The 437,141-nt window shown below is 41.9% G+C and overlaps 6 protein-coding genes and 6 long non-coding RNA genes across 34 annotated transcripts; 4 read left to right on the top strand and 8 right to left on the bottom strand.

The window, feature by feature from the left end:
• Positions 1-10,445: 10,445 nt before the first annotated feature.
• ZC3H13 (zinc finger CCCH-type containing 13) lies at positions 10,446-103,072 on the bottom strand. Of its 5 annotated transcripts, none has more exons than XM_038569552.1 (20): positions 102,723-103,072; positions 96,566-96,691; positions 96,151-96,260; positions 93,444-93,555; positions 82,917-83,025; positions 75,140-75,279; positions 74,423-74,583; positions 67,925-68,122; positions 49,718-50,028; positions 46,413-46,877; positions 38,951-39,142; positions 34,842-34,925; positions 33,933-34,488; positions 30,509-30,612; positions 28,972-30,165; positions 27,502-28,023; positions 24,791-24,943; positions 23,525-23,725; positions 17,766-17,929; positions 10,446-12,738 (listed from the first exon to the last, which is right to left on the bottom strand). In XM_038569552.1, exons 2-20 carry the CDS (start codon positions 96,680-96,682, stop codon positions 12,568-12,570), a joined length of 5,064 nt encoding a protein of 1,687 aa, XP_038425480.1. In that variant the 5' UTR covers positions 96,683-96,691; positions 102,723-103,072; the 3' UTR covers positions 10,446-12,567. The 5 variants fall into 5 exon arrangements, with proteins under 5 accessions (XP_038425480.1, XP_038425481.1, XP_038425482.1 ...); XM_038569553.1 differs by having other exon boundaries at positions 24,791-24,940; XM_038569554.1 differs by having other exon boundaries at positions 34,872-34,925.
• Positions 103,073-103,310: 238 nt separating this feature from the next.
• On the bottom strand, positions 103,311-155,168 carry CPB2 (carboxypeptidase B2). The gene is made up of 11 exons (XM_038569551.1): positions 155,018-155,168; positions 137,527-137,602; positions 135,205-135,329; positions 133,577-133,685; positions 130,190-130,291; positions 127,846-127,950; positions 120,167-120,277; positions 117,184-117,277; positions 112,465-112,667; positions 108,105-108,192; positions 103,311-104,127 (listed from the first exon to the last, which is right to left on the bottom strand). The coding sequence occupies exons 1-11, from the start codon at positions 155,089-155,091 to the stop codon at positions 103,943-103,945; spliced, it is 1,272 nt and encodes a 423-aa protein (XP_038425479.1). The 5' UTR covers positions 155,092-155,168; the 3' UTR covers positions 103,311-103,942.
• On the top strand, positions 152,710-155,350 carry LOC102154865. Its single transcript, XR_005376218.1, has 3 exons — positions 152,710-152,841; positions 152,973-153,251; positions 154,946-155,350. It is a non-coding gene; the product is annotated as an uncharacterized LOC102154865 (long non-coding RNA).
• Positions 155,351-166,065: 10,715 nt separating this feature from the next.
• On the bottom strand, positions 166,066-168,767 carry LOC100683650 (non-histone chromosomal protein HMG-17-like). The gene is made up of 2 exons (XM_038570165.1): positions 168,658-168,767; positions 166,066-167,229 (listed from the first exon to the last, which is right to left on the bottom strand). Exons 1-2 carry the CDS (start codon positions 168,765-168,767, stop codon positions 166,866-166,868), a joined length of 474 nt encoding a protein of 157 aa, XP_038426093.1. The 3' UTR covers positions 166,066-166,865.
• An 87-nt stretch (positions 168,768-168,854) lies between these two features.
• LCP1 (lymphocyte cytosolic protein 1) lies at positions 168,855-274,939 on the bottom strand. 8 transcript variants are annotated; one of them, XM_038569538.1, is made up of 19 exons: positions 274,772-274,937; positions 224,017-224,080; positions 221,978-222,088; positions 200,727-200,942; positions 200,216-200,302; positions 199,500-199,663; positions 199,187-199,316; positions 197,566-197,698; positions 195,088-195,169; positions 193,354-193,519; positions 191,688-191,830; positions 188,776-188,871; positions 186,635-186,830; positions 184,313-184,391; positions 183,611-183,725; positions 182,604-182,737; positions 176,229-176,352; positions 173,382-173,506; positions 168,855-170,597 (listed from the first exon to the last, which is right to left on the bottom strand). In XM_038569538.1, exons 4-19 carry the CDS (start codon positions 200,851-200,853, stop codon positions 170,465-170,467), a joined length of 2,034 nt encoding a protein of 677 aa, XP_038425466.1. In that variant the 5' UTR covers positions 200,854-200,942; positions 221,978-222,088; positions 224,017-224,080; positions 274,772-274,937; the 3' UTR covers positions 168,855-170,464. The 8 variants fall into 8 exon arrangements, 7 of the variants coding, with proteins under 7 accessions (XP_038425466.1, XP_038425468.1, XP_038425472.1 ...); XR_005376213.1 differs by lacking the exon at positions 168,855-170,597 and adding an exon at positions 175,012-175,102 and having other exon boundaries at positions 173,393-173,506; positions 274,772-274,939; XM_038569540.1 differs by lacking the exon at positions 200,727-200,942.
• On the top strand, positions 251,756-289,495 carry LRRC63 (leucine rich repeat containing 63). Of its 6 annotated transcripts, none has more exons than XM_038569547.1 (10): positions 251,756-251,834; positions 252,681-252,930; positions 260,715-261,395; positions 261,868-261,936; positions 265,308-265,468; positions 275,587-275,685; positions 275,924-276,060; positions 278,592-278,675; positions 284,346-284,585; positions 288,294-289,495. In XM_038569547.1, the coding sequence occupies exons 2-10, from the start codon at positions 252,846-252,848 to the stop codon at positions 288,478-288,480; spliced, it is 1,743 nt and encodes a 580-aa protein (XP_038425475.1). In that variant the 5' UTR covers positions 251,756-251,834; positions 252,681-252,845; the 3' UTR covers positions 288,481-289,495. The 6 variants fall into 6 exon arrangements, with proteins under 6 accessions (XP_038425475.1, XP_038425476.1, XP_038425473.1 ...); XM_038569548.1 differs by having other exon boundaries at positions 251,758-251,980; positions 252,808-252,930; XM_038569545.1 differs by having other exon boundaries at positions 251,758-251,980.
• Positions 277,377-285,756, bottom strand: LOC119865178. The gene is made up of 3 exons (XR_005376217.1): positions 284,317-285,756; positions 282,364-282,404; positions 277,377-278,284 (listed from the first exon to the last, which is right to left on the bottom strand). It is a non-coding gene; the product is annotated as an uncharacterized LOC119865178 (long non-coding RNA).
• LOC119865177 lies at positions 287,890-313,186 on the bottom strand. 2 transcript variants are annotated; one of them, XR_005376214.1, is made up of 6 exons: positions 312,976-313,186; positions 312,312-312,419; positions 311,182-311,274; positions 299,950-300,054; positions 299,079-299,158; positions 287,890-288,416 (listed from the first exon to the last, which is right to left on the bottom strand). It is a non-coding gene; the product is annotated as an uncharacterized LOC119865177 (long non-coding RNA). The 2 variants fall into 2 exon arrangements; XR_005376216.1 differs by lacking the exon at positions 312,312-312,419.
• Positions 313,187-313,249: 63 nt separating this feature from the next.
• On the top strand, positions 313,250-318,269 carry LOC119865122. Of its 3 annotated transcripts, XR_005375981.1 has the most exons (8): positions 313,250-313,501; positions 314,012-314,136; positions 314,315-314,426; positions 314,597-314,659; positions 315,575-315,679; positions 316,386-316,452; positions 317,594-317,765; positions 317,915-318,269. It is a non-coding gene; the product is annotated as an uncharacterized LOC119865122 (long non-coding RNA). The 3 variants fall into 3 exon arrangements; XR_005375980.1 differs by having other exon boundaries at positions 314,315-314,659; XR_005375982.1 differs by lacking the exons at positions 317,594-317,765; positions 317,915-318,269 and adding an exon at positions 316,583-316,817 and having other exon boundaries at positions 314,315-314,659.
• Positions 318,270-327,292: 9,023 nt separating this feature from the next.
• Positions 327,293-365,314, bottom strand: RUBCNL (rubicon like autophagy enhancer). Of its 4 annotated transcripts, none has more exons than XM_038569535.1 (13): positions 365,248-365,314; positions 347,361-347,431; positions 346,625-346,835; positions 341,603-341,704; positions 341,008-341,068; positions 340,323-340,455; positions 338,817-338,962; positions 336,855-336,919; positions 333,386-333,624; positions 332,390-332,451; positions 330,283-330,436; positions 329,548-329,638; positions 327,293-328,261 (listed from the first exon to the last, which is right to left on the bottom strand). In XM_038569535.1, the coding sequence occupies exons 3-13, from the start codon at positions 346,806-346,808 to the stop codon at positions 328,149-328,151; spliced, it is 1,350 nt and encodes a 449-aa protein (XP_038425463.1). In that variant the 5' UTR covers positions 346,809-346,835; positions 347,361-347,431; positions 365,248-365,314; the 3' UTR covers positions 327,293-328,148. The 4 variants fall into 4 exon arrangements, with proteins under 4 accessions (XP_038425463.1, XP_038425462.1, XP_038425461.1 ...); XM_038569534.1 differs by lacking the exon at positions 365,248-365,314 and adding an exon at positions 359,607-359,771; XM_038569533.1 differs by lacking the exon at positions 365,248-365,314 and adding an exon at positions 355,965-356,203.
• On the top strand, positions 363,207-368,180 carry LOC111091810. The gene is made up of 3 exons (XR_005376212.1): positions 363,207-363,388; positions 366,616-366,786; positions 368,026-368,180. It is a non-coding gene; the product is annotated as an uncharacterized LOC111091810 (long non-coding RNA).
• An 18,577-nt stretch (positions 368,181-386,757) lies between these two features.
• LOC111091809 lies at positions 386,758-400,463 on the bottom strand. The gene is made up of 4 exons (XR_005376211.1): positions 399,740-400,463; positions 394,935-395,106; positions 390,452-392,047; positions 386,758-386,979 (listed from the first exon to the last, which is right to left on the bottom strand). It is a non-coding gene; the product is annotated as an uncharacterized LOC111091809 (long non-coding RNA).
• Positions 400,464-437,141: the final 36,678 nt, after the last annotated feature.

Below are 437,141 nucleotides of genomic sequence, written 5' to 3'. Positions count from 1 at the left end.
TCTTCTTCAATTCTATAAAAAAAAAAAACAAAAACAAAAAAAAAGAAAGAAAGAAAGAAAGAAAAGAAATTTTGTTGGTAGAGTACTCTTAAAATTTTCTTCAAAAAATTTTTTTTAGTATAGTTGACACAAAATGTTACTTTAGTTTCAGGTGTACAACATAATAATTCAGCTTCTCTGCACATTATGCTATGCTCGCCACAAGTGTAGCTACCATCTGCTACCATACAATGGTATATCATTTGCTCTATGCCCTGTGGCGTGTCTCTTATTCCTGTGGTTTATTAATTCTTGTGGAAGCCCATTTCTTCTACTCCCCTTCATCCGTTTTGCTCATCCTCTACCCTCTTGCCCTCTGGCAACCATCAGTTTGCCCTTTATATTTACAGGTCTGATTCTGCTTTTTGTTTGCTTGTCTTTTTTTTTTTTTAATTCCACTTATGAGTGACATAATTTGGTATTTGACTTTCTCAGTCTGACTTATTTCAATTAGCATAATACCCTCTAGGTCCATCCATGTTGTTGCAAATAGCATGATCTCGTTCTTTTTTCTTTTTGAGTGAGAAACCTTCTATTGTGTGTGTATGTATTTATGTATACCACATCTTCCTTATACATTCACCTAGCAATGGACACTTAGGGTTGCATCCCTATGTTGGCTATCATGAATAATACTGCAATAAACATAGGGGTGCACATCTTTTTTGAATTGGTGTTTTTGTTTTCTTTGGGTAAACTACTGGATCATATAGTATTTCTATTTTTTACTTTTTAAGGAACCTCCATACTGTTTCCCACAGTGGTTGCCCCAGTTTGCATCTCCACCAACAGGGCATGAGGGTTCCTTTTTCTCCAACACTTATTATTTCTTATTTATTTTAGCCATTCTTACGGGTGTGAGGTGCTATCTCATTGTGGTTTTAATTTGCATTTCCTTGATGATTAGTGATGTTGAATGTCATTTCAAATTTCTGTTGGCCATCTCTGTCGTCTTTGAAAAAAATGTCTGTGCAGATCCTCTACCCATTTTTTAATCATTCTTTTTTTTTTTTTTTTTTGGTGTAGAGTTGTGTAAGTCTTTGTATATTTTTGGATACTAGCCCTTTATTGGATATATCATTTGCAAATATCTCCTCTCATTCAGTATGTTGTCTTTTTGGTTTTTTGCTCATTTCCTTCACTGTGCAAAAACTTTTTATTTTTATGTAGTCCCAATTGCTTATTTTTGCTTTTGTTTTCCTTGCCTGAGGAGACATACCTAAAAAAATGATGCTAAGGCTGATGTCAGAGAAATAAATTACTGCTTATGTTCTCTTCTGGGGAATTTTATGGTTTCAGGTCTCCCATTTAGGTCCTCAGTTCATTTCGAGGTTGTTTTTGTGGATGGTGTAAAAAGGGGTCCAGTCTCATTCTTTTGCATATGGATGTCCATTTTTCCCAACACTATTTTTTGAAGAGGCTACCTTTTCCCCAGTGTATATTCTTGCCTCCTTTGTCCTAGATTAATTGACCATATAATTGTGGGTTTATTTTTGGACTGTTTATTCTGTTCTATTGATCATGTGTCTATTTTTGTTCCCAAACCATACTGTGTTTTTATTTTTAAATTTTATTTCTGATATAGTTAACATACAGTGTTCTATTAGTGTCAGGCACAAGGACAATACTATATTGATTACTACAGCTTTGTAATAATACATCTTGAAATCTGGGATTGTGGTACCCCCAGCTTTGTTCTTTCTCAAAATTGCTTTGGCTATTTGGGTCTTTTGTGGTTCCATACAAATTTTAGGATTATTTATTCTACTTCAGAGAAAAATGTTGGTATTTTGATAGGGATTGCATTGAATCTGTAGATTACTTTGCATACTATGGACGTTTTTAACAATTTATTCCAATCCATGAGCATTTACGTCTTTCCACTTACTTGAGTCATTTAGAACTTTTTTCATCAATGTTTTACAGTTTTCAGGGTACAGGTCTTTTAGTTTTCAAATATAGTCCTAGGTATTTTATTGTTTTGGTGCAATTGTAAAGGGAATTGTTTCTTAATTTCTCTTTCTGCTACTTTGTTATTAATGCATAGAGGCACAACTGATTTCTGGGTATTAATTTTGTATCCAGCAACTTTACTGAATTCATGTATTACTTCCTATAAATTTTTGGTGGAGACTTTAGGGTTTTTTATGTATAGTATCATGCCATCTGCAAAGAGTGATAGTTGTACCTCTCACTAACAATTTGCATGCCTTTTATTTCTTTTTCTTGCTTAATTCCTGTTGGTAGGACTTCCAATACTACATTGAATAAAAGTGGCAAGAGTGAACATCTTTGTCTTATTCCTTAGGGGAGAAGCGCTCATTTTTTTTTTTTTTTATCATTAAGTATGATGTTAATTGTGGGTTTGTCATACATGGCCCTTTTAATGCTGAGGTATGTTCTCTCTAAATCTACTTTGTTGGGAGTTTTTATCATGAACTGGTGTTAAATTTTATCAAATATTTTTCTGTATGTATCGAGAGGATCATATGATTTCAATCCCTCATTTTAAAAAATGTGTATCATGCTTATTGATTTGCAAGTATTAAACTGTACTTCATCCTCAGAATAAATCCAACTTGACCATGAAGAATGATCCTTTTAACATATTGTTGAATGTGATTTCCTAATGTTTGTTGAGGATTTAGCTATCTATGTTCATCAGGGATATTAACCTATGGTTTTTTTGTTTTGTGGTACCTTTAGTTTTGGTATCAGGGTAAGCTGGCCTTATACAATATATTTGGAAATGTTCCCTCTTTTATTTTTAAGAATAGTTTGGGGAATATAGTAATAACTCTTTAAATGCTTGATAGAATTCAGCTGTGAATCCATCTGCTTCTGGACTTCTATGACTTGGTCATTTTTTTTCATTAACAATTCTATTTTGTCACTAGTAATCATCTGTTCAGATTTTTTATTTCTTCCTGATTTAGTTTTGACAAATTATATGTTTCTAGGAATTTATCTATTTCCTCTAGGTTGTCCAATTTGTTGGCATATAATTTTTTCATAGTATTCTCTTATAATGCTTTGTATTCTTGTGATGTCAGTTATTCCTTCTCCTCTCTCATTTCTGATTTTTTTTTATTTTAAAGATTTTATTTATTCATGAGAGACAGAGAGGCAGAGACTCAGGCAGAGGGAGAAGCAGGCTCCATGCAGGGAGCCTGATGTGGGACTTGATCCTGAGTCTCCAGGATCAGGCCCTAGACTGAAGGTGGCGCTAAACCGCTGAGCCACCAGGGCTGCCCCTCATTTCTGATTTTATTTATTTGGATCCTTTCACTTTTTTCTTAAGGAGTCTGGCTAAGGGTTTGCCAATTTTGTTTATCTTTTCAAAGAATTAGTTCTTGGTTAAATTGATTTTTTTTAATTAAAAAAATCTGTTATTTATATCTACTCTTATCCTTATGATTTTTCCTTCTCTCACTTTGGGCTTTGTTTTCTTTTTCTAGTTTCTTTAGGTTTAGGGTTAGATTGTTTATTGGAGTTTTTTCTTATTTCTTAAGTTAGGCTTATTTTGCTAAATATTTTTCTTTCAGAACTGCTTTTACTTTATCCCCAAATTGTGGACCATGTGTTTTCTTTTTCATTAGTCTCTGTGTATTGTTTTTTAATTTCTTTGATTGCTCCATTGATCCATTGGTTATGTAGTTATCATGTTGTTTAGACTCCATGTTTGTGTTTTCTCAAATGTTTTTCCTGTGATTGATTTCTAGTTTCATACCATTGTAGTTGGAAAAAGATGCATGGTATAATCTTAATCTTCTTAAATTTATTGAGGCATGTTCTACATGTGATCTATTCTGGAAAATGTTCCATGTGCAATTGAAAAGAATGTACATTCTGTTGTTTCTGGATGGAATGTTCTTTATATATTTGTTATGTCCATCTGGTCCAACATTCCATTCAAAGATACTATTTCCTTATTGATAATCTGCCTGGATTATCTATCCATTAATGTAAGTGGGGTGTGCAAGTCCTTTACTAATATTTTATTATCATCAAGTTCCCTCTTTATCTCTGTTAATATTTGCTTTATGTTTTTAGGTCCTCCAATGTTGGGTGCATAGATATTTACAATTGTTATATCCTCTTGTTGGATTGATCCCTTTATCATTGTGTAATTCCATCCTTTGTCTCTTACCACAGTCTTTCTTTTAAGATCTATTTTGTCTGATATAAGTATTGCTACCTCGGCTTCCCTCCTCTGCCCCCCACTTCCATTTGCATGGTAAATGCACTTTCAGTCTGTGTGTGTTTTTAGGTCTGAGGTGAATCTCTTGTAGGCAATACATAAACAGGTCTTTTATTTTTTAATCTATCCCTCCACCCTACATCTTTTTTTTTTTTTTTTTTTTTTTTAAGTAGCTCCACCCAGTGTGGAGCCCAATATGGGGCTTGAACTCACATCCCTAAGATCAAGACCTGAGCTAAGATCAAGAGTTGGATGCTTAACTGACTTACCACCCAGATGCCCTGTCCACCCTACATCTTTTAACTGGAGTATTTAGGCCACTTACACTTAAAATAATTATTGATAGATATGTACTTATTGTCATTTTGTTGTCTGTTTTCTGGTTGTTTTTGTAGTCTTTCTCTGTTTCTTTTTCCTTCTCTTGCTCTTTGTGATTGATAGTTTTCTTGAGTGTTATCCTTCTCTTTAATTTTTTGTGTATCTATTACAGGTTTTGGGTTTGTGGTCACTCAGAGGTTCATAAATAACAACCTAAGTATACAGCAGCCTATTTTAAGTTCAAACACATTCTTAAAAAAAAAAAAAAAAGAATGAAACTTCTGTTTTTAAATTCTGTCCTCCACATTTTATGTGTATGCTGTCATATTTTACATCTTCTTATTCATGATTTTCGTGTCTAATTATGGCCATTTATTTTCCACCTAAGCACCTTTAACATTTCTCACAAGGCTGGTATAGTTGTGATTAACTCTATTATCTTTTGTTTATCTGGAAAACTCATCTGTCTCTCAAATCTGAATGCTAACCTGGCCATGTATTTTTGGTTGTAGGTTGGTTTTTTTTTTCCTTTCATCACTTTGAATATATCACACCACTCCCTACAGAATTTTCTGCTGAAAAATCAGCTTATATAGCCTTAGAGGGTTTCCCTTATACATAACTTTTTGTTTCTCTCTTGCTGCTTTTGAAATTCTCTAATTTTTGACATTTTAATTATTATGTGTTGTTGTGTGGACCTCCTTGGGTTCATCTTGTTTGGAACTCTGTGCATCTTGAACCTGGATATCTGTTTCTTTCCCTAGGTTAGGGAAGTTTAGTATTATATCTTTTAATCTTTTTTTTTTTTTTAAAGATTTTATTTACTTATTCATGAGAGAGAGAGAGAGAGAGAGAGAGAGAGAGGCAGAGACACAGGCAGAGGGAGAAGCAGGCTCCTGCAGGGAGCCCGATGTGAGACTCAATCCCGGGACTCTGGGATCATGCCCTGAGCCAAAGGCAAATGCTCAACCACTGAGCACCCAGGTGTCCCCCCCCACTTTAAAAAATATCTTTAAATAAGTTTTCTGCCCCTTTCTCTCTCTCTCCTTCTGAGATCTGTATAATGCAAATGTTTGCTCGATATTGTCCAAGAGATCCTTTAGCTTATCCTCACTTTTAAAATTCTTTTTTCTTTTTGCGGTTTAGTTTTAGTGTTTCCATTACCCTGTCTTTCCGACCGCTGATACATTCTTTTGCATCTGCTAATCTGTTGATTCCCTCTAGTGTATTTTTAATTTCCTTCTAGTTGTTGTATTCTTTAACTCTGATTGGTTCTTTTTATATATTTTATCTTCACTAAAGATCTCACTGAGTTTTTCTACTCCTCTCTCTAGCTTTCATGAGCATCTTTGTGATTATTAATTTTTTAGTAGGCATGTTAATTATCTCTGTTTCCTTTTGTTCTTGTTCATTCTTTTGGAGCATTTTCCTCCATATCCCTATTTTGCTTGTCTTTCTGTGCTTTTCTATAAATTAGGTAGAAGAGATACTTCTCCTAAACTTGAAGGAATGGTCTTGCTTATGGGCATCCTCGTGTGCTTGGTAACTTGTGCTGGCTGGTTGGAGCGGTGGGTGTTGTGGATTGGGGCTCTTCGTGCACTGGGTGCCCTGGCAGGATAGCTGAAGCTGAAATGGCTGCAAGCCAGATTGTCCCAGGACTCCCCAGAGTGAGGGTAACCTGGTGGTGTAGCCAAAGGTGAATTTGGTGCAAGCTGAAGTGTCCTGGGGTGCTCAGGCAGTGGGTGCCCTGGCCATTTGACTGGAGCAGAGGCTGGTACAGGTGGGGGGGTTTCCATGTAGGGGGTGCTCTTGCAGGCTGAAGCGGACACAGGCATGGGCCCGGGGTTCTCAGGACCCTCGGCAAGGGGCACCCTGGCAGGGTAGCTGGTTCCAAAACAGAGGTCAGCAGGGAGGTTTTGGAGCACTCTGCACAAGAGGTGCCCTAGCAAGCCGCCTGAAAGTGAAGTGGTGTGGGCCTGGAGTATTTCAGGATGCCTTGCACAGTGTCACCTTGGCACAAAGGCTGGAGCTAGAGTGAGCACCAATCAGGGGTGTCCCCAAGTGTACCCCACAGCTGCCTTGGTGGGATGGCTGAGGCTGTCATGAGCTAAGGGCCTGGGGCTCCCTGAGGAGGCAGGCTGTTTAGGGCATGTAGACTGTACAATGCTCTGTGCTTTTGAGGTGGAGGGAGAGCATAGATGATGTCTGTCGGCCCTCCCACCCAGAGAGATTTCTAGCAGCTCCCTCACCATTTGGTGGCATTCTAGGGCTGACTCTTTAAATGCTAGTTGCTTTTTAAAACCATAAAAAGGTTGGGACACCTGGGTGGCCCAGCAGTTGAGCACCTTCCTTTGGCCCAGGGCCTGATCCTGGAGTCCCAGGATTGAGTCCCACATCAGGCTCCCTGCAGGGAGCCTGCTTCTCCCTCTGCCTGTGTTTCTGTGTCTCTCATGAATAAATAAACAAAATTTAAAAAACAAAAACAAGAAAAAAAAAAACAAAACCAAAAACAAACCAAAAAAACCATGACTTTTTTTCTTGCCCAAGGACAGAGGAATCTGTTCCCATCCTTCAGGACTTTCCCTCCCTGCTACAGTTTGCAGCACTGGGGGTAGGGTTTCCCTTCAGTACCCCATCCCCATTTCTCTTGCTTCCCTTTTTCTCCATTCCCTCTTTTGTTGTGCAGAAGCTGTTCAGTTGGCCCTCTGGTCTTTAGGAGCAATTGCTCTTTAAATAGGTGTAATTTGGTGAGTTCAAGGTTGTCCTATGTCACTGTGTTGGGCCAGAAGCCCCTGTTGGATATTCTTGGTTGACTTTTTAAAAATTTTCTCCCTAATACTTTGAATATATTGTGTCAATCCCTTCTGGCCTGCAAAATTCCTGCTGAAAAATTTGCTGACAGACTTATGTGGGTTTCTTATACATGGTTTTTCTTGCCTCTTCTAGGAATTTTTCCTTGTCTTTAACTTTTGGCACTTTAATTATAATGTGTCAGTGTGAGTCTCTTTGGGTTCCTTTTAGGAACTCTCTGGGATCTGAATCTGGATGTCCATTTCCTTCCCCAGATTAGGAAAATTTTCAGCCATCACTTTGTTAAAGTTTTCCACCTCTTTCTTCTCTGGGACCTCTATAATAGGAATCTTGGTTAGTTTCATGTTGTTCCAGGAGTCCCTAAAGCTATCTTAACTCTTTCTCATTCTTGTTTCTTTTTGCTACTCTTATTGGGTGAGTTTTACTGCCCTGACTTTGATCCTTTCTTCTCCATCTAGTCTGCTGTTGAACCCCACTATTGTATTTTTTTTAGTTCAGTTATTGCTCTGTGACTTCTGTTTGCTACTTTCTTATATTTTCTATCTCCTTGTTGCAATTTTTAATTTTTTGTCCATTCTTCTTCTGAGCTCAGTGAGTATCTGTTTGCCATTATTTGGAACTCTACATCAGGGAAAGCACTGATCTCCATTTCCTTAAGTTCTCTTCCTGAGGGTTTACTTGTTTCACTGGGAACATATTCTTCTGCTCCTTCATTTTCCTCAACTCTCTGTAAAGGTCACCCCTCCTAATCTTGAAGGACCGGTCTTGTGTGGATGAAACCTGCCGTTTGATCCCACTGTAGCTTGATTGTCTCTTTGTGAATTTCTAAGCAGTCTACTTTTAGTGGTTCCCAGTAGTTGAGGGTATTCCAAGGCCTGTCAGTGTCCCAAGTGGGATCTTGGCGACACTTATTTGGTAGGCTGATTGGGAACCAGGTCTGGTTCTTTTTTATTTTTATTCATGATAGTCTCACACACACACACACACACACACACAGAGGCAGAGACACAGGCAGAGGGAGAAGCAGGCTCCATGCACCGGGAGCCCGACGTGGGATTCGATCCTGGGTCTCCAGGATCGCGCCCTGGGCCAAAGGCAGGCGCTAAACCGCTGCGCCACCCAGGGATCCCCCAGGTCTGGTTCTTAATATATGTAAACATACCTTTTTCTGTAGAAGACTGGGAGATGAGGCTTTCTGTCTACTCCCTCTGCACTGACCCCTGAGGTGATAGCCAGAAAAAAAGTTTCTTTGCTATAGTCTTGTTGAACCTGTAAACACAAGCCTCATCGCCACCAAAACAAGGCTCTAAATGGATGTCCTTTGGGCAACAGTCACAAAAACCAGGGCACCAGATATGCACACAAGCTTCTTTTTCAGACATTCACAATGTGGCACAAGGGAAAGGCGGAGTGCACAAGTGACAACCACAGGTGGCCTCCATGCCCAGAGAGTGCCTAACTAGGCCCCTAGATATGCACCAAACCAGAAGCCTGTCCCTTGGGCTGAAGCTCCAAGACAAGCAAGTAAGCCTCAACTTGGCATGTGTTTCAGACTGCTATCTCTCTGCTTTGTGCTGGGGGGCAGGGGAGGGGGGCGGTGAGTAGCCAACCAAGATCAACTTCTCCATTTGCTGTAGCCCTGTAGGACCCAGGAATGCAAGTCCCACGGCCATCGAAGCCAGGCAATCGAGGGGCTTCCCTGGGTCGCACCACAAAAACCAGGCCACCAGACATATGTACAGGGCACTCTCTGGGAGATCTGTTTGGAGCGTCTGGAGCGCAGCAGTGGAAGAGTCAGAACTGTTCCCCGAACACCCCTGTCTAGGTCTCTGCAAAGGATTACAGTTGACCCCTAAATGCAAATTTGTTTAGTTAGAATCCTGTCCCTTAGGCCACAGCTATCAAGATAAGCTCATGGGCCACTCTCACGGAAAGACTGAGCCTCAGTGCTGAGCCCTGAGAGTGGTAGCCAGTTAGTAACTGATTGTAGGATCTCTAACAACCCTGTAGGACCCACAATAAACCCCACTGGCCACCAGAGCCAAGCAATGAAGAGGTGTCTCCTGAGCAGCAGCCATGAAAGTTGGGGTGCCAGACCAGTGTACAAATTCCTTCCTAGGAGATACCAGTGAGCTGGGACGAGGCAGAGGAACTCCTAGAGATGGTGCCCACCGGGCTGCGTGGTTGGTGTTTCATAGGCCCCGAGACAGACTTTAAATTAGGCCCAAACCTTATGCAAAAGAGGCTTACAGTTCTTAAAGTCTGGACATGCTTCAGACGCTGCCTCTACAGTGGGCCCTGGGACGGGGGAGTCCATCTGAACCCTACGGGGGGCCTCTTGGATGGAAGCCCCACTGCCTTTCAAAGCTAGACAAAGTGGGGCCTTGTCTCTCAGGTGCAGCTCTTAAAAGTCAAGGCGTGAGATTCAAATTCTTCACAACTCAGGGAGAGGCTCAGGGTTGGGAGTTCCCTCCTGACCGTGGGTCTCTGTCCCGAGGATGCGGTTTATTTCAGCCCACTTGCTTTGTTGTGGGTTTTTGTCTTTGCCCAATGTGTAGGAGTCACTCAGCATTTTTGTTTTTGTTTTTCAGAGAAAAATTGTTCTGTATGTAGCTGCAGATTTGGTGTGTCTGTGGGAGGAGGTTGAGTTCAGGATCTGCCTTTTATTACCATCTTGAAGTGGAAACCACGTATCTTTTAAAATGCGTTGAGGCTCAGCTGCTGGCTCTTCTGAGACTCGAAAGCATCACTGACCATACACATAACATAAACCCTAATCTTTACCCAAGTGAACAGTAACACATAATGTGGGATATTCTGCTAATGGCACAAAACTTCAAGTTAATGAAGTCAAGTCACAGAATCCTATTGTGGCCACAGGGCAGGATGAGGAAGAGAGCCTGCAGTTACAGAACAGGATCAAGAGAAGCGACACATTAGATTTTTCAGCAGATCAAGTTCCAAGTTATGTAACTATACCCTAATTTTTGTAAAATAAAAAAGTTATCTATTGTCGGTTAATACAAACCAAATGGTGAGGACAGCTGCCAAACAAATCCAACAAGTGACTCAGTGGTCCATGTAAACACGCATTTATTTGGGATTGCAGACATATTCTTGCCAACCCTTTTATTACCAGCAGCTGGAGTCCAGTTGTGCAGTTACGGGAAATGGACAAACTTGATCTGTCAGTTATGAGGCAACACACCTTCAACTGTACTAGCAAATAACTTCTAGACCAGCAGATGTTTTCAGGAATATTGATTTCATTGAGACTTTAATTATGGCCTGAGAGCTTTTATGGAAAACTCACTAAGATTTGCTTTAATGAATTTTAAGGGTCTATGATTAGCAATACATAGAATGTTTGGATTAAAAAAAATAGGAAACCTGACAACACTATGTTCCTACTGGGAACATTAAGCTCTGAATATCTGAATATTGTGACTCAGTGTTCAGAGGATTAGCTCCCCATAGCTCTTCTTTCACGATGACGTAACAAAAAAGAAACTCAAACCTGAAAAGGCAACAAATTTGACTATATGGCAAATTTAAGTACATCGTTTTCAATCGTTTTCATTCTGTAAATACACATCTTGTGAAAGATTCCTAAGGTCAGCTGACAACACAGGAAAAACCATTATTTTTGTTCCACAATTCTGGGAAATAGGATTAGAAGTTCTAAGACTTTAAATGCTTGTGCTGCAGTGAATATTATCTAGCGTGATTAGGAAGTAGTTTTTAAAAGGATATTTATTCTTCAGGGTCGTTAAAGACTTTTTTTTTAATTATTTAAAATATCTACCAATTGGAAAAAGAAACAGACACCAGGAAAATCTGGTTACACTCCCCACCCCTGCTTGCCATTGTCTCATATCATACATGCTTTCAAAGTCATTTGAAAATGTGACCATTTCCTGTGCTGGGTCAGTTATCGGATATAAATTACATATACAGTGAATGTTTCTTGAGCAGAAATTTTACAGCAGTAACACTGTTACCTTTAGAGGATATAAAACTACTGACACAGGTAACACAGGATTACAGTTTTAACAAAACCTGAGAGAGCCAATGGGGGAAAAAATTAATTTTGATTGGTTTCCTTTATTATTACCTCTGTCTGTCCACAAATTCTGCAGCCTGGAGTCCATTTTAAATCCTTCTAAAAGTCCACTTATGAGTTACATATATACTCACAGAATAAAACAAATACCGTAATTTTTTAAAAAAAAATTTCATTTTACATTTTATAAGCTAGACAGTTCAATGTAATCAAAGGTTATAGCTCTGAAAAATATGACGGTTATGGATTTTAAAGCTCAGATGACAAAGGTTTGTTAACTCCCGGTTTGTTTCAAGTATTACTGAGCTGTATTTAAAATATATCCTCAACTCCTATTGCATTATCGAGCAGTATAATATTTGAAGTATGAAACATAATGTTGATGACAAATGTTTCAGAACATCAGGAATAAGATCAATGAAGAGCAAAGTGAATCTAGAACAAGGAAAGGAAAGGTACATTTATTAAAAATAAAAACAGTAGACAGTCTCTGGTAACAAACAAAACCATATGGAATCCAAATACGTCCAATATACATTGTAACAATACACATATATTTTTAAAAAAACAAAGATCCATTAGTAATTTTTTTTTTTAGAACTTTAGAAAAGCAGAAAAGGACTTTGGCTCCCTCCTACTGGAGGTCTGCCCACGAACACAGACAGCATGCAGGACCAGCATCCACTTTCAAGAGTTCCGTACAGCACAAAGCTGTAGTGTGTGTATTCATTCTGCGAACACATGGTTTCTGAATAAAATCAGTTTCTGCTGGGATGATCCAAAACCTATCAGTGGCTCCATTTCATAAAAAATATTCGTAGGTTGCAAGAGCAGTGGCAACTGTTTTCCAAAGTCTTCAGTTTTAACAAAAGATAAACTGCTGAATCTAGATGTTTTCACATTATTTCACATGAATATCAAGTACTGTGTAAAAATTTATGTAAAATCGTAAGTTAGCCAAAACTAGTGTCTTTAAACTTCATATCAAAGTTGTTCTTCACCCTTTTACCACGGCTGATAAATCTTTTCTGTCTTTGTCATGAATGATGTTTGCCATCAAAACCAAAGAACTCTGAAAAAAAGAGTATGTAACTCTGAAGGAACACAGAACCAAAAATGTCACTGGACTCCGGTCCTAAGACACACACAGTTCCTGTTGGACACTGGGCTGTGGGAGCTTATTATCATCAGCCTTCTCGTGCCCTGGGGCGTGACAAGTAGTTTTCTTCTTAAATAACCGAAGACTCAATCGCAGCAACTCGTTGTCCACCACTGGGGCATTCGTATAAGCTTGTTTTACGGTGCCCTGATTTGAAGAAAACAAAAACAAAACGTAAAAGACGTATGTTACTGGTTGACAGTAGGACAGACAGGCAAGGTAACTTCTCTTTAACTTCTATTTAAAAACAAATTTAAGAAATGTTTTTCAGACTCAACGAACCTTAGAAACGAGAGCAATCTTTAAAAGGTGTCCCCTGCTTAAAGCAGGTCTCTTTGGCAGTCCCTGCCGTCAGCCAACTAGTGTTCTCTCCAATGACAGAACAAACCATCACCGCACGCTCCTGAGCTCGCTGAAGTCAAGTCTCTTCTACGGACTAGCCGCGCACTGCTTCAACCTTCCTCTCCCATGACCACCTCTCAGGCCTCTGAGGAGCAGCCCTGAACACTCACCTTCCTTTCCGGTCTGTTACTGTCCCAGAAAATGAGGGCTACGGAAGCGGACACGTCCTCCAGAAGGGCCTGCCCATCGGTGCGGTGTACTGGGACCCTACAGCCTCCCTTCGGCTAAAATGTGTTATTTCTGTTACTCTAACTTAAAGCTACATTCGCATTTTTGGAGATTGTCCGAAAGTTTTGCTTAGTGTTCTCCAAGTGTGTTCATAAATTTTGAAATAACGTGGGTTCTATGTCGAGCACCCTGCCGTTTGTCTTCTTTCCGGGATCCTTAAAGGAGCAGTGGGTCCCTGATCATATCTCTATTAAAAAATTGATTGCTCACGTGTTGTTCTGAGTTTAGACGTATGTGCTGCTTCACGTAACACCTCCCCAGCTCTAACCTCTGGCAACCAATGACAGGGTCTCTTCAATCGTTTTGCCTTTTCCAGAACATCAAATAAATGGAATCCTACGGTATATAAGCTTTAGAGACTTTTCTAAATTCACTCCACACAATGCTTCTGAGATTAATCCATGTCGCTGACAGTACCGCCAGTTTGGTTATTTTTTATTATAAATTAGTAATCCGTCGTTATATGGGTGTTTGCCAGTTTAGCAATTAGCTATGTAAAGAACACTGGGGTGGTTTTTAGTGTTTGGATTATGAACAGACCTGCTATAAGCTTTTGTAGACTTAAAAAAAAAAAAAAAAAAAAGATTTCAATTTATTCATGAGAGACAGAGAGAGAAGCAGGCTCCATGCAGGGAGCCCGACGTGGGCCTCGATCCCGAGTCTCCAGGATCACGCCCTGGGCTGAAGGCGGCGCTAAACCGCTGAGCCACCCGGGCTGCCCCTGGACAGGTTTTTACATGAACATATGTTTTCATTTTTCTAAGGTAAATACCTAGCAATGGGATTACTGGGTCATATAGTAAGTATATACTTTACAACAACCAAACTGTTTTCCAAAGTGGCTGTACCATTTGCCTTCTCACCCCGAGGTTTGTTGTTGTTTGGTTTTTAGTTATTGTAATAGATTCACAAAGGTATCTCAAGTTTTAATCTGCATTCTCTAGTGGCTAAATATTGTTAAAACATTTTTTTTATGTTATTAGCCATCTATAGATCCTCTTTGGTGAACTGTCCATTCAAGTCTTGCCCATTAAAAAAATTGGATTCTCACTGTTAATTTTTCAGAATTAATATATTCTAGATACAAGTCCTTTTTACAAAAAGTGATGTCCAAATATTTTCTCCCAGTATACTAGTCTTTTCATTCTCATTCGCTTTTATAGAAGTTTAAAATTTTGAAGATCAAGTATCTCAGAATAAAAAGTTTAATTAAAAGTTTTTCAGCCCCCCCCCCCCCCCCCCCCACACACACACACAGGTGACTAGTCATATTTGTGTGAGTTTATTTCTGGACTGTTCCATTAATCTAAGTGTCTCATCCCTGATGCAAGTACATTATCTTGAGTACTGTGGCTTTATAGTAAGTCTTGAAACTGGGTACTGTGAGTCCTTCAACTTTATGCATCTTTTAAAAAAAAATTATTCTGTATGTTCTAGTTGCTTTGACCTTCCATATAGACTTTAGAATCAGTTTGTAACTACAAAACTAACCAACCAAAAACCCTGCTGGGATTTTGATGCATTGTGTTAACTCTGTAGATCCATGTGGAGAGAATCCTAATCTTAACTATATTGAGTCTTTTAACCCATGAATGTGATGTCTCTCTCCATTATTTAGGTCCTCCTTGATTTTTTAAAAATCAGTGTTTCAGTGCATGTTTTGTTAGATTTATACATAAGTACTTCTTTTTTGGGAAGCCACTGTAAAACGTATTTCTCCCCTTCATTTCAATTTCCAGGTGCTTCTACAGACTGTTTTAAGAGTATTTCTGGTAAATTCCTTAAAACTTTAGTCAATCATGTTGTCTGTGAACAAATATAGTTTTACTTTTTCCTTTCCAATCTGTACACCTTTTCTTTCCTTTTCTTACTGAACTGGCTAGAATTTCCAGTAAAATGCAGGGTAGGGTGGTTGAGACTGGGCATCATGCCTCTTCCTGTTCTCTCCAGGAAATCTTTCAAACTTTTATATTAAGTATGATGTTAGCTGTAGATGCCTCCTAAAAAGTAAAGACTCTAATTCCAGCTTGCTAAGAATTCTTATTATAAAGGAATGCTGAGCTTTATCAAATGATTTTTCTAAATCAATTGATATGATTAGGTATTTTCTTTTCTTTTTGGTCTGTTCCTATGGGGATTACACTGAATGATTTTTAGAATATTAAACCAGCCTTTCATTCTGAGGATAAATGCTACTTGTAATGGTATAGTCTTTTCTACATATTGCTGGATTTGATACCTGAATTTTTTTTTTTTCAAAGATTTTTTTAAAGATTTTATTTATTCATCAGAGACAGAGAGAGGCAGAGATACAGGTAGAGACAGAAGCAGGCTCCATGCAGGGAGCCTGACATGGGACTTGATCCCGGGACTCCAGGATCATGCCGTGGGCCAAAGACCGCGCTAAACCACTGAACCACCCAGGCTGCCCGATGCCTGAATTTTGAGGATTATTTATGTCTACATTCATGATCTGTAGTTTTCTTGTGATGTCCTTATCTGGTTTTGACATTTGAGTACTGCTAGCATCATACAATGAGGTGGGGAGTAATGCTGTCTCTTCAATTTTCTGGAAGAAATTATGTAGAACTGGTGTTACTTCTAACTTAAATGTTTGGTAGATTTTGCCAGTGAAACCATCTGACAGTGAAGAGACTTCTCTTCCAATAAAAACAAAACCCAATGAAACAGACATAGGACTATTCATGTTATCTATTACTTCTTGAGGAAGTTTTGTGCTTTGTGACTTGCAGAGCAATTGATCCATTTCTTCTAAATTGTCAAACTTAATAATGCATAGAGTGGTTTATAGTATCCTTTTAATATCTGTAGGATTTGTAGGGGACTATCAATTTTTTTCATCTCTTCAGAGTCAAATTTTGGTTTTTACTACTTCTATTTTCCTATTATTGTTGGTATTATTTCTTTCCTTCAGCTTGCAACAGGTTCTGTATACATTTTCAATACTGTAATACCAAATCAGAGTTACACTCATTTAAAGCAGCTAAATGTTCTCTTGGTATCCTTCATCTATCTCTTCTGATATATCATAGTATAATCTATTTATTTTAAAATTAATTCTTTAAATAAAGGCAATGCCTATATATGAGTTTAATGGCTTTCTTTTTTTTTTCCCTCATCATCCAGTAAGTACCACGTTCTTCAATGAATGGTCCTATTCTGTACTTTTATTTTAAAGGTTTTTGTTCATTTTTCTTAGCATTTTTCATGAGATTCTCTAGCATCTGAAATTTTTCTTCAGTTTGCTTTCTTTAGATGGATCATTTAGGACATTTATACTGTGCCACTATAACTTTTTATAACGTGTCACATGCTAGTTAATGGTCTGTGCCCTGTACTGAAGGGTTACAAGGTTCTCAAGGAGAGTTTTACAAGGGTATTTTTGATTGTCACAATTTTTCAGAGGCATTATGGCATATTAGAAGAGGAACTAGATAATGTTACAAAATATTTCTTACAAAAAGGGGGCAGGATTCTGGTGAGACTGCAAAACCTGCAGCCTTTCTCAACTGAAGTCCCCTACTTAAGCCAACAGAAAATGATGTGATGGATTATTTTTCAAACTCAATACTGACGATGGAAGTAGTACCATTCTAGATACACAAAACAGAAGGTGATACATTACATACAAGATTATTAGGGCTAACTGGGATTTAATTATCTTAGAAAAATTTCCAACGGAGAAAAGCTGCAAGGAGAAATGGGTACCTAAGCAATAGAATGAAGGGAACGAAGTAGTATATGAAATGGGAATGCAAAGAATGACTGTAGCAACTCTGTCAAAAGTAGTTCTGAGCCAGGCCTTTAATCAGGGAGAACTAAAAGCCTCGTATGCCTTATATATCTGTTTCCATGTTAATCTCTGGAGTTGAGTTCATTCCTTGGTTTTTCGTGTATTTTTCTTTAATGAAGTACACTTTCTGTTAGCAGGGTTTCTTTAAATGTCCCTAGGTAAAAAGCTAATGAATGTTTCTCTAACCTTTTAAAACCAACTCTCTTAGGCTTTTTTAAAGTTAAGACATTTTCAAAATTTCTCATGATCAGATCTCTCCCAACTCTAAATTTCTATTTCTCTTCTGTTTCAATTCCCTTTAAGTAAATGGTTAAATATAATCATTTGTATTTATTTCCCTTTCTTCTGACTTGGTACATTTTCATAAACACTATTTCTTATAAATATCCTCACTGTTCTGTGTCTGGAAAATTTCCCATCTTGTTTAGATAATAAAACTTAGAAACAGTAACTTTTCACAAATGAAAATATTTCACAGAAAGAATAAACTCTTTCATCTAATTTTGAATAACAAACTGCCATTCACAAATGTTCATCAATACTATTAAAGTAAAATGAAAATTATTTGTAAGTACAATTTTTCCTCTTACATGTGTACAAAACTAAGAAAGCAAATTCATAAAAGCAGATAACGGACGTTAATCTCACCTTAAAGCAATCAAAAAAAAAAAAAAAAAAGCCATTCATACTATTCAATACTTTGCATACTTTCTCAAGGAAACAACAGTACCTTCTCATTTTTAACAAGCTGCTTCCGGATTGCTGAATCTCGTCTGAAGCATAATGCTTTACAACATGGTCCAAGATTACTAAGAAGACTTGCTCGCTCTTCTTTTCGTAGTAATGCAGCCATGTTGAGAGCCCCCAATTCATGTTCAAAAAGACTCTCTGCATCTTTCAATAAAAACAAACAGGCATTAAGTTTTCCTAAAATAGCAAAGAATTACTGGCCATTTAAGTAGTCCACATAGTCTATCAAAGTTCCCATAACACTGGTTAAAGTTATTTTATATTAAAGGCAATATACTTATGTTAGGCCACAAAACAAATAAATTTAAGAGGACTGAAATCATATCCTGCATCTTTTCAGACTGCAACAGTATAAAACTAGAAATTATAAGAAAAAAACCACATGCCACTAAAACCAACCAATGGGTCAACAAAGAATGAAAGAGGAAAACAAAAAACTACACGGAGACAAATGAAAATAAAAACACAATAGTCCAATATCTTGGGGACACAGCAAAAGCAGTTTTCAGAGAGAAACTTATAGCAATACAGGCTTCAAGAAGAAAAATCTCAATCTAACCTTAGACTTAAAGGAACTAGAAAAATAAGAGATCTCACAGTGAGTAGAAGGAAAGAAATAATAAAGACCAGAGCAAAAAGAAATAACAGAGAATAAAAAAGTAAAGAAAAAAAAAGCCAATGAAACCAAGAGGTGGTTCTCCAAGAAGAGAAAAAAAAAGATAAATCTTTATTGAGACTACTCAAGAAAAAAAAAAGACACAAATAAATAGAAATGAGAGAGAAGAAACAACCAACACCAGAGAAATATACAGGATAAGAGAGTACTATGAAAAACTGTATGCCACTGGACAGAATGGAAGTGGATAAATTCCTAGAAACATATAGTCTGTCAAAACTGAATAAAAAAAAAAATAGAATCTGAAGAGACCGACTGCTACTAACAAAACTGAATTGGTAATCAAGAGCTCCCAAGTCAAGTCCAGAACCAGATGGATTCGCGGGTGCATTCTATCAAACACTTAAAGAAAAGCTACTAATACCTATTCACCTCAAACTATTCCCCCCAAAATAGGAGAGAAAACTTCCAAACACATTGTGTGAGGCCAGCATTACCTTGATACCAAAACCAAAGATACCACAAAACAAGAAAACCACAGGCCAATATTTTTGATGAACTCAGATGTAAAGGTCCTTAACAAAATATTAAGAAATCACATTCAACAATACATTAAAAGGATCATTCACCACGATCAAGTGGGATTTATTCTGGGGATGCAAGGATGGTTCAGTAACAAAACGATAAAAATCCTACCTCATTAGTGAAGAAATAGCATCTGACAAAATTCAACATCTATTCATGATAAAAACTCCCCACAAAGTGGGTTTAGTGGGAACATACAACATTAAAAAGGCCATATATGACAAGCCTATAGCTAACTTCATACTCAATGGTGAAAACCTGAGAGCTTTCCCTCTAAGATCAGGAACAGGACAAGGATCTCCATTCTTGCCACTTTTATTCAGCATAGTACTAGAAGTCCTAGCCCAGAAATCCCTAAAGACTCTACCAGAAAACTACTAGAGGTAACAAATGATTTCAGTAAAGTTGCAGGATACAAAATTAATATCCAGAAATCAGCTGCGTTTCTATACACTAATAACAAAGTAGCAGACAAGAAATTAAGACAATTCTATTTAAAATTGCACCAAAAAAGAATAGGAATAAATTTAACCAAGGAGGTGAGAGGCCATACTCTGAAAACTATTATCTATGCTACCAAAGCAATTGCTATCAAAATACCAATAATGTTCACAAAACTAGAACAAATAATCCTAAAGTCTGTATGGAACCATACAGGAGCCCAAATAGCCAAAGCTATCTTGGGGCAAAAAGAACAATGCTGGAGAGATCACAATCCCAGATATCGAGATACACTACAAAGCTATAGACAAATTCATATAGGGAACAAACTGATCGTTGCCAGAGAAGAAAAGGGTGGGCGATGAGCAAAATGTGTGAAGGGTGGTGGGAGGTACAGGCTTCCAGTTATGGAATGAATAAACTACAGGGATAAAAGGTATGGCACAGAGAATATAGTGAATAGTATTGTAACAGCATATGGTGACAGAGGGCAGTCACATTGGTGGTGAACAGAGCATGACAGAGTTGCTGAATCGCTACGCTGTACACCTGAAACTAACATAACAATAACACTTAGTGCTAATCATACTTCCATGCAAAAATTTAAAAGACCTATTCTCTGAAAGATCTTGAACATGTAGTTATGTTGCTAGTCTCAAACAAAAGTAAATATTCAGACACCCACTTGAAGATGTAACACAAGCAGCCTAGGGAAAAAGAATTTAGACTTTGGTGCCTGTTCATGACTGGGAAGAAATGTTCAAGTTAGAATCAGTGAAGTCAAATTCAGTATGTTGCTTACCATCAACTATTATGTAAAGTTCTAGAATAGGTTTTAGGACTTTATTATAGCAAGATTCAAATGCAGTAATACAACTACATTTTGTGACCTCTAAAAAAATCAGGAAAGTGATTAGGTGTTAGACAACCTGCAGATTTTATTCTAGACTTGGTCACTATAAAAACAATGTATTAAATTAAAATCACTTAGTTTTAAGTCATAACATGCAAAGATAGAAAACACTTAAATCTCTCCTTAATTCTTTTAGTTTTACAAAGTGTAATGGAAAATAAAGAGGTTAGGTTAAAATAGACAAAGAACAGTCAAAAGAAAAGAATAAGGCCAGTCAGTAATCCAGATATATATATAACAGAATAGTAATTTCAAAGCTAGCATTCTACAAGCTAGCCAGAAGTACCAAGGTACCAGATAACTGCCTGAATGACATGATCAAACAAGCCACTGTTAGAGTCCACAAAAGAAAACAGTAAGTAACACCTAGTAAAAACAAAACAGACGCATTTGAGGATGAATGGAACTGCACATTTCACTTTCATCTCCTGAGCTGCAAAGTATAGCGAGATTAGATAATTAACAAGAAACTAGTCTCATGTAATGTATCTGGTCAATAGGTTTACATACCTGTCAACAGGTACAGAATATAAGACGAGTATAAACAAACGTAAAGAAAAAACTCAGAACCAGTTTGCAAATGTCGGTGTTTATCAGAATCATCTGAGGAGCTTTCTGAAATACAGTGCCAGGGTCCTACCACCGTATCTACAGAACGTCCACAGTTGGACCAGCACACAACATTAGGAACAAAGGCAGTTCCTCAGGTGATTAATACATAACTGTGTTTGAGCCAATCAATGACACAGTCACAAAAAATCCTAAAATCCCCTAAAACATTAACTACCATTCCACTATAGATACAAATACAAAAGGAATATGCACTGAGCCCACATTCTTCCTTGCAATTGGTCATTATGATAAATTTCTTTTTATTGGAATCCTTATCATTAAGGATTAAGCCTAGTCCACTCCTCTAGGCTCTGTTTGGTTTAGGGAACACCACTGAGGGCTCTGACATTTGAACTTACTTGTAAAAAGTAATTATGGTAAGAAAGATCATTTGTGGTATTTTCTGCTTTTACAACAGAATACAAAACACATACTTGCACATGTCCTTAGAAAGTAAGACATGGTTAAACTTCTAGTATCTTTGTGGTTTTGAAATGACTACCATCAAATTATTCAAGAGCCTGTTTTATTTGTACTTTTTCTGCAACGTAAACTCTTTACCCAACACGGAGCTCGAACACATGACCCTGAGATCAAGAGCTGCAGGCTCTACCAACTGGGCCAGCCAGGCGCCCCTGTAGTTGTTTTTAATCTATCACTCTACACACAGAAAACAATTTAAATTTCAGTATATAAAGTTTTTGGTTTTCAACCTTAGAATTTTAAAACAATTACGTATGGGCAGGGACACCTGGGTGGCTCAGTGGTTGAACGTTTGCCTTTGGCTCAGGTCGTGATCCCAGGGTCCCAGGATTGAGTCTTGCATCAGGCTTCCTGCAGGGAGCCTGCTTCTCCCTCTGCCTCTCTGTGTATCTCTCATGAATAAGTAAATAAAATCTTTAAAAACAAATTACATATGGGGCTAGTGATATTCTTTCTTCAGTATTGGGACACTGAAATAAGATATCATGGGATAGAAAAAATCAGTACTTTATTTTACAAATACTTATTGAACCTCTGTGTGTTGGGTACTGTTGTGGCAATAGCATAATTATTAAGAATGTCTAACATCATCAGACAATGGATACAGCAGTAAACTAAGTCCTATTCCTTAGGAAACTTATATTTAGCATCATGTATCAGTTCTCTCATTCTCTAATAAAGCTATCATAGCAAAAAATAGGAGAGATCTGATTGGTAAGCAGCAACCCTTCTTTACAATGTATGTCATCAAGTTAGGGCCAAACTGCATTTCTATAGGTTAGCAAAATCGTAGGGGCAAACAGTTTCAAAGGTGGGAAAGACCTTAGGGCTTTTGTTCCATCATTTTATACTTACAGGATTTATTTGCTTAAGGTCACAAGCCAACCAAACAAGGAAGAGTGAAGCAGGAACCCAAGAGATTGGTCATTTGTCAAGTGAATACACATTCACAATTATAATTTATATACGTTTCATGCACATACATTTTATGTTTATTGGGACACGTTAAAACCAATGCTCAACATTTTTTTTCAATTTTATATTAGTGAAAAGCTTAATTTTCTTAACTAAACTTTTTTATTCTCACAAACATGATATAAAATTAAATGTTGTTGCTTTTATGGTTTCTTTCTTTTATGATCTAATCATCTCCCTCCCATTAATAAAGTAGGAACCAGATGAACAGAAAAAAAATGCATAAATAAAAGAATATTCTAGAAAACAGAAAAAATTATAGAAAAGTTTTGCCATAAAGTCTAAAATCAATGTGAAAATATTTATTGTCACTACATGTCAGGAATTTTAAGTATTTTACCTCATTTGCTCCTCCTAAAGGTCTTACGAAGTTGATGGTCAATAATAATTATCCCCAGCTTAAATGGTGACACTAACGCAGAGATTAAATAATAGCTAAGAAGCGGTGTGCCTATTGAGGAATCCAGACTATCTGGCCTAGACATCAACTTCTAAGTTTTTATCCCTTTGTTAAAGGTTCAACCTACACATTTGCGTTTGGGTAGAACTCCTCATTTCCCAGGGGGAAAGGGTTGCCAAGACGCTCAATTCTCTTAGATATAAAAAAATATCTAGTCCACTCCTCTAGGCTCTGTTTGGTTTAGGGAATACCACTGAGGGCTCTGACATTTGAACTTACTTGTAAAAAGTAATTATGGTAAGAAAGATCAGGGATCCCTGGGTGGCGCAGCGGTTTGGCGCCTGCCTTTGGCCCAGGGCGTGATCCTGGAAACCCGGGATCGAATCCCACATCGGGCTCCCGGTGCATGGAGCCTGCTTCTCCCTCTGCCTGTGTCTCTGCCTCTCTCTCTCTCTGTGACTATCATTAAAAAAAAAAAAAAATCATTTGTGGTATTTTCATCCACTTTTCTGTGGACTTTAATTTTCATGGTCAAAATTCCTTTTTAAAATTTCAAAGATTTAAAGAATATAAGTGAGTCCTTAAAAAAAAAAAAAAAGAAAAAAAAAAGAAAGGAAGAAAGAAAAAAGTTCCTTACTGTGAATGCTGCCTGAGAAAAGAACATCACTAAATTAATAGTTATAGCAGACACTGTACAAAGTAGAATAGAATTACCTTTGGGTTTTTCTAAAAGTCTCTGACATGTTTCTTTGACTTTGGTAAAGAGTTCAGAACCTGCCAACTTTTTAGAAATCCCAACTCTTAGCATAACAGCTCCAGGTGTGAATTTTAACAGTGCAGCCCCAGGCTCTCGTGGTTCTTTTGGATGCTTTGGCATAAGACCAGACCAATCCACATCTATCACATCTAATGGATCTGTAAAAAGTTAAGAACAGGATTTTTTTTTTTAAAACACCAAGAAATAGCATTCTTGTTATCTTTAGAGAAACACACTGCAAAATATAGAAATCATTAAATTTCAAGTTAAATAACAAGTGTTTTGAACCAAAAATACCCTATTCTTAAAATGAAAGCTTTGAGATAAAGGCTAACGTTTAGAATCTATGGACCTTTACAATATACCTCACCAAAGGAAAACAGTTAAGCAAACAAAAACCCAAATGTATTCCTACAAATAACTCAGGCAGTGGCTATTTAATACTGAGAACAAACAATCCATTCACTAACAGAAACAATTAAAAAAATGAAAGTAATGTTCTACTTAGAAGAACTTAATGGCATATAATAAAAATGATAATCATACATACCTTCTACATTAGAAAAAATTATGAAATTTATAAACAAATTAAGTCAATTAAATTTTAATATTTTACATGCCCATATAAAGCAAAGACCTTCACAATGATTTTTAAAAAGTTGTAACAATTAGACTAATTGGGATGATTCAACAGCAACACTGATGGGATGCTGCTTCATGGTGGTCACTAGAATAAGCTCTAGCAATGCATAAAGTATACTATAAGGGAAAATATTACTGAATTCAGAAAACTGATAGAAGTATATACTGTTTAAATATAATTTCATTGATTATAAATTTTAAATGATTGTTTCAAAAATTGGCTTTCACAACAATTTTGAGGCTCTGAACCATATAGCTACTATCTAGAACCTTGCTAGGCAATCAGTATTTGGTTAGATTCCAGGTCATATAATATGAATCTTAACCTGCAGAATGGAAATCTTAGAATTTTGCTATTTTAAACGAGACTCTTTCCAATTTATGGGCAATGTCTACTTAAAAATGAGCAGAGCATATAGACTGTAATTTTCATTTTATTGGCCTTTCAGTCTTAGATGAAACACAAAGGGAAGAATTCTAACTGCCTTTCATTAACTTGAACAGCTTGAAAGGAAACAAAAAATACCTTCATATCATAAATCAGATAATTTTTATGTTCAGCCACTCTTGTAAATGATTACCTGGCATCTTCTCCTCATCCTGTTGGTCTTCCCTCTTTTCAGCATCACCTGCTAGAATTTCATCTAGTTCATCATCACTAATTGGCTCATATCCTTCTCCAGCACCAGATCCTAATGAATGTGCATCATCTAATTTGGATTCGTCATCTCCTGCTTTGGAAAGATTAATTTCATGTCAAAGAGTACATCTAAGGGACAACTAAGTGAAACCAAAAAGGAAACACTAAAAATATCTTAAAAGTATTTTTTTCCTTAGAAAACTAAATTTCTTAATTATTCAAAATACTTGACAATTCCAAGAGAAAACTTAAAACAATTTTAATGGCAAGAACACAGTATGAATAGCAATATCAAAACAAGTTGTAAGATTACAATTAAAATATGACAAAAGGTACCAATAACTTATTAAATGTTGCTTATGTGTTAATTTTTTATAATAAAACTTCAAGTAAATCCAGATTTACTGACTTCAAAAGGATGCAGTTATTTCTTTACCTAAATAAGTTCATTAACTTAGAAGGCTTGCAAACTTATTAATATTTACTTGAAACTTAAATCTTAGTTCATAACATTTAGCTCATGATATGAAGAGCTTTACAGCAGTGACGTAAAAGTGCCATTAATCCTCAGCCCATCTCCTGGTTCATCTTCCCTATCCCAACATAATTTTAAAAAGAATGTTGTAATATAATTTAAAAACATTTTGTTGGTACCACAAGCACATTTTATTTATCTTTATCAATTTTTCTCAACTACCACCTAAGGATAAGCTTTGTCACCTGGTGAGTTAGTTGTGCATTGAAAATTATCCTAAATTTATTATTATTTTTTTAAAAGATATTATTTATTTATTCATGACAGGCAGAGAGAGAGAGGCAGACACACAGGCAGAGGGAGAAGCAGGCTCCATGCAGGGAGCCTGATGAGGGACTCGATCCTGGGACTCTGGGATCACGCCCTGGGCCAAAGGCAGACGCTCAACTGCTAAGCCACCCAGGTGTCCCATAAATTTATTTATTTTTATTTTTTTTAATTTATTATTTTTAATCACCAGTTATCCACACACTAGTTATCAAAATGCAACACTTTGCTTTACAGGTATAAATTTGCAGCAAACAAAACATAATAAACTATGAGATGTTTCTAGTAATCCTATAATTTTCTATTCTATTAAATTCTGTAATAATCTTACACCTCCACCAATTCACTTCTAAGGTAACCAACTTTAATACCTTCATTATATAAATATACATCTAAGCATAAACGTAGATAATAGGATTTTTATTTTTTCAAGTTTATCCAACTCATTTTTCTACTTTAGGTAAATCAAATTTTTCATCTCACCATAGATAATTCACCTATAAATTTCTATGCTATGTTATCCTGTGATCACGACCAGTAAAATATATTTTAAGGATGAAGGGCACAGACTCCAGTCACAAGAGAGCTATTATAATGATTAGTTCAATTATATTCAATTATATCTCAAGGTTGTACCTCCATTAGTATCATGGCTCATGATTTGAGGCTATTTATACCCAAAATTGAGATGAAAATGTAATGTGAAGAACACTGAGAAATGTTTGTCAAGTAGAAAAAAATATATAAAACAGATGGTGTACTGGAATATATCTAATCAGACAAAGATGTTTATAGTGCCAAAAGAATGTGAATTTTACTCTGGGCCCAATGTTGTAATATGGTAAATAAAAAGAATAGTAAAATATTGCCACTTATATACAAGTAATCCCAGAAGTTTCTTGAAGACTTGAAATGGAGAAGTTATATCAGAACAATGGTATAAATGCTGGTACCAGAGCCGGGGAGCCATTACTGTTAAGCTAGCTTATAATTCGCCAACAAATAAGATGTAGGGTATGTGTGCAGAGGGAGAACCTATTTTCATTCATCAACCATTTACTATGTCCTTGGTATAGTCTTGATGATAAAGAAGTGAAAAGCTATGGTCCCTAACAAAGGAATACAGCATCGTGGGGAGAAAACCACAGAAAACTCCAGGTAATACAGTGTGAGGATGCCGCAAAAGCTATAGAGACGAGGTGCTATGGCAACCTGAAACAGTCCCGTTAGCAGAGAAGGCTTCACAGAGGCAATGCTGTACAGACTGGGAGTTGACGTTTGAGTAAGAGAGGATAAAAGGGCAAACAGCTACCAGGCAATGGGAAGACAGGGTACAAGGACGGCTGGTGTGCAGCGCCTTCAGAGAATTCAGAGGCATGAGTCAGTCTGTAGAGCAGACTGGGGGTGAAGAAAGAGTGAGGCGGTGGAGAATGATGTTCCCCACAGCTGAGGCTGGCTCTGAGTGGGCCAGAGCGGAAACGCAGCTTTAGGGAGTGTGTACTGTTTCATGTATTTGTTCTCAACTGCCCTGGAAAACAGGATCACTAATAGTTATTTAGTCCATCTCTAAACCAAGAAATAACTTCCATTTATATGATTTTTCTTAATTTCCAAGAAAAGGAAGTGATAACTACTTTTTAACATCTACAGACACTGCAGTTAAGTGTTTATTTCATTTAGCTCATTTGAACCAAGTCTAACTTGATAGTACCAATCAGGGGAACACATTTTTCAAATACCATAGAGCTTTTCCTCATGCCTATCAGTAGAACACCTTCACAAGAAAATATTTTGTTTTCCTATGTAATTTGAAAAGGAATGAAGCTAAGACAAAAATGTATGGCACTCACCTTCCACACTCTCCGTTCTCTCAGCTTTGCTTATATCTTCAAATCCCTGTACAGATCCTAGATCTTTATCCATTTTTTCTTTATCCAAAGCAAGAGAGTCTCGAGAAGTGCCTTCTAAGTCTCTTTCATGTTCACTTTCCAGTTTTGCTTCACTGCGTTTAACAGACTCTATTTGAGAAGAACTCTCAAAAGTTCTGTCTCTGTCTCTGTCCCTGTCTCTTTCCACAGAATCAGAAATTAGTCTCTCTCTTTCCCTGTCCAAATCTCTCCTTTTGTCTCGTTCTCTCTCTCGTTCCCGCAATCTATCTCGGTCCCTGTTCCGTGGCCAATCTTTATCGGCATCTCGGTCCCATTCTCTCTGTCTTGTATCTCTCCTCTCTCTGTCCCGCTCTCTATCATGCTCATATCGGTCACGTTCTTGAAGCCTATCTCTGCTATCAAATGACCCGGATCTTGAATGGACCTGTCGATCCGACTCAGGAGAACTTCTTCTTGAGCTATGGCTCCTTGAGTCCTGGCGATCTAAAATAAACAGACAAGTTAACACATGAGAAGATGCAGAACAAAATGCTTCATTGTTGCTACCCTTGTGGTGAGCATAGCATAAGTCAACTCATTGTGTTATACACCTGAAACTAATGTTAACACTATATTTCAACTATACTTCAATAGGAGGTAAGAAAAAGAAAATCTTACAATTTGAAGTTTCTATATTCCCAATTATTCAAGTAACTCATTTTATTTATTTATTTATGAGAGAAACAGAGAGAGAGAGAGAGAGAGAGAGAGAGAGAGAGAGAGAGGCAGAGACACAGGCAGAGGGAGAAGCAGGCTCCATGCAGGGAGCCCAACATGGGACTCGATCCCGGGACTCCAGGATCACGCCCTGGGCTGAAGGTGGTGCTAAACCTCTGAGCCACCCAGGCTGCCCTCAAGGAACTCATTTTAAGGAAAAACTGACCTCTCTCAATTAAAATATGTAAAAGACAAGGAAACGTGTATTTCCACTATACCACAGAATACCTTCCAAGAAATACATACACAGAATAGGTAAGCATCAATAGAACTGATCACTTCATTTTCTGATCTCTTCCTTTGCCCTACCTTATTTTCTGTGGTCAAAAGAAAAAACACTAGCTGCAGGAAGAAGAGTAGGAAGGTTAAAATTTTAAGCATCAATAAGGGAATTGAATACATAAGCCCATCCACCAAGATATACTTACTAATATCCTGATATTAAACTGATGGACATTACTCAATGTATCTCTATTATAACGTTGGTATTAATGTCATAACAGGTAACACTTTGGTGGCATGGTTAAATGTTTAAGCTCCTTAAACTTTAAGGTAATTGTATTTTGTAACTAACTTAGCATTTACTTTAAAATTTTAATTTGTATAAAATATAAAGTTGTATAAAATATACTAAGACAGGAAACACTTGGCTAGATGATAATTCAATTTTATTACCTGAAGAAGTACTTCGACTGGGTTCGCCACGCTTTAACTGATCAATCCTAGATTTTCTCTCTCCTGTGATTTCCAGACTTTTTGTTTTCTCTCTATCTCTTGAGCCACTATGCAATACTCTCTTTCGACCACTCTGGTCATCTCCACTTCGATGGGCAGAATCATTGGATGGGGAACGCAGACGACCGGATGTATGACTACGGTTACTCCGATTGCTCCCCAGGCTGCTACTCCTCTTTTGATCCACTGGCTTGCGATGTGGTGCATCTTCTATAGTGACGTGAGGTGTCTCTACTTTCTCCGCTCGTGTTCTATGGCATTTTCTGTGTGAGTCTTCATTGGTGTTGTTGGTGGGAGTAGCAGAGGAGGAACTGGTGGTGGCAGATGTGCTGAAGGTGGTGGCAGCAGAAGTGGCAAGGGCAGGGCCAGTTGTACTAGCAGCAGCAGCTGCAGGAGGAGGAGGAGGAGGAAGCGAAGACGGAGAAGGAGTCCTCCCAGGAGTAGCGGCTATTGCAGCATGCTCTGGTTCGACCACCTCTGCACGGTCAGGCACATCCTCATCAGACCAGTCACTGAATGCTGTATCTTCTTTTTTCTGAGAATCCTCTAGCGTGCCATTCTTACCATTGGAAATTTCAACTAGTTCTTCTTTGGTTGTTATAGGGGGAGTCCGTGGACCTCTCTTCTTTTTATTCTGCAGGGCTGCTTCTTCATCAGAAAGATCAGAATCGCCTTTGGATTTTTTACGTTTTTTTTCAATACTTTTCTTCTTCTGTCCCTTTTTGGGTGAAAATACTTGACCATCTTCAGATGTTGTCTCTGTGTTACCCCTCTCTATCCCAACATCATCCTCTTTCTTTTTCTTAATAGGTTTCTTTTGAATTTTTGCTTTTTTCTTGTTCTCGTCATGAGCTCGATCAGATGTGTCTCGATCATCGGACAGGTGGTGTCCTAGCATGTCTTGTGCACGAGTTCTTGAGCTTTCCATGATTTCTGTCTGTTCTCTTTGCTTATCTACAGAAGAAATTTTCTCTTTGAGCTCTTGCTCTTCATATCGCCTTGAACTCTCTTTTCTCTCTAGTTTACGATCTTCCTCTTTCCATCTACCCTGCCTGTCTTCTGTAAGGTGTGATGGACTGAGAGAACGAGACTCTTGAGGTCGTACAACCTGGCTCAAGAGTCTATGTTTTTCATCTATACAAAAAGATGAAAGTAATCACACTTTCACCAGGTAAACAACATTGCATGTTACACAGAAATAATAATAGCCCAACCTCTCACTTTTCATTTAAAAATTTTAAAAATGGCAATAATTTCACTAAAAATACGGCTTTGTTATAAATAGTAGGAGAGGACAGTGCCAGTATGATAAAATAACTATTTCTAACATATACTTTAGTCAGACGGAGATATTCAGAGGCAGCAGAGCAGGAATAATTTTAAATCTTACTTCATCATTTTCCACTAATGCCAAAGGATAGTCTCATGGTTACAAAGGAATGTGGATATAGAAACACAGAAACTAGATTCTTCTTACTTTTATCATCTCCACTGTTGTACGCGTCACTGTCAGGAGAATGTTCTCGCCGGCGCTTAGGTGACTGACGAGGGCTAGGACTCCCTTCATTTCTGTAGCGCTTCCTAAGTTGGACAAATATAATTTATAAATTTCTAGGGGATGTAAAAGTGATTTCTTTACTAGCTTTTAGTATTATTTCTTTACTATAACTAAAATGTAAAATTCTAAGAATGCAATATTGTCAGAACTATATCATACAGAAGATATTCAGTATCTTTAATAAAATTCCTCACTTTTAGAAACACAATTGTGGACTTAAAATACATGGCAACAGGTCGTTCTTCATTAAATAACCAGATTTAAGTACTACAAGATAGTAACATACAACAGATGCATTAATATATTAATGCAACATCTACTAAAACTTATTAATTTTACATTTTTATGATAAAGAAATACTGTATGTTGGGAAGCCAAATGAGAAACCTTAGTATTTGCCTTGGAGTAAAAAAGACATGAATTTAGATTAGTTATATCATAAGCCCAAGGCTGGTCATGTTGTGGGTATACTGGAAAAATTGGTTCCTTCCCTCTTTGTAGAGCTAAATCACTTGGGACACCTGAGTGGCTTAGTGGTTGAGCATCTTTCTTTGGCTCAGGGCGTGATCCTGGCTTGGGGATCAAGTCCCACATCAGGGTCCCTGCAGGGAGCCTGTTTCTCTCTCTGCCTATGTCTCTGCCTCTCTCTCTGTCTCTCATGAATAAATAATTTGTGGCAAGTTAATAAAACAATTCATGTGTTCACTATACATCTTGATCTTTAAGTTAAATAATAAACGACTAGTGATTTTTATCTCTGATATTTAAATTATTCCAGTGTTTGCCTATTTTTTCACTAAATTTTGGCCACTTTTTTTTTTTTTTAAACATTGTTTATAAATACTATGGTCAAAAGTTGCAAAAATACTGCAGCACACCTATCACCTTGACAGCTCATTTACACAGATGAGTAACCAGGTGGTATAAAGGAAATAAGTATGACAACTTACAGACCTAAGTTTGTACAACTCCCTATCCAAAGCTCTCACTAACTCTCTCTCCACTCTAAGTCTGGGCTGGCCCACTCACTTGCTATGACAAGAGGATGTGGTGAAAGAACAGTGTTAAGTTTGGAGAGTCAGCAGGACTCAACAGGCAATGCAACTTCTGCAACTGCCCTCTGGGTATGTTTCTATCGTTTGTTATATGTAAAGTTTAGACTACTGGCAGAGAAATGAGATGCCCTAACCAACAGCCAGCACCAAACGCCAGACATGGGAGTGGGCCATTTTGGGTCACCCAGACCCAGCAGAACTTCTAGACTGACTGGAAACATAAGTGATACCAAGTAAGATCAGAAGAACTGCTCTACTGAGCACCAAAAGCGCTAATCTACAGAATTATGAGCTTTGTTGATTATTTTATTTTTTAAAAGATTTTATTTATCCATTCATGAGAGAGAGAGAGGCAGAGGCACAGGCAGAGGGAGAAGCAGGCTCCAAGCAGGGAACCCGACATGGGACTCGATGCCGGGTCTCCAGGATCCCACCCTGGGCTGAAGGCGGCACTAAACCGCTGAGCCACCGGGGCTGCCCAGATTGTTGTTTTAAACTAACTTTTTCTGTGGTTTGATACAGCAAGAGATAACTGATTTACTAGAATAAAGTGAATAACTAGAATATATAAAAAAGAACTTTTAACTTCAAGGAAATACCTACAGAAACAAAATTAAGAGTAAAATAAGTAGTATGGCAATTCAGCAAATAAAATCTTCTACATAATAGGGGTTAAAAAAGTTCTGGATAAATTCAACTACTGAAATGACAATACAATTGATAAAAACATCAAGATATTAATCTCATATAGCTATTATAGACCTGTCTGGCTCCTAAGTTTCTGGGGTCCTTGCAATGTTTGGATCGTGCAGTCACACAGAACCAGAACAAACTTTTGCCACTGTAAGCAGAGATCAGAATCACGGAAACATAAAATCAAAGCACAGGACTGATAATGAAAAAGATTTCAGGATTTTAGAGAGCAGAAGGTCAGAGAAGAGAAATAATATGTATTGTGGGCCTACATGTGTTAAAGATAGTATCTGAATTTTATGTTAATGTAAGTTTTTTTTGTTTTTTTTTTTTTTAAGTGGGGAAAGGGAAGCCAGTGGGTCATCCACAGAAAACCCTGGCTGCAGACTAAAGGGAAGCCAACACCTAACAGAAGAAGCCTCCAGTTCTGAGCTTTGTTCTTTGTCCATCATCTATAGTAGCAATGATGAAAGAAATCCTAAAACATGGAGCTATATTCACCAAGATTCAAATGAACTGGAGGTAGAAGCAATAGAATTGAATTTATAAATTATTTCCACAGTTGTTTTTAGCAAACTTAACCATACTGTTTATCCCAGCTGCAATTAAAAAAAAAAAAAAAAAAAAAAAAAAAGGCAGTTACCTGCAACGAGGTTGGTTTTAAGTCTGTAAAATCTCAAAATTGACCGGATCCAAAACCCTCATGGCTACAGTGATTGACTTAGCTCCCTTATCTCCTCCTCAACTACTGAGAGCCCCAACATACAGAGGCAGCTGTGAAGCTGATAGGCATACCCTGGGACCGTCTTAGCCACCATCTGGAGAAAACCTTTCTGAGGCTGGAACTCACACAAAAGAAAACAGTGGAGAGATAGCATTCCTGATGCTTTGTATGAAAGTCTGAATACAGTCCCATCAGAACAAATGAACACTAACCATGGACTTCCCTGACGCCTGAGCAAATAAATTCTTTTTGATTAAAAAAGAGAGAGAAAGGGAAAAAAAGAAAGGAGAAATTGCTCTCAGATATTTGAAATAATGACACATCTATTGATCCCAATAACCTACTATAACTCCACTGCTTAGAGAGGACGACTCCTATCTCTCTTCTAGCCATGAAGTGACTGCAGGACTTTCTTCAGTTCTAAGACACTGAATGCTCCCATCGCTGGGAGTAGTGACTCCAGACTTTTAAGTACACAAAAGTCATGAAAGATTATTAGGAAAATACTTCTTGGTGACTGGTCAACTCCATTAACTAGTGATAAGGTGGATATGATGAGATGTAAATTTCTTGATTCTATCACTTTTAGTTGGATTCCTTACTAAGCCTATAAAAGTTAAATAAGCCAATATGACATCAAAAATGGCACAGTTAATATGAATGATTAATTATATCCATGGCTATTGAAACAGAACAGGAAAGTATTTTTCTTCTTAGATGAAACACCAAATATATATAATACAACATAGGAAAATGTAGAGAGGCGAAAGAATTAACAGTACATTATTAGGAGCACACTAAAAAGCATTAAATGAAACTTCTTGAACTCTTTACTGACATGTAACTTTAAACAACTGATTCTCATTCTTACTTTGACTTTCTCTCATCATGTCCATCCCTGGGATTGCGGTCTTCTCTGGTATCTTCCCGCTTTTCTCGGCGGTCATCTCGCCCTTTGTCTTTGTCTTCCCAATCCCTCTGTCGCTCTCGTTCTTTATCCCTTTCTCTGGCTCTCTCTCGTTCCCGCTCCCGCTCCCGCTCCCGCTCCCTCTCCCGCTCCCGCTCTCGTTCTTCTCTTTCTCTCTCCCGCTCTTTTTCCCTATCTCGCTCCCTCTCTCTCTCCCTCTCTCGATCATGGTCCCGATCTCGCTCTCTCTCACGGTCCCTCTCTTTTTCTCTTTCTCTTTCTCTCTCTCGCTCTCTAGCACGCTCTCTTTCCAGTTCTCTCTCCTTTTCTCTCTCCCGATCCCGCTCACGCTCCCTCTCCCTCTCCCTCTCCCTGTCTCGCTCCCGTTCCCGGTCTCTTTCTCTAGCCCTTTCATCTCTTCTATCCTCCACTCTGTCTACTCTTCGTTCCTCTCTTCTTTCATCACGCTCAAGCTCGTCATTCCTCCCCTGATGTCGAATTGGTGAGCTTGGTCTTTGATCTACAATGAAAATCAAGTTTTGTCAGTGATTAATTTGACAGATAACCTATTGGTAAGACAATATGGCAAATCTTAAATTTTATCTGTGTATAGGGTCACACTGGCAGCAAATATAAATCAGGTGCTATATTTACTTTTAAGTTAACCATCCAAATAATCACCCCTAGATGTTTATACATTTTTTTTCTTAAAGGTTAAGTTTTATTTGCCCTCTAACTAGCATGTTTTCTGCTCCCCATCAACAACCCCCCTCCCACCTCCCACTGATCCACCTTTGAGCTTTCTCTGCATGCTCCCTACCCTACCTCCAGCCCACTGCTCCAACCCCACTTTCTGCCATCTCTACCCTTCACCTCTGATCTTCTCTGTCCCCCCAGCAGGACCTGAGAACACTGGTGGCAAAGGATAGGGGCAGCAGGAGGTGTAGAACATAGGAGCTGAAGGAAAAAAAAAATTTCCCTCGTAAGTCACACCTCTAATTTCAGGCCAAAATATATACACATCAAAGTGCAGCTATATGTGAGGAAAATATAGAACAAAACATCTATCAATAATTGTCGCTGCATATTAATTTATCAATCTAGAATATTTAGGGTACTGATGCTTAGCAATCTTGAAGTAATCAAATGTAAATTGTCTCAGTGATATATATTTATGATAAATTAAAAGTTTCATTTAATTGTATAACTGATCACTCAGATGAAGAGCTGTTTTCTTAAAAATGTTAACTGATAATTTCATCACATTTTATATAAGTATTTTTTTTTTCAATACATGAATCATATAAACACAGAGAAAATGAATACATGCTGCCCAAATGCCCCATGGAGCAGGAAATTAGTCTGGGACCAAAAAAAGTATATGAAAATGGCATTAACTCTTCCACAGAGCTAGCCAATTTTGAATGTAGTTCACTGTGGTAGGATCTAGGCTACTGTAGCATTTCTATTTTCATATTAAGTAGTAACGTTGATGGGTTAGTCATAGAGGTCATACTACAGTACGGTGAACAGGTTTTCAAGTTGAATATCTAAAATCAACTTATTAAGCGGAATAACTTTAGGGTATTTCAAGGAAAGGGTTCAATATAGTAGGCTGAATTTCCTATCTTATCACAGATGAGAAAGACAAGAACTACATGTATATTAACTCTTTAGAGGTTACAGATCAATATGAAAGTTCATAAACTTTTAAAGCTAAAATGAAACAAAACCTTGTCCAGCCCTTTTCTTCTTAAAAACACAGAAATTATGGTCCAGGGGTTGACTGGCCAAAGTCACAGAGATGGCAGATTTGTTAGGACATCAGAACTAGAAGTCAATTCTCTTAAACCCTTCTTTACTTTTGCCGAAACCAACTTAAACTTAAAATGGTCTACTAATCACTTTTGATTCCCCAAATGCTACTCTATTTATGGTATTAGACTGTTTAATTCCTGGTTTAGGGGTCATACCAATGTCACGATGATTACAAAACAACCTAATATTCAATACTGCAACGTGTAGTAATTCATATTTGAAATTTCCAGTTATATCAAGGTCAGAGAATAAGCTATTTCACTCTTTGACAAATAAAAATTCTCTTTTCCCCCAACCAAAAAGACAATGTCTCTTATTTAAGAGGAAATGGAGAGGATATAAAAACGTCACTCTAATGTGTCTAAACTATTTTGCCTATCTTTTCCCCAGAACACATTCCTCAAAAATGTATTTCTTTCATGTATTTCCTTATCTTAATGAATGGCATACCCATTCAAGAAAACTGGAAATCTCTGAATTATCCAACAATTTCACTCTTGAACTATCTCTTTGTTCAATGTTCTCTCTCCATCCCTACAGTTAGTATTATTTACAAACTCTGATCACCTCTTCTTAAATGTCTATGATGTCAACAGTCTAACTGGTTGGTGTCCTTGTCTTCAGTCCTTCCCCACACTCACTTATACTTTTTTCATGAAAACTCTATTTTTTCAAACTGCTTAAAAGCAGTTGTCTTGTAGGCAGTGAAAAGGTAACTGAATAAAAAATTTGGGCCTGATTTATTAGGCTATTTAGAACCTGACCTACATTCTCTCACCAATCCTTTTTCCCCACTTCTTTCCTTGTCTACCAGTTATGGCATACCTCTACTCCCAACACCATAATTTATTACTACTCCAAAGCCTATGTTTCTTTTAGGCCTGTGTGTCTGCACATGCTATATCCTCTCCTTGCAAAATGTATCTTCCACTGTTCCCTTTAGCAAACTCATTAGGAAGCTTTCCTGATCTCCTTGGAACTCTGCTCCTCGGTCATCTTACAGAACTTCATACAGTAGTAGTATTCATCACACTCCAATTGTCTCTGTGTATCCTAATCAGCCTGTGAAGAACTAAAGGGAATACTGAGATTCCTGAGCACAGAACAAGGTGCCTGGGTACATCTCTATCCTCAACCTCTATCAATCTTCATATTGCTCACCATACTCTGGCCACACTGATCTTCTTTCAAACTTAAGGACGTAATTAAGCTATTTCCTATCTCAGAGAATTGGCACACTCTCTTCCCTCTGCATGGAATGTTTTTTAATCTTCACAGTGCTAGCTTCTCTTACATTTATGTTTCTGCATAAATGCCAACTCCTTAAATTTTTCATACAGTCGTCTAAAGTAGGTCCCTCTCTTATCCTTTATTCTATCTGGATACCTTCTTTGTGTCCTTGATTGCACTCAATAGTCATTTCTCTTTTTGGGGGGAAGGAGAAGTATCTTCCCTCTCGTTAAATTCTATAAGCACAAGAACTACCGTACTTTGAGAACCTAGCAAAGTGCATGAGTACTCAATAAATACAGTAACCTCAAAAATATAGTTCTATTTCAATCATACAACTGATATTTATTGAAGTAATTCTAGAAAAGTAAAACAGAAAGAGGAAAGAACTTGCAGTCAGAAGATCTGAGTTTGAATTCCAGTTCTGGAACTTAGTTTCTCTGTAATAGTGGAAAAATCACTATCCTTTTCCTACCCCAAATCTCCAAAGTTATAAAATGTGAATTCTCTTATCACACCTACACTCACGGGGATATTATAAAGATAAAAAGATTAAAAAAAAAAAAAAGATAAAAAGATTTTATTTATTTTATATATATTTCCTGAGTTAATATCTTTTACAGTATCTTAATATCTTTTACAATATTAAGTCAGGGAATATATATAAAACAACTATCGAAGTTCCTTGGAAACTTCATACATGTATGGCTGAGAACTAAATGTAAGATTAAAACCAAATGTTACTACTGAATTCAGGAATAAGGTGAAATAAACCTGAGCTAGGATATCCAACTAAGGGGGGAGGGGAGAGAAGAGATATTAAAAAAGCACAGTGTTACGAGGACATAGTGTTAGATTAAGGAGAGGTGAATCAAGAGCTAGGAAAGATATAATTTCAGATATCAACACACAACATATAAACTCTAGCCTCATCTGTAACTAAGGAAATCATGCACATCCTTTAACCTAAAATGCATGAGGCTTAGCCTAACAAACTCAATTCAACCAAATCTGACCTATAATCCCAAAATACATGATGTCTTAGTGACTTTGTTCTTTCTTTATTGTCCATATCAACATATACCATTGCCTTTGTGATTTAGCCCACTACGAAGCATCATTATTCAATTCCCTACTCAATCAAGTTTTGTACTATATTAATCTCAGCATTACAGCAAACTTTACTTTAATAACCAAAGTTAGTAAGACTTAAAGGGCTTAAAGGCCCTAATACATATAGACAATAAATGCTTGTTAAAGAAAGTACTTATAAACCCTTCTAAAAGGACTTCTAGTAATTTTGCTTTAAAACTGATTTAAGAGAGTAAATCTAACAGAGTAGGATCTAATACAGTAACCAAAAATGTTTAGCTTAAGACATACAAGAATACAAAATTAGCTAATGCAAGTATTGTAAATTCTCAAGAAGGAACATGCATAAAATGTTTCTTCAAACAACCCGCAGCCCTACCATCATCAATTTTTCTCTGTTCTTCTGACAGCCTGTATACAACTCTGTTTATTATCACGGCTAGTGAGTGAGTGGCCAGCATACTTTGGTGAGAAAGTATCTCCTGAATTAGAAATGCCTAGAATGGGTACCCATACATCTACATTCTTTAAAGGGTTGTATGCTACTTTGTTAAGACAAAGGACATAAAGTAGGGCACCTAGGTTCTTGCAGTATGCAAGTACTTTCTAAACCCCAGTACCCATGCTGTTGCCAAACTGGTACTCTCATAGCTAGTTATTTACATACTGTCCCTTAAAATAAGTAAATAAGGAAGATTATATTAGTATATATAATAGTTTCAAATGTGTCAACAAGCGAAAGTCTTAAAAGATATATTAAAAAGTAAATTGATAATGGTTTTTTAAAAACAATTCTCCCAATCACTGTCGACCATTATTTAGTAATAAGCCATTTGACAAACCTCTCTCTCTGTTGTCACGACGATCTCTCTCTCCATGTCTTCTCTCAAAGGAAGAATCCCTTGCTTGGTCTCTGTTGTCTCTTTCAGGGTATCTGTCTCTTTCAGGATAGCTACTTCGAGTTTCCCAGCTGTCATGATAGTTGCTACTACTACTGTGACTATCAATTTGAGAACCTCTTGTGCCTCGACTTCCTAAACAAAGGATATTCACACAAATGTTTAAACGCATACACTTTATTAAACAAGTTTCATCAGTCACAATCTTTCTTCCCAAAAAACATACAGATAAAGAAGGTGTTTTGGGTTGTTTTGGTATTTTTTGTTTTTGTTTTGGTGTTTCAAAGTATGGTTAATCATCGTTGAAAAGAATATTAAACGTTGGCTCAGAATACCCAAGTTGTCTAATGATGGGTTTGGGGAAGTTAAGTCCCAGTTTTTTCTATTGATAAAAAAAAAAAAGTCTTAACAGAATCATAAAGCAAAAAGACTCATTTCAGTTACTCCAAAACTCAATGAAACAAAAAATGAAAATTATCTGTTCATATCTAATTCACAGAAATATGAAAATAATGAAAAAAATGGATATATATTATTGCTTTGATTACAATTTATAGCAAAAACATTCCAGTACAGAACCAAGGTACTTTGTTGACATTAAGTGGTACCTGGAAATTTTCATTAAAAAATGTGGGAAATGAACGTTTATGTTTATATAGTAGATTTGTAAAAGCCCAAACCTGGAAAGTACCCAAATGTCTTCTATAAAAAACATAGTATTGATACACGTAACAACTTGGATGAACCTCAAGGAAATTATGCAAGTGAAAAAGCCAATCTCAACAGGATACATACAGCATGATTCTAACTAGGTAACATTTGCGAAATAACAATTATAAGATCCCGGACACCTATTAGTGGTTACCAGGGGTTGGAGACAAAAGAGGGGGTTTAAGTGTGGCTATAAAGAAAGGGGCAGGAGTCCTATGATACATAGTTGAGTATCTTGATTGTAGTAATGGTAATGCAAGGCTACAGAGCCCCTACTGGAAAACAGTACAGAGGTTCCTCAAAAAAAAAAAAAAAAAAAAAAAAAAGAAAAGAAAAAGAAAAATAGAACATGATCAAGTAATCCCACTACTGTGTATATATCCAAAGGAATTGAAATCAGGATCTGGAAGAGATAGCCCATGTTCACTGCAGCATTGTTTACAATAGCTAAGAAAAGGAAGCAACCTAAATATCCTCTCACAGACAAATGGATAAAGAAAATGTGGTATATACATATAATGGAATATTATTCGTCCTTTAAAAAAAAAAAGAGGAAATCCTGCCATTTGAGACAACATAGAGAAACCTGAAGGGTATTGTGCTGAATGAGAAAAGTCACATACAGAAAGACAAATATTACATGATACCACTTATATGTGGAATCTAAAATAGTCGAACTCCTAGAAACAGTAGAATGCTATCTGCCAAGGGCTGGAGGTAGAAGGAAACAGAGAGGTATTGTCAAAGGGTACAAAGTTTCAGTTGTATAACATGAATAAGTCCTAGAGGTCTACAGTACAGCACAGTGTCTACAGTTAATACTTTATCAGAAAGTAAAAAATTTGATAGGAGTGTAGATGTTATATTAAGCATTCTAATCACACACACAAAATAGAAAAGAGAGAGCAAGAAGAAACTTGCAGGAGATGGATATCTTTATGGCACAGATTGTAGTGATAGATTCATGAGCATATGCTTATCTCCAAGATCATCAAGTTGTATACATTAATTGTATACAAGCTGTATGTGCAGCTTTTTATATGTCAATCATACCCTGATAAAGTGGTTTAAAAAAATGCACAGAGCTACACACACTCTATACATAATAGGCTTTGAGTCCACAAAGAATTAAAAAAGAATTCTACATACTGTTATTAACGCATTTTAATAGTTAAAACATCTTAATAATTAAAGATCCAAAGAAGAAATTTAAGACATTTTTTAAAAACTAGAAATGAGCTACATAAAAAGGCTAACAATGAGTAAGTAACAGCTTAGGTGCTGCTAAGAGATAATTACAAAAAAGAGAGAGAGATGTCTGAATGTCTGAGGATATGACCCAGGAAACAAAAGAGAGACATGAAAATTTGAAAGTTAAGAATCAGAGAAGATACAACAAGAAGATTCAACATATGTGTAACATGTCTAACCCTATACTGTTCAGAGTCACATTTAAAACAAAAATATACACAAAGGAGGAAATGTTAGTAAAATATCCTTCAAGATAAAAAGCACTATTAGAGATAAAGAGGAACATTCTACAGTGATAAAAGGAATAATCTGCCCTATGTGTACCTAACAGCAAAGTTGTAAAATATCTAAAGCAAAAACTGATCAAATTACATGAAATCGACAAATTCACTATGACAGTGAAAGATTTAACTCATTTCTCTGTAATGTTAGAAAAGGCAGACTAAAAATAATTAAATATAGATTTGAAACTATGGATAACGAATTTGATCTGAGACGCCCTCTGCATCCAACAGTTAAAATCAAAAGCACACAACAGAACATTTCTGTAAATTTCTGAGCCACAGCTAACCTGACTTCAAAGTCTTCTCTGACAACAACTAAAATTAAGGGGATTTATTTTAAAAAGTTAGATTGGAAATTTATAAAGCTATTTCTACATAATTCATGAGTCAAGGAAGAAATCATATTAGAACTTACAAGGTATTTAAAATGGTCACTAATTCAATTACCACATATTTCATAACAAAGAAAAACCTGAGTAGAAAATAGAACAAAAGAGACAAAAAAGGATGTAAACCAAAGATTAGTTGTTTGAAAAGACTCAAAACAAATCTCTGGCAAGATTGAGTAAGAAAAACAAGGGAATGCAGTTATAGATATAACAGAGATTTTAAAGAAATTTTGGAACATCTTTGTATGAAAAATTTGAAAACAAATTTCCTGGAAAAATGTAAGTTATTACACACTGCTTTAAAGAAAAAAACAAATCGGTAACTATTATAATAATCTAAATCTGGGATCCCTGGGTGGCTTAGCAGTTTGGCGCCTGCCTTTAGCCCAGGGCGTGATCCTGGAGTCCCGGGATCGAGTCCTGCTCAGGCTCCCTGCATGGAGCCTGCTTCTCCCTCTGCCTGTGTCTCTGCCTCTCTCTCTCTCATGAATAAATAAATAAAACCTTAAAAAAAAATCTAAGTCTATCACTCTTAAGGAGAAACTCAATTGGAGTAAAAGTTCTAACCATCAGAAAAACAGAAAACGAGAATAGACAAATATTAAATTGTCAAAGAATAGATAACTAATCATATATAAATTGTTCCAGAGGAAAAAAGAAGTAACACTACCCAACATATGTTGTATGTCTAGTATAACTTTGATTCCCAAACCAAACAAGAACATAAAAAAATGAACTATGCAGTGGCATGCTAGAACCAGTTCACATTGGCTTCAAAGAGTCAATTGTGTGCATCTCTTCTCATGTTAGTAGCTCAAAATCAGCTATGGCAATAGTATTTATATCATGAAAATTGGCAAAAGTTAAAGGCCAGGACTTTTTCTGAAGAGTTTGCTGTTAAATATTTACCATCATCCCACTAATTAAATGTAATCTTAATTGAAAACTTTACTTCAAAATCAAATTTTAACCTATTCCAGAACTTTAAAAAATGGAAAAATTCAATTTATCTTAGAAATTACAGGATAGTTCTAAATTTTATTTTATTAAAGATTTTATTTATTCATGAGAGACACAAAGAGAGAGACAGAGAGGCAGAGACACAGGCAGAGGGAGAAGCAGGCTCCATGCCAGGAGCCCGACGTGGGACTCAATCCCCGGTGTCTCCAGGATCACACCCCAGGCCAAAGGCGGCGCTAAACCGCTGAGCCACCAGGGCTGCCCAGTTCTAAATTTTAAAGAAATACATAAGTAAAAGGGGCTAAAGACCAACCATGACCTTCTCAAAATACAGAAAAAAATGGTCATGATAGAAGTTGTTCCCCAAGTTGGGAAAATAAGAGGACATCTGTAATGCAATAAAAAACATGTTAAAAATTTACAAATACCATGCTTAACAGTAAAATGCCAACAGTAACACTTTAAAATCTGAAACAGAGCAAAGAAGCCCCTTATACCGCTATATTCAACACTATATTAAAAGAGATCAGCAGATGCTCAACAATAATCAGAAGAGCCAAATCTGTTCCCAGGCATAAATGTTTAAGAGAATCTAATTATATCTCCAATGAAATTACAGCAACATAAAAATGTATGATTAATATACAAATATCAATTATCAAAACTCAAATATCAAGTATTTTCATACACCAACAGTAAGTGGTAGAAAATAAATTACTTTAAAAAGATATTCAGTGACACTTATAGGCAGTTATTCATTGAAGCACTGTTCAAAAACAAAAAAGACTAGAATACCTAAATATCTATCCATATATGATTTGCAGTAGTTTCCCCTATCTGTGGCTTCACCTTCTGTAATTTCAGTTACCCACGGTCAACTGGGGTCCAGAAGCAGATGATCCTCCTCCTGACATATCCTCAAAGGTCAATGGTAGCCTAACGTTACATTACAATGCCTACATCATTCACCTCGCTTCATCGCATCACATAGGCATTTTATCAGCTCACTTCATCACAGGAAGGGTGAGTAGAGAACAGTGAGGTAATTTGAGAAAGACCACGTTCACATAACTTCCATTGCAGTGTATTATCATTGTTTTATTACTGGGTATTGTTAATTTCTTACTAATTTATAAATTAAACTTTATCACAGGTGTGTATGTTCAGGAAAAGACCCAGTATATATAGAGTTCAGTATTATCTGAGTTTTCAGGCATCCAGCCATTATCCTGGAACACATCCTCTGCAGATAAGGAAGAACTACTATATTCACTTTATGATCATTTGTTCTAGCAAACACCAACAGCGTTTTGACAGGGATTGCAAAATGAATAATCCAATTAAAAAATGGGTAAAAGACATAAACAAACATTTCTCCAAAGACATCTAGACGGCCAACAGATACAGATACCGGTCTCCAAAGACCTCCAGATGGCTCAACATCACTCATCATCAAGGAAATATAAATCAAAACTACAAATGCTGTATTACCTTATGCCTGTCAGAATGGCTAAAATCAACAACACAAGAAACAGGTGTTGGCAAGCATGTGGAGTAAGGGGAACCCTCCTGCACTGCTGTGGTGGCAATACGAACTAGTACAGCCACTCTGGAGAACAACATAAGGTTCCTCAAAAATTTAAAAATAGGGATGCCTGGGCGGCTCCGTGGTTGAATGTCTGCTTTCGGCTCAGGGCATGGTCCCAGAGTCCCAGGATTGAGTCCCGCATTGAGCTCCCCTCGAGGAGCCTGCTTTTCCCTCTGCCTATGTCTCTGCCTTTCTAATGAATACATACATAAAATCTTAAAAAAATAATTTAAAAATAGAACCCTACAATCCAGTAATTGCACTACTGGGTATTTACCCAAAGGATACAAAAACACTAATTCAAAGGGATACATGCACCCTAGTGTTTACAATACCACTATTTACCAAAGTCAAATTACGGAAATAGCCCAAGTGTCCACTGACTTATGAATGGGTAAAGATGATGTGGTATATGTATATATATATGTAGGTATATATATATATATATATATATATATACACACACACACACACACATACACACACACACACACACATACACACATACATACCACATACACACACACACACATACACACACACAGTGGAATATTACTCAGCCATAAAAGGAATGAAATCTTGCCATTTGCAATGACATGGATGGAGCTAGAAACTATTGCACTAATAAAGCAGAAGAAGTCAGAGAAAGAAACATACCTTTTCACTCATATGTGGAATTTAATAAAACAAATGAGTAAAGGTAAAAAAGAGAGGCAAAGCAAAAAACAGACTCTTAACTATAGAAAACAAACTGATGGTTACCAGAGGGGAGGTGAGTGGGGAGATGGGTTAAATAGGTGATGGGGATTAAGGAGGGCACTTGTGATAAGCAACAGGTGTTGCATGGCCATGTTGAATCACTACACTATACACTGAAACTAAGATTATACTGTATGTTAACTCACTGGAATTTAAATAAAAACTTAAAAAAAAAAACCTTTACAGTATATCATATCTTCAATAGATAATGTGCACCGAAAGGGTTACTTGTTTATCAAGCTGACTTGGAATGACCTCCAAAGTATTTTAAAAGTGAAAACAGTAAGGTATAGAGTAATGTACAATTTTAAAAATTATGTTTGTAAAACCAGAGGGAGATAACAAGAAGACATACAAATCTGCTTGTGTAGAATATTTCTTGGAAGGATACAAACAAAATTGGCAAAAGAAAAAAAAAAGTTAATGAGGTCAGGGATAAAGGCTTTTCACAATATATTCTTTCACATTTTTGAAATTTTGAACCATGTGAATGTATTATTAAAAAGAGAAAGACTTTTAAAAGTATCATAGGCAAGAGCACCAAAAATGTTGGGTACCCAAGAATAAAATACATATATAAGACGTTAATAGAAAAAAGTTAGAAATTCATAAATTTAATGCATTTGAAATAAAAAAACTAGTTTTTCCATGAAATTTTTTAAAAAACAACTCATTTTAAAAATGTATATGAAAAAGCAAAGGGCCAAGAAAAGCCAAGACAACTATGAAAGAGAATGCAAGGGGCCTTTGGCTTAGCGTGAAGCTATAATTTTGCCCAAGATAGACCAAAAGACCAAAAGAATGAATCAATGTTCAGAATTCTGCAGCAGTATTTTGGGGGAGGAGAGAAAAGAGGGGAGGGGAAAGGAGGTCAAAACTAATCCAGTCCAAGAAGTTTGGAGACAAATACATTTTGGTAGGTAGTTACTAGGTGTTGGCAAATGCTTTTTAGGGGAAGAAGAAAAATGGCTCAAGATTGTGATGTGCAAGTATCTGAGGTGGTCTGAAGCAAGCACATGTATACTGAGGAATTCAGTCATTTCTGATACCAGCAACTTTGAAAGCCCACATTTTAGTCTCACTTTAATAATCATTTTATCATATATAGACCTGTTTCACAGAAATTATTTCTTTTGGACTCTACATTTTTGTCTGATAGTAATTTTCTTAGTGTTCCACACTAATCAACAGGGTAGGCATGACTAGATATAATTTAACCAGGGGATCTTAATCAGGACCCATTTATCTTTTGCTACTTGAGCAAATTCCTAATTCCTAGGAATTTAACAATTTCTATTTGGAGCTTAGAGGAAAAGTCAAAATTCAATTAATTGAAAATTACTTTGACAAAATGATGATAATGAATGTAAAAAAGAATATATTTAGAAAAGAAACCTTAAAAGATTTAATAATTTCTATATAAACATACAAGATACAGTTCACTGACAAGTCAAAAACCTTACCCTTTTCAGGTAATTCTGGACCTCTCCCCCTACTTCTGCCCATCCGGTCATTCCTAATTTCACTTCGAGACTCATTTCTGGCATCATTCCTTATTTCAGTACGAGAACTTTCTTCTCTTAAATGGTTTCTGCCATAACTTCGGGATTCTTCTTGATAGGTATCCTCCTTTCGATGAGTATCTCGACTTTCACGGTCCCTATAATCGTGGGTATCACGAGCGGACCGAGAATCTCTGGGATCACGGCTCTCTTTGTTATCTCTGCTATAATCTCTCATCTCCCTGGAGTCCCGAATGTCTCTAGAATCCCTTAGTTCCCGTCGGTCTCTAGCATCTCTGGCATCTCTCCGATCCCGACCATCTCGAGGTTCTCTGTCATCTCTGTGGTCTCTAGAAGAGCTCTGATCTTGCTCATATTCTCTTTCTTCTCTTGCATCCTTTTCTCTATCCCTTTTGCTTCTGGTCTCTGTAAAGCAAGTTCAGAAATCAACTAGAATTCCTTTTACAAAACTTTGAAAAACTAGACAATACATACAGAGAGCTTAAAATTTTTTAAAAAAGGTAATTCATATTCTTTGCAGAAAATAAAAACATGGGCAAATAAGAAAATTAAAACCATACATAAGCTGCAATTCCAAAGGTAATTTTATTAATACCAGGATAACCGTGTTCTTGATAAACTTAGAAGAGGATCTTCCTGTGTGCCCACTTACCCATACTTACAGATCTTAAATAAATTGATCTCATATCAGTGATGGCTTATTTTTAGAAACTACTTGTAGATCCAGAGGTACACAGCGACTTTAGCCATCTCTACCAAGTATTAGCCCAGACTAAACCATCCATGACCACTTCAAATGTACTTGAAGCACTTTAGAGTGGCCTACAGTTAGTAACCTGGCTGGTAAAGAGATACTGTTCTTTACCCTCTCTTTTCTTGGACTATTTAGTGGAATTACTCCTTTCTCTTAAGTTTTCTCTCCTTAAAGCATGTTCTATCACTTCAAAGAAAAATAAGAAAGAACTCTAGTTTTTGAAAAGCTAAAAGCGAACTCACTGATTATATAATTCAACCTTGTCACTGTCTAAATGAAGAAGAGGCCCAGAACCTAAGTGGCTTAGGCAACACCTTACCAAATGGGAATTTGCAAAGGATAGAAACTATTCTTTAGATATGCCTAGAATAGGCATAAATTGATTACAGCATAAATCTGATATGAAATCAAAGGATTAACAAGAGAATCTCAGAAAACAAACACACTGCCTTGTTTTTAAACCAGATTCCTTCATGTGTTGCTCTGAAACTCTGGAACTGCCTCAAGATCTGAGGCTACCTTAGCAATTAAGTAACCTTATGCCTGTTGTAAATTTACTTTCTTTTCTCTTTGTCTCAGGTGGCTGGGTCTATAGACTTTCTCAGGTCTCAGACTTTCCCAAACACCTAGTATCCATAAGACCCCCTATATTTTCACAGTAATAACTCATCTCTCCTGACAATTACAATGTCCATATACTTATATCCACAAATGCCATTTAAGAACAGAAGCACCAGGCAAAAATTTGATAAGTTTCCACTGCTTTTTGTGCATATCTATAACTTCCAGTCCTTCTCCAATGCCAACTGTGCCGAAAAATATGTTCACTCAGTACCAGATCCTTTTCGTGATTTTCCCATCTGTCTTTACAAATACATCTAGTTACTATATTTTGTTCTTTACCTACCTCCCCACTCCTCCACTAAAATTATTCTTATTTCAGATGATGACATCTAAATAAAGGAACAAACATCTGCTACATCTCTTATATAGAAGATTAAAGAAACATCTTCTTTACAAAGAAACACATATAGTTTATTATTAAATGGATTCTTCTTGTAATATAGACCACTCTTAGCACACTAAAATTCTTTTAAGACTACTGTATACTATTTCCCTTCATTATTATTTCAAAACATAGATATTAAACACACTAAAGAGTTTTCACTCAGCAAGTAGTCATGAAATGTACACTATATTTCCAGTCAACTATAGTTAAATATCTTATTAAAATTAATAGGTGCTAAGGGAATTTTCCTATCTTACCAATGTTCCATAAATACTGCTGTGCTGTTCTGGTTGCAAAATCATGTACACAAGACATAATTCTACACAATAGATGCTCTCTCTGGTCCCTACCTGGGCATTCACAATTTTCTTGAATAAAAGAACTTGATTAATTATTGCTTGCGCTGTTGATAGGAAGAGAACAACTAAATTCAAAATGTTTCACAGGAGACTTCTATACTATACTCACAGAGAGGTTTATTCTAAAATGCATATTAAACAGAAATGTTGCAAGTAGGCAAGTATTTCTTGAGTACTCATTATGTTTAAACATCAACTCAGGAGAAGTTAGGGGAAAAAAATAAGGACAAGAAGCTTGGATAATGAGTACAGAAAGAGATGAGAATTATTAGACTATATTATCAGATAATAATAGTATCTCAGCTTGAACAGGGAGTAGCAAATCCAAAATTAACTTAATTCTCAGGGATCTTGAAAGGAAAACTGCTTTGCTTACTTCTTTTTTGAGTTACACCTAGAAAACTGATCACTTGGTTTACACCAACCTTCTCAATGTTCCCTTGGCCCTTACCTCTTTATCAAAACATGTCTGATGCTTTCAAACTCTACCCCCTGGTTTGCTGCCTTTCTTTCCTTCACTTCTTTGTTTTTTTTTTTAAAGAATCAACTAAGCAATTAGAAGGATGTTTTAAGAATCAGATAGCCAAAAATTTCTAGAACTTGAGAGTACTCAATTAAAATAGCTTCACTGAAGAAAGCATTACCTCGGTATATACAAAAATGCCCACTTACATGCATTTAATAGCTTATGTTCCTGTGTCATTAAAAGCACTTCCTATTGCCCTCAAGAACTCTTCTCGGTTATAGAAAATTTAATACAACATAGTTCTCTTCTTTCTCTTATTATAACAATAAATCTGAACGTGCAGTTTTTTAATAAAGAAAATACTTGGGACTCCTGGGTGGCTCAGCGGTTGGGCATCTGCCTCTGGCTCAGGGCGTGATCCCGGAGTACTGGGATTGAGTCCTACACTGGGCTCCCTGCATGGAGCCTGCTTCTCCCTCTGCCTGTGTCTCTGCCTCTCTCCGTCTCGATCTGTGTCTCTCATGAATAAATAAAATTAAACAAACAAATAAACAAACAAAAAAAACCCAAACCAAAAAAACAAAACAAAACAAAAAAGAAAATACTTAAAGAACTCTAAAAAAAAAAAAAAAAAAAATTCAAGATAAAGAACAGTACCTTCCCTTCTTTCATGACGTCGATCATGAGACTGTGAAGTTCGTTCATGGTCATGTCTTCCCTTCTCTCGCATTGGAGAGCGATGTCTTGGGGGACTTTGCTTTCTCTGAGGAGAAGACAGAGAATGTGAAGGATAAGGAGAAGCAGAGCGTCGTAAAGGTGGAGTTATTGTCCTCTGAAAAGATGGTGAAGGAGTTCTTTTCCGACGAGGAGAAGGAGAATGTCTTTGAATAGATGATCCTGATTGTGAGGAAGATGAGTGATGTCTAGAAGATATAGGAGAATGATGCTGTCCTACTGGGGAAGTAGACCTGTAAAGAAAAGCAACAATAAAAAAAACCCTGAATTTTAAAGCTAAAAGTGTGAATCATAATTCCAGGATAAAGTTCAATTCACAATGCTATATAGTAATTTTTAAAATATCATTGATTTTAAGTCAGCCTGAGGCAACAGTTCTAGATGAGATATATATGGCCTTACTCCCAAGCTCTGGCTCCAAGAAGCACTCTTCCTGAGCACAGGTAGAGAATATAACCCTCACTTAAAGTATGGAATTCACTCTTATCAGAGATAATCTCTTACAGTGTGAAATAGGTACTTGGAGGCAGGAAACAAGAGGCTAAAGAGAAAACATACTCATAAGATCTAGATAGAAAGTGGCTGTGAGAATGCCTGTAATTCAAAGCTGTGGGAAAGGGAAAAGTCCTCATCAGCTAAGCCAAACCTCAAGTCTGCACTGTCTAGGTTGACATTTACGAGGGGGAAAGAATGACACAGTTAAGGAAAGGACATACAGGCTATACTGTCTTTATTTTAAATAACCGGCCTTTACCCTTAGCCAGCACAGATTAAATTCACAAGTCTAGGTTTAACGACGGCTTCTTCTATGCCCTCCAAATTACCTTTTCTAACCGTACAAAGTACATCTGAATCACTCCTACAATCTGTTAAATCCTGGGCCCTGGTTTATACTGAATATGCAAAATGTGTGTGTGATGGAAAGCTGGAACACACACACATCTGTGCAATAACTAAAAACAAACAGGACTAAGGTTTAAAAAATTACATTCCAGACACCACATATCTGGATTTAGTACCATTCCTCAATCATTCTGAGGACTAGATGTTTGTTCAAAAACATTCTGTAGTCCTAGTCAAAGTATTTTATTTTTTCTAGTCAAAGTATTTTAAAATTACCTTCAGTACCTATGACAAATGTTTTTTAATTTCCACAATGGTGGCAAAATCATTATTAATCCTAAACCAGAGTCTGTCATCCTTGGCAGTACTGACATTTTGTATTCAGCAATTCTTTGTAGTGGAGGCTATCCTGTACATCATGGGATGTTTAACAGTATCCTTGGCTTCTATCCACCATAAGCTAGTACCATCCTCCCTCTCACTCCCATTCATAACAATAAAAAATTACTCCAGACATTTCCAAAGGTCCCTAGAGAGGCAAAATCATCCTTGTTGAGAACTGCTGCCCTGAACTATGTTGTTTATAAATGATGCCTTAGTAGACCTTTTATCAATAAAAGCTTCAAATGCATAAAATATATGTTACTGATTCAGGAAAGTGATGCAATATATAATAGAGAATTTTGCAGAACAAAGATATTAGCAAATAAAAAACACCTTTTGGATAATAGTTGACTAAAAAAAGTCAGCTAACTAGATCACCACATTCACCTAAACTAGGTATCAGCAATTCCACTAAACCTTCATGCTTTTCATAAAAATTATTTCCTTTTCATAAAAAAAAACCATAAGCCACTATAATTTAACTGACTGAACAGAAATGTATTTACTTAGAGGTATGAGTAGAAATGCTCAAGAATCTTACTCAAATTGGAAAACCAGCTATGATCAATGATGATTCAAATGCATTTAACTGAACAGAAAAATACTGCAAGATTGAGAATTAGAATGATTATTGTTTGGTGTGTTTTTTCCCAATTTCAATTTTGTCAGGTTCTGGTCAATTTGGAAATATCTAAATTGATAAAAGAAGAGATGTGGCTCTCCATTGAATTGACATTTTGGTTAGTTTTATTTATCGTGCATACCAAAAATTGTTTCAAGGATGTCTACAATACCCTTTGGTGATTAGTTCACAAAACGTAAAATAGTTCATGATACTATCTTTAAAAGACACAATACAGTCCAATCACATTTCTAATCAAGTTTGGTGTTGATAGCATGGAGTAAAAAACTTCAGTTCAAGCTTAGGATAATCAACCTATCAAGTTAAGGTCAGAGGACGAATGCACTGTCAAGTTATGGTTTCAGCATTTTTCTTCTTACCCATCTTTAAAAAAAAAAGTTAAGAGAACTGTTGGTTTAATTTAAAAGCATCTGTTATGGACTATGTCCTCCCAAATTTATACAACCCCTCAACGTGATAGTATTTAAAGGTGGGGGCATTTGGGAGTAAATGGTCTAGATGAGGTCCTGCGCATAGGGCTCCCATTATGAGATTAGTATTCTTATAAATAAAGGAAGAGACCAGAGCTCACTCTCTCGCCTCCATGTGCAGACATGGTGAGAAGACAACCGTCTATGAACCAGGAAGGGACCAGGAACTGAATCTGCTGGAACCTTGACTTTGGACTTTCTAGCCTCTATAGCTATGATAAATGAATGTTTGTTGTTTAAGCCACTTAGCCTATGGTATTTTATAAAAGTAGCCCAAGTTGGCTAAAACAGCATCTTTATATTTTCCTATTATTATTATTCTTTTAAAAGTCTGATAACTAAAAAGAAAAGTAAAAAGAGAGAATCTGTTACCAAAACAGGATGTGTCAAATTATGGATGTCAACATAATTGGGCCTGGGTCTATGTTCATTCTGCATTCAGAAAAGGTAGAAAATAAAACTCTCTTGAAACCTGACCAAAATCATTGATATGTTGTTTTTTACACTATTGCAGAGGTATATTAAAATACACTTCCAGTTAGAATAGCAGTAATTTTAGATCAACTATTCTTAGGCTTTAGAGTTGGCTGGTTTCTTCTTTGAGGGGAAAAAAGAGGTGACATTTGACACTCAAAGAAAAGAGTTTATTGCATAATGAGAAGCTCAATACGTTAAAAAGAAACCTGTATAATCAGCAAGAGCACTGTGGTTTATAGCATAGGGAAAACACCAATCATTAGCCTGACTTGATTCTAATCTAAAGTTTTTTTTTTTTTTTTTTTTTTTTTTTTTTTTTAATCTAAAGTTTTTTAATGCTGCTACAATTAGGACAAAACGTGGGATGAGAATATTCAGGGTATATTTCATATTTCATTTGAGGAAAACATGGGACAGTTAAGAAGGTTATAAAGAAAAACTTCTCTCATTCAAAATACAATAATTTCACCTACAAACCAGTATGTTTACCATAGATTTTCTTAAAATTATAATACCATTTTTTTCTTTCAGTAGTCTTTCTCAAATACAAAAATATGTCTTCATAGTGTAACTAACATTTATAACATTTAAAATCATCATGTAAAGAATACTAAAAAAAAAAAAAACCCAAAACAACAACAAATGAATGGACTATGGACACTATCATAATCAACTATTCCCAGTGGTAAAATACAACATAACATGATACAGATTTTACAGAAATATTTAGGCTTTGTTATTTTACATAATAAACATATCTTTATATAAAATAGTCAATTTATTGAGCAAATATTAAATGGGCGTCTTCTATGCTCTTAGCATTATATTTTTGGCATTGAGAATACAGAAGTAAAGAAGACAGGCAAACCATTAACATAGTAACAATAATAATAATACCAATAACAGCAGCAGGTAACACACATACTGCTACTATGTGCAAGACACTGTTTTAAGTACTCTACATGTATTAACTCATTTCATCTTTATGACAACAACCCTAAGATAACTGAGACAGAGGACTGAAAACCAGTCTGTCTTAACTATATGGTCTAGAAGAAGACCACCAACAAGAAAGCAAAGTAATTTCAGGTAGTTAATGCAACGAAGTCTGTAAAAACGGTAATGAAAATAGAAACTGATAGGTCCAAAAAATAAAGCTTAGGGGGACAATGTTAAGATGCTTAGAAGGAAGGGCCTTTACGGAGATGAAATTTGAGCCAGAAATTGATAATGTGGGGAAAGAACTTTGCCTTGCAGAGGGTTCAGCAACCACTAAGGAGGCAGTAGGAATCAAAATATACGAGAAGATCAGAAAGCAAAGATAACTACAATTTGTAAGTGAAGAGTTACATGAGGGAAGATCAGAGAGTAGGCGGGGGCCAGATGATATGAAGTCATGTAGGTGACAGTAAAGTCTGGATTTTTTTTTTCCTCCAGATTTTATTATAAGCATGAAGAAAATCAGTGGTGAGTTTTAGGGGGAGGGATGTGTCATTCAAAATTTAGCATGATCTCAAAGGATAAAAATCATTATGATCATCTCAACAGATGCAGAAAAAGCATTGACAAAATTCGACACCCATTTATGATAAAAATTCTCAACAAAGCGGCTTTAGAAGAACGTACCTCAACATAATAAAAGCCACACATGACAAACCCACAATAATTGGATCATCATTGGATATGATGAAAAACAGAGCTTTTCCTCTAAGATCAGGAACAAGACAAGGATGTCCGCTCTAATCACTATTATTCCACATATTACTGGAAGTCCTAGCTGCAGCAATCAGACAAGAAAAAGAAATTAAAAGCATCCAAATTGGTAAGGAAGAAATTAAACTGTCACTATTTGTAGATGAAATGACACTATATATAGAAAATCCTAAAGACTCTGCCAAAAAACTATCAGAAGTAATACGTGGAGATCCAGTAAAGTTGCAACATATAAAATTACTACCCAGAAATTGATTGCATTTCTATACACTAATAATGAGATAAAAAAATTAAGAAAACAATTCCATTTAAAACTGCACCAAAAAACAGTAAGATAGCTAGAAATAGACTAGAAAAACCAAAGCTGGAGTGTCACAATTCCAGATTTGAAGATATATTACAAAGTTATAGTGATTAAAACAGTGTGGTCCTGGAACAAAAATAGACACATGATCAACAGAACAAAATAAACTGCCCAGAAATAAACCCACAATTATACGGTCAATCTATGACAAAGGAGGCAAGAATATACACTGGGGGAAAGATAGCCTCTTCAATAAATGGTGCTGGGAAAAACTGTACAGCCACATGCAAAAGAATGGAACCTGACCACTCTTCTACCACACAAAAATAAACTCAAAATAGATTAAAGACCTGGAACCAAAAAACTAGAAAAAAAACATAGGCAATAATTTTTCTGACATCGGCCTTAACAACATTTTCTTAGATATGTCTCCCCAGGCAAGGGAAACAAAAGCAAAAATAAACTATTGGGACTACACCAAGATAAAATACTTTTTGCACAGCTAAGGAAATCATCAACAAAACAAAAAGGCAACCTATTGAACAGGAGAACATACTTGCAAATGACGTATCTGGTAAAGGGTTGTTACCCAAATATACAAAGAGCTTATACAACTCAACAGCTAAAAACAAAAAAAAACAAGAAACCCCAAAACAACAACAACAAAAACAAAACAAGTAATCCAACTGAAAACGGGTAGAGGGCTTAAAGAGGTATTTTTCCAAAGAAGGCATCAACAGATAAACCAAAAGATGCTCAGCATCACTAATCATCAGATAAATGCCAATCCAAACCACAGTCACAACTGTCAGAATGACCAGAATAAAAAAACAAGAAATAACAAGTATTAGTGTGGCTGTGAACAAAAAGGAACCCTCATGCACTGTTGGTGGGAATGTAAGTTGGTAGAGTCACTGTGGAAAGCACTATGAAGGTTCTCCCAAAAAATTAAAAATAGAAATATCATATGATGCAGTAATTCCACTACTGGGCATTTACCTAAAGAAAACAAAAACATTAATTTGAAAAGATATGAACCCCTATGTTTATTACAAAATTATTTACAATAGTCAAGATATGGAAGCAGCCTATGTGTCCATCAGTACATAAATAGATAAAGAAGATGTGGTATACATATGCAACGGAATAGTATTCAATCATTAAAAAAAAAGAACGAGATGTTACCACTGGCAACAACATGGAAGGACCTAGAAGGTATCATGCTAAGCAAAATAAGTCAGACTGAAAAAAGATGAATACCACTTAATTTTACTTATATATGGAATCTAAAAAAAGAAAGCAAATGAATAAACAAACCAAAAGCAGTAACAAACCCATAAATATAGAGAACAAACCAATGGTTGTCAGAGGGGAGAGGGGTAGGGAAGATGGCCAAAATGGGTGAAGGGGAGTGGGAGATACAGGCTTCCAGTTAAGGAATCAATAATTATAGGGATAAAAGGTACAGCATAGGGAATATAATCAATGGTATTGTAACAGCGTCATATGGTGACAGTTGGTAGCTACACTTGTGAGCATAGCATAATGTATACAGAAGTTGAATCACTATGTTGAATCACTGTTACACCTAAAATTAAACTAACATTATGTCAAGTATACAATAAAAAAAAATCTTACCTGTCTAAATAACTATTTAAGATGGAGGAAGAAAATGCTTTTGTGTGATGATTGCTTTTTAAACCTAGAGTTTGCTGTCCCTTTGAAGCAAGTAATAAATACTCTCTGGAAGGGGAAACATTTCTAAGTGAACAAACTATCAAAACAGGAGAATACTTTTGTTTGTAGGAATCTTCTGAAAGATGTCTCCTCATAAATATAATGGTACTTATAAAACAGATCTGACTCAAGCAAACAAATCAATTCGACATCATAAGAGTAAATCTAACCCAAATACAATTCTAACAATTTTGTTTTTGCATTTATATAGAAATGAAGTAATTTCAAAAACCTTAAGAATGAGGACTGTTAAGATAACCCTCAAATCAACACATCCTTAAATGTTATTCAAATCTAGATTTACCATAAATAGAATTTTTCAGAATCTTGTTCAAGAGCCTTACACAGATTTTCTCAATCACATGACTTAGCTAAAAACTGTACCTACCATTGTTATTGAAATTCGGAAGAGACAAGTACCTGGTATCCGTGGCACATATGAGGAAGATTGTTTTTGAACTTTAGGAATATAAGAGTCAGTATTCCAAATGAAATGAAATCCAGAAACAACACACACTAGCATAACATGAATTAAGACAACTGGCTCCTATCCCCTACCTGGTGGAGCAAGTTAAAGTTATTACTTTCTCCTGGGATGGGATGAGGTTGTGAGGTGATGAAAGAGGGACCACACCAAGAAACAGCAAAAATCTAGTCTTAGGAAGGAGGGAGGTGAAGAACAGTTCTCAAGGCTCTGGACTGATCTCCTAGACATAACATCTCCTTAGCAAGGCCAACAAAGTAGGTAACTAAATTAAGGCAGATTCTTAAAATCCTTGCCACTGTTCTAAAAGTTCTCACCCGTCACACATGATTTAACTGTTAGTCAAAAAATTACCACCAGATGGCACCAAACCACAGCCAGGTTGGGATGGATTTTGCTAGTGCAAGTTTGGGTGTCTTTCATTAATCTCACTACATAGAATGCAGCCCCACACTTTTACTGGATGGAATTTCTGGCCTCCATTTACACCATGGTATACACTTCTGATTGTAGCAATTACTGGAACAGGATCAAACTTTCCAACCACCTGCTGCTGAAAAGCCTCTCGGAAACTACTTGAGAACAAGTCGTTCTCCCTCTCAAGTCTAATTTCACCAAGCATGTTGGACAAAAGGTAAAAGTACAATTTTTAGGGACATAAATACCATTCTAGATTTGGCTGCAAAACAAGAGATTCTCTAGATAGCTCAACAAATTTTCCCAATATCACCTATGAAAGAAAGCCCAAGACTTATCAATTTGACTTATTGTGAAATTGCTTCATTTTCCCCCAATGTGACTGAGTTATTTTGATATTTATAAAACTCTTTCATTTTGGGGGCACCTGGCTGGCTCAGTCAGTATCACAGGCAACTCCTGATCTCAGGGCATGAGTTCAAGCTCCATTTTGAGTGTACAGCTTAAACATACAAATAAATAAATAAAACTCCTCTTTAACAGAAGTCTACTATAAATTTAGTGTATTATAGAATTATATCCAGCTATGTTACATTTTAACTGCCTTAATTTTGTATCCCTAGCCTAAATCAGTCCTCACATGAGGATACTTTTTAGGTCTACACACAGGGCTTGATTAAATGCAGAAAAAAAAGATAATGTCTCAGATAAGCAATTTCCAACCTGAACACAAAGGTCCCATTTTAATATTAAATACTGCTTTCCTTTTTTCCTTTTAGGTGTGATGGAGGTATGTGATTGTATATTCTTAGGTGTATTTTTCTCGGAGATATATTCTAAACTATAGGGATGAAAGAGTAAAATGTCTGGGATTTGCTTCAAAATAACACTGGAGAAGGGAAGGTATATAGGAGTATACACAAAACAAGATGAGTATAAAAAGGTCATTATACTAGTGTATTTTTATGTGTGAAATGTTCCATAATAATTGTAATGTTAATGTGACATTTTCCCATCCTCTATATACAGCCCAGCAGCATTAGTACACATTTACTCAAGAAACCATAATTCAGTCTATAGAAAATGCTTGGTGCACAAATGGATCCTTCCTTGTCCTGTGGCTCATGGCCACAGGGTAAGATCTGCAATCCAGATCATGGTACTTTTACATGAATACTGAATAAATCCAATAAATAATATTCTTTGTCAATCTGAAACATTTTAATTATTTTGATAAATGCGTGCAATCACTGAAAGGAAACATGACTGTCACTTTGATGGTAATTTGCTTATTCTCCTAAATTGAAGTCAAAGCCAGCAAGTTTTAAACGATCACATCAGTCTTTCAAAGCTGGGTAAGACTCATCATACAGACATTTATACTATCAAGAAGTATATTTCTACATTCAGGTAATTATAATGAAGTTTTTTTTTTTAGTGAATAGCTATGCTCTCAATATTATCTTCTCACTTAAACACAAAATTCTGCATCTTAGCATTTTGATTAAAACATATTACCATCCATCAATAAAACCATATTTAATTAAATGTCGAGTAGAATGAGCTATATACACAAATTGCTAGCTAACTCCTCTGGTTAACATAAAGTTATACATAAAGTTTGTGCTTCTTTAAGTCTTTGTTTTTAAAATACACTGGTAATTTGGTTTTTTCTAATTCAACAAAGTATATAGAATATGGATTTTTCACTGATGAAGAAGATATTACAGGTCCACTAAAAAACACCATTGCAAATATCCACATGAAATTATCTAGCTATAACAGGTTAGGAATATTGATACAAAATATTTCCTTCATAAGTGGTTTTCTCACTAAATACCTAATTTGAACTTAATTTTCCTGTATATTACACCTCTTCTAAAACAAATTATAGAATAAAAATGATTTAGTTGAGTTCCAAGTAATCAAGATTTTACTATTTTCTATACAAAGTCATGAAAAGTTTATTTTACAAAAGTGTAATGGGAAACTGGAGTAATAAAATTTATAACTTTTTTTTTCTTGGGCAAACAGCGGTACTCAGGTTTTGATCAATGATGCGTAAATAAGTAAATTAAAGCTCAGTAAAGTCTACGTCAAATGGGAAGACACTGATTAGAAACATTCTTCTAATAACCATGGCCTCCAAACTAATAACCATATTCCAAATATGACAGAACTTAGTGCTTTTCAAATTAATAAATATTTTGGGAACAGAGTATATTTTTAACAAAGTTGAGCAGATTCATCAACAAAGTTGACGGCCAATGAAGGTGTGGGAGAAGGTACTCAAATTCTCACTGCCAGAACACAGGCAACACCCTTTTTGAACCTGGTCACAGCAACTTCTAGCAAGATGCATCTATGAAGGCAAGGGAAACAAAAGCAAAAATGAACTATTGGGACTTAAGATAAAAAGCTTCTGCACAGCAAAAGAAATAGTCAATAAAACTAAAAGACAACCTACAGAATGGGAGAAGATATTTGCAAATGACCTATCAAATAAAGGGCTAGTATCCAAGATCTATAAAGAACTTATTAAACTCAACAGCAGAGAAACAAACAATCCAATCATGAAATGGGCAGAAGACATGAACAGAAATTTCACCAAAGAAGACACAGACATGGCCAACAAGCACATGAGAAAATGCTCCGCATCACTGGCCATCAGGGAAATACAAATCAAAACCACAATGAGATCCCACCTCACACCAGTGAGAAGGGTGAAAATTAACAAGACAGGAAACAACACATGTTGGAGAGGCTGTGGAGAAAGGGGAACCCTCTTGCACTGTTGGTGGGAATGTGACCTGGTGCAGCCACTCTGGAAAACTGTGTGGAGGTTCCTCAAAGAGTTAAAAATAGGGCAGCCCGGGTGGCTCTGCAGTTTAGTGCCACCTTCAGTCCAGGATGTGATCCTGGAGACCCAGGGTCGGGTCCCCACATCGGGCTTCCTGCATGGAGCCTGCTTCTCCCTCTGCCTGTGTCTCTGCCTCTCTCTCTCTTTCTCTCTCATGAATAAATAAATTTAAAAAATCTTAAAAAAAAAAAAAAAAAGAGTTAAAAATAGAGCTACCTTATGACCCAGCAATTGCACTGCTGGGGATTTACCCCAGAGATACAGATGCAGTTAAACGCCCGGACACCTGCACCCCGATGTTTCTAGCAGCAATGTCCACAATAGTCAAACTGTGGAAGGAGCCTCGGTGTCCACTGAAAGATGAATGGATAAAGAAGATGTGGTCTTTATATACAATGGAATATTACTCAGCCATCAGAAACGACAAATACCCACCATTTGCTCCAACATGGATGGAACTAGAGGGTATTATGCTGAGTGAAGTAAGTGAATCGGAGGACAAACATTATATGGTCTCATTCATACGGGGAATATAAAAAATAGTAAAAGGGATTAAAGGGGAAAGGAGAGAAAATGAGTGGGAAATATCTGAAAGGGAGAAAGAACATGAGAGACACCTAACCCTGGGAAATGAACAAGGGGTGGTGGAAGGGGAGGTGGGCGGGGGGTTCGGGTGACTGGGTGATGGGCACTGAGGGGGGCACTTGGCGGGATGAGCACTGAGTGTTATGCTATATGTTGGCAAATCGAACTCCAATAAAAAAATATACAAAAAAAATCTCACTGCCAGATCAGTGGCAGATAGAGAATCATGATTTTTTTTTTTCTGGAAGGAAATAGGTTCTCTCCCTTTTACCAAAACACACACAGGCAAAACTTTATCCACAAATCAGGAAATCTGCAGATCCTCTGAAATATACTAATGGATCTCAGGTTAGGAGCCCCTGATCTATCAAGCTGCAGAACTAAGACACAGAAGACAGGGAAATGGACTTAAGCCATAGGATATGATTTTGTTGTATCATCTGTCCTACACATATGCCTGCTCTTCTAGTAACTAAACAGGAAACCATCTTTTTTTTTTTTTTTAAAGATTTTATTTATTTATTCATGAGAGACAGGCAACAGGCAGAGGGAGAAACAGGCTCCATGCAGGGAGCCCGATGTGGGACTCGATCCCAGGTCTCCAGGATCCCGCCCTGGGCTGAAGGCGGTGCTAAACCGCTGAACCACCTGGGGTGCCCACAGGGAACCATCCTTAAGAAATAAATGTAAATAATCCTCTATATCCAACAGGCCTGGTACATTTTACTTGGAGAAAAAAAAAAAAAGAAAATCCATATTCAGAGAAATATTATTTTCCATACACATGATTACTTATTACTTCTACCTGTAGTAACAAAGCTTCTGAGAATATTTTTGTTCACTGTTCTATCACCTGCTTTTAGAACAATGCCTACCCTATACCCAGTAACTAAATAAATGAACTAGCATACTTTCACTTAAGCACAACACATCCTAATAACCAAAATATTCTGAATAAACCCATTATAAAATCTAAATGTTTAAGGACAATTTTCTCCAAAGGAATTCTGACGCTAATCTTTAATTACATAACACATCAATCTGAAAGCATGACGAAGATTCTTAATACAGTATCTGGTTTTAGAATTAATAAGTTCTCTTTCAAAGTAATGGAAATATATTAAAATAAGAGAACACCTCAAAAAAAAAAAAAAAACCCTGGAAATTAAATTAACTCCTCCTAAATCAAAATGCCTTATTCAATTTTGTCAAATATGGCTTCAGAACTCCAGTGCAAGTAAGGTACCTATGCAGTTCTTCATACTCCTAGTTCTGCTGCTTCATTTCCTTAGATAAAATAAACCAAGTTCATATTTTTTCTATATACGAAGTAATAGGAAAATTATAAGGCTTTCTTCCCTTCGTAATTTTTCTGCTGCCTGGACTATGGATGGAAAAATCTTAAGTCATCAGTAGTGATATTAAACCACTGGATAACCCTGAAAAAGGAAGCATGGGGGCGCCTGTGTGGCTCAGTTGGTTAAGCATCTGCCTTCAGCTCAGATCATGATCCCAGAGTCCTGGGATGGAGCCTCCTGTCTGGCTTTCTGCTCAGTGGGGAGTCTGTTTCCGCCCTCTCCCTCTGCTGCTCCCCCTGCTTGTGGATGCTGGCTCTTTCTAGTGAAGCATGCAGTACTAGATCACCAATGACTCTGCAGAACAGTGTATATAGGTCCTGGACTGCCTCCCTCTGAGCTTCTCTCTAAATGAGAATAAATCGCAATTTATGGTTCCTAAACTTTGTTAAACATTAGAGTCACCCAATGAGCTTTTAAAAATCTGGACGCCAAGGCTGCTCCTCCTACTAACTAAGAAAGAATATCTGGGGATTGAAATCAGGTATTAATACTCTTCAAAGGGGATCCCTGGGTGGCGCAGCGGTTTGGCGCCTGCCTTTGGCCCAGGGCGCGATCCTGGAGACCCGGGATCGAATCCCACGTCAGGCTCCTGGTGCATGGAGCTTGCTTCTCCCTCTGCCTGTGTCTCTGCCTCTCTCTCTCTCTCTGTATGTGACTATCATAAATAAATAAAAATTAAAAAAAAAATTCCTGTTAAAAAAAAAAATACTCTTCAAAGACTCTCAGGCAGTTTCCACAGTGCTGTAAAATTTGGAAACTACTGCTTTCTGTACTTAAGCTCCCCCGACACCCAATGCCCCCAAACACGCACATTGAATCCTTACTACCAACAGCTGATTCTAAATTTGATGCTGTGAAAGTACCAGTTAGAAAAAAAAAAAAAAAAGAAGGCAGCCCTGGTGGCTTAGTGGTTTAGCGCCGCCTTCAGCCCGGGGTGTGATCCTGGAGACCCCAGATTGAGTCCTATGTCAGGCTTCCTGCATGGAGCCTGCTTCTCCCTCTGCCTGTGTCTCTGCCTCTCATAAATAAATAAAATCAAAAAAAAAAAAAAAAAAAAAAAAAAAGAAAGAAAGAAAATCTTTACGGTTACATTCTATTACCTATGTAGCTTAAGTGAAAATCTGCAAATGGAAAGGCATTTTTAAATATCACTACACTGTCATTTATCAATAAAATAGGAAGACAGAGTGTATCTAATTAAGTACTTTGCTTATTTTTAAAAGCATTATCTCACTGAACCCTCACCTCAACCTTATGAGGCAGTAGCATGCATATTTTACAGTGGAAGAAATAGAGGCTCAGAGAAAACAAACTTACTCAGGGTCTCACCCCCTGTAACTGGCAAAGCCAAGATACAAGTTCCTGTTTGTATAACTTCAAGGCTTGTGCATCTTCTAATACAATGTAACTCAGGAAAAACAGAGACTGAGAGCCCTCTAAAGCTACATTTTTTCTTGAGGAAATGTTAATTTCATGAAAGGATAAATGTGAAAACTAATTTTTTAAAGTGGATGGGGAAAGACATCCCTACTAAATTTGTTTCATAAATCTTGTGCACCACAGAATTACTTTCAAGTTAATTAAAAAGAAATCTGCTCTTAAGTGGCACTAAATAAGTGAATTTTAACAATCAAGAATTTGTAATTTGTCAGTTTTGAAAACATTTTTAAGAAGGACTATTATTATAATAGTGGAAAAACTTGTTTATGAGAAAGAATCTAAATTAGTTAGTGTACTAACTTAACTCTACATTTTGAAAAAATTATTAAATTTAAAATGAAGAGAGTGGGATCCCTGGGTGGCGCAGCGGTTTAGCGCCTGCCTTTGGCCCAGGGCGTGATCCTGGAGACCCGGGATCAAATCCCACGTCAGGCTCCCGGTGCATGGAGCCTGCTTCTCCCTCTGCCTATGTCTCTGCCTCTCTCTCTCTCTCTCTCTCTCTCTCTCTCTCTATGCCTGTCATAAATAAATAAATAAATCTTTAAAAAAATAAAAATAAAAATAAGATCTCAAATCAACAACCTAATGTGACACCTCAAAAAACTGCAAAAAGAACAAATGAATCCAAAGCATAAGGAACTAAATAATAAAGATTGGAGCAGAGATCAAAATAGAGAATAGAAAACCAATAGAAATAATCAACCAAACTAAGTTGGATTTTTTTAAAAGATCAACAAAATTGACAAATCTTGAGGTAGATTTTTCAAAAAGGGAGAAGACTCAAATAACAAATCAGGAAAGTGGGGTCAATACAACCGATGCCACATGAATGAAAAGAATTGTACTACAGTATTATGAAAAATTATGTATCAGCAAACTGAATAGAAACAATGGATAAATTCTAGGCATACAACTCACCTAGACTGACTCATTTAAGAAACAATAAAACTGAACAGACCAATAATGAGTAAGAAGATTAAATCAGTAATTTAAAACTTCTCCAAAAAGAAAACCATAGGACCACATGGTTGCACTGGAGAATTCTATCAAATTCTATTTAAAGGAGTTAACACTAATCCTTTGGAATTATTCCAAAAATACTAAAGAGGAGAGAATACTTCCAAGTTTATTTGATGAGGCCCTGATAGCAAAGCCTGAGATAAACACTGCAAGAAAACTACAGACAAATATTCCTGATGAATACTGATGTAAATACTCTCCACAAAGTCCTAGCAAATCAAATTGAATGAAACACCATGACAAAGTAGGATTAATTCCTGGAATGCAAGAATGGTTCAAGAATTAACAAAAGTCACACGATCATCTCAATAAATGCAGAAAAAACACTTGACAAAATTCAATATTTTTTCATGGTAAAAACACTCAACAAACTAAGAATAGAAAGACACTATCATAACATAACAAAGCAATTTATGAAAAGTCCATGGCAAACATCATAATCAATGGTGAAAGACTGAAAACATCTTCTAAGATCAGGAACAAGGTAAGGATGCCTGCTTTCATCTCTTCTATTCAACATGGTATTAGAAACTCTAACCAGAGCAAATAGGCAAGAAAAAGAAATGAAAAAGCATCTAAATTGCAAAGGTAGAAGTAAAATTATCTTCATTCACAGATGACAGGGTCTTCTATACAGGAAACCCTACAGATTACACACACACACATATACACACACTTAGAATAAATAAATTCAGCCAAATAGCAGGACACAAAATCAAGACAAAAAACTAGTTGTTTCTATACACTAATAATGAATAATCTGAAAAAGAAATTATGAAAACATTTCTGTTTTACAGCAGCATTAAAAAAAGAATATATAACACTTAGGGGCAGCCCTGGTGGCGCAGCGGTTTAGCGCCGCCTGCAGCCTAGGGCGTGATCCTGGAGACCTGGGATCAAGTCCCACATTGGGCTCCCTGCATGGAGCCTGCTTCTCCCTCTGCATGTGTCTCTGCCTCTCTCTCTGTGTGTCTCTCATGAATAAATAAATAAAATCTTAAAAAATAAAATTAAACAAAAAAAGGAATATAACACTCAGGAATAAACATAACCAAGGAATTCAAAAACTTACACACTGAAAACTATAAAACATCACTGGAAGAAATAAAAACACTGGAAAGACATTCCATGCTTATGGATTAGAAGACTTAATACTGTTAAGGTGTCCATACTACCCAGTGACCTATAGATTCGACATACTCATGATTGAAATCCTAATGACATTTTTTGTAGAAACACGAAAATTCACACAGAAAATAATACAGACAGAATTCCAAGGGACATGTAAATAAGCCAAAATAATTTTCATATAGAGGAACAAAGTGAGGGGGTTAAACTTCTTCATTTTAAAACTTGTTAGAAAGCTAAGTAATCAAAATAGTGTGGTACTGGCATAAAGACAGAAAAACAGACCAGTGGAGTACTAGAGAGGGTCCAGAAATAAATCCTTGCACCTATGGCCAAATGATCTTCAACAAGGGTGCCAAGACCACTCAATGGAGAAAAGATAGTCTTTTCTAAAAACAGTGCTGGGAAAACTGATTATCTACCTGCTAAAAAATGAAGCTGGACCCTTATCTTATATCATATACAAAATTAACTTAAAAGGGATTAAAAATCTAAGTGTAAGATCTAAAACTATAAAACCCCTCCACAAAAAAGCATAGGGGAAAATCTTTATAACTCTGGAGATGGCAACAGTATCTTGAAAATGACACCAAAAGTTCAGGCAACAATAACATAGGCAAATGGTACCACAATAAATCTAAAACCTTTTGTGCATCAAGGGTATTATTAATAGGGTGAATAAAAAGACAACCTATGACAAGGGAGAAAATACTTACAAATCATATATCTGATAAGGGGTTAATATTCAGAATATATAACAGATTCCTAAAACTCAAGAACAAAAATCAAATAACTCAATTAAAAATTGGGTAGACCACTAGATAGATATTATTTCAAAGGTGATATACAAATGGTCAACTGTGGGACCCAGGAAATTTAACAAAATCCCCTACCCTTGGACAAACAGAGCAGGACTGACTCCATTTTGTGCTGCACCTGCCTTGTGCTGACCTGCTTATTGCTTAGGGCACTGCCCCACCCTAGTCAAGTCCAGGGCACACCCTAACCGGAAATCCGGCTCAGTGATAGGCCAGTTCAAATGGATACTTTAGGGTAAAATGTAATTCAATCGGCCACCTGCGAGTGGACCAGCATGACTGTGCAACTTTCTGCGTATTCCCATTGGCCACTGGCCCCTATAAAGTTGCTAAGCCTCTTAGTCTCGGGGTTCAAGTCCCTGCTCCGCTGTGTCAGGTATACTTGGACCCAAGCTCGAGCTTGTAAATAAACCCTCGTGTGTTTGCATCGGTGTCGGCTCCTTGGTAGTTTCTCGGATTCGCAATCTTGGGCATAACACAACAAATATATGAAAAAATGCTCAACATCACCACTCATCAGTGAAATACCAAGTCAAACCACAATAAGGTATCACCTCACCCCTATTAGGATGGCTACTGTCCAAAAAAAACAAAAAACAAATGCTGGTGAGGATGCAGAGAAACTGAAACTTGTACACTGTTAGTGCAACTGTAAAACAAGGCAAGTGGTATGGAAAACAGTATGAAATTTCCTAAAAAAATTAAAAACAGAACTATCACATGATCCAGCAATTCTGGATCCAACACTTCTGAGTATATATCCAAAAGTATCAGAAGAAGGATTTTGAAGAGATACTTACACATCTGTGTTTACCACAGCACTATCTGCAGTAGCCAAGAGGTGGAAGTAACCCATATGTCCAACAGGGGAATGGATATACAGACAATGGAATATCATTCAGCTTTAGAAAGCAAGGCAATGCTGTCACATACTACAACACGGAAAAATCTTGAAGATATTATGCCAAGTGAAATAAACCAGTCATACACACACACACACACACACACACACACACGTTCCGTTTATATGAGGTATCTAAAATAGTCAAATTCATAGAAACAAAAAGTAAAATGGTGGTTATTAGGGGTTGGGGAGCTGGGGGAAGAGGGAAAGGGAGTTGTTTAACGGGTATTCAAATGAATTTCAGATGCACAAGATGAAAAAGTTCTAGAGATCTGTTTCATGACAATGTGAATATACTTAACATTATAAACTGTATACTTAAAAACGATTAAGATTGAAAATTTCATTATTTTTATTATGTTTAAGGTAATGTTTACTGAATTGTCCCTAACTCAACATGGGAATGATTAAATACACATACACAGAGTTTTAAAATACTAAAAAAATAAATAAATAAATAAAATAAAATACTAAAAAAAGCTTCTGAAAATTGAGTATTTTAGATTCTACAAAAGATTGTTAAAAAACAGACAATCCTACTTACCTTGGCTTGTCTCTTTTTTCTCTTTGTCTTTCAAAATCTCGTCCTCTGTCTTTTCCATCTCTTGGTTTTTCTTCTATCCTATCTTTTACTTTATACTTTTCTTTATATTTTTTCCCCAGAACAATATCTTCCTGTATAGGAGGGGGTGGGCTAGGAGTTCGAGGTCCTTTCTTTTTACTCTGGTTGCCTTTTGAATTCCTAAAGGTAATACAAAAAGCTATCATTAGGGGTCCAAATACTTTTGGAAGGTCAAATGTGTATTTTTTTTTTTTTATTTTAACAAAGGACATTTAAAAAATGGGAGCATTCCTTGCCTTTTACTATTTTATGTTAGTAATCAATATCTAGAAAAAAACACAGAAATGAGCAAATTATTAAACTTGCCACTTCTATAATTTTAAAGGGTAGTTATCTGAGAAAGTGAAGTAGGAAGAGATTCTTTCAGAAAAAGAAAGTAAGACAACTGCAAGAACTGAATGCTTTTTAGCTTATACAGAAAAGTAGATGAAGAAAATAAAATCATGTATAATTGCACTTCACAAGGATAACCCTTGCTAACCTTGAACACATGCCTATACTTTTTCCATGTCTCTTCCCCTTCCCCTAATCCTATTTTAATATTTTGTAAAAGTTTCTGTACTAAACATAGCATGGAATTCTTTTCTAGGACAAAAACTGGATGTAGGTAATTATTTTTATAGGTTGTCTCAGATTTCATTGCATAGATATGCTCCATAACTTCTTTTAAACAGTTTCAGATTGCTAAGTTTTTTAGGTGGCCTCCATGTTTTATCATAACAAACCCAAAATTACATCGTTTATAAATGAAATCCTAAACACTGTTAGTAAACATTTAAATCTGAATCTTGTTTAAGAAATCTTAATTCTAAGATTATAAAAACAATCCTCTAAAATCCAGGAATTTTACCTTTCATATTTAATCTACCTAGAATTGATTATTATGTATGTATTTGATTTGGCACTTTAAATAATTTTATCCAAATGGTGTAACTTTGGCCCCTTATATACTTAAAATTGTCTGTCTTTACCTCATACCTGTACAGTCCTTTGAATATAGTATTAATATCCTTTTCCCTCAGAGCTCTATAAATAGTTACAATATCTTATAACATTTAGTGTTGCAGATGAAAAATACAGAGTGTCCATTTTTTCCCCCATGCATGTTACCCAGTCTTTCAGCTGGGAAGATTATAAAACATTCTTCCTTGGAAATTAAAAAATTCACCAAGATATATCTAGGTTTTCTTTTCTTTCTTTCTTTCTTTTTTTAACCTCCTCAGGAATGCAGTGAACCATTTCAGTCCGAAACCTTAAGTCTTTCAATTTTTAAAAATTTTTATTTCATCAATTCTCCAAATGGCCCAAGTCTCTCTGGTTAGCTTTATTACAGTTAAGGCATCTCCTGGATCTCTCTCCTCCATGTCTTTTTTTTTTTTTTATTATTTCCATCTCTCCTTTTGCTTTCCAATATCCTAAATATGTCTTCAAATTCAGTAATTCCTTTAAAAGCAGTATTCATTCTCCTTGTTCTAAATTTGGGAATCTCATTCTGCTATTTTCAGTTTTTTAAAAATTGTTTTTCTCCCAAAATATCTTTGTTCAGATTGCTTTTTGTGTCAACTGTCTCATCATCTCAATGCAATCATTCTCTCAAATTGTACTAAAATTATGAATTTATCATTTAAATTTGTTCTTGTTTTTTGCAACACTGAGTGTTTAGTCTGGTACTGAGTTTTGAAGTAGCCCTCTATTTTCATGGACCTGGTAAGTTTTCACCAATCATTTCGCTTTTAGTTTTGATAAATGATGACCTCAGTCTAAATCCTAGAACTTGCTTCCTGTAACCCTGAGGTCTCTAATCCCATGATTCCTTAGCTATGAAAAGGTAATGGACAGCATCTTCCTTAAAATTCCTGGCAAAATTTTAAAAAGATAAAAGTATAAAATCAACAGACCATGCTGGGCACTCAGAAACTTTAGCTCTCTTAGTCCTTATCCCTATTTATTTATTTTTTAAAATATTTTATTTATTTATTCATGAAAGACACGGAGAGAGGCAGAGACACAGGCAGAGGGAGAAGCTGGCTCCCTGTGTGGAGCCTGACATGGGACTTGATCCCAGGACTCCACGTTCCCACCCTGAGCCAAAGGCAGACACTCAATCGCTGAGCCAGGCGTCCTATTTCTTTTTTTTTTTTTTTAATAAATATTTTATTTTATTTTATTTTTTTTTTTGAGAGAGAGAGCACAAATAGGGAGACTGGTAGGAGAAGATGGAGAAGCAGACTCCCCACTGAGCAAGGAGCCAGACACGGGGCTTGATCCCAGGACCCAGGATCATGACATGACCTAAGCTGAAGGCAGACACTTCATGGACAGCCACCCAGATGCCCTATCCCTATCTCTTTTTATCCTAGAGAGGGCTAACTATGCAGCAAATCAAAAATTACTAATGCATGACCAAATCTATTTTTCACCTTTGTCCTCTACTAGGAACCATATTAACCACATACCTTATTATATATTTATGAGATGACTCAAACTCTTAATGTATCTATCAGGTAAGTGATAAATGCCTGCATTTCTATTTTTCACTTAAAAAACAAAAACAATAGTTACTATCAAAAATTATTGTATTTTAAACATAAAATAATAGAGGAACTCTTAATATAAACTGTATTTTCACATTGCTTCCTATGACAGACTAGCTAGGTGTTTACTAAATTTTGTGATTGGCGCAGTGTTGAACCATGACTGACTCTTTCCAGACTTTACTGAAATCAGGTATGGCCAAATGACCAAGTTGCGGCCAAAAAATGTGAGTAAAAGTGATGTACACCACTTCCAGGCCTAACTAATAAAAGACTCTCATACTCCAGGCAATTGTAAACTGTATAGCCAAATAAGAGCAATATTCCAATTAATTTTTTCTTTGCCCATTCAATTTTTTGATGTCTGTAACACCCCAAGTGGAGCCATGTCTCAAGGAGCCTAGTTTACTGCATCTCTATGTTGAGGAGAGCAACCAGGACGCCTGTGTGGCTCAGTGGTTAAGCGCCTGTCTTCTGCCCAGGGGCATGATCCTGGAGTCCCGGGATCGAGTCTCACATTGGTCTCCCTGCATGGAGCCTGCTTCTCTCCCTGCCTGTGTCTCTGTCCATGCCCCCACCCCCTACTCTCTATGTCTCTCATGAATAAATAATAAAATCTTTAAAAAAAAAAAAAAAAAAGGAGAGCAACCTATTAATCAGAAACACCCATTTTGATTTTACTTCAGTAAAAATGTATTTATTTACAGAAATAAACTTCTGTAGCATTAAACTCACATTTTGGGAATAAGCTATTACAACAACCAGGGTTATAGTAATACACTCACTGAAGTACAGAATTTCTTCACTTTACCTTCAAAAATAGGTGTAGTTAGAAATCATACTTATGTTACAATATAGGGTTTCCAAGTACCTTCTAACTACAGGGGGCAAGATTGGTTTCATGCATCCTGAAGTCAACACGATCTTTCAACATTTTTTTGAATCAACTAATTATTCTTTAGTGGCACCGAGCCTACTTTCTATTTGTGTCATAGAGCTCAATTATCTACTTCTACCATTTTTAGATCCTTTCTCTTTCCTCAGAGCTATTTCTTTTGAACAGCTTTTGACTTCCTTTGTACATCTTTGTACAAAAAGCTATAAAGAAAAACTTAATAAAAACTAAGAAACCAAGTAGATGGACAGACAGATAACACATTGCTAATTCAAAGCCATATTGTATCTCACATATCTGCCTAAAGCTTGCTATCAGGGTATATCTCACAATGAACATCAAAGAAAACTGCCAGCTGTCAGGGAGAAGTATGAGTTCCAATTTGTCTGTAATACGCGGTCTACTCAATATGATAACAATGTAAGACCAAGGAGTCTGTTTACCTGAGTGTCACCTCAGTTGATTTACTGGCATTGTCTAAACCACCATAGTGAATTTTAACTGAAATTCTAATCCTTACTTTTTGCTTAATATGCCTTCAAGCAGTTTACCTATGATTTAGCAATGAAACCAGAAGCTAATGATCTGACATACTTTACACACTGTAAACTGTATGGCTAAAGAAATGCTATACTTCAATGTTTTCTTTGCACCTCTAATGTACTATTTTCCAAGCTTTTCTACTTCAATGATTAAATTAATGGTGGATCCTAAAGTCACTAATATCCTAGAATACAAGAAATGTAGCAGTTAAATCAAGGTAATTATTCATGCTAAATACTAAGAATAAATGAATTACTAATAAAACAGTGAGAGAAGACTGCATGAAAAAGGACGAATAAAACTAAGCCTTCATCTAAACAGTTAAAAGAACTTTCTACAAAGAGATTAGATTTCAAATATTTTATAAAAAGAAAGGATAAGAAAGCCAAAGAAGGATATTTCTGGTAAGTTGTTTTTCAGATTATTTGTTTTTTGTTTTTCCAGAAATGGAAAGAATTCAGGGATGGTTATATAATTGGTTGGCCAAGAGGATAAAGAATAAGAACAAATGGAGTGGATCACATCACTCTACAGTTCACTTCTTCCATATTTCTTTGCAACATTTAATTTACCTAATCCAAGGAGCAAAGGAGAGGATCACATCAACTTTACAGAGTGCCTTATTAAAATGTAAAGCTCTATGCAAAGCAAGTGCAGTGGGGAGAAAAAAACAATGAACCACCAAGATCCCAATCTTCAAGGAGCTTAAATTTAACAGATATACATACATACGTGTATGCCACAGATAAAATACAAAGCAAATAGTAATATTAAGAGGGAGGTATAAATAAAATTAGATAGATATACAAAAGAAATAAAAATTTTGCTCAGTAAAGATAAATGGGAAGATTTAATGGAAAGATAGAATTTGAGCTAGACATTGAAAAATTAAAGGTGCAACAGAGTAGAAGGAAGACTGGACAAAAATATTAACAAGACTAAAAGATCAAAGCATAAATGTCATCTTAAAAAATCTAAATTTTAGAGCACGTGGGTGGCTCTGTTAGTTAAGCATCTGATTTTGACTCTGGTCATGATCTTGGGGTCCTGGAATGCAACCCCACACTGGGCTCCTCGCTCAGTGGGGAGTCTGCCTGTTTCTCTCCCTCTGGCCCTTTCCCCTACTCAAACACACACATTCATGTGTGCCCACTCTCAAATAAATAAAATATTTAAGAAAAATTTTTAAAAAAGAATCTGAATTTTACTCAACAGAATGGAAAACCATTGAGTTTTTCTATGGCATAGCATATTAATGTTCTTTCAAGATTTCTCTCACAACATCTGTAAGATGAATGGGTTGGCGTTGCTGAATAAAATGTGTATGTGTGTAGGGATGTGGGCATTGGATAAAATAAAGTTAGTAGGATATAATAATCTAGGCAGAAAGTAACTGGAGTCTAAAATATGGCTAAAGCCTCTAAAAACTAGGAAGGAAGAAGACAAATAAGAGTTTTATTGTGGGTTCAAACAGTTGCCAACTAATATGTCGGGAAGAGGTTAGTTTAGGTTTTTGTCTTGAAGAATATTCATGTATGTGCTTTAATTAAAACAAAATTTAGGGATCCCTGGGTGGTTCAGCAGTTTACTGCCTGCCTTCAGCCCAGAGCGTGATCCTAGAGTCCCGGGATCGAGTCCCGGATCAGGCTCTCTGCATGGAGCCTGCTTCTCCCTCTGCCTGTGTCTCTGCCTCTCTTTCTCTGTCTCTCATGAATAAATAAATAAAATATAAAAAAATAAAATGAAACAAAATTTAAATAGTACAGAATAACAATAAATGGAAGTCTTTCTCTCTTAGTCCCTCAATGTAATCATATTACATCATTTCTATTTTTATTTCCTCAACTGGCTACTGGAATAATTCTAAACAATATCATCATTCTGCTATGTATATGCTATGAAGAATCTAATCTCATGACTACATGCACAAGGAGAAAAAACATTCACTACGTGTAACTTGTAACAGTGAATATCTGTAAACTGAAATGTTCAATAGGAAAGTAAATATATAAGTACTCAAGTGAAAAAAGGCTAAATACATCAATATAAATATAAAAAATAGTGAGAAAGCTGCAGAAGCAAAGCTTTATTATGGAAGTATTAAGATTAAATAAATAAAAATAATACATATGAAACTATAAACACACTTGTACAAAAGTCAAAAACAAAAAATTTGAGAGGGAAAGACAGGATATATATATGTATTATGTTTTATTCTTAAAAAATAAAAAGCTCTGAAGCATATGTAGGTGGGACACAGACATTTTGTTTTACTGTTCTGTATAACTTTCTTAATTTAGAATTGAAACACTTTATAGTTTTTTGGAAGAAAAAACTTACATTAAATACTGAATGTATTGTAAGTACCCTTCTGTAATCTACTAATTCTTTTAAGCATTGTTTCAGAAAAAGGGATTTCATTCTGACATTATTTACCATCCTACTGACCTCTGCTGGTCCAATAAGGGCGAGGATACTGCAGTTGTCTTCCTGTCTTTCTTGCTTGCTGAAGATGACGACTTAGGGCTTGATTTTCGCTTTGGAGATTTGCTTGATTTTCTCAGAGAAGGTGACGGAGATAATTTTGATCTAATCACTTCTGGTGAAACCTTTTAAAAGTATTCAGTAAGTCAGTTTGGAAACTCCTCCAATTATGGCTGTTATAATCAACAACAAAGCAGGTATTTCTAAAGCATACCAAGCTTCAGATGAAATATTATGGGCTATTACAGTCACCATGTATTAATCTGATTCCTAAACATGTGCTTATAACCAATATGATAAATAACTGCCATAACATAATATCAATAAAGTAAACTAAAATTATAAAACTTCAAAATCTCCTCAGAAAAATCACATATTATACTCAAATAAATTGTATCTCTAAAACAAGTATTTGAGAAATATCTTAGGCTTAAAAAAATAGACGTACATAGATTCAAATCCTGTTCAATATTAGCTAGTGATTCTACACAAGACAACCTGTTTAATCACCTGTTCAAAAGCAAAAATATTTACCAAATAATGTGAACATTAAATGACTAACATATATGAAATAGTTGATATACAATAATTTGATCAGTGTATCAATATCCTAATACAATTTAAGATAGATCAAGCAGCTAATGAGTTCTCTGATCACATATATTTCAATAAATAGCATACCTCCTTTTTAATAATAATTTCTTCTCTCTTGTCCATGTTTTCTTGTTCTAGCTTCATTAATTCCCTCTGTATCTTCTGACGTTTCATTTCCAATGACAACTCATGAACATAATCATAATTAATATCTCCATTGTCAGAATCTTTAAAATAAAAATTCCATTACTTGTCAGAAACTATCAATTTTCTATACCAAAAATTAGAGAAATTTTTTCCACTAATTTTTTATACAAATTAAAATGGTAGATTCTTTCATTAGAATAACACACTTCTAGGGATTAGGTGGCTCAGTAGGTTAAGCAACTGACTTCAGCTCAGGTCATGGATCCCAGGATCCTGGGATCAAGCCCCACATCGGGCTCCCTACTCAGTGGGCAGCCTGCTTCTCCCACTCCTGCCTCAGCTCCTTTGCTTATGTGCACACGTGCTTTCTCTGTCAAATAAAAAAAATTTAAAAAAAGAATAACATACTTCTCAAAGATAAAAGAAATATATACTGTTTCTGTGAAGGATTAAAATCAGTATCGTTTGATTCTCTATGAAAACCCAACAGTTTTAAAATTTCTGAGTTTTCTGAAAGTGGTTTTGAGTTGCCTGGGGGTTGGGATTTTGGTTGGGAGATGGGATTTTAAAAGATACAATTAAAAGCTCACATGTAAATTATAAATATTAAAGATACCAAAGCCTTCAATATTTCATGCTAAGTATGACTGATTTCATTATCTCCTTGACTTTTTTTTTTATGGATTCATTAGTATTAAATGAAGGTTACATTAGGTGTCCTACATTGCTTCCATATTCCTTTATTAGTGACACAAATGATTTGCTTCTAAACTGAAGTTTGGTAATTTTAATATTAATGTGTATAGAAGCTAATGTCTGAAGGATCTGTAACATTTCCATTATAAGGGAGGAGTACTAGTTCCTCAGATTAAAACTGTCCATCTCCTCAAAAGATCTGATACCAGGTCTTTATTTCCATTCACCTTTTCCAATGAAAAAAAATATGATAGCTGGTTAAGTAGGGAACAAAAAAAGAAAGAATGGTGTGCAGAGCTATTTCATCACAATATGTAGGAGTTTTCAGTGGCTATTGACACTGCCACCCCACCTCTCACCCTCTGAAATAATTCCATGAAATCTAGAGGAAGGAATTTCAGTGACTCGTCTCCTATCATTGTTCTATCCTATGACAATGCTGGACTTGACTGCTTATGAACTGAAGTGCCCTCTCAAACTATACTTTTAGCACTGAAGATCACCATCCCTTAACCTGGGGTAAAGAAATAAAATGAAGAACTAAAAGGCAATGAAAATAGATAGTCCTACTTGATTGCTTGAAGCACACAAAAAATGAACATCATTGTCATGCATAGACCAAATATGTTAAAATGCCAACTATCCATCCATTTTTATGTCTGGGAACTGAGAGGGTAGCTACACAGCCTTTAACTGTGTAACTAAATTGATTACTCATCTGCTATTGGAAGATAATTTTTCAGTAAATACAGAAAATAGACTAAATCACATTTTTCAGTCAGAAAGCAATTACTAAATATTTAAGGACATAAAATTTCTACTAGATAAAATGACTGGACATACTGAATTTTTAAACATTTTATTTATTTGAGAGAGAGAGTGAGCATACAAGCAGAGGAGGGAGGTAGAGAGAGAGGGAGAAGCAGACTCCCCACTGAGCAGGAAGCCCAACTGGGGATCAATCCCTGGACCCCAAGACCATGACCTGAGCTGAAGGCAGATGCTCAACTGACTGAGACACCCAAGTACCCTAAGGAAGTGATTTTTAGGAACATAAAATAGAAAAATACACACAATATGTAAGGCTGACATTCTTTATGTATAGAGAGTTCTTACTGATTCAATGGAGAATGAGCAAGGACACAAATAGGCAATTCACAGAAAGAAAAAAATGCAAATGGTAGACAAATATGACTTTTTCATGTATTAAAGGGTCATTTTTTCCTAATTACAATACTAAGTATTAGCAAAGGTACAGATAAAAGGTATGTTCATTTTCTGAAGGTAACAATGTAAACTAGACATATATCTATCTTGGAAAGTAATTTGGCAACATGAGTAAAAACCTTGAGAAGACTCATACCCTTTAATATAATAATTTTGCTTTCAGTAATCTATTTTATGCAATAATCATAGATATATAAAAAGTATATACATATGAATAAAAGATTATAAATATTTCTTTTTGTCTTTAACATATACATTTGATTAAAAGTCTGAAAAATTTTTTTAAAGATTTACTAGACACACAGTACTACACTAGTTCCTATGATAAATAAATAAAAGGAAATTTAAATAACCAAATAAAAAACACAAACTTGAGGGTGAAGGATTGGAAATATAGAAAGCAACAAGATAATGAAAAGTTCCGTACAATAAGAATTTGTACTTGATCCTGAAGGAAATGGGAATCCAATTTTTTAAAAAAGATTTTATTTATTGATTTGAGAGACAGAGAGCAAGCACACGTGCATGCACCAGCAGGGAGAGGAGAGAGAGAACCTCAAGGGGACTCCTGCTCAGTGCACAATCCTAAGATCCCGACCTGTGCCAAAACCAAGAGTTGGAGGCTCAACTGACTAAGCCACCCAGGCAACCTGGGAAATCTGAATTTTAAAAAGAATGAAGTCAAGCCATTTATTCTCTCATAAGAGCATTTTGCAACTCATGGAGTGGAAGAAGACATTTGGAATACATGTATCTGATAGAGATCTTATATCCAAAAAATATAAGGAATTCTTAACAATTAAAAATAGTTAATACAACAGAATAGGCAAGTCTGGGACACATAGTTTATAAAACAGATTGTACAGTGGTCAATAAATGTGAAAAAGTTCTCTTTTATTAGCCATTAGGGAAATACACACTAAAACCACAATAAGAGGGTTGCCTGGGTGGCTCAGCGGTTGAGCGTCTGCCTTCAGCTCAGGGCATGATCCTGGGTTCTGGGGATTGAATCCCACATTGGGCTACTTGTGAGGAGCCTGCTTCTCCTTCTGCCTATGTCCCTGCCTCTTTGTGCCTTTCATGAGTAACTAAACAAAATCTTTAAAAAACAAAACAAAACAACCACAATAAGATACTAGCACACACCTCCAGAATGGCTAAGATGAAAAAGACAAAGACCATATGAAAAACAATAACCGTGTTTAATTTGACATCACCTACTAAAGATGAACATATGCAAATTCCATGGCCTAGCAATCCTACATCCAGGCATAAACTAAAGAGAAATGGGTACATGTTTAGCAAAAGATATGATTAAGAATAGTACTAGCACTTTATTCAGCTCAAAATTGGATAAATTACAGTATATTCATATAATACTATATAGCAATAATAATTAAAGAACTATGTGCAATAAATATGGTTTAATCTCAAAAAGATATTTCAAGTAAAAGAAGCTAAACATAAAAACAGTACTGTGGTAGATTCCATTTATATAGAGCTCAAAAACAGATAAAATTAATCAATGGTGGTAGAAATCAGGGCAATAGTTATCTTTGGGAGGCAGGAGTTGAGAAGTAGTGACGAAAGGGAGCACAAGGCAGGTTATGGATATCACTGCCTATTTATTGATTCCGGTGCTGGTTATACAAGTCTGTTCTGTTTGTGAAAACTCAATGAGTTGCACACATGAATCATGCACTCCTCTGAATGAATACTATAGTAAAAAAAAAAAATTCTTTTAAGATTATTTTGACTTTCAAGTAGAGAATGAATTAGGTGATAAGATTAACCTCAAGGCATGAGGTTAAGTTATTCTGGTAAAATATATTTGATGGTAATAAGTATCTTAGTAACTAAAATATTACTAGTCATTCAGAAAAATAGATGATTCTAAAAGATATTCAGTAGGTAGAAATGTTGGGACTCTATAAATATCTAGGTTGAGGGGACTAAGTATCAAATAATGATTCCCTAGCTTTGAGGGACCTAGTAGAAAAGCACTGCTCTCAAGATAAGAAACTCAGTGATATCCCTTAATGGATGCCTCAATTGAGAGCTTCAGATACTGGAGTCTTTAATAGATAGATGCTACTGATGCCCTAAAAGCATGATTTCATCTGGAAGGAAAAATTAAAATTGGGAAAAGGTGGCTAGGTAAAGGGAAAACAACTGAAAGCAGAAGCCACTTATAGAAACAAGTGGTTCTCAAAAAGAATGGTCTGAGGACTCCTGGGGAACTCCAAAACAATTCTGGGAGTTTTAGAAGATCAAAAATATTTCTATAATACTATAGTATTTGGTTTATTATTCCTTCTTGAGTATGTAGTGGAGTTTTCCAGAAGTCACATGATATGTAATATCATTAACAGACTGAACGCAGAAGCAGATATGAAAATCTACAAGTCTTCTATTAAGCCAGATGTTAAAAAGATTTATAAAAACATGTAAAACACTGCCCCTCCCCATAATTTTATTTTTAATTTGCAAAACATATCTATTTTCCATAAAAGTATATGCTAGGTTTATTACTGTCCTTATTAAATAAATTCATAAATAAGTATTTTAAAAATTTCTCAGATTCAATTTCTAATACAGTAAGAATTGAAACAGATAATCCACCAAGTTAAGAGATGTTTGGAGGGGGATGCCTGGGTGGCACAGCTGGTTGTGTCTGACTCTTGGTTTTGGCTCAGGTCCTGATCTCAGGGCGGCTGAGACTGAGCCCTGCATCAGTGTGGTGTCTGCTTAACACTCTCTCTCCCTCTCCCCCTCCCTGCTTCTTGCGTGCGCGTGCTCTATTTCTCTCTCTCCTCCCTCTCTCAAATCTTTTTTTTCTTAAAGTTGTTTGAGATCCTTTAAAAAAGTGAAAAGTGTCCTTAGACCCAAAAGTTTGAGAAATATTGATATAGAGCAATTTCTTCTGAATCTAGCTAAAATTGCTATTTACTTTATTTTTTTTTAACTTTTTTTTTTTAATTTTTATTTATTTATTTATGATAGTCACAGAGAGAGAGAGAGAGAGAGAGAGGCAGAGACATAGGCAGAGGGAGAAGCAGGCTCCATGCACTGGGAGCCGGACGTGGGATTCGATCCCGGGTCTCCAGGATCGCGCCCTGGGCCAAAGGCAGGCGCTAAACTGCTGCGCCACCCAGGGATCCCTGCTATTTACTTTAGACTGAAAATGTAGAAGGAAAGTCTATTAAACTAGTTAACAGTCTCATTATCCTGGGATTAAAATGGCTAAATTCATGCATCAGTATTCCTTCAAACATATTTTTTGTTAAATATTTTATTTATTAATTCATGGGAAACACAGAGAAACAGAGACATAGAAAGAGAAGCAGGTTCTCTGCCGGGAAGCCTGATGCAGGACTCGACCCTAGAACCCTGAGATCATGACCTGAGCCAAAGGCAGTCACTCAACCACTAAGCTACCCAGGTGCCCCTCCTTCAAACATATTTTTAATATATAAACAATCAAAATCTTTAAGTTGCAATTAAGAGAAGCTGTAATAAGTACCCATGTGTATATTTCCTATGTAAATCTACTATAGAAGGCATCTACTCACCTTTTAAAGAACTTTGTACAGAAAAGCCTCTTGTAGTAAAATCACTTTAGTTTTTTTTAAAGATGACAGTCTAGAGCAAAGCCTTGGGAATCAACATTTAAGAGAGAGATAAAATACAAGGAACCCCTGTACAAGACTGAAGGGTTTCAAAGGAAGACAGAAAACCTGAAGAGGGGTAGATAGATGAAACTGAAGGGGAAAGTGCTTCCAGACATTTGAGAGATTGTTGCAGAAAAGCAACAATCTCTCAAATGTTGCAGAGAGATTACAGAAGAGAGACAAGCAAGTCTCCATTTATTTACCAAAGAGGAGGTTATTAGTGACCCTGAAGAGCAGTTCTAGTGAAGACATGGGTCAGAAAACTGAGTAAGTATTGAGGTGAAAATCTAAAGACAGTAAGGTACAGAATTCCTTCAAGAATTTAATTGTAAAGTGGGGACAAGCAGGGTGATGGCTAGAGTCAGATGTAGAGAAGAGAAAGTGTATCCAGATGGATGTTAGAGATATAAAAAAGAATGTATGTCAAATGAGCAAGACTGCAGAGCTGGGAAGAAAGTGAATCCAGAATAAAGGGGAATACAATCTTACACAGCAGAAGGGAGGCTTCTTACCCAGAACAAAAGAGAAAGAGTAAAGGTCAGGTGGGAAAAGAAGACTAATTTATCAACTTCTTGATACCACACTTAGAAAGTTAGTAGATGGTGAGTGTATCGTCTCTATAGTAAACAGCTGACAGGAACTATGAAAGGTCCACTGGGAGATTTAAGGAGAGGGTTTAAAATAGCTATTATGAAAACAACCAGAGAACTGTCTTAGGCTTTTACAAACCTTTTAAATGGGAATATAAAAATTTTTGTTTTTAAAGATAAGTATTCAGTACATTTCAGAGTGTTTTTTATCCAAAAATAATTAAGATGGAAAAAAATGCTGAGTTAATCCCTTCATACTTCATAAAGTTCACTATCCAACCTTGAATAGTCAAAGTTTGTAATATTTTGTTTCAGTATATTAACTACTTAGGCAACTATAATGGGAAATCATAGCTGCTTCTACTGCTGTTTTGTAGAAGGTATAAAATTGGCTTATGAAATCCCTATAAACTAATCATAGGAAAGTTTCCTATGTGCTCTTGGGAGTAAGTTTTAAGCAGACAACAATGTCCAAAGATGGAATGGATTTTCGTAAAAATACTGATGTTCAAGTTACCGGAGAGGCATTCAGCACATTTTTCACCTATTAGAATATGTCTTCAGAGATTGCTCTTAAAATGTAACAGAAAGCATTTTAGGCTTACAGGCTCTTGGTTCTCACAGATGTCTATTCATCCACTATAGCTAAAAAGCAGCCACAGGAAATATGTAACCAAATGAGGATGGCTGTGTTCCAACAAAACTTTACTTGCAAAACCAGGTGGCCGGCTGGCCCGTAAGTTATGGTTTTTTAACGTCTGGTCTAAGTTTTTAGTTTACTGCTGTGGAAGTTGCTTAAATTTTTACATTCTTTAATTCTGTCATCTGTTAGCAGAAATACAAAGCTATTGAATTAATAAGGAATATTATATAAATTACATAAAAATGCCCAGCACACTCAAAGCAACAAATATGAGTTTTCTTTCTCTGTATTTGGTAGTGTGAGGCTGTAGTGCTCACTTTCAGAAGGTCATAGAAGTGAAGAAGAGAGAATATTCATGGTGTGGAAAAAAAAAAAAAACTAATTTGTTAAGATGATGCAAAGATGATTTTGTTATTTTTCATCAACAAATCCCTGGTCTCAGTTATCTGAAATGGATTTCTTCTGAAAGAAAAAAGTCTACAATTTCTTGGAAATAACTTTCCCAGATCCTTAAGATTTAAAAAACTCACTTTAATATTTTATGTAAGACAAACAAAATTTAGATTTAATTTTTTTCACCTTGGTATTGAGGAACTAAAAAAATTTAGAAAAGTAATATAATTTCAAAGGACTATGATGGTGCCCAATAAAGTTCTAGGGGGGGAAAGGATGGGCAAGTTGAAAAATGCAGTGTGAACAGCATTCTCTGCTTTTGTTCCACTACCATATGCCATTTTCTGTATCCTAACTCAGTAAGGTAGAAACAAGGCAATAAGATGATTCTGAAACAACAAGGAGATCACAGTTGAGAAATGTTTTGAATCCCCCTAAAATCTACAATGCAAATAATCAATAAACTGACTATATAAACAAAGATTTTTGAAACTCACCATCTCTATTAGTTTCCCATTCTACATTTTCTTCTTCACTTTCTGGCGTTCTCTCCTTAGTGATTTTTATGTCTTCCTTTTCCCTATGTCTCCCTCTTGAAGATTCTTTCTAAAAAGCATATACAAACATACAGATTACTATATTTTTAAAAATTATGGGATGGTTACTGAAATACAGAATATTTCTGGCTTTGTCTTTGTTTCATTAAAGAAGCTGTGTTGCAGATAATCACTTACTAAGTAGAAGTGACAAACTCCAGGATAGCACCACAATGAGAAAACTATCTACTAAAGTACAGCAATCTGGTAGAAGTAAGGAGTAACTAAGAGTTTAAAATATACAATGCAAATATTTAATAAGCACTGGATAGCCATGGAAAAATGGTAAGGTCAAAAGAAAAAAAGAGAAAGGGAAGAAGGGAGAAAAGAGGGAGGGGAGGGAGGGAGGATCTTATTTATATATAAGACAAAAGGAAAAAAAGGAACAATCTATTTTTATTCATAAAATATATTCTAAAGATTATCAATCTATAGATATAGATTATCAATCTACATCCCATGTAACTTTTTTTTTAGGCTCCATATCCAGTGTGGAGCCCAATGTGGGGCTTGAACTCACAATCCAGAGATCAAGACCTGAGCTGACATCAACTACAAATACCCACCATTTGCTTCGACGTGGATGGAACTGGAGGGTATTATGCTGAGTGAAATAAGTTAATCAGAGAAGGACAAACATTATATGGTCTCATTCATTTGGGGAATATAAAAAATAGTGAAAGGGAATAAAGGGGGAAGGAGAAAAAAATGAGTGGGAAATATCAGAAAGGAAGACAGAACATGAGAGACTCCTAACTCTGGGAAACAAACAAGGGGTGGTGGAAAGGGAGGTGGGCGGGGGGTGGGGGTGACTGGGTGATGGGCACTGAGGGGGGCACCTGATGGGATGAGCACTGGGTGTTATGCTATATGTTGGCAAATTCAACTCCAATAAAAAAAAATAAATAAATAAAAATAAAAAAAAGAGTCTCACTTAACTAACGGAGCCACCCAGGTGTCCCCCAGGCAAGTTTTGAGTGTTCTGTGGATTAAACTCACTATAAATATACATTAGTACAAGTTGTATCAAAAATTCTTTATAGGAAGTTATCCCCAAATTACTGAAAAATATATTGTTTTCTACTTCAGGTATCATGTAATATCCAAATACTAATTTAGTTAAAAAGGGTTTCAGAGCCATAAAGACTATAATTAGCTTCATGTCAATTAAAATCAGGTTTTGCTGTCAAATAAGTTTATGCTGAACTTAGGAAAAATGTTTGGTTTTAAATATTTCTTACATTTTAGGAATACAATAAATGATTGTGGACTTCTACTTTAAATTATTTTCATTTTATATTATATTCACATTTATTCCTTTAACATTATATGTATGGATAGATAGTATTCATTATGAATTCTTAGAAAGGAGGCATTACCAAGAATTTGGTTTAAAAAGAAATATTGAAGGTAAGAGTTGAAGACCAATATTACAATAACTGGATTAGTAACTAGAATAATAAAATATTACAGGTCTTTGTAAATAATATAATCCAACAACTTCCTGCCCTATGTAGAAAAAAATTTTTAAATATTACATATTTATGAAAGTCCTATTAGAAGAACTTAAGAAAAAAAATTTACTCCCTATATCTCCACTGATAGTTCTTCACTGTTGCATCCCCTTGTCCCCATTTTCAGACAGCTCTAATTATTAAAACTGATCTAATTTTATACTGATCACAATTCTCTTATACCTCTCAAGGATTCCTTCTGATTGGAATCAGTTCTGAAGTATAGATCGTGTAAAAATACTACTACTTTCATGAGACAGCCCTTTAAAATATTTAAACACTGTTACCAAAGCTCTTCAATATTTTCTTATATGAGGCCAAAGAAATAGTTCACATTGATCATATATTAACATTTCAGGATTCTCACACTCTTCCTCACTCAGTCATCTTCCCTGAACATATTAATTTGACAATGTACTTCAATAAAATGTAATAACTAAAATTAATCTGTTCTTATCAGAGCAGTATACAGCACATGGCTTCTACTTCTGGTATAGAACTGAAATTATGATTTATTAACGAGTCTAACTTGTTTTGGAGAATAAGTTTTGGGTGGACCTTAAGTAAGATACTATAAGTTTGTAAACTGTAAATTTAAACTACAATCTCACATAAAATAAGGCAAACTTCAGGGCTGGGTGATTTAGTAACATGCTGAAATCATTAGAGATCAAACTTTCTGGTGGTTCTCCCTTCTCACAGCTCTGCTATTCTTACTGTTGACTTCACATTAAGGCATATTTCTTTTACCATAATAAGAAGCAATCTACATTCTCCCAGTGTGCCTCTCCCTCAATCATGAAGTAAGAATTCTTTCCTTCAGTTTGAGTAGGCCAACTTCAGTCACATGACCACATCTCAATCAATAACTAATACTAAGGTAATCCACAGGTGAAATGACTTAGGCCTGGTTCCTGAATCAGCAAGGAGACTGGGGTTATTTTGACTGCATTAGACTAAACAGGCCCCAACAGTGAACTGGGGTCAATTCCCCGAAAACACAATGCAGCTACAAAATGAAAAAGTGATAGAGTGGATTTTGTGGAGTTCAAAGCCATTTACTCTACACTCTTAATACACTTCACCTCTTCAAAGTACAAGGCCACACTGTTGACAACTTCAAAGGCCATAACAAAACAGACTGGCTAACCTAGTAAACATTTTCCCTATTCACCTTTACTATTCACATTTCAGACCCTCCTTCTAAGGTCATCCTGCTATCTTCCTGATGCATATCTTTTTAGACACTCTTTATTTAGTGAAGGTCTCCTAGTACTCAACACTCTCAATTTTATTTGAAAATGTCTGTATTATATCCTCATTCTTGAAAAATAGTTTTATTGGGTATACAACTATGGGTTGACAGATTTAGCACTTTGGAAATACTATCCCGCTGTCTTTTGGCTTCCATTGTTATTGATGTCATTCTGTTGCTCCTTTGTAGGATGATTTGCCTTTTTCCTTGGGGTATTTTAATATTTTCTCTAACTCTGGTATTTTGCAATTGCATAATAACATTCTATTTGATATGTATTGTGCTTTTTGTATCTGTAGCTCTGTCTTGTCAATTACAGAAAATTCACAGCACTACTTCTTTCAGTATTGACTCTCCTACATTCTATTTTTTCATGGAGTTCCAACTAAAGGTACATTAAACTTTCTAAGTATTTCCCCCACATTTTTGAATCTCTTCAACATTTTCTATAACTCTGTCTTTATGTGCTGTATTCTGGTTAAGTTCTTCAGGTCCATCTTCTAATTCAACAATTCTCTCTCCACAGATGGACCAAAGGCTTTGTCTCTATTTACAGCTCTAATACGAGTAAAGTCTCAAGGTCACCACTAGCTTTCACATTTGCTACTTAATCCTTGGTTTCGATTCCCCGTTCGTATTTGTTTTTGCTGCTGTTTTGCATTTTTGAGAAAGTAGCAATGCATTTAAAATGTGTTTGTTGTCACTTTTCCAGGACCCAGTATTACTGTAGTGGGAGACCCTAAAAGTTTATAGTCCACAATTATGCTGAAAGGGAAAGTTAAGACTAACAATTCTTAACGAGACTAACAATTCTTTAGCAATCACATCAAACTTTGCCTACTGTTTAAAGTATAGCCAACTATTTTCCCTTGGATTTATCCACAACCATTGGTCAGAAGAAGCCACTCTAGGCCATACTACTATAAATGACATTTTGTTCCTAAAATGAAGTCTGTTTATCCCTAACACAAGTTTGTTCTTTGTTAATGACAGGGAACAGTATTATTACGTATTACATGAGACAAAGATGGGAAGGGAAAAAAAATCCACTTCAACTACCATTTCTATTTATCCCATATAATCTTATATATTTCCTTACATCTTTCCAAAATTACTTAGAGAAATTTACTCTGAGACTAACAAAAATTATCACAGAACATTTAATCAAAGATTAACTCAATTATATACCAACAAAGTTCTCCCCTTGTACTAATATTTACTTTAAAATAACTATGTAAATACGTCCATTACTAGCCTAAAGCTATTATCATAGTACTAATTATTATATTAAAGAATATGATTATTATATTAAAGAATATCAAGTTTTAAACATTCAATGTTTTATACAAAGGATTTTTTTTTCATGTCTTATTTTTAAAGAATAATGATTCCAGGGGTGTCTGGATGGCTCAGTTGGGTAATTGTCCAATTCTTAATTTCGGCTCAAGTCATGATCTCAGGGGTCATGGGATCAAGCCCTGAGTGGGGGTTCTGTGCTCTTCATGGAGTCGTTTGTGCCTCTCCCACTGTTCCTCTCTGCTGCTCCCTCTCTTTATCTCTAAAATAAATAAATTCTTAAAAAAAAAATTCCAACCCTACTGCTCTAAAAATATACTTCGTTTCACAAAACACTAACATCATTAGTGAACTCTTAATTTCAAAAAATTTCCTAAAAATAAGACCTAAGTACATGCCGTCTACAAGAAACAACTTTAAATATGAAGATAATATAGAGTTAAAGGAAAGAGATGGAGAGAGATATACTATGTTAACATTAAAAGAGAGGAGGAATAGCTACATTAATTTCAGACAGAGCAGACTTCAAAGCAAGTGAAGTTATTACCAGGGACATAAAGGGGCTTAACATAATGATAAAGGGGTCAATTCTCTAAGAAGACATAACAATCCTTAATATATATATGCCTAACAGCATAGTGTCAAAACACGGAAGGTAAAAACCAATATAAAACTGTAAGAAGAAATGATCCACAATTATAGTTAGGAGATTTTAACACCTCTCTGTCAAAAATGGACATATCTAGCAGGCAGAAAAATAGTAAGAACATAGTTGAACTCAAAAGCACCATCGATCTACTGGATACAACTGACATCTATAGACTACTTCATTCCACAACAGCAGAATACACATTTTTCTCACGCTCACATGGGAAATTTACTAAAACAGACCATATTCTCAACCATAAAACACACTTCTAAATGAATGGAAATCATACAATGTCTGCTTTCAGACTACGATGTAATTAAATTAGAAATCAATACAATAAGATAGCTGGAAAATACCTAAATATGTGGAGATTAAACAACACACTTCTAATTAACACATGGGTCAAAGAAAAAAATTTCAAGAGCAATTTAAAAATATTTCAAACTAAAAGTGAGAGGCATTTGGGTAGGGCAGTTGGTTGAAGTGTCTGACTCCTGATTTTGGCTTGCATTGTAATCAGGGCCTTGGGATCAAGCCCCATGTGGGGCTCTACACTCAGCAGAGTCTGTTTTATTCTCTCTCCCGCTCTGCCCCTCCCCCTACTCACACATACACTCTCTAAATAAATAAAATCTTTTAAAAAATGAAAATGAAATACAACTTACTAAAATTTATAGAATGCCGTGAAAATAGTGTTTAGAGAATAAAGTACAGCACTTCTAAAGAAGATCTAAAATCCATAATCTAGGGACGCCTGGGTAGCTTAGTGGTTGAATGTCTACCTTCAGCTCAGTGTGTGATCCCAGGGTCCTGGGGTCAAGTCCTGCATCAGGGTCCCTGCAGGGAGCTTGCTTCTCCCTCTGCCTATGTCTCTGCCTCTGTCTCTCATGAATATATAAATTTTTTTAAAAAATTAAAAAAATATATCCATAATCTAAGATTCTACTTCAGAAAAACTAGAAAAAGAGCAAATTAAATCTAAAGTAAGCAGAAGAAAAGAAGTAATAAAAATTAGAGTGGAAATCAATGAAATCAATCAACTGAAAACAGGAAATCAATAGAAGAAAAAAAATCATTAAACTTAAAGCCAGTCTTTAAAAAGATCAATAAAATTGATAAGCTTCTAGTCAGGCTAAGAAAAAAAAGAAAAGACATAAGTTAGTAGTATCAGAAACAAAAAAGGAGACATTGCTACAAATCCCAGAGATTAAAAGGATAATAAATCAATACTATGAACAATCCTATGACAAATTTGATAACCTAGAGGAAATTGTCTAATTCTACAAAAAAGACAATCTGCCAAAACTCATAGACAATCTGAATAAGCCTGTACTTACTAAAGAAACTGAATCAGGGATCCCTGGGTGGCGCAGTGGTTTAGCGCCTGCCTTTGGCCCAGGGCGCGATCCTGGAGACCTGGGATCGAATCCCACATCGGGCTCCCGGTGCATGGAGCCTGCTTCTCCCTCTGCCTGTGTCTCTGCCTCTCTCTCTCTCTGTGACTATCATACATAAATAAATAAAAATTAAAAAAAAAAAAAGCTAAAGAAACTGAATCGGTAAATAACCTTTCAAAACAGAAAGCACCAGTTCCAGATGGATTCACATCTATCGATTCTGTGAATTCTATCAAACATTTAAGAAAGAAATTACAGCAATTCCCCACTTTTTCAGAAAATAGAAGCAAAGAGACTATTTCCTGACTCATTCTAAGAAGTCAGCTAATACCTAAGTACCTAGTATAAAAACCAATATTTCTTGTAATTAGAAATATTTCTCAAGAACATGGATGTAAAAATCCTGTGGTTTTCTCCTCTTTCTAAACTTTCACCATCCCATCTTTCATCCCACCTATCCTTCCAACACTCAATGCAAATGTCATTTCCCTCTGTGAAATGTTCTCTGTTCCCCAGTTATTCCTTCCACTGTGTTCTGTGTATCTCTCTGTCATACTACCATACTCTACAGAATTACAATTTATCTACTTATGAATTTGTATGCCCACAAGATCACGTGTTATCAACCTCACAACTCAGATGCACTAGAGTTGATGTTTGTATCTTAACCTGTCTTAGCTATCTTATGTTATCTAACCTATAGTTGCCCCTACCTAAACTAAATCTGACTTTCCCATAGAAGTTCATCACGTAAAGATCAACAGACACATGTGTTGCAGTAGGAATGTACCATAGAAATGATCAGTATTTGTTATCCTGTCAGACAGATCACTCAAAATAATTAACACCCTGGTATCCTAGCTTATTAACAGTTTTGTCTAGTTTTGGATCAGGAATTTCCTAAAACCTGATCACTCTTGTCACTATAACACTTAGGCAGGCATGACACTCAGCATCTCTGAGGGCTTTCTCACCTAGGGAAAGTAAGAATCAAGCTTTTTCTTTTCTTTTTTTTTTTTTTTTAAGATTTTATTTATTGATTCATAAGAGACACACACACACACACACACACACACACACAGAGGGGCAGAGACACAGGCAGAGAGAGAAGCAGGCTCCATGCAGGGAAGGCAGAGAGAGAAGCAGGCTCCATGCAGGAAGCCTGATGTGGGACTTGATCCCAGGTCCCCAGGATCACGCCCTGGGCCGAAGGCAGGCCCTAAACCACTGAGCCACCCGGAGATCTCCAAGCTTTTATTTCTTAACGAAAGGCCAACTCTGCTGTCTACTAAGCTGAATATGCTAAACATATAAACCTTTATGATCAGCAATATACTTAGATTTAGATATCTGTTAACAACCTAAATCTCCAACGCTGATGTTTATCTATTAAGAGCCTAACACTAATTTATATTAGAGAGGAAAGGCCAAGAGCTGTTCTAATCCCTGTACATACCAGTTATTTATTTATTTTTTTTTTTATTTATGATAGTTACAGAGAGAGAGAGAGGCAAAGACAGGCAGAGGGAGAAGCAGACTCCGTGCACCAGGAGCCCGATGTGGGATTCGATCCCGGGTCTCCAGGACCGCGCCCTGGGCCAAAGGCAGGCGCCAAACTGCTGCACCACCCAGGGATCCCACATACCAGTTATTAAAGAGTCATCGTGGATTAGCCAGCAACTCATGTTACTTGTTTGACATATATTTTTTTCATAGCAACACACTGATAGAGCTACTGCCTCCACTTACAGGTAAGGAAACTGACAGCAGAGTTAAAAAACAATTCCTAAAATAATGTCTTCAGAATATGAATTCCAGATGTTTGCCTTTTAAACTAGTCCATTTAGTGGTGTGCTAGAGTCAGTTCACACTGACTCACAAGAACCAACTGTTAAATCTTTAGGAACTGTGCAAGCCGGTGTTAAACATAGCTATGATTAAAAATCAAATCATATAAGCTAACAATTACACAAATAATAAAAAACAAAGGTAACTGTTATTCAAAATTCACTTCCTAAATATTTTAGTACATTTTAGTCTTGCAGTTAATTACACTATATGTGAGTGCATATACATATTTATGTGTATGTGTGAAAAATACTATATAATGGTGTGAAAATGAGTATCTCTTTCCAAATCTGTATTCAGTGATATCACTAAGCCAGCTTGAAACTGACCATGATAGTAGTATTTACGCTAAAGAAATTGGCAAATCCCATAAAGCAAAGCTTTTTTCCCTGAATGGTTGTTAAACATTACCAGCAACTCATGGAGTTCATTCCATATTCTGAGCAATCAGTTACTTCAAAATGCAATACCTGTGCCCAGCCCCTACCCAGGAATTCTAATTCAGTAGATCAGGGGTAGAGTATCAACATGTATTTCACAAAACACTATCTCTCCTCCAAAAGAATTCTGATACATACACACCTCTAGCTGAGAACTACTATCTAAGATTTCTAAAGCAGTATTATGTATCTATCATCAGACATTAGAAAGCTACATACTGAAAAGTACATTACTTTAGGTTCCTGAAGATAAATCTCTACAAGCTATAATGTAAAATGGTAATGCAGCTGTTTTATTGAGGATCAGCAACAATCATAGGAAAGCTTCTATACAGCTTAAATGATCAGAAAGTTTCTCTTTAAACAATTCAATAATTTTAATGAAACGGTTATAATATGAGACAACTGAGATATCCATATGAAAAAGTATAAGGCTGGACCATAAATGTAAGCTAACTCAAAATGGATCAAAGCTAAAGCTAAAGCTCCAAGATTCTTTGAAAAAAAAAAAAAGGGGGGGGGGCATGAATCTTTGTGACCCTGAATTAGGCAATGGTTTCTTAGATAAGACACCTAAAGCACAAACAACAAAAACAGATAAACTATTTCATCAAACTAAAAATATCTGTGCTGTAAAGGACATCATCAAGAACATAAAAAGATAATCCCACAGGACAGAAGAAAAATTTTGCAAATCATAAATAAGGAATCTGTATCTAAAATATATAGAAAGTTCTTACAAATCAACAATAAAAAGACAACCCAAATTTAAAAAGGGGCAAAGATTTGAAAAAGACATGTCTCTAGAGAAGATACACAGATGGCCAATAAGCACATCTTATTGTTCAACATTACTGATGTTCAGTATCATTAGCCATCAGGGAAATGCAAAAACTACAATGCGATTACCACTTCACACTCATTAAGATGATTCTAATCAAAGAGTTTGTAATAGCAAACACTGACGAAGAGAGAATTGGAAATCTTATTGCTGGCAGGAATGTAATATAGTGCAGTTGCTTTGGAAAACAATCTAGCAGTTTCTCAAAAAATTAAACACAGAATTAGTATATCACTCAGCCAATTCTACTCCTAGATATAAACCCCAAAGAAATGAAAACATGTCACTCAAAAAACTACTCAGGATGTTCACAGCAGCATGATTCATAAGAGCTAAATCTGGAACAGCCCAAATGTTCATTAATTAATGAATCGATAAATAAAATGTGATGTATTAATGGAATATTATTTAGCAAAAACAAGGAACAGAATATTGATATATCCTATAATTTTTCATAAACCTTGAAAACACTATGGCATGTGAAAGACAAATCAAAAACAAAATCACATACTACATGACTCCACTTATATGAAATATTCAGAACAGACAAATCTATAGTGACATAGTGGTCTTCTAGGGATGGTGGTCAGTTTCTTGAAAAAAAAAAAAAAAAAAAAAGCTCATGATCAGATTTCCACATATGAAACACTGACGTTTTCTTTTATTCAATAAGCTATATCATAAATTAAGATTTCTCTTTTGGCGTCACTGTCAGGAAACCCACCATTAAACTTTGTGGTCACATGTGCCTTCCTTCACCTAAATTCTCTGGTTCAGTTTTTGTCAACACCATGCCTTGCTTTCATTGTTTTAATTTCTAAGTGTCCTACTATAATCCACTTTAACCTTTCTTGGAAACAAGCAGGATATGATGGCTGGCTGAATTCTGAAGATTTAAGAATACTTTTAGATAGTTATGATGCCCATCAAGATCCAGAAATCCTATGAAGTTGAACTTAAGCTCCACTAACCAATTCCCTCCATCTTAATTACCACCAAGAACTGATTCAGAGAATTAGGAGTTTTCCCAGAGGACTTTTTTCCCCCCTAAATTACACTATCCATATAAACATTATAATGTGGTATTATTCACATCTACCATATATTTAGCACACAACATAATATTATGGAACATATATAGTAAGTCATTACTGAAATTTAACTTTGTTTTGGGAAATTCATTCCTACCCTAACAGGTGAGGATGACTCCTCTGTATTTCGTTTCTGGGACTCAGTGTCCACATCTTGGCGCTTGTTCTTCATTCTTTCTCTAAGATCCCCTGTAGGTCTTTCTGGTGACCTTTGAACCAAAAAACAAAAACAAAACAAAAAACAAAACAAAACAACAAAAATCTATATTTATATAACATTTATAAGAATGTATTTACAGAAATACCTGATGAATCTCAATAAAATTTTTCTGTCCATGGCTCCTAATGTTCAGAAAAACAATTAATTTGCTTCAGCTTAAATATTAATATATAAAAAATATGAGCATCACTTACAAGTGTTCTCCCCATAACAATCAGAAATGTATACAATAAAATTCCATGGGGTGGCAGGTACTGGTGATATGAATAAGAAACTATATGTGAACCAAGAAAAAGGAATTTGTAATTAACAGCTTCATTTGTTTTTCTAAAAATCACATAAATGTACTACTTATATTTGAAAGTAAAAAGTAGGAAAAAGTTTTAAACCACGATGTTGCAAAATTAATAAGGGGCAACAGTATTATCATGCATACATATATGTGGCTGGATGCAACATCAACAACTGAAAATTATCCATCTTAATAATCACAGGACATATAGGAGTTTTATGTTATTCTTATAACTTTTTAAATTTGAAATTATTTCAGAATAGAAAATAGTTAAAGGATTCAAAACAAGGTTTAGGCAGTGGATTTCTTTTTAATCAAGGAAAATCATACATAGTTATGTTCAACCCTGGTAAGCCTTCATAATTCATACTGAAAATGTGACAAATGGCTCCCAATTATTTTTACACTATTGTTAAGTGAGAAAACAAAGCAGATATGGAAAACACACTGCCTTTAAAGAATATTCCTAGAGGAGCTTTTTTAAAAAGGGCAATAGAAGTTAAAAAATGGTAGGTCCCCCACTGGCGACCAAAAAACACTGTGTGAGTATTTTTTAAAGATAGAAACAATCACATAAACATTTAGATCTATTTCAAGTAATAGTTATCAATCAAATCAATTCTTGTATCAATCAATACAAGTCACATAATGAAGATATAATTTCAGTTAACTCACTTTAAAGGATCTCATTAACATTTGTATGTACATTTTATAGGAATATATAAATGTTTAAACAGTTAAATCTGATCTTGAAAGTGTATCTTCTTATTAAAAACCAGTACTTAAATACTTTAAATTATAATTATGATATACAAGTTAATCTTATGTGCCCTGGTTTCCTTTATGTAATAAGACAACTTATTAAGAACTTGTTTCTATCCTAAGCAGCGCCTAACAGAGTGCTCTTCATACAATGAATGCTTAATAAATAATCTTGTGACTAATCATTTCTGAATTACACTGCTTTTCTTTCCATCTCTGAATCACATTATGAACCGTATTTTCTTCCCTATAAAAAAAAGGAAAAAAAGACAAATCCAAAGGGGGTTATCGAATGGAAAAACATGCACAAAATAACATAAAAAATCCTTTATTCTAAGTCTGGCAATGACACTATGTTTTCCCATCTTAGACAAATTCTCTGACCATTTTCCTCAAAATTACCTCTTGCATAAAAATTCTGTGTCAGTTAACAACAAACTTCAGAGATGAATTAGGCATGTATTAAAAGTGTGGTAATAATATGAACAAAACATTAAAATTGTTGAAACACTATCTAGGTTATATTTGTACAGATAATTAAACATATGTCAGTAAGAATTGGTTTTCCCACATTAACAGAAGGCAAGGATGACAATCTAAATACAATAAAACTGAGTATTCACAGCATCACAAGTAAACTAAAATGTACGTTTAATTGAACAAGAAGTCAGTTAAGGGTTTGAGTTTTAAATTCCATTAAGTTTCAAAATTTATACACACACACACACTCACCCATTTAAAAAAAAATCTACAAATGCTACTGTTCAGTTTTTATACTATTGGTATAACCAAAGCCATCAGCACATCCAATTATAGGAACTGGTTAACTATTTGTTTACCAATCAACTTTAAACTGTTTTTTGTGACAACCTTTACATATATTACATACTTAAATACCATAACACAATCATCATGAACTGAACTGAAAGAAAAATAAAAAGTCTTTATTAGGAGATTTTCATTTAGCTTTGCCTTTATTAAAGGCAAAAAGATGTCTTAAATAGGAAGTAGTACCTTTATCCATGTGTAAGCAAGTTTATATTTTCATTTACATTAGTACATTATGATAAGGGATTTGGCAAATGCATTTTAATATACAGAGCTTGCAGCAGAATGTCGTATGTCATTTAGATTTGAATTTAAAACATCTTAAAAAGCTAAAACTATATCCTTGTTAAATTTTAAGGGTTAAAAACCGTCTTTCCTCAGTAAAAACAATCTATGATGTTCTGCAATCTTAAACCATTTTAGTATGTAACTAGGAGTAGGGGGGAAGTAAGTCATACATATATTATTTAAAAAATCTATTGGCAAAAACAGTAAATATTGAGCAAATAGTTTTAAAGCATACATTTTATTAATCTTGAAATTAACAACTAAAAAGATCTTACTGATCTTTGACTATTGATAAGACCACCACCAAAAGAGAAAATCTGATCAAATATATGCTTGTATTTCAGATTTTTATACTAGATAAATTACAAAATAATCTTCTAATAGTATATGAACAATTCAAAGTTCTTAATTTACCTTCTATAATTGCTGCTATAACCTTTACCACGGGGTGAAGGGCCATGTACGAATCTACAAGTGTTTCCATAGAGGCAGTTGCCAGTCTTCAACCAGTTACGGCACTGTGTCTAAGAGACAGATATTACTATGTAAATTTCATATTTATTTCTAGAAAAAAGATGCCAGTGGGACAAAATTAAAACAAATGCTACCAAAATTCCAGCTACCCTGAGATACATTATTCCCCAAACAATAAAAACATCAGGAAAAGAAAAACATAACAATTCTTTTCACTCCTCCTTTATGAAACTCAGTTTTAAAAATTTACTGAACATTCCTACAATACAATAACCTGTTCACTTTTACGATACAAATCAGTATTCAAGAACAGGATTACAAGATAACCCCTGTGACTGTTCTAGTGACAACTCACCTCTGCTGTACTGCCAGTGCTGGGTCCAAGCCTCTCAAATACACTGGGTCTTCGGGATGTGCTATCAGATATGGTCTTGGTATTTTCCACTGTGACCTTCCTTCTAATTTTTGACATTTTGTACTACTTTAACCAAAAAAGAGAGAGGCAAAACTGTAAAATTCTTCAGTTTTAAATTAACTGCCCATAACTTATATGTAGATAAAGCTATAGATAACACTGTAAAAAATTATGGGGAATTTTTCTCAGGAGAAAAAAGGCATAGGAGAGGTCACAGGTAAACAGAAGGTATCTTCGAACCCACACATTAGTGAACTTATAACAAGTTTGAAATCTGTTGCCTAGAATCCTAACTCTTCTGCAGAGTGAAGGAATAAGATTCTATTCAGTTTTCAAAGCACATTCAGCCTCAGAAAACAAACTATAAAAATGTTTATTAGTTTCTAAGTTACTTATAAAACTTACAAAATTTAGTTAACTATCTTTTAAGGAAAAGTTGTGCTATCATCCTCCATAAGGTAGTTAATTGGAAAAGAAAGCCATGTCAAAGAGAATGGGAAAATAAAATCAGGCAAGAATTTTATTGATAGATATTATGCTTTATAACAGTTTGTGACATTAGGTATATTCTAAAAATCAGCTTAGTAGAAAAGTGCAAACTATTTAAATTTTTTTTCATCTTAACAGAGCTTAAAAAAGAACAGTCTAATCAAGGATATTTATTCATTTTCCAATAATATAAAGAAAATTCAATGTTGATAAAATGACTTTCTTTCAAAATAGGACTATACAGCCTATAATAGGCTATAGAACTAGAGCTCAAGATGTTTCTATAATTTATGCTACACTTACATAAAAGTCAAAGATCCTAAAAGTGACGAACAGGCTATCTTACCATTATTAGAAACAAGAAAGACAAACTGTAAAAATATTTTACAAAAGTAAATAAAACATTTAAAACTAAAACCGTAACACAATATATCCAAGTATATAATCAGGTGATTCAACTGGAAATGAAAACAACAGGTAACAGTAATAGGATATATGCTAGAAAAAAAAACAAAAAAACATTAAATTCTAGATCTAGAACAAATTAGTACATAACTGCGGGAACTGAGCAGGAATTGCCTAACTAAAGAAAAAAAAAAAAAAACGACAACAACACTACACCATATCACATTTCACATAATCCAATTAGTTGAAATCTTATCAATAGTCAAAAGTTACTAGAATGAATGATAGCTAAAAAAGTAAAAGTTCCATTTGATATAGAACTGGTCTCCATAAAGTTCACAAATTCAAAAAGCTCTTTAATGTAGTTTCAAAGTAAAGATATACCACTTGAAAGGAAATTAAGTCTTGATAGTACCAAATCAAAAGTTTAATAATATTATAAACGACATTTGGTTTAATTAGATACTTCTTTTAAGGTCACATTTTTAAAAGAATCCTAAGAGTAAGGACAACATTTTATAAATAAACAAAGATAATGAACCAAGAGGAAAAAAGGAAATGATATAATATGGTAGTTTTAAACTGGGAAAAAATGTGTATTCTTATTTTTTAATATAAAATACCACAATTTTAGCAACTAATTTTTAGTGATTCAAAGAAGTTGAAAGAGAACTTACAAATTTTTAAAAATTAGTGTGAAAATTAGTCATTAATATGTCACATTAATGAGTAAGAATTTGTTGCAACATAAAACCACATATTTATCAACTGTTCTCCAAATAAGGAACTACACAGCCAACTCTACACACAGCAGTTACTATTGTGAGTTAGTATTATTAGTATTATTATTGATTTCATTCTCAGCCCAAAAGTGAATTTACAGACTAAAATGTGGTAAAATTTCATATGCCCATTTGTTTGACAGAACTGAAGAATTCTTTATAGGAAATCCAAAATAAATGGAACTGGGAAAAGATCTTCTAGAAAATGTAGAGCTTTAATTAGCTGAGAAAACCACTTTTTTACAATTTATATCTGAGTCAATAAAAAGTGACTATATCACAAAAAACTGATAGTTTAGAACAAAAACAAATGTTCAAAGTTTCATTATGTTGCTATATATATTAATATACTGATGTACACTATAATCATCATTCATAATTCAATTTTTTAAACATTTATTAATAAACTTAAAATTGAATGAGTTCTAAAAATTCCTTATTAGCTATTATTAGTTATTTAGAATGTGGAAAACAGGCACACCATCTCCCCATGCTGCCTCAAGAAGACTGACCTTAACTAACCTTACATATTTCTCTCCACTATCAATGGAAATCGTTCTGCTCCCCAGCATGCCACCACTCCCAACACACTCTCCTCAAAAAAGTTAGTGGTAGTGCTTTCCATAATTACAACAGCTATTATACCTGAAACACTGGTCATCTAGCATCTCCTTTCTTGTTTTCTGAGGGCTCCAGATATTAACTGTTTCTCATTCTGCTCTATAACCTGTGGCTTGGATCAGTACTCCACTGCTTCCCAGGCCTATCCCTGAAAACCATGGCATGGCTTCTCTCCAATCCTGGATCACTAACATAAACTTTCAAGATTTCCAAAGGTCTGGACTGCTATGTCAAAGACAAACAAGTGAGAACTGATGATGGAATCTTATACCCCTCCTTGTATGTATCACTGCCACAAAAAAAAGTATCTTCCCACAGAGACAAAGTTGCTTGTAACAGTGACAGCAAGAACTACTCAAGATTCACCTACACAGTTATTATCACTGGAATTTTACTTTTAGCTACTGTTGAGTCTTCCAATTTAAGGAAAAACAGCAAAGAAGTAAAAGTCATATTCTCAGCATCCAATAGTGTCAGACAGACTTCCTCCTAAAATTGCACTGACTTCAAGTACCAAGTCTATATTAGAGAGGTCGTAGACAGGAAAAAAAATCTGTGGCAAAAGGGAAAAAGTAGGACTTAAAATCTTCTAATTGAAAGGGAAGAGGAATTCTTCTGATCACCTATCTAGGAACTCTATCAGTAGTCAACAATAAGTTTTAGAAATATTATTACTGAAATACTAATGATTGACCTATATAAAATGCTTTATGCTTATAAAGAATACAAAAAATTATTTTAAACCTATTTGTCTAAATATATACAATCTACAATATATCAGGAAAGCATTTACTTTTATTTATTTATTTTATTTACTTAATTTAAAAGTATGTTACCAATGAACTTAATTAGAATTTTCAATCTAAAAATTTGGGTCCTCAAAGGCAAATAAATACCACAATCGAATAAAATATAGATTCAAATGAGGAGGGAAAAACCTTTTCCAATTAATACCTGAACAGACTTCAATAAGCAAATGCTTCAAAGTATGTGAGAAAAGTTAGGAACAATAAAATAAAAATGTAAGTATTAAAGTCTTCCCTCTCTTAGAGACTTTAAATCTTTTCCCCCCAGTTTTGTTTTCAAATTAATCTTTGATTTCAAATTGTCAACATACTTTCACCCACATCATTATGTCTTTACCAAATACCATCATTATTATCAAAGCCCAAGTATCACAGGTGAAAGTCTATGGAGTTACTGTCCTATTTTCCCTTCTACTTGTAGAGTAAATAGATATCAAGGTTTTAATGATATCTTTTCAACTGAGAAAAGAAAAACAGGGGGCATAAGAGTTTAAATTTTTAAAAATACAACAAAAGGAGGTCATGAGACCCCCAGATTTTTATCACAATGTACTAAAAGCTACACACTATAAATATATATGGCTAACAGGAAACATACAGAAGCCTCTTTTTAAATGATCAATTATTCCTGAAACCTAATTACTAAAATCTTCCTAATAAAACATATCAACTCTAATATTCTCATTTTAATCCATAACCACATCTTTTTGAGGCCTCATCTTCCCCTAGCACAAATGAAAGCATAAATCGTTTTAATCTGGATAAGCTGCGGCATAATATTAGGAAAACTGTCAAATCATTATAAACAATTAAAACTACATAAATGCGCTGTAAAGTAGAATAAATTCTTACCCATTGAAGTTCTAAAGGTAAAAGGTTTGTATTAAAAAATAAAGCCTCTTCCTATTTATGCTTCATATTTTTGAAAGAAAAAAATTAAGCTTATTTGATGCATAGTCTGGGAGAATTTTTTAAAAAATAACTTTCTACAACAGTCTTCCAGGTTACTTACATACAGACAGACTAAAACAATTCCAAATTGAATTCCAAACAGAATTAACAGAACTAAATGGACTATACCACTATGCGCAAGGCAATACCATGAATGACTGCACATAGAACGATAGAAAAAATAATTTGTTAGAAAGACTATGCACAGAAAATAGCCAATGCCAGCAGCCACTATAAAGTGAAATAAACAGAACTGTAACCTACACACTACCCGAAAAGAATAAAGATGCTTTAAATAGCAACATCAGTTAACTTTTAATTGTTACTAAGTATCTACTAAAAGAGCTCCAACGCTACATGAAATGGACAAGGGTTGGAGGAGGCAGCAGCGAAGACTAAAAAGCCGCACTGAAAACCAAGTCTTCCAATAAATGTAAATTACACAATTTTGCTCTTTGCTCTATATATAACTGCCAATGCATACTGTAATAAAAACTAACACTGACAACTTAATAAAACTAACAACTTGCAGAGAACTGAAAATAGCATCCTCTTGATGGATTTTAGTATTAGCTTACCGATATGTACATTGATCTGCATATCTTAAATATGCAATCAACATTCATTTTTGAATCAGCAAGTATTAGCAAGCCAGTAAGAGGCGTGCATTTGATAAAACTGGATCTCACCAGGTCCACACAGGAAAAGTCTAAGTAAGCTTCATGGTGCAACTATTTTTTTACCGACACAAATTGCTACATACTTGCATCAACGCTCTAAGTCTCTTGTTTAAACTGTCACCTTACAACCTAAATTATTTTTATTAAGGAGGTGGAAATTATTTGAAAACCTACAGATCTGCCCACAAAACTCTTGGGGGGGAAAAAAGAAGTACTGTCGTTTTGGGCACTAAAGCCAGTAATTCTAAATATCACAAAACTAGGGCCCCTGGGTGGCTCAGCGGTTTAGCGCCGCCTTCAGCCCAGGGCGTGATCCTGGAGACCTGGGATCGAGTCCCATGTCGGGCTCCCTGCATAGAGCCTGCTTCTCCCTCTGCCTGTGCCTCTGCCTCTCTCTCTCTCCTTTCTGTGTATTCTCATGAATAAATAAATAAAATCTTTAAAAAAAAGATTATCACAAAACTAGACTCCGCTCACTGGCACCATACACACGTGGCACGGCTCGTAACTGCGTGGACATTCAGATGAGACGGCAGCAGGGTCTGCAAAAGCTGAGGTGTGAAGATACTTTCCAGACTTTTAGTTCTTCCCGAAACCCGAAGACCTGAAGAGCTAGTACTGTGGGCCTACCATTTTCAGAGCGGTTCGGATGCTCTAAGAACTTCACGACATAACCGAAAACAGTGTGTTAGGGCGCAAGATCCTACCGGTGTCACTCAAGGGATATCAACGTCGGATCTACCCCACCCCCCACCCCCGCAGCCCACGTTAGGTTGTTTGAACCCAGGGAGGAAGAGACGATGCTCAACAGCTGACCCCCTCTCCTTTCACGCCACCTTCCTCCGCTTCCCACAAGGGGGTTGCCAAAAGCAACCATGCTAGCCCTCCTCGACCTCCGGGACCCGAGTCGATCCGATCAACCAGCACTGCCGGGGAAATAAGCAAAAAGACCAAATGCAACCGACAGCAAGGGGCCAATTTCTCCTAATAGGCCTGGGAGGCGTGAAGAGGGAGCCTCTGCAGCTAAGACCATGTTCCTGCCCACCGACCCCACCCACCAGCACCCAACCCCTTGCAGCGCAAACAAACGCGAATAGGGCGCAAAGCCCGCAAATGGAAGGGACCCCCCCCCCCCCCAACACACACACACAGTCTTTGTCTGCATCCACCGTCGGAATGACAGCGACAGCGAGAAACGAAGCCTGAACCCAGGCAGCTACTGCTGAGTTGCGGGGGGATGCTCCAGGAGGGCTCAACATCCCGGCGTGACCCGAGGGCGCTGGAGGGAGGGGGGCAGGGGGAGGACACCCCGGGCCTCCCCCCCCCCCCGATACCCACACCAAGTCCCCGACTTCAAGCTTACCTCCTCCTCCCCGGACTCCCGTCGCAAGCTCAATCCCGAGGCGCTCCCGCCGCCACCGCTCCGAGGAGCGGGGGAGGCGACTCTGTGTCCCCGCGCCGGGCCCCGGGGAGACGACGACCAGGAGAAGGAGGTGCGCGCGCGGCTCCCGGGAACCGGCCCTTCGCTGGCGAGGGGCCCCCGGGGCGGCTGGGAAGCAGAACCCGCCCGCCGCCTCGCCAGGGTCGGGCGAGCCTGAGCCGGAGGACGAGAGAGGACGAGGAGCCGCTGCGGAGGGTCCGAAAAGGCAACGAAAACACGACCAGGCCGCCGGGAGGACCCACTCGAAAGGCCGCCGGAAGTCAAGTGTTTGCCCTGATTCCCCAGCGGACCGCTTCCGGCCGCCAGATTAGTCGTCAGCGCGCAGGCCCCGCCCCCTCGGAGGACACGCCCCCCGTGCGTAACGTCAGCTCGTGCGGCGGCGCCGGGGGGGCGGGGCGCGGTGGGAATCCTCGAGTCTGGGCTTCGCCGCGGAGCCTGCGGACGGGCGGAGGGAGGGGAGGCCAGAGCCGGGAAGAGCCAAAACTTCCACGAGAAAGTGAAGCGGGGAGCAAGCGTTTCTTCCTTTTATTGCATGATTTCTTACAATCCACAGCTGTTGGCGATGCCGCGCATCTGTTGTTGCAAATAACTACAGCCGTTCATTCATTTGCGCGGAAAATGTGCACTGAGCAGTGACGGGGCGCGGGCGGGGGGGTGTCCTGGTCTGACCCAGCCCGGCGGGCTAGGCGGTTGCCTAGCAACGGGGGAGCCAAGAGGACGCGGTGGTGTTTGGAGAGGCGCAAGCAGCCCATGGAAACTGGGGCAGGGATGTTTGCTGCGCTTCCAGCCACCTTTCCCCTTGGGGTCCCAGGGTCTGCAAGAACCTAGTTGCTCACGTCGCTTGAGGTGGGTAGTCAGACATCCTGCATCCAAATTCGTATCCAGCCTCTTACACATTTTTTTTTTTTAGAAAAGAGAAATGTGAGCCCCTTCCCGCCTTATTTTTTTTAAAAATTTTTATTCATTTATTTTTTTCCCCGCCTTAATTTTAAGGTAGCATTTATCTTGTTCTTTTGCAAAACCAAGGAAGAGGAAACTCTTTTCTCAAAACTACTGATAAAATTTTAGAGCACCTACAGTGATTTGGTGTTGTGGGAGCCAGAGAATCAAAATATGGAAGAAGAGTGAAAGAATCAAGGGCATTAAACATTCCTGATGACATGCCCAGCTATTTCAGAGATAGCTGCGAGAGCTTCTGCACAAGTGGGTTTGATGAAACGCTCTGGCAGCAAGAATCCATATCTGCCTGTATCTCGAAGTTCAATCGTAAACGAGTATTTTATGCCCAAGTCATAGATCCAGTCATCTGAACCTCCAGGAGCTAGATCTACAAAAAAAAAAAAAAAAAAAGGAAGAAAAACAGGAAAAGAAAGAAAGAAAAAAAGAAAAGAAAGAAAGAAATTACTCTTTGAAATACAGGTGTTTCAAGTTAACTCACAAAATGGATCTTTTTTCCCTAAAAATAAAAATAGCTCTGCACTTTTCTGATTTTTATGTAACCTAAGTTCTTGGTAGAAAATGGAGATTGAAGAAAAACAGGTTAAGGAAGAAAATAAAAATAACCCCTCTATCTGCCAAGAAGTAATAATCACCATTAACATTTTAGTGCTTTTTTTTTTCTCAATGCATGCTTTAACATACTTCATTTTTCCCTTCGTAAATAAGGTCATCCTACACATGCCGTTTTTTAATATTTCTTTTTTAATTTAAATTCAATTAGCCATCATTAGTCTGAAAGGTAGTGTTCAACGATTATGTTCAATATCCTTGTTGTATAACACCCAGTGCTCATCACATCACATTTTGTAATATTTCTACACATAATCTATGTGACCAGCTCTATGTATCAACAACTTCAAATTTTTCATGATCACATAGCACTACATTGTAAAGCTGCATACAGTTCAGTTCAATAATTATTTACTTGAAGATCTTTAGATTTTTTTTCTAATTTCTAAATAATATAAACAACTTTATAATGACCTCTCTTGGTTTTACTAATTACTGTTTCCTTGGAATATTCTTTCCTAGAAGTAGATTCATTAGCCTAAGAGTATGTACTTCTTACAATTATGCCACAAGTTGCCAAATAACCTCCAAAAAAATTGAACCAATTTACATTTCCATATTGGCGGGGTATAAATATGCCTAATTCCCTCTCCCATATCATCCACAGGAATTATGCATTATGCATCTGACAATTTTATGGGTGAAAAATCATATTGAATCATTCTATTTTGTTTCTTTGATTACCACTGAGTTGAACATTTTATTTGGTATATTTATTGTCCATCTTTATATTTTTTTATCAGTTGTCCTTGCTCATTTTTCTACTCAATTGATTTTATAGGTTGCTTATAACAGCAACATTAGTATTATTAGCCTTGTGTAATATGTGAATTTTTTTCTTATTTGGTTATTTAGCTTTCAACCTGATTTATGGCAGAGTGTTTATTTTAAAAATTTTTGTCTATCTGGAATTTATTTTAGAGAAATATATATCAGTAAATCAATTAATTTCTTTTTCTAAGTAAGTTGTCAGGTTTTCCAACTGTATTCAATTGAATAACTAACATTCTTAGAAATGCCTCTTTTAAGAGATGCTAGATGCTCTTAGATACTTAAGTGTCTTTCCGTTCTCACGATTCCTTCCTGTTGAATGCCTTTTCCTGGCTCAGTTCCATAGTCTTAATTACTGTAAGTTTATAATGTGCCTTAGTATCGGATTGGGACAAATTCTCTCTTATTAGTCTCATTTTTCAAAATTTTACAAGCTCTTCTATCAAATTTATTCTTTCAAAAGAAATTCAAAACTGTTCATTGGGATTGTATTAAATATACAGATTAACATAGGGCAACTCACACATTTTTATATTGCTTTTCTGCTCAAAAACATGATAGGTTTCTCCTTTTATCTATCTTCTTTCATGTATATCAGTAAAATTTTCTAGATTTCTCATATAAATATATGGATAGATTTGTGTGTGTACAATGAATCCACATATATGTATCTTTGGTATATATGTGTGCAATGTGTATATATGTACATATAGAGGGGCAGTAGGATCTTTTTCCCATTTTACTTTCTACCTGATTATTTTTGGCATATAAGAGAGCTTTAGATTTCTGTATATTTTGTTCATAGTCAGCTACCTTACTCAACTTTCGATTGTCACTAATATTTTTGGTTGATTTCTACTGTTTTCCAGGTAGACAATCATATAACATTCAAAGTGATCATTTTTGCCTCTTTCTATTACCTATACTTGCGTTAACTACAAAGGTGTCTATCAAAGTCTTGTTTATAATACTGGAAAACATCCATCATCATTGGATTAAATGAATTATTCAGCAAATATTTCTGACAACCACCATCAATATGTCATTTCTTCTTCCAGCCACTTTCTTATACTTATGAACAGATTCCCATAGATGTATACTGAATGAATGAATGTGTAGAAATAGACTGATTTCATCACACCAGAAAGTTGCTTTGTAAGCTCCTGCAGCCCTGAGATGCTGTGCTTATGCTTTGGGGAACAATGGTAGAGGAGAGGATTAAAATCAAGAAAGTTCTAAATTGTGAAAAGGAGCTTGGGGTCCCTCTCTGATAGAGCAAGAACCTGAGTCAGCAAAGGCAGCAGTGGGCCAGTGGTACCAAGTGACAGAGATCTCACGTGGACCAAGCTGGCCCCACTTTGCTCTGAGATATTTTGGGGTAGTTGAGGGGGAAGAGGAAGATTCTGGACTTTGTATAAATAGGACATCTTGTGCTTAAGCAATTAATTGAAAATAATATGAATGCGATTATTAAGATGAATGTGTTTTTATACTGCTGTAGATCACATTTGTTAAAGAAAACTTTGGGGCTTTGAACATTGTCTCAGGGCCGTTTCACAAGCCGTTTTCTCTCCCTGGTTCTCCTCCTCTAGCACTGTTTGGCAGACACTTATCAGGTAGGTCTCCCAGAAGTGTCACCTACAGAGAGACAGCTCCTAGGCCACTTTCACTAAGTAGCCCCTCTCTCCTACAGTCATTCACAAACCCTTGGGTCTATTTTATTGTCTTCACTTGTCAATGGAATTATACTATATTTGACTATTTCATTGTTGACATCAGAGATTGGCAAACTTTTTCTCCAAAGGACCATATAATAAGTATTTTAGGCTTTGTGGGCCACAAAGTATGTCACAACCACTTGACTCTACTATTGTGAAAGCTATCATAGACAATACATAAATAAATGGATGTGGCTGTGTTCAAATAAGACTTTATTTTTGGATACTGAAATTTTAATTTCATAGAATTTTCATGTCACAAAATCTTTTTTCAACCTTTTAAAAAAATAGAAAAATGAGGGTGTCTGGGTGGCTCAGTTGGTTAAGCGATGGACTTTTGATTTCTGCTTAGGTCATGATCTCAGGGTCGTGAGATCCATCTGGCTCTGCACTAGGTGCAGAGTCTACTTGGGATTCTCTCTCTCCCTCTGCCCCTCCCGCACTTGCACTCACTTTCTTTTTCTTTAAATAAATAAATAAATAGATAAATAAAATCATTTAAAAATGGTAAAACTATTCATATCTCACAAGCTATACAAAAACAAACCAGTGGGCTGAATTTGGTCTGTGGGTCATAGTTTGCTGACACCTGGTTGCATGTTTATTTTCTATAAACATGCAACCTCTTTTGCCACCTCCTCCTCCAGCTTCAAAAGAGAAAAATTATTGTCTGCCATCACAATGTAAGCAAAAGAGGATCCCTTGATAAATATCTGCCAGTAGAAATTAAATTTGAAAATATTTCTTAAGAGTTTGCCATATACAAGCTGTTGTCAGTGCGATACAAGCAAAAGACATTTCACTATATAGTGTACTTTAGTGGGCACAGCCTGTCACTATAATGCATCTAATGGAAATAGTGTTCCCTGGATTTGTATAGTGTTCAACCCGCACAACTTTGCATGGGGACCCTGGATATCTTGCACATTCTTTTGACCCTTTATGACCTTTCCTGCGTCACTCAACTAGTGTGATGCCAATTCTAGGATCTCTGCTCTAGAGTAATGAACGTGACATCTTAAATATCATTTTGGCTTCTTTTGAGTGTATCTACTTATTAATATAGCCTTGTTCAGTGCTCTCATAGCTATTATGCCTCCATTTCTAATTGTTATAATACAACTATTTTACATGTGATCTTGTTTAAAGAGTCCATTTAGAAAAATTAAACCCACACAGAAAAACCAAACACATGGTTTTCTTTAGCACCTCACAATTCTCCACGATCTTAAGAAGAAATACTTACATAAACTTTCTGAACCACTGCCATGAGTATATCTGGTATTTTTATTAGTATTTTCAATAGCCCGGACTGCTTCACTGGCCACTAGGGACTGAAATCAATAGAATATGGAATTTCAGTTCATGTGCAGCTTCAAAGCAGGACAAGTAGAAGTTCTTAATAAAACCATTATTTATTAATTGAATCAAATTATGTACAGAAAGAAATAGAAAGTAGAATGGCGGTTGCCAGGGGCTTGGGGTGTGAATGAAATGCGGAGATGTTGATCACGGGATATACGTTATCATTTGTAAGACAAATAAGTTCTGGAGATCTAATACATAGCACAGTGACTATAGTTAACAATACTATTTTATATACATGAAAGTTGCTAAGAGAGTAGATTTTAAGTGTTCTTACAACAAAAGAAAAAGTTGTAGTTATGTAAGGTGATGGAGGTATTAACTAAGTTTATTATGGTAATCATTTTACAGTGTATAAGTGTATCAACTCATCACCTTGTATGCCTTAAACTTCTATAATGCTATACATCAATTATAGTTCAATAGAGCTAGGAAAAAAAGGAAAAATATACATATTTAGAATAATAAATAAACTTTAAAATAAATATTTTTGGGGATCCCTGGGTGGCTCAGTGGTTTAGTGCCTGCCTTCGGCCCAGGGCGTGATCCTGGAGACCCAGGATCGAGTCCCGCGTTGGGCTCCCTGCATGGAGCCTGCTTCTCCCTCTGCCTGTGTCTCTGCCTCTCTCTCTCAATCTCTCTCTCTCTCTCTCTCTCTCTCTCTCTCTCTCTGTGTGTGTGTGTCTCATGCATAAATAAATAGAATCTTTAAAAAAATAAATATTTTTTGCTTTATGGAAATCACAGTTGGGTGGCTTTACACATAGACTCTTCCAACACACTGAAAATTTTATTTAACTTGAAGGAAAAATAATTCTCACATGCTTTTTTGGCTTCAGGAGTTCATTTATCATATAAAATGAAGTATAACTGTATTTCAAGGCAAACAGCCTGGAGTTACCCTAATCCTACAAAAAACTATCATCAAACATTATTTATTTTTTTAGAGAATTAAATTAAATTAACTAATTAATGTGTTTGTTTGTTTGTTTGTTTGTTTGGCAGGGGGAGGAGCAGAGAGAGAGAGAGAATCGTGGAGCAGACTCAGCGCTGAGTGTAGAGCCTGACAATGGGCTCAATATGACAACCTGAGGTCATAAGATCATGAGATCATGAGATTTACGCTGAGATCATGACCTGAGCCAAAATCAAGAGTTGTACGCTTAACTGACTGAGCCACCCAGACACCCTAAAATTATCACCAAACTTTAAATGCGACTTCTCTAAATACTACATATACCTAATGCGTAGATCATTTCCTTCTCACAAGCTATTATTGTCTTCTTGTGCAAAATGTCTAATAACTCCTAAAGACTCATCAGGTAAAAAGGATTATGTGCCCAGTATGGGGCAGGCTAATAAATAAATCCCTTGTCCTACTACATTTGCTTCTAGCTTATCCAGATCTCTTATGAGGTTGATGTTAGTATTCACTGTGACTCTCTTGCATAACCCAGAGGAGTATCAGTGCATATGAAGTTGTAGCATTCCTTTGTTCAAAAAAAATTTAATGGAACCCCCTTGTCTACAGAATAAGATACACATTTATTCCAACATTTAAACAAGCAGACCATGTCTACTTTCTGATGGTGTCACCCTCTACTTTCATTCAGTAACCTGAACACACTTCCTGTGGGCAACACATTTCCTCAGCATTGAATGTCCTCCCTTTCCTGTATGCCTCTAGAATTCCTATCTTTCCATTTCTGGCTAAAAATGTATCTGTTTTTCGATGTCAGTAGCCCTTTATTGTTTTTTTCTTTACAGTGTATTACCCCTTAATAGATGATAAATTCCTCAAGGACAGGGACTTTATCCCCTAGCTTATCTAGCATTTCCTTCTAAGTCAGTGAATGAGGCCACTCCTTGATATCCCAGTCAGAACTGAGGTCTACCATCTGTGCCACTTATTAAGTAGTTACTGCACTTAGAATATAGCTATTTATAGCATTTGCTAATGGCTGAGCTTCTTAATCATATTATGTTCTCTAAAAGGGCAGGGTCCCACCTAATGCTTCTTTAATGGCTGAGCTTCTTAACCATATCACGTTCTCTAAAAGGTCAGGGTCCACCTAATGCTTCTTTTAATGTCCACCAAATACAATATTCTATACAAAATAATGCTCAACAAACACTTGTGATAACAGCAATCCAAAAATAAGGGAAATCAGAATAATTCTATCTCCAAATCATGATAAATAATCTTTCATTTCTTCCAAAATAACACCAATAAGGGAACTTTCCTTAGAGGTTTTCCATTGAGAAGAAGAATTGCAAGTATCAAGTATATTTATTCTCTAAATGAGCTATTTTCAGAAAATGCAAATAACCTTATATTTGTCATCATCAGCTGCTAGCACCTAATGTGGCTATAGTTTCTTCTTGTTAGAGAACCAGGACATACAAATCAACACCAAAACAACAAAACAAAAACAAAACAAAATCCAAATCCACAAATAATCTAAATAAAAAATAGGCAGAGGATCTGAATAGACATTTTTCCAAGGAAGGCATACAGACAGCAAAAGGATGCATAAAAAGATGCTGACCATCACCAAACATCAGGGAAACGCAAATCAAAATCACAATGAGATATCACCTTATACCTGTCAGAATGGATATTATCAAAAATACAAGAAATAACATGTTGGCATGGATGTGGACAAAACAAAACTCTTGTGCATAGTTTGATAGGAACACAAATTTGTGAGACCACTACAGAAAATAGTAGGGGGGATTACTCAAAAAATTAAAATTGATATATCATGTGATCCAGTAATTTAACTACTGGGTATTTACCCAGAGCAAATGAAAACACTCATTTGAAAAGAAAAGATGACCCCTATGTTTACTGCAGCATTTACAATAGCCAGGTTATGGAAGCAACTTAAGTACCTGTTGATAGACGAATAGATAAAGAAGATGTGGTATATATATGCAATGAAATATTATTCAGCCATAAAATAGAATGAGATCTTGCCATTTTCAACAAGATGGATGGACCTAGAGGGTACTATGCTAGGTGATATAAGTTAGAGAAAGACAAATATATTATTTCACTTATATGTAGAATCTAAAAAAAAAAAAAAAAAGCAAATGAACAAACAAGAATGCAAAATCATAAATACAGATAAGACACTGGTGGTTGCCCGAGGGGAGAGTTTGGGAGGATGTGTGAAATATGTGAAGGGAATTAAGAGGTATAAACTTCCAATTATAAAATAAATAAGTCATGGAATAAATAGACAGCATAGGGAATATAGTCAATAATATTATAATTATGTTATATGGTGATGGATGGTAACTACACTTAGTGGTGAGGGTAATGCATAGAATTGTAGAACCACCATGTTGTACACCTGAAACTAATATAACATTGTATGTCAACGATACTTCAATACCTAAAACAAATAAATAAAAATTAAAAAAAATAAAAGGAGAGAGAGGGAGTATAAAAGAGAACCAAAACAAAAGGGGTCAGTAAGAAACAAACCACTACATAAAGATCAGATCTCATGCAAGAGTCACCATAACCCTTCCATTGTCTGGAAAGCAACTGGGGTAAGAGTTTGGCCAATCCTATCCACGACCCATCAAGAACTCTTGCATCGTTTGCTGTCAACCCAAACACAGAACAGCTGGGACCAAAAAGTAGTTAGGGCAAGCAGATTATGTGAGTCCTCTTCAAACTTCCTGTATCTACTACATTCCAAAAAAAAAAAAGGTTGGGGGGGCTCTTGCTCCAATCTTGACATTGGAGGTGCTTTTAATAGGACCAGACCCCTGGGGGTTAGAGAGGTCAGTGTGTACACAATTCCCAATGCCGATATCAAATTGATAAGTGTTGTACCAGGACTTGATCTATGTCAGGCCCTTGTACAAATCTAGTTATCACGAAACAGACCCACAATTCCAGAGACTCTTGTCCTTGTTCTTTTGGCTTTCTATGTAGATCAGCTACATGTGGAATGGTTCAACTCTGATCTTCAAGCAGTGTGTCTGGCATTTTCTTAGGGACCCATCTGCTAGACTAAAGTCCATGTCCACAGGGTAAAACCCGTTCTTTCCATTCCTTCAGTGAACCCTGACCTAGGATGACTCCCAGTAGAGTAGACCAAAATATAAAGCATCTACCCAACTGTCCTCCAAAGGAGAAATTTTCCCCCCACAGTTTTTGATTCTTGACTTAGGTATTATTTTATTTCTTGCAATGCTAATGAAAAAAACTAAGTAACACTTACCAGTTCCTCATGGTCTTTGCTTTTGCTTCTATTATAGGAATATGGAAACACTATGTGCTGGGAGTAGGAATGCATACTGATGTAAGCCTTAATGTGGTTGATGTTTTTTCTCAAGAAATTAGCCATTGCCTTCACTTCCGGTTCTGACTCAGGGTAAGGACCGCAGTAGGTTTCAGAGCATGAGAGACTTGATGCACCTTCCTCTGAAGTGAAATTTATAGAGCGGGATTAGAGGGGATGCATAAGCTATTGCAATTCGTGATTTCTCTGACAATGCATTCTAAGCATCGTCTATCTATGGTGCAACATTTTTAGAGAAGTGGATTAGATAGAATTCTATAAAGAACATATTTATATTTCTTTTGCAGTAAATATTTATATGCCTCCATAGCAAACACCCCAACAGTTGCTGCCTGGAGCAGTCATCTTGCACCCTTTGTGAAAGTGGCTAAGGAAGTCTCAGAGATGCCAGCCAGCCCTGCCTCCAAAACTGTGGCTATGTGAGAGAAAGAAACCCAATTTTCTTTTTTTTTAGAAACCCCATTTTCTTAATTCAGAATATAGAAGTCTACCTTCAGTGCTACTTCTAAGTTACTAAATAAAGAGATTCTGGTGAATAAGATGGTGATTTTGGGGGCCAGAGTAATATTTATTCATCCTTTTGAGAGATTATAGTAAATATCCATCCCTTCATATGGTAGTCTGCCTCCCAACACATCACCTTTCTTCCTTTTAATGCACAGAAATGGAGGCCCACGGAGCCACATCATTTCCTCCTGGGAACATTTGATTAATCCTGGACTGGGTCCTTAGCTTGTGTTCTGTCAATCTGAATCCCTCCACTGATAACTTGAAATGAACACGAAGATGCTAGTGTCAGTCTAGCTGCTCAGTAGAACAAAGAAGACAACACCAACAACATGACCAGTTGACACGAACTCTAAGATTTACTCACAATACCTTGTGTAATCCTCATGCAACTCTATGAAGGAAATACTGCTATTTCAGGAGATGCAAAATGAACATTCTCGGTGGTAATGGTCCTTTACAATAAGAGGCTAAGTGGCATAGGCATATTGTTAATCACCCAATCACTTGATTCCAATCTTGGCGCTGCCATTTAATAGCTATATGGCCTTAGGTAAAATGTTTTAAACCCAGCTATACCTTGAGTTTCTTATCTGCTAAATGGGAAAATTATACATTTAATGAGAACTTAATGAGGATTCCATGAGCTAATGCATATGAAGTGCTTTGCGTGGTGCCTTGTATATACTAAGTGTTGAGTGACTGTTGTTTCTCCTCTTTGTCGCCATCACCGTCATCATGTGGATTGGAATAAAAAGAAAAAAAATCCAGTGTGCTTCACAGTAATAAATGGGGAGAGAATGGACTCACAGAGCACACTGTAGTGCTGAGGCCTAGCTCCAGGCTGTTTCTGAGGCCCGGCTGCATCCTTGTCCTTGAGTTCTATGGGCTACTCCATTATCCTTCCAGGGCCTGCCTGCCTTACTCAAGCTTGCTCGGCTTTCTTCCTTTTGTTTGTAATAGAAACAACCTTAATGTTTGTTAAACATTCTTTTCCCCATGAGAAAATGTTGTGCTAAACATCCAAGGCTTTTCCAAGTACTTCATTTGTATTAATTTTTGACCAATAATGTGATTAGACAAGCCAGTGTTTGGGGTGATGATAAATTTTGGAAATGGATATTGGTGATGGTTTTACATACTGTGAATGTACTTAATGCCTTAATGTATTGAACTGTACACTTAAAAATGGTTACAACGGGGGTGCCTGGGTGGCTCAGGTGGTTAAGCATCTGCCTAAGGCTCAGGTCATGATTCCAGGGTCCTCAGACCCATCCCCACATCGGGCTCCCTGTCGGGGAGTCAGCTTCTCTCTGTCTCTCTCCCTGCCCTTCCCCCCAAACTCATTCTCTTTCAAATAAATACGTAAAATCTTTTTAAAAATGGTTACAATGACCAATTTTATGTTATATATATTTTTGTACCATGAAAAATAATGAAAAAACACCATAGTCTCATAGGAAAAGAACTAAATGATTTTCTACTGTACACTGGTTACAAAAACTTTGTTATTTAACTTAACATTTAGAAAAAGAGAGGATCCATCTCAGGAAGTTTGAGACTAGAGGTCCTCACAAAATACTACCTGTTACAGACTGACTTCTGTTTCCCCAAAATTTGTATGTTGAAGCCTTCACCCACAATATACTATGCGTGGATATAGCACCTTTAAGAAAGTAATTAGCTTAAGGAAGTCATAAAGGTAAGACCTCAATGTAATATGGGTGGTGTCCTTTTAAGAAGAGAGAGAGAGAGAGACACTAGGAATGTGCACACAGAGAAAATGCCAAGTGAGGACACAGTGAGAAGGTGGCCCTCTGCAAGCCAAGGAGAGAGGCCTCAGGACAAACACGCCCTGCTGGCCTCTCATTTTGGATTTCTAGCCTTCAGATCTGGAATAAATGAATTTCTCTTGTTGAAGCCACCCAGTTTATGGTATTTTGCTATGACAGCCTGAGCAGTCTAAGATAACCTCACCCCCACTCCCATCTCCAACACACACACACACACACACACACCCATGTACGCATATGCACACACAATTTTAATACAAAGAAAGAGGAAAATGAACATGAAATAAACAGGTTTGATATGTCAATTCCTGTTAATAAGTAAGGTGCTCTTTTAGATTCTTAAGAAAAGTATCATAAAGGCATATTCTAGTTGCAGGGACAAGGAAGAGATGAGATTTAATTCTTTCTTACTGGTTTGCTTACTAAAGAAATACTGGGGCCCTGGTCAAAAAAAGACTCCTTACAATTACTTTTCATTTTATTTGGCACTCTCTTTTGTCTCTATGTTTGCTGCATCTGTTTCTGTCGTTAACTCTTGTGATGGGTAATAATAGATTGCCATGTCTCAGAGGGGCCTACCATACGTCTTGACGGCAATAACAGAATATATTTGACATGTTGGCCATTCAAATTGGGTAGTATTGACTTCACCATAAAAAATATTAAGAAAAACGGAGAACCATAAGGGTATGAAGATGAAATAAGATGTTCCAAAAGGGCAGGTATAATAGAAGAGTGATTCTCAGACATAGAAGAATTGGAATAACTTGGGAGTCCATCAGTGTGGCTTTATATCTACCAGCTTTGCCACTTCCTAGGTCTGTGCTTTTACGCAAGGGATTAGCCTTCTAAGTCTGGGATTGTCCACCTGGGATACATAGATAATGATCCAGGGGGAAACCTATGTAAACAGCTCGGCACTTATGTAACCATCAGCTCTATTCAGACCTATTTTATATTTGCTGCTGCTTCTCTGACTCCCTGCCCAATTATCACTTCTATGGCAGTCTTTGGGCCTCAGTGGGCACTTTTATTGGACAATCTTAAGAACGGCTCTCACTGAGAAACCACTAGGTGATTCCCTTAATAACAAATGGAGTAAAACTCAGGCAGGATTAACTGCTGTCTCCTCTTCTTGCTTATTATATCTGCAGCTCTTTTAGAAGAACTAATTCATTCTATATTCACTTAATTAATTTCTGGGAACCTTGCATATGCCAGGCATTGCATTAGGTAGTGAATAATGGTCTCTTCCCTCCCTAAGTTTTTTTTATAATATATTTATTTTTGATTGGTGTTCAATTTGCCAACATACAGAATAACACCCAGTGCTCATCCCGTCAAGTGCCCCCCTCGGTGCCTGTCACCCAGTCACCCCCACCCCTAAGTTTTTAACCTAGAGGATGAAGAATTAAAGAAATGGGGTAAGTACTCTTGTGAAATTTTTGTATGTACTCTGAGATAATGATGAAATGTCCAAAATCACAAAATTTCCCTTCTTTATATCTTTTTAAAGGAAATACATACAATCATGTACGTAGTATTGTGTAGGGCAACGGGGTGGTTGGAAGCAGATTTTTGTGGCTTCAACACTTGTAATATTTTGTAGTGCCCACAGAGCCACATGTACCCACTTCCAAAAATAAAAATGATTCAGGTTCATAATTAGGTTTAGTTATGTTTTGTAGCTGTTTCTTAAATGTAGTAACCATAAAATACCACAGAGGAGAGTGGACCATCACCTACCTCCCTGAGAACAGACAATATCCTTGAATTCCTAAATCAATATTCCCTGAGTACTTTAACTCACTCAAATCAATGAATGATAAATTCCCACAGTGCTAGACATAAGCTTATGATATTCATAAAAGAAAAAAACATGTTAAGTAAACAATGAGAACCAAAGAAAATGTAGAAGTAAACATTTTCCTATGCAATTAAAAAGGAGAGGTACCCACCCCAAATTCTACTTTGATACCCTAATGACAGATGTCATTTGTTCATTGAAGTAGGATTTTTAACAGTCACTTCCTTGTTATTCTAGAAAAGTAGAATTTTAGAATTTTGAAACTAGAAGGTACCCAAAGGAACTGGCCTAATTTCCTTTTTTGTTTTTTGTTTTGTTTTGTTTTTTAAGATGAAATGGCAGGGCAGAGAGGTTAAGGTGAGTTGTTGGGTGCTTGCACAGCACCACATTTAACTAAAGAGTATTAAATTATTTTCCTGATTCCTGATCCAGATAGGCTTCCCCTCGAATTACTTTGAATTATGAGCCTCGCTTCATGAATATCCCTTTTTAAATGAATAAACATTGCTAGAAATAAAGCAAATAACCTACCACACCAGTGTTTGGAAGCAAAGTTCCTGTTCAGGTCTGTTCCGATGCAACGATTATTTTCATGATAGGACCGGTTCTTTCTCCACATTCGATTCTAAATAAACAAAATAGTGATAACCAGGATGGCCATGTTTGCAATTCAAGCAGAGACACGACTTCTAAGGCCTACGTGGTCAGGGTTGTGTCTCTCCTGCAAACCCATCACTCCACCTTGTTACTATCTTCACATTCCTTTCTCATGGCCCTTGTTTCTATCCAGGTCTCAATCACGTTCACTCAAAACTATTCCAATCTGAACCAAACGAAATGGTAATATTTGATTAATTTTGACCTATACCAACAGAAATTTCATTTGGTTCTGCTAGGCTGCTTATTGGTTTTCTTTAATCTCATTTGCTTTAACTTTAATTCTTTCTGAGAAAAGTAAAATAACTTTGTGTTTCAACTAAAATTAAAACTATGAGTCATGAATTTCAATGTTCTCTTTTGATTGAATTCAACTCTCTCATTTAAAAGCTTCAGGAGGTGGAGCTATGAAGACACCTGTAGCCTGATAATTCCTTTGAGTTCACTGACTCAGTCCTCATTTGTAAACATAAAGCTAATTCCCCCACTGGGTTCTTGGGGCAAACTGGGAAATTTCATCATGCCTAGTTGCACAGGCTTTGTTTAAATCCTGGGGTTGGGATGACGCGGCACCTTTTCCCCTGCTCTCATCGACCCTTCTGCCAAGCTTCCCAATCTCCTTCCAACCCCCGATCTGTGGTTTGGTAGCAAAGATTGCCCTGGAGAAATTAGGTTCTCAAACTGCAGGGACTAATTGGTGTGTGAAGTTACAAAGGACAGTGAAGGAGTAACAATATCTTAAGGGTGGCTGAGTTCTACTGTGATTCAGGAGAAAGAATAAATTGATCATAAGATCAGTCTATGAATGTGATTATTTATTTATTTATTTATTTATTTATTTATTTATTTATTTAAGAGAGATCGAGGAGAGGCAGAAGCAGAGGGAGAGAGAGAGAGAATCCTGAGCAGACTCCCTGCTGAGCATGGAGCCCAACTCTGGGCTCGATCTCATGACCCTGAGATCATGACCTGAGCTGAAATCAAGAGTTGGACACTTAACCAATGGAACTACCCAGGCTCCCCAAATGTGGTCATTTATTGAACACAAATTTGTGTTAGGTACTATGCTAGGGATTTCTCATTTCTTGAGTTCAGGATTTGCCTGCTCCTTCCTACAAACTTTTATTCACAGCGTTCCTTCCACTTATGATGACTTTTCCAATCAAGCCTCTTTTCCATTCTCATTTCTTCTGCAAAAATTACCTCCTCCTTAAAACAATTCCTGTTTAATCCTCTATGTTCTAATCACTCTGATTACTCTCATTCCCCTTGGTGTTTACATGTGCTGCTCAAGGAGGCTTTTCTGAACTTACATATGCTCAATTATGCTTTATGTGCTTCTCATTAAATTGGAAAGGACTGCACTTATATTGCTTGAATAAATTTCCTGAATCATGAGGTTGATGGGCTAGAAATACCATTGATAATGGTTTCCAGTATAGATGAGATTAACTAGGAAACTTACTCATACTTAGATACTCATCATTGAATTAAACGGTCCTAAGGCTTAAATTCACATATTAATTAGAATGCAGTTCTATCAGAATGCAAGTGTCGTTAAGATGCTCTTCTAAATTTTGCAGTTTATAATTTTACAAATCAAAATGCTATGCATCCATTCCTAGTAAGAATGGATGGATCTAGGTATCATTATTGATGGCAGCTAATATCACTAAAGGAAATAAAACCAAACAGTATAAAGAACACAGAATCACAATGAAGTAGTCCTGCCCAAAGAGTCAAGCCTGAATTTGGTTTATCCTCTATAATCCAAATGTCAAGTTTTAGAAAATGCAGAGGACAGAGGAATGTTAAATTGCAACATGGCAATGCAATTAGGAAATCCATACAATGAGAAACTTTTCCTTTAATAAATAAATTGCAAAGAAAAAATTGAGAGAGAAAGAGAGAAAGAGAGAGAGAGAGAGATGGCAGGAGAATTTATGGATTAAAATAGAATTAAAAGACATCTAAACCAATCACAAGGGACACCTGGGTGGTTCAGCGGTTGAGTGTTTGCCTTTGGCTCAGGTCATGATCCTGGGGTCCTGGGATTGAGTCCCACATTGGGTTCCCCACAGGGAGCCTGCTTCTCCCTCTGCCTATATTTCTGCCTCTCTGTGTCTTTCATTAATAAATAAAATCATTTTAAAAAGAAATTATGAAACAATTACACCCTTAAATATCGATTGGACATTTTTATAATGCCAAGTATTATTAATTTTTAGGTATAATTGTACTGTTTTTTAATAGGTCTCTTTCAGAGATGCATCCTGAAATATTTTTGATGAAATGATATGGTGTCTGAGATTTACTTCAAAATAATATAATAAGATAGAATTGGTTTAGAGATATACATAAGAAAACATTGTCCAGGAGTTGATTATTTTATTTTTTAAAGATTTATTAGTAAGTTTCCTAGTAATAATTTATTAGAGCAAGTAAGTTTCCTAGTAATAATTTATTAGAGAGAGAGTGTGTGTGTACACAGGGAGAGGAGCAGAGAGGAGAGAGTCTTAAGCAGACTCCACATTGAGTGCAGAGCCTGATGCAAGGCTCAATCTCACAGGCTCTGAGCTCATGACCTGAGCTGAAACCAAGAATTGTCTCTTTAAGCAACTACACCACCCATGTGCCTCTGGCCATGAGTTGATTATTGATGAAGTTGTGTGATAGGTACAAAGGAGCTTACCGTGCAATTATTTCCATTCATATGTTTGACATTTTCCATAGTAAGAATTTAAAAAATATATTTTTTAAACAAAAGCATTATGCCAAGATCCGAGAGTCTGTATTTCAGCCTGTGTATCCTGTATCCCCAAATAGGGCATGTTTCGTTTTCTTTGTCCTCACCTACCTTTTTCCACGTGAAGTCATAACCATCCACATTAACTAGTGGCATCACATAGAAATCCACGTGCCTCAGAAGATTGGTGTACAGCATTTCTTGCCCATGTAATTGAGTTACCTGCAAATTAAACCAAGTGTGTTTAATAATACCTCTTTTAATTCCTTCTAAACTTAGTCTGTTTCTTTTATATATTTTATTTTTTTAAAAAAGAGTCATTTGGAATGTTTAGATTTGTGTATTTAACTTTCAGGAAGAGTATTAACTCCTTGAAAAGTCTAAATTTAGGGCATTATGCTACGCTGCCAAGTGGTGGCAAATGTCTTGGACATGGAAAAAAATGGTCTGCTTATGTAATGGAGGCAGAAAATAGAACCATATATTTTCTAAAGTTTTCTTCAAGAAGCAAAAGAACTCTGTATTAAAGTAATACAGCTCATTTCAGAGATTTAAGGAAACAAGACCTAGATATAATCCCACTCCTTTTTCATTTATCCATATCGATCAGAGTTTCAAGTAACCTTGTCCTATGCTCAGATACGACTAGTTTCTACATTGTCCTCATAACGTGGGGAGCTAAATTTTTAATGTTAATTCTTTCAACAAATCTATGAAACATACAACCGAACCCTCACTCACTCCTTCTGTTTGGAGTCTTGCTTTTTGGACCAGAAATTCCAGAGCTAATGGGAATCGTTTGTCAGAGTCCAACAAGAATTTCTTGTGGACCCCAACAAGGGTCTCAAACTCACAACCTTGAGATTGAGACCTGAGCTGATATCTAGAGTTGGATGCTTAACTGAGTCACCCAGGTGTTCCTTTTTTCCCTTTTTTTTCTTCAACAACTTTATTAAGATATAATTCACATAAAAGGAAACTCATCATTTTAAAATGTATAATTCAGTGACTTTAAAAAATATTTTCACAGAGTTGTGCAACCATCACCACTATCTGACTTCAAAACATCTCCATCAGCCCCCCACCTAAAAAAATCCTTACCCATTAGGAGTTATTCCTCTTCCAGATATCCCGATATCCCCACACTCAGCCCTGACAATCGCTCATTAACTTTCTGTCTCTGGGGATTTATGCATTCTAGATATTTCATATAAATGGAATAGTAAAATATGTAGCCATTTGCATCTGGCTTCTGTTACTTAGCATAATGTTTGCAAGATTCATCCATTTTGTAGTATTAGTCACTACTTCATTCCTTTTCATTGGTGAATGATACTCCATTATAAGGATATACCACATTATTCTACTCATAAACTGATGGGCATGCTTTTTGACAATTATGAACAATGATGCCTTGAACATTTGTAAACTAACGTGTCTACTTCTCTTGGCTGTATACCTAGTAGTGGAATTGCTGAGTCATATGGTAATTCTATGCCTAACCTTTCAAGGAATTGCCAAATTGTAAAATAATGGGTGAACTATTTTACGGTCCCAACAGGAATAGATGAGGGTTCCAATTTTTTTCACATCCTTACCAACATTTGTTACTATCCTTTTTAAATTTTAGCTATCCTGGTGGGTCTGAAGTGGTATCTCAGTATGGTTATGATTTGCATTTCCCTAATGACTGGTGATGTTGAACATCTTTTCATATGCTTATAAGACATTCGTATATCTTCTCCGGAGAGTTGTCTCTTCAGAAACTTTGCCCAATTCAAAACTGGATTATTTGTCAGTTTATTGTTTATTTGTAAAATTTCTTTATATATTTTGGATAAAAGTTTATTATATATATTTCCCCCCATTCTGTGCATTGTCTTTTCATGTTCTTGATGACATCCTTTGTAAAGCACTAAGCTTTGTAATTTTGGTAAAGCTCTATTTATCTCTTTTTTCTTTTGTTGCTTGTGCTTTTGGCATCATATCTAACAAATAATTACCTAATCTAGAGTCACAAAGATCTATTACTTCTAAGCTTTCTTCTGAGAATTTTATAATTTTAGCTTTTAAATTTAGGGAATTGGTGATCTGAAGAACAATAGCAGGATAAAACCAGGACCTCAATGGAGAGGCTTCAGAGAAGTAAAGACAGAGGGAAATTGTGCATTAAGGAGGTTTTTCAATGCCTCTTCAATAAGAGGAGATGTGAATCCAAAATGGAGGGTGACTTGAGCAGATCAGCTAGCTAGTATTATAGCCTCCTCGGGACTTTGGGTATTTACTTGATTGGCTGAGGGTAAGATTGGGTTGTATTTGGTAGTTGGGCAAACCTGTGCTCTTTTCCAGGCATTGTGTGGATTAAGGGCAGAGTTACACAGATATAAAGAAATCTAAGAAACGTTCTCAATTAACCTTGTAAATAATGTTATTACTCATTAAGACATTTTCAGATTTGATATTTATCCAGCCATTTATACTTCAAAAACATATAATCTAGATATATAATCATATCATTGAAGTAATACAACCTCTAAGATTCTATAAGTCTTATAATTCTGACTTGGTATATCACCTGTGTTTAAAGACATGATTTTTTAAAATAACATTTTCAACCAAAATTAAACATGCTTATGAATCTAATAATTCTTTACTGTTAATTTGTAATTTGTGTATGATGGGGCTCTCCAAGCATGTGTTATCCAATGAGTTTTCATGGTATTTTATAAATATATTTACAGTCATGGTTTTGTATCTAGTCAATGAATAGTGATTCAACTACCTTAATGAGGTAGTTGGCTGAAGAAATTATGCCTGACACACAAGTGACAGCAAATAAATATTTGTTGAAGGAATGATTTACCAACAAGTAACATAGTTGAATTGTCCAAATATAAAAACTATGTAAGTATAAAAACAAGAGAGAAAAGATGAGAATAGAAGGTTCAGAAGCCTACACAAGAGTGAGAGATTAGGGGATGGGAGATAAAGGCTTGTCTGATTCCTATCAGCTTTACCTATGGCATATAATTACTCACCAACATTTTCCTGGAATACACCAAAGCTTTGTCTTTATAATGACCCTAAACAACAACAACAACAATACCTGCCAACAAATTAACCAGTAGCCATTTGACAGAATAAATTAGTACAAAAAGGCATATAAGATGCTATGAATGGAAAAATTTTAAAATAAACCATCACTGCCACTACCACTAGAAATACAGCAAAGAAGGTGTGGTGTATATATATTCAATGGAATACTATTCAGCCATCAAAAATGAAATAGTATCATTTGCAATGACGTGGATGGAACTAGAGGATATTATGCTAGATGAAATAAATCAGAGAAAAATATTTATTGTATGATCTCACTCATATGTGGAATTTAAGAAACAAAACAGGATCATAAGGGAAGAGAAGAAAAAAAACAAGATGAAATCAGAGAGGGAGACAAACCATAAAAGACTCTTAATCATAGGAAACAAACTGAAAGTCACTGGAGGGGAAGAAGGGGGATGGGGTAACTGGGTGATGGACATTAAGGAGGGCACGTGATGTAATGAGTACTGGGTATTATGTAAGACTCATAAATCACTGACCTCCACCTCTGAAACCAATGGTCCATTATGTTAAATAATTGAATTTTAAAATTATTTAAAATTTAAAAAATAAATAAAAATAAGTAAAAAATTAATTAAAAAAAGAAACACAGCAAAGAGCTGTTAAGTCCCAGTTTTTCTACAATGACAATAAAGCATTTAGCACAATGCTAGGTACTCTTTGGCCCCGAGTTGTATTTGAGTCTAAAGTTGAAGCATTAATTTAAAATTTAAAAATAACAAGAGGATGCTGAATGCTGGTTCTGTGGAACAAACAGCACACTGAGTTATGGGTAACAACAACAAAAACTGATTTTAGAGATGTTTTTGTCCCTAATAAGCTGATAAAAGTGTTAAGTTGGAAAGGAAAGAGCAATAATCCAGTGTTCTAAGTATGATAATAAAATCAGGATATGCAACATAGCTCAGAAGAAGGACAATTAATTCTGTGAGGTGTTTGAGGTTAGAACTCCTGAAGGAGACAAGACCATTCGAGATACAGGTGAATGGATGATGAAGAGGTGTGGGGAATGACAGAAGTAGAAGGAGAGGAAATTAAGAAGTCAGATTGTTAAGTAGTTCCTTTTATAATTTCTGGTCACCGTCCTTGGCCATGTTCTGGATCTAGAGGTCAGGGAAAGAATTACTTTTGAGATCTAGAGGATGGCCATGGAGCAAATTTACTAAAATAGAGTTGAGGTTAGGTTTAGTGATGTAGAGTTCAACTTGCTGAGATGATTCTTTGGATAGATCTCACTTACGGACTTAGATAGAATTCACCCAGGATAGTGGCAAGCATTGGAAAAGAATAAAGAACCATGAGCCAGGTTCTAAGGAATTATCTGGAGGCCGTTAGATGACAGTTAAAAGAAAACAAGGGTAGCTCAACTGGTTCACTTCAGGAATTTGGAGAAAAAGGCAACAGCAGTACAGGTTTCCCACGCTGTCCAAAAGTAGAGCGTGCCTATGAGACTTTTCCAGAAGCCAACACAGCTTAAAGTGAAAAGTGCCCCCCACTTTCCAAACACTTTCACATTGGTACCTGTTTTTGCTAATTGAAAGAAACCTGAAGGGCATTTTTTTGCTTTTATGAAGAAAGCCATTCCCATATGAATGGAGGGCTTTCATCAAAGTGAAGCAACATATTGCAAACTTTTGGAAAGCAGGGGAAACCTGTATTAGGACAGGGGAACATTGATCCCCTCCTCGGATCCCTTGGCAGCTCCTCTCCTTGATAGAGGTTCTATGAAGCAGTGTCCATCACAAGCCACATGTCAGCTAAGGTGAGGGCAGCAGAAGGAGCTCTATGGAGGCCCTGAGGTTGCAGATGCCAACTTTGTGTGCAGCTACACAAAAGTTCTCCAGGTCAGAGGTTCAGAGGGAGGTTAGCACTGAGAAAAAGCCAGTTGGCCGGCCAAGTACTGAGCAAGGTGTGATGCCCAACACATGTTCCTTGGGCTTCTATGATGTGCTAGATGCTGAGTTTGGTCCTAGTGACCCGGTCATGCAAAAGCCAGCCTCGGCCCCTGCCTTTGCAGAAGTAGAAGGGATCTAAAATTGGCCTCATAGGAAGAAATGACTGGCTTCAGGCTGCCCAAAGTGTAGAGAAATGGGTTTCCCTAAGCTGAGACTGCATCATATTGAGTTGGAGAAGAGAGTGAGAGACTGTGATATACATATATATTGGTCTCTACCCCCCCCCCCCCCACTCTGGTTCCTGGCACAGATCTTGTAATTTCCTAAATGATAAGAGCAATAAGGACATCTTTGTTCCAGTGTTTGGTCTTTGTCCTCGGTTCCTGACACAGAACTTTTAAATCCTTTGGAATTTCCTGAGTGAGAGCAGTGTCTTTTGTTCTAATGAGATGATTCCTGGTGGGGTCCTGGAAGGAGACTGGTCAACAGAAAGACCAAGCCAGGAACTTTGAGCTTTCAATTCCAACCCTATCCTCCAGGAAGGGGAGAGGGATTAAAAATTGAGTTAATGATCCATCAGACCTACATGATGCAGCCTCTTTTAAAAATATAAAAAGTATGAGGTTCGAGGAGCTTCCAGGTTAGTGAACATGTGGACGTGCTGGGAGAGTGGCTCATCTGGAGAGGACAGGGAAGCTCTGTGGCCCTTCCCATATGCCTTGCCCTATGCATTTCTTCCACGTAGATGTTCATCTATATCCTTTATCATACCCTTTCAATAAGAAACTGGTAAAAAGTAAGTAAACTGTTTCCTCTGAGTTCTTTGAGCTGCTCTAGCAAATTAATCAAACCTAAGGAGGAGGTCGTGGGAACCTTTGATTTGTAGCTGATCTGTCAACACCACAGATAACAGCTTGGACTTTGAACTGGTATCTGAAATAATAAGGGAATAGTCTTGTGGGACTGAGCCCTTGCCCAACAGCATCTGACTCATTCTCCAGGTAGATAGTGTCAGAATTGAATCAAATTGTAAGACATATAGCTGGTGTCACAGAATTGCGTGGTATGGGGAATGACCCCATGTATCTGGTGTCAGAAGTGTTGTGCTTCTGGTAGTTGTACAAGAAGAAAGGAGAAACACAGGAATGGTGTAGATTTTCTTTATAGGGACTTAAAAGCTAAGACTTCTTATCTGGGTTCTTTACTTTTTAAATATAAAATCTATGCACGCAAAAATTTTAAATATTTTATTTTTCCTACTACAGTTGTTTGAATTGTTAGGAAAGGCAGATGATCTGGATTAGTTTTAGGTAGGCAAGGATGGATTCTCTCAAATGTTCATCAAAAGGAGTTGATTGACTGTGTTGCTTTGGGCTACAAAAACCAGATAAACATTTTTGGGGCAAAATACTTGACAGTAAGTTTTTTGAGCTGTATCTTGTTTCCCATGGTATCCCCAGAGTCTGGAAACTCCTAGACAATTTATAAATATTTGTGGAATAAATCATTTAATCTTGTAAAGGTTCGGCAAGTGGAAAGGGTAGAGGAGGGCATGTGTTATAGGAGAGAAGAAGTGTCAATTTGAGAAGGATGGCAAGTAAGGATGACTTCACCAATATGAATTAGAGTCAATACGAATTAGAGTTTCTTTCTGGCCCTTTCCAGGGTCAGTGATGGAATGAAAAAGAAGAGTTCTTTCTTGCCCACTTTTCACCTTTCTTCTTCCACTAACTGGTGATCCATTCACTGCCTAAAATGAATAAAATGAATAAAACTACCCAGCTTGGGGAAGGATTATTAAATGGTGGGGCTATGTTAAGGATCTAGTCAGTTGAGAGCTATCCTCATTTGGTTGAGGTGGTACCCATGGGTGGCTGGGAACTTTGCAGAAGACTAGGGGTGCTATAGCTCCCATCAGGGAGACAGAGAAGATGGCTAGGTAGGAGAAGGTAGGTAGAGAAGTTGTATTTGATAAGACCCAGTAGAGGCAGAAATGTTTTTACCTTTGATGTACCTCATTTGTTAAGACAGATCAATCTAAGTGGCTATCTTTAATTTTTTTTATTTTATTATTTTTTTCTTTAATTTTTTAAAACAACTCTATTTGTATAATTGTATACCTGTGACTACAGTGACAAGAACCATTGTAAGAAGGACACATATTTTAAGTTAGTCTTCCAGTGGCAAAGACTCTGTATAAATCAATAGAAAGGACATTTATCCCCATTATATGGGAACTGAAGCATAATTTTTATGCTTTCAATTATTATAGAGGTTTATGGTCATTATCATTTTTATGCCATACTCTTTGTCTTATGTATGGATTTTTTGCTGCCAGGGCCTTCTTCAGGGCAAAATCCCCCATTATAACATGAGATAAAATATGATCTGCTCTATAATGTTGTACTTCATGTTCAATGCCCAAGGGCAGTATATCGCTCTTAGTAAACATACTACAATTGCAAAATATTTCTTGATTATTTTTCCAGCGTTTGACCTTAGACAGAAATGTAGGAAGGAAAAGGTGAGCACTCTTTAGAGCAATTTAAATGCTTGAAGTTATGGTTCTCAAACTTCATATGCACAGAAGTCTCCTGGGCAATTTGTGAACATTGTAGATTACCAAACCTCGCCACCAGAGAGTTTAAGTTGAGAATTCTAGGATGTCGCGACTTGGGAAAATGCATTTAATAAACAGTCCAGTTGATTCTGCACATGTTGTCTTAGGCCATACATTGGGAAACTCTGGCTTAAGAGAATGTAAATACTCACATGGCCTATGAACCATAAGCAGAAAGCAGGGGATATCCATTCTCTGGCATGGATTCCACAGTCAATCCATATGGCATTTTTGGCTCTTTGTTCTTTTCTAGAAACCTGTCCAAGGAAAACCAACAACAATAACAAGAAGTTTCAGGATAATAACTTCCGTGTATATAGTGCTTATATTTAATGCTTTCAACAAATCTGTAAAACACATAATATTCCCTGCAGTCCTTTGAGGGTTTTCAAGGGACATTATAAGCTGGTAAGATTAAAAGATATTAGTTAAGGTCACATAACTGATGAGAGTCAGGACTGAGGTTTGCAAGCAGTTTTGATTTAATGTCCTCTTGTTCCCCCACAATTACCTAGTCATACCAGAGCTGCATGTGAAAGTACAGAAATAAAGGCCAGAGCACTAGTATTTCAGGCTGTATCTTGACACTTTTGTGAGATAAATAGGTATATGTAGCGTGGACAGCTTTCTGCAGGAGACCAGAACAAAGAAGGGTTTTGGAAAGGGAAGGCAGTGGTGCCAGAGATAAACTTGGACTCCCTCACCATTTTCCCCAGGGTGCATACGTCTTATGTTTAGACTATTTCCCCATTTCACACAAAAAGAAGCACACATCTCAGTTCACACAAACTTATTACCACCAGGTCCAGGGGCAGAGGCCTTGTTCTGATTCATGATATGGGGAGCTAATGCAAGCTGCCAATTCTGGAATAAGAACTCCCAATCTGTCCTCAATGATAGACTTTGGTACCTTCAGAAGTGTTTGCAAAAACACTTCCAAACAAAATGAGTCACGGTTCATTTTAAAACTTAGTTTTGACACAATTAGGGTACGGAAGGGAAGAAGAGTATTATAAAATTAAGCAAATATGTGGAGTTGAAAGTCCAAAATAAGAAAAAAAAAAGAGAATTAAATTTTTATTGCCATTCTCCAGCACTCGGGAGGTTTGTTCCAAACTAACCTGGAGCTAGTGATAATCCAGTAAGAAAGCAAGGGAGAAAGTCAAAGGGCTTTGGATTCAAAGAGTGAAACAGCACCCAGAATGAGAACTAGCTGGTTGATTTAATCTATTCAATGTAAAAGAAAATCTTGAGGTGTTTGGACTAGTCTCCTGACTCAACTTTCTAACAGTGCCAAGCAAACTCTCTCAGTATTGGTCCTGATGCTGGAAAGATGAAGGAATCCCAGAGACTCCTGTTGTGTACACATCCTTTGTCAAGTAAGACTGGGGCTAAGGTACGCAGGAAGCATGATCTTCCAATGTGTAAATCTGGGTCCTGGAAACACAGGTTCTAAAGAGTGCACACAATATGGCTGAAAGCAAAGGTCATGGGCAGGTAGACCACAATTGCATGGATCCAACTTGATGGACCAACTCAGCTGTCAAGAGGACCTGGAGTTTCATACATCTAGCTTGAGTTTGTATGGCAGGTTCTTGTCAAAACAGATGAAAATCCAGAAACCCCAACTTGAAATCTCACCTTTGGATGACTAAGGAGGTTCTCCTCTCACAATTTAGATAGATAATGTTGGGAAACTATATGTAAATTAAGTGTTATTAAATCAAATGTATTTTTCTGACACTTTTTTTTTTTTTAGAACTTCTTAATTATTTTTTTTTGGTGGACGTGGGGAGCAGAGGAAACTGCTTAGAAAAAGAGATGCAGAATTAGAAATTAACAGCAGGAATTAGTATGGTTTCATGGCTCCCAAAAATTCTTTGGCCATATTCACTGACCTTTACTAATGTCAATTTATTCAACTAAAAGTAAATAACCAAATGGATAGGGATTGGAGCAGAAGCTATCATATCAGCCCTACTGCCAAGGCTCCCAACATTGCCCTGGTTCCTATCCTTCCCTGGGTTTGGTTATTATTTCTTTCATTCCAAAAACTACATCAGTGTCAGTGTTTGTCTAACAACAGATTCCTATCTGTTTTTTCCCCCCTAGGTAAGCCAGTCAGAGGTGGTGGCGATGATAGTAAATAAAGTCCTTATTCCACTTAATGTGGAAAAATAATCCAGACAACTCCCCTCCTTTTATGAAGGTAGCCACTGAACTCAGGAAGGTTAAATGGCTTATCTATGTCACAAAAAACAGAGACAGAGAAGAGTCTAAAAATAGGGTTTTCATGTACCAATGCTGCATTAGTAAGGGAAAGAATGTAAAGGTAAAAACCAATCCCCAAATAGCTGGATATTGAAATTGAGGAGCACTTGTAATACAAATATTTCCATAGCTCAAAGAAAAAAAAATCCAAGTTATAATAAACAGCAGGAAAGAATTAACACGTTCTCCAAGGTTGAGAGATCAATGAGTCTCCCCACAACACACCTTTAAAACATAAAGTGGGTACTTCTCGTATGAGGATCCAATGTGGATTTTTTCAACCATCTCAGGATAGTTTTCAGATATAATTTCCATCCAAGTGTAGATCTATCACAACAGAAACCAGAAGTCAGTCACAGAGCAAGTTCAAGGCATTTCCCTGGCCAAAGGAAGCAGACAACTTCTTCAAGGCAAGGCGGTCCCTTTAAAAGTTTTGTATAAAGAAAGAATGAAGAACCAAAGCCGTTGGGCCTATTTAGGAAAATCAATACAATTAAGGTTTTCAAAACATCAAGGTTTAAAGAAAGAGTAGAAAAGGACTAAGGAAAAAAAAAAAAAGAAAAGGACTAAGAAACTTATGACAAAGTAGGAAAAGTTAATCTTTAAAGTAGATCTCCAGAAAGTTATTTTTAAAGGCTCTTACATTGAATCCCTGCCTCTGTGTGTGATATCCTCTTTATCATTCATTTGTGAATTCACATTTCTATGGGACTTTTTTTTTTTAATATTCACTTTTCAAGGGTAACCTGAGGTAGTCCTGGGCGCTCTCTCTGTACAGGATAAATAGCAGTGCCATTGTTTCCCACTAGAGACCTGTGTACTCACAACAAGATGCGTAAAATGACAGGAGGCAAGGGTGAGGACAATCTGGAGGAAAAATATTCTCTTTCTCTGAGAAGCTTGATTCAGAAACTTTCTCTTGGCTGGAAGTCTAGTGGTACTGGTGATTGTCAAGATGACAGTGGAAGGAAAAAATAAAACCTCCTGGCCCTGATTTTAGGGTAGTGCCCACTTCAAAGCAGGGTTTGAATGTTGGAATTCAGTCATGTTTTAATGGAGACCAACTTCTCAAGGGCCATACTTGTATTTTTATACCTTCTGAAATGGGAATGACCAACCCTTGCCCTTATTTCTAGGATCTTACCAAGAGGTAATTTCAGACTGCAATCCCAGCTGATGGGAACTGCAACACCATTTGCCCACGGATCCTCTTAGAGTAATATAACTAGGGTGAGTGGTTGTCCGGTGCTGGGAATTAAGAAGCTCTTGGAAGGCCTACCTGTCACCAAATACCGATGCTGTCTGTGTCTGAGGTATTGGGCATCTAACCATCAGAGATTTCCTCAATGGGTCTCTGTTTATCATGCCACTCTTCTAAGGCATGAGTACATCTGAGAGATCTACTACAAGGAACCACTTTGTGTCACAGTATTCATGGTTCAGTAGATTTCCTCCCACCAGGGAGGTGGCATTGGATGAAGGCAGCTTTACCGAATCCTTGATTCATTTGTGTCACAGTATTCATGGTTCAGTAGATTTCCTCCAACCAAGGAGGTGGCATTGGATGAAGGCAGCTTTACCGAATCCTTGATTCATTTCACAATCTAATCTGGTGTAATGAAGGTAACATCCTTTGAATAACTTGCTTCTTTTGCTATTTGTTTTAAGCAGTATTTTTTTTTGCCATTTGTTTTTCTTTCCATAGTAGATTAAGGTGTCCTAGTGAGAATCAATGACAAAAGAACACCTCTTGCCCACCAGGGGACCTTGTGGTAGGGGCTGAAGGGGAGATCAATGCTGAAGGGGAAGGAAGGCCTTGGAATTTCCTGAGAGAAGATGGCCACAGTTCCTATGAACCCTAAAGGATTGAGGATAGGAGGGAAGAGAGGTCCAAAATGTGTTCTTCGATGTCATTGTTATGAACTGAATTGTGTTCCCCTCCAAATTCAAGTATTGAAGCTCTAAACTCCTGTAGCTTAGAATGTGACTATCTTGGGAGACGGGGCCTTTAAAGAGGTAATTAAGTTAAAATGAGGCTGTTACCGTCGGCCCTAATCCAAACTTACTGGTGTCCTCATAAGAAGTGGAGACTAGAACATAAACACACACAGAAAAACCAGGGACGTGTATACAGAGAGAAGGGAACGTGAGGACACAGTGAGAAGACAGGCATCTGCAAGTCAAGGAAAGACTCCTCAGGAGAAACCAACCCTGCTGACAACTTGATTGTGCACCTTCAGCCTCCAGAGCTGTGAGAGAATAGATTTCTGTGGTTTAAATTACCCAGCCTGTGGCACTTTGTTAGGGCAGACTAATACAGCCATGGCCTTTCCTTCACCCTCCTTCTCACCCCCCCCCCCCCCCCATATCTTCCCAACTCTGTCCTGGACACAAGGTAAGAAAAAGTAACCTTCTTGAACAAAATAATTAAAAAATACTTCAAAAATATTTAAAAACCCTTCTTCTTAAGGCATTCCCGTCTTTCGACCAAATTCAGCACAGCAGTGACATATTTATCTTCCCCATTTTGGAAATCATGCTGACCGAGCTTCTCAACTGCTGGCATCGAGTTTGCTTCTGCAGGGCTGATAATGGACCCTGGAGGGAAGAGGTCGCAGCAGAACAGAGACAAGGGAGGAGAGATAAAGGAGGGGGATGCAATTTTAAGCTCCCCATCAATCAGCCAGGCACATTGATTCGAGAAGCAGACTGAGTTCTGGTTTAACTAACTGGAAAGGAACAGATGCTTTTGAAGATTAAATAGAAAATTGATTCTTAAGTCTTAGATGTCTTAAAAACATGGATATAGTCCCCAACAGTTTCTGGGCAGCAAGCCAAAGATGATAAAAATGCTTATATTAAGCAGTATAACAGCATACTCCAAGGAAAGAAAAAGGTATTGAGGGATTTTTATTACTTGGAGCATACTATATATAAAAAAAGAAAGTCCTCCAAGGAGTTTACCCTCTCAACTAACAAATATGGAGTATTACATGAAAGCTTACTCTGGTCAATTGAGCCCCAGCATCTTTCTTAGGTTCCCTCTAGAAAAATTAGAACCTGTAAGTAGTGATAGAAAAAAAAATCAACTTCTTAAAGATTAAAATACAGGTGTTGTTATTATTATTAGTTCAAATAGATTCTTCCTAAGGGGGAATAAAATGCACTTGTTTACAGTGTGCTAAATGCGAGTGAATAAATTCCTTTAATTCAGTGAGATAATGTAGCAATTTTTCAGTAAGAGTACAATCAAAGTAATGGTCCAAAAAGACATGATTCATTGGATTGTTAAACTTTTTGTGCAGTTTCAATGAAAAGGCTCTATTTTTAAATTTCCGGTTATTCCTTAGCATGCAGTATTACTCCTAGTGGTTAGAGATACTCTCAGCTGTGGACAAACAGCCTACTAGAGGCAGTTTACCAAACATGATGCAATCTTCTCAGGAAAGACAACTTACAAGAGGATAAGTTACCACTGTATAATCAACCTAATCATGATTTTTTTTAACCCTCTTTCACTAATTATATTTCTTTCATAATATCCCACATGGTTGAAATGGCAATGCTAATGAAACGAAAATTGGAATTTTGGAGAGAAATGTAATGACTTACTTCATGTAGTGGGTGATACCGTTCATAGAAGGAGGAGGAGGTCCGGGGGCTGAGGGTGTTGTTGGAGGTTTGCTGTTGGATAAGATCTTTCACTTCTTCCACCAAGACTCTGGGGAAAACCAGAGGGAGAGCTGGTTTCTAAACCGGACTCATTTTCCCGTGGCCCATTGCAGGCACAGCAACAGGTGCGCATGGGGAAAACATCACGGGGAAATCCACTGAGCCAAAATTCATCAGGGTGCACACAATAACCCCTGACACTGCAGCAAGCAGTGCTGACATTCAGGGGCCACATGGTGCTGGAGAGAAAGTGGCTCCTACGTGGGATCTTGGAGGGCCTCCCCCTTTTCCCACCGTTACCAACATTCCTCTATTGTGATTCATCGGTGTCTTTAACATAGGTCAACAGATGATTTTCTGAAATCCAGAGTAACAAGGTATTATTCTACTTTCAGTGAAGGACCAAGGAGAAGCAGAAAACCTTTCCTTTTTGTTTTTCATTGTGACAATCATTGACCTGTACCCGATGCTCTGCAGAGCTAAGGACGATCAAACCTCTGGAGGCACAGGGAAAGGGGAGGCATCAGAAAGAGAGCTTGTTTAATTCTCTTAACGAGTGCCACGTTGTTAACTACGCAAGCATTTTAACTGAATTAAGCTGTTCCGTCACTTGGGATTACTGGTTTGAGTGTTGACTATCATTTTTGTATCATTTTCTTTTTTTTTTTTTTAAGGCCAACAGATAAAAGGCAAGGCTTTGACATGAGAAAAGTCTGAGTTCAACTCTTAGCTCTGCTATGTTGTGTGCGGTGTGATCTTGTGAGATTCCTTTGTGACCTATGAAACATTTTTCCATCTGCATAATGAGGATAGTACCTCACAGAGCTAAATAAGAATTAAACAAAGCAGCATGTAGGAGGGCTCGGCACAGTTCCTGGGAGGCAGCGAGCACCTATAACACAGTGTGAATAATGGTCGTGGCCTATTCTCCAAAGGCCGCCCGGTGATACACAGAAGGGAGCCTGGCCTCCAGGAGGTGCCACGGTGGCTGGCGGAAGACTGGCTCTTAGGTAGCGGATGCAGGAAGGAGGCTTGGGACAGGAGAATCCAAAAGGAAGGGGACATGGAGTCTGAACAGAAATTGCCTCTGATACAAGGTTTAGTTGAGGGCCGGACATTCAGGAATGCTCACTGACCTTGTGAAGCAAGGAAGGAACCAGAAATCCCCTTTAGCAGCTGCTTTTTCAAGAGATACCAACAAAACCTACTAAGATGAATGAAAATTTTGTTCCTCAGGTCTAGGCACAGAAGGGAGGGACTATGAGAAGGAAGGAATGAGGAGGAACTATAAGAGGCTCCCCAGATCCCTGAGTCTGACGCATTCTAGATAAGGGACCTAGGGCATGAGAGATTAAGCCACTCCTCCAAGGTCGAAGAGCTCCAGCCACTTGGGTTTCATCCCCAGGCCACTTCAGAGATTTCATGAATCTCTGAATTCATGAAATCAGAGATTTCATGTTGCCATGTTCGATGTGTTTATTTTTCCAGGAAGCAGTTCTATTATCTGCTGGTAAAATGCATCATAGCTGCTTATAACGGCTACTCGATCCATATTGAATGATGCCTACCTGAATAGGATGGTGCTGTCGTGTAAATGAGCTTTCACATTGCTTACATCGGATGCGTTCACAAAAAAATGGACTTCTTTCTTCTTTTCAATAAATTCGGCTGTTACTGGCTGCCAGAGAACAATCTGCATTTTCAAGGGGAAAATTGATAAAAACAAAAACACTTGTTCACATCATTGTCTTCTGTGGCTAAAGCCATAAAAGTGTGTCAATAGGAAAAATGAAAAGGACATTTCCTGGCCACGGGTCACCATTCCCGCATGTGGCAGTGTAAACATTTATTTTGCAGGGCGCTTGTTTTATTCTTCTGTGGAACCCCAGTTGCTAAAGAGAGCCTGGGACCTACACGGCACTCAATAAATATTTGGTGAGACTGGAATAAATGAGTGAATGAATATATTTATGACCCAATTATAGAGCCGACTGTGCATGTCAGATGTGTAAAGGAGAAATGAAATTCTGTCTAGAAAGATAGTTCATTAAGTGTTGACTTTAATAAAAATTCCAATTTAATAAGAACTGACATTATTATCCTGTCAGTATTGCTTTTCTTTAATCTAATTATGGACTTTGGGTCATGCCTTCCAATAATATTTACTTTTTTTTTTTCGATTTGACTCTGCTCTCTCCAAGCACTTTCACACCCATTTCCTTTGCCTATTATAATTACCCTTAGCTATAGGCTTGGCAGGTGTCGTTATTTTTATTGTTATTATTTCATTGGAAATAGTGAAGTTAATGCTCAGAGGCAGAGACAAAGGTAGAGGGAGAAGCAGGGTCCCTGCAGGGAGCCCATGCAGGACTCAATTCCAGGACTCTGGGGTCACGACCTGGGCTAGAGGCAGATGCTCAACCACGGAGCCACCTGGGCGTCCCCTTCTCTGGCATCTTTAATCTGGTTTTGACGTCTGCTTCTTAGAGAACCTTGACTGACAAATAGAGAGCCATCAATTTTCTACCATGACATTTTGTAACTCTTGTCAGCTTTCTACACCGTAAGCATTCTGCGGAGATGGTTCCCAGGCATAAGATTTTGATAAATGTTCCCTCATGGTTTTGCTGCTTTTATAAACCATTGCTTTATGAGCAAAGTTCTATTGGGCTTCTACTGTCATAACATGCTTGCAAGTATACACTTTAAAAAAAAAACGATTTTATCTATTTATTCATGAGACACACAGAGGCAGAGACACAGGCAGAGGGAGAAGCAGGCTCCCTGCAGGGAGCCTGATGCAGGACTAGATCCCAGGACCCCAGGGTCATGGCCTGAGCCAGAGGTACAGGCTCAACCATGGAGCCACCCAGGTGTTCCGTAAGTATGCACTTGAATTATCTACGTATCATTATTATGAATTTGGCTGAAAGGCCAATAGCACAAATGAAGAAGTTTTGATTTTAGCAACCAAATGTGGGGAAGGGGAGGAGGCTACAAGAGGAGGGGTTTAGGGGTACCTGCACACCTGCATGGCTCAGTTCCTTAAGCGTCGGACTCTTGATTTCGGCTCGGGTTGTGATCCCAGGGTCATGAGATCGAGCCTTGAGTCAGGCTTTGCAATGGGTGTGGAGCCTGCTGAAGATTCTCTCTCTCTCTTTGCCTCTTCCCCCTGCTCGTGCTCTATCTCAAATTTTAAAAAGAGGAGTTTATACCAGCTGTATATATATATCTGTATATATATATATATATACACATATATATGTGTATATATATATATGTGTGCGTGAGACAACATATGAGAGAACATGGCACACAAAATTTATACATAATGGAGCCAATATACACGTGACCCTTGAAGAGTGTAGGGTCGGGGTGCAGACTCCCATGCAGCTGAAAATCTGCCTATAACTTTTGACTTCACCAAAACTCTACTAGCAGCCCACTGTTAACTGGAGCCTTACGGATAACATAAATGGTTGATGAACACGTATCTCATATATTGTGTGCCTCATATACTGTGTTCCTATAATAAAGCAAACCAGGGCACAGAAAATGTCATTAAGAATCGTAAGGAGGAGAGCCTGGGGGGTTCAGTTGGTGAGCACCTGCCTTTGGCTCAGGTCATGATCTCAGGGTCCTGGGATCGAGCCCCGCATTGGGCTCCCTGCTCCATGGGGAGTCTGCATCTCCTTCTCCCTCTGTGCACGCTCTCTCTCAAATAAATTTTAAAAATCTTTAAGAAAACAAAGTCATAGGAAAAATACATTTTCAGTACTATACTCTATTTCTCAAAAAAAATTTTAAAAATCTGTGTGTATGTGGATCCATGCAGTTCAAACCAGTGCTATTCAAGGGTCAAGTGTAAAGATAAATGAAGAAGGAATTACCTCATATGCTGTAGTAAGATTCCGCAGAATCTGCACTTGCTTGGAGGTTCTAGGAAAAGCAGATAAAACCTGGCCACTGGGGAAAAAAATAAAACAGAATTTTGATGTTAAGTAAAAAAGTGAAAATGGGACACCTTAGACCAGTGAAAAGGAAACAAGCTTTTTAATTGTTAACAGAGGATCTTGCCGTGGATTAAGTGTTAAAAAGAGAACATAGACTTTCTCATTCTTTCTGCTCCTGAACAACGGCCAGATCAATAACTCTCTTGAATGGGAGCCCTTACTTCTTTTTTCTGTGTGTGCAGGTGTGCACCTGGGTATGTTTTAATTTTAAAAATTCAATATTGGATGCATAAGGGAATGTTTATGTCAATGCTTGCTTATTAATTAAATGAGTGCTTGGGAACCCATTAGGCCACTTAAGAAATCCAGCATTATAGGGTGTCCTTGAAGCTCCTGAGGCCTGGGTCCAGCTCTGCCTCCCCGCCACATCCCCAAAGGTGTCCACGACCCTAAATCTCCACCTTGCTCATGCCTTTACTGTCCCTCTACAGTGTGGATTTTTAAACACACGTGTGGATCCTTGGATGTGTAGATTCTTAAGCTACACTTAGACTGATTGGCTCCATTTAACTCTGTAACAACGTGTAACAACGGTGCACTCTATGTATCGTTCCGTATCTTGTTTTTCTCCCTCAACATTGTATTTTCAGGTTTATCATCTGTGTTGAAGGATGTAGCCATAGTTCACACGTGCTGGCATTCGTCTACAAGTGGAATTGCTATATCTTGGGGTGGGGGGTACACACACTTTAATTTCATAGAATAGTACCGCTTTATTTCTCAAACTTTTTGTACCAGTTTCATATTTTCACCAGCAGTGGAAACGATTTCCTATTGCTTCTTCTTGCTAATATTTGATGCTGTCTGACTTTTTAATTTTTCCAATCAAATGGTTTTGAAATGGAACCTTCTTACAATTTTATTTCTAATTTTCTGATTTACTAGTGAAGTAGAGTTATTTCCATCCAATTATCTTTTGTGAAAATTGACTAGTATTTCTTTTTTATCATCTAGGTACTAACCCTTTGTCAGTTAGATATATTGAAAATATCTTGTACCAGTTTGTCTTTTTTCTTTCTTTATGATATATTTTTATCTATCATTCCCATCTATAGTTGTGGTTTCCTATGTGTTAAGAACTTTTTCCCAATCCCTAGATCTTTAAGATATTCTCTTATATTACTTTTGCCTTTCTTTTTTTTTAATTTGAATTCCAGTATAATGTACAGTGTCGTATTAGTTTCAAGTGTATAATGTAGTGATTCAACAATTCTATACATTACTCCGTGTTCATCACGATAAATATATTCTTAAGTCACTTCACCTCTTTCACCCATTCTCCCCCCCACCTCTGTTGTGATAACCATCAGTTTATTTTCTATAGTTGAGTCTGTTTCTTGGTTTTTCTCTCTTTTTTTCTTTTGTTCACTTGTTTGTTTCTTAAATTCTACATATGAGGGGATCCCTGGGTGGCTCAGCAGTTTGGCGCCTGCCTTTGGCCCAGGGTGTGATCCTGGAGACCCGGGATCAAGTCCCATGTCAGGCTCCCTGCATGGAGCCTGCTTCTCCCTCTGCCTGTGTCTCTGCCTCTCTCTCTCTGTGTGTGTCTCTCATGAATAAATAAATAAAATATTAAAAAAAAATACTACATATGAATGAAATCATATGGTATTTGTTTTTCATATGATTTCATTCATATGTAGTATTTATTTTTCTGATTGACTTATTTCACTTAGCATTATACTTTTTAGATCCATCCATGTTGTTGCAAATGGCAAGACTGCATTCTTTTTCATGGCTGACTAATATATAATATATATATTTATATTTATATATACATATCACAGCTTCTTTATCCATTTATCTATCAAAGGACATTTGAAAAAAAAAAAAAGGACATTTGGGCTGCTTCCATAATGTGGCTATTGTAAATAAGGCTGCAATAAACATAATGGTGTATATTATCTTTCCTAATTACTATTTTCATATTCTTTGGATAAATACATAGTGGAACTACTGGATCATATGGTAATTTTATTTTTAATTTTTTGAGGAACCTCTATGCTGTTTTTCATAGTGGCTGCACAAGTTTGCGTTCCCACCAACAGTACATGAGGCTTCCTTTTTTTTTTTTTTTTTTTTTTTTTACCATATCCTCACCAACTTGTTATCACTCTGACAGGTGTGAGGTGATAGCTCATTGTGGTTTTGATTTGCATTCCCCTGATGATGAGTGAGGTTGAGCATCTTTTCATATGTCAGCCATCTGTATGTTTTCTTTGGAGAAATGTCTGTTCATGTCTTTTGCCCATTTTTAATTGGACTATTTGGGAGTTTCTTTGGGTTTCTATTGTTTTGGTGTTGAGTTGTACAAGTTCTTTATATAGTTTTGATAGTAACCCTCTATCAGAGATGTCATTTGCAAATATCTTCTCCCATTCAATAGGTTGTCTTTTAGTTTTGTCTTTTGTCTGTCTTATTGATATTTTTAAATCTATTTGAAAATTATTTGGGTGCGTTGGAAAGAAGTCCTTGAGTTGCTTTTTTCTACTTAGCATCATTTGTTAATCACTAATACTTTCCCCAGGATCAGCTATGCCATTTCTGTCATATATGTTTTCATACTCTTTGCCAGAGACTGCTTGTTCATCATGTCATTTTTCGTTTCTGGGGATACACCAAAACACTGCATTCCCCATTCTTCTGTGTGGTTGTGTTGAGACCCTGTGCCTGCGTTCTCAGCAACAGGAATATGGAGAGGGGGGAGTGATGTGCCACAGTTAAGAGCAGGTGGGAGTCTTTACGTGCTATGTATTCTCACCCTGGGGCTAGAAGCAGAGAATCAAGGGAGTTACAGTAGGGAAGTAGTTCAGATCTCCAAGGTGGAGGAGAGGACCAGGGAGAGATGGATAGCTTCATCAATTGGTGAGAAGATTGAGAAACTTTTGTTGTGGCAAATAAAGCTATTTCAGGATGCATTAGTTATACAGGCCAATCAAGGATTACCCTTACTCATGTGGTGTGGTCTATTTCTTGGATCTCTTTTATGTTCCTTGGATTTACTTGTCTATCCTTAGGCTGATACCATTCATTTGTGGGATTGTAGATTCCTATTAAATCCTAACAGCCTACAGGACAAGCTCGTGCTTCCCCTCTCCCTTGTCTAGTTCTTTTTAGAGATTTTCTTGTATTGACATTTTGCTTTTCCAAATAAATTTTATTTTTATTTATTTATTTTTATTCATTTTGTATATTTTTACCAAATAAATTTTAAAAATCAGCTTGTCATGTTCCATGAAAAAGGTTTAGGTTTTGATTAGTATTATTATAAAGCAATAATTTGGGAGAATTGGTATTCTCCTGAGTCTCCTTATCGTTAATATGATAGATTTGTCTACTGGTTTAGGCCTTTTTAAAATAACGTTCAAAAAAAGTTTTATAATCTTATCCATAAAAATATTACATACTTTTAATTATACTTATCCTAGGAAATTTCCTTTTTCTTTTATAAATGGTGATTTGTAAAATATTCCATCTCTTAGTTCTTTCTTTTGAGGTATAGGAATGAAATTAATTTTTATATATTGATTTTTCTATCCAGGTCCCTTGGTAGTTTTGATCATTTTAAAGTAGAAATGTTGCTTTTTTCTTTGCAAGAAATCATTATAATTGCACATATTAAATTTTGATTCTTTCATTTCAATGCTTATAGATTTTTTTCTTGCCTTACTGCACTGATTAGGATCTATAGTACAGTGTTGAATGGCAGTGGAAATAATATGCATGATGCATAATTTTTAAGAAAAGCTTTATAATGTTTTACCATTAGGATGCTGGTAGCAGGGTTTTGTAGGTACCTTTCATCAGGGTGAAGAAGTTTCCTTCTACTCTCTGCTTTGAGTTTTTATAAAGAATGGGTGTGGATTTTATCATGTTTTTATGAGATGAGCACGAAGTTTTCTAGTTTCACCTCTTAGAGTGATGAATTACATCAACAGATTCTTTTTTAAGTTGACACCTGGTTTAATTTGTTTTCTCACCTTTGCTTTGTCATATTTCTTTCCACCTTGTAATGCTCGCTAGGGAATAAATAATAATTGCTTAGCAATTCTTGCAAAGCCAAGGCAATAGATTAGTGTGAATCAACATGGATTGACTTTATTTTTACATACCACCTAATCAGAAAGAAAAGATTTTCTTAATAACATTTCTCATATTGCAGTTCTCCATCCATTTGTGCAGATGAGGGAGATTTGGATAAATAGAGAATGGAAGCAGTGAGGTGAGGAATTGCAGATATATGTGGTATCTGTTAACAGCCATGGCATTCTCAAATTTCTACTCTACCTCTAAGGAACAATTTTATTTACATTAAAATTAAGCTATATTGGTGGCATTTACCAGAGGGAGCTCATTTTTTAACTTAAAGAAGTTTTTCTTTTATTTTTAGACAAATATTGTCTTTGAAATGTGGGCTAAATAAATATATTTTTTAATCACAAAGAAAATGTTTTGTTCTTTATTTAAAACTGATCTTAGGGGACGCCTGGGTGGCTCAGGGGTTGAGTGTCTGCCTTAGGCTCAGGTCATGATCCCAGGGTCCTGGGATCAAGTTCTGAATCAGGCTTCCTGCAGTGGAGCCTGCTTCTTGCTCTGCCTGTGTCTCTGCCTCTCTCTCTCTGTCTCTCATGAGTAAATAAATAAAATCTTAAAAAAAGTAAAACTAATCTTAGACTTTGAGGTGCCTGGCTGGCTCAGTTGGTTGTGTCTGACTTGATTTTTGAGAGCCAAGATTTTTGGCTCTCAGGGTTGTAGGATCGATCCCCTGTATTGGGTTCCACACTGGGCATGGAGCCTGCTTGAGATTCTCTTTCTCCCTCTCCCACTCATTCTCTCTCTCTAAAACAAAAACTATCTATCTATCTATCTATCTATCTATCTATCTATCTATCTATCTATATTACAATGCATTCAATAAATTAAATGTCAGCAATGTGATGACTAGATACAGCATTGTATCCTAGATTAGATCCTGAGGCAGAGAAAGGACATAAGTGGAAAAACTGATGAAAACCAAATAAAGCCTAGAGTTTAGGTAATAATAATAATAATAATAATAATAATAATAATAATGTTGATAATGTTGGATTTTCAGTTTTGACAAATATAACATGGTAATGGAAGGTGCTAATGGAAGGGGAAACTGAGTGAAGAGTATTCAGGAACTCTGTAATATCTTTGCAACTTTTCTGTACATCTAAAAATACTCCAAATAAAAATTGTATTTTAAAAAAAACATGTAACAAGAGCTCTGGAAATACAAAAGAGATTATGGCAACTTACGCTTGTCATTATTAACAAAGGCTTTATGGAAGAGATGATTGAGTAAGTTAGAGTATATAAAGGCCCCGTGGCAGGAGACAAAAAGGCGCTGTTGGGGATATAGCAAGCTGTTCATTGTTGCCAAGTGTAGGATAGGATCATAGCTAAACAAAAATGAATTTGAAACTTATTTTCGTCCTCCTCTAGAGAAGGTTTTGAGTGCACATTGAGAAATCTGGTCTTTGTCTTAGAGGCAATTAGGAGTTCAGAAAAGGACATCCCTTGTGATTTATAAGAATAACTTTGACAGCAGGGTGGAGGGTGGTTTTATTTTAGAAAGCCTGATTAAAAGATTTTAAATTCTGGAAATAAGCCCGTGGAGCCTTGATTTTCATAAGAGGGAAGGATTGGCTCACAGGAAAAATAGAATAGGAAATTTTATGTCAATCCCTGGTACAGTTTTAGTGAACACTATTCAGCCAGTGCTTAAGGAAATATGTTCAAAGGCAGGTACTGCAGGATCATTTGTAGTAACAATTACTGGAAACCACATGAATGCTTCTCAGTAACAGAATTGTTGAATGCTGGTAGTGTCTGCACATTCTGGGATGTTTTGTAGCCATTATAAAGAATGAATTAGATTTAGAACAGTTAACTTGCGGGAGATTTATATGACATTCTGAAAGAGAGAAGCAAGAAATGGAGAAACCAATAAAATATTATCCCATTTTTGTGAAGAAAAAAATGAGAAAAAGGAAAACTACGTGTGTTAAAATCAGGAGGAGAAAGTGGTGAATGAATAAGCAGTACATAGCTAACATCTATCTGGATGATGGGGAATGACAATTAAAAGACTGGGTAGGTGAGGGACATGGGAGGAGGAGATAAGATTGTTTTTTAAAGGGAAGGTCTCTATAGTTCTGGTAGGAGACCCGGTATTCAATGAGTATAAAATTAAACAAGGGTGTATATAAATGTATAGAGAAATGTATGAAAAAATGATCCCCAAAATGTTAATGATGTTTTCTCAGGGTGATGAAATCCAAATAAAGGTTTTTCTTCCCAATTTTATGCCTTTATTATTTATTAACCAAAAAGAACTCTTACTTAATCAGGGGGGAAAGCTATTAGAAAGTTATACTAACTATGAAAAAGCCACTGCCAAGCTTCTTATACCACTAGTGACCCTTTTGCTAGTACATTCCTTGTTGTTTTCAAATGTCCTCTGAGCCCATCAGGGGAGTACAGTGGGTTTTCTAGTCTTTTGTCAGTCTCTTTTCATTCTAGCATGTCCTGTTCTAGGACTTTTTTATCCTTTCTTTCACCATCTGCCATAATAGCTCTGACATTTCTAGTTCATTAAATGTAGGCCACTGTTTTCTACCAGCTTCCAAACACCATCCTAGCAGCATTTAGCACCACCTCCCAAGGATCTAATTGGAATGTCAAATTCTGTATGTTGGGCAAATGCACGGCTTTAGGGATATAGTCCTTTTCCTTTTTTTTTTTAGCATACTCAGCACTTGTGCAGCCAGATTATGTCATGACTTAACCCTACCTACCAGTTAGGAGGCCAGGAGGAGAGGTGGGAGTAGATTCTGAGGGCTAACAGTAAGAGATGATGTTACAGAACTGAGCTCTCCAATAGCGATGGCCATGACGAAATCATTATACGATAGAAGCCAGGTGGCAGTGTTTAAGCATCTTTGACAAGTTGGGCTCAGTTGTTTTCATTAACAACAAGGTCAGAGTGGCAGCCAGAAGAACTCGACCCACAGAAAGCTATAGAGTTAGTTAAGAGAACATAGAGTTCCCAGGGCAAGATAAATGGCAGCCAACAAAAGTATTGCTCAATCTTTACAATCAAAATAAATCAAGGATGAATATGAGAGAAGTTAAGGACAGCTATGCCAATCCAGAGTCATAATCCATTGCCCTGTTTCCAGATGTTGACCAGTCCCTAGACCCAGAATCTCTTGCCTGAAGTGAGGAGGCAAGTCCCCACAAAGAAAGACCCTGCAACAGTACAGAAAGGGCATATGACCATGACTTCCTCTGTCCCTTCCTAAAGAAACCTATGAAACTGTACTCAGGAACTCTACACACTGGAGAAAGGAAACTGCTCATTTTGAGGTCATCTTGCAGGGTCCAAGTTGACATTGATGCTTAGCAGTCTGGAACCCTAAATCTAGGTCCAGCTCTTGGTGGAGGCACTGCCCTGGGTCCGTGGATCACCCATGATCATTTCCCTGTCCCCAAATGTAACACCGAGATGGAATACTCGGTAATTGATAGAACCCCCCACATCAGGTCCTTACCTGTAAAGTAAGAGCTATCGTAGTGGGAAAAGCCAAAGGGGAAACTGTGCCCCCTCATGCTCAGCAGGAGAAGGAAGAAAAAGCAAACACAAAGAAGCATTCTGGGAGAAATGGCAGATATTAGCATCACCCTTAAAGACCTAACAATGCAAGAATGGTGGTTGCCACAAATCCACTTTAAATTCATTAGTCTGGCTTTCACAAAAACCAGATGGGTCTTAGTGGTTGTGTGTAGGCAATCAGACACTACCAAATAGGAGCAAATTGTAGCCACAGTGCTCAGTGTGATCTCTTCGCTGGGCAGAGTCTTAATAGATATATGGTGTTCAGCTATTGAGCGAGCTATCTCCATGAGAAAAAGCATCACAAACAATTCACATCTACTTGGGACAGACACCGTATATAGTTAGGGTCTTCCTTGACTTGAATTAATTTTTCCACTAACTAGCCTGTCTGGATATCTCAGGCTACTATGTAAAGGACATCATGTGAATCTTAGATCAGATGAACAAGACGTGCCAGGCGTGTTGGAGGTCTTGGTAAGACAGATGTGCTCCCAAGGGTGTGTATGCGTGTTGGGGGGTAATACTGTAAAGATTCAGGGGACTGTCAAGCTAGGGATATTTTAAAGGTCTAGTGATCTGGGATAGGCTGGGAAATTCCCTCCAAAATAAAGGATTTTATTAAAATAAAAGATTTTATATCTCTCCTGATGAAGAAAGGCACATAATTCCTGGTAAGTATCCTGGGTTCTGGATATACCTCATTCAGATATATTGCTTCAACCCATTAATTGGTGACATGAAAGACTGTCATCTTTATGATGGAGAGGCCCAGAGCCGAAAGGTTCAGGATGTGGTACAAGAAGCCCCGTCTCTTGGGCCATATGGCCTGGCAGGCCATAAAAGAATAGAGGCATCTGTGGTGGGAAAAGATGCCAGGTAGAGATTTTGGTGTGTCCCAACAGGAGAGTCATAATGTAGAGACCTACAGCAAGACCATGATGTCTGCAAAGGAGAATTATGTATCATCCAAAAAACAGTTCCTAACATGCTATTGGGCCCTGGTAGAGATGGAATATCCGACCATGGGTAACAAGTGGTCATGGAGCCAGTCTCACCCATCATGACCGGGTTCTATCATACTATAGTAGGCAGTGAGGGCCCCCAGAATGTTCGTGTGAACCCTAGAACCTGTGAACCTGTTGCCTTACAGGAGAAAAGCAGCTTTGCAAATACAGTTAGGTCTTTTGAGATGGGATGATTATGTTGGATTATCTGGGTAAGCCCCAAAGATTTTGCAAAGATCCTCAAAAGTAGAGATGGGAGACAGAGAGGAAGGCATAGGGAGATTTGGTCTAAAAGGATTGTTCAGAGCAATTCAGTACAAAAAGGACTCAACTCGCCTTTTCTGGCTTTGAAGGTAAAGGGAGGGTTGTAAGCCAAGGAATGAAGGTGGCCTCTAGAAACGGGGAAAAAAAGCAAGGAAGTGGATTTTCCCCTCAAAGCCTCTAGAGAAGAACACAGTGGTGGCTGACACTTTGATTTCAGCCCAGTGAGGCCCATTTTTAATTTCTAAACTGCAGAAATGTAAGATAATAAGTTTATGCCATTTTAAGACCCTCATTTTTGCTAACCTGTTACAGTAGCAATAGGAAACTGATACCCTTGTCATGTCATGAGGTTGAACAGGCCAATCAGAAATCCATCATGAGACCAAAGTGATTCATCTGGGACCAGGCACAAGTAGTATTTAGGGACACAGGTGAGGTACATGACCAGATGGCCCATACCCACATGTCATCATCCACTACCGTTACACCCATGCCTCTCTCCACTCATACTGACACGTGCCACATGTGGTAGTCCATTATGACCAACTAATGGAAGATCGAGTAGCCATGAGAACACACCTCTAAGATCTCCAACTGTAAGATGTGTAATTGGTGGAAGGCACCAGCTGCTCTGCTTGAATTCTGTCCCTATGTTAATGCTAAGGCCGTAGTTTTTACTGGCTGCTTCCAGCTAATAACTGAAAATGGTGGGGATGCCAAGGCAGGCTCATTACTGAAAGATGAGGGGCTCTTCTGATGGATGACATTAGCTTAAGAACCGTCTTATCAACTTTGCAAAACCTTTTTTAGAATTGCACTATAAACCTTCCGTGGTCTACCTGCCCTCCTTCCCTTTCTCCTGCACAGGGGTTAAACCTGCATCGCAGTTTGATGTCTCTGCTGAGAGCCTCTTCTTGTCCCCTCCTTATTTCTTCCTCTCAAGCATTTTCCTCCCTACATCTCTTGTATGTCTAATTTCATCTTGGTGTCTACTTTTTGGGGGACTAGGGAAGTGGGGGGACCTTAGTATCACATTGTAGCACATAACAGAGAGCACCCACCAAACAATAGGCACTAAATAACTATGTCAACAAAATAATTGGGCAGTGGAGGAACGCCTTGGTGGCTCAGCAGTTGAGCATCTGCCTTCGGCCCAGGGCGTGATCCTGGAGTCCCAGGATCGAGTCCCACATTAGGCCCCCTGCATGGGGCCTGCTTCTCCCTCTGCCTATGTCTCTGTCTCCCTCTCTCTCTGTGTCTGTCATGAATAAGTAAATAAAATTTTAAAAATTGGGCAGTGGATTTCAGCCAGCCTCTGTCACAGTCATACCAGTGTCGGCACAAAGACACATGAATGGAACAGACATGACGGCAGGGGTAAAGTTACACATGGCCCAACAGGATGAGTTGCTACTCATCAAGATTGAAAGAGCAACCGTTGTTGCCAAACATCCAACTTGCCAGCAACAGAAACCAAAACCAAGCCCTTTAATCAGCACCATTCCTCAAAGAGACCAAACAACCACTTGGTGAGGAATGGTCTACTTTGGTCCCCATCCACTCTGGGTCTGTATTTGCCTCTTCCACCTGCAGGGCCTCAACCAGTGTTACCATACAAGGACTTACATAGTGTTTGCTCTGCAAGGGATCCCACCCAACACTGTAACTGATTAAGGGATCCATTTTACAGGCAGCCTAGGTGGCTCAGCGGTTTAGTGCTGCCTTTGGCCCGGGGCCTGATCCTGGAGACATGGGATCGAGTCCCACATCAGCTCCCCGCATGGAGCCTGCTTCTCCCTCTGCCTCTGTCTCTGCCCCCCGCCTCTCTGTGTGTCTCTCATGAGTAAATAAATAAAATCTTTAAAAAAAAAAAAAAGGGATCCACTTTGCAACAAGGGAGGCGCAGAATGGGCACATTACCGTGGGATCCACTGGGCACATACCCACACACCACCCAGAAGCTACTAGCCTCATATAACAATTAGAATGGATTAGCTGAGGTGCTGGCTTGGAAAGGGGCAACATCTTCCAGGATGTAGTTTTAAATCAATAATCATGATATGATGCGGTGTCTCCACGAGTTAGAATCCATGGTTCCAGGAACCAAGTGGAAGTGGCTTTATTTACCACCATGCCAGGTGAATCAGGGCAATTTTTACTTGCTATCTACAAATGTGGCTCTGTAAATTTAAAAGTTCTGGTCCCCAGAAGAGAAAAGCTCCCACAAGGGCCATGGCAAGAGTTTTGTTAAACTGGGAGTTGTTGCTGCTACCCAGTCATTTCATTCTCCTTGTCCCACAAGAGAGAAGTTATGTCAGATGAGGTAAATGACCTGGATAACCAGGAGGCTTTAAAGGGCTGCATTCGCACAGTTAAGCTGGCGGGAAGACTGTATTTGGTCCACAGGTGATAAGCTTAGGCATTCTGTAATACTCCCTTAACCCGTGTTGACGTGTATAGACTAGTCCAATAGTCATGGCCCAGAAGGGCATGGTCATGGGAGGCTCAGACCCTTAAAGGTGAGAGGCTGGATCATCTCACCAGGTAAGTCACCTAGACCACAGTAGTTGCTGGTGAAAGGAAAACGGAATGGATTGTAAAAAAGGAAAAAAGATGGGTATTGGTTATCGTCTCAAGACTAGGTCGGCTGTGGTGGACTGTACAGCGAATCCCACTAATGTTCCTCTCGTATGTTTCCTCCAGCAAAACTGGGCAAAATCCGAAATCCCAGAGGAGCTGCTCCCCAAGCTTATATTTGAAGTGGATTGATCTGAGTGGCACAAGGGCTGGACCATAGGAGATGCCACGTTGTGCTGCCGAGGTACCCATCCAGGAATAGATCATTTTCCCAGCGTCTGCCATTGTTGGCAGCTGTTCCTTGAGTCCCTTTCCAGGACTTTTTCTTGACTGAAGAAGGCTATGCTGGCAAGGTCATGCCCCCTCCCAGGTACAGTCCACATCCAATGTCTAATAGATATGGGTTATAGAGGCATATGCCCTTGCCCCAGTTTGGGATAACTCTGCAAGAATGACTCTGCTTTAGGGATCCCAGGGCTTCGTGTGACTGCATCATTATCCAGTTCCTCCTCTGCTCAGGTCTCTTTCTTTAATTCCTGCACAAATATTGGTTCCAATACCACTTTCTAGTCAACTTCTTACACACAAATGTCTATCTTAGATGCTGCTGCCTGGCGAAACTAACCCACAATGGATACAAAGGTCTATCATGTGGGATAAAACATGCAAAGTGCTCTGTAAGTTTGTATTCTCTGTTACAAGAATGCAAAGTCAGAAGTTACTTGGGCTGAGGTCATCAGAGAATGGGGACACTCTGAGCTGGACTTCTGAGATGGGCAGGATCTGGAAAGTGAAGGGGAAGTGACGCCATTAGACTGAGATCGGTAGACGTTTGGCAAGCGAGTTGGAGATGAAATGGCCTAAGTGCCGATGCATAAGTGGGAAAGCAAAACCAGAGCTCAAGGAATAGCAAGGGATCTGGCTGGGCAGGAATATGGGGCTTCTGTTGGGAGGTACCAGGAAATAAAACCAAGATGAATGGGCAGGATGGGACCTGACCACCAAGGGTCTTAAAAGCTGGGGTCAGGATTGTGGCCCTTGTCTATATTTCAAGCCAAAGAGCGAAGAACTCAAAGCTCTATTTTGATATGAAGTCGGGACTGCTATGAGTGAATCCTGGTTTGAGAGTGAATTTCCTAACAACTTAAGCTAACAATGAAATGGGACGCCTTTTACAAAGCAGTGAGGTCTCCATTGCTAAACAGGCTAAATTTCAGTCCTATGTAAAGGAAGTGTCGTGTTGATTAGAAGGTAAGGACCTTCCTCTAAAGTACTTGACCAAAGTTAATGAACAGAAAGGAGAAAAAAAGAAAAAGCACAGGTTAAAAAAAAAAAGTATTATCCCAATGGCTATATCCCTCTTTCTTAAGGAGAAAAAATTTAAAGAAATGCAGGAAACATAAATTGGGAAATACGAGGACTAAAATGATGAGGGTAAACATGTTCCAGAAAATATTAATGTGTGCAAGTTCCAACTGCAGCGAGCAGGACTCCCTGTCTCCACCTGCTTGGCCCAAGTGCCAACACAATAGAATGGGGAAATGGGATGAGGGTCAGGGAGGTCACCGTATGCAGAACTCCCAGTTTCTGAGGATCAGTTTCCTGACCACGTCCTCTTACTTCATGAGAAAGATTCTATGAAAAGTGGTCAGAGTGGAGAAAGGGAGAAGATTTGTGACAACACTTCTTTGGAGCAAGTTGTTGCAGTTCTATCAGTGTCCCTTCTCCCAAAGGGGATGAAGTTTGGGGGTGTTACTTCCCTCATCCCCACCTCGCAGGGAGGACTTCCAAGGGGTAATGGGAGAGTCTGAACATACTTCCTCAAATTTAGAGTCACAAGAACTGGTGCCTGGCTTGTTCCCAAGAAGGCCAAGCATGCATGTGGCTGGCCTCCAGTTGGCTGGACAGTAATTAAAACCCAAAGAAGAAATACTTCAGGTGGGTAGTTGTAACTCAGATGCTGTCAGATAGCTCCGCCTGCAGGGGACGAACACGTGGGAGTGAATGCAAGATTCCTCAGGGTGGGACATGGAGTCACAAGAGATGCATCTAGCCCTGGTCTGGAGAGTTCCTCAGCAGTGGAATCTGAACAGTTCCTAAGAAGCTAAACCCCGAGGGACGCCTGGGGGGCTCAGCGGTGGAGCATCTGCCTCCGGCCCAGGTTGTTACGCCGGGGTCCTGGGATCGAGTCCCGCATAGGGCTCCCTGCATGGAGCCTGCTTCTCCCTCTGCCTGTGTCTCTGCCTCTCTCTCTCTCCCTCTCTCTCTGTGTGTGTGTGTGTCTCTCAGGAATAAATAAATAAAATCTTAAAAAAAAAAAAAAGTATCCAAGGCTGCACAACTAATAAGCCGCAGCTGTGGGGCCAGATCCGGAGATTTTGAGCCTCGACACGGTTCCCTCCAAGAACAGGATTGTGTTCATCAGGCTCCAGCCCTGAGCGACAGTTTCCAGGGGAAGGTTCACACTCGCCATTGGTTCTGGAAGGTTATTTTTGAGTTTGAAAAGCGGGTGCGACGCCTCTGAGCGATGGAACTGAGCTCAAGGCTGCAATTTTGTTTTACGTGTTACAGCGTCTTAAGGCCCCTGGTGCCCTGTTGTTTAAGATGAAAATGTTATATGAGGGCGACCTCAGTGCAAGGGAATAAACTGGGCTCCAGGTGGCGGGTACCCGTGAAGCCCACAGAGGGGCCAAGGCCTGCGGCCTAGTCATAGTTCAGAAGGCCTCGCTCCGCAGGCCTGCTCCACCCTCCCACCTCCCTTCCTTTTCTCCCTTGTGCTTCCCCTACTGCCCTGTTTCCAATAAACAGCCCCCCTGACGGGTCATCAGAGCACAACACAGTGCATGCCTCTCTCTGGTTGCGAGGTTCCTGCCAGGATTTCATTTTTGCCCTTGACACTGTATGGTCTTTAACAGCAAGTGACAACTTGCAAGAGACCTGTTTTGGGTTCCGTGTGTTTGTTTGCTGCCTTTCTCCCTGGCATCTGGTGATCACGCGTTTAACCCCTTTTTTGGGGGGGTCCTTGTTTTCGTTCGGGGGCATTTGCCTGATGAGACTTGTCAAAATGCACCTACAAATCAGCTGCTAAGGCATTGCCTGAATACCAAGTGCTGTTAGGAAAAGCGTCAGGCCAAGAAAGTGGTAACAGAGAACAGCATTAGGGAAAAGCCAGAGCGACAGCCTCTTTTTTTATTTTATTTTATTTTATTTTATTTTATTTTATTTTATTTTATTTTGTTTTGTTTTGTTTTGTTTTGTTTTTTGTTTTGTTTTGTTTCGTTTCGTTTCGTTTCATTTCATTTCATTTCATTTTTATTTTTTTTTCAGCCTCTTTTCTAGAAGGGGTTACGGGCTCGCCCCCAGAAATAATTCATCAAAGTCTCTCGCCTGAATGAAATTGGATTTCTCTTTAAGCTTCAGTAATAGGCTGTTTCTGGAAAAGCAGAGCTCAGAAACAGCTGGCTAAAAAAAAAAAATTTTTTTACTCACAGAAAGAGTTCAGATTTTTTTTCTAGTGGAGGGGGTGGTGGAGTCAGGTACGTGTCCGCACGCAAAGCTGCAGCTATCAGCTAGGCCTTTCCCAGTACACATTGACAGTATTTTCAATACCCCGTGACTGGTTAAAATGTAGGCATGTTTTTATTCTTCTCTTCAAGCAGAGTTATCGATCGGACTCCAAAGTACATGCTGAAGCAAGAAATAGTAAGAAAAGCTGTGCATGAAGGAATATTCTCACATATTTCTTTGCTTTGTCTGTGTCTGTGTGTGTTTGTGTGTAAATCCTTTATTGGCATAATATCCGCTAAACTGTCATGTGCTTTCTCATTTTGAAGTGACCTGGTGAAGCTTGTGACAGTCTTGTGAAGTCTGGTGGAGCTTGTGACACTACCAAGATAGTGACTGTCTTATCTAGGAGTCCAGTTCATGCCAGGCTCCAGATGGTGGCCGGCCGGGCCTTGCGGCCTCTGCCAAGGGGCTGGCACCACACCACCAAAGACCCAGCATGGTGAAGATCTGGACCCTGGACTTCCAGCCGGCCTCTCCCCAAGGCTGCACTCGGGACCACCTGTCTTCTTTGCAAACTCACTGTGACTCAATCTGACCTCCATCAAGTGAGCTATCTTCCTAATTCCTAGATCCTACAACCAATGCTATGCAGTGAAACAGGTGGGAGTGAGGTGAACACGGGTTTGAATCCAAACTCTACACTTACTGTTTGGTTTGGGGCAAATGATTTATCCTTCCTAGGGCTCAGTTTTCTTCTCTGTTGGGTATCGCCATAAAGATTCCCAGGGTGTAGGATTGTAGGCATTTAATGAGATGATGTTTCTAAGTGCTGAGCCCAGTGCGTGAGGCGACACAGGTGCTAGATAACCATGTGTCCCCTCCTTTTCCCCTCTCCTGGATGATACCGCCGTACAGTACCCAGCTGGACATGTTGAGATCAGTTTTCCTCCTGCCCTCTCCCCTACTTTTAAGTAAAGCCAATTGCCAAGTTATGAAATATTAGAAATGGCAAGGACCTTAGAAATTATAGTCATCTGGCTTATTGATAACACGTAGTGACATCAGTCACCAGTTATTCTAGCAATTTGACTCACATGTTGTTTTGATTAGCAATCGTTACTTGGTGATGGAATTTGTTGTGTGACACCTGACAATCATATTGAACAAAAAATAATCAGTGATAATGTACAAACACAGCATCAGGCTCTCAAGTCAAGCTCTGTTTCCTTAAATGCTGTCCTGTGCCTCTTTCTGACTCAGAAAAGTATTTTGTTTTTCCTATAGATTTTCGTTACTTATTTGAGAGAGACACAGAGACAGAGAGATAGTGAGAGAGAGCACAAGCAGGGGAGGGGAGAAGCAGACTCCCCGCTGAGCAGGGAGCTCCACACGGGGCTCCATCCCAGGACCTCAAGATCATGACCTGAGCTGAAGGCAGACACTTAACCAACTGAGCTGCCCAGGACCCCCCCGCCGTCCCCCAGAAGAAAGTATTTTGGAAAGAATTTTCCTTCCCTGGTATATGTCCTTCCTCTCTTTACTACTCACTAAATGTGGAGAGGCATTTGTCTTGGAGATGATTAGAGAAGAATCATAGAAGCAAAACAAAGGGAAAAAATAAGATAATTTCAAAGGAAACAAAATTAGTTTTAAACGTTTTCAAGTTCACTAGGTAATAAATCACAATATGACACACAGCGTGAACTACTTGCCATATAGTCTATGTGTTAGAATGGGAGTTCATTTGTACTCTTCTAAGTGGTTGAGATGGAAAACCTCCAGGGAATCACTCAACTAAGCTAAATAAGAACTAGATACATTCACATAGGTGTTCTTTATAACACAACTATTCTTCCTTTCATATTCCACGTAAATACTCACGCACAACCCAAACCTATTTCATACCTTTACCTTCTCCTCCCTGTATTCCATGTACAAGATGAAAATATTCATAGTTACCCATAGTCAGGTTATTCATAGTTAACACAAATTATCCAGTTAATATATTTTGTGTGTGAAGACAAAAAAAAATGTAAATCATGTGATGTGTTAGAGTGTAAATAGTCACCTTTATAAAAGCTTCTATTTCTGTAATCTCCCTAGCCCCTGAATATATGTATCATCCAGCTTTCTCTCAGTAATAAAACTAGAGCCAGAAAAGGAAAAACAAAAAAAAAAAAAAAAGAGATCTAGTGAGATCTAGTGAGATCCTTATTACACTGAAATGTACTTTTCATCAGGGCAACATAGAAAATCTCTGAAAGAGCTGACCTTCAAACTTTTAACATTTTGCTCCCAGGTTAGTGCACTGACTGGATTCCATGTGGGGCAAACAAGCAAACCCCCACCACCTAAGATTCTATTGAGTTACCTCTGAAAAGCGAAGACATGCCGCTCACACAAGAGGAAGATGGCTACAAGGACTCCAATGCTATAAAGCTTCATCCCAACAGCAATTTGCTGAAAAACAAAATTCTCTGGAGGGAAGAGCCGGGCTGGCTGGTTACATAAGAGCCTTCTTTACACACTGGTTAAAATATAATGGCATGTTCCCTCTCATTTCTGTGATCAATTGACTTAGCTACTATTTCCACTCTCAAAAAAGAAAGTATGATGAGAGTTGTTCTTACTTTTGACCATCTAGAAGATAGTTAACACCTCAAGAAAGATGAGGCTGAGAATAAAAGTATAGTAATGTTGCAGAGATGTGTCTGGTTTGTTGAAGAAAAATAGCTCTAGAGTATGGACTAATGGCTCCTAATCCATGCTGAAGGGAGGTCTCCACTGGAGAACTGATGAGGGCTTCCCTTGTCTCTGTCTTTTTCAACATTTTCAACTTAGGTGAAGAAGTAGAAGGCGAGTTTCTCAACTTTGTGGCTCTTACAAGACTGAGAAGGAAGCTTATATGGAGGATTACAGAGTCTCCATTTAAAGAGATTTTTTCCCTGTTCATATGCAGTGATGGGCCCACCTATAAGAGAGTAGGAATATTACGTCCTAGAGACTTCTCAGAGCAATAAAAAAAAAATCAGGTTGCTTTGAATCATATTTACTTAGGAAAGCTCACCGTAAGAGCCATTATCTAAATCAGAGCTCATCATGAGTCCTTCTGAAGGCAGCCTCTTAAGACATTTTGTCTGGTATAAGGTCACAGCTTACCTCTGCAAGTGGAGGAAACCCAGGTGTCATACCTGAATTCCCACTGGTCAGTGCATTTGAATGTTTCTGAAGTCAGGGCAGGCAAATCTGCAAAATAAATCAACCTTCCCGCGACGGGACTTCTGAGAAGGAAAGGATTGGCATTTCAAACTTCTCTCTCTGAGATTCAGAGCTATTAAAACATATTTGATGGATTAAGGTAACTCCACTGAAAGAATATACATGTGTATCTGATCATTTTTAGACAAAGATACACCGGAAGAATAAGCCAGATATCCATTAGATTGTGGTTAATTACAGCAGGTGGATAGAAAACTGAGTGGAAAAGACGCAGGAATAAGAAGGTAGATGAGATGGAGGAGGGACCTTTCTTTGAGTAAACAGTTTTGAGTACTTCAGAATCTGAAAATACTACAGAATTTGAGAACCGTGTTAATTTTTCACTTACTCAAAACAAGTCAATAAAATGAATACAAGCAAAAACCCATGAACTGAAGGGTGTTTTTAGTGAGGGACATAACTACGCTGAAAGGGAGAGGCAAAACGAACCCAACAACTTTTGCCTTGTTTTTCTCAAAACGCAAAAAGTAACTTTAAGATAGCGGTCAATAGTTAAAGTTTACTGACAAATTTTATCAATTTTTGTGCTCCCTGTTTAGTTGTATCCTGTGGCGCCTCCCTGGGTTTGCATTTCTTCCTGCTGAAGCAATCTTTGAGAAGTTGCTTTAGTGAAGATCTATTCGTGGTAGGTTGTATTGTGCTCTGCATGTCTGACAAGAATGTCATTCTACTCTCGCTTTCAAAGACTAGTTTCACCAAATGTCATGTCCAAGTGGGACAGCTCTTCAATGGTCTTTTGATACCCATGGTGGGAAAGTAAGAATCTGGGTGGAGTTTTGTTGCTCTGCAGCAGACCAACTGTCCTCTCTACCTGATGACTTTTAAGGGATTTAAGGATTGTCTTTATCTTTAATAGTCTTCAGATCCATTACTCTTGTCTAGATGTGAATTTATTTTTTAATATCTAGATTGGTACATGCAATTTAATTTTGATCTGAGGATTTGGATATTTTTTCAACCTGGGAAAACCATTTTATTAGTTCTTTGGCTATTATATCTCTGCTCGTCCTTTTTTAGGGGCTTCCTTGATCTACCCTCTATCTTCTGTCTTTTTATATTTTTAAAAATCACAGTCTGTGTCTCTGGATGCTGAATCCTGGGTGACTTTCTCAGTAAACTCACCTTCAAATTCACAAATTCATTCTTTGTATCTAGTTTAGACTACATAGTTGACTGAGTTGTGTGTGTGTGTGTGTGTGTGTGTGTGTGTGTGTGTGTTAATTTCAATAACCTCAAAAATCTTTTTCAACTTTTACAATAGTTTTTTTCACATTTATCCATTTTATTTTTAAAAAATATTTTATTTGTTTGAGAAAGAGCAAGTGAGTGGGAGCATGAGCAGGGGGAGGGACAGAAGGAGAGGGTGAAGCAGACTCCCCACTGAGTGTGGAGACTGTTCTGGGACTCAACCCCAGGATCCTGAGATCATGACCTGAGCTAAAGTAAACCATTTAATTGACTGAGCCACGCAGGCACCTCCATTCTGCTTTTATATCAGCATTTTAAAATATCATTTTAAAGCATTTTGTTGTTTAATTTTTAACAGATATGATTACTTCAGAGCTCTTGCTGAGAATCCTTAGAATACTTATTTTAATGTCTGTGTTACACTTGCTGTAAAGGATTAATTGCGCTTGAGATGAATTCATGCTCTGAGTATTGATTTTGTTGACTGCCTCTCTGTGATTTGAAACCTTAGTTTGCAGGCTCATTTTGAAGTCTTTTGTTTTGTTTTCCTGTCTTTCTCCTCCTCTGATCCCTTCGCTCCATTCTGCACAAGCCTTTAAGCAGCCCCTGGGATTCTAATCCAGAACACTGTCTTAAACTGGTTTTTGGAGTTTCTACATCATGATAGTACCATGGCTTTCAAAGATCCAGTCACTGGTCAGGATAACTTAGTTGCTGGCTTAGTTACTCCTGGTTTAGTTACTCGTCTGTCTCCTACAGACCAGCAGATAGCTATAAACCAGTCCTTGGCAGCAGTGGGCACTATTTTCTTTTTAAATTGAGGTACATACATTGAAATGCACAGATTTTTAAGTGTATAAGTAGGTTAGTCTTGAAAAATACATTTACTTGAGTAACTCAGACTCCTATCAAGGTATAGAAAGTTTCCATCATTCCAGAAAGTTCTTTTATATCTCTCCCAACCAATTTCCTCTCTATTCTAGTGATTTCTGTTCTAATTTATCACCGTAGATTAATTTTGTTTGTTTTAGAACTTCATGGAATCACATATTGTCCTAGTCAGTTCAGAGTGTTGCAGCCAAAATACCATAGACTGAATGGTTTAATCAACAAACACATGTCTCACTATTCTGCAAAGTGGGATGTTCAAGATCAGGACACAGATTCGGTGTCTGGTGAGAACCCACTCCCTGGTTCCTAGATGGCTGCCTTCTTGCCGTGTCTTCACGTGGCAGAAAGAAAGTGAGAGCTTGATGGGGTCTATTTTATAAGGGCAATAATGCCATTCATGAGAAATCTACCATTATGATCTAATCACCTCCCAAAGGCTCCATCCAAATACCATTATACCGGGGATTAGGTGTCAACATATGAGTGAGGGATGGGAAGGACACAAATATTCAGTCTAGGGCTTACAGCACGTACTCCTTTGTGTCAGGCTTCCTTTCCTTACCATGATTGATTGAGTGATTGATTTTAAAGATTTTACTTGCTTATGTATTAGAGCAAGAGTAGGGAGAGGTAAGGGAGGGCGAGGGGAAGGGGGTGGAGGGAGAGGGAGAAGTAGGCTCCCCACGGAGCAGGGAGCCTACACCAACATCAGGACCCTGAAATCACGACCTGAACCGAAGGCAGACACAGAACCGACTGAGCTACTCAGGTGCCCCTTGCTCAGCATGTTTTAAAAACTCTTTTCAAACTCTTGTGTGCCAGCAATTCATTCCTTTTTATTGTTAAGTAATACAATGGTATTCGTTTATCCATTTTCCTATTAATGGGTATCTGGGATATTTTCAGTTTGGGGCCTTTATAAATAGAGCTGTTATGAGTATACCTGTGCAAGGCTTTTTTGGTGGACAGATGTTTTCATTTCTCTTGAGTAAATATCTAGAAATTAAATTGCTAGGGAATAGGAATGTTTAGTTTTGTAAGAAACTGCTGTGCCTTTTTCTAAGGTGATTGTATCATTTTATTTTCCCACTGACACTATATTAGGGTTCCAAGTTGGTCCGCATGGTTATTGTTACTTGAGGTTGTTGTTACTTGATGCAGTGTTTTTTATTTTAGCCATTCTAGTAAGTTTGTGATGGTAAGTAATTTTGGTATTAATTTACATTTCTATTATAACTAATAATGTTGAGAACTTTTTCTGTGTTTCTTGGCTATGTGCGTGTACATGTATGTGCACATGTTCAAATTGTTTGCCTGATTTTTAAACAGACCGTTGTCTTACTACTGATTTGTAGGACATACTTCTATTCTGGACATTAGTACTTTGTCAGATAGACGTATTATAAATATATCTTCCTCTGGGAAGTATCTGTTAGAGTCTTTTGACCATATTGGAAAATTCAGTTGTTTCTCTTTTTGTCATAACTTTTTATCATGACTTGTGTGAATTCTTTATATACTCTGGATATAGCTCCTTGGTTAGATCCATGTTTTATGAATATTTTTTGCCACTTGGTGGCTCAACCACTTTTTATTGATGTCTTTTGAAAAGCAGATATTTTTAATTTTGGTGAGCCCACTTTATCAGTTTTTCTTTGATAGTTGGTACATCTGCATTTTGTTTAAGAAATTTTGACTAATTCAAGGTCATGAAACTATTCTTGAAACTTTATAGTTTTGGTCTTTGCTTTTAGGCTTACGGTCCATCTGAAATTAACTTTTGTGTGTGGTATGAGGCAGGGATTGAGGTTCAAACAACTGGCAATTGACATCTTGTTCTAACACCATTTTCTAAAGACTTTCTTCTCCTTGTGGAATCACTTTGTCAATTTTTTTTTTCAGAAAGTCAATTGATTGTGGAAGTATGAACCTAAACCATTAAGTTTGCAGTGATTTTTTTTTTTAACAGCAGTAATAACCAGAAAAGTTCTGTGTCATATTTCTTAACTGTTTTCTCTTGTGCTTTGGCTTGGACATTTTGTATTGATCTGGCTTCAAGTTCACTTATTCATTTCCCCACTATTATAGTTTGTTAATACGTCTATTGAAAGAATTCTTCATTTCCCTATCATGTTTTTCATGTCTAACATTTGTATTCAGATTTTTTTTTAAATTTTCTTTTCACTGCTGCTCATGCATGTTACGTTGTTCATGGGTAGTTTCTTCATCTGGTTCTTTTAACCATTTTCTCTCTTAAAGTTAGGTCACCTGTTCTTGCTTTTTCACTTGCTTTTAGTTTTTTATTGAATGTCAGATATTATGTGTAAAATGAAGGTATAGACTAAAATAAGTAGTATTTATGCCCAGAATAGGTCATATATCTTCTTCAGGCCACTAGTGTGAAGGATTGAGTCAATCAAGACCGCAGTTGAGCTGGGTTTGGAATTTGCTATCATTTTCATTAGATTTTATTTACCACAGTCTCAGATTACTTAAAAACAGATGCAAATCCTTCTCTTTAGCAGAGGCGGGGGTCTGATTGCCTCAGAATTTGCCCTCAATTCTCCTGCTCTGCCCTCAGCCTTCAGCAACATGAAAGAGAGCTCTCAAATCTCATTGTCTCTCTCCCAGTAGCAGGTAGTCATTCTGAACTTTTTATAATGTTTACACCTAAAGTAAAATGATTAATAAAAATGATTAATATCCAGGCATGTCTCTACAGGGACCCAGGAATCTAGACCTGTGAAGTTATTACAAAAGATTGGCTATTGGGGATATGGGGCTTCTAAGCCAGTGTGATTCTTACACCTGTCAGATGTAAGTCTCATTCCTTCACACCTGAACTGTCATTTGAGGAGCCTGGGAAGCTGTGTAGAGTGTTTGGTTGACTGCTCCGAGAACTATTCAAATGCAACAGAACTTGTGACATTGCATTGCCTCAGCCTTTGGTTTCTATCTTATATATCTCTGAATGAATGGTGCTGAATGAAGCTGGTGAAGGTTTTGTGAGTCTGAATGTTTTGTGGAACCTAAGAAGACTTCCTGGTGAATATTGCAAGATGGCACACTCAATTTGGTTAATTTGTGGGGAATTTAATAAAAGTATTGTTTATACTGAGGTGGGCAGGGTATAGGAAGATTATAAAAGATCATTGGCTAGTGATCCCAAGACTAGTAACAGTAAGGCACTGAAAGGATGAGAACCTGGAAATAAACAGAGCCACACACAGAGGGCTGACTGACGGGAACTGTGACTTCTCATTGAGAGACTCCATTGGTTTTTCCTGACCTTGCATGGAAAGAGATAGAAGAAAAATAATCCTGACCTCACTTTTTCCCTTTCCTTTTTTTCCTGTGGGGGCATCTTGTGGCTGAACCCAAAGAACTTGGGTCAGGTAAAGCTGTTTTTTAGAGCATAAAAAAACCCCACAAATCACAAAAGAAAAATTTGAAAAATTGGGCTTCATCAAAATTAAAAGCACTTGTTTTTCAAAAGACACTTTTCACAAAATGAAAAGACAAGCCATGAACTAAATGAAAATATTTTCAAAACATACTGGGTAAGGCACTTGTATCCAACATATGAAAAGGACATTTGTAAATCAAGAATAAGACAAAAAAATTTTAGTGGGTAGATTATATAGACACTTTCCCAAATATACAAAAGGCCAGTAATCACACACTCAACATCATTAGTTACTGAGGAAATGCTGATTAAAACTGCAATGATATGTCACTGCTTACCTCTGGAGTAGCCAAATGAAAAAGGCTAACTATATGAAGTAGTAGGATGTGGAACACCTCAACTCTCATACATTGCTCGTGGGAATGCAAAATTATATAGCCATATTGAAAAAGTTTGGCAATTTTTATATAGTCAAACATACTCACTGTATTTCCCAGAAATTCAATTCCTCAAGGGAATTGAAGGAATTGGAATGGAATGCAGGAACAGAAGGAAGGAAAGAAGGAAGGAAGGAAAGAAAGAAAGAAAAGAAAGAAGACAAAAAATGGAGACAAGTTTTTTTCTTCCTTGTTCCACGTCTCTCCTTGAGATTTCTGACCTTGACACCTCTTGTGAAGTTTGATCAGATGTTCCCCACCCTTAACAGGATAATCTCTTAGCCTCTCAGAGGTGCAGTTTCCTCTTCTGAAAAAAATGAAATGAATAATAACCTGTGTCAGAGGGCTGTTGTAATGATTCAGTGGGATAATATTTGAAAGTAACTGGAGAAACAGGTGCTCAAAATGTTCCACTTCCTATTAAAAAGATAAGCCGGGAAGGGGGTTGGTGGGGGCCAACATGGCCGTCTGCTCGGAGCCTTACCCAGCTTAGCATGACCTTGGGTACAGCTTGTCCTCTTCCTCTAATGCTCCCAGCAGAGCTGGCTGACGAGTTGCCTCCCCAAAAGGGCAATCGAGTTCCGGGGGAATCTATATGATTGAACCACGTCCCCTGAGACTCATCTCCAGCCAATTTGGAACCCTAGCTGGCAAAAATAATATGGCAAGGCCTTCTTCAAGAGCCAGAACGCTCAGCCATTATGAAGACTGTGTAAGAAGATAATTTCCCCTGCGAGGACTGGTCTGCTCTGCCTTTCTCTCATCTGGAGGAGCCTGAGGATAAGGGTAAGTGCCTCTGAGATCTTGGCTGGCCTCACTTGGATATACAGCTCAGGCTCAATGTCAGGTAGGCGCCAAGAGAGTCAATTAATTTAATGGCTTTTTTATTATGAGTTCAGGTGCAGCTCAATTTACAAGTTTCCCTTTCAAAATCATTCAGCCATTAAAACTGCATAATCTTGGGAGGTTTTGAAGACACTTAATTGATCAATGTTTTTTCTCTCCACGCATTATCTCTCATGTTTATTCATGAAGAGTGAAGCAGTTTTATAATTTGCACAAAGGTTTAGTGTATCTGGCCAGATCTTCCGAAAGGGAAAAAAGGATTGTGCTGTCTCCAAACCCACTGAAGAGGGGGATTTGAGGTGTGTGGGCAGAGAACTGGATCTCCGGTTCCGATTCCCTTGCTTTGGCTACAGCAAGAGCCTGAGACCTACGGCACCGAGGGCCTTACTTGGCATCCAGAGGGGCAAAGGCTTGTCGGCTGGGTGGTTAAATTGTGAACAGAGCAGTTTGTCTTTAGGAATTTCCATCCCCTCATTCTCCCTTTCTAAACCATCATCCTCTGTATTGGTCTCTCCACTTTCTAACATGCTTCACCCAGTCCTGGCCTTTGCAGAGTACCCTGGGCTAGAGATCTGTATTTCTCAAACTCAGAGGCACTTAAGAAGTTGAGGCCTATATCCCTCCCTCCAAGATTCTCATATAATTGAGATACAGGCCTCAGCACTTTTTTTTTAAGTCCCCGAGATCATTTCAATGTGCAGTCAGGGTTGAGAACAGCTGTTCTGGACCAGCACTTGTCCAAGTGTGCTCTGTGATTCATGAACTCTCTTAGGGTATTTGTGGAGAATGCAGATTCCTGGGCCAACCACCCCTATAGGCACCGAATCTTGTGGTGGGATCTGAGAGATTTGGGTTTTAAGTAACTCCCCAGGGGAATCTTAAGGGCCCCGATGTTTGAGGATCATTACTAAACCTTTCACCAGACCATTTGTTTCTTGTGGCAGGTCTCGCTTTCCATCGCCATACTAGTTTTTCGGTTCCTGAAAGGTAACAGGCTCGTTCTATCCACTGGAACTTTGCACACTTGGGAGGTGCTTTCCTCTCTCTCTTTACCATTAGAAAATTGGCAAAGATAACAGTGATGAAGCTATACTCCCAGAAAGTCATTTCAAAGTGCATTTCAAAGTTTTGGGGGAGAAAAGAGTAGGCTCTGGAGGGCCACAATCCCTCCCCTTGGGACAGTTTGGTTTACTATGTTACCTGCTGTCTCTGGAAACTATAGAGAGATTGCTCCAGAGACAGTGGGAGAAAAACCATTAGGCTTGATGTAGGTAGTGAAGGAACGGGAGGGAAGACCAGTGATATGGCACTGGGTCAGGTGCCCTAGGCATTCAGTGAGAGAAAGCTGTGCCAACAGGCACATTAAAGGTACCCAGGAGTGGAGATCCCTGGGTAGCTCAGCGGTTTAGCACCTGCCTTCCACCCAGGATGTGATCCTGGAGTCCCAGGATCGAGTCCCACGTCGGGCTCCCGGCATGGAGCCTGCTTCTCCCTCTGCCTGTGTCTCTACCTCTCTCTCTCTCTCTCTCTGTGTGTCTTTCATGAATAAATAAATAAAATATTTATAAAGAATAAATAAAGGTACCCAGGAGGACCAGGAGATAAAGCCTGGGCCTGGGAGTGGGTGCCACGGGGAAGAGAGGAGTCAATGGGCAGAACAACTGCAAAGGCTAGTCTGGGTGACAGGGGATACACCCAATTAATGGGCAAAGCCACTCATCTATCTTGAAGAATTATTGCTGATGGGATAATGTTAGTGGAAAGTTATTTTAATCTCTTGAGTCCTCTATAATTGGAAAAGTAGAATTTAACTTGAAGCTGGTTACATTGACTACCTATCAACTGCAGGTCTTTAAAGAAGGCTTCTACTCTTTTAGGGCAATGTTTCTCAAATTTTAACATGCACATGAATTAAATGGGAATCTTATAAAAATGCAGATTCTGATGTAATAGGTCTGTGGCAAGGGTTACCCAGCTTCCCCTGGCCCAAGGACTACCCATAGAGCAAGGAAGTTTGATTATTGGTGACTCATCATTGGGATGAGCCAAGTCAAGGCACACCTACCAAATTATCAAGTTTAACGTCACCTTACACATAGCTTTATAATTATTTGCATGCATTCTAATCCCCTAAAATCCCTATTCCAAAAGGGGTACATGATAGCTCTCTATTAACCAAAGCACCTATTTAAATGGAAATCCCCGATTTTGACATACCAGATAATAAAAATTATTATCATTTTGTTGACCTGCCTGAGTTGTTAATGGTGACACACTGGATATTGACTAGATTATCTGTATTTTTGTGCTTGACAAAAGTGGATACTAAATATATGCAGACTTTAGGTTTGAGAAAACACAGTTTTCTTTCCTTTTTGATGTTTTTTGGGGGGGTCACTCATGCACAGACTCAGTGGGTAAACTCTGTCTTTCAGAAATGGGGAGACAGGACACTGAGTCAAGTGTGGTCTTTTGCAGTTGCTGTTCTTACTGGAATTTTATTAGGAAACTGTCAAAGTAACTAGATTTCACAAGAGGATCAGTCAGTGCTAATTTGTCATGAGCTGATGCCTCTGGTTTCTGGGTCATGAGGCTTGCAGGGTCGTGCTGGGCAAGGTGTCAAGTTCACGGACAGTCCTGCCAGTATTTAATCCAAGTGTATTGGGTCACTGGGGTAGACGGAGAACAAAAGTCCATAATATCCCAGCAGCTGCTGTGTGTCAACAGGCACAGTAACTGTAAAGGAGGTCGGAGCGGGAGTCATCCAGGGACACTGCGAGCACCAGAAGTCCCTCACGCATCAAGCATCCATCTGAGTTGGGCTGGCTTACGGCAGGCTGAGTCTTGGTAGTTTTTACAATCAAGACCCGAGCTGTGCTTCCAGAGACAAACTAGACTGTGTGTGTGTGTGTGTGTGTGTGTGTGCGCGCGCGCGTAGGTGGATAAAATTGCTCAGTTGGCTGAGACTTTAAAAGCTCATCTAGTCCAACACATTGCATCAGACTTGAATGTCATAATTCCCAGACACACGGGGATCCCTTCCATCCTAAAATCTCAGTAGGTAAGTTTGCCTCACCACGGTTCCTCACCTCTTTCCAGTTGGCATCTCTCATGGTCGGGAAACATTTATATGTAACACAAATCAATTTTTAAAATGTTACTGAGCACTTATTAAAAATCTAGAAAAGCGGTTGGCATTGTACGGGATTTCAGTATGTGTAAAGCATGGTTCCTGCCTTCCCATTCATCAGAGCTCAGCTTTTCTGCCAACTTTGGTAACCCATCATTCAGAATTAGTTTTCTCCTGAGCTCCCATACTTTATTTATGAATTTGTTATAGCATTTATCACATTCTGATTTTTTTTTCCAAGCCAAACTGTATCCAGCTTTATTAAAGATACTTTTCATAAACAATCATGGTATTTCAGGCAGGACATGGGCGGACGATCGTTAACAGTATACAACAACTTTCAAACTCCCTTCTACAATGGACTACCAAAATCAGAAAGCCACTATAAAACCCAATGAAGTCTTCATGTGATGCTCTGAACAGGGAAAGTTTAGAGTGAGGGTTGACAGTTCACATTTAGCATGTTGTTTAACAACTTTTCACAAGCCGACCCTGACTTTCAGGAAATGAAATGAAAATGGCAGAATTATCAATCTGAAGATCCACAAGCTAAAAAAAGGAACTCTTTTGAGGGACGCCATCTCAGTGGTGACACCGTAAAGTCCAGATTGCCTGACATACTGGGAACCATTTCATGGGATCAGGTTCCAACAGGTCTCTGGGTTTAAGGGAGTCAAGTCTATGTTGAAGGCAGAGAGGGAGAAGAGGACATAAAAAAATGAATTTTAGTTTTTCCACACCACCAAGGTGGCTCATGTGTGTCAACATCAAGAAATCCCTCCTCCTGGGAGCCAAGAGGAAGTTTCTCAAAACTAGAAGGGGAAGGTGTTTTTCCCTCTTGTTATCAATCTAGCTTCGGAGATATTCTATTAGTGACATATGCCCTCCCCCCAAAACAACAATGAAGTGTTCCGTGTGCTAACAACATAGCTTAAAAAAAAAAAGTAAAACAAAATTCTGCATTTTTATAAAACTTGATAAAAAATAGTATTTCAAACTGTACAGTCACCAGAAGTACACAGTTATCAAAAATGCACACACTTCACTTGGCATCTCCAGCACCTTCGGCTTTCTGTGCCTGGTCTGTTTGGGCATCTCCATTTTCTGCAGGGTTATTTCCATCCTTGCCAGCATCAGCTTTCCCCTTTTTCCCTTTGGGTACTTTCTCTCCCTTCTTTGCAGGGGCCTTTTTAGGCTTGGGCTCTGGCTTTGGAGGAGCAGGTTTAGCAGATAACCTTGCAGATCTTCTCTGTGGCTCATCCTTCACCTTGGCTTTATCTCCTTTAGCATCCCCTTCAGCCTTTCTCTTGCGCGTGGTGGCGAGGGCGGCGGGACGTAAGCGCTGGACGCGGGGATGCGGCGGCCCCGGGCTTTGGCCGGTCCGGGGGTCGTTCTCGCCTCTTCTTCTTCACACTGCTCCCACATTCTGATTTTTATTATTATTTTGTGTGTGTGTGTGTGTGTACATTATCTCTTTGCTGGATCAATATGCTTCTGTAGGCATAAAATGGAGAAGGGAGGATTGGGTCCAGGATCTGTTTCGTCAAATAATTTGAAAGAATGATTTGGGAGGGAGGATCTATGTTTAACATCCAAGTTAATACCTTTGATAGAGCAGAAACTGAATACCCGTCCAATTAAAATGATCATTCTGTGCACAAGAAACAGATAATTATTCACTGTGACCTCATTTATTGAGGCAAACAGTTAAACAGCCTAAATATCTATTTATAAGCCCCTGGCTGAATGCAGTTTGGGATACCTATATAATAAGATCCTATACCTACTGAAAGGATGGAGGCCGATCTGTATATCCCAACATGAAACAATCACCAAGATATGGTATTAAGTGAAAAAGGCAGGATGCAGAATGATGGCTATGGTATGCTAATATTTGTAATAAAAAGGTCTGCATGTGAGTATTATACGAATGACATATTTCTAGAAGGATACAAAAGAAATTAGTAACAGTGACTGCTGACCAGGAGGGGAACTGGGGGAGGGGGCGGGGTGAATGGTGGGTTGATGAACCAGCTCTCTGGGGATAAGAAAAAAAACAAAAACAAAAACAAAAGCCTATTTGTAGAGTTTGATCATAGCTATGGCAACCTCCATCGTTGCCAATTTCAAGTTAGCAATAATTTAGCGATAGGGTCACAAGACTGGCTCCAGTGAGGTGATTGGAGCTGGCTTCAAAGCACACTTCCAGACACAGAGGTGGGAGGGTGGCCTCTCGACGGTAGACACCTTGGTGCAATTTTGATTTCTGATGCCGTATCTGGATTGACATTTTAATGTAGCAAGTATTTATTTATTTATTGTAACAAACTTTTAAATTTAGAAAAATCACCATGATTAGATTGCAGCATCCCACAATCTAATCTTTTCTTTCCTTGGAAGAGCTGCAGGAACGTTCAGGCTACAAAAGAGCCACTTCCAGAAGGAAGCTGCTGGCAAAGCTGGGACTTGCTGCCATTGAAGCTCACACACTTGGCTTCCTAGCGGCTGTGTGGTCAGGAGGTAACCACGCCAAAGAGATGCTTCTCATTGACCACAGAGGCCTACCTGAGAGGACCCTGCGGGGGAGAAATTCTCCAGCACTCTCTCTGTGCTCCTCCCCCAAAGGGAGGATGGCCAGGCTAGGAAGCCCACATCAGACCCTGCCAGCCAAGAAAGATGCCTCCTTCCGTCTCCCCAGAAGCCATCCTGCACCAATCCCACATCTGGTCTTGGTTCACAACTGGGCTCAACGTGTCTAACTCCAGCTTACTTTTCTGTTTTGCAGCCAAAATATTTTTTCTTAGACCGTTTCCTCTGTCACAAGTTCACCTCACCCTTGTTTATCACTTATCACACCTGTCAGTTTCCTGAACCTCCATCTTTCCAGGTCAACCAGGCACAACGCCAGGCCTATTTCTAAAGCCTTGCACCATGCCTGCCACATGTTAGGCACTCGGTGTGTGTTAGCCGGAGGGAGTCACTGATAAGTTACGCCGAGTTCTAATGACACTTGCCAAAGGAAACATCCAAATACATGACATAAATGGAACATTTTTATTTGGAGACATCTGGAGCATTATTTTATCTTCATTTTCTATTAAGCCAGGAACAGTCTTCCCGGAGCCAGGTGGGGGAGAATCATGTGAGGCTACATTAAGTTCGGTCCGAGACAAAGCCAACCACTTTGTATTCAGATGCAGCAGAAATACTGATTACGCGCTAGAAGAGGCCACATTTTGGCTTCTCGAACCTGCTGCCGAGGAACAGATCCAGGGTGAAGCATTGCAATTCCTTTGAAAGATGGCTACAAGAGTCTAGTGTTGGTTCACAATGCTCTGCTGCTTCTTAGCCTCCGGTAGGTTTTCATGAAAATTGTATATACTCTGTTAGGGCTCCTCGAACTCACACTGCTCCTCTGGTTTTGTTTCAGAATCCTTTAAATGTCTTGTGTATATGACTCTGTGTGGGTGTGTATTGTTGGGGGGCAGGGGGTGAGGTGGGGGCGCTGCTCATTGGCACCAGTTGCTCCCTCGAGCTTGGGGGTGGCAAAAAGCTTCTACACTACCCAAAAAAGTAAACATTGATAATATGGCCTTGCAGCAGTCAGGGGCACTAAGATCTAAGAACAAGTGAGAAGCGGAGCCGAATTGCTTCCAGTCACCAGTTAGCCACACCACAGTAGAGAGGTCTGAGGAGCAGGCCTAAGGCACCGAGGGGCAGCGGCCTGGAGGAGAGCTGCTTTGTTGTGGCTCCACACTGTCCCCTCGTGGAACAAGGCTCAATTACACCCTCCTTGGGGGTAACCTGCCTTGAGGTTAAGAATCTCCCTGAAGGCACAGTATTCAAGATGGTAGACCTGATCTGGGCACAAACCCTAAAAGAACAGAAGCTTCCTGTGTGCTGACAAAACTTAGGCCATTTGGGACTCTCGTTCTGAGGAAAGGCTCTGATGAGGCCTTACTTTTGCGAGTCACCAGGGACTCTCGGGACCCCGACAGCCTGACCCATCAGAGGCGCCAAATGACCCAGACCTAAGGATGGGCAGCAAAAGTGGGCCACAGAGAAGGCATTGTTCTGAGAGAGTATAAAGCAAAGCCACAGGAGGGTAGGAGAGGCTTGTAACAGATCAAATGCCGGCCTCCAGAAACAGGCTTTGGGACTGGCTTGATGATTCCCAACCCCCACCCCCTCTGGGGTCTCACCTTGAACCAAAAAGGCAGCCAAATTAAGCCAGGCTGAAATATTGTTAAAATTAATAACACTGCAGCATCTATACTTGACTAATAGCAAAAGCAGGAAGGGTGCCTGGAAGGTAAGGGTGTTTTTTTTCCCCTCTAGGTTTTCAAAGAAGCAATAAATTCAATAATAAAAATATTTGTGAGAGACTGGGTTGTGGGGTTTTTTTTTTTTTGTTTGTTTGTCTGTTTTATGTTTTTGCAAAGAATGAAGCCTTTTTTTTTTTTTTTTTTTTTTTTTTTTTGCAGGTAGGAGAGGCTACCTGGCTGGACAAACATATACTTTTTGGAATCCTGTATAATGTCACAGAGTTGAAAACTGGAATGGCTTGAGCAGTCTCCGTGCTCCCCGTGGGCATCCCATGCTGAGCAGTCAGGAGTGTGCGCATCGCCTCCTCACTGGGACTTACACCCTCTTCATTCCTTTCCCCATGAGGCAAGCAAACACGGTCATGACCATTTTGGGATTTACTTCGACCAAGTCTTCTGGAAGGGCATATACTCTGGCCCCAATTTTGCGGGCCATAGAGATGGCATATCTAGAGGGAGAGAAGAGGAAGAATGAGAAGAGCCTGAGCCACAGAGTATGAAGGGGACCCCTCAGGAGCATAGTCACGTGGTTCCACGTACCACATACCACGCAGCTCTCACTCCTGGGACAGCTCGGGGGAGTCATGGCATCCCCTCACTCCTGTGGGCCAATCTCAGCTCAACAGAGCTCCTGACTACTGGACGTGCTGCCTAGACTCATGACAAGCACCACATTTATTACTTGCCCTTAAAGAACCCCTCTAGCTCTTGCTACGTTTGATGCCTTCACCATGAGTCTTCTCTTGGGCTTTAGAGCAGCAGAGAAAGTCCTGGAACTGAACAAGAATGTGCGCTGGGAAAGTTTGCAGACCCCATGTCAAGTTGAGGAAGGAGGAAAAGGCAAGGAGGAAAAGGAGGAGGATGCGTGTGTCATACTTCTACCTCGCACACCAGTTTTACTCTTCGTTCCATTCCAATCCTTGCCCGCACAGGCATGTATGTATTTATGTCACTAAAATACCCAAAGAGCCAGAGTTTTAGAGGACACATTTTTCACATAAGGTTATCATAGCTCCATTGGAACATTTTGCTGTGTTTTTAATTATATAAAGGTAATTTTTATGAGTGGTAATCTGTTTCCAAACGAGCCCCCAAGACGACCTGGCAGTTCTTTTATTCACCTCATTTATTATCTGGTAACCTCTTACAACGACTGCTCCAGAGATTCTCCATTCTACCCAAGGCCCCATTACGCCCTCTGCTCTGTTAACTAACTTTATTCGTCCTCTGTTGATCATATGAAGAGCACCAGGCAAGCGTAGTCCCCATTCTTTCTCCTGGCCCACTTCTCAATCACTTCTTCTCTAGCAATTATTAATGAAATAAAAATGTACTTTCTCTGTTATAAAATATAAAGGGAAGTTGTTGAAGAATTAGAAACAAGAGCTTCAAAAAAATCATGCAAATCTTGCCACCATGACATAACCATTTTTAGCATTTGGTATAATTCCTTCTACTCATTTTTTTTCTAGGCAATTTCGTACCACGCCCTTAGAGACTAGTGCTTGGGAGCCTGGGCTCTGAAGTCAGATTCTGAACCGTAGCTGAATCACTTAGTAATTATAAGACCTTGGGCTCTGCAAATTAACTCAAGAAACTAAGTTCCTTAAACCTAATCACATTCTTCTTGAGGAATTAGATGCAAGGTTTTTTGGGGGGGGGCTCTTTTAGTCTTTATTTAAAATTCTAGGTCTTCGTATGCATTCTTCCGTCTACCTGGAGGTATTCTTTCTGCCTCCTTCACCTGTCTACCTCTACCTCTTTCTTACTTGTCTTTTCAATCCATCTCATCTTAGATTTTATTCGCTCTGTAGAGCTTTGTTTCCCTCCCTATCTCTTCCACTGCATCATGGATCCCCCATCTATCCCATGCATCTATTGTAATTACCATTTATAATTCCAGCATACAAGGAACTCAGGTTCCCCCCACACACACTTTCCCAAACTGGGAACAGAAAAAAAGAATACTGTTGAGGTTATACACACACACACACACACACACACACACACAGGGCTTCTGGACACTATTCAACTTCTTAATTCCAGAACTTTGTGAGGGATTGAATTGTGATCCCCACCCCCAAAGATAAATGGACGCCCTATCCCCTACTAAGTCAGAGTATGGTCTTCTTTGGAAAGAAAGTTGTTCAGGTTTAATCAGTTAAGCCAAGGCCATGCTGGAGTAGGGTGGGGCCCTCAGCCAACACGACTAGTGCACTTACCAGGAGAGACACAGACACACAGACACACACACACACACACGCACACCAGAAGGGAGACAGCCATGTAGAGTCACAGACACATAGGCGAGGTCATGTGAAGATGGAGGCAGAAACTGGAGTGATGTATTTATGAGCCAAGGACTGCTGGCCACCACCAGAAGCCAGGAGAGGGACAAGGGACAGATTCTCCCCTCCCCTCCAGCCTCAGAAAGACCAACCCTGTCAACATCTCGATCTTGTGCTTATACCTCCACAACTGGGAGAGAATACATTGCTGTTGTTTTAAGCTGCCCTGTTTGTGGTATTTGGTTATGACAACTCTAGGAAATAATGCAACGTGCTCGGAGAAAGGCACCACTCCAGAGTATAGGTCAGGAAACTCTCTACAAAACACCAAGTGGTAAATATTTTAGGCTTTGTGGGCTTTGTTACAATGACTCAACTCTGCCCTGTAGCAGGGAACCAGCTACAGAAAATACATAAATGAGTATGCATGGCTATTCTAATAAAACTCTATTTATAAAAGGAGACAATGCTCCAAATGTGGCTTATCGACTGTAGTCTGCTGACCCCCACTCTACATGGTGGAGCTGCCCTCAAGTAGTTGCTCCCAAGCTGGTAAAGACTTTGGTCTTGAACCCCAGTCCTGCCCATTCATATCCATGGATAGTCATAAATGGAGTGTTTATATTTGGGCCTGGCATGTATTCCTTTACTTAGGAAGTCTCTCATAGATTGCAACTGGGAAATTGGTTTTATGAAACTATAGGCTTGCTTATCGATTGAAAGAATATTCTTGTGTTCTTTGTCTTGCTTCCATTCTTACACTAGGAGTCTTAAACGGCTATTGTACAACATCTAAAATAATGGTGATGGGACACGGCAAGTAATGAGAAGAAAAAGCAAATAGTGCTATCAACTGTTTGTGCAAAAGGCACAAACAATAGACTTTACAGCTTTCCCGTTGCCAGCTGGGTCCTCCCCTCCCTGGACTCAGGTGTATTTACATACTTGGCATTGTTGAGTTTTTCTTCATCATTCAGGTTTTCTGTCTTCAGAAGGTCATAGTTGATGGAACCCGGTTGAATGGCATCAATGAGATCCAGCACAGGCAGGCTGGTGCTAATCTTCGGGTCCTGCATAGAGAGAAAGGGATGGTTTCATCAATAGGACCCCAAATTACTCCTGTTCAGCTCAAGGGAGGTGGGTGGCTCTCTCCTCTTAAATACAAAAGATCCACAACCTGGTCTGGGAAATGCCACAGTGTTCCACATGGTGTCTTAAGTCAACCGTGGTTTTGAAAGGGAGCCACCAGCTTCCTGTTGGCTCAGCAAGTGGAGGAAACCCATTGTCTCCCAACAGTCAAGGAGTCATTCTCACACTGGGAATGGAAGGAAGTTTGTACAACATCCCAGAGCTGACTGGCAGGGTTTGTGGTGAGGGCTCATCTGGGCAGTAGCTTCAGCATATGCTCCTTGGAGACTCGAGGGAAAGAACAGTCTGTGAGTCCGAGGAGGCAGTTAGAGCGGATGTGTGATTAAATCAATGACTGTAACTGGTACTTGTTGGTGCCCATGGTTTGCCCAGAACTTCTTGTCGCCACAAGCCTCAGGTGTAGGCATCTATCTCATCTTAATTGACAGGGAGTCAAGGGAGTTTCTGAGGTTAAATGACTTACTGATACCTGGTGGAGCTGGGATTTGAACCTAGGTACCCCGACTTAAAATTCTGGGCTCTTTCTTTGGCATGGTAAACATCTTCATGCTCACACCTAGAGCTGTGAATGCTCCCATCTGCTCTCCCCTCCCCTGGGGACTGTGAGTGCACACGTGGAGAGGCAACTGCACATCAGCATCAGGGCCCAGGCAAATCCAAACACACCTTGAAGGTCTAAATCAGAATGAATTCTTATCAAGAAACAAGCGAGGTCTCTAGCATTGGTCCCCTGCAAGGTGCTAGGTCTCTAGCATTGGTCCTCTGGCTAAGGAGAATAATATTTTTAGAAAATATAATGGGTCCATTTTTATTTACTCCTTGATAATGTGAGAACTATTACAGGAATAAAATCCTTATGCAGTTGTAATCTAATTTCCAACATTAGCCTGAGCTTCTATCTCCATAGAACCTTTTGAAGAACCACGGGGGAAACAAAGTGGAGGGATCTGAGTCTGGCCTTCTCTCCTACTTTCTGCCCACAGTCCTGCCTGCAGACAGGCAGAGACGGCTGGCAACTGGCAACATTCAGAGCTGAAGAGGGGACCAGGACTATTTCCAAAACAGTTAATCAAGAGTGAATTGTGTTCATTTTTCTCTTTTTTTTTTTTTTAGGGTTTCACTTAAAAGTAACATGGGGCTAATTTGACATTTTCCCTTGGTGTTTTTTTTTTTTTCCTTGATCAACTCTACAATGACTGTGAGGAGACAGGAGAAAATCAGCCTAGAGCGACCCAAGGAGTAAGAGAGCTGTCAAACATTCTCAAGAGTGAGTCCCCACGAGAACATCCCAGAAGCCACCAGGATGACCTAATGGGCTGCGGTGGCGGCTATTCTACCGAGACATTGCCCGCCCTGGGCTATCACCCCGATGGCTGCATAGTAATGGTGAAGTGACCTATGGATACACACTGCTCTGTGATCTCACCCCGCAGGTAAAGGTGCTTTCCGCTCACTGATGGATCATCTCCTGCCATTACTAGCTGTAACCTCCATTACTTGAGCTCCAGTGTCCTTACCTATAAAATGAGGTAAACAGTACAGCTGCCTTTACAATGTCTGTGAGATGACATGGGGCTTACACACAAGGAGCCCCTTAGCGCTCAAGGCATGTTTCATGTTGATAATGCTCCCAGATTTAGCCTGTTGTCTGCTTTTGTAAATAAAGTTTTATTGGAACACAGCTGTGCCCATTCATTTGATATATTTTCTACAGCTGCTTCCTTACTATAGCTGCAGAGTCCAGTAGCTGCAGGAACCTGCCCTTCCAACTCTTTTTTTGGGGGGTGGGGGGAAGAACTTGCTCACGCCTCTACTCCTATCTCTCTGCTCAGCTCTCCAGACTGAGGGTAAGCTGGAGGAGAGAGAGTAATGGCCATGATCTGTGATGAGCTCACAGGGAGTGGACATTCCTAGCACAGCACAACTCAGAAATACCATCTGCTCTCTTTGGTGGGGTGAAATTTTAATTTTTTTTCTTGATTTTGAAGCAGAAGACAGAATCATGACAAAACCTCACCAGTCATGATCATACAAACTCTGACGGGGTCCCTCCCCCTAATTCCTGACCTTTAAACCAAAAAAAAAAAAAAAAAAAAAAGAAAGAAAAAGAAATTAAGATGGCACAGACGTTATGACATGAATCAAGTATGCAAGTCCCTAGAGGAAGGATCCAGCTAATGAGTTAGGAAACATGAGTTAGGAAATTGAATAAAATATAATGCTGGTTTTAATAAAAATGGGATTTGGATACAAGTACACAACTGTTTTTCCCTGAAAAAAATATCACATGGGAGATCTTTTATAGCCTTTTACATTCCACCACCATTATGATAATAATCTGAATCATGAAACTGTGTGTATTTAAAAAATATTATTGTATTTTATGTTACTTTGAAAAACGCCTAAAATCATGTGTTAAAAATGATGGGTTTTTAAAATTAATTATTACAGGAGCAAGTGACAGGAAATTTGTCAATGAAATAGCCTGTGAACACCAAAACAATAATGGGTCATTCAAGCAAAATCAAAAATGGGGTGGGGGGCTCAGATACCTCACACTGAAGGTCACTTTAAAATAGAGTGAAAACAATAAAGATAAGCATAGAGCTCAGGTGGCCATGAGCAGTAGACTCCGACTTTTACCTTGAAACTAGAGATGGATGAACTTTTCTCCGCTTCCTTCAATGTTTCATTCACCCAGTTGACAATAATGTCATCATTGACCTTCTGTCCGCCTCCAATTTCTTCAAGAATATTCAGCGTGTACCTGAACAAAATCAAGAATGATTTCTGGAGAAAAATTGCTAAGGAATTCAAAAACACAGAAAGTAGCCAGGCTAGAAATGTTCTTTTCTTCCTAGGTATGCCACAGAAGATAGCCTGGACACCATTACACTTGGGGGGGGGGGCGGAATAAAGTAAGACAACAACAACATTATGTCCTTTTAGAACAATTTGAAATGTAGCGTTATGGTTATTATCACGAGATGCAGAGCAAATAAGCGCTGTCATTGCTCTGGGTAGGAAGGGAAAGCAGAAGACAGAGAGGGAAAGGAAAGCAAAGCAAAGGATTCAAACCAGTGACGCTTTTCTTACAGGAACCATAAAAATGGAGGCACCATTCAATGCTAGAAAAATCCCAGGGGCCAACATAATAAATGAAAAAATATAAAATAGTTTCCTTTGCATATCATGAAAGTAGAAATATTAGGAACACACAGACCAAGTTAATCTCTAGCCTGAGCGTTAAGAATCACCTTCGATGCATACTGTTCATGAGAATTGGGTTTTGAGGGGGAAAAGATTAGAAAGATGCTTCAAGCTAGTGTGCTAGGTGCATAAATAGAATGACTTTCTTGCAGGGAAAGCAAGGAGAAAGTCAAGATGAGAAATGCTTAGCTGGGCCCAGCGATGGAACCAAACACTATGGAATTAATGGGTACAAGTGGGATAAATCTCAGGTAGTTTTTCAAAATAATCCTATCCTGGAAAACAGCCCTAGTTTTGATCAATTCATAAAGATGAGGTTTCGTGGCATGACTGGTTTCTTGTTTCTTGCTAGCAAGCGTGGGGGTTGAGTTATGGGCATTTACTGTGACAATTAAGCATTTCTGGTGACCCTGGTAAGAAAAGACAGGTTAGGACATGCTTCACCTCTCATGTCCATATACAGCCTCCTGGGACAAATGGAGTCCCATCTGCTAGAGGCCCCACTCACCTCAAGGGGGAATTCTCACTTCTCTTTGTCAGGAGGCCCATACTGCTTTGTTGACAGGGTCGGGGCCAAGGGCATAAAGACTATTTTGAGCTAAAAGCAATCAAAACCCAGCAGATCCAGGAAAAGCTCTTTACCTCCCTCCAGTCCTGCCGAAAAGGACTTAAATCGAGGACCTGCTCCAGAAAGAGTTATAAACTTAGATAATTGCATTTTACCATGAACCAGGTATGGTAGACAGAGAAGAACCTAGCAAGGCCTGTGTGATCAAAGTCCTCTATGTCCCAAAGTCTTATGTCCCATGAGTGGCCCACCAAACATTGGTTTACCAAACATTTACTCTTCCATCTTTTGTGAATCACATTCCTTTCCTTCGAAGTCCCAGACCCTTACCCCATCTCCTTAGTTCAGAACGATGTACAACTTCATTTTGCCTGACCATCTTTGGAATTTCCATGTCTGTGTGGATTCTTATTCATACAAAATTAAATCTCATTTTCTCCTATTAATCTGTCTCATGTCAATTTGATTCTTATGCTGGCTACAGGACCCTGAAAGGCAGTGGAAATTCTTCCTCCCTGAAAACACTCTCCAGTGGATAGAAGCTAGGGAAGAAACTGGGACACACAGAGTCACATCTACACAAAAGTCTATCTGGGCAAACACAAAAAGCCACCAAGGAACACAGAAACTTAGAGACATACAGTAAATCATGGAGGCAGCTGACTGCACTCAAGGGTCTCAGCAGGGGCCCTCACGCTGGCCCAGAGCTCTGGTGAGTACAAAATCGTCCTCCCCAACCTCAAGGGAGGTGTGGCAGTGGAATCCTATACCGCCTGTAAGTACAACGGTAAACACAAAGGGAAGAAAGGATGGAATTAGGTTGGAGTTTCAACTCTGGACAGTCCACTCAGCACGAACTATAGATTCAAAATTTTAAACAAAAATCTATTTGGCCCATGTCTACCTAGGATTTTCCTTGTGAGACAATCACTCTGTCCCATCAACTATGTTTTGGGGCAACTGGAACCCCCACACAGGATCCCAGTATCACGGGTGTCTGCAAACTGTGCTGCGCTGAAAAACCGTCTGTCACAGTGCAAGGGTGTCGTAAGCCCCAGCTTCAGCCAGTGCCTGATTCAACAAAAGAGGATTGATGAGGTCTGCACGTGCAGTGCTGGAGGGGCTGCGATTATTACTTGCTTGCTTTCCTGCTTTCCAATGCTTGTTTGATATATTTAACATGTGGCCCGGAGGGACAAACCTCGCTGTTCTGTTTTGCAAGGACCTATCCCAAATTCACCATCCACAGCCTGTTTGATTTGGGGTGAGTTCCTCATTTGCCTGCCTCTTTGTTCATCTGCTGGAGCTTGACATTGCTGTCTGCCTGTAGCTTACTTGTTTCTAGCTATTGTCTCCAAATTTATACACACACTATTTGCCAGCTTTCTAATCTGAGAGCGATTTCCAGGCTACCGGAGGGGAAAGGGAGGTTTCAGCACACATCTCTCATTTGTTCTTAGGGGGGAAAATGACATGCCATTTATTGTCCAGATAAATGACCAAATTAGCACATCCGATGAAATAAATTCCAGCTAGAACTAACTCTAAATTTAATAGATCTGTTAATGTGTGGCCCACAGAGAAAAAAAAAAATCCCTTCTGGTGGCATTTACATAATTATTAGTCATTCCATCGCTTTCAACAGTAATGTATTTCTCTGCCCACTTTTTCATATGCACCATTCTTGGGTAAGCACTGGTAAGAAATGGGACTTATTAGCCAGGTAGGGAAGCAGCTACAGTCTAGACCTTATTGTATATATACAAGCCATAAAGTACAACATCAGGCCACATTTCTATAACCTATACAGAACGAAGATGATATTACAAGGTGATTTTCAGATATTATGAAATTCAAAATGGCATAGAGTTGGCCTGAGTTTTTCTTTTTTTATCATTAAAACAGAAAATGCCAAAGATTATTTTATATTCAAACCCAAAAGTCAACTTAACCATGGCAACTAAAAAGATTTATTTTGTTTGTTAAAGCAATCAGTAGCCCAAGTCATCTATTAAGAACTAAAACACATGTGAAAGACAATAGAGAATAGCTCATACATGTTTCTGAAAATATACTGGTAGGGCAGCCCTTAGGGACTGTCAGTGACATTCTAGATGGATGCAGCAAGATAGAAGATGGGGCTGAAGTTTCTTTAGCTCTGGAGTTTTCTGTGCCAGAAGATCCTTGTGACACCTGCCTTTAAACTTCAAGGAGAGCCCAGTTCAGAGATGGGTAGTAGAGCGCTATACTTGGGGAAGCAAGTGTGAATCAGGTAGTGAACTCCATTATGATCATTTCTGACTGAACCACATCACCTGGAAACACTGACATACTTCCTTTGAGGACCATTATGAATGTCAGGATCCAGAGACAGTGGCTTGGGAATGAAACTGAAGTCCTAGAGACACTACACACCTTGTCTTTGCCATTCACTTGTGAGACATCATGTAATGTGACATGTGGTTTCTGGAACTTCCTTCCAGGTAGAAAATGAATTAAGTCACAGTAACATAGATTCTAATTAAGGGATGTAATATTTCTGCCTGGTCAAGGCCACCAGTATAGAGGGAAAGAGTGAAGCATTTAAAAGTAAACTATTTTATACTTAAAGATTTGCTATGTTAAATTTTTCCAAAACTCGTGCTTTTGTACCAAAAATCATTTACTTTTCTTTTTTTTAAGATTTTATTTATTTATTGATGAGAGAGGCAGAGACACAGCCAAAGGGAGAAGCAGGCTCTTTGCGGGGAGCCCGATGTGGGACTTGATCCCAGGACCCCAGGATCATGACCTGAGCTGAAGGCAGACGCTCAACCACTAAGCCACCCAGGTGCCCTCATTTACTTTTCTTATAATTTATTTTCTATTTATGTATTACATTCTACCTTATTCAAACGGCATTGCCACATGGCTTCCACATTAATCAAGTGTACATTTAACTCTAAAAGCTATTTAAAATTGTTTCGTGAAAAACTAGCAGGAAACTCTGCTTCTAGCCATGGTGTGATAACAGGGACCAGCCTTATTTTTCTGCCTTAAACACCCAAACACAATGAAAAACATATGAAACAATGTTGCTCAGACACTGGATAACAGTAAATGTAAAACAGTGGTCCCTGAAAGAAGGAAAGCAAACCTGGTGGGCCCTAAGATTGTTCCAGCTTATTGCATGAAGAGTTTCCAGGCTGCAGTGCAGAGAGAGAGAGAGAGAGAGAGAGAGAGAATGAGAGAGAGAGAGAACCCAGAGCATAGCAGTCCCCCTGAGTTGAGAGGACAGGATTGAGAACTCAAGGAGGCAAGGAGACTCAAGGTATCTGAAATTTGTGGAGCAGAACACTAGAGAGGAGAGAGCTGCCTGGAGAGGAAAGCATCATCTAGAAAGAAAGCTCCAGACATCCTCAGAGGGTTTGCCCCAAGTCTTTAGCTGAGTTTTACTCAATGCATATGTGTGAGCAAAGCACCAGAGACTGTGACATACTCAGAGGAGATTATCTCAGTATGGAGAGACAAAATTAGCTCAAGTCTAATTAAAGTTTTAAGTAAGCCTCAAAAGGATCAGACCATGCTTAAGTTATTTAACTACATCCCAGGACAAAATTCAAGAATATTTAAAGGAATACAGAAATATCAGCACACAGGAAGATGGAATTCCACAATGCCTCACATACAATAAAAAATTAGTAGGCATGCAAAAGAAACAGTAAAATATGACCCATAATTAGGATAAAAATCAATTAATAGAAACAGAACCAGAAATAACAGGACTATAATTATGTTCTGTATGTTCAAGAAGGTAGAGGAAAGAGACACAGGAAATACCAAAGAGATCTGGCTCAAATTTTTATGCATGAAAACTGTGTCTGAGATAAAAAAATATACACATTAGATGGGATTAATGCAAGATTAGATATTACAAAAGAGATTAGTGGATTTGAAGACAAATCAATAGATCCCAAATGAAACAGAAAGAGGAAAAATAAAACAGAGGGGGGAAATTGAATAGAGTGTCAGTGAACCTTGGGACAACCTCAGATGACCAAATATGTGTGAACCTGGAGTCCCCCCAAAACAAATGGGGGAGGGGAGTACAGGAAATATTTCTGGGGAAATAAAGAACAAAAGTTTTCCACATTTGATGAATACTACAAACTCTCAGACTCAAGAAGTTCAACAAACCTCAATCATGAGAAACACCAAGGCCCATTATAATCCACTTGCTTAAAACTAGTGATAAAGAGAAAAATCTAAAAGTAAGCCAGAGAACAACAGACATGCTATACCATAGAACAAAGATAAGAATGACAACAGATGTATCATTGGAAACAATGTAAGCCAGAAGGCAAGGAACACTATCTTTAAAGAACTGAAAGAAAAAAAAACTATCAATCTAGAAGTCTACAGTTAGAGAAAATATCTTTCAAAAATGAAAATGAAATAGACTTTGTAGACATCTAGAAGCTGAAATGCTTCCTCACCAACAGATCTACACAATTTGAAATATTTCAGATCTGATATACATGGAAATCTGTAACTACACCATGGAAAGGTAAGTGCCAGAAATGGCAAACGGGTAAGTATAGCACATTTTCCCCTTGTTTGGAAATCCTCTTTTTTTTTTTTTAATTTTTATTTATTTATGATAGTCACAGAGAGAGAGAGAGAGGCAGAGACACAGGCAGAGGGAGAAGCAGGCTCCATGCACCGGGAGCCCGACGTGGGATTCGATCCCGGGTCTCCAGGATCGCGCCGTGGGCCAAAGGCAGGCGCCAAACCGCTGCGCCACCCAGGGATCCCTGGAAATCCTCTTTAAAAGATAATTGTTATTTACAAAATTTACAAAAATATAAAAATAAAAGGTTGGAAGAAGAGATGTCATGCTAAAATTAATCAAGAGAAAGCAAGAGTGGCTATACCAACATCAGAAAAAGTAGATTTCAAAAAAAATATTACCAGGAATAAAAAGGGTCAACGCCATAATGAAAACCGGGTGATTCATTAAGAGGACAAAACCATCTGAAATGTTTAGGAATCTAATAACAGAGTTTTACAATACCTGAAAGAATACTTAAAGACCTGCAAGGGAAATAAAAATAATGGGAAAATAACAAAACACTCCTCTGGTTTTAAGTTTAGCTTAAAATATCATCCTGCTGGTTTAAATCACATTCCTGACAATTTGCTGGTATTTTTCCAGGTCAGTAATATACTCAATAAAAAGTCATTTCCCTGAGTTACATTACCTTCTCATTAGCTGCCAAATCAAGGCCAGTGTGAGAGTGCGGTTTCCTTCATTGAGATCTTGTCCCCCGATGCCAACCAGGGAAAACTTAGCTTGATTCTTCCCCAACTCCACTGCATAGTTACAATTCTCCAGCTGTCAATGAGCAAGAAGGAAAACATTGTAATGCCATCATGTCTATCGTGAGAGATACCAGATAAGAGAACAAAATGAAATAAATATTGTCAGACCGAATGATCTCTTAAATCTTGCCTGATTCTAGGATTCTAAGCTAGTCAAAGAATTTTCCGTCTTTTTTTTAAAAAATAGAACCCCTCACTTCCACCAAAAAAAAAAAAAAAAAAAATCACAGTGTTCTCTAAGTGCAAAACCAAAATGAATTCATTAGTATGAACACTGGCTCAGCTCTCTCGCACTACAGAGGGCCCTGCTCAGTCACCTGCCCATGATATTCCTAAAACAGCGGAATCATGGAGATTGTCATGGAAAATCTGGATTCTCCGTTCTACATGCACATGTGGGACAGGTATTCCCGCGGCTACACTTGGATCATTAAGAGCCAAAGAGACAAGGAATGGTGAGAAATATTTGTGCCAACCCCATTGCTGCTTTTACAAAACAATGTGTTCCCACTGTGTTGACATTAGACAAACTATTTGTACAAGTCCAACCATCAGTACAAGGCTCTAATTCTTTAGAAAATTAGAATAAGGATCCTGCTGGTGGAAAAGCAACCCTGCAGCTCTGCTTGCTCTAATTATCTTAATTAGAATTTTTACATCATAATGTTTTAAAGACATCCAACTTGGAATTATAAATAAGTAATCAACTGAAGTAATGGACTCACTTTAATGAAACCATTCAGGCTTCTGATTGCAGTGCCATAATTTAATCCCTGGATAAACATTACTTATCTAAGTTTGGCCTCCTAATAAAGTATTCACGGGGAGCTCTTGCAGGCTGGTGACTTCACCTGCCTGTTGGAACATCTGGGGAGTCACTGTTTACCTTCTTCATGTTGCCCCCCAGTTTGGGGTATGGTGGTTTGTTTACTCTGTTCCAATCAACAGGGACTTTAATCTTTTCATAGAGCTGGAAGATGACCAGGGCATCTGCTAAGTCACTGAACAAAAAACAAACACAAGACAATTCTCAGAGAGCTGCCATTCATCAGGGGCCTACGGCGGGCAGGCGCTTCCTTGTACGTCAGCACGAGGGACATTTGCAACAACCCAACAGAATTGGTATTAGCAGCTCCATCTTTGGAGGTGAAGACACTGTGACTCAGAGAAATTGAAGAGACTTACTCTGGGTCTCTCCCAGGTGTGAGCACCTAGGGCCCAGGTGTGAGCACGCTGCCTCCGGGAAAAGAAATACGGCTCCAACAAATGGCATAGGAGCAATGTCACCCTAAACTTCACATTTTTGTTTTGTGTGGCTTTGCCTGCTTAGGAGCAGGTCACAGGCTTACAACATGTAGTAGATGTGTCTTGTTGCTGGGTCCTGATTTTGTCCTGAGCACAGAGCAAGGGTGATGTGCGGAAGTGCATTCCTCAGCTAAAGAGCCAACACCTGCAGCTCAACGCTCCTCATCAAGATGCACACATTTGTGGAGAAAATCACACGCCGCAGAGATATTTGAAAGAAATCCTGGGGATCTTCCAAGGTCTTGGTGTCGCGCATCAAAGATGAGTCCCCACACGGCCTTACCTGTACAAGTGATTGACTCGAGGGTTAACGCCCAACGAATTCATCCAGTTCCTGAACGTCCGTTCCTCTCTGGTCTCACCTAAGTTAATGAAGACCCATTATCCTTCAGGCCTCTTAGAAGATGTGCCTTTTTTTTTTTTTTAAATGATCAAAGTTTATCTAAAGAGACTATCATAAAAACTGAATGCAAAATGAAAAAACTTAATTCAAAAACCTTAATGGATTTGGATGAGGATTGCTATTCTGGGTTCATTTATTTCCTTTTTACTCTTTCTTATTTTTAAAAAAAGATGTTATTGATTCATGACAGAGAGAGAGAGAGAGGTGGAGACACAGGCAGAGAGAGAAGCAGGCTCCCTGCGGGGAGCCCAATGTGGGACTCGATCCTGGAACCCCGGGATCATGACCTGAGCTAAAGGCACTCAACCACTTAGCCACCCAGGTGTCCCTCATTTTTTCTATTCTATTCCAATTCAGCGAGTGTTTCTATAGCATCTATTCTCCTGTGTGGAGCAGCAGTTTAAAGCTGACCCTCAAAACCTTACATTCTTTCAGGAAAAACAAGACTTTTAGGCATCAAAGCAAGATCACACAAGCCACAGGGCTACACTAGGAGATAAACATATTCACTATTTGAGTTGAAATAGGAGAGAGAATAGTTTGGGAGTGGAGTTTAAGTTTCACTTTATAGGGCTAGTAAAATCTGGACAGGAAAGAGGAGAGGATTTGAGGCAATAGTAAGTGGAAGAGGAGACAGCATAAATAGGGACATAAAAGGAACGACAGGCAAGGTCTGTATTAAAACCATTAGGAATTCATTTTTCAGGCATCTGTGCAATAGTCAGAGATAAGGCTGTCTGGTGTCTGGAACCAGAACTGGGGCCCTCTGAATGCCAACCACCAGATTTTGGTTGATATATTAGACAATGCCAGTCATTATAGGCTCTTTTTTTTTTTATTACTATAATAAATTCTTGAGCAAGGCAGAGATATAATGAAGGCAGTACTGTGATGTCCCTGGCAGCAGTGTGCAAAATTACTGAAAGGCAATATGCATTTAAATTAAACAAGCAGAGGGGATGGCGTATGGCAAGAGCACACAGGCACATTCAAATGCTTGATAGATGGAGGAACAGGCCCCGAAGACCTATTGAAATGGTTGGTGTATGATTTAATAAGAGTCCAGAAAGCAGTAAGGAAAAACAACAATCTAAAAGCCATTCTGCAGGAAGAGTTATTAGTATTTACTAATTCAGTAGATTTAGGGGTGAAGAAGAGGAAAATATCAAAGGGGACCCAGGATTTCGGTGACTAAAGGAAAAAAAAAAGTGGTAGGATTACTGAAAATGGAGAGTTTCTAAAGGAGATGGGTGGGAGGCGGGTAGGGAGAGAGAGGGAGGAGAGATGATCAGTTCTGTTTTGTATATGCTGAATTTCAAGTGATAGCAAAGGAACCAAATGGAGATGTTCTAGAGGCAGCTGGAAGTGGGTGATTAGAGGGCTTGATGTATATACTTGGTAGTCAACAAAATGCCTGGACCCCTGGCCACAATTTATCAAACAATACAAATGAGGCCCTGTTGGAATACGGATTGATTTTGCCTTCTAGCTCGGGTAAAGCATTGCAGGGGGGATAAAAAAATCAATACTTTAAATCTGGATTTCCTTTCTTTGGTGATATTCATTGAATATTAGTTCCATCTTGATTTTTTTTTTGTCTCAATATTGAGACTAATTTGTGGTGAAAAAAGAAGACCTGACTATAGCTACATGCTTTTCATTCTATCTCAGGGCACCTAATCCCCAAAATACAATGCCCAGGGATTCTGCGTCTAAACTTTACTCAGCTCTCCACCCCCCTCCCTAATTCCAATCAAAGAAACAAGACAAAAACCAAAACTTCACTAATAAGCCCCTCTTAGCATTAAGTTGAACACTTTTAGATGATGAGTGGCTGCAATCTCTTGCCGTGAGGAATGCACACTGCATCCATTAAGTACATAAATTAGGTTTTTGGAACTCAGGGTTTATTTCATCTGATAATTAAATGCATTCCTTCCCTAAAACATTTAATTCTGATAATGGATGAAGCTTATGTATAATGGATGTGATATAATGGTATTTGATTATTCCTGCTTGGCTGTAATTGACTTGATTAATCTATTTATTCTCTTTGTTATATGCCAGGGAATTGATGACCTGTTTGCAAATCTTCCCCAACATGGAAGGGGTTGATATTTGCTTAGCGGGTAATTTCGAGCGGCCCTTGAATTCAAATTGTGAATGCTCTTCCAAACCTCTGAGCAAGAGATTTCCAGTTACCTTCAAGAGCTCCCCAGTCGATGTCCTGGTTCTCTGGTTTGTGCAGGGCAGGGTATCTATTAAAGAGGTTGGCAATGAAAGCCAAGTTCAGCTTGGGGTTCCCTCGGACGACATCTGTGGCTGTGACAAACTGCCGGCAGCCCAGCCTCTCTGCCTGCTGCAACATGCATTCTGCTCTCTGGATGTCATCCTTCTCCTGCAACGAGAGAGGCGCGTCAAGGTTGGGGCAAGGCTGTCCCTGCACAGAGGAGGCAAGAGCAACATGAAGAAATGGGAAACCTACTGAAACCCTCAGTGTCTAACCTCCGAGAGGCACTTAATCGCCACTTATGATTTACTTATATTTGCCTGAACTGAAATCAGCAAGTTACAAGGGCCAAATGTCCCAGAAATTGAGAAATTGAGTCTCTTCTCTCTGTACAGAACCATGTCGGATGAATGCTTGGTTGTCCTGTTTTTAAAGAGATTCAGTAGATCCTATAATCTTATCATTTCAGTTGGTCTTAATTATTTTCAACGATGAAGCTACTGTCATAAGTCATACTCCCTTTTTTTCAGTTCATCGAAGATATTTACACCCATCAGTAGAGACCCTCTGATTGGTATAGCCACTCCTCTCACACGGAGTTGGTACACTTGGGACTCAAACAAAATAAATGTTAGTCCAGCTGCCTAGTGCAATTTGGCCTTTGCAGACTTCAGACTGAGGACTTCGTATGTTGGAAGGCAATTCAAATAGTTCTAGAAAACCTCTAGTCCTTTGTAGGTAGGCTCTTACTAGGAGATAAAGTTTTGTGTGGTCCACTGTTTTCAAAACTCTTTTAGGAGTCTATTAAACCACCAATTTTCAGAAAACAGAGCTTTAAATCAATTTATTAATATAAATATTATAATATATAATATATTGTGTATAATATTACTAATATATAATATTAATATTAATATAATGCTTTACTAGATGACACTGCACATTTCACAGACTTGTCACTCAGGAATGAGTTGACTTTAACATTAGCTCATTGGTTTTAACTCTAATGATATCAAGTGAGACATAAGCACGGAGAAAGCAACTCTTCCAGGTCAGTATTAAAGAGGTGGCAAAACCAGTTTCATCATCCAGATCCATGCTGGGGCTGTTTTTAAGAACTCTTAAACCAGACATTTTTAAGAACTCCACACAACCTGCACCCAGTCATTTTCGTCTATTACCCCCCAATGACGTAGTGAGGTAGGGTTGTGGCTGGGTGGATGTTGGAGGCATCCTGGGCTTAAATCCTTTCTATGCCATGTACTGGCTCTGTGGCCGTGAGAGCATCATTAGCCTTTCTGACCTTCAGCTTCCTCAAGTGTAAAACAGTTATTAACACCTAGCTTAGTGATGTCTGCAAGGGTCAGAGGCAGTGTATGCAGCGTGCCTGGCATAGTACCTGGTACATAGCACCAGCAGGTGGGGTTGTCCCCTTGTTAGTACCAGAGGGAAAGGATCCCAGCCTTGGATCAAATAACTTCCAATAACCCATCATATGATCTTGGACTTATTAATTAATCCATTTAAGACTCAGTTTTTTTCATCGCTAAAGTGAGAATCTATTTATTTGTATAATTATCCCACCGATTTCCGGAAATAAGACTCAGGTATCCAAAAATGAACATCATAAGTACCTCCTTGTGTCGTTGAGTCTATTGAATGGTGACACGTACAGAAGTTTTGTTGAAATGTGGTCCGCCGTTTTCAAGACTCTTTTGAGAGTCTATGAAACCGCCAATTTTCAGAAAACAGAACTTTAAATTGATTGATTTATTAATATAATGCTTTACTAGATGACCCTGCACGTTACCCATTTCACGGACTTGTCACTCAGGGATGAGTTGACATTAACATCAGCTCATTGGAGGCATTTGAGGCAAGGTGTGTGGCATTTGAGCGGTTTTAGTTTCTTTCCTTCCCTAATATCTATTTTCAGATGCAATTTCCCACAGTTATCACCCAAAACCATTAACAGTTGTTAACAGTTTTACCAGGGCTTTCGGCAGAGACGTGGACTCACAGGAGCCCAGAGTCAGGGTCATGCGGGGCCGTGGAACTGCCAACACAAAGGCAGAGTCACATTCTCTAAACACAACTTGGGACACGGCCTTACCCTTAGTCCTGACATGTCAATAACAACAGCAGGAATACCTTCTTCATCTCCTTTTGGTGCCACCTGTTCAAGCAGGTGGTAATAAGCTTTTGAGTCCTGTGAGAAATTAAGAAATTACAATTTCAAAATAGCACAACTAATTACATACTTAGCACGGCATTAATTTCCCCAAAGCAAACATATTATATTTCTTATTTGACTGTCATTCAAAAATGCAACTTAATTAACAAAGCTGGAAGCACTCACTAATTTGGATTTTCTATTTCTCTGCTTACATATCATATTGGACTTTCTTTTTAAAAGGAGTATAACAAATACAGGATATACACAAATACAGGCTATAGAAGCAAATGCTATTCTCTTGTTCTTAGGGAAGAAAAATTACTTATGCAAAGGTATTAAATTGTATACAGGAAAATATATATACCTTTATATTGCTGTAGAAGTCAGTCAGCTAAGGTATAATTAAAAAAAAAAAAGTGACAGAAAAAGGAAGCAGAAGTTTAAAGCCGAGTTTAAAAACACAGTTAAATGGACAATCAGCAAAAGAAAAATAAGGATTTCAAAGACAGAAGGTTTGAAGCATTAACAAGCAGTCTCTATGTAAAGGAGATATTAAGATGACAAGCACACTTAATATTTATCAAGGCGGTGGGGAAAAAATGGTTAAATTTAGTGATAGCAGATTGGATACAGATATCCAACCTCACGTTTCCTGAGATTTCCAAATACGCTTACTCATGAAAAGCATCCTCAGAGTCCTAGTCTTCAAATTACAAATCTGTGTTCATTCAGCAAAAGCATGCAAATATTCAGGTCGTTTATTTAAATCCTTTTAAAAGCATCCTAACGTCTCTTAAAGGCTGAAAAATCAGCTTGTGGCTCTTTTTAAGACTGGATGGGGCCCCGGGGGTGGGGGGACGGGAGGGCATGGGGGTGCTCCCCACTGGTGACATGAGAGACACTGGAACAAGAGAAAGCCAGCCACTGAGGCTGCACCTGGGGAAACCGGTTTTCATCTGCCCCCCCACCCCTCTCTTCCTGGTGCCTGCAGCTATTTTGAAGCCAGTGAAAGTTCCCCGCAGGTGTTGGGCACAAACAAGATCTGCCTCTGGGTGTCACATCTGCTTGACTTTGTTAGGGCTCCTCTCTTTTCATCTGACCCTAAAAAGCCTTTCCCACTCACCCCAAGGTGGGTGTTCTTCCCACCTCCGCTGACCTGTGTGACTTAAGGGCACCTCCCAAAGCTGCCAGATGCTCAGAGGCAGGAGGCAGCTGCCCCCACCTACTGTCAGGCCCGACCCCCGTGTGTGTTCAGCGTGCCAGCTCCTACGGTTATTATGTAAGAACGCAGCTTTTTGGTGATGAGAAATCAGATAAATTTATGGTTCCGATGAAGCAGCTTAATTTTGGCTGAAAAGCTGGAAAATTTTGGCTGAAAACGTGCAGAGCTTCACTGCTGAGCACAAAGGAGGACCACCTCGCTGCCCAGTTCCTGTTAAATCCCCATTTGGTTGCGGGTGCTGGGCTATCAATAACCAGTGGAAGCTAGAAAAATGCATTTGGCATTATCAGCTTAGGTGCTCAGGAATGGGGGACTTTCCATCTAGAAGCTTCCATCTACCTAGCACCATGCACGGCAGGCAGCCATTGAATCCACAGCAGGGGGGAGCTGTCACCCAAAGGAATATGTAAGGCCTGGGTGACTCGTTGGGGAGTCACATGACCTCTCCTCTGACTCTCTCTCTCTTTGGAGAAGGTTTCTTTAACTTTTCAGAAAGCGGAGCCTGAAATGTTCTTCTCCTGCTGCACCCCCAGCTCGCATGCTGCTCCGAAGCTCTCTGCCTCTCGGCCCACCTGCCCTCCTTGCCAACAGCTCTTTCACCTCGACATGAAACTATTCACAGCCTGGAAAACCACAGGGCATGCTTCCCTCCGCCTTTCCCCCTTTGCATCTCTGCTGTAGGGCCGCCTGCCCCCCTCTACACGCCCTGGGGGACATTTCCATTGCAGATGGTTTCCAGAATCATCATCTCTCAAAAACCTCTCTGGTGGGATGCCTGGGTGACTCAGCGGTTGAGCGGTTGAGCAACTACCTTCGGCTCAGGGTGTGACCCTAGGGTCCCAGGATCAAGTCCCGCATCGAGCTCCCTGCAGGGAGCCTGCTTCTCCCTCTGCCTGTGTCTCTGCCTCTCTCTCTCTCTCTCTCTCTCACGAATAAATAAATTAAACATCTTAAAAAAAATAAAACACCTCTGGCTTCTACAAATGGAAACCTTTCAAGAAATTCCAAGGTTGTTTGAGAGAGGCGGTATGGAGGCTGAGCGCTGGATTTGAATCCTGACCCCGTTCCCTAGCTATGTGAATGGGAACAAATTACGTGAATTCTCTTTTAACCTCAGTTTCCTTATCCGGAAAAGGAGGAAATGATCATCTTTGTCTCAAAGGCCATTTAATCGTGAGGATTAAATCAGCCAGTACATGTATAAGCAGGCAGGACGATGCCTGGTATGCAGCAGACCCCCGGGTTGGTGTTCTTTGTGTAAGTAGAAGTCTAATCCTCACTGAATTTTGTTAAAAGATTCCCATCTGATGCGCCCGGAAATTTGATAGAATCAGGACCTCACCTCCCTACATAGACTCTCTGCCTTGAAAAAGTCTTACCTTTCGTCTTATCCCTTGCTCTTTCCCCCTCCTCTGCTGACACTGTCACTCCAGGTGTGTATAGGGGACCCATCTGCCCCCGACAATGCCGCTGTGGTCCCTGGGACTCCAGACAGATGTGCGTGAGAGGATAGAGCGCCTGCCACAGCACCAGCCACCTTGAACACAGCTCTAGAGCTTGTCTTCTCTCCCTGAGCATCCCGGGTCCCCTTCTCTGCTGCAGTTGGGCCTGTCCCCACTGCTCCTACCTTGATGTCAGTACTGAAGTTGTTGATTTTGTTGCAGCCTGCGTTCTCCAGGTGGTAGTTAGCCCACCGCAGCAGCAGCTCCTCGGGGGACAGTTTCATCAGGTCCTCCAGACTCTCCCCTTCCCTCAGAAGGGCGATCAGAGCTGGGGAAGGACAAAGGCGAAGAAAGATAAATACTGGATCTGGGAAGGGCGCTGGAGCTCCACAGGAGACCTGAGAGGGCAATGCCACTTCTCCGGGCTGGGGGGACTTAGGGCCCTTCCAGTGGAATAAACACTTTATTATCATTCCCTGAAAAGAAAGGCAAGGTGCTGCGAGCTTAGTTACTAGCCTCACTTTTTCAGGTGGAAGAGACAAGTCACCGGTGAATCTCGGTGCTTTGCCTGAGAACCGTGCAGAAGCCACGGGAGAAACCAGGACTATCGGGCTCAGAATGCGCCACCGGGCCTGTCAGCCCACATTCCATCCTACGACAACAGTTTTGGTTTTAAGAGATCAGTTTTGTAACGAGCACAACTGTCTCCTTGCCTATTCCCATAGGTGATTTTACATTTTGAATGCTTACTTGCATAATTATAGCATCTCAGAAAGTGTCGTCAACCCCTTCCTCCGTTCTTCCCAGCTGAATAACCATGGTCTGCTCAGCTAGAAGGTTTAAATTGAGTTGGAGGTCGTCATTTGTCGGTCAATAGTTTGTTTCTCGTGGGTTCTAAGTTTCCTGTTTGCTTTCTCTCCCCTGTATTATGTTTGACCCATACCGGTTTCAAAACGGCAACTCAGGATTCTTCGCTAGTTATGGTGATTTGGGGATATAAATTTAGATGTACATATAACTAAAGATTAGAGCTTGGCTACAGATTTCACGTTAGTGGGCTCTCTACTTGAAACAAAAAGGTTAACTGGTTTTTTTGTATGATTCTTATGGCGATGTCCTACTTTTGTCTCAACAATGGGGCTGTACTTGTTTAAATGTAGATAGGATGTGGACAGCAGACAGAGTTCGACTGACAGCTCCAATACTTAGTTGAGAGCTTTGGAACCCTACACGTGATCTTCCACAGTCTTGGTAAATAGACCAACTTTCTCCTGACCTGGTGCCATCCCTTCGGTATATGAACGTGAACCACTTCATAAAATACAAGTTCAAAGGAGTCTACTTGTTACAAAACATCCAGAGGCAAAGTGAGCCCAGAAAGGCTCTTGAGGTTGGATCCCAGACAGCCAGACAGAGCTCTAGGTTCTAAACAATCATTGCGATTAGTCTGTGGTCATAAAAAGCTTTTTGCTCTGTCATTTTAAAAAGTCTGGCTGGTGTGGATGGAAACTCTTACGTTAATGTAAACAGATTCGATGTAACTGCAATTTGCAAAAATTAAGGATTCTGAGCTTGACTATTCCTGACATCTTCCTCCCACGGCCCCCAACACAAGCATTAATAAAAAACCACGCCATTGGGGCACCTGGGGGGCTCAGCGGTTGAGCGTCTGCCTTTGGCTCAGGGCATGATCCCGGAGTCCCAGGATCGAGTCCCACATCGGGCTCCCCACAAGGAGCCTGCTTCTCCCTCTGCCTGGGTCTCTGCCTCTCTGTGTCTCTCGTGAATAAATAAATAAAATCTTAAAAAAAAAACCACGCCATTAATCAACATTTGCAGCTTTGTTCGGACCTTCATTTCTGCTGAGTTCGATGTCAGCAAACAATCCAATCTTGATGACTTGCCACAAAAGTCCCAGGACCAGGTAAGGCTTCCCCTCCTTCAAGTCCTCAGCCCCGATGTTAACCACGTGGCAGCCGATGGCTGAGGCCGAGTTCAGAGCCAGGTTCAGATTCTCCTGAGGGAGAGAAAGTGTACAAACGTTGTTTTTGACTTCGTAGATGTCAAAGGATGATTACTGGTTGACAACAAGGTTTTGCTTCTAGAAAGCTCACAGGTCTAGAGGCATGGTCTTTGCTAAATTTTGACAAGTGCAAGAAAAAAAAAATCTGGGAACCCAGATACTGGGCTTAGACGGTGCCTGTTGGATCAAATGGGCACCCTGAGTTGGAAGCCCATCCTGGCCTAGATGAAACAAATGAGTCTCACACCTTTCCTTCCATTCTGCTCTGTGATGGAGCCTACACACTCAACATCCCCACTGGCCACACATACAGGGGTACCTTTGAGGGTTGTCATTGTCTTGTCACTGGCCATGATTAATAACACAACTGTCGATATAAATCAAGCTCATTAAAGACAGTAACAAAACAGCGTTTTGACTTTCAGATCAGGTATTAAGGGAATGTCATTAGGGCAACGACAAAGGCAGAAATCAAATTCCCGGAAAGGATACTAAGACAATTTAATGAGTATCCATAATATCTGGGGACCGTAAGTCTACACACCCCTACACGCACACACACATGCACAGACGTAGAGACTACATGTTCTTATAATTAACAGTGTATATAATGCAACTCATATGGGGTTGGGATAGAATCAATGACATTTTCAGTCTGGAATCTGTATACTACTCTTGGGTCCTGAAAGAAGATATCAGAGGCAGAGATATATAGAAGTTGTCTTTAGGGCAAGTTAGAAACACAACACAGGCCACCAGTGATTTGGAAAGGGGACTACCAGAAAAGTGGGGTTTTGCCCTAGTGGAGAGCTCAAATGACAAATGGAAAATATTGTTTCTGCTTATGGCCAATATTAAAATTTAACATCAAGATTAAATTTAACATAAAGCGCATTCATGTATGTTTAATCAGTGTTCCCATTTCCATTTGAAAGGTACACAGCGCTGCTTACAATCGAGCAGCGTGACATATTGTTCATGATTTAAGCAGTGAGACATGCTTCCTGAGTAAGAGAGTTAATAGTAACGTCGAAACACTGGAATATAATGTAGAAATACAGCTTACTTACTACTGGTTAGTCTTCCAGTTAATCAACAAATTGAAGGCCTAAAACCAAGTTATATTTATCGCACTGGTGGCTGTGGCCAATGCCACTGTGAGGCTGCCAGAGCAATTCCCGTTTCTCACCCCCCCAATTCTTAGAAAGGCTTATCTTTTCAGCTAAAATGCTGCATATTTGGCATTGGCTCAAAGATCAATTGCTAGGGAAAGTTGAGTTAAAACTTTAGCCAATGTGAATTTTATTCCCAGGTGGCCAAAACAAAGAATGGCGCCCAACTACTAACTCCCCACTGACATCCCCCTCCCCGGTTCCCTGTTAAATGAATAAAAGATAAAACAAAAGTGTCTCCCTCTATCCCCACTAGTCATGATGAATCACTGGCCGCAGAGCTGAGTTTGGGAATAATGCCCGAACACCTGGAACAGGCCGGCTCTGCAGTTCCAGGGCTCCTTCATCCCAAGCACAACTTTATAGTTTGGTAACAGAGAGAGAGCATACCTGGATGGTGAAGGGGGTGAGTTTCTTTTTGTTGATGGTTCTTTCATCAATTGTGTCTGGCACGGATAGGTTGATCATTTTACTGAAAAAGAAGCAAGTGAATTAAGGAAAGCTGGCTTCTGAATAACAGAGTCCAGTGACATTGAATTCAAATTCTAGCAATACCATAAGCAAATAAGATGGCAATATAATCTGTGTGATCCAGGGTTTTGAAGCAAGATCAGTTATGCAATTCTGATTAGATTCAAACTCTCTATGGGAAAGGTTAATGTTCCTGAAGTCATACTAATAAATCGAGGCAGGAAATAAAGACCCTACTTTATTCATGCACCTGGAAAGGTACCAAATCACCCTGGTTTCCTGAGCATATTAGGAAATTCTGGGTAGAGGGGATCCCTGGGTGGCTCAGCGGTTTAGCACCGCCTTCTGCCCAGGGTGTGATCCTGGAGAACCAGGATCAAGTCCCACGTCGGGCTCCCTGCATGGAGCCTGCTCCCCCTCTGCCTGTGTCTCTGCCTCTCTCTCTCTCTCTCTCTCTCTCTCTGTGTTTCTCATGAATGAATAAATAAAAAATTTTTTTTTAAAAAAGGAAATTCTGGGTAGAAAGCTAAGGCACATCCTTCATGAGTATGTCACTTTCTCAGCTGTGAAAAATTGTCCCCACCGTAGAAGTGACTACTTGTACACTTCTGAGCTTATGCAATGTCTACGTTTCTATCTGACTCCTGGTGGAACTCTATACTTTCAACTAACTGGACGCTAAAATGTTTTATATCTTGCTATAGTCACTGTTGTATCAGAACTTAAGAAATTTCACCCACTTAGGTGTCTAATACTTTGACCAGATGTCTAAAGTAAGCTATTATTATCTATGAAGAACTGCTTTTACTCATTTGGCATTCGTTTGACCTCCAATGGGGCACAGACAATAAATTTCCTAAGGCCACCTCCATCTTATTTAAAGAAAGGAAGTTGAAAAAGCAAATCCAAAGGAACAATAACAAATTCAAAGAACAGTAAACTCGACTGTGGCTATTTGTTCTTATGAGAAGTCAGCATTAACATTTCTTCCTCACAGTTCTTAAGCAACTGCCTTTTCTGTGGTGTTCTTTAAAGATGCGTTTCCATACCTCTGTCATGTGTGTGCATACATATATTTCAATAAAAGATGCTTTATTGCAATTCAGGCAAAGCAAACTCATAAATCATGATTTGAAAAAGCTGAAACTGTTGGTGATCTAGAAGCCCACCACTGGGAGATGATGGGAAGCAGGGGTGACTTTAGAACATGTGTAGTAACCTTGCTCTTAAAAAGCTTATCGTGCAATTATAGAGACAAAATATATGGATATGAAAAGTTACATTATAATGGCCTCCAAAGGACTGCAAATATGTGCTTTAAGAACCCGGTGAAGGGAGAGACCACTGAGGGAGTGGAATAGACCAGAAACCTTTAGTGTAAATGGATTTCTATAGGAGGAGAGGATGCAGAACGGTGTTCTCAAAAAGAAAAATAAAAGGCAAAGCCACAGCTGCAGTTAGAAGCAAGATGTGTATGGGGAAGAGTTAAGTCTGGTTGCTGTTGCATTCAGTTACTAATGCAGCCACTCACTCAGTATCCTGGGGGGTACCTGAGTCATAGGTGTCTTGGGAGGTAAAGCTAGAAGGAGACTGAGGAAAGATGATGGAGTGTGTGGGGTGCCAACCTAGGGAATTAGGACTTGATCCTGTAGGCTATATTTTTTATGTCTTTTTTTTGGCAGTTGAAAGTTTTAAAAATGAAATCTCAGGGTGAACTCTAATAAATAAAATACTAGAAAGCAGAATTGTTCTGCTCAGAGCAGGGGAGGGGGGTTCTAAGTCTCTCGTCTACCCAGCTTCCTCTTCAACTCCTGTGCCCACCTGAGATTGGGCATTTCAAGGCTCTTCACCAATGCCATGCCTCACAATGGCATTAGAAGCCACTAAAGCCAGAGCCACCGAAGCATTTCAAAGACACCATCATGACCATCTGTGTAGAGGTCTTCTGCAGACAAAAACATTCGTCCTTTCCTAGGTGTCCTCAGCATTGGTATGTACTACTCAAAAGTCCCTTTACTTAAGGATTTGCATTGGATTTCTTCAATTATCATGCTGCCATTATCAATCTATCTATTTTCATGGTAGGTCATGTTCAGATGAAGCCAAATGGCATATAGTCCAAAAATAATTGCTTAAGGCCTTGTATTATTGCATCTCTATCTGTATTTGTCTCTATGCTGTGCATCCCTCTCCTCCAACCAAGAAATACTAGTTTTACATTTCTCATTATAAGTTGCTTTTGAAATTAATTTGCTTTTCAAGGATGTGCTAAGTAAAGTCCAGAAAGCATTTCAGATCCAGCTGAGCACCAAAAGGAAGTTGGCCTAGGATAATACAATGAATTTTTAGTATTCCAGAAAATTCCAGGGAAACCTTTGGAAACCAAGTGTTATTTACCAAAGGACAATGCCATCCCCGACAGCACTGAAGAGATCATTCGTGTTTGGATTCATTGGAATAACATGTCGACAGTCGGGGTCATTTTCCAGGGCTTTGTTTATCCAGTTGACAAAAGCATACTTCTCTTCCTCTGCAAGTAAATGATAAAAATGACTTATCTGCAAAATGAAAATCTGACATAAACCGAATTATTTATTTTTATTTTTTCATAAACCAAATTATACACATAGATCTCAGATTGTCATGCCCAGGAGAGACATTGAGATATGATCTGGTCCCTTAGCCTATCATCTCACATTTTTTGACATTAAAAAAATATCAGGTGACTTGGGGAATAGGCACAGAATCTCTATTCACTCCAGGTCATAAAATATATGCCAGGCATATTTAGGAGAGAGAGAGAGAGAGAGAGAGATCATATGTAACTATCACATATAAATATATATAAATAATAAAGATTATTTTTATTTATTTTTAGATATAATTTATATCTGAAGATGATCTAATGCTAAGGATAAAACTCAGGCTGCCTTTAGCCCAGCCAATTTAAATGTGGGATGATCACAGATAATCCCCTGTAATATCTTTGAGTTTCTTGATACAATTATAATGAAATTGCTATGAAAAAAAAATCTTTTGTGATATAATCTTTCTTTCCTATCAGTAAAGCTGCCAGAAGTTGATTTGGGAAATTTTAATAAAACCTCAAGTTGGGACACCTGGGTGGCTCAACGGTTGAGCATCTGCCTTCGGCCCACGTCATGATCCTGGGGTCCCGGGATCAAGTCCTGTGTCAGACTCCTTGCATGGAGCCTGCTTCTCCCTCTGCCTGTGTCTCTGCCTCTCTCTCTGTGTCTCTCATGAATAATTAAATAAAAATCTTTAAAAAAAAACCACAAAAAACCCCTCAAGTTATGCCTTACAGCCGGCATAGCGTGTCACTGAAAGCCATAGGGTCCCCTCAGAAGAATCTTGAGTCACAAAAGTTTGAGAAGCACTGCACAGCACCTCACTGCCTTGAAGATTCATAACGCCTATTTATATAGTTTCTGGCTTTAAGCGTAAGAGGTTAAACATCGTGTTCACAATTTACTGACCATACTCAACCATGGACTTACTCTTCAGATCAGATAATGTTTTGAAGAACTCAGCTTGGGATTTGCTGGATCACCACCCTGTCTGAACTTTTAATTTCCCTTAAGGCTGTTGGACGGCAGCCTTCAGAAGAAATATACAACTTTCTTCCAAATCAGTGAAAATACAATTTTTTTTTTTTGACTAGGCATTGAGAAGAATCATGAAGTTTGGAGGAAATAGAAGCTCGAGTAGTTCATTTTATCCGTAAGATTCACAAAAGAGTTCTTGCAGCCTTAATGTATTTTTTAAATACTACTGAGATTTATCCAGTGTTAGCTCAGAATTAGGATCAGAATTAGTCAATAAACTCGTGTTGGCTTCTGTCTTGGTTTGTCTTAGGTTTAAACACCAGGTTTAGAATACATAACCCCAGAAGGTACAGATTCTTTCCATATGGCCCCCTTTCCTACTACCCACCCACAGGCTCTCCGCATGCCAGCAGCCACCCCACTTCCACTCCACGCCCACGGGGACCGCCTACCTGAATAGGAGTGCTGGGTGCCGACACTGGACTGCTCCGACGTACCGCCGATCGCACAGATCCCTTCCTTCTTATTGATTGCCTTTCTAAAGGTCTTGGCAACCTCTGTGCTTTTTAGGCCATGAAAAACCTGCAGAAACGTAGTGTACTTTTAAGAAACCCAATCAAGTGATCAAGAAAACCACAAAGGGGGGAATACGTGATGTTGAAGCAAGGAGGGTGGCAACGTATTTCTGGATTTTTTTTTTTTTTTCAAATTCTAAGTTTCAGATGCATCTCCTTGTATCTCCTGTATCTCTTGTATCGTACTCACCTTGATAAACTCATCAAAGCTGATCCTCCCATCCTGGTCCAGATCACCTGTAGCCATCAGGTTTTCTGCGATTTCTCTCACTCTGTACCCAGGCAGAGGCAAGCAAGCAGCCTTGAACAGGTCGTTCAACTCATTGCAGCTGATGTACCCATTGCCATCGGTATCTGCAAGGCAAGGACGTGCTGACCCAACGCAGGTAATGGGATGAGGAGGTGAGGGCAGGCGAGATGGGAGGGGAGTGCGCGGGAGAGGCAGTCATTCAGGGGTCAGAGCCTGACCCCATGCAAGAGCCAGGGTCTCACGGGAGGCCCGTGTCTATGAGAGATGCACATCGGTGTCGCTCCCAACCACCGTGAGTCATCATGTCACGACACAGGTCCTGGAAGCAGAATCTGAAGGGACTTTGATAGGAACAGATGGGAAAATAAGTCACAAGCTTAGAGCTACAAAGAAAAACCAGGAAATCAAAGAAAGCAGACAAGACAAAAAATATGAGAAGAGCTGCAGGTGTGAAAGGGTCCAGGCCATATTTTGATAAAGAACTAATTTTCTTAAAGTGGACCTTTCAAAATTAAGTCCCCCCAGCTCCTCTGGCCAATGCCGCCGTATTCCTTTCACTGGCCCTATTTTACTTATGTTACCATTTCATCGAATCTGTCCCGAAGCTACTCAGTCAAGAGGAGAATTGTGTGGCTTGAGCCGCCCGGTGTACTCACCCACTTTGGCAAAAGCTTCTCTGAGCTCCATCATTTCTTCATCGGACACTGATCCTCTGGCCATTTTTATTGCTTTAGGCAACAGATCTGCAGAAGCAAAAGAATATAAGGAATGACTTTTGTGCATCTTAATTCTTTTTTTTAAGTTTGTTTATTTATTCCTGAGAGACACAGAAAGAGGGGCAGAGACACAGGCAGAGGGAGAAGCAGGCTCCCCGGGAGGACCCCAATGCGGGACTCAATCCCAGGACCCTGGGATTGCGACCTGAGCCAAAGGCAGATGCTCCACCACTGAGCCACCTAGATGCCCCCATGCATCTTAATTCCTAAACTACCACATTAAGCAGCAATCCTCATTTATTAAATGAAGAAAGAACCCTCTGCCTCCCTCATGATTTCTAACTACCTTTCCAACATGTAAGAAATAGCCTTATTCTTAACCGTCCATGTGGTGGTCTCCAGTTGGCTCTCACCACTTTCTCCTTTCCTGTATATACAGATGGCTCCTCACCCCAGGAGCCGGAGCTGATTTCTCTCCCCTTGAATCTGAGCTGATCCTGTGTCTGCTTTGACCACCGAGAAGGCAGCAGAAGCCTTGTCTGAGACTGGAAACTCCTGGCTCCTTTTGGGATGCTCATTCTTAGGATGCGCCCTCTTAGGAACCCAGTTCCATTCTGCAAGACGTCCAAGCCACATGAAGAAGCCAATGAAAGATTCTCGTCTGCCTCTGCAAGGGGCGTGGAGAGAGCGGTGGGTGGCATGTTGTAGGCCACCCAAAGCCCATGAAAAAGCCAATGACTGGGTGCTCTGGTTAACAGTCCCTCGGCTGGGCCCCCAGCTGGCAGCCAGCATCAGTTGCCATGCTCCAGGGCAGGCCGCGTTGGAAATCCCAGCTGACTGGAGACCCTGGATGTCCACAGTCCCTGTCACATCACATTAGCAGAAAAATCACCTGGCTGTGTGCCTCGTCAACAAGCAGAATCAAGACATGGGATAAAACAATTGTTGCTTTAAATCACTGAGTCTTGGAGTCGCGTGTTACACGGCAAAACACAACGGTGACACTCAGTTTTTACATAAATATCTTTTTTTAGAGATGATGTCAAGTTCACATTTAAAATGAATATGTTTGGCCAAGCCAAAAGATAACTTTTATCATTTTATTTAATTTTTTAAAAATTTTTATTTATTTATGATAGTCATAGAGAGAGAGAGAGAGAGAGAGAGGGGCAGAGACACAGGCAGAGGGAGAAGCAGGCTCAATGCACGGGAGCCCGACGTGGGACTCGATCCCGGGTCTCCAGGATCACGCCCTGGGCCAAAGGCAGGTGCCAAACCGCTGCGCCACCCAGGGATCCAACTTTTATCATTTTAAAGGGAGCTTTCAAATTCTCTAAATATTCAGAGAAGGAGGAAGGGAACCTGACCCGCTAATAATTCATCTATGGGAACCTGAGGGACTTTTTAGGTGCTCTTTTTTTTTTTTTTTTTTCCAGAAAGGAGTTAATTTCCCTGTCCTTGCGCTGCCCTCTAGCGGATAGAAAGAGAATGAAACAGAAAGGAAATTCTATTCTCCATGCTCCTGGCTAAATCACACCAAAATATTTCTTTTTTTCTTTTAAAGATCTTATTTATCCATCCATGAGAGACACACAGAGAGAGGCAGAGACACAGGCAGAGGGAGAAGCAGACTCCCTGGGAGGACCCCGATGCAGGACTCGATCCCAGGACCCCAGGGTCACGCCCTGAGCCAAAGGCTCAACCACTGAGCCACCCAGGTGCCCCACACCAGAATATTCCAAATCAGAGTTCCAGTACAGCTTACTGGATTTCCTGGTGGGGAAGGGATGAATGAGTGGGGGTGAAAGGGTGGATGATGGGGTGTTTTTACATGTAACTATAATTCTTTCTTTCTTTCTTTTTTTAAGATTTTATTTATTTATTCATGAGAGAGAGAGAGAGAGAGAGGCAGAGACACAGGCAGAGGGAGAAGCAGGCTCCATGCCGGGAGCCCGACGTGGGACTCGATCCCGGGACCCCAGGATCACGCCCTGGGCTTAAGGCGACACTAAACCACTGAGCCCCCCGGGCTGCCCAAGCTCTGTGTTTCTTATAATATCCCTCGATGAAATCCGATGGCAGAAAGATATATATTCCCACTTTGTCCAACAGGAAACAGAAGCTCAGAGAAGTTAGCACACATCCCTCAGATCACACAGCCACGGAGAAGAGCAGCCAGGATGCTAATTCTCAGCTCTTTTCTTTTCACCCTTGCTATCTATGCAGGTTTGATGTCTTCACACCTGTGTTAGGTATTCATTTTTGTCCTCCCATACGACTGCTCACCAATTATTCATTAGCCAGCTAACGTGCATACTCCGTGGGAGGTTTAAAAACTATGGCACAGAGAACCTAGGTAGGTATCCTAGGAAGTTCGTGCTTTCATGTGTTAGGAAATCAAGGCTTTGACTTTGTACCTTTTACTAAATCCCTGTGACTAAATCAGCCTGACTCTCCCTTTACAAATATTCCCTATATACATTAAGAGAAGGCTCTCCTCCATCATAGTTCACAAGATCTTTGATAAAATCTGGTCTAAAGCCCCAAAGCTGGCTGGCCTTTCTTGTTTTTCAGTGTCTTTTCACTTCCTGGCTCGTGGATGTTCATGGGATTATGAGAGAAATGCATTCATTTACAGATATTTTCTGAATGCCTCCTACAAGCCAGGCGCTGCTCCTCATTTCAGCTGAGGCACATCTATACCGATCTAGGGGCCCTGAAAGCATGAAGCAATGTTAAGGATAAGAAGAATGAATGGAATCTCTGAGTCTAAACTTAGCAGTATCCTTTTTTTTTTTTTTAACATTTTATTTATTTACTCATGAGAGACAATGAGAGAAAGAGAGAGAGAGAGAGAGGCAGAGGGAGAAGCAGCCTCCATGCAGGTAGCCTGATGCAGTGCTCGATCCCAGAACCCCAAGATCATGCCCTGAGCCAAAGGCAGATGCTCAACCTCTGAACCACCCAGGTGCCCCTAGCCCTATCCTTTGACATAGAGTTTCAGATGGTAGACACTGTAAGAGATGGGAGAAAAATCCCAAATACAGGCAAAAAGTAGACTACGCTTTAAGAGTCAAAAGCAGGGCCAAAGAATAAATGAAAGAGTTACAGTATTAGGTGAGAAAGAAAATCTAAAGATCATGGTATAATGAAAAATCAGAGAGAATGTTTTAGCTAGCAGAGAAATTGGATGGCCTGTTTAAATTAAAGAATTTGGGGTGGGAGGTTGAAAAAAAGCATTATTTTAATAACCATGTGATTTTTTTAAAAGATTTTATTTATTCATGAGACACAGAGAGAGAGAGAGAGAGAGTGGCAGAGACAGAAGCAGGCTCCATGCAGGGAGCCTGATGTGGGACTTGATCCAGGGACTCCAGGATCATGCCTTGAGCCAAAGGCAGATGCTTAACCGCTGAGCCACCGAGGCGTCCCTAAAACCATGTGATTTTTTTTTTTAAACCATGGCAAGTAGGTCAAGATGGAAAGCCTGAGCATCTGGATAACTATATTTTTCTGAGAGATTCATAAATGGGGAAGATCGACTTGGAGAAGCCATGGAGTGAGACAGCTGTCACATTTTAAAAATCCAAAATCCTTCCATGATTTAAGAGCTAAAGCAAAATTTATTTCAAAAGGGGAATTGGATGGGGCGCCTGAGTGGCTGGGTCAGTTGAGCGACCAACTCTTGGTTCCAGCTCAGGTCATGATCACAAGATCATGTGAGATTGAGTTCTGCAGAGAGCCCTGAGCATGGAGCACTGAGGCCCCACACTTAGTGGGGAGTCAGCTTGAGCTTCTCTCCCTCTCCCTCTCCTTCCCCCCACGCCTCACCCTCATGCTCTTTCTAAAATACACACCTTTTAAAAAAGGTGAATTGGAGAAGGAATAGTCAACAGCCAAGGTTGCTATGACACTGTGTTGTTTGGGCCCAGCATGAATAGCGATCTGGAGAGGGTCTCATCTACTATCAGAAAGAGCAGTAAGTCCTGGAAACTCAAACTTTTAGAGGTGGAAGGAACTCGGGAAATGGTTTATCACAACTCCTTCCCCTTATAGGTAGGAACACTGAAGTTCCGATGAGATGGAATGCTTTGTCTGTGTACAAGTTCCCCAAACAAGGCCGGAGCTTTAAAAGTAGCTGCTGGTGAGCAGAGCCAGAAGCCCACGGAGGTACCACGAACAGGGCCACAGGCCGTAACCGAGAAGAAACCCCTCAACTAATGGAACTGAACGTGCCAATGGCAGCATGTTCCCGAAGCAGAGAAGCGGGAGCGAAGGCGATGAAGAACATGCAGGTCACACCACGTCTAAGGAGGATACGGCCGGGGTTGGAATCCAAGATGAGGCACTTTACACAGTCATGTGTTTGCCTGGGAAAAAAACTATACCCACTTCACGCACGCTCGAAGGTACGGGTTCTCACAATGTTAGGTTCCCAAGGATGGAAGAGGAGGGTTTCAGTTTGCAAATTACTGGCAGCACGTTGGCTGTGGTCCCGGGAGAACCTGCTGCAGGAGGGACGCGCTGAGCATGGGGCGCCTGAAGGCCTGTTGCTTCTGGGTTCCGCTCTACCGCTCCTGCGTGGGGGGCGGCCCCCTTGAGTTTTTCCCGGTTTTACTGAGAAATCACTGACACACATCCCCGTGTGAGTTTAAGACGTATGGCCCGATCGGGTGGTTTCCATACCCTCAGAAGAGGCTCAGCGGACATCCACTCTCCCGAGCAGGTCCCATAAGAAGCAAGAAGGAAAGAATATGGGGAAACACGTTCTCTTATGATGACAGCACACACTCAACAATCTCAAAACCACACGGCAAGGCGAGCTACAGCCGTTGTGTTGTCCATCACACCCCAGGATTTATCAGACAGCTGGAAGTTGGGACCTTTTGATCATGTTCCTCCAAATCCCCGCCCCCGCCATCTACTTCTAGGAACCACAAGTCCGATTCCTTCTTCTTCTGTATGTTTAATTTTAGTTGTTTTGTTTTTATTCTTCTTTATTTTTTCATTTTGAGATTTTTTAAAAAGATTTTATTTATTTATTCATGAGAGACACAGAGAGAGAAAGAGGGGCAGAGACATAGGCAGAGGGAGAAGCAAGCCCCCTGCAGGGAGCCTGATGTGGGACTCGATCCTGGGTCTCCAGGATCACGCCCTGGGCCCAAGGCAGGCGCTAAACTGCTGAGCCACCCAGGGATCCCCAACTTTTTGAGATTTCATATATGAGTGAGATCAGATATTTGTCTTTCTCTGTCTGACTTATTTCACTTTGCATGATGCCTTCAAGGTGCATCCACGTTGTCGCACCTGGTAGGATTGCCTCCCTTCTGTGGCTGAATAAATGCCGCTGTAATTTTTTCTCCCTTGTTAATGACTGCATCATCCAACTATGCCCTCCCAGAAACCATGTTAAGGTCTCTTGCAAATCAGTGGTGAATTTTCAGACCCTGTTTTTGAATCACTGCCCGAAATCATAAATCTAAGAAGACAGACTCAAACCATTCATCTAAGTCACATTTGGCTGCTAGTTTTCCTGTAAGCACTTACATTCATTAAATCAATAGCTATTAAATCCCAAGACATTTGGCCAGAGAAAGTACCGGTCGTTCACTTTTGCAAGATTATTTCTAAAGACTCAAGAAAACTAAAGAACCGCCCTCCCCCCTCCCCAAATTGCAAAAAGCCACAAGACCGGCTCGTTTCTTGAGGTCAAGTTGAGTTTTGAGTCTCAGCTTAGAGGAGGCTGGTATTTTCCAGACCAGTAGTGAAAGAGGTTTTCTGATAATGACTGCTTAGAATAAAAGCACCTAATTCAAGTTCCCTAAATTTGGAATATGGAGACTGTCGGTAGGAGGTTACAACAGAACACAGTGCTGTAGAATTTACAGAAGGAAATACATTCTCTAAAAATAAATGCAAAATTGTAAGCTGAATTTTCTCTGAGGAGTTTCCTGACTGACGACGAAAAGCCACAGAAGGGACGGAAAAAGGCGGCCTGGCCCAGAGCGAGATGCTCACGGGCTGGAGCCACTCCTGAGACGTGGGGGTGGTGTGCTGGTCAGTATTTAGGTTCGCTGTATCGATGCCCAGTTATATAACTGCCAGGACCAGGGCGGCATCTGTAACCTAGCATCACATTGCCAAGGGACTCTTTTGAGCATGTCCTACTTTCCTTGCAACTTGACACAGTGGGTAAAGGAAAACTGGAAACTCGGGACCCAGATTCCTAGCTTCACCTCGACTGTGTCAGTACGTCAACAGGACAAAACCACATGACTTCCAAACACCTGAATGAACAGTTAATCCAAAACAACGTGTAATCGAAAACATCATTCCTATTGCAATCTTTGGTGCCAGACCTTTCTGCCTGAAGAAGAGGAACATAAAACACAGAGGAGTCCCAAGCAAAAATAAAACCCCTGAGAGTTTTTAAGAAGCCATCCTGCTAAACTTCTATGAGACGAGGAAGAAGCCTTGCTCCGGCTCATTGTGTCCCCTTCCTGGTACAAAGTAGTCACTGCAGGGCATCTAACCAGCAGGAATCCCTGTATGTTCTGGGGGTACCATTCCAAAGTTTTCCATAAAGGCTGATTCTGAAAATGTATTCTAAAGAGGACTGTGTTTTTAAGAAGCCAATTAAGTAGCCTCAAATACAGATGACCATTTAAGGGAGTTCTTTTTTTTTTTTTTTTTTTAAGATTTTATTTATTCATGAGAGACACAGAGAGAAAGGCAGAGACATAGGCAGAGGGAGAAGCAGGGTCCCCGTGGGGAGGCCGATGTGGGACTAGATCCCAGGACCCCGGGATCATGACCTGAGCCGAAGCCAGATGCTCAACCACTGAGCCACACAGGAGCCCCAAAGGGAGTTCTCATGACATCTTTTGTCAAGTCAAAATCTCCTTTAGGTTGTCTTTGTTCTCTGTGCAGATACACTGATTTGCCCAAGGGCTTCTCCAGAGCATAGGATTCCCCTTTCTGTGGCCTTGGGGGGTAAAATCCAGCAGTGAGGCAGGGGCAGGGACCCAGTGGCTCTCTTCTCACTATCTCGGGCCTGGTAAACTCTCACGGGAAGCCAGCAGGCGAGACCACTCCAGATCTAGTGAATGTGTTGTTCTGGGAGCCTCTGTGGTCTGATCACACTTGAGGGGCTTTGGAAGCCGTGTAGAGCACAGCACGCAGAGCCGGGCTCCGTCAGCAACTGGGAAGTGCCCATCTCCCGCCTCCCTTCCCCCAGCACAGCCCTAATGCCTCCTGTTTTCTACCGAGTTGCTCAGAGCCATTAAGGATGTGACTCAGAGCAAACCTCTTGCAAGCAGAGGGGATGATACTCCAGGCTTGGGCTGTGGAGGCCCTCGATGCCTGGTGGTCTCCTTCCCTGGGGTGTAGACAATGACTCTTCTGGTGTTAATGCCTTGAAAATCCACAGCTACCCTTCATTCTACATCCTACCACGAGGACTTTAAGATCCAGACTCTTCCCCACCGAACGTTCAGGGTATTGGATCTTTTCAAAAAAGCTGAATATGATTACAGGCCAGTAGTAACCTACAATTCAATTACCTCAATATCAGATACCATTCACTCGCCATTTGTTCATGCATTCATTCTTTCTCATCATCTGTGAGTCTAAGTGCAAAGCACTGCTCTGGTAGCTGGACTGTAGGGATGGGAGGGTTACAGAGCCCCGGGCTTCGTGAAGCCCACAGTTAAAGGTCGAGTTTCAAATGTGGTGCAGAGATTATAGCTCACTTACTGCAAAATGGTTCATACAGCGCGAAAAGCTTTGAAGATAGAAAATGAATAAGTGAAACAGGCCTGAGAGGGAAAGAAGGACTAGATAAGAGTAAGAAATGAGCACAGAAACTTACCAAAAAGTAAAAATAGCAAACATCTAAATGAGCCGTGCAAAAAAAAAAAAAGGTCTCCAGATCATTTATACATTCGCACATCTTCAAGGAAACCATACCCCAAATAACTGGTAGGAGCATGGGGCCTGGGAGACCTAGGGTCCTACCTGTCCATGTAATATCAGGCTTCCTTTTGCCTCCTTGGGCCTGTTTCCTTGCCTATAACCCGAGAGATGACACCCCTTCCATGTGAAAAGGTCCAAAAGCCTGTTAGTCAATAGGGTGCAGAAAAGGGTATGCACCAGTCAGAGCCCCGGAAGGGGAATTTCAAAGGAGCCTAGAAATGGGGCCAGGGGTTGTTATCAGGAGCTGTAGCAGGCACCGTGATGTGCCTTCTCTGGGGGTACCGCCTCTGAAAAGGCCCCAGCGTCTCCCAGCCCTGCCTGGCTCCTGCTCTTACCTCAGCAGCAGGTGAATCTCAGTCCTGCACCCTCTCCTCACTGACCAAGGCAGATGCTTGCTGCTCGGCGGCTCAGCACAGAGCAGGGAAGTTACCAGAGCAGCACGTGGGACGTGCTTTCTGAGACGTCAGTGTGAACGGCTTGCGACACGCTGATCCAGTTCACTCCCAGTTTCTAGGCAAGGCTGTAGGCACACTGTCCCAGAAAGAGAACCATCTACTATTTTCTTAAAAGTATCCAAATAAGGAAACGCTGCAACCTCACTGGTGTCTCGTATCCCTACCTGTAACCTAAATCTTTTCTGATACCATTAAAGCTTCCTCTCTCTTGGGCTGTGCTCAGAGGGAATTACAGAAGCTGCTCAATTCATAAAAATTTGTCACAGGCCTTAGCGATTGCCACCAAGCCTTAAAAAAAGAAAATTCTTTGAACTCGTTTTTTTTTTTTTTTAGGGGGGGGGTAGTCTTCCAAACCTTTAATAGTTTTCCCTTGCTATATTCTGGGTCTATGCCAACTTCCTTAAATGATGACATAAGAATAACAAAGTCTTAGAATGCAGAGGTAAGGGGACCATAGAGATCACCTATCTGGCCACTCTCTTCCTACCACAGAGGAATAAGATGACACCCAAGTTAAAGGATGCTGTCACGGAGCTCACCGGGACTGGAGTCCACACCTCTTTAATTTTCCCGTTTCCTTTGTAAGTTTTCAGACTCAAGATGTAAGACTGTTCTTTTGGTCAGTCCTGCTCAACATCCAGTAGGAATAACTCCCCTATGATTTCAAATATCTAATAAACATAATTTCATGTGTTTCCTGTACCTGAAGAAGGACTTAATCTAGGTATTAACAGGGCACCGCCAGGCTACCAAGGCCCTAGGTCCTAGGCTACAAACGTGCCAAATCCAATGAACACGTACAACTGACACCTTCCAGGTTACGATGATCAAGCCCAGGTGAATGCATTCTTCTGGGTTTTTTTTTTCTTGCCTTTGCATTTAGGCCCTCTGATTTTCCTTCGCGACCCAAAAAATCCAAACCACGTTAAAACAGCTCACCCTGAGGCACAATGTTCAAAAGATAGAATGCCAAATTCACATATAAATACTAAAATGGCACCCTCAGACTTCTAAAAATGATCAGCATGATTTTAGACATTCTGGTCTCCTCGCTGTTGGGTGGGGATCAGTGAGCTCCTGGTCCCTGACTCTGAGCTCTGGTCCTGACCTGGGCAGGTGGCTCTTCCGGCAGATGATGAGATCACTGGAAGTCTAGACCTGAAGTCACCTCATAGAGCTCCCTCTGCGTCAGCCACATGGCAGGCAGGTGAATAAACTCACCAACTGATGGCATGTAGGGCTTGAGAAGTCTGCAATCACCTCCTTTGAGGAGTTTAATGATGATATTCTTGTGCACATGTGAATAATATCCCTCGCGTGGAAAAGGACAAATGCCTAGAGCAAGCAAGTGAAGGCCTTCAACTTTTGTGAAACCATTTTGCTGGAAAAATGACTTTGGTGAGTTGATCCGTGGACTGAACAGAGGCTAGTGTCCCTAGGCTGTCTTTGAACTGGCCAAGGAAGGCTCAATGGCTTCGCCCCACTGGCCACCAGGGGGTTTCTGCCTAGGGTAGCAGAGTCTGGTGCTGAGCTCCTTCAAGCTGTAAGCCCTGCTGGCGGCCTGTGGTGCCTGGCAGTGGGTCCCTAAGTAGAGCGTCTGACTCTGAGCTGAGGCCTGCTGAGGTGAGAGGACAGGAACTGTGGAGACAGAGCAGGGACCAAAAGGAGGGCAAAACTAGCCGGGATGCTCCAACTCAGTGACCCAGGAGCCCACAGGAAACGGCGAGGAATGGACGTGAGGGTCCACTGGGGTGGAATTTGCATATCACTCTCTGGACTATGAAATTCATCCTCTGGTAATTCTAGATATCTGCTACTGAACCAACTCCTCTATCTGTACATGTTTTTCTTTCAATAAATATCTGCCAAATACCTACTCTATGCAGGTTCTGGGTCAGAGGCTGGCAACACAGAGATGGGATGTGGCCCTGCCCTGTTTAGGAGGGGGTGGGTGGGGAGAGTGTATTGTAGGCACTAGAAAACAGAGGGAGGGGGAAAACAGGTCTCCCCTGGAGAGCCAGGCGTGGCCCCCACAAGAAGTGACATTTGGCCTGGATTTCCACAGATGGGGAGATGTGTAGAAACAACTCAGTCTTTTTTCTTACTCATGCAGATGATTAATCCTTATCCTCTCCATAGAATGACCACTCTATGTTGGAGTCCGAGAACACGACAGCCAAATGACAAATGGGAAGGCCAGCTAATGTTTCCTGAACGGCTTCTCAGTGCTAAGTGTCTTCTATGCATTATCACATTTAACTGGCGCCACAATCCTATGGAGCATCGTTATGATTTCCTCCTTATAGATAAGGGAACTGAGATTTTAATTAGTGGCCAAGGGTCACCTTGCTATGACCTGGGGAAGCCTTGTGCTTACACCGGAGCCCAGGGGTAGGGGACAGCACCCTATGCTGCCCCACTGCAGGCCAACACAATGGAGGTCTCACTGGTGGCACCTTTCCTTGCCCCCATGACCACTGGATTCTGTATCTTAAGGTTCCCTACTCTTCTTTGGGGGTCCTCAGCTCTGACTTCATGTTAACGATGGTCACGGACACACACACACACACACACACACACTTTGGAAGATTTTACCCAGGACTGGGGCTCTTCCTGGGCTCTTTTGAGAAGTTCTAAATGTCTCTTCTCTTCAATGCCTCAACACGTTGAGGGAAGGGTTAAGCGACACCACCAGCAGTGTGCTCTTGCCCATCCCTGCCCGTCCTCCTGCCTCTGGGGCACAAGGGATCCTCTCCATTAGTAGCTCCATGCCTGCCATCCAATCACATTGGCCTTCTCCTAGGTGAGAAACGCAAAGATGAAGAGCAAAGATGAAGAGCAGCCAATCTTGGCTCTGAAAGGACACCCAGTCCCTGAAGGCAAGCGCCTATGCAACTCAGAGGCCATCCTGGCCTTTGCACTCAAAATGGGTTATTATCATGGTGCTGTAGGAGCAAAGACAGGGAAGCCCTTAGCTCTGCCCCCGAAGAGAAGGGCAAGCTGTCCAAAGAAGGTGATACTGACCTTCACTGAGCTGCATCTTAAAGAACCAGTTGAAGTTGTCCAAAAAGACAAAATGGAAAGGGGTACCCTATTTCTCCATGCAGTGGTCGCCCCTCATCTGTGGGATATATGTTCCCAACCACCAGTGGATGCCCGAGACCACAAATAGTACTAAACCCTATACCTGCTCTGTTGTCCTTTTATCCACGGCCGACTCTGATAAAGTGTAATTTATAAACCAGGCCCAGTCAGAGACCAATGGTGACTAGTGGTGGAGCAGTTCTGACAACGTCCTGCAATAGGAGTTAAGTGAACACGGTCTCCTCGCTCTCTAAACACCTCACCCTCCTTCTTTGTGAGGATGTGCGATGATAAGATGCCTAGGTGATAGGACACGGGCGAGTGAGTGGTGTAGGCGCGGCGATGTAGCGATGTAGCGGTAGGGCTACTGTTGACCTTTGCTTTCTGAAAATGTCAAAAGGAGGCCATTCTGCTCTCGAGACCACAGTTGACTGCAGGTCACTGAAACTGTGGAAAGCGAAACCATGGATGGGGTGGGGGTGGGGTTACCCTATAAGAGAACAGAGCCAGTCCTGCAAAGGGAGAAGAATGGAGCAGGAGGTGGTCACCGAGGAAACTTTTGGGGGGTTGGCATGCCTGGCCCAGGAGGCTGCTCCTAGAAGAATTTGGGGGAGTGCCAGCACAGCCGCCTTCCTCACTAGCTCTTGTTTCTAGAAGAAAAACCTTGGTGGTCTAGGCTCTCCTCACTGCCTTCAGTCACAGTGCTCACCACTTCCCTCTAGGTGATGCAAACACTCCCGCCCTCCTCAGGCCACGAAATGACTGCACCCAGAAGCCATTTCGGTGTGTTTGTGTGGCCGCGGCTTCCTCCTTCTCTCACCAGCTCCCATCCAGAAAATACGGCCCCACAAAGTGAGGAGGGAACTGGATCGTGTTGCAAAAACGGGAAATGGCAGCCCCGGAAAAGTGAAATTGTTCCCTGAAGTCTCAAAGTGAGTCAGTGATTGGTCTGAAAAGAGAAGTAGAGCCTCCAGGATGCTAGTTAGGTCTGGCAAGATATGGGAAAAACAGAAGTCAATTAGCATTTAAACAACCTAACAGATTAAAACTGAAAAACCCTTTGAGATGCAGATTCCATGAGATGTGCTCTATATCTTAAGTATGTAGATGGAGAGGAAAACAAGGGGTAGGCTTTCTCCTCCCAGGCCTTTCAAGAATGGCCTGGGCTCCACCGTTTACAGCGACTCCTATTGCTACCACACAGGCTGCCTTTCTCCTGGTCCAAGCCAGCAAAAAGGCATTTCAGGCATCACACAAGCCTCATCCAAATGCTCTTTTCTTCCTTTGGGAAATTATATGTATAATTGAATACCTATAATAAACTAGGAAGCAACATGGTATGGTGAAAAAATGAGTGAGGCGTTTCTTTCTTTTTCTTTTCTTTTTTTTTTTTTTTTAAGATTTTATCTATTTAGTCACCAGAAACACACACACACACAGAGGCAGAGACACAGGCAGAGGGAGAAGCAGGCTCCCTGCAGGGTGCCCAATGCGGGACTCCATCCCAGGACCCCAGGATCATGATCTGAACTGAAGGCAGCTGCTCAACCACTGAGCCACCCAGGTGACCCAAAATGATGAGTTTCTATGCAACCCCTTCTTGCCATGTGTTTTCTATACATGTTAAGTTTTCTGAGCCTCAGTTTCTTCATATGTACAAAAGGGATATTAGTTAACACAATTTATAGTGCTCGCTCTACAGGGTTGAGTTAGAATCAAATGAAACAAAGATTGTCTACAACAGTGGTTGGCAAAGGAAGGAAAGAAGAAGGGGGCAATGAAAAAAGAACTTTCACAAAATGATCTTGGGGGACAAACTCAATTTCCAGTATAAGTTTTATGAAAGGCCATGTAGAGTCACCACTTAAAGTCCACACTTAGCTGTGTGTATGTTATATGTGTGTGTGTGTATGAATCTAGATTTCACATCTGTGGTCATAATGTTCTTAGCTTGGCTTGTTTGGGCTCTTTTACCACATTTCTCACCCAGAGTCCTTGAAGTCAGTTCCAAAAGGTATTGGCAGTAGCGACAGATGCCACAGATGAGAAGCCGACAGCACTGGTGTTGGCTGATGTCAGGTTGGGTGGTCAAGGGCCTCTGGGCTTAGCCGCCTCTGAAATACTGATGGTGGAAAGTACCTTCTAACAGTTGAGGAAGTGTGGCCAGAGGAGGCAAACGTACAGCAATCTTAAGAAAAGCCTGACCACATCCACCATGAGTCACAAAAAGAAATGAGACCGATGGGGATGTGTGAGAAGGACCACCGGCCGATGACCCCCCGGTTGTCAGGTACACCGGCTCCTAGGGACTGATTCAGTCAGCCTGGCCTCTACCTGTATTGGCTGTGCGCTCCCTCATTCTCCAGGCATTTTCTCTATTAATGTTGGAGTTGGGAAAATACTGAGACAATAAGCAGCCCACATCTGTATATTAGCAATCACAACAGAAGCTTCTATTTATTCTTAATAATATGACCTCATTTTCTATAGGCTCCTTGGGGTAGTTGTTCTAGAATCTCTAATGACAAGCTCCTTCTCATAAAAAAAATAAAAAAAATAAAATAAAATAAAAAGAGAGGACTAACATAACACAGAGGCAGGAAAGTTGTATTCATTTGATGGGCTATACTTATCTTCACTCTTTTGGAAGCCACAGTTTGCTTGGCATATATTTCCCAGGAGCAATTTACAATGGGATATGCGATAACATTTCTTTGGTCAAAATTCTAAAACACCTTTAAGAAACTGTGAATATAAAATGGGAAAGAGGGGCACCTGGGTGGCTCAGATGGTTAAGCTCAGTGTCGTGATGCCAGGGTCCTGGTATCGAGCACTGCACCAGGTTCTCAGCTCTGCGAGGAGTCTGCTTCTCTCTTTCCCTGTGCCTGCTCCCCATTTGTTCTCTCTCTCTCTGTCAAATAAATAAAATCTTTTTTTTAAAGATTTTATTTATTTATTCATGATAGAGAGAGAGAGAGAGAGAGAGAGAGAGAGAGAGAGGCAGAGACACAGGCAGAGGGAGAAGCAGGCTCCATGCAGGGAGCCTGACGTGGGACTCGATCCAGGGACTCCAGGATCACGCCCTGGGTGAAAGGCAGGCGCTAAACCGCTGAGCTACCCAGGGATCCCCAAATAAAATCTTTTTAAGAAATTTAAAAAAATAAAATGGAAAAGAAGCAGGGTGCAAATCTTGGTTCTGGCACTTACTGGTTCTGGGACCTCGGATGTAACCTTCCCCAGACCTCAGTTTGGTCATCAGTTATAAGAATGTGAACACATCAACCTTATAGTTCAGCACTGATGTGGAAATGTAAGAATAGATATAGGTCAGGTGTGTAGCACGATGCCTACTAAATAGCAAAGGCTGGGTCAGCTCGTCGTGATGCTGTGTAGCAGAGCGAAGCGCGCACTAGAGCTGATGCTGGGGGAAAGGGAAAAGGAAAACGAGCCCAAGAACAGACCGAGGAAACAGTACCTTCCCCTATCATACAGAAGAAGAAACTAGACCCACTCAGGCACCACACTTAGTACGAGGCTAGAAAATGGATCCAAATGTACTCTCCCTCTGTGTACTGTACCATGTTTCATGCACAGAAACGACAGACTCACAAAGTTTAAAAAACTAACATTATATACCATGCTGAATACATCACATACTCCCTGCGTTGTACAGGATCACCAGACAAACGAAGTACAGCCATTGCCTTTCTCTGGAGTCGTAGGACAGTATATTTTGATAGAAAGAATCTTAATTTGAAAGACAAGGAGAAAAAAAAAAAAAGACAAGGAGGGAAGGAAAAAAAATCTGAAAAATTTCTCAAAGGTGACCATCGTGTTCTATCTTTCCAAAGGGAAAATTGTTTTAATGTTTATAAAGCACTGGAAAATGAGAGGGAAAGTTCATTTCACATTTTTAGATGAAGGAAGGGGGCTCAGTAGCACCTAACAGCATAGATGTCGCTGTGTCCTGACTTCCACTTTGCACGTGTTATGTTTCTCCTTAAGGACCCTCCTGGGTGAAAATGCCCCTGAGCTGATGATGTCAGGGAGGTGTAGAGGATCCACACTGTAAGACGTTGCACCAGGCGTTACCAAAGATGCAATCAGAATTCTAAATTTTGCCTGAGGAATGGCAAAAGGAAGAAGATGTAAATTTTATACAAATGCATTGGTGCATCTCTACTTCATATATTTGGATACCCAGCTTACGTTAAGCTGGGTGCTGAGTATCCAGCTGAGGGATCGAAATGCAGGCTTAGTTTAAATGTAAAGTAATTATTTCATGAATTCACTTCCCTCTTGAAAGGACAACCAGAGAGAAAAAAAAAAAAAAAAAAGAAAACAAATTATCCAGGAGATTGCAATTCACATGCATAATTAATTTGCCTGCAGAATTTGGTGTCTTGGCTTTTCTGCTTGTGGAGAACATAATCTCTTTTCCACTTCAGCTCAGTCACTCGGGAAGATGTCTGTATGTGTGTGTGTGAGACAGAGACAGAGACAGACAAGATAGACGGCATCTATCAGTCATGTAACTGGTGCTGGACTCAATCAAGAAGCAAGGCTACGACCACAGTACTGTGGCTTTGCTAGTTCCTTAACTTAACATTTTAGCTTTTCTCTCCCCTAGAAAAAACAAAACAAAACAAAACAAAACAAAACAAAAACTAATGACCATATTTGAGAAACAAGCCTTTCAACTTATAAACAGGGCTGATGCACAGGTGTGGCTCTGAAGTCAACCAAAACTTATTTTAACCTGGTAAATGGGTCACTTTTTCCTCCTCTATTTTTCAACTCACAATTCAAACAATCTTTCATCCTTTCACAGTCTGCAGCACGCCTATATTGGGCCATGACTGTATAATTATGGGTACATCAATTATTTCATTTATTTGTGTCCATCAGTCCCGACAGAAAGTGTGAACACCGTTTGAATAAAAGTATTCCCGCCTTCGAAGGCTGAGGACTTTTCAAAGCTTTGGAGGATAGAAATCATGGTTTGTGACCCATGCAGAGATCTATAAATTGGTAAAAACTAAATACTCAAGTGCACAGAGGTGCTGGGTAAATACTGATGATGATGATGATGATAATGATGACAGATGAAGACAAAGAAGAAGAAATCTCTTTGAAAAAAGTAATTATAATATAGATGGGGATTTATTTGGGATAAATGATGATTATTTGAGTTCAACTCAAGAGTTTAGGTACACATAAGCACCACAGTCTGCTCATTATTCCAGGAGAGAATTACTCCTCCTGGAACTCAGCAGTTACCCAAAACTGACTCAACTGTTGAAAATTAAGACTGATAAAATGTTTGAGTGGATTCACTTGTCTTCATATACGAAGATAACACCAGGAACGACCTCACAAGACCATAGTGATGACTAAATGCATCACTATGGTTAAAAGCACTGAGGGAAATACTTGGTCTCAGTGAATAGTCCGTAAGCATTAGCTCTTATTCTTACGGTGAGAGGTTGAAATTCTTTCACGCACAACCCCCAGCCCACTACTGCTCACTGTGTCTTACAAGATGGAGAGATGATGAAATTACTGGGAAGACTGGTGTAATCACTGAAACTGGCAAACCAAAACAATGGGGACAGTGGATAGCTTAAGGAAGTTGACTCAGGGAGGGAACTGATGCCATCTGGGCAGCCCCGTGTTTGCAGCAGCTGTAGGGAGCCCCCCCCACCCCGAATGTGGATATCTAATCTGGTGGCAACTCTTCAGAACTTCAAAATGAAAACTGTGAAACAGGTTTTTTTTTTTTTTTAATTTTTATTTATTTATGGTAGTCACAGAGAGACAGAGAGAGAGAGAGAGAGAGAGAGGCAGAGACACAGGCAGAGGGAGAAGCAGGCTCCATGCACCGGGAGCCCGATGTGGGATTCGATCCCGGGTCTCCAGGATCGCGCCCTGGGCCAAAGGCAGGCGCCAAACCGCTGCGCCACCCAGGGATCCTGTTTTTTTTTTTTTTTTAAGCTTAAAGTTTTCAACTTTTTTTTTTTTTTTTTAAGATTTATCTATTTATTTTAGAGAACGAGTACAAGAGGGTGAGTGGACAGAGGGAGAGAATTCCAAGCAGACTCCCCACTGAGCAGGGAGCCCATGGCCTTGGATCCCATCAGCCGGAGAGCACAACCTCTGCTGAAATCAAGAGTCGGGTGCTTAACCGACTGAGCACACAGGTGGCCCGAAACACGAACACTTTCGATTTAAGTGCATTGCCATCTGGCCAAAATAAGGAAATAGAAACTCTTGGAATCTCCTGATACTGGTTATTTTTATATTTTGTGGGGGCTCTTAATTCTAATTTTTATGCCCGCAGGGTTCAATATGCAGAGGACATGGCATTATTTCAGTTGATGATTTCAACAGGCTGGGAAACTAACCGATAAAAAAATCCTAGAGACCATTAGACTAAATAAATAATGTCACTTTGCTATAAAATCTGCTGTTAGTCATTAAGACCAATGCCTTCACAATCTTATTCTATAAATTGTGACTCTTCGTTAATATAATCTTGTGAGGGATCCCTGGATGGCTCAGTGATTTGCCGCCTGTGTTCGGCCCAGGGCATGATCCTGAAGACCCAGGGTCGAGTCCCATGTGGGCTCCCTGCATGGAGCCTGCTTCTCCCTCTGCCTGCGTCTCTGCCTCTCTCTCTCTGTGTCTCTCATGAATAAATAAATAAAATATTAAAAAATATATATATATAATCTTGTGAGCAATTTCCTTAATTTTATTTCACCTAGACCGATATAAAATTGTGTTTGCCCTCTCTCCTATACACAGAAAGGGCCTTTATTCCATAAGTAACAAGGAGAAGTTGACTGAAGAACTTTCTAGAATAATCCAAAGTAATTAAGCCAAAGTTAATGATATCTGTTCCTGGGTTCTCTGTCATCAAAGAAGCCCATTATCAGGGGCAAGAGTTTTGATAAAGATAGTGAAGTTGTATCTCAAAGCATGTTTTTAGACTAAAACAACAAGATTATAATTTTGTCTATTTGTTATATCATTGGACAACCTCTTAAACACCTTGAGCTCAATGTCCATTTAGTGTTTTGAGGCTAAAACGAAGAATCACGTTTTGGCAAAGAGGAAGCATGGTTGAATGTAAAATATTACATGATTACCGTAGCTGCTTCCACGGCAGTCACTGAGGGAATTCAGTAAATATTAAGTGAATAAGTGACGTCAAAGACGAGACTTAGGTGCCTATCTAAGGAGCCGAGAGAAAATACTTGTGACAAATTTTCAATTCAATCGATGTCACCGCGCAATGCCATGCGCTAGCAGAGCTAGAAAAAGAGCTCAGGCTGCCAGCAAACAAGGACTTGACACTAAAACAGTATGATCACTGCTTTGCTCACTCTAAAATCAAAGCAGATACACACAGAAGAAACCGTTAGCGGGGACAAGGAAGATGGGGGGGGCCAGTCAGGAAGACCCCAAAAAGGGACACATTTCTTGAAGTGAGCCTTGAAAATTGACTGTACGTTTCATCAACCAAAGAAAGCAATTGGAGCAAGAGTTGGAGCAAAAAGAGGTGAAAGAACACGGAACTTTCTGGCAGCCTGTGGTCTTGTACACCCAGAACGTGGCCGAGAGAGGATGGCGGAGAGGCAGAGCAGAAGGAAGTGACAAGAAGCAAGGTTGGGGAAGTGGTTGAGGCCAGTCTGTACTGCACACAGTTCTTTAGTAAAATAATACATTAATTAAAAGAGAAGACTTCTTCATTCTATTATTATATGAAACCCACAATGATATTTCTTACTTATAAAGACAAAAATGCTTCTGGGTTCATTGCAAATTTTTTTCTGCTCTTTCTTTCTTGCTTTCTTTCTCCTACTCCCTCCCTTAAAATTACGAGTGCCAAGATCTCTTCAGTCAGCTTCAGAAGCAAAAGCCTCTAAAGACCTACGTCTGGGAAAAATATGCTGGTGAGGAAGAGGGGATCTGGAACAGACAGTTGCTTATAGAGAAGCAACATGGAGCTGGTTTTCTACCCTCCCTCGACCCCCCAAAAGCCCAGTGACCTTTGGCCAGTTCTTTCCACAGTGAGCCCACGCCTCAGGTCTAAGGGCAGTTAAGAGGATTACGTGAGATAATTCATTAAAGAGTTGGCTGCACATTGTAAGTATGTATAAGTATTACGATATAATAATATTATTATTATTACTTGTCCTCTTTAAGTAGGTAATATTTGAATGAGACTTGAATTGTTGGGCTCCCCTTCTTCAAAGGTATCAGAAAAAAAAATATAAATGATATTGAAATACGTTGTTTCCCAATTTGCCGATTGTTTCAAGGCATACTCCCCTTTATAGACTAAAGGAGACAAAATTTAAAATGTGACCAAGAGGACACCCGGGTGGCTCAGCGGTTTAGCGCCTGCCTTCAGCCCAGGGCATGATCCTGGAGTCCCGGGATCGAGTCTCAATCGGGCTCCCTGCAGGGAGCCTGCTTCTCCCTCTGCCTGTGTCTCTGCCTTTCTCTGTGTCTCTCATGAATAAATAAATAAAATATTAAAAAAAAATAAAATGTGACCAAGAAAAGCATCCCTGAGATAGCTAATGAAAAGTCTTGTTGAGGGGGCAAGACCCGGAAGATTTTCCCCTGATGTTACTGGGGGAGGTGGTGGGGGGCTGGGGTAGCTAGAATGAAGAGAAATGGATATTTGATAACATATCACGTGGACACATTAACAGTCTAAACTTGATTTAAATCAAGAGACTTTTTTTTTTTTCTGTTTTGAATTAACTTTTTCATAGCCCGTTGCATTTCCTCCCAAAGTACAGGAAATATCGACTGACATACCTTCACAGTTTAACTTATTTTATTCTCACTGATTTTTACTGGAAATAAGACAGAGCAGTTTTAAATTGGTTCTTTTCTGGGATTCAGGTCCTCCTCCCCCAGTTCCACATTCTTGCTAGTTTAAAACCATTCAGGAAAGATGTGTGGGAAGCAGTATCGATGGCCACATTTTGCAACTTTCAGAAATTCACATTTACAGGCACATGCACTAATTCTTTTCAAATTTACCTGTGCAGATGTTCTTTGAAAAACCTTTATTTAAGAGAAACCAGTTATGATCAATTTATGTAAATTCAAAATTCAGATATGGCGAACAAAACCACCATTGCTGACTTTTTTTTGGTTTCAAATTTGTCCCGAGGAAATAACTTTAGAACTTTAAAAGCCGCTACACTGAATAAGAAAAAAAAAGGGGGGGGTTTGATAAGCATCCTGATAAATTAATCCATCTCCATCCAGCCCAAATGGCTTTTTATGTTTATCATCTGTCGGTGGGTCTTAGTGCTGTTGAGTAGTGATAATTAAATGAAGGTTGATGCTACAAGATCCAAAGTCTACGTTTCAACAGAGCTTCTGGAGCAAATATCCTATATCAACTCCATCAGAATTCCTCCTGTAGACAGAAGCCTTTCATCCAGACTTGAACGGTCATCTGTTTGGTCCTAAGCCTAACCGCTAGTTCAGACAATTCTGCAAAAACCTGTACAACTAAGTAACACAAATTGCTTTCATTTTTCCAGAATAAATGAAGAAGAGGTCCCTCGGATTCTTTGTGGTTATTAAACACACCCGTTAAAAACCGTTGGTGCCAAAATCACCAAAAAAAAAAAAAAAAAAACCAGTGAACACACTCAGTACCATATGACTCAAGATGTTAATACATCCACTCCGGTACCGTAAAGACACTTTTTAGAAAAACCGAACCACAGAGCTAAAATTAAACTACTCCCACTAGGCCAATGAGCAGCACAGTCTACATGATCAATAATATGCACTTTCCTGAAAACATTTTAAGGCAGATAAAATCACAGTAAATCACCTCCCTGAACTGAGGCAAAAGAAATAAATCAAAACACGGTTCGGTTTGAAAGGGAAAAGACAACAGCAACAAAAAAGAATCATTGTTCTGGGTGGAGGGTGATAACTGTGGGTGACCGGAGAGGAAGCCACCCAGAGAACTGAGGAGTCCCACTCTGGACAGCCACAGGGGGTAGGTGCAGCATGGCTCACCCAGGGCTCGGGTGACAGGTGCTCAGACGCCCCGAAAGGCTCAACCCACAGAACCAGAGGCGCCCAACCAACAAAACACATCCTAAGCCCCAAGAAGTGACCAAAGGACACCAGGAAAACTCACCTTGTAGAAAAACTGTCCTCAGTGGTACTGGCGTGTGACCAGAAACCCCCTCCTCTCGGATCTGCAGAACAACTGTCAACGCCGGCCGTGCGGTCACAAGGCAGGAAGTGACTAGAATGACAAATCATCAGCCACGAAAGAAATAGATTTTGTCTTTATAAGGACATTTTACCTAACTTTTTTTTTTTTTTCTTTTCTTTCTTTCTTTTGTGTCTCCTCCCCCACAGGAATCACCTGACAGCACAGGTCAAGCTGAAATTCAGAAGCTCCTTACCACTTCCTCTTTAGAAAGCATTTTTCTGTCTCCTTCCCTTCCTCCTCCAGCTGTGTCGCCCGGGCTCCGGGCTCCTGGAACCTTCCTGATTTCAGATAGCAGGGCGAGGTCGCCCGCCACCCTTCCCCACGTGCCCCCCTGGCTGCACACGCAAGGCCCAGCCTCTGGCCACCGACGGCGAGGCCAAGCACGAGGAGGGGGGCTGGTGCACAGGCCAGGGGGACGCTGGCACACGCACCTGACACGGACTAACAGGGATTTCCTTGGGAAGGCCCCGCCCCGGCCCGAAACCCAACCAGACCTGTCCCCAGTGTCCCCGCACAATGGTCTCATTGGAGCCAACACCACGACGGGGTCTCCTGAGGGGGAAGGGCCTACACAAAGGAAAGTCACTATATTATTCACTCATTCTTTTATTTATAGAACGTCTATGTGCTAAGGATCTCTTTAACCCAATTAGAGATTTCAATTATTCAGGTGCTTCCTATACCGAGCCCAGGTGGAGCACGCGGGCCGCGGCTACCGGTAAATGGGCAGTAACCGCCCTCATGCAGGCTACATTGGGGTTTTGGAGTGCCCGTTTTATAAAATCAGAGAAGGGGGGACGCCTGGGGGGCTCAGCAGTTGAGCATCTGCCTTCAGCTCAGGGTGTGACCCCGGGGTCCTGGGATGGGGTCCCACGTTGGGCCTCCTGCATGGAGCCTGCGTCTCCCTCTGCCTGTCTCTCTCTCTCTCTCTCTCTGTCTCTCATGAATAAATAAAATAATAATAAAATAAAATAATTAAAATAAAATAAAATAAAATAAAATAAAATAAAATAAAATAAAATAAAATAAGCAAAGGGAACAAACCCCAGCTCTGCACAAGCTCTGGTCTAGACCCTGGATGCTTGTCCTGACAACAAATTCCCATTTTTGAAAGGAAGTGCTCAAGGGCTCGTGGCCCCACGGGGGCTGTGAAGATGGGTCAGTAATGTTAACTAGACTTTAAGCATAGTCTCCAGATTGTCCCCAAACCATGTGTGGCTCCAGCCGCCAGCTATTGAGGAACCAGGGCCTATGGCTGCACTTCGACCTGATGCTACGTTGACAACGCTGGATCATTCTATCTGCTTCTGTAGTGGCAAGGGCCCGGAACCCCCAGTGAGGCGGGTGCCATGGTTGGGGAGCTGCCCTTGTGCTTCTTTGATTTCTGCCCTAGAAAGTGCCTGCCTCTGACCTCAAATGTTAAACCAAGATATTTCTGATGTATCTACGTCATTGGCCAGTGGGGGTCTGGGGGCTCCTTGGGCAGAGCCACACAGAGGTCATGTTGGAGGAGAGGGTGGATGGAGTCACGGGCCAGAGGTGGTGGAGATTCCGTCCTTTCTAGAAGTGGCTCACCTCCAGAGGACTCTCAGGCGTCTTGTGACTCCCACGGAAGACGGAGAGGGTGAGTCAGACCCTGTTGTCTCCACTGCGTAGCCAGAGTAGTAGCTAGGCAGAGGGGTTTGCAGAGGCGCCTAAGTTCTTTTGGGACCCCCCAAAGAAACCCCACCCGGGCATCACTGGGACAGGGGCGGTCACACCACAGAGGAGCCGAATGTGGGGGGTTTGCACACTGGTGGGAACAGTCACCACCCGCCACTGGTGTCCTGACGGTGTGAGGATGAGAACCTGTGACACGGGAGCTCCCCGGTCGGGCTCGCACCCCGGTTGGCCTGACGACGGGCCCGCAGACCCAGCAGTAACATACCACGAAGGGGACAGGGGCTCCTTGTGTTTACCTGGGAGGAGGAGAGGACCAGCATCCCGGGTCTCCGGGCGCCCGGCCGTCGGGGATCCGAGGACCTGCGAGGGACAGTAAGACACACTTGAGCACTGGCTCGACCAGCCTCCCGGGGCCTCTCTGTAGGTACACCCCCTGCTCTGGGGCAGGCCAACTCGTGCGTGGACCGATGCCACCTGCCAGGAGGGGGTGACAGGGCCTGTGGGACACGGAGGCAGGGGCGGGTGTGAGCAGAGCTGACGCGGGAGGACGGTGGAACTCGTGTGGGTGAAGGCGAGCCGTCAGGAGGGCGATTCTGGATGCTTCCAGAAGATCAAAGCCACTGGATCGTGCCACTGTGCCGCCCGGGTGGAAGAGGCTTCTTCTGCGGGGGCCCCAGAGCAGCTCTGGCCTCTCCTCGGCCCCCCACGGGCACCTCGCCCACATCGTGGCCTGCTCCCCATGTCTGAAGCTCCTTAGCTGCCTCGGGGGGCCTCTCTGTAGGTACAACCCCTGCTCTGGGGGGGCTCTACCCAGATACCTGTGGTTGGGGCTGCTTGGGCATCTGGGGGTGGGCAGGAAGCGGACTTTCGGCCCTACTAACATTCTGTTCTCCACAGACCGTGCACCTCTGATGGCTGGCACCCAGGGAGCACCTCCCCCACGCCCCCCCCCCCCCACCAGCCTCCACTGCCTTCCCCGGCCTGTGCTTTGCCATCCCCCCAACCCAGGCTGCTCAGAAGGCCGCGTCCACACCAGCCGGCCCTCTCCTGACCCTGGAGGCTGCTGAGGAGAGCCACACAGACAATCCAAGCTGCTTGGCCTCCACGCTACCTCTGATATCTTTATTCGATTTCATCAGTTCCTGAGAGCAGGGATGACCAGCCTGGGGGCTCCCGCCCTCCGAAGTTAGATGCCTAACTTTGTGTGCGATGGTCTTTCTGGGTTCATGGTATTACATTAGGGAGCTCACAGACCCCCAAAGTTAGATGCTTGTTCCAAACTCTCCTCTTGCCTCAGTCTCCCTGCATCCTTTCTCGGCCCTTATTTACTGAGATGATCCAAGTCATCCGGCCTCCTACACACTCACAAGATCCACCCTTTCCTCCTCGTTCCATCTTTTTTTTTTTTTTTAAGATTTTGCTTATTTATTCATAGAGACACACAGAGAGAGAGAGAGAGAGAGAGAGAGAGAGAGAGAGAGAGGCAGAGACACAAGGCAGGGAGCCCGACATGGGACTCGATCCCAGGTCTTCAGGATCACGCCCTGGGCTGAAGGCAGATGCTAAACCACTGAGCCACCCGGGCTGCAGCCCTCCCTTTTTTTTCTTCCTCGTTCCATCTTTAAAGGCAGAGGTGTTCTGTTTCCTCAAGGCCAATTGTTCCTTTTAATCCTAATCCTTTTATCTTATATTTCCCGAAATACCTTGCTCCATCAATGACTGCATGTTTTTCGTGTGTCTTTAATCTCTTATACTCCTTTCACTTCTCCTTCGTGCACTGTGGGATCGGGACAAGGGAAAAACACCTCCACTTTCGTCCATTGTCACCATATTTTTTTTTAAGGTTTTATTTATTTATTCCTGAGAGACACAGAGAGAGAGGCAGAGACACAGGCAGAGGGAGAAGCAGGCTCCATGCAGGGATCCCGACGTGAGACTAGATCCTGGGATCCTGGGGTCATGACCTGAACCAAAGGCAGATGCTCAACCACTGAGCCACCCAGGTGCCCCCATTGCCCCCATTTTTGATGGGTAGGGAATGAAACTCAATTAGATGGGCACAATCTCTGCCTTTCTAGAATGCCCTCTGTAGTCAAGGACACAGACAAGCGAAGAGGCAAGACGTACTCAGAACCCTGAGGTGACAAGCAAAGTGCCAGTGGGAACACACAGCACTAACCCAGACTGGTGGTCCGGGAGGCACACAGAAAGAGCAGGGTGGCGTGGTCAAGAGCAAAGGCGGTGGACTACTGGTCTGGTGCCAAACCCCAGCTCTACAGCTCTACTAGTCACGTGACTTTGGGCAAAGCACTTCATTTCGCTGGCCTCAGTTTCCTTATTTAGAAAATGGGAATAAGAATGGCATCTGATTTATACAATTGTATAAATTGTATAAATTTTGAGGGTTAGCATAAGCTGATAGATGTGGAGAACATGGTACAGTGCCTGGCATATAATAAGTGACATAGAAATGTTAACTAGTCTTTTAATATTTATACCAGTCTCTGGACTAAACTCTGCACATACATGATTTCATTTATTCTTCACAATGGCCCTATGAATTAGGTATTATTTTTGTATTTCCTTCTTTTTTTTTTTTTTTTTTAATCGTTTCCAATTCTTCACTACATCTTTGCTATGGAATTCTACACGGCCATCTCTGCTGTGAGACTTTTCGGGCCCTCCCACTAGAGTAGGTTAGGGTGAGTAGGGTAAACCTACCCAGGCTTATTTCATGTAACTTGCTTGGACGAGAGCCCTGGAGTGTCATCGGACCAGACACAAACAGAGGTCTTGACTATGCTTAGGTGATCTGACCCGGCCTCCCGTGTGTCTGACATTTACCCTGAAGAAAACACACCCATGCCCAAGGGGAATGAGGAGATGCTTGAGGCCAATCCAAACCCAACCCACAGTCCAGGCCAAATCTAGCTGACCCACATTCCGAAGCGGAGGCATCCCGGCTGACCCGTAAACCTAGGTTTGTTGTTGTGAAAAAGGTGAGAATCCGGAGTGCTTTCCTATGCAGGGTTCTCACAGAAACATGGGACTGGTCCTGTCCCAACCATTTACAACACTTACCAACCATTTCCCAACTATTTACAACTCTGCTGCTCCCGGCCATCTCCGCTCATCCTTTCTCTGCTCTGTTTTTCTGCAGAGTTAACACCTCCTAGCATGCAATATTTTAACATTAAGTTTATCGTCTTCTCTAAAATGGTAAGCTCAACTTTGGGCAGATGTGTGCTGGTTTTCTTCCCAGCCATATGCTTGGCTCTTGGAGCAGTGCGGGTGCTCAGATAGGGAATGAGTGACATCTTTATTGTCCCTCTGCTTATTAACAAAAAAACAAAGGCGGCCGAGTGAACATATAAATTGTTGTTCAGTATAGTATCTAGCAGTTATAATGAGTGAACTAGATGGCCTAAGCAAGAACACATCTTACAAATATAAGCTTGGAGGAGAGGCAAATGTTGCAGGGTAATACGAACATTTGTACGCACTTTAAACAACTATTATAGTGTGATTTATAGATGTGTGTGTGTGTATTTATAACAAAAATATGTCTAAGGAATTATAAATGCCAATTGAAGAACATAGTTACGGCAAGTTAGTGGGGCAATGAGATCGAGGAGGGTGGACAGGAGAATTCAAATACGTCCATAGCAAAATGTTCAGGTTGGGCAAAAACAAAAAGTTAAAAAAAAAAGTGTTGTATACATGAGTGTCGGTTGTTTTATTCTCTTTTATCATGTTTTAGATATTCTTCATTTAAATTTTAAAGATTTTAATTTCATGATTAGTAATATATTTAACATGGCTTAAAATATAAAAGATGTACTAAGTTATATGGCAAAGATTTTGTCTTCCAACTCTGTCCCCTGGTAACTCAATCCCTCTTCAATGTTAAATAATGGCTTTGTTGAGATATGACCAATGATAAAATGCACCTTTTATAATTGAAATTGTGGGTTTTAGTATACTAACAGGGTTGGGCAACCATCATACTATACAATTCTAGAACATTTTCATCACCCCAGGAAGAAACATGGGTCCCTACATGGACCCATCAGCAGTTATTCCCCATTTATCCTCACTTCTCAAACCCCCAGCCACTTATTTTTTTGTCTCTAGATTTGCCTGTTTTGAACATTTCATATAAATAGAATCATATGATATGGTCTTTAGTGCCTATCTTCTACTTAGCAGAATCTTGTCAGGGCTCATCTATGTTATAACATGTATCAGTACTTATTCCTTTCTATAGAAAAAGAATATTCCAGCCTATGGAAATACCAGATTTTCTTTATCTACTCATTAGTTGACAGACATTCGAGGGTTGTTTCCACTTTTTTGATATATAAGAATAATGTTGCCTTGAACATCTGCATACAGGTTTTTGTGCAGACATATGCTTTCTTTAATATTTTAATCAAAGCAATACTTGAACACCCTGGGGTCAGGAGCACTGACCTCTCACACTGTTGAAGATCCATGTATAACTTTTGATTTACCCAAAAAGTAACGGCTAATAGCCTACTTAATTAGTAAGCCTTCCTGATAACATAAACAGCTCATTATGTGGTATATGTATTGTATACTGTATTCTTACAATAAAGTAAGCTAGAGAAAAGAGAATGTTATTAAGAAAATCCTAAGACCGAGAAAACATGGTTACAGTACTGTACTCTATTTTTAAAAATCTCTATGTAAGTAGACCCATGCGGTTCAAACCCATGTTGCTCAAGGGCCAACCATACATGGCTTTAGAAGTCAAATGTCACCTCAGGGCTTATGAGGAAACACCAGTCTCCTGTCATACATCTTCTTTACCACCAATTCCTATTCCCCCAAAACAATTATTTTCAACAGTTTGAGCTATTCCTTCTGCTACTCCAGATTTCTAAGATGCTATGCTTATGCTGTGTCTGGATTGTTCAGACTCTGATTGTGTGTGTGTGTGTGTGTGTGTGTGTGTGTGTGTGTGTGTGTGTCTTACTTGGGAGATGAAGATTTGCCCCCCACTCCCCCAGGGTGTACACACTAGCTCTCCCATCATCCTGTAAAACAGATTATAACACTTTTGTGAAATCATCATTCTGTTTTCATAATGACTACATAAATATTCATAGCTGAGTTGCGTGGAGCACAATGTTTATATTTCCCTTTTATATCTTTTTCTTCATTTGCTAGGTTTCTATTTAAATATCACTAACTCCTACCAAACTCTCCAACAGAGCTAAGATAAAATTTGAAAAATCCGAAGATGAATTTGTTTCTCTTTTGATCCTTCTTGGAGAGGTGCCTTCTAAGGTTCTTTCTGCCCAGCTGCCATTGAGAAGCTTCCCTCTGTCATCATACTGGGAATCCCCTTCTTCTAGCTCTGGGTCGGATCTCCTGTTTCTATACCACACACCTTCCATCTTCTTGATCTACTTCCTTATTTTAATAAGGACATCCTCCTCTAAGGACATTCCTGAGAAAGACTGCGTGGGACATAAATTTCTTGAGATGTTTTACATCTGAAAACATGTACAATCTAGCCTTTTTCTTGAAAGTCCACCCTGGAAATCATTCTCTCTCTCAAAATTCTGAAGGAATTGTACCAATGTCTGATACCATCCACACTTAAGGCCCCTTGTGTGCCCTTTTTTTTCCTTTCTGAAAATACTTAAGATTTTTTTTTTAATGCCTGACATTTCTGAAGTTTTATGATATGCCTTAGACTAGGGATGTTTTCATCCACTGTGCACTTCAGACTCTGCGATTGCTTAATGCAGAAATTCAAATATTCCAGTTCTGGGAAGTTCTCTCTCTCCCTCATTTCCTTTCCTCTGCTTTCTGTGTTCTCTTCCCTTGAGATTAGATTTATTTGGACATTAGGCTACCTCAGCTCTTATTTTTATCTTTTGTCCTTCGATTTTCGATCTCTTGGCCTTTCTAGTCTACTGTCAGGGAGGTATTTCAAATTTTCTTCAAATTTCCATTGAACATTTTATTTCTTCTTCGCCTTCCTCTCCACCTCCTCCTCTACCTCCTTTCTTCTTTTTAATAGCCAAAGGCTCTTTTTCTTTGAATTTTCCTTTTTTTTTTTTCTGGATAGCAAGGTAAGGGGTAGGATGAGGTGAGGCCTGTCTTACTGCTCCTTGTATAAGCTTTCTCCCAGTCCTCCTGGTTTCCAGCTCCATCTTGCACAATGACCTTCAAAGGTATGTGATACTTCACAATTCTGTGCTTTGCTGAATCCACAGTATGGTTTGAATTGCTTCTTGTTGGCGTCTCCCATTACAGGCTTGAGGGTCCAGCTCTGTTGTGTGTGCTAAAGTGCTTTCCAGAATCCATCTGTTTGATGGCCTCCAACATTCTGCCCACATCTCTTGTCGACTATTACCTCATTCGATATGGGCTCTCCCACTAGGCTGGGAAGCCCATGAGGCCAAGGGCTGTGCCTGTTCTATTAGCTTTTAAACACTCTGACATTTCAAAAATGTTCATTGAATAAAATGAAGAGGACTCAGCTGACTGGTAGGAGGAAATGGAAAGAAAAGGCAGAAATGTACTTTGACCACAAGGGAATGGCATGTGCTAAAGACCACAGGTGAGAGAAAGCAAGGTCCATCTAGATCCTGAGTGGTACCAAAGTACTCCTGCAAGAGCACAAGAAGATAAGGAATCAGGGCTGGGAGCGAAGAAAGAGAAAAGCCTGGAGAATCCAGCAGAGACCAGATCATGGTAGGTCTTTTAAGCCGTGTTAGGAAGTTTGGTCTTCAACTCTGAAAGCAATGGGGAGTTATTTTAAAACCTGTACTAAGAAAAAAACAAAACAAAACAAAAAACAAACAAAACCTGTACTAGTTTCCTAGGGCAGCTATAACAGAGTACAAACCATGAGCTGGGTGGTTTATATAATAGATATTTATTGTCTCATGGTTCTAAAAGTCTGAAATCAAGGTGCCAGTACAGTTGGTTCCTCCTGAGGGCTGTGAGGGACATCTGTCCCATGTCTCTCCTACTTTCGGGTGGTTTACTGGCAATCTTTTCTCACAAAGGCATCACCCAGATCTTTGTGGTATCAAATTTCCCCTTTTTATAAGGAGACAGTCATATTGGATTAGGACTCACCCTTCTGATCTCATCTTAGTGTCATCATCCACAAATACCCAATATCTAAATAAGGTCACATTCACAAGCACCGGGATTTAGGACTTCCATATCTTTTTGGGAGGACACAATCCATCACAGTGTCCTAACAGAAAGGGACGTAATCAGACCGATATTTTAGGAAAACTCCTCACCTCCAATGAGAAGGAGCAGGGGTAGAAAGGATAAAGATCAGACCACTCCAGAGGTCTTGGCCTTCAGCTCCCTGAAACGTGAGGATAAGCAGTAGTGGGACAAAGAGAGGTGGGCAGATTCCAGGGATGCCTGGTAACCTGGTAAGCAGAAAGGACAAAAGGGAGCTGATTGAATTCAGAGGAAGAAAGAGATTGAATAGAGGAGAAAAATACAGTCAAGGATGACCCCATTTCTTAACTCCCACACTGTCTTTACTGGGCTGCTCATCTCATCCCTGTTCTAAAATTGGGGAAACTGAGTGGGGAACAATTAGAGAGGAAGACAAGCCATAAGAGACTCCTAACTCTGGGAAATAAACAAAGGGCTGCAGAAAGGGAGGAGGATGGGGGGATGGAGTGACTGAGTGACAGGCACTAAGGAGGGCACGTGATGGGATGAGCACTGGGTGTTACACTACGTGTTGGCAAATTGAATTTAAATTAAAAACATAAAATAAAAAAAAAATAATAAAATAAAAATAAATTAATAAAACTGTGATCTAACAGATTTTACTTAGTGTTAATGTCCTAAATAGGCAACATTTGATGCTGTTAGCCCTCCTTTCCTTTTTCAAACTCTCTTCTCCAGGAATAATTATTAATACATAATTGCAAAATGAGCAACTCTATATTGAAATCCCGGTAGCACTGAAACATCTAAAACTGAACTCATTCTTCCTCTGACAAATAAGCTGCTGGGCACCCCATCCTTCACTTCCTTAGGTCAGCCAGGAGTGCATCACTGACCCAGGAGAGTCCAGAGCCCTTTTTGACTCTGACTTTTTCCCTTCTTCTTACATGTGGCCAAGGTTGCATCTATTTTTCTCTGATAGTCTTTCCCAATTTTCTGCTTTCTGGGCCTCTACCACCTTATTTAAACCCTTACTACCATACCCCTGCACTTTGGGTCAGCTTCCTGATTCACTACTTCCTACCTCACTGCTCCTTTTTTTTTTTTTTTTTTTTAAGAGAGAGAGTGCATGAGAATGGGAGAGAGAGGCAGAGGGAGAGAGGGAATCTTAAGCAGACTCTTTGCTGAGTGCAGAGCCCAAGGTGCAACCGCATCTCATGACCCTGAGATCATGACCTGAGCTGAAACCAAGAGTCTGATGCTTAACCGACTGAGCTATCCAAGCACCTTCTCAGTGCTCCTTAATACATCCTGCACATCCCCACCATACTCCTCTTCATCAAGCTACACATTCCTCCTCTCATTCTCCTGCTCATTAATCACCTGAGATTACTCATCACTTCTAGGATAACGTGCAAATGCTGCCTCAGTCCATTTTTCTAGCTTCATACTAACAGCATATGCCCTCTGGTGCTCTTGAGCTGGTCTGTTAACCGTGGGACAAGCCTGGCACATATCTCAAATGTCTATCAGATATGAGCTCTCTCCCTGCCTGCTCGTCCGCTCCCCATTTTATAAATTGGAATCATTCTCTGAGAACCAAGAACAAGACTGGCTACGTAATTTGTGGGCCCTAGGGAAAAATGAAAACGTGGGGCTCCATGTTCAAAAATGATTAAGAACTTTTAGATGCTGACAAGAGAACCAAGAGCCAAGTATGGAGCCCTTCAGAGCAGAAAGCCCTGTGTGGCATGGGTCACATGTCCACAAGGCAGGCCCTGCTCAGGGATCCTTCCTTGACAACCAGTTTATTTTTCATTCTTCTTCTGACACCTATAGTATGGTCTGTAAGTCATTCTTGACATTTATTGCATGCTACCTTTCTTTGTCCACTAATCTCTATGTCTACATGTCTGTATGTGTTTGTAGCACTTTTATTCATTCATCAGGCTATTACTAGAACCATACTATGTGCCAGGCCCTTGGAAAACAAAACCAGAAGAGTCCTCTCATACACTCGAGGATTTCACAATCTGGATGGTTACTAAACATCCTAACAATTATAATGCCGTGCAATAAACACTGTGTGAGAGATGCCCAGGGTACCAGTGATGTGGAGGTGGGGCTGCAGGCAGGAAGGCCTCTTAGTAGATGTACAGCTGAGTCTCCAAAAATGTGTAGAGGCTGGCCAGGCAAAGCAGAGGAAAGTGCAATGAAGGACATTACAGACAGATGGACTAGCATATGCAAACAGTGTGGGAATGTGATGCGCCTGCACCCAACTGAAATGTCAGCTTTTGGGGTATAGGAACTGCACCCTCTCCTAGCACTTCATGCAATTCATTGCTAATAGTACAAATTCAATAAATATTTGATTAGTTGAGAAGGCAAATTGATTCCATAAACAATGTGGGATTTAAAAGTTAAGCCTTTCTAATTACAAAAGTAATTAGAAATTTCAAGTATGTATCTAAAATTCACGAAGCATGAGGGGTCTTCCGGAGAATTTACATATACAGCTGCCATAAAAAAGCTGATTTTACATCTGTTTAATGTTGAGTTTACTACCCCTTCCTGATCACAGCGCAACGAAAGCTAATTATGGCTATCACTGCCAGGTAGAGTATAAAAGGAAGAGGGCTGTTCCTAGTTGCAAATTTTATTTTCATAAAATATCAAGTGCATAAAAATGTTATCCCTGCAATATTTTTAAGTATTAAAAAGTTGAATCTAGCAAATAGTGCAAGCTATGACCACTTCAAAAGTAGAGAATTTGCATAACATTAGTTTGTAACAACTCCCTAGATATTCACTGGCATTAACAGAGTCATTAAAGGAAATGCAGGCTAAAATGAATGTATACCACTTACCTTCAGCTTCCTGCTGGAAAGGCAATATTTCCTTTTGTAAACAGATCTGCTGCTGCTTTTGTAAACAGATCTGCTGCTGCTGCTGAGATCGTGTTTGACCTGCTTCCAAGCCCCCAAGAACACATATACAAAGTTTTTAAAATAAGCATATAAAAATAATAACAGAAAAAGAGTGTGTGAGTCAAGTATTAGACTGGGAAGTCATGAGCCTTTGAACAATGCAAAAATAAACAAAAATGAAAAAGGTAATAAGAAAAATATTTGAGGAGCACGGTGCACAGGAAAAGCAAAACACCTGAAACTCAAAATTTTAGAGACAAACCCTGATCCCCGAGTATGTCACCGACCTTGAGCCAGGCATTTCCCCTTTACTCGGCTGAACTTACGTGTAAACTGGAGACAATACCACCTATGTCATGTCACAGGGCTACTCTGAAGAGTAAACGAGTAAATAGACTAACACAGCTAACACGATGGTCCTAGCTAGTGCCAAATTCTAGTGGAATCTGAATTTACAAGTTGTGATCTATATAAAATACCTAAATATGTCAAGTCAGTTTCATCCATTGATTCAATCAATCTTTTTGGATGACAATTCACCTGGGATTTCTTTGGCACCTACCCGTGCCCTATGCTGAGGGCCTTAACACATCGCATGTAACACTTCCAGCCACCCCTTGATGTAAGTGGGTATTTATTCCATTTTAAGGTAAGGAAACTGAGGCCCACAGGAAAAGTTTTTGTTTTTACTGTGTCTCTGCAGCTGCAATATGAAAATCTTTCTGGTCAAGTTCTTCATTCCTTAAATAGAAATATGAATCAGCTGCTAATTCTCTGCATAGTCGGCCAAAACACAGCCAGCGTCTCTTCGGTGAATTCATATGACACAGTTTCCTTATTTCAGTCACCCCTTTATGAAGCAAGTATTTACTATGTTGTAGGAAGAGTTTATTGTGCATAAGACACAAAACAAAGGTACAGAGAATCACAGGAAACGTATGCAGTAGACAGTAAGACCATGGAATAGGCTCTATCAGAGTAGTCTGGTGGCAGACAAATGGAATGGGGCGGGCAGCGACCAGAAAGAAGGAGAAGGCTTAGGAGGCCATGGCTACCAGGAAGGTTTGAGGCAACAGCTGCCAGCCTGGCAGACGCAAGAGACACACACAAGACTGTTTCTGAGCCTATGTGCAGAGGATGAACGAGAAAAATGAGTCAAGGATGACTTTGGGGTCAAGCAGCTAAGGAATTCAGGGAAGAGGGATGTTCTAGGCAGAATTTTAGGAAGACAAGGAGCAAATCCACAGGATCACAATGACATACAGGCAACACTGCAAATGCTCAGGAGAGCGCACCAGTGCAAAAGGCAAGCTATGTGATGGAGCTGTGGGGCGAGGTCAAGGCCAAAGACAGATCTGAGCTTCATCAGAGATCATTAAAACTATGAGTCACGGTCAACTCTCCAGGAGGAAGTAGTTAGAAGCAAACGAGCAGTTCAAGGACTGACCTCTAACATCACGAGGGGAAAGAAAGAAGAAAGGCCAATTTGATCAATTTTTCAGCATGTAATGGAATATACTTAAATGATATTAGATTTCAGATTATTTTAGGCCATATTAGATAATAAAGGACCATATTTTATTCTTGTTTTTCTGTCCCAGTAAAGGTTAAGTATCAATAAAGGAGAAGGCATATGCACTTTAGGTTCCAACCATTTTGAGAAGAATCCTATTCAGGGAAAGGAAATGGCTCAAAATGAAGTCTCTTGGACCAAACAGAGATATGAATAGTACATTTCCATTTACAACAATGTGTAAGATCTGCTTCCATCGGTGAGACCCTGGAAGTGCCCCCCCAAAAAAATCTCAAAACTTGTTTCTGCCTGCAACAATCACAATGTCCAAATTCATCCACTATTTTCCTCTTTCATCCTGCTTTTTGGAAGACGTTGAGAATACAGCGGTGGATAAAACAGACCATTCTCAGTTCCTATTGAGTTCATAGCCTAACTCCTGACAATTTGCATCCTGCCTTTCTTGCTTCCTATCCAAGGTAAACAGGATTGAACCTCAGTGACATTTAATTAACTTGCTTTTCTTATTGTCCTTTGGCTACGAACTTTTTACAGATGTAGGCTGAGCACTTGCTAACCAGCAGACGGAGGTCTTCTTTTAGATGAATTATATAGTAGCCAGAAAATGTGACAGATATGTGCTCAAGTGGTCCCACGTTTTAACCTGAGTAATTGGGTGGTTCCGGCTACCTCTCCAGTGGGCTGTATCAGCTGTCTACACTGTGAGGGGTTCGGCCTTCAAAGGCCGCTTAGTCTCTGACAAACTCCAATCAGAAGAATGAGAACATGGGAAGGAGAAGGATCCTTCGTTATCTCATCTCCTCTCCCCTTTTCCTTTCCTGTTTAACTCAAGAGAAATGAAGCATAAATGAAAGATAAACAAAAAATATATTTTTAAATTAAGAATAATAGTTAAAAAAAAACAAACAAACAAGCCCCAGAATGAGTGAAGGGTGAACTCTCCAAAATTGCTGTTGGTAGTAGATTTACTGAAGCTAATGAATATATTCAGGAAAACAAAGCTTGAGAATAAGGATGTCAACTCTGCCCACCCTCGTAGGTGGCAGTAATGGGCACACAGGGTTGTTTTCATGTCTAAGTCATTTCCATGCCTGTGGTTTGAGTCAATCTCAAACACCTACGGGGACCAGGTGGGTAACTAACCTGCGTGACATGGGCTGAGTATGAGTAGCAGATATGGACACATGCTAGAAAATAGAAGTCTTGTCCATAGGTAGTAGCAGAAGGAATGCCAACTGGATGGCTCAAGAAAAACCAGAAATCTGGATTTTTATGTGAAATCATCTGATTTAAAAAATATTGTCAGGACACCTGGATGGCTCAGTGGTTGAGCATCTGCCTTAGGCTCAGAGCATGATCCTGGAGACCCAGGATTGAGTCCCACATCAGGCTCCCGGCATGGAGCCTGCTTCTCCTTCCGCCTGTGTCTCTGCCTCTCTCTCTCTCTCTCTCTGTGTCTCTCATGAATAAATAAATAAATAAAATCTTTAAAAATAAAAATATTGTCAATGAATTAAAAAATTGTCACTAACTTATAATCTCTGGTCTAAGGCAGGTTTGGTGTGTTTGTACAGAAATATGGAATCCATGGCAGATTGATAAACAAACAGTATTAACCTTAATAAACATTATATAACCAGCGCAAAGGACTCAAGAATGTTGAAACAACCTGATGGGGAGGCACACGGTGATAATGGAAGTGAAAAGAGAGACAATTAAAAGACCTAATAGTAAAAGAAAAAAAAAAGACCTAATAGTGGTGAGAAAATAATGACTATTACTGTACATACGGAATAAATGGCTTGACAGTAAAAATGATACTGAAAGGTTGGTAATGAATCATGCAAGGTGTTGACATGAACGTGACCTACCTTAGCATCGCTGTTGGCATTGTAATCAGCTGGAGACAAGGGGACAATCTTTGATGTGGTAAATACTGGATGCCTAACATTAATCTGAAGAAGCCTGGGAATCTGAGTAATTAATATACCCTGGAAAATTGCTGCCAAAAGTTGTTGCAAGGCCCAGGACCATTCCATTGGTTCAAAGCCTATTATTGCACTAAAATCTGAAGTTCTAGTGCAGGTTCATGCTTCATGCATCCATCCATTCATTCTTCAACAAATACTTATTGAGCACTTACCATGTGTCAGGTATAATCAGAGGCATGCGAGATACAGTCGTGCATGAATCAGACAAAAGTTCCTGACCTGTTGTAGAGCACATCCTACCCAGGAGATGCAGACAATATACAAGATAACAAAGTGTACAATATATTAGAAAGTGATAAGTCTTAGGAAGAAAAAAAATGAAACCACGGAGGGGGAACAGAAGTGTGTGTGTGCATAGTATGTGTGAGTCCTTTAGGCAGAGAAGGGCGATATGGGCTTGAAATTCTCAATCAGGCCATCAGGCAACGTCTTACTGAGAAAGGGACATTTGAGTTGAAACATGAAAGAAGTGGGTGCTGAGGGTGAGGAGTGGAAGCAGAGTAAGCCCTACAGATTCTGGGCTAAGATTCAAGGCAGAAGGAACAAGGGCAAAGGTCCTGAGGGGAAGGTGCACCTGCCGTTTGCAAGGCCAATGTGATGAGACAGAGATGGAGAGGTAAAGTAGCAGCAGATGAGGTCAGAAGGGCCTGATCTCATGGGGGGTCGACTCCTATCCTAAGTGGTCTAAGAAATCACTGCAGGGGAGGAAATCTCCTGATTAAACAAAAGGAGAGAAAGCTGGGGGCAGTAAGACCAGGGGGAGGCTGTTGCAATAATCTCTGAGAGACAGGGTGGCTTGGACTAAGGTCTTAGCAGTGGAGATGACAAGAAGTCATCTGATTCTGGGTGTGTTTTGACAGTATTTGCTGACAGATTCTTTGCGGCACATGAAAAAGTGAAGAGTCAATAGCCTGAGCCATGGGAAGTCTGCATTAACCAGTGTGGAAAGACTGGACAGGAGCAGCCTGGGGTGGGTGGAGGGTGGAAGGTGAATTGTACGAGCTCCGTTTTAGCCCTGTTAGGGACCCAGTTAGGAGATTTCAGGGGGTCAGTGGCCTGCCGTGTCTGGAGGCCCACGCTGTAGGGTTAGGTTTGAGGTCAGCAGCATGTGGATGGTTTTTAAAGCCGTGCGATTGGATGAGACCACCCAGAGAACCAATACGGAGAAAGGAGAGAAGAGATCCAAGCTCTGAGCTTTGAGGCACTCCAACATACCTGGGTAGGCAAATGAAGAGGGTCCAGCAGGTTGTACTAAGAAGGAACTCTCAGAGGGATAGGAAATAAAGCAGGTGCCTGGGATGACCTAGAGGCCTAGTCAAGAGATCGCAAGCTGGGAAGAGGGATCAGTCCCTGAAACGCTGCTGCTAGTCCTAAGATAAGGGTAGAGAACTGACCACTGAAGCACAGAGGTCATCAGTAACCACGTAAGGACAGTTTGGGGCAGAGGTGGGGCCAAAGTCCCGCTGGACTCCTTCCTCAAAAGAATGGGAGGGAAGAAACTGGAGACGGCGACGATAAATTTCAAGAGATTTATTACAAAGGAAGAAAAGAAATGTAGTGGAAGCTGGCTCAAGGGAGCTGGCTCAAAAAAAAATCTTTTTTAAAGATTTTATTTATTTATGAGAGCGAGAGAGCGAGAGAACACAGAGGGAGAGGGACAAGCAGCCTCTGCGCTGAGCATGGACCCTGACATGGGGCTGGATCTCAGGACCCTGAGCTCATGACCTGAACCAAAACCAAGAGTCAGACACTTAACCGACTGGGCCACCCAGGTGCCCCTCATGTGTCATTTTTAAAATGGGAGAAATAACAGTAAGTTTCTATGATTCTGGAATTTCCTACCAGAGAGAGAGGGAAAAACTGTGCCTGGTGGGTCAGTTGATCATGAGCTGCCTTCAGCTCAGGTCATGATCTCAGGATCCTGGATGTTAACATCTAATACAACCACAGTACAAGTGGCAACAACAGGAAGTTAGCATTGATCCACCACTATTAACTAAACTACAGACCTTTTTCAAATTTAGCATATTGTCCTATTAATGTTCTTTTTCCGGACTAAGAACCCATCCACGATCCCATATTCCATTTAGGTGTGATGTCCCCTTCATCTCCTGAACCCGGGATACTTCCTCTGTCTTTCAACACCTCAACACTTTGGAAAAAGTTAGTCATAGAATGTCCCATCCCTTGTTTGGGCTTGTCTGTCTCCTCACCCTTTAAATCAGGTCTAGGGACACCTGGGGGACTCAGTGGTTGAGCATCTGCCTTTGGCTCAGATTGTGGTCCTGGAGTCCCACATCGGGCTCCCTGCATGGGGCCTGCTCCTCCTTCTGCCTGTGTGTCTGCCTCTCTCTGTGTCTCTCAATAAATAAATTAAAATAATTTTTTTTAAAGTATGAATTCCTTTGGGGATCCCTGGGTGGCTCAGCAGTTTGGGGCCTGCCTTCAGCCCAGGGCGTGATCCTGGAGTCCCAGGACCAAGTCCCACGTTGGGCTCCCTGCATCGAGCCTGCTTCTCCCTCTGCCTGTGTCTCTGCCTCTCTCTCTCTCTGTCTCTCATGAATAAATAAATTTTAAAATCTTTTTTAAAAAAACAAATAAACCAGATTTGTATTTTTGGGCAGTAATACCTCATAAGCGACAGGTCCTTTTTGATGCATCATATCACGGAGCACCTGATGTCCACCACGGTCCTCCACTGTGAAGCTACAGTCTTATTCCCCTTTGTAATGAATAATTAGGTGGTCGTGAACTCAAAATACAAGCATTCTGCATGGCTTTTCTCCCACCCTGCTCATCTCCACCGGCGCAGGTACCGAGTAGGTGGAGAACTCATTTAATATTTTGGTCTATCGAGTCAGTACCTTAGCTAAGGTATAACCTAAAACCGTTGCCAATATCATCGAAGAGAAAGCTTAACTGCTTCAGCAGATTTTCAATGTAGACCAAGACAATCAATTATAGAAGAGGATGCTTGACGATCTCAAAGGAGAAAAACAGCCCCGATTTTAATCACTGATTAATTTATCCCGGTCTTTTGTGGAAATCCTTCTGTGTTCCTCTGGAAAATGCTTAAATCAAATCCTGTCCCTCTTGACCTACAGACAAGTGTACCTGAAAACAGTCTTCTGAAATATAAGCTGTATGTGCAAATCTAGAGCCCGGAGTGATGATATTGGGAGATGGGGCCTTTGGGAGGTGATTGGGTCATGAGGGTGGAGCCCCCATGAGAGAGATTAGTGCTCTTCTGAAAGGGGGCCCAGCGAGCTCCCTTGCTCCTTCTACTTTCCTGGCCAGGATGTGGATTTTCTGGTTTCAATATTATGCAGGGTGTTTTGTTTCAGTTCTCTGCCTGCTGCAGACTAGAGAGCTCTCTCCCACTTCCCAGGTAGACGGTACAACCCCAATGCCTCGCCCCTGAAAGCCCATGTCCAAATCGAATACCTCTGTGGAACCACCATGGCTTCACCCTCAGCTGACTTCCCTGCAGTGAGTTATTTTTCTTTCCAACACCAGGATTTCCCTTTCTGTCCATCATCTCAGCTACGTATTTCATCTGACATCTCTATTTGGGATGGGTAGGAGGCTGTCCACCTCCGCACTGGCAGCCACCTAAACTGGGATTCCTAGCATCGATTTCTAACCAATTCAACTACACGTGCTCACGTATAAAATAACTTTGTGACTGTTCATATAATACACCTATGTAGGCATGCACACAATACACGTATAAATATGTGTTTTATGACTGTTCGTACCATATACGTATGGATATATAAGGTACCTGTATATGGATGTATTTTTTTAAGAGCACAAGTCCCATTTTAGTGTAATTTAGCAACAAAGTCCCTGTTACATACAATTATAATAATAATGGTCATGGTGTGACATTTCCTTTATACTATTAGGTTCTGAATTGCTGTTGAGAAAAAAATAAAAAGTTGACATTTCCTGAGCATTTACTCCAGGCTCCGTGTTAAAGCACTTCGAGGACATTCTTGTTTAATTTTCACAGCTCTTTATGGGGTAGGTGCTATACTGTCCCAATTTTACAGATGTAGCTATTAAGGCTTAAAGGGTCGAGTAATTTGACCAAAATTCATACAGCTCGTAAATGGTGGGGCCTGTACTCAAACCATGTCTGTTTGGCTTTAGGGCCCAAATATGTAACCACTTGACCTCTCATCTTAAACAGCCAAGTTAGGCAAACTGGGTATAGTAGATGTCCATAATATACAAAAATCCCTTAAAAATCATTAGGACGGAACAATAAACACTACAATGTAAAAATAAGCAAGAGACTAGGTTAAGTTATTTATAATAGATTATACTTGGTAATAAACAGAGAAATAAGATGTTTAAACTCATTAATAATCAAACACAAATTAAAATAAGATGTTATTTTCTACCTGTAAGAATAACTAAGATTAAAAAGTGATTAATTCTCAGGACAAATTAGCTCCCATGGAGGGAAATAAACACGCACAGCAGGTGGACCTTAAACCAGGATTTCTAGAAGACAAATAGGGGATATTTTATCAAAAAGCTTTAAAATGCTTATGCCAGGGGTGCCTGGGTAGCTCAGCTCAGGTCAGGATCTCGGGGTCTCGGGATCAAGCCCCGTGTCTGGCTCCGCACACTCACTGGGGAGGCTGTTTGTTTCTCTCCCTCTCCCTCTGCCCTCCCCCAGGCCCGACTCATGATCTCTTTGTCTCAAATAAATAAACCTTTTAGAAAGATCATAAAATAAATAAAATAAAAAGCTTACGTCACATGGAAAAAAGTTCTCATATTTTTGAAAGAAACAATAAGGTTATGAAGTAGCAATGAAACATTATTTTTAAATTAAAATACATATATGTGTACATATGTATATTTGTATGTATAGAATTTTTTAAAAAATAAATATGTTATATCAACATATTGACAATTGTTATGCCTTTATGAAAAGGATTGCAGGGAATTTTTGGGTTTTTTGTTTATATGTATAATTGATTTTCCTACAACACACATGTATTAGTTTCAGACCCCTAATTCAGTATTTCTTAAAAATACTCGGGCAAATTGAAAATGCAAGGTTCTGAGCCTGTACGGTCAAAGGCTGGATTGGAAAGATAAAGTGGGTCTATAAATAAGGTCCCATAGGATGTCTAAGATAAAATAAATGAAAAAAACTAAGTCACCAAATAATATGGACAATGTAATCTCGTTACTTAAAAATTATATATAATTATATATTATAAATGATTTAATATGTGAATTTGTAAATATTTATTATATATTATATATTAATTAATTATATAGTAATTGCATTATATGATAAATATAGTGGTTTGGGGAGAAGATAGGAAAGACATTTACTGGGATGCCTGAGTGGCTCAGCAGTTGAGCATCTGCCTTCAGCTCAGGGTGAGATCCTGGGATCCAGGACTGGATCCCGCATTGGGCTCCCTGCAAGGAGCTTGCTTCTCCCTCTGCCTGTGTCTGCCTCTCTCTCATGAATGAATAAATAGATCTTTAAAAAAAGAAAAAGAAAAGACATTTACTTTCTATACTTTTCTATTACTTTTTCCAATAAATATTAATTACTTTGATATTAAAATCCTCAATTAAAAATAAGGAAGTTGAAGGAAAAGCTGATCGAAATCCATAAAGCAAACTTTTTTTTTTTTTACATTCGATTATGGAAAAACCAAACTCAGTGTTAACACCAAGCTTAACAGATATTATTTTTTTAAGATTTTATTTATTTATTCCTGAGAGACACAGAGAGAGAGAGGCAGAGACACAGGCAGAGGGAGAAGCAGGCTCCATGCAGGGAGCCTGAAGTGGGACTCGATCCCAGGACCCTAGCTAGGGTCAAGACCTGAGCCGAAGGCAGATGCTCAACCACTGAACCACCCAGACGTCCCTAGATATTATTAAATAGCAAATAAAATTACTCAGTCTAGTACTCAAAAGTCAAATATATTTATAGGCATTTTTACTCCAAGACTGGTCCATGTGGGAAACGTCCAGATATTCAATAATTATTTAGCCACACCTAACGGTTATTGATCAATGACTGCTCATGAATGGAAATTCATGAATGGAGACAGGATCTTGATCCTATTTCTCATTAGGGCTCTGTGACCTGGTACCAACTTCCTGTGCTTGACCATGACTCTACCCAGTGTTGGTCCCTTGTATTTCAGATGAGTGCTATGTGGCACCTGGAAGAAAGGTGCCTGCCAGATGGATCTAGGGACCCCGTGCTGTCCTGGGGGACCTCAGCCAGCCCAGGCTGCCGAGGGACAGACATTCTTGGGAATGGGCCCATCCTTCTCCTCCCTGCCCCTGACACTCCCGTCCTCCCCTTGCCCTACTCCTGCCCTCTGCCCCTTGGTGGCCTTGCTGGGCCTGAGTCCTCTGACACAGTGGATGCTCCTGGCCTCTTGGCCACAAGTCGCCCATGACGGGGATGCTGAACCACTGCTGCCCTTCTCCAGCCTTGGGGGCCTGAGTACGCTGCACCTGGACCTCCTGACACCCCTGGAGGCCTCCGGCTCGTCCCTCAGGTTCCTGAGGCCCAGGGTGGCCTCACTTCCCATTCCCAGCCAACCCCAGGGGGCATGCAGAGGTATCTTGTTGGTATGGGAGGCACCGGCCTCCCCTTTTGGGGTCAGGTGCCTCCCTGTCCCACTGTGTGCCAGGCAGACTGACTTGGCAGGGCCAAGAGTTACCTTTGCCCGGTTGCGAGCCCAGGACTGAGCGATGGCGGGGGGCTGAGCCAGCCACGTGGTGCTTGGCCGTCCAAGGGCTACCATTTTGCCCATTGCCCCTACGTGTGTGCTATGGTTCCCTTACTTGTTCTTACGAGAAAGGTGTCTGTTTGTCTTTGTGCGGATGTTTCAAAGGGACAGAGGTCATTCGCGAGAGGTCTGGGGAGGTACAGGCCTTCCTCCCATTTCAGCAAGAGCCCTTCCCGTATCCTCCAGCCAGCCCATGTCAACAACTCATGGAAAAGTCTGGCCTCTTAAAATCCACACGTCCACTAACTGTACGACGTCCTGACAGCATTTGAGGCTCCAACACGTCTTCGCCTTATGGAAAACACTTCATTTCCAAAATGAGGACCCGTATAGAATAAGAATAAGAATAAGAATAAGGACCCGTAAGTGAGGTGCCTTAAGAATGATACGTATTAGGAAACACTCAGGGCCAAGTCTAGGGCTCAGGTGTGGATCTGAAAAGCACACTGCTCCAATTCATCGCAGAGGCTCGTTTTACAGTAGATTAGCAAAACCGGCCTTTCTGGTTCCTAACCCCATAATCTCTGCTAAGCAAACGGTGGCAAACCAGGATCCACCTGCAGCCACTGCGGCCCATCACTTCGGCTCCTCACTGACCCCACTCGTGCCATCTCTTCACCACTGGGGACACCACGTGTCCCACGGCTACGTACTTAGAATAACCAGACTGAGGGTGCAGGATGAGATGCCCTTTCTCCTCCCAAGCAGGATCACTTGGGCAAAGTGATACACCAAGTGACAAATCCACTGGAAGCAATCCTTTTTTAATGCCACGACTCCGGGTTCGGGAAATGGGGGTCAAGGAAGAAGGGAATGTTCCAGTTTCCTTAGCTTCTGCCAAAAGGAGTGGTGACCCGAGGGACCTTCTTATGGGTCTGATTCTGGGTAGGTTGGTAAGTGAAGGGGTGCATGGGGGTCCTGAGCACAAGGAAGGGACCCCCACCAGCAACGGCGTGCAAGTTTCCATGGCTTAGAGCAAGGCACCATCCAACGAGAAGCAGGAGCACAGGCTGTCTCAGCTTGTTTGGTGGTTTGCATGCAAATTGCTTGTAGTTAAGAACTTTTTCTTTAGGGGCACCCGGGTGGCCGCTGAGCATCTGCCTTGGGCTCAGGTCACGATCCTGGGTTCCCAGGATTGAGCCCTGCAAGAGGCTCCCCGGGGGGAGCCTGCTTCTCCCTCTGCCCATGTCTCTATGTCTCTGCCTAGGTCTCTGCCCCTCTCTTTGTGTCTCTCCTGAACAAATAAATACAATCTTAAAAAAAAGAAAAAAAGAAAAAACAAGCTTCTTTAAAGCAAGCCTTACGCAGAGCCATGTTAATACGTCAAACAGATCAAAGTGTCGGTGTCCTGCCTGGATCTGCAGGGGAGGGAAGAGTAAAGGACCACAACCCGTCTTGCCCGTAGCTCACAAACAGAGCCGCACACCGCGTGCCTCGTTCCCTTGGAGGGTATCACTACACCTGGCACCACCGACGGAAGAAATGAAGCAACTGTCCCCGTGCCACCAAGGCAGGCCATGACCTGGGACAGGCCGAGGAGGAGCTAAGAAGGGGCAGCCAGGGATTTGAACCCATGTCTGGAACTTCCTCATTTCGACCCTCATCAAGTCTCTGACATCAAAACACAAAGGTGGGGGGCTCGGATTGTCGTGGATCCCCAAGGGCTGTCAAGAGCACGCTAATCCCATGTGTGACGCTGAGGCCACCGCATCCAGCTGTGCTGTAGGGTGTGCGAGCTCCTCATCTACACAGGGAAGGGGATGCACCCACCGCACTCTCCCCTCCCCTGGTCCCCACACGCACACCCGTTTAGCCCCGTGACGCTTAAGAATAAAGCACACACGCTTAGTCCGGGGCGTGAGCAGAGAGCAGAACGATGCGGTTTGGAGGGCAAGGCCACTGACTGCATCGGCTGCTGCAGGTCACCGCTGCCACGCCTCGGAAGGAAGCGTGGCATCACCGAGCATTGCAGCTCACCTTTGCTCCGAAGGCTACAGGTCTTCTTGGGAGACTACACACAGGGCGTGCAGCGCACCCACCTTACACGCTTAGGACTAAATCCCCGCCGGTTGCAAGGACTCAGGAGATGAACGTGCACAGGAGAAAGCGCCTGGGAAGGATTAGGCGCTTCCAGAACGCTCTGCCCTCTACCATTGGGAGGAGGGGCGCATTGCAGCCCTTGTGCCTTTTCCACCTTTGCCAGGCTCTCCAGCCAGCTGGCCCGGCGGGTGCTGAGCACAAGGCGGCTTTCATCCTTGGGTCACCCGGCCAGACCCACCATGGACTCGGTCCAGTGCAATCAATGCTGGCGGAGCTCGCAGACCTGACTCACGTGGAGGACGAATCACGGTCTCCTCGCTTACATCACTCACTCGGACCCTTCGGGTCCCAGCAGTTCCTCTGCAGCCCGGGGTGGGGGTGTGTGTGTGTATCAGGCTCTGCAACAGACCGTAGGACCTGGCTAGAGCATGCACCTGTTTTACAATCTGAGCTGCAGGCTTCCTTCTCTGCCTTGAGGGGGACAGTAGCAAACTAGGTGTGCTATTTTATGAACAAATGCCCAGGATTCACACAGCATTTGTTGATGACATTGTTGATGACAGTAGATCGTCGGGGATCCCTGGGTGGCTCAGCGGTTTAGCGCCTGCCTTCAGCCCAGGGCGTGATCCTGGAGTCCCAGGACCAAGTCCCACGTCGGGCTCCCTGCATGGAGCCTGCTTCTCCTTCTGCCTCTCTGTGTCTCTCATGAATAAATAAATAAAAATTTAAAAAAAGATAATAGATCATCAACTATTATCACAGAAAGCAGGGACAATGCAGCCAGGACAGCTGGGCCATTTGTCTTCTAACAATTAGCCTCTAATGAGGCCTCGTCTGTGTGCATTACCAAATTAAATTCTAGACGCAGATGATTGCCTTAGATCCTAATACCTGGAGTTAGGTCCCACTTTACCCCAATTTCACAGGTGAGGAAACCACAGGGGCTTAGAGAAGTCAGCAGCTGGTCCAAGGGCAGAGAACTAAGAAGGGGCAGCCAGGGATTTGAACCCCGCTGAGCTGAGCTGAGCTGTGTTCTGCTGCCTTTGGTGGAAATTTGACGCAGGTTCTAGAATGTTCAATTAGCATGATAATTGTAGAGAAGATAAAACAAAACCAAGGCTTAGAACAGTGCCTCCCTCAGAATAAGTAACCGACATTGACATTTCCTGACATTTCCGTCATCCACAGCACCAAAGGCAATGTTGCTCAGTCAACCTAACGTTAAGGAAACAAATATTATTTACCTTTTTTTGGTGAAGGACATAGTCACAGAATATATACACAGATATCTACTATCTGCTGGGTGCGGACAGTCTAAAACCATCACTGAAGCAAATACACAATTGTTTCCAAGTATTGGGGGTAGTGTGAATAAATAACACTATTCTACCCAAACAACATAATAAAAAAAAAGTTTAAAAATTTTAAAAACCTCAAGTAGATATAATTATAGATAAAGCCTTTGCAAATGATTTAAAATTTAATTTCAATGTCTAAAATTATAAATCCTCACACCATTTTAAGTTTTAATAAAGTTTAAAGTTTGGCACCTACAAAGTACTTTATGCATAGCAGGTTTCCAACAAATCATTCTGGAATAAATGAGTGAATTCATGAATATGCTTTTAGAAACAGACACTATCCTTTCATTACATTTAGGATTTTTTTTTTTTTAATTCTATGATTCAAGTTGTGTGATAGTTTCTTATTAATGATTTTTAAATCATTTCTTTAGTAATGATTTTTTAAATTTTTATTTTAAAAAATATTTTATTTTTATTTATTTGAGAGAGAGAGAGAGAGCGAGAGCGCGTGCAAGCACAAGAAGATGGGGGAGGGGCACAAGCAGACTTCCCACTGAACAGGGAGCCCGATGCAGATGTAGGGTCTTGATCCCAGGACTCCGTGATCATGACCCGAGCCGAAGGGAGACACTTAACCGACTGGGCCACCCAGGCACCTCTAATTTTTTTTTTTTTTTAAGAGACTCTTAGGATCAATCTCTACTTCAAATAAAGGAAATAACTATCATCCTGAAAGACAAAAAGAAACAACTAAGTATCTGGCCAGAAATAATTAAAATAGTTAAGAACAGAGATGAAATTTTCAGATATGAGAGGTAAAAAGAAAAGCAGCTTCAAAACATCTTTATTTACATTTAAGAAAATATAAAACTGTTCTCTATGCAGCAAAATGAAAACACACGAAATAGATGTATATACATTTAAGCCACATGACTGGTGAAGAGTAAAGACATTCCCCAGTACTGTATATATAACTGAATAGATAAACTCAGACCAAGAAAATGTCTCTTTCTCGAAAGTATTTCGGTACCCTGGGTTACTGTGGGCACTCAGTAGTTTAACCACTGTGCACTCAAAAACAACTCTTCATTTTAAAAAAGGACTTCTAAAAATCTAATTATAAGCATAAGGATACAGATTACTGCAGTTATTTCTATACAGTAAAATGTTCGATTGAATCTACACTGATTAAACTGCTCAGTACACCTGTTATGCTTAAAAGGAAAATAAAGGAGAGAGGGATATTGGAAAATAGTAAAGATTTCTAGTAACAGTCTCTACACCTTTGCAGCAGAGGCGAATCTGAGGTTCCCCCATGTATTCCCCCACGCATTAGGAAAATCAATAGCATTACCTGCGGGGTGCCTAGGGTTGCTTTTGCATAAGCTTTTATCTCAGTTTAGCAACATTAAAAAAAAAAAAAGCACAGAAACACAAGATATATATGACCTTGGCTCACCACTACCTGGGCCTCCTTAATACAATCTGCTAAAAGAGTGAGAAAGGGTGGTGGTTCCCTTCCGCAAGCTTCCTCACATGGTGCTGCCAAACTGCAAAGCTAATGGGACAAATAGGCTGACGCTACGTCATAGGTAAGAAAGACCCTTAAAATCAAAGATGGAGCTGCAGTACTTAAAGGGTCACGATTTTTTTTAAAAGGAAAAAAAATTGAGGTAGTAAAAAAAATTAATAAATAGTAAAATAAAATAGTAAATAGTAAAAAATTAATAAAAATAGTAAAAAAATTAATAAATAATAATCGTAAAAAAATCTAAATTGAATGCAATCTGGGCTTTCTAAATCCAGCCTGCATTTGTACATCATGTCCATGTTAAACAGCCCAGGGTTCAGCCTAGGACTTGCCAGAAAAAAATCTGCAGGGACTGAAGCCTGGTGTCTGACTCCATTTGTGACAAAGCATTAAAAAAAAAAAAAACTATTGATGAGCACATGGCCTTGCCTGTGACCATGCAATCCTAAGTGAACATTTTAAAGGCCAGGCATTGGTCAGTAAAACTGAATTTCAGTGGCTCTAGTGGTTCCAACAACTTTTAGGAGCACAGGCACCGGACTCAATTTAAACATCGGAATGCAGATTTATGTATGTGAGATATGCATTTTACGCCTAAAATCATGAACGGTTTTTTTTCAGACTTACAAAAAAAAATTCACAACGAATATTATTTGAGACAAAACCTAGCAACCGGATCCGCCTATTGCTGTCAACTTTCTGGTCTTTCTGAGAGGCTAATCAACCTATGGAGTAGACGCAGGGCAAAGTGGAATAACCAACCTCCTGGCAGCCGCCACAGACTCACTGGGACACAATGATCTACAAGGAAAAAGAAACCACGTGCTAATTATGCTAAAAAAAAAAAAAAAAAAAAAAAAAAAAACCAAGGTGCATATTTCCCAGAGTCTGATGCAACACTCATACTTTCCCACTTTTTTTCATGGACTGTTTTTAAAATGCATGCATGCTCCTAAGGGGTAAGAAAGGGAAGGCTTGGTTAGGCTTGAAGGCTTAAAAGATCCCCAAAGCTAGATTTATGCAGGAGACTCTCCTCTCCCAACACCTGTTACTAAAGTTCCTACACTTGTACTTAAGAAAAAAGCTAGACCGGGAGGAAGCTCCATCTGCTCCCCCTTCTGAGCTGGGCTTTACCCACCGAGCTGCTGGGGTCTCCGCCTCGCACTCTGCCCCCTCAAGCCTTCCGAGAAGCACGCACCTCCGTGCAAACCGACGATGCACCGAGCGCGGACCCACAGGTGCACCGACACCTGCACGCAGACCAGCGATCGCCCAAACCACGGGCTTCCCTCCAAGCCCGCCTGCGCCCTGCACGTCCGGGTGCCCCCCCAGGTTCTCCCCACCCAGGAACCTGGAAGGAAGGGCCAGAGAGACAAAAACAGTCTGCACTAAAGGAAGAGAAAGGAAACACAAGCCCGGCCTCTCGGGGGGCTCGGCAGACTCAGCCACGGGACCCCGCTGCGCCCAGGTGCAGCCTGAACGGACGCCAGCCCGGACCCCAGCTAGGACGTCCTGTCATCCAGAGGCGTAAGCAGGTAACAGGGGTCCTCGTCACCAAGAAGGAGAATAGGAATAACGATTGTCACCACGGGGATCCGTACAGCAGCGGCGCGCGGCGCGGACCTCTCCTCCAGCCCCGCCGCCCGCAGCCTCGCCCCGCAGCACGACTCCGCCGCCAGGCCGGGCCCGGGATGCGCGCGCCCGCCGACCCTCCGCGCGCACGCGCCCCGCCCGGCCCCGCCCTCCCCGTGCTCTCTTCCAGCGCAGGCCCCGCCCACCGGCCCGGCCCCGCCCTCCCCCGAGCGCCGGCCCCGCCCACTCTCGAGCGCCGGCCTCGCCCTCCCCTGATCTCCCCTCGAGCGCCTGCTACGCCCGGGCTTGGCCACCCCACCCCGGCTCCCGGCCCCGCCCTCCCTCGAGCGCCGGCTCCACCGTCCCCTCTCCCCTCGAACTCTTGCCACGCCCGTCGGCCTCCCCTCGAGCGCCGGCCCCGCCTCCCCTAGTCTCCCCTCGAGCGTAGGCCCCGCCCACCCCGCCCGGCCCCGCCTCCCCTAGTCTCCCCTCGAGCGTAGGCCCCGCCCACCCGCCCGGCCCCGCCCTCCCCCGCTCGGCCCCGCCTCCCCTAGTCTCCCCTCGAGCGTAGGCCCCGCCCACCCCGCTCTGTCCCGCCCGGCCCCGCCGCCCCTGGTCGCCCCTCAAGCACCGGCCCCGCCCCCCTGCTCGGCCCCGCCCACCCCGCCCGGCCCCGCCTCCCCTAGTCTCCCCTCGAGCATAGGCCCCGCCCACCCGCCCGGCCCCGCCCTCCCCCGCTCGGCCCCGCCTCCCCTAGTCTCCCCTCGAGCGTAGGCCCCGCCCACCCCGCTCTGTCCCGCCCGGCCCCGCCGCCCCTGGTCGCCCCTCAAGCACCGGCCCCGCCCCCCTGCTCGGCCCCGCCCACCCCGCCCGGCCCCGCCTCCCCTAGTCTCCCCTCGAGCATAGGCCCCGCCCACCCGCCCGGCCCCGCCCTCCCCCGCTCGGCCCCGCCTCCCCTAGTCTCCCCTCGAGCGTAGGCCCCGCCCACCCCGCTCTGTCCCGCCCGGCCCCGCCGCCCCTGGTCGCCCCTCGAGCACCGGCCCCGCCCCCCTGCTCGGCCCCGCCCACCCCGCTCGGCCCCGCCCTCCCTCGAGCGCAGGCCCCGCCCGCCCCGCCCCGCCCTCCCCTGAGCGCGGGCCAGGCCCGCGGGCGGCGCAGCGTCACCGGCTGCCGGTTGCTCTGGGCCGGTCTCCTCCGCCTCTGGCCGCGCGCCGCCAGGGGACCGGGGTAACCTAGGTGCTTACTCTGCGGACAGCACCCTGCGGGAAGGCCCGCAACCTCCCTTGACCTTTATATTCACCTCGCTGCCTAAATTCCGAGGACACGATGAAAAGAGGAAAAGCCAGTTATTCTGAGAAGCAGTGATCGCCTTAAGGACTAGTGTAGGATTCCAGCCGATCTCCGATACTTCGGGAGGAAAATTGCCAGCGTCTAGTGGACGAACAGGGAGGGACCACACCTTGAGCGCTTGTGTGCAAAGTTATCTTTGGGGGAATAAAACGGCCCCAAGCATCTATGCGAGGCCAGAGCATTCCTTCTGGACTGTCCGCCGAATAGTGGTGTGCTGGGCACTTTGATGCTGCCCTGAGCATAGTTTTTTTTTGGGGGGGGGGTGTTCCATCTTCTGGAATCACTTCTAAATAGTCCTAATTGGAACAGAGATCCTGGAAAATCTCATTATATTAAAGATCATCTTATTTTTTGATTAAATAGTGTAACCCAACTAGTCGTGGTTGAACTTTAAAACAAGTCATTATTACAGAAAGAAAACAACTTACTTGTGAATACTTAGATATTGTGGGTCTCGAGAGGCTATCATTCTTTTCCCAAATATGTAAAATGATCACATTTTGAAGGAAGAGAAAAAAAAAGAGTGTTATTTCTACTGTTCTGGGAAATCAGTATTTACTAGATGATGAGACAGTAGCCGACTGAACGTTTTGCTAACGTGGGAAATTTTAGGATGATCCTGATTGGTAATCGTATATGTATTTTAAAATTCTGTGTTAAGAACCTGAATTTTATCTAGCTTCTTTCTAGAAGTTTTAAATAATTTTTTTTCCCTTATCCTCTCTCTTATAGGAATTCTGCTTGGACTCAGTACAGTATTAGCACAGAAAGATTTTCACTAAGATGTAATCTAGATTCAAATGAATGATTTTCCCGCAATAATCCAAACACACTCAAAACGTTTTCAATTCTCACTTAGCCAATAGCTGTGAAAAAGAGCGCTTGCTGTCAATTAAAATGCAAAACCACCCACAACTACTTCGAAGACCTTTACCTCCCAAACTCCCTAAACTGCCTTTAAGTAAGAAGAAAGTCCCTACAGGTATGTGTAATTAATCAGATGTGTTATTAAGCTTATTTATTTTTCATAGGAATTTCTCAACTTGCACAGTTCAGAATCACAATCGTGAAAAAGACCCTCGCTAATAACCAGTAATGTTACAAATGTTTGTTGGGGGTGCTAACCTCCGATTCAGTTCTACAGGTACAGTTGATCCTCATTGTCTATGGATCCTATAGGTGCAGGTTTACCTAACTGCTCAAATGATTTCTAACCCCCAAAGCGGTACCTTGTGCTGAACTTTGTCTTTCTAACCCAAGGATAGATCAGAAACAACACTTCAGAGCCCTAGAGAGAGTTCTTTCTCCCTTTTTTATAATAGATGAGACTGTCAGGAGGAGAGTCTTACACATGGTGACTCTCGGTCATCAGTGGGTGCATATGTTCTGGGCGGCAAAGACCCAGATTCCCAGCTGATGGCCAGGGAGGGATGTGCGCTGCCTTCTTGTTTCAGCTCTCATCCTGTAAACAACAGCCCTTTGCTCCGTCTGTCTTCATTCTTTTTTCTCAGTGCCACATTTTAAAAATGTTTGTGCTTTTCGTTGGTGTTTCTGCTGTCTAAAACAGTGCTCAAGGGCTGTCTGGTGTTCCCAAGCAGCAGAAGACTGTGCTGTGACTTACAGACGAGAACATATGTGTTGGTTAAGCTTCCTTCAGGCATGAGTTACAGTGCTGTTGGCTGTTTGTTCAGTATTAATGAATCAACGATATAAAAGTGTCTTTAAATAGAAATACATATAAAAGATTATGTATTGATTGGTTGCTGATTCTGTTGAGACCAAAGGCTTAGAGGAAACGAACCCTATTAGTTTCCAATTTTTCCTAGAAGCCATGGCACAGTATTGGATAATTTTAGCGCTCACAGATTTTTATAGAACAGAACTGTCATGGAAAACAAGAATTGACCATATTTCTGAGCCCAGTGGTAGGAATGGGGGGCGGGGGTGTAATAGTAGGCAAAAGAGACCTTATCCATCCTTTTCTTTGGTTATCCTCTGGTTGGATCAAATAATCATATAAGTAAATGTAGAATTACCCTGTGATAAGTGCTATGAAGTGAAGATTAATAAATCTCCACTTGAAGAACTAAAACTTTATATCCTACCCTTAATCCTTTATTTCTGTATGTGGTATTTATTGACTCCTTACTTAGAGCAATGATAAAATTAGTATTATTTCTACTTTCCCCTTTTCAATCTCCTCAACCACCTGATTTTATTTGCTTGTCTTTGTTATTTTATAATGTATTTCCTTATCTTAGTATCAACATTTATACTGTTAAAATATGCCTAGCCTGTCACTTGATTTACAATGTTAAATTATTACCTTTGATTCATGGCTATTAAAGATGTATTCAACACGCCCATGCCACCTCCAATTTCCTATCCCACTTCCCCTTTCAACTTTTTGTTATATCCTTTCTACGTTTCTTTGGCATTCTGTATTTCTACATTTACCACCTGTTCTGTAAGAGTAATGCCCACAGTTATGTGGATTTAATGCACACTACCAGTTCTTTTGTTGTAGTTTTTTTCATTCATCTTTTGGTTGAAGTTTATCTGGGAGTACAGAGTACAGGGCTGACAAATTCTTTGTCTGGGGCAAAGGGTAGGAGGGATGGGGGGACGGGGGCTCTCCTGCCTTTTGGCACCTCAGAGCTTCTATGACCTTGACTGTTATTAATCCTGTGTTCACAAAGGTTCTTGGTAGAGTACTTTGCATACAGTAAGTGTTCAAAATACTTGTTGAATGAATTCATTAACTTAAAATGACTCAAGTACTGTTTCTAAAAATAAATATTCAAACACTGAAATTAAACCCTGAAATATCTATAATGTGCATACGACGCTAGATGCCATGGGGAATTAATGATTTGAATGACTTGGCGCCTGCCTTTTAGGACATTTTAAGACCTTTAATCAAGTTCTAAACACGAGATACACGTAAAATAAAATCCTTAAATAACAGTGTAAGGCAACATAGAATTTATGTCCAATTAGTGGTACAGACAGTAGTAGTTCATAGACGTGAGAGAGGACTGGGGCAGGAGTAGGGCTTGAACTAAGACTTGAGGAATTAGTAAGGGTGGAATGAAATATGTTTTATAGAGGAGACCTGTGTAGTTTTTGATGGCGGAGGAGAGTCTATTGGAAAAGGAAAAATTTAATACATTAGAAAAAAGAAAAAATCATGAGGGAAACATCAAAAACTAGGCAAGTCTGGAATTGAGAAGACACAGATAGTATCTTCGTTGGGAGGATTTCCCTAAGCACCTCTTCTCCCTTCACACAGAGTACTTTCCTTTATGCTCCCATAGTATTCCGTGTTTACTCCTACTAAGCACTCATCATACCTGGTGTAACTGGTTACCTGCCTAGTTTCTATACCAAACTGTGATATATTTGATGGTAGTAAGGTTTGTGCTGTGTGATTGCACCGTCAGCACTGTGTGTACAGCTGGCACACGGTATGTGTTAAATGTGTATTAAATGAGAACAGTAGTGTGGGCTATATCAAGAAAGATGGATTGCATAAGGTTTGAGGAAGATTTTGAAAGAAGGAAATGATTTCGATTGGCTACTAAGAAAAAGTATTCTGCACACTGTGATCAAGATAAGAAACGAAATTACAAATGGGGAGTTTGGGCTTTGTGATTGTCAGTAATAATTAGAGTATTTGAAGGTTTCCATCGGAAGTTAATGAATTACTACCCAGCAAGGTTAGGTGAAGTGGACCCAATTCACATAGATTTTTATTCACCAAACTAAGATATCTGAATCATTACTGAGAAGATTCAGATGACTTGATGAAATGTATCGGAAAATCAAGGGTGAAGCTAAAGTGATGTAAACTAGGATGCTGGCTGTGAAAATTAGAAGGGAAATCTGGGTTTTTAAAAAGTGTCACTCAACTATGAGAGAAGAGGTTTAAAATGCAATAGCCTGTGTGAAAGCATTTCATAAACTATAAAATCATTGTGTAGTTGTGAGATGTTATACTGCTTGTACTACATCTCGTGTGGCCTGCCATTATTTACTGACTTGCAGCAACCTGGAAAGTAAAAAATGCCCTAGAGTGGAAGTCTAGGGATCTGAATCCTGGTCTTAGCTCCAGCACTAATATGACACATGGCTTTAGGAAGTCATTCGATCAATAGGTCTTATCTTTCTACTCTGAAACAGTGGAACTTCATGAGGTTATTGAGTTTTCAATCCTTTTCTCCACCGTAAACCAAATGAAGATGGGACACGAGCCCATCAGAACAACAGCTCACTTCTTTATTGATTTTCATGGTAGAAAAGGACAGGGGAGTGGAGCAGGGGAGAAGAGGTAGGGAGTTAGAAGCTTTAGAACTGACATATATAATTTGAGTATAGTCTGGAGGTGATTAATTGGGTATGTTAAACGTGAGGGCTGAGGAATCGGAAGTATAGGCAGATTGAAAAACAATCCCACAGAAATTATCAATGTCCTAATCTTTAGAACCTGTTAATGTTATCTTATACAGCCAAAAAAGAAAAAAGAAAAAGAAAAAAAGAAAGAAAATGTTCAAGTGGGGTTACAGATATGATCAAGTTAAGGATCTTGTGATGAAAGATTATTTTGGATTATACAGGTGAACCCAAAATGCAATCACTTACATTCTTATAAGAGAGAGGCAGAGAGAGATTACACAGAGAGAAAAGGTGATATGAAGATGGAGCAAAGAGAGATTGGAAGATGCTGGCCTTGAAGATAAGTGTGATGTGGCCACGAGCCATGGAGTGCTGGCAGCCACCAGAAGCTGGAAGAGGCAAGGAATGGATTCTCTGCAAGAGAGTTCAGAGGAAATATGGCCCTGCTGACACCTTGAGTTTTGGTTCAGTGGTACAATTTTGGTTTCTGGCCTCCAGAAGTGTGAGAGAATACATTTCTGTTGTATTAAGCCATCAAGTTTGTGGTAATTTGTTACAGTAGCTAGCAGAAGCTAATACAAGAGAAATCCAAGATTCCAGTGTGTGTGTGTGTGTGTGTGTGTGTGTGTATGTGTGTGTGTACACATCTGTGTGACTAGATATCATATATATCTCTATCTAAGCTGTTGATGAGTTTTGTATAGAGATAGTAAGTCTGAGGTGCTTAGGGCTTCCAGACCAGACTTTCCATATACAATTATTATTGTATATGGAAAATTAGTTAAAGTGAGAGGAGGGATAACGTTAGAACCTTTGGGAATACCAAATGGTAAATTGAGAAAGAAGGATTTGTCTAGAGAAAGATAAATGGCCAGGTGGCATTAATGAAGAAATGATGGTGTTCTCATGATAGCCAAGAAAAGAGTGAATTTCATGGAAAAGAGAGTGAATTAAAGGGTCAGGTGCTAAAAAGATGTCAAATAACATAACTAAAAATGTGTATCTGTTAGGTTTAACAACCAGATTATCAATAATTATTTTGTCATAACAGCTTTAGTAGTAGAGAGAGAAAGTTCCAGGTCATAATGGTTTGAAAAGCAAGTGAGAGGAAACTTTGAAAGGACAATAGAATAAACTTTTTATTATAAATTAAATATCCTTTCTAAATGAGCACATCAAACTTAAGTTTTCTTTTTTTTTTTGCAGGTCAAGATAGCTGGAATTTAAAGTATTAATATCAACCAATAAAGTATATACCAATTAAAAATAAAAGAAAGTTGGGCAGCCCTGGTGGCTCAGCAGTTTTGCGCTGCCTTCAGCCCAGGGCCTGATCCTGGAGACTCAGGATCGAGTCCCACGTCGGGCTCCCTGCATGGAGCCTGCTTCTCCCTCTGCCTGTGTCTCTGCCTCTCTCTCTCTCTCTCTCTCTCTTAGGAATAAATAAATAAAATATTTTTTAAAAAATAATAAAAGAAAGTAGACTTAGATTAATTGTGAATATAGTTCGAAAACTTCAGGGAAACCACTTAAAATTTTTTAAAGAGAAGTATTGATATGCTAAGAGAGAAACTGAGAAACTGAAGGAGAGAAACTGAATCATAAAATGCTCAACTGAAATCAGAAAAAGAAGAAAAGGAAGGGAATATTTTTTTAAAGATTTTATTTATTTATTCATGAGAGACACAGAGAGAGAGGCAGAGACACAGGCAGAGGGAGAAGCAGGCTCCCTGTGGGGAGCCCGATGAGGGACTCAATCCCAGGACCGCGGGATCATGACCTGAGCCGAAGGCAGACACTCAACCACTGAGCCACCCAGGCATCCCAGGAAGAGAAATTTTTAAAAAAGAAAAAAACAAGCAGCAAAACAATAGCAATGAATAGAAAACTTTATAAATGTGTCAGATATTAAGCCAACAATGTCCATAATTCATTAAAAATGAACGGTCCAAGGATACCAATTAAAGACAAATTGTTACAGCAGATAAAAAACAAACCCAGGGTTGCCTGACTATCTATCTATCTATCTATCTATCTATCTATCTATCTATCTATCTATCTAGTTAATCATTCAGAAGGCAATCTAGATGAACTCTAGAAGCAGAATGCCAATGCTGATGGATGCTTTCATGGGTACATTTCCATGAATAATACAAATTCATTAAAAGATGAATAATTATAATGAAACCATAGCACCCTCAACATGAATTTTCACAAGTATCCAAAAGGCAAAACAATATTACAGTAAAAAAAAAATCAGTGGTTGCCAGAAGTTTGTTCAGGGAGAGGAAGAGTGTTGAATAGCTAAAGCACAGGGGAATTTTAAGATGGTGAAATTAGTTTTTATGTTATTGTACTAGTGGATGCATGGCATCACACATTTGGCAAAATCTGTGGAACTGTACAACGCAGAGAACGAACCCTAATGTAAACTATGAACTTTAATTCTCAACATTGGTTCATCAATTGTAATAAATGTACTACACTAATGCGAGATGTTAATAATAGATAAAACTGTGTGCAGGGGAAAGGAATGTACGGGAACTATACTCTTGCTCAAGTTTTTTTTTTTTATATCTGAAACTGTTCTAAAAATAAAGTCCATTGATTTAATTAAAAGTTAGATTAAAGTGACACAACAAACAGAACAGAGATGGGTGGAGAAACACATCAAATTGAGTGTAAATTAGTTTGCCATTGAAGAGAAGGATAAACATGGTGAGATGGTGGGTTGGAAGGATTTCTGGAGTTTGTTGAGGATTTTGCTTGTGTTATTTTGTTTTAATATGGAAGAGAGAAAAAAAGGTGAAAATGGTGTAACCATGCTATTGAACAAGTCAGTTTTTATTAGTTCCATATAAACAGGAAGCTAAAATTCTCCTTCTCCTCTTACTGCCCTTCAAACTCACAAGGCACACATCTCGCTCTTCCAAGGCTTTTCTCATCACTTTCAGCTATTAGCCTTGTTTCATTTTTAGACATTAAACAAGTAGTTCAACCCAAATTGTTATTTTTATGTAGCATGCAGTCAAGCCCTGCCCTTTCTCCCAGGTCAGACTAGGTCTGCTAATTGTTAGATGAGTCAAAGGGAACAGGGGGATGATGAGTTCTTACACTTGGTTCTTTACTTCTTTTTCCCAACTTACACTGTAGTTTCTGTTTCTCTGTCGGTGGGGCTAAGGGTGGGAAAGAAAGAGTGAAGTGAAGGTGAGAATCCAGGCATTAGTCTCTGGACCCCCTGAAATGCCAGGAGATGCAGATCAAGTAGTTTCAAGGATTCTCTTGCCTTGCTCCAACCGAAACACCGCACTGAAGGGCCTAAGAGGGTTTTTTTGTGTTTTGTGTTTTTGCTACTCTGGAAGTATTAGTGGGGGACGTGAGTAGAGGAGTAGTGAGATTATTTTCTCCTTGTGGCATACACTCCTCTTCTCAATGAATGGTTCTCTGAGATCTCCCCTGACATGATTTGAGGTGGAGGGAAGATCATCCTCTTGCACCCACCACAGGGAGGGGAAAGTTGGGGAAACACAGAGCACTCCAACAGCTCTATTCAGGAGAATGCCTCTCTCTGAACTCAGGCCAGTCTCTAGCCATCTCTTATATGTAGACCTCAAAAGGGTGAGAGTCGGATTTACTTTGACCATCTCTTTGCAAGCCTTGCCTTCATGAGGCTGTTATCCCTCCCTTAGAATGTAGAGGTCCTCATCATTTATTGTACTCAACTGAGACAATGGGGGAAAAGTCACGTAACATTCAGTCACAGGGGAAAGAGAGAGCATATATGGTGTAGTGAGGTATCTAAGATGCAGGCACAGAGCATTTTTCGGACCTAAGAGAGAATAGAACATTTATCATTGCAACCCAACTGAACTTTAGTACCTTGCAGCCAGTATCAGGATGTTACCATGTTCAGACATTGGTCTGACATTTGGCACTGAGAAGAAATGTAAGTCTTTGCTGAAAAAAGTTTCAAATGAGGAAGAGATAATGATAAATGATGAATAACAAAACTTCATCCAAAGCCTTTTGGCGCTTCTGTATATCCAGTTTTATTAGCAACTGCTCAGAAAACTCCCTTACTAGCCTACTCTTCTATCAATTCTCTTCATCCAAGAGTTGCTCCCTACCCTTTCTAAATCTCTTAATACAATATAGTCTTTCCAGTTCTCCAACTGATCACTCACACTTTACCGCAGTCAGCTAAACAGAAGTCCTGATAGCTGAACAGCCATATACAGAAATTTTTAGAAGGTGAAAGAGGATGAGTAAATACAGAAAAGCTATGGATGCTAAGACATTAATAGTTTTGTTCCTGATGCCTTGATAAATATGAACTAATTGTGCTTTTTCAAAAAATTTTTTTTTCTTGTTTAGCCAAGACTGGTAAAACTGAGCCAAAACATGTAAAGTTCACTCATGATGAAACCACTTTAATTCAAAGAAGGAAAACTAGTTTTCCTGATGTTGTTTCAGGAGATCAATCACAAGCCCTTGTCAACATCCAAAATCTCTTTCTCGATCATTATATACAAGAAAGAGTGACTACTATTTCAATATCCAGGAAATCCAAGAAGAGTGCCTCCTGGCACATTCCAGAGACTGCTACTGGTTCCATATTCTTTCCAAGCTCTCATTCAGCCTCAAGTCGAATTTTTAGGAAAGAAACAAGCCAAATGAAAATTTCAAGAAAATCAAAAGAAGCGGCATCAAAAATTACAAATATTTATTTTGGTGACATGTTCAAAGACATTCTGATTCTCTCCGGACCTTCAAGCACCACTTCTCAAGCTATTACTCCCAAACACAAGAAAGTTGGCTCTGAGTATCTAATATCATCAAAGGATAAAACCTATACTTTTAAGCAACAACTGGTAGGTCCGCGTGCAACAGTGCCAAGCCCTGTACCAAGACTTATGCATGTTAAAACTGAAAGATGGTGGTCTCCACAGTTTAAAGAAAAAACTGCTGTGATACTGAGTATTACTCATTTTCCAGGTCTCATCTCCATACCATCACCAGTATTGCCAAGAAAACCTCACAGACAGTCTTTGTTAGGTAAGTCCATTCTGAACATGGTTTCTAATAACGGGGTGAAGTAGAGCAAAAGGGAGAGAAGGCACACAGCAAAGGGTGGTTATCCCTTGGGTTTGCAGGTTGGGATGTTGGGATCACTTTTTGCCTACATATCCAATATATGAGCCACAATGCAATAACAGAAGTACTGACCTTTCAAGTCTCCCAAGGTCAAGTTGGGTGCTCTACCCAGATGGTGGTAGTGGGAAACAGATGATAAAGGATCAGAAAAGTCAATATAAAAGAGCAGTGAGAATGAACGGTCATTCAGAAGGTAATCTAGATGAATTCTAGAAGCAGAATGCCAGTGCTGTTGGATGTCTTCATGGACACATTTCCGAGAATAATACAAATTCATTAAAAGATGAATAATTACAATGAAATCATAAGCACCTGCAATATGAATTTCCACAAGTATCCAAAAGAGGTTTCTGTTTTTTCTTTTTTTTTCTAGAAACTCAAGTAACAGAGTCTGAAAATCTAGAAAGTGCTCCAAGGCAAATCACGCCAAGCCTTTCTGAAGGTAAATGCTATATCATACTTTAAAAAACTGTATATAAGTTTATCTCTCTATAAAAATATTTGTGATTTTGTGTGTTGGTGTATGCATGCGTGATTCATATATGTGTCTCACCTTATTTTCAGCTCTTTAAGCAAATTAATTCAGCAAATATTTTTTTAAACATTGACTATAGGGGATCCCTGGGTGGCTCAGAGGTTTAGTGCTTGCCTTTGGCCCGGGGCGCGATCCTGGGGTCCCGGGATTGAGTCCCGTGTCGGGCTCCTGGCGTGGAGCCTGCTTCTCCCTCCTCCTGTGTCTCTGCCTCTGTCTGTGTCTATCATGAATAAATAAATATTTAAAAAAAACATTGACTATAAACCAAACTTTGTACTGATGTTGGGAACATAAAAGCTGAAGTATTCTTAATCGGGGTGGGGCAGATAAACATGAAATAATGAAAGTTATTATTTCCATGTGCCAGACACTGTTAAGTGCTTTGACTTTAGTTACCAGGGGAAAAAAATGAAAAGTCATCTTTAAAGAAAACTATGTCATCCTAGACTCACATTATTTCTACAAATAATTTCACCAATACAGTATGTAGTAAACAATTCACAATCGTGTGGCAGACAAAAAGAGAGACGAAATGAATGAAAACTAGCAGAAAACTAAGCAGTAAAATCATACCTACAGGAGATCCAGGTGTTACAATAATCAGATACAGATTTTAAAATAACTTCAAGACTTTTGGTCTGTCTATGATTGAGTAGCTTGTATTGGAGGGAGGACAAACCCTCCCACCAAAATCAACAATTAAAGCTGCCCAGAGTATATAAAATAGCTATTGAAGGTATTGGAGAGTAACTATTGTAGGCCTGACTTGAGTGGCTACAATCTTTGAAATATGGAAGCTCATGAGTTAGCTCTACATTTACCTTGGCTTTTGCCTGAGGTCATTTGTGGTGTTAGAGAAGAGAGCACAAGTAGGAAGTGGTAGTATTACCGAGTTGAGGAGATAGCAGTCAGACTCAGAGCTGTCCATATAACTGGGTTTTGAGATGCAAAATCTCAGAGAGGAGAGAGGTGAATCCAAATATCTGCATGCATATCTGCTGATTTCTAAGCCGTGCATGTGCAGGATAATACTCTAAGAAGCAGCAGAAAACATCAGCTGAGATACTAAGGAAGTGAACATATAATTTCATAGTTGCATGGAAGACAGTTACTGGAATTACATGGAATTACATCTCTGCCAAAATTAGAGACCTTGTAAACACACTGGGCTTTTAGTTGAAGATCCAGAGGAAGCATGTCTTAGAAATAAGGATGACATTTTAGAAAAAAAGCACAAAACTAAAATAGATTATCCCTAACAAAGCTCAAAACCAATCCTTAGTGAATCAAAGTGATACTTTTTGCCTAATCAATGAAAATTTAACCCTTGTTGGAGAGACATAGCATTATCCAAATCCTTTAAAATTTTCATCCACAATGTCCAGCATTAAATTTAAGAAATCCCGAGGCATCCTAAAAACAGTACAAAAAATCAGTATAAAGGAACAGACAGTGGACACAGACCCATAGAATCATTTCCTGAAGTTTTTGAACAAAGATTTTAAAATAATTGTGACTATTTCATTTAAGAAAATAAAGAATAAGTTAGAGAATTTCACCAGAGAACTAGAATTTTTGTTTTTAAAAACAGGAGCCAGATAAAACTCTAAAACAGAAAAATATTATAACAAATAATAATTCAAGTAATGATTAAACATAGAACACTCCAACTACAGAACCCTCTCTTTTTTTCCAGTTTTACTTATTGTGAAATGATTGCCATAATAGATTAATATCTATCACCACACACAGTTACCATTTTTTCTTGTTATGAGAACTTTTAAGATTTCAAATATACAGTACAGTTTTGCTAACTATGGCAACCATAGGACTCTCTGAGCCCACTATCCTCCTATTAGTTCTGTAGTATTGTCTGTGACATAAATTAACTTCTGGGTCACGTCATAAGCTGAAACAAGTCATGCTGCCATTTCTGATTTATCGAGTTTGTTCCACTCTGGTGGTTCCATCTTTGAAAAGTTTCAGGTGAGTTTAAGGGTCTTCACCCTTTAGAGAGGAAGAAGGAATTTGTACTTACCTCTCTACCTCCACTTCCTTCATTTTCATTCAAAATCCAACTGCTTGGGCTTAATCCATAAGGATAAGTGAGCTGGGAGCAGGCCACAGACTTAGGTCTTAATTCATACTCCTTTTTGCTCTACTCTCTCTCCCAAAACTAGGGCTTTCTATATCATATCACATATCTTTCTGCTGCACTTAACTTTCACATCAATTGATCTGAAATGGGCACACAAGGCCTATTTTTTTTTTTAAGGCCTATTTTAGAAGCTAGAAATTGAACATTGTTTTCTCTGGCCTAGGATGCATTATTTCCTTTCATTGAAGCAGTGGCAGTATAAGAATTACTGAGATTATAAAATATGTTGCTGCAAATAATGCAGCAAGAATGGCAGTGAATATAAAATTTTTTACAAAATTTCAAAATATTTTTCTGCTGCACTTGAGTGTATCCTTGGATAGGTCATTTTTTATAGAAGGTGATGGACTCCACAAGGGTCATGATAAAGTAAATTTAGATGATGTCTGGCTAACTTCTGAGTTGCTTGGATTTTTTTCTTGTGTGATCTTCAAACTGAGTGAAGAAAGCTGAATTACATAAGGCACTGGAAACATGCATCAAGATGATCTTAGGAGAAAAAGTAAGGTTCTTCCTTGGGAGGTGATCTCTATCTGACTTATGATTAAATGATATCCATTATTATGAAGCAAAATTGTCTATGTAAATTACTAATAAAATTTTTTTTTAATTTTTTTATTTATTTATGATAGTCACAGAGAGAGAGAGAGAGAGGCAGAGACACAGGCAGAGGGAGAAGCAGGCTCCATGCACCGGGAGCCTGATGTGGGATTCGATCCCGGGTCTCCAGGATTGCGCCCTGGGCCAAAGGCAGGTGCCAAACCGCTGCGCCACCCAGGGATCCCTAATAAAATTTTTAAAAATATTTTTGCATATAACACAAAAAGACTGAGATTGAAGGAATTTAACTTATCTAGATAGAAATCTATAAGCATATGGTTTTCTTCTTGAACAACAATTGTACTAATATTTGAAAAAAAGAAAAACACACAATACCACCCAGTTTAGCAACCAGCTGAGATTGGGTGCATGAAGGTCATGAGGAATCTCTTCCAGATGATTTACACAGCTAACCTATTATGATGATTTATGATGATTCATTGTTACTATAACATAAATACCTTTTAACTTTCATTCTAAGTGCTAACATTTAAGTCTCATATTTTCTTATTTTATTTAGGTATCATTAAATCTAAAAACCAGGAAGACTCACAGGCACATGTTATACATGGTGGAGGTCTTAAGACTATTAATGTAACACGATATGAAACTATAATAACTATGACCAACTTTGCCATAGTAAACTGTCAAATATATGGAAGAAATGCACTTAAACTTAAGGTATGCTAGATTTTTTTAATGGGAACTTCTTTTTGTATTATCAATTATTTTTGCTTTAGGTTTCTTAACTTAGGTTACTTTCCCTGTGATTGAAGGGATCTTTCCTGTTGCAATGGAGATTTTCCAGAAACACATTCAGATCTATCTCTAAACCTATGTCATAGTTTTCCTTCATTCCAATTTCTTAAAATGTTAAGATCTAAAGCAATTATAGTGTTTTTTCATTATCCACCATGATAAGAAAAGTGGGATTCAGAATTATCACATTTTAAGGTTAACAGCAATCTTTGGCCCTTATGCCAAATCTAGCAATAGGCTGACTTTTCACTGAACACAGGTCTGTTGAATAGCAATGATAATAGTTACCATATATTAAGCACCCACTATGTGCAAAGCAAACATTACTCTTAAAATTTATAATTCAGCAAAATAAGTATTATAATCTTCATTTTACAGATAGGAGCACTAAAAAGTCCAATGAAAGTAATTTATGAAAGACCATAGAACAATCAAGTAGTAGAGCTTAAGTTTGAAGCCAGGACTCTCTGATCTCAAAATCTATGCTTTTTTATTTTAATTTTTATTTTGAAATAAGTTCAAACTTGTAAAAAAATTGCAAAAATAGGAAAAGCTACAAGAGAGTTTCTTGAGCATTCAAAAATGCCTACACATATTGGGGAATTTAGAAAGCTATGCGCATGGCCAGTGCCGGATACATTCTTGGAAGAGACCCAAGAAGACCCCGAGCTTTCATTACCTTTTAATGTTCTGGCTAAACATTGAAAGGGTGCCTCCACATAGACTAGAGCCAATATGAAGAGATTAGAAGAAATATTATATCTCTTTCTCATTCCAGTCCTATTGGACAAGGAAATCTCCGTCAAAACATTAACCAAGCACAAGCTAAAGGAGCAGAGATTTCTTTCTTTCTTTTTTTTAAAATATTTTATTTATTTATTTATTGGAGACAATGAGAGAGAGACAGAGACACAGGCAGAGGGAGAAGCAGGCTGCATGCAAGGAGCCCGATGTGGGACTCGATCCCGGATCCCGGAATCACGCCCTGAGCCAAAGGCAGACGCCCAACCGCTGAGCTACCCAGGTGTCCCAGGAGCAGAAATTTCAAAGACAGCATGTGAAAATGTAAAGACTTAACAAAAACAATTTAGAAAAAGCACTAAACCAACAACTACAGCCCACAGCAAGCAACAAAAATAAACGCTGGAGAGGGAGATATTATGGCTTTTGGAGTTACCACATAATAATATTCAAAGTGTTCAGTTTTCAATAAAAAATATGGAGCATGTGAAGAAACAAGAAATATGGCCCATCACAGCAGAAATTAATAGAAACTGACTCTGAGGAAGCACAGACATTGGACTTACTAGAAAAAAACCTTTAAATCCATTGTCTTAAATATTCTGAAGTAGCTTAAAAAAACAAAACAAAACAAAACAAAAAAAACAACCCAGAAGAATATTGTGTGAGTAGACATTTATCAATAAAGAGAAATTACAAAAGGGAACCAAAAAGAGCTGAAAAATACAATAACCAAAACAAAAAACTCTTTGGAAGTTTTTAATATTAGGTTTGAGCAAGAGAAGAAAGAATCAGAGAACTGGAAGATAGGTCAACTGAAATCATCCGTTTGATGAAGAGAAGAGGAAGAAGAAGAGGAAGAAGAGGAAGAAGGAGAAGGAGAAGGAGAAGGAGAAGAAGAAGAAGAAGAAGAAGAAGAAGAAGAAGAAGAAGAAGAAGAAGAAGAAGAAGAAGAAGAAGAAAGAAGAAGAAGAAAGAAAGAAGAGAAGAAGGAGAAGAAAAATGAACAGAAGCTAAGAGACCAGTCAGACGCCATCACGTGTACCAAATATAGATAATAGAAGTCCTAGAAAAAAAGGAGAAAGAAAAGCACAGAAGGAATTTTTGAAGAAATAATGGCCAAAACTTCCCCAAATTTGATTAAAGCTACAAATCTACAGATCCAAGAAGCTTGACAAATTCCAAGAAGGAAGGAATATCTGGGTGGCTCAGCGGTTTTAGCACCTGCCTTCGGCCCAGGACCTAATCCTGGAGTCCTGGGATAGTGTACAGCATCAAGCTCCCTGCATGGGGCCTGCTTCTCCTTCTGCCTGTATCTCTGCCTCTCTCTCTGTCTGTCATGAATAAATAAAATCTTTAAAAAAAAATTCCAAGAGGGATAAACACAAAGAGATTCACACTGAGACACATTACAATCAAATTGTCAAAAGCTAGAGAAAAATCTTAAGAATAGCAAGAGAGGAATGATTTGTCATGCATAAGGGTTCCTCAAACTTAATAGCCAATTTGTCATCAGAAATCATGTAAGATTTCTGAAAGTAATGGGATGACATCTTTAAAGTGATGAAAGAAAATCAATCTCTCAACCAAGAATCCTATATCCAGCAAAACTACTTTTCAAAAAACAAATAAGAAATTAAGATGTTTTAAGGAACCAAAAGCTGAGGGAGTTTGTTATTAGTGCACCTATTCTATATGAAATACCGAAGAGAGTTCTTCAGGTTGCAATGAAAAGACATTAGACAGCAACTCAAAACCTTAGAAAGAAAAAAAGGAATTTGGTAAAGGTAACTACATAGGTATATATAAAGCCCAGTACTATTCTATTTTTGGTTTGCAGCACTTCTTTTTATTTCCTATATGATTTAAGAGACAAATGCCTAAAACAATAATTATAAATCTATGTTAAGGGACACACAATGTACAAAAATGACATTTTTGACAAAACATCATAAAGTAGGGCAGGGGTAGAGTTGTATAGGAGCAAAGACTTTATGTGCTACTGAAGTTAACTTGGCATCGATCCAAACTAGATTGTTTAAATTTGAGATGCCAACTGTAATCTCCATGGTAATGACTACTAAGAAACTATCTCAAACATGTACATATACGAGAATGAGAAGAGAATCAATATGACAGATTGCAAAATAATTAATTGCCAAGAAGGCAGTAATCAAAGAACAACAATAAAAAAGCATTCTGGAAAAGGCAAAACTATGGAGACCATAAAAATAGCAGTGGTTGCTATTTTTAAAGAAAAATGAACACCTATACTTCACAAACTCTTCCAGAAGACAAGAGGAGGGAACACCTCTTTTAGTATTCTGAACCCAGTTCCACCACGGTGGGAGGATAGTTTCCCCACACCACCAAGCGGTTCTCAGACATCAGCTGAGTGTCTTACCATTCAGCTCAATTCTGCCTAGAGATAACACTGGATTCCATGGGGAAAATGTTCAGTCCTACAAGACTGAACAATTCAGAATGCCAACTAGAAGCCCCGAGTGTTACCTGCACTTCTGACCAACTGGCTATAAATTAGAAGTTCCCATGCCCCTCTCCCTGGGTTCAATTAATTTGCTAGAGTGGCTCACAGAACTCAGGAATTCCACTTACTTACTAAATAACTGGCTTATTACAAAGGATATTAAAGGAACTAAAGGATATGAATCAACAGTCTGATAAAAGAGATACATAGGACAAGGTGTGGAAAAAGGGTATGGAGCTTTCATGCCCTTTCCAGGCACAGCTTTCCCCAAATCTCCACATATTTGTCCCTGGACACTCTCCAAATCACGTCCTCTTGGTTTTTACAGGGTCTTTATTAAGTTGGCATAATTGATTAAACCATTGGCCTTTGGTGATTGAGCTCAATCTCCCAACACCTCTCCCAACACCTCTCCCTTCTCTGGAGGAGGGGAGTTGGTGAGGCAGAAAGCGCCAACCCTCTAATCATATGGTTGGTTCCCTTGGAAACTAGCCTCCATCCTTCAGTGCTTTCCAAAAGTCACCTCATTACCATAAACCCAGTTGTAGTACAAAGAAGCATGGTGTGAATAACAAGACCTGCATTTCACCTTTACAGTTCTGAAGTGATTTCAGGAACTGAGGACAAGGGATTTACGTATATAACAAAAGATGTTCCCATTGCTCTCATGATTCCAGAAATTTCAAGAATTTGGGGTACCCACTATTTGCTTTGATGTGGAGGGACCTGGAAGGTATTGTGCTGAGTGAAATAAGTCAATCGGTAAAGGACAAATATTACATGGTCTCATTCATTTGGGGAATATAAAAAATAGTGAAAGGGAATAAAGGGAAAGGAGTGAAAATAGAGAAAATGAGTGAAAATATCAGTGAGGGTGACAAAACATGAGAGACACCTAACTCTGGGAAACGAACAAGGGGTAGTGGAAGGGGAAGTGGGCGGGGGGGGGGTGTTGGGGTAACTGGATGATGGGCACTGAGGGGGGCACTTGGTGGGATGAGCACTGGGTGTTATGCTATATGTTGGCAAATTGAGCTCCAATAAAAAAATAAAACAAATAAATTAATTAATTAAAAAAGAATTTGGGGTACCTGTGGGCTAGGAACTTTGAATGAAGCCCAAATACATATGAGATATATATTTTGGTCACCTGAGTGACCAAATACATATTTTTTAAAATTAGAATATCACAATCTCTAACACATTCTATGCTGTCAATATAACCTGGGTGCCAGAGGAACAAAAGACACCACAAGAAAACCACAGACCAACACCCCTTATGAATATAGATTAAAAATCCTCGGCAAAATACTAACTAATGGAGTCCGAGAAATTAAAAGGATTATACATAATAACGTAGTGACATTTATTTTTGAAATAAAAGGATAGTTCAACATCAGAAAATCAGTCAATATACATTAATGCATAGAGGGGGAAAACCTAATCATCTTAATTGATGCAGAAAAGGCATTTGACAAGACTTTGGTTCTTTAAAAGGATTAATGAAATTTCTAAATCCATAATGTGATTGGTTAAGGAAAAAAGAAAGAAAACTCTAAGTGCCGAATTCAAAATAAAAAAGGAGAAATGACCACATGTCTCCCAGACATTAAAATAAAAGATAACAAAACACTAAGAACAACCTTTTCCCAGTAAGTGCCACGGCTGTGATGAAATGGAAACATTCCTTGGAAAACATAACTTGCCAAAACAGGCACAACAAGAAATAGAACGCCAATATAGTTTTGTGCCTGTAACAAAATCTAATTAAAATTTTAATTAAGAGCCTTCACACAAAGAAAGCTCCAGGCACATAGGACTTCCCCGGCGGGTCTACCAAACATTGAAGGAAGAAATAATACCAGTTTACATGAACTCATTTTATAATGCCCATATAACTCCCACACCAAAACCAGACAAGGATATTATAAGAAAGGAAAATTATAGGCCACTATTTTTCATACACGTCAGTGCAAAACTTCCAAATCAAATTCAGCAATATCGAAAATTAAAAATGAAGGATACCATGTCATGACTACATGGAGTTTTCACAAGAAATTGAAAGTTGTTTTCATATTTGAAAATCAATGTTATTCTCAGTAATATCATCGCAATAAATGCAAAAACCTAATCGCATTCAACACCCATTTAACATGAAAGAAAGGGGCACTGGGGTGGCTAAATGAGTTAAGGGTTTTCACTGGGCTCAGGTCCTGATCCTGGGGTCCTGGGATGGGGACTCGGCTTCCAGCTCTCCACCTGACCCTCCCGCCAGCTCATGCTCTTTCTCTGTCGCTCCCTCTCTCTGTCCAATAAATAAATAAAATCTTTGGAAAAATAAAAGATGTAAAAAATCCCTAAATATACCTCTAAATAGACTAGGATTAGAGAAACCTTTCATAATTAAATAAAGGCTATCTATGAAAACTCTGCAACCAATACCATATAGAATCAGTAAGGGTTGATAAAGAAAGGGGTGCTAATCCCCAAGATTAGGAGCAAGGCAAGAAAATTTTTTCCTTCGATTTTATTCCACATTGTAATGATGGTTCTAGCCACTTCTGTAAGATAAGGAAGATCAGAAAGGAGGAAGTAAAACTATCTTCCTTGGCATGCAACATGATTGCTTCTGTAGAAAAGCCTAAGGAAGGTCAAGAAAAAAAAAACCCTACCAATAAGTAAACTCAGCATGGTTGCTGGGAACAAAGTCAAAAGTTTAAAATCTGACATAGAACTATCACCAGAGACAAAATCATCGAGGCCATCTAGAGTTTTGCCATTTGCATTAAAAAAAAAAAAAAAAGTGGACAGAAGACTTCAACAAATCCTTTGCAAAGGAGATTATGCTAACAGCCATTCAGAACCTGAGAATGTTCTTGTCATCATCAAGAATGACAAACTGAAACCACGGTCAGATTCCACTGTGGTGTGATGACTAAAATTCTCTGTAGAACTAAAATTAAAAACTCAGGGGAGGTCAATTAAAAAAAAAACAAACAAACTCTGATTATATTCCTTTATTTGTTTTTTCAGAGGACCAGCTTTTTGACATTCTGTTTTTCATTTTATTAATTTTTGCTCTTATTTATTGTTATTATCTTTCTTCTTTTGGAGGCATTCATTTGCTATCCTTTGCCTAACTTCCTTACACGAATGTGGACATCACTGATTTTCAGCCTTTCCTTTTCTTGTTTATGTATTTAAGGCTCTAAATTTTCTTGCAATCATGACTGTACTCCCCCACGGTTTTTGAAGTGTCCTATCTTTGAATATTTTAATTTTGAAATGATTTGGAAGTTACAGAGACGTTACAAGAAAAGTACAAAGGAAACTTGCAGATATGCTTCATTACCCCACGAATACTTTAGGACGTATTCCCTGCAAACAAGAACATTCTCCTACATAACCATGGGATAACCTTCGAAATCGGGAAATTAATATTGATTCATTACTCTATTCAACCAAGAGATCCCATCTGACGTTTGCCAGTTTAGCCCATAAAGTTCTTCATAAAAGAGGGATCCAATTTAGGGTCACATGTTGAGTACAATTGCTTCAGTTTTTGTCCTAGCTGGTAGGCTTTCTTTGACTTTCATGACTTCGAAACTTAAAAAAAAAAATTACAGGCAAGTTATTCTGCAAAATGTGCATTATTGTGGGTTTGTCTTAGATTTTCTGATTAGATACAGGTCACTCACCTTTGGCATTAATATTCAAAAGCTTTTTTTTTTTTTCATCCTGTCTTATCACATGGTACATGATTTCAGTTGAATCCATTACTAACAGGGTTTACTCAGATTACTTGTATTAAGTGGTACCTTCAGAGCTTCTCCCCTGTTGCTCTTTTCCCCTTTGTACTTAATACGTAAAAACTATGCAAGCAACCCTATTTCTCATCAAATGTTCGATTTATTTATTAACTTACATCATTGTTTCATGTGGCGGGCCATTATTTTTATTCTCAAGTTGTCCCAGATCTCGTTAGTAAAAGCCCATTCAAGTTGGTTTCTGTGTCCTTTTGACATTTCCGGTCATGTGCTGTGGCTGGTATGGGCTGGGGATCCCAGAGCACTCTGAGCTGGGGCTGTTCCAGTGGGATGGCTGGAGTGAAGTATGCCATGGGCTGGGGATTCTTTGTGCAGAGGATACCCCGACAGGACAGCTGAAGCTGAAGTGTGCAAGCCAAGTGCCCCTAGTATGCGCAGCATAACGTCACCCTGGTAGGGTGGCTGGAACTGAGATGGGGCACAGACTGGGGTGTCCTGGGGTGCTCTATGCAGCGGGAGCTCTGTTGTGTAGTGCAAAAGCAGCTATGTACAATACTTAAACTTATGAAGATGGCTGTGTTCCAGTAAAAATTTATTTAGAACAACAGGTGGCAGAGTGTAGTTTGCTAATCCTTGCTTTATTTTTTTTAAATAAAGATTTCATTTATTTGAGAGAGAGATATATATATATAGAGAGAGCGCACAACAGAGGAGCAGCACAGGGAGAGGGAGAAGCAAGTTCTCTGCCAAGCAGGGAGCCGGATGCAGGGCTTGATCCCAGGGCTTGATCCCAGGGCCTTGGGATCATGACCTGAGCTGAAAGCAGATGCTTAACTGACTGAGCTACTCAGCCTCCTCACTAATCTACTTGCTTTAAATGGAGAAAGAATGTAGCTCTTAAAGAGTTGAGCGGAGCTAATGAAGAAAAAATTTATTTCCACAGCCATTAATATTATTTTCAAAAATATTTGACTCCGGAGTAGAATCCTGAGCTCTGGTGGGGGGGGGGGGGTGATATAAAAGAATCAAAAGTCATAATTCCTGATCTAGTTTGGGGACCTTATTAAAAGAAGTAAATTCTATATGAACAAAAACTTGCACAGGACAAGTGGACTGATTGATACAGACCAGGACATGAGTAGTTAAAGGTTGCTACTAGAGCGGCTCAAGAGATGGGGAAAGTCTCCACATTCTTAGTGCTCAGTTCTTCACATCTTTTCCACGATAATCACAGCAAACAGGTCTTATAGTGGGATGATAAAATAGAGATCCAGGGTACCTACGGCGGGCCGGCCCTATAGGGAAGGTCCCTGGGATTCCATGAGGCAACATGAAGGTTCTGGGCATTCACTCAGCCAATATTTATTAAGAACCCACCATGTCCCAGTGGTAAGCTATCTCACTATGTATCAGTGCGCAAAACAGAAGAGAATCTCTATTTCACGGAGCTTGTTGTACTCTAGCAGGGTGAGGTCATGCATGTATGTGTCCGTAGTCTGTCCTGTAATGACAAGCGTTATGAAGAAAAATGAAACAACGGACAGGGACAGGGAATCCTTGATGGAGCACTGGTTTGAGAGGTTGCTATTTACTAAAGGTTGGTTAGGGAAGGCCTCTCTGGTCAGAGCACCTGGGAGCAGATAGCTGACTCTCCGCAGGCCAGGATGAGAGACTATATAGTTCACGGGACCAGATGAGAGAAGGACTTTCCAGGCAGAAGGAAGTGTAAAGGCGCTGGTTGTCTGAACACAGTAAGTGGGAGGATTAGAGATTATGACAGACAACATTTCTACTACGTAAGTGCGGTGCTAGCTCTGCAGGGAAAAATGTTTAATGACAGGAAAAAAAAAAAAAAGAATACCTACTTCGTCTATATAGACATTTACAAATAGTAATACTTTAATAAAAGGTCAGTCTTGAAACCAGTACTGTCAGCCTCAAGGTCCTTTAGCCACGAGCCTTTCATTCTTACACGGTACGTGGTATAGCCCAACGCACCTGCAGCAACATCCCGCTTCTCTACAAGCTGAGGTCTGATCCTCCAACAATGGGATTCTTTGGCCCCTTCAGCTGACCATTAATGACTCTATGACCTTTAAGAAATCAGTGTTTCAATTTTCCTGGGGCATTAAAGATGCTGGGGGCACCAGACATGTCTTAATGGGTTCCGGCTGCTATGACAAAATACCATAGACTAAGTGACTTAAACAACAAATGCTAATTTCTCACAGTTCTGGTGGCCGGGGAGTCCAACACTGAGGTGTCAGCTGATTTATTTCCTGGTTAGAGGTCTCTTGCTCACAGCTGCCTTCTTCCTGCATCCTCACCTGGTTGGGGGTGGGGTGGGGGGAAGGAGAGAGGGAGAGAGAGAGAGTTCTGGTCCCCTCCTCTTCTTATAAGGGCACTAATCCCACTATAAGGGCTCCACCCTTAAGGTGTCATCTAACCCTAATTACCTCACAAAGGCCCCACCTCTAAATGCCATCATATTGGGGATTGGGGCTTTCACATAGGAATTTGTGGGGAGCATGAACGTTCAGTTCCTAGCCAGGCACAGTTTTCCTCAATCAGAATTGGCATATTTAAGCAAGAAATTTTAGATAGACATTAGATTAATAGAAAGATAACAGAAATAGAAACATGAACAAAAATAAGAGAGATAATTAAATATAAAATATATTTACTTACACTTCAGCATGTAGAAGACGCTACATAAATGTTTGCTTGTGGTTAATTCAAAATAATTCCTGTCACACGTATAGTGCCGTACTTTTACATACACGAATACTTAGCAGTGTTTCTATTTTGTTTCTATCTTTTGCATATTTAAGGAATTGTTTATTATGACAGACTTTCGTAAATGAATGGAAGGTGAGTAGAGGCTTGCTAGTATATAGTGTCAAGCACTGTCACTCAGATTATGCGCTCATTTCTTTTTTTTTTTTTACTTCTGGATAAAATATTTTGTGCATTGTTAATAATTATTATTTACCTCTTCTAACTAGTTAATAGTTAACCTCTTCTCTCCTGTCACTTTCTCTTAGGGCTTTTTTCTCATGAACTGTCCGGACTTAACGCCTTTGGCTTCCCAGCTGATATATCTTAACTTATCCTTTAATGACATCAGTCACTTCCCCACAGAAGTGAGTCCATTTTTATCATTGTGTATATTGCACTAATTTCTTATTAGTAATAATTATAATAAAAAATAGGCCCTTATGATAACCTGGAAAAGAGTTAAAAATGAGATAGATGATGCAGCCACTGGATGTTCCTTTGCTGATTCTCTTACATTGGTCCAAAGGGTTTATAAAGTGCACCACGTAGAGATGTGCACATTTATCGTTCTACTCATGTTTGTTTCTCTTTTCTGCTCCTCAGGTATTTTGTCTTAAAAATTTACAAATACTATTGCTGAGAAATAATCCTATCAAAGAAATCCCTTCTGAAATTCAACAACTTAAGTTCCTTAGAATTTTCAGCATTGCCTTTAATTTGATTACTACTCTTCCACCTGGGTAAGGCCGAGAGTCTGAGATTATGAGCCCAGAAAATAAAGAATTTATGATTTAGAAAGAGATCAATTTCCCTTTTGAAAGCAGCTAGCAACTTTTTTAGCCATTAAATGTTTCCCATTCTCTTCTGATTAGCTGATTTGCTTCTTGTCATTGTGCTCAAAGTAATCCTAGCAGCTACATAGACGGCAATTAATGTGGGGCTAGTGAATGCTCATCTAGAGATCCATTATTTGAGTATGGGTTAAATGAACCCCAATCCTAGAAAGAGGCTTAAGTGAAAAACTTACACTGATCCCTTGACAGCCTTTTGGGATACGGAAAGGGCACTGAATGTGGAATTAGGAAACCTAGACTTTTAACTTCAAAGTTGATGATGGTCTGTTTCATCTGGAGAAAATCACTTGACCTTCTTGGTCTTTCCTAATCTATAAAACTAAGAAAATTAGCCAGTATGTTACATAACATCCTTTAATAGGAATGTTGATATTTGGGTATAAAAGAGATGGAATTTCTCCCGACCTTTGGACTGGAAATTATCTAACCCCTAAGCCCCTTGGCCAAATGCAAAACAAGATATGTCTTCCTGTTAAGAGTTGAGCAAATTGCATGTGGGTTAAGGGCAAAGGGACAGGGACTCTTAAATAGTCGAATAACATTTTGTAAAGAAGATTCTCACAGTAGTTAAGGAAATGCATCAAAATTCATTTATAAAGTTGTTCACCCAGCACTGTTTATAATTATCACCGCAACAAATTCTACATTCATAAACTCTAAGACTACTCCGTCATTTAAAAGAACAAAAAATCAGGCGAAAGTTATACCATTTCTGTATAAAAAAAATATATATATATGGATTTCACATTACACATAATATACATAAAAAATAAACACTGAAAGTAAGAGTATTATTGCATTGTGTGTATTTTATTTCTGTTTAAATCATCTATATTTTTTAACAGTAACATAAATTGCATTTTCCCTGTCTTGATGCTAGAAGCAGTTATTTCTCTAAGGAGACTCTGTTTCCTTGTTATTGGAAGACTATTTAAAAACCGAGATCTGGGTGTTAGATGTCCCATTGCTATTGGGATGACATTGCTACTAGACACTCCCCATGAACAGGGCTAAATAATATATGTATGTATACTACTCTGTGTGTACACACATATCTATGATCATTTCTATGTATATATATGTGTATATATATTTCTGTGTGTATATATGTGCACATAACTACATATATATGTGCAAAGAGAGACACACATATATGATATATGTATATACATATATGCATCTAAATATAAATTTATATCTGATCATCTATAAAATTGTAATTATAAACTTTAATAAGCGCAACCATCATTTAAACAAAATGTAGAAATTCCCAAAGCAACTACAACTTGCTCCTAACTAGAGGATTAACACTGTTCACCATTTAAAGATTAGACAAATTAGCTTGAACTATTGCTGAACTATTGCTTATAACTCGAAAAGTTTTAAGGAGCTATTTCTCAAAAATATTAGTGCTTCTAAAATAAAGCAGTGTATTTCTTATTAAATGACATGGGTTATGTATGCATATCAAGGGAAGATTGACAGCACAAATACACCGAGGCCTGAATATTTGTTGTCCTTCTTTCTGCTTCGGCCTGCTTGGGCTGTAGAGTATAAAGCAAATGCAGAAAGGAAAACCCAGGCTCTGACGACCTAAAGAACCGGGTTCTCATTCTAGCTACGCCCCTTCCAGTTAGGCCCTCTACAGTCACAACTATGCCCTTGATTATACTATGCAAAGGTATAATCAACTCAGGTTAAATGTTTGAGGTTTTGTAACCATGAAAAGTCTTTGATTTGTTCATTTAGTTTTCTTGTGAAATAAAGACAGTAAATCATTTCAAAAATCCAAATGGTTTCTTCTTTTTCCCAAAGCTTTGAGACAGCATTTGTTCATGAAATATGCAGGGTGATTTTTGTTCATTGAAGGGGTAATGACATCACCAGATTGGATCTCTCCCCTCTCTTTGTCCCCTCCCCCCTTTCCTTTCTGTTTCTTGTCTTTTCCATCCCCCAAGCCTCTCCAGAGGGCCCTCAAAGCCTCCAGAAAGAACCAACTCCACTGACACCTTGATTTCGGACTTCCGGTCTCCAGAACTGTGAGAGAATAAGTGTCCGTTGCTCTAAGCCACATGAGCTCCTGGTCCTTGGTTATGTCAGCCCTAGGAAACTAAGACAGCAACCAAGAAAAGAATGTATCTAAAGGTGTTAGAAACTTCTCAGATGGCTTTTTCTGTATGAGGCTTTACCCACTCCAAACGTTTCAAAGCACTCTTAAAGGATAAATGAATCATTTTAGGAACTTCGATTGTAATTAAACCGCCTGTAATGAAAAGAAGTCCATAAATTTCAAGATCATAGAAAAATGTGGTTTCTCTGTCCTTCTACCTATTTGCTCAAGTATTTAAGTCTTCATTCATGCCCAGTAAAATGACAAATGTAATCATTTTTAATTCCGTTTTCTCTTTCTATTTAAGGTTATTCTCATTGTCCCATCTTGAGGAACTTGATATTTCCTACAATAGTATTGATTCTATTCCAAATGAAATCCAGAAACTCAGGTACTTTGGAAGTCATAAGTACACACAAAGCCGTATGCCCTCTAAGGATATATTTGGTGGTGATTGGTTGGAGAAAATTGAGTTCTTTCATATATGTAATAGTCACAAAACATAACACATGAAAACATGAAGTTTACAGAAGTGTGATTTGAATGATTGGTATGTTTAAGACATAACATTTCTAGTACTTATTTAAAAGCTGTACCAATGGCTACTTGATACAATGACAAGCTTAATGTTGTCCATTTTTCTGTGCATAGACCTGTAGCTCTTACCAGTTTTATTCATTTGGGGTAAGGAAATACATAAATGCAGTATAATCTTAATACCAAGCTCTGATTGTTCCTTACATTGATTTTTAAAAAGTCTCTGAAGTTCATCCATGTCCTTCTAGGTCAGTACCATACTATTTTGATTATGACTTTAGAATAATGTTTAGTAATTAGTAGGAAGATTATTTTTCCTTAATAGTCTCTTAACTATTCTCTTTAGATCAGAGGCTTTAAGATCACTTAATATAATTCCAAGCCTCTCCACCCCCAGAAAAACATAAACACAAAATTGAAATTTCCACTGGAATTATCTTGAGTTTGTATATCAATGTTTGAAGAATTTACATTTCTGATGTTAAGAAGTCTTTTCATCCTAAAGTACAGCATATTTTTTCACTTGTTTAGGTCTTGTTTTATGTCCATAAGAATTTATGACTTGGGGTGCCGGGGTGGCTCAGTCGGTAAAGCATAGACTCTTGATTTTGGCTCAGGTCATGATTTCAGGGTTGTGAGATGGAGCCCCACCTTGAGCCTGGTCTCAGGCTCCACACAGAGTCTGCCTGAGATTCTTTCCCTCTCCCTCTCTTTTCCCTTTGCGTTTTCCCCTCCCTAAAATAAATCAATAAAACCTATAAAAAAAGGTATGACTCAGTTCACATAAGTCCCTTATCTTTACTACCATTACTTTACTACCATTACTTTCTTTTAAGTATTCTACTTAGAATATTTCATAGTGTTGCAACTATGAATATAACATTTTCTCTAATTTTTCTTCCTAGCTGACCATTGTCAGTACAGAATAGAGAAAAGCTATGTCTTTCTTTATGTGAATTTAAAATCAAGCTATCTAACCCAAATTATCTTCATTCTGGTTCAGTTTTACTAGATTTTCTTTGGTTTTCTGGGAGCGTAGTCTTATCTTCAGTGAAGTGAAATAATTTTATTTCTGCTTTTCTAATATTTGTACCAATTATTTAATTTCTCCTGTGACAATGTGGTTTTTTTTTTAAGATTTATTTATTTATGAGAGAGAGAGACAGAGAGAGAGAGAGAGAACATGAGCCCGGCAGAGCAACAGAGGGTGAGGGAGAAGCAGACTCCCCACTGAGCAGGGAGCCCGATGAGGGCCTCAATCCCAGGACCCCGGGACCATGACGTGAGCAGAAGGCAGACTTAGCCCACTGAGCCACCCAGGTGTTCCCCATGTGATAATCTTTATATTTTAATAGAATAATTCCTCCTGTTCACATTTGTTATGAGTGATATATTCAATTTTTTCCTTCCATTTTGCTTTGTATTTACTAATTTACTGTTTTCTCTTTTCCTATTTGGCTTCTCTGGATGTGTATGCGTGTGTGCATATGTGTTTGATTTTTTTTTTTTCTGAATGTTATTTCTTCCCTTTTTTTTCTCCTTCATTAATTCTGGAACTCTACTGTACTTTCCCACACTATTACTGGCTATCTTTTTTCCCTCCAAACACACAGACACATTTTATTTTATTTTATTTATTTTATTTTATTTTATTTTATTTTATTTTATTTTATTTTATTTTATAGATTTTATTTATTTATTCATGAGAGACACAGAGAGAGAGAGAGAGGGGCAGAGACACAGGCAGAGGGAGAAGCAGGCTCCATGCAGGGAGCCCGACGTGGGACTCCATCCCGGGTCTCCAGGATCACGCCCTGGGCCAAAGGCAGGTGCTAAACCGCTGAGCCACCCGGGCTGCCCCACAGACACATTTTAAAAAATATTTTGTAAAATCAATATAAAAGCTACTTCCCCCACTATGGCGATCCATCCCCCTCTGCTGTCTTCTATCAATAGTAGAGACCCTTAGAATCCTCTTTATCTTCCCACCTTCCCTCCAAATGCACTAACCCCTTATCTGATTCAAGGTGTTGTTGAGATGGTTTTAGAAACTTTTGTTTCGTATTTTCATTAGTATTTTCCTCTGCGTTACAACTCTCGTTATTTAAAGAATAATTTATTTCACCCTGAGAAATAAACATGAACATTTGCAATCATTCTCCATTTATATTTGACTCTGTCTGTTTCAAGACTCATACCTTCCTGCCCTTCTTTTGTCTCCTACAGAACCTGGAGATACCTCCTTTGATTCATTGGCTATTTAGAGTTTTCTTAATTAATTTTCCTCTGATGGGTTTTGTGGGTCATTTTTTTCTTGAATCTTTAACCCTAACAGATAATTGATGGCTCCAGTGAGTGAGCAGTAGTGTACTGCAGCCCTTCCCATAAGTGGTCACCAGCACCCCACCCTCCCCTAGATCCAGTGTTGCACACAGGTGCCTGATGCCAGTTTAATTTCTTTTTCTTTTTAAGTAGTTCTTCCTTTTATCTGGAAAGACTGTGATTTTTTTTGTCATGGTCTTTAGTCTTCAGGAATTTTATCAGATTATGCTTGAGTGTGTCTTTTTGTTAACCTGCTGAAACTGTCCTGCACCTAATTCCATCATGGCTGGGGGAAACAAATGTCCCCACACCAATAAGCAACTCCAGTGGGTGTCCTACAATTCAACTCGATCCCGACACTATCTACCTGGAGACGGCATCAGCTTCTATGGGTTGAGGGCTCAGTACCATAAGGCGACCCCCCTCACCCACTTCAGATACAAACTGTGAGCCCATGTTATGACCTGTGGCTCTGACCAACCAGCTACAGACTGGAGGTTCCCATGACCCCCTCCTTGGACTTCAGATGCCGTTCATGAATCCAGGTTGTTACTTGCACTTCTAATCAACTGGCTGGAAATCAGAAGTTCCCGTGACCTCCTCTTTGGGTTCCATTAATTTGCTAGCCTGCCTCGCATAGGTCAGGAAACCTGTTTACTCACTGGATTTCCTGCTTTTTGTTTTTTGTTTTTGTTTTTTTACAAAGGATCTATCTATTAAAGGATATGAATCAATAGCCAGATAAAGCGATACATTGGGCAAAATCCTAAATAAAGGAACCTCCTGTCCTCATGAAGTTTGGGGGCTGGCACACTGGCATATTGAAGCATTCTGGTTCACCAACCTGGAGGGTCTCTGACTCTTCTCTTTCTGGTTTTTGTGTGTGGAGGTTTCATGACCTAGGTATGATTAATTAAACCGGGGGCCAGCGGCGAATGATTCAACCTCCAGACCCTCGGCCCTCCCTGGAAATCATGGCCAATCATGATGGGATTCCCTGAAACAGCCCTCATCCTTCTGTGCTTTCCACAAGTCACCTCATTAACAGAGACCCAGTCGCGGTGGAAAGGGGCTTGTTCTGAAAAATAAGACACCCTTTTCACTTTTATGGTTCCGAAGTGATTTCAAGAATTGAGGACAAAAAAAGAAAAAAGAAAAAAAAAGAATTGAGGACAAGAGACAAAATATGTTAGAACAAAAGATGTTCCCCTTGTCCTTACCTGCTCAGAAGACTGAAGGGTGTTGGGACCAGGGCCAGGAACTGTGGACAAAGACCAAATATGTATTACTCATAAATCACAGTATCACACCTGTCTCTCCTGGAATGCAATGCACACTTTTAATCACCAGCTTAAACTTTTTTTTTTTTTGTCAAAGAAATAGGTTTAACCATCACCTCTTCTCCATCTCTTTCATTTTCCCTTCCTGAGACAACCTATATTTATACATTAGGGCTCCTGGAGCTATCCTCTGTGGCATCGATGTAGTTTTTTCTCATGCTTCTTCTTTATATTTTTGCTCTGTTTGAGTTACTTCTACTTTGTCTTTGCCTCTACTTCAGATCTTTAGGAAGATCACGTTCTTCTTCAGTTCATCCACTTAATTCTTTAGTTTTACAAATGATGTATTTGTTCAAGAAGGTGTGTGCGTGTACACGCATGTGTGCGTCTTGTCAAGTGAATTTTATTACGTGTTTCCCTGACTCCTTCTCTGCCTCCACAGAGCACAGTTGCCTCAGGAGCACTATTCTGTGTGTTTGTTAGTTTTTCTCTTCTGGCTGCTGTGTCTTCTGCTCAAGACCAAAAGCATTCTCAGAGCAACTTCCAGAGAGCGTTTCTTGATGGAAGTTTCTCGGCTTCTGCTCAGCTGCAAAGGCTGTCTCGACGTGGAGCTCTCCCAGCTTTAGAGATTGTCCAGCCTATCAAACTCCACAAAGCTCCTCGAGAGGAAAGAGGAACGCACACTGGTGAAACCTCAAGATAAAGCAGTTCAGGCAGGGCAACCTCCTCCAGGGGTGTTCGGGGACCCTCACTGGCACCTCCCTAGAGTACAGCACACTTATTCTGGTTGTTCATAGAGCTCTTTGTCACTGGGCCCAAGGCTTGTGTCTGGTGTAGAGGGAGAAGAGTGACCATGCCAGGGCTCTCCTTTGGGACCAAACTAACTCCTGAGGTCTTGCTCACCTTTCCCAGACTGTGACAGGTGTCATAGTCAGATGGTGGCTGAAGGATGAAGACAGTTGAGGTGCCATCTTTTTAGTGTCATTATTTTAAAATCCCTTCTTTGACCATGTTTTAATGCTGTCAGCAGGAGTCAGAACCAAAGACTTTAAATTGTGTGAGGGAGAAACTACACTGCACACGAGAATCTGGAGTCCTCAGCAACTTAGGACCTAAAGTCCTCATGTCATCCTCTTCCCTCTTAGCACTTTTGACAAGTTGGACTAGCCTTTGATCTGTTTTTTTTTTTTTTGGTTTAGTTTTTCTTAAAGATTTTATTTATTTATTTATGAGAGACACAGAGAGAGGCAGAGACACAGGCAGAGGGAGAAGCCAAAGGCAGACAATCAACCACTGAACCACTCAGGCGCCCCTTGATCTGTTTTTATGTGTCCCTCATAAACAGATACTTTTTCTTTCTGTCTCCAGCACTAAGTAGGAAGGAGATGAGTGTCTGTAAAACAAACAAACAAACAAACAAATACCATCAAGACAACTAGTAGAAAATGAGAACATCAGTAATGTTGGTTCTCTTTGAACAAAGGAGCAACTGACAGTAAAAACCAAAGTATTCAGGTGATGGGAAAGCAAAATTGGGACATAGAACATGATACATTTTGATGGTGTTAATTTCACTGTTTTGATTAGGCTTGGAGGGAAAAAATGTCCTGATGTTCAGTTTGTTTATGAAAATATATTCTTTCTTTGTGTCACTATCTATATTTTTCTTTTTTCCATAATGACATGTTACAAAGACCCAAAGTACATACTTTAACTCTACCAGTCACACAAATGCATTTATTTGCATGATAATATAGTGTTTCATTTGCTTTATAATTCTCTGATTCTGAGGAAGCACTTAAACACTTGTATTTTACTGCTACTGTGTTTGATGCCAGTTTGCAGGAACACTGAGATGGAATTTTACTTCAGTATTATGAATTGCATAAATACCTTTTAGTTTTGGTTTCCTTTATTTGCAGATCACTTGAAAAACTGAATGTTGATGGGAATGATCTAACGAGTTTTCCTCCTGCGATTTTGAAGCTTAACCTGAAAAAAATCCAATTTGAGAATACTTACACTCATCCTATTCTTTGGAAAGAAAATTCATTGAATAGCCCACAGCATCTCACTCAACTTACTTCTTTTTTCTTTTTAAAAAATAATCTACATAAACATTACGATACGATCCCAGTGGAAATTCAAAAGCTACTAAAATGGTGAGCAAATTCTGCAGCCCTTTTATTTATTTTTTATTTTTTTAAAAGATTTTATTTATTTATTTACTCATGAGAGAGAGAGGCAGAGACACAGGCGGAGGGAGAAGCAGGCTCCATGCAGGGAGCCTGACGTGGGACTCGATCCCAGGTATCCAGGATCACACCCCGGGCTGAAGGCGGCGCTAAACCGCTGAGCCACCCGGACTGCACCTCTGAAGTCCTTTTAATAAAAACACACTTTTGAGCATTTAAAATATTATCCATTCGAGGCCAGGTGACAATTTTACTATTAACATACCTACACCCCAGCCTTGAACATACATAGCATTCTTCAAATTTCTTCTTCTGGCTCTTCAGGCATAATAATATTGTCTGAGTTCAGCCCATTTATTAATATTTTCAAGTTACTATTTAATTCCAGGGTGAGTTACGAATTACTGAGGTGTAACTGGCAACACCTATCCAGTTGTGGTATTAATTTTTTCTATGGATTACTAAGGACATGGAAGTGGTTTCCTCCAAAAGAGGGTTCTTTAGTCCCAGGCGTCCTATGCAGGGAAATGCTTTAGACTCTGACTTCCTAGAGACCAAAAAGAGAGCAGTCATATTTAGAGCAGGGATGTGCAGGGATTAATGCCAGCATGAGAATCATTGCCTAATATCAGGATTAGGGTTTTTAAACCCCATGCATGGGGAATCCACTCAGCTTATCTCTTACTTCCTTCAGATAATTTAAAACTATGTTTACACCCATCAGTGTTTATATTATTGATCTAACCAATATTTGTTGTATGCTTAAGTAAAATTTCCCAGGAGTATTTAAATTACTAATATTGATATTAGTAATATCAATTACTAATTATATTGAGTAATTATATTGAGTAATTATATTGAGGCCAGAAGCCTAAATGGACTAGCAATCATCAAAGAAATGGAGAAAGGTTATTAATAATCTACCAATAAAAAGGGGACGAGGACCTAAAGTTTTTAATTTTAATCCATTGAGGAGTCAATGCTCATGACATGAAATAATAATAACAATGTCTATGGTGTGGTGTTAAAAAGAAAGAAAGAAAGTATAATTAAAACTAAACATCAAAGAAGTTAGAGATGTGGGGGCACCTGGGTGCCTCATTCGGTTAAGCATCTGACTCTTGGTTTCAGCTCAGGTCATGATCTCAGGGTTGTGAGGTGCAGCCCTACATCAGGCTCCGTGCTCAGCAGGGAGTTTGCTTAAGATTCTCTCTCTCCCCCTCCCTCTGCCCCTCCTTCCATGAACGCATGTGTGGGCAATCTCTCTCTCTCTCAAAAAAATTAGAGATGTAATAGTTGTGGGATACTTTTTATAATAGCAGAAAGAAACATGATATACTTAGAAATATATCAATCGAAATATGTACAAAGCATGTACAGAGAGAAAACTTAAAACTTGACAAAAAGGTAAAGAAGTCTGAATTAAGTGAGATACATTTTTGGGTATAATAAGATGCAACATAAAAAATATGTATCAATTCTCCCCAAATAGAGCTGTATATTCAATGTGGTTTTGGTCAAAACCCCAACAGTCTTCTGAGAAACTTGATAAGCTGATTATAACATGTGTATGGAAAAGTAGAGACCCCAAAATAGCCAAGACAAGCCTGAAAGAGAAGCCTAACAAAGTAAGGGACTTGCTGACTAGATATAAAGATGTATTATAAAGTTAGAGAAAGTAATACAGGTGGTATTACATGCAAGGAAAGACACATTAACCAGTGAAAGAGAAGACATAGTCCAGTTACATTCTCATGCATATGTGAAAACTTGGACAAAATAGCCTTGTGGATCAGTAGGGAAAGGAGAGACTTTTCAACAGGCGATACTGAGATATTTGGCCACCTATAGGGAAAAAATGTACAGTTATATTTCTGTTATCTGCATGTCACTATCATACATAAAATAATTTCAGTTGGATTAATGATTTAAATAGGAAAAGCAAACTTTAAAAGACTTTAAAAGCAAGTATAGGAGGCTAATCTGTATGACTGCATGATAAAGATACGTTAAGCAAAACAAAAAATAAAACAGTAGAACCATGTTTTATAAATTTGACAAGTGTTTATTTTCCACATAATGTGACACCACCAATGAAAGCCATTAAGAAGATGTTGCAATGCGTATAGCTGTTGACACATATACATGTCTCCAAGAAATCAAGAAGAAAAGATAGAACCAATAAAAAAGTGTATAAGTGATAGGAATATGCCATTCATGGATGATGACACAGAGAGAGCTGATAAAAATGAAGCGTGTTAGATCTCACTAGTAATCAAGGAACTGCGATATCAAATAGCAATGACAAATTTTTTGTTTACCTATTTTATCAAGATTAAAAAGATTGTATGTTGGCAAATTGAATTTAAATTAAAAAAACGTAAATAAATAAATAAATAAATGGACATTCAATGTTGTCTTTGAGGCACCAGGGTGGCTCAATCAATGAAGCATCTGCTTTCAGCTCAGGTCATGATCCCAGGCTCAGTGGGGAGTCTGCTTCTCCCTCTCTCTCTACCTCTCCCCTCTGCTCATGCTCTCTCTCTCTCTCTCTCTCTCAAGTAAACAAAATCTTTATAAAAATTTTCTAAAACTTTTTGTCTTTGATGGCCCAAAACTGGATTATCATATACCATTAGTAGTGCTGTAAATTGGCGAAAGCTTTGTAGAATGCAGTTGGATGGTATCCTACTTACCCCTTGAAACAGAAATTTAAATCTTCAGAATCTGTCTCATAGAAATAGTTACATGTGAACACAAAGTTGGGCATAGGGATGATAATTGCTGCCTCAATGTGCACCAATAAAAAAAGTGATAAAATAAATTATGGTGTATCCATATTATGGAATACTATAATGCTATTAATATGAAGTAAAACAAAATGTATTGCAATAAAAAGTTGTCCAAGACATTACATCAAATCTCTCTTTTGAGATGTTATATATAAAATTTAACATGTATACATTTTTATATTAAATTTTTCTTTTTTTAATCTAAAATTAGTAAATTAAGGGCATGTGAATGGCTCAGTGGTTGAGCATCTGCCTCCAGTTCAGGTCATGATCCCAGGGTTCCTGCTCAGCAGAGAGTCTGCTTCTCCCTCTCCCTCTGCCCTTTCCCTCCTTTCATGCTCACATGTGCACGCATGCACTTTTTCTCTCTCTCTCAAATCTCTCTCTCTCTCTCTCTCTATATATATATATATATACACACACACATGCACACACACACACAGAGGCACTAATCCTATACTAGGCTATGATGGAGTCTCTTTATTTTAAAAATGATATATTTATTTTTGAATTATAAAAATAATGCATATTTATTATAGAAAATTTGGAAAAACATTTATAAAAGCATGTCAAATTTCCTGTGATCGCACTGACCAAGAATAATTACTATCCTCTATTTGGAATCTATCCTCAGAGTGTTTTCTTACTATGCATCTATACCTCTTTGTTCTTAGAAAATTAGGAGTGTCATATATATTTATCTACTTTATTTTTTTAGCATTTAATTGTACTTGCGTATGTTTTCGTTCCTCAACTAAGATGGTAAGATCAATAACAAAGGTCCTATTTGATACTACTGTGAGTCTCACAGAGCATCAAATATAATGTCTTCTCTTCAGTAGATGTTTACTAAAATACTGATTTGATGTGTCCTCCATTGCAGCACATCTAGATGTGAATGGTGTAACGGTCCCAAGTTTGGTGAAGGTTTTCAAGTCATCCGATCCTATGATGTTTCTGGAGCAACGCACCTTCCTGTTTTGTTTCATGTCTGTTCTTCTTCCTGCTACAGAAAAGTGAAAGAAAGCAGTTTTTTTTCAGAGAATATTCCTAGTGGAATAATAGTCTAAATTCTGAGTTGATAAGTCATGTGATCATTTAGGAGTCCCGCTTTAAAAGCCATTAAGGTTTAGGGACATAGTAATTCATTTCTTTGAGAGTATAGGTTCTATTTTCTGTAACTCTTCTTTGTAATCCCAGCCAGTTCTGGAAAAAGTTTGTGACTGTTTAGGAATTGTTGCAGAATAATTACTTAAGAAGGAATAGTTAAAGGTCTTTGGATTTCAGCAAAGATCTAGAAAATTTCATTCAGAGCATGTTTACCAGAAAACGAGAAATGATGGAAAACTTTGCAGAAGAGGGTTTATCTTACAACTGGCATTTTCGTGCACCCATTCCAAGTAGTAAGCTAGCTTTTTAAAGTCATCAGTGGGGTTTGTGCCACATATGGACTCGAAGTCAAGTATCCAAGTTCTCTTGGTGAATTTCGGTGGAAATCTGTCCAGTGCCAACCATTTCAATTGTTGATTGTTTAAGGGAATAAAAGACCCATTCCAGCCCTGTATTTAGTTATTTGAATTCATCACCCAGGCTCTTAGGAAATTGGTGCAATCTCTGGTCAGTTATCCTGACCTTCATCTCACAAAACCTGATTCCATAGGCCAGTGCCAGGATTCAACAGCCTTTGATGATAGCCTGGCAAGAAGATAAAGTAAAACTTACAAAATTACATTCCAGAGCAACGTATGAATACAGTAGAACTTGAGACTTGAAGAATTAGTGTTTGATAAGAAGAAGGTAAAAGCATTTTGATATTCAAATGACTAAATTTTAGAATGGCATAGAAATGTTTCATATTTGGCATATTTTTATGTGCACTTAAATCCAAAATATCATTACTAATGATGAAACTTGATGAAATCAAATGAAATTTATACAGGAGTCTTATCTTTAGAGAATATCAGAAAATACACATTATGTCAGGTGTATGTGTGTGTTTCATTCAGTACTATTCAAATCAAAGATAGGATAAGCCAGGCAAAATATTTTTTTCTGACTATTGATTTCAATAAATTGGGATACTCATGTGCTTCTCCTTGAAGTTCAGTTTGATTTTAAGCAGAAATAAGAAAATGTTGCTTGAGAAGTATACACCATATTCACCAGCAAAAGAATGAAATTATTTATATAGAAGTAATTACCATATCACACACGTAATCAGAAGGGGGTATTTATAGCATAATAACAAATACATGTATTAAAATTTAATATATCCATAATTATAAAACAAGATAAAAAATAAAATTAAAATCTAGTGGCATACAGCTTATTAATACTCACCTTTGACCCTGAAATATTTCTCGGAAGAATAAGTACACTTATTTTTTAATTGAAAAAATGTTGATTTTTGCTTTGAGTAACCGGATAATATATTGAGATAGGGAATAAAATAAATTGAGATAGGGAAGAAAGAACAGGTTTCAGAGGAAATTGCAATATCTTAGAGATGCTACAGAAAAATAAATACACCTAGACATTCGGACAAATATGATACACGCTTAGAGCCCAGTCTCATTGTTTCCTCATGGTTAGCGTAATCTCGAATCTAAGTGATCCAAGATATACTTATTACACAAACATTTGAAAATAAAACGAAACCTAAGACAAAAAGTTCTCCTTGTTATGCCACCCAGTGAAAATCAAAGATAACCCGTACATGTGTATATGTGCACGTTTACATATAACTTTAAAAAAAGATTATTTATTTTAGAGAGAGCAAGAGCACGAGCAGGGAGGAGGGTCAGAAGGGGAGGGAGAGAGTCCTCAAGCAGACTCCTGCCTGAGCTTGTAGATTGACCACAGCTGGATGCCAGGACCCTGAGATCATGACCTGAGCAGAAATCAAGCCTGTCACTTCGTCGCTGAGCCACCCAGGTGCCCTATATTATTCTTTTCTAAAAATGGGATTATTTGCCTCACACCACACACAGTAATTAATTTCTAGATTCCTCAAAGGTCTAAATTGAAAATATAAAAAATATTTAAAATTTTCTTAAAAAAATAGAATCAGGGGAATCCCTGGGTGGCTCAGTGGTTTAGCGCCCTCCTTTGGCCCAGAGCGTGATCCTAGAATCCCCAGATCCAGTCCCACGTCGGGCTCCCTGCATGGAGCCTGCTTCTCCCTCTGCCTGGGTCTCTGCCTCTCTCTCTCTGTGTCTCTCATAACTAACTAACTAACTAACTAAATAAATACATACATACATACATACATACATACATACATAAATAAAATTAGAATCAGAAAGCTCTTTTAAAGCAGGAAATGTAGGGACACCTGGGTGGCTCAGTGGTTGAGTGTCTGCCTCCGGCTCAGGGTGTGATCTGGGGGTCCTGGGATCAAGTCCCACATCGGGCTCCCCATGGGAAGCTTCTCCCTCTGCCTGTCTCTCTCTCTCTCTCTCTCTCTGTGTCCCTCATGAATAAATAAATAAAATCTTTATGTAAATAAATAGATAGATGATAGATAGATGATAGATGATAGATAGATAGATAGATAGATAGATAAAGCAGGAAATGCAGCCCAAAAGAAAGGATGAACGGATTGACTATGTAAAAAAAATTTAAATCCCTGTACATCCAAGAGCATCATAGACAAGGTCAAAAAACAAGCGACACACAGGAAAACGTCTGGAACACATGACTGACAAACAAGAAAATCTTGATTGTAAATGACAGAAACCCACTTGAAGGAAGTGTATTCGTATCCGTTTTGGCCTGTGTCTTCAGGCGCAGCCAGTTCAGGAACTCCCAACTGTCATGAAGGCATTATCCAACTATCTGTCACCTATCCTTGAGCAACACTTTTAAGTTTGCCTCATTTCCAAGTAGCAAGGATGGCCAGGGACGACTCCAAGTTCAGGTACTGGGATGTCAGGAACCTTTGAGAAAAGTGCACTGTCTGCATCAACTATGACACTAAAACAGATTAGGGATGATTTTCATTGGCTCAGCTTGGTTCACAGGTCAGGTTCACATATGAACAAAGCTCTATAGCTTCATGGAGGGAATAGTCTGATTGGCCAGGACTGAGCCGCATGCCCATCTCTGGAACTGGGAAAGGTGGCATTAGCTCTTCCCAAAACACATGAGATTCTCTCCAAGGAAGAGTTCTGGAATTGAAAATTGAGGGAAGGGGGACGTCTGGGTGGCTCAGCGGTTGATCGCCTGCCTTCAGCCCAGGTGTGATCCTGGAGTCCTGGGATCGAGTCCCACATTGGGCTTCCTTCATGGAGCCTGCTTCTCCTTCTGTCTGTGTCTGTGTCTGTGTCTGTGTCTGTGTCCGTGTCTGTGTCTCTGTCTCTCATGAATAAATAAAATCTTTAAAAAAAGAAAAAAGAAAATTAAGGGAAGGAAGAATGTTCTGGGCAGTTAAAATCTAGAACTATCGGAGACCTCCACAATTCCTAACACCCAGTAAGCTGTTACAAATAACAATAACATGGGCTCCTGGGTGGCTCGTTCTGTTAAGCATCTGGCCTTGGTTCAGGTCATGATTCCAGGACCCTGGTTTGGAGCCTGCAACAGGCTCCCTGCTCAGCGGAAGGTCTGCTTCTTCCTCTCCCTCTGCTCCTCCCCCAGGGTGATGGGCATGTGCACTCACTCTCTATCTTAAAAAAAATAAATAAATAAGAAAAAGGTGAACTAAATCTTTAAATAACAAAATTAAATTATACATGTATTTTCGTCATAATTATTATTTTTAAAAAATTTTTTAAATTTATTTATGATAGTCACAGAGAGAGAAAGAGAGAGAGGCAGAGACATAGGCAGAGGGAGAAGCAGGCTCCATGCACCGGGAGCCCGATGTGGGATTCGATCCCGGGTCTCCAGGATCGCGCCCTGGGCCAAAGGCAGGCGCCAAACTGCTGCGCCACCCAGGGATCCCCATAATTATTATAGAAGCTATTGCTCAAGAATACTTGCATCTGTGTGCAAAACAATTTTTCTGTCTTTCTTGCCTCAATCATATATTGCAAACATTTTTCTAGGTTATTTATATCCAATATTGATAAGTCATCATGGATGTGATCTAACTTGCTCATTTAAAATTCTCTTGCTGAATAAACTATCCTCAGCGTTTATCATAACAATAGATTTAATAACTTTAATAAAAACTCTTCAAGCTAAATCTCTGCCAAAATCTAGATTTGTTTTTCTTTTATTTTAATAAAAATTTCTGGCATTAAGATCGCTAGATAGACATTGTGCAGGGATTTAAAGCTTTTTATTCTTTATTTTATTTATTTATTTATTTATTTATTTATTTATTTATTTATTTATTTATGATAGAGAGAGAGAGGGAGAGAGAGGCAGAGACACAGGCAGAGGGAGAAGCAGGCTCCATGCAGGGAGCCCGACGTGGGACTCGAGCCCGGGACTCCAGGATCGCACCCTGGGCCAAAGGCAGGCGCTAAACCGTTGAGCCACCCAGGGATCCCTAAAGCTTTTTATTCTTAAGATAAAATTGTTACCCTCATATCTGTTCAGCTTTTCCCCAGCAGCGTGTGAGATGCCCTTGTTACCAAATTCCCAAACCCACAACATCATTGATTTCAGGTAACTAATTAACTATATACATTGCCAATTAGATAGAAAATGCAAACGATTAAGTTACTTCCTTTTATTACTAACAAAGTTGATATGAGTCCATGTTAAATAGTCATACTTCTATCATCTTTTGTGATTTTTCTCTTTACATCTTTTTCTGATGTTTCTATTCATATGTCCCTCTTGTTGGTTTGTAATGCTTTATGTATGCTGAGAACGTTAGCCTCCCGCCATGTATGATGAAAGGTTTTTTCCTCCATTAACTCCCTGCCTTTTATTTTTATTCCAAGTGGGGAGTTTTTTGACATTAAGATTTTAAATTTTAGGTTATAAAATCATCATGGATGAACTGGGAGGGTGTTATGCTAAGGAGGATGTTAAGCGAAATGAGCCAAACACCAAATGAAAAATATTGAAAATGAAAAATCTCCCATATATGTGGACTCTAAAAAGGTCGAAGTCATAGAAGCAGGGAGGAGAGCAGTGGTTACAGGGGCTGGGGTTAAGGGAAAATGAGCAGATGTGGGTCCTAATCAATCTATTCCCTTATGTTTTCGTCTCTTACTGCTAAACTTAGCAAGTCCACATTTCTCCCCAAATTACATAAATATCCACCTGTAGTTCACTTATTTTACTTTTTTTAAAAAAAGATTTTTATTTGTTCATTTATGAGAGACACAGAGAGAGGGAGGCAGAGATACAGGCAGAGGAGCCCGACGTGGGACTCGATTCTGGGACCCCAGGATCATGCCCTGGGCTGAAGGCAGGCGCTCAACTCCTGAACCACCCAGGCATCCTCACTTATTTTACATTTTAATCCTGATTCATCTCAAAATTACTTTCGTATGGGATGTGAGGTGCTGTTCCAAATTTCTAGAATGCTAGGAAGTTGTGTCCCATTCATTACCTACTGAAGCTTCATCCAACCAACTTGAAATGCCATCTTTATGATGCACTAAATTCTAAGATAATTAGGCCTATCTTTTTAAACTTTCTACTCTATTCCATTAACTTGTCTATGTGATGCCAACACCATACTGTTTTAATTATTTTAATTGAAACCACATCTTAATATATCTCAAAGAAAAAGTCCCCACTCATTGCTAGTTTTTTCAATACATTTTTTGAAGATTTATTGATTTACTTGAGAGAGAGCAAGAGAGCAAGAGAGAGAGAGAATCCCAAGCAGACTCCTTCAGCTGAGTGTGGAGCCCAAAGCGAGGATCAATCCCACAACCCTGAGATCAGGACCTGAACCAAAACCAAAAGACAAACACTCCACCCACTGAGCCACCCAGGTGCCCCTGTTCAATAATTTTTATTCTTATATGTTTATTTTCTATAGTATTTATTAAAACCTTTAGTTGTTTTGTAAGCTGTTTTGAATTTTTGTTAGAAATCGAAGAAGACTGATACCCACACAATACAGAGTCTCCACATCCAGGAACACATACCGTATGACCTCACTGATGTAATAATGATAATAATAATGATAATAATGACAATAATAATAATTCAACCTTTGGGGGATTTTCTTCTATAAGACCAACATTGTTTATGACAAAATGCTGGCGTCTCATCTGGAGCAGCGATCATGAATATTATCACTTATGCACTTATTCAAAAAGCAGAATTTTTAAGCTCAAAGGTTTGATCAATGCAGCTCCAAGGAATACTCTGCCTCGCTCAGAAAAACTGGATGCCAGCTCTGGTTGCTCTCTGCCCTGTCCTCTGGGCCACCGTCAGGACTCAGTGCGGAACCTACACGCTTAGTTGGTTGTGGCACAAGGTAGGTGTCGGGGATGGGCCGGCAGGGCCTCCTAAGTCCCCTGTTGCTGGGAATTGTCATTTCCTGCTTGGAACCTAAGGAGGGAGAAGTATGTAACATGCTCTGGGCCCTGGGGCGCTCAGAAGTCACTTATTGGTGTCACCGTTCAAGCATCCTCTTAACTAAGTGTAGGCGAAGTGCTTTACTTTCACTGAATTCATACCCCTGGGCCTGTACCCTGGATTATTGTCTCCCATAAACTGCCCCTCCAGCAACACACCACATGTGACAATTTGAAGAGATTCCGTGGTGTCACCATCTGCCAGAGACACAGGGGGTGGAAATGGGGGAGCACCGACCCCCAACCAAGGCAGCCCAGAGCACTCTCCAGCCTCGGGCTGGCACAGCTGCAGGGAGCAGGCCAGGTGCACCACTCCACTTCCTGCAGGTTCCAGGGTTGGCCCCAGGCCCCAGAGTTGGTTGCTCAGGAAGCCCAAGGAGTGTCCTATTTCAAAGCGGTGACTGGGCACTCTGCTGGGCCAACTCCATCCCTCTCAAACCCCCAGCCTCAGGGTCCTAACTTCCAATAAGGTGGAGGAGAGCAGAGATGGAGGCCATGCCCGAGGTTCACAGGAATGACTGACAAGGTACCTGGTGCAGGACTTGGCATTGAGCAGGTGCTCGGAAAAAGGTAGCTCTTATTTTTAATGTCAGGGTGTGTATCTTGCCAGACTCAACCCAATTCTCTCTTCTCCTCTACCCTGATGGCTGCCTTCAAGGGCATTATGATTTCTTTTTATATTGATTTTAAACACATACATCTCCAATTTCTCCTATTTTTCAATGATCAACAGAAGGACATTTCCAATTGAGTGGATGCCAATTGAAGATCTCTGATTTATTATTATTATTATTTGTTGTTTCCATTACATTTAAGGGACAAGGAGGAAGGAGAGATTGATGGCAAAAAATTGAACCTGTTTTCCATTTTCCCCACGTTGTGCTTAGTTAAGCACTTCTAGTCTTTAAATAGGATTCCTTTGGCTAGCAAACAATGCAAATGTTCCAAATGCAATTAATCTCAGAAACCGGTAACTGCACAAATCAAAAATGCCAAGCCATTTTGATGATCTAGCCACTCTTTTCTGACACATCAGGAATTGCTATTTTTCACCAATAAGAAGTGCTGTATGTTTGATCAGAAAATGGTACTTGGAGGACATGTGTGTGGGAGGCCAAAGGGCCGTTCTGGGGAGACATGAAGATTCTGTGTCTTGTAGTGGAAGAAAGAAAATAAATAATAATCACATCAACTTTATTTGAATAAAACTTTCAAAAAAGTGTTCCCTGGAGATCATTTTTTTTTCCATTGAGTTCAATTCACCAGGGATTAATTGAGCACCAACTAGATGCTAGGAGCCATGAAATATAGGCTCTCCGCATAAAGTATAATGTGGAATGTTCCAAGACAGAGGTATGCCCAGCATGGCAGGAGCACAGTGAAGTAGCACAGAGCTGATCATGGAGATTCAGGGAAGAGTTCCTGAGGGCCTATTTGTCAAGCCAAATGGACTGGGTTGATGTAAAGTTTACAGCAGAGGATTTGGGGAGACAAGGCCTAAGGTCAGAGAAATAAACAGGGTGGGCCATAAGGCTCTCATGCGACGTGCTAAGAAGTATCATTAGCTGCTAAAGAGTCACTGAAGATTTTAATAGAAGAATAAAACGATCAATTGTGCATTTTAAATAGATTGGAAAATTCAGAGAAGGTGCTGAGGTTTCCAACCAGGCATGAGAGTGGTAGCAGGGAAGGACATTTTGCAAAAATATTTAGAATGTAAAATTAGCAGAACGGATGTTGGGCATGAAGAAGAAAAGGAATCTCTGGAATGATTCCCTTAATTATTTCACCAGAGGAAGAAGTTTGAAAAAAAAAAACTTAATTTCACTCAATTCTCCAAGCTGATAACTGTCATAGAAAAAAATAGTTTTATAGAACTGATATGATATTTTAAAACTGCATATTGGTTATGAATTCATATTCTGTCAAAGTGGAGTTGAGGCTACCTTATGCACTTGCCCCTTTTTGAAAATCCAGATCTGCCAAATAGAACAAGGGTGATTATTCCCTTTATGCATGGATTCTTTGTTTTACAAAACAAATCTTCATTTGACAACTTTAAACGGTCAGCTATAAATATGATGTAATGTTCTGCTCCTCGGAAATATACCTGTTTTATAAAACAGACATATACATACTTTTGAGTTGATTTGTGGGGGTTTTTCCCCCCAAGAAATTTTTTTGTTGTTGTTGTTGTATTTTTTTAGAGTAAGCGGTAAGTCAATATTTTCTTGGATGAATTTGTTTATTATTTATTTATTTATTTATTCATTCATTCATTCATTCATTCATTCAATTAAATATTTATTGAGGTCTTATTGTACGCCAGTCACTGTCCTAGACACTTCAACCATAGCAGTGAATGAAACAGACAAAAGTTCCTGTCCTCATGGAATTTGCATCCTGATAAATTGTCCCTTTTTTCTTTTTAAAAAATAGGATATGTTATTTTCCCTTTCGCTGGTTTTAAAGGCATTTTCTAGGATGGTGCCTGGCACATGGCAGAGACTTTCTATATATTCAATTGGATAAATACTCCACAGAATTGGAGAAAGTGACTCTAATAATATATTGCACTTCACAATTTTGAATATTCTGATCTATTGTCAGAATATTCTTTATTTTAAAAAGAATTCAGGTATTTCCTCACACTCTTTAAGTTATTTGTCAGGAGAAAAAGACTCTATGATTTGAATACTCCTAATTTGCTCACTAAATGTCTCATCAAATAGTGCACTGTCTTGGCATCACTTCAGACTCTACATACCATTCATTGTAAAGCAGATTACATTGCCTAAATATTTTATAATTTGCAAAGCACGTTAATATCCCAAAGGAAAGGAGAAATTTTTAAAGCCATCATTTTTTCTTAGTGTTACACGTGTGTACGGAAAGTGGATTACACACCACATTTCCTTTTTCCTTTTTCTCCCTTGGAATCGAATCCTGATCTTTGACTCGGCACAATTGCCTCACAATATAAAAATACTATGCTTCCCAGGCTCCCTTGCAGCTAGATCCAACCACTAAGTTATGGCGATAAAATGTAAGTGAAAGCATTGGTAGGATACCAGGAAGGCTGGTTAAAAAGAACAGATTGATTTGAGAGAAGACCCTTTTTGCCCTTTGATCCCTCCCTTTTCCTGCTACCTGGAATGCAGACAGGATGGCTGGAGTTCCAGTGGCCATTTTGGGCCAGGAAGTGATGTTGAAAATAGAAAGTAGGGGCCTACATCTTTGTGACATTATAAGCCACCATGTCAAATTTGTATGCCCACTTTATAAATGAAGAGAATTCAATTTCTATCTTGCTTTAGGCACCAACTGCCAATATTTTGGATATTTCTGTTATCTCCAACCAAACTTAATCTTAACAAATACAGCTTGTAATGCACTCCAATCAACTACATCAGGAAAGAGTCACATACTCCTTTTACTAGAGTAATGTGTTTTTAGCTCATTTCTTTTTCCTTTCAAGCTGTCTTAACTTCCTTTTTTAAAAAGATTAATAGGGATCCCTGGGTGGTGCAGCGGTTTAGCCCCTGCCTTTGGCCCAGGGCGTGATCCTGGAGACCCGGGATCAAATCCCACGTCGGGCTCCTGGTGCATGGAGCCTGCTTCTCCCTCTGCCTGTGTCTCTGCCTCTCTCTCTCTCTCTGTGACTATCATAAATAAAAATTTTAAAAAAAGATTAATATTTTGGGGGGAGAGGCAAAAGAAGAAGGAGGGAGAGTCTTAAGCAGACTCTATATTGAACTCAGAGACCTCAGTACCCTGAGATCACAACCTGAGCCAAAACCAAGAGTTGGACACCCAACCAAGTGCACCACCCAGGCAGCCCTCTTAACATTCTCTCTCTCTCTTTTTTTTTTAAGATTTTATTTATTTATTCATGAGAGACAGAGAGAGAGAGAGAGAGAGAGGCAGAGACACAGGCAGAGGGAGAAGCAGGCTCCATGCAGGGAGCCTGACGTGGGATTCGATCCCAGGTCTGCAGGATCACACCCTGGGCTGAAGGCCGCGCTAAACTGATGAGCCACCCGGGCTGCCCTTAACTCTCTTTTAAACCTGATTTCATTTAGGTTTATATGTTAGGCTGGGGGCCAGGGTAAGCCAACTGATTTGCCCATGATCCCGTGGGGCTGGTGGGGTGGGGAGTCAGCTTTTCTCACCTCATCCAACGCTGGTCTATATGACCTACTGGAAGGAAGAAAGCTACCACTTCTGGTCAATTGTTTTCTTCCTTATACCTCTGAAAAGGAAGGGGAAAAAAAAAGTCTTCTGAACCAGCAAACCAAGAAAGCCTAGGAACAGACGTAAGCACGCAAGGTGTGTTTTGCTATCTGGTGCCCAACATCTACCAGGACAGAATTCATCATAGTCCCTGCTCCCCACAGACAATACTAGGCAACCCTTAGCTCTCACCTGCTAGGCCCAGTTCTGCCTCTGAGTCTTTGTCAGAATAATTCCCCAACTCAGCTTCTCTTTGTTGACATGTTAGCACCTTATGCATGTATTTGATATCACCTTGTCTAAGGTTGCTAAGCTGTTGTTTGCTGCTGGTTAGCAGCTGTTATGCGAAGCTAAGATGGGACTCCTGCTGTTTCTGTTTTTAAATGTTTTTAACTTTAAAGTTAAATAAATAAATAAATAAATAAATAAATAAATAAATAAATAAAGTAAAATGATAAGTTTCCAAATCCAGGTCATATATAGAACATTCCACAACAGTTGAGTTACATCTGCTTTTTGTCTCTGGGACCCTGTGGTCTCTGCTGCCCGCTGGAGGTGAGGTTCCCCATTGAAACATGGAAAGAAAACATGGCCCAGGTGCCCAGGAAGCTCAAGACTAAAGAGTCAAAATGAGGGGATGGTTTTACCCAGAGCTGCAAATTCCTTGAGGAAAAAAACCACCACCTGATTGTTTCATGAACTGCTTTTTGATAGACTTAGCCAGGAGGGTAATTCAGAATGGCCAGCTTTGCCACTACCAACCCGAGAAACACAGAATCTCTTCTAAAGCAGAACCGGTTTCATACTCACATGAAAGAAAGGCTTGATCATTTTGCAAGGTCCACACCATGTGACTGCGAAGTCAACTACTACAAGTTTATCCCCGGCACTGTTCAAGGCTTCCTGAAAAGCATACTAAAAGAAAAAAGAAAAGCGCAGGTTAAATTTCCCAAAGTCCTGATCGAAGTTGATAGAATGTGACACAAAGAATGATTCAAACGTACTGCTTTGTAAACATCTAATAAACTAAAATGAACCAAATAAACTGCTAAAAACAAAAACAAAAAAAAGAACCCTCCCTCTTCCTGGTGAGTTGGGGTCTCTCCAAAAAAGCCACAGAATTGCCCCAGATGGCGTCATCTGGGAGCTGGGAGCATCCACCAAGGCCAGAGGCCCAATTCCCCATCACGACAGTGCCAGTGACAAAGACTGTGTCCTTTTCTCCCAATCCCTTTTGGAAAGGGTCTCCCATCCACTAAGCTTTGGGAGAGCAAGCTGGGGGAGGGTGGCCAGAGGGCGGGCGGCACAGTTGATGGGGGGCCGGTCCCCCCTGTGGGCCTCAGGCCTGAGCCAACACTATTCTCACTTGCTTAGTAGCTTCCAGTGTGACTGTCACACCCGACTGGATGCTTTGCTGCTGTGGTGATACTGCTCTTATGACCCCAAAGGGTAGGAAGGACTTCTGGCACCTACCAGAGACTTCATGCAGAGGCAGGAAAGAACCTGTCCTTGGAAGAGATTATAAAGGACTGAGGAAAACGAGGCTCAGGTTACTCCGGTGCTGCCCCCCTGCAGCCTCCACCCTTCGCCTGCCAGGTCCCTGATGCTCAGAGATGCTCAGAGAAGCAGCCCCAGCCACTTCACCATCAGGCCGCACAAGGCCCACAGGCCTGGCTTGAACCCAGGGCCCTGGAATTCCCTAATCCTTTTGAGAGGATTTCTATCCCAGCTGCCCCTGAAAACTGAAAAGGACGTTTCCTGACCCCTGGAGCATGAGAAGAATTGGGGTCAGAGTCCTCCAAGTGTCACGTCAGGTTTGAAATGACTGACCCTCCTCAACATTTCCACATCCACTTCACTTGCTGAATTTGTGGGACCACTAGGAAAATCTGAACCAGTTACATGTTCAGTATGTTTCAGATACAGAGAGCTGATGTTTAGAAATTCTGCAGAGGCCAGGGATATGCCCAGAATAGGATTTTGACTAGATTTCTCTTAAGTTGGTACTTTATGGGGGGAAATGGCCATATTCTTCAGGAACTCAGCCAAACCACTTATAATTTTTTAAAGCTCGGTGAGAATAATGGGCTTACTTAGAATGGTAGAAATAATAGCTTGATTTTCCTCCTTTGCTTTTGCTCTAGCTCAATTTCCCCTAGCTTATGGGTTGTATAAATTTTTGTACTAAAAAGAGATGCACATTAATTGCATTTTTTGATTCCCGGGTCACTCCTGCTTCTGTCATACACTTTTAATTTGAAAAGTGAGGCCCTAAAAAAGTAAGAATTACCCAAGCAATTTACAGTAATGCAAAATTTGGCTCAACGACCAGATCGATAGTCTCCCGAAGGCCTGGGACAGATACAGAGACAGTTACCAAAAGTCATTATCTAATTGAGAAATATCTGCTCAAACACCAGATTTCCAGTTGACCTTAACTAAGGATTCTCTTGGCCCAGAAAGCATGATCATAGACAGTTCTTAAAACAGCATCTGGACAAGGGCATTTCTTTGTAACATCACACATCATATATCATCCTATCACTTTCCAATTTCATTTCACTTCATTTTCATTTCCCTTTCTATTTGGAGATATGCCCAAAAAGAGACCCCAAATCATTTACAGTATTCCGTTTGGCAAAGCTCAAGGAGCCCTCAGACATCCCTGTATTTGGACTCCAACTGCCTTCATTCCGTTAGGATACTACAGGGTGTTTGTTATCCTGGCTATTAGATCCAGCTCCTTGCCCGCCCCTCTTTGACGGAGCAAGTGGAATTGCAGCTGCTCCTATGTCTCAGTGGACACAGTGGATAGTATTTCCTGTGTAAAGACAAATCCTTTTAAAAGAAGTGGGAAAATAATATTCTGTTATGAAGGTATCAGGGATGCCATTACGCACCCCTCAGCCTGATGGTTGGTCTAGATCTTGCTCAGTTTGGCAGGACCCCTGCCCAAGCACAGGACAGGGGCTCCCCCGATGCTCCTTTTGGGTCTACAGGTATCCTGGGAAGTTGTGGGGAGGTGTCTGCACAGGGCAGTTGGACAGAAGCAAGCCTGCGGCACTGCTAGGGTCGCCCTGTTAGTCTGTCAGCTGGCAAGGAGCCCGCTTCCTCCTGCAGGCAGCTCGGAGATGGAGGGCATGGTGGTCTCCACACAGGTAAAGCCTGGGTGGGCGGCGATGAAGGCCCCATTTAAGGTGGCTTTTGGGTGCATGCGAGGGACCCAGCACCTACTCATAGTAGGCCTATCAGTCTACTCATTGGGACCTTCCTCTTACCCCCTTGACAGTGTCTCCTCCCCATCCTGGCCACTCTCTCTTGCTCAGGGCCTAGGTCACTGGGTCCCTATCCTAGAACTACTAGAGCTCTCTATTCTCTATTCTCTGTGAGTTCCTTTCACACACCATCTTTACCGTCTTCCCAAACGGCTATAGTCCTTTACTTTCATAAGAGAACTTGATTTCCTTATCTAAACCACAGCCCACAGCTCCCAGCCAAAGCATCTGGATTCCCTTTCCTCGGGGGCCCAGAAAGTTCCATCTTCAAAGCTCTTTGAAAACCTTCAAATAGACCCATATCCTAGCTCTACAACAGAGTCTGCTGACAAAGGGTGGTGAGCCCACACTAAACACTCAATTCCAGGAACAGGGTGCTCACCAGAATGTTCCCTCAACAGAACACTAAGTCGGCACAGAAGTAGCCCATAAAAATAATACGTGCGGTTTTCTTATGTTTTCCTACCCCTTTTTTTATGACAATATGTCTGAATTAAATCAAGATCTCCAATTTACATAACTTTGAGACACCTTAAGAGATCTATTTCAAGAGCTGAATGGGAAGTGGATGAGCCAAAGCTCTCTTCCTAAAGTGTTTTTTAGGTTTGCTCGAGCACATGGCACTGTCAATGCCTGAAATGTCTATGCTGTGATGTTGCAACAATTTTTATCTGAAAAACTTCTTATTTCTTCATCTTTTATGATGCTTCAGGATCTCCAGGCACACCATTGTGTGCCTGTTATCCGTTATTCTGTTTCTCACATCACTCAATAGTGTCTATTCATCACTTGATTTTACAGGTGAGGAAACTGAAAGCATGAGTTTTAAAGGGATGGATTTAAAAATGGTATCATTTTGGGTTTATAAACATAAACATATTGAGGGCTCCTGAGACAAGAAGCCAATTTGTTTTCTGGAAAATCTGCACCTCCTACCTGGGTACATTTCACACACCCAGCAACACCATTGAGGATTATCCTTTGACCTATTTAATCAGTTGATAGAGGAAAACGGAACCTTATTATGGTTTATCTCAATGGATTTTATTTGAAACTCTCCACTTCCTTTTCTTTTCTTTTTTAAGATTATTTATTTATTCATGAGAGACACAGAGAGAGAGGCAGAGACATAAGGAGAGGGGAGCCCGATGCAGGACTTGATCCCAGGGCCCTGCATCACAACCTGAGCCAAAGGCAGCTGCTCAGCCACGGAGCCACCCAGGCATCTCCCACACACAAGTTCCCCATTTTCTAATAGTTTAATTTTGTCGTCCTTCTGAATTGCGTGGGGCGCAAATGTGACAGAAACCCTAAGCGCGTGGGGGGCAATGCTTTCCTATTCTACCAGGAGGCAGCCTTAGCTATTTCATTTCTAAAAGGAAAGGAACGATCTAGAAAAAGGGGAAGCTAAAAGTAACCCACGCTTCCATGGCTCGTTCCAAAAGTAGGAACAGATGGTTGACGCCGAGCAACAAGGAGGAAGCTTGCTGTGCCCCCCTTCTCCACAGCCCAAGTCAGCGCAGGCATCAGCGGCGCCAGGGCAGCTGCGGGCACCGACGCACCGAAACCAGGTGGAGCCCAGCTGTGCCTTTCCTCCTTTTCTTATAGAAACTCACCACTGGCCATGATCACATGATGGTGTCTCTGCTGCTGAAAATTGGATGGAACTTCAGGAGCACGTGCTTGTCAAACATGCAACCCTCCCCCTCCACCCCAACCTGTGCTCCAGTGTGGGGAAGTGGGTCACACAGAGGCACTCCGTGGCTTTCACACTGCATCAGAGGGTTGTGGCAAACAGGATGATGGGTGTTGCAAGGGGCAGAGACCACAAACCGTCTGCCACCACCTCCAGTCACCACAAGGAAGCTCATGGTTGCCTCCCTCTCTCAACCCTTTCCTGGCAAAGAGCATCTGACACTTTGCAAGAGGGCAGCTGCTTTCTGGAAAGAGGGCAGCTCTAATTAAAAGGTGTGATCAGGCAAGAGAAAGAAAAAAAAACCCAACTCTCAGATCACCGGCTCTTTTAGGGTACATCTGCATTCCCAAGGGTGATGGGTCCCAAATATGAGCCCTTGCTTTTGATTCAGCTCTGAGTGAGCAAAAAGGAATTGAGAAGCAGCAAGACAGAAGCGACGCCCCCTCCCCGCCCCCCAGGAAGCAGCCTTTCTGCTTTGGTTGGCCTGTGTTAAGAGCAGATTCTGCTCAGACCACTATGAGGCGCATCCTCCAAAAAGCTGCATCTTCCAGAAGATGATGTAAAGATGGCTCTGGGGGAGCAGGCATGATGTTCAGAGGAAAGGTCTATTCATTTCCTACCACTGCTGTAAATAATTACGGCAGATCCATGGCTTAACACAAAACACCTGTATTATCTTCATGTTCTGGAGCTCCAAAGTCCAAAATGGGTTTTACTGGGTTGATGTCATGTGTCAGCAAAGGTGTGTTCTTTCTGGAGGCTCTAGGGATAAGTCCATTATCCTGCCTTTTCCAGCTTCTAGAAGCTGCCTACGTTCCTTGGCTCATGGTCCCACTCCTCCATCTTCGAAGCCAGCACTGTGGCAGGCCTAGTGATCCTCACACTGCCATCTCTCTGATGCTTCCTGTTCTCTGTCCTCCTCCTGAGGACCCTTGTGATGGCCACAGGCCATCTGGGTAATCCCGGACAACCTCCTCGAGATCAGCTGATTAGCAACCTTAATTCCCTCTGAAATCTTAATGGTCCCATTGCCAGGGAACATCACATAGTCACAGGTTCCAGGAATTAGAATGGAGACATCTTTGCGGGGGGGGGGGGGGGGAGACAATTAATCTGCCTACCACAAGAGGGATCACCAAAGAGTTTGCTTTTGTATCTCTATATCCTCATAGCAACCATGGAGGTGGAATGTTTATCAAGAAACTTTAAGAATTTTTTTTTTTAAGATTTAAGATTTTTTTAATTTACTCATGAGAGACACAGAGAGAGAGAAGCAGAGACACAGGCAGAGGGAGAAGCAGGCTCCATGCAGGGAGCCCATCCCAGGACTCGATCCCGGGTCTCCAGGATCACACCCTGACCTGAAGGCGGCACTAAACCGCTGAGCCACCCGGGCTGCCCGAAACTTTAAGAATTTAAGTACTTTGCACTTTTTCCAAAGATACTCTCCTAGTAAGAGACAGAGCTGGAACATGACCCAGATCTGTTTTGAAAGCCCGTGCTCAGCCTCCCCACACTACGCTTCTACCCAGGACACAACCTGGCCCCTCTCCTGAATCCCTACAACACAAGGAGCCTGACAATTCTTCAGCAGGAGCCTCAGAGAAAATTCATCTTCCTTTAGGAATTTCAAAAAATACTAGTCATAAATAATAAAGAGTCAAGACAACTGGCTTCTACTTCATATGGCATTGCAGCCACTGCATACCTGGGCAAGGTGCCAAAACTTGCAGGTTCTCGGGATCCTCAACCTTAAAGCCAAGGATCTGGATGTCCAAGTCCACGGATTTATGATGTCTAAAACATCTTGCAGCTCTAAAATTCTAAAACCCAGTAATCACACTGGTGAAACCACTATGCTGCACGGCAGGTCCACCCAATGCATGGCTGAGCCATCCCAGATGCCCCTCGTTATTGTCACGTGCTCAACAGTAACGTATTCCAGGCACCCAAACCTATCAGCTACTTTTAGCATTTTTTCCCAGGAGCCCTGGCCTCTTGCTCCAAGTTGGACAGTCTCCCGCCCATGCTTGTTGAACACGTTTTCTCCCATCATTTTTGTCCACTGCCATGTCGGGGCTTCTCGTCTGCCAGTCTCCCGTGCTAGATCTTCTCTTTTCCGGACCCCCTTCTTCCTCTTTCTTGATGCATCCCTTTGTTTTGATGGACCACACACCCTGGTAGTTTCCTAGGGAAGTATAAAAGGAAGGCAATGCATGTGAAGGCTTGGAAAATGCCTTTCTTCTCACCTCAATGTGTGTAGCTTATAAATTCAGGGTGGAAGAGCGCTGTGGCTCAGCGAGGCTCCTTGTCTGCTAACTCTGGATGGCAATCGGATGTGGTGACTCGTGAGCCTTTGTAGATTGCTGGGGTTTATTATTATTATTATTATTATTATTATTATTATTATTATTATTAATTATTTTGGTCTCTCTCTCCGGAAGTTTTTGGAACCTTTATCTCTCGTGTCGTGTAGCTACATAATGATGTGAGTCTTGCTGTGAGTCTTTCTTGGGTTGTTGCGCTGGGCAGTCCGTGAGTGCTGTCACCTGGAACTCGGCCCTCCAGTTCCCAGAGCTTATCTCGTCGCATTGCTTTGTCTCGTTTCACTACTTCCTCCTCCTCTTCTTTTCTCTTCTGAATGAAAGTCTTGGTAGTTCATATTGAACATTCTAGATGGATCTATCTCTTTTATTTTTCACATCATCCACTGCTATAACTTCACTTCTGTTTTATGTGTGATTTCTTCCATATGATCTCGTAGCCTTTTAATTTTTTGGAAAAGTATCATTCTTAACCTCAAAGAAATGTTTCTTCCTTTGCTTACTTTTACAGGCTCTCATTCCTGTTTTGGATTCAATGTCTTCTCATAATTCATTGGGGATGTTAGGTTTGTTTTTTTTTTTTAACTTTCTATTATGAAGTAATTCTAGAATTGGCAGGAAGTTGCAAGGATAGTACAGGGAGGTGCCAAGTGCCTCTTACCCCTTTGCCCAGTATCCCCCGATGGTTACATCTTACATACTTGAAATATTATATCAAAACCAAGGAACTGACATTGGTGCAAAGTGTTCGTATAATTCTCTGTCATTCGATCCCATAAAATACATCACCACTAAGATCCCCCTTGTGCTGCCCCTTTATAATCTCATCCTTTCTCCTTCACCACAGAACATTGACTTTTTAAAGTTATTTTTCCTATTTTCAGCATAATCTGTTTCCTCAATGTCCTTTCTCTCCCTCTCTCTCTTTCTTTCTCTCTTTCTCTCATCCCTTTCATTTTGGAAGCTACTCGAAAATGTCTGATGATGTTGCCTATTGACTTGTAGTTGAGCATGAAGCTTAGCTGTGGATGGTTAGGGGCCTCATCTCAGGGAGATCATAGGCAAGTTTGCTTTTTCATTGGAGGATCCTCCAGTGTCAGCATCTGGGATCTTTTCTCTAGGCTCATTTGAAGGGTCCAGTGAAGAATCCTCTGATCTTCACCCCAGGGTTGGGGAGGACTGTAAGCCTGGCTGCCAACTTCCTGAAAGCAGAGTGTGGGGAGGGAGTGAAGAGCCTACTATTCCAAGGGCAGATTTTCACTTAATTCCCCTGTCTTCAGCTTGTACTCCTGTCTCTCCCCAATCTCCTTCACTGTGGTTCTCCTGAGTTTCTTAAGTTCAATTTCTTTAAAGAATAAGCCTCCAGTCTCTCAGTCCAGCAAGAAGGCAGTTGCCTAAATTTCACAAAGATAGGGAAGGGTGTCTTAACCGCTCCCGACAGATTTTTAAGAAATTCCGGGTTCTCAGCCTTGCCTCATGGCACCTCACACTTGTTTAGAACCTTTCTGTGGGTCTGAAAATAAAACCCTAACTTGCCACCATGCTCCCTCTCGAGAGGGAGCTCACGTAACCAACATTAGTTACAAATCCTCTAGAGCCCCAAATTTTGTTGAAGTCTCTTTCATCTGATGCTGTTTCTTATCCAATTCACTTTGTCCTCTTGGACTTTTTAATTTTCTTATTTCCTCTCCAGTCATTTTAATAAGATCCTAAGGGGGAAAGGAGCATGTTGTTAATCTGCCATGCTTATGCAGCATTCAATAACTGCTGTTTAGAACAACATTTGAAAAATATGATGAAAGCTGAATCTGTGTTCTAGTGAATTTTAAATATAGAAGTAACATGGTAGTATATTTCAGAAAAGTATCGCACACACACAAAAATTAAGATTACTTCCACTACTCAAAATTAATTTCCTTACCCCTTATTTGTCTTTAAAACTTTGTTGGGTGATACATCGCTCTATCTCCCAGGTATATTCACCCTTATTTCCTACTACTGCAATACCAGGGTTGTGAAGTTTGACAGCATAGGTGAGGGAAGGCTAAAGTCGAAATGAGCTCCAGACAGTATGTAACTTTTGCCTCTAGAATTAATCACCTCTAACAAATGACATGGACCCACAGAGCTCTTTCTCTGGGTTCTTTGCAGATGACTTGAATGAATGATGCTTTTGTCTGGTCTTCTCATCTTTGTCCTCTAGAATCCAGATTGCTTCTGAGTGACCATTGCCCTAGTGGATGCCAAACAGGGCAAGAGAGAGCTGGGTACAGGAGAAGTTGGTTTTGAAAGATCTGAGTAGGGTCTCCTGAAGGTTGAGAACCTGAAACAAGGGTGTAAGCAAGAGAGAGACCTTGCCAAGAAGAAAGAATTTAGCAAGAATGAGACCAAAGAGAAAAGTGGAAAAAACAAACAAACAAACAAACAAACCAAAGAGAAAAGTGGACAGTAATGGAAACAAAGACAATGGAGAATGTATGAGAAGAGAACAAAAGCAATACGAAAGAGAGACATGAATCCAACACAAAGAAAGCTAGCACCGTTAACCAGTAAGTATTGGTCTGAACAGAATTGAAGTTAGCCCATTCATTGGCTCAACAAATACGCAATAAATCTATGCAACAGCTACCATGTACAAGCCTGGGTAGGAAGGAATAAAATAGGCCAACAAATATTTTTTAAAAAGAGAGAAAAGGAAATATCAGATGGTAAGAATTAAAATAAATGTAGTTGAGTGACAAAGTTGTCTCCAGGTGGTGGTTGTTTAAGTTCAAATTTGAATGACAAGAGGGAAGGAACCAGCCTGCAGAGATCCAGGCAAATGATTAGCAAAATGCAAATTGAAAGCATAATGAGCTATCATATCACTTTAATACCTATCAGACTGGCAAAAATTCAAAAGTTAGGTGATGCCAAATATTGGCAAGGATATAGAGCAACAGGAATTCTTATTCACTGCTGAAGGGAGGACAAATTGGTGCAACCAGTTTGAAAGTAATTTTGTGTTACCTGGAAAGTACTGACATGCTTATATCCTTGAAATGACTAGTCCACATCTAGGTATGTGCCACAGAGAAACTTTTACACGTATATTAGGAGATGTGTCTGAGAATGTTCGTAGTTTTGTTGTAACAGCAAAAGGTGGGATAGGCTCAATGTCCACCAATGGTAGGCTATAAAATCGATAATTGCATCTTGATATTTTAGTGCAATAAAATATGATATAGCAGCGAAAAGGCATGCATTACACCCTCATTCAACATCATGATGAACCTCAGGAACATAGAACAGAGTGAAAAAAAAGCAAGTGGCAGAAATACTATGATTTCATTAACATGCAATCTAAACCCTGTTTAGAGATACAAACCAACCAACCATAAAGAAAAGCAAGAGGATGCTTGATACAAAATTCAGGCTAGCATTTATCTCAGAGTGGGTTGGGATCAGGGAGGAGCTCACAAGTTTGACAGTTAAATGGCTGATGATTGGTGGGTACATGAATATAAGGTATGTTGTTTTTCTTTAAACGTGATATGTATCTTATAAATATTGCATGTATTCATCACAAGTTGCTTTTAGCTAAAAAACAAAACACAAAAAGTGGGGCGATACTGTAGGCAGAGGAAACGATGAACACCAAGGCTAGATTTTTCTACAGGATGTGAGAGAGGAGGCCGGTGTGGCTGAAGCTCAGCCGATGGGGACGAGGTAGAGAAAGATGAGGTCAGAGGACTGAATATATGGGGTGACTGATGATGAGAAGAATAAGGGCCAAGATAGTGAGGGATTCAATAATGTTGAAGAATTGCTGGAGTGAGGATAACAGAAGTATTAGTGTTTTCCAGAGAAATGCAGACAACAGGATATAAAAGAAATTTATCATGAAGAAGTGGTTCGCGTGATTATGAGAGCTGAGAAGTCCCAGGGCCTGCCATCTGCCAGCTGGAGACCCAAGAAGACCAGTGGTATAATTCGGCCCAAGTCAGAAGACCTGAGAACCAGGGGCCCCATCATGTAAATTCTAGTTCAAGGGCAAGAGGAGATGAGAGGAGATGTCCCGGTTGAAACAGCAAGGCAGGAAAGAAAGGGGGGTTGTGAGTTCCTCCTTCCTCCATATTTTTGTTCACTTCAAGCCCTCAACGGATTGAATAATGCCCACCCACCACAGGAGGCCCATCTACTTTACTGAGTCAACCAATTCAAATGCTAATCTTTTCTGGAAACACCCTCACATACACCCCACCCCCCCAAAAAAATCATGTTTAACCAGACAGCTGGGGATCCCTTGATCCAGTCACACATAAAATTAAGCATCACAGTGGAGTAAGTGGTCTGGGGGTCAAGGGATGATGCTCAGACAACAGGAGGCTTTGAAGTTAAGATTTCAGAGGTGAGGGGCACCTGGGTGGCACGGTCAGTTGGGTTTCAGCTCAGGTCTTGATTTTGGGATCATGCGATGGAGACTTGCGTCTGGTTCTGCGTTCACTTTGGAGTCCGCCTGGGATTCTCCTTACCTCTCTCTGCCCCTCCCTCCCTCACCCTGCGTGCACATTGTCTCTCTCTCTCTCTCTCAAACAAATAAGTCAACCTTAAAAAATATATTTTGGAGGTGACACTTTAATCAGTGATGATGATGTCATAGGATCTTAAGAATGAGTAGTCAAAAGGGATGAGAAAGTAGAAGGCAGGGTGGGGGTGGGTCAGCCCCTGGGGTGTGGGACCTGGACTAATCTGACAAGCCACTTACCAGGCAGCCGTGAGGGCCACCGCGGGGCCACCTGTCCTGCCACCTCCAAACCAGCTACCTTGAGATCCAACTTTTTGTCCTAATCTTCAGTTTCTGTGGGAAGGGAAAAGTTTGGTTAATGAATGGACCAAAGGGGGAGCATGCCCGGGCTCTGGGTGGCAGCAGAGTTCCAGGGGGCCGACACACTGGCCCCAAGAGGGCAGAAGGCCAGTCAGTGGGCCACGCGGTATCTTCCCACAGCCCCTCCAATCTTCAAGGAGTTTACTAAGCTCAAAAGTGGTGAGTATGTTGAATTCCTCTTTGAAAATGGGGAAGAAGTTGAACCCCATGTCTGAATTTAACGCAGCATGCATAGGTGGGGCAATATGCAAGAGAGAAGAGCGTGAGAACTAAGGCCCAGAAACAGTCAGAAATCACAGGAAGGACTTGACGGGCTGCCAGTCTTGAAGTGAGGAGACTGTCCAGAGTTGCCACGCCTGTGACAGGCAGTGGGGCACCAGCCACCACCTCTCATTTGTGCAAGGAGGGCACTGGGTCTCAGAGACGTTAGCTATTTGCCCAAGATTATTCACTTGCTAACATGCTAGAGGCAGGATTTGAACCCAGGCCCACTGGACTCCGCACCTGTGTTCCTTACCACCATCCAGCAGCTGGAGAGAGGAAGTACATCCACTGGGTTCTGAGGGCTGAGTGGGGACCCTCCAGAGAGGAGGGGAGAAGGGAAGACAAAGGGGAATGGTAGCAGGCTGAGGAGTGCACGGGGCGAGCAGAGCCAGGAGATGAGCCACTGCACTGTGCGCAGGCTTCGGCGGAGGCCACGCCAGCTGACCAGGTCCCCAGGGCCACACACTTTCTCACCTCCAAGCAAGGGAGCTGTTTCCTCCCTCCAGAATTACTTCTCCTCAGTCTTCACCTCAAAGCTTTTTCTTACTCTTCAAAATTTATTCCAGGGGCCATTATATCAATATTCATTTTCTGATTTTCCTTACTGACTTCTGATTATGTAAGACTATGTCCTTATTTATTTATTTATTTATTTATTTATTTATTTTGAAACTGCCCACCAAAATGCTTGGGGGTAAAGGGGCACCATTTCTGCCATTATTCACAGAAGTCTCGGAATCACATACCTACATATGCCCAGAGAAGTGCTGGTGAGATGCCCACCCTGGGGGAAGCTAGGCTGAGGCGAATGCGTATGCTCTGCACTGTGTTCGCAACTTCCGTAATTCTTGAAGCTATTGCAAAATCACAAAGGTGTTTACTGTTAGAGCTAAGAAGCAGGAAGAGAAAGCCAAGAAAGAGAAAGAGGAAAAGGAGGGGGGAGGGGTGGGAGAGAGTGGGGGAGCATCTCCTGCTCCGCACCCCTGCAGGCTCTCTTACAAGGACATTGCACTCCTGAGACCCACACCTTCCATGTTGCTGTTGTCATGGGGTCTCCAACCTGATATGGAGCCTTCAAAACTCTCTTTATCTCCACTAAGCAATGTAGGTGCAGGAAACTAGAGACCCAGATTTCTTCCAGAAACAAAACAAAACAAAAGGTGGAGGAGTTATGCCCCAGGAGCCCTCCCTTCCCAGATGCCCAGGTGGTCCAAGGGCACATGGTCCCCCCTCCGCCCATGGCCATACTGGTGGTTTCCCTTCCTTTCAGCCCGGCATTGCTGTTAACCCATTGGATGGCTTCTCTGCTTCCAGAAAAATAAGACTGTCTGTCCTGCCACCTAGCACCACGGAGACTATCCCCGAAGCTGGTTTTCCTGCTACTAGGTCGGTTTCCCGAGTCCCACTCACCGGCTCCTCCTTTAACCTCCCGTGGCTGAGAATTGCAAAATCCAAAGAGTGGATTAAATCATCCGCGGGCTCTCTTCCAGCCCTGCCATCTGCGGTTCTGCGGCTCTTGAGAAATCAGACCTGAATACCCCCAAAGAGGCCTGGCCTTCCTAGGAGATCTAAGAACCTTCTCGGCCTAGGCTGGGTTGCCAGCGCCCTCTCGTGAGCAGATCTGACCCGTCACAGAGCCAGGAAATGACGTCGTCAGGAAATTGCAAAATCAAAATAGCAACGAGGCAAGCACCTAAATATTAAGGGTTGACCTTGATCAGGGCCTTGGATGCCGACCTGCAGGCCGCACGAGGCTTACCCCCTCCACCCTTGCAGCACCCCCATGGAGGGAGCCGTGCTACTTCTGCCATTTTAGAGATCCCTTGTCCAAGGCCGCCCAGCTCCCACCCAAGCCCTGAACTCAGGCAGCGGGATTCCAAGGCGTCTTCAGAACTCACCACTACCGTGTCCCATCAGAGGAAAATGACTTTAAGAGGTTGTCAGAAATGGAAAACTACTTTAGGGATCCCCTAGCCAGCATCTCCCCCCGCGTGGCCCACTCTAGAGGCGGGTCCGCAGAAGGGTGTAAGGTTATGGGAGCAGGTTGGTGGGGGTGCAGAGACCCAGGGGTCCAAGATCAAACAAGTTTGACCAATACCAAGTTGAAGAACATTTATGGTGACGCAGCTCCCTGCCTTCATTACTACGCTCGGGTGAAAGAAAGAATGAGATAGAATAATGAGAAAGAACGTGATCGAATGTGTCACGTATACCCCCAACTCTTTAGTTTCTCTTTAGTTCCTCTACGTCAGAGCATATCGGGCCAGGTGGCTCTTTGCTGTGGGACCTTTCTTGTGGGTGGCAGGACGATTAGCCCCATCCCTCGCCTCTGCCCACTAGATGCCAGGAGCACCCCTGCCCTCTCCTCACGTTGTGACCACCAAAAATGGCTCCAGACGTTGCCAAATGTGAGTGGCAAAAACGCACCTGGTGACCCTTGTTTTAGGCCATAGAGTTCTTTTCTTCATGGAGCGACTCAAAGGACTAATGTTGCAGGGAACTCACTTCTGGAAACACCGTTCTAGCTCATTGATGCTCGGCTTGTAGGCGAGGAAATGAAGACCCAGGGAGGTGAGGTGACTTGCTCATGTCAGTTAGGTCATGGGGGTGATGCCTGTAAGAGCCCTTTCCACAGGGGCTTCGGGCCTATCCTAGCACCTCCTGGGTGACTCTGACAATGGGGGTTGGGGGCGGGATCCAGAGGCAGGTCAGTGAAGCCCTTACCTTGGTCACCGCCGCTGTTTCACAGATACTCAAATCCTCTAGCCGTGTGTTTTCCTCCTATTGATGCAGCTAGTGGACCCGGGGACTCAGACACTCGTCAAAAGAAAGACCAGCTCATGACTGACCCCACCGTCAAGGTCATACTGCAATGAATTTCTCTTTTCCAACCAAAAGCACTGGGAGGCTAAGTTCAGAAAGAATCCCTTTTCCTTAAGAATTCCCCTGAAGTCCCCCTTCCTCATGGGCTCCCCAACAATGGTAGTATTGAGGGCCAAAGTTGACATCCTGTGTCTCCTTTTCCCCCGAGGAACCTTTGGAATGGGGGCAGGTTCCATCTACTGAGGCTGATGTGATGTGGAATCAGGATCAGGTGCGTAGATAATAGGGGATCCGATGGAGTCTTAGAAAGCAAATGCTGTGCTTTCTAGAGTGCTCCTCAAGCAGAGGCCAAATTCTGAGGTCAGGAGGACCCAGAGGAGGGGGAGGTTGGATGAGGTATAAACTTAGTACCTACCCTTCCTCTCCATGGGCTAGTGTATAGATCATTCCAGAAGCAGGGACACACTTTATGCCTTTCTCAGTCCACTGCAACTTTGGGTTTCAACCACCTAGATGCTAACCTTGGAAGATTAGGGGGATAGTCTATGGCCAGTTGCTTCCGGTCCACATGGTACTCTAGAGAGAGCTGTGCTTGCCCAGGAGGTGCCCACACAGTGTGGACAACGCTAGCTGCCGGTCCCACCCACTGTGCTTGCCACGGGGCCAGCGCTGCTCTTCATGCTTTGCCCTTATAACTCATTTTGAGTAAGGAAAGGGTTAAGGTATAGTCAGGGAGCGATGGGGGCCCCTGACCAGGCCCTAAAACTATTCCTGGTAGGCAGAAGCTGCTTAGATAGAGTGAAGGAGAGATAAGGGACTAGACCAGACCACCCGGCCTTGCATGCTGGGCCTCGTGTGTTTCTTTGGCGTCTACACCGTAATCACAGAAAATGGGCAAACCTCAAAGAAGTAAGTCATTAAGGCCATTGCCACCAGTCCCTGCTCAAACCCAGATGGCACAAGACTCCCAAGGCCACAGCTTCCTGGTCAAGTTCTCCATGAAAGGCCAGCCCTGAAAACTCTCTGTGGCAGCCCACTGGGGACCCCTCTCACTCCAGAGAGCTTTTCCTTTCCTTGCCGCTCCCACCTTCACTTAGTAGATGTTCACTCCCCCCCCCGCCCCCCGTTGTGTCTGTGAGACCTGCTCTCCGACTTGGGAGACAAGAACCCTGCCATCCTGCCCCAGGTTCATGTCCACAAGCTCGCGTGGCAAGCACTGCTATGATGCCCGTCTGCAGATGAGGAAACTGAGACACGAGCATCAAATAAGTTGCACGAGGCCACAGAACTAGTAAGTATGGGAGCCAGCTTTGAAATCCAAGGGGCCTGGACCCAGAGCCCCCCGCCCCACCCCCACCCCTGCCCCGCATCCCCACAAGGCTGAAAACACAGCTCTGGGAGCCCTGCCGTTAAGGTGATAAAGACACCGTGGACTTGGCAGGGAACCACCCAGGGCACAGCACTGACACGGGAGAGCTGGGTTCTTGTCTCCTGGAGTCGAAGGATGAATCTCAGGGACAATGGAGAATGAGTAAAGCCATAGGAGTTTAGTAAGCAAAGATGCAGAGAAAGCTCTGAGAAGTGAGAGGAGTCCCGACAGGGTTGCCACTGAGGGCTTTTCGGCTGGCCTTTTATTGAGAACCTAGCCAGGGAACCCAAAGCCTTGAGATCCTCGTGCCATCTTGGTTTGAGCAGGACTACGATATCATCTTATTTTTTTTTATATCATCCTTAATGACTTATTTCTTCAAGGTCTGATGAGTTTCTATGATTACTTGGTAACCATTAAAGGAAGATACTCCCTAACATTTTGGAGCTAGGAAGCCAGATTTTTATTATTATTATTATTATTATTATTATTATTATTATTATTATTATTTTCACTGTCTTATCTCTGTTTCCTTAGGGTGGGTAGGAGCCTGATTCTGGGTCCTCTCGGTGTCTTTGGGATTTATGGGAGCCTGACTCTGGGCCTCTCCCTTGTCTTCCCCACCTAGCCCCGTCTCAGAACGCGCTCTGTAATGACTGGAAAGACAGAAAAAACCAACTCTTCCTTTTCAAAAGGTGACGTGTTGCCCTTTTGGGAAAATGACATATATAAAGCAGAATCTGGTCAACCATCTTTCTAAAGGGTGATTTTCTAGACAATGATAAAGACTGATTAAGTGCTTTTCTTCCCATGGGGACACCGAAGTGAGCTGGAAACACCTGATTTTGGTCGCCTTGCTGGGCCTGCTTCTTTGCGGGAGGCTCGTCATGTGTGGAACTCAAAGCGATGCTGCCATCTGCTGTAGAAGTGGAGGATTTCCCCCTCTCTTTCCTAAACAATTTAACAGTTGTAGAAATAAAGGAGAGATTTCAATCTTAATCTATCTCCTCATGTGCTAAATTGGTGCCTCATTGTGATCATGGCTAAAGACATAATTTTGGTTCACCTCCCATGAGAGCATATTTCAAGGTCTTTTTTTTTTTATAAAGATTTTATTTATTTATTCACCAGAGACACACAGAGAGAGGCCGAGACACAGGCAGAGGGAGAAGCAGGCTCCCTGCGGGGAGGCCGATGTGGGACTCGATCCCAGGACCCCAGAGATCATGACCTGAGCCAAAGATAGATGGTCAACCATTGAGCCACCCAAGTGCCCATATTTCAAGGTCTTAATTGCGGTGTTGATGCTTAACCAACAGACCACTGACTTCCCTCAACCGCCACCACCACCACAGACATCCGGGCACAGTGAGCCACTTCCATCTAATCACCTGCCACTGTTTCCTTCCCTACACACTTTCTTCTCCAGGTGATCACCCTCATGGAGGGCAGAGCACATACTCCCCTTCATGCAACCCCCGGAGGTCCCCCAGGGTCAAATGCAGACTCTTAGCATGGCCTGGGCAGCCCCACCTCATCTAGCTCCTGCCTGCTCTGACCTCTGGGTTCCTCCAACCACGACCTTCTGTCTTTTTTTTTTTTTTTTCACAAGAAAGGCTCCTTTGCCCCCCTTGGATCTTTTGTATTTGCCATTCTTTCTGCCAAAAGGTTGCTCTGGACCCCAGTCTCTGCAGTCTGTCTCCTCTGTTACTTAAAACTTAGAATCAATGTCACCTCCCCAGGGACACTTTCTGGCCACTTATTTTAAGACATAAAGCCTCAGTCTCTACTACATAACAGGTAAGTGATAAATATTAATTTCCTTCTGTTTACCAGACAGCACAGGCTCTGATGCTGTTGATCAGAAACAAAGCCACGAGCATGGAGAATTATTGTGTGGAGCCCTCACCTGCCCCCGGCTCTGATGTTGGCACAGGATTGGGAGAGCACATTACCAATTAGAAGAAGTTCATTTAGCTGAGAAGGCCGAGGGAAGAGCTATTAGTGGGTGAGTTGGGCTTGTCCCCCCTCCCGGGCCCCCCCACGCACACACATGGTGGTCCTTACCGTTACCCACACCCCGGGTCCCACACAGCTACCATAATCCACGTTCATAAAAAGAGACACCTCCGGATCTCCTCTGGTTTCTCCTCTCAGGCTAAAAGTCAGAGATGGATCTCAGGCATAAAAGCTACAGAAAAATGGCACTTTGGATTGTGGATCACCTTCCTGCTGTCTTCATTAGAGAAAGTCCTTAACCATGTATGGGGTGTCTGATAAAAGACAACATTTGAGCGGCATTTTACAGGCTGCAAATGCTTTCACATACAGGGTCTCGATTATAACCCATCACGACCTCTACAGGTGAGGTTGGCTAATGGCCCACAGATCTAGCAAGCAACCAAACCCAAGTTGCATGCCCAAGGCATTGGAAGTATTTCTTTTTCATAAATCTGGCTCTGGGAAAGAAGGTTCTCCCAAGTGGAAATTTGTTGGAGAAAATATTGTATAGAATGAGAGTGTCCGGGATCCCTGGGTGGCGCAGCGGTTTGGCGCCTGCCTTTGGCCCAGGGCGCGATCCTGGAGACCCGGGATCGAATCCCACGTCGGGCTCCCTGCATGGAGCCTGCTTCTCCCTCTGCCTGTGTCTCTGCCTCTCTCTGTGTGTGTGTGTGACTATCATAAATAAATAAAAATTAAAAAAAAAAAAGAATGAGAGTGTCCACTCTGAGGGTTTGGAGCATGATCACTAATTCACCTCCGGCAGGTACTAAAACACACCTGTTTCCCAGGGCGAGACTGGCGCACTGACCTACATTTACAAACCAGTGATCACAGGCTACTTAATGATCATTTCTGTAGTAACAAATCTTTCCAGTGACTTGCTGGCTTGAACTCTAGGTTGAGAAAAGTGACATATTTTTAAGCATCGTCTTACCAGGACCCGGATGTACAAAAAGTAGACATCCAACATTTTTCAATGTTAGCCGATTTAGGCTTTGGCAACGAAAGAGGGTTGGTTGGGAAGTGACTCTCTGAGTTCACTCCGGCCACCAAGAGCAGCCCCCTGGATAGATGACTGGCCAAGACGGTGACGTGTATCCTGGAAGATGGCCAGGAAGTGGTCAAAATGTCACGTTAGCTCACAGAAAGCCAGTAGTAGTTCACATGTGCTTTGAGAGTAGAAACCACAAGCACTGGTTTTCTCTGAACTTTCGCATCAGAGGAGAGTAGGTGTTCTAAGTCCTAGCTCTGTAGCACTTGTGCTAATATTATCTTATTTGATGCTCAAACCAACCCTGCAAGGTGGATGTGCTACCTCGCCTTCCAGATAAAGAAGAAAAGACGTGGAGAGATTAAAGGCTCTGGTCAACATGACACAACCTGAAAGCATCTGAGCCAGCCTTCAAATGTGGGTTTCCTGACTTAATCCTCTGCTTCGCATTTTCATCATGCTCATGGGCCAATCACCTTCTCATTCCCAAGATAAGTTATGAGAGTTTGCAAAGCAAACTCTTAGGAAAAAAAAAAACATGGTTGTAGTGCAGATGTGATTTTCAAAATGATACATCCTCTAGACAGGAGAGCTTAGAAAAGAGATTTTTTTTTAAAAAAATATTTTATTTATTTATTCATAGAGAGAGAGAGAGGGGCAGAGTCACAGGCAGAGGGAGAAGCAGGCTCCATGCAGGGAGCCCTATGTGGGACTCGATCCTGGGTCTCCAGCATCATGCCTTGGGCTGAAGGCGGCGCTAAACTGCTGAGCCACCCGGGCTGCCTGAAAAGAGCTTTTTCCAATCTCACTATATGGAGGTATTCATCATTAAATAAACATGGTAAATCTCATTCTGGTCTAGTTTTTCCATTTGGGCAGTTAACATATTGTTAAAATAAAATTATAATCATGGCTTTCAAGAAAACATACACAGGCAACCATGGCAGATCCTCCTAAGGGACAGACTAAGATGAAAGCAATGACATGACTATTGTACGTGGTAACAAAGATATTATTAGTGACCTGGACAGTTTGAGTGGAATAGTTGAAATAGAAACTCTGTTGGATTAAGCAAAAAAGAAAAAGAAGAGGTATAGGAAATAAAGACAAAAATTAAAGATTCTTCTTTGAAAAAAGCTGCGAAAAGAACATAGAGGGAACAATGGAGGGACACTCGGGTGACTCAGCGGTTGAGCATCTGCCTTCAGCTCAGGGTGTGACCCCGGGGTCCTGGGATCGAGTCCCGCATCAGCCTGCTTCTCCCTCTGCCTATATGTCTGCCTCTGTCTCTCATAAATAAATAAAAATCTTTAAAAAAATAAAAAAAAAAGAAGTGACGGTGGAGATGAATGTGAAGTCAAAGAATTTCTTTCCCTCTGCTTTTTCATTTATTTTTTAATATGAGGGATACTGGATGACAGCGGATGACCGACAGTGGAATAGCTTCTGCCGTCTGTATGACGAACCTGTCCCCTCCCGCTGATCCACTTGACCATGGGCATCGGGACCGCCTACGTTAGTCAGGAAAGGCCGCGTTATGCTGCAGTAACAGGCACTACTAGCAAATCTCTGTAACCGAACAAAATAGAAGTTCTCTTTGAATCACGCCAAGTCCACAGCAGATGCCATTCTTAGGAGTAGGTCTCCTTCCAACAATCACTCAGGGTTTTGGGCTTTTTCCCTCGTGTAACTCTTTGCTTCTAGATGGTCAGAGAGGATTGAGAGAGGGGAAAGGCAAGCAGGACGTATAGGGCCAGACTGGAAGTAGCGTGCTGCACCCCCACTTGTATCTCGATCCCGCATTGGCTCACCCAGCTGCAAGTGGGCTAGAGCATGTAGCTTCACCGTGTGCCCATGAGGAGGGGAGCCTGATGTTGGAGGGCGGGCCACAGGCTGTAGACACACCTCTCTTCTTGGCTTCTGTACAGCCCCATGGCTGATGATGGAGGCCGTTGTCTATCAACTCGCTTTAATAAAGATTGTCTCCCGGCTGCTCGTAAGCCATTTCCTGTTGGTTATGGACAGAGAATCTGTCCCCCAGGGCCTTCCACCTTCAGTGGTACGGCGATGCGCTTCTGTTTGACACCGTGGAATCCATAATAAGCAGAGCACAGGGGAAAGATCTACAGTGAAGCCCTTCACCAAGGGCGTCTCTATGTGTCTGCCAATAGTACTTGGTCAATATATACCCTACTGGATGGCTTCTTTATTTTGCCTTTTTTTTTTTAAGATTGATTGATTGATTGATTGATTTATTATAGACATAGAGAGAGAGAGAGAGAGAGGCAGAGACACAGGCAGAGGGAGAAGCAGGCTCCATGCCGGGAGCCCAATGTGGGACTCGATCCCGGGACTCCAGGATCGCGCCCTGGGCCAAAGGCAGGTGCTAAACCGCTGAGCCACCCAGGGATCCCCCGTTATTTTGCTTTTAATGTTGAAATTTGCTAAAGTGGTTGGGACTGAGGATGAGATCGATGTAATATGGGTAGGAGGGGATGCCTGGGTGGCTCAGCAGTTGAGCGTCTGAGCCGGGATCAGGGCGTGATCCCGAGGTCCTAGGATCGAGTCCTGGATCGGGCTTCCTGCATGGAGCCTACTTCTCCCTCTGCCTGTGTCTCTCATGAATAAATAAAAGTCTAAAAAATAATAATAATACGGGTAGGGAAGTGGCAAAAGGGGATGCTTCTCAAATGAACAATTAGAAGCTTTTCTACCTCTGCCTGGGGTGGTGGCCGGAGAACTGTGTGAGTGGAAAGCTAGTATGCAGGCAGGCCCCTGACCCTGGCCACCAGGTCTGGAGATCTAATACCTCCACACAGCACCCTCTGCTGGAACCCCGGGTTCCTCTTCTTGCTGAAAGAACCTTGCAGACTCGTAGGGAGGAACTGGGACTTCAGGCCTGCCACCAGGTCTCGGGGGGGTTCAACCTCAGCCAAACACAGCATATAGGGATCCTCCAGCATGAGTCTTCTCAGGTCACCTCCAAAAGGGAGTGAAGTAGAGAATCACATCGTCTCATTTGTCAACATCCTTCCCAAGCATGGTTCCGTAAAACGAGCTCTGTCTTTAAATAAACAATTCCCCAACTGGTGTGAAACGAGAAATGGCCCTTTTCACTTCACTAGACACTAAAATAGTGCTTTGGTGAGGGATGCCACGGTAGGTCGACTGCAAACACAACTGGAAAGTCTCAGGGTAAAACAGAAAAGCCACCTCTTCCGCTTCCACCCTCAGGGGCAGCGCCCTTGTCGAGAGGTCTAAGGAACCAAGAAATTAACCGTAGAGCTTAGACAAATCCTGCACTTTCCTCTGCACTTTTCGGGCCTCTGCCTGCATCTCCAGGCTTCTCTTGTCCCCGGGCTGCCCCTCACCCTCATCTTGCTGTATCCCTACCTCCTGCACCCCCTACCCAAGGTCACTGTGCATTTAGATCTGGAAACCAGAGGCCCTGCTGTGTGGCCTTCCTCTGGCTCTGTCCCTCCCCACAGGTGATGGAACAAAGGCCCAGGGGACAAGCCTTCCTATACAGCCCCCGCCCCTCCCTCCAGATGGTGCTCTGGGCAACCTCAGCATTTCCTCCCCTGTGGCCCCAGACCACTTGGGGAGGACAATCAGGACCTTGCCCTTGGTCCAGTGTCTTGAAGGTGAACTGTGTTGCCCCAAGACCAAGACCAAAACCAAGATGGCCTGTGGGATGGAGCCAGAGACAAGAAGAGAAAGAGGTCAGCCCTCAGAGGCTAGCCCTGAGCCCTTGTGATCCAGAGCATGACACCAAGGAGTCTGAGGTTCTGGACTCAAACCTGCCTCCCCCAGGTCCTGATGAAGGTCTGGTCATCACGGGAAGAGGATAAAATAAATCTTGTGTAATTTTTACATATTTAATGCTCTGGCACATGGGCCTCCATTTGTTTTCTGGCAGGGGCTCTGCAAATGTTTCTGGTGCCCTTTCCCCTCCTACTTCCCGCCCAACCTCCTCAGTTTTCAACATATTGCCCATGGTCACAGTGTCTCCTGTGTTCTTCCCCGGAGCTGGGATCTGGGGCAGATGCCTGAGGCCAAGGTGAGCCAGTCCACGGTAGGATCCTGTCTTTATTTGAAATGTTGATATTTTGAGGGGCCTGGGTGGCTCAGTAGGTTAAGCATCCACCTTCGGGTCAGGTCATGATCCCAGGGTCCCAGCCTGTTCGTGCTCTCTCTTGTTATATCTCACTCTCAAATAAATAAATAAAACAAAAATAAAAAAGAAATGTTGAGATTTTGTTCATGGTAAATTTTTTGGCATTATTTTTTTTAAATATTGCCCAAAACATGATTTCTCTCGAGTCTTGAGTTTTCGGGTTCCCTTGAACTTTACGCCTGAGACGAGTACCTCGTTCCCCTCCCACCTGTTCCAGCATCTCTCCCCTCCCATTTCTTCCATGACAGCCCTTGTTCAGAGCCTCATCTGGTCGGTTGGTCAGCCTGCAATTGCCCACCCATCCTCGCCCGGATCCAGCATTATCTGCCTATGCGTAGGTTGAATTGTGAGACTCTCTCTCGCTCACTCGCTCTCAAAATCCTTCAAAGCTTCCCTGCCTCCCTTAGAATCCAAAGCCCATCATGCTCACTGGCAACATGTTCTGAGTCCTGCTAACCTTTCTGGCTTCATCCCTAGCCAAATCCCTCCGCGTTTGGCCAAATCCCTCCATTCTAGGCCCGCCTACTGGTCCTTCCCCAGAGGGGCTTGTGGTGGGCCGGATGCTTGGTTTCCTGGGCTGCTCTTCCTCTGCTGGAGCCTCTTGACTCCCTCCCTTCCCTGTGGAGTCTGGCTGAGCCTCCAGGACCAGTTTCCAGAAGCACCTGTGGTGTCCCACATAGATCCTGCTGCTCCTACAGTGCTTTGACTCAACCTGCTCTCTGAGTTAGACTTAATCTACCTGCCACCCTGCCCCCCCATCCCCCTCACCTCAGGGGTGACCATAGGCCCCTTGATCAGTGAGCCTGCACCCTGCTTCCGATCCACGGGGCTGGGCAGCAACACTGCCCAGTTACTCCCTCGCGTGTCCTCAGCCTCCAGTTCATACTTGGACAGACATTCTCCTTATCTCCTTCATGGTCTCCATAATGGAGCTTTCTCCTCAGCAACACGGATCTTCTCTGACTGATGGATGTCCCAGTGATGCCTCAGACTTGATCTGAAGTTGGAACCTTCTCCTAGACTGACGCTCTAAGCACCTATGGCAAAGGGCGACAAAAGTGACACCACGACACCTGCTATTTGACAGTCTCTCTTCCCATCTGAGGTCCTCCCACAGGAACCTGGGAGAGGGCAGGGCCACCAGAATCCGTTGCCCGTTACACACAGACACCCGAGTGTGGCCGGCAGTGAGCACCAATCCCCCTCCAGCCCTCTGTAGGCAATGAGGGAAAGGAGGGGCCTTTTTTGTGCTCCCAATCAGCGCCTCACCCAAGATTGGTTTGAAGGTATATTCCAATTTCTGTGAAGTCTGAAAATCAAGATGGATTCACTTGTTTTTTAACGTGAGGTAACAGCCACTCCCCCAGCCACCCTCATGATGATTCAAACGAGCACCCTCCAAGCTCGTGGCTGTCCTCCCCCTCCCTGCACCTGAGGGTGGTGGTTCTCTCCAACCCTCGAGAGTGGAAGTAGAAGAGGTGGAGGTGGTGCTCAGACGCCGTTGCTCTGTGTTTGGGGATCTCCGTCCGTACACCCACGCACAGATCGATAGATGGTGTCGTTTCTATGCTGTTGTTACCGTTTGGAGTCCATTCTCTGGGTCTTGACTCCTGAAGGCGAGAGACCCAGAACCAGAGGATGCCAGGAACTGTGCCAATCACTCACCATTTAGCCCTCCTGACAACCCCAATGTGGGAGCATTTGGTTTCCCGGGGCTGTGGCAACAGATGACTGCAAATCGAGTGGGTTAAAACAACAGACACTTATTGTCTCCCAATTCTGGATGTTAGAAATCCAAAGTCAAGGTGTCGGCCAGGTTGGTTCCATCCTGAGGCTGGGAGGGAGAACCTGCTCTGCACCTCCCTTCTAGCGTCTGCTGCTTGCCAGCAGTCTTCACTGTTCCCGGGCATATAGACATGAGGCCCCAGTGTCTGTCTCCTTCCCATGGCATTCTCCCTGTGATTTCTGTGTCTGTATTTCTGTCCAAATTTCCCTTTTATTATAAGAACGCCAGTCATTGGATGAGGATCCGCCCAATCCAATATGACTTCATCTTTTTTTTTTCAATATGACCTCATCTTAATTACATCGTCAAAGACCTATTTCCAAATAAGGTCATATTCATAGGTACCTGGAGCGAAAACTTCAATATTTCTTTTTGGTGGTGGTGGGGCAGGTGCCAAATCAAGCCACACTAGCAGGTATCGTTCTAACTCTCATACTAAACTGAGACACAGAGTAAATTACCCAAAGATACACAGAAAATAGTTTTTTTTAAAAAGATTTATTTAGTTACTCATGAGAGACACACAGACAGAGGCAGAGACACAGACAGAGGGAGAAGCAGGCTCTGATGTAGGACCCGATCCCAGACCCTGGGATCACAACCTGAGCCAAAGGCAGACACTCAACCCCTGAGCCATCCAGGTGCCCAGAAAATAAGTTTTTAATTTGTCTAGATCTAATTATTACCACTTAAAAATTACTTGTACCAGGCCCTCTGCTGAGTGCTTCATTTTTCATGTCTAATCCCAAACTGACAGCTTGTATTTATTATTCCCCCATTTTGCAAACAGAGGCACAGAGCATTTAAGTAGCTTGCCCAGACTCACACAAATAGAAAGTGGCAGATCTGGGAATGGATCCAATAATTCTCACCCCAGTCAACCCACTAGAACGTCTCTGAGATGCCTCATCCTTCTTCGCTCCATGTCCCCTGCTGTCAGTCCCTACCTGCAACTGAGAATCATGACTGTAAAGGACACATTACTAGAACTTTCCAAGTGAACAGTGTATAGGAAAAATTAGTCATTGTGATCATAGTACTGCAACTGGATGCCTCATGGCGGGTGAGAATCTGATGAGAAAGACCAAGTCTTTATCTTCTTTCCAGCAGCCAGCAGAGTTGCACAGAAAAACCAGGACAGTGAATAAGACCCATTAAAGAGCAACATATGTCAAAAATAATCACGTCCCCACAGGGTGCTGCACATGAGCTGAAGCCGCTTCTGGGCTCTCACGGGCACCTCACTGGGAAGAAGCAACTACCACCACAGTGGGGAGGAACCGCATCTCAGCCAAACCTATAGAATGGCTATTTATATTGCCTCATTCTTCCTCAAAACGAAAAGTCAAAAGCATCACTTCCTGGCAGCTGCTGCGCACTCTTCCTTCCTCAACATTAAAGATGTACCTCTCTCTCTCACACACACACACACACACACACTCGTACCAGTGTCTTGCAAACACAGCAGCCTGGACACGGAGCCCTTCAAACAGTACCTAAGCCACAGAAACTTCCTCAAGCCGATGCAAGAGAATGAGGGAGAAGGCATTTGGCCCAATACTGCAAAAGTATGACCAGCACTTACCAGCTAGAATTGGTTCTGCTTGTATCACCTCAAAAAGATATCACACGGGTAGGGACCAGGAACACGGGCTTTGGAGGCAGGCAGCCTTGAATGCCAACTCCAGCTCTCCCATGCACGGCCCGTGGGAACTTAGGTTATTTCTCTTCTCTCAGACTGTTGTCTCACTTGTGAAATGAAGATGCTGACATGAACCTCCCAGAGGGATCCCTGGGTGGCGCAGCGGTTTAGCGCCTGCCTTTGGCTCAGGGCACGATCCTGGAGACCTGGGATCGAATCCCACATCGGGCTCCCGGTGCATGGAGCCTGCTTCTCCCTCTGCCTATGTCTCTGCCTCTCTCTCTCTCTCTGTGTGACTATCGTAAATTAAAAAAAAAAAAAAAATGAACCTCCCAGAGGTGTTATAAGGCATATCGACGTGCCACTTGATTCTGGACTCCTAAGAAGGAATACAAGTGACGGGTAAGAATAAAACACTGCTTTAAATTTGATCTCAGTTATCTTATCCCATGGACCTAAATTTTTATTTAAAAGAGACCGGGTTAAATCATGAATGGGAGCATAGCTCTGGATGCATCTGGGATGGGAAACCAAGTGACGGAAAGAGTAGATACCAGATTAGTAGGACACATCCATCTCTTTCATGTGCTCGATATTAACCCCTGAATAAAATACACACACACACACACACACACACACAAGCACCTGTACACAACTAGATGGGGTTAGGGAAGGACAGGTCCTACTCTATCGTCCGCCCCTACTGTTTGAGAAGTTCACTTGGAATAGGTTTAGTTGGGGCATGTGAGTCCTGGGGTGTGCGACCCCCGTGCTCCAGGTGGAAGATGTGCTGGGAAAGGACGTGGGCCCGGGATCCTTCTCAAGTAGGAGAAAGTATACAGGAGGTAGAAGGAAAAACAACAACAAAACAGACCAACATGCCTCAAGAAATCATCTAGATAAAAGAAATATTAGGAAAAATAAATGCATAATGGTTTAGCGATTTACCTCACCTTTTTAATTGAGGTCCATGATTTTATTGTCATTACTAAAATCACATTGCTCAATGACGGGACTTTCCCACAGTTTAAGTTTGTCAATACCTTATGTTCAGTTTTATATCCACGAGACAAAATCCTAAAGGGCAGGGATGAGGTTCGACTCAGCCATGCAGCCCTTGATTTAGTGTGTGGAAGGGAGAGGACAAGTACAGGGTCGGTGTGTGCCTGAGAGTGGCCCGCAGGGGCGACACCTTCGAACGGCAGCTGCAGCCCCGCTAAGCAGCTCACACTCATCTGGACATAGATGCAGAGGGAACAGGGACTCCCTGTGCCAACCCCGGAATAAGTATGATCTAAAACACGGATGCAATTACAAAGTGGCATTTAAGTCGGGGGGGGAAAGAACCCCGGAGTAAACAGATCATTGTTCGCATTTTTGTTCATTGAAAGTACCAATTCGTTTAAAACTAGCTTTGTAGAAAGACAAACTGAGTAATTTGCCTTGTCAGTTAACAATTCATAAAAAAATAGGCTCCAGTATCAGCTGAATGCAACCACTCAAAGGCAATTTTAAGAAGTATCAAAAAAAAATTCTTAAGAAAAAAACAGTAGCAGCAAAAACACTGAACGTTTGTAAACAAGACCACCAGTAACAAACCTATGCTTAATAACAAAAAAATGTGCATTCTTAGTAACACATTAAATATATATATATATATATAATAAAAAAGATTGGCCACCATTTTTTCTTAATATACAATACTCAAAATCTGAAACACGATTGTCAATAATCGACACAAATCGGTGTTATAAGGCATGTTGAACAGTCTTTTCCACCGTGGTCAGGGGCTCATGTTGCTGCAGAGGGTAAACTTTCCAGAAGTCTTCTCCTGGCTGTGATCCTGGCACACCGGGGGCACTCGGAGGACTGGAAGCACTGCTTGTGAAAGCAAGCTCTGCACCCTACGAGCGGGGGAGGGGGGAAGGCGTCAGCGAAGGGCTACCTTGCTTTCCCACCTACTACAGGTGCTCATCCCCATCCCGGGGAGACAGGTGGTCCGAAGCCAGAAAGCAGAGTCATCCAACTAGAAATGAGGCAGCTCCACACGGAGGGATTCTAAAGCCCCCAGTAGGTCACGAATGGGAGGCTGAGAGGGCCTGATGTCCTGGGGACGAAGTGCAACCCCCCCCCCAACCCGGGACTGCCCCAGGGTGTTGGTGGCCGACCCCACAGGAGGCGGCCCTCCCTGGAAATGGCCCTAACTGGAGAGACCTGCCTCCCCCCTTTCCAGGTCATCTCAAGGTCATTTTCCCTCTGGCCGGGATCTGGTGACCAAGCAACACTGGGTTTAAGGATGTGGCTGGGCCCTGTCCCCACGATGTGACAACGCTGAAGGCCGAGCTGCTCCAGCTCCAGAGCACCCCGTGGGAATTGCTGAGCCTTCTCGGCTGCTACCCACAGCTGGACTCTTCCCTCTGCCGAGGCCTGCTGACCTCCCCCGCCCCAACAGGTGCTGGCCTGAGAACAGCCCCCCCCCCCCCCCCCCCCCCCCCCCCCCCCCCCCCCCCCGTGAGCTTCGTGCAAATCCGGGCCTTGTCTGCTGGGGAGCCTGTGCTGGATGCCCCCTAAGGGGTCAGGGGAGACGGCGGGAGTGGCCTAAGGGGAGGAAGGGCTCCTGTCAAGGCTGAGGCTGCAGGCAGGATCAGATGGCCCCCAGGAGCCACTTTAGGGATCACAGGATTGCTTCGAGCGTGGACACATCCAAACAAGGCTGCCACGCTCTCCTGGAAAGAGCCAGACAGTAACTGTGCTGGGTCCTCCCGCCTCCATGGTCTCCATAGCCACTCGGCGACTGCCACTGTCACGCAGAAGAAGCCGGAGCTGGTGCCCAGGCTTCAGGCATGACTGCGATCGATTGTGATCGATTGTGATGGATTGTGATCTGACTGTGATCTGATTGTAAAACTGGGCCGCGGCTGTGCTGGTGTAAGAGAGCTTGGGCGTGGGCCGAGGAGCAACCACCCCTCTCCCCGAACCCTACACGGGGAGTCCTCACCCTCGGCCCCTGCCCCACCCAGATCCTCCGCACCCCCACCCCCCCGCACCCATCCAACATCCAGGCCCATGCCAGCACCACGATGCTTTAAACAACGTTGTTGTGCTTAAAGTATTGAGTTGCCGTTAAGTTAATTCTGTCTCTCGGTTGTTAAGCTATTATTAAGCGCATGTTAGGAAGTTATTAAGATACCTGCACATCGTCTACACGTTTCGGTCTGAAATGGGAAGATGACGGCTGTACTCTGGCAAAATTCGCAGATGAAGCCCTTTCCTTGACACAGCTGTAAGGGAAGGTGCCAAAAAGTTAAGGCCCCCATTTGGCCTTCTGATGGAGGAGCCCCGTTACTACTTGTACAGGACCTTATAAACGTCCGTGTTTAAGCGTCTGTAACCCCAGCTTCTGGAAGAAATGGGAAGCTACATCATACTCTAAGGTAGCAAGTAGATTCAAACGGCACATGTGCACTGGTTCTGCGTGGAAACATTTCACAGCCTGCGAGTTGAAGGCACCAGGGAAAGATCTTAATTTTGCACGCGTGCTTTTTAATGATCTACTTTTGTTTCTGATGGTTGTGCCACCGTTCCTACGTTCACGCAGACACAGAATTCCTGTGCCACTGGATTGTGAGTCCCCATGGCTGTACGTGGCACGGCAGGGCAGACGGGAGTCCAGGGAGGCCCCATGCAGGGCTTTGGCCCCCAAGACGAAGAGGTCACTGGGCCCAGGCTTGCATCCTGGCCCTGCCACTTGCCAGCACGGTGATCTCGGCTGTTCCTGAACAGCTCTGAACCTCGTTTCTCTCATCTGAAAATACTGTACTCAAGGCTGGTGGGGGTTAAGTGAGGTAAAGGCCAGAACACCCATCATAGGTCCCGATGGGTCAAGGATAGCTTGGGGACACAGCAGTCCCAGGTGAGCCCTTACCTCACAGCTGGCCACATGTGCAAGGGAAGCTTTGAGAATGTCCTTGAGCAAGGGCACCAGCAGCCTCTTCTTTACCCTGACCAGGTCCTCCAGAGAGAACAGGTGGAGATCGTCGGTCAAGTGCCTCGGCACCTGCTCAAATGCCTTTACTGCGCTGCCAGGAGGGAAACAAAGAGCAATTCAGACACCCACCCGCACGGAGGCCGGGAGACAAGAGGGGTTAGCAGGCACTCGCACTTAATGTTTTGGAACTCAATTAAAAAACAAAAAAACTAAAACTAAAAGAAGCCCAAGGGCCAGTTAACCTTAACTCGTCATCTTACATTTTGCAAGTATGTCAAAGATCCTGGAAAGCCAGGATCTTAAAATTCCATAAAAGCGGATTTCAGAAAGCTGAACCAGCAGAAAAACAAACCCCTTGCAGCCTGCCCATGTTACACTGAGCAAAAGACACCTGCGAATTTGTGCTTCAAGTCTGAAAAACATGTACTGAGATTAAAAACAAAGGAAGAAGAAGAAGAAGAAGAAGGAGGAGGAGGAGGAGGAGGAGGAGGAGGAGGAGGAGGAGGAGGAGGAGGAGAAAACTACTTGATTCTCCATTCTGGCTAAATTTCAAGTCCATCTACATGCTGACTGTTGTCCAGCTGCCCGTAGGCAGGCGTGTGACCCCCCACCCATAACCAGGAGTCCAGCCCTGAGCATCCAACTGGGAGCAGATCAAAGCCACCTGAGTGTCCCAAGGACACCCAAATATTGAATGTAGCTTTCCCCGACTGCCAGTGACCTCTTCCTAAATGCCCCAAATTAGGTAGTAGAATTATCATGCACGCAGCCCCAACCCGGCCACGGCCTACGCTAGACGTGGCCTTCCAGTCGTGCCAAACTGCGTGGAGTTCTCCATCTGGCCTGGGGTGCTTGCTCACACCGCTTTATCGGCCGGGGGACCCCTGACACCTCTTTGGTCCAACTCGCTAGGCTTTTTCTCGGGGAAGCTTTGTGGCCCTCTTCCCCACCTCACCCCTTCAGACTTAAATGTTGCCTCTTCTGCACCCTCAGGGCACATGCATATGTGTCCAACACGGCCGGGCAATGATCTGTTTGTGCTTTCTCCCTGGACTTAACACCAGTCGCACTGATTTTTGTATCTGAAGCACAGAATGGATACTCGGGAAATTTTTGTAGACGGTAATAACTGTGGGTCTTGTTATATGTTATGCACAAGAAAAGCGACGACCTGAGAAGTAATTGAACTGTCACGTCGTTGCCATGAGGTAGAGCTTGAGGCCAAATAACTATAGGAGACATGCTCCTCCTCAAGAAATCTAATTCAAGGGGTGTCTGGGAGGCTCAGCGGTTGAGCATCCACGTTGGGCTCAGGTTGTGACTCCAGGGTCCTGGGTTCGAGTCCTGCATGGGGCTCCCTGCACGGAGCCTGCTTCTCCCTCTGCCTATGTCTTTGCCTCTTTCTCTGTCTCTCATAAATAAATAAATAAAATCTTTAAAAAAAGAAATTTAATGCAAAAGCAATATATTATCATTAAATGAAGATCAGAAGCTGAAAGAAGCTTTAAAACAAAACAATTTTTAAAAACTATATCCTATTATAATACATAATCTTCACCCCTTGAGTAATCTGTTTTTTCACTTAAAAAAATTCTATCTCTGTCAATGAAGGCACGCCTATACCTTTGTGTCATGGCTTCCAGAAATTTCCACTTCTAGAAATTTATTTTAAGGACATATTTTCGGATGTGCACAGAGATTCAGCTAAAGTCTAGTTTTTTTTTTTAAATAACCAATGGTATTACACATCTAACGAAGTATCTACTAGGTATTAAAATCTATTAGGTTTAATATCTACAAAGATATTAAAATCTATTTTAAAATAAATACATTAAAAATCTATTCGATTAAAAATCTACCGGTAAGACAACAAAACCGAAATTAGAAGTTCACTACTAGCGAGCCAGGGAGCGACCTAGGGAGAGACCCTGTGGATCGGAGCGGCGGGGACCAGGTGGCACACGGCACAGGCAGGTGTGTGGAGGCTCGCAGCCCTCCCCAGCTCAGGCCCGGCCCGGCCTGGCCCAGCCACGCTAGTTAGTACCTTTCAGCAAACCTGCAGGTCTTCAACAGCTTCTTGATCTGAAAAAGTTGCTCCTGGATTTCCTAATGTGAGAAACCAAACAGGGGGAAAAGTTAAGGCGATACATGACACAGGAAACGAGTAAATCAAATGCAACTGTTCTTTCTAACTTGGAAATGCTGCAGCTCTATAAGACGAGCCTTTGAAGTTAACCGTGTATGTAGCAGAGGTTCATGGCTGAGTCCAGAGATCCTCAGAGGGTCCAGGTGGACCCCAAGCTTCATGGAGTCTGAAGCTTACACTACCGTTGGGGGCCTTCTTTGGGGAAAGCAGAAAGCTATGTGCCAAAGGTGGAGATCCTGCCGTTTGTGGCAACAAACATCCAGGTGGATGAACCTGGAGGGCATTATGCTAAGTGACATAAAACAGACACAGAAAGAAAAAACCTGCATGGTTCCACTTACATGTGGAATCTTAAAGAAAATCCAATACACAGACGCAGAGGTGAACGGAGGTCACCAGGGATGGGGAGGTGGGGCAAACGGGGAGATTTTCCAAAGGGAACAAAATTGCAGTTGCGTCGGATAAGTCTAGAGACCCGATATATGACATGGGGACCACGGTGACTCATACTCTACTGAATACCGGAAATTTGCCAAGAGGGTGTGGTTCAGGTGCCCCCGCCGCACACAGGGACACACATGATGTAACGTCCACTAACCTGATCAGTAATCATTTCACTTGCATTTGTGCATCTAATGCTCACGCAGTAAACCCCAAATGTAGAGAATTTCATTTTAAAAATAATAATAAGTAAATTTCAAAAGTTACATATAAACGCAAAATGATGCATAAATAGGAAACTGGTTCCGAGGCCTTGGAGAGGGTCCTGAGGCTACTGCTCCAGCCTCCGATGGTCGATGGGCCCCTTGGGGTGGGGGTGGGGGGGCTGTTGGGGTCCCCGGGGACGGCGCAGCATGCCCCTGGCCCAGCCTCCCCGCAGGGGCAGCCGCTCACCCTGGCTCGGTCCAGCTCCTTGGCCTTGGCGTACAGGCTGTGGCCTGCGCTCAGCAAATTGAAAATGGGCTGGTGCCACACGCTGTCCAGCAGGCGCTTGGAGAAGTTGCTGACGTAGTACCTCCTGAAGTCCCACGTGCTCAGGATCCGGGCCGGGATGCAGGAGTCTGCGTAGGTGTGGCAGCAGTCACAGAAATACTTGCCCAGGTAGTCGCAGTACCGCAGGCGCCTCACAAACTCTGCAGGGTGCACAGAAGGCTGAGCGCAGGGCACCTCGGAGGGCAGCCTACCCACCGCTGTCCATTCCCCCTGCTTCCCAGTCCCACCTCCCCTCCCCGTCCCAGGTGCAAGGCTCAGATTGCTGGGTGTGTGCGGCTGACCCCATCACTCGACCTCACGGCAGCTGGGAAAGCTGGGGCAGCCACCCGAGGCCGTGGAGGATGGCCATGCGTGAGCTCTGCTTTCCAAAAACAGTTGTCAGAAAAAGAGAGAGAGAGAGAGAGAGAGAGAGAGAGAGAGAGAGAGAGAGAGAGAGAAATCTCCTAAAAATACTCCTGAATTTGGAAGAGGGGCACTGGAATAAACAACAGTGTGGCCAAATGAGCACGAGATTTAGGGTCTAGAAATCTGGGGGGAGTCCACGCTCTGCCTCCCGTTGGCAGGCAGACTGAGGGCTGGTGGGAAACTCTTCAGGTTAACTATCCTGAAGCCACGAAAAGCAACCCAGAGTTAGATTATGGGATATCTCACACATGGGAAGGGCTTTGTAAATTATAAAGCACGCTTTGGAGGCCCTTAGGGAGGAGCACCCCAAAGACCTCCTGCATAGACCGGTGAGGAAGACCTTATGGAAATATGCGAGGGATGGGAACAGGCAATACAGGGAAACTTGGAATGTGGATGACCAGTGACCACGTGAGAAACAGTCTCGGTAACAAAGACGTGCAGGTTATGAACTACTTGGTTTTGCATCAGACTGTCACCATGGTAGAGGATCCGGAGCAGGTGAGGTGCAGAGGGGTGGGCGCCCCCTGCACCCGCCAGCTGACAGGAGGGCTACTTCCTAGGAGGACATTTACCTGATATACTTCACCTCTTTGTTGTGTAGCAGGAATCCTACTTTTGTAACACTAGACAGAAACGCTAACGCACACACGGAGAGATCTAGAAGGGTGTTTCTACAGCACATTGATAACGCAGGAGGGGTAGCAATCTAAATCTACGTTAAAGAAGCAACTGGCTAGGCAAGTGCACTCAGCAGTGGGACGCCAGAGAGCCCAGGAACGCGTGGGTGAGCGTGCGGAGTGGACATCCCGTTCCAGATCTGTATGATGTGATCTTGACTTTGCTTTTGAAAATACACACATGCACAGTCCAAGAAGATCCCCACCACAAAGCCAATAGTGAAGACTTCTAAAGGGTGGGAGGAAGGATTTTCGTTCTTTGCATTTTTTTTGTTTGCTAAAACGGGCAAGCGCTGCTTTCGGAAATACATCTAACAAAATACGGTGGCAAGCAAAAGGTATAGAGACGAGTGCAACAAGTCCCTGGGCACTTGTCTTCTTCTTAACCACCCAGGTTAAGAAGAAGACAGCAATTCAGTTAAGTCTCCCGTGTGCCCTTCCCTCCCTCAACTCCTTCAACTCCTCTGTAAGTCCAAAAATATCTTAAAATAAAAAGTAAAAGGGTGCTTGGGTGGCTCAGTCAGTTAAGCGTCTGCCTTCAGCTCAGGTCATGATCAAGCCCCGCATCAGGCTCCCTGCTCAGGGCTCCTTCCTGCTTCTCTCTCTGCTCTGCCCTTGCCTCTTGCTGGGGCTCTCTCTCTCTCAAATAAATAAATAAAATATTTTTTAAAAAATTAAAAAAAAAAAAGTAGAGTCAAACTATATCCTAAGAACTACATAGGAAGTTGACAGGCAAAGTCCAAAACCGACGACACGGCTGATAACGCATCTACCACGTGTGCCCTGGGCGCCTGTGATGGCCTGCTTTCTCCTCTCCGGTCACACGGGACTTCTCTGAAATCGCTGCAGGCCCTTTCTTTGCTCATGGTGACCTCTACCCCCATAGCACACACACGCACATGCTTCTGGGCACGATCACTTCCCTACAGAACTTCTCACTCCCAGCCCCCCAGGCGCAGATTCAGTTCCCGTGCTGTCAATCCCACAGCACTCTGGACTTTCTCTTTCGTTGCAAGCACCACCCTTGCTGTTCTCTTGGCTGATAACTATGCCTTCCAGTAAGCAAGTTCTACGAGGGGAGGACCACGTTTATGCCACCAGCGCAGGCGTACATCTCCACCGTTGAACCAACTTAGGGGAACACTTGAAGAGCTGATGGAGTCACGGTGACGTGTCCATAACTTCTGACTCAGGCGCTCAGTCCTGTGCTCAACACGGAGGCACCGGGATACAGTGGTTAACCAAACAGGGTCCCTCCTGGACTAGCTGGGGGTGAGAGGGTGGGATGAGTCATTTAAAGGAAACTGGTTTACAACTGTGATGAATGGCTCGAACTGCCATTCAGTGTGGTAGAAGGAATCCCAGACAGACTTCTGTTTTCTATTTTTATTTCTCGAGGTGGAGTCCTCAAAGTCTTTTCCCTTCCATGACTTCCCATCAAAGGCCAAGGGAACCCTTTCCGGCAAAGCTCCTCTCCCCAGCTTTCCACAGGGCAGACCTGGGGATACCCTCACGAGCAGAACATGTGATTCCCAGTCTTCACTGGGCAATTTGCATTTCTGACTGGAAGAAGTCTGATTTTCTAGGCCCCAGCTGACCCAGGAATGATTCCCCTCAAGCCACCTCCTCAAACCCCCTCGGAGGGGTTTGGGTAGCTCCTCCATAAGCCACGCAAACCTTCCACAGGTATCTTTTGAGGAACAGCTGTGTACCGGGTGCTGTTGTAAGAAGCAGGGGATAAAGCAATGAATAAAACAGACAACACGTCTGTCCCCATGGAACTTAGAGTCTAGATAGGGACACAGGCCAACAATGAGAAAAATCAGTAAAATCTAAGAGTATTTTAGGAAGAGAAGCACAAAGGAAGAAGGAAGGGTAAAGTGTATGCTTGTGGCCAGGAGGGCCAAGGTTGACGTTTTCAATATGGGAGCCAGAGGAAACCTCCTAACTTTTGAGAGAAGAGTGAAGTAAGGGAAGTCACTCTAGGGAGAGAAAACCGCGAATGCAAATCCCTAAGTCAGGAGCGAGCCTGCCTCCTTCGAGGACCGGCAGGGAGGCCACTGGCTGGAGCCGAGGGCCCGATGAGGAGAGGACTAGGGATGAAGCCAAGGGCACCAGGCCAGCCACGCAGCCCTGATAGGTCAACGGGGCCTCTTCATGAAAGAAAGGGCAACATCATGAAGTCCTTGTAGCAACTTCGTCCACAAAAGCAATGCACGCTCCGACTGGGCTCTTCTTCGCCCTGTCGCCACATACTAGGCAGGGAAGCCACTGTCCGTACTTACTGGGTTCTATCGGCGTGCCACAGCCAGCACACAGAAAGTTCTGGGCTGCTACCACGAGATCCCTCCTGAGTACAGAAAACGGTAAGTTACATTTCGGAAATAGCCAAGGGAGCATTTTTCACTGACTGGAAAGGACATTGACATCATGGTGCTTTTCCCTGCTTGGGGCTTTTTCTTGGTCATTTTTCATTATAGGATTCTTCAGTAGAGTTTTCTAGTTGAGATCTCTGGGTCTTTTGTTTAAGTTATTTTTTATTTATTTTATTTTATTATTATTTTTTTCTATTTTTGTTATGTTGGGGGGGATCTCTGGGTTTGTTTTTTGTTTTTGTTTTTGTTTTTGTTTTGTTTTGTTTTGTTTTGTTTTTCTGATCTCTGGGTCTTTTAAAAACGTCTGCTACCAGCCAAGCAGAAGTTGGTATCATGAATAACTCTTCCACCACGGGATCTTTAGAGACTGCTCAATATGCAGGCACAGGATCCCTGCCAGAGAGAACCGGAGACCTGTAACTCATGGGAGAAAGTTCAGGAAGACCAAACACCAAGAGGTGATGCACTCGGGAAGTTCACAAATGGATCCAAAGAAATCTGGAGGTCGGGTAAGACGTAAGCATCAAACATCTCCGTTGAGCAACAGTCCACTGACGTGTTTTCTACTGGACTGTTTGATGCCACAACTTCACATGTGATTTGGAAATACGAAGGTGGTCGTAAAGTTTTATTACAGTTTAGGATCAGCCAAAATGACCCGGGTAAAAATATGTGGAACCCTATCCGTATCCCTTAGAGACGACGTAGGAAGTTGTTCTAGAGAATAAAGACACCCCTTGCTAAGGAAAGTGATCCCTCGCAAAGCCTAGGGAAGGAGCTCTCCCGCTCAAGCACCCCAGAGGCCTTCATGGTGTTCTCTCAAAAGAAAAACGTAGGGGGCAGCCCAGGGGGCTCAGCGGTTTAGGACTGTCTTCGGCCCAGGGCCTGATCCTGGAGACCCAGGATCGAGTCCCATGTCGGGCTCCCTGCATGGAGCCTGCTTCTCCCTCTGCCTGTGTCTCGGCCTCTCTCTCTGTGTCTTTCGTGGATAAATAAATTAAAAAAAATAAAAAAAATGCAGGACAGAGCTTATGAGGCACTTCCGTGGGTCACAGGCAGTCACCATCGCCAGTCCCTTCTTTATGCTGCAGTGTGGGTGCCACATTAAATACAACCCAAGAGGAATGGAGAAACTGCAGCTGGTTAAAATGTCCCCTTATAATGTCACATACTCTCAAAGACAAATAAAATTACTACCTTAAATAATTACATATTGTATTTATACAAATACATCTATAAAAATGAGTTTATTTCTTTTTTTCTTTTGCATTCTCTTTGTCGTTTGTCTTTTAGGATTTGGTTACTTCTTAGAGAACAAAGTTTTTTTTGTTTGTTTGTTTTTGATTTTTGCATTCTGTGTCATTTCTTAACTATAGGAGCTATCCTCAAGATTAGATTTTCCCTTAAAAAATGTATCCATTGGGGTTTTTTAAATTTTTTTAAATTTTTAAAAATATTTATTTATTTATTTATTTATCCATCGGTTTTTATTTCACATTGCACTGGTGAAAAGAGCCGTCTTTTAAAATTCTTGTATATGAGTTTTAAGATCCCATATTAGCCCCTTAAAAAAAATCCCCACTTGAACTTATATAATTTTCAATTGCTATGTAACATACATGATGCAGGACACAGTTAAATTCTCAACTGTCCAACTACGGAGCCCAACCCTCCACCCACCCCCCAAACCCATGATAAACAGGGTGCTAAGAAGCTGACTCAGAAAAATATGCCCAACTTGCCTTTTCCTAAAACAAACTTTCCTTCATCCCTTGGTGTGTAATTTTCTTCCCTTTACCTCCTTCTACGGGGAGGTGGGACCCATCACACCTTGTCACCCGGCCCGGAGGCCCAAGCAGCAGCCCCACTTACTTGAGTGGTGGATGAACATCAAATATGATTTGAAATCGGGGGGGCTCCCAGTCTTCAGCCTCTCTGATCTTCGACTGAAGTTTAATTTCCTGAACCACATCCACACTGGATTCAAAGTCTTTCCGGACACGTTCTTCATTTACAACCTGTGTGTAACACAGAGGAGGATTTCAGAGCATGTACCTAAATGAGCATATTTCAGGAACTGAAAGAAAAAGAGCATTCAATTGTGTCTCCAGCATTAAGATTCGCCATGAAAAATTAAAACTGCCCTCCACTGAACGAGAGGAGCCCTCCCCGTCCCTGAAGCCGTCTGCAGGATTGCTGGTTGGAACACCACCCGGCTGAGATCACTTTTCTTATTTGGGGGGAGTTCATTTCTTTCCAGACTTGGAGTTACTGTAAGTAGGTCACTGGGACCTGGAATGCTTTGATTTCCCAGCAGGAGCCTCACCGCTCTTAGTGGACAGACTGACAGATGCTGCCAACCGGACCCCCCAGCTGTTGTCAGACTTCCCCAGAAACAGCTCTTTTAATCCCCTTCCCCTGCTTAACATCCAGTGGCTCCCAACTGAACCATTCAATTCTCCTGCAAGAATTTAAAATGCAAACTCCAGCGGATCCCCGAGTGGCTCAGCGGTTGACCGTCTGCCTTCGGCTCAGGGCGTGATCCTGGGGTCCCGGGATCGAGTCCCGGGATCAAGTCTCACATCAGGCTCCCCACATGGAGCTTGCTTCTCCCTCTGCCTGTGTCTCTGCCTCTCTCTGTGTGTCTCCCATAAATAAATAAAATATTTTGTTAAAAATAAAATAAAATGCAAACTTCTCGAATTAGCATTTTATGTCTTCCACAATTTGACCATCTTCAAACCCAACCTCCCAGGAAGATCAACACCCCTCACCCCAACACAGATACACACAAACACATGTCACCCCACACCAAGCTGCCCTGCTCAACAAATAACACCAGGTGCCCTCCTCCCCGTCACTTTTGCCCCAGCTGCCCTTAGCCAAGATCCTCGTCCACGTGTTTCTACCTGCTACCACTTCTCAAGTCCTGAGATCTCCAGTTGGCTTTCCCAAGTCCCCCGAGAAAATGAAACACTCCTCCTCTGCAACGTGCAGAGTGCTTTTCTCCTACCCAAGTCTTGGCTTTGCTGCAAAGTCCTCTCCCCACGGTGGGCTCCCCGCTGTCAGGAGGCAGAGTGCTCCCCAAGGGACCAGGCTGGGCGGGCTCCTGCTCTTCCCCTGACCAGGCCCCTCCAGGTGCTGGGAGTAACACTCTAGCATCTACTCAGTAGGATATTTGTGAGAAAGAAAATCCAAAATGCTGAATTCTCGGGGAGAATAATCCACCCTCAATAAATGCCAGATCCATCCTTCTGTTCCTGTCTCCCCCAACACCCGGTGACCAAACAGGGAAACACATAAATGTCTGAAGGGAACAGCAGGCAAAATTAGAACTTAGGAACTTTCGATTCAAGGCCCATTTATTTTGATACTTACTATGGAGCCAGCGGCATTGGGAGAACCTTCCAGCTGATGATGAACTTCTGACCACATCCAGCACTTCTGGAATACTCGGTACAACTCTTTGGCTATTAGCTCAGCGGAATTGAAGTCTGGCTCATAAACGATACTGAAAGGTAAGGGATGCAGAAAGTGGAAAACTATATTCGCGAGGAGTCTTCAGATTTTCAACTCTCTTTCCCGCTCCAAAAACTCAGAAGGGGTGTCACATGAGGCAGCATGCACCAACCATCCACTGGTTGTCTTACTCAACACAATTGCCCTGTGCTCAACAGAGCAGCTTTCATTTAGGTATTGAGGGTACCAAGACTGGGAAATGTGGTAAGAAGAGCACTGGATTTGGAGCCTTCGGCCTTGAATTCAAGTCCCACCTCTGCTCATTTAGCAGCACTGTGTCCTGAGGCACATTTAATCTGACCCTCAGTTTCCACACTTATAAAATGGGAGTTAACCCCCAACCCCCCGCCTGATTAAATGAGAATGTATATAAAGGCCTTTTAAGCTCTGTAAAAATTATAGCGGTGACTGTTCCATTGCTAAAGAGTAATCCCTGTCATTGGAACTGGCTGAACTCAGTCTGAGATGTCAGAGGTTGGGCATTCACAGTGCCTCAGAGGTCACGGCCCAGGGGTCCCGGCCCAGGTGGACACGGAAGAGATACCTCTTGGAAGAGCTGCAGGAGCATCCACAGGTTTCTGTGATATTGCTAAACTCACCAAGTTCTGCAAGCAAATAGAAGAAAGGGTATTAAAATCTTTCAGTCTGTTTCACTTACTCATACTCAATTTTGTAAGACTACAAAAATAAATCCCTGCACCGCAGAAAGAACGAGTTACTCAGCATCTCCGTACTTCAGGTTCTTTGGGTTTCTATTATGAGAAAGTACAGCTAATGACCGAAGATGGCATTTCAAAATACACCCTCCCGGAATTCCACCCAAATGTAACTGAGAGGCCAGACAGATCTCTGTCTGACTACAAGGAGTATCTGCCTTTTTTTTTTTTTTTTTAGTATCTGCTTTTGTGTTCAATTCTGTAAGTGAGATGAAAGATCGATTGTCGAGACATTTGAAATAAGAAGGACACCTTTTTTTTTTTTTTTTTTTTTATATCAGGGACATAATCTGATCCTGGGAGAAGTTCCTTTGAAAGCCACTATAATGTGGGATGGCATGTGATGCACGTCAACACGTGTGTGTGTAGCAGGAGGTGGGGAGGGAGGTTACGAGTCACAGCTGCTGAGTTTCCAAATCTTACCTACGACAACAAAGTCATCAAAGTCACATTTACAGGCTTCTTTGAGAACGTCACCGTAAGTGGGTGTCCCAGCCACCGGGCTGCCCTGTAACATAGCACAACCTAGAACAAGAGAGGAAGGAGGTTCCATCAACAAGAAAAAAAAAGAAAAACTGTACCACCTGTCACATCCAACTAACCAGAAACTGGGGAATAAAATGGGCCAAGAGTTTACTTTCAAAGAGTTTTAAAACCCAATTTTGAGAATTCAAAAATGCAGGGAGCTATTTTTGTGTTGTTCTTACATTCGCTGTGATTAAGCGAAACAGATGGATGAGGATCTGTGACGAGGAGGCCTTCAGAAGAGTGAGCGGCCTGCTTTCAGGCGTGTTTGAAATTTTCCATGATACGAAGTTTAAAAAAGAATGAAAGAGGGTAAAAAATCAGCCTCACGGTGAGGCAAAGGGTAGAGGCAACACAGAGGGTTGAAGAGAGTCCTCCCGAAATTCATATCCACCCAGAGCCTGTGCATGTGACCTTATGTGGAATTAGCCCCTTGGCAGAGGTGATCGTGTTGAGCTGAGGTCATACTGGATGCGGGTGGGCCCTAAATCCAACATGACCGTTTAGATTAGAAAGAGGGAATTATGAAAAGAGGGAAATTTGGACACAGACACTGATCTCCGGAGAGAAGGCCCTGTGAGATGGAGGCAGAGACGGGAGTGACACGTCTATAAGCCTAGGATGCCCAACGACCATGGGCAACCACTCAAAGCCAGGAGATCCATGGGACGGGTTCTCCCTCAGAGCCTCCAGAAGGAACCAAACCCTCCAACAACTTCATTGCTGACTTCTGGACTCCCCAAGTGAGAAAAGATACATTTTCTGTTGTTTTCAGCCACCTGGTTTGTGGTATTTTGCTACAGCAACCCTAGGAAACTACTTCCAATACGTCTAGGTTTTTCTATCCCAAATGCTAGTATTGGAATTTATCCTAAGAATATCATTAAAAAGAAAATTAAGGGACGCCCGAGTGGCTCAGTGGTTTAGCGCCGCCTTCAGTCCAGGGCCTGATCCTGGAGTCCCGGGATCAAGTCCCACGTCGGGCTCCCTGCATGGAGCCTGCTTCTCCCTCTGCCTGTGTCTCTGCCCCTCTCTCTCTCTTTCTGTCTCTATGAATAAATAAATAAAATCTTAAAAAAAAGAAAAGAAAGTTAAAAAGGTGAAAAAGGTGGGCTTTGATCATAAAGGAACTATTGGCAGTCCATTTAAATATTCAAATATGGAAAGCCACCTACGTGCCAAATATTGGTAAGTTAATTTTGCAAATCATGTTATTAACTCAAGAAGCACCATCGTGGGAAAAATGTGAAAACCGTAGCAACTTGGAAAACTGGATATGAAATAGTGTTAATATGATATGATCATATTATTAATGGAATTACAGTAATACGAGTACATAATCACTATGAAACTGTACTCACATGATTAAGTTTAAGAGAAAAACACACACAAAAATAAAAATAAATAAAAAATAAAAATAAAAAAAGAGAAAAACACAGAGAAGTGGATACAGTCGTTTAGGAAAATATTCTAGGCCACAGGTTACACGAATGGGCTTCAGAAGGGACTGGCCAGGGTTTAAAACAGCACTGCCTGGGTGGTGAGGTCAGTTAAGCGTCTGACTCGATCCTTGGATCCAACTCAGGTCATGATCTCAGGGTCCTGGGTTCGAGCCCCCGTGTCTGGCTCTGTGTGCTCAGTGCGGGGTCGGCATGGGGTTCTCTCTCCCTCTCTCTCTCTGCCCCTCCTGCTCATGCTCTCTCTCTCTTTCTAAGATAAATAGAGAAATCTTTAAAAAAAAAATTAAAAAAGAAACCACCACCACACTGCCCCATCCTAGCGAGGTGACCATGTACAATCAACTTCTCAACATTGATTTTCTCCCGGGCAAAACAGGGCAACGTCACCCTACCTGTGTGTTCCCCACACTCTTTTGACCATGATCCACAGGAACATGCATTCACATTGCAACTCAGTACAAACACAAAAATATATTTCACCGATTAAACAAACAAACAAAAAAGTTCCAGGACACATTGCCTCCTCTAGGTGAGGTGAATGCTGACACTTTCCAATCTTTTTTTTTCATTCGTTTTCAAATGCTCTCAAGACTACCCTGCAACTTGAAGTATGCTGACCTACCCCAGAGGAGAAAAGCTACTACTAAAAAGCCAATGTCCCAAGAGAGAGCCTTAATAAAAGATGCATATTTTTTTATTGGGGCAATAGAAATATTTTTGAGATTTCATTTAACATATTTATATTCATATTTAAAATATTTAGAGGCACCTGGGTGGCTCAGTGGGTTAAGCATCTGCCTTTGGCTCAGGTCACGATCCCAGGGTCCTGGGATGGAGGCCCCCCCCCCCCCCCCCGTCGGGCTCCCAGCTCGGCTGGGAGTCTGCTACTCCCTCTCCCTCTGCCTGCTGCTCTCCCTGCTTATTTATGCTCTGTCTCTCTCAAATAAATGATATCTTAAAAAAAAAAAAAAAGCTCAGCTAGCATTTCAAGAAATATTTATAAAATACCATCTCAGGCAAGGTACTACTGTGTGGAAGGGAAATTCAAATGGGAATACTTGTCCATCCAAGAGCTTAACACCTTGTAAGGGAGCTGAGACCCCGACGCACATCACCCACCGTCAGGAAACAGAGGTGCGTGCCATGGACCTTCAGAAGGCAGGGCGGCTCCACCTTGCACAACTCCAGGGGGCGGTGGGGCGCGCACACAGACAATCATAGAGCATTGTGGAGCACAACTTACGCTTAATTTCACATGAATGGTGCCCCTGTCTTGTGATGCGAATCTGGGAGCCTGTCTCAGTGCTGGTGGCAGGAGACTGCTTTCAAAGAATGGGGAGAATGAAGGAACTCATGTGAAGTTCCCGGGGACCCAGCATTCCAGGGAGCCTAGCCAAAGCAGAGGGTGGGGGGCAGAGGCTCGTCTGCAGGCAAGTTTACCAGACTAGGGTACCTGAAGCCCACGTACAACCTGGAGAAATCAGGAGATGCCCGTTGGAAAGCTGCAGCCCGCAGGCCTAAAAGTCCCAGGATAAAACATGGGACAAACTCGACAGGCCATTTGAGAGGCACGGAAGCTGTTCTAGGAGGACAGATGTGTGTGGGATCGATGAAAGGAAAGAGGCCGCAAGTCAAGAGAAAAATTAAAGGCAGCAAATGCATCGTGAGGACCTGAATGCACTTCTTGCAGAATGACCGGCCGGAGGCTGCGGCGATGGTGCAGCTCAAGGGCAGGAACAGGGACTGGAGGGAGGGGATGTCACCATTACTGAGAAGTCAGGGTTGATGTGTTCACTAGAAATGGGGCCAGGACACAGGCCAACCCCCCACCCCCCGAAAAGAGTCAAAGATAAGAGCGCAGAACTAGCAGGTGCTCTCTATGTTCATGCCCTGGAAGATGTTCTCCACGGCAGGTGCTCCAGGGGTCCCGTGCACCTGGGTTGGGCTGCGCAGCCCCGGCTGGGCGCTCAGGAGGACTGCAGAGCTGCAGAGCCCAGGCCAGATGCTGCGGGGTGTGGAGGGAATGGGGAGAGGAAGTCAGGCTGCAGGAAAGGAGAATGACGTCATCGCACAAGGTGAAAGAGGCCACAAAGCCCCAGAAAGGGCAGGTCCTCTATACTGGTCAGCCCTGTGTTTCCCACCACTGGGTTGGGTGAGGGTGCTCTGTATCCTGTTAAAAAAAAAAAAGAACTTCCTGGGATCCCTGGCTGGCTCAGCGGTTTAGAGTCTGCCTTCAGCCCAGGACATGGTCCCGGAGTCCCAGGATCGAGTCCCACATTGGGATCCCTGCATGGAGCCTGCTTCTCCCTCTGCCTGTGTCTCTCTCTCCCTGTGCATCTCTCATGAATAAATCAATAAAATCTTTAAAAAATAAATAAAATAAAATAAAATAAAACGAACTTCCCTTTCACTCTGAGCTAGGTAGTGCATTCAACAGCCAGCTATTGTGCATGGATCTGGTGCCAGGCGTCATGCTCTACGGTGGGAGCTGGAGTGAGTTCTCCCCTCATTACTGAGAAACGCCTGAAGACGCTTGGTCAAGGAAGCCAAGAGGAAAAGCAAACTTTAGTTTTTCATCTTTTTTCTTTTGGAAAAAAAGGGGTTGGAAGGGAGGAACAGATGACTAGTTGAGACAATGTTAAGTTCGTTGGTTACTGCCTGCCAACCAGGTAAATGTGGCGAGCAGGTCCCCGCTGCGTGGAGCAAGCACTTGTTAGGAGACGGGCAGGAGGGGAAACAGATTTGGGAGGTTCCAAGGGAGACGGAATCCTGGGCAGACACCCCGGTGCAGAACATCTCCTGGGACGTGAGTACAGACGAAGCTCCGAGGGCCGGAGCAGGGCTCCCACTTAGGAAGGGCAAATGCTACCTGCAGTTCTCAGCTTAGGGACCCTCTCTTCCAGGAGGGACTCCCCGGTTCCCAGGATGAAGCCCGCTCCTCCCGCTCTGGGGCCTACAGTGGGGGGGCCTACCTCTGCTACCCTGGGGACCCCATATGGCGTCCTCAGCCTCTACTCCTGCATCCCCACAGGGATGCTCCTGCAAGGAAGGAGCACGGCGTGTTGCCCCCATTGATACCCATCACCCAGGCCCTCGGGCTCCTGGTTTGTGGGATGAAGGACAGAGGAGTCCTCGGGAAAAGAAGCAATGTGTGAGAAGAGCTGGGGGACGGCCAGGTGACAGAAAACAGAGGAACAGGGAAACTATCAGCCACTGCCAAGGAGAAAGTATGATGGAGTCGAAGGGGGAAGAAACAAAACCCAAACCAAACACATTGATGTACCAACCGAGTGGAACATGATGACAACCAAGGCCAAATCCCAAAGGCAAAAATGGTGAGGATAATGGTTATTCAGGACCTTTTAGACAAAGGATATGATGATCTACTTTGGGACATGCCCGGAAAAGAGACGTAAGCACAGAACACAGCATAGAGTTCCCCTGATTTGCCCCCACTTGCCTTCATAGCCGCTGTCAGAAGAGTTGGAAGACCCAGATCCTTGCTTCATGTTGCTATAGAAGGTCGTCTCAGCATCAGCGTGACCACTGCCGGGTGCCCCCCTGGCCTCTTCCTCACCCCAGGGGTCTGGGTGCTGCTGACTCAGGATGGCGTACTTGATCTTCTCCATTGCCGCTATAATCATATCCGCAACGTAGAAGTGGGCGTTTTCCTGCAGGAAAAAAGAAAAGTATCAGTTAAAATACTCACAAGCGTGATTGCCTGTTTTCCACGGAGGGTGTATTGGGTTGAAAAATCAAGAGGCTACATCTAAGTGGAGCCAATGCATGGAAACAGAAATGTCCATTTACCTGAGGGACCACAGGTCATCATAGGAAGGACGGCCCATATCTTCCAGACACACACAGTTTAGGCCCCTGAGACCAACAGACAGCCCACGCTGGATTTCTCGTGATGGAAAATGACCCCCGGGGTTGGCAGTGGCCCGGGGGGTAGACATCAGTCATGGAAACCTGCCCAGCTGAGCGCACTGACTCAGAGCCCGCCTTAGCTTATGCTCCTGCCAAAGGCTGGAAGGAAACCTACGTGCCACGCTTCATCAAGTGAAGTTTCCAGATTTAAATCAGAACAGTACCATCTATGGAATTAACACTCTCTGTGGTTAAAAAAAAAAAAAGAAGAAGAAAAAGAAAAAAAGAAAAAAGAAAAAGAAAAGAAGAAAGAAAGATGTGTTCACCTTTTCAACATCGACAGGGAGCAGGAATGCCTCTGGTGAGAAGGGATTCAAGGTTCTTCCTTGCACAGCACCTGCCAAGGCAGCAAGTTATTAAAAATGGAGAAAAAGAAGTTCAAAGAATCCTAAGAAAACCAAACAATTGTAGGCAGTGGTCTTTGAAAAAAATTTTTTTTAATGAGCACAATTCTAGAATAAATTAGGTTGCCAGAAGAAGACAGATCCTTCTGGTGGTAGGCATCGCAGATACTGCCCGAACAATGATCCCAGCACCCAGGGATCATTTCTACCCTCTTGGAGCAACTTGGAGGGACTCTTCAGAGAAGGGATGGGAGACGGAGGAGACCCATGAGGAGGCCAAGAGGGTAGAAAGAGAAGAGGATCGTGGAAACTCCCTACACGAGGTGGAGACGGGCAAGAAGGAACAGCCTAGAAGCAGGGCCCTAAGGGTCATGGGATCCCTCTTCCCGGGCGCTGCACCGGACCCGAAACTTCTTGTTTAGGGAGACAAGTCTGTCTGCAAAAGGCCCGCGTGAAGTGCTTCTCTAAAATGCTCTTCCTCCAGCCCAAAGCAAGAAGAAACCACAGAGGGTACGTCCAGCTGACTCCTGTGCTCTGCACCCTGAAGCCTCTGCACCCCAAAGCAGCTCCCTTCCTGGCAGCCAAGACCATCAAGACAAAAACGCCCCCAAATAAAAACGCCCCCTGCCATGAGTGATTTCTTCTTGCAGGTGTCAGGCAACAGGTTCCCGCGAGCGCCCCCCGAGGGCTGAGCTGCTCCAACCCGCTCTCTGGGACCAAAACGCTGCAGGTGGCTGGTGGATGCCGCAGCTCTCAGGGCGAGCGGCAGAGGGGCCAGCTGGATCCCCCGGCCCCAGCCCTGGCTTCAAGACAGTGACCGTACCCCCCAGAACCTACATCTCTGGGGTGCAGAATCCGCGTGGGGCGGGCACACTTCTGAGAAGGACTCCGTAGCCACCAGTATAGGACCTGAGTGAGGCCCACCTGTTGCTGCCACGCAGTTCTGTCCTGAGGGTGACAAGCAGCTACAGCGACACAAAGCTTGTATTTATCAGATCAGGGGACCGGCTGGCTTGGGTCTGCAGGCCATGGGCTTTGGAGCCTGAGCAGAGACAGAAAAAGGGACCGAGAAGATGCCAACAGTGTGGACACCAGCCGGTCCGGCCTCTGCACTAAAAGGTCCTCACCCCTTAAACTGGATAGTTCCCAATTAGGAGGTTGGAAGAGACTGGGAATGGGAGTGGGCGCCTCTGCAAACGCCAGGAACTGTGGCAAAGTGTCCTCGGGCCTTGGGAAACGCTTCTCGGCTGGGGGAGCGGGTGGGGGGGTCTTGCTCTATCATATTTTCTAGAAAAGGACTAACCCTGCTGCTGTCATTGGTGACCCAGTGGGGAAAATGGTGGGAAATCCTGTATCCTAGTACAAAAGGTCTGCTCTCTGCATTGCTGTCCCACAACAAAGACCAGACCGTCGGGGACTTCCTTTTTTGTTTTTGTTTTTAATCCCATGGGCTGAATCCCCCTACCAAGTTTGACATGAAGTGATTTTTTTTTTAAGGTACTTAGAGAAGTTGCTGGGGGTTACCGTCTTGGGACAAAAGGGGCTGGTGTATGACCAAGCTACAGGAGAATTTTAAATCGCAGAATCACTTGCTGTAGAGTGTGGCATTTTGCTCAAAAAAAAAATTTTTTTTTTAAATTTATTTGAGAGAGTGAGAGAGAAGAGAGAGGGAGCAGGGGCAGGGGGAGGAGCAGAGGGAGAGGCAGGAGCAGGCTCCCAGCTCCCAGCTCAGCGGGAGCCCAATACCAGGCTCGATCCCAGCACCCAGGGATCATGACCTACACTGAAGACAGACATTTAACCCACTGAGCCACCCAGGCGCCCCTCAGATTTGGTTCTTATTTCAAAATTAGCCCATTTTAAGATTGTCCACAATCCACCATCCTTAAGTGATGAATAACATGTTACAGGCTGTCCTCGGGGATCCCTGGGTGACTCAGGGGTTTAGCACGGGCCTTTGGCCCAGGGCGCGATCCTGGGGTCCCGGGATTGAGTCCTGCTCCGGCACCCTGCATGGAGCCTGCTTCTCCCTCTGCCTGTGTCTCTTTTCTCTCTCTATGTCTATCATGAACAAATAAATAAATAAATCTTTAAAAAATAAAAAAAGGCTATCCTCATCTTGGACTATTCAGAAGTTTTCCCCATCGAACAAAAAACCCCTCCTATTTTAGGAAAGGGGTAGGGCTGGTTCTCGCTAGTGAGAAATACTAAATACAGCCAGACACACACCCAGGCAGCTCTCAAATTGGTTTGAAAGACAAAAAACTTCCTTGACAATCTGAGCTAGGGTTCCAAGAGAAACACTAAGGCAGTGTGGATGGCACATTTTGTTAAGAATTAGAAAGAAGGTCGCGAGGCAGCCCAGGGGCTCAGAGGTTTGGAGCTGCCTTAGGCCCAGGGTGTGACTCCCGGGTCCCAGATTGAGTCCTGCGTCCGGCTCCCTGCATGGAGCGTGCTTCTCTCTCTCTCTCTCATTAATAAATAAATAAAATCTTAAAAAAAAAAAAAAAAAAGAAAGAAAAGAAAAAGCCCTCGGACGCCTGGAAGGCTCAGCGGTTGAGAGCCTGGCCTTCTGCCCAGGGTGTGACCCCTGGGGTCCCGGGATCGAGTCCCACGTCGGGCTCCCTGCATGGAGCCTGCTTCTCCCTACCTGTGTCTCTGCCTCCCTCTCTCTCTGTGTCTCTCATAAATAAATAAATAAAATCTTTAAAAGGAATTAGAAGGCCACGAATCACAAGAGCAGCGGACGATTTACTGACTCTTTGGTGCCTTCCCTTAGGGATTCCAGGGGTTGTGTTTTGCTGTTTAGTTTGTTTCTTTGTTTAGGAGACCGGAGCCTCCGTCCACAGAAGTGCGAGGGCTCCCGGCTTTAACGACGCAGGTCTCCCACAGTCTTTGGGGGGGGGGATCGTGATTTGGGTTTTTTTGAGGTTTTGGTTTTGCAGTCCCACGGCTTCGGGCACAGGGCCGGGGGATGGGGGTGGGGAGCCTCGCGTCCATCCCAGGGCCGCAGTGCCCCAAGCCCCGCGGGCCCACGTGGCCTGGTCACCCCGCAGTCACCCAGCAGGCTGGGCACGGGCACCTCCCGGGGCGCACCCCCCCGCCCCCAGGGAATGCACCTGCCGCAGGGTCCGGGGCGTACCCAGGAGCCTCATACCTTCCAGCATGGGCCAGGGCGCAGGCGGGGCACAGCACCTCTCAGGGTACCCCCCTACTTCCCCCACCCCCCCGGGGATGCACCTGCCGCAGGGGGCCTGGGCCGCACCCAGGAGCCACGTACCTTCCCACACGGGAGGCGGCGGAGCAGCACCGCCCTCGGGCCGGGGCGCAGGCGGGGCACAGCACCTCTCAGGGTACCCCCCTACTTCCCCCACCCCCCCCGGGGATGCACCTGCCGCGGGGGGCCCGGGCCGCACCCAGGAGCCACGTACCTTCCCACACGGGAGGCGGCGGAGCAGCACCGCCCTCGGGCCGGGGCGCAGGCGGGGCACAGCACCTCTCAGGGTACCCCCCTACTTCCCCCACCCCCCCCCGGGGATGCACCTGCCGCGGGGGGCCCGGGCCGCACCCAGGAGCCACGTACCTTCCCACACGGGAGGCGGCGGAGCAGCACCGCCCTCGGGCCGGGGCGCAGGCGGGGCACAGCACCTCTCGCCCCCACCCACCCCCCAGGATGCACCTGCCGCAGGGCCTAGTACCTTCCCGCGTGGGCCGGGGCGCAGGCGGGGCACGGGCACCTCCCGGGGCGCCCCCCCCCTCCCGGGGGATGCACCTGCCGCGGGCCCGGGCCGCACCCAGGAGCCTCGTACCTTCCTGCGCTGGAGGCGGCGGAGCAGCGCCGCCCTGGGTCCGGGGCGCAGGCGGGGCGGGGGGCAGCTCCCGGGGCTCCGGGCCCCCCTTGCCCCGGGGACAGGCCGGCCGGCGCCCCGGGGCCCCCGCGGAGGGCGAGTCGGGCCCCGGGCGCTGCGCGGGCGGCGGCTGCACCCAGGCGGCCCTGTGCCTCCGCAGCCTGGCGTCGGGCGCGCAGCGGGGCCGCTCGAGGTGCGGGGAGCTGCGCGGGCCGCCCGGGTCGCCGGGGCCCCTGCCGGCCCTCCCGCGGGCCTCCCCGGGGGCCTCGGGCCCGCCCGCCGACTGGGACACCATCTCCCGGGCTCGGGGCTGCAGGTGTCAGCGGCCGCGGGGCTAGCGGACTCGGGCCTCGAACTCGCCACGCGGCCGGCGGGCCGGGGCCGGGCAGCAGCGAACCTGCGAGGGGCAACAAACAAGAAATGGTTGGACACGCAGAGGACGGCAGTCATTGCTTCACTCCAAATCGTGGGAGGAAAAGAAACAAAAAACACACAGGTTTGTACTTGAGCCTGCACAACACAGTGAATTCCCCTTGGACTTCCAAGACTAGGTAAACGCATCAATCAATCAATCAATCAATCAGCAATAAAACTAGCAGCCAACACAGGAGGCCAGACACTGGGATAGAACGAGGTTATTTTTTATCTTTTTTTTTTTTTTTTTTTTTAAAGATTTCACTCATTTATTTATGAGAAACCCAGAAAGACAGAGGCAGAGACACAGGCAGGGAGAAGCAGGCTCCATGCAGGGAGCCCGACGTGGGACTCGATCCCTGGTCTCCAGGATCACACCCTGGGCTGAAGGCGGCACTAAACCGCTGAGCCACCTAGGGATCCCCAGGAATGGGTTTTCAAGGCCTAAAGATAATAATGGAAGTTTGCAGGATAGAGTCATAGACGCATACAGCTGATTAAACAAGCTGTGCATTCTTCCAATAAAATTGAAGGTCAAACCCCAAATGGGAATACCATTTGGAAGTAAAGGTGCACTTTCATCGTTTCTTGCTTTTATTTAGTCTGCGTGTGTATTTCTTTTCTTTTTTAAAGATTTTATTTATTCGTTCATGAGACCCACAGAGAGAGGCAGAGGCACAGGCCGAGGGAGGAGCAGGTCCCCGCTGGGAGCCGCATGCAGGACTGGATCCCAGGAGCTGAAGACAGATGCTCAACCGCTGAGCCACCCGGGCGTCCCTCTGTGTGTCCATTTCAACAAAGTAGACCGGCAGCATGTGAAACAGGACAACCACTAGCCCTAAAAGTTTGTTTTATGTAACTGAGATTACAATACTGAGTTATAGCAGCAAGAGCAATTGGTAAGTAGCTTTTCATAGCTCAAGAACACACTGTGAATCTAGACTCTCTATCTCCACTCCGGGCATGGAGCCTGACCCAGGGTTCGAGCTCACAACCCCAAGATCCTGATCTGAGCTGAAATCAAGAGTCGGCTGCCTAACCGACTGAGCCACCCGGGCATCCCAGTTTGCTCGCTATTAAAAGCTTAGTGTTTAGCTCTAGAAAAGAAAAGTCCTGATGAAAAGGTCGAGAGCTACTCAAAGGAGGAGCACTCCGGTTACCGGGTCACCGTAGTCACAGGCCCAGCATGTGTCTCTCCACAGCTCCCACCCAAGCAACTGGGAACAGCAAAAAAAAGGTCCGAGGGGGAAGGCCCAGAGATGCAAGCAGTCGGCTTAGGTGAGCGGAGCACCATGGAAGGGTGGGAGCACAGCCACAGGGTGGTGAGCTGAGACTTTGCAGTCAGTCCCAGGGCTTTAACTACTCCCATTATGTATACGGGGGCTCCCCGTTCCCCCAGCCCTACCCAGGCCTCCCCTGGGACCTCCGGCTGGCGTATCCTGCTGCCTCTCCGACACTCATCCAGGGGACATCACGAACAAACACATTCAAGCAGACTCTCATTTCCCCCAAAGCCAGTGCTCCCTGGTCTTCCCATCTCAGGAAACACCTGCCGGCTGCTGAAGCCCAAACTGGAAGTCGTCTCTGATCCTACCTGTCCCTAGGGCTCTCTCTCTCTCTCTAATCCATTAGCAAGTTCCTCCCTATAGTTGCCATCCCACCTAGGTTACCATCTTCTCCCACCTGGGCCTCCTTCCACCTGCCCAAAGGGTCTCCCTGCTTCTACTCTCGCCAACTTATAACCAAGAAGGACGCAGAAATCTCTTCTAAGCCTAAGTCAGGTGTGGTCCCCCCCCCCATCACCCACCCACCCCCTGACGGCTTCCGGTCAAATCTGGACTGAAATCCAAAATCCTTACCTTGTCCCTAAGGCATGTCACGATCCTGTCCTGCAGACCGCTCTCACTCATCTCCGTCCACCCTCCATAAGCCCCAACCACGCGGCCAACGCTTACGGCCTACAAGCTGTCGCCCACCCTAATGGTGTGGTCCCAGTCCCTCTGGCCGGTGCCTCTCTTCCTCCCGCTGAGCACACATCTGGCTCCTCCCTGCCTTGCTGCATGCTTTGGTTGATGAATTACTTCCTCAAAGAACTCTTTCCTAACTACCTCCTTAAAGTAGTTTCCTAGCCGCTCGCTATCACATCACCTTGCTTAATTTTCATCAGAGTAGTCTCACTTCCTGGTATTTTTTTTTTTTTAGCTCCTTACTGTCATCCTCCTCCACCCCCTGCCTAGAAGCTCCATGAGAGCAGGGGTCCCGTCTGTTCTCCGCCAGGCCACAGAGTTACATACGGGATTGGGGGGGCGGGGGAGAGCTCACCAAGCTCATGGACTGAATGAGCAAACCCAACAAAATGGAAATAACGTCATGAGCTGGAGAGAAGACTTCTGTGGTGGGTACAGCTGTTCTGTCACGGTGGGAGAATTGTTCACACGAGGTATAGAAGCGAATCCATCATGTTTCCTAGAGATGCGACATGTTGCTCACCCAATGCTTACAAATACCCCCAGGAAGGTACATGTAAAAAATGTACTACGGCTCCTTAGGTTTTCTTGATTTGGGGGCCTCCCTTTCTAGGTCACACCTTCGGAAGTGACGCCTGTACATCCCTGAGATACGTACAATACCGCGCAATACGCATCTGCCCCAAATCACCGCTCTCGCCAAACATCACGAGGTGTGGCGGCAATTGCCATAACTCATCTGAAGCGCTTCGTCTTCCTTCTCCAAACCTCAAATCTCAGCTAGTGCCTCAATTTCTTTTCATCATGCATCTTCTCCTCTCCAATAATTTTGGGGTGTTGTAGTCACAAACACGGACCCTGACTGCATTACTGTGAAGTGCCCAAAACACAGAAGCCTAGAACAAACGAAGCACCCACCCTGCACCAGACAAACCCACCAATCCCAGAAATGATGTTGGAAACGACTTTATCCCTCCCAACCTTTTCCTAGGAATTCACAGACGTACGTCAGTCAGATCAGACTTACACGTGGGATCCTCTGTACATACACGTGGGCTCACTCTGGGCAGAATCTGCAATGGATCTTCTTCTCCCGACAAGGTCTTAAGGGTATATATCACTCTTAACTATGCTACCACTTTCTTTACTATTAATGTCTCAAAATTTACTTAACCAGACTCCTACTGACAGAAACTTATTTTCCGTTTTTCACTATCATAAGATATACAGCAACCAACATCCTGCTCACGTTGCTTGTTGTTGGTTTTCTTTCACTAGATTTCTTCTCTTACAGCTGCCAGTTTTAGTTCTGAGTCCACAGCTCATGATAATATCACTATTTCCACAAGAATGAAGCTGAAAGTCATGTTTTACGCTCATTTCTCTACATATCATAGCTGTCCTTGTGTGGGGAGATGATTGCAGATGTGAAATCACATTAAAAAAATGCACAGCCTCCAACCAACGATACGCAGCGGTGATCCCTGCGTGTTTTTTTAAGAAACAGACTAAAGGCAATAGTTCAAGAAGAATGATGTTATTTATGATCCTCCCTGATATGGAACTGACTTAACTGCACTGGGCAAAACAGACTTTCTTTTAAAAAGTAATTTCAGAAGCAGGTGCTTGCTCCACTTCCTTCTAGAAAGATGTTCTTGTTTCACACACATAATCGGCAGGTGTTGGCTTGTCTGGGTTACAAAACGAGAACATTTTAGAGCTGGAATAGGCCCAACGAGATGCAAAGGCACGTCTAAGGACACCACTGAGTCATGTCAGAGAGAGGATGAAAAGGCAGGTGGGACACTCATTAAGGAGCATGAGTTTCTCTGAGAGGGAGATTGACACAGGAGAGAGCAATGATTAGAAACCAAGTCCAAGCCCTGGTCCCGGAGGTCAACATCATCGCTTGATCTTTGGGGCAACAGATCATTCATGGGATACCATCGTATCATTGTGTTGCTTGTTATCGCCTTGCTCGTAGTTTGTTAATTATCCGATTAAACAACCGTTTGCTGAGCATCTACTACATGACTGGCATTTTTCTGTTTTGGAAGCCCGGGAGTAAAATGAGCGCTATGCTCCCCCCAGTCGTTTACATTCTGGTGGAGGAGAGACCGTGACCGAACCCATACGTTCACACGTTTTGGTGCCGATAGGCAGTAGGCACTATGAGTCCGAGCAATGGTTGGCTTCTTCCCAGGTGGGGTCTTTTGAATCACAGAGGCTTAGGTACAAAGGCAAAATCAACTTCCAAACACATTTTAAAGGGAGAGAAATCAAATTACAAAGCTTACCGTCATTTCTATCAGGAGTTTCCTGTTGAGAGTGAGCACAGGCCAGATTATTAGTTAACATATATAAAGCAGCAAAGGTCCTAGATGAAAAGAGAGACTCTTGGGTTCCCCCTGCCAAGTCATTCTGGTTGGGCCTCTGCCCATCAAAGTCAGTGTGGCTCTGTCAAGAATGACTGCATCACGAGGACAACCTCGGAGCCACAATGCCAACGGCAAAGACGCAACTTTTGCAAAAGGGGTGGACGACTCAGTTGGGCATGAGCCACCATGACCTCTATAGTGACCTCACAAAAGTCTTTCAGACCATAACCAGCCAGGACTTTGATGGCAGAGGAGCAGCTTTTAGCTGCTAATGCCCCTAACAATCTTAGAGTCACTCCATGAATAAGCACAAACGTGTCAGATTTAGGATTTAAGACTTTCTCTGCCCCAGCAAAACTACTAACTGAATACATCACTGGGAGCACTAAAGACTCATCTTAAATGTTACCTTCTCAGCGAGGCCTCCTTGGTCCCCCTAAAGGTCTAAGCAACTGTCCAGCCAGTACTTCCTCTCCCCCTTTCCACCTCTAGTTTCCCTACTCCTTAGCACTAATCCACATTTGATTTAACCTCAAAGACTAACACCCACTAGAATGTAAAATCTCTGAGCCTAACTTTTAAAAAAAAATTGTACTTTGGATATACTACTTTGTTCCCAGAACCCAAGACAGGGGCACCTAATAGGTGCTCAGCAAATTTATTCTTTGAGTGTGAATAAAATGACTGCAAGAAGGAATGAGCAAACAGTAGCTAAGTATGGTTCCGTTGGTTATTTCTGTTGCCCAAGAAAGAAAGTCAAGAACAGATGCCAACCTTTAGAAGAAATCAGAGATCACGACCCAAGATTTCTGTCCATCATTGCCTTAGAATAAAGGAAGTTGGAGAATAGAAATCATAAATAAGAGTGGAAGGGAAAGGTAAACTTCGTTTACGCCAATTTGGTGGTGCCTTACAGAGCATGCTCAGGAATAAGCAAACGCGAGTGAACAGACAGCTTGTGAGCTATTTGGGGTTAACGCAGTTCCCCAGTCCTCTTCCCATCTTTCAGTATCTACTTCCCTTCACGCTTTGACTTTAAACAAGACTCGCATCCCCGAGGATGTCGACAGACTCAAACTATCACTTGTCACACAGAAACCGCCAAGATGCCCAATGGAGTGGCTCCACAGGTTCCACCAAATGGCCAGGAATCAGAGTCCCCTGCCATTTTCATACAGCTGCAATGTCACCCACAACACATGCTGGACTCTGTGTTCTAACACGATGTGCACCAGGAAGGAAACAGGGCTATATTGCAATGGGGGCTGGTGGCATCATATGGACTCCTCTCTGACCAACTTAACCTTTGGCAATGACCCTGAATTTTGAAGGTCTGCTGTCAGAAGGACAGAAGGACAGAAAGTAAGTATGACAAATGGGTGGGGTGAGAAGGGGGAAGACCCAACAAAGGCAAAGACCAAGGAACGCCAGATACTTTGCCCAATAAAACCGCAAGGTTGCCCAAGATACACAAATGACTAACTTCCTGTGGTCACTGCGTATGTCAGTATGTCACACTTACCGCTCTCATTCTACACAATGATACCATGAAATGTTTCAGGTATTATGCTGATTTGGGGACTGAAATAAAGAACATTAGGGGACTTGCCCAAAGCCTCACCATGAATAACTACCAGAAGGAGAACAAAAACCAAAAGTCTGATACCTGATCCAAAGCTCCTTCCACTGATATTTACATGTGCCATTTGGGCTGAAATTAGGATATTTTTAATTTCATTGGCAAAGTCATATTAAGAATTTTCTCATGAGATCTGTCGCAAAACAAAGGATTAAGAACCACACCACTATATTTGATTCCATGTTTTTAGAATACCATGCCTGGAATTTTATGATTATACCTGTTCATAAAAACAAACAAACAAAACCATTGTACATACATCTCCAATATGGGACTATTTATTTACAAATCTTGGGATCCCTGGGTGGCTCAGCGGTTGAGCATCTGCCTTTGGCTCAGGGCATGATCCTGGAGATCCGGGATCGAATCCCGCATTGGGCTCCCTGTGGAGCCTGCTTCTCCCTCTGCCTGTGTCTCTGCCTCTTTGTCTCTCATGAATAAATAAATAAAATCTTAAAAAAAAACTTTATATGTGCACAGCTCTTCTAATATACTATGTAACTTAAAAAGTCCTGAAAATATCATTTTGTTCTTCCTTTCCAATAAATCATCTTGCAGCCTAAAAATACATACCACCACTCAACTAATGTTTTACTTAAAACCTTCCATATAAAAAAAACCCACAACAAACAAAAAATTGCCTCTCTACGTGGATATGAAACAACTGAATAAGACAAAAATTTACCCAAAGTAGGGGTAGGTACCTATCCTTGAATGATGGCGAGGTTCCCATGTTTGGGCAAAATCAAATGGGGAGCCATATCAGAAAACAGTCTTGCAGTTCCCCAAATAGTTACACATGCAGTTACCATTTGACCTAGCAATTCCTCTCCTGGGTACGTACCCGAGAGAGTGAAAGTACATGTTCACATGAGAACTTGTGCACAAATGTGAACGGCAGCATTATTCAGAATAGGCAAGAAAATGGAAACCACCCACACGTCCAGAGACTGATGGTGGGGCGAGCAAAGCGTGTAACAGCGGGGTCGTTGGGCCGCAATACGAAGTGAAGTGCTGAGACACGCTGCAGCACCGACAGGCCCTGAAAACGATATGCGTAGTCCAACAGCCCGTCCCAAAAGATATTTCATTTCATACTGATAGGTACTTTTTTTTTTTTTTAATGAAATGTCCAGAATGGGGAAAGCCATAGAGGGATTTATTTATTTACTTATTCAGAGAGAGAGAGAGAGAAAGGCAGAGACAGGCAGAGGGAGAAGCAGGCTCCATGTAGGGAGCCCGACATGGGACTCGATCCTGGGTCTCCAGGATCACACCTCAGGCTGCAGGCGGCGCTAAACCGCTGAGCCACCCGGGCTGCCCTACAGGATACATCTTTGGGGATCTCAACGCTAATGAGGACACATATCTGCTGCATATACTAAAGCCACTGAGCTGTACACTTTAAAAGCAGCACTTAAAAAAAAAAAAGATTTATTTATTTGAGAGGAGGGAGGGAGGAGGAGAGCAAGAGGGAGAGAGAATCCCAAGCAGACCCCAAGCTGAGCATGGAGCCCTAGGCGGGGCTGGATCTCATGACCCTAAGCTGAATGAAGCCGAGAGTCGGAGGCTCCACTGACTGAGCCACCCGGGGCCCCTGCACCGTACAATTTAAATGGGTGAATTGTAGGTTATGTGACTCCTATCTCAATCTCGATAATGTTGTCCAATACAACGAAATGGGAAGAAGTTCCCTTCGTCATCCTTCAAGAAGGTCTAGGAAAGGGCGCCTGGGTGGCTCAGTCGGTTAAGCGTCTGCCTTCGGCTCAGGTCAGGATCCCAGGGTCCTGGGATGGAGCCCCGCGTCAGGCTCCCTGCTCCGTGGGGAGCTTGCTTCTTCCTCTCCCTCTGCCGCTCCCCCTGCTGTGCTCTCTCTCTCTCTCTCGCTCTCTCGCTCTGTCAAAAAATAAATAAATACATACATGTGTAGGGCGCCCAGAGAGTGCTGGTATCACATGGGCTGCGGGGATCAGAGGAGCACCAGCTGTAGGTCAGGCTGCACACAATGGCACTGAAAGTTCAGGGGAAACAGAGCGTAGATCAAGGGAACACAGAACATAGACGCCTGAAGTAGGCAGGGAGGAGACAGGGGAAGTAGAAGTGAAATTGCCACAACTGAACTATCTAGAAAAAGAAAAGAGGAAAAAACACAAAAACTGAGAGCTGGTAAAGATGACTTCATGAGTGTGATGGCAACCAGTCACTGGGCACTCGCTGGTCACCGCACCCTACGACTGTCCAGACCGCCACCCTCGTCCTCAGACCAGCACCGCCAGGCAGGTTGTGCGGGTCCCACTGTACAGATGGGAAACAAAATCAACGCAGCTCAGTAGTGTGCTTACGTGGGACTAAGTGCCCATCTTTGAGAAACATACACAGACGTACGTAGAAATCATTTCTGGCAAAGTCATACCGTGGGAAGAGCCAGCAGGGGATACGGATGACACCCAACTGGCCATGGTGAGAACTGTTGAAAATGGGAGAAGGGTACATGTCCTATTCCCTGTGCTTTTAAGTTTGAAATTTTCCATAAGCAAACTCCCTAGGTAAAAGTTTTTAAAACAACAACAACAACAGGGGCACCCGGGTGGCTCAGTCGGTTAAGCGTCTAACCTTGATTTCCACTCAGTTCGTGATCCCAGGGTCATGAGATCGAGCCCGGGGTGTGGAGTGCACTTGAGATTCTCCTTCTTCCTCTGCGCCACCCCCACCCCCTGCCTCGTTTTCTCTCTCTCTCTCTCTCTCTCTCTCAGAGAAAGAGTAAAAAAACAACAAATTAAAAGAAAAGAAAGAATTCCACATTGCTATATCTGTCCATGTACCCCTGGGTACCTGTCTGACCTCCTTATCTACTACCTCTCCATCCCCACAGCTCTATACTCTTCTGCACCCCTACACCCATCTAGACTCTTCTACATGAACTCCCATCTCTATTCGAATTTACCTTTGGAATGAGACGTTTTTCACAGCCCTTTTTAAAACTGCATCCCTAAGGGGTGCGCTATCCTCATTTACTGTCCTATTTTTTTTCCCCAAGAGCACTCATCTTTTATTATCTTGGCCATCATCATCAGTTGATAACTGACACTTACATGGCTTTTACTGTCTGCCTGGCACTGTTCTAGATGCTTCTACACACACACACGATCCTTCTAATACTTTATGAGGTAGCTATAACAACACTATTTTCATTTTACAGGTGAGAACTCGAGGCACAGCTTGTAAATGGTGCATTTCACCTCCAGGCAGTCTTGCTCCCAAGTTTACATTCTTCCCCATAACAGCACAGGGGTAAAGGAAAGACCTTCAAATCTCACGGACCCAAAGATTTCTCCAGAACATTAAAATTTATCAAGCAGGACGGGACTGCTGGCAATGTCATGCTTACCTCCCTTGGCCCGAATCTCCACAGACACTAAGAGTTTAAATGAAGGGTGAGCAACCAAAACCAAAACCAAAACCAAACCAAACCAATCCAAAAAAAAAAAAAAAAATCCAAAAAACACATTTTACATACGTCATGAGACAGTTCAAATGATTTGATGATTGAGTCGTATCCTTAAAATACCCTTAAAATGTGCATAAACAAGAGTTCAACTCCTCTGACATACCGTATTTAAAAGAGCTATCCTGCAAGCTGTCTTCTAAGAACAATTTCCAAAGAAAGAGAGAATAGGGAAGGACTTTACATATATTTTCCAGATAGTTTTCTCTGACCCACCACAGATTGCTGAAATAAAAGAATGTAGAAAAGTGAAAGGATAAAAAACAAAAACCACCAAAACCCCCACCCTGCCCTCCATCCCGAAATCAACAAGACAAAAAGCACCTGCCGGCGGGGGGTGCTTTTCATTGTGACCTGCCCCCCAAAAGCTCTGAGGTCTGATTTACATTTATTATTATTATTTTAATAAGTGTAAAACTAAGGCTCCAAGAACAGAACTCAAGTTTTGTTGTTCTTTTTTTAAAAATGTAATTTCCAAACATTAATAGTTGGGCAGATCACATTTACGTGTGTAGATTGTTTTGGCTTTTTCTCCTTTATCATTTTCCAGCCGACTGTTAATGAAGACAAAAGCCACTTGCCTCTGAAACTTCTTTTTCACTTGCTGGACTGGTTTCTCTTTCACAATTCACACTTCATGTTCCAGCGAGAAGTAAAGCATTCCTTCAATATAGGATTATTGTGACTATTTTGTGGATGAGAAAACGGAGGCCCAGAAAAAGGAAGTAAAGAGGAGACCACCCAGCAACGGCAGCAAGCTCAGCACTGGGGACCTGGAGCCTTGCTCTCGCCCTCAATGCTGCCTCTATGTATGTGGGAGATAAAACCCAGTACATAAGTTAAGAAAAAAAAAAAAAAACCCACACACAACGGTCCCCATCAAATATAATTTTATGCCAATCTGAGAAATTCTCCACTTACTAGCTGTGTGACTTTGGGCAAGGCACTTAACCTCTCTGTGTTTCAGTTTCTTTATAGACTGTTGTGAGAACTCAATGAACTGGAACATGCATATAATCAGGCGGACACACAATATTCAATAAAATTTAGCTTTATCATCACTATCAGTGTTATTTCATAAAGATTTGTAGTTCAGCATATACAACAGCACAATTAAGGAGGCTTAGTTTTACTTCTCAACTTTGTAAATGAGTCACCTCTCAACTCCTTTTAATCAGACTCTTAAAAAAAATTTTTTTTTAATTTATGTATTCGTGAGAGACGCAGAGAGAGGGGCAGAGACACAGGTAAAAGGAGAAGAAGGCTCCCTGTGAGGAGCGGATGCAGGACTCGATCCCAGGACCCCGGGATCAAGGGCCTGCATCTCAGGACCCCTGGGCCTGGGCCGGAGGCAGAGGCTCAGCCTCTGAGTCCCCCCGGGGTGCCCCACAACTCCTTTCAATTAAAATGAAAAATCAATCTCACTGGGGGGGGGGGCACTTGACGGGATGAGCACTGGGTGTTAAACTATATGTTGGCAAATCGAACAAAATTTAAAAAATACAAGAAAAAAAAAAGAAAAAGAAAAACCAATCGGAGGCCTTGGTGGCTTTGTCCCGCTTACCTTATTTTATCTTTTTAGAACAGATACAACGTGACACGCAGGCCTTAGTCCTGCTCTCCTTTACAATGGCTGGGAATCGCTTATTTACAAAGAGCTGCTTAAATTGCAACAGTCACACGAGCAACCCTGTGACCTTTCCTTTCCATATTAGCAACAGGAATCTCCACTTAGGAACAAGGGAAACTGCTCTGGCGGGCAGTGCCACTAGCTGTGTGCCCTCAGACAGGTGGGGACGACCTGTTAGCAAGCAGGGTGACTCTTTCTTTAGCTCCTGCTTCTTCTAGGGATTGTTCAAACGGAAATGCTGATTCTCACAGAGTGACCCTTGGCTCTGACATTGTTTTCCCCTTATCAGAAACCAAGAACTCTGACTCCAGAAGGCCAACCCTGTTTTCGGAGCTCAAAGGTTTCCTGTAGGGCACGTCAAGTCAAATCAGATCCACCCCCCTGCCCCCCCACCCCCACCAGAGGTCACTACCAATTTGTCAACTTTCTTAGCCTCTCAGGCCCTGGAGAAGATGAGGAAGGCAAAGTTCCCGTCCCCTGATGGGTCCCCTGATGTGTCCCCTGATGTGCTGCGAAGAGGAGCTGCGGCCAGACACGGAGAAACAGGCACATCCTGCTACCGAGGGCAGGTAAGGGGGGGGGGGGAAGGTGAGTACCACCCCAAGCGGCCGCCCCAATGCTCCCCTGAGGCTGTCCTGCTGGGCCAGGAAGGGGCGTGGGCCGCACGGTGAGACCTCTGTGTCCACCCCACGCTGCAAGCCCTGCCAAGCAAAGCCCTGCCCGACCCCCCCCCCCCCCCGGGGAAGCAGGGCAGGGACGTTCCCTCACTCAGCACACAGGCGCCCAAGGGCGACCCTCGGCCCCCCCAGCCCTCCTGAGACACCTTCAGCGCAAACATCTTTCCGGGGGCGCCGCAGGTGGGTCTGGAAGGCACCCCTTCCTTTTAGCCCTCAACCCAATGAGTAACCCCTCTTGTGAAGGTTCTCGACGCTCTCCAAGCTGACAGCGTCCAGGATCGCGGGGGAGGGGGGTCGGGGAGGCGGGGGGGTGGGGTGGGGGGAACCTCCCCGTGGCCATCTCAGCAGGTGCACCCCCCCCCCCCCCCGCCCCTGGTCATCTCAGCAGGTGCACCACCCCCGCCCCTGCCCATCTCAGCAGGTGCACCCCCCCCCCACCCCGGCCATCTCAGCAGGTGCACACACACACACACACACCCCCCCCCCCCCCGCCCCGGCCACCTCAGCAGGTGCACCCCCACCCCGGCCATCTCAGCAGGTGCACCCCCCCCCCCCCCCCGCCCCTGGTCATCTCAGCAGGTGCACCACCCCCGCCCCTGCCCATCTCAGCAGGAGCACCCCCGCCCCCCCCCCCCCCCCCCCCCGCCATCTCAGCAGGTGCTCCCCCCACCCCCGCCCCGGCCATCTCAGCAGGTGCACCCCCCCCCCCCCCCGCCCGGCCATCTCAGCAGGTGCACCCTCACCCCCCCCCACCCCCGGCCATCTCAGCAGGTGCACACACACACACACACACACCCCCCCCCCCCGCCCCGGCCACCTCAGCAGGTGCACCCCCACCCCGGCCACCTCAGCAGGTGCACCCCCACCCCGGCCATCTCAGCAGGTGCACACACACACCCCCCCCCCCCCCCGCCCCGGCCACCTCAGCAGGTGCACCCCCACCCCGGCCATCTCAGCAGGTGCACCCCCCCCCCCCCGCCCCTGGTCATCTCAGCAGGTGCACCACCCCCGCCCCTGCCCATCTCAGCAGGAGCACCCCCGCCCCCCCCCCCCCCCCGCCATCTCAGCAGGTGCTCCCCCCACCCCCGCCCCGGCCATCTCAGCAGGTGCACCCCCCCCCCCCCCCCGCCCCGGCCATCTCAGCAGGTGCACCCTCACCCCCCCCCCCACCCCCGGCCACCTCAGCAGGTGCACCCCCACCCCGGCCACCTCAGCAGGTGCACCCCCACCCCGGCCATCTCAGCAGGTGCACACACACCCCCCCCCCCCGCCCCGGCCACCTCATCAGGTGCACCCCCACCCCGGCCATCTCAGCAGGGGCACACACACCCCCACCCTGGGGCCGCTCGGACCGCCCCCGGTGCCGCGCTCTCGGGCTGTCCCCAGCTCGCTCAAGCAGCCACACGCGTGGTGGTCGCCACGAGACGCCCAGAGGTGTGGGCGCCGTGGGGAGGGGACCGCCCAGCCCCCGCCGGCCCTCGCCATCGCCGGGCGCGCTTCTGGGGAAGCGACAAAAGCCGCCGCGGCCGAGCGCGGCGCGGGGCCCGGGGCTCTGTGCTCCCGCAGAGTCGCCCACATCCGCCGCCCCGAGGTCCCCGCTCCCGGCCCCGGGTCGCGCCCCCCTGCGAGTCCGTCCCCGGCAAACCCGCCGCCCGCGGGGGAGCCCGTGTCCACGCGCTCGCGCTGCCCTCCCCGCGCCCCTCGCCGCCCCCTCCCCGCAGCACCTGCACCCCCCGCCCGGGCCGCCTCACCCCTGCTCTCCAGGTGGGCGCCGTGAAGCGGGGCGCGGAGGGGCAGCGGCGCCTGACCGGCCGCCCCCCGTGCGGAGCCACCGGGCGGGCCCCGGGAGGACGGAGCCGGGACGCGCTGGGCCCCCGCGCGGCTCCACCCCCGCGGCCGAGCGCTGGGGGCGCGGGCCGGGCCAGCCGGGGTCCCGCCCCGGTTCCTCCCCCAAGCCGCGCCCTGCCCTCTGGGGGGCCCACCGCGCCCTCCGCGGCGCAGACCCGAGCAACGCGGACCTGGGGCCCGGCCCCCCCGCACCTGCTGCTCGCCGAGCCCCGCCGGGAGCCCCCCTCCCGGGACCTGGCGGCAGCACCCACCCCCCCACCCCCACCCCAGGTCGGCGCGTCCTGCTGAAGCCGGGGTTTGCGGTTCCATCACACCTGGGCGGGGGGGGGGGGGGGGGGGAAAGCATCCAGGTGTGATGGATCCAGGTGGACGCTGCGGAGAAGCCGCCAAGCCAAACCCAAAGCGCTCACAATTCGAAACCCGAGCCCTAAGGAAGGGTCAGGAGGCTGCGTGCCCCGCGGCCGTCCCTTCCAGGCGCCCCAGCAGCGCCCCGATCTCTCCCGGGGCGGGGGTCTCAGAGTTACCCGCCCTGGTAACAGAGGCCGGCCAGCCTGTCTGCTGGCTGCAAGCAACCTGCCCTCGCTTCCTTGGTGGCTTCTAGGTTGTGGAACCAGGTGGCAGGTAACGGGGCCTTGGTTTTGCTGGATGGCTCTGCAGAGCATCCCTGTCCCTGGCACAGCCGCAGTGGGGTGGCCAAGGCGCAGCTCCGGGAGTCCCCGCTCCAGGCAGACGGTGGGGTCCGCATCAGCGCCCCTAGACAAGCTAGCTGCCCGCCCCCCCACTCCTGGGGAGCCTGTTTGGAGGCCTAGGAAGGCTTGGACCTGAAAGGAGTCTGGACTTTGGAGGTTCTGCCCCAGGAATTCAGATGGGCTAAAGGCAGATTGGGAAGGGCTTCCTTTACATTGAAAGGAAGGAAGGAAAAAGGGAGAAAGGAAGGGAGGGAGGGAGGGAGGGCAGCCCATGGATGTGCACTGCCCGCCCTGGTACCAGGTTCCAAATTATTCTGAACTATCCTGTGGACATCGCTGAGAATAAACAGATCACCTGCTTCCATTTCACAAAGGAGAAATCTGTGTGTAGAAGAGGTTAAGTTACTTGCCCAAGGTCGCACAGCTGGTAGAGCACGGTCGGGCTTTAAAGACCCAAGTCCAAGGCAAGAAAAACATTCTCGGAAAGGCACTAGGAGATTTTTAGACCAAGATGGCAAGGTTTGGGCAGTTCCCCCTTGAAGTCACTTTGACACCATCCTTTTTTGTTTGTTTGTTTTGAAGATTTTATTTATTTATGAGAGACAGACGCAGGCAGAGGGAGAAGCAGGCTCCATGCAGGGAGCCCGAGGTGGGACTCGATCCCGGGACTCCAGGGTCAGGCCCTGGGCTGAAGGCGGCGCTACACCACTTAGCCACCCGGGCTGCCCACTTTGACACGCTCTTTACCAGGAGGTAAGTAGGCCGGCCCCTGCGCTTCTCTGCAGGCCTCTTACAGACTTGAACGTGCCCACTCGCTTATCACAGATAAAGGAAGCCCACATTCTGGAAAAGTATCTCTACAACGAAGAAAGAAAGCTCAAGGACGGGTTTTGTTTTGTTTTGTTTTGTTTTCATTTAAGAAATACTCACTGGAAACCTACTGTCCCCTCTGGGATTAGAGTCCTGGAAGTAGGATTTCCCAAGTCCTGCTGAGGGTGGGCGTCCCAAGACTACCTAGTGTTAGCTGTTCAATTCTGAGAACATCGCCGACCATCACCAGCCACAAACCACCTGGGAAAAGCAGAGGCTGGTTTTCTCTTTCATGGGAAGGTCATCCTGCAGGTCGCTGTGCCCTCCACGCCGCAGGGCCCAGGGGCAGTGAGACCATTGGGAACACCCCCCCACTTCAGCTGGGTGGGCCCAGGCCCAGCACCCACTGGTCACACACAAGGCTCCACTGTGGCCAAGACAGCCTCGGAGGAGACGGGAAGCCGGCAGCTGCCTGCCCCAACCCAGCCAGACTTCACGAGAGGTGACTTGTGCCATGAGCAGGGCTGCGACCCTGGTTCTGAGCTCGCCCGACCACATCAGTACAGGAGAAATCAGTCTCTGTGCAAAGCAGGGAGGGAAAGAGATAAACTGATACCATCACAGCCGTCCAGGGAAGAGGGTAGGATCCCACCCGAGAGGGAGGTTAACACATGCGACAGGGAGTCAAAGAACCCAGGGAGGCTGCATTTGGCTTGCCTTGGTTTCTTTTCCTCCTTTCTGTCTGAAGCACCCGTTATCCACAAAAGGGCACATCTGGGTGACTGCCTGAGGAGCCTAGATAGGCAAATGCATTGAGGCAGAAAATGGAATAGAGGTTACCAGGGACCGGAGGAGGGGAAATGGGGAATTATTGGTTTATGGGCACAGTTTCTTTTTGGGATGATAAGGAAGTTCTGGAGATGGATAGTGGGGATGGTGGCACATGGTTGCAAATGTACTTAATGGCACTGAAATGCATACCCACAAACAGTTAAAATAGTAAATTTTATGGTATGTATATTTTACTATAGTGAAGTATATATGCATGTGTGTATGTATATACATACATGTAAATATATATTGAAAATATATGTATTATAATGTTACAATGTTATATGTTATATATATGTGTGTGTGTGTTTATATTTGTGTGTGCCTATATATATATATATGTCTGACTAGCTGAAGCCTGAGTTGTTCCTGATGGTCTCACTGTCCCAGGCCCTGGGGCATGGAAGGCACTGTGACCTGGAAGATGACCTTCCCCATGAAAAAGAAAACCAGCCTCTGCTTTTCCTGAGTAGTTTTATTTTATTATATATAATAAATGTATATGTAAATAATAAACATTTATACATTATAGATACTATTTGTATATGTTAAATATAATGTGTGTTATATTCTTTAACATATAATGTGTTACATCATGTATCTATTAATGTAATATATAATAGATAGTGTATATTAATGTTAATATGATGTGTGCTGTATATTAAATATATATAATGGGTGTTATGTAATATAATGTGTGTTATAACACACTATATATGTATTGTGTTAAATATGTGTGTTATATCTGTATTATATGTAAGTATATATATTACATACATATTTGAGATCTGTAAAAAAAAAACAAAAAAAATATTTGAGATCTGTTATCATGATGTCTTACTTCTTTGGAATAAAAACCCAAGTAAAAGCAATATGCCAAGAGATGGCTTCTGCCCCTGGAAACTCTTTTCGTGAATTTTGTCCTACCTTACTTTGCTTTCCTTTAGGGGTGCCAGGGCCTCGCTTCTGGGTTGTAGCACCCCTCATTCAGAAGGAAGAGTAATCCTGCCACTTTGCTGCTTGCTTCTGCTGGCGATCGGTGGCTTTGGGGGGTTGTGAGGGGCATATTCAGAAGCGCCACGTCCTGCAAGAGGCTCTTTACCTTTCAGAGAAAGAAAGCCAAAACGGGTTCAGAAACAAATTGAGTAGATTTCAAGCCCTAACTGACTTCATTCCATGATTCATGAACCAAGCAGCATCCTTTCCAGCTAACAGAAAGGAGCTCCGAGGCTCTGTACAAAAATGGAAGGTTTTTTTAAAGGCAGAAAGGGGGCGGGCCAAGGAAGTCAAAACAAAAGGAAGGATTATTTCCAGCAAGATCCCTTTCGTCTGGGAGAAAGGCAGGGGCTTATCACGCAGACTAACCTCACTAGCACTGACCATTTCATTGCAGATTGACTGGTTGAAGGACACGTTCCCAGGCGTAGCCGAAACCCTAATGAAACCTCGGTTTACTCTTGTGGGGCCAAGTGACTCCATTTCAGGCCTGTTGTTCCTTCTGTAACAAACCAGCAAAAGGATTGTGGGCTCTGGTGAAAATGTTGTTTGCTTCCAGCCAACCAGGAATACCAGACACGCATACCCAAGGTCAGCCTGTTCCAGGGGGGATGACAAGATGAAGGGCATGTGGCCTCAGCCTGACAAATAATCCGTAAACCTTGTCCCCAGTCCCTCTCCTCCACTTTCCATTCCACAGTTCCCACTCTTCCTCTATGAAAATACCCTCAGCAGGGCTGGGAGAACCACCAGCTGCACCTGTTCTGTGGTCTCTTTTCACAAGCTCTGCAGTGTACGTGAACATGGGGGTTCGCACATGAGTGCCGTGGTGCATAGTCATCTGCCTTCAGGACTAAAAATTGTAAGTGGTTTGTATGCTGTCCTGCACTCGAGGCTGTGGACCGAGGAGGACCTTACTCAATTCTGAATTTCCTCCCCCACAACCTCCTTCCCGTGGGCCTGGTCCCGTACTTCTCATGTTTCTGGTGTTCCATGTATTTGTTAACTGCTCAGGTAGCTTGTGGGGTGTGATTTGAATGCCGTCCTACGAAAGAGAAAGACCCTGGGCTTCGATTATCTCATGTTTGGGAACACTTAGTGTCCAACGTTCGGTTTCTTAGTCAACACGTGAAGTGTCCTTTACTGTGATCTCAACCCAATTTCCAGTCTCTTCTCTCACTTGAGCCTCAATTACCCTAAGATCCTCAATGGCCCACCGATTGTTCTGGGAACATTCTTTGCATTGTCCTACCTTTATACCTCAAGCCATCGACCACATCTTATATTTTTCACATTGAGCTGACCTGGGACTTCTATGTTGCTTGCCTGATATTTTCATTTGCCTTTCGGATAGCCTTCTAGCCGAGGTTAGACCATTCATTCCTTAAGTCATTTCCACATGGACTGTTTGACAAGGAAAAGCTACGCCTAGATTAAATCCTGTGTGGCTGGTGAGAATCTTTCTCCATAACCTGGATACCAAGAAAAAAAAAAAAAAGTTACCTGGTTTTTCTAATTTTTTTTTTCAGGATCAGATTTAGTTGGCTCAGTATCCCTACTTGAAAAAGTAGCAAGAAAAATCCACCACGCGCTGGAGAGCCTCACCCCCTCCTTGGCGTTTCTCAAGAGCTCAGGTACCTGTGTGACATCTGAGGAAAGACTTCTGGTTTCTTCCATCAAAGTTGCTGCAGAGATTCTCAATTTTGAAATCTTTTAATTGGAGCGGTTCCATGCTCTACGCCGAGTGTGGGTACCAAGATGCTTCACAAGTCTCTTAGGGGTCCAGTCACTCAGCATTCAAATGCTACCCCTTCAGAGAGTCTGTCCCTCTCTCACAAACCCTCTCTGCCCTTCCCATTAAAAAAAAAAAAATCTTCCTCTTTTTGAAGAAGCCACTTGCCACTCAGGCAACTCCTGCCTTTCTTAATTCCAATTAAGTTAAACACGAAATCTCTTAGCTCCACCCTGGGCTACTCAAGGCCCTACTGAGCCTCTTCAGGGAGATGAGAGAACAGTGGTCTCATTCATTTGGATTTTTCTGCAAAGCATTAAGAATAAAATAAGTGCACTGCTCAATAAATTATCATGAACAATGACATAGAAATTAAATTCTCAACAAATTATTTTGCCACATTAAGTTACAATCTTTTAATGTGCCAGTAAAATGAACACCAGCGGAGACTGGTGTCCAGTCTGGAGAGAAGTGAGCGGAGATGGAGCCAACCATCAGCTTCTCTCTCCTCTTGATTCATTTCATCAGCCGTTAAGCCGTTTAGCCTGACTTGATGCTCTAATCTCATGCTCTCCAGGCTGGCTTCTACTTAAAAGTAGACTTTCTGTATCAATTTACCTACAGGGAAGGAAGGTGCATACCAGCCACCATGGGCGTTCCCACCTACTCTACTTCCCCAAAGTTCTATCTTTCATAGTAAACAGTAATAAATTATCATTCCTCCCTACCTATAAATTGCCAGTGGGTTTGGTTAAATTAAATCAGGCCCTTAAATAAATAAATAAATACATAAATAAATAAATACATAAATAAATAAATAAATAAATAAATAAATAAATAAATAAAATAAATCAGGTCCTGTAAACGGGAGAGTCATGGTCCCCCAAAGACATCCACATCCTTATCCCCGGAAATCCCTGGAACCAGTAATTATGTTACATGGCAAAGGGGAATGTAGGTTACAGATGGAATGTAGGTTGCTCATCAACTGACTTTGAGATGACAAGATTATGCTGGACCTTTCACATGTCCCAATATGATCACAAGTAAATAAAAGAGGGGGGCAGGAAAGTCAGAGCCATGCAACGTGACAAAGACCTGGCTAGCCATTCCTGGCTTTGAAGATGAAAATAGGCCAGAAGCCAAAGAATGAAGGCAACTTCCAGAAGCTGGAACAGACAGGGAAGTAGATTCTTCTCTGGTGCCTCCAGAAGGAACGCAGCCCTGCTGACACCTTGATTCTGACTCCATAGCACCCGCTTGAGACTTCCGACCTCCAGAAATGCACGATAATAAATCTGTATTGTTTTAAGTCACAGACTCCAAGAGACTGAGTGATTTTGCTTGCACTGATGAAATGCAGGTTTTGGAGCAGCATTGTAGAGTCTTTGCCAAGTGGTTTCCTGGATTCCATTGGAAATATCTCAATTCTTTTTTCCTCTCTGATCATCAGAGAGAAACATCACATGGCCATCTTAAAAATATCTGCCGAATAAGTAAATTTTGGCAAAATATGGAGCCTGTAAGCCACGACTGGTGTACCTCTGATAGCCTGGAACCCTAAGGATAACCATCTCTCTCCTGAGCTGGCTGTGAGCGAAGGCCTCTGCTATCAAGAACTTGGTAGTTAAATTATACGGACGTGAAGTAACAGAGAAACTTGTGACGATAATACCCAGTTCTTTCTCCTGCTTGCAGAGAAAATGTGGATTCAATTTAAAAATAAATGCCAGTCCTAGCAGACAGTAGTGACTTCTCTCACAAGAGGAAGCTTCATTTGGACTCTGCAGTGTGAGGAAGTTCTTTAGGCTGGGGGGTGAAAGAGCTTGTGACATTCTTGTCAACACAGCTGACACCCATATCACGTACAGCATGGAACACTGGGCCTCTTTGAAGAAGGAGAGACAAGCAGAGCATTTCAATGAACCATTACAACAGTTGGCCAACTTAGAAGGGCTCCCAAGAGTCCTGTTGTCATTCTCTGGTGTTGGAGCTACTGTCAGCGAGTCAAATCCAGTGTAAACACAAAGGTCCCTTGAAAAATACCACTAGTTGAAAGTTGCTGACTCAAGAACCTTCCCAGGGCGAGCTCTGCTTCTTGAATTCAGCTGTGTGCAGAGCTGACATGCTGACCCAGCCACACGCACATTCACTGCCCTTCCCGGGGCCACGGCACCACTTTCTTATGTTCATCGCCCCTAACTAGTGCCATATTTCCCTGGCTTTAAGACAGTCCTGTTTCAATGAGCAGAGATATGTGCAACACGGAGAAGAAAAAGTTTCCTGTTGAGCTTGGGTGGAGCACACAAGGGAAGAGTGAGGGGAGGAGGCTGGCAGTGGGAGTCCAAGGCCATGTGAAGGTGTTGGGAGTCTTAGCCTAGGGACAGGGAAGCTAAAGAGCTCTGGATGGTGGGACGGGATCAGGTTGCGAGCCTGGTGATGTTTGCACTTTCCTTCCTTGGTGATCTAAAATGTCTCAAGTTCTCCAACTCCCACGTGCATGGGAATCCCCTTGCGTCTTGAAAAAGTGCAGATTCAGTGGTCCTCAGGAGGAGCCCCACATGCTACAGCAAGCTCCTTGGGGATGCCACGGCTGCTGAGCTGCAGGCCACACTTCCAGTAGCAAAGGCCTGAACAGAATCACTTGTGAGATCCACCACTGATTTTTTTTCCAGAGCCTGTAAGAAGGCAAGGGAGCAGCTGGAGGGCACACACAAAGCTCTTTTCCAATCTTCAAATAGCTGTGTGTTTTCCTGGGGTGATCTAATAGCCCAGGCAGAGAACATTGTGGCCATGCCCTTAGTCATTCTTTCTGAGCTCTTCGTTTGTTCTGGACCATTACTCAGAACTCCCTGTCTCATCCTGCTCTCCATGCGCTTTGTTACAAATAGGAGTTCAAATTCCTTTTTTTTTTTTTCCTCATGTCTTAAGTGGGATTGACTATTCCGTTTCTTGAGTTGATGTCAAGCCAAGAACACCCGATTCTTCAAAAATGATCACCATGCCTCCGTCCGGATGATTTAGAGATGTGAAGGAAGGCTGCAAAAAAAAAAAAAAAAAAAAAAAAAGAAAGAAAGAAAAATTAGATTCCTTCAAATTGAGGCTGCAGAGGGAAACACAGGACTTGTCAAGCATTTGTGTCATCAGTACGGCATAGCCACACACGAACGACACAGTAAATGTAAAGTACTGAGCACAATGTCTAGTACACAGGAAGCATCCGACGTATGACTTTATAATTAAGATATTAAACTGCATTAAGCTTGGGTCTTCTCTTCCTTCCAACCTCAGAAAGACAGTGTAACTCACTAGTTAACGCTCAAGGCTCTCATCAACTAATAGATCAATGGCACAAAATCGTGTGAACAGACTCACAGGCCACTCGATAGGCAACAAAGATGCTGCTGACAGTCAGGGAGGGAAAGCTGGGTTTATGTGAGGGGTGCGGTGCATCGTGAATGACTCTTGAGATGGATCCCAATGGTCCACACGCAAAGCCTTAAGTTCCACATTCATTTCGTGGATGCATTGCAATTGCAAAATACCAGACCCTTTCCCAACTAATGGTTTATAAGAGAGAACAAAAAAGAGGCTTCAATGGTGCTTTGACAACCCCCCCTAACAAGAGAGCAGCACAGAAAGACTGGCTGTCGGTGCAGAGGGCTCCTGATGAAGCTGTTGGCATCATTTGGGGTCATGTGACCCTCCCAGCTTCAGGAACTTGTCTCTCCCAAATCTTTTTGTTGTCGTGGTTGTTGTTGTTGTTGTTGTTGTTCAAATGTATTTGGGAGAAAAGTGAGTGGGAGAGAGTGGGGGGGTGGCCTGGGCACTAACGGGGGTTAGGGGAGGGGAAGGGGGAGAAGCAGACTCTCCGGGGAGCAGGGGGCACCATGTGGGGCTGGACCCCGGGACTCTGAGATCAAGACCTGAGCCGAAGGTAGACCCTTAACCAACTGAGCCACCCAGGCACCCCTCCAACCTTTCTAGGCAAGCAGCCCTCGGCCAGACTTAAGGATGGGCTTGCTGACGTGAGGGTTGGTAGCAGCAGGTCTTTGCATAAAAGCGAGAGCATCATGTGTTCAATTATACACTGGATCATTCTATCAGGATAATAAGGTAGACGATATCTGGCAGCCCTGCGACCCCGGGAGTCCTGGTTCCCATATAGCTTTGACTGCTTTTTTCTTTTTCTTTTTCTTTTCTTTTTTTTTTTTTTTTAAATTTTTATTTATTTATGATAGTCACAGAGACAGAAAGGTAGAGACACAGGCAGAGGGAGAAGCAGGCTTCATGCACCGGGAGCCCGATGTGGGATTCGATCCTGGGTCTCCAGGATCGCACCCTGGGCCAAAGGCAGGCGCCAAACCGCTGCACCACCCAGGGATCCCGACTGCTTTTTTCCAGACTGAAATTTATGTAACGTGTTCGGTTCATCGACGTCTCTACTTTGTAGGGTCTAATCCATTTTGATTTCTTCCCCAAGTCTTCCTTTTATTGGTTTTGGTTCCCTCCTCAAATCCTCTCAAGTTGGCAGTGAATACAAGTGAAAACAGGGTGGGTAGGCAAGGCCGCTCGTTCCTCCTCAGCCGGCGGTCTTCCCCCCCTGTTTAGTTTTCCAAAATGCAGTCAGGCTGTGTTTAGAGGGGGGGCTCCCCACCTGACATCTGTGGGCTCCTGTCCCTCTGCCACTTACCAGCTGGATGCCTTGGGCGCTCGCCTCTTGAACTTTAGTCCCCTTCTTTGTAAGATGGATAGAATGCCCACCCCACGCAGCGCCTGGGCCTGCACTTCCCGATCTTAGCACAGGGCCTGGCATGGAGAAGTCACCCACTGGTGTGCACCCACTCTTGTGCGGGGAGCCACGTCCTGGTTCTGCCCCACGTTCATCTTCCATAAGGACCATCCCACAAACGTTTCTGGTACCATCAGACTCTTCTTGACTCCCTGCAACCTAAGACCCAAGCATCCCAAACCCGTGTCCATTACATTATGGAAACTAAGGGAGAAAAGGCACCCTCCTGATGGACTGAGGTGCAGGTGTGAAGACGTGGATCTGCTCTATGCCAGCCTCTTCCCGGTTATCATAAATGAGGAAGTGCTTTGCTAAAATCTGTCTTCTTGGTATTGGAATGCATTTCTCAGAGACAGGCCGGGAACCAATGGGGACTAACGTTTGGACTCTGTCAAGGACACAAAGCCGCAGATAGTATGAATGGTGAGTGTTTACATGACATCAGGCAAGATAGTTAGGCTCTCTAGGCCTCTGTGTGTTGCACAATGAGCGCATCCACTGCAATACGGTGACGATGAAGGTCAAAATAGGATAATAAGGTAGACGATAATAAGGTAATACGATTATTTCGGAGAACTTATGTAATAAATGCTTAGAACCTTGTTTATTAACAGGGCTGACCATTTCACGAGCACTTATTTTCCCTATCTGTAAAAAAAAAGGATGATAACACCTATCCTATAGGTTTTTATGAAGATGAAATGAGATCATTGTTTAGAGTTCCTGAGCCCAATTTCAACACGGGGGCGGGTTTCACCACGACCAACGCCGAGAAATTCTCAGACACCAGCAGGGCATCCAAGAGCTTCACTCAATTCTGACACTATTGGCCCGGAGGTAGCATCACACAGGCTGAGGGCTCCGTCCCGCAAGGCCACCTGCCACCCGCCTTGTCCCCCACTTCGGAGGCCAGTCTCAAGCCCCAGGCTGCTGCGACTACTGCAGACTGGAGGTCCCAGGGACTTCATCCTTAGGTTTGATTAATTTGCCAGAGCGGCTCACAGAACTCAGGGAAACATTTATTTAGGTTTACCTTTTTTTTTAAAGAGTAAGATAAGGATACAAATGAATAGTCAGATGAACAGAAGCACGCAGTGATGTCCTGAACAGAGCAGCTCTGTCCTCATGGAGTTTCCTCGTGGCTGGGCGGCATGAGGAAGCATTTTGGTTTCCCAAGGGTAGAAAAATCTCTGAAAAAGACCAACAAACTACCCAGTTCAGGTTTTTAATGGAAGCTTCGTTACATAATCATGATTGACTAAATCTTTGGCCACTGGCTGATTCGACCTCCAGCCCCTGTCTCCTCTCTGAGGCCCCAACGGTGGGGCTGAAAGTTCCCAAACCTTGAATCACATGTTTGGTCCTCCTGGCAACCAGCCCCAGCCCTCCGGGGGGTCTAGAAGTCACCTTCGTTAATACAAACACACCCATTTCACCTTTACGGCTCCAAAGCATATTCAGGAACCGTGGATGGAGACCAGCTGTCTCCGAGAAATCTGTTTGGCCATCTGATGACCAAGCTTTGTATTTCTGGGAAACCACTGTATTGCAGATAATTAAATATTTTAAAATGTGTGTGGCACATTTCTGATAGTTTGTAGGAACTTAATAAATGTTAGGGTTTGTTTTTTTTTTTTTTTGCAAGATTTTATTTACTTATTTGACATAGAGTGTGGGCAGAGGGAGACACAGGCTTCCCACTGAGCAGGGAGGCCGACGTGGGGCGCAATCCTAGGATCCTGGGATCCTGACCTGAGCCAAAGGCAGACACTTCATTGACTGAGCCACCTAGGCGCCCCTAAATGTCAGTTCTTTAAAACAAATTTCTGTAGGTGGGTTGCTTCACCAGCACTACACACACACACTTGCACACACACATGCACACAAGTGCAAGCATGGTTTTCCCTGGTCGGCATTGATACTATTGAATCAGGAAGAAAATCTATATGTTGCTGCATGAACCTGTGCACTGCTTGAAAGGCTCAGGTGCAGTCATAGAGATTTGTACCATCAAACATATTGGGTAGATTTAAAAATGAGTATTTTTTAATGTATTCTTTTCCTTTAATAACCTTCTATTTGATGGGGGGAGGGGGACGGATGCTATTTATCCTGTATCCATTTTTTCCCCCTAATCCAAATGGAAATTATAAACGACATCTATTTGAAACACAAAGATTCCTTCATAGTGTTGTTCTCTCTCCTCCAGCTATTGCCATAAAAAGCCGGCTGCTTGCCATGTCGATTCCCATAAAACCCAACTGGTCCTTATCATAATCCATTGGATCTCAGTGCATTTCCTTTTCGGTGAATCAGAACTGACTCTTTTTTATAGACTTTCATATTTAGATTTATGAGTAACATGGTACTGTGTCCCAATAAATGTCTTTTTTTAAACAAAAAGGCGTTTGTTCAAGCAGCTAAATATAGCAATTACTCAATACATTCCCCCCCCTTTCCACATAATTCTAGCAATGGGACCTCGTACTTACTGTGTCAGTGGCATAAGGCAATAGACTATAAGGAATGTGTTTATTTGACCTTGGGCAAGATATTTCAGGTCTCTAAGCCTTAGTCTGCTCATCTGTAAAGTGTACATAAAATACTCTCAATTTCTAAGTTGTACATAACCTTGTAGCTTATAGACAACAGCTTTTAATATTTCAGTGCATTTCCTTTGTCTTTTTGCATATATATATGCACATACCTGTTATTTATGCATATGCACACACATTTATTACAAGAGCACCTACTTCAAATAGAGCTATTATTAAAAATTAGACAATATGAATATTTAAGGTAGTCCCAGTGTTGCTCTAAACAATTTATCTTTTATTTATTTATTTTAAAGATTTATTGATTTATTTTAGAAGGAGCTGGGCAGAGGGAGAGGGAATCCTGAAGCAGACTCCCCACTGAGCAAGGAGCCAACCCCAAGGGCTCCATTCGGGGCTTGATCCCAGGTCCCTGAGATCATGACCTGAGGTGAAATCAAGAGTCGGCCGCTTAACTAACTGAGCCACCCAGGTGCCCCAACAATTGATGATCTTTTAAAGATGTCTAAGTCCTAAGAAAGAATGTCTTTCTATTTGCCCGAGTGCCACGTATATCCCCCCATGTAGTCCTCATTTCCATTGTTTGTTCCTTTGTGTGGGTCTGGTTGAGCCGAAGTAGAGTTTAGGGTCATCAGGTCTGTGCAGTTCCTTGTCTAAACCCTTGGTGTGCAAGTCAGAGCCAGGGCCAGATTCCTAAAAGGAATCCCCACACCCCCAGCACATGGCCCTTCATCGTTAGAGACGCTGTTGAATGGAGTTGTATGCAAGCGAGCACCTTCTGATTACTCTGGAGCATCAGTTCCCTCTTGCCAGTGGTGGTGCCATTGACCCACTAAAGGAAACCTTGAGCTGCTTCTCCAGCCATTATCAGCGGCTATTATTTTCGAGACAGTTCTGCAGATTTAGGGTAGCATGGAGCCAAGGAACCAAAGTTAAATAGTTTGCAAAATGGGGGATCCCTGGGTGGCGCAGTGGTTTGGCGCCTGCCTTTGGCCCAGGGTGTGATCCTGGAGACCCGGGATCGAATCCCACGTCGGGCTCCCGGTGCATGGAGCCTGCTTCTCCCTCTGCCTGTATCTCTGCCTCTCTGTGTGTGTGTGTGTGTGTGTGACTATCATAAATAAATTAATTAATTAATTAAAAAAGTAGTTTGCAAAATGATCTAATTTAATCATATTTGCGAATGCTACAGGACACAGATTAGACACTTCGGGAGTTACGATTCTTATAAATGTTCAAAAGGTGGTTCTTTTTTCTGATTTTAAGTAAAATATATTTATTGTAGGATAGTTGGAATGGAAAAATACTCTCAATTTCTAAGTTGTACATAACCTTGTAACTTATAGACAACAGCTTTTAATATTTCAGTGCATTTCCTTTGTCTTTTTGCATATATATATGCACATACCTGTTATTTATGCATATGCACACACATTTATTACAAGTAGAAAATCACCTTGTATATACAGCATGATCCAGACTTAAAAAATAATAATAATGTTATAGCATCAGCATTTCCACAATTCATGAAATATCTTTCAAAAAAATCTAATTTTGATTGACTGTAATAGAGCACTACATAACTGATCCCTGGATTTATTTAACTAACACTCAATGCTGCAGATGATAAAATTATCATTCCACTGCAGGGCTCCCTCTTATGGAAAGGAAAGAAATGCATCTCAGTTACTACCTAACTTATCTTCCTGGGGAAACAATTCATTTTTTTAATACAAAAGGTGAGACAAACTCTATTTAGAGAGTTAGACACCAAAGAATACCTCGTTGGTTCAAACACCTCACCTGGTGGATATATACAAGAAACGACAGCAAATAAGAACTTTAAATCTTCTTTTTTTCTCACCACCTCTACGCTTTGCCGGAAGGAGGTAATGTGGTCACTGATGTGTTTGTCTATGAAGTTGATACTTCGTACATTACCTTGACTCCTGTATTTAGTTGTTCACTCCCAAATTCCCAGAGGATCCCAAAGAAGTAAAAGCCCTGTTTATAAATGAATTATTTTCCCCTTGATAAACTAAACTTTTACCATATGTTGCTATTCCTCTTGGCCATGCTGAGCTGTAGACAAATGGACTCTAATTTGAGAAGAGATCTGTATTCACAGCCGTCTGAAAGGGATGTTTAAACTAAATGTAAACTCCTTGGGACGCCTGGGTGGCTCAGTGGTTGAGCGTCTGCCTTTGGCTCAGGCCATGATCCCGGGGTCCTGGGATTGAGTCCTGCATCGGGCTCCCCATAGGGAGCCTGCTTCTCCCTCTGCCTGTGTCTCTGCCTCTCTCTCTCTCTGGGTCTCTCATGAATAAATAAATAAAATATTTAAAAAATAAATATATGTAAACTCTTTCCATACATTTTTTCCCCTAGTTTCAGAGGTAGAGGTCAGGGGTTCATCAGTTGCATATGACACCCAGCGCTCATTACATCAAATGCCCTCCTTACGTCCCATCACCCAATTTTCCCCTTCGCCACCCTCTCCCCTCCAGTGACCCTCAGTTTGTTCCCGAGAGTCCAGCTCTCTTGTGGTTTACCTCCTTCCAGATTTTCATCTTATTTTTCCTTCCCTTCCCCTATGTTCTCCCAGACATTTAAACATGTCTAGCTCTTTCTTTTATTTTCAAAGGTGAGATGTCATTTGATTTTTCTTGCATCGGAGATGTTTTTCTGGCACTGCGCAGGTGTGCCCTGAGCCAGCCACACTCCCGGACCTCGGCCACCCCCTCATGCCCTGCCCTGTGGCTGTGAGCTCTGCTGGCTCTCGGGACAGGTTTATGAGAGATCTTCTTGCTCGCTGCCCATCTCCATGTCACAGGATCATTTGCTGTATTGAGCTTGTGGCTGCATGCTCGGTGCTCAAGGGGGAAGGGACGTGCAGGGAGTATGAGATCATGAATGTCTTCTTCAAAAATTTTTAATATATTTTACTTAAATTCAGTGTGACAACTTATAGTATAACACCCAGGGCTCATTATCTTCTTCAAGTTTTCACTTGTGAAACTACTTTTGCAAGATTTCTCATTCCATTCTATATGATAACCATGGCTGAGATGTACAGGAGGTCCTGGGACCCTTTAAAAATGGAGCAACCAGGGATCCCTGGGTGGCGCAGCGGTTTGGCGCCTGCCTTTGGCCTAGGGCGCGATCCTGGAGACCCAGGATCGAATCCCACATCAGGCTCCCGGTGCATGGAGCCTGCTTCTCTCTGCCTGTGTCTCTGCCTCTCTTTCTCTCTCTGTGACTATCATAAATAAATAAAAATTAAAAAAAAAAACATTTAAAAAAAATGGAGCAACCACTTTTTATTTGAAGCTTATCAAAACTATGCAGGCCATAGGTCAGCCTTCTGGGCTAAAGGTGAACATTTTTCTGCTTTTTTTCCCCCTCTGCATTAGGATCCATGTCATTAATGAAGCTGTTGAGGGCAAGAATAATTGGATATAAGCCGCCGCCCACTGCAAACATCTCGGGATCCTTATCCAAATCCCTTGGAAGAAACTATGTTCCAAGCCACACTGCATGCTGGAGTTGGGGGCGGGGGATGTATATGGACTGGATTTTAAGGAGCGCAAATGGAAATGAAGTGGAATTTTGTTTGAGGGAGAGACAGGAAGGAGGCAGGAGGGGACAAGGAAGGACATCTAATCACTTTGTTACAGGATCGCAGGGTTTTATTTTCTTTTTAAAGATTTTTATTTATTTATTTGAGAAAGAGACGGTGAGAGAGCACAAGTGGGGGTAGGGGCAGAGAGTGAAGCAGACTCCCCCGCTGAATGGAGAGCCTGATGTGGGACTCGATCCCAGGACCCCGAGATCATGACCTGAGCTGAAAGTAGACGCTGAACCGACCGAACCACCCGGGTTACAGGGTTCTTGTCTCACGGAGTCAAACAATGAATCTCCCAGATGCAAAAGGGTGAAGTGAAAGTTTACTAAGTGAAGGTGAGAGCAGAAAGGAAAGAAAAACGCTCTCTAGGGTGAGAGGGGTCCTAATGGGTTGCCCCTGAGGGCTGTGAGTGGCAGTGTCTTATGGAGCACTGGCTGGGAAGCTTGTGGCCTTGAGGTTCTTGTGGCGGCCTTAGTGTATTCCCATATCTCTCGTTCTGCTCAGTCTCAGCGTTCCTATCTGCCAGGAAGAGGTCCAGAGCCGGTCAGGGGAGTCAGGGGCCTCCTCTCTCTCTCCTCCCTCCACCCCATCCCTGCTCACGGGACAGGACCTGTGAGCAGAAAGAGCTATACTGGGATGGTGAGGAGTGACTCTACTTTTTAATTAGTGGGGGTGAGGGGTAGTACCTGTCTCCTAGGAATCTGGAAGCAAGGCTCTCAGGACCTTGAGGGGCCAGATGCTGTAAGACAAGCTTCCTTTTAAACATGAAGGCAGCCTTGGGGCCCAGGGGGAGGGTCATGCTCTGCAGTTTCAGGGATCTATCAGTGGGCTGCAAGCCGTAAGGAGATTTTAACTGAAGCTATGTTTCTGTGGCTTTTGTTTCCCACATCACCTTTGCGCTGGGATTTTTCTTTCTTTAACATGATGGCAGGCAGGAGAGGACACAAGAGAGCCACCTCGCAGCCCCACGTGGGGAATGTGCCTGGGTTGCACAGATAAAATTAGTTCCCAAATTGCACAGCGAGCACTTACTCATCGAAGGGCACTTTTACACTGATCTCTTCTGTGTGTGGCTCTCCAGCCCCAGAAGTCAGGAGACCCTGCTTCTCAGTGGCTGCCCCAGACAGATTTCAACTGCTTTCTGCCATCACCCAGCCTTGCCAGCCCTGGCCCACCTGGCTGGACTTCTCTGGAGGAAAAAAAGACCCTTTCCTGAAGTCTGGCCTGAGCCCCAAGAGGTTACCATCATCTTTGCATTATATTTCCTCCTTTCTCCTGTATTTGATACCCCTCGACGGTTACATGAAAGCAATCTCAGCTTTTCTGTCTTCCTCTGTCATATTGGGGAAAGAATATTTTGCTCTGCAAGGGGTAAAAACACAGAGGCAACTGGGGTAAGCATTTGGGGCTTCAGGTGCTTACTTCTGAAAGTAAGAGTGAGTATTTTGCTAAGACCCACCCCTCAAAATGTACCAGCAAGATTCCATTTGGTTAACACACACACACACACACACACACACACACACACACTCCTCTTCAGCCCTCAGCAGCTGGGAGCAAGGGTAAGAAATAGAACCTGCTGATGCGGCCCTTTGTAATTTATTGCAAGTGGGACAAACCGCCGGAGTGGGGACTATGAATGAGCTCAGAACAACGGGTAGATTTATGCAGTGTCTCAGAACCACAATGGAAGCTTCTGACTTGATTGCCAAAATGGGAGGTATTTTGTCTTTTTTTTTTTTTTTTTTCATTCCTTCCATTCTTTGCCTCAGAATGACCACTCCCAACGTATAAATCATTCCTGGGTGATGCTACTGGTTCAGAAAGCCAACTTTATATGGTTTCATTCATTTGGGGAATATAAAAAATAGTGAAAGGGAATAAAGGGAAAAAGAAAAAAAAATGAGTGGGAAATATCAGAAAGGGAGACAGAACATGAGAGACTCCTAACTCTGGGAAACGAACAAGGGGTGGTGGAAGGGGAGGTGGGCGGCGGGTGGGGATGACTGTGACTGGGTGACGGGCACGGAGGGGGGCACTTGATGGGATGAGCACTGGGTGTTATGCTATATGTCGGCAAATTGAACTCCAATAAAAAAATAAAAATTAAAAATAAAAAAGAAAGCCAACTTTGGAACAGTGCCAATAAGCCACACGACTTTCATGACTCATCTCAAGGCAGAGAACACATTCAGGTCTGGTTAACAAAACTGTTGCACAAATTGGCTTTCCAAAAGATTTAGCTTGACTCCAAAGACTCATTCATATCACTATTTTTAAAAAATTGCTATATTCTAGGATTAAACTACTCAATATTCTAAAGATCTGAATGTTCTTTAGAATTGGGATACTTCAAATGTTCATTCTCCTTTGGAAGCCCTAGTTAAAAATTGTCCTTACAAAGGATTAGGGATTAGTGTTAACATGGATTGTTTTTAGCCAAGACTGGCCAAATGTTCCACATTCTCTTCCTACTGAGGACAATGGCCTCAGTAATTCTCTTATTTTTCTATAAAAGCTTATATATTTATATGCCACATTCCAATGCAAGTCATTACGAATTTGCATCTCTACAACACATGTGCAAACGTAAAGATAGGAAAGCGTCTTATGTTCTTTGTCTGGTTGAAGGGGTAGGTAGGAGGCAGCTTGGAGGGAGTTAGGGTCTGCACACCAGAATTGGGTTTACTACCAAGCAATCTGGAAAACATAGCAATAAACCCTGTCTGGAAACTGCAAGCCACATTCCAAAGAAGGCTGGAATGAGAAAACGGTAACCCTACCAGTAACAATTCTTGCTAGATCCTGCTAGTGTAGATAGAATGACAAAAAAAGAGCATGTGTTTTAAGAACAATTTTCTCCTACAAAAGAATCACCATCAAAGGAGAAGACGCAAAAAGATAAGTATTTTTGCTTCCATTCATATAAAGTTCAAAGTCAACAAAACTAAATTCTTTTTTCTTTTTTTTTTTTCTTTTTTTTTTTTAGGGACATATACCTAAGTAGTATAATTAGAAAGAAAAATTAAGGGCAGCCCGGGTGGCTCAGTGGTTTAGCGCCGCCTTCAGTCCAGGGCCTGATCCTGCAGACCCAGGATCGAGTCCCACATCAGGCTCCCTGCATGGAGCCTGCTTCTCCCTCTGCCTGTGTCTCTGCCTCTTTCTCTCTCTCTCTCTCTTTCTCTCTGTCTCTCATAAATAAATTAATAAAATCTTAAAAAAAAAAGAAAAAGAAAAATTAAGAAATAAACACAGAAGTCAGTGTAGTGGCTCTAGTAAGAGCTGGGGCAAGACAGGTTATACCTGGGGAGTTCGTGATGGTGGGTCATGTTCTTTCTTGATCTGGGTGGTGGCTACATAGGTGTTGGCTAGATTCAATAAACGACACATACGTGTTTCATACATTTATTTTCTGAATACATGTTTTATTTCACATAAAAAAAATGATATGAAAAGAATGGCAACATTCATCATCCCTCGGAAGATAATCACGAACTTTGGGAGCCAATGACTGTCTGGTGACTGACCTACTCTGGGCTACCCTAGAGTGAAATGCTCACTTGGAGATCCCTGAAAGCCCTTCTTATTTAAGATTAGAGGCTGAAAGTGCTATTGACCTTGATGCTGGCTTCTCTATAGCAGTCTGAGGACCGCAGGCAGTGAGGGCAGGAGCTGGAACGAGGAAGGCCCAGCAAAAGACAGGGGGAGCAGGATGAGGGAAAAGGCATAGTGCAGGTCAGGGAGACCAGAGGTCACAGTGGGAACCAAAGGCCAAGGAGGCAGAGCTATTGGTGGTAAGAACACGGCTATGTGTCTGGGCACCTGGCTGGCTCAGTCAGAAGAGCGTGTGATTCCTGATCTCAGGGTTGTGAGTTTGAACTCCATGTTGGGTGTAGAGATGACTTAAATAAATAAAAACTTAAAAAAAAAAAGAATAAGGCTATATGTCAAAACTAGGCACTCAAACAGAGGTCTGGACATCTGCTAACAATGGCAGGTTTTCAGAAGGAAAACTCAAGAGCTCAGGAGATGTGATGCTGAGTCTCCTGGCAGGGGCCCCACAGAGCTGGGGAGGGAGAGACTGGTGGGAACTCAAAATAACACATACCTACCATGATGCCAGTAGCTCTTGGGGTCCCGGATGCAGGCAGGGTAAGAAATGACAGAGCAAGCGAAAGGGAGATGAACCTAAGGACTCAGCCATTCAAACACTTATTGAGAGCCTTCTATGGGCCAGATGCTGTCCTCGGGATTGGAAACTCTGTGTAAACAAAACAGTCTCTGCCTTCCTGGAACTTACCATCTAAGAGGTAGTGAAGGAGCAGGAGGGGCAGATGATAAATACATAATCATACAACGAACAGCTAATTCTACACAGTAGCATCAGGAAAATAAGACAGGAGAATGGGGAATCGCCGGGGAGGGGCTGGTCCTCAAGAACGTTGAGAAATGCTCTTCTCGAGGGAGAACACGTAGAAAGACCACAAGATGAGACGTTACCGGCAGTCTGGCAAAGTTGTCAAGTGCAGAAATACAGAAAAGCAGCACAGATGAGATCTGTGATTACGGCCCAGCTGTTGAACGTGGCTCAGGGCCAGAAAAACTGGCTACTTGGGGGAAACTGGAAGGATTAGGAACAGCCCAGTCCTTAAGGGGCTGAGGTACTTGACCCATTATCAAAGTTGGAGGCCCAGGCTGGGCAGAGTCCAACAGAGAACATGCCTCCAAGTGGGGCTGACCTGGAGCTTGATCCTAACGAACATGTCAGAAATCAGAACCAGGCCTCAGAGCCAAAAAATTCTTCCTTGAGGACACACAATTCCATTGCCTGAGCCAATTGTCTTTTCCCCAAGGAAGCCGCGGATCTCTGGTTTGGGGCTTTCGCTGTGATCTATAACATACCACTTGAAGCACATCACAGCACATCAGAGCTGGAGAATGCTACTGGATTCTCTCTTCTTGGCTTAGGATGGCTGCCATGTTCCAATGTCTTGGGGTTATAATACACAAGACGGACAGTGCAAACAAGAGTCCTTTGGCCTCCACAGAAGTCTGGAACACATTTTATTTGTCAGCAGCCTACTTGTTGAGTCTCCTGGCGAGATGAGGCCTCCTAGGATACTGATCATTGAAAGCCATGGAAGCAAGCAGGATAAGGTTAGTGAACCCTTATCTCCTTTCTCATGGCTTGCCTTAGGCATACCTCAGCGATACTGAGGATTTGGTTCCAGACCACCATGAAAACGTGACTATTATAGTAAAGCAAGTCAAATGAATTTTTTTAGTTTCCCAATTTACATAAAAGTACTGTATTCTATTAAGTATGCAATAGCATTATGTTTTAAAAAACATATATATATACATATATATATATATTCCTTAATTGAAAATACTTTATTGCTAAAAAGAATGCTCACCCTCATCTGAGCTTTCAGCAAGTGATAATCACTGATCACAGATCACCATAACAAATATGATGAGAAGGCTTGAAGTACTGCGAGAATTACCAAAATATAACACACAGAGCTATGAAGGGAGCAGATACTGTTGGGAAAATAACATCTGAAAATAATTGCTTGATGCTGGGGTGCCACAAATCTTCAATCTGTAAAAAACAAAACAAAACACAGTATCTGTGAGGTTTGATAAAATGAAACATGCCTGCATTTAAAATTAGCCTTTAGCTGTTTCAAGTATGCATTCTGGAAGGGTCATTTGGCCCAACCCAGCAGCCAGTTCTGGTCCTTAGATGCCAAACCGGTTGAGAAAAAGGGCGAAGAGAATGATTCTAGGGGAATGGCTGGGACTGCTCGATGAAAGGCTGGGAGAAGTTCCTTCTGGTTCCTCCCCCAGTAAAGGTTCACCGAGCTTGGCCCTTTCCGGGTGAGATTGCTACAACAGAGGACTCAATCGTCTTCCCAGCCCAGCTCATAGCTTTGTTGAGAGAGCAAATGTTGAGAGGTCAAAACTACAGATTAGCTGTATTATGGGAACTGAAGGGATCGTCATCATTAATTTATGGAAGGACCACGTTAAAATCTATTGCAGGCCCACAACTCCAATGGTTCAATAGAAAAATGAGCTGCTTAAGCCTAAAAGGGCAGGGGGTGGTGTGGTGGTAAAGAAGTAACAAACCACCCTCTGCAGGGGAAGGGGAGGCCCGATTTGTAGCAGTTCCCAATTTCTGTGGTGTAAATACCGCCACCAAGGCTGATATTGAGCTGCTGGTGTGGTGCCACCAAACACAGAATTGGGAAGGCGTGAGCACGGTGTTGCAAGCTGGCCCCATCCCACCTCTGGCTGCAGTAAGGATGGGGGTGGGGGGTAGATTTGAATAAAACACAGTTCATGCCCTCATTAGACTAATGCGTGGATGCATGGAGGAGACGTACCATCGAATAAAGCATCTTGAAGTAGTATGATCACGTCCTCAGTGGGATCTGTGTCCTAACAGGAACCAAAGCCTTAAACTAACAAGATGAAGCTTTGATCCTGGACTTCAGGCATCAGCAAGTCAAGGGAGGTCACGGGAAATTCTCCCTCTAATAGATAGCTGCCTACTTGTTCATGAAGGTTGGCTGGCTCTAAATATGATGACACGGTAACGGGTTACGTTCCATCATCTCAGCTAGGTTACTGGTCAGGAGCAAAGGCACTGAGTTAGGGGCGCCTGGGGGGCTCAGTGGGTTAAGTGCCAGACTCTAGATTTTGGCTCAGGTCATGATGTCAGGGATGAGAGGCCTGAGTTGGGCTCTGTGCTCAGTAGGGAGCCTGCTTGAGATTCCCTGACTCTCCTCCCACTGCCCCCCCCATGCATTCTCTCTCTCTCTCTCAAATAAATTAATCTTCAAAGGCTCCAAGTCTAGGAAAGAGTAATTAGAGCTCAGGCTTCCATGAACTAGAAGACCTGCAAACCATCCTCTTAACATCTGCAAACTCCTGGGGCTACCAGTCCACATGTTGGCTGAGGAAGGGGCCCTGGGGTTGGGGAGGGGAGGGGGAGGCATGGGAGAAGCTTAAGAACCGAGGAGAAGAAGAAGGAGACCCCATTAACATTTCCCTGCCCTGCTCTTTTGAAGTCCACGATGTGTACCCACACCACATGCTCCTGGGCAAGCCTGGCGTCTGTCGTGGTTCAAAATTCAGCCACATGTTCTTCAAGTATTTGAGTGTCCCGCAGTCCTTCTCCCTTGGCTGTCCCTTCGAGGCTCTTCTAGCTCTCTGGTGGCACTTTCCTCTCTCCTCTTCTGGCTCTTCACAGGTAGGAGCTCCCTTCAAGTTTCCACCTCTTCTTTTCTTTCTCTATTTTCTCTTTTGATATTGACATCAACTCCACTAACTTCCCTCCATGCAGATCACATCACAGTTGCTTGTCAAGACCTTCCCTCTCCCCTGAGTATCACGTTCCCGCTCAATCGCCAGGTGGACCACTGGTCCTCCATGGACCTCCGGAACATGGATTCAGACTGCGTGTCCGGGGTCAGACTTCCTGCTTTCCCCTCTGGCCAGGTCCTCGCCTTGGAGACTCCATTTCTCGTAATGGCACCACAGTATATTCCATCAGCAAAATTTGAACTCTGGAGTCATCTCTCAGGGTTCCTCCTCTAGCATGCTCTCACCCAGCTAATTGCTGACTTGGCTTTCATGCTTATCGGTACCAGGGACATCCAGGCTTTACTGATTTCTCATGGGAACCATCTAGATCTCTTCTGGTAGCTCTTTCTCTCTGCCCCAATCCTGCCCCAGGGGGAGGGGTCATCAGTCCTGGTACCCCATCTAGCCTTTACCATAATCATGTGACCCTGAGCTTGGCCAATCAGAGTCCTCCCTTTGAGTTTTCTCAAATTGGAGCTCAAAGGGAGTTTTTTGTTCTCTCTGGTTTTATTTATTTATTTTAATTTTTTTAATTTATTTATGATAGTCACAGAGAGAGAAAGAGACATAGGCAGAGGGAGAAGCAGAGGGAGAAGCAGAGGGAGAAGCAGAGGGAGAAGCAGGCTCCATGCACCGGGAGCCCGACGTGGGATTCGATCCCAGGTCTCCAGGATCGCACCCTGGGCCAAAGGCAGGCGCCAAACCGCTGCACCACCCAGGGATCCCCTCTCTGGTTTTAAATTCTCTTTAGTTTACAGGTGGAGCTATAAGTGTGGATCCAAAATCACTGGTAGCCCTGAACTCTAATGTATGGAGAAGCCTGAGAGAAAAACAGTTGATACACAAATAAGACGCGGCTGTGAGAGTCATGCCTTTGTTCCCATCCTGATTTCACTTAACCTGAAGGATGGCTCTAGTCCTATCCCCATTCAAATAGTATTCTCTGGGGCACCTGGGTGGCTCAGTGGTCCAGCATCTGCCTTCAGCTCAGGTCGTGATCCCGGGGTCCTGGGATCGAGTCCCGCCCACTTCTTCCTCTGCCTGTGTCTCTGTGTCTCTCTCTGTGTCTCTCATGAATAAATAAATAAAACCTTTTTTTTTAATCTTCCCTTATCTCACAATCAAATAAGGTTGGGGTTGTTTTTTTTGTTTATCACAAAGCTATTTGCTGGTACAAGGAAACGTAATCATACACACATTTTTAAAAATTTAAATTAAAATATATGTTCTTGCCCCAAATGAAGGCCGTAAAACTTAAATGGTGGGGACATTCCTGTTCGAGTTTAGGAGAAAGCAAAGCTGGAATTAACCAGCTCTCCCCTGAGTGGGTCTGCGGTGGCATCGGCCTTTCTTAGAGTGCATATCTTCTCACACTGAGTGTGAGTCTAGACTTCAAAGAGTTGGATCTTATGATCCAGACAGTTCTAAATGCAATCTCATCACCTCATTGGCGTTCAACTGAAGAAACAGCCATCATTTCTGTGATCTTGGGGACGCGCTGGGTTATAAAGGCACCTTCCCAAAGGCTTTTCAACAGTAACCGCTGACCTTCCTTGCTTTTCTCCTTACCCGTCAGCATCCCAGAACAGATGTGACTCTCTGGTGCCTGTTCTAGGTCACTTAGTACAATGTTGTAAGTCATGGTTGTTTGTTTCGGGCCCCTTTCTAGGTTATAAACTCAGTTTTCGGTAGAGTTAACTTACTTAAGAAACATCTACTGGTGGGCTCGCAGCAGCAGGACGCACCAGGAGCCTAGTAGCCAGGGAGTTCCCAAAATCAAGAAAGCCAGACTCCTGCTCCAACAGAGTTCATGATCTGGTACAGTCGTTTTCAAACTTGGCTGCAAATTGCAGACAGCCAGAGAGCTCCTGACTCCAGAGGTCCGGGGTTGGTCGGGCACGCCAGGGCTCTCAGCTCCTTTGGTGACTTGATCACGCAGCCCAAACTGAGAAATGTTCTTCTAGATGAAAAGAAGCATATGATTTCAACACAATACCGAGGGTGTCTGTGGCTGAAGTACTCATAGGGTGCGGTGAGAATCTGGGGGCAGGGAACACCCCAACGGAGATTCTCAACCCTGCACGTTACAAAGTCTTAGAAAACACCCTTGCTACGCCCTGAACTCGCATGTTCAGACTCTCAGGTCACAGGGCATTAGCATGTTTTAAAAGCTCCCTGGGTGATTCTGATACCCAGAGGTGGCTGCGAACCACTGGAGCCCACCTAGGGAGACCCAGTGAGGGCAAGGCTTTCGAGAAGGGGTAACAGCTCTGTGGAGACTCGGAAAGGACGCAGGGGTAGTCAGGCAAAAGAGGAGGCCGGGTCTTGGCATTGACTTTGCTTCTCCCATAATGCCCACAGAGGCTCTGGAAACTTTGTAGTTACTCAAAAAGATTCTATGAATGTTCAGGATCCCTGGGGTTACCTATGTGGAAGCATCTGTATTAGTTTCCCGGGGCTGCTGTAACAAGGTACTACCATCTGGTTGGTGTAGCACAACAGGAGCTTATTCTCTCGAGTTCTAGAGGGTAGGTATCTGACGCCCAAGTGTCAGCAGGGCTCGCTCCTATTTTGGAAGCTCTGAGGGAGAATCTACTCCATGCCTTCCTCGCTTCTGAGGGCTGCCAGCAATCCCTGGCCTTCCTCAGCTTATAAGTGCATCACTCTAATCTCTGCCTCCATTGTCACATGGACTTCTTCCTTTGTGTCTGTTTCTGTGTCCAGAATTCCCTTTTTAAGGACACCAGTCACTGGGTCATTCAGGCCCAGGTCTAATCTAGTCTGAACTCAACTTGATTACATCCGGAGGGATCCCATCTCTAAATAAGGTCGTCTTTATAGGTAGCTGGGGTTAGCACTTGAACATATTTAGGGCAAGGGCACGATTCGACCCACAGGGAATCCCGGTTGCCACAGAGGAGAGAGGGCGAGGGGAGGAGCCTTGTCCCTGCTCTCATGGGATCTATTCACTTGAGTGAGTCACCCTGAAACATTTTCCAGTTATGAGTCCATAGTTTTCATGTGACTCTTCCACACACGATACGTCATTCATTTGTGAAATTACACTTCACATTTGTAGGGAGAAATGAGAAGTATTCTGTAAACCAATTTGAGACTGCGACGTCTTCTGTGCTCCATCCGAGGCCTCTAGCTCAGACTAGGGTGCAATGCACACCCACGGGCTCAGACATCTGGTGCTAAAGTGGGACAGCTCCTGGCAAACTGGGACACACGTCACCCTGTTTCTCGCTCTGTCTCTCTTTTCCAGGCTCCCTGTTTGTCCTCTGTTCGGGTGTGTCCTATTGGAAAGGGTAAAGACACATGTGACGTTATTTACACTTTGATGAAAGGATTGAAGAATTCCAGATGATTTTTATCTAACCTTAACACTTAGATATTTTTCAAGAAGCAACGTGGCCTTATGACTTGGTAAGAATAAAAAGAAATATTTGATCCTATATCCTTATCCTTATAAGGCCCCACCTCACTGCCCACACTGTGAGCTGGGCAAGTAATAAACTGTAAACAAAAAAAAATTTTTTAGAGAGGGTATAGGAGGGACAAAGACAGGGAGAGAGAGCATCTTACGCAGGCTCCGTGTTGGGCGTTTAGAGCCACCAGGCGCCCCTAAACTGTAAAATGTTTTAATTTAGATATAAGTTGAGTATTTTGAGTAATGACCATGACTTGTACATAAACTTGGAGCCTTCCCTGACAGCCTGAAGTCTCTGAAAACAGCCTATATTCAGTTTCTACTGCTTAAACCCGGCCTCCACTGCCCGCCTGTAGTCTGACTTCTATCCTCACCACTGCAATGAAAATACTTTCTGAAGATTATCAGAACTTTCTGATTGTCAGATTTCATGGCTTCAGGTTTAGAATGGTTGAAGCTTAAAAGACTGCCATCGCAGGTGCCTGGGTGGCTGAGTCGGTTAAACCTCCAACTCTTGATTTTGGCTCAGGTCACCATCTCAGAGTCATGAGATGGAGCCCCCTGTGGGTTCCATGCTGGGCTTGGAGTCTGCTTCAGATTCTCATTCTCTCCCCTCCCCCTTCCTTTGTGTCTCTCCTTCTCTCTGTCTCTAAAAAGAAAGAAAGAAAGAAAGAAAGAAAGAAAGAAAGAAAGAAAGAAAGAAAGAAAGAAAGAAAGAAGAAAGAAAGAAAGAAAGAAAGAAGAAAGAAAGATCTCCAAAAGAAAAAGAAAAAGAAAAAGAAAAAGAAAAAGAAAAAGAAAAGAAAAGAAAAGAAAAGAAAAGAAAAGAAAAAGAAAAAGAAAAACTGCCATAGTGAGCGCAGGCAAGGATGTAGACGGCCTGCAACTCTCAGACACTGCTCATGGGAATGGAATAGAAAATGGTTCAACCACTTTGAAATACAATTCAGCGGTTCCTTAAAAAGTTAAACATATCATATAAACCAGCCTAAGGATTCACCCAAGAGAAAAGAAAGCTTGTGCTCCTACAAGGACAGGAACGTGAATAGTCATAGCAGCTTTACTTGCACTAGCCGGAAATTGGCAAGGACGCAAATGTCCATCCACAGGAGAATGGATAAACAGACTGTGGTACATCCATGCTATTTCCACTGTGGAATGCTACTCAGCAAAAAGAAAGGAGAGAGGGGAGGAGGGAAAGCTATTTCTATGTGCTCCAAAATGGATGAGTCTCAATCTTGAAATAATTAGTCCCATTCCTGAAATAAAGAAGCCAGATTTTTAAAAAGAGTGTATACTGGAATCATATACTGTGATATGATATACTGTGATAATGATATACTGAAATCATATAAATGATTTCATTTATGTAAAATTGGAGAAAATGCACACTAATCTAGAATGATGGTTCAGGGGTTGCCTGGGAAGGAGGGATGGGGATGGGTTGGGAGGAGGGGCTACAAAGGACCAGAAGGAAACTTCTGGGGTGATAGATGTGTTCATCTTCTTCAGTGTGGTGATGGTATTAAGGTCCACACGTATAGAAAATGTATGAAACTATGTGTTTTATGTGTGTGCGGCTTATTGTATGTCAATTATACCTCAATAAAGCTGTTTTGAAAAGCCCCATGCATGCATTTCAGTCCTATATCTACTGATTTATCTACAGCATTTGGGAAATCTGGCAATTTCCTCCTCTTTGAAATGTTCCTCTCCCCAGGGGGGAGGGGGGCGCAGGACATTGTTTTCAGGTCTCTTCCTGCCATTCCACCTAGACGGTCAGAGCCTATCACATTAGCTTGAGATATGAGATTTGAATTCTCACCTGTTGATTTTAAGCATTTAGACCTATTTGTCTACCATCATTTTGAGCAGCCACAGTAATCACACACACAAAACGCAAGGAAACAGCTAATCAACCTGCAAATCCAAATTTCTCTTAAATACTTCTGTATTTCCTGCCTGCCATAGCACCAGAAAGGGGTAGTATATAGGTTTAGTGTGTTTGGAGGATATTTGGTATCTTTCATCATATGTGAATGATTACCCTGATAAAACAAGGAATTCTGGAAAGACAAAAGATTCTTAGAACCAGCCCCCAAGTAACCCAACAGCCTTCGAATGTGGCCCTCAAAGCTGCAGAGAGATTAAGAGTTGACGCCCAGGTGCCAGAGGAGCAGTGTGGTGTTTCATCCATCACTTCCCCAAATCTGGTGCCAACAGAGGGTGGGACCTGGCCAGGCTTTGTTCTCCCTCGATGCAGTGCAGACACACATCTCTGGCTTGACCCCCCAATCTCCGTCTTTCCTCTGTTCGTGAAAGAAGGAACACTTTTCCAATCCTCATCAGTCTTGCAGCTGCTCACACCAAGGTCTTCAAGAAATGGCAAGTGGCCATGCTTTCAGGAGCTGCCTTGCCTTACTAGACCACTGAGTAACTTTTATGAGATCTATGGCCACATTTTTAGTTGGCCCGATAGTTGCCCAAATAGGTTATGACGCGTGCTTATTTAATAAGTCCCGACACGTGGTTTGAATTGAAGAGACGCAATCTACCAGACTGTGGAGCTGCAGTCTAACCAGGATACTGAAGTCCAAAGTCAGGGAACCTCAGCCCAGGTGTCTGTCTACACACCGTGAGTCACAGTTGTTAATCCTTAGAGGAATCACATGCTTAGGTATTGACCGGCGCCTGTTCTGAGACTCACGGTTGTCATGGTAATAATAGCCAAATGTAGCTGTCACCAAACTTACTTTTTGTCTTTTTCCAGAAGGCTTTCAGTTGAGTTTCTCTTTCAAATGGTGTCAGACGGGTAGGTGCCCTTAAGAGCCTTAGTTCAAAGATCTCACTGCAAATTCGCCTGTTGACTTCTTCTACATAAAGATGCGATCACTTCCTCGGGGAAAGAGGAATCCTCTTTACTTTCTAGGAAGAAGACAAACAGGGTCTGAGGGAAACACTGCCCAAGGGCCCGGCAAATCCTACTTGACCAGGAGAATGTGTGTGTTAAGATAAAGGAGGAGCACCAGGGCCGGCCACAGCGGAAGGTAGAGGCCAGGGTCTCAGGGAGCTGTGATTGCCGTGTGCTCTTTTTGGATACAGAAGCCAGTTGGCCAGGAGGCACTATTAGCCTTCTATTCCATCAAAGGATATTTGCATCATGAAGTGGCATTGAAGGGGCTGAGAGATCAGAGAGATGGGGCCATTTACAGGGAGATAAAAATAATCAAAAGCAAAGCCCCAAGACCCAGCTTTCCCTTGGCGTGAGTGTGTTCAGAGAACAGCTGCCTCCGAGAAGCAAACAAGCAGGGCTTCCTCTTTCTGTATTGACACAAGTCTTAGTTACTTAAAGCCTTTCTTGCTTTGGGCCCCTGAACCTCAGAACTGAGACATGCTAAGGAGTACAGAAGGGCCCAACCTTACGCTGAGTGATGGTATCAAAACTGTTATTTTAACTTTGAAACCGAGAGGGAGACAGAGACAGAGGGAGGGTTCCGCTGCCGCACACAGTGCAGCGGGTGAGATAAAACTTATTTCAAAGAAATCATCCATCAAAGACCTTACATCTATTGTAAGCCCTAATGTGAAGTCCTCAGTCACCTGGGTGGCTCAGTCGGTTAAGCATCTGACTCTTTTGATTCCAGCTCAGGTCAAGATCTCAGGGTCCTGAGCTCGAGCCCCGCCTTGGACTCCACCCTCAGCGGGAAGACTGTTGGGGATTCTCTCTCTCTCTTTCTCTCTCTCTCTCTGCCCCTTCACCCCACAGTCCCTCTCTCTCTAAAAATAACCAAATCTAAAAAAAAAAAGAAAAGAAAAAGAAAATATGGTGAATTCCACCAACGTATGCACTTCAATCTGGATAACTGAAAGAATTTTTCAAAAAATAGTAGCAAATATTAATATTGACTATATGCCAGACTCTGTGTGCACTAAACTCATTGAATTCTCTGAACATCCACTACTATCTCATCTATTTTATATTATAAGTGAGGGAGTCAAGGCAGAGTCAGTGGCCTAGGGCCGTAAACAGGTAAATGGCGGAGCATGGTTGGGACGCAGCCCCCGTGACTGTTGATTCCACTATGATGTGCCTGATACTCTGTTGGCCCTGGGGGAGTGTTGTTAATGGTTTTGTCCATTTGTTTTCATCGGTGGGTTTGGTTTTGCCCAGTTTACCTCAGTGGGAGACTGGGGGTGATGATGTCTAGTCAACGGAGATTGCTCGCAATATCTAAGACCTTAATTTTTACTGAAATACCATGTGCATGTGATGCTAAAATGTCCAGTTCAGGAATAGAGCTCCCTGCCAGGAGGAAGCACTGCACTAAGTCAAGGATGGAGTATGGAATTGGCAGTCAGGAGCTCCGTCACTGTCCTGGCTCCGTCACTCATCCATCGTGTGATTCAGAGCACGCAGAGCCTTTGAGCTCACATTCTTTATCAGGACACTGAGTCCCACCCCTCCTCCCCACTTAGATACTTATATTAGAGGAATAAGGCTGTACTTTCAGCTCTCTTGAACTTCTAATTATATGTAGAGTTTGGTTTGACTCAGCACTTTTCAAAACCATAGGGGCCATGGAATATGTATCTTTTCATCCCCTATAGGTCTAGGGGGTCTGCAGGCATTGCGAAGGCAACACTGCCTTTACAGTCTTGCAACAAACAGCAGGCCAGTGAGAGCAAAAGAGGGACAGGAGTCTCAGGGCCCCAAGTGACACATTTTTATGTGTTCTTTGCTTCCATTATGACCTCCTACCTTGATCTTCAATTTACGATCAACATTTATTGCACCTCTGTTGTAAGCCCTGGGGAGTGGGAATAAGCAGATGCTCTCCTCAAGACGTAAAGCCCGCACTCAAGGAGCACAACCATTGATGAAGGATTCAGGTAAACAAACACACAGCTGCGGATCCTTGTAGAAGACCACAGGGAGGTGGGGGCGCCAAGGAGAAACAATTTTTTTTTTAACCTGGAAAATGTTTTATCAAGAAAATGGCATATACGTAGCCTTGCAAGATGAACAGCTAGCGGTCAAGAAGGCCTGGGGATGGGACGTGCGTGAGAGGGGAGACTGGATGCCATGAATTAATTTCTAATCCTATTTATGCTTACTCTTTTTCTTGGTAAGACACCCTAGGACCCCAGAGCACCTGCCCTGGCTACCAACAGAAAGATCGCATCCAGCCTGACTACACCTTTGGTGGGAGCAATGTCTGACTTGAAGTTGCTGAGAGCTGTTGCTAGCATTAGAAGCACCGCCTTCCGCCAAACCGAGACTGGATGCTGTGAGTGGATAAAAATGTCAGGAACCAAGACATTTGCACGGCATGTCTTTTAAAAACGAGAGGCCCCAAGAGGGCGCCAGACTTCAGTTGTTTTCTGGATCAGAAAACCAGGGCCCGGCCAACCCCAAAGGAAGAGGTCACAGTCAAAGGGAATTAGCTCATGTGAAGTGCATTTTTGTTCCCTCATAAAAGTAAATATATAATAGTCGAGATATTTTGAATAAACGTGAATAGTGATTTACCTCCCAAATTCTAAATTTGGGTTTAAAATACAAAATAAAATACACAAAACATTGCCTCTTGCGGTGGGATTCGGGCCTGGTATTTAAAGATTGACAAATCTCAATAAAAAAAATAAAAAATAAATAAAAAAAAAGAAAGGGAGACAGAACGTAAAGACTGCTAACTCTGGGAAACGAACTAGGGGTGGTAGAAGGGGAGGAGGGCGGGGGGTGGGAGTGAATGGGTGACGGGCACTGGGTGTTATTCTGTATGTTAGTAAATTGAACACCAATAAAAAAAATAAAAATAAATAAAAAATAAAGATTGACAAATCTGCTAATTGAAATTTTCAGCCAGCCCTCTTCTTGGTATTTGTCTTCTGGGCTGAGTAAACTACTCTCGCTCATGGGTGCTTGGTTTATTTTTATTTATTCACTCCTTTAATGAGTATTTGTTCAGGTTCTCTTATGTGCTGGGCAAGTTGCTAGGTGTTGAAATAGAAGGGTACAAAAGACGTGGTGAGTGGATGAACAAAGCATGGTCTACCCATACCATGGGCTGTTATTCAAGGAGAAAAGGAGATGAGCTATCTACCTACGAAGAGACTCGGAGAAAACTTCCCTGAGTAACACTGAGTGCAAGAAGCTAACTGGAAAAGGCCATACACTGTGATTCCAACTATCGAACACTCGAGAAAAGATGAAACTACGGAGACAGTCAAAAGATGAGTGGTCGACAGGGTTTAGGGAGGAGGGCCAGGTGAAGAGACAGAGGATTTTTAGGGCACTGAAACTACCCTGCATGAGACTGTAATGCTGGACACATGTTTTCATACATTTGTCAAGACCCATAGACTGTTCACCACCAACAATGGACCCTAATGGAAACCACCGGCTCTGGCGGCAGGATGCGTCTGTGTCATCTCATGGGTCAGCTTGATGCACCACTCTGGTGGGTGACGTTTAGGGTGGGGAAGGCCATGCTCAGCTGAGGGCGGGAGGTATAGGGGAAACCTTTGTACTTTCTGCTCAGTTTTGCTGTGAACCTCAAACTGCTCTAAAAAACAACAAAGTCTTAAAAAAAAAAAGATATAGCTGTTGCTCTCAAGGAGCTTAGAGTTTGGGAAGAACAGGCAACCAATAAAACAAACAGTCCCATGGGGGCACTGCCCCAAGGAAGGCTGCAGTGTTGGGGGAGCTCTGGAGAGGGGTCCCACGTGTCCCTGCAGCATGTGTGTGTCTCCTGGCCCTGGGCTTGTTAACAGGAAGAATGGGGCCTGGGGGAACCTAGAAGAGCTTGCATCACCCTCCTGGCTGGACCTCTGATTAGCAGAGAGCTCTTTGGTAAGTCACTGCTCCCGCTGGAGCTCAGGTTTCTCACCTCTGAACTGGCACTGCTGTTCCTGGTGACCTTTCTAGCCTCAACATAAAATTGGTTATTTCAGTTGTAGTGACAAGTTCTTCTGTGTGTGTGTGTATGTGTGTGTGTGTGTACAGTGAACTCCACATGGAATATACCACCTTAGCCACATGTAAGTGCACAGTGTATGTACGTGCTGTGCCTCCATCCATCCATCCATCCATCCATCCATCCACCCATCCAGTCAGCCATCCATTCATCTATCTAGTCATCCATCCAGTCATCCATCCATCCATCCATTCACCCATCCAGTCATCCATCCATCCATCCATCCATCCATCCATCCATCCGTCCATCCGTCCATCCATCCATCTGTCCATCCATCCATCCATCCAGTCATCCAGCCAGCCATCCAGCCATCGAGCCATCCAGCCATCCAGTCATCTATCCATCCATCCATCCACTCATCCATCCATCCAGTCAGCCATCCATCCATCTAACATCCAATCATCCATCCAGCCATCACCCATCCAGTCATCCAGCCATCATCCATCCATCCATCCATCCAGCCAGCCAGCCAGCCATTATCCATCCATCCAGCTATCCAGCCATCCATACAGCCATCCAGCCATCCATCCAGCCATCCATCCAGCCATCCATCCAGCCATCCATCCCGAAAGCTGCTTCACCTTCCCAAAGCTGTCCCCACTCCCATCTCCCCTGGTCCTCGGCAATCCGCATTCTGCCTTCTGTCCCTCTGAATTCACGACTCTGGGAGCCTCAGTAAGTCGAACTGCGGCATCTGGCTCATCTCGCTCAGCACCATGTCTTCAGGTTCATCCGCGTTGTCACGTGTCAGAGTTTCATTCTCTCCTAAGGCTGAATAACATCCCTCTGTGCATATCTGGTAACGTTCCTATGACGTGGCTGTTTCTGAGGCCGCCAACTGCTCGATGGGGAAAAGGAGAGCCCTGGCACTCACGCTTGCCCCCTTTTATCTTTCTGGATCCAGGACAGCGAGTTCAGACTCTGGTGGTGAGAAGGTTCTGCTGCTTCTGCTGGGGCCGCTCATCCCTTCCAGACAGGCCGAAGCTCCTGCCCAGGAATGTCCTGGGTTCTTCTTGTTTGCTGGGCAGGCATCTGTTTCCCTCCAGGGGACGAACTTGCTCCCTCGTCAGGTGTCACCGAGAGGGAAGACGAAGAGAACCGAGGCCCCTGGCTTCGTTTCGGCCCTCTCGGAATCTGTTTGGGCTGCTCTAACCGACGCCACAGGCCGGGAGGCTTATAAACAGCAGACATTTATTGTTCACTGTTCTGGAGGCTGGAAGTTCAAGGTCAGAGTGCCAGCATGGTTGGGTTCTGGTGAGAGCCTTCTTGCAGGCTGCACACAGCTGACTTCTCATCGTGTCCTCCCGTGGGTGGAAGGGGTGAGGGAGCTCTCTGGGGTCTCTTTTATAAAGGCACTAATCCCTTTTGTGAGAGCGCTCCCTTTATGACTCAGTCATTTCACAAAGGCCCCACCTCCTAATGCCATCACTTTAGGTGTTAAGATTTCAACATATGGGGGCCCCTGGGGGCGCGGTCGTTGAGTGTCTGTGTTTGGCTCAGGGCGTGATCCTGGGGTCCTGGGATCAAGTCCCACATCGGGGGTCCTCACACGGAGCCTGCTTCTCCCTCTGCCTCTGCCTCTGTCTCTGTCTCTGTGTCCCTCATGAATAAATAAAATTAAAAAAAAAGATTTCAACATATGGATTGGGGGGTGGGGGGGTGGATATGAACATTCAGTCCATAACACCTCCTTTACTTTACAGCAAAATGAGAGTGCAGAGTGTTTAGAACCTGAACGCTCCATTCATGCAGTTTATCAGAGACCCCAAAAAATCACGTATGGGAAATGTGGTCTTAATTACCACCATGAGAAATTGCTCAGTGATGTGGTTGTGAGGAATTAGATTTCTGGAAGAATGAGAAAATTGAAGCCAGTTTGTTCAAATAGCATTTTATGCCTCACTCAAACGGAGACTAGAGGCACACAGGTGACCACTGGCTAAAAGCACTGCTGTTGGAAACCAGACAAGGAATATACTGGCTTTGAGAGTATTTGCCAAACCTACAATAAAATAATATGGTTTCATTTTCAAAGTGCCTCAGCCGTGAGACACTTTGGGAGGTTTGCAATTGCTTAAATCCCTGCTCCGCTTGAAAACTTTCTGGAGGTGCAGAGCAAAAGGCGGAACTGGGCTCTGGGCACAGTTCACTGCTAGGCTAAAAGAATTTCACACCAAGAATAAAGGACACCATTGATACAGAGCTCTGCTTTTTCCCTAATTGGAACAGACTAGTAACATAGGATTTCATATTAGCACACTCTCGATGCGTAAAGCCTAAAATAAATCAGGTTGTTTGAATAGAAAACAGATGGCAAGGCTTTTGCCCTCATCTCTTGAAGCCTGGATTTGTGGGTAAAGAATGATGTGGTGTAGCCGTACATGCTCCGGGAACAGACGGCCTGCTTAGAAAACCCCTCCTCGGCCTTTCCTGCGTGTAGTAGTGTCTCAGGCAAGTTAGTGAAATCCCCTGAGGTTCAATTTTCTATAAGATGGAGATGATTACAGTTACTGTAGAGTGTTATGAGAATTAAACTGAATGACAAATGTAAAGCCCCCGGCATGATAGTGCTATTGGTGGTGGTGGTATCATTACTATTACTACTATTAGTTATTGAATGGTTTTAGGATTGGATCTGCTTTCTCTTAGCCACCTGAACTCCGATCAAATAGAATAAGAAAGGCAGTATGTTAGAGAAAAAAACCAACCAACCAAAGGCCTCTGCCCTAGGGTCACTGCACCATCTTGGAGAAATGATTGCATCTGTCATTGCAAAGCTTGGTTTGGTCATCTGTATCATGATGATGAAGAGCTATGAACTTTACAGCCCCAAACTTGGGTTCACTAGATACTGTGACATCCTTTTATTCTTTTAAAGCCTGGCAATTTTGGTTTTGACCCCAGCCAGGAGGCCGGAAATTGAGTGTTAATCTTATTGATAGGCAAGTCTTTCCTCCCCCACGAACATCTGAGAAAGGGCCCCCTGACTTTTGCTCATAAGCAGTACTGGTGCTGGGTCCTCCGTGGAGGTTCTTTGAAGGTAAGTCAGTCTGCTACTTCTTTGCCAAACAAGCATAGGGGCTTGGTCAGGCAGGGGAGGCCCCATGTAGACTGTCCACCCACCCTCAGGGTTTTATCCAGATGTTCCCTTCTAAGGCCTGGTCACCTCCGAGAGGTGTTGCAAGGACCAAGAGGCTCAAGTCACTGACACTTCACCCCTCTCCTTGTCCCAGACTTGGGAGAAGCCCTCTCCCCACTATGTTATCACAACTTCAACCACTTACCGTCTTTAAAGACATTCATTCCTGTTCTCTCTTCCTGAGAAGAGAGAGCATAGTCCCCTTTAGGCTTTTAAGAGCTAATGCTAGGAAACTGCAGGTGGTAGTGGGGTTATCTCCAAGAAACTTCTGCTGTGGGCGTTGAAGCAAGAGAACACAAAGGCCCAGTTACATTCCAAAATCAAAAGGGAAGGTCAAAATCCAAGGAAAATACAACACAAATTAATGTTGCAATGAATACGACTTTAAGTGGATAAGACTGGCTTGGATGATTCTTAAGTTTTCCTCTCCCAGAACCCCTTCCATATTATCATTGTATTCTTTTCCCAAATATCATATTTAAACAATTTCTCTGAAGGGGTGCCTGGCTGCCTCGGTCAGCGGAGCATGCGACATTTGATCTCGGGGTTGTGAGTTGCAGGCCCCACGTGGGGTGTAGAGACTACTTAAAATAAATAAGTAAAATGTTAAAAAAAAAAGTCTTATAAAATAAACTATTTCTCTGAAAGGTAATTTATTAAATAATTGCTTGCACAGACTTATCTAAGCTAAGTGTAGTGTCTGTTGGAGCTTTTGAACAATGACTTTCGTGTCATGAGGGTCTTCTCTAGGCTGCCATTACTCCTATGAGGCATGTCAGGGCCAGTTCTATCATGTCACATCATATGGGTTCAGAAATGGTCTTTAAAGGAAGCAAGACAAATGCACAGGGTCCGGTGACAGAGGCATAAATGGTCCATCAGTCTCTCTGCCGTCCCTGGATGAGAATCACCCCTGGGCTATGCTTTGGTCCCATGGAGGGGCCTTTCCCCTTCGTGAGTGGGCTTTCTTAGGACATGTATGAGGAAGTGGTCTCATCAGGAACATCTAGACTGCATGACCACTGTCCACAGACTCTTCCAAAGACACTAGACCTTCTTCTTGTGGGAGAACTTAGAGGAGGTGGGGTCCCTGAGCCCCATGGGATATTATAACCACCCCCTGCTACCACTGGGGTGGGAGAAGCCAATCGTCCAGTAGGCAGTAGAGCCTCTCCCTCGGGGGGGGGGTGTCTCAACTAGCTTTTGAGGTCCAGGCAACTCTTGGTGAGCACACCAGTCATTTCTATAACACAGGCTCCTTGCATAACAATGACGATTGCTTCCAGACTACCATTCTCTACCTTCAGGAGTGTCTGGTGAGAGAAGTCTATCAAAAGTTAAAGACTGACTTCACGGGTCTGCTCCTCCTGGGCCCTCTGGGCTGCTTGGGCTGAATCGTTCCCCTTAATCCTTTCCACAGTGTTCCTAAACTTCCAGAATCATCAATCTCCAACTCCTTTATAGCCTTGCTATTCGGAGTGTGGTCCTTCTATCAGCAGCACTCATATCCCGGGAAGCTTATGAGAAATGCAACATCCAGACCCCACCCCAGGCTTAACCAAACCAGGATATGCTTATTAAGATCCTCGGTGATGCATATGTACAGTCTGAGAAGCTTGGTCTCCTGGCAGTGCTCCTTACAGTACTTGTGGTCAAGAACCAGTTTTCTAGGTTTCCAGTCCATCTGGGACCAGTATTTTTGTAAAGTAATTAAACATGAATTACTCAAAAATGCTTTTAAAAATACATAAAATAAACAAGCTCTATTATTTTATCTTTAGCCTCAGAAAATTTAAGATTACATTTCAGCAAACAGAACAGGAACAAAAACAACAAAAGAATTACAAAAACCGTACAGCTTTATTGAAAAAGTGGGTTTAGGCAATTAATATGGAAAATCTGCAGGGCACCTGGGTGGGTTACTCAGTTAGGCATCTGCCTTTGGCTCAGGTCATGATCTCAGAGTCCTGGAGTCAAGCCCTGCATCAGGTTCCCTGCTCAGTGGGGAGTCTGCTTCTCCTTCTCGCTCTCTATGCTCTTTCTCTCTCAAATAAATAAATACAATCTTCTAAAAAAATGAAGAAAATCTGTATTAGGCTCCTAACTTGTTGCAGTTACAATAAAACCAAAAAAACATGGGTGAAATAGTTTTCCCAATATCTTTTAAAATTTTTTTTATTTATGATAGTCACAGAGAGAGAGAGGCAGAGACACAGGCAGAGGGAGAAGCAGGCTCCATACACCGGGAGCCCGATGTGGGATTCGATCCCGAGTCTCCAGGATCGCGCCCTGGGCCAAAGGCAGGCGCCAAACCGCTGCGCCACCCAGGGATCCCTAGTTTTCCCAATATTGAACACATCTATCCATGCTTTCAATGGGTATCTTGTGTATTGATATTTAAAGTTTTTAGTATGAGAAATATGTTTGCCTCTTTCTTGTTACCTACGCTGCCCTGGTAGAAACTTGTTGCAGGGCATAATATATATGTAAGCTGTTTCTGTTTTAATAACACACAGAGTGGAGATATCAGTCTCAAAGAGGTATATTAACAAGAATGGAAGAAGAGATGTCAAAGGAATTTTAGCGAGAAAAGAAAGCCGATGAGGCTGCATTTTCGAAAGGTTATTTTTCATCTTTCATCAGTATCCATTCTTCTCGAGAATTCTCCACCTAAGCTTGCTTTGCTTGTGACATAGCTGGCTCTTTTTTTTTTTTTTTTAAAGTCAACACCTCCACACATAATTTCATTTCATCTTTTTAACAACTCTTCCTATTGCTGTCACAGAAAGCAACCTGAGATTCGCTGCGTTGATGCTTCAAGGGCTTGAACCCAGCAGGGCTCCCTCCCTGGCCCCCGGTACACAGGAGGGCAGGTTAAGTAGCAGCCTGATAAAAGCACCACTGTGGGGGCACCTGGGTGGCTCAGGTTGTGATTCCAGGTCCTGGGATCGAGTCCCACATCGGGCTCCCTGCAGGGAGCCTGCTTCTCCCTCTGCCTGTGTCTCTGCCTCTCTCTGTGTCTCTCATGAATAAATATATAAAATCTTAAAAAAACAAAACAAAACAAAACACCACTGCTGGGAATGTCATCCACCTTCATTCTTTTGCTGCAGATTTCATTCAAAATTTGAAGGTGTGTAAGTTATTATTATTTTTTTGTAAGTTATTATAACTGCCTGAAAGTTGCCTTCAGGCTCTTAGAGTCTCTCTTTTTTCAGTCTCAAAATAATTATGAAGCAATAATGCTGCCATAGGACAGTGAGAATTGGAGGAATCAGTTCTTTATTTCTATTTATCTTCTCTTGGTGTTTGTTGTTTCAAAATGGATGGATTTATGTCACTGCAATTGTCATCACCAGAACAAAAATCTCATTTTGTTCAATTTCTGCTTAAAGGAATTATAATGGTGAGTTGCTTGAATATTCGACATCATGTGTGGAAATTGTACTATAAAACAAATGGCCGTGTTTTATATTTTAAAATTATTTTATCGATATTATGTATTGTAAAAGGGTTAGTAATTTGATGTAGATATGCACTCATCATATTCTGACTTAGAAGAAACATGTTTTATCCATCTGAGAGTTTGTGATAAAGGGTTAATCATTCATTTTCTCTAATTTGAGTTGATGGATTTTGTTGGCATAACTATTACTCTGACCTTGCTTTACAGTGTTGTGATCAATGTGTAAGGAAACTTACTACTTGATTTCAAGACTTAACATAAAGCTATTGTAGTCAAGACAGTGTGGTTTTGGAGAAAGGGTAGACATACAGAATGCAGAACAGAGTGGAGTCCAAACATAGACTCATGCATATATGGTCAGTTGATTTTTTGACAAAGCTGGAATGGCAATTCACTGAGTTCACTGGAAAAAGGACAATTTTTTTTTTTTAAATGGGCTGGAACAATGGGATATCTACAAGTAACAAATAAACCTGGATCCATATTTCTCTCCATGTAAAATTAATTCCTACATATACATGTAAAACCTGAAACTCTGAAACTTCCAGAAGAAAACACAGGAGAAAAATCTTTGTGATCTTTGGGTGATGAATGGATACTTTAGGGAGGCCTGGGTGGCTCAGTTGGTTGAGCATCTGCCTTCAGCTCAGGTCATGATCCTGGAGTTGCAGGATCTAGCCCCGTTTCGAGCTCCCTCTCCTCCTCGATTGTATTCTCTCTTGCTATCTCGTTTTCTTTCAAATAAATAAATAAATAAATAAATAAATAAAATCTTTTTTAAAAAAAGAGGAATGGATACTTTAGAAATGACACAAAAGACACTATCCATAGAACCATAACATTGAACTTTATTGACATTAAGAACTTTACTTTCTGAAAGACTCTGTTAGGAGAATGTAAAGACAATTCAGACTGGGAGAAAATATTTCCAAATTACCTATCTGCATGTGGATGTCCAATTTTCCCAGCACCATTTATTGAGGAGACTGTCTTTTTTGCAGTAGATAATCTTTCCTCCTTTGTAGAATATTAGTTGACCATAAAGTTGAGGGTCCACTTCTGGGTTCTCTATTCTGTTCCATTGACCTATGTGTCGTTTTGTGCCAGTACCACACTGTCTTGATGACCACAGCTTTGTAGTACAACCTGAAATCTGGCATTGTGATGCCCCCAGATATGGTTTTCTTTTTTAATATTCCCCTGGCTATTCAGGGTCATCCACAGGCAGAAGAATGAAACTGGGCCATTCTCTTATACCAGACACAAAGATAAACTCAAAATGGATGAAAAATCTAAATGTGAGACAAGATTCCATCAAAATCCTAGAGGAGAACACAGGCAACACCCTTTTTGAAATCAGCCACAGTAACTTCTTGCAAGATACATCCACGAAGGCAGAAGAAACAAAAGCAAAAATGAACTATTGGGACTTCATCAAGATAAGAAGCTTTTGCACAGCAAAGGATACAGTCAACAAAACTAAAAGACAACCTACAGGATGGGAGAAGATATTTGCAAATGACGTATCAGATAAAGGGCTAGTTTCCAAGATCTATAAAGAACTTATTAAACTCAACACCAAAGAAACAAACAATCCAATCATGAAATGGGTAAAAGACATGAAGAGAAATCTCACAGAGGAAGACATAGACACATGGCCAACAAGCACATGAGAAAATGCTCCGTATCACTTGCCGTCAGGGAAATACAAATCAAAACCACAATGAGATCCCAACTCACACCAGTGAGAATGGGGAAAACTAACAAGACAGGAAACCACAAATGTTGGAGAGGATGTGGAGAAAGGGGAACCCTCTTACACTGTTGGTGGGAATGTGAACTGGTGCAGCCACTCTGGAAAACTGTGTGGAGGTTCCTCAAAGAGCTAAAAATAGACCTGCCCTACGACCCCGCAATTGCACTACTGGGGATTTACCCCAAAGATACAGATGCAGTGAAACGCCGGGACACCTGCACCCCGGTGTTTATAGCAGCAATGTCCACAATAGCCACACTGTGGAAGGAGCCTCGGTGCCCATCGAAAGACAAATGGATAAAGAAGATGTGGCCTATGTACACAATGGAATATTCCTCAGCCATTAGAAATGACAAATACCCACCATTTGCTTCAACGTGGATAGAACTGGAGGGTATTATGCTGAGTGAAGTAAGTCAGTCGGAGAAGGACAAACATTATATGGTCTCATTCATTTGGGGAATATAAATAATAGTGAAAGGGAATAAAGGGGAAAGGAGAAAAAATGAGTGGGAAATATCAGAGAGGGAGACAGAACATGAGAGACTCCTAACTCTGGGAAACCAACTAGGGGTGGTGGAAAGGGAGGTGGCAGGGGGTGGGGTGACTGGGTGACGGGCACTGAGGGGGATACTTGATGGGATGAGCACTGGGTGATTTTTTTTTTGAGCACTGGGTATTATGCTATATGTTGGCAAATTGAACTCCAATAAAAAAAAATTACCTATCTGATTAAAAGACTTTCAGAATATATAAAGACTCAAAACTCAATGGTAGGAAAACAATCCTTTTTTATTAAAAAACAATAGAGAACAGACTTGAATGGACTGTTGACCAAAGATGAAAAATGATGCCAAATACAGACACAAAAAGTTGGCGGTCACTAACACCATTGGTCATTAGGGAATTGCAGATGAAAACTTCAGTGAGGGACACACCTACTGGGATGACTGAATTTGAAGAAATGCAATGAACTGATAAGGTCAAATGTGGATGAGGAGTGACTGCCCTGCTCACGGGTTGCAGGGGGAATACAAAACGGTACAGCCATTTCAGGAAAGAAACTGCCAGTTTCTTAGAAAGCAAGCATATCCTTGCCATTTGCCCTAAGTATTTACCCTGTGAATTGAAAATTTATGTTCACAGAAAGACCTACATCTATGTAAAAGATTATAACAAGTTTATGCATAATTGCCCAAAACAGGAAAAAAATACAAATTTCTCTCAACTGGGAAATGAATAAATGAATATGATACATCCATGCAATAGAAGACTAATCAGCAACACAAAGGAACAAAATATATATATATGTATGTCAACGTGATTGAAGCTCCAAAAGGTGTGATGTCAAGTGAGAGAATCCAGACAGGAGCAGAGTACATTTCTGTGTTATTCTGTTACTATGACGTTCTAGAAAAGGCAAATTTATCAAGATATAAAACAAATCTCTGGTTATCGGAGTGTGGGGAGGAGTCGGCTCTAATGGGACATTTGGTCTTGGTGGTGGTCATACACCAAGAGGCATTTGTCAAAACATGCAGAATTGTTTACTAGTCAGGGAGGAATTTTATTATATTTTATTGTATATCTCCAAGAAGGAAAAAAGAATAGTAATAATTTCTTAAAGACCCACATTGTGAAGACATGAAAGACTGGGCCTTATATCTGAATCTGGCCTGCCTCTGTCACTCTAAGTTTTCAACAACTGCCTCACACGAGTTCTACATGCAATCATCTGAATAAATATATTGATCCGAGTGAACTTTGAGTTTCAGGTAAACCTCCACGAGTTAAACTAGTAAAAAGAAGTTGATAGAGTAAAATTGCTTTCCATGTCTTCTTGCTTATCCCTTTCTTCCCAGTCTCCCTTGCAGAGTCCTCCTCCTTGGACCACCCATGAGGACTGGTGTCCTGACTCTCCATCCTGGAGTGACATTCTCTATTTCCAGGACTTTTTGATCACCGGTTAGATGCTTGTAAATCTCAGATCTATGTTTTTCAGCTCCAATTTTTTTTCCCTTAAACTCTGTTCTAAAACTTAAGGCAAACATTTTGACTTTTAAAATAGTTTGTGGGTCAGGAATCTAGGAAGGGTTCAGCTGGGTGGTTAGTATCCATCCCGGGAGGCATCAGCTCTGCAGCTGGGACTAGAGGAACCACTTCTTGATGGCTTCTTCACTCTCTCTACGTGGAAGGGGACAGCTAACGGCTGGTGTAGACTCTTGGCTGGTAGCTCAGCTGGACTGGTCAATCTGAGCATCTACTCAGAATTTCTCTGGGCTTCTTGTGACCTGGCCATAAACATGGTAATTTGTTACATAATCAAATTCATTACATTTTGCTTTACAGTTTATGTTTCCAAGATCGTGTTTGAGAAATTCTTTGCCAATTCATGGGGCAAAGCAGAAAACACAATTTAAATGGGCAGCCATGTGCCCTGGAAGAATGAAAAATGGATTTCAGCAAATGCTCTCATGGAGTTTCATGTGGAGATATGGTACTACCTACATCCTTAAATGATTGCCCAGAGCAGAGCTAGCTGGCCAACTGGAACACTCACCTAGCAATCATTATGTGTGTTAGAAATAAGCTTTTCTATTTGTAAGGTTACTGTGTTTTCAGGTATCTTTGCTACAGCAGGTTAAACTTGTCCTAACTCATACATCCATCTTACAGATAAAGAAATGAACCTTGAGAGATTATACAACTTCCCAAGTTTATTTAGCTAGATTGCAAACCTCCAGGTAATTCCATTCTGGGTATCAGAAAACTGGGTATGTTTTCCCCCTGATGTTGGCTTTGCTCTGCTTTCTCTTCTCAGAATTTCAAATCTTCCCATTAACTTCCATGTGAGTTTACAGTTCATTGAAGGCAATTAATAAGAATTTAAAGTCAATACAATGTTTATGCTCTGAAATACGAAGTGCTAATTATCAATAAAATATCAAACATTATTTCTTTTAAATGACCTCTTATCTAGATAATATTTACTATCAGGTAAGCTTTGGAGAAAGCCACAGTTAGTTTCTAACCACTGAAAACTATGGTCTTGGTGATGGTGAGCACTCCTCGGGAGAGGAAGGATGATGGGCTACTGAAGAAAAATTTAAGTTAGACATCAGGAAGCACTAGCACCTTAAACAGTCAGAAGAAAACATTATGCACGGACACTCATAAGAAATATTCGAGGGGCACCTGGATGGCTTGGTCAGTTATGCATCAGACTCTTGGTTTCAGCTCAGGTCATAATCTCAGGGTCATGAGATTGAGCCCCATGTCAGACTCTACACTCAATGGGAAGTCTGTTTAAGATTCTTTTTCTCTCCCTCTCCTTCTGCCCTCCCCACCCTGCTTGTGTTCTCTCTCTCTCCCTCTCTCAAATAAATAAATAAACCTTTAAAATATTCCGAATATTTTGAAGAACTTAGTAGATGTTATGTGAGGTATCATGACCTTGGGAAATAAGGATGTTTTATATAAGTAATTTTAACTTACTCGTTAACAATCATCCCATGATTATTACAGTGGATACTTGTAAGAATGTCAGCTATGAGGACACTGACAGATGGAGTAACTCCACAGGTTGTAGTAACTCCCGGATACACCTCCAGGAGCTGTTTGATTGTTAGGTAATGGCTGACCAAGCCTGCCGTTCTGACAGGCATGGTTAGATGAGATGGAATGGGTCACCATTCATAAGGCTCCAGAATGAAATCCAGTTCTCTTCGTCAGCCATGAAATCTGATGAGTGATGCTGAGCTGTGGGCTATGAATAAGTTTAAAAAAGAGCCAGGACATCAAAGTAAGACAAATCTGTATACTCTTCAGAATGCTTTATGATAACTTTTGACTCTATTTCCTACAGGAAGTTCTTTTCTTTAGAAGGTGTATAGGAAGTGAAAATAGTTAAGCAACAAAAGACCTTGTTAGTAGAAATAACAGCTAATTAAATGTATAGAGGCAGTTTTTGAGGGTCAACCCAAGAAGGATTGGACATGGGAAAGAAGAGAGGCCATCTGCAGGTGTCCAGCGTTCTGGGAGTCTACTTGAGCACAGCTAAATCTCTCACCATCATAAAGAAGTGCCTAGTTCTCAAAGTGAGCTGAGCAGCTATGGTCTCCAGTTGGATACACTCAGAAGCCTCATTGATTTTTCTTTATATTTAAAGGGCATTGGGATCCCTGGGTGGCGCAGCGGTTTGGCGCCTGCCTTTGGCCCAGGGCACGATCCTGGAGACCCGGGATTGAATCCCACATCGGGCTCCCGGTGCATGGAGCCTGCTTCTCCCTCTGCCTGTGTCTCTGCCTCTCTCCCTCTCTCTCTCTCTCTCTGTGACTATCATAAATAAATAAAAATTTAAAAAAAAATAAATAAAGGGCATTGGTGCTGGGCAACAGCTTTATGTTCTTGGAAAGATGAGCTTTGTTCACCAAAGAAGACATCTAAATGCTGATCAAGAAGATTCCTAGTGGTCATTGATACTTGGTATTACTCATCAGTTATGAGAATGCATAATTATGCATAGCTTCATTTTGTCGTGTAAACATTCCAGGAACCCCAACCATTGAAAACCCTGTCAGCAGAGACCCAGGCCCTAATCATATGCTTGGGGATCAGTGAGGCCTTGATGGTCTGTATGCCTGTAGGACTGAGTAGGAGGTGGGTTGTTTGGATCCAGACTTAGATACAGGGTACAAGAGGGGATTCATTATGACAAACAGAGTGTGAATTGGGAATTGGTCTTAGGGTCAAAACACAAGCCCAGTTCTCAGAATTGGGGAAGTGGCCTAAAGTTAGATTAGTAATGAAGGCGAATTGATCCTTTGGCCAAGAATGTTGGTCTCGGGTACTTTCAATTCACCAGTTTAAAGTTGGGTGGATCCTTCAGGTTGGGGCAGTATTGAGTATATATGGTGGCCCAACTGCTCAACTGGTGAAGAGGAGGGATAAAGAGCTTAGAAACCCAAGCAGGGCTGGCCACAGGGTCGGGGGGAGATGCAAGGGGTTGGTCCCATCTATTGTGGGGAGACACTAGAGATTTGAGTTCTGTTAAGATAATTTATAAAATAAATCTTTGCAAATAGTTATTCTGAACTAGTTTTTCTTTTGGGGATAGGTCTTCAATGTAAATTAATGGTTCATTGAAGGCAATCTTCACCCCCCACCTCCATCTAGCAATCAGCCAAACATCCTTTGGAGCAGTAGTCCCCTGAACCTTTTTTCTTCAAAGTTACATAAAACTATCAATAGTTTTTGACTGTCTTCATTTACATTAATCTATTTATAAGTAATATACATTCACAATTTTCCTAAAATATTACATATATCAAAAAAACAGAAAGATAGAAACTTAAAAGGATGAAGCAAAGAATACATAGAAATGCAAATATGATGCTGTTGCATCCCAGTAGATTATCTTGGCCCTCTATAGGGTGAGCACATTCCATTTCTGAGATCTCTCCTTTAGAATATTAATGGGGAATTACATGGTCTGAATGGCATGACTGAGTTTTCAAACTCCTTAGGCCAGAACTGGGAACATGATTTTTCTTCCTCCCATTCATTAATTTGACAGTGTAGGCCCTATCGAGCTCTATCTTGGGTATTCTGAATTATTCTGATTAATGGCAGATAGCACCGGCCTCAGATGGCAATGTTGTCCTGTCCTGATCACCATAGTAAAGCTAGAGTGCACTGATTTATTTTCTGCATGAAAAACATTAGGCTCCAGCTGCTGAGGGCAAAGGCCAAATGGAACATCACCAGATGCTGAATCCAGGAATTCTGCTAGCACCTGGCCCTCAGGTTCAGAACCCAAATAAATCTACTCTCTGGTGATCGGGGGCCCTGAGATCAGAGGACAAGAAGAGTCGGATGCAAAAATCCTGCTAAAGCAATCCTGGTGGCACCTTGTCAGACTGCAGTATCATATCAGTTACTGCATCCCAGGTCCTCAAACATGTGAGCCTTGGTTACCAGCAGAGTCCCCACTGAACCCCCAAACTTACTGAGGACTTCAGAAAAGCATTTGATATCTACTTCTCCAGAGACTTTTAAAATAAGGGTTTTTTTTTAGACATAATTCACATTTCATAAAATTCACCCACATAAACCAATGCAATGGTTTTTAATATATTCATAGATACATGCAACCATTGCCACAGTTAACTTTAGAACATTTTTATCACTCCAAAAAGAAACCATTAACAGTTGATCTCTAAAGCCATTATTTAATCACCTCAAAAAAAAACCTCTTTGACTTTGGCTGTAGCAACTTCTTCTAGACACATCACCACAGGCAAGGGAAATAAAAGCAAAACTGAGCATTGGGACTTCATCAAGATGGAAAGCTTCTGCACAGCAAAGGAAACAATCAACTAAACTACTAAACTACTACTATGGAATGGGAACAACATATCTGATAAAGGGTTAGTATCCAGATGCTACAAACTCAATACCCCCCCAAAAAAACAACCCATTTAAGAAATGGGCAGAAGACACGAACAGACACTTTTCCAAAGAAGACATCCAGATGGCCAACAGACACGTGAGAAGATGCTCCACATCACTCATCATCAGGGACATACATATCAAAACCACAATGAGATACTACCTCACACCTGTCAGGACAGCTAAAATGAACAACACAAGAAACAACAGGTGTTGGTAAGGATGTGGAAAAAAGGTTCAGGGGACTACTGCTTACACTGGTGGTGGGAATGTAAACTGGTGCAGCCACTCCACAGAACAGTATGGAGGTTCCTCAAAAAGTTAAAAATGGAACTGCCTTAGGACCCAGCAATTGCACTCCTGGGTGTTTACCCAAAGGATACAAAAATACAGATTTGAAGGGATACATGAACCCCAATGTTTATAGCAGCATTATCAGCAATATCCAAACCATGGAGAGAGCCCCAATGTCCATCGACTGATAAATGGGTAAAGAAGATGTGATATATGGTGGAATATTATTCAGCCATCAAAAAGAATGAAATCTTGACATTTGCAACAAAGTGGTTGGAGCTAGAGTATATAACAGTGAGTGAAATAAGTCAGAGAAAGACAAATACCATATGATGCCACTCACATGTGGAATTTAAGAAACAAAACAGATGAAAATATGGGGGCAGGGATAAAAACAAGGAGAGAGGAAAACAAACCATAACAGGCCTTAACTATAGAGAACAAACTGAGGGTTGATGAAGGGCGATGGGAGGGGGATGGGCTAGATGGGGATAGGTATTAAAGAGGGCACTTGTGATGAGCACTGCGTGTTGTATGGAAGTGATGAATCACTGAATTCTACTCCAGAAACCAATAATGCCCTGTATGTTAGCTACCTAAAATTAAAAAAAAAAAAAAGAAGATCCTCAGTCTTTGTGTCTCTTTTCCAAGTTACAAATTCTCAGGTGAGAGAATCTGACTAAGCGAGATGTCTTCCCTTAAAACAGTCCCTCCTGGCTGGGAACAGAAGTGCACAAACACTGTTAATGGGGGGCTGTCCCTAGGTTGAGGGCCTGAGCCTCGATAGTACCGCCTTTTCTCCCCGCCTCCAGGCTCTCTTCTCTGTGATGCATCTTTCTTGCTGCCACCAGATTATCCAGAACAATCTTTCTGGGTGCAAGGTCACATTCTCTATGTTAGGTGTGATCTCTCCCAAGGAGGGGAGCTTCCTAGAATTGACACAGAAACTTGAACCCGGAAGATGGGCCTAACGCGGGCAGCTGAGGAAGCTGGGCCTTTCCCCAGTCTTTCTTAACTGGAAGAATCCGGAGAATGAAGCCCTACCCACCCAGCTCTCCTGAGTCTGTAGCTGCTTCCATTCTAGATACACAGTAGAGAAGTTGATTTGTTAAAAATAATGTGTTGAGGTGCCTTAAAGGCATTAAGGATGAATGTTTTGGAGGGAAGTGTGGTTGAGAAGGGCTGGTAGGCTTTGAGGAGGCTCGAGGTCTAGGCCCGTGCTCCTGGAAGGTGGTGTTCCAGGGGGTACCCCCCCCAGCCCCACCCACCCAGTGAGCACATCTGCATTCAGGCATGTGGAAGCTTCACGCACACAAGCAATCAGGGCAGACCTGCAACCGGATGGGATCAGACCTTGACATCCTGAGAGCAAGCCACCTTCTGTAAATTAGATACCCCTACTCTATTTCTGTAGTGCCAGAGCTGAACAAAAATCGTGTTTCCTATCTTTGTCAGATCCCGGGGTACCACCGAATCGTTGGGAAAGCCCTCTGGCCAGCTTGGCCCAGAGACCTCTTTGAGGCACCCTGACCTTGTGAGGCTGCAGGAGCCCTGGAGCCAGGAGCATGCGTCCCTGTACAAGCTGAAGACCCCCTGGCCTGCAGGACACCTCAGGCCCAGGGCCGTGCCATATACTGGAGCAGGTTTACAGCCTTCCTAAACGAAGAAGCTGAGGCACCGTCTCCGAGGGCCTGGGGGCCTCGTGGTCAGACTCTGAGCCGCCAGGGGTTTCGGCTGAGGGGAACGGGTCTGGGGCTTTCGTGTGTGGCTGTGCTGCTCTGTCTCTGTGCAGCTTAGCTGTGCAGTGGGTGGGGTGCAGGTAATAGAGGAGAGGAGCAAAATAAAATGCTGGAACTGACTACACGGGGCTCATTAAAAGGTGAAAGTGACCCTTAGGGAGTAAGATCCCATGGGAATTTTATTTTCATTCTTTTTTTTTTTTTTTTAAGATTTTATTTACTTATTTGACAGAGAGGGAGAGAGAGAGAGAACCAGCAGGGGAAGTAGCAGCGGCAGAGGGAGAAGCAGGCTCCCCCCTGAGCAGGGAGGCCCTTGGGGGGCTCAATCCCAGGCCCTTGGGATCATGAACTGAGCTGAAGGCAGATGCTTAACTGAGTGAGCCACCCAAGGGCCCCTTTTTTCATTCTTAATTTTAGGGAATATGGATATTTTCTTGAAGATGAAGCAGAGATACCTAATTAAATCCCTCTCGGCAGCTCATCAGCACCTGTAGGACAACCTGTAAATTCCAGGCCTGGCTCATCAGACAGTCACAGTCTGGAGCTAGCCCTCCCCCTCCCCCTCTCCCCGCACCCCAAAGACCCCATATCCTAAACACAGGTGTACCTTGAACCTTACCTTTCTCACTCCCTTTGCCCCCACTACCTGCCTTTCTCCTACTTGTTCTTCAAGACCTTGTTCGATGTCACCTCTGCTATGAAGCTGTTCATCCACCCCTTCTCCTCCTGACAAACTTAGAACTTTCTCTATTCTATGCGCCCACATGGCCCTTTTGCTATAATTCTATTGCATCACTCTCCACGTTGTTAACATCACTGCATATCTGTCTCCTGCCAAGAACGTGTATTTCCCAAGGGTCAGGATCTCTCCAGATCAAGCAGATGTCTTCATCACAAGTGTCAAGCGATATTATTCAGTGAATGCATGTAAAGAAATTGCACTGATAATTTTTCTATTAGGAGGAAGTCCACCAGTTACTTCTAGCAACCCAAGGTAAAAGGCAATGCTCGCTTTTAATTTGGAAAAGCCAAAGGATTTTCCCAGAAACCTTCCCAAGAAACTATCATCACATTACAAGGACCCTTCTGATAAATTCAAAAGAAATGACTTTTGTCTGAGTTACCCTAGTAACTGAGGGTGAAAGATGGCTACTTGAATGAAACTCTTCAGTTTAGTCTTTTGTTACTCAATTTTGCTGAAACAAAATGCCGCATCATTCCGTGCTTGCACAAGATCTTCTAAGGAAGGCTAAGGCTAAGTACTGTAGGGGTGATGGTCAAGTGTTTTCTTTCTTAGTCAAAGAGGAGAAAAATGAATATTGACATCATTTGATAAAAAATGGAGAAAGTACAAGCTATTTGCCTGGCTCGTGACAAAGTATTTCTCAGCATAAAATATCACGTAGATCCTCTACCGGTTTAGTGCAAGGAACTGTTATTCATCTTGCACAGGGCAGCATTTGGAACTCATTTGAGTTTTGTAGGCTTGTGTTCACAATACCTACAGTTGGAGGATCTGATTTCATTCTCCAGGGCCATGAGGAGACCTCACAGACTGTGATATAAATACAAGGGATTTTGTACAAGAGTCAAGATTTGGTCCCGAGAGAAGGGCAAATAGGAATAAAGAAACAAAGCACGAAAACAAAACAAAGTTAAAAGAAAGAAGAAAAAGAAAAAAACCCAGAGAGCAATCTATTAATCCAGGAAGAAAATGCATAACATCGTTTTCATTAGTAGGATTCCCTTTGTTTTTACTCTCAAAAGAGAGTCAGCCAACATAAGTTTCCTTTCCCATTGAATTCCCAAGAGGGCACTTTTGTTGTCCAGGAAAAACGCCAGGCTGAATCGTTTAGAAAATCTATTTACTCCCGCTAAAAAACACTACACAAGAAACCACTTTTGTTCTTGCTCCAATTTCTTTTCTCCTATTTCCTGTAGGGATTGGCATAAAAACCCCAAAACCAAAGGCTTACATGCTGGGTCGGGGATAGCAAGGAATGGGGCCTAGGAAGCCGCATCCCACCCCTCATCCTGTCCCCGGGGTGGAGGGGGGTGAGGAGGCTCGGGAGGCTCATGGTCTAGTGAAGGGAGGAGAGGATGGGGGACTTGTGTCCTGCTCCCGGCAGGAAGGACGGGGCCCAGTTGACCTGACCCTTCTTGGGCTTGCAGGTGGCTAGAAGGGTGTTTTCCTTTATTTTGTGCTTGAACCAAGAGAAACAAGCCGCTTACTCCTCCGCTGCATCTCCCTGTCGATCATATGTTTACTGGTTAGTTCCTCTTTTTTTTTTTTATTTAAAAAAAAGGATTTCCTAAACTTCAGACTCCTACACCAACTGCCTGTGAGGTACCCGCATCCTCCTCCTCCCTCAACTTGCTCCTTCTCCTGCTGTCTTCCCTGAGTCATCCTGGTGTGGGCATCCCCACAACCCCACAGGCTGCAAATCCAGAAACCATCCCATTTCCACCCTCTCCCTCAGCTTTCCTCCCCACCACCCCCGCCACCCTGGTGCCCAGTCACTAGTTACTAAATTCTAGGGAGTTTGCCCCCAAACGACTTCCCAGGTCCCCCCACCACCCTCCCTTCTTCTATTGCTAGTTCACCGTCTCTTCCTGTATATAGCGCTCTCTCTGCGTAGCAGGTGCTCCAAGAACGTTCAATTTTGATGGACTGAAAACGGATCTCCCCATTAATTTACTGTAGCGTGAATGACTTTATCAGATTCTTTAGAGCTCGGCTGAAGGAGTAAATAGAACAGGATCTCATGAAATATATGAGAGGAAGGGGTAGTTAAAAGGGGATATAATACCAATTTCCTCCGTTCTCAGCAGCCTGGGGTATAAAGAGCAATCAGTACATATTTCACAACGCTGACCCTCCGTCCTGCCTTAATCATCCTTTTGAGCTAGGCCCTGCCTGTGGAGCAATAGAAAATGATCTCAAAAAAAAAAAAAAAAAAAAAAAGAGAGAGAGAAAGAGAGAAGAAAAAAGAAAAGAAAAAAATGATCTCGATAAACTGTGGGTTACTGTGCTTCTTGAAAAACCCCAGTTGTCCAAAATCTTGTTAAAAATGGAGATATGTCTCTGCCTCTCTCTCTCTCTCTATCATGAATGAATAAATAAAATCTTAAAAAATTTTTAAAAAATGGAGATTCTGGTCCAGGGGTCTGGGGGAGAGCCTAAGTTTCAACCTTCTAACAAGTCCCCAGGTGAGGCCAAGGCTGCTGGCTTGCGGGCCACACTTGGGGGAGCGAGGGCTACCAAACATCATCTCTTTCAGGGTAAGGTCTCATTGCCACAAGCTCTAGCACTGTCAATATCGGGACAAGAAAACCAGCTAGAGGCTCTTCAGCCTCCAGGTTACGCGGGTCCAGCTTCAAAGCAGTAAGGCCTCCACCCAAATGGCAAAGGCTCTTGGAACGAAGAGACCCTCAGACCAAGTCCTCCTCAGGCTGCAGAAGGCCCGCTCTGCTGGAGACGGAGAGCCTCCCAGGACAGGACCTTCACCCAGGTGCGGGCAGGCTCCAGACACCCAACAAACAGCTCCAGGCAGACAGAGGCGGCGCAGCAGGAAGCCTTTGCCACCCCGGTTTTGAAGTGATGGCAATCTGCAGGAACCTGAGGCCACCAAGGTGCCTGGCCCACGGGCTGCAAAGCCACCGAAGAAGACCTTGGCCAGAGCCCCAGTGCAAAAGTGGGGAGGGAGGAGGTAGGTGAGAAATACCCAAATGCAACTGGAAAAAGGAGTGGGGGGGGCCCAGGATCCAGTCCAGTGGGGGCCAGGTTCCCGGGGAACAGGGCAGGACAGAAAAGAATGAGAAACGGATTCGGACAGATTGGTGAGTGGCAAATAAACAGCTCATTAGGCCCTGCAATGAGAGATTCTGAGTGGATTGGGAATTCTCACCCTTTTTATAGGAATGTGTGGCTATTTTAAAGCATGCCATCGCTGAGGACAGAGTGGGGGAAAGGCCACCCTTGAAATGGTTTGCTGTGCACCCTACGACCCGGGCAAGGTCAGGCCCAGCAGTGAGCGTGCAGTAGATGTGCGAGCCACCCTTGCCTATTTTGACTCTAACCGCTACTGAGAATCTGAGCCCACACTCCCCCTTTACCCAACAAGTTAATTCTTTAAAGGACTCTGGGCAAAAATGTACGGGCTCAGACACAACGCTAAATAACATGGCTGGCTCTTCCAAGTAAATTCCTGCCTTCTTTTCCAAGGAGCACTGCCTTGGCCAGGAAAAATGTAAATAGGAAAGAATGGTTTCCACACACTCAGCCCTCCTCCAGATGCATTGAAAATGCAGTGAAGGAATCTGGGCACGCTGATTATAGGAAAGCACACAGGGCATTGGGATCAAAATTTCACCTTCAAGTTCATCCTCAACAGAACCATAGGAAGCAAACTGCTGAGGCTTGGCACATCCAGCATAGGAGGGTAAAGGATTTCTCTGACCTCATTGCCTCAGAAAAGCTCAATAGGTCACATTTCCGGCGTGGGCCACTGAGTGCTCCTTTGGCTTTTCCTTCCTATGCACAACATTTCAGAAGTCACCATGTTGCTGGATTTCCTTTGGTAACAGAAAAAAAAACAGTTATCATTGTTGACTGCGAGGAACTGATCTGACCTGGAGTCAATGATTTCTTCCTGCAAGTGACAAAGCCTGTTTCCTCCAGCCGATAATGGCCTTCTGGAAAAGTGCTGGACATGCATTTCAAAAGCAAATAATCCACGGCAAAGATGCAGCCTTGTACCTTAATCGATCGAGAATGAAGAATCATGTTTTAAGAATTATGTTTTAATCATGTTTTTTCCTACGGTGGCCAAACCTACATAATATAAGACTTCTCATTGGAACCATTTTGGGGGGTGCTATTTTGTTCTTTATTCATTAGTATTAAAAAAAATGTTATTGAGGTTGACCCACAATGTCACGTTAGTTTCAGGTGTACGACATCGTGGTTCGACAGCTCTGTGGGTTATGCTGTGCACACCACTGGGGTAGCTACCTTCTGCCATCATTTTAACCATTTTTAAGTGGACATGATCAGTGGCATTATGTACATCAGGAATCATATTTTAAAAAGAAATTGCTGGGGTGTCCGGGTGGCTCAGTCAGGTAAGCAACTGACTTGATTTCAGCTCAGGTCACGATCTCAGGGTCCTGGGACTGAGCCCCGAGATGGCTCCATACTCAGCACGGAGTCTGCTTGTCTCTGTCCCTCTGCCCCTCCTCTTGCACTACCCCCCACCCCAAATAAATAAATAAGTAAATAAAATATTTTTAAAAATATAAATAAATTATTAAAAATGGGCCCCTGGTGAAGAAATACACTTGACAGAGGTAATAAAGAAAGAGCTATGGTTTTCATTCTAGAGAAGAATGGGAAAGCATAATACTTACACAGGAATAATATTATAAGCCTAAGAAATAAAAAAAACAAAAAACAAAACCTAAATCCTTCTTTTCCACACAGGGAAGGTGAGCGAGGGTATTGAGGGCCTGTCTACTCATCTTTCATCAGCTTCAGGAAAGCTCCGTTGACCTTTGCCGGATATATTGTCTGTCCAGCCGCCAGGCCTGTCCTAAGCTTATACCATTTCAATTGCAAGACTCACTGACAGAAAATGCACCTTCCTACAAAGGCAGGAAGACATTCCCCTGATCCCACACAAGAGAGTATGGTTTAGGGGAAAACTATGTCGTGTTCTGGTCCTAGACTTTGGAATCTGAAAGATCTGGTTTGTGCTCGCTTCGGCAGCACATATACTAAAACTGAAAGATCTGGTTTGAGCACTGGCTCCGCTGCTTGTGGTATTGCTGCAAGTTACCTAAGCACTTTGCATCAGTGTTCTTGTCTGTAAAATGGGGATTAACATTAGTATCTACCTCAGAGGATGAGGGGTAAGGGTTACATCAAATAAGAGAGTTAGGAAGGCTGGGTGGCTCAGTGGTTAAGCAACTGTGTTCTGCCCGGGCCGTGATCCTGGGGTCCTGGGATCAAGTCCCACGTCGGGCTCCCCTCATGGAGCCTGCTTCTCCCTCTGCCAGTGTCTCTGCCTCTCTTTGTGTGTCTCTCATGAATAAATAAATAAAATATTTTTAAAAAATAAGAATAAGAGAGTTAGCCAGGATATGATAGGTTCTGCTGCAGTGACAAATAAACCCCAGCGTTTCAGCAGTTTCACCTGATGAATGTTTCCTTCTGGCTCATGTCACAGTCTGAGGTGAGGCAGGTGGCTTTCCTCCAAGGGTGCTTAAGATCCTGGGCTGTTTCCAAACAGCCGCTCTGACATCTTGGAGGTCTCTGCTTCCTGAGGAAGGGAGAATTCACGCTGGCTCTCTACTGGCTTGGCCTCAAGGTGACTTATGTCCTTGCTGGTCATGGCCCATTGGAAGTAAGCATGTATATATATTAGAGTCTCGGCAAAAAAAACACATGACATACTCTAAGGGGCCTCGTGTTTAATGGATTATTTACAAAACTGGGAACAAGTTTACGAGAAAGCACAAGGGATGATGAGACAATGTCAGGGGTCCCAACAGCTCAATCCAGGTCCTGGACTTTCAGGACCTAAAACTCAGGGAGGTGGGGGTGGGGGTAGGAATAAGTAACCTAAGCTCTGTCTCTCTTCCTGTCACTCTGCCTCTTGCTGTTGCCTCCTCTGTGGTCAAACTCAATTACGAACCAGAAGTCATCCATTCAAAGTGAGCTTGCTGGGGTCCCAGGGCGGGGTGGGAAGGCGACCTGGCGCAGCAACTGGAGAACATCTGGCAGAAACATGCAGAGGGCTTAGCAACGTGCCGAGCACGTTTTTCACACTAAAAAGAGAGAAGGAAAGAAGTCAAGAATACTTGAAGAAAAATATTTAAAAATTGCTTGCATCTGTTGAGGTCTTCATGGTCAACCCTACCCCTGACATAGAGAAATTCACATTTACTAAGGAGAATTTTTCTCTCTATGCACAGATTTTCTAACAAGGGCTCAGTGTCTGACGCCGGGATGTCCTTCCTCCCTCCTAAAAGATGAGTTGAACAAGAAGCATAGTGTTTTGTTTGCAAAGTGAGAAACATTGATAGCTCTGTCCCAAAGTACTTTATCTGCTGAGCCCGCAGATACAACCTGAGTTAGAACTAATGGCACAGTTACACTGATAAGTTGCTGTTACTGTTTTCACTCTTTAACTTGCCAACACACTCCTCTGTTCCCTTATCTTGTTCTAGGGTCAACCCAACAAGAGCAGGAGAAGTTGAAAATCTGACACTTCAAAGCACAGGACGTTGTGAACAAGCTCACTAGTTGTTTGTGTTGGGCTTCACTAACTGATAGGTTGGGCCTGGGCCCAGGGAGAAGCTTTCGAGAACAGCCTCTGAGGTCTACTCATGTATAGCTTCTCATCCTGCATGTAGGTCAAAGGATCCTTTCCAAGGTTCAAATTCATTTCTGATTTCTTTCCCACAACGGTGGATTCTTCTGTCAGAAACCCCTAGAAACTTCGAATTGGAAGGAGGTTTACAAGTCACTTTGCCCAACCTCCTTAGACACCATCAACCCCTTGAAGAGATTGGGGTTCCGTGTTTGCCTGTGTGCTGTCCGGGACAGGAGCTAATCGTGTGCTTCGAGCCAGCACTGGGGCCTTGCTGCATTGTCTCATTCACTGCTCACGGTTCTCTGAGGTAGCCACTACTCTTCACCCCACGTCACAAATTGGGAAACCAAAGCAAGACAAGAAACTTGCCCAAGGACACACAACTAGACTGCACTGGTGCAGGAGTTCAAACCCAGGTCTGTTTCCCCTGAAGTCCCAACCTTTTTTCCACTAAGGTCTCCCAGCACTTTTCACAACAACCCATTCCCATCAGGACTCTCTGAAATATTCTCACCTGTAACCACCACTCCCGACCCCTCATAATTTCAGCTAATTATTCTAAATTTTACATGATATCAAAAGATGGGAATGAAAAATCTAGTAATGATCATTTACATCGTACACCACTTTACCGCTTACGAAACGTGAATTTTTCAACAGTCCTGTGAGATAGTTAGTATAATCTTTATTTCACCTGTTAGAAAGCTGAGTTTCAGAGAGTTTGCACATGTTCACATGTGCAGCCTGATGGTGGAACCGGAAGTAGAGTCCAGTTCCTTTAACTGTTGGTCCTGGGCTCCTTCCATCAAGCCACACCATCCACTGACTTAGTGAAACAGGAAAATTCCGCCGATGCGTTGGCTGTTGATGCAGACTCCTTCTCAAAGTGCCTATGTCTAGACTGTCAGGAGAACTCACTCTGGCCTTGGTTTCCACCCTACTTCCTGTCTTGTTGCAGGACACCATGGCCTCCTGAACTGCTGCACTGAGGAGGCTCAGTCTTCCTGATACACCTGTCCTATGCCTATGCCTTAGACCTGAATCTCAATGCAAAATTTTGTCTCCACCAACTTTACCACTTGACCTTGGTCCAAACTAGCACTGGCCCTCCTTGGTCAACATTGTTCCTGAGACTGGATCCTCGGAACAGGCGTAGATCACACAGCAGGCAATCTAGGGCCTTCGCCGTTGTACAGCAGTACAATGATGCTTCTATTCGGTCCACAGGATGCCAAACAGCTGTTTCCAAATATCCAGATGTTTGGCATCATGTAGAACAAAACTTTGATTCATTGGACAAATATTTCATGGCCATCTAATCAATCAGCACGTGCTAGATGTTTTGGCTTCCTGAAGACATTTCTGCTCAGTAGTGATTAGATTTTAATATTTCAGCCTCCAAAAAAGTATCCCACAACAAAAGCTCCCCGCGATATTTTCCAGCAGAAATCTTCTTTCCATGTTGCTTGCCAATATGACAAAGAGAAAAAGGTCCCCCTGCATTTTGCAAAGTCTTTAATCAGCTGAACACATCTGCATCAAAGGCCAACGTTTCCTTCTGTTGCGTCAACAGAGAAGAAAGAAAATCTTGGTTTTCCCTGATGTAATGAAGCTCAAACCAACATAAATAAGACAGATTTTAACCTTCTTTATTCTGCCTTTGGTTTTATTTTATTTTATTGAGGCATAATTGACATATAACATTGTGCTGGCTTCAGGTGTCCAATGTCGTGATCTGATTTGTACATATTACACAATGATTTCCATGATACGTCTAGTTAACATCCAGCACGTGCAAAGTTATGAAAAATTGTTTCTCGTAATGAGAACTTTTAAGATTATTCTCTTAGCAACTTTCAAATGTGTTTCGTTTTACATCCTGTACTTCATGTAAATTAATTGTGAAAATTATTTCACTGTTTTTCCTATTTGTTTTCTCTTACCCAGCTACTTAGAAACACATTTTCCCAATAATTAGTAAGGAGCACTTGAAGTACTCTCCAGTGAGTAAGATCTTCTAGCTTTCTCTCCAAGAGAGATGATATAGTTTTTTCCTTCTTGGGAGATTCTAGATACAACCTAAGCTTCTTAGCTTCCTGCTTGGAGCCACCTCAGTCTACTATTACTCAAATTCCTGATAGTATCCACTTCGTATTAAACTATCACCGCATTTGTCAGAATGTGCTAAGTGCTTTGAAGACATGATGCATTTAATTCTCTTGAGAAGCTGTTTTTTTTTTTTTTTAAATAAAGCCTTTATTTATTTTTAGTAATCTCTACGCCAGCATGGGGCTTGAACTCACAACCCTGAGATCAGCAGTCACATGCTCTACTGACTGAGCCAGCCAGGCACCTCTCTCAAGAAGCCTTTATGGTATATGCCCTTAAAAGCATCAGTTTATAGGTAAGAGAAGCAGCTTATAGAGGATCAACACTTTAGTCAAGGTCACATGGCCATGGGGCCTCAGAGCTGGGGCTCCAGAGCCTACGGCTTAACCCTTCACCTTCTTTCAAAATGATCATCCTCAAGAACAGGATGGAATCCACTAGCCCAGAGCACAAGATCCACCCCAGGATGGCCCTCCCTTGTCATTATGTGCCCTGTGCTACCATTTCCACCATGAACCCCGAGGTTCAACCTCACAGGTTGCGAGGCTTCCCTCCAAGCACGCCCTACGTAGGCACACCCTACCCTCCTCACACACACCATCGTATTCGCCCAGACTCATACACTACATGCTCAATATCGTTCCATGAGACAATTCCCACTCATGGAGCAAGGACTACTCAAAAGGGCAACCCCACCCTGAAGTTGGCCTGACCCGCTGCTGGTTTCCCCGTCTTCCATGATCATGGCTGCAGATTCCTTCCTTGGTTACAGAATTTAATCCACTCATTGTCCTTAGAATGCTGTGCACACGTTTCTAAATAATTTGCTTGTCTGGCTCTCTGGCAGCCTGAGAGCTTCTTGAGGACAGGACTGAATGCATCTCTGTGGCTCTAGGGGCTCTGGAGTAGGCTCTCAATTGGGGTTTACTAAATAAACAACAAACTAAGTCTACACAAGATATGAGGACGTGTGGGTGATGGCTGTCATTTAACACCTCCAGGGAATGAGAAATGCTCTCAATTTGTGCTTCTACAGGTTTCTTAGAATGGGGCTCAGTTCTTGTCTTCACAATTCTTTGGGCAGAGAGTTTCTGCTTTTGTCTTCTGTGTAGAGTATGAGATTAGCCTTTAATGAGAGAGAGACAGAGAGAGTGAGAGCTTTTCTCTCTGCAATGCCAACATCCCGGGGAGGACCCGATTGACTCCATTCTGACACTGGGAAAATCACTACCAAAGATCATGTTCTTCTAACAGGGACTGCTCCTGTGTCATTGGGGGGAAGTTGCAATTCCTTAAATGAGGGTGGGGGTGGGATGCAGAGCTAAGGAAACAGCAGATGTCCACTACAGTCTGCTAACACCAAGGGTTGAAGAAACAATGTCTCATGGGGTCTTAGCAAACCCTTGTTTATACAGCCTCTCCTCTCCATGTTTTGGAGCCTTTCATGAGGACCTCTTAAAAGGCCAAAAGGTCACCAAAACTCAGAGAAATGCCTTTTGAACAGATGCGTTTCAGGCCCCGATGGTGGATATTTAGAAGCACAAAAACCTTCTCCAAACTTTTCAAATTGCCCCAGTAGGGAGCTGTGAAGGCCCTTTGCTCAGAAAGTGAGAGAGAGCTCTGCTGATGGACACCAATACCTCTGCCACTGACGGGAGCTTCTGAAAGGTTAGGGTCTAAAGGTAAAAATCTGGGCACTTGGGTGGCTCGGTGCTTGAGCATCTACTTTTGGCTCAGGCCGTGGTTCCAGGGTCCTGGGATTGAGTACCACATTGGGCTCCTCGCAGGGAGCCTGCTTCTCCTTCTGCCTGTGTCCCTGCCTCTCTCTGTGTGTCTCTCAGGAATAAATAAATAAAATCTTTCAAAAATAAATAAACAAACAAATAAATAAATAAAAATAAAGGTAAAAATCCATCAGCCCCAACATACACAAAACAAATGGAATCTAGAAGCGCCGTTCATGTTGGGCTCAAGTCATGATGCTGTGGCACCAGGCACTGTATTAGAGAACAGGCCACTTAGTGTCTCCAAGCCTCTCGTAGCTGTAAACAGGGAATAAATCACAAAGCTGAGTTGCTAGGGGAACTGAGTAAAATCAAGTCTGGAAAGCACACTCATATGAATATTATTTGCTTGTGCTATTTTAGGAAGAAAATGGAAAATAATCGAAGTACTCATTTAAAAGGGAATGGTAGGGGGATCCCTGGGTGGCTCAGTGGTTTAGTGCCTGCCTTTGACCCAGAGCGTGATCCTGGAGTCCCAGGATCGAGTCCCACATCGGGCTCCCTGCATGGAGCCTGCTTCTCCCTCTGCCTCTCTCTCTCATAAATAAATAAATAAATAAATAAATAAATAAATAAATAAATAAATAAAAGGGAATGGTAAGGATGCCTAGGTGGCTCAGCGGTTGAGCGTCTGCCTTCAGCTCAGGTCATGACCCCGGGTTCCCAGGATCGAGTCTCACATGAGTCCCTGCAGGGAGCCTGCTTCTCCCATCTGCCTGTGTCTCTGCCTCTCTCTCTCTGTGTCTCATGAATAAATAAATACAATCTTTAAAAAAAAAAAGTTCCTCCCTAGAATGAAAGAATTGCAATTAAGTTCTGTCCCTCATTTTCACAGGCATTGTTCCCCAAGACAGGTGGCCAGGAGGGGTTCTTGGGCCTTGGCCTGAGTCAGCAGAACTCGAGTGTTCGTGGAGTCCTGGGCCCAGAGAAGACACACTTGAAGGTGTGGAAATGGATAAAGACCGACCTCGTCTGAGGCAGAGGCGGGAGCGTGGAGGCAGGGCACAGAGGGCGGGTTGGCACGACCCACACCTTCCTTCCCTTGGTACCATCTTTGCGCCCTTCGCCTGCTACCTGTGTGCGTTGCTCCTGTGGGGGCCCTGCTCGCCACCTCACCAGTGCGGCCCGGCGGGAGAGGCCCTGAAGCCAGGATACCCAGGTTCGGCCAGCCATCAGCATGTCTGTCCAGAACCATGAAGGCTCTGAGGTTTTTTTTTTCATTTTAATTTTTTATCATAATCCTGTTTTTTTTTTAATTTGCTTTTATTGAAATTCGATTTGCCAACATATAGTAGAACACCCAGTGCTCATCCCATCAAGTGCCCTCCTCAGTGCCCATCACCCGGTTACCCCATCCTCCCACCCACTTCACCTCCCCTTCCGCAACCCTTTGTTTATTTCCCAGAATTAGGAGTCTCTTACGGTTTGTCACCCTCCCTAATTTTCCACCCTCATTTTCCCTCCTTTCCCTTAGAGTCCCTTTCACTATTTCTTACATTCCCCGTATGAGTGAAACCATATGATGATTGCCCTGAGATTTTATCCCACTTGCAAGAAAGCGAGTCAGCAGGCTACCATGTCACGGGTGCTTACGGAGAAGGTAAGACTCTGACGGAAACACACACACAATCTAGTACGGCAAAAACAGTCGCTCGAGTGTCAGCATGTTTGTTTTCGTGTCCCAAGCTCCAATTCCGTAGGGTGGCACAGAGGGAGAGATGACATCTGCACATGGAGTGGGTGGTGTTGCAGCAGAGAAGCTCAGGACCCAGAGCCCAGCACATCTGGGGCAAGCAGAGAACCCTGCGGCCAGCAACCAGCCAGCCTCACCTCCCCACCCCACCACGCAAACTATCGTCAGACTATAGGTCCTTGACCTACTTGGTTGCTCCCGTGACTAGCTCCAGAGCTGCTCGGGACAAGGGCAGGACCTACCGGCCGGTGCACCCAGCAGGCATGTAACCCATGCCCAGGCCCGCGCGGGTCCCCCCGCTCAGCAGTATCGCCTTTGGGTGGCCTTATGCAGACGTGCGTGGGAGCCAACCAGGCCATTGAGACAAAATGAGACCTTTGAAGCTTTTGCTCCCAACAACACTTCCCATCCCACTTGCACCTCACATAGGAATTTTGAGGAGCCATCGGGTGACCAATAGAGAAAAGTCTGCGTGAGAACGGAGTCCGCTCAGAGAAAGCAAAGTTGAGAAATGGAGAGATCAGGAAAATGGATTCTGGATGTCCTTATTTGAACCAGGGTAGAAAGGCGGGCTTAAAACCAAGCCACTGTACCCACAGAATTGCCATTTTTGGAAAAGCAACTGAGGTACAGTCTTCTGTGTCTTTAATAAGAATCCCAACGGATGCAGAGATCAACCCAAACCTACACGAGTCGGGGTTCCTCGGAGAACAGGACCCGGAGAGTAGCTAGATGATAGCTGGATAGCTCGATGGAGAGAGGGAGGGGGGTTACTGTAAGGGATTGCTCACGGGATTATGGAGACCGACAAGTCCTGTGATTTGCAGCCGGCCCGGTGGACGTGTGGCAGGGCTGATAGCACAGTTCTAGTGTCTAGTCCAAGCCCGAAGGCCTGAGACCAGGCGAGCTGAGCTGATGGTGTAGTCGGATCCGAAGACCGGGACGACCCATGTCCCACTTCAAGACCAGCAGGCGGGAGGAATCTTCTTGTGCTCAACAGGGACGTCATCAGCTCTTTTGGCTTCTTCGGACCTTCAACTGATTAGATGAGACCCACCCACACCAGCAAGAACCATCGGCTTTACTCAGGCTACCGATTCAAATATTAATCTCCTCCAGAAACACCTGCGCAGACCCGCCTGGAATAGTATTTGGCCGGATGTCCAGGCACCCTGTGGCCCAGTTGATGCATAAAATGTAACCATCAGGACATGTGTGCTATTACATTGCATTCGTCGACTGTGACGGATGTGCTTAAATCTCCTTCTTTGGCAAAGTGTCTAAAGTCCCTAACTGATTCAGCTTCACAGTTTTTATTCTCCAGACTCTTAGGGAAAATGATGAATTGTTTGTTCATTCATTTCATGCAAGGTTTTGTTTGGGGTTTGAAGAACTTAGAATTGTGTTTTCCTGGTTGTGTTGTTCCCGAGGCTAAATTGAACCTGCTGGGTAAAACCTCCCCCTCTATTATGAGTGTTATTCCTCCCATCCTCACCTTTCCTCTTCCTGGGGGGGGGGGGTGAGGTAGGCGGCAGGGGGTTGGGGCGGGGAGGCAGGGGTAGATAATTTCTCAGGATAAAAACCTGTCGGGCTTTCCCCTGCTATTTTACGTTCACGATCCTGTCCATTTGATATTCATTTTCCGTGGCTGGCTTTCATCACGATGATTAGCTATTTAGTTTCATGTTAGCTGAAACAGCCAGATAGTGTTTTCGGTGAGATTGAGGAGCCCCTGAGCCTCACTTCCAGGCTTCTCGAATCCTCTAATTTCTCTGTGTTATCTTAACAAACAGCCTTTATTTATTTATTTTTAATTTTTTTTAAGATTTTTATTTATTTATTCATGAAAGACAGAGAGAGAGAGGTGGAGACACAGGCAGAGGGAGAAGCAGGCTCCATGCAGGGAACCTGACGTGGGACTCGATCCTGGGACTCCAGGGTCACACCCTGGGCAGGTGCTAAACCCCGGGCTGCCCTAGCTTCAGTTTCTGATATGCAACTGTAAACGCCTGAACAAAACCCGCAGTTCATGTTTACAAAGTACGTGACTTTCATTTGCTATGATTATCAAGCTTGTGAAGATGATCACCTCCATTTAAAAACAGCAACTAGGGATCCCTGGGTGGCTTCGTGGTTGGGCGTCTACCTTTTGCTCAGGTTGTGATCCCAGGGTCCCGGGATCGAGTCCCACATCAGGGTCCCTGCATAGAGCCTACTTCTCCCTCAGCCTGTGTCTCTGCCTCTCTTTCTGTGTCTCTCATGAATAAATAAATAAAATATTAAAAAAAAAGAACAAAGTCCTTTTCAACAGAAGCCGATCCAACCAACATATTAGAAAAAGACAGACAATGCTCGCAGTTGAGAAAAAAGAAACAAAACAAAGCAAAGTGGGGTAAATGAATAACGGGTCTGAATGCACTAGGGTTTCCCCTACTTCCCTGGAAGGCAGGCCTCCCCCTCGGATGTGCGAGTGTCCCCCTCTCGGGCTGGGAAGCTAGGGGAGCAGGGCGCCCCGGTGATGGCCCGAGAGACCACGCTGCGGTCCCAGGGTAAACAGAGCGACAGGTGAGAGCCTGGGCAGGGCCGCGCAGGTGGAGGGGCCGCCGGGGGCTGCCTGCAGCCCGTGAGGTCTCCGCAGTGTCCGGGGCCCGGGCTACAGGCTGGATCCCAAACCCCTCCACTCCATGTATAGTGTTCTTCTTTCTTTTTTTTTTTTTTTTTAATATTTATTTATTCATGGGAGACACAGAGAGAGAGGCAGAGACCCAGGCAGAGGGAGAAGCAGGCTCCCTGCGGGGAGCGGATGTGGGCCTCGATCCTGGGACCTCGGGGTCACGACCTGGGCTGAAGGCAGACGCTTAACCGCTGAGCCACCCAGGTGCCCCCACATATGGTGTTTCTCCTATAGGGCACACATATTTCCTTTCTTAGCCCTAGGCATATTGCTCTCAGGTTTTTTGATAAAAACAAGACTGCGCTCAAAGTATAACATTTAAATAGTAGACATGGTTACGTGAACAACCGTAGCCAACTGTCCCGCGGGGCTTTCCACTCATCAGGCACAAGGAACCATACAGGGCATCTCATAGACAGCGTGGCACGGGCACCGACCGGTCAGAACGGTCACTGGTCTCCTACCTGCCGTGGGACCCCGGAGGCCCGCTGCCACGCTGGGCATGAGCCCTTTAGTTGCTGGGTCCTGGGGGAAGGGTGGCCAGTCGAGGGGCAGGAGCCTGGCAGGGGATGTGGGTGTTGGGGAGGACGTGGGGAACACGCTCAGGGCAGCTGGGATGGGGGTGTTGAACACTTGAACAACCGGTACAGGTGGGTCCACCTGCTGGATAGCATTCAGAGCTTCCGGGCCCTGTGCTAGCCTCGCCCCGGCTCAATCCTGCAGGGAAGGCCCGCGTCCATCTCACGGAGAAGGAGATGAAAGCCTGCAGATGTAGAGATCTTGCCCAAGATCACACGGCCAGTGTAAGGAGACAACAGGGCTTGGAGGGGGCAGCAGTTTTAGGTGTAGGTGCAAACTGAGTAGAGAGTTGGGGAGTTCCCATATACTCCCTCACCTGCACCCCTTGTTTCCCCTATTTATCAACATCTTGCATTATTACTACAGCACACTTGTTATATTTCGTTAAGTTGATATTGGTACATTATCATTATTTTTAAAAATATTTTATTTATAAATATTTTATTTATTTATTCATGAGAGACAGAGAGAGAGGCAGAGAGAAGCAGGCTCCCTGCGGGGAGCCCGATGGGGAACTTGATCCCAGACCCCTGAGCCGAAGGCAGACGCTCAACCGCTGAGCCACCCAGTCGTCCCATTGATTATTATTTTTTCTATTGATTATTATTAACTAAATTAGGGTTCACTCTTTGTGTTGCACATTCTGTGGCTTTTGACTAGCGTATGGTGGCATGTGTCCGCCACTGCAATATCACACAGAGCAGTTTCACCGCCCTGAAAACCCTCCGTGCACCTCTTGGTCACCCCTCCCGCTTCCCCTTCAACCCCCCCCCCATGGCCCCCACTGATCTTTTTACTGTCTCCATAGTTTCATCTTTTCCAGAACATTGGGTAGCTGGAATTACACCATCCACAGCCTTTTCGGGTTGGCTTCTTCTGCTTACCAATATGCACTTGAGTTTCCTTCGTGTCTGTCCGTAGCTTGATAGCTTAGGTCTTATTATCCCTGAATAATACTCCATTGTCTGGATATGCCACCGTTTGTTTAGCTGTTCACCTTCTGAAGGACATCTTGGTTGTTTCCAAGGCTTGGCAATTTTGAACAAAGCAGCTATAAACGTCCATGGGTCGGTTTCCGTGTGGACGTTCATTTCCAACTCCTTTCCATACATTCCAGCAGTGCGATCACTGCCTCATACGGGGAGAGGATGCTTAGTTCTCTAGAACTGCCAAATGGCCTTCCCAAGTGACTGCACCATTTTGCAGTCTCACCAGCGATGAACAAGAACCAATTTCTGAATTGCTCTGTTTGTTGTACACCTGAAACTAATGCGACATTCTGCGTCAACTGGACTAAAAGACTTAAAAAAGAGGAACGTCTGATTATTATAGTTTTTATTTTTAAAGATTTTATTTATTCATGAGACACACACAGAGATAGAGAGAGAGAGAGGCAGAGACATAGGCAGAGGGAGAAGCAGGCTCCATGCATGGAGCCCGACATGGGATTGAGTCTCCAGGATCACGCCCTGGGCCAAAGGCAGGCGCTAAACCGCTGAGCCACCCAGGCTGCCTGGAATGTCTGATTTTTATATAGAATCCTATAATTTACAAAGCACTTTTTACTGTATTAACTGTACTTGGATCACAGAAAGATTTCTTCAAAAGGAAAGTCCATCACTATGTTCTAACAAACCGATGGGCTTTTCGGTGTCATTGGTACCACCGAGTAAAGGCTACTACTACTACTACTACTACTACTACTACTACTACTACTACTACCTCTCCAGAATCTATTCGGGGGAACTCCATAGTTTCTTTATATGTTTATCTTATTTAACCGCACAACAAGTCCTCAAAGGTAGCTGTCGTCATTCTCATTTTACTGAATAGGAAACAGAGATGCAGGAGTCAAATATTTTGCTCAAGATAACAAAGGAATTCAAACCCAAGGCCACCTGCCACCACATGCTGGGTTCATGACCCTCCAGGCCTTACATTCCCTCCATGCAGTCATTGGGGAAAATTGGGAGAGATTTGAAGGGGAAGGGGGGAAAGTCAAAGCAAACGGATCCCCCAAGTGTCCTGTCCAGTGTACCCTTTTTAGGTATCTTCTCTTTTACCAAGCTATTTTACAGCTCGCCAAGTACAGAAGACAATGCAAATGAGTCTTGTCCACAGAGCTGCAAATTATGTGCGTCTGGGGGAGCGCAATCCATAATTGCCCTGTGGATAGGCTGCTCCTTGTATCTCCTTGTAAATTCATTTTAGCATCGACTATCTGCCCGTAATGTGTGTATTCACTTGAATTTTCCTTTGAACCAGCTGAAATATGTTAGGGGGTTCAATGATTAATTCGGGAATTCAATAAATTCCTTGACAAGCATTTATTTTCTATTAGTATGATGATCATTCTTTTACCCTTAAAGACTGTTGGATTGTTTTTTGGTTTGTGTGTGTGTGTGTGTGTGTGTGCATGTGTGTGCGTGTGTGTTTGGTGAGGTGGCAGGAGGGGCAGAGGGAGAGGGAGAGAGAATCTCAAGCAGACTCTGGCCTAGCGGGAGCCGGACATGGGGCTCCAGCTCATGACCCTGAGATCAGGACCTGAGTCAAAACCAAGACCTTGGACTCTTTTTTTTTTTTTTTTTTTTTTAGAGACACAGAGAGAAGGCAGAGACATAGGCAGAGGAAGAAGCAGACTCCTCACAGGAGCCTGATGTGGGACTCGACCCCAGAACTCCAGGATCACACCCTGGGCCAAAGGCTCAACTGCTGAGCTACCCAGGTGTCCCAAGAGCCCAGACTCTTAACCAACTGAGCTCCCCAGGCGCTCCAGGATTATCTTTTTTCCCCCCAGGATTATCTTCTAACAGAATGTATTTTCTGTGTGTGCATCAGTAGAATCAGAAACAACGTCGGTGTCATTTCCTTCTCATGGTTCCCGGTTCATAACTTAGGGACCCACAGCATTAGCCTATGGAGCCCTGTGAACGTTCTGATCACTCTGGACTTTCCCTAAATCTCACCTTTTGAGATTGAGGGTTGAGCTGGTTTTGCTCTCCACTCTTTCTCCAGTGCTACCACGACAGTATTTCTCATCTCCCCCTACCCCAGAGACATTTTTCTCTTTTTCTGCAAAATGAAGATTCCCTGCTTATCGCTACTTTAGAAGCAAGGCGTTATGAGAAGGGGCATAGATAATCGGTGCCTAATTGATAGTTCTAGGATTGAATTTGCCTGCAGTACTTCACACACCTAACTGTATGACAGATTTTTTTTTTTTGTATGACAGATTTTTATGTGTTTTGTGGAGTCTCCAGGATACTAGTTTCCTCTCCCGCCGGCCTCAGGCTCTTCATTAGCCATTTCTAGTTTTATTCTCCTCTGGTGAGGCAGGGGATACTTAAGAGACATGCCTTTCTCTGGGTGAGAAGTAACATGAACCGTGCTTTTGGTAGAACAGAACGTAGGAATTATTGGTTAAGCTGTAATTTTGAGAGTCACGAAATTTCAGAGGAAAAAGATCTCAGACATCAACCATCCGGACTCTTCATTTAGCACATGTGGAAACTGAGTCCCAGGGAAATTAAACGACTTGTCCCCAGTAACCCAGCTGACTGGTGACCTTGCTAGAAATAGGGCTGCGCCTTCATTTTCAGGTCAGTGCTCTTTCCATGACCCATGGCATTTCAACGACCTTGACCTTCAAGAACTCCAATTCGCACTGCAGTTAAGAAAGAGCTGCAGACCCCCCAAAAAAAGAAAAAAGAAAAAAAAAGGAAAGAAAGAAAGAGCTGCAGGATGTATTATTTTCCTGCATCTCTCTGATCTTATGAAATCATGCAGTCTACAAAAACTTACTGGTTTACTAATTGGAAGGAAAAATCAAGGGTGAAGTCAATGGTAGCAAACAGGCACTTAAAGTACAACCTGCAAAAATAAATTTTAAGCTAATACTAGATTTTTCACTGTTGCTCTCACTAACTGGACGAGGATGGATGACTGCACACATTCCACCTCCCTGCATTTATGAACGCCCTCTGGGTTTTTTTTTTTTTTTTTTTCTTGGCTGGCTGAAGTTAGGCGAGGCCGGCTAATTGATGCTGAAAACATATTTGTTTGCCTACTTAATTCAATAGTTAATGACCAAGAAAACTGTCCATTACAAAGAGCCTTGCATTTAATAACTCATCTGCATTCAGATTATTTTTTTTAAGTTGAAAAGGAAGTTTGAGGGGAAAAGTGAATAAAAGCCTGACCTCATTTTTTTTTTTTTATTCTTTTTGTTTTTTGCAAACCTTAAGCCTAGAGGATCCCGTGGATTTTCAGGCATGATAAAGAGAAACAGGTAATGCCTAATGCAGCATCTGGACCCAAATGGTCCCAGTCACGGAGAGAGGCCTGTATAATGAGAAACAGACAGTGGAGGATAGCGTAACCTCCTCAGTAGCAAGGGCCTGAAAGAGGTGTGCTTCTCCTATCTGGTCAGGAAACTACCATCCACTATCTGGGGCCTGGACCTGTTGGGGGCCGTGTTCCCATCCCTGGCACAGAATTGCCAACCACACAAGGTAATCCATGCGCTTCCCAGTTGCGCATCTAGGGATGTGTGAAGACGGGAGGTACCTGGTTCTGTCAACAGATTCCTCCCAGGGAACCCACTGAACAGCCTGAGTCCCCTGGAACCCCTTGGGGATGATGTTGGGTGAAAATCTGTTTAATAAATCCACTGAACGCAGTAGTAAAGCCCTTCCCTCCTGATTTTTAACCCCGCAGGAGTAATGGGTGGTTAGTTAGATTACATCTGTGCCTACGTGTGAAGCAACCCGGGCTGCACTAAGTTGCTGGGACGGAGGCAGGTGATGGATGACTTAAATGAAAGGGAACTCAAACACATTTAGGTCACTTACCACCCACTCAGCCCCGAGTGGAAGGAACCTCGTCATCTGTGTCCTGGTTGCAGACTCACGCAAAAGAGACGCCT

The sequence above is a fragment of the Canis lupus genome, chromosome 22 (genome assembly GCF_011100685.1).
Source record: "Canis lupus familiaris isolate Mischka breed German Shepherd chromosome 22, alternate assembly UU_Cfam_GSD_1.0, whole genome shotgun sequence".
Classification (NCBI taxonomy): Eukaryota; Metazoa; Chordata; class Mammalia; order Carnivora; family Canidae; genus Canis; species Canis lupus.
Note: the sequence above shows the minus strand (reverse complement) of the source record. Positions and strands in the feature narration are given on the sequence as shown.

Coding starts and splice junctions, on each gene's coding strand:
- ZC3H13 (XM_038569552.1), bottom strand. CDS start 96,682: ATGTCAAAAATTAGAAGGAAGGTCACAGTGGAAAATACCAAGACCATA. Junction 30,613..33,932: donor CATGATGAGAGAAAGTCAAA/GTAAGAATGAGA, acceptor TGTCCAACTTAG/GAAGCGCTACAGAAATGAAG. Junction 23,726..24,790: donor GGATGAGGAGAAGATGCCAG/GTAATCATTTAC, acceptor AACTTTTTACAG/ATCCATTAGATGTGATAGAT.
- CPB2 (XM_038569551.1), bottom strand. CDS start 155,091: ATGAAGCTTTATAGCATTGGAGTCCTTGTAGCCATCTTCCTCTTGTGT. Junction 130,292..133,576: donor GGTATCACCCACTACATGAA/GTAAGTCATTAC, acceptor CTGTTGTGATAG/ATCTACACTTGGATGGAAAT. Junction 117,278..120,166: donor ATGACTTCACGTGGAAAAAG/GTAGGTGAGGAC, acceptor TTGTTTATTTAG/AATCGAATGTGGAGAAAGAA.
- LOC100683650 (XM_038570165.1), bottom strand. CDS start 168,767: ATGTGGCAGGCATGGTGCAAGGCTTTAGAAATAGGCCTGGCGTTGTGC. Junction 167,230..168,657: donor GTGATAAGTGATAAACAAGG/GTGAGGTGAACT, acceptor AGCAGTGTGAAG/AAGAAGAGGCGAGAACGACC.
- LCP1 (XM_038569538.1), bottom strand. CDS start 200,853: ATGAGCATCCCAAAAGGAGCCAGGAGTTTCCAGTCTCAGACAAGGCTT. Junction 195,170..197,565: donor GGGGATGGCATTGTCCTTTG/GTAAATAACACT, acceptor CTTCTTTTTCAG/TAAAATGATCAACCTATCCG. Junction 183,726..184,312: donor CGAGTCAATCACTTGTACAG/GTAAGGCCGTGT, acceptor TTTTTTGTTCAG/TGACTTAGCAGATGCCCTGG.
- LRRC63 (XM_038569547.1), top strand. CDS start 252,846: ATGCAAAACCACCCACAACTACTTCGAAGACCTTTACCTCCCAAACTC. Junction 261,396..261,867: donor TCACAGACAGTCTTTGTTAG/GTAAGTCCATTC, acceptor TTTTTTTTCTAG/AAACTCAAGTAACAGAGTCT. Junction 265,469..275,586: donor GAAATGCACTTAAACTTAAG/GTATGCTAGATT, acceptor ACTTTCTCTTAG/GGCTTTTTTCTCATGAACTG.
- RUBCNL (XM_038569533.1), bottom strand. CDS start 356,025: ATGTTAACTAATAATCTGGCCTGTGCTCACTCTCAACAGGAAACTCCT. Junction 346,836..347,360: donor TCCCTGTCGATGTTGAAAAG/GTGAACACATCT, acceptor TTTTTCCTGCAG/GAAAACGCCCACTTCTACGT. Junction 328,262..329,547: donor AACGTGTAGACGATGTGCAG/GTATCTTAATAA, acceptor CCCCGCTCGTAG/GGTGCAGAGCTTGCTTTCAC.